Below are 492,702 nucleotides of genomic sequence, written 5' to 3'. Positions count from 1 at the left end.
TTTAAGGTGAGCGTTGAGAGTCGTGGAGACTGTGATCTGAATTCTTGAACTGAGTTTATTATTTTAAGGCTGACCAAAAATCCTGTTCCAAATTGTGGGACATTCTTCATCACTCTCTTCCCGGGTATACCTTTATAAAGTCTGTACCCTTGAGATTCCAAGGCATCCTGGTCAGTGTTTCTAATTTCCTGTAATCCCATGATAAGAATTTTGTGTTGGTCCATTATGTCGGTGATCACTTTTAGTTTACCGGTTTGCATGAGTGAGTTTATGTTGTGTGTAGAGAAGTATGTTATCTGCTTTGGTTTGATTCTTGATTTTGTCTCATTTGTGTATGTAGTACTAGGGTATTTCCGTGCCTCCGACTTCACGGTATCTTTCAGGTGGCAGCCCACCGTATCCGAATGCTGCCTTCTCTGAACTCTTGGTTCAGCCGGTGGAGTATTCCTTAAAAGACCTTCCATGGTTGACTGTCAAGGTGTCACCTGTGTGGGACTAGGTCCCGAATTACAACTCTGGATGTGATCCAGTGAGGTGATAATGAGGCCGCTCCTCTGGAGTACAGACGCCTTGTGCAGCCGCCCCTAACCTGGAGAACAGACGCTGCATAATGGATTCCAGTGGCATTTCCTCCACTGTGGGGACCATCACCCCACCCAAAGGGGCTCATTCGCCCGAAGCCGTTGGCCCCCTTAGGGAGTCAGGTTATTTCCCGCCGCCCAACACTCAGCGTTGGCAATTTTACAGCTGGGTGCCAGACCAGCAAACCCTCCTCCTTTCTCATTCCGGACTTGGGACTGGACAATGGCGGACTTACCTCTCTTATAATAATCACACACATTTTAGAATATCTTCAACCAGATGCCTGGTAAAATAATAAGGTTTTTTTTTGATAACGACTGAAGATGCGTCACAGTAGGAGGCGAAACATGTCTCATCTGAAAAATGTTTTAACATAAATTGCCAACATCTTGTAATGTATTGAATAGGTGGAAATAAACAAAAGATATTATCCTAGATACAGTTTATGAAACTTTCAATACGGACGAAAAATTATTTTCATCACTTGTAATAAAGTGCAAGGATGTCGAAGGCTGTATGGTCCTGGGAAAGGTAGATGCTGCATACAGGAAAATCAAGGAAACCTTTGGAGAATGAAAATCTAGGTGTATGAATACCGTATTTCATGGCATAATCGTCACACTTTTTATACCAAAATTTTCGAAAAAATTGTAGGGTGCGACCATTATACGATGAATATTTAATACCAGTATTTGTATTACTCAAAAAATGTATTTATAACTAAATTGTATTTGATACAAATTTAAGAATAATATATAAGTAATAATAATGACAACGTAAACGTTTCCACCTTTTCAATACTAAAATATATTCACAAAATTATAAATTACACGGTACTAGTTTCGACCCATCTAGGGGTCATCATCAGCCGTATTGGAGCAAAGATCACTTTTGGCGAAATCCTAAGAAAATGTTATTTTAAAGAATAACAAGTGAAATGAGATGTTATTATGGTAATAGTTAATAATACAAGGAATATACATACTAAGAGGTTTTTAACAAAGAATAAAGTATAAATGGGGTGTTGTAAAAATTATAATCATGGAGATCAGTAAGTTCTTGTATTGAAATGACATATATAATTTTATATTATGGCTTAGGAAGAGGGCTTAAGGTGGGGCTGAAGGGTGCGGGAGAAAGTGTAATTGTCTTGGAAAAGTACCTTTGATTAAATTTAGGATTGAGTTTAGGTTGGCTGCATTATTGTTTCTGAGGAAAGTGATAAATAGATCGAAGAGTATGTTGGGTTTCTCTGAGATTTCATTGAGATTGTGACTGGCATTCAAGTATTGGTCTAGGTGTATGTAGTAATTTTCCATTTATACTTTATTCTTTGTTAAAAACCTCTTAGTATGTATATTCCTTGTATTATTAACTATTACCATAATAACATCTCATTTCACTTGTTATTCTTTAAAATAACATTTTCTTAGGATTTCGCCAAAAGTGATCTTTGCTCCAATACGGCTGATGATGACCCCTAGATGGGTCGAAACTAGTACCGTGTAATTTATAATTTTGTGAATATATTTTAGTATTGAAAAGGTGGAAACGTTTACGTTGTCATTATTATTACTTATATATTATTCTCAGTTCAATTCGGACCAAAAACATGAAATTCATAACCATTAACAAATTTAAGATGCACGTAATACTCGCGTTTATACATCAAAATAATTAAAATAGTCTAAAACAAAATTCATAATTTTTCGCAACAATTCGGTGAACGTTGTTCCAACCTGAAAATAAAAATGAACGTATTAAGTTAATTGTCATTAATTTGAGTATTAAAGTTAAAATATTACACTTGCAAAAAATTATCGCTTTGTTGTGAAATGCAGACTTACCGGTACGCAATTTATTCCAAATCTTCGGTGTCGCTATCGCAGGTTTCGCTATCTGATGCGCCGTCCTCGCCTATGTTAATACCAGTATCAGATTCTTCGTCTCCCTGCCACACTGCGTCATCTTCGGAACCGTCTAGTGCATTCGAAATCCAAGTCCTTTTGAAGCTCTTGGAGACTAGTTCAGGTGGTATAAGATCTCAACTCTTCTTCACCCACGAGCATAACAAGTCCAAGGGTGGACGCCTGATATTTCCGGCGGGCGTCAATTGCTGATCGCCGCTCATCATCCACTCGTTGTAAAATCGACGTAAGTGGTCTTTAAAGGGTTTATTAACATATACGTCTAGTGGCTGCAAAGCAGATGTTAGGCCACCAGGAATGACTATCTGTCGTGTCTTATTTGTAGTGAGAATTTGCTTCACTTCGTTCACGAGGTGACCTCGGAAACTATCTAAAACAAGCAGAGCTGGTTGTTTTAGTAGTGCACCAGGTCTTCTATTCCACACAGTTTTAACCCAGTCCAGCATGAGCTCTACGTCCATCCAGCCCTTTGGTTGCACTCGTACATGAATTCCACGGGGAAACTGTATATTCTTAGGCATCGTTTTCCTCTTGAAAATGATGTAAGGCGGCAACTTTCTCCCGTCAGCTGTAATGGCTAGCATTGCCGTGCATCGCAACTTCTCACTACCGCTGGTTTTCATTAATACACTCCGTGATCCTTTTAGCGCAATAGTGCTGTTGCGAGGCATATCAAAAAAGATTGGAGTCTGATCGGCATTACCGATTTGAGAAAGCAAGTACGAAGTTTCCTTGCGCAAACGTATGACAAATCGGTGAAAATTTACAATCTTGTCCGTGTAATCAGCAGGCAGCTTTTGGCTTAGTGTTGTTCTCCTTTGCACTGACAGATTGTGTCGTCGCATGAACCCCTTAATCCACCCACGAGTTGCCTTAAACTGAGTTACCGGTATGTTGTGTTTGCACGCTACCTCCTGTCCCTTAATTTGTAACATTTCATATGATACACTGCAGCCATTGTTACGTATTTCACTGACGTACCTAAACACTTCTTCGTCAATTATAGGAAACTTCCCTGTTTTAGGACCTCTAAACGCGCGTCTAGAAGGGTTTGTGCTTTTTAGCTTGTTTTTTACTTTCCGCCAGTCACGCACCAACTTTTCACTCACTGAAAATTTTCTTTCTGCAGCTCTGTTCCCGTGCTGTTCAGCGAAGGCAATTATGCTTAGCTTGAAGCCCGCAGAATAGTTTCTATATTTACCCATAATCGCTTATAAATGCTTCACTCGTTAATGTTTTGCTATATAAATGACTATTAAAACAAATTATTTCTGCAAACACCCCAAACACAAATTAAAAACTTAAATTCTCACGCACACATGTCTACAGTAATCACGTAAATCTGAAACAAATAAATGCATCTGTGATCTGTCCATTCCAGAGAAGCCAATACTGTTAGGCAGCAAGGAAGCATGCAGTAATTTATCAGTTTAGCTCGTTGGTTGCGACACACTACTGCGCTTGCGCAAAGCTCGCAAACCGGAGCTCTAGCTAGCGCGGTGTAGATCTACTGTATAGTTGACTGTATTCCGAGACGTCAGTAACAAACATTCATTTTTTCCAATTTCTTTTAAACATACGGTAATTAGGTTAATATTTCTTCCCAGTTATTGATGATTTTACATTACATTACTGACAAGTTTATAAAATAAAACTTTAATAGCATTGGATAATAATTATCTTGACTGCTTGGATAAAAGTTTTCATCCCATGCCCGGACACTTATGACGTAGTAGTAAGATAAGAGTCTAGCGATGACAACTGAGACATCGTAAATAATTCGGCTGACCGTGAGCTGAATAATTCCGTGGAAATCTGCGTTATCGTCTTGGATTTCACTTTGTGCGCAATAACACAGGAGCCGGCCCCATGGTGTAGGGGCTAGCATGCTTGCCTCTTACACGGAGGCCTCGGGTTCAATTCACGGCCAGGTCAGGGAATTTTACCTGTATCTGAGGGCTGGTTCGAGGTCCACTCAACCTACCTACCCGGTATTTCCTGGCGACGTTGCCGATAAGCGATAACTTACAGCCTTAAGTATTTCAAATGGGAACTCATAATATGTAGGTGGTGAATAAATAGTACACTGTTTTGCGACCATGTTGTCAAACTGCCGATAGCCTACCGGTAAGCCATGCGTCGTACATATACCGGTATTATTTATTTATACGTTGTGCAACATGTCGCAAACGTGACTGTGTTGCCAAATTGCCCATAAACCATACACGTATTTAAATTGCGCATTCATGTGCAACTTACGTTGCAGTTCCATTTACCTTTTAACCAGATTAGTGAACAAAATTTGGACGTGCGACGATTATGTAATTAAAGGTTTAAAGTCCGATTTTTGTATTGAAAATAAAGGATGCGACGATTACGTGGTGGAGACGATTATGCCGCGAAATACGGTATTAAGAGCTCAGATGGAAAGCCACTTCTACGGAAAGAAGACAAAGCAGAAAGATGGAAGGAGCATATCCAACAGTTGTATGAAGGTAAAAATGTAGATAATTTGGTTCTGGAACATTAAGAGGCTGTTGATGCTGATGAAATGGGAGACCCAATTTTGAGGTCAGAGTTTGACAGAGCTGTGAGTGACCTCAATAGGAACAAGGCACCTGGAATTGATGACATTCCCTCTGAATTACTGACTGCCTTAGGAGAAACCAGCATGGCAAGGTTATTTCATTTAGTGTGCAAGATGTATGAGACAGGAGAAGTCCCATCCGATTTTCGGAAGAATGTTGATATACCTATTCCCAAGAAAGCCGGTGCTGACAGGTGTGAAAACTACCGCACCATTAGTTTAGTATCTCATGCCTGCAAAATTTTAACACGTATTATTTACAGAAGAATGGAAAAACAAGTTGAAGCTGAGTTGGGAGAAGATCAATTTGGCTTCAGAAGAAATGTAGGAACACGTGAAGCAATCCTGACGTTACGCCTGATCTTAGAGGATCGAATCAAGAAGGACAAGCCCACGTACATGGCATTCGTAGATCTAGAAAAGGCATACGATAATGTTGATTGGACCAAGCTATTTATGATTCTGAAGATGATATGGATCAGATACCGAGAACGAAGAATTATCTACAATCTGTATAAAAATCAGTCTGCAGTGATAAGAATCAAGGGCTTTGAAAAAGAAGCAGCAATCCAGAAAGGATTGAGGCAAGGCTGCAGTTTGTCCCCTCTCCTTTTCAGTGTTTACATAGAACAGGCAGTAAAGGAAATCAAAGAGAAATTTGGAAAGGGAATCACCCTCCATGGAGAGGAAATCAAAACCTTGAGATTTGCCGATGATATTGTTATTTTATCTGAGACTGCAGAAGATCTCGAGAAGTTGCTGAATGGTATGGATGAAGTCTTGGGTAAGGAGTAAAAGATGAAAATAAATAAGTCCAAAACAAAAGTAATGGAGTGCAGTCGAACGAAGGCAGGTGATGCAAGAAATATTAGATTAGGAAATGAAGTCTTAAAGGAAGTAGATGAATATTGTTACTTGGGTAGTAAAATAACTAACAATGGCAGAAGTAAGGAGGACATAAAATGCAGACTAGCACAAGCAAGGAAGAGCTTTCTTAAGAAAAGAAATTTGCTCACTTCAAACATTGATATCGGCATTAGAAAGATGTTTTTGAAGATTTTTGTGTGGAGCGTGGCATTGTATGGAAGTGAAACATGGACGATAACTAGCTCAGAAAGAAAGAGAATAGAAGCTTTTGAAATGTGGTGTTTTTTTTAAAAAGAATGCTGAAGGTGAGATGGATAGATCGAATCACGAATGAAGAGATACTGAATCGAATTGGTGAGAGGAGATCAATTTGGCTAAATTTGACGAGAAGAAGAGATAGAATGATAGGGCACATCTTAAGACACTCAGGACTTGTTCAGTTGGTTTTTGAAGGAAGTGTAGGTGGTAAGAACGGTAGGGGTAGACCAAGGTATGAATATGACAAGCAGATTAGAGCAGATATAGGATGCAATAGTTACGTAGAAATGAAAAGGTTAGCAGAGGATAGGTTGGCATGGAGAGCTGCATCAAACCAGTCTATGGACTGATGACTCAAACAACAACAACAACAACAACAACATCCTATGTGTCTCGTAATCTTTCTGTTTTAACTTTATGCTGTACAGTCACTTTCCATGACCTTTGTTATACCACCGCTCTGCACCCTTACGATATCTGCAGCTATAGTTCTGCCACCAACAATGCTGATTCTAATGGTCACATTTCTAACTCGGCTGTATTTCGGTAACATCTGGAAATTCATACGTCTATGGCATTATTTGAACTCTGTTAAGTTAAGTGTATGTCAACTGTATTCCACAAACAGGTGTCTGGCTGACAATTTTCTCTTTTAGTTAAAAGCCACGCAGTCGCTTTTCACGACCTTTGTTCCACTACCGCACTACGTTCCTCTGATATTTGCAGATGAAGTCCCACCATTAACTAAACACACTCTAATGCAGGGTTTCCCAACCTGGGGGCGTGGGCCTTTATTGGGGGGGCGGGGCGTGTGAACTGATTTCCAAATTAATTTTTTTAAACTCTAATATTACAGTTTTGTGTAATAAACATTTTTCGAATCTCTCCAAGAGATTGTCGCGCCAAGTCAATTGTTCAAAAGCATTGGTAATTGCCAACTGTCAGCACAAACCTCTGCGGAGCCACGAGGTTGGAGGTGAAACAAGGAATTTGCTGTGTTGTGAGGAGCAAAATGAAGCCTGAGAGCAGGTGCGGGAACAGGAGTGCTCAACGCCCGTTTAATTGCACACTCTGTGGACCTACTTGCGTGAAAGTAAACTGACCATATGCGACATGTTTCATCTCATCAACGATGTAGTAGTTGCTTTCATTTTCCAGTATTGTTGTTACATACTGTACAAGGTTTTTCTCATAAACAAAATATATTACATGAAGGAGGTACTCGTATAAATGTCGGTATTACATCAAATCGATCTAGTAGCGAGAACAAGAGGAGACGGCTAAATTTGAATACAGTAGAACCTCGATAATTCGAAATCGGTTAATTCAAAATCCCACCTAATTCGAAGAAGCTCTCGTTCCCGGAAACATGAGATACAGTTTTACATGTTATTTCAATTGTTTAATTAGAAATACGGATAATTCATAATTCGAAGTACAATGTCGGCCCCATTACTGAAACTCAGACTTTTAATTCAAAACTGCCTTTACATTTTAACACATTCTCGCCCATCATCTGAGCTGGCTATTTAAAGAGCTGGCCCAGCTATTTCAGCTGTTAGTGGCAGAGCAAACAACAACGAATTCTTTTCACAATAAGTTCCAAACTAAACAAGATATGGAAACAAAATTTTCCACATACCTTAATGAAGTCCTCTAGTATCTCTGTAGGCTGTGGTAGCTAATGTCACACTTTCCTGGGTGAATGAGAACACCACACTTTCCACAAAAATAGCGTGTTTCACTAATAATTTTATTTTTGAAGCACACTTTGCACCTTCTTGAAGGGAACTTTACTTTATTTGATGGTGGAAACTTGAAGAGAATATGCTCTTTTCTCTTCCCATCTAACCTAAATGGTGGATCCTTGGCCGGTGCCCTTTTTGGAGGCAAAATCGCGTGACGTTGACTTGGAGCTGATGAAGTAGATGGAGCTGAGATGTCGGAGAGAGGTGACTGTACTTGTATGTCGGGTTCAGTTTTTTTCCTGGAGCAAGTTCCTAACTACTGTCTGCATGAAATTCAGAAATGTTTTTTATTTTTGAGGATTTGAGTTCTGGAAGAGCCGAAATGCGTTAAAAAGTGAGCAGTACAGTAAATAAAAAAACACCTTTTTCGGCCACTTTATGGTTTTCCTCATGAAAGGATAGAGCGCCAAGTACTGGTCTGCAGTATCAACACCATGCATGTGTTGATTATAGTCGGTCACAGACTCTGGTTTCATTTGTATTTTTCCGGATTTCTTTGTTTCGACCATTTCTGCCGAATGGATGGTAGTCACCATAGTAATAACCTTTTTGTCTCTCCAAGAAACAAGCAATACATCCTCGTCCCTCCTGAAAGTCATTTCCCCCCGTTTGAGAATTGCCTGGTGTTCCTTTAGATCTTTTGGTACACCCCTATTTGACCGTATCGTTCCACATACAGCAGTGTTCTGTTCCCGTAATTGTTTCGCGAGTCCAACGCTATTGTAATAATTGTCCATATAGACTGTATACCCCTGGCCGAGATAATTTTCAAGCAGCTGAAAAACTGTGCTTTGTAAATTCGCACCACTTGCATCATATATCATGAGTTTACAGATGTACCCCGTGTTAGACTCGCAAACCATCCTCACTAAAATGCCATATTTTATTATTTTACCGGGGTTATATACGCGGAATCTTAGGCGCCCTCTCCAGGCTAGCATTCCTTCGTCCAGAGCAATTTTCTTTTTGGGGGTATAAAGCTCTGTAAATCTGTCCGAAAGTTTCTGTAAAATAGGTCTGATTTTATACAATCTGTCAGTGCTGTGCTCGTATTCGCTGCTGTCACTAAAGTGGAGAAATGAGAGGATACTTTCGAAGCAATTTCGTGACATTGTCTTTGAGAAAATAGGAGTGGAGAAAATTGGATCTTCTATCCAGTACATTCTGAGACATGGTTTACTAATAATGCCGGTAGTGAGCATCAAACCCAGGAACTGTCTCATTTCTGAAACAGTCACCGAACTCCACGTTTGAGCAAGAGAGTGTTTAGAGAAGGGGCGCGGCGCAGCACTGATTACATGACTCGCATACAGATTTGTTTGCTCGCATAGGTATTCGAGAAATTCAGCTGTGAGAAATAGATTTACAAATGACATCTCGTTAGTGTTTTGTGTTTCAGTATTTATACCTGGTTTAGCAGTAAATGGGATCGCAGGGGGGCGATATAAAGGCGAACATTCAGATACCGGTACTATGTTTTCTGTCACGTGTCCGGGAGAATCGTATTCACTGTCATCACTGTCACTTTCAATTTCACTTAGTTCAGGAATCAGTTCATCACCTGAGTCTTCATTGAAAAGGATGTCGGCAATTTCGTCAACACTTACATTGTCCCTACACGCCATGGTTGCACTTCAGAACGCGACTATACACACGCTTGTGCAATCAGAAACCAACTACGCAGCCAGCTGGGCCAGCGCTAGGCTACCTTCAGAAACAAAACAAAAAAAGTGCATTGGGAGGGAAAATCGCTGTGGCCATGTGGTTTCTGTTGAGTAGAAACATTCGTAAGGGTATTACCTTCGTCTCTCTCGCACATATTTGTGACCAAAATAGATCCCAGCTGCGTAGGAACGGCTGCAATTCAAGGTTGCGCTTATCCGGGCTAACTTGGATACGGTCCACAGCATGCTCACGCGCTATAGGCAATAACTCGGATACGGGCGTGAATGTGTTAAAACAATAGTATGTTACAGAGTAATTTCAATTCGAAATTTATCCGCTCCGCGTCATAATAGAAAGTGTGTTCCCGGAACGTGGAGGGGTAGCTTTCCGCACTTACACTCACTTCGGTGGGTCTACAGTGTGTTTCATGATTGCTAAGTTGAATGAAATTGGAATTCTTTTGTATTCAACCTTTTAAGGAACGCCGTAATATCACGCAACAGGCAGTGTGCGGGAAAACAGAATCCGCGAACACTGGTGATGCCGACAATTGACAAAAAAACGTGGCTCATATAATAAATTCGTAGGCACCGAACAATATTGTCATTGCCGGTGAAACTGCATTGCTTTATTTTAATGCGAGCCCAAACGGTCTTATGGTTTTAAAGGATATATTGCCAGCCGGGAAATCGTACAAGGGTGAGGGACGGGGGTCATAGTAGTGCGTTGTAATGCACATGGATGCAAGATACTTTATCCCCTCGTCATAGGAAAGTTCGATAAGCTTCAATGTGTTAAGGGCATCGGGCACTTTCCATGCCAGTACAAAGCATCTAAAAATGCAAACAGTACAGAAATCCAAAAAATAATGCATTTGCACAGGGGAACTGGCATAATTCATCCTCGTCTTTGAATTGTGCGATTTTTTTTTTTCTTTCGTTTACTTGAGGTTATGTTTGTCAGTGATTTATCGAAGTGCATTATTTGAACATTGTAAATGCACCTTGTTGGAGACATTTCGGAAATATTTTTTTCCATGGCATTTGAAAGGTTTAAACTGTGAATCGAGGTGATTGCAAGTATTAATGGGTCTTATAATACTTTGCGACGCGGCAAGGGTTGGTACCGGTACTTCTGAATTGCGAATTGGCGGTTAATTCGAAATCACGTAATTCGAAGTCCGATTTTTGAGTCCCAACGTCTTTGAATTAACGAGGTTTTACTGTAAATTTATTTAATATAACATGTTAGGCTTTCACGGCTAGCGTGAAATTCTGTGTAGGCCTACTGGTATTTCGGGCTACAACTAATTAATGTTTAATCACAGCAATTAACGAAACAGTGACATTTTCTCACCAAAGATCTTTACCGGCAATAAGTTATTACAGTCAGGAGTCGACATTAACTCTGAAGAACAAAGAATATCGGAATTTCATAAGCAACAAATGAAGTGGAAGTTCCTCCTTCCCTCTCACTCTGTGGCATATAGACTCGTTTTGTGGGTAGCTCGTCCTTGAATGCTCTGTTCCCACCCCTACACATTCATATTGTTCCCTTGCAGTCAAATTGGAGAGAGCGACATAGTACAACTGTCCCATCAGAGATGGCGCATTAATGGCCATAACAACACATCGCCGATAGACTATCAGTGGCCAGGCCCTTCGACTGTTGATTCTGTGCCTCGTATACTTTCGCAGTGGACGTGTCTTTCAAGTTGTTTATTGTGTCGATTTGTCGACAGTGGAATTATAAGAGAAGAAATGTTATTCTACCAATGTTTCAAAACAACTTCGAAAGCTTGTTATGTGTTTTCTGCCATCGATAGTTTTTTCCAAGAACATGGACTTTCCTGGGAAAATGTAGTGGGTGTTTGTACGGATGGTACACCTGCTATGATTGGGTCCCGTTCTGGGTTTCTCAAATTGGCCAAAGATAAAAATCCAGGTATCAAGGGAACCCACTGTATAATTCACAGGCAGGCTTTGGCGGCCAAACTTGCCCCAAGATTTTAATAACACACTAAAAGTTGCTATAAGAATTGTAAAATCTGTGAAGACAAGTTCTTTACAGACAACATTGTTTGAAGCCCTTTGTGTTGACCTTCAAGCCGATCACAAAACTCTCCTTTTCCACACAGAGGTTCGCTGGCTATCAAAAGGGAACTCCAATATTATGCTCATCAGAGCTTTCCTGGAAAAAATACAGTTATGGAAGCGCCGGCTTCAGTTGAACAACTTCTCATCCTTTCACCGCCTTAATGAAATTTTGCCGGAAAATGAACTTGATTGTAATAAACTTAAGGTGCAAATTCAGTCACATTTGGATTCACTGGCACAATAATTCAATTTCTACTTTCCTGATATCTCATCAGATGAATGGTCCTGGATGTTAACAAGAAATCCGTTTGCCATTGACATTGAAGCACTGCCAGCACAACTTCACGAAGAAGCCATAGATTTGAAGTGTGATTCAAAGCTAAAAGATGATTACAAAATATTAGGACTGGGCGAGTTTTGGGTAAACTGTCTTGCAGTGTATCCTGAAATAGCCAAAGTAGCATTGAGTGTCATTGTCCCATTTTCAACGACATATTTATGCGAGTCAGGATTTTCAACGCTGAGTGTCATAAAAGCAAAGCAGCGCTGTCGGCTTGATGTTGCAAGTGATCTCCGCTGTGCTCTGTCAAATATCAAACCAAACATACCGAATCTTACTAAGAGAAAACAGTGTCAACCCTCTCACTGACATTTGTTGACTAATTTATGGATTTATTGTAAAAGTGTGTTCTTTGTGTTTGTCCAACCCTTGTCCCATTTCCTTACGGAGTTGGGTAAGAGGTGAGATGAATCTCTCGTGGCATGTTTTTATGACTGGATGCCCTCCCTGATGTCAACCTCATCAGAGGAGTTAACGAGATGAAATGTATGACGTGATATATGATAGTAGGGAGAGGGTGAAACCCGGTGCCGGCACATAGCCTACTCCTGTTGAATAGCACCAAGGGATAAAGGCTTAACGTCCCCATCCGACGGACGAATCACCATCAACAGCGTCATTGCCCTCACTCCATATGAGCACTGTGGAGAGGTTTGGAATTTAATCCAGGCTTTTGGAACGCAATCTAGTGATTAGAAATTGTATACCACCACCTCCTCTACCCTGCCGGCCAACATTCTGATGGTGAAATTTTTTTCGACCAACGGGACTCGAACCGGCTAAGCTCGGTGTCAGACCGTTTAGACTTAAGCGCCCTAACGATCATGGCCACCAGGCGGGCTAAAAGTGTGTTCTTTGTATTGTGCTAAAATGAAGTTAGTATGTCATAGATATAAAGCGCGTACTTCATATTACTTTTTCATAAATACAGTAATTGAATAATGAAATAATTCATTATGGAGTGTCATTAGGTTAGGTCTATATCGTCCATGTCAGTTTATCGGCGAGGTTATAGAAGCGACGCGGGGGGCGGGAGATGACCACCCGTATCTGAAAAGGGGGCGTCAGCTGGCGAAGGTTGGAACCACTGTTCTAATGTATCACATTTGTAACTTGCCTGTATTTTAATCAGATGAAATGTATTCGTCGGCAACATTATTTTCACTTTGTTATATAGAACTACAGTAAATGTATTTAACAAAAATTAACATGTATAACACTGAATTATATACAAATGAGGTTTAATTAACATACAGTAGAACTCTTATTTAGCGTTTTTACAGGAAACTGGTTTTTTTAAACCTTAAATGGGGTTTACCTTAAATCAAAGTTTCAGCAGAAAGCACACCTTTTCCAGAAATCTTTGCCTGCATTAAAATAATGCACCATTACACAATATTTACACATCATCATCGACCATCTCCAGAGTCCCGGGTGTGGTGTACGAGCCCCCTCCATCTTTGTCCATGAACCACTGTTCTCTCATAATCTTCTCCCAATCTTATCTTCTGTCCATTTTCCTCTGGGTCTGCTCACTGGCCTTTTTCCTTTTACATCTCTTTGATATTCTCTTCTTGCAGTCCTGCTTACACTCATCCTTACATGGCCAAATCACTTCACTCTTGCTTTCTGAGTCCTTTGTAGTAGGGAGTGTCCTATTCCCACCTCCTCTCAGACATTTTCATTCCTGAACTTGTCCTTCCTGGTCTTCTGTATCATGGTGCGTAGGAACTTCATTTCTGCAACTTGCATTATTTACACAGTGACAGCAATAAAACGAGATGTGTTGCCTACACACAATACTGTAGTTACAACTTTATACTCTTTGTGCTGAAGATTCATTCCTCTGACGTTAAACTGCCCCTGCTATCTAAGCAAGAGACCTGTATTGCACCATAACTACCTTTGGCTGAGATTTTCTTGGAAAATAATTAATGCATGCTTGGTTACAGCCTAACAAATTTGTTTGTTTGGACTATCATCAGATTAACAGACCTATGCTATTTGTAGAACCCAGCTGAAAAATTGCTGAAGGCTGTAGTTGATGATCCTCACCACATGCACAGGGAAATGTGGTTGCTAGATGGTGGATCATTATCTCATACATCTTCATTGTACACTTATGCCTTTTAGCATTCAGTCTTCAAGCCTCTGTGAATTAACTAAGTGCTTCCATAATCCTCCATATGTAAGCTCTGAGGCTTCTTTTAGTTGCACACCTCTTGAAACTTGTTCTACCTCTATGTCTCGTGTTAAATTGTTTTCAATGTTATTTAGGAATATGTTTGCTATTATTCCTGATAATGGTGAGCCCAAGGTTTACCCTTCCTTTTGACAGTGAATGCAAAACTGGTTTAGTTTATGATTGTTCTTATAAAGTTATATTCGATTTTCCATAAAAGTTGGAAAAGATACCAAACTCTCACAAAAACATTAAAATTGGTATGAAAAGCAATGTATACACCACTGTAGATTGGGCTACGCCAACTTTTGTTGCTATTCTACTAAAATGCCTTTTGTGATGCAGAGCTACAATTACAGCAAGTTTTTCAGTTCCAATCTCCTGCTTCCGTCCCATTTGGAGGTCATATGGTATGCACCTGATCAGATACACAAACACACTGCTAGCTGCACACAGTGTACTGAAAACTAATGTGAACTGCTTGCTACACAGACAGCTGAAGGAATGAGGCCTATTCGAGTGGACACGTCTTGGGTAAAGACATGTCAGTGTTGTTGTGGTTACTCATCAGCGACCCTCCATGCGGAGAACCGGTCAAATACACAACAGAGTCGTTCCGTCTTTACATGTTTATGCTTGTTTTATTATCAGAACAGGGCTATGATAGATTATTTAAAACTACATCTGTGTTTTAACCACAAATCCAGATATTATGAAAATAACTCTCAAAAAATTGCGTAGAGACATCTGTTGGAGGACGATATAGCATGTACTGTGGGGAGACTTGCTGCCCAGGCCAGTGAACAGTGTTCATACAACTCACTGATCATGACACCTAGACAATTATATGAGTGGTGGTCGGAAAACATATGAATGGTGTTCAGAAAACATAACACTGTAATTTTTGTTATTTCTAACATGGAATATCATGAGGGTTCCTTCCTTTGTGAGCATCCTATAAGACTTGGTTTGTTGGTGGAAATGATAATTGTCTTTGAATAGTATTGTAGTAATAGTAGTACATTATTATTAGCAGAGAAGAAAGTTGGATAAATTGATGTGTATATAACTAGATATTTGTGTTGACTTCTAGGGGTGGTAAGCAGAAGCGAGCTTTAGCTCTTGGTTGGACCGGTTGGAGAGATTTCTCCTTCGAAGGCAACCAAAGTTTTCCACGTGTTTCAAGGTACAAATTAAGGAAAGAAATTGATCCTGGTCCTCTAATACAGACCAACATGGAGAGAATAAGAGGTTAGTGAGAGGATTAATTCACTTCAGATATTCAGTTGCACTATGATCTTTTTTTTAAATTATGTGAGGTGTGTGCATAGAATGTTAATGTGGTAACAGCTGAAATGAGAATTTTTGCATTCAAGTGAGTACACATACATCTTTTGAATAATTTGTCCTGTGATATTCTAAGTTAAAGCAATTTCCGTATATCAGGGACCTGGCTAATTTTTTTACATTTATGGTATTGCTACTTCCTCATTTTTAACACAGTAATTGACTTTTTCCATGACGTACATTTTACTGTTTTAAAATATTTCAGGTATTTTGAAATATTCCCAGAGATATTTATTTAATGGTGCCTTTTAAAATGACAGTGAAGCCTGAAAAATTTCAATTGTCTCTTAGTTGGCATTGTTGGTACCATCAATACCGACTTTGTTATTGCCGACTCTACTACTTGTTGTTATTTTGTTGTGTGTGTTATTTACACCTTTGTGCTGCAGAAAACTGGTATGCAATGAGGCACCACAATTATTTATTTAGCGTATGGCTTCTTCTTCTCCTTCTCCCTAGCGTTTTCCCGCTGGTGCAGGGTCCGCTGTTCTAATCTTGGCTCACCAGTGGTTATCATGTGGTCTGAAGTGTAGAGTCTTCATAGCAGCATTCACTGTCATGCCAGCACTGTTTTGGACGTCCGTGTGGTCGTTTCCCATTAATTTCAAAGGTGTGGGTGGAATTGGCAACTGTTTCAGGTGCAGCACACAGAATGTGACCATACCATTTATGACGATTTTCATGTGCCTTCTCAGTGATAAGCGCAATGCCCATTTCCTGGCGGACAGTGTCGTTTTTGACGTGATGCAGGTGTGTGATACCCATCGACCAACAGCATACGCATTTCCATGGTGTGTAATTGGCGCTCTGTAGCTTTGTCAGCTGGTCGACATTCAACACCGTATAAAGCAACAGGATGTACTAATATGTGGTATATTTTCACACCAGGCAAATGCTGGGGCTGTACCTTAATTAAGGCCACGGCCGCTTCCTTCCAACTCCTAGGACTTTCCTATCCCATCGTCGCCATAAGACCTATCTGTGTCGGTGCGACGTAAAGCAACTAGCAAAAAAAAAAAAAAAAAAAAAAAAAAAAAAAAAAAAAAAAAAAAAAAAAAAATGTGGTATAATTTGGACTTCAGATGTAGCGGGATCCTTCTATCGCAGAGTACGCCTGTGACTTCCATCCATCTCATACATGCTGCCTTTATCATACTTCGCACTTCATCACGTATCCCACGATCAGTCTGTGGGCGAAATCCTTGATACCTGAAGCTTACGGTCTTAGTTAAGTTGTCTCCATCAACTTGAATTATTTGAGCCGTTGCTTGGGATGGTTTCCTGGTATTCGGTCTTCTTTTTGTTCAGTCTAATAAGACCGTATTGTGAGAGATAGCTCTTCCAATCTTCAACGTGACGCTGCAATCCACTTCTGGTATCGGCTAGTCTGACATCATCTGCATGTAAGAATCCAAGAGACACCCCTCTGCAGGTCCCATGTAATTGTGTCCGTGACAAGAACAAAGAGCAATGGAGACAACGCGGAGCCTTGGTGTACACCGACTTTCACTGGAAAGCTCTCAGAGATGCTGACACAACTTGTTGTGTTCGTCTAAAGGATCTTGATCCAATTGATAAGCATTTCTGGTACACCAGGGTCACGAAGTGCATACCAGATCATGGAACATGATCGAAAGCCATTCCAAGATCAAGGAAGGCAATAAGCTGTGGCTGTTGTTTTTCTTGGTGCTTTTCAGTGAGCATTCTGGCAGTGAAGATGGTGTTTGTTGTTTCAGCACCAATGCTGATGATGTCGTGCAGTCTTCGATCGAGGATGCTCTAAAAAATCTTCATTGTGTGTGACTGGAGGCAAATTTGACAGTAATTGGAACATTCTGCTGGGTCACCATTTTGCTTAAAGATAGGCACTGTGATGCTTGTAGTCAATCACTGGGAATAGAAAAAGAGTCAACCATGGCATTGAAAAAGTTGGTCAACCAGTTGATCGTGGGTCCTTTTAATTTCTGCAACTTCTAGAAGTCTGCCGGAAGATCTGGTCGTTTCGCTTTTTGGTTCTTTATACTCCTGATGGCATTGGTGACTTCCTCTCTTGTGATGTGTGAGATAGGACCTGCTTTTGGTGGTAATTAAACTAGTCATGATGATGATGAAGTCTCTGGAGAATATTTTATGGAAATTTCTTCCAATGAACCTGACAACATTCCTCAGCCACCTGTCTACTTCATGGAACTTTTTGGACCTAAACATGCCCTTCCATCTGATTCTCCACCCATATCATTCTTCAATTTATTTTTCACTTTCTCTTTGCTAAACCTTATAGTCACAGAGACCAATCGCTACGCTGACTTAACTCCTTACCTGTAATGAACTGTCACCCAATACCCGATCTTGATGTTGGAGACACACCACAATTAATGAAATAAGGGCGTTCATTGCTGTCGTCCAGAATATAGGACTGATGAGAAAACCTACCATTGTTTCCTACTGGAAAACTGTAGACCATTTCGTTATCATTTGGTTTGGTGAAATATTCTCAAGGAATAGGTTTCAGCTTATTTTAAAAGTTTTTCGTTTAGTTGACAATAGTAAGCTTTCTTCTCCTGGCTCACCAAACTATGATCACTGTGCTCGATTCCATCCTCTTGTAGATCATGCTAATAGGCTGTTTAGACATCATTATACTTCTCACTAGCAACTATCCATAGACGAAAATTTAGTTTGAACTAAATGCCATACACAACCACTCCAATATATGCCAAATAAACACAATCACAAGTGGAGGATAAAATTTTTGATATTGTGTGATGCACTTAGTAAGTATTGTGTTGGTTTTTATACATACTGAGGAGTAAAATCTATTGAAGAAAAAAACAAAATGGACTGGCCTACACTGTAGTGATGGAACTTCTGTTTCTAGGGAATTATTTTTTTCTGTTTCTAGGGAATTATTTTATGAAAGGTTGTCACGTTTATGCAGATAATTATTTTATATCAATCCCCCTTGCAAAACATTTATATTCAATTGGAACATTAATTACCAGCACTGTATGAAGAAGCAGGACAGGACTATCATATGCTATGAAAAAGCCATTCAAATTAATTTGTAATGAATATTTCAGACAGGGGTCAATTTTACTAGTGGAATCTAAACAGAAAAAAATCTCAGAAAAATCAGGTGGTACTTATAAGTACACATAGAGCTCCAGTAGGAACAGAAGTGCCTGCAACTGCTAGAAACGGTTATCAACCCAAGAGGAAACCTAATTTTTATATGTTGGGCATTGATGCAGATGTCATGATGGTGTACTTTTATTTAGATGAATGTAGCGATAGGATGATGACGAGACTCCAGTTTGAAAATGGTATGAAAGATCTATTTCAGTTGTATGCCCCACAAACGGATTGCATAGATGAACATCTAGAGGGCATTTTAGAGGAAGTGGAGAGATAGATAGAAAATAAGGGAGTGCTACTGATGGGAGATCTAAATGCACAAGTAGGAATGGAAAGACAAGGAAAGGTAGATGTTGTAGGGCCCTTTGGATAAGGAGTGGTAAATCCAGAAGGCGAGTTGTTGAAATCCAGAAGGTGAGTTGTTGGTGGATTTTTGCATGAGGAACCAAATGATTGTTGGAAACACCTGGTTTAGGAAGAACAGTCAGTAGATTACAAGGTATGGTTGGGGAGACAGACGAACAAAGACCATGATTGATTATGTAATCATAAAGAAAGAACACCGGAACCTTTTAGATGTTACAGCCATGCCTGAAGAAGCCTTTGGTGTAGATCATAGAGTTGTGATAGGAAAATTGAAAGTGGGATTGAAAAACCTCCATTAAGTATGGAAGTTCAAGGAGAAAAGCATACAAGAAGAATTTCAAAGGGAAATAATACCCTTGGTACCCAGGACGGAGATGGGGAACGTTGAAGGTGAGTGGAAAAGATTTAAGGAAGTACTGGTTGGATGTGCAGAAAAAGTATGTGGTAGAACATCAGGAAATGTGAAAGACAAAGAGACTCACTGGTGGAATGATAGGGTAAAGATTAAATTGAAGGAAAAGAAAATGGCATGGAAAGCATGGAAAACATCTTAAGACCGAAGAGAGTAGAAAAAAAATATGTGGAGGCAACGAATTTTACCAAGGAAGTAGTGGAGGAAGAAAGGAGGAAAAGCTGGGCCTTATTCACACAGAAATTGAGAGATGATATATAGGGCAGCAGCAGCAAGAAATTACTATATGGTATCTTAAGAAGCAAAAAGAGAGGTCAAGTAAACACCATTTGTGGAGGATGAAGGCAGCATAATATTAACATACATACTTACATACATACATACATACATACATACATACATACATACATACATACATACGTTATCATTATAGACTGTTATGCCTTTCAGCGTTCAGTCTGCAAGCCTCTGAGAATTTACTAAACGTTGCCACAATCCTCGATTTGCAACTAGTGTTGTGGCCTCATTTAGTTTTATACCTCTTATCTTTAAATCGTTAGAAACCGAGTCTAACCATCGTCGTCTTGGTCTCCCTCTACTTCTCTTACACTCCATAGCAGAATCCATTATTCTCCTAGGTAACCTATCCTCCTCCATTCGCCTCACATAACCCCACCACTGAAACCGGTTTATGCGTACAGCTTCATCCATCGAGTTCATTCCTAAATTAGCCTTTATCTCCTCATTCTGAGTACCCTCCTACCATTGTTCCCACCTGTTTGTACCAGCAATCATTCTTGCTACTTTCATGTCTGTTACTTCTAACTTATGAATAAGATATCCTGAGTCCACCCAGCTTTTGCTCCCGTAAAGCAAAGTTGGTCTGAAAACAGACCGATGTAAAGATAGTTTTGTCTGGGAGCTGGCTTCCTTCTTACAGAATACTGCTGATCGCAACTGCGAGCTCACTGCATTAGCTTTACTACACCTTGACTCAATCTCATTTACTGTATTACCATCCTGGAAGAACACACAACCTAAATACTTGAAATAATCGACCTGTTCTAGCTCTGACATTCAATTCTGTTGAATTTCTTACCTACTGACATCAGTTTAGTCTTCGAGAGGCTAATTTTCATACCATACTCATTGCACCTCTTTTCAAGTTCCTAGATATTAGACTGCAGGCTTTCGGCACAATCTGCCATTAAGACTAAGTCGTCAGCATAGGCCAAACTGCTTACTACATTTCCACCTAACTGAATCCCTCCCTGCCATTTTATACCTTTCAGCAGATGATCCATGTAAACTACAAACAGCAAAGGTGAAAGATTACAGCCTTGTCTAACCCCTGTAAGTACCCTGAACCAAGAACTCATTCTACCATCAATTCTCACTGAAGCCCAATTGTCAACATAAATGCTTTTGATCGATTTTAATAATCTACCTTTAATTCCAGTGTCCCCCAGTATAGTGAACATCTTTTCCCTCGGTACCCTGTCATATGCTTTTTCTAGATCTATGAAACATAAACACAACTGCCTATTCCTCTCGTAGCATTTTTCAATTACCTGGCGCATACTGAAAATCTGATCCTGACAACCTCTCTGTGGTCTGAAACCACTCTGGTTTTCATCCAACTTCCTCTCAACGACTGATCGCACCCTCCCTTCCGAGATGCCAGTGAATACTTTGCCTGGTATACTAATCAGTGAGATACCTCGATAGTTGTTGCAATCCTTCCTGTTCCCTTGCTTATAGATAGGTGCAATTACTGCTTTTGTCCAATCAGAAGGTACCTTACCAACACTCCACGCTAATTTTACTACTCTTATGAAGCCATTTCATCCCTGCCTTCCCACTATACTTCACCATTTCAGGTCTAATTTAATCTATTCATGCTGCCTTATGACAATGGAGTTTATTTACTATCCATTCCACTTCCTCAAGCATAATTTCACCAACATCATTTTCCTCCTCCCCATGAGCTTGGCTGTTTGCAACACCACCATGATGATTTCCTTTTACATTGAGAAGATGTTCAAAATATTCCCTCCACCTCTCCAGTGATTCCCTGGGATCTATTATGAGTTCACGTGAATTACTCGAAACACTGTTCATTTCCTTTTTCCCTCCCTTCCTAAGATTCTTTATTACTGTCCAGAAAGGTTTCCCTGCTGCTTGACGTAGCCTTTCCAGATTATTACCAAAATCTTCCCATGACATCTTTTTGGATTGGACAACTATTTGTTTCGCTCTGTTTCTTTCATCTACGTACAAATCCTTGTCTGCCTCGGCCTTATTTGGAGCCATTTCTGATAAGCCTTCTTTCTACGTTTACAGGCTGCTCTCACTTCATCATTCCACCAAGATATTCGCCTTTTCCCATCTTTACACACAGTTGTTCCTAGGCATTCCTTTGCTGTTTCTACTACAGCATCCCTGTATGCCACCCATTCACTTTCTATATCCATGTACCTCTGTCTAATTCCCTTGCCCTGGAGATTTTCTACCCTTATTCGTTTGCAGACAGATTTCACTTTCTCTACCCTAGGCCGAGAGATACTTGGTTCACTACAGATCAGATAGTGGTCTGTATCATCGAAAAATCTGCGAAAAACTCGTACATTCCTAACAGATTTCGTGAATTCAAAGTCTGTTAAGATATAGTCTATTATGGATCTGGTACCCCTAGCCTCCCATGTGTAGCGGTGGATAACCATATGCTTGAAGAATGTATTCGTAACAGCTAAACCCATACTAGCACAGATGTCCAGCAAACGCTTCCATTCCCATTAGCTTCCATATCTTTCCCACATTTACCAATCACCCTTTCGTATCCTTCAGTTCTATTTCCAACTCTCGCATTGAAATCGCCCATTAGCACTATTCTATCCTCGCTGTTGACCCTGACCACGATGTCACTCAATGCTTCATAAAACTTGTCAACTTCATCCTCATCTGTACCCTCACATGGTGAATACACGAAGACAATTCTAGTCCTAATTCCTCCAACTGACAAATCTACCCACATCATTCGCTCATTTACGTGCCTAACAGAAACTGTGTTGCATGCAGTGGTATCAGGAATATTAACAAAGCCAGAAGAAATAAGAAATAGTTGGAGAGAGTATTTTCAGAATTTGCTGAACATAAGAACTGATGACAGTCATTCAATGGACCACCAGGAAAGGCAATTAGTTCATGAAGAAATTACAATGAATGAAATTGAAATGGCAGTAACAAAGATGAAGAATGGAAAAACTGCTAGAATAGATAAATTTCAGTGGAGATGATAAAAGCAGCTGGAGCTGTAGGCCTGCAGTGAACATATAGAGTTCTCAGGATTGTCTGGGAGAATAAGGAGGTACCTGCGGATTGGCAAAAAAGGAATAATCATCCCGATTTTCAAGAAAGGCAGTAAGAAAGTATTGAACTACAGGGGAATTACTCTAATATCCCATGTTGCTAAGATGATAAAGAAGATACTGGAAAGTGGGATTAGGTTGAGGGTTGAAAATCAGATACAGGAAAATCAGTTTGGTTTCAGAAGTGGAAGGTCAACAATAGAGCCCATTTTCATTAAAAGACAACTAATGGAAAAGCAGTTGGAGTACGGGAATGATATGGTGATGTCTTTAATTGACATTGAAAAGGCATAAGACAGTGTCCCCAGGACTAAAGTTTGGGACAGTCTGGTGCAAAAAGGAATTGGATTGGGATTAATAAAATTGATCATGGCAGTGTAAAAGGAATGTTGTAGTTGCGTGCAAACACAAGTTGGCAGGACAAGTTGGTTGGTTGAAAATAACTAGTGGGCTGAGACAGGGAAATGTTTTATCCCCAATCCTGTTTACAATTCTGATTTGGAGGGAAGAGGACATGAAGAAGATTCAAGAACAGTTGGATGTGGTGAATGGGAAAATCGAAGAATGTGGATCGAAAACGAGTGTAGAAAAGAGTAAAACTCTTGTTATGACTAGAGGGGAGAAACAAGGGAAAGGTCAGATTAGACTTGCAGACAAGCCCCTGGAAGTAATGGAGATGTTCACATACCTGGGGTATGAATTAATGGAGAATGCTTGACTGGATGCTGATATTAGTAAGAGGATTCAAGCTGGTAGCTGTTTCTATCATACAGGGTGTTTGAAAAATCACTCCCTAGTTTTAATGTGTCCTAGAATCTGTACAAAGTGACACACACTATTGTAGTTTGTGGTGTGTGATTCATCAACTCTCCAAGTTTGGCTCCCCTGCAGTTGGCAGGTCTGCTTGACTTGAGACGGCGCCAGTGCTGTTTGTTTCCTCTGTCCCTCAGTTCAGTCCAGGTGTGCGTGCAGTGCAGTGCAGGACTTAGAAATTCTGGAAAATAGTTTCATTCAGTATCATTTCGAGAATGGCATTAAATTCTTATTTGTTTATTTAGAAAACTGTAATGGAAAGAAAATGACTAGGCTCCAGTTCTACTCCAGTATAACTGAATCTCTGATTGCTTGAATGGTTTGAGAACAGACAATAATGAATATTTGTATATGTGGCGTAAAACTTGTCACCGGGCGAGTTGGCCGTGCGGTTAGGAGCGCGCGGCTGTGAGCTTGCATCCGGGAGATAGTGGGTTCAAATCCCACTGTCGGCAGCCCTGAAGATGGCTTTCCTTGGTTTCTCATTTTCACACCAGGTAAATGCCGGGACTGTACCTTAATTAAGGCTAAAGATGCTTCCTTCCAGCTCCTAGGCCTTTCCTATTCCATCGTCACCATAAGACCTATCTGTGTCGGTGCGACGTAAAGCCACAAGAAAAAAATTTTTGTTTCCAGGTAAATTAGAAAGATGGTGCATTGTATGTAGCTCTGCGCAACAAAGGAAGAGGTTGTGAACTATGTGTGTCAAGAGCGATAAAGGCCTGCATACTAAGTGTGTAGCTTTTCATAAATATATTTAAAGTTATTTTTATTGTCTGTATAGTTTCTGTTATTGATAGTGATAAGTTATCTTATCATTTTCCTTCTTTTTACTTGTGATATATACTTGAATTTGTATTTTTATTTTCTCGCTCAGAGTAATTACTTTGCAGAATTATGTTCAGAAATAAATTTTCTATCATCATGTAAATGCCAATCTCCGTGCGCCAGGAGTAGCGTGCCTGCCTCTCACCTGGAGGCCTCCGGTTCAATTCCTGGGCAGGTCAAGGATTTTTACCGGGACCTGAGGGTTGGTTCAAGGTTAACTCAGCCTAAGTGATTACAATCCAGGAGCTATCTGAGGGTGAGATACCAACCCTGGTCTAGAAAACCAAGAATAGGGACCGAGAGGATTAGTCTCGCTGACCATCACCTCGTAAACTGCAGGTCTTTGGACTGAGCAGCGGTCACTTGGTAGCTCAAGGCCCATGGCTGTAGCGCCAAATGTTTTTCAATTACATATATTCTGTTTTATTGCAAATGTTTTTCTTTTCAAACAGATACTGTGACCAAAAATGTTCTTTCCTGAAAATAAAAACTATAATATCAATTATCAATAACTCAGAATAATTTTTTTGTACTGTGTAATCCACACGTAGAAAATTTCTTGTCATATTTGCCATACACTGGTAGATATACACAAATTTTAAAATATAAGTATTTCCACAAAAATTGGCCTGGCACTTCACAGCAGTAGAGTGGAGGCAGAGATCTGGCCTCTTTCACCTGATGGTGAACAGCCGACTAGATCGACTCCTGGCTCCAAGAGGGTTAATTCATCTTTGGCCAGCTGCGTCTAACATGGCATCTTCATCAGAGCCCTGTTAGCTGTCACTTTTCAGGGTTACTGTAGGCCCTTCCAGATACCGTAATGGTCATAAGCCATATAATCCCCACTGTACTTTCCCCATCTCCCACGACGTGGATGAGGGATTGGACTTTTGGGAGAAAATATTATTATTAGATTGAAATGCATGTTGAGGGAGACTTTGAGGGTAAAATTCTGGCATTTTGGTGTTGTTTGACTGGTGTCTTCTTATTCTTCTTCTCACCAATTGTCTAGACATCTCTTTTTCAGTATAGAAACAGTTTTTAAATAATCTGAATGTTAACTTTGACTGTTTCTTTACTGATAAAAATGTTTATATATCAGTTTTCTGTTTTACAAAATGCAGTGTCTCCCATCATATATAATCATGGTCATAATTATTGTAATAATTATTATACTTTTTGACTTAAAATTCTGCAGTCCAGACTTAAAAATATAAGAGACCATCTGGCTTATAGATTGTCTTGAATCTGTGTGGTTTAATGTAAGATACAGTGAATTTCTCCCAATCTCCACCCCTTGAAGCCAACGACCTCTATTCCTGACCTCTTTTTATCCAGTACTGATTTATATTCTCATAAGACCAATATAATTTCATCCTCTTTTATAAGGTGACCAATGACCATGGAATTTTGTTATATATCAGCAAAACATCCTCTTTCAGATGACCAGAAAACTGCGAAAATTATTTACAGTGCAGTGTTGTAGATCTTTGTACACCCTTACTTGCACTGTTCTTGGAATGTCTCATTCTCATTGTTACAGGAGAGCAGTGAGCGCAATCATGGTGAGTGTGTGTGTATGAGGAAAAGTGGGTTCGTTTTGCTGTAAGAATGAATTTCTGTAATAAAGGAGAGTGATAAATAGAGATCTCAAACAAACAAGCCAGATGTAATTAATGTCTTTGCAAGGAATTGATGGTTGGATAGATTTTGTGTCTTACACAATGTCGTCATCACGCAGAATATGACAATGTATAATGATGGTATGATGATGATGATATTCTCTTTAAGAAGACAACCACTCTAAAAGACTGATTTTTGATTATTTATCTTCTGTTCTGCCTATCTCAACATATGGTTGGCACTGGAACTCCTATATCAGTTGTAAATAAAATAATGTGTTTAATTGAAGTAAAATAATAAGTTGAAGGTTGAATTTTTATAGTAGAAATATTAAAATAAAATTTAATTTCTAGGAGATGGTCTAAATACCTGCAGCTTTTCTGCTGGTCGCACCCGAGGATCTTTCCCTACTGGTCGTTTCCCAGATGTACCTTCTGCTAGGCCAATACAACCAGCAAATGATGGTTCCAATATCAAGTCTCTGCAAGGAATTAGTGACTCAGCTTGGTCATTCAGTAGCAGTTTCATAAGTGCAGTGGGAGCAAGCAGCAGTTACCCTATCACAGCTATGAATCCAAATAAAGCAGTCTTCACAATAGATATTAAATCTTCTCAGGTAAGTGATGCCTGGGAGTTGTTGGAGTTGTAGCAAGTGTAATATATGTCAAAATAGAAGGCTGAATAAGAAGATACAAACAGTAAAATAAATATTGCCCTAGAAACAAGTAGAGTTAGTATTAATCTTTTGATGAGTGAGTTTTCGTGACACCCAGGCCACCAGGAGTGAGTTTTTCCTTAAAAATTTTGAATTTTTAATTTCATGTTTTTTGATTCTAACTTTTCTCTTAATAAATTCACATGATTTACACAGAGGTACATAACTGACACCTTCAATTTAATTGAAATCAATGGCGTAGACAATATTTTTCTCAAAATAATGAAAGGAATAGTAAAATTGACAAAAATATAATTAGGCCTACTGTCTATATGTGATTGAGTTTGTAACCTTTACAACACACTGACTTGATTTTACAAGTGTCACCTACCAAAATATCTTTAGGGTATGGTAATGACCCAGTCACTCGAGTTCAGCATCGTGTACAATGTCCGTATCCTTTCCAGTATAAACTATAAAATCAAGGATAAACCCAGTTTCACAGTCGCAAAGTATAAACATCTTTATACCAAATCTGTGTTGCTTTTATGGAATGTACCGTTTCTACTTTAGGCGACCTTTCCAAGCAACTAGGCTCTCATCAATACAGATATTTTCGAAGGGATAGAATACAGATAGGAATTTCTCTTTGAAATAGTTTATTATAGGCCTAATTTTGTCAAGTCTGTCTTCTGGGGGTTGTAGATTGTTGTCAAAAAAGTGAAGCAGCCTTAGAAGGAGGGAGAAATTGTCAAGAGAGGTCACTTTACCGAACATCGGAGTTTTGAACAATTTATTTGTTGACCAATAATTATTCATTTTTGCCTTCACATGGACCATAAACAAAACAGTTGCTAGGAAAAGATAAGTCTCTACGGTTATGCCTTGCCACTTATGTAACTTCGATTTTTCTTTTACGTCTGTATTTTCCGTAACAAATAAGTAGTACTTGTTCATTTCTGACACTATCAAACTCATAATATTACGATCAAGAACTTCTTTGAAAATCAACACTCGAAGTCTTGAATTGTTGTCATTATCATTCAAATGAAGATTATCACTAATCCTTGAATTTGATAGATCAAAATGAGCAGAAAGCATAGGAAGAAACCTGGCTACAGAACTCCACGTTCTTCCTTCGGTTTGAACAACTGACAGCTTAGCCTTCTTTGCGACAGCGGAGCTCTGCACTTCGTCCTCAATTTCCGTGTTGTCGTCTTTCGAGGAATAAACAATTTCACTCTCATCGGACACAATACAATCACTATCATAAATATCAGAGTGTGTGTTTCTATGGAAACCAGAGATGAGGGAGAAGAAAAATGTGTGTTGTCATGGAATAGTCATGCAATGCATTCACAGGCAACAACAATAGAAAACAGTTCCTGGGTGCTGTAATTTGTAGCATAATCGCGTAAGAAGTTAAGTTATGTAACTACGGATGCTAGGACAGAACTTCATCACAGAACATACCAGATGTGATAAAACATGGAATAAAGTTCGCTGAACATGTACAATATCCCCCAGCTTTGTTCTAAAAACCCATCAGTACGATGTCAGGAAACAATTTCAAACATTCGACATGAAACGTGAATAGTCGGCGGTACTGTTCAGGCGCAGACTTGGAGAACGTAAATAGACGGCAGTACTCCCATGGGCCACACGCAACACTGCTGTAAATAAATGGCAGTACTGCTCCTTGGGTTAATGAGTTAAAAAATACTTATAGTAGGAGGTATATATTGCAAGTAAAATTCTGGAGCACATGTTGTTAGCATAGGTGTTGACATAGTTTCACTGATTTTTGTCGTGAAGTGGCTTTTATTAAAATACAAAATACGGCATTTCTTATTTACTTAGTGTATAAATTTAGGAAAGAAATTGTCATTATGAAGGAAAATGTAATTGCATCTTGTCTCTACTGAGGAAGTTCAGTTTCACTTTCATTCGTGCACCACAAATCTATAAATGTTTCCACTATCTTTTTCATGTTTTTAATAATGCAGTTTAATACATGGCATTTTGGGATGTATTTCACTATACAACATATGTTTAATTGGGGAGAGAAGAATTATTGCAGTGGCCTTGGTGCTAGTTTTCCACCTAGATGACCAAAGTTTGAATGCCAGTCTGTCCCAGGTTGAAATTTTCACCTGAACAGCTATGTGGCATCAGGAAGGCCATCCAGTCTTAAACCCGTGAGAATGTGTGCTGTGTGGATTTGACCACAAATTTGCTTGCTTGCCACCATGTGCACCGTTCTTGTTCTGGCACCTCCCTTCACCATTTCCTTCCTGACAATGCGAGACACACACTGACCAGACACAATTCACCAACAACGCCTTTTTTAATCAGTTGCTTGGAGCAGTTTTTCTTGTCTGTGGTGCCTTTGATTGTGCACACTTCCTTATGCTACGTTCCACAATATATGATTTTTTTCAATGTTTTTAAATGATAATAAGACTCAAAGAAGAGGATCGTATTCTTAAGCTTCTTGAAAGTGTTCAGGAGGAGTAGCAGTGAAATGAACAGTTTCAAAACCAAGTTGAAATTCTAAGGCAACATTTTGTTGATAATGAAGAAGAATGTGAATCAAGTTATGAAAGATAGGTGAGAAAGAACCAGATTATGTTCAAGATCTTCTAGAAGAAAGTGACCATAATACAGATCCAGAGAATTCTAAGGAATCTGAAGATGAAAATTGTAACCCAGTGGTAATCAGTAACACAAGCATTCTCAAGTACGTTGGAAGAGATTGTGTGACAATATGGGCAAGACATTGTTGGCCGTGGCTATGCCATAGTGACCCACATGCCTGGACCAAAACATGAAGCAAGACCTTTTAAATCTGCAATGGAGGCTTGGCATTTTTCCCAGATGAGACAAACCAAATGTCCGGCTCCTTAGCTGAATGGTCATTTTCGAGGTCTTCTGTTCTGAGGGTCTCTGGTTCAGTTCGCAGTGGTGTCAGGGATTTTAGTCATGTATTGTTAATTCCTCTGTCCTTGGGACTGGGTGTTTGTACTAGTACTCTCCTCTTCATACACTCGCAACAAATTACACTATGCACTGCCACAGAAAATGCGCAGTAGTGAATATGTCCCTCCACTTGGGTTCGCGTCAGGAAAGTTATCCGGCCGTAAAACAAGGTCAAGTCCACATGTGCGACACAGTTCGCACCCTCAACCCCACCAAGGTCTGGGAAGTGGTAGAACAAGATGTTGAGCCAAGTAGTGGAGTACACAAACATCTGGGTTGCAAAAGAGATAGAAAAGTTTGACCAACCAAGAGATGCTGCAGATACAGATAGAGTTGGGACAAAGGCAAAATTTAGAACTACTTTATTTATTTGGTTGTATGAAACATGCAAAATGTAATTTGAGAGATATATGAGCAACAGATTGTCATAGGTACGACATCGTAACTGACGTAAAACCTTCAATTATTGTGTTTAATGTATTTTAATTATAGTTTATTTAATGCTAAATTATCTTTTATTTTGTGTTAAACATGACTAGTATATGGTTTCTCTGTAAATATGTAGTATAAGATTGTATAACCTCAAATACGTATTGTATAACCTAAAAATCTATAGAGTCGAAAGCTGTAGAAAATTCCATAATGTTTGTATATTAGACTTATTGTACTATATTTGGTATATCTGAAGGGTTCTGGGAACTTACAGTAAGGTTTTATTATCCAGATACATGTAGAGACATTACGAATGTTGTAGATATTTCCATGTACATTTTTAAATATCGAAAGAACATTCGAGTACCCATCCGATTAGCTGGTCGATCAATGTTTCGAGTGTGTTTCATTAGAGTGTTGTAAGAACCCTTCCAGAAGTCTATCATTCTAGATGGCTGATCGAATAGTATAAATATCGAGCTGTCAAGTCAGCCAGTCAGTCAGATCATTGGACTAGAGTGTGTGAGTGAGGCGGGGAATTCAAGAGAGAGTATGTTATAGTGCGCGCGTCAGTGTTGTTGATATCTGTACTTGTCAGAATCGACTTCTGGGTACTCCGCTATTGGATGTTGTATATAGCGTCATTTGCTACTGTGTAAAATTGTGTGTTGTTGCATTTTAATATGTCCAAACCGCTGCCAATTTACTTTGCTATATACTGATTGTTTTGGCTCTGAATACAATTCCTCCAATTCCCTTTTTTGTTCCCTGCCTCCAAACACCATCCACATGAACTAGGCCTTAAATATTATTTTAAAACTTTTCTTTCTTTCAAAAGAACCTCATGTTTTGCATGATTGCTTATTAAAAACCTAGGTTTCAATTCCATGTCACCACTCATTTCCGTACTTCCTTCTTGGAGCAATTTTCTTGCAGAATTCATTTTGGTTGTTAGCTTCTGTGGCACATTCAGTTGCTCATCCTTCTGTTCTTAAGAATGTGAATTTGATCCCATGCTAAAATTAGTGGCAATAGTGGGTCTTCAAATGTGACAACTCAATGCAATTAACTTCCAGTGCATTGATGATCTCATGCTGGAAACTCCTTATGTTGCTGGTAGTTGTGCCGATTTTTTTTTTTAAGGAGGGAAAATATAGTGATAATTAGTCATGATGTACCTTCAAATTTGTAGCAATGTAATAGACATTAAGGGTTCGATCCTGGCTCAGTCCGGTGGTATTTGAAGGGGCCCCAGTACGACAGCCCCGTGTCGGTAGATTTACTGGCACGTAAAAGAACTCCTGCGGGACTAAATTCCGGCACCTCGGCGTCTCCGAAGACCGTAAAAGTAGTTAGTGGGACGTAAAGCAAATAGCATTATTATTATAATAGACATTAAGCAAATATATTCATAATCATGATCAATAATTCCCTTGTCCAGCTCTCGGCAGCCAGGGATGATTATGGGATCCTTCTGTAATGTTCCTCTATCCAATCTACGAACCTACTACGCTGGCGTAGCAGGGGGAGAGGTGATACTCTCACGTGGCGTGTGCCAGGTGGCGGATGGGGGGGAGGGTCCTAACCAGCTTGCCGGCGGACTGGATGGAAATAAAATACCTCTCGCGGACCACACACACAATCTCCTGTAGGTGGGGGACGCAGACGAAGAATACACCAACGGTATCCCCTGCCTGTCGTAAGAGGTGACTAAAATGGGCGACCAACACCATGGGTCGCTTTTACTTTGCTCGTAGTACCACTATGTTAGGTACCAAATAGGTTTGTGATTAGTGGCAATAGAGTATGTTGCCAGCTTCTACAGTACCTGTGATTCGTACCCGTATATGAGCAAAACCATGGGATGAGTGACACCATGGTTCTGCCTTACCTATGCTTAGTACCCACTATGTGAGGAACACCCTGGGATAGTGGGGGGTCCTTGTGGTTAGTCCACTTATGTGAGGAACGCCATAGGTTTGCGTTGCCTGTAAATAGTGCCACAATGTGCGAAACACCATAGGTCTGTGTTACATGTGAGAATTTCATTACCTGTGACTAGTACCATAATGTGTGGAATACCGTGAGTCTATGCTACTTTTGATTAGTACCACAACATGACAAATAGCATGGTTCTATTTTCGTAGCGGTAAGTACCATTATGAGGGGCCGATGACCTGGATTTTGGACCCGTTTCGACTACAAGCATCATCGATTCAGTATTGTGCTTTAGATGCAGTCCCTTGGTCAGTAATACTGTTATGTAACGCTAGATTATGGGAATGTGGGGCATTGCCGGTCGGATCCACTGATTGTTTTAACTTCATATCCATCCATTCATTCTTCGTCCTCATGTTTTTGAATCTGGTCAGTGGAGGATTCTGGATGTTTAACAATAGTTGTAACATTTTGTCTCATTTTGTACCATTGGGGGCCGATGACCTAGGTGTTAGGTTCCTTTAAACAGCAAGTATCATCATCACCTCTATCCAATTGCCATCGTTCCTGCTTAACTGTGCTTCAATCCTGTGTTTCTTCTAAGTATAATATTGTTGATTGTTTTCAACCACCTTAATAATCTGGGTCTCCCACTAGCTTTGCCTTGTCTTATCGGGGTCTTGTCATTCCCTTCAACATTCTTCCTTCTTCCATCGTTTTAACATGTTAAAACCATCTTAAGTTTATCCCTGTCCATTATGTTATAAAACTTTCCCACTCCAATTTCCTTCCTGATGTCTTAATTTCTTACTTTTTGTCTTTCCCATCATACTTCTTAAAAATTTAATTTAATTGGCCTGGATTTTATTGTCCTGTCTTCTGCAAGTAAAGGAAAAATTCTAAAAAAAATTGAAGCAACACTAACCCGGAACTGAGGTGGAGAGAGTGGAAGTGGAATGGGACATGTTCAAGAAGGCATTTTTAAGTTGTGCAGACAGTGCTTGTGACAAAATGGTTGAAACAGTGAAACATAAAGAGACCCCATGGTGGAATGAGGGGTAAAGAAAGCAATTAAAAATAAGAAAGCAAGAACAGATGGATTGTCAGCAGCTGGAATACAGGATTTAATTACTTATTTAGCTTATGGTACAAATTAAGACCCACACACAAATTGAGGAAGAAAAAGCATGACAAAAAATATAATGAATAAGTTAAAAAAAAAAACCCACATGAATTATCAGATGAAAATTGTGAACTAAACTAGAATGTGTACTTGTTGACATTACTTAATAGCCGTTGTTGATACTCTCAGAAGGTTGTTGATAGTTTCGGAGATGGCTCTGCGCGTTCATCTGAAGTTTGTATTTTCTGAAATTTTTCTCCACAGTCGCAGCATGGAGAAAGCCATACGCCTCAAGAATGCATCACAGAACCATTTCTTTCATGTCTAGTGCACACTCTGTTTAGTGGGACTCATACACTCTGTGGAAGATGAAATCCCGGTGGGGGCTGTGCAGGGTTGGAGATCGATCTCAATTGGGGGCCTTATTAATCCATCTTCATTCTGGGTTTGTAATCCAGAGTAATTTATTTTTATGAGTTTTGAGGCAGCAGCAGAGTAGGGCGTCTACATTTCAGTCAGATTGGTGTTAATGTATCCACAAAGACGCACGTGAAGTGCTGTCAGTTGGTACAGTTATTTATTCACATCTATTTACAAATTAACACACACATAACCTTAATCCCAGTATCACAAACAAAACACTTCACTTCGATCATATCAACAAAGCCGCCATTTTGACAAATGCCTATCACTGCACATCGAGATTACAACCTTGAAACACAGTTGAAACAGTTGCCTATTTACTGCCTACTTCGGCATGTCAGTTAACCACAACACGTGTTCACCGGTGAAACTCCTACTGGTTCTGGTGCCAGGTGGCAGGAGTATTGTATTATCTATACAGATCTATACGTTTCCATACCTTGGGTGTAATATACTGTCATACCAATATAAAACGTCCGTTATTGGACATCATAAATTTTCCAGGTAACTCATTCCTGGTTACCAGCATTTTGCCCCAATGTGCTAAGTTGGGCTCTTTTCAAGAGTTGGTTGTATATTCCATAGTTAGAGTTCGTGGTTTATAGCATTTAAAAATCAGTGATTTAGCGTTTTGATTTTCAAATTTAGCGTTTTGTAGCATCTAAACTTCTCAAATTTAGCATTTTGTAGCAAATTGGTTAAAAATAGGCATAATTTGCTAAATTGCACACACAACAGTTGGGAATAAAATCATACTGTTTAATCACACATTGCTTGTCATGCAGTTTTGAATTCACTATGGAAAATAAGACAAACATCAACATAAGACTGCAAGAAGTATTAACGAACACACAGGAATATGCTTATTTTCAAATTTACAAACACAATTTCAAAGTGAAAAATACTATTTTGAACGTATATATTTATTACAGTACAACACACCTACAAGGAAGAGGAATTTCAATGATGATTTAAGTACAACATGCCAATTATTTAAAAGGTGTCCTCATTCATTTGAGACCGCCTATCAGTTACAATTATTTTGTACTTGCTAAAAAAAACTCTACATCGACACTGTCCGTAGAGGCCCAAATACACAGAAGTGCTGCCAAGGAAAGCTTGCAAAACTTTTTTTTTCTTCAAGTTTTTGATTGCAGGCCATCTGTATCCTTACATAAAAATGTCCCGATTTGTGACTTTCGGCATGCTGTTTGATCGTCACTTCGCTTCTACCCATGGCTAACAACAATAAAATAAATCGCTACCGTACTTTTAAACAGAACTATTACTGAACACCAATGTCAAGAATAACCGACTAAAATCAAGGGTCAACACACAAAGAGAATGACCGTGGTGCTTGAAAGTGTATTTGCTGTTTGATTGACTGGTCTTTGCAGTGCTCTTTAGCCAGTGAAAGAAATTCCACACATTGAATGATTTAACCCTTTGGCCTGCCATTACTTGTGAAAGGAAATATTCCCTTACATACTATTTATTTTTCGTCACTTTAACATAAATTTGATTAATCACATAGGCTACATAAGAATACACAAAGCAAAGTGAGCTTTTAGCTCATCTATAGTAACAGGAAACCAATGTATTACTGGTTTCAAGGGAAGCAGATAAATTAGCAAGAAATGTAGAGGCATAGGTATTGGTTTCCTTAGTAACGTGATTGCAGAACTGTGGGGTTATAAATTCATTCCCTAAGTCCATTTCTTTCGGATTATCACCCAACCCCCTCCTCACTATAGAGTGAATTTCAAAAACTGGTTTACACGTTACAGAAAGAGGCTTATTGTCAACAAGATCATAATTCCAAGTATCATTTTACTAGACTTCTCAACGGGTGAGTTGGCCGTGCGGTTAGGAGCGTGCAGCTGTGAGCTTGCATCCAGGAGATAGTGGGTTCGAACCCCACTGTCGGCAGCCCTGAAGATCATTTTCCGTGGTTTCCCATTTTCACACCAGGCAAATGCTGGGACTGTATCGTAATTAAGGCCACGGCCGCTTCCTTCCCATTCCTAGGCCTTTCCTTCCCATCATCGCCGTGAGACCTATCTGTGTCAGTGCAACGTAAAACAACTAGCAAAAAAAAAAAAAAAGGAAAACTAGACTTCTCACTCGCTCTTGTTGCATTCTGGTTTTGTCACGTAGTTTCAATTAGCACAATCATCTCGGAACTTAAATCGGAATCACTTTCATCACTGTCATTTGAAGAAGAAGTATTTTCACTCTCCAGATAATCTTTTCCACTTTCAACATCACTATTTTCAAGCCAGTTACGAATAAACTCATCCATGCCGCGCTTAGATGCCGCCACGATTGTTTACAACGAGCGGCAAAATGAGGTGCTTTTTATTTTCCGTATTTCAGCTTAGAGTTACTATTTACACAGAGAAAATAGCTTCAGGTAACACCTGACATCAATCGGTTAGGCTGCAAAACAAAGAGAATAAATCTCTCCGACCAGCTAACTGCGATAATGAACTTATAGATGTTCCGTGCACCAAGACGGAAGTGTCCGTCAAAGCATGTTACCGCTTTACGATCGCAATGGGCGCCGTAATAATTATTTCTCCTGAAATAAATAACAACATGTATATCTTATTTTTAAGAAAACTGCATAGTTTTTAAAAATATATGTTTATTTCGTATAAAACTGAGAGTTTTGCATCTATTTCGCATAAATTGTATAATTTCGCATTTTGAACCAATTTCGCATTTTATCGCGAATTCGAAATCGCTAAAAACCACCCGTACGGGTCATATAAGATGAAGACACATACACTGACAAAGTTTCGGCATATTTCGCATTTATCGCAAATGCTAAAAATCACAAACTCTGTGCATAGTATTTGTGTGTGTGTTCTATCATTTTATTATTTTCGTACAGTACAGAAGTATTACTGAAGATTTTGGTGTTGTGGTGTGCAGCGATACGTCATGGCATAACTTGTACTGATTAAAAATTTGCCGTGTCTTCTATTTGTGCTTGGTTATGTTATTTAGCTTTTCTTTCTTAAGTGCAATTTAATTTTTACTATTGTTTTTGTGAGCGATACGTAAGCACAGTAGTAACCCGCGTTGCGTAGGGAAATTGATTAAGTACTATTAAATGCGTCCCTCGCCCCCCGAGCCCATAAAAAATATTTTTTTTCTATTTTCTTCCCCAATTTGCCTTACACTTCAATATTGACCTTTTTATGAGCCGTAGTTTACCTCTGATTCCGTACAAACCAAAAGTAGCCCCTGTCAAACCCTCGTCCCCTTTATTTCATAAAAGTAATTTGTTAGTTTCTTCCGCTTTTTATCTTGAACTTAAATACTGAGTTTGACAAATTTGTGTACTGTCATTTTCCCATGACTGTTCGATATGGTAACCCTGTTGTCGTAAGAGCAATACTGTTTTCTTAACATGGAATGAACTATAGGAACCAGCACTCAAACCTAGGAGCCAGCTAATTTTTCTGGTACTCGTATCGTTAACATACTGACTTCTGTCATTCCGGAAAATAAAACTTGGTATTTATAGCAATAGGTATTGTGATTTTATAGTTTTATACACTGCAAGAGATTACCTCAAAATGTGAAGACAGCAGGACACTGAACTAAATCAGCACCTATGCTGTCGACATACGGAAATAAATTCCGCTAGAGTACGTTCTATTCCACTTAACAATAACAGTTCTATTAATGTAATCAATTGAATAGCAAGAGATTCTATTTTAATAGTAAAGGAGCATTGCAGTATATTGTCCGTGTCGTGTACATAAGAAGTATATTTGAATAATTTCTATTTCTATGTAATACTTCCTTTACGAGAGGTTTTTCGACACCCAAGCGTTCGTGTGTAATACTAATTTTTTTAAATCTCCATAAACTGTATAAGTAGTTAGTGGGGCGTAAAGCAAGTAACATTATTAATTTTTCTTATATTGTTTACATAGTATGGCCTCGGTTGTAATTCAAAATGGTAATAACGTTAATGTCAAAGCCGGAATAGCTCATACTTACCAACATCCCTGCGTTACCTAACCTCAATCTCTTGTTCAACCGAGTTTGATAAATTGTATGGAGTGTCAGGGGATTGTGTATTATTACATGTGTTTTGGAATAGTTCAGCGACACCAAACTGGAAATCAAATATATAAATGAGGAGATTATACTCAGCTCGAAAAAGAAGGCGCCAAAGAAATAATTTTAGGCACCATGGCGACCTGGCGGCTGGGATTTGTTGTGTCCTGATATAGGCTACCTGCATTTTTGGACAGCCATTGATTAACCAGTGTGGACCATTTTTGATTAAGCGATTTTGTACCAAGATGCATAGGAATTTTTAATGCATTCTCAGTGTTCATCTTGGATTTTTTTAAAAACTGTTGAATTTAGATATATTTTAACTCAAATTGGTTGTTGTATTCAGTGTAGTTAGGACCTTCTGTAACCAACAGAAACATATATGTTCAGTTATTTATTGCTTTTCATTATTATTTTGAAATTTGTTTAATATTTGGCATTTTATGTTGGACAACATTGAATTTACCAGGCATAGTGTAGTTATACAACCTGATAATAAAGTTTGGTGAATAGTTCTGTGCTATCAATGTAGATGAACAATGCACGGCAGTGACCTTACTGTCCTTCGAAATAGTCCCCTCCCGTAACTATGCACTGCTGAGTTCGGCAATACATGTCCTGTAAACTTTTGCAAGAAGGCTTCCTTTGGGATGGTGTTCAAAAGCCTTGTCATGTTTTATTGGATGTCAGGAATATCGTCAAATCTCTTTCCTTTCAAATCGAGTTTTGGAGTAGGAAGAAGTCTGGAGGATTGAGATCTGGCGAGTATGGGGAATGTTCAAGTTGCACCCCCCACCTTTTTTGCCATGAACTGTTTGACAATACTGGCTGTGTGTGGGCGAGCGCTGTTACGGACAAAAAACCATGAACCTTGTTGTGCGTACTGGGGTCGTACCCTGCATAGACGTTTCATGGAACGGGTCAAAATTTCATTGTACCGTGCAGCATTCAACGTTGTTCCCTCTGGTAGAAATTCCTTGTGGATAATACCTACAATGCATTGTATTGAATAGGTGGTAAAAAAATAAATATTTTCTTATATACGTTATATGATACTTTTAATACGGACCAAAAATAATTTTCATTACTTGTAATAATACCTTGACTATCGAAAAAGGTGATGAGAATCGTTTTGATGCGTAACTTTTCGGCTCTGACCTTTTTCCGACGAGGCGAACCTGGAGAACGCCATTCCATGCTTTGCCGTTTCGTTTCAGGGTCGTACCTGTGACAGCAGGTTTTATCCTCAGTGACAATACAGTTCAAGAAATTTGGTGTCGCATCCACCGTTTTGACAAAACCCTGTGAAACCTCTAAATGTGCCTGCTTCTGATCGTCAAGTGATGGGGCACAAGACGAGAACATGTTTTCCTCTTCCCTAACTTCTGGGTAACGATTTGTCACATGGATTCATGGTTAATCTGCAGTTCATCCGCTATCATGCGCACAGTTAATCGCCGATCGTTCGTGATTAATATCCTCACCTTCTCAATGTTTTCATCACTGACGGCGGTCGCCGGTCTTCCGCTATGGGGGTTGTCAGAAACACTTTCCTGGTCTCTTCGAAAACGGGCAAACCACTCGTACACACACTTCAAGGACACGAACCAGCATCGCATGCGTTCCTTTCGGTGTCTTGCCAAGCTTAAAACAAAACTGTACATTGATCTTTTGGTCGTTCATGGCCCAGTTTGCAGTTCAGAACAAATGCACTAAACACACATTGTGTCAAACAGGTCTTACACGGCGCACACACGGTGCTCAACTGAACAACGTTGGCAGCAGGTGGTCAAAACCTGCTGCTACGCAGGTGCAGCGTTGTGTGTCGCCAGTGTTGTTGGATGGAAATTGATCAGTTTAGGACTTTCTATAGTCAGAGTAACAGTTTAAGAAATGAAGATCCTATCGCTCTATAGCTCTCTTCAGTGCTTGCTATAAACTACTGGAAAGAATGATTCTAAATCAAATCAATAAGAAAATTATGGATCATATCCCACATGAACACATTGGTTTATGAACAGGAAGGAGCTGTACAGATGAAGTCCTTAGCCTTACAACTTATATCAAGGCAGGCTTTCAAGACGGTATGAAGGCGCCTTAATATTTCCTGAAGCTAGAGCGAGGATCAGCCGTTGTTTTACGTACGGTACGAACAACTCAAAAACGTACGCCAAAATGTTAAGTTAACGTAGCGACAAGAATCTACTATCAGTGCTCAATGGGGCCATACATAATTCTCCATATTTGTACTGCTTGAATGAAAGGAAGACACTTAGGATTGTGATGCGCGGGGATATTTCCCTGTAGAGGCCTCAGTATTGGGAATGGGTGATATGAATAAACCGGAGACGTGTCTCTTGTCTCATAAATATTAAGACATGTCTCAAATGTATATGAATAAAAAAGCGATGTCTCAGCAGTGACCTTTGCTCCTTGAGACACAGCTCGTTAGCGGATTCTCTCGGAGACACAACTCCAAATGTATATGAATAAACTGGAGTTTAGTCTCTCTGAATGGAGACTGGTCTCAGAATTTCTTGAGACAGCCCAGAAGGTGACTCAAGCCGATAGAATCAGGCTGAAAACGTGATGGCGGAGTTTATGATGGTTTTGCAACGGAGAAGAAAAATTTATAAACCACGAAGAAATTCTCTCGAACATGATTATAAATATCTCTACCGTTACCGGAAAGAAAATGTGGAATGCTTAGCACATTTTCTGGAGCGAATACACGATACATTCATATAACAATAATGATAAAGATGATGACGATGATAGCCATTTGCGATAGGATTTACATGCATCATAAAGTCTAAAATGTTCAAAATCGAACCAGAAATATGCAAAACCGTGCAACATACACTTCTAATAATTTTCTTAGTAATTGTTACATTACTTTAATTATTCTTAATCTATTCTACATTTGTGATTTTTTCTGTACGTTGACATTTTTTCTATTCACAACACGACTAACATTTTATAAATAAAATTAATTCACAATCACGGAAAAGGCCGAAACGCAACATAGCTATGTTTAAGATATGACTTACAATTATTCAAGGTTTTCATTATTCACTTTGTCCTGCTCCTTAGCTGAATGGTCAGCGTGGTACTTTTCGGTTCAGGAGGCCTCCGGGTTCGATTCGTTGTCGGGTCAGAGATTTTAACGTTAAATCCTCAACATTCCTGCAACTCACACACAACACTATCCTCCACTAGAATAACACGGCAGATGACACCCATCCTCGTCGGAGGGTCTGCCTTACAAGGGCTGTACCGGGCTACAAATAGCCACACGAAATTATTACCTATTATTATTATTATTATTATGATTATTATTATTCACATTTTGATATCTGGAAGGATATTTTTTCAAGTCTGAAAATTATCGCTCTCTATCACATGTTGGCCAAATGGTACTGAACGAATGTGCGAGTATCCTTGGTCCTGATGTAAGCTATCCCATTTATGTTTAAGTGCCGTAAAATTCCCTGCCCATGCCTTTTTCGATTGCACTGTTTCTAAGTTTATTTAAAAGTTTCAACCGGCGGCTCGTGCCCTTGAAAAAAAATATGCTGTAACTGGCTTCACAACATTTAACAAATTCGCATAATGACGTTATTCAGCCAATGATTTACTGCCTCTATGAGTGCTGCTCTTTCTCAACCATCGCACCAAAATCTCACTTGCGCCGAATACTACGAGGGAAGCATTTGGTTTGGATCAGACAGATTTCGATGAAACTTCCATGAATTGTCAATCTACCTGTCTTAAATTTATTGCTGATATTCACTTTGTCATAAAATCAACGACATGGTTATAATTAATTGCTAAAGAACAGCTGGGTGGTTTGCAGCTGTATTGACCTCGTGTATGCACTGTAGAAATGCACTGATAGTTATATTTTAAAGTTACATTAAACAGTGCGCTATAGAGTGAAAATTAGATTTTGCTCGTCAAATCCATTTTACTAACATGCACAGTATATGAATATTTCAAAATATTAGGCTTTTAATAATTCTTTGTCGTTTACAATTGAGGCTAAAATATGTAATATGAAATCATCGTCATTTATATATAAACTTGCATGCTACAAATAGCCTTAAACTTTCGGATTCTTGGTGAAAGTGATTAATTTTGTCACACTGCGGGTAACCTACATAACAACGTCATGCAGCGACGTCCTGATGTCTTAATTGACCATCCTACCATGTTTCATTGAAATCGCTGCCATCTACACATCACGTTCCATTTAAAACTGGAGCAAACATTTACTGTCAATAAATACCGGTACGAAAATGTTATTTCACGGCAGAACGGTTCTCACCATTGAATTCCGGATGTCTTAGCTCATCATGTTACTTTCATTGCAATTTGTCCGGTCCAAATCAAACAACTCCCTTCGTTTATCAATATGGATAGCATTTTGTATTGTTTCTAAGTTTGCAATTTAGACAGTTTATACAACAGTATATAGGTATTGGTAGTATATTATATACCGGGTGAGTTGGCCGTGTGGTTAGGGACGCGAGGCTGTGAGCTTGCATCCGGGAGGTAGTGGGTTGAAGCCCCACTGTCGACAGCCCTGAATATCGTTTTCCGTGGTTTTCCATTTTCACACCAGGCAAATGCTGGGACTGTACCTTAATTAAGACCACGGCCGCTTCCATCCCACTCCTAAGCCTATCCCATCGTCGCCATATGACCTATCTGTGTCGGTGCGACGTAAAACAAATTGTAGAAAAAGTACATTATATGCAGAAACACCCCTAGCTATGCACAGGTATGGTCAATAAACTCTTCATATTCGTGAAGAATGAAGTACGAAGCGTGTGCTAAAAAGTGTTGAGTAATTTTCAATGACCGCAGAAAATTGTGCATTTGTATGTGGATCCTGAATGTGATGATAAATACAATGTAACTTCTTACACAATATCTTGAAGGAAACTTACAAGAAAAGAAACCTTAAATCAGTCGTTCACAAGCTGGGGTTCAAGTATACCAAGTGTACGAGCCACTACGTTTATGTAAGCCTGGAAAGAATTGAAATAAGAACTAGTGATTATTGAATATTGATTAATACGAAAGGTAGCCTATAGTTTGCAGAATAGGCTCCCAAGTGAAACACAACTGAAGAAGAAGAAAAGTCTGTCAAGAACTATTCTAAATGAAAAAAATATCGGTGGGTGTTCCACTTCGGTTGTACTTTTTTGTTCTGCTCGTTTCTCCCTTTCATGTAAAAGATTTTCCATTTGCAGTTGCAAAATCTGTTTTTGCACTGATATGAGTTCTTCTGTTTTTTCGAGAACACACTGTCGCTTTTCAATCTTTTTCGCTTGTAAATCTAACACTTCCATCTGTTCCAACAAAACCAATTTTTGTAGTAATTCACTCGTCAGGTGACAGATACCAGAGCCAGTGTACGAGACTCGTCTCAAGCGGAAGGAGACAAGTCTCGTTAGCGAGAAGCAAACTTTATTCATATACATGACGAGTTCTGTCTCGCAAGTGACTTCTGTCTCAATCCTCCTTCGAGACTTGTCTCCGAGTTACGTCTCATTTTTATTCATATCACCCAATGTCACCGTGTGTTGACAAATGTCAAGCCATGAAGAAAGGGGCAATTAGCAAGGGATTACTCAGTAAGGGGGCCGGAACGCGAACACCGAGATAACGGGGGCCACGTCCAGAAACAGTTACAAGCTTACACCACCGTGTCAGCTTTTGCATATCGGTTCCAGGAAACAATAACGTCCTAGGGATCCTTGGGTTGTACCGTGGTTGAGAGATGTGCTGTGTTTAAGTTGCAGCGTTGGGAAGACTGTGACAGGATTGTGAGCTGCACGTTAGTTCCTCATTTTGTGCCACATAAGTAACTTTTCTGAAGAGGGGCCGTTTTGTCATTGAGAAGCCAACACTGTGCATCCTCGGTAAGTTATGAAAAAGGTTTTTTATTCTTACAGTAGCAAGACAATCGCGGATAGGTGCCTAAGTTCGATAGGTAGGTCTATATATTTTGTCAAATGCCCGGGGACTGATTGGAACCTCAAATGGCACCATCAAAAGTGCGGGTAACTATTTTGTATTTGGCGGGCGTGATAACTCAGTTCCAATGGCTCTATCTTCTCATCAGGACGGCCCAGGCTTGAATCACAGTCGATACATGAAACGTTTTTAAAATGGGAAGTCACGTTCTATTGATACGGATTCTACTTATAAACTAGATCCCGTCCCTTACCTTTCCTTATACTTTTGAGCCGGAACCGCATCGTTTATGGTGATGTATTTTGAGTATCCAACCATTCTTCGGACTTACCTTGTAAGTAAAATGTTGAGTGGATGCAGTGGCGTACCCACAAAATAATTTCAGTGGCCAGTAGTGTGGATACAACGTTTCCTTGGAAGGGGTTGTGAAAATATTTTTTTATTTATTTAGAATTTGCTTTACGTCGCAGTAGGTGTTATGGCGACGATGGGAAAGGAAAGGGCTGAGAGTGGGAAGAAGCGGCCGTGGCCTTAATTAAGGTACAGCCCCGGCATTTGCCGGGTGTGAAAATGGGAAACCACAGAAAACCATCTTTAGGGCTGCCGACAGTGGTGTTTGAACCCACCATCACTCGGATGCAAGCAAACAGCTGTGCGCCCCTAACCGCACGGCCAACTCGCCTGGTGGATATGAAAAGAAAGCCGGTCCTACCGAGTGCGGTGACGGATCTTCAGTTGATATTGTTGGTTTTGATTGTTACCATGTACAATCATAGCTTCTGTACTCTTAACATAAACGGGCTGCATTATTGAAACTGTTCGTAAAATTGATAATATCGTTCTTCGTTTGTGAGGAAGTAGAATCTTCATTTAATTTGTCTTCTTAAAAAAAGGAACCACTTTGGTACTACACCCCATGAAGGTGACTACCTTCCAGGCCGTAGATATTTAGATTACTGGAGACTCGAGGAAAACTCTACTGCACCCAAAAACGAGGCTGTATCCTCCCCATCCCATGCCTTTCTTAACTCTGTCAGTGATGGGAATCGAATGCAGGATGCAAGTCAGATTCGATAATAAGGAGACCTAAAAGTCACCAGCCGGCCCCACGGTGTAGGGGTAGCGTGCCTTCCTCTTACCGGAGGCCCCAGGTTCGATTCCCGGCCAGGTCAGGGACTTTTCCTGGATCTGAGGGCTGGTTCGAGGTACACTCAGCTCGCGTGTTTATAATTGAGGAGCTATCTGACGGTGAGATGGCGGCCTCGGTCTAGAAAGCCAGGAATAACGGCGGAGTGGATTCGCCGTGCTGACCACACGATACCTCGTAATCTGCAGGCCTCCGGGCTGAACAGCCGTCGCTTGGTAGGCGATGACTCTTCGGGGCTGTTACGTCATGGAGTTTGGTTTGGAAAAGTGAACAGAGAAGGAAGCGCCACGCCTGCAAGACTCCTTAGCTTCCAGCTAGTTCTTCTGTCCGGCCTCGTGCATTTAGGACAGTAAGTAAACGTACGCCTTAATAAATGCTCCTCATAAAACCTTTGTAAAAATACGGAATGCATCTATTTATAACAATAATCACAAGCGCCTCCTTTTCATGTAGCTCAGTTGGTTGAGTCGCTGTCCTTCTGAGTCTGAGTTCGCAGGTTCAAATCCCGGGTTGGATCGGTAACCCTTAAAACGGTGTTGAAATGGCAACAGCTCAGTGTCGTTGGTTTCTGGCACGTTAATAAAAATTATACATACGAATATTAGCGTCACAAAACTCTAACTTTATACTACTATATTCTGCATCCCAGGCTTGTGTGGAAAAGTAATTAACAATTTACTTTACGTTGCACCGACACAGATAGGTCTTATGGCGACGGTGCGATAGGAAAGGCTTAGGAGTTGGAAGGAAGCGGCCGTGGCCTTAATTAAGGTACAGCTCCAGCATTTGCCTTGTGTGAAAATGGAAAGCCACGGGAAAACATTTTCAGGGTTGCCGACAGTGGGGTTCGAATCCACTATCTCCCAGATGCAAGCTCACAGCTGTGTGTCCCTAACCGCGTTGGAAACTAATAGGACAAGGTAAACCCTACATCGCATATGTTGTAATGTGTATTTTTCTTTACCAACTAACAAAATATCTATACCCATACGCTTTACATTATTTATTTATTTATTTATTTATTTATTTATTTATTTATTTATTTATTTATTTATTAGTGCCTTCAGTACAGTGGCGAAGTTAGGGCTCCAGGCCCTCTCGTACACTTAACCACATACTAATCAGAATCTTAAATAAAATACTGAGATACTTAAAATAGTTAAAACTACATAATTTAATAGAATTGAAAATAAATTTAAATAAATTACTAAATTAATATTAGAACTAATTAATATTAAAAACTCTGAAAAATAGCTAATCCTCAGGAATGCAAAAATTCATGCTTCAACCATTCAGTCAGCTGTCCTCAGCAGGTAGTCTCGGCAGGTGACCTTAAATCGTGATTTAAAAAAGCTAGTTTCTCTGACCTGAACTGGCAGGGAATTCCATAATCTGGCCACAGTCACCACAAATGATCTATTAATTTTATATGTGCGGTGCAGTGGAATAGAAAGAATGAATCTAGAACGTGTATTTAAGTTGTGAAGTGATGATAAAAAGATGAATTTAGAAGAAATATACATTGACTGACTTACAGCTACCACTCTGATCACCATCGTTAAAGTGTGTAGCTGCCGACGTTTATCAGACATCAGCCATGAGACAGCCTTAAATATGGGGTGATATGAATATCGTACCCAATATTGTAAATAAATCGCAGGCAGGAATTCAATGCTCGTTGAAGTTGAAGTGTTTCTTCTCTCGTCATGTCAACTAAAACGACGTCACAATAATCCAGAATAGGGAGAATGAGTGTCGGTGTTAGTTTGACCTGTAGCTCAAATGGAAATACATCCCTCTGCCGTTTAAGAGGGTGAAGAACTCCAAAAATCTTTTTACGTATTTCTTTCGTGTGATCAGACCAATCAACTGTTTCATTCATCATTACGCTGGGATTTTTAACAGTTTTACTGTAGGGAATAATGTTACCATTCAGTAGGATAGGCGGGATTGCAACATTGTTTGAGCAGCTCAGTCATTTTCGTGATCCAATTATAATTGTCTGAGTTTTTTGCAGTTTAGTATGAGAGAGCTTTGTTGTACATATACACTGAGTCGTCGGAGGTCCCTGTTAATATCTTGTCTTGCAGTGTCGATATATTTGAAGATCGTCAGCACAGAGGTCATGTATGTTATGTCCTGTCACAGATGGTATGCCATTGATATAAATACAGAAAATTAGGGGCCGTAGAGTACTGCCCTGTGGGGCAACACTAAGTTTCATTTTCCATTTAGAGGCCTTGTCGTTTACTGTTACACGCTGTTGACGGTTACTCAAATAAGAACTAAAAACCTCAAGTGCAGCTAGGTCGAAATTTAGCAGTTCCATTTTCTTTATCATAGTCGGAATTACCATAGTGTCAAAGGCGCTACTGAAGTCAAGAAGGATACGTATAGTGAGCAGTCGTTTGTCCATAGCGTTTCTAATGTCTTCAGTAACCTTCAAAAGTGCTGTTGCGGTACTGTGACCCTTCTCAAATCCAGATTGCAAAGGGTCCAAAAGAGCATTTTTATTTAGGTATTCCAGAACTTTCTCGTATACTAAACGTTCAAAGTCTTAAGAAAGCGCAGGGAGTACGGACATAGGACGATAGTCAGAGGGTGATTGTGGGTCTAAACTCTTAGGTACCGATATAATATTGGCTGTTTTCCAGACAGTAGGGAAAGTTCCGTTTAGTAAACAGTTGTTCAGTATGTGCGTCAGTAAAGGTGAGATAGCACCCATAATGTTATGCATAAAAGTAATAGGAATATCATCTACACCTGTAGTCTTTGATTTAATCGAGTACAAAGCCTTTTAACCTGATTTTCTGTGACACTGTAAAATGTGAATGGTGGATTGGCTGGAGGGGAGGGCGGTGAGTCGGTGCTGTTAATTTGGGTAGGTTGAATATTTATTCTAGTAAAGTAATCGTTCAGTTCGTCAAGTGGAATGTCAGGAGTTGTCTGTCTCTGTTGATGTTTTCCTATTCCCAGAGCTCTAAGTTGGTCCCATGCGCGATTAGAATGCAAGTTGTTAGCTAAATTCCGAAAATATATACATTTTTTATATTTCTGATTAACTGCTTTGTGCGATTTCTTAAGATGCAGTTAGATTCGAAGTCTGTGTCATCTAGGGTTTGTTTATAATGTCGAAATAACGAGTCACGGTGGGCCATCATTCTCTTGCCTTCATCATCTAGCCATGGACAAGAAGGACGAGAAACCTGTATTTGACGCGTGCGCGTGTGTGTATATTTTTGCCGCATTATTTGTACAAAATGTTACTTCTTTATTGCTTATCACATGGCCATTATTATAATAACATTACCGTATTTATTTTAAACCAGAATATTGCATCCTTACTCAAACTGTTTATTCTTGCATTCATTTCACTTGTACTCGGAATATATGAAATGCTGCAGTTATGTTGGGATGGGAGTAACACAGGTAGCCGGGGGATGGGGGAATGTCGTCCACGGAGTCCAGACACCCCAGGAGTTTTAATGAATGTACTTTTATTGAGCATTTTATATATAATGTATATTAATATTAGCTTCCGGAATCCGACTCATTGGCTGAATGATCAGTGTTGAGGCCTTCGGTTCAGACGGTCCCGGGTTCGATTCCCGGCTGGGTCAGGGATTTTAATCGCGTCTCATTAATTCTTCTGGCTGGGGACTGGGTGTTTGTCCCAACATATTCATATTCAGACAACAACATACTACACTACCAACCACCAAAGAAGCACACAACACTGATTGCATCCTTCTATATAGGGTTGGCGTCGGGAAGGACATCCGGCCGTAAAACAGGGCCAAATCCACATGTGCGACACAGTTCGCACCCGCGACCTCACAGATGTGGGAAAAGCGGGGGAAGAATAAGAATAAGAATAAGAAAATTACTATTAGCTTCCGTAATCTGCACGAATCCACCACTCTTACTTGGATCCAAGGACACTCATCCCCTTTTTCGGTATTCTACACCACCTAAACTATGGAAGTTTGGACACCAAACAAAATAAAATTCTGGATGAATGCCCCCCCCCCCCCCAAATTGAAATCCTGGCTACGCTACTGATCCTGGGCAAGGAAATCGGTAATCAAAGAACTTTGGAAAATATTCTTCCACAGGGCTCTCTACTTGCACCAATCCTTTTCAATCTATATATTGCAGACATCCCTCATATTGTAAGCAGGAAATTTGCTTGTGCAGATGATCTAGCCATTGGCATCAGTGGAAAATGCATAGAGAAAACTGAAAGGATATTAACAGACTATCTTTCAATCCTATGGCAGTATTACCAAAAGGGGCGACTCACACCAAGCCCAAGTAAAACAGAATCTTTATGTTTTCATCTTCATAACAAACAGTCAAACTGACAACTGAAAGTCTATAGTTAAATATAATCCTACTGCAAAGTATTTGGATGTTACACTTGACAGATCCCTAACTTATCAACACCTGAATAATACTACAGCCAAAGTTTGTTCCAGGAACAACATTCTTCAAAAGCTGTGTGGTACTACATGGGGATCAACAGCTGCAACACTTCGTTGCTCTGCACTGGGATTAGTCTATAGTACAGCAGAATATTGTGTTCCTGTTCATCTAAACAGCAACCATACCAGCTAACTTGACATCCAGCTCAATACTGCAATGCGTACAATCACAGGTTGTGTAAAAACTACACCAACATTTTGGCTTTGGTACATGAATATAAGAAGATATTGGATCACCCTGATCTTCCAGTTCATGACTACATTCCAAGTGCAATATTTGGCAGGTTAAAATCCAGACACCCAGCAATAAAATCTGCTGTTCTTTTCAATAAGGGCTTCAATATAAATGATCATTGGGAAGAAAAATGGATCCAACATGCACCACCAGACATTATAACTTTTTTAAATAACAAATTAAAGCAGGTGGTTTTTATTTGCCTCAACGTACATGGAAAACTGCCAACAGGATTCGTACAAACCATGGAGAATATAATGACTTCCTCTACAAATGGAACAAATTTTCTGATCCATTTTGCATTTGTGGAACGACTTCCCAAACCATCCAACACATTGTGCAGCAGTGTAGTATTATGTCATACTTGGGTGATCTGAAATACTTTCTAATTTTGATTCCAGATGCTGTTAACTGGATAGACAAATTAACTCTCACTATATAAGTGCATACATTATCATTGTATACTCTGTTTTATGCCTAAGTGTAATAACGCCCTAGTTATTTTATTATATAATTTATATATTGTTGTATATTCCAATGTGTTGCCATACGCTAAATAAATAATCATAAATAAATAAATTAGATCATCTGTGGTTTTCCCATGTTATTTTCAATGTTTATGTATCTGTCAGCTATGAAAAATAATTCAGCACAGGGCTCTTACAAAAGAGACTTCATCTCAGCAACAAAAAGGTTAAGAGATTTCATGTCCTTTTTGGCATCTGTAACTGGCCTACCACAAGACAAAATATGCAACAAATATTCACTACCCTTGACTGTATATCTCAACACAGAATTAATTTCTTACTTCTGAATAGAATGCGAAATGCGAGCATAAACAGGCTTACTGGGTTATTCAGGAATATCACTTAAAACCGGCAAGCAAAATTTAACTGAGGCTAACGGCTTGCTACCTGAAGGTGTGTTTTACTCTGTAAAGTTTAGGAATTCAAGGCCTTTTCCTGTTTTTGTGCAACTTTCCCTGACCTGCCTCCTGTGGTGATGGCTTTTTATCTGTGTTGGAAATGGAAAAAATAACCAGTAAAAGTACTCTGTAAGGGAAAAGGTGCTGCTAAGGATCCAAATTCATATCATGGAATAGCTTTGGAAAACAATATCTTAAAAATCTGCTCAAGATTATTCACTGAGAGACTTGCGAAGATAATAGAGCCACCAATTCCTGACGAACAGTTTGGTTTCAGAGAATGGAGATCAACACTACAAGCCATAGGCCATCTTCTAAATGACATTGATCGAGCTCTAAGTTATCTGTGAAAGGAAAGTTTCACACCGTTTTCATTGACTACATCAAGGCATTCGATCTAATGAACAGAATGAAAGTTTTAGAAAAACTGGATGCCATGACAAAAGGAGGAAATGAAATCACATCAGCTGTTAAAAACATTTTGACTTTCAACAATTTGGAAATAAGGGATGGGGTAACTAGATCAAGAGAGATTACCCAGACACATGGGGTATTACAAGGAGACCTAATAAGTCTTTTATTGTTCAGTATCGCAACCGCAGATATTACAAAGATTTTAGAGTCAACAAAATTAATATCCTTATATATGTATACAGATGATATGATTCTGGACTCATCAAACAGGTATGAACTACAAGAAACATTAAATGCTTTATATCTCTGAGCTCATGAAACAGTTATGAACTACAAGAAACATTAAATGCTTTATATCTCTGGGCCAAAGACAAAGTGACCTTAGGAATAATATAGAGATTGAGACTGTAAATTCATATAAGTACGAAGGCCATCCGGAAAGTGGTACCGTTTGTGCAATAAAGACACAGGAGTAAATATTAACAAATATACACATTTTTATTGGAAAGAAAATACTTTACACTACTTCTCCACACAATCTCCAAGCAAATTTAGGCATTTGTCATAACGTGGGACGAGTTTTTGTATTCCAGCGTCATAGTCCTCCGCCGCCAGTGTATTGAGATACGTAGTCACGACTCGTTAAGTTCTTCATCGCTGTCAAATCTTTTTCCCTCCAGAAAGTCTTTAAGCTTCGTAAAGATGAAAATCCGAAGGGGCCATGTCCGGGCTATACGGGGGATGGTTGAAGGTTTCCCACCTGATTTGCTACAAAAGTTGTTGTGTTATCGCTGCTGCATGAGGCCTGGCATTGTCATGAAGGAGAATGACACCTGTAGACAATAGTATGTATAGACAAGAAAGGGTTCCACCTTATCAACACAGATTTTTATTGTAAAAATTAGCTTACAGGACCGGTTTCGACTTTAAACAGTCATCATCAGCTGAACATGAATACCTTTACATATGTGTCAAGCATTAATTGGTATTGCCCTTTCTAAAGGGAGATGCCATAGGAAAGACAGTGTCCAAATTGGGCATATTAAGTGTAAAATGATTATATATTACAATTTTGGCGTTCAGGTACTTGAGTATAAAGCTGTCTTTTCCAGGACTAGAATTTGTCTATGAAACCTAACCTAAGCTTAGATCTAAATTACAAATACATTAAACACATTAAAATGTACAGTACATGTTAAAATCCATTGAATAATGAATATAAACCATTTCATGGAATTGAATGTGTATGTCTTGCATGTATCTGTGTTCTCGTTTTAGAGTCCAATGTTGTAAATAGTTCGGTGCTTGCATTCGTAGGCAATGCCGTAGTTCTCTTAAAAAGTCTTATTATATACTTAAATGATGTCTTTACTTGTGTGGTGAAAAGCTTCTGTTGTTAACAAGATCCACTTATATAGACAGACGTAAGTATGTGCAGCTGTGAATGGAGTGTGGAATGCACATACTTACCTCTGTCTATATAAGTGGATCTTGTTACCAATAGAAGCTTTTCACCACAGATACAAGTAAAGACATCATTTAAGTATTTAATAAGACTTTTTAAGAGAACTACAGTATTGCCCACGATCGCAAGCACCGAACTATTTACAACATTGGACTCTAAAACGAGAACACAGATACATGCAAGACATACACATTCAATTCCATGAAATGTTTTATATTCATTATTCAATGGATTTTAACATGTACTGTACATTTTAATGTGTTTAATGTATTTGTAATTTAGATCTAAGCTTAGGTTAGGTTTCATAGACAAATTCTAGTTCCGAAAAAGATAGCCTCAAGACCTGAATGCCAATACAGTATTATAATATATAATCATTTTACACTTAATATGCCCAATTTGGACACTGTCTTTCCTATGGCATCTCCCTTTAGAAAGGGCAATACCAATAATGCTTGACACATGTGTAAAGGTATTCATGTTCAGCTGATGATGACTGTTTAAAGTCGAAACTGATACTGTAAGCTAATTCTTACAATAAAAATCTGTATTGATAAGGTGGAACCCTTTCTTGTCTACACATACGTAAACTATCAATACGGAAATGAAACTAGTAAATCAAGATGTGAACACCTCACCGTCGATTTTGTATTGCCCGCCGTAATTTCTTTAATGTTTCACAATACGCATTAGCATTAATTGTGTCTCCACAGGCCATAAAATCAATGAGCAGTACACCTCGGTGATCCCAGAAAACGGTTGCCATGAGTTTCCTGGTGGACAGAACTGTCTTGATTTTTTTTTTGGTTTGGTTGGTGATTGACTGTCTTTGACTCTCAGGTGGTGCATAACAAACCCATGTTTCGTCCCCAGTAATGATGCGAGTCAGGAAAGAGTCTCCTTCATCGGAATAACGTCCCAGAAACGTCAGTGCTGCAGCCATACGCTTGGTTTTGTGCTCCTCTGTAAGCATGCGAGGGACCCACCTTGCACAGATTTTTGAATAATGCAGATGGTCTTTGACAATTTCATGAACAATTGTTCGAGACACATTAGGAAAATGTTCACAGAGTTCATCAATTGTGACGCGCCAATCGTTCCTCACGCATTCGTCTACTGCGCTCAGCAGTTGGTCTGTAATGACAGATGGTCTCTCTGAACGCTCCTCATCGTGTGTATTCCGCCTTCCCAGGTTGAAGTTGCGACACCAGCGCCGAACAGACGACTCGTCCATCACATTGTCTCCATACACCTCCATTAATTGGCGATGAATATCACAAGATCGAACGTTTCGTGCATTAAGAAATTTAATCACGCCCTCACTTCACAACCGGCGGGGTTCTCAATTTGTTTAAACATTTTAAACACAACCTCGCACAGAGCAGGCAGACAAGCCACTGACGCGGTTTGACCATGCCCAGCAGCTACCCGAGTCGTCAACGCTTCATGAGGCGCTAACGGGTACTACTTTCCGGATGCCCCTCGTATCTTGGCATTACCCTACAGACTTCATGTAATTCATTCCAGCTCCACATAAAGGAGAGAGCTACAGCAGCTATCAGAGGGATCTTCACTATTAAGAACATCACCAGATTGTCTTTACAAAAGCCTTAACGCTATTCTACGCAAAAATCTTCCCAATACTAACATACAGCATAGAATTGATTTGGGAAAAACTGTCCTTAACTGATTTAACTACACTGGAAAGAATAAAAGACATACCTGAAAAGGGTGTTGAGAGTCTCAGTAACAGCATTTTCTAGTCTAGTTTATGAACTGGCAAGAGAATAATTCTATTTAAAAGATCTACGGCTGAATCTACTGCTACCTGCTGCTAATCTTGCAACTAAAGTGATCCAGAGAGGAAAACAAAAATGTGCAGAAATACCTCAAGATTTCTATGCTACTGATGCAATGATTGACAGGAGGTGGACGAACGAAAACCAACCGTGAAGATCAGTTTTGACTGGACTTGCAATTCATGGCTTTCATCATAAATTATGTACTAATAAGAAATTTCATGAGCTAGATATTCAGTGTGTATGTGTATTACTTTACAATGGCAAAAAATGAGGGTATCCTCCTATTCAATACATCATATAATCCGTCATTAGACGGAGCAAACAAATTCAGACATGTTTCGGCTCGCTTGAGCCATCTTCAGTGAAAAAAATTAGGGGGGTTGGAATAATTTACATAATATAAGTTGAAAAAATGCTAAAAAACATAATGAAAGAGTAAACAAAAAAACAAAAGAGAGTTTAGACGGAAAACAAAGTTAGCACAAATATACAATATTTACATCAATATGCAGAGCAAAAAACTTACTGCGACAAAATTCAGTGAAACAGGTGTTAATTTGAAATAATAATTGATACTAAAAACTGCGTTAACCTAAGAAACAAGGGAATTAGAAAACAAATGATGCAGATGGAAACAAATAATAGTAGCGCATGGTGAGGTTGTGGACCTCATAGTTTACAAATTATTGGTTTAAAAATGACAAAATAGTTTGAAATTGCTGTCAAAATCATCCTAGTGGAAACCCATCACATCAAATTGGTCAGGAGGAGAGCGGGAGCAAACATTTTTGAGAGAAACCAAGCCTGAATTAACCTGCAGGCGAAAAGCCTGTGACAAGGAGAAAAAACACCATGAAATTTAAGGCTTTAGAAATAGCAGCATTCTCCAAATCTTCTCAATCTAGCGGCCCCTTTCTTCATTATTGTTTCATAATGTTGGCTGGTGTTTTGCCTTATTATAGAGGGGTCGGAAGGGCCGCTTCTCATATTTTTATATGCGGCCCTTCCGACCCCTCTATAATGAAACAATAATGAAGAAAGGGACCGCTAGATCGAGAAGATATGGAGAATGCTGCTATTTCTAAAGCCTTAAATTTCATGGTGTTTTTTCTCCTTGTCACAGGCTTTTCGCCTGCAGGTTAATTCAGGCTTTGTTTCTCTCAAAAATGTTTGCTCCCACTCTCCTCCTGACCAATTTGATGTGATGGGTTTCCACTAGGATGATTTTGACAGCAATTTCAAACTATTTTGTCATTTTTAAACCAATAATTTGTAAACTATGAGGTCCACAACCTCACCATGCGCTACTATTATTTGTTTCCATCTGCATCATTTGTTTTCTCATTCCCTTGTTTCTTAGGTTAACGCAGTTTTTAGTATCAATTATTATTTCAAATTAACACCTGTTTCACTGAATTTTGTCGCAGTAAGTTTTTTGCTCTGCATATTGATGTAAATATTGTATATTTGTGCTAACTTTGTTTTCCGTCTAAGCTCTCTTTTGTTTTTTTGTTTACTCTTTCATTATGTTTTTTAGCATTTTTTCAACTTATATTATGTAAATTATTCCAACCCCCCTAATTTTTTCACTGAAGATGGCTCAAGCGAGCCGAAACATGTCTGAATTTGTTAGCTCCGTCTAATGACAGATTATATGATGTATTGAATAGGAGGATACCCTCATTTTTCGCCATTGTAAAGTGAAAACCGTCAATACGGAATGATTCTAATATCTTGTAATGTAATGTATGTGTATTATATGTAAAATACTGTGACAAGTATCGTATAACTGTTTGCATTAAGAGAGTCAGATCGATAGTCGATTACAGTAAAGACTGAATTCCATAAATTGTACTTGCACATTTGTGCGCAATTCCAAATAAATATATAAAAAACACGTCTGTTCACAAGGGATGACAATGAACATTTTCAGGGCTAGGAAAATTGTGATTGTGCTAAGTGGTAATAGTGAAAATTTGTGATGTGATAAGTGAGGTATTTTTATGTAGATGTAATATGACTTGAATCGGACTTGAAATTTACGTGCTAAGCAAGAAAACTTCTTAATGAGGAATGCACCACCGAGGTTGTACTGTACACCTAAAATTTAATGAGAATAGATAATGGTGCTGTAGAGATGATTGGGTGTAGAATATTTTATAATAAACTACTTTTTTTTGGATTAATTTTTCAGATTCTTGTTGTTAATGGAATGGCTTGTGGCCTTTTGGGTTACTCTCCAGATGAACTAGGCCAGATGAAAATCCATCAGTTACTTAATGAAAAGCACAAAACTCAGATTACTGCACTAGCTGAGGAGCAACTAGATCCTAAAGATGGCAATATGGTGGTCCTTAGTGGAAAAGTGGTGAGTATGTAGTTTAAGTCAGCAAGTGCAAATTATGTATTCTGTCTTATATATTGATCGATCATTATCCGAGCCATGATCTTTTCACATTAATCTGTATAATTTATACACATCTTTATTATAGATTGTTATGCTTTTCCTTTCAGCATTCAATCTGCGAGAGTATGTGAATGAAGTAAATGCCTTCACAATTCTGTTTGTGGCATTATTTAGTTCCATACCTCTTTTCTTCAAATCATTAGAAACTGTGTCTAACCATCGTTGTCGTGGTCTCCCTCTATTTCTCTTATGCGCCATGAGAGAGTCCATTTTTTTCCTAGGTAACCTATCCTCCTCCATTTGCCTTGTGGCCATTCCACTCTGTATTAACTCTCTTAGTGCCACGCCTATGCTAAGAATACCACCTGTTTTACGACCAAATTGCAAGACTGAACAAAATGAACCATAATTCTCCAAATTCTAAATCCAGATAATTGATTATTCTCCCAAATTGCTCAGAAAGTTTGACTATTGATATTGATAGCAAATAATACCAACAAAGGTCATATTAGGGGAAGAAAAAAAAATTTTTACCAGGAAATTAGCATGGAGCAGATTATATATTTCAAGCCCAGACCTACAAAAGTTACCTGAAAAACGTATGTACTCACCTAGGAATGATGTGTCAGAATATCTTATGATGCATACTTGCTCATAGTTAGATGTAAAAAGAAAAGAAAAAAACCAGGATAAGTTGCGTAGTATTTATTGAATTTTTTAAGACTACCTACAAGGAAATCATGTACGGAATTACACTTTTTCAGTCAGTACCATTTTTAACACTTGTGGACTCCCAAGCATAATGGGTGGAGCCCCCATTTGCACTTTACGCACTGTAGATGGGATCTCTTTACTGGTCCACGATCTTCCTTGCTACACACGGCACATTGTTTTAGGCTAGGTCCTGGAAGGTTTTCCAGTAGCGCTCTGGGAGGACTTGGATCTTTCGGATGTTGTGCTGGAGATAAGAGGTTCTTTTCCGACATCCACTCATTTTCGAGTTCAAGAATAATGGAAGATGTATATTTTAACCTCATCATTTTCTTGGTAGAGAAGTTTTCTTTATAGATAATATATGCATTCAGCACCATTCTTGAGAAAATTGAAGTCTACCTTCTTCCAAAACTTGAGTGTCCAGTGCTCATCTAGGTAAGCGCATAGTATGACATCCGAACCATCAACACTACTCATAAATTCCCTTCTACTGGTGTATAATTGTTGGTTTCGTTACCTCCTTAGGAACTCTGTTCTTTCTTGTTTGGTGTTAGTTTTGTTTTTGGCAATGGAATGCGTAGCCAGCTAGCAGGACCTCGTCCTTTCTAAAGTACCTAGTGTCACCAATAGCAAATTTACCTTTCAGTTTTGAAGGGATATCCTTCCTGTTTCGCTGGAGAGTACCTGTGAAGAATGTGCCCTTAGAAAACAAACGCTGGACCAGACTAATCGTAGTACAGAAATTGTCTGTTACCACATGATAGCCCTTCATTAGGTAGTTGCCTATCTCCAGTAATTTAGTTGCAACAAGAAATGCTAGTCCGTGTTTCTGTATATTTTTCCTATCGACATTGCTCTTTGCTCCGCGGTAGCGGAGGAAACCCAAACAATAAATGTGATATTGAGTCACACAGCATCCAGAATTTTATCCCCTCTTTGTGATGTTTTTTGTTTGGTAGATACTGCAACAAAGAGGAATTACATTTTGTTCCAACAAGTGACTTGTCTATGCTAAGGTGTTGGCAGGGAGTGTCATGGTGTCTGAACAAATTATTGGTGTGATCCACAAGAGGACTCAAGCGAACACATTAGTCATATTTCTCATGGCCTGGTGGAAACAACGAATCATTATTCACAAGGTGGAAGAATTTCAGTATTAGCTGGAATCTGTTCCATGAGAACATCTTTGAAAACTGTGGGATCAGTGTTCCAGTATGAAGATATCGTCGGTCTGCGTGTAATTACCATCTCTAACAATTCAGCTATAAAACTTTTTATTTCCTTTAGATTAACAGGCCGCCACTGCTTTATGCGGGAATTCGGCTTCAATTGTTGTGCTCACCTCAAGAATTGAGTAGCATACACCTATTAGTTTCTGTCATAATTAGCTGCCACAGAGCCTGAGTAAAGAAGAGACATGCGGGACATGCTTTGGACCTGAATTTTCCAATTAAGCTGATGCAGGTTGATGAAGAGTGTCACTTCCTATGAAAACCTCCCGAAACGCAATCTTTGGGGAGCATTACTACTATCACCATCACCGCCATGATCATCATTGTTATCCTCATTCTCAGTAAAGAAGATCCCCCTGTGGGTGGGGGCGGTAGAATAACACCCACGGTATCCCCTGCCTGTCGTAAGAGGCGACTAAAAGGGGCCTCAGGGGCTCTGAACTTTGGAGCGTGGGTTGGCGACCATGGGGCCCTCAGCTGAGTCCTGGCATTGCTTCCACTTACTTGTGCCGGGCTCCTCACTTTCATCTATACTATCCGACCTCTCTTGGTGAACTCTTGTTCTTTTCCGATCCCGACGCTATTAGGCTTGTGAGGCTAGGGAGTCTTTCATTTTCACGCCCTTCGAGGCCCTTGTCTTCCTTTGGCCGATATCTTCATTTTTTGAATTGTCGGGCCCCTTCCATATTTTCCCTCCGATTAGTGTTATATGGAGGATGGTTGCCTAGTTGTACTTCCTCTTAAAACAATAATCACCACCAGTAAAGAAGAGAGAAAAATATGAAATAGGTTTTGCGTTGCAAGGCGGGACATCACTGAGTTCGGAATCCTCCAAGCTCTCAGATATATTCACAGCATTTACTCGTGCACTTTCTGCCATAACCTCACTACTGTCACTAGTCATTATTCCCAGAATCACACCCATTAAAGGGTGAAGTGTTCAAATACTCCACTAACTCGTCGTCATTCACGAACACATCACCATCAACATCATGCCTTGCTGCTATTTTCACTAGCTACTAAGCGACACTTCATAAAACGTACACCAAGTTCAAGCACTGATGAAACCCAAACAAGCAAACGTAGTGACAATCTGCATGCAATAATAAAAATTCTGTGCCTTTGTTATCCTACAACAACCAGTTTTTCCACCCATCATCGAAACAATACTCAGTAATTAGTATTTATTAAGGCACTAGCGAGAAGAGTGTAATCACGCTCCCGGATTTTAGCGGGATTCGGAACGCAATTGCGCTCCTTGGCACTAAGGGTTAACACTATGAGCCCGGACGTTTCAAGATGGCGTCCCTACCCTGTGCCGGCGTAATTTAGACTCTCAGAAAAAAAATCACAGTTCTGTCAGTTTTCGCATTATAAATTAACAAATTTATATACTTATTGTACAAAGAGTGGGCTATCCCACGAAATCAAATAAAAAATGTTTACCTTCATCATTGGAATTAAATTAGACTACATTATTGGTCCATTCTGATATCCTTGTTCACGCACTTGAATTTCTAATTCACTAGAAAAGTTCGATAATTTTTAGTCACTGAATAACAGAATTGCACATTGTTATTCCCAATACTTAGCTTTGGTATGGTAACACTCAAAACATTCTCCTATGCAAAGACCTACGTCACATTTACGACAATATATGGTTGTCATTTTCTTCACAGCACGACCGGTGTTATGTTTGGACATGTCATAGCAAACCTTGCATGTACGCTGCGCGTGTCCTTCCTTCTAAAGAAATCTGGAGGTGAAGATTCTGCAGAAATATCAAGGTTATTAGCATTCAGTCCTGGTGCGCCAGAAAAAACGGGCCTGTTCACAGGAGTAATATCTTGTTTCCATTGTGTTCCCGTGCTTCTCACCTCCCTTCGTCTTTTTGCGATTGGTTCTTCTGGTGATGAATCTGATGATTCAGCATTCTGAGGGACTTGTATATTTTCATTTTCTTCTTCACGATCACTTTCATACAGATCAGAATCTGAATCGTTCACAAGTTGCGTAATAATCTGTTCACCTATCCGTGGACTGTATGCACGCATAGGATTTCCTTCACTTGTACAAGGTCCGGGATCCATATCTCAATAATTATACAGTATAAATCGACTACTTGAGAGATGATTGCAGAGTGTTGCCTCACTACACTTTCCTTCTAAATCTGTGAAGTCATATAATCTATCATTAGAACACACGCACATAAATTTGAGCTTATCTAACCGGAGTGTGCGAGGAGTATGTATGTCAGCAAATGCGTAAGATCTAACTGAGCGCACATCGCTACGAAACATCGTCCCTAAGTTGCACCACCAATCACTATCAATCGACAACACCAGCTAATGATAGTAAAGGAAATCGACAACACGTCAAAGCAAAAACTAATTCGATAACGTGAATAGCTTTCGAGTGGCTGAATTTCAAATATCGTGGTAGTAGTATTACTAACAGCGGCCCTCAGGCGCACGCCGCGTGGTATTAATATTACTACCGGCGGGTGCATAGTGTTACATAAAATAGCATTGTATTTAAATGCAGCCATCTTTAGAAAATCTTCCTGTGACCCTTCGAATTGCCACGCTGTACAGAAGTTACCACAGGCTCTTTTGAAACGAGGTTTGAGCTCTTGCATTTGTCATCTCATGAAACCTTTACCTGAGGTTTCTTCATGTCTTAATGTGCTTCAATAGAAATTTTCCATGAAAGATATTTCTTTTTCCTTGAGATATTTGGCAGATAAAAGCACCGTAACAATGATAATTAATTTAACTCTTTGGGGTCCACTTAATTTCTCGCCTGCATCTTGCACGGGTCCAGTTTAACATTAGGCAAGTATGGGAAGAAAATACTCATAAGAAAAATGATGAATTTTTACATTAAAATTATGAACTGCGCATTTCTTTATTATCCATCATGTTAATAAAACGATCAGCAATATTTTTTGAAAGTGTGGTACTTCCGGAGGTATTTGTTTGGGTGCTGTCCTGGGTTCTCTGACAGGTCTCACAATAAAATGATGGCTCCTTTCACTTTCCTGTTGGAACACACTGTACAGTCCTTAGCTCTTTTGACTCCACAAGCATCTATGATATCTAGCTTCCCATTCAGACAAAATTCTTGGTTACAGCTGCTCCATCAGCCACGCTTACTGATATTTTATTTTGTAACGTCCCCCGTAAGTCCCATGATAACTAGATCCCTGAAAGATTGAATCACTTCGTGCTTATTTTCTGTTATTTTATGCATATTACAGAGTTAAAAACTTTTCACTAAAGTTGCTGGCTTCTTTCCTGTATTACAATGCATGTATTCCATAGCACTGTTGTGACAGTAGTTCAAAAAAATCACATTCACCTTCTTCATTCATCACCCCCTACATCACTTTTTTCGCCACTGTCCTCCACGTCAATTTCCTCCTCTTCACTCGAAAAATTGTTCTCAGATTTGGGAACACTAATTTCACTTTCAGAATCAGTTAACAAATAAACATCAATATCACCATTGTCGCACAACTTTCTGTAAATTTCATCAGGATCTATGCCGCGAATGGCGGACGCCATGTTGATGAAATGAAATCGCGTATGGCTTTTAGTGCTGGGAGTGTCCAAGGACAAGTTCGGCTTGCCAGATGCAGGTCTTTTGATTTGACGCCCGTAGGCGGCCCTTGCATCGTGATGAGGATGGAATTATGATGAAGACGACACATACACCCAGTACCCGTGCCAGCGGAATAACCAATTATGGTTAAAATTTCCAACCCTGCCGGGAATCGAATCCGGGACCCCTCTGGCCAAAGGCCAGCACGCTAACCATTTAGCCATGGAGCCGGATGCCATGTTGATAACCAATATAAACACAACAGTGACTATCTCCAAAGAAAAAGCAATTCAATTGAAACAAGTTAGCAGTAAATGGCAGCACGGAAGAGAGAAATGTCCAGGCTAACTGCTGCGTAAAGCTCGGCGCTATTTTCGCTCCACCATATGAAATAGATAAAGTTGTGTAGGACTACATCCAGCATAGGACCGGAATGGAAAATCATAAATATATAAAAATCACTTGTTTTTGAAGTCTTGTCGAGAAGTATCAATCGTATCAGAAATACTGAGCTGTATACAAGTTAGGAAACAGACAATGTACAATTTTTGATTGTTCGTGTTTTTTATGTTATGATAAGTTGAAGCCCTTCAAGATCAATTCTTTCATATGGACTTTTAATGTGCTGTTTTTTCTAGAGCATTTCCGTAAACTTGTATACTTTTTCAAGAATGAAGAATCGCATTAGGGCCGAAACATGTATCGTTAATTTTGTTTTTAATCAACATTTGTGTATTGATCAAGGTGGACTACTAAAATTACATATTTTCTTTACTGTTAAGTCAATACAAAACATGTATGAGATTCTTAATTTGAAAAATAAACTAACGACTGAAAACTGGAAAACTGCTGTGGGCAATTCTGAGTAATTTAAATAAATCTCCAGTGAAGTAAAGGGTTCAGGAAATCATTTGTATAATCCGTGTAAGTACATATTCTAATCCTCTTTTTGAAGAATGTGAAGGTTAAAGAAAATTTTAAGGAAATATCCTATTTTAGAGAATAAAATGATATTGCAAAGTTAAACTAAAAATATCTTCATTAACCTTTTTACTGCTGCATTCCTGTATGTATGTGTGCAAAAAGAAGGAGAATGGCGTATCATATAAATTCAGTAGTATATCAGGAAATAGAACCTATAACGGATTGCATAAGAAAGAAGAGAATATCATTCTTTGGTCATGCACCCCCAGTGCTGAATTACCCTCTTTCTCTGAATCCAAGCCTTTTTTTTTCTTTCTCAGGACCTCGTGAAAAATCAAGGGTCGTCTTGCATTCGCGACCTAACAGTAATGAACGCCACTGGCAGCTACTGCGGTAACCCTGCTGCTTCTTTTTATCCACCCCCCCCAACCGCCGCGCGTGTGCACACACAGAACTCGTTGACAATCAACGTCCGCCTTTTTATTATACATCGCTAGCCGTGGGAACTGGTTTTACAGTGCCTCTGTGTAACGTCACTGGATCTGAGGAAATAGTGAAGAGAGAATGACATTCTATTAGCCTCTGCAAAAATGTTTCTCAAATTCGCAGAATGGCATCGAAACATGCGAGCGTACAAATTGTTAGAAGGGCCACGGCTACTCAGTGGCAGAATTATAATGCGTGTATGATACCTGATGCTTTATAAAATTACGTTTTATAGAGAACAGGAATATTTTTGTGATGGATCATCATATTGTAAAGATAGGTGGAACTGGTACTGCCAGCAAATTTTCAATGGGTTCTTGTCGATATTATGATGCCAATTTTAAGTTAATGGTTATTAAACACACGGAAATTAAGAATAATTGAATGGATGAAAACCATAACGGTATAAGTGACATTAAAAAAAAAATGAGTTAAGTGCAGGATGTAACTCCGGGAGGATGTATCCTTTCACCAACAGAGAGATACAAGTGATAGCTGTAATTTTCTGCGCTCTAGTGATAGGTGGTATAACTACAAATAGCATGCTTCCACACGAGTGTTAAGATGTTTAAATGCCTTTTTTTCTGAATGATCAAAATACTACTTACACCGTTATGGTTTTCATCCATTCAATTGTGCAGCCACAAGAAAATACGGCACAGGCCTAACTAAAGCCAATATTGGGTATTAGCGTTAAGATAAAGATACCCTAGCTTAAAAATGCGAACTGTACGAAAAAGGCATTCAGTGGCCTGCAACGAGGATGCTTTAAAGACGTCGAAGATGAAATTGTGAGGTATGTGCGCGAAAAACATAAGGGCAGAATGGCCATACCACGGTGCAATAAACTCATTCGTTGACCTTCAACTTCTGCATCTTTATTTGGCCTATACATCGCTAGTCGCAGAAGTCGTCCGAACCCGGCAAGCAAGATGTGTGTGTAGCGGTAGCCGGTTGTACCTGACGCTGAGTAAAAATAACAGTTCAACAGACAGCAGGAATATATTCCTGATGGATCATTGTATTGTAGAGACACGTGGAAGAGGTATTGCCGGCTAATTTTCAAAGGGTTCTCTTTGATATTACGATTGTAATTTTAAGTTAATGTTTACTAAACCCGCAGAAATAAAGAATAATTGTGCAGTTGCAAAAAGAATATGGCATAACCAAAGCCAATGTTCGACGTTGGCGTGAAGATATAGTCTAAAAATGCATACTGTACAAAGCACTTCTTGCCGGATTAAATTTTTTTGATGAAAAAGAAGGGGGTCATCTTGCATTCAGGGTCGTCTTGGATTTGGTGAAATATGGTATTTTAGCCAACCAATTCTGCCTTCATCATCAACAGTATTCATCAAAAATACAGGTTCTAACTACAAAAGTTGTATGAAATTATAGTTTACTCACCAGAGGGTCTACAGGTAGTCTAGGTGGAAGTTCATTATTGGATCCATGGTTTGAGTCTTATTTCCAATACCAAGATTTTTTAATGTGATGATAATGCAGTCACTTATTGTCACTTTCTTTGCTATATGTACACACATTCATACTCACGTACAAAATAAATAATTTAAAACTGAAACACTGAACTAAATATGTCAACTGGCTGTAATTTTATTGAGCAGGTACACTAAATGAACAAAGTAAAAGGAAACTAATATTTACAAGGCGCTATGCAAAAAACTTCCTGACTGAGCGTACTAATAACACTAATAATAAATACTAATAGTGTACAAAGTAGAGGAAAATCAGCTAACACGATTCTGTTGTAATTCTTATTGGCGTGGTATGATTCAAAACATGGGCCCACGCAGAGGGCAATACGACAAGATTGACACATGTATCGTGACTCCTTCCTCTTCTTTCTCTCCTCACAATATTGCTACATAGTGACAGTGACTGGTTGCATTTGCTTTTTTATCAGTTGATGTTACCAGGTGGAGAAATGTCTTTGTCATTCTGAGAACCAGGTCTGTAGATGATGTGGATGGCCTACTAGGGTTTGATTTTCCTGTACTGTAGTATTTCTGTAAAATTTGCTGAATGATTTGGAGCTAAAAATCTGCCAATGAGGGTTGCTTGCCCGAGACACAATAGAGGGAAGAAGAATTTAGAGTTGTCAAGTCAAAAATATGAAAAAGTAACTTTTTGTACCATTTGATACTTTTATGTACACTATGTAATGAGCTAGGAAGCATATCTGACTTATTCTACAGTTCTCGTATACATATTACAATTGATTACGACCTTAGGTTTCATAATAGTAGTTCCAGATTTGCGATCCCCCTTTCCTGTCATGTCGCATACATTTTCATGCATGGTCGTGAGAACGAATACATCTCTCCTATCATGTACTTCACGGCCATCATTTTGTTATTGGACATCATCTCCAGTTCCCCTTTCTCCAATTTAATTTTCAGGACCTGCATACCTTTTTTGTTTTTGAGGATTGTACCACATGCATTTGTAGAACGTTCATAAAGTACTTGAAACAGACGTGGGCTAGTGTACCAGTAGTCTACAGAGAGATTATGCCCCCCTTCCAAAATAATCTTCGAGAAGAGTAGTTAAAACTGCCCCAGAAGTGCCTTATTTATAGCGGTTTGTAATTTCAGTGGATGAACCTATATAGGTGATAAAATCTAAAACATATCCCGTCTTATAGTCACAGAGAATAAATATTTTATTCCGAAGTGATGGTGCTTAGTTTTTATTTATTGCTTGAAAGCTAGGTGTCGTTTGAACTACACTATACTCTCATCCACACATAAATTAGAAAATGGGGTCATATGGTGTCAGAAAGTTGTCCTAAAGTGGTCGATAATCAAACAAATTTTATTCAAGCTGTCACCTTTGTTGGGGTTTTAATTGTCACTTAAATGAAGCATGCTGAGTAAAATGAGATACCTCTCACATGACATAAGCTGTTGGAAACTAGGGGCATGAAGAAGGGGATCAGTGGACCAATGTTCCTGAATGGATGAATGTTTATTTCGAACCATCAGTAGAGTCACAGCAAAAAGCACAAATATTTCCCTGAAATTTGTATTCACCCATTTCTTTAGTCTGGAAAACTGAACTATTTGTTTGTCTGCCACCTTAGATAACATTTCTTCATTGATAAATACAGTAGTTCAAAATAATAAAGTTCTGGGGATTCTGAAGTGAGGTTTGTATTAGTCATGCGTGGTTCTGGCACCTGAAATCCATGCAGATTGGGAACAGATTTATCCTTGATCCATGTGAATGTTGTTTGTCCAACCCTTGTCCCGTTTCCCTACGGGGTCGGGTATGAGGTGAGATGAATTTGTCGTGGCGGTTTTTTTATGACCGGATGCCCTTCCTGACGTCAACCTCATCAGAGGAGTTAATGAGAGATGAAATGAATGACGTGATATATGATAGTACGGAGAGGGTGAAACCCGGTGCCGGCACATAGCCTACTCCTGTCGAATAGCACCAAGGGGTCTGCTCAAGGCTTAACGTCCCCATCCGACGGACGAATCACCATCAACAGCGTCATATGCCCTCACTCCATATGAGCACTGCGGAGAGGTTTGGAATTTAATCCAGGCTTTTGGCACGCAATCTAGTGATTAGAAATTGTATACCACCACCTCCCCTACCCTGCCGGCCAACATTCTGATGGTGAAAATTTTTTCTCCTCGAATGCGTATCTTCCTGACTATCTGAAGATTCACAAACACCACCACTATCACATCCATCAATATAACACTGGACTCCATCTCCTCTAAAAGAGTAATAATATCCTCTGGTCACATGTGATGATAAGCAGCAGCCATGTTGGAAATGGTGGAGTATTTATTTCTTTACATGAGGTGACAAAAGAAACGTTTATTCGGCACGCTGTATGTTAATAGAAAGGTAATTAAAGTTGTTCGCAGATTTGCCAGATATCCTAAAATAGTATTTACTATTTTTCCCATTGATTCAAACCTTTGAGAACTTTTTCCTGAAAAATGATTTTTTTTTACTTGTGGCAGCCTTCTTCCAAGGGTGCAAATTAATTGAGGAGCTATCTGACGGTGAGATGGTGACCCTGGTCTAGGGAACCAGGAATAACGGCCGAGAGGATTTGTCACACTGACCGTGCGTCAGCTTGTAATCTGCAGGCCTTCTGGCTGAGCAGTGGTTGCTTGGTAGGCCAAGGCCCATTAGGGCTGTAGTTTGGTTTGGTTTAGGAGTGTTTGTAAGATTATCTATATATATAAAATAGCTTGTCCTGACTGACTGACTGACTGACTGACTGATTCATCATCGCCGAGCCAAAACTACTGGACATAAAGAAATGAAATTTTGGGGATAAATTCACATTATGATGTAGGTGCTCGCTAAGAGAGGATTTTTGGATATTCCTTCGGTAAGGGGGTGAAAAGGGGGGGTGAAATTTTAAAATGAGTGTACCTATATCTCAAAACTTTAAACGTTTATAGATGTGAAAATTGGTATTTAGAATCTTCTTTAAAAATAAGGATACACGTATTTTTTTGTTTTCAGCAAATCCCAATAGGAGGGGTGAAAAAGGGTGAAAATGGGGAAAAATGGGTTGAATACCTTTAATCAGGATACCGGTACTTATATCTCAGAAACTGAAGATATTACAGACCTCAAAATTGGTACTTTTGATCTCTTTTAAAAATAAAGATACACGTATTTTTTTGTTTTTGGAAAATCCAATTAATGGGAGGGTGAAAAGGGGGTGAATTTTTAAAATGAGTGAATCTATATCTCGAAACTATTAAAGTTTGCTGATGTAAAAATTGGTATTTAGAATCTTCATTAAAAATAAAGAAATACGTTTTTTTTTGTTTTCGAAAAATCGCAATAGGAGGAGTGAAAAGGGGGTGAAAATGGGTTGAATGCCTTTAATGAGGCTACTTATATCTCAGAAAATGAAGATATTACAGACCTGAAAATTGGTGTTTGGGATCTCCGTTAAAAATAAAGAAGCACTTATTTTTTTGTTTCTGGAAAACCCAATTAAGGGGGGGTGAAAAGGGGGGTAATATTTTAAAATGAGTGTATCTATATCTCAAAACTTTTAAAGGTTATAGATGTAAAAATTGGTATTTAGAATCTTCATTAAAAATAAAGAAACACGTATTTTTTGTTTTCGGAAAATCGCAATAGGAGGAGTGAAAAGTGGTGAAAAATGGGTTGAATGCCATTAATGAGGCTACTTATATTTCAGAACCTGAAGATATTACAGACCTGAAAATTGGTGTTTGGGATCTCCTTTAAAAATAAAGAAACACGTATTTTTTTGTTTGTGGAAAATCCAAATAATTGGGGGGGGGGGTGAAAAGGGGATGATTTTTTAAAATTAGTGTCTATATCTCAAAACTTTTAAAGTTTATAGATGTAAAAATTGGTATTTAGAATCTCCTTTAAAAATAAAGAAATACGTATTCTTTAGTTTTCGGAAAATCTCAATAGGAAGGGTGTAAAAGGGTGAAAAATGGGTTGAATGCATTTAATGAGGCTACTTATATTTCAGAACCTGAAGATACTACAGACCTGAAAATTGGTATTTTGGATCTACTTTAAAAGTAAAGAAACACGTATTTTTTCGTTTTTGGAAAATCCAAATATTGGGGGGTGAAAAGGTGGGGTGAAGTTTTTAAAATGAGTGCGTCTACATATTAAAACTTTAAAATTTACAGATGTAAAAACTGGTGGTTAGAATCTCCTCTAAAAATAAAGGAACACGTATTTTTTGTTTCCTGTAAATCCTAATAGGACGGGTGTAAAAGGGGTGAAAAATGGGTTGAATGCCTTTAATGGGGATACATATATCTCAGAAACGAAAGAAATTACAGAACTGAAAATTTGTATATGGGATCTCCTTTAAAAATAAAGAAACACGTAATTCTTAGTTTTTGGGAAATCCAATTAATGGCGGTTAAACAGGAGTGACAAATTGGGGTGAATTTTTTGAAAAACTATATCTACAGAATATCCTGGAAACGTAAAATGTTACAGACGTAAAAAGTGGGTGTTTGGAATCTCCTGTAAATGTAAAGAAACAGAGGTGATTTGTTTTTGGAAACTCCACTTAAGGGGAACTCAAAAGGGGTGAAATTTTAAAATGAGAATTTTTACAGTATATCTAAAAAAAAAAACTTAACATGTTACAGAAGTGAAGGTATTTTTTATCTCCATTAAACATAAAGAAACGTGTGTTTTTAGTTTTCGGAAATACCACTTGGGTGGAGCGGGGTGGTAAAAGTGACTGTAAATGGTGTTGAATTCTTTTAATTAGGCTACTGATATCACAAAAATGAAGACGTTACAGACGTGAAATTTGATATTTGCAATCTGCTTTAATAGTAAACAAACACGTATTCTCGGAAAAACCAATGAAGGGGGGGGGGGGGGGAGAAGAATTGAAAAATTAATTGGCTTAATTGTATGAGAATACATACATCTAATAAAAACTAAAGTTGTTACAGACGTGAACATTCGTATTTGGATCCCCTTTAAAAACAAAGAAAAGCGCGTTTTGGTGGGGAAACCATCTCGGAGGGCTTGAGTGTAAACGAGTTGAATTCCATTCATGAGGACACATAAATCAAAAACTGAAGAAGTTAAGAGTCGTGATAATTGGTATTTAGAAGATCCTTTACTATTAAAGAAACAACTACTTTTTGCGGGAAAATTCACTTGGGGGGGTGGGTAGTGTGAAATGAAGTGAAAAAAGTAAATTATTTTTATGGGGATACTTATATCTCAAAACGAAGGTAATAGACGTGAACATTGGTGTTTAGAATCTCCCTTAAACATAAAGAAACAAGCCTTCTTTTAATATTTTTTTTGGGGGGGGAGGCTGGCGGTAAATAAACTTAACGGCGGTGGGGTGTAGAAGGAGGTGAGACCAATTGATTTTACTGTTCTTAATGTTTTTATAAGGATCCTCCGTTGCTCAGGCGGCAGCGCGCCGGCCTCTCACAGCTGGGTGTCGTGGTTCAAATCCCGGTCACTCCATGTGACATTCGTGCTGGACAAAACGGAAGCGGGACAGGTTTTTCTCCGGATACTCCGGTTTTCCCTGTCATCAGCCATTCCAGCAATACATAATAGTAATAATAATAATAATAGTAATAATGTTCCGGACCGTCGTCAAATGTGCGGACCGCGCTGGAAACGGCTCCTGGACGGGTAATGACTAAGAACGCAGTCCTGCCGCGGGTTCAGTGCCGCCAAGGCACCCAATATGACACCACGCCGGATCTCCTGAAGGATTTTATCCATATTTAAAAAGTTATAGGAAAAGATGGCAAAGATTTACGGACCCAACTGACCGGGAGGAATACCTGAGCCTAGCCCGGGAAGTACGAAATCGATTGCTGGAAAGGAAGATTGAAAAATGGGAGGAAACGTGCCGTAATCTAATAGAAAACGGGTCAGATCGGGAATTTTGGTGGATTTTCGCAGAAAACGAGTCAGATCGCGAATTTCAGCGGATTATATATCTAAGACAATAAGCATTCAATTATAAATTTCAGTATAATACCGTAGCGAAGCACGGGTATCTTGCTAGTAATCTATATGTATAAAATAACATGTCCTGACTGACAGATTCATCGCTGAGCGAAAACTACTGGACGTAACAAAATGAAATTTTGAGGACACATTTATATTACAATGTAGGTGCTCGCTAAGGAAGGATTTTTGGATATTCCATCGCTAAGGGGGTGAAAAGGGGGGTGAAATTTTAAAATGAGTGTATCTATATCTCAAAACTTTAAAAGTTTACAGATGTAAAAATTGGTATTTAGAATCTCCTTTAAAGATAAAGAAACGTGTATTCTTTTGTTTTCGGAAAATCGCAAGAGGAGGGGTGGAAAAGGGGTTGAATACCTTTAATGAACATACTTATATCTCAGAAACTGAAGATATTACAGACCTGAAAATTGGTATTTGGGATCTCCTTTAAAAATAAAAAAGCACGTATTTTTTGTTTTTGGAAAATCCAATTAATGGGGGTTAAACAGGAGTGACAAATTGGGGTAAATTTTTAGAAAGGCTATATCCACAGTATATCCAGAAATGTAAAATGTTAGACGTAAAAATTGGTATTTGGAATCTCCTGTAAAAGTAACGAAACATAGGTGATTTGTTTTTGGAAACTCCACTTAAGGGGAACTAAAAAGGGGGTGAAATTTTAAAATGATCATATCTACAGTATCTCAAAAACTTGACATGTTACAGAAGTGAAAAATCGTATTTTTATCTCTGTTAAAAGTAAAGAAACACGTATTTTTGTTTTCGGAGAAACCACTTTGGGAGTTGGGGGGGGGGGTTAAATTGACTGAAAATGGGATTGAATTCTTTTAATTAGGATACTGATATCTCAAAAACGAAAGATGTTACAGACGTGATATTTGGTGTTTGGAATCTCCTTTAAAAATAAAGAAATATGTATACTTTGTTTTCGGAAATCCACTTAAGGGGGGGGGGGGGAATTGAAAAATTAGTTGAATTATTTGTATGAAGATACTATTATCTCAAAAACGAAAGATTTTGCAGACGTGAAAACTAATATTTGGAATCTGCTTTAAAAGTAAAGAAACACGTATTCTCGGAAAATCCGATGATGGGGTGCGGGGGGGTGTATGTGAAAGATTAAAAAAATTAATTGTGTGAGGATACTTACACCTAATAAATACAACATTGTTACAGACGTGAAAATTGGGGTTTGGATCTCCTTTAAAAACAAAGAAAGTGCGTTTTGTGGGGGGGGGGTGGGGTGAAAAGAAGTTGAATTCCTTTTGTGAGGACACGTATCTCAAAAACTGAAGATGTTACAGTCGTGATAATTGGTATTTAGAAGATCCTTTATTATTAAGGGAAAAAGTATATTTTTTTTGCTGGAAAATTCACTTGTTGGGAGGGGATAGTGTGAAAGGAAGTGAAAAAAGTGAATTCTTTTAATGGGGATACTTATATCCCAAAACTGAATGTAACAGACGTGAACATTGGTGTTTGGAATCTCCTGTAAACATAAAGAAACACGCCTTCTTTGGGGAGGGGGGCGGGTTTAAATCAACTTAACGGCGCTGGGGTGAAAAATGACTTGAGACCAATTGATTTTACTGTACATAGTGTACTTATTCTGATCGTAAACCGATCATTTTTAATCTTTCCTGGGTTCGTTTTAAAGAGCCATCTTTTCCTTTGGAGAACTTAAAGTAGATTACAGTAGGTTCTCCTGGCATATCAATAAAAATTTAAAGACATTTGTAATAAACGATAGGAATGATTTTGACCATGCAATTGTTCACCTCTATAATAAGGTCAATAATGCACGGAAGTATATTATTCGTATCGACAGATATCCCGCGCACTTGCCTACGCGTGACAATGGTGCTGGTCACATTGTCAAGAATGTCAATGGCAGCAGATGCAATTTACCGTCAAGTAGCGGTCTTGCATGTTGCTGTGCGTTCCAGAACATCAATAATAATAATAATAATAATAATAATTATTATTATGTTCTGGACCGTCGGCAAAATGTGCGGACCACACTAAACGGGTCCTGGTCGAGTAATGATTACGAATGCAGTCCGGCCGCGGGTTCAGTACCGCCAAGGCACCCAAGACACCACACCGGATCTCCTCAAGGATTTGATCCATATTAAAAATGCTTATAGGGAAAGATAACAAAGATTAATTGACCCAACTGACCCTGTGGAATACCTGGTCGTAGCCCGGGAAGTACGAAATAGATTGTTGGAAGGAAATATTGTAAAATATATTTGCCGTAATCTCTCAGAAAACGAGTCAGGTCGCGAATTTCGGCGGATTATATATAAAACGTTAAGCATTCAATTATAAGTTTCATTATAATACCGTAGCAAAGCATGGGTATCTTGCTAGTTATATATATTTTTCATTACTCCAACATTTAGTCACATTGTTGATGAAATTTTTCCCAGATTTTTTTTTTTCATGGTCCGTCCAAAAACGGTGAATCGAAGTTCCACTGTAATACAGTACATTCAACTTGTATTCTACCTAACTTCATCATAAAATATAATCCAAATACATAAGACCTATCTGTGTCGGTGCGACGTAAAGCCCCTAGCACAAAAAAAAAAAAAAAAAAAAAATTACATGCAAAAGAACAACTACGAAGGAAACTGCAAAGGACACAACACTTCAAAACTTGACTCGGAGGGGTGGAATTGCAACGAAAGATGCTTTTCCTGTCGGAGAAGTGTTCAAGGATTACTTCACTTTAGAGGCTGGATCTCTTTCATAGCAGGAGAGCAGAATCAGTGCGTGATAGGTTACCAAAGGCGGTGATAAACTGGGAGCCAGATGTGTTAAAATATTATGTATATGGTATTTGTAAAATGCACAGAACCAGGAAAAACACCAAGTAATGAATGTTCATAAAAATGTTTTTTCGTGTTGATTGTACTTTGTATACATGACCTACTTAGTATATTATTTAATCGTTTCACTCAGTGTATCAAATTAAGAATATCGTACCGAGCTAGATAGCTGCAGTCGCTTAAGTGCGGCCAGTATCCAGTATTCGGGAGATAGTAGGTTCGAACCCCACTGTTGGCAGCCCTGAAAATGGTTTTCCGTGGTTTCCCATTTTCACACCAGGCAAATACCTTAATTAAGGCCACAGCCGCTTCCTTCCCACTCCTAGCCCTTCCCTCTCCCATCGTCGCCATAAGACCTATCTGTGTCCGTGCGACGTGAAGCAACTACCAAAAAAAAACAAAAAAAAAATATCGCTGAACGTAACACAATAGAGGAAAAATGGACGGTCGTGAAGACTTAGGTCAGTAGGGCTACTGAAGGAAGGTTAAGAAGAAAGGAAAGATCAAGTATGAATCAATCAGTAACTCAGGAGATACTAGACCTGACTGACGAACAGCGAAAGTACAACAGTACAACATCTGAGGAGGGCAGAAAAGAATACAGGTGATTAAAGAATGAAACCAAACCAATCCCCATGGCACTACAGCCCTTGAAGGGCCTTGGCCTAACAAGCGACCACTGCTCAGTCTGAAGGCCTGCAGATTACGAGGTGTTGTGTGGTCAGCACGACGAATCCTCTCGGCCGTTATTCTTGGCTTTCTAGACCGGGGCCGCTATCTTACCGTCGGATAGCTCCTCAGTTCTAATCACGTAGGCTGAGTGGACCTCGTACCAGCCCTCAGGTCCAGGTAAAAATCCCTGACCTGGCTGGGAATGCTACCCCTACAGCACGGAGCCGGCGATTAAAGAATGAAGCGGATAGAAGAATGGCTGAAAGAGGAATGCAAGGATGTTGAAGGTTGTATGGTCCAAGGAAAGATAGATGCTGCATACAGGAAAAACAAAGAAGCTAGATGCTGCATACAGCAAAAACAAAGAGACGTTTGGAGAAAGGATAACTAGGTGTATGAATATTAAGATGGTGAAGCACTTCTAGGGAAACACGACAAGGCAGAAAGATGGCAGGAACATATCCAGCAGTTGTATCAAGGTAAAGACATATATGATATGGTTCTGGAAGAAGAAGAAGAGGCTCTAGCTGCTGATGAAATGGGAGACCCACTTCTGAGGTCAGAGTTCGTTCTCTAACTTTTAACATGCTCGGCTATCACAAGTTGTCATTTGCAATCAATCAATCAATCAACCAATCAATCAATCAATCAATCACTACTGATCTGCATTTAGTGCAGTCGCCCAGGTGGCAGATTCCCTGTCTGTAGTTATCCTGGCCTTTTCTTAAATGCTTGCAAAGAAATTGGAAATTGATTGAACATCTCCAATGGCAAGTTATTTCAGTCCCTAACTCCCCTTCCTATAAACAAATATTTGCCCCAATTCATCCTCTTTAATTCCAACTTTATCTTCATATTGTGATATTTCCTACTTTTAAAGACACCACTCAAAGTTATTTGTCTACTGATGTCATTCTCCGCCATCTCTCTACTAACAGCTCAGAACATACCATTTAATACCAATGTAAATGGTCCGTTATTCGACATTATAAATTTTCCAGCTAACTCATTCCTGGATGCCAGCGTTAGGCTCCAGTGTGCTAAGTTGGGCTAATCAGTTGGTAAATAGCACACCCACCAAGACACATGGCTAGTGCATACCGTGATGGCTACCGCGCAGGCTATTTGGAGCCACCGGCAGTGCCAGTGCACTATGAGAGACTTTGCTTTCACTCATAACAGTATTACCGTACACTTCGCAAATCTGTCGAATTTCTGCAGCAGAGAGGTTCCTTGCTGACAAAAATCGTATCACTGACTGTACCTCACATGCGGCAGGCAAGTTGATAGTCTTAAACATTTTGAAAGCACAAAACAGAACCTTACAGGTTAGCTACAGAGCTGAAACTGAGCATAGTCGTTCCCGAGGCATGCCGGTACACGACGCACACGCTCTTTGCGATATGCGTGCGAACTACTAGTGTCTACAACAAAACGAACCTTACTTAAAAAACACGCTTCGTATTTACCAAATGATGAGCCCACTTTAGCACACTGGGGCGAAATGCTGGCAACCAGGAATGAGTAGGTGGAAAATGTATAATGTCCAGTAACGGACCATTTATGTTGGTATTATAAGTTTACTCATTCGGGACAAATATTTCAGGTTCCCTATGGGAATCAACATTCATATTACAACTTAGTCGAGTAGCTCGTCTCTTTCCTCCCAAAGTCTTCATAGCCCAAACGTCGCAACATTTTTGTAATGCTACTCTTTTGTTGGAAATCACCCAGAACAAATCGAGCTGATTTTCTTTGGATTTTTTCCTGTTCTTGAATTGAGTAATCCTGGTGAGGGCACCATATACTGGAACCATACTCTAGTTGCGGTCCTACCATAGACTTATATGTTCTCTCCTTTACATCCTTACTATAACCCCTAAATACCCTCATAATCGTGCAGAGATCAGTACCCTTTATTTACAATCATATTTATGTGATTACCCCAATGAAGATCTTTCTTTATATTAACACCTAGGTGCTTACAATGATCGGCAAAAGCAACTTTCACCCCATCAACACAGTAATTAAAACTGATAGGACTTTTCCTATTTGTGAAACCCACAACCTGACTTTTAACCCTGTTTAGCATCGTACCATTGCGTACTGTCCATCTCACAACATTATTGAGGTCATTTTGCAGTTGCTCACAATCTTGTAAGTTATTTATTACTTTGTACAGAATAACATCATCTGCAAAAAGGCTTATCTCTGATTCCACTTCTTTACACATATCATTGATATATATATATAAGAAAACAGAAATAATTTTAGAGCTTTGAGAGACCTAAATGGGAACAAGGCACCTAGAATTGATGACATTCCCTCCGAATTACTGACTTCCTTAGGAGAAAGCAGCATGGTGAGGTTATTCCATTTAATGTGTAAGGTGTATCATACAGGAGAAATGCCATCTGATTTTCGTCGGAATATTATTATATCTATTCCCAAGAAAGCCGGTGCTGACAAGTGTGAAAACTACTGCACCATTAGTTTACTGTCTCGTGCCTGCAAAATTTGAACATGCATTATTTACAGAAGAATGGAAAGACAAGTTGGAACTGAGTTGGAAGAAGATCAATTTGGTTTCAGAAAAAGTGTAGGAACACTTGAAGCAATCGTGACTTTATATCTGATCTTAGATCGAATTAAGGAGGACAAGCTCACTGCATGGCGTTCATAGATTTATTCTTCGCACGGCTTTACTTCTGAATTGACGTTTTGACCAATTTTGGCTCTGTCTGGTGGTTATGCGCTGAAACATAGACATCCAACCAATCCCAAGCTGCCATTCATATCGACTTATATCGGCAGAGTGCTATCTCGAAGCCTAGTTGCCGATAAATTTACATTCACCACATGGTTACCGTATCTCGCTCAGCGTGTGTGGTATTCGGTACGGTTCGCGATCTGTTGCATTTTTTCAGTAATTTGTGTTTTTCCTATTAGTCTTTATCTCTCTAGTACAATACAGTATAGTGTAATTTACAGTTTAGCATAGCATAATTATTTTTTTTTTCTCTGCAGTAGGACAACATATAAATGACTACGAACACAAATTTCAAGGCTTAGACCAAGACATAGACATCATCGAAATAATAAACAAAGGCCGTGCACTCGATTTAACAGAACAATTTTATATATCACTTGACCAGTACTATAACCCTAATTATAATCTCAATGACCTCTCTGAAAAACCTACGATCTTGTTTGACACGTTCATTAAAATTTTAAATAATCTAAAAATACCCAAAAATCAATCAGTCTTCAAAACAATACATAACACGCTCAAGTATTACCCCTACCGCCCTCCGCGCCCACCTGATTATAGTCCCGCCTCTATCGCCCTCCCCTCCCCTTCCCTCCAACTTTGAAACTCCGCCCTTCTCTGCACTCGTGCAGATCCGCCTTTACCTTCAGTTAGTCCGTTGGTTCCTCTCTGACACATCTAATACTGGCTTGGCATCCGAGGTGAGTCTTCTATTCTTTTATTAATAATATACATTCTTGGCTTACGTAATTTTAAATTCGCGGATTATATTTTCTTATAGGTTCCGTCTTGGTTCAAGATCTTTCTCGAACAACCTATGTACTCGCAACTCAAGGCACAAGAATCTCTTCAATACCATCACAACAGAACTGCACTTAATCCAAAATGCTCTATCTACTAATATGATATAAACATACAAAATTAGAGTACAAAAACTTATACATAGAATCTACCAACGGACATCCTTATATGCCAACATCAACGTGCTGTGACATCCAATTTATTAAGTCCAAGCTCAAGCCATATTCGAATACTTTCTAGATTTTACTGTGCATACTTTTATGTAGAAACATTCATAACTAAGCACGTGTTTACTTCTTTTATAATGTTAACCATGGCTACACAGCCTTCATAAACACAACCCTACTGTTCAACAGACAAATATGTCACTAAAAGCTGATTATTATACTTCACTTTCATTACTTTCTCCTTTTTTAACTAAAGGTGTACACCTTATAAAAACAATCTTATCGCACTGACTGTCAGCTTGTATATGTATATGCTTTTTAATTATACTCATGTTTATGTTCAATACTATCATTGTAATATTACTGTGGGAGTCACGATTAATGTAATATATCTTTGTATAGTTGTCCTGGCTGATGATGACATCAAACATTGTTGAAACCGGTACCAAATGTAAATAAACGTGATGTTTTAAATGTAAACCTTCACGTAATATATTGTATTGAAAAGGTGGCTATTAACTTTCCCATTTCTCTATTGTGAATAGCATAATTTAGTACAATGCAGGTTTAATAGTTCAGTGTATAAGAATATAGCTGTAGTTTTATTTACGTCCATGTATTGGTTAGTGTACTTCGTGCGTATTTAGCATATCTCAAGTGTAATTCGGAAAAGACAAGTGGCAAGAAAATGACTCTGAGATCAGTAGAGTGTTCCCTTTGTAGGCCATAACTTCCTACCTGTGCCAGCCATTAGCGGTGAGTGGTGTGTTATTTCCTCATTCTTTCTTATTCTTAATATATTCTCTTTTTACTTTCGGATGTTGCTTGAAAATGTTGTTTTGTGAATTTTTTTCAATCCAGATTCATTAGCTTTTCTGAGTACGGTATTACATTTTACGAGGGCTGTTTACCGTGGTAGTATTGCATCAGCTGTTCTTGCTGCGGTAATGTGCTGGCAACAGAGGTAAGGCGATGCTCATTTGTTTTGCGAAACGTCAATTTAGAAGTAAAGCCATGTGGAGTATAGAAGAGGCATTTGATAATGTTGATTGAACCGAGCTATTTGAGTTACTGAAGGTGATTGGATCAGATACTGAGAATGAAGAATTATCTACAATCTGTAAAAAAAAAAAAAAAAAAAAAAAAAAAACCAAACTAGGTTGATAGCTGCAGTCGCTAAGTGCGGCCAGTGTCCAGTATTCGGGAGATAGTAGGTTCGAACCCCACTGTCGGCAGCCCTGAAAATGGTTTTCCGTGCTTTCCCATTTTCACACCAAGCTGTACCTTAATTAAGGCCACGGCCGCTTCCTTCACACTCCTAGACCTTCCCTGTCCCATCGTCGCCATAAGACCTATCTGTGTCGGTGCGACGTAAAGCAACTAGCAAACAAAACAAACAAAAAGAAAAACAAACAACTGTATAAAAATCAGTCCGCAAAGATAAGAATTGAGGGTTTTTAAAAAGCAGCAGCAATCCAGAAAGGAGTTAGACAAGGTTCAGAAGTCAATCAATCAATACTGATCTGCATTTAGGGCAGTCGGTCAGGTGGCAGATTCCCTATCTGTTGTTTTCCTAGCCTTTTCCTAAATGATTTCAAAAAAATTAGAAATTTATTGAACGTCTCCCTTGGTAAGTTATTCCAATCCCTAACTCCCCTTCCTATAAATGAATATTTGCCCCAGTTTGTCCTCTTGAATTCCAACTTTATCTTCATATTGTGATCTTTCCTACTTTTATAAATGCCACTCAAACTTATTCGTCTACTAATGTCATTCCACGCCACCTCTCCGCTGACAGCTCGGAACATACCACTTAGTCGAGCAGCTCTTCTTCTTTCTCTCAATTCTTCCCAACCCAAACTTTGCAACATTTTTGTAACGCTACTCTTTTGTTGGAAATCACCCAGAACAAATCGAGCTGCTTTTCTTTGGATTTTTTCCAATTCTTGAATCAGGTAATCCTATTGAGGGTCCCATACACTGGAACTATACTCTAGTTGGGGTCTTACCAGAGACTTATATGCCCTCTCCTTTACATCCTTACTACGACCCCTAAACACCCTCATAACCATGTGCAGAGATCTGTACCCTTTATTTACAATCCCATTTATGTGATTACCCCAATGAAGGTTTTGTGTTGCCCCTCCTTTTCAGTGCTTGTATAGAACAGATGGTAGAGAAAATCAAAGAGGGATTTGGAAAGACATCACAATCCGAGGAGAGATAATCAATACCCTAGGATTTGTCGATGATCTGAGATTGCAGAAGGTCTGGAGAAATTGCTAAATGTTATGGAGAGAGTCTTGGGGAAGGAGTACAAGGTGAAAATAAATTAAGTCCAAAACAAAAGTAATGGAGTGCCGTCGAACAAAGTCAGGTGATTCAGAAAATATGAAATTAGGAAATGAAGTCTTAAAGGAAGTAGATGAGTATTGTTATTTGGGTAGTAAAGTAACTAACAATGGCAGAAGTAAGGACAACATAAAATGCAGACTAACACAAGCAATGATGGTCATTCTTAAGAAAATAAATGTGCTTACTTTAAACCTTGATATAGTTATTAGAAAGAGGTTTTACCGGGCGAGTTGACCGTTCAGTTAGGGGCGCGCAGATGTGAACTTGCATCCGGGAGATAGTAGGTTCGAACCCCCACTGTCGGCAACCTTAAGGATGGTTTTCCATGGTTTCCCATTTTCACACTAGGCAAATTTTGGGCCTGTACCTTAATTAAGGCCACGGCTGCTTCCTTCTCTCTTCTATTCCTTTCCTATCCCATCACCGCCATAAGGCCTATCTGTATTTTTGCGAGTAAAGCCAATTGCCAAAAAAGAAAGAAAAATAAGGTTTTGGAATACTTTCATATGGAGCGTGGCATTGCATGGAAGCGAAACATAGACAATAACTAGCTCAGAAAGAAAGAGAATAGATGCTTTTGAAATGTGGTGTTACAGAAGAATGCTGAAGGTGAGATGGATGGATGGAATCACAAATGAGGAGATACTGAATCAAATTGTTGAGAGATCAATTTGGCAAAATTTGACGAGAAGAAGAGAGAGAATGATAAGACACATCTTAAGACATCCTGGATTTGTTCAGTTGGTTTTTTAGGGAAGTGTAGCATGTAAGAATGATTGGGGTAGACCAAGGTATGAATATGACAAGGAGATTAGGGCAGATGTAGGATGCAATAGTTACATAGAAATGAAAGGATTGGCACAGGATATGGTTTCATGAAGAACTGCATATAAACAGTCTATGGACTGATGACCCCAACAACAACAACAGCAGCAACCAACTTATGCATAACAATACTTAAGTACAGTAGGTACTTACGATCTACTTTCATTTCTTTTCCTATTGTATTCCGAATATTTTTTTTTTGTAACTGCCGTCCTTGTACTTTGGTTGTGATCAGTCATAATGAACAGGATGATTGCGAACCAGTTCTATAAATTGTTCATCATTCATTTTATATTCTCAAGTACATGGAAATTTCACACCACAACAGGTGTGTGAAACAGCAAAAATATCATTGGCAACAATACTCAATATCATGGATTTGATACTGCACTCCTGACACAGAAAATACGGCACTGTGCCAAGCAAGTGTGGACACAACTGTCAGATTCAAGGCGATTATATGAATCATCACTTATACTGTTGCAATTTCACGAAACTGACACATAGACTTTAATTGTACATAACGAAAACAAATTGAGATCGTGATCATCATCATCATCATCATCATCATCATCATCATCGTCATCAGTTCTCCGCTGCAGCAATCTGGGTGCAGGTATTTACGAGCCTCCCCCAGTCTCTCCTGTCCATCCATAGCTGATATTCTACAGTTTTCTGGCAATTTACATCGTTTTTCGAAGTATTCGATAATTTGTTTTCCTAATCATCATGAGGCCCCCATCTGGGACTCCTACCAATAACGATCCTTTCATAGTATGCTCTTAGGATTCTGTTTTGATCCATCCTTCTCATCTCCATGCCATCATAATCTGCTTAATATTAAGATTTCCAACAGACTCCTGTCCGTTCCAAACTGCCAGTTATTCACATTCCTTATTTTATTTTTTCTTTCCTTGTCTTTTGGAGACAAGATCAAAGGAACTTCATTTCAGAGTGACATTTCACAGGTCCAATCAGAGTTGTCTGAGCTTGATAGTTGCAGTTTCTTAAGTGCGGCCGGTGTCCAGTATTTTGGAGATGGTGGGTTTGAACTCCACTGTCGGCAGGCCTGGAGATGGTTTTCTGTTTAATTTGTACTTCTTCAAAAGAATTCCATAGCTCTTCACATTGTTAATTCTAACTTTTGCCTCTGATTTTCACATGTCAGCTGTATTGTACTTCCTCTTAAAACAATAATCACGACCACCATTACAACCATCACCATGTCAGCTGTAAATAAAGTTATTATTCTTGTTAACATGCCTTTTACTTGACAACACAATTGCTTCAGTTTTGCTTGTCTTGACATCGAAACAGGTTGCATGTACATATTTGAAGGGACTGCATTAAGGTTATGTATAAATTCGAAGGAATCCTGTTACAGAATTGACGTTATACGACAAAGGAAACCAGATCTTTCACACTTATGAAATAAGGAGGATCATTGGATTTTCATTATTTTCTTACTATTATTACATTGATCAGTAGATATTATAGCCCGTAAATATGTACTAAGGGAAGGAGACCAGGATCAAAACTGAGCTCGATAGCTGCAGTCACTTAAGTGCGGCCAGTATCCAGTATTTGGGAGATAGTGGGTTCCAACCCCGCTGTCAGCAGCCCTGAAGATGGTTTTCCATAGTATCCCATTTTTGCACCAGGTAAATGCTAGGGATGTAGCTTAATTGAGGCCACAGGTGCTTCCTTCCCACTCCTAGCCCTTTCCTATCCCATCGTTGCCATAAGACATATCTGTGTCAGTGCGATGTAAAGCAACCTGGAAAAAAAACAAACCAAAAACAACCTAGGATCAAAGAGTAGGCCATGTGTGGCAAGGATGGTTCATATGTCAAAGAGACTCATGCATTCAGCATTGTGAAGAATGTGAAGTCAAATTAGATATGTCGTCTTTTCTTCGTATGTATGTAACCTCGAATCATACTTACATCGACTGCCTAACAATTGATGTGCTGCGTTCCGTTGGACTTCTTGCATTTCATATTTCATTATCTTTTTTGTATTGAAATTGAACATCTCAGGCTATTGAGAGCCGAGCTGTTGGGCGTCAATGGTTTCAATCAGATTTGAAGGAAAGGAAATTGCTGCCTTTATGGTCCTTCAGTACTTTATTGAATCTCTCATGTATGTGTCCTGTTTATACATTGGATCACATAAACCCTGATGAAAAGCTTGAATGTCACATGCGCAACAATTATCAACAATACATAATTATTTCACCAATGAGAAATTCGCTGGGAAACTGCTAACTTCAACTAATGAAATAAATCTGCAAAGAATTAGTCTCTTCAATAGCACACTGTACGAAACACTGGGGTATTTCTGTGCCTCCGACTTCATGGTAAGAAAGAACTAGCAGAATATCAAGGAGGTTTCAGACCCTGGAGGAGCTGTCCTGATCAGATCATGAGTCTTAAGTTGATAATGGACTATAACAGGAGAAGAAATAGAGAAATGCTGATTACATTTGTAGATTTCAAGAAAGCTTATGATTGCATCCATAGAAAATCCCTGTTCAAAAGTTTGACACCTTGGACTACACCCCAAAATAATAAACATGATAAAATTGACTCTCACTAACACCAAATCAAAAGTGAAATTTAGGGGTGAAACATCAGAGACATTTGAAATTAAAACTGGACTACGGCTAGGAGATGGGCTCTCACCACTATTATTTAATTGTGCTCTAGAAATGGTAATAAGGGAATGGTTTAGGAAATGTCCCCCCAAAATAAAGATTGGCCGAAAAATCAAAACAAATTGCCTGGGTTTCCCTGACGATTTAGCATTACTAGCAGTGGACATAAAAGAAGCAGAAACCCAGATATCAGAACTTCAAAACATTGCGAATAAAATTGGCCTCAAAATGTCATTTGAAAAAACAAATTATGCCCCAAAAACCAACACAACTAAAAGAAGTTACCATAAATGTTAATAAAATTAAAATAGTAACTCAGTTTAAATATCTTGGAGAAATAATAACACATAACGTAAATGAAAAAATCTCAATCCAAACAAGAACAAATAGATTAGGTAAAGCACAAAAATTAACATGGGATATCTACAAAAAGAAATGTCTATCAAAAAATGCAAAAATAAAACAGTAGAACACAGTTATAAAACCGGAAGCTACATATGCAGCAGAAACACTTTTTCACCTGAATAAACAATCAAAGACTGACAGACTTAAGAAAATTGAAAGGAGGATTGGAAGAACCTGCATCAACAAAAAATACCAGAAGGATGGACAGTGGCGGTTAATATCTAACAAAGTCGTGTACAAAGAGCTAGAACTCATTACAGATACTATGCATAAGATGAGACTGTTATTCTTTGGACATATCATGAGGATGCAGGATTCGTGACTTCTGAAACAACTAGTACAACACAATCTCGTCTCCAAAAATACCACAACAGGATGTAAATGGATCAGAGAAGTAAGAGAGGATCTGAAGGAAATAGGCCTAACAACAGAAGACACCACAAATAAGATAAAATTTAATACAAAACTCAAGAATACAAACCTCCGCTTTACCCTTACACAAAACAAACCAGCAACACGCATATTTTCAACTGAGGAAAGGGCACAAACATCGGAGCGTCTGAAGAAGTACTGGGAGGACCGCAAAGCTCGAACAATCCCTTCAAAGAGACCTGAACGATGGACTGACTAAAGTGATCCAATGTGGTCATACAAGAAGAAGAGCACACTGTCGAAAACATAACCTGTACCAATACTACTTTGCAGAATGGAAGCAGCAACTCTGATTTTTTTTTTTATTAAGTTGTTTTATGTCACACCGACACAGATAGGTCTTATGGCAACGATGGGACAGGAGAGGGGAAGGAGTGGAAAGGAAGCGTCCATGGCCTTAATTAAGGTACAGCTCAAGCATTTGCGTAGCGTGAAAAGGGGAGGAAGCTTCTAGCTGCTGCCCATCAGAAGAGGAAGGAGAAACGGTACATTTTCCTATGGGTAAGAAATGGAACTATTAAAATGCTGAAAATTCAAGGTTCACCAATAGTGATTATTAATTGTATCGAGGACCTTGGAAAACTGTAGAGGGTGAACTAAAATTGATAAATATTTACTATCAGAATGTGCGAGGGATTAGAACCGAATTAGACTCTTTTAATGAACGTTTATTATCTATAATGTGGATGTGTGTATATTAGGTGAAACATGGCTTGATGATAGTATATATGACAGTGAGGTCTGTAGCACTGGATACCGAGTGTGGAGACGAAGGCAGAGGTATGAGCAGGATAGGGGGGGGGGGGGGGGGGTGCTCATAGTGAAGGAAAATATAAAGGTCCTCAAGGCCGAAGGCTTTGTATGGAGGGCAGAGGCCTTGCTGTTAAAATTAGAACTACAGGGAAACATTTGTTTTGTTTGTGCTGTCTACATCCCCCCTGCCTCTAATCTTGAGTCATACCAGGAAGTACCGGGCAAGTTGGGCGTGCTGTTAGGGGCGCGCAGCTGTGAGCTTGCATCCGGGATATAATGGGTTTGAATCCCACTGCCGGCAGCCCTGAACATGGTTTCCCGTTGTTTCCCATTTTCATACCAGGCAAATGATGGGGCTGTACCTTAATTAAGGCCACGGACGCTTCCTTCCCATTCCTAGGCCTTTCCTGTCCCATTGTCACCATAAGACCTATCTGTGTCGGTGTGACGTAAAAAGAAAAAAAAAAAAGAAAAAGAAAAAAAGAAAAGGAAGTGCTAGAGTGGCTGTGGCTGGAAGCCCATTATGAAATTTCCAATAACAACGTGATCATAGCAGGTGACTTTAACATTCCCATGATAACAAGTACAGATCTCAGTCCCTATGATTGTAACAGTCAATGTTCAGATGATAAAAATATTTATGAACCTTTTTGAATTAACATCTTAAAGCACTGTGCAAAATTGCAATGGGAAAACTTGACTTAATTCTTACCAACTACATGCAATTAGAGGTTTCCAGGGACACATTCCCTGTCTTACTGGAAGATAACCACCACTCTTGTTTAAAATTAAATTTACCGCTAAAAGGTGTTCAAGATAATTCCAGACTAAAAAATGGAAACAAGATTTAATTTTAGGAAAGCTAAATTTGAGCAGCTGTACACAGAATTAAGGAACGCTGACTGGAATGAGCTATACAATAGCACGGAAGTAAATTCAGTAGTAAATACTTTATACAGTGAACTGTACACGGTATTGCGAAGAAACGTTTTGCGTCTGATTCACAGAGGCTAAATAAATACCCCTCCTGGTTCACAAGAGAATTTATTAGAGACCTAGAACATAAAGATTTCCGTAGAAAGCGTAAAGGCATCTCCCAATTTAGTGATATGATATTTAAGCAACTCATAAGGAAAATTAAGGCTGATATTAAAGTAGCTTATAGGAAATATGTAACGACTGTCGAAGAAACCATTACACATGATTGTAAAATTATTGGTCTTATGTAAAAAGTACAAAACGTAACTTAGGAACTTGTAATAATATGTGGCACAATAATGAGGAGTTCGAGTGGTGAATCAGTTGTGGATGGGTTTGCTAGTTTTTTCAGATCGGTCTGTTCTCAGCACACGGCTCTGTACGATATTCCCACAGATAATACTAGTGACTCAGAGACTTATCACATCCATAAAATAACGATGGAAGACATTGACAGAGTATTGAGAAAATTAAAGCTGAAGTCATCTGCAGGTCTCGATCAGATACCTCCATGTATCGTAAAGGGGTGTGCAGGAATTCTTAAGAAGCCATTATATTTTCTTTATAATCTTGCTCTTAAAACACAAACTTTTCCTGATGTTTGGAAAAAGTCTCAGGTTTACTCCATACTAAAATCAGGTGATCATCAGCTGTTAATTAAAAACTATCGACCAGTGTGTATCCTATCAGCTTTTGCAAAAATTTTCGAGTTTATTCTTTATGGTAAGATTATCTTACACATTGGACCACTAATATCTGACCAGCAACATGGGTTTGTATCTAGGAGAATTACACTTACAAATCTGGCCAATCTGTGTCAGGATATATCGAAACAATTAGATAATGGGGGACAAATGGACGTTTTTTTCACAGATTTTTGAAAAGGCATTTGACAGTGTGGATCATGATATATTGTTAAATAAATTGAGTAGATTTGGCTTCTCACGAGATATGCTCAAATTTTTTAGTACTTATCTGAATGATAGAAAACAGTATATTAAATATCTTGGAAATTCCTCTTTGGAATACAATGTAAATTCGGGAATCGTTCAGGGTTCGAACCTGGGCTGAATTATGTTCGTGATTTTCATAAATGATTTGCCTAAACATGTAAAGAATTCCAATTGTCTCCTTTATGCCAATGACTTCAAAATATTCAGACATTTTAGCTCAACACAAGACTGCCTCTTACAACAAAAAGACCACGATGGTATTCTGATGTGGAGTCATATGAACAGACTAAAATTTAACATCTTGAAATGTGTAACAATGTCATTCACCCAGAAAAGGAATAAAGATATCTTTCCATACAAGCTGGGTCCAAACATCCTGCAGGAAGTTGACCAAGTCAGAGACCTTGGTGTCCGGCTTGACAAGGGTCTTACTTTCACAGCTCATGTAAACAAGGTGACAGGAAAGGCCTACCGGGCATTGGGATTTGTCATACAAAGCACAAAACTGTTCAGGAAGACGAATTCCATCATAGCACTCGATAATTCCTTTTTACGAACTAAATTTGAATATGCTAGCGTTATATGGAATCCAAGGTTCAATAAATATAGTAAGTTAATCGAAAGGGTGCAAAAACGTTTTGTAAGATTCTTACATTACCAAACATATGGCTTGTACCCATTTATGGTGACAAAAAAAAAATTAATAACCAGTGTCGGAGTGGCATGCCTTGAAATTCTGCGAAAAATAATCTATGCCAAGTAGCTGCATAATTATTAAACAATAAAATAGATAATATGTATTTACTGTCCCATTTGAATTTTTGCGTACCTCGCTTGCACTCAAGAGAACGCAGCATGTTTAGGACTTAAAGAGCTCTGACGACTGCCCACAACCACACTCTATAGGTTATGTAGCAACTGTACTGAATCGGTCAACATGGACAATAACTTGAACTTTAACATGTCAATATCCGTATTCATAAAACGTTTTGCAGCTACACTGCCACAACACTAAGAATTAACATCCAACTGAAAGCTGTCAGAAAGTTATTGTAGGTACTGTACCGAATTATTGAATGAATAATGTAGTTATTAACAATTAACAGTGGTATTTTCAGTTATTAATACGTAAGACTTCTGTCAATGTAATTGAATGTATAATTTAGGTACTGTATTAAGAATTGTATTTTTAGTTACTAAGATAAGACCTTTATCAATGTAATTGAATGATTAATTTAGTTATTAAGAATTGTATTTTTAGCTATTAAGATATAAGACATTTATCAATGTAATTGAATTAATAATTTAGTTATTAAGAATAAGAATTGTATTTTTAGATATCAAGATCGAAGACTTTGTGGCAATGTAATTTAATAACTACTTTTAAGATTTTTAGGTATACTGTAATTGGGATTTACTACCCTGTTGTAAACTGGCAGTTAAAGAAATAAAATAAATGAATACATTAACTGCAAAATTGAATGAACTATTTTTGTGTTATTATCATGAACAAGATGTAAATAATGTTATCTAGAGTTTTATTGCTCGTTCATAATTAGACACCAGGGCTTACCACTATGTTGCTGTGGATTGCCATACGGGTTTGTGTCGTCATGAGGAATCGAGTGCTTTCGTGTGATTCCATACTAATCCAGACACCGCTGTCATTGAGTTACTGCTTGCTGGAGTGTGTCACAAATGTCTTTATTATCATATTTTAAAAAATTGCTATTTGTTCAGGACATCGACCTAGAAAGATCTTTTGCCCGTACTTGCACCTTATGTTATGAACCTGCGTGTATTTTGGATATTGCAGAAGTTACAAGTAACAACTCTCATTATTGTTCCGTATTGAAGATGACGTTAGGCATAGATATCAAGGATAATTAAATAAAAAACCACCTATTCAATACTTTCCAATGCAGATTTAAAAGCGACTTCTTTTTATATGACGCTTTAATTTCATTTCTTAACCAAATGTCGTTGACCTTGTTTTGAACTCTAATCAAACTTTGGTTAGATAAGTTTTTTCGCTGTGTAGGTTTCAAAAATTTTGGGATCAATTTTAGTTCTAGACACTGTTTTAGAAAGGCTATGTCTTTAGTTAGTTTACAAATCTTGACCTTAAGGTTGAAGTACCTATTTAAACGGTATTTTGCCTGGTTGGCTACCAAATTACAAGTAACAACTCTCATTATTGTTCCGTATTGAAGATGACGTTAGGCATAGATATCAAGGATGGAAAGTATTGAATAGGTGGTTTTTTATTTAATTATCCTTGATATCTATGCCTATTGCGGAAGTGTAAAGTGTTGAATGTGAGGAAAGGAACGTTAAGGATGACACAAACACCCAATCCCCAGGCCAGGGATATTAATCATTTACAATTATAAACCCCTGACCCGGCTGGGAATCGAACCCGGGGCTGCTGGTTGACAGGTGGACGCGTTGCCCTCTACACCACGGGGCCGGACTTTATTATCATAGGTAAATTTTGGTATTTTGCCAGCATTAGTCACCTCCTCTATCTGGACATTTTCTTTATATCCAACTACCGTTACATATTGCTGACTGAATATTTGTGCCTTCTGTAAGTCCTCGCGTGTACATTCCCCGTGTTGATTAATGATCCTTGGAATGTCCTTCTTGGAACCTGTTTCTGCCTTATAGTATCTATGCATATCCTTCCATTGGTCCCTAAAATCCATATGGCTGTCTATTATGTTTGCGTTATGTTATCTTTAGCTGATTTTTTTTTTGGCTGAATTCAATTTCCTACCAAGTTCCTTCAATCTGTCCTTACTCCCGCCACCACTTCTAACTCTTTTTCTTTCTAATCTGCATCTCCTTCTTAATCTTTTTATTTCCTTGTTATGATGGATCCTTACTATTCCTTACCACTTTGAAAGGTACATACCTGTTTTCACACCTCTCAGCAATTTGCTTTAAACCCATCCCATAGGGTGTTTACATTTTTATTTATCATTTTCCATTGATCATAAAAGCGTTTTTAAAATTTCCTCATTCCCCTCTTATCAGCCATATAGTATTAGCTAATAGTCCTAATTTTATGACATTCACCCCCTGTGGGTGGGAGACGCAGATGAATACACCCACGGTATCCCCTGTCTGTTGTAAGAGGCAACTAAAAGGGACCCAAGGGGCTCTCAACTTGGGAGAGTGGGTTCGCAGCCATGGGGCCCTTAGCTGAGATCTGGCATTGCTTCCACTTGTGCCCGGCTCCTCACTTTCATCTGTCCTGTCCGACCTCCCTTAGTCAACTCTTGTTCTTTTCCGATCCCGACGGTATTAGAGCATTCGAGGCCCAGGGAATCTTTCATTTTCACGCCCTTCGTGACCCTTGCCTTTCTTTTCTGTTATTTCTGTAGTGATTACTTGGATTTGATTATTTGGACTCGGAAGACGACGACGAATTGTGTATGTAATGTATTTATTCATTTGTTTCTTTTGGTATTTTGGGATTGATTGATTTTATTATGGCTTTAAGATTGGTCCTTTATCACGTAAAGTAAGATGTATTAGGAAACTCCACTTCCTGTTTTGTACACATGCCAGATTGGGATGGATAGGTCCGGATATTGCATCAGTGTCGTAATTTCTCGAGGCTTCCCAAATGTTCTTGGTCAGCACTAATTCTTGTGCTCCTATTGGAGAAAATAAAAGTAAGTGTGATTGGTAGGTGAAGGAAAAAGATCGGACGCTCATTGGCCGTTGTAAGATTTCCTAATTTCCGGAGAGAAGCGTTGTCGCTGGAGCCTTGCTCTGCAAAGGCGTCTTTTCTATTTGACCAGTGAAGGGAACGGTTGCCTGCAAGGGTACGGGTCTTCTTGGCCCCACCATCAGGTAAGCACTTAATTGTTTTTCATCTTTCAGGCATTTAGTTTCAAATGTAGCGTTTCATTTAATTTATTTTGCCGGAGCTTATCCGTATTTCCCTTCACCTTCCAAATTTGTGACTTAGCTGTTTCGGTAAGTCGCATCACCTTGTAAAGAGACAGTTCCCGTTTTGTTGTTGTTTTCGTAAATTATGTTCAACGCCTTTCGATGTAATAATTACCTATTAATTTGCCCTTTGGGGCTGTCTCTTAGTTCTGCATCATCCTAGATATATACACGTTTAGAAAAGGCACCTACCTCAGAAGTGTTTTTGAGGAGGCTGGCTGCTAAAAGTGCGCTGCACTAGGGTATTTATCTTAAATATACTTTCCGTGTTTTCTATGAATAACCTTCTAAGGACATGTTGTCAAATTTTATTCCTTCTGACAGTTTTATGTAATTTAAACATTACGCCATGTGTGAAATTTTCCGAAATCAAGTTATACTAAGTAAAATCACTGAAGTTGAACCTTCTGGGTAATCAATATAAGGTGTAATTTTGTGGATCATTTGTGCTTTCATTTCAATTTAATTTTAAGTAAAGGTATATTAATTTTGAATCATCACTGACTTCGCTTCTTCAGCAATGCCAATACCTTCCACGCCTGGATATGGTTCCCAGCCACCTTCCACACTATCCTTAGTCGTCATGTTTGTTAACTTGTTTGTTATGATTTTATTTTCGTGCAACTTATTATCATTCCTCCTTGTGTCAAAATGTATTTCTGTGTAATGCTGTGTTTGCAAAGTGGTAGCAAATATTATTATTATTATTATTATTATTATTATTATTATTATTATTATTATTATTATTATTATTATTATTATTATTATTATTATTATTATTATCATCATTACTATAAACTATTACTTGTAACCTTATTTAAGGGGTTACAGAATGAATAAAATTTTGGCAACATGTCCTGAGAAGGTTATTCATAGAAAACACGGAAAATATATTTAAGATAATTACCCTAGTGCAGCACACTTTTAGCGGCCAGCGTCCTCAAAAACACTTCTGAGGTAGGCGCCTTTTCTAAACGTGTATATATCTAGGATGATGCAGAACTAAGAGACAGCCCCAAAGGGGAAATTAATAGGGAATTATTACATCGAAAAGCGTTGAACATTATTTACTAAAACAACAACAAAACGGGAACTGTCTCTTTACAAGGTGATGCGACTTACCGAAACGGCTAAGTCATTATAATCAAATTTGGATGGTGAAGGGAAATACGGATAAGCTCCGGCAAAATAAATTAAATGAAACGCTACATTTGAAACTAAATACCGAAAGGTGAAAAACAATTAAGTGCTTACCTGATGGTGGGGCCAAGAAGACCTGTACCCTTGCAGGCAACCGTTCCCTTCACTGGTCAAATAGAAAAGACACCTTCGCAGAGCAAGGCTCCAGCGACAACGCTTCTCTCCGGAAATTAGGAAATCTTACAATGGCCAATGAGCGTCCGAACTTTTTCCTTCACCTACCAATCACATTTACTTTTATTTTCTCCAATAGGAGCACAAGAATTAGTGCTGACCAAGAACATTTGTGAAGCCTCGAGAAATTACGACACTGATGCAATATCCAGACCTATCCATCCCAATGGAGTTGGAGGAAGTGGAGTTTCCAAAAACATCTTACTTTATGTGATAAAGGACCAATCTTAAAGTCATAATAAAATCAATCAATCCCAAAATACCAAAAGAAACAAATGAATAAATACATTACATACACAATTCATCGTCGTCTTCCGAGTCCAAATAATCAAATCCAAGTAATCACTACAATTTCATTTTTCGAAGTGACGGATCTTCTTATTTCTTCCTTTTTCTCAGTCTATCCCCTGTGGGTGGGGGATGCAGATGAAGAATACACCCATGGTATCCCCTGCCTGTCGTGAGAGGCGACTAAAAGGTGCGACCAAGGGATGATTGTATTAGAACCATAAAACTACTTTTGATTAGTACCATCACGCGGGGAACACCATGCATTGCCTGTACTTGCGAGTAGTACCACTATATTAGGTACGAAATAGGTTTGTGATTAGTAGCAGCAGAGAGTGGGTCACTGTGGGTTTCCAGTACCCGTGAGTCGTACCCTTGTGAGCAACATCACGGGTCTGGGCGTTGCCTGTGATTAGTACCACTATATGAGCGGCAATGTGGGTCTGCGTTGCCTGTGCTTAGTACCCACTATGTTAGGAACACCACTGGAATACCGGCGCCTGTGATTAGTACACCTATAGATGAGGAACATCATCGGTTTGCGTTGCCTATGTGTGGCGCCATTATGTGAGAAACACAATAGGTCTGCGTTACGTGTACGACGTCCAGTACTTGTGAGTAGTACCATCATGTGTGGAACACCGTGAGTCTACACTACTTTTGATTAGTACCCCAATAAGACAAATACCATGGTTCTCCTTTACTAGCGATAAGTACCATTATGTGGGGCCGGTGACCTGTAATTTGGACGTCTTTAAACAACAAGCATTCTTGATTCAGGATTTTGTGCTTTAGAAGTGATCTCTTGGTCAGTAATACTAATTTTTATGGTAGTTGTTTAGGCAGGATACACTGATTGTTTTAAATTCATATCCATCCATTCATTCTTCATGCCATTTTTTATTTTGGTCAGTGGATGATTTAAAACTTTTAATTTGTCATTTCATTTCGTACCATCAGGGGCCAATGACTTAGATGTTATGCCCCTTAAAACAACAAGCATCATCATCATCATCATCATTTGTGACATTCCTTACATACATACATACATACAATAATACATTATCATTATAGACTGTTATGCCATTCAGCGTTCAGTCTGCAAACCTTTGTGAATTTACTAAACGTCGCCACAATCCTCGATTTGCAACTAGTGTTGTGGCCTCATTTAGTTCTATACCTCTTATCTTTAAATCGTTAGAAACCAAGTCTAATCATCGTCACCTTGGTCTACTTCTACTTCTCTTACCCTCCATAGCAGAGTCCGTTATTCTCCTAGGTAACCTATCCTCCTCCATTCGCCTCACATGACCCCACCATCGAAGCCGGTTTATGCGTACAGCTTCTTCCATCGAGTTCATTCCTAACTTAGCCTTTATCTCCTCATTCCGAGTACCCTCCTGCCATTGTTCCCACCTGTTGTACCAGCAATCATTCTCGCTACTTTCATGTCTATTACTTTTAACTCGTGAATAAGATATCCTGAGTCCACCCAGCGTTTGCTCCCGTAAAGCAAAGTTGGTCTGAAAACAGACCGATATAAAGATAGTTTTGTCTGGGAGCTGACTTCCTTCTTACAAAATACCGTTGATCACAACTGCGAGCTCACTGCATTAGCTTTACTACACCTTCATTCAATTTCACTTACTATATTACCATCCTGGGAGAACACACACAACCTAAATACTTGAAATAATTGACCTGTTCTAGCTTTGTATCACTAATCTGACATTCAATTTTGTTGAATTTCTTACCTACTGACATCAATTTAGTCTTTGAAAGGCTAATTTTCATACCATACTCATTGCACCTATTTTCAAGTTCCATGATATTAGACTGCAGGCTTTCGGTACAATCTGCCATTAAGACCAAGTCGTCAGCATAGGCCAGACTGCTTATTACATTTCCACCTAACTGAATTCCTCCCTGCCATTTTATACCTTTCAGCAGATGATCCATGTAAACTACGAACAGCAAAGGTGAAAGATTACAGCCTTGTCTAACCCCTGTAAGTACCCTGAACCAAGAACTCATTCTACCATCAATTCTCACTGAAGCCCAAATGTCAACATAAATGCCTTTGATTGATTTTAATAATCTACTTTTAATTCCATAGTCCCCCAGTATGGTGAACATCTTTTCCCTCGGTACCCTGTCATATGCTTTCTCTAGATCTGCGAAACATAAACACAACTGCCTATTCCTCTCGTAGCATTTTTCAGTTACCTGGCATATACTGAAAATCTGATCCTGACAGCCTCTCTGTGGTCTGAAACCACACTGGGTTTCATCCAGCTTCCTCTCATCGACTGATTGCACCCTCCCTTCCAAGATGCCAGTGAATACTTTGCCTGGTATACTAATCAATGAGATATACCTCGATAGTTGTTGCAATCCTTCCTGTTCCCTTGCTTATAGAAAGGTGCAATTACTGCTTTTGTCCAATCAGAAGGTACCTTACCAACACTCTATGTTAATTTTCCTACTCTATGAAGCCATTTCATCCCTGCTTTCCCACTACACTTCACCATTTCAGGTCTAATTTCATCTATTCCTGCTGCTTTATGGCAATGGAGTTTATTTACCATCCTTTCCAATTCCTCAAGTGTAATTTCACCAACATTTTCCTCCTCCCCATGAGCTTGGCTATTCGCAACACCACCAGGATGATTTCCTTTTACATTGACAAGATGTTCAAATATTCCCTCCACCTCTCCAGTGATTCCCTGGGATCTATTATGAGTTCACGTGATTTACTCAAAACACTGTTCATTTCCTTTTTCCCTCTCTTCCTAAGATTTTTTATTACTGTCCAGAAAGGTTTCCCTGCTGCTTGACCTTGCCTTTCCAGGTTGTTACCAAAATCTTCCGATGACTTCTTTTTGGATTCAACAACTGTTTGTTTCACTCTGTTTCTTTCATCTATGAACAAATCCCTGTCTACCTTGGCCCTTGTTTGGAGCCATTTCTGATAAGCCTTCTTTTTACGTTTACAAGCTGCTCTCACTTCATCATTCCACCAAGATGTTCGCCTTTTCCCATCTTTACACACAGTTGTTTTAGGCATTCCCTTGCTGTTTCTACTGCAGCATCCCTGTATGCCACCCATTCACGTTCTATATCCTGAACCTGCTTTCTGTCTACTGATTGAAACTTCTCACTAATCATATCCATCTACTTCTAATTTCCTCGTCCTGGAGATTTTCTACCCTTATTCGTTTGCAGACAGATTTCACTTTCTCTACCCTAGGCCTAGAGATACTTAGTTCACTACAGATCGGATAGTGATCTGTATCATCGAAAAATCCGCGGAAAACTCGTACATTCCTACAGATTTCCTGAATTCGAAGTCTGTTAAGATATAGTCTATTATGGATCTGGTACCCCTAGCCTCCCATGTGTAGCGGTGCATAACCATATGCTTGAAGAATGTATTCGTAACAGCTAAACCCATACTAGCACAGAAGTCCAGCAAACGCTTCCCATTCCCATTAGCTTCCATATCTTTCCCACATTTACCAATCACCCTTTCGTATCCTTCAGTTCTATTTCCAACTCTCGCATTGAAATCGCCCATTAGCACTATTCTGTCCTCGCTGTTGACCCTGACCACGATGTCACTCAATGCTTCACATAAAATTTGTCAACTTCATCCTCAACTGCACCGTCACATGGTGAATGCACGGACACAATTCTAGTCCTAATTCCTCCAACTGACAAATCTACCCACATCATTCGCTCATTTATGTGCCTAACAGAAACTATGTTACGTGCAATGGTATTCCTGATAAAGAGCCCTACCCCAGACTCTGCCCTTCCCTTTCTAACACCCGTCAAGTACACTTTATAATCTCCTATCTCTTCCTCGTTATCTTCCCTTACCCGAATATCACTTACTCCTAGCACATCCAGATACATCCTCTGTTGCTGACTCAGCCAGTTCTACTTTCTTTCTTCCATAAGCCCCATTAATATTGATAGCTCCCCATCGAATTCCATTTTGTTCGCCAAGTTGTTTCCAAGGAGTCCCTCGCCTGTCAAATGGGAGTGGGACTCTGTTACTCCCATAGGTCCGAGGCTTGTTTAAAATGTTCTGAGCTCAGTAAATTCATGAAGCAGGATGCTACCCTACTTGCACATAGTCCAAGTGAGGATCTCTCCTCTAACGGGTTATGGACCATCGGTGAATTGTATAGTCCTAGCCGCCTGAGCACAAGGAGGGCCATGACTCGGAATATGTCCGAGATGCCCACTCCCATTCCATAGCAACTGGTATCCCGACTCTCAGGACCACGTACTAGGCCACTCAGCCGTTGCCCATGATTCACGAACTAGGACGTGACTACAGTAACCCACAAACATGAACCATTGACGTTCCTTTCCAAAACATTTATTTTTAACTCCGTCTCATCTATCACTTCATTATCACCTTAGAGTGCATCTGGTTTTATCACCACCATGCCTAGAATATCTTTCCCTGTAGTTGGTTCGATCACTTTCTTGTTCTTGTTCCCATAATAACTGATTTACCATTTGCTTTCTGTCGTTTGCATTCCCTACCCAGTTAACATTTGGCAAGTTTAGATCACCCGCTACAGTAACGTTCCTTTCTGTGCCGTTTCCTGCACAGCTGATTAGCTTATCAAATAATTCTTTGTCAGCGGCAGCCTTCAAGGTCTTTACACCCCAAAAACATCTAGTTGCCTATAGTCTTTGGAGAAGAGTTTTACACCTAGAATTTCATGTATGTCATTTTCAACTATTTCATACCGTACAAATTCCTCTTTCACCAGATAAATACTCCCCCTCCTGTCGTTCCTAACCTGTCTCTACGATAGACACTAGTGTCGTGAGAATTACTGCATCTATAATATCACTTCTCAGCCATGATTCTATTCCTATTACAAAATCTGGTAAAATCTCTAAAATTATTAATTCCATTCCTTTCTTTACAATACTTCTGCAGTTTAACACTAACCATTTTGTCATCCTTACTTGACTTCATGCTTCCCATACTGTCATCACTACTCCTTGGTCCATCCTGCCTTCGTTGCATGTACCTCCCTATAACTCTTCTAAACATACCCCACTGATTATAGATCTGTATCTCCTACCCACCCATTAGGATCTACATCAGGGGTTCTCAAACTTAATAATTTCGCGGCACACTTTCGCTATTCTAAGTATAACGGCACACCCCGAACGTTACAGAGCAGTCCCGAAAGATGTATAACCCTAGCGGAGGGTACACGAACCACTGGAACATTAGTAGAGAAACATGTCAATCACTCCCAAACCTTAGTGGAGCATATATAAACCAATCAATGGTCACCTGCAGTCAGTTTAGTTGGATTCGGAGAGATGTTTAAATGTAGTACAATTGATTGTTGAATAAGTTGCAGCATTTGAGGTTATTATAAAACTGAAGTAAATACACAGATATTGTGTGGTAATATGGAGAAGTTTTTAATTACACGCCAACGATTAAACAGCAGTGAAGAACATCAGAGTGAAAAGAGAACAAGTGAATCACCCGGATCAAGTGTCAGTGAAAAGCTACTTCCGCATGGTCAGGTGCTGTGCGCAGGTATCAGGATTCTTATTTATGCTTCCGATTTACATTTACTGAGTCTGGAACTCTTTAGCTTTCTGAGTGTGTTGTATGTAGTGAAAAATTAAGCAATGAATGTATGGTTCCAAGCAAACTAAAGGGACAGTTGAAATGAAACAGTCACTTAGAAAATAAATATAAAAGTTATTTACTCTCTTCTCAAATTAAAGAAGGCAAGGCAATGAATAAAATAATTACAACTTCAGAAAAAGCACTAGTGGCTAGCTATAAAGTAGCAGAAATAATTGCCTGGAATATGCAGTCACATGCAGCAGCAGAAACTTTGATTTTACCTCCTTATAAAGAAATAGTTACTCAATGTTGGAGAGACTGCCGAGAGGGAGAATTATTTTAATTTTTTTTTTTTGCTAGTGGCTTTACGTCGTACCGACAGCGATAGGTCTTATGGCGACGATGGGATAGGAAAGGCCTGGAGGTTGGAAGGAAGCGGCCATGGCGTGAATTAAGGTACAGCCCCAGCATTTGCCTGGTGTGAAAATGGGAAACCACGGAAAACAATCTTCAGGGCTGCCGACAGTGGGATTCGAACCCACTATCTCCCGGATGCAAGCTCACAGCCGCCCGCCCCTAACCGCACGGCCAACTCGCCCGGTGAGGGAGATATCAAAGGAACCTTTGTCAAACGATACAATTGCTCGACGCATATAAAACATGTCAGCTGATATTTAAAAAGTAGTGGAAAAATTACATGATGGTAAAAAATGTGCACAGTAACTGGATGAAAAACAGACATAAGTAAAAAATGTCCATTAATGAGCTACATGAGATTTTTAAACGAAGAATCACTTACTGAACAGTTCCTTTCCTCCAAAGAATTGCCTCTGACTGCAACAGGATGAGACACATTATTCTATGGCAACGACTTTGGAGGAAAATAGAACAATTTTATTTCAGTGTGCACTGATGGAGCCCTAGCAATGACTGGTCGAATAAGAGGTTTTACTTCAAGGTTGAAGCAAGATTTTCTGTACATTGTGTCCACATATTGTTTTTGCTTTTTTATATCGGGAAGCTTTGGTAGCAAAGACCATTCCTTCAGATCTAAGTAACGTAATGAGCTCGAATGTTGAAATGGTTTATTACATAAGAGCTGTGAAATTTAGACTTCTGAAAGTAATGTGTAAGGAAGCAGGACCTGTTCATGAAACTCTGGTCCTTCACACCTAAATTCACTGGCTGTCCAAAGGGAAGAGTACTTTTCAGATTTTATGAACTTAGAAATGAGTTGTTACAAATATTTGTCTCAGAAAAACCTGAGTTTGCTGACCTCATTAGCGACGAAACTTGATGTTCCAAAGTTGCATACGTAGCTGATATTTTTGGACATTTGAATAATTTCAATGCCAGTATGCAGGGAAAGAGAATATTCATATATCGAATGACAAACTAAATGGATTCCTAAGAAAAATTCAACTGTGGAAGTTAAAATTTGAAAAATTCATATTGAAATGCTTCCTTTCACAGCTGATACTGACATCTGTTCCAGTCTGATTTTAGAACATCTTTCTGTTTTGGGGAATAAATTGTAAGAATATTTTCCTTCCCCTAAGACTTCGTGCCTCAGGCGGCAGTGCACCGGCCTCTCACCACTGGGTTTCGTGGTTCAAATCTCTGTCACTCCATGCGAGATTTGTGCTGGACAAAGTGGACGCGGGACAGGTTTTTCTCCGCCTACTTCGTTTTTTCCTGTCATCTTTCATTCCAGCAACCCACTCCAATATCATTTCATTTCATTAATCATTATTAATCATTGTCCTAGATGAATGCGATAGGCTTTGGCTGCCAGCCGCTAGAAGGGGGCTTCATTCATTTCATTCCTGACCCGGTCAAATGACTGGAAACAGGCTGTGTATTTTCATTTTCCTTCCCTCAACGTGAAGGAATGCGATTGGGTTCGCGATCCCTTTGCCGTTACTGTTGAGGACACAAAACATTTACCATTAGAAGAGGCAGAAGAATCAGCTGAACTTCAAGCCGATTGAACTTTGAAGCTGAAATTTAGAGAAGAAACACTACTTCAGTTCTAGATTTTAGCGAAAAGAGAGTTCTCAGTGTTATCAGAGCATGCTATATCTATATTAATGCAGTTTTCAATGACATATCTGTGCGAACAGGGATTTTCGGCACTGACTTGCACTGAAAATAAGAAACTTCCTTCTGTAGACCAAGAATTACATGTGTGTTTGCGATTCCTCCCCACATCGAACAGTTGTGCATAAGTAAAGAAGCCCACATTTCCCACTAAATTGCAATAATAATGTAATATTACTGACAGATTTTTTGAGTTTTAATGCACGTAGTCTTACGCCGTTCTGTGATTTTAATAAATAGTATTACTGAAAATATCGAATACACAATGCAATTTTTTCGCGGCACAGTCCAACTATTTCACGGCACACCCTTTGAGAACCCCTGATCTACATATATCGCTCCCAATTTCCCACATACCCATTCCATAATCTCATGTAAATCCCCAATCAGCCTCCATTCAGTATCCCTCCTACACAGTATCCCACTGACAACTATCTCTGCTTCCTCAAACTTCTTCTTGCTGCCGTAAGCAGATCCCAAACATCCCCAACTATGGTAGTACTCATTCCTGCTTGCCTTACATTATTGATACCAACGTGGAAAATTACCACCTTCTCCTTAACCTCCTCCCTCCCTTCTATTTTCTTCAACATCTGCCTTTACCTAATTCCAGGATAATGCTCCACCTTGGTTCCCTTTCCTCCACACACTTTCCCCACATGCCTGACAATTGAGTCACCCATGACCAGAGCCTCCACGCCACCCTCCTGATTCGATCCCTCCTCTTCTGGTCTCCTTTAACTTCCCTAACACCTGCAGAACCCACTTCCTCCACCCTTTTTCTCCATCTCACTACTCTGTTCCAACTTTTTCTTCCTATCCTCTAATCTACATTTCTCTTTCCTACTGGTCCCTTTCCTCTTGCGCTGGCCCCCTCTTGTACTGGGTAGATCACAAGAACGAAACAGTATTACCTTCAAAGATAAAGTGAACATGGAAAGACTCGAATGGTTCAATGTGTCCAGTAATGTCAGTAACAACAACAATAATAATAATAATAATAATAATAATAATAATAATAATAATAATAATAATAATATATATATATATATATATATTTTTTTTTACGAGGGAAGTGTGGGAAATCTTTCATTAGACACTTGTGAGGGTCCGCACTCCACAAGCGTGTGAGATTCCTACTCACTAAAACCCACACACCCTTTTCCCACGACGTATATCTCCGCCCCGGAACCGCTCTCGCATTACTTCAGGGCGGTGTCGTGCTAATTTGTTAGGTTTCTTCTTCCTTATTTCTCCTTACTGCCGTTCATGAGCATTCATATCTCTCTTTTTCTGACGCAGGATGCCTTCTACATATACTGCTATCTGATCCCAAGATTCTTGGTTTCGTAGCATCGCCTGCACAATAGTTTCTGGCGTCAACTCTCCTTGCTCAGTATATAAACATCTTCTCTGAGTTGACCAATGATAACATACGAAAAATGTGTGAAATACATCGTCTATATCATTGCAATAAATACACGCCGAGTCGCTCGCTCTACCTACTCTATGTAGAAATTTACGGAAGTATCCGTGACCCGTCAATAGTTGCGTAATGTAAAAGTTAACCTCGCCATGAACTCGGGCAACCCAATCAGCTAGGCGTGGTATCAGCCGCTTAGTCCATTTTCCTCGAGGATCTTCCTCCCATCTTTGCTGCCACCGCTCCATTCGTTGCCTATAAGCTAGCTCCTTAGCGCGCTTCTTTCCGAGCTCTCCGTGAGTTCGCCAGACTTCCTGTCTCTCTAAAGCAAGTAAATCAATCGGTGCTACCGCTGCTATCGTAAGGACCGCAGGTTCGGATACTGTGCGATATGCGCTTGTAATACGCAAAGCTGATCTCCGCTGTACCGCAGCTATCCTTCGCCGGTATTTTTCAAACTTCAGAGATTCAGCCCAGACTTCGGCACCATATAGAAGTGTCGAGTGAACTATCGACATCAGAAGTCGTCGTTTGCTAGACTTCGGACCTTTAACGTTGCTCATTAATCTACTCAGCGCAATCGTTGTTTTCACCGCCTTATCTGTCGCCCGTTTGATATGATCCCAAAAAGTAAGTTTGGTATCAAGTGTCACTCCGAGATACTTTATACTTCTGGATGTTTCAATTTCTGTTTGTCCAATATACATTGGAATGACGGTCGTGTTCCTTTTCCTTGTCAAGAGAACAATCTCTGTTTTATGATCTGCAAGCTGTAATCTGTGATTCGCCATCCAATCTTTCACCCGTCGCATTACTTGATTTAGCTTAAACTGAGCCAACTCCAAATGTCGAGCAACTATCAAAACAGCTATATCATCAGCATAGCCCACTAGCATTGTGTCTTCCGGCATCTCTAACCTCAACAATCCATCATATACTGTGTTCCACAGATTTGGGCCAAGGATGGACCCTTGTGCTGCACCAGCTGTGAGCCGTTTCACTCTCTGCCCATCTTCTGTGTGATATACTAGATTACGATCTTTCAAATAATTTCTCATTATGCGCATGAGATACTCCGGTAGTTTGAAAGTATTTTGAAGCGCTTGCAATATGTCATTCCAACTGATCGAGTTGAAAGCGTTCTTAACATCAAGGGTCACAAGGAGTGTCACTTTACGAGAGTGATGATTACCCATTTGTGCCCTTTTAGCTGTATTCAACACTTCCCATACTGCATCGACTGTCGAATGCCCTCCTCGAAAACCATGTTGACGATCAGAGAGGTCCCCAGCTAGTTGAACTGCTGAAAGTATTCTTGGCTGCAAAAGTTTCTCTAATCCTTTACCAGCAGTATCCAGCATACATAAAGGCCTATAGCCCCCAGATTTTCCTTTGCTTATTAAATAATAATAATAATAATAATAATAATAATAATAATAATAATAATAATAATGTAGGTTTCTTTTACGAGGGACTGTGGAAAATCTTCAAAGGACACTTGTGAAGGGTCCGCTCTCCACAATTGTATGGGATTCTTACCCACTAAAAACCGCTCACCCTTTTCCCACAATGTGTGTCAACACCTCGGAACCGCGCTCTCATTACTTCAGGGTGATGTCGTGCGTACTTAGTCTTTCAGACTTCTTCTTTCTTCATTTCTCCTTTACGGGTGTTCGTACACTTCCAAATCCCTCTTCTTCTGATGGACATCCTCCACATACACTGCCATACGATCCCAGGATTCCTGGTTTCGTAGCATCACAGAAATAATATTATCTGGTGTCACTTCTTCCAATTCAGTTTCCATACATCTTCTCTTTGTAATCCAATGGCTGCACACAAAAAAGGCGTGAAGTGCATCATCGATGTCGTCACAGTATTTGCATGCTGCATCACTCGCACCGCCGATTCAATGCAGGAATTTCTGAAAATATCCATGTCCTGTTAGAAGCTGCGTGGGGTAATAGTTGACTTCACCATGAACCCTTTCAACCCAGATAACGAAGCGTGGTATCAGTCGCTTGGTCCATTTACCCCGAGGATTACTTTCCCATCTGGGTTGCCATCGCCTCATCCGTTGACTGAAGACACACTTCTTTGCACATTTCTTTCCCAGCTCTCCTTGGGTATGCCTAATTTCTTGACACTCCAATGCAAGTAGATCTATTGGGGCTATTACTGCTACCGTGAGGATTGCAAGTTTGGAAACTGTGCGCTATGCACATGCAATACGTAAAGCTGATCTCCTTTGTACGGCAGCTATCCTTCTCCGATACCAAGCAAATTTCAAGGATTCAGCCCAAATTTCAGAGCCATACAGGAGCACTGACTGAACCGTCAACATGAGAAGGTGTTGTTTATTGGATTTTGGACCTTTAATATTTCCCATCAGTCTACTAAGTGCAGTCATGTATTTTACTGCCATATCTGTCACTCTCTGAATATGATTCCAGAAAGTGAGCATGGAGTCAAGTGTCACTCCCAGATATTTCGTGATCGTAGACGTTTCAATCACTAACTCTCCAACAATCATTGGCATAAGAGTCTCGATCCTCTTCCTCGTCAGAAGAACTATCTCCGTTTTGTGTTCTGCTAGTGTTAGCCTGTGACTCCTCATTCATTCTTTTATGCTCCGCGTCACCTGGTTCATTTTGATTTGAGCCATCTCAACATCACAATGTTAAAATTTTGGGTAAAAGTTCAACTTTTCCAGTACAATGCATGTTGTACAGGAATGTCATTTGCAACATATTTTATTTAAGGTACCGGTTTCAACATCTATATATCGTGTCATCATCAGCCTAAAATTACAACCAAGCAGAAGGCTGATGACACCATATATAGGTGTCGAAACTGGTACCTTAAATAAAATATGTTGTAAATAAAATTCTTGTTCAACACACATTGTACTGGAAAGGTTGAACTTTTACCCAAAATTTTAACTTTGTGATCTCAGTTCAATACGGAACAAAATGTTTTTAACTTCATATAAGGAACCATCTCAACATTACGAGCCACTGTTAAGGCTGCCACATCATCAGCGTAGCCAACAAGCTTCATGTCCTCTGGCATCTCCAAACATAACAGGCCGTCATACATGATGTTCCAAAGATCGGGACCAAGGATCGATCCCTGCGCTGCACCAGCCGTCAGTCGTTTTGTCCTTTGTCCATCTTCCGTATCACACAGCAGAGTGCAATCCTTGAAGTAGTCTCTCATTATGCTCATAAGATATTGTGGTAGCTTGAAAGTTTCTTCAAGAGCTTCCAACATGCTGCTCCACCTTACCGAATTGAAAGCATTCTTCACGTCCAGGGTCACAGAAAATGTCAATTTACAGGAATGGTGATTGCCCGTTTGTGCTCTTTCTGCTGTATTCACCACCTGCCACACTGCATCCAGCATCAAGTGCCCTCTCAAAAATCCATGCTGCCGAACAGATAAATCCCCTGCCTGCTGAACTGCTGAGAGAATTCTGGGCTGCAGAAGTTTCTCCAGGCCTTTTCCAGCTTTGTCCAACATACATAAAGGTCTATAACCACCAAGCTTTCCTTTTCTGATCAAAACCAATTGGACCATTTTCCATCGGCGAATAAAAACACCCGCTTGCAGGCAGTAATTGTACATATTCAGCAAGAGTTCTGGACAGAGTTCTGATATTATCTTTAGCACTTTTGCAGGTATACCATCTGGTCCTGGAGCCTTCTGGTTTCTAAGAGAGCTAATAGCTCTGTTCAGCTCTTCTACTGTGAAGAGGGGTATATCATCCAGTTCTTTTTCATCGTCACAGTCAATCCTCTCTGGATGGTCGGGGAGTAGTGTATCCACAATTTCTTTCATGGTTTGTGGACACATACTCGGGGTTGACAATGTCCCGAGTTTCTTCATTACAATCTTATAACCTAGTCCCGATGGATCATCTACTTTATTAGCCAGTGCCCACTATTTATTGGCTGTACTCTTTCTAATTGCGGTACGGAGTTCCTTCTTCGCTGATTTGTACTCCGCTCTGACTGAGGTATTCTCTGGACTGCCTCTCATCCTCTGAACCCTGTGTCGAAGTCGCAGACAATTCCTTCTCAGTTCGGCAATCTCTTCAGTCCACCATTATGCTGGGCGCTTGCTATTCCGTGGTCTCCTTCGGGACATTGAGAGATTGCATGCTTGCTGGATTAGCTGCATGGTGAGTTCAACCCATACACCAGCTGCTTCTTTCCCTATACAGCCAAAGCATTTTTCTGTTATGTTGTCTATTCCATTCCGTATTACATCAAGAAACTTTTCCTTGTCGATACTGGCTATGTTCCACCATGCTGGCCTGCGCAAGATGTTTCTTACTTGAGGAGATTCCTGGAGCAGTCGAAAGATGATATATTGGTGATCACTCCTGGTATAGTATTGTTCCCTGACATCCTGGTGGTCAAAATGTTGGTACATTTCCAATGTTGTTGACCATCAAACCCGTTCTGGCTGACATCTCCATTATACGTCGTCCTCTGGACTCTGTTTATGGCATGCCCCGTTCCAATGCTTGAGCATTAAAATCATCAGCAACCACTAGTCTGTTTTCCATTCCACGTAATGCATCCTCAAGGCCATCAAGTTTCATCTGAAAGTTGGGAACGGATTCATTTGGCGTAAAATAACAGCTACAATAGTGATTCCCCCAATCTGTACCCAAACAAAATCATCTTCACGTCCATGCTCTCTGACTGAAAATTTTCCTATATCTGGTATCCAAATTGCAGCTGTTCCAAGATTATCCACAAACCACTCTGGATGGTCGCTCTCTTGATATGGTTTGCTAAGAATAACTATGTCTGTTTCCATCTCATAAATCAGCTTTGTCATAGGATCATTAGCTGTTTGACTCCTGTGCATGTTTGTTTGAAGGATTCGCGTCATTTGCTGTGATTTTTTGCCTTTTTCACGGAATATTGTGCATACAATTAAATTAAAAATTAAGAGTAAAATATTTCCACCCTAATTCTCTAGAATCTTTGTTATCCTTCAATGACAACTATATGCATTGATGTATGCATTTTAAACATTTTAAAACTTCGATCACCAACGAGACCTTACCTGTAATACGTTCCAACACATCGCAGCACAACTATCAGAACTTCATGAGTGATATATATAAACCTCAAGATTCTTTCAACGCCTAGACTATTCTTGTTGAATTCTTCCTTCAACAGCTAAGTGCATTAATTTATGCATTTTATGCATTACCCAAAACTTTTACAACAATTTTGACTTCTTCACATTGATAGTGTCACACCACTGTGTTTTCACGACTTTCTTACAATTTCTATGAACTATCAGATACATTGTGCAACTCGCGATTTGACTGATGATGACCTTAAAAAATAGGTCAAAACTAGTTCTCTAATAAATGTTTCTTCCGTAATGTGACCCACATTACTTGATTTAGTATTGAAAATTTGGGAATATTTTAATCTTAATTTTTAATTTAATTGTAATCACAGTTCAATACGGACCATTCAAAATTAAATTCATATCCCTTAATTATATTGTGTATGCACCCGATCCAGCAACATGATTTCATTTAGCTTCATTGACATCCTTGTTTGTAAAAAGCATGCATCGCGGATTATTCTTTTTGCAGTTTACTGCCTTATGACGAGATTCTCCACACTTAAAACAGAGCTTACTTCTGTCTGGGCCTGTGCAGTTTCTTGCCAGCTATACATATGGTAGGCATTGAAAGCAGTGAGGTAACATGGTTCTAGCATGTACTCTGCAGTATAGCCATCCTATCTTAATTCTTTCCATGAACCTCCTACGCTGGCGTAGCAGGTGGTGAGGTGATACTCCCACATGGCAAGTTCAATGTGGCGGATATCGGGGTCCTAACCGGCTTGCTGGCGGACTTGAGGAAAATACACTGACTGACAGTGACAATGCAACACCAAGGAGGAGTGGTTCGAAAGGGATGAAAGTTGAGGAAAAAAACAGAGACAGCACGGATGAATAATTGATGTTTATTTCAAACCGATATGCAGGTTACACAATGCGCACGGCATCGACTCAGTAGGATGTAGGACCACCGCGAGCGGCGATGCACGCAGAAACACGTCGAGGTACAGAGTCAATAAGAGTGCGGATGGTGTCCTGAGGGATGGTTCTCCATTCTTTGTCAACCATTTGCCACAGTTGGTCGTCCGTACGAGGCTGGGGCAGAGTTTGCAAACGGCGTCCAATGAGATCCCACACGTGTTCGATTGGTGAGAGATCCGGAGAGTACGGTGGCCACGGAAGCATCTGTACACCTCGTAGAGCCTGTTGGGAGATGCGAGCAGTGTGTGGGCGGGCATTATCCTGCTGAAACAGTGCATTGGGCAGCCCCTGAAGGTACGGGAGTGCCACCGGCCGCAGCACATGCTGCACGTAGCGGTGGGCATTTAACGTGCCTTGAATACGCACTAGAGGTGACGTGGAATCATACGCAATAGCGCCCCAAACCATGATGCCGCGTTGTCTAGCGGTAGGGCGCTCCACAGTTACTGCCGGATTTGACCTTTCTCCACGCCGACGCCACACTCGTCTGCGGTGACTATCACTGACAGAACAGAAGCGTGACTCATCGGAGAACACGACGTTCCGCCATTCCCTCATCCAAGTCGCTCTAGCCCGGCACCATGCCAGGCGTGCACGTCTATGCTGTGGAGTCAATGGTAGTCTTCTGAGCGGACGCCGGGAGTGCAGGCCTCCTTCAACCAATCGACGGGAAATTGTTCTGGTCGATATTGGAACAGCCAGGGTGTCTTGCGCATGCTGAAGAATGGCGGTTGACGTGGCGTGCGGGGCTGCCACCGCTTGGCGGCGGATGCGCCGATCCTCGCGTGCTGACGTCACTCGGGCTGCGCCTGGACCCCTCGCACGTGCCACATGTCCCTGCGCCAACCATCTTCGCCACAGGCGCTGCACCGTGGACACATCCCTATGGGTATCGGCTGCGATTTGACGAAGCGACCAACCTGCCCTTCTCAGCCCGATCACCATACCCCTCGTAAAGTCGTCTGTCTGCTGGAAATGCCTCCGTTGACGGCGGCCTGGCATTCTTAGCTATACACGTGTCCTGTGGCACACGACAACACGTTCTACAATGACTGTCGGCTGAGAAATCATGGTACGAAGTGGGCCATTCACCAACGCCGTGTCCCATTTATCGTTCGCTACGTGCGCAGCACAGCGGCGCATTTCACATCATGAGCATACCTCAGTGACGTCAGTCTACCCTGCAATTGGCATAAAGTTCTGACCACTCCTTCTTGGTGTTGCATTTGCTCTGTCAGTCAGTGTAAAATACCTCTCGCGGACCAAACACACAACCCCCTGTGGATGGGGGACACATACGAAGAATACACCCACGGTATTCTCTGCCTGTCGTAAGAGGCAAATAAAAGGGGCGACCAAGGGATGATTTAATTAGAACCATGAGACTACTTTTAATTAGTACCATCACGCAGGGAACACCATGGGTCGCTTTTACTTGCGTGTAATACCACTATGTTAGGTACAAAATAGATTTGTGATTAGTAGCGACAGTGTGTGGTTCAGGATTCATTTTACAGTACCTGTGATTCGTACCAACACCATGAGATTAGTGACACCATAGTTCTGCCTTGCCTATACTTAGTACCCACTCTGTAAGGAACACCACGGGATAGTGCGGGTCCCTGTGTTTAGTCCACTAATGTAAGGAACACCATAGGTTTGCGTTGCCTGTAAATAGCGCCGCAGTGTGCGAAACACCATAGTTCTGTGTTACATGTACGAATTTCATTACCTGTGCATAGTACCATAATGTGTGGAATACCGCGATTCTAAGCTTTTGATTAGTACCGCAACATGACACATACCATGGTTCTATTTTCCTAGCGATAAGTACCATTATTACGGGCCGATGACGTGGATTTTGGACCCGTTTCGACTACAAGCATCATAGAGTCAGCATTGTGCTTTAGAAGCAGTCCCTTGGTCAGTAATACACTAACACTACTTCCTGGGAATGTCTGGCATTGCGGGTGGGATCCACTGATTGTTTTAACTTCGTATCCATCCATTCAATCTTTGTCCTCACGTTTTTGAATTCTAGTCAGTGGAGGGTTATGGATTTTTAAATTGTCATACCATTTTGTCTCATTTCGTACCATTAGGGGCTGATGACATAGATGTTAGGCCCCTTTAAACAACAATCATCATCATGATTATCTTAATTCTTCCTGCTTCCAATAATTTCTGAGCATCCTCATCTTTAGTTTCAAAGATGGCAAGTTTCTGTCCCCAGCTGTTTGGTGACCAATATTTTCAGCTCTCCATGGGGATTACCAGAATGTCACCTTGCAGCTTCCTCCACATCTGCAGCAGTTATGGCGCCATCCATGTCTCAAATCTCTAGTGTAATTCGGGGGATTAAAGCCTTTACATTGTCATCTTGTCTGAGGGCATCACAGAGATTTACTGAATATCTCCCTGTTTTCAATCTGTGTTGTTTTATTGAATTCAAGCGAAGAACAGCCCCAGGTCTTGTTTTGCGGATAGATTGGATGCCTGCTCCACTGTCTTCCGGCTTCACCCTGTTCCTGATACCCTTCGATACATCAGCGAATGTCTTACTGTGCATTGGTTTGATGATTACGGCTTTTGAATGACTCCTTGATTTAGAATGAGGTAGTTTTCCACTCTCGCTAAAACCACTGTACCTTCAGGATCATTTCGGCCCGTTTCGTTGGAATATATTCGTGTTTCCTATCCTCGCTCTTTTTCTTTCTCTTCTTCTTGGACGATACATTTCCCATTTTCCTTGGTCTTCCACCGAGTTATTTGTCACTGGTGATGTTCTGGACAATTCCTTGTTCTCCGTGGTATTTGATCTCTGCTTTAGTTCTTCTGTAGATTTCTTCCACAACATCCTGTGTATTGCTCCAGCCTCTAAAGCTTCTTCCAACTTCTTGTGGCCATTTTTTAATTTCCATTTTTAGATTCTTAAGAGGAATAGCCATGATGCTCAACAGTGATCTTGCAGTCTCAAGATGCATCTGGTCTTCATATTGATTCTCTGTTATCTGCTGACTGATATTATCAATCAGATTTAAGTCAATACGAAGGTTATGCCGAAAGTTTTTAGCAGCGCGTAAACTGTAATTCTGAGGACAATGGGATATTTTCATTTGAAAGAGCGATGTTTTTTGACCTTGGAACATGCGCACGCAACCCCTCCTAGCGGTAGGTCCTCCACAGCGAGGGAAGAAAGCACAGGCAGTGCTGAGTCAGACACGGTGCAAGATGGATCTGTCGCGCTGCGATTTTTCGAGCAATCATTTTTTATGATTATGAAAAGAAATTAAGTGCCGAAGAATGCCATTCTTCTTTGCTGCGCATTTTTGTTGAGGCTGCCCCTTCTAGAGCCACAGTTAGAAATTGGTTTTGTGAGTTTTCAAGGGGTCGGCAGTCAATTGAAGATGAACCTCGTCCCGGTCACTCAGCAACACCTGTGACTCAAGAAAACATTGATGCTGTGAGGGAAATGATCAAAGCAGATCCACATCTTACATTTTGTGACATTGAAGGGACCTTAAATATTGGGTCAAGAGCAGCGCAGACCATAGTTCACGATTATTTAGGCCTTACCAAGAGATGTGCCCGTTGAGTGCCACATTCCCTGACAGAAAGCCAAAAGGAGGGGGGAGTGGACTGGTGTCATTTCATGCTAGAAAAATTCAATGGAGGGCAGTCCAAAGACACCTACAATATCGTCACAGGTGATGAAACATGGGTCTACCATTATGACCCTGAAATGAAGAGACAGTCTTCTGTGTGGTGCTTTCCAGGGGAGGAACCACCCACAAAAGTTCGACAAAGTCGGAGCTCCGGAAAGATGGTGGTGGCAACTTTTTTTTACGAAAATGGGGCATCTCACCTCTGTGACCATGGACACACATCGTACAGTCAATGCTGAATGGTATGTGAATGACTGTCTTCCCTAAGTCCTCGCCACTTGGAGGTCACAGCACCCAAAGTCCAAGAGTGTGGGCACCTTTTGCTGCATCATGACAATGCATCTGCACACAAGGCTGCCAGAACAATGGACTTTTTGGAAAGGGAAAAAGTGTGAGTGTTACCTCATCCCCCCTATTCACCTGACCTGACCCCATGTGACTTCTTTCTGTTCCCTAAGACCAAGGAAAAAATACGTGGGCAGCGGTTTTCGTCAGATGAAGAGGCTATTGCGGCGTTCGAGAGTGCACTAAGCGACATCCCTCCCGAAAGAAGCTTGGACTGAAACGTTTTCTAAGTGGTTTCAGAGAATGGAAAAATGTATATGTGCTAATGCAGAGTATTTTGAAAAGTTGTAATTGTTTTGCAAATAAATTTTTTTCTCACACTCTGCTAAAAACTTCTGGCATAGCCCTCGTACTCCTAATAATAATAATAATAATAATAATAATAATAATAATAATAATAATAATAAAGGGAAGTTTTGATAGAAAACTTCTTTGTTAGACTGTACTCTTTGTTTTAGGTAATCAATTCTACTGCATGAATGCTTAACCCTTTGGCACTCAGCCTATATGCAGGTGTTTGCTCGAAGACACTCAGATTAATTTCTGTGATTTTCCAAAGCAAATTACAAAAATTCAACACGTAAAGAGTTGAACACACATTAAAATAAAACTAATCACACTGATACAGGAAACTATGAGCATTTCAGAAATGAATATACCTTGGACGTATTGTTATTGGTTAAGCCCAAAAAAATTATTAAATTTCGAAAATAAATTTTTAAAAATAAATTAGTTTTCAAAATTAGACATTGTTGCGTCTTCCTTCTTTACTCTTAGACGTGAATGAAAGAACATTTAATTCTGAATAATTTGATATCAATATGATGTGTGTGCTGCAATTCACTCATGAAGCATTACACAATGTTATTCAGTGTACATGTAACGGTCATCGATATCAGGGCCTCACGGTCCGATGCACGGTGAGCAGTTACGACCGTGTCACTTCCCACATAACGGGAATCACTTTCGGCAAAAGAAGGTCATTATTACTGTCTAAATCATCTGAAAATTCAAGGATATCGGCCTCATTCGGCGTTGAATATGGCCTAGCTATTACTATAAAAAGATGACGCAAGCACGGGCAACAACGGAGTTATGAAAAGGAGTAAAATTATAGTTTACGAAGTACATCGAGCACACGATATACCAAAGAAACGAAATAAACTATAAACAAAACTTATAGCAAGATCAACTTGTTGTATTCATAAGCCAATCAAAACAGATCCATGCAATAACAACTTCAAATAACCACAACATAAACATTCACGGTCAACAGATTTCATTTGTCGAAAATAAAAGTATTTTGTAGGGCTGGTGGATATATCGGTTGAGTTAAATGCAAATTCAAGGCTTTAATGTACCGTCACGATGAACTGTTCTGATTTAACAGCTACGCGAATGACCGAAATCTGTAAATAAGACAGAGCCGATGTATCGGCGCTGTGAGTGTTTTCGCCATAACCTCTCGTGCCGATAGATCAGCGTGCTGAGTGCGAAAGGGTTAGGCTTGCATTATCAAACCCAAGATTATTGTTTCAGATTTAGTCCCACGATTGCAAGACCTTTTTTCTGCTTTTGGGAGCTCAATTGTGCTAGTTACTAGAAATATTTTATTTAGGAATGACTTCTTTTTTTAAAAGTACAATATCTCCATAGCAGCTATTTATTTACACATTTGTAGAATTTTAAAAATAGTATAAATCAGTCCCATTAATTTTTTTATATCTCTATGGACTGTTATCAGCTGATATATGATATTTATTTTTTTATTTTATGAAATACTTCCTCTCATGCAGAGGCTGCCTTGCGACAAAGTATACTTTTACATTTATATTTAGAAGCGAAATAGATATTCTGTACTTGAGAAATGTTGAAGGTAACCTAATTGTAACAGTGATTTCTTAGAATTATCTGTGAGCCCCTTAAGGCTATGATGGCAATCTCCTGTAACGTTGTAACTGGTAGAGACATCTGTTTCCAGAAATTAGCGGCAAAAGCAGGAATCGTTCCCCTTGCTCCAATCATCAGACCTACTATGTCGATTTCCTCTAACTGGTATTTCTCCCTGTAGTAAGGAATTGTTGGTAAGTATATATTCCTCTTCTCTAGGTTAACATCTGAGGGCTGTGACTTATGGCTTTCAAAGCGAATTGTGGGGTCGATGATGTAACCTCTCTTCTTATTCTTGAAAGCAATGGTGTCAATCCTTCTGTGGCTTCCGTTGTTCGCTAAGCCATGAACCTCTTCAAATACCTGGAAACCATGCTCTTTTAGCGTCACCGCAATTAACGAGCGGATGTTATGATGAAAGTTCACCATGAGGACAAGATCCCAGAACATGCGCAAGAGTTTCAATCTCCTTAAGGCAGCGCCTACAAAGGGAATCGTTCTGAGATCTTCCTGGTACCGATCTAACTGTTGAAATGTTTGGTGTCATCTTAATTGCTTCACGCCATTCACTACATGATAAGCCTTGATGGTCTCGAATCCAGGAGTTGGCAGGAGTGTATTCATTGTACAAACATACACCTCTTCCTTTCTGCTGTAAGTTGCACCACTCACTGAATGCCCTTTCTCTCAGTACTCTTCTCACTTTCTGGCATCTGTTATCTCTAGGCGTGGATGTAGTAAATTGTCAGATGGAGGGACATTGAGGGATTGTAGTGAGAGAGTTATTTCTTCTTTCAGATTTCTTGTAGCACGGATGTATTCGTCACCTGAACTTAATAGTACCTTACAGATGTTAATGGGCTGAAGATGAGCTTCCCAAGTGGCGCAGAAGAGTCCCAACCCCTTATATTTTTCTCAGTGTAGACCATTCCATTAGGAATGTCTGCAGGTATTTGAAGAATTTCCTTAAGAGCACTTCGAATTAGTATGTCTGTATCAGCAAGGAACTTTTTCAGAATCTTCTCAGGTTTGATAATTTGGAATGGGTATAAGAGAGATGGGCATATAACTGTGTTTATTACTTCAAATTTCTGGTCAGCCTGTAATAGTGGAGAAGAAACCAATTTCTCCATTTTATTCTGTAATTTTCTCCTGTGTAGGTTGAAAAATTATTTCATTTGAAAAGTTAACTCCCAGATAGCAGATTGTGTCCCCACGTTGCAAACTCGATATATTATAGCTCTTAAATTCAGCTGGGTCTTCGATTAACTTTCCGCGTTCGATGCAGATTGCCGTAGATTTCACTGGGTTGATATAAAGCCCTATTTCATGAAATCTCCTTGTGACTATTTTCGAGAGCTCAAGTGCTGCTGTTCGACTATTTCCTATGACAACCAAGTCATCAGCGAAACCCATGATCGTTAAAGGTGGAAGATGTGCTACTAAAGAAAATTCATAGTGGCTTGTGAGAGAGTCTTCAGTTAGTTCGTTTAAAATATGATCTGTTGCTAGATTGTAGAGACAGGGAGAAAGAGGTGAGCCCTGCATAACACCCCTTTTAGGCTTAAGGTGGCTGTCTTTCCAGTTACAGTTTCTATTTTTGTAGTGTTTCCTGTCTGGAGATTAACTATTAGTTCCTTTAATTTCTCAGGTATTCCTAATGTCCTCAAGGTCTCATCTAAATGAAGGTGCCCAATGTTGTCAAATGCCTTTCTGACGTCTAGAAAAATCACTGTTAGGTCAGTTTTGTTCAGTTTCGCGGAATTTAAAACCGAATCGAGTGAAGAAGTATTTATATGTGTACCGGCTGAAGATATAAATCCCCGTTGTTGTGGATTAAAAGCAACGTATTCTCTCAGGCGTTTATCAAGAGCTCGCTCAATTACTCTCCTCATCATCATCATCATCATCATTTCCCTTTATCCAGCTGTAGCCGGGTAGGGGCAAATATGGTTCCTCTCCACTTTCTTCGGTCTTTCCACCACTCCTTCTCCAACACTGTGTCCCAGTCCAGGTTTCTTTCTATAATGCTGCGTTGGATGGTATCCTTCCATCTCAATCGAGGTCGTCCACGGCCTCTCCTTCCTTGGATTTGCATTTCCATCACCTTTTTTGGCATTCTTTCGTCGCTCATTCGCTTTATGTGCCCAAACCATCTTAGTCGGCTCTTCTCTATTCTATCATTCATTTTTTCCACTCCAATTTCTTCCCGGATTTTCTCATTCCTTATTTTGTCTCGTCTACTCTTCTGTATCATACTCCTCAAGAATTTCATTTCGGCTGCCTGTATTCGACTCTCATCCTTCTTTGTCATTGTCCAAGTTTCTGCTCCGTAAGTTGTTATGGGTACGTAATACATCTTGTACATAGTATCCTTTGCTTCCATTGGCACATCTTTGTCCCATAACATATTTCTTACACTATGATAGAAACAACTTCCAGCTTGAATCCTTTTACTAATCTCAGCATCCAGTCGAGCATTCTCCATTAATTCACTCCCCAGGTATTTAAACGTTTCCACTACTTCCAGGGGCTTGTCTGCAAGTCTAATCTGACCTTTCCCTTCTTTCTCCCCTCTCGTCATAACAAGAGTTTTACTCTTTTCTACACTTATTTTCAATCCACATTCTTCAATCTTCCCATTCACTACATTCAACTGTTCTTGAACCTTCCTGTCGTCTTCTCCCCAAATCACAATATCATCTGCAAATAACACCATGTTCATTTCTCTTCCTCCATATGCTGCTTTTGCTGTTCTCATGATGTCATCCATTACTATTGTAAACAGGATTGGTGATAGAACACTTCCCTGTCTCAGCCCACTAGTTATTTTGAACCAACTTGTCCTGCCAACTTGTGTTTGCACGCAACTACAACATTCCTTATACAATGCCATGATCATTTTTATTAATCCCTGTCCAATTCCTTTTTGCACCAGACTGTCCCAAACTTTCGTCCTAGGGACACTGTCATATGCCTTTTCAATATCAATGAATGTCATCACCATATCCTTCCCGTACTCCCAATGCTTTTCCATTAGTTGTCTCATAATGAAAATGGGCTCTATTGTTGATCTTCCACTTCTGAAACCAAACTGATTTTCCTGTATCTGCTTCTCAAGCCTCAACCTTATTCTACTTTCCAGTATTCTTTCCATTATCTTAGCAACATGGGATATTAGAGCAATTCCCCTGTAGTTCTTCAAAACTTTCTTATCACCTTTCTTGAAAATTGGGATGATTATTCCTTTTTGCCAATCCTCAGGGACCTCCTTATTCTCCCAGACATTCCTGAGAACCCGATATGTCCACTGCAGGCCTACAGCTCCAGCTGCCTTTATCATCTCCACTGAAATTTCATCTATTCCAGCAGTTTTTCCATTCTTCATCTTTCTTACTGCCATTTCAATTTCATTCATTGTAATTTCTTTATCCATTTCTTCGTCAACTAATTGTCTTTCCTGGTCGTCCATTGAATGACTGTCATCCGTTCTTATGTTCAGCAGCTTCTGAAAATACTCTCTCCATCTATTTCTTATTTCTTCTGGCTTTGTTAAAATTATGCCACCTTCATCCTTCACAAATCTGGTGTTTACTTGATCTCTCTTTTTGTTTCTTAAGATACCATACAGTAATTTCTTGCTGCCCTGCGTATCATCTCTCAATTTCTGTGTGAATAAGGCCCAGCTTTTCCTCTTTTCTTCCTCCACTACTTTCTTGGCCAAATTCTTTGCCTCCACATATTTTCTTCTACTTTCTTCAGTCTTAGATGTTTTCCATGCCTTCCATGCCATTTTCTTTTCCTTCACTTTAATCTTTACCCTATCATTCCACCAGTGTGTTTCTTTGTCTTTCACATTTCCTGATGTTCTACCACACACCTTTTCTGCACATCCAACTAGTGCTTCCTTAAATCTTTTCCATTCCTCTTCAACATTCCCCACCTCTGTCCTGGGTACCAAGGGTATTATTTCCCTTTGAAATTCTTCTTGTACGCTTTTCTCCTTCAACTTCCATACTTTAATTCTTTTCTCTCTTCTTAATTGGGGTTTTTCAATCTTTCCAACTTTCAATTTTCCTATCACAACTCTATGATCTCCACCAAAGGCTTCTTCAGGCATGGCTGTTACATCTACAAGGTTCTTCCGGTGTTCTTTCTCTACGATTATATAATCAATCATGGTCTTTGTTCGTCTGTCTCCCCAGCCATACCTTGTAATCTTCTGACTGTTCTTCTTCCTAAACCACCAATTACTCTCCTAACAACAGAAAATATTGTGATTGGTCTCCAGTTTGCATTGTCATCAGGGGCACCTCCCTTGTGTATAAGAACGGTTCTTGCCTTTCTAAAACACGGTGGTACCTGTCCTGTTTGAAGCATACGAGTGGCTATTGTGGCAGTTATCTCGGAAGCGATGTCACTTTTGATAGCTCTAACGATGACGTAATCAGGGCCAGGTGAAGTGTCCACCGCAATTCTACTTGTTGCAAGCTGTATTTCATCTTTGGATATAACATCATTAAACGTGTCATTGTAAACCGTTTGTGTAGCTTCACTCATTTTTGGGGGATAATTTTCTCTCACGGAATTATTTTCATGTCCTAATATTTCACGGAAATAGCCATATACATGTTGAAAATTAATCAGACATCTTTCATTGCTTCTGCTCTCCATTTGTTTCTGATGCCTGTATATTTCACTCTTGTCTCCTTTCTTACCTGAACATTTTATTTTTATAATATATTGCCAAGTAAATGATCATAGATATGTGCTTGCTTTGGACAGTTTTGATTTTCTTATATTTACAGGTTGAAATGCTAACTAAGGATGAGAAAGTCATTCCAGTATCATTATGGCTTAGAAAACTTGAAGCAGAAGGGCGGTGCTTGGCTGTAGCAGAACCTGTGGAACGTAGAATCGCTCAAGTATGTTCCTTAATTTTCAGAGTTTTGATATATCATATTTATATTGCTTTTTCTTGTATTTTAAAATGAGATAAAAATATGATTATATAATGATTAAGAGACTGTATTTTGGAAGAAGGTGCAAATCAATGTTAGTGTTCTTTCACGATTCTTGTGTTGTAATTGACTGAAGAGTAAAACTTGACATTCACCAATGCAATACCGTGTTCACAGCACTTCCTGATAATAAAATCTCTATTCAAGAACACAGTGACTCTCATTCCTCTGAACCTTGAAAGCTGAATGACATCACACTGTCTTCACAACAAGGTGTCCACAGGTTGAATTTCAGCCACTGCAAGTAGGATTTTCAAAATGAAAAAAATCTCTTTCCTGTGGTTTGAATTCCACATAAAATTGGAGATCCTTGCTTATGGAGAAAATATCAGTATTCGTATCAAAAACTAAAAGTTTTTTCTTTGTTCCTCTCATAAATAACGTGAAAACTCCATTGTAACTTTCTAGGCTAGGCTCACCTTTATAACCCTGGTTAAAATAACCAATAAAGTACAGATTTAAACAATAATACAACTCCTTTCCTATTCCAGTATCTGCTACCACACTGCTGATTTTGAGGAACTTTGTACTGTTATAGTCAGCGACAGCATCAATGGCCCCTGGCCGCGGAGAGAGAGAGAGAGAGAGAGAGAGAGAGAGAACAATGTTGCAAAACACAGCGTTGCTGCATACATGCAGTCAATCCCGTCAGTTGTAACACCCAGCATCAAATATCACGTGTGTGCTCGGGCAAGTTATTTTTGCGTTAGAGACTCTGCATATGGTTAGGATGAAGGCAAGCATTTTTTTAAATATAAAGAAACAAAAATCACACCTACACCAAGAGTGCTTCATGTTTTATGGTCTGTTAACAAGCTTGATATATAACACTATGTAAAAATAACCTATGATATTCCATTTTAGGCTCTCCTAAACACTGAAAGAGTCTGGAAATGACTGTTCCCCCCCCGATGTTAAAGATATCAGGAAAACTGTACGAACTTTGGTGAACCTAAAGTTATGTGAAGCTAAGCTAAACTTCTACTTTGACGTGATTGTTGATATCATAGCTGGGGACCCTCTGCTCCTATCACTTAACTTGCCCACAATAACAAACAAAATTAATTAATTTTTTCCCAAAGAAATACAGTATATAGTATTGACTTCTTTTCCTACCGCTTTTCCCACACCTGTGGAGTCGCGGGTGCGATCTGTGTCGCACATGTGGACTTGGCCCTGTTTTACGGCCGGATGCCCTTCCTGACGCCAACCCTATATGGAGGGATGTAATCACTATTGCGTGTTTCTGTGGTGGTTGGTAGTGTAGTGTGTTGTGTGAATATGAAGAGGAGAGTGTTGGGACGGACACAAACACCCAGTCCCCGAGCCAGAAGAATTAATCAGAAGCGATTAAAATCCCCGACCCGGCCGGGAATCGAACCCGGGACCCTCTGAACCGAAGGTCAGTACGCTGACCATTCAGCCAACGAGTCGGACAGTATATAGTATTGACTAGGAGGATTAAAATAGTTTTGTATAATTTTGTAAGAAGTTCAACCATCAATACGGATTCAACAATGAGATTCATAGTTTTAAAGTGAATTCAGATAAAATCCTTTTTCTGTGCAGACATCACCCACGCCTTTCAAAAGACGTATCCTACGTAAATCTAGCAAACACAACAGGATTGGGTCCCTCTTAACACTCTTCCAATCCCAAACATTAACGACGACAAAGGATAGCCGTGTTAGTCTTGAAGTGTATGGATTTTATTTCCTTTACAGAAATTAACATATTGTCATACATTATAGAAATGTTTTAGAACAGAATCATGGTAGTGTACACTTTAGGTTCAGAAAGTGTAAATTTGTTTCTAGACATTATTCTACATTTATATTCTGTTATATATTTGTGGCTTTTGCTTTTAACCTTTAACCTACACGTAATAATATCGGCTATTAGAAATTATTATTTCTACATGCATTATATAAAGGATCACAAATTATAAACCAATAAGAAAATTTGAACAACTTCATCTATATAGAGTACACACGTACGTGGTTACTCTGAACTGTCAGAATCGCTGAATTCAGAACCAGAACTTTATCTGCTGGATGTTCCTGCCACATTGATGATTATAGGCTCCATTAAATCATCTCTCACCAATTCTTTACGGAAATCATTATCCTGCACTTTGTCTGTGTGACGTATGCAAGCTTCCCAATCTGCAATCAAGACTCGTCTATCGCTTTGTGAGTTAACCTTTCAGTATAGGCAATTTTAAACGTGGCATTCTTTTCTGCCACATACCCCTTCGCTTGTGTACGTACCAATTCAGTAGGGTTATACTGACAGTGATAAGGTGGTAATCGTACCACTCTGTGACCATGTTACTAACCTATGGTGTCAAGTTATGTTTTTTCATTGCCCTTTGTCTTCATGAGCTGCAATAATTCGGCCCTGGTTTGTCTTGTGTCATGTGGTATATTGTTACTACTTGGCCATGTAATAATATTCTTCCATGTGTTTGTTGTGAGAGGCTTGTCCATTATGGCGGAATGATAGCTCGCATTGTCTATTACAATCATGGTTGCGGAATGCAGATATGGTAACAGCTGGTCCAAAAACCAATCTCGGAATGCTTCCCCGTTCATTTCAGTGTGCTAGTTCAAAATTTTCAATTTTGATTTTGCTCTGAACACTAATTTACTCACGGAAATGAATCCAGTTGCAGCAGAACCAGCATGGCATATAATGAGGTGGCCACTTTTGTATCTACAGGAACTTGTAAAACCCACCGTCACTCTGTTGACTGCCAAATCATCGATCTTGTGTGGTTCTGGTTTACCCAGGTCTCATCTAAGTAATACACGTTGCAAATCCTCTTCTCTCAAATTTCATGCATTGTTCGTAAAAATGTCATTCGGGTAGCAGCAATATCGCTACGTTCCATTAAAAATTTCCTCCCATCATTGCATTTTATATACCTGATACCTGCATGTTTTAACATTCTCTGCATAGAACGAGAGCTCCCCTTAAAACCAGTGGCTTTATGCATTACATGGACTAACTTCTTTGCTGTAGGGAACACACCTCTGTCATAAAACTTGAATATTTTGCTGGGTAAAACATTTTGGTCAAAATTGTCAATGCCAGTTACTCGTTATGGTACTAGGTGTTTTTTCCCTGGAGATCTAAATTGCAAACTTCCACTTGCCTGTTCTAATAACTTGGCTTCTCGAACTATTCATTTCACACTTCATACTCCCATACCACTACGTGCAAGTGCCATGTGCTCCTGAGTTTTGACAACCTCTCACAATGGACTTCCGGCGCCTACTTCCCTCTTGAAGAACATTTACACTTCTTAAATTAACCCTCTGGCCTGTTTATGAAATACTTCCTGGCGTTTCACTGGCTCGGCCATTGTAGGAATACAGTAGATATACACAAAAATACTCTATTACAGTATATTATGCTTGTTATTTAAATAAACACACTCATAGTGCACTGAGGTTCTTACAGTTACGAACAGCAAAGCGCGACTGGCGCTGATTGGTTCTGACGTGGGCAGGCTATTCTGCATCCATGGCTCAGGGTCACATTAAAGTTTGCGCCGAGCATAGTCGTTAATAATCTCCTTGTTTTGCACCATTTCCTCACAGGTAGACCCAGACATGAATAATAGATAACCTTGATTTCAAGTTGTTTTGAGGGAGGAACATGAACCTCGATAGGTTATTCTGCTCTCCTTTACCCTTTCCCGTCATTACTATTACTACTGCTGCTACTACTGCTACTACCACTACTAATACTACTACTTCTACATTCCACTTTTTTAAATTTTTAAATTTCAAGTGCTGTAAGGATCTATTTAGCATGTTTTACATAAATTATATCTTTGGAGTTGGGGAAGGCTAATAGTCTTTCACAGAACTGTTTATCAGCTTGTTATAGATTGTGCTGGTTGCATCATGTCTGCTGATTCAGAAACGGCTGTGATTTTTCAATACGAAGCTGATGAATTGGAGGGTATGGATATTGCAACACTAGTACCTGCAATTAAATTACCTGGCCATGAAGGGAATTTAACAAAGGTAAATACATAACTTTGTAGAATTAATTCTGCCAGTGTAAATTTTTTGCCATACTACTAAAGTGGAACTTGACCACAGTTGGAGAGTAGAAGGAGAAAGTAGTAAAAGTCTGTTTTCTTAGAAAATGATGAATGTCAGTTATGCTACATGGGACACTTCCTGGCATCACATGAAAACACCAAAGTAAGTCTTATTTAAACCAAAAGTTGCTGGGTATATACAGGGTCTTTTTTTCTTTTTTTTTTTTTTTTTTAGCTGGCTCCGCAGCACCACTCAGAGCAATATATCTCTCGGCAAATGAGTCGCCCAGCTATCGCCTTCCGTGCGTGTTCCCCTGACACACGGAGCAAGCCATAAAAAAGACCCTGTATAAGTTAAATGTGTTAATTTATGCCAATCCAACAATGGTATTAGTCGTCTTATTGCATGTTAAATTTTTATTGTAGAAACATTCCTCTGTTTCTCTGAAATTGGTCATTGGTATTCACATGTCATTTGTTCTATGAACATTGCTGAGGGTTTTCCAAAGGGTCATTAGTGTACAGGATGTTTGTATTGGTTTGTGATAAATTGAGTATAAGTGGTACTGAATGATGATTACATCAATATACTTTGGTTAAGAGATAGTGGAAAGGCAACAAAAATACCACATTACTTTTATGTACTGTAGACCTCAAAAGCAGCTGTTTGAGGTTTGAGGAAATCCTATGTTTGTATGGTAGAGCACATCACGAGTAATGAATCTGGTGTTGATTCTGTATTGACTCATAAAATTCTCTTATATGGTCCACCCAGTCACTACAAAAATGTTTTCCATTTCTACTACTAAAATTTGAACGTTTACGAAATAATTACGTATGGCATTTTTCCATCCACTTGGCTACATATTCTTAATATAACGTGAACTTATAAGTTCCTCTTCATCAGTCCCTTTTAGAATGGGACTCCTTTCAATGTCACATTAATTTCAAGTGGTTTAATATCCTGTTCAGTAAACAAAATACTTCAAATAAGAAATGGGAGATCTTTTAAGTGCCAGTAAATCTACCGACACGAGGCTGACGTATTTGAGCACTTTCAAATACCACCGGACTGAGCTAGGATAGAACCTGCCAAGTTGGGGTCACAAGTCCATCGCCTCAGCCGTCTGAGCCGCTCAGCCTGGCTCTTGATGTCAAGGTATCTTGAACAGTATTCTGTTTTGGAGCAATTGTACGTTGACTCTCAGACTCCTGAGTCCACGATCATAACGTACAGTAACTACTGTACGTACACACGCATAGACAGGCAATCGGCATTGGAGACATGACTTAATAAATTTTTTGACTACGTAATTTTATGTTGTGTAAAATTATTTAAATTTTAACTGTTATGAAAGAATAGGGATGCTATTCAAATTCAGCAGTCACAAACTTTATTATCCGTTCCATTGTTGATGAATATTATACTGTAATGTGCCCTCTCTCAGCCCACAGAGCGTAGAGTACGGTATGCTGCTCATTTCTACTTCAGAATGATACCTACAACGTATTTGGTAGCGTGTAACATCTCTTGAGTACCGTACGTAGATCTTTCATATCGTTCTCTGTCAAGGTTAAATATTTTCACCACAGGCTACATCATCGTAAATATTTCACAAGGCGCAGGAATCGGAAACCAGCCTAGCGGTCCGTCATAGTCAACCTCCGCTATTAGTAGACAGGTAGGCTACATTCTGTACTGTAGTGCAATGTAAGGAAATGCGAGAGTGACTGATAAAGCTGAACATTTATTTTCCGTTCTAACAGCTGAGAAATGTTGAGATTGAAATCTGCAGTAAGAAGAAAATGTATAATTTTATCCATACAAAGTAAAGTTACTATAATCGAACAGTTAAAGAAAGGTGAACTAGTCTCAAATTTAGCATCAGAGTTCGGTGTGGGTGTGACAACCGTGCGGGACCTAATGAAGAATAAAGACAAAAGTGTTCCAGTTTGGGGCGAGTTCTGACGGTTCGCATGGACTCGCTAAAAGAAAAGCAATGATAGCATCATCTTTAAAAGAACTGGATGCTGCGTTATTCACGTGGTTTCAGCAAAAGAGAGGCGAAGGTGTACCTATTAGTGGTCCTATGATAACAAGGCAGGCACAAATTTTTCACCAAAGATGGGGATCTCAGGGTCCTCACCAGCGCCCAATGTTTGGCTACAGAGATTTGAGGACAGGCATGGCATTCAATAATTAAACATCGAAGGAGAAAAACTAAGTGGTGACAGCAGTGCAGCAGAAAACTTTAGATACGAGTTTAAGTGCATAATTTCGTTCCAGGTCAAGTGTACAATGCCGATGAAACTGGACTTTATTGGAAGTGCTTACCCAGTAAAACACTAGCAGTTGCTGAAGAGAAATCAGCTCCTGGTCACAAATCTAGTAAAGAGCACATTACCATCTTGTGCTGTGCGAACACTTAGTGGCGACCATAAATTAAAATTAACTGTTTGGTAAAGAAAAAAATCTGCATTCTTACAAAGGAACAGTGATGAAATATGTCCCAGTAGATTATTGTCATAACAAATCTGCATGGATGACACACGATATTTTCAGGACTTTGTTCCATAATGAGTTTGTTCTGCGGGTTTGAGATTTCTTGGCGTCCAAAAGCTTGCCATTAAAGGCCCTCTCACACTGTTGATACAGAGTTGAAATCAGAGGATGGAAACATTTTTGTTTCCTATTTGCCACCTAATGTAACTTCATTAATTCAGCCAATGGACCAAGGAGTCATCGCAACCTTATAAGCGGGAATTGCTAGGTCTCTTACTTTCCGAAGAAACGTCGATGGTTGAGTTTGGAAAAAACTCAATCTTAAAGAAGCGCTTTATCTTGCCCAGAAATCATGGGATCTAGTAAGTAACCACTCAGAACACCACTTGATTGTGGAGAAAATTGTATGTTGATGTCGAAGAGCTCGCCTACGATTTTCATGGGTTCACTGATGAAAATGAAAATGAGGGATTGATGATCAGAGATATCCTGAAGACTATAGTAAATAACAATCATTTTGGAGAAGTGGATGAAAGTAACATTGAGGAATGGCTTCATACTGATGTATTGCCTGGGCATCACATTTTAACTGATGACGAAACAGTAAATAAAAGCGCGAATGGGAACTCAGCAGTCAGCTGTGAAGTGACGAGTGAAAGTGAGGGAGATGGGGAAGAAGAGTGCATCACAAACAATCGTGTACCGCTTCAGACCACACTGGAGTCGGCTGAAACGTTAATGGAATTCTTGGAGCAAGAGGACGATATGAATTTTTCAGACATTCTTGTAATTAGAAAACTCAAAATGGACATAAAGAAGAAAATAAGTTGGAGAGTGCAAAAAAAAAAGTTAGATTTTTAAAAGCAGCCTAAATGACGATTTTAATGGAGCACATTATCTCACAAGGTATGTACTTTTACGAGAACTTACATGTCTTTACATTGTTTAATTTCTTCGGTATTTGTGTTTTAATTTTGCTTTAGGCTGACGATGACCTAGTACTAGGTTGAAACTAGTCCCTAATCATTTATGTAATTTAAACTCTTTACAGTTTGTATTGAAAAGGTGGACCCCAAATAATACATTAATTTACTCTATTGTAATCACAGTTCAATACGGATCTATCATTATGAAACTTATTTCATTTAGCTTAAATAACACCAGGAAAATTAATTATTTATGGTGTACTGGTAATTTAGGTGAATATTAAGTATGTATTGTTGTAGCTTTGACTACATTTTGGTTTTAAAGAGGGATTAATGCACTGCATTTTAAGGTTACAGTAGAACCTCGATTACACGTTCCCGGAAGTTACATTTTCCCGTATTATTATTCGTTCAAATTACGTGGTCCTGCAAGCATCCTAATTAAACCACGCTGTAAGAATCCCTCATTATCTGTTCTTCGAAGAAACTATTTCCCGTACCAACCGTCCAGAAATTTCAGTTCCATCAACGCTAAATCCTCAATCACGTGTATTTCAAGAAAGTGTATCTCACGAAAGGATGGCTACGGCATACTGACGGATCTTGGTGTTAACATCCCGTCACGTTAGTTAGGCTCTCTGCTTATGGAAGCATGCAAGTAAATCGGCTCTCTGTTTAACCCTTTCCCACGGAATATCTTTGACTCACTGTCGGGCGAAACCTAGAGTAATAATTTGTTTGTCAGGTATTGTTGTGGAGTACCTTCACTAAATAATTTATTCTGTAAAAACCACTTAAGATATCAGTTTCAAATTTTGTAACAATGGAAAAGACACTATAGTTATTCTAAAATGATACAATGAGATAACCTAATTACATGCAAACCCCCCCCCGTTCAGAATGATACATTAGGAAGCATCCAATATTGTGCATAATGTTAAATTGCTTGTTCTTGAAGTCAGTCTAAATTACTGGACATGATGGGGCTCTTATTTTCTTGATAATACAGAGAACGCAGGAATTCACCCTAAATCTCCCAATTTATTTCATTTTCGGGATCAGTCGGATGAAGATATTTAGATAGCAAATCGTGCTTCCTCTCGGACATACAAGCTATAAACAATTTTTGACTGATTGGGATTGGAAGATAAATTGACATTAATTGGAATAGGCTATTATGTAATTAAGTAGAGGCTCAAAGTCCGAAACAGAATGAACTGAAGAATTAAAACTGATAATTATGTTTTTGCAAGTTGGCCTAATATTTTAAACGGAAAAGGTACCTGAATGAACATTTCCTGTTCTGAGCCATATTTCGATTTCTCTCAGATTCATATCCTGTCCCAAATGCTTCCCATACCATTATTATTATCATACCTACAACTTTAAACTCACTACCGTTGCATTTGTCAACATATTGATCTAATTTGTAACAAATATCCTCCGCATTCAACTCGTTATGAGCAGCCATGTTGCTGCAATGTGTTTACATTCAGTCAGCTGTCTGTTCTATCTAAGAAAACGTATAAAAGAACACTTTATTATAGGATTCTGTGCATGCCAGTGGTATCTAGGAAGCGCAGGGAATTCACTGGTTCCAAAAAGTTATATGTTGATCAGACAGATGGCAGAGGAAGTCGGTTTGAAAGTCGATTACGCTTTACTACGCAACCCGCGGGAGACAATGTGCGACTCCAGTACGCTTTACAACGCAATCCGCGGGAAAGTGTTAAGCAAATGGAAGCAGTGTGTGCTGTGGAAAACTACAGATCTGTGGAACTTGTGCCAGGGTTCAAGTTGAGACCAGTTTTTAGTCGATATCTTTGTGTATATCAGAATGATATTAAAAATGGGTCGCCTTCCTAATAGAGGAAGCAGCGGTAATGCCAGCAGTGGTGCCAGCGAAAGTGAACAGGCGGTGAGAAATGTACTGGATGAGGCTGTGCTCTTCGAACGCTTCGTGGACAGTATTGTAAGTGCAGTGGCGAGATAGGTGACGGAAATAGTGGTGAAAGAACTTGAGCGTAGTCTCCAGTTAAATGCTGAATGGGTTAATGATATAAACAAGCGACTCTGAGTGCTGCGAAAGAGATGTAAAACATCTCAAAGAAAAAGTTGAGGCGAAGTGCGACTCCCTGGAACAGTACCAAAGGAGGTCAAGTTTACGTCTGTTTGGTATTTCTGAAAGTGAGGGCGAGAACACAGACAACATTGTTGTGAGCATCTGCAATAAACTGGAGGCCAAGGTAACCAAAACTGACATTGACAGGAGCCACAGAGTAAGACCGAAGGTGCCTGGGAAACCTTGGCCCATCATTGTGAAGTTCACGTCCTTCCGCTCCAGGCAAGAGGTTTTCACACGGAAGCGTCAACTAAAAGTAACACCTACCATGATATGGGAAGACTTGACTGCAACTCGTCTAACAATTCTGAAGGCAGCCATCACCGTTCATGGGCTGAGGAACACTTGGACTCACCACGGGGATGTCATATTTAAGTTGGCAGATGGTACAAGACGTCGTATCAACCGCATGTGTGATATTCCTAGATTATAATATGCAAACTTCACTACCCATCACCACATCGTTAGAGAACTACATTTGCTTTTAATGTAAGTACCGAAATATTGTCTTCCATTGCTTTCATAGTAGGAATACACTAGAGTTAACTTCCACTTTTTCTTTCTCCTCTCTCTCTCTCTCTCTATATCTATCTATCTCTCTCTCTCTCTTTCTCTCCCTCCCATTCACTCAATCTCCCATAACACACTTCCTATCACATCTTTTTCTATATCAGGTATCTGTTTTCCAAGTATAACATCGCTCGTTAGAAGCCTCTAATTTAAAATTACTCATCTGTGTGATTTACCTTGTTAATTTGCCTGTAGTGTGTTCTGTCATTGTTTTTAGCCTTGCATTGTCTTTTCTTTCTACAGTAATCACTATTGCTTGAACTGTATTTAATCGTAGTCCTCTCGTTGTTCTGTTTTAGTTTTAATTTTCTGTTCTGAAGTTGGCATACCTTTTAACACAACAAGGACATGCTTCTGACGACAGCAGGCCTAAGCGCATTCCTTTAATTCCATCCTCTTACCCCCCTGGTCCGTTAACCGCTCCCTTCACACACATAGCTGCTAGAGCAAACCCAGGTCTTCTTTCAGCCGCTACCATCTTGAAGGAAACCGTGAAACAATTTCCAAGAGCTCTTAATGTTTCTCACTGTAATGTGCAGTCTTCGCTTTTCCAAACGCGCATGGATGAAATGCATAACCTGTTTTCTTCATGCCAGTTCCGTGCAATTTTTATGTCTGAAACGTGGCTGAGCAGCAAATGCCCCATCTCAGGTGTTGACATGGACGGGTACGTCCTTCTACGAAATGACCGCAAGGGGAAATGTGGTGGAATGGTGGCTGCTTATGTTGCCAGAGACCTCAGCCTAAAGTAATTAGCCATTCACCTTCACGGTATGAACATAAACTGGAGTTTTTGTTTGTAGAGATAACATTGTTTATAGTGAAATGCTTGCTAGGAGTGGTTTACAAGCCTCCGAAAGTAGGGTACTTGACCGACCTTGAGACTGAAATACTAAACCTTCTGCCAGACTATGAACACATTATAATGGGAGACTTCAACAGAAATTTGTTAGACAGTACCGCAGCTTCAACTCGACAGTTTCGTAACATTTTCGAAGCTGACAATTTTACCTCTCGGACCAACTCACCACACTAATGGCAGTCACACCCTTCTCGATCTAATAATAACAAACAATTCAGCGAAAGTCCTGCAACTTGGACAAACATCAGCCCCAGGGCTATCTGGACATGACATAATCTACCTGTCCTACTAATTACAAACTCCAAAACCAAGGTCGAAAATATTATCATTCAGGGACCTCAGACGAATTGACGCAGATAAATTAGAAGAAGATGCTCTTTCCTTGCCGTGGATGGAGATAAATTGCGCCAATAATGTAGAGGAAATGGTCTCAACATTTAAGAACCTAGTAACGCAACTCTACGATCTGCACACCCCCGTGCGTACGGGAAAAGGTTCCAGAGCTCCTAAACCGTGGATAGACGACTAAATTCACCACTTAATGGCTAAACAAGATGCTGCTCATAGACGATGCAAGCACTACCCAACGGAAGTAAACCATAAGACTTATAAAACACTGCGTAATAAAACGACCTCTAAAATTCGAAGCGCTAGACTACGTTACGCCCATAACTTGATTAGACCTGACGTATGCCCTGGGAAGATGTGGAAATCTATTAAATATTTTGGCATCAATAACCAGAAATCTAACAAAGAACTAAACGTTAATGTAGATGAATTAAACGACCATTTCATCTCGCCGATGGGAATTAATCCGTTTGTGAAAGAGAAAACAATGAATACGTATGATAATACGCCATCTCCACACAGAGATAAATTTTACTCCAGTCTCGTCACACTGCAAGGAGTGATTGACTCAGTAAAACATATCAAGACCAAGGCTAGCGGTGTAGATAATATAGGCCACGAAATGCGCGTGAAAATTCTCCACCACATTATCCATTGGTGAATATCTTTAATTATTCACTGCAACAGGGGTCTTATCCAGAAATATAGAAAATGGCCATAGTTTACCCGCTTCCGAAAATAAGACTGGCAAAGGACGTCAGTGACTATCGGCCGATTAGCATCTTATGCATATTGTCAAAAGCTTTAGAATTCATAGCTCACAAGCAGATTACCAACTATCTTACTCAACACAATCTCCTCAATATCCACCAGTTCGGCTTTAGACCGATACACAACACTTGCAGTGCGTCAACACATGTAACTGATGACATAAGGCAAGCTATGGACAACAAACAACTGACAGTTCTAGCGTTATTGGACTTTAGTAAAGCTTTCGACACTATTGACAGAGACATACTTACGTCCGAATTAAATAGTTTTAAATTTCTCCGCGAGTGCACTCCAGTGTATCAGATCCCATCTCACCGGTCGCCGGCAGTGTGTACTTAATAACAACAATGAATATTCAAATCGGCGTAGGTTGGCATAGGAATACAAGGATCTGTACTGGGCTCCGTATTTTTCTCTTTATATATAAATGGCATAGCTTCCAGATTAAAACACTCTAAATACCACTTATACGCAGATGACTTACAGATATATATATATATATATACACAGCAAACCTGAAAACCTACACTCAGAAACGCTTCACCTGAATAAAGACTTGATGACCATAGATATATGGGCCAGAAATCATGGATTAAAATTAAACCTACCGAGCTTGATAGCTGCAGTCGCTTAAGTGCGGCCAGTATCCAGTATTCAGGAGATAGTAGGTTCGAACCACACTGTCGACAGTCCCCAAGATGGTTTTCATGGTTTCCCATTTTCACACCAGGAAAATGCTGGGGCTGTACCTTAATTAAGGCCACGGCCGCTTCCTTCCCACTTCTAGCCCTTTCCTATCCCATCATCGCCATAAGACCTATCTGTGTCGGTGTGACGTAAAGCAGATTGTAATTTAAAAAAGAATTAAACCTATCAAAATCTCAAGCAATAATTCATTGTTACCCTAAATTACTTGGCATACTCAATTAAACAGCGTTACCACAGTTGTCCATAAGTGGTACTCCCATACAGAGGGCACTAGGAAAGTTTTGCAGTGTGAGTGAACACTTTAGACATTTTCAAAATAATTTCCACCACACTCAATACACTTCTCCATACATCGAAACCAGTCATTGAACCAACTCTGCCACTTTTCTTCGGTTACATTTTCACACTCTTGATCCCATGCTGCCAGAAGCTCTTTGTCGGATGCAAAACGCCGCCCTTTCAGCTTCATCTTCACTTCTTGGCAGAGTGCGAAGTCACATGGGGCAAGATCAGGACTGTATGGAGTGTGATCAAGCACAGTCAACCCTGATCATGCAAGAAAATCCATTATTACATTAGCACGATGTGCTGCAGCATTGTCGTGATGCAAGAGCCAAGTGTTGAGCCATGACCTTGGACGGAGCTGCTTGAGAACCTGGATGACCTGAGGCAGACAAGTCTCACTGTACCAGTTCGCAGTAACTGTCCTTTGTGTTTCTAGCACAACCCGAGACAGGATGCCCCGTTTAGTGAAGAATACTGCTATCATCCTTTTCTTCACTGACCTTGACTTTCGCACAGCCACAGGAGTACCCTCATCTTCAAACAGCCACACCTTGTTCTGGGATTTTGTTGGGACATCGTAATAATAAAGCCAAATTTCGTCACCTGTAACGATGCTATTGACGTTATGAGAAGTCCCATTTTCAAACTGTTTTAGCATTTCTCAGCACCATTTCACTCAATGTGCCCTTTGTTCCTCTAAAATTGAATGGGGCATCCAAAGGGAGCAAACTTTCTAACATGGAGATGGTCATGTAGATTTGAATGAATAGCTGGGGCAGGGATTTAAAGGGTCTCTTCTACCTGCCGATATGTCAACCGCATCTTTTGCTGCAACATTTTCCTCACAGCTTCAATGTTTTCCTCAGTCACTGATTCAGACGGTCGCTCAGAACGAGGATCGCCTTCAACCCCAAACTTTCCCCTCTGGAACTCTTTGTATAGCCAAAATGTAAGAAATCTTGTTACAATATTTGACGAACATCTGTCCTGGTGTGCCCAAACTATATCTGTGTGTAGAAAAATATATGGAACACTACACTGTCTCAGTAAATTCAAATTCACTTTCCGTTTTAAACTTCAACAATTCTTGTTGAATCACTTGCTTCACCCCATTTTGATTATTGCGATATAGTTTACAACAGCCTAGAGTAGACTGATGAAGGAAATTACAGTCTGCTCAGAATGCTTGTGCAAGATTTATCTGTGGACTTCGTTTCGCTCACCACGTCATACTGTCGTACCTACAGTTTGGGAGGCTTCGCCTCCAAGAACGATGCACACTTCATACTCTTTGCTTTTTTGCACAATATTCCTAAAACTTCTCAACCAGCCTATCTCTGGGATCGCATGAAACTCCTCTCCACAGACCATAACAAAAATACCTGATCCTGCAGCACCATGTATTTTTCCCTTCCTGTACACAGAACAGCAATCTACACAAAATCATTCACCGCTACTGCAGCCCGACAATGGAATCTCTTACCAGTCGACGTAAGAAGCATGTCCAGCAGCTCAGCTTTTAAACATGCCATTGGTGAAATACTAGGTAAACATGCGTGATTAATCAAATAATGACCTGAATACACCTCATCCTACTGCGTCGCCATCATTATTTTCCTCCTCCTTTCACAGATCATCTTCTTTTTCGTCATAATTTTTCTCTTCTTCTTCTTCTACTTCTTCTTCTTCCGAATCCTTCTCTTCGCCTCTCAATTGAAGGCGATATTTCAGTGTACTGTAGAAATTAATATATTTTCTAAACTTTCTCTTAAGTAGTAGTTATAATTCTCATTATTCATATATTTTTAACTAGTTGATGTACCCATGCTTCGCAACGGGATTGGATTCTCAGAGAGACTGACCTTGTGGTTTTCCTAACTGAAGTCAACATAGGTCTTAACAAAAATGTTGGTAGGAAAGTAGCAATTAAAAGCAATGATATCATATAAAATACTCGATCAAATGAAAAACCGCACATTTTCTCACTTTTAACGAACAGAACTACGCTGCCGATCTAACAGTCCAAAGTTCCAGAGCTGGAATGATCAAAGCCGCAGGTAGCCGTGATCCGTGAACACCCTTCGTCTTTTTCGGCAGCGAGGGGTCGAATAGTGGAGACTCCCACGGCATAAACTATGCCCTTCTACTAATCTGTTTCCTAGGAGTACCCGATGAGTCGGAAAATCTTAATTCACTACACTGGCGGCGGAAAAATCTATCTCACTTGGAGGCAATTTTTTCATCCAAGCCAGAGGAGAAACCCACTCTTCGCTGTTAATTTGGAATAAAATGAATGTAGAATTTAATAAAAGTAAAAAGGAAGAAGCTTTAATTAATAAACAATTCTTTTCAGGGTCGAATTTTGAGTTATTTAGTGAACTGTGGTGCTATAATTTGGAATAGGCCTACATTGTTATTCTATAGCAGGCCATACTACTACTACTACTACTACTACTACTACTACTACTACTACTACTACTACTACTACTACTACGTGAGCCTCTGCCTTAGCACACTGCTCGTTCAAAACAGCGTGTCAGAGTAGGGATCGTATAACTGGAATACTATGATGAACCTGTGTGTTACGTACCAGCTGTATCAGAAAATGTATGAACCAGAGGAATGGCATGCTAAAGAAGAAAGCTTTCTAACTCCCCAGCTATTTCCCGCTAATATTCAGTCAGGCTGTTATACTTGGTACGCAGCAGTAATCGCATCTATTGGAGTTGAGAGGCAGCAAGGAGACAAAAAACATCACTGCAAACAATGGTCAATGTAATGTTATTGTTGATCAATGCTGTGCGCTTTTGATATTGTAGGTCTTAACATTTAGTTTTCTTCTGACTCTGAAATACCACTCTTACCATAGTCGGTACTGTAAAACTGATTAAAACATATATGATCGGAAAATTGTATTCCCTATAACTTTTGTTATGTAATACTTTTCGCTGCCGGGCTGAGTGGCTCAGACGGTTAAGGCGCTGGCCTTCTGACCCCAACTTGGCAGGTTCGATCCTGGCTCAGTCCGGTGGTATTTGAAGGTGCTCAAATACGACAGCCCCGTGTCTGTAGATTTACTGGCACGTTAAAGAACTCCTGCGGGACTAAATTCCGGCACCTCGGCGTCTCCGAAGACCTTAAGAAGTAGTTAGTGGGACGTAAAGCAAATAACATTATTATTAATACTTTTCGATAGCACCAGTAACATAGGTATTTAAAGATTACATTTTAGGTGCCTTCCCCTAAACTACAATTTCATGCAGGGTGAATCAATTCGTTTATAGCTTAGACTGTTGTTTCTCATTCCCCGACTCTATGTAACGATTTTCATTGAATTCTGTTAACCCATTTTCTCGTGGCTCGGTGTTGATATGGACTTAGCAAGAGTATTACAATTTCATGAATATATATGTTATCATAGTCGGTACGGTAAAAATGTATAAGACATAAATGGTCGGAAATTTAATTCTATATAACTTTGGTTATGTAGCATTTAATGATACGGCCACTAATAATTTAAATATTTGAGAATTAAATATTAGGCCTTCCCCTATACTACCATTTCACTCAGTGTGAATAGAATGATTCAGGGCCTACATTATAATGGCTCATTCTCCGAATACGCATGCCAATTTTCATTGAGACAGGACCACTCATAACGTAAATATTTAAGAATTACATTTTGGCCTTCCCCTAAACTACCATTTCACTCAGCGTGAATAAAATTATTTATAGCTTAGATTGTAGCGACTTATTCCTCGGCTTTGAGTACCAATTTTCGTTAACATAGGACCTCTAATAACATAAATATTTGAAAATTAAATTTTAGGTCTTCGCCTAAACTACCATTTCTATCAGTGTAAATACAATTATTTATGGCCTAGATTGTAGCGACTTATTCCCTGACTTTGCATACCGATTTTCATTAAATTCTCTTTAGCCATTTTCTAGTGATGCGTGTATATACATACATACATACATGCATGCATACATACAGACAGACAGACAAGACAGAAATTACAAAAAAGTAAAAAGTGCATTTTCTTGTTACTGTGGACATGACCGATACCGAAATACCATTCTCTTCAAATTCTGAGCAATGTACAGACAAAACTCTTATTTTATATATATAGATGTACTCTACTTACGATGTGTATTACGTAGATGATGATGATATGATTTTTAGAAGTGTGATTACTTTTGTTAATATTATTACTGTTGTTATTGTTAATATTATCATATTGTCATCAGCAGTTATTATTAACCTTTTACTGCATACTGTTGCCCTCAGGGTAACATATAACTTTTCACATGTATAAATGAATACAGATTGTGTACAGAGGTAGTTTTACGACACACCTTCAACTGTACAGTCAGAACACATATACCAGTGATGGTTTTTTTTTTTTTTTTTTACATAAGAGAAAACATCCCTACAACCAAAGGTACTCCTTCCACCCTGTCAACATCCATGCATACCAACCACTGTTTATTTTACGTGGGCCCTCCCCATCACATTACCATAGGCTTCAGGAGTACCTCTGGCTCAACCTCAAAGACATTACCGACCTATGGTCGTGCAAGTTGTACTTGCGCCATGCAGTACGTACCCATGGCCCGTAGGCAGTAATGTTCGGTCTTTGAATGTTAAAAGCTTAGCGTGAAATCATGTAAAATCGTATATGTACCCCGTTATGGCAATCCACATCACATACGAGTGTTAAGCTATTAGCCCCAGTTAAAAATTGCTGGTAAATCTAAAACACTGAATGTAAGTTGAACATTGAAGCTTGAAATTTTCTTCAACAAATGAAAACAAAAAATAATTCATGCAGTAAAGGGTTAAGTATTCTAGGTTAACACTGTTGATGGTTATGAATTTCATGTTTTTGGTCCGTATTGAACAATATATAAGTAATAATAATAATAACTTAAATGTTTCCACCTTTTCAATCTTGTGAATATATTGTATTGAAAAGGTGGAAACATTTAAGTTATTATTATTATTACTTAGGTTAACACTGGTTAAGTGTAAGAAAGGGAGTACATCCCTAACTTTGCCAGAATAAATAAAACCTATTATTATTATTATTATTATAGCGGTAATTTGAGGAAGTACTATACCGGAAAAGCGTTCGGCGGTGAGCTTGCATAAGGGACCATCTTAACATCGCATTTGGGTGGTATTGTTTAGAGAATGAGTAATCATAAAGCAGAGAGTGTCCACAACAATTGGAAGGAGACAGAGTTCATTTTGACAGCTGTATTTGAATCAACAAATTATTAAACAAATAAATTTAAAACACCACCTAATCCAGGGATGGCGAACCTATGCAACCAAAATGACACGCAAACATGATTTTGGTGGCACGCCACATGAACATATTAAAAGTTTTTATATACGTCTTGTGCTACAGACTATACATATCTCATGGATCGTATAGTCATAGTGTTTCACGTGTAAGAAATAAATATCGAAAACCTGGCAGTCAGTCAGTCAGTGAGTGAAATTTGACTTGTGTGTGGTAGCCAGTAGCGCGTAATCAGGCCTAGATTCACAATTAAGTATTTATTTTCCACCTAGTCGATACAATGATTGCTTAAGGCAATTTTTAATGGTCAAAAGTGGTACATGTTTCGTATATTATCAACATCTTCAGCCACATAACACTGTTTAGATGAAAAATGTATAAAATTGACAAAGTAATGCTTTAGAGGAAGTGTCCTTAAAATTAACATAAGATTGACAAACTAGTTGTTCTTGTGTCATCTTTCAGGCCAAGAAATAATATCAGTGCGGTTGTTTTAATCTTGTCAATCTTATGTTAATTTTAAGGACACTTCCTCTAAAGCATTACTTTGTCAATTTTATACATTTTTCATCTAAACAGTGTTATGTGGCTGAAGATGTTGATAATATACGAAACATGTACCACTTTTGACCATTAAAAATTGCCTTAAGCAATCATTGTATCGACTAGGTGGAAAATAAATACTTAATTGTGAATCTATTGAAGTGCGATACGGACCATGAAGCTGATTTTATGTAATAATCAGGCCTATTCGTTGTGTGTTACTGTTTATTGAATGTCGTTTGGATACGGCCCTTACAAACATGTTTTTGGTGCCGAAAGAAACAGAAACTTAGCAAAGGTAGTGACCGGATTCTTCAAGAACAGTGGACAAGGGAATTCGGACTGATAGAAAGAAGCAATAAAGTTTTGTGTTGCCTGTGCTTGAAAACCGTTGTGTCTCGCGAATTTAATGTAGGCCTAAAGCGACATTTCAAGATGAATCCTTTAAAAGTTCGCTCCATGCCAAATGAAGAAAGAAGAGAGCTCGTTTAACAGAAAATCGAACAATACACAGAACAGACTAGTTGTTCTTGTGTCATCTTTCAGGCCAAGAAATAATATCAGTGCGGTTGTTTACATCTGTCTGACTGCATATTAGAGCATGGGAAACCGATTCCTGAGGGTGAGTTCTTGAAAGAGACTTTCTTATTGACGTCCGATACATTCATTCAAGACTTTCCTAACAAGTAACAAATAATTAACAGAATTAAAGAAATGCCAGCCAGCCATCCGAAATACTGTCAAGGGTAGAATAATAAGAATGAGTGAAGATGTTTTGGTGCAATTGAAAGCTGATTCGGATAACTCCCATGTGTATTCAGTACCGGTATGTCTTGATGAAAGCACGGATGTGACCTTGCAAGAAAGTATTGCTGTTTTTGTCTGATTTCCTTGTAGAAATGTGATAAGGGAAGAATTAGTTAAAATGTTGAGTTTACAAAATACGACAATATGTAAATATATAATGAAAGATGTGAAGCAAGAACTTGTATTAAAAATGGGGTTTGACTTACAGAATATTGTCTCAAGATGGTGGGTATTCATAATGAGTTTTTGAAATTTCTTAAAGAACAAGTTAAAGACCCTATTTTGCAGTTCCATCGTATATTATACCAGGAAGCCCTATGTGCGAAAGAAGGTATGCAGTCATTTGAAAGAGTACTCTCGGTGGTAACTAAAATTGTGAACTTCATACCTGCACGTGCTCTAAATAATCGCTAATTCTTGAAAATGTTACATGAAGTGGAATCTCACTGTGGCGTACTTGTAATGTACAATAATGTTCGCTGGCTGAGTCGTGGGCAAGTACTCCAGAGGCTTGTCGAACTCTTGGACGAAATTTGGTTCGTCATGATAGAAAAGCACGGAGAATTCCCAGAACTCACGGACCCTATTTGCCTGTGCGAATGAATGTTTCTCTGTGATATTACAGCAGTATACAATGATATGAATAAGGAACTGCAAGGAAAGGGACACACTGCAGATATATTGTTTGAGATCATCAAATCATTCCAGAGAAAACGTGTATTCGTCAGGGATGTTGAAACAAAGAATTTTACATACGTTACTTCTCTTAAAGTAAAACTTGAAATGATGTCAAATTTTGCAAATCAATTAACTTTTGAAGTCACAAAAAGTGTGTGGACATCTCACAAAATTCAAAACAAATAATTTCCAAGAGATTTTTCCAATTTCGGGAGTTGGAGAAAACATTGCACTTTATTACCGAACACAACATTGCACAACAAATGAGTGACATTAAGGTCAATTTTTTACTGACCATTTTGAAATGAGTTGATTGAATGTAAAGAAAGCAATACATGGGTGAACAAATTCGTACAACTTGGTGAAAAATGGGTGAAAATAGACTGTGCTTTTGATTGTGAATACTCTCTCCAGAAACCAGATAGAGATAACTTATTACGTGAACAATGGGACAGCCTCTCACAAAAGTTTTCGGTGATGAAGAAACTTGCAACAGCATTACTTACTTTGTTTGGATCAGCATATGCCTACGAACAGCTATTTTCTACAATGAATGTTGTGAAGTCAGCAGTTATAATCTGTCTTGGTTCAGACTTAAGTGCTTCGAGTGTGTTATTGAAGACAAGAAGTTACGAACCTAATATACATGATATTGTTACTAAATGTGAGAACGGTATTTCACTTAAAGTCCATTAGCAATATTAGTATTTTTAATTGTTATATCTAATAATATTTAATGACAAAGTGTGTAACAATGGGAGCTTATTATATATATTTTTACAAGTAATGTTAAGTATTCTCAAAACTTACATACATAAAAATGTATTTTTGATGTATTTGCAAAATACAACCACGAAACATGCAATCGAATGTATTTACAAGATACATATTAAATAAGTAAATAAATACATCACTAAATAAATAAATAAATAACATATTATTAAACGTAATTGGGAATTAAGAAGGGGGGGGGGGGGGTGTACTCATTCCTTGAAAGAAAATAACAAGTGACACAGTAAACAGTTGAGAATAGTAAACCGGACTTGAAATGGCACACTAGCTGGAAAAGGTTCGCCATCCCTGACGTAATCGATACTTTATTTTTTGCCTTTGGGCAGAATTTTAAAAACATTATCATATACAGGACATGTTTCGACCACTTAGTGGTCATCTTCAGCTGTCTTTAAAATAGCTTGGATGAAACAATATGATAAGTATATTTGTATCTGCTTTTCAGAATGCCTTCATGCTTTCTGTCCTCGGTTGAAGTGCAAAGTGCAAATGTCAGGTTGAAAATTTAAGACATGTACAGAGAAATGTACAGTAAGTAAACCTGTCTATAATTAACAAGTGACTTTTGAATACACTGGGTGGTTAACAAAGTGACAGGGTGAATAAAGGAGTGAATAAACAAAATACTCTAAATATCAAAATGTAGTTGTAAATTTTAACTACAAAGGTCATGTTGTGCACAGTATGTGGGGTCTTTTCTTTGCTGTGTTGTCTATATTAGATTAGTTACAGTTTTTGGTGAATTAAGGCTTATGAAACATGTTTCCTTCATCTTACTTTATAAAAAAAATATGTTATTTGCCAGTCTGGTTTCATTCCAGGATGTTAAGAAGCAGAAGGCTACTGGAAGAACAAGAGAGGGAGCTACTTTTCCTCTTTGTCTTCGTATGGCTGAGGAACCAGTGGACGATAAAAACATTGATTCATATACTACTCTCTATTCTGTTGTAATCTGGGTGAGTTTTCAAGAAATAACTTAAGAAATTAAGTTTATATTTGTTTATCAAGAACATGAAGAAAGTAACCACTGCGCAAAACACAAGACAGGACCACAGGACTGCATGTAGAGTGCTACGAAAACAGGATAAGGAAAACCTTTTTATACAAATCCCGATCAAAAGTCTGTCCTGTGAAGGAATGTCCCAACGTTTTAGGAATCTCTTCCTGCTGCTGTATTCATAGCTTTACTGTCGCTACTTTTGACAGTGGTTGTTTTTCCGATTGTAGCTTTAAATATGGACTGGGGTGATACCAAAAGCCTGTAGCTGTCGTAGTTCTGCAAATTTAAGCAAGACAACAGCTATAATAATTATATCGCGTGGCTATTTCTAGTTGGGTGCAGCCATTGTAAGGCAGACCCTGTGATGAGGGTGGGCAGCATCTGCCATGTGTAGGTAACTGTGTTTTATTGTGATGTAGGATGTTCAATAAATTTCCAATTTCTTTGAAATCATTTCGGAAAAGGCTAGGAAAGCAACAGATAGGGAATCTGCCACCTGGGCGACTGCCCTAAATGCAGATCAGTATTGATTGATTGATTGATTGATAGTGTCATGTGGTGTGCGAGTTGCAGGGATGTTGGGGACAGCACAAACACCCAGCCCTTGAGCCATTTGAAATAACCAATGAAGGTTAAAAACTTCGACCTGGCCAGGAATCGAACCCGGGACCCTCTGAACGGAAGGCCAGTACGCTGACCATTCAGCCAATGGGTCGGACAAGACAGCAGCTGAGGTTTTAAGATGCTCCAGGAGTTGACCCTTTCTAAGATGTTTGTATATAACGCTATCCACTGTTTCATAGAGTCTGGGACTGTGAAAGACCATCCTATACAAGCAAAGTGAATTGCAATATGTACTCCAGAATTAGTTCCAGCAGTGGTGGTTCATGAGTGTAGAAATATCTGTTTTGCTTGTTGACAACATGCTTTTAAACGACTAAGGGTGCATCCTCACAAGCAAATTTAAGTGCCAGAGATTCATAAAAATCAAGCCACTTATGAAATAAATTAGTCGCCACTGATCCTCATTTAGGGTTGTCACTGAGGTGGCAGATTCACTATCAATTGCTTCCCTTGGCTTTTCGTAAATGATTTCAAAGAACTGAAGTTTATTGAATGGCTTCCCTTGGTAAATTATTCCAATTCCTATTTCCTCTTTGTATAAAGACATGTTTGTGGTGCCTGCGTGGCTCAGGTGGCAGCACACCAGCCTCCCACCACTCGGTTTCGTGGTTTAAATCCCTGTCACTCCATGTGATATTTGTGCTGGACAAAGCGGAGGCAGACTGGTTTTTCTCTAGGCACTTTGGTTTTCCCCGTCATCTTTCATTCTGGCAACTCTCTCCAATATCATTTCATCTGTCGGTCATTAATCATTGCCGCAGGGGAGTGCGACAGGCTTCGGCAGCTGACGTAGTTTCTATCCTCGCCGCTAGATGGGGGCATCATTCATTCCATTCCTGAGCCGATTGAAACTGGGAACAGGCTGTGCATTTTCATAAAGATATGTTCACCTCCATTTGTCCTATTGAATTTCAACTTTTATTATGATGTTCCCTACATTAAAAAAAGAAAAGAAAAAGAAAAAAAAAATCCTTGGAAAGGAGCTTGAAACCTTATTCGTCTATAACAACATTCCATTCCATCTCTCTACTGACAGTTCAAAGCATAACGCTTAGTCAGGCAACTCATTTCCTTACTCCTGAGTCTTCCCAGCCCGAAGTTTACAAAATTTTCTTAACTCTACTCTTTTGTTGGAAATCACCCGGAGCAAACCGTGCGGCTTTCCTTTGGATCTTTAGCAGTTCTCAAGTCAATTAATGCTGGCTGGTGAGGGTCCCATACACTGGAAGCGAACTGTAATTGTACATCCTTACTACAACATCTAAATACCCTCATAACCAGATGAGATCTGTGGAGGTACACAGACTGGCCATAAATGAAGGTTCACCGGGCGAGTTGGCTATGCGGTTAGGGGTGTACAGCTTTGAGCTTGCATCTGGGAGATAGTGGGTTCGCAGCCCTGAAGATGGTTTTCTGTGGTTTCCCATATTCAGACTAGGCAAATGCATGGGCTGTTTCCTAATTAATGCAACGGCCAATTCATCCCCACTCCTAGGTCTTTCTTATCCCGTCGTCGCCATAAGGCCTATCTCTGTTGGTGCGACGTAAAGCGAGTTGTAAATGGAGGTTCTTAGAGAGCAGTTCTCGGTGATTTATTTTGGATCAGACTGTCAGGTTTGAGCACCATAGCGGTCAGCCATAGCTGGTCAATCTGGAAAAGATGAAAAAATACAAACCCACTATCCCTTATTACAAATCTAAATACCACCGTCAGGAAATTTAAGTTATAGGAATAATTGTCAGTGCTAACGGTACTGTACCTCTTCACTTTGCCGCCATATGGAAGTGTTTCAAACTTCCAATGATATACATCCCCTAAAATGCAACTCTCGTCTCCCGAGGCTCCTTTAATTTGTTTACATTATATTTTAGAGATTTCCTTTATATTACATTTTAGAGATTTCCTTAACTAATAGAACTTTTGATGCAAGTGTGTAATGGACTAGTATATCTTGGACACAATTCTCTAAACCCATGGGTAAATAGTGAAAATATTGAGCTCGATTAGTAGGTGTTTTATTATTATTATTATTATTATTATTATTATTATTATTATTATTATTATTATTATTATTATCTACGTAGTTATGTATGACAGGTTGACTGTACTGACTTTATTCGGTATAAATCGTTGTCGTATCATTTACCGTATTTACGAGAATAATCCCCGCATCCTCATTTCAGGAAGGCTGATTTTGTAAAAAATAATGCCAACATTGACGCAAATAAAACCCGCACCCCAATTTCGTGCTTCAATTTTTAAAAAAATATGGTAATACGCGTAAATACGGTATTATTTGTGTGTTGTATGATCAGTCTTGTGTAACGTGAGGTTATGTCACGATACTTATGCTGTATGTTTATTAATAAGACTTTATTTAATGTAAGAACACGTAATTAATAATATAATTTATTATTACCTGTAAATATGATATATAAATCCAATGTAATGTTGTGCAACACAGGGTAATATTCTAGATCAAGGCACCTTTGTCACTCGAGTTATACAGAATGTTCTATTCATTTGTATATAGGTTATTGGAGACTCGAGAAGGTATGAAAAAACATACTTTTCTGGAATCCTGGCCAGGCAAGGTATATATAAGGACAGTCTTGACTTGAGTTGAGTTGAGTTGTTAGTCAAGTTAAGTATGTGAACTCATGTTTAAAGTGGTTACGTTGTATTGATAAAAGTGTTCCATAGTTGGTTGACATGCTAATGTTCAGTCGATTGAGTTCAAGATGGTGGTTTGTTTGATGTGCTACTATTAATGTGTATATAATTTTTAAATAAAACAATGTACACAGTTGACAGCATCTCATGTGTGAGTCTTTGTGAATACAACATTTGACAGATACAATTTGATATGTATTATTTTGTTTTAATGAAAGTCTTACTTACACAAATAAATCACACCGCCGAATAATCCCTACATCCTATCTTTACGCAAATATGAGGTCTCTAGGGCTGCTGCTGTATACCTCAGGAGATACTAGACCTGATTTATGAATGACGAAAGTACAAGAATGAAAAAAAATGAAAAGGTCAGAAAGAAATACAGGTGATTAAAGAATGAAGTGGATAGGAAGTGCAGGACAGTTAAGGAAGAATGGCTGAAGGAGAAGTGCAACGATGTTGAAGGTTGTGTGGTCCTAGGAAGGGTAGATTCTGCATACAGGAAAATCAAGGCAACCTTTGGAGAAAGGAAAACTTGGTGTATGAATACACTAGAACCTTGATGCATCGTTCCCTGAACTGTTGTTTTCCCGTATCCACCGTTCAATTTATTTGGTCCCAAAAATGTTCCATATAAACCAATGTTAAATTTGCCCGCATCTATCGTTCCTCAAACTGTCGTTTCATCACATCGATCATCAAAAAGATATTTGTCCTCAGCCACAATTTTCCCACACGGATCGATCTTACGTAAGAAATATACGCAAATGGTTTTTGAATTTAGAGAGACAGCTGAATACTCTAGCATATAATAGCGGCAAGAATGTACGTGCGATTACGAGTTGCTAGTCTTGAGCAATTATCTTGTAGGCTGGAGTGCTGTGCGCAGGTTATTTACGGGCAACTTCACTACGAGCCTCCTGGCGCCAACGCTTCTCCTCAGCCCACTAACTCAAATTTTCCACCATTTTCTGTGTTGCTTTTGGCTGGCTAGGGCTGCTGAGAAAATCGCGCAGTTTAAAATAGTTTCAGTGTGTGTTGGGTATCCATTAATTAGTCACAGGGTTGTTAATCGTGTCGCACCTTGTGATGTGTGTGTGGGATGCTAGAGGCCTGTTGACCACTTTGTTGCCTTCTGCCCAGTTGTCTTTTTTACAAGCCGGGTCTAACCAAGCCAGACCAATAATCTTTTCACTAGCCTTTTAAAAAAAAATCATATTGGTTCGTGGCGTCGACCTCTAAGAGATCTTTGCCACTACTTGCACCATATGATATGAACCTGTGTATAGTTGGAGTTGCAGAAGTGTAGTGTTGAAAGTGAGGAAAGGAACGTTAAAGACGACACAAACACCCAGTCCCCAGGCCAGGGATATTAATCATTTACAATTAAAAACACCTGACCCGGCTGGGAATCGAACCCGGGGCCGTTGGTTTTGTCAAAGTGTTGAAGGAGAGATGATGTTGGTGCTTACCTACGGCATTGTTGGCCCATTTATACCCCAAGTTTTCTTTCATTCTCTTCAAAATTAATACAGTTTTTTCTTCATTTCAGAACCAACCAATCACAACATTATTTCAACAGCCCCATCAAACTTCCACAACATTCTTCAGTAATATAAAATTTCCAATATCATCGTTTTGAAAATATATTGTCAGTTAGATAAAAAAAAACAACAGCCATTCAACCTTCGTGTCAAAATCATACCAACGTAGAGAATAATAGCTCATCATCATCTCTACAAACTTACTCAGATGACTTAAAATAAATTTAAGCCAACTATAAACTTCGTGTCAACACAATCTCGCTGAACCAATCTATAAATAACCTATGTACTGTTGACCATTAAACATTACGGGCAAATATATGCTAACGTCAATAACAATTGCCCGGCATTTGGAATGTTTTTCCTTTACATTTTATATTCATCCATGTAATCTTTTTCATATCCATGTACTATATATTAGCATGTTATTTTACTTATACTTCAAACTCTGACTACGGCTTTAAGCCATCAACTGTCACTTATAATTATGATACCTCCATTTTTAAGTATATCATCTAAGAATCTACTATTTTATTATCATTTAAATGTATTGTATATTTTCAATGAAATAATATATGCCTTCCACTATGTATTTAAAATCTAATATTGACTAAGGCTTCAAGCCATCATCTGTACTACTGTACCATCTAATGACGTCCTATTCATCAAGTGAACTACACATGATTTTATCATTGTATAAGATTTTTAGTTATTTCATGAACATTTTTATAATAACTGTAAAATGTTTGGAAATGTTGTCTGACAAAAATAATAGGGTTTTGATTAGTGACTGAAGATGCCTCACAACAAGAGGCGAAATATGTCTCACATTTGAAAAATGTTTTAACTTAAATGCCAACATCTTGTATTGTATTGAATAGGTGGAAATAAATATTAAATATTTTCCTACATACTACACACAGGTCTTACGAAGACCATGAGGCAGAAGAGGGCTAGGAGTGGGAAGTAAACGACTGTGCCCTTAATTAAGGTACAGCCCCAGCAATTGCCTGGTGTAAAATTGGGAACCATCTTCAGGGCTGACGACAGTGAGATTCAAGCTCACTATCTGTTGAATGCAAGTTGACAGCTACGTGACCTAAAGCCTGCAGCCACTCGCTCGGAATCATGCATATGATTACACTGGATATTCGCTTTCAAAGACATGGCCATTCAGTGAAAGAAAAATGTCATGCCCTATATTTCATAAAACATTAATTTCAGTCTTCAAGGTAAGATCCAAAGAATCTCATTCACGCCGACAGGGGACTTAGTCGCGAAGTCAGACCAAGCAGGACAGTTCACATGACAATGAGTGTCACACCAAGTTTTATTATATACGCATGGAAATTAATTTCAAGGAAAATACCTGTGAAATGATACGCCATTGCCCTTTATGAACCACTCTACGAGGCCATAAGCTGCGCAGGAGACTGTAATTTTCCTTCAGAGAAGTATATACTTCAATTTATGGGAAAGCTTCAGTTGTGACAGTCAGTGTTGCCAACCCATAAATCTTTTCTCCGCTAAATTTTAGTTGAAAATCCGCTAAATTTCGAACTGAAGCAAAATAGCATATACCAGCTGTTTTAATAAAAGAGATTAACTCAAGACTCACCAGTTTCAGAACAGGAGTTCATCATCTTCTCCTCCCCGCACTATATGCTCTGAAGCAAATGTACTGAGTTGAGGTCCTGTGGTTTCATATGGTACTATTCTTTTTCAAAGAATATGCTGGCAGTTCACAGCAGCAAAGACCATACGGAAACTTTCAAATCTATTTCGAAAGTATTTTCACTTTGATTACTGTTTTCATTGTTTTTTATAAGTGCGGAAAAAATTAATGTCAAACAATTTCGCTTTTATATTGCACTGCCAATAGATACACCGTCCGTATTTGACATCACTGGGAAGCTCAACCAACTAGTCTTTTAAAGTTTAATTATTTAACTACTCTTTACGAAATATCTGACTAGTTTTTAACCTTTTCTTTTGACGTACCAAAAAGAACCTGATGTCAAAAGAAACACGTTATCAAACACTACACTACCCGGCTCATCAAGAGTACATTAACGATTGTAACAAATACTGTACTGACTGAGGCTGTGGGTTGGAGCTGGTCTAGAAAACGAGTGGTAGTATGCAGCATAATTTCAATACAACAGGAATAAGCAGACTATTATGCCGTACTAAGTTCTATTTTTTTCTATTCTGGTGATGAATGATGATATTGTTACCGCTGAAAATCGCTAAAAGAAGTTTGAAAATTCGTCAAAAAATCCGCTGTCCGCTAAATGGAAAATTTATCTGCTGTTCCATTTAAAAATCCGCCAAATTTGGCGGAAAATCCGCTGAGTTGGCAACACTGGTGACAGTGCCAAACAATCCAGCTTTTGCCAAACAGCGCGTTCGCTCAACTTCGCACGCAACTGCAGCGCCAATGCTACCTCTGTGTATTATTTACTAAGTCTATGGGTTATTCTTCACCTACTCTAATTCTCCGAGTTATATTACACTAGAGTCCCGTTAATCCGAACCCCGTCAGTCTAAATGTTTGGTTAATCCGAACTGAAATTTTCAATTAAAAAAAAAAAAAATCTCCTTATTGAAATGAAAGAACATATAGAATGATTTACTTGCGTTTTATTAGTCATATTTTACTAGAATAACTTAATGTAAACACAATTACACATCATAAACCATCAATCATTGGCCATTTATTTTTACGAAGTCTGTTAGTTTCTTTTGCAGCAGTGATTGGAACCTACTCGAAGATGCAGTGTTAAACCAGTGTCTCGTAAACATCACATCAGTGAGTCACGTGTTCACGTTCTGCAGCGCTACCACTGAGAGAGAGGCAGAACTATTAAATAAACATCACAAGCAGCTCTTCGCATCCTGGGCACAGTGCAAAAGTGTAACCCGTTACCATATTTTAGCAGTTTTAGGAGACAAGTTATAACCTAGTTTTAGTAGTTTTCTCCTCTACGGGTTCTTAACTACCCTACTGTAATTTTATACAGTACTTTATTAATGTAATTGCTAAAGAATGGACATTTCAAATTACAGTATGTACTGTACTGTACTGTACTGTATTGTAGAAACTATTTTCCTCAGACAGTTGAGGCACTGGCCTTCTGACACCAAATTGGCAGGTTCGATCCTGGCTCAGTCTGGTGGTATTTGAAGGTGCTCAAATATGTTAGCCTCATGTAAGTAGATTTACTGGCACGTAAAAGAACTCCTGCAGGAGAAAATCCCGGCACCTAGGCGTCTCCCGAAAACTGTGAAAGTAGTTTGCAAGACGTAAAAACAATAATATTATTAGAAAATATTTTCCCGTTAATCTGAAAATGTCGTAATCCGAACAGACTCCGGCCCCAATTAGCTCGGATTAACGAGACTCTACTGTATGTAGAAATATAGCCACCCATTCAGTCACTCTTTTGTCTAGTCCAATTGCAGTCAGGAATATCGTATATTCAATATATATTTTTACCGTATCCATAACTAAGCTATCACAAGACAAATAAGCACCACGTATCAATTTTGCAAACACAATCAGAAATCTTCTTCTTCTTCATCTCAGCCTTTTCCCACATTACGTAGGATCAGCGTTGCTTTGGTGGATTCTTTTCTTCCATAAATGTCTATACAATGCTTCTTCCCTCTTCCAAGCTTTTTCTCAGATTCTCTTCTATCTCGTCTTTCCATCTCATTTTTGGTCTTCCTCTCTTCCTTGACCCTTCAATTTCCAGGTTTCCAATTCTTTTCTTCACATAGTCCTCCCCTCTTTTCTGCACATGTCCATAACACAATCAGAAATAGACCCATTGTATCCAATCTCAGTTGGAAGAACATAACGCACTGTTTATTAACACAGCGTTAAAAATGTAGCAGCGTGTTAATATTTTTGCATTTATCCTAACAGTTCCTGGGATCTGTTAGCTAACACGGCGTTAATTCTCACGAGAGTCAGTCAGTGAGAATATGGAAGGCAGTGGCAGAACCGTTCAGTTTGTGTGTGCGCTACGATGCGCTTTTGTTTGAATACTGCTCTAAACCAAGGCGCATGAATTCAACGTTTATAAGAATTTTTGTCTTGACCGTGAATATTCTGTTGCTCTATAGACCAATATGAACAGAAACCGAGAAGAGAATGCGTGGTTCAGGCTTCTCTTCTTTTGGAAATTATTTCCAAGTATATATTCAGTGTTCTCCCTAGGACCTTTTTAATAGATGCACTGCCCTGGTGTTTTTACAGACCCCCCCCCCCTCCCCGGCTAACATAACCTAGATATGTGTTAGTTTTGTAACATTAATACGTATTTAAGTTATTGGTGTTCCAAATTAAAATGTAAATACTGTAAAACTGTGCATTTAAGTGAAAAATCATTATTGTCAGTATAATTGAATCAGTTATATCCGAGTTCAAATATTCAGCTTGACTGTCGCGTAGTATTGTGTGGGGGCAGTGTCTGGATTAGCATAAAACTGCATGTGGGCACTAGATTCTGCATGGCACTCTACAGCAACCGAGCGGTAAGTCCCGGTGTTACATGATGGTGAACGAGCAACAGAACACGAGAAGATCAAAATTCTCTTATGTCTTGTTCGTGATAACACTAAAATAGTTCAATTTTGCAATTAATGTTTACTTGTCTAATATTATTATTAATGCACTGAGGGCAATGAGCTGAAATTTGATCATATTAATTTTTTACGTAGTATTTCCCGCCCGGATGCTTATTCCTGCCTCCTGGCTGGTGAAAATTTCTGGGGAGACTATACCTGTTATGGAAAGTAAGGAAATTGAAGGATCCGTGCTCACAGCTAAAAGTGATGCTTGGTAGAAAATTTGTAGTGAATACAATGTGCATACTGACGTTAGCCAACGCACGATTAAGGAACTGAAACAACTGTATGAAAATCATCTCTTCCGTCTCTAACTCTTTCTGGAGAAAGCCTTTCATATTCCAAATATTCAAGACACAGAAGTTCTGTATCTAATCCACCTGCCATATTTTGAGTTAACAGAGAATTTAACTGCTTGAACTTGGGCAGTTAACTTAATTGAAAGTTTAACAGATTGTTAGTCTTAACCAATGTTCATTAAATGCTAATTTGGTTAAGTTCACTGTTAAAATATTTTAACAAGCAGTTAAATGTTAACTAAGGTTGAATAAACCGGGCCATAATGCTTTCCCAAAGCTTACATGTAACATATTGTAATATTTTATGCAAGATTTGAACACGAAATGGATAAATGGTAACTAGAATACTATATACATAACGAAATTGGGCACCACCTGCAGAAGATTTACAGGAATAATTGACTCTGTAGAGCATGAATGAACTTCTCCCAAAGCGATGGTCATCAGGCTGACGAGGCTCCAAATTTGTTTCATTACCTTACCTGCCAATTTTTTAACTCTGAAAATAAATTGGGGTAGAATGCCAGGTTTATTCCTTACTCCACCAATAAAACACATACGGCAAGTTTCACTACATGAATTTACCCCTGAAACAAAAATAAAAGAAAAGTATACAAATACCAACAATTATCGTCACATGATGAGACCAACTCGTTTTGCTGCTTACAAAAGTTAACATCCACAGATATCTACAATTTACAAAGAAAAAAAAAGTACATCATTCTGAAAGCCATGCTTCAAATTAATGGTATCCTATGGATAAGACGACTGTCTATTCTTAACCTTATATACATTACCACAATAGCATCATCACCATGGAATCTATTTACCACGTGTTATAACTGTACAAAAAACAATCATCTCGCTATTCTGTTAATAAAGCCATACACATCCATAATGTAAAATGGCTGCTGTGGGATTAATAAATAACCATACCATGTCGTATTATTCAAAGAATGAGCACGTAATAAACACTTGGCCCATGGTGTCATCTAGCCACAATCAATTGTGTGCACAACCCATTACCTCCAGATTACACATATAAACTACTTCACAGTGTGCCTTTCCTTGGAGAGGAAAAATCCAGAGTCTGACTTACAGAAGAACACAATGTAATGTCTTCCTCCAACTGCTCACCGGGAACTTGAAATTACCGAGTAATGAACTCGTCATGCCTCAGTAATGGTACAGTAATGCCACCATAAAGAACTCATACAGCACAGACTTCATAATGGCAATCATCATGAAGAGCAACCTCAAATGGCCATGAACATTAATAGTAATCAACTTGTTGCACATGCGCACGTGTGTGTGTGTGTGTGTGTGTGTGTGTGTGTGTGTGTGTGTGTGTGTGTGTGTGTGTGTGTGTGTGTGTGTGTGTGTGTGTGTGTGTGTGTGTGTGTGTGTGTGTGTGTGTGTGTGTGTGTGTGTGTGTGTGTGTGTGTGTGTGTGTGTGTGTGTGTGTGTGTGTGTGTGTGTGTGTGTGTGTGTGTGTGTGTGTGTGTGTGTGTGTGTGTGTGTGTGTACATATATATGCTTCCTCCAGCACTCCACAATAAATAATAAATCCGTTGTACACGCTCGTGTGTATATATATATATATAGGCTTGCTCCACGTGGCGTAGCGTCTGCCAAAGTCTATTGGTAACAACGCTACCACTGGAACATCTTCAAGCGACTCGTGGTCAATGCAACCTGGTTCGAAATCGAAGCTTTCGGATTGGTTACCGAGCTGCCGATCTGCGAATGGTGATCTTGCACGTTCATCCACATTGATGAATTACAATTTTCAGCATACAATTTCCGGCTGTATCCCGGGTTTCTAAACCACTTGTTGCAACACTTTTAATCTACTTCAACGTTCTACACAGATACAGTCACTGTTTTCATTGTTGAACAATCTTCACTGCTAGGCGATGTGCACAGACTCTTCCTCAAACAGAAATTTATACAAAATATAATGATACACATGTGCAATATTCTGTAACTACAAATTCCTCTTTCAATATTATGGTGTTACATCTTAATTGAACAAACTCCCATGATATTCGCTACTTTATATTACAAATTAATTTACTAAAACTAAAACTTATTATTGAAAGTTTTACGTTTTGGAGAGTCCACTGTCAGCTGAGCCTGTAAAATACGCCCTCATTTCGTATGAAAATGGTTTTGGGTGAATAATTATTTTTCTGATCGAACACTCATTTGAACCGCATATGGAAGACTTCGAATGTTTTAATCCGTATCTTATTTAACATTTTGCATGTAAAAGCAACCAACCACTGAAATTTTGATTTTGTACGTCAAACAGTAATGGAGGACTGAATAATTTTTTAAGGAGTGAATGTTCAAAAATATTTATAAGATCAAAAAAAAAAAAAGTTTGCGCCTGAAACGGTTTTGGAAGAATGGATATTGTGTTCTTGAATCAACCACCATCTAAACCCCTTAAGAGAAAAATATTTTGAATTATACAATATTTTACACCTAGGAAATAAAAGAAGACCCTTCTCATAAAATGACAACTTTGTACCTCAGACGGTTTTGGAGGGATGAATAATTTTGTTTATAGAGCTAACCACATTTAACACTTCAGGGGTGGAACTTTAAAAAAATATTTCCTATTTCACACCTAGAATTTAAAATACATATCGATATTTGGAATTTTGCCTTTGTACGTTAAACTGTTTCAGAGGAAGGAATGAATATATATTTTTTGTATCTTAACCCCCACTTAACCCTTTGAGCGGTTAAATTTGTCTCCAGCCTTCTGTTACTTAACACCTAAGATGCCATTTGAAATTTTAACTTCATAATTCAAACAGTTTCATATAAATGCAAATATTTGTCATCATTCCTCACTCCCCAGTCAGAACCCTTTTTGGGGTGTATTGTTTTAAGTCTACTTTTATTTGTATCCTCATAAAAAGAATTCATCTCCTTTTACACCCGCCCTTCCAAGTTTATTTTCCTCCCTCCCCCACAACAAAATACGTGTGTCTGTATTTTTAAAGGAGATTCTAAATACCAACTTTCTTGCCCGTAACAACTTTGTTTTCGAAGTATAAGTATCCTCAAACAAAGAATTCAACTCATTTTTCAATTCATTTATCCCCCCACCCCCCAATTGGATTTTCCAAAAAGAAAGGAATGCATGTTTCTTTATTTTTAAAGGAGATTCCAAATACAAATGTTCATGCCTGAAAAATTTTCATTTTTGAGATATAAGTATACTCAAAAAATTAATTCAACCCTTTTTTTCAGTCCTGTTTGCAACCCCCACCCCTGAAGTGCTTTCTCCAAAACAAAACAATACGTGTTACTTTATTTTTTAAAGAGATTAAATAATCAATGTTCACACCTGTAATGTGTTAAGTTTTTGATATATATTCTGTAGATGTGTTCATTTTAAAAATTAACAATCTTTAACACTTCCCCTTCAGTGGATTTTCAGAAAACAAATAATGTGCATTCCTTTACTTTTACAGGAGATTCCAAATACAAATTTTCACGTGTGTAACGTTTTTCGTATTTGATGTATAAGTGTCCTCATAAAAAGAATTCAACACTTTCTTCACTTCTTTTCACTCACCCCACCTCCTTAAGAGGATTTTCCAAAAAGGAAAATGTTTATTTTTAAAGAAGATTCCAAATACAATTTTTCATGTCTGTAACATCCTCAGTTTTTGAGATACGAGGGGTTCGGGTGTAAAACATAGTAACTGACAATTTTGGCAATATTGAGATATTGAACGTAAAACATGGTATCTGACCTTCTGGTTTGAAACGAGCAGTTAGTTTTTTGGTATCTCAGCAGATGGTAGCAGTATGCAGACTTATTTTTCCTGGTAACTCCAAACCAGTGCATGTAACACATGGTATGTGAGACAAAATGGCTGCTAGCAGGAAGTTGAGTTTGATAGGGAAAAGGAAGTTTGCAATGCTGCAATGCTTGAAAAGCTTCTAGTGAGTGATTAAGACTGTGATGTTTCTTATAAAGACCCATCCTATCAAACAGAGTAAAATAGAAATGAACACTACACTGTTAATATCCAAAGTGAGGTAAGAAGATTTTATAACCTCACTTTTCCCGCTTGCAAGTACAGTAGAAGTCCGCTATAGCGAGAATTAATAACAGCGAAAAATTTACTCGCTATATCCATTTTTTGTAAAAGTCCGAAAAACCCCCATACACATTAAAATCGGTATGAAACGGCAATCAGTTTGTTCAAAACTCATGTTTTTGCGGATGATATCCACACTACGGCTTACTTGTTTGTTATTTTTCTAAATCTGATACTACGTGAAAGTGTATGTTTAGTTTCATCCAAGGCAACCCTGAATGTAATACTAACCTCACTTTTTCCTTCAAAAATATTTAATCAGGCTTAAAAAGTACTTCGTAAAATTATATGAATGCCTTTCTTGTACAGTACACATTTTTAGACTATCTTTGTCTTCACGCCAACGCCGAATTATAATTATTCTTTATTTCTGTGGGTTTAATAACCGTTAACTTAAAATTGGCATCAAATTATCGAGGAGAACCTGTTGAAAAATTTTCCGGTAATATCTATTCCACGCGTCTCTTACAATACGACGATCCATCGGTCAGCTACAACCGGCTGCTACACGCACGTCTCGCTTGCTGGGTTCGGCCAACTTTAGCGGCTAGCGATGTATAGGCCTAATTGCGGGCATTGAAGATCAACAGAACGAGCTTACTGCGCCGCGGTATGCATTTTTCGTTTTTCGAGCACATACTTCACAATTTCATCTTCGAATTCTTTAAAGCATCCTTGCTGCGGGCCACTGAATGCATTATTTGTATAGTACGCATTTTTTAGCTATAGGCCCTACTTGTCTTCACGCTAACGCCGAATATTGGCTCTCGTTAGGCCTATCCGTATTTCTTGCGGCTGCACAATTATTCTACTTTTCTGAGTGTTTAATAAACGTTAACTGGAAATTGGCACCATAATATCGATGAGAACCTATTGTAAATTTGCTGGCAATAGGTACCTATTCCACATATATTTAAAATACGACGATCCATCACGAAAATATCCCTGCTTTCTCTAAAACTTAATTTTACTAAGCGTCAAGTACAGGAGATGCATTATAACTCTCCCACAAGGCCGTGGCCTTTCTATGAATTCAGATGCCATTATGCAGATTTGAGAAACGTTTTTGTAGAGGCTAATAGAACGTCATTCTCTCTTCACCATTTCCCTAGATCCAGTGACGTTACACACAGGCACTGTACAACCGGTTGTCACAGCTAGCGATGTATAATAAAGAGGCGGTTGTTTATTGTCTACGAGTTTCATGTGTGCGAGCGCGTGTGAAAAGCTGCAGTGTGGTTACCGTGGTAGTTGTCAGTGGTATCCATTAACTTACTGTTAGGCCGCGAATGCAAAACAACCCTTGAGTTTTCGCATGAGATTCTGAGGGGAAAAAACGTTGCCTTGGATTAGGAGAAATACGGTATCACTCCAGAGGCTTCTGTGGGAAACATTTCAATTATGAAAACATTTCAAACGCATGTAGAGAAATTATAACCTCATCGCTAAAAACTTAGATGGGAGTAAATAGCCTTTCCGAACTTTAACTAGACGCGAGAAAATATAAACTATCCTCTGAAATTAGTGATTTACTCTGCAATATCTTAAGGTGTATCATATTCTTACTTAATTTCAGTATATAACATTAAAATTAGAGAGATAATTTACTTCAGCCTTTATTTTTAACGAGTTAACTGCTGCTGTCGGCCATGTTATTTACGCATTTATTACGAAAACATGTTATCCTCTTTCATTTCGAATTTTCTATAGAGTACAGCAGTCAATCGACTCCATCGAATTTGAATGTCGATGAGAGAGCTCGCATATTCACATAATGAGAAAACTGTACCGCACCGAAGATGATTGATCGCATTTTGTGGCAAATGTTTCAGTTTTCTTATTCAAACAGCGTCGCCTATCTTAACTTAACCGTACTATAGGTATGATGAAAACATACTTCCAGCGCTAGTAGAGAAATGATAACATTCTCGCTATAAATTTGCATTTGCCTTTCCGTAATTTAACCAGATGCGAGCTAACTTCTGAAATCAATGATGCACTCTGCCATAACTTGAGGTGTACCCATTCTTACTTAATTGCAGTATTTAGCATTAAAATTAAGAGATCATTTATTCAGCCTTCATTTTTAACGAGTATAAAACTGTTACAAGTAATGAAAATAATTTTTTCCGTATTGAAAGGATTTTAAATTAATAATAAATGAGAAATTTATTTTAATTCAACCTATTCAATACAGTACGAGATGTTAACATATTAGTTAAAAATCGTTGAGACATGTTTCGCCCCTTCTGTGGGGCATCATCAGTCATATCAAAACCTCAAAATTTTACCAGACGTCTGGTTAAAAATTGTAAAAATATGTTGCCTGAGTGAAACATTAAAAAAAAAACATTTACAAGATCTTATCATTAACAAAATATCAAGATTAATTAAAAAATGTTACACTAGTGAACACGTTGGTGATTTTTCACTCGACACAAGGCCATCCTATGTACAGTATTGACAATAATGGTAGTTAAAGTCTTATTTGGTGCTAAGTTCGAAGACAGTTTAAAATTTATGTACAAATGTTGAGAATGAATGCAGAATACATACAATTGCAATTTACTGTAACACGTATTTACATTGTAAAATAATGTGGAAAAAACATTCAAAATTTGTATTAATTTCCATAAAGATTACTCCGGACCTCAATATTGCGGCGCAGTCTGATCCGAAGTGTCTTCAGGGTGTGAAATTTTTTTTTTAATGATTTATGATCAGCTCATAATAGAATGTTGCATTACGTCGTAATTAAACTTGGATGTTTATATTGACTAATTATATTTTAGACTTGAACAAAATAGTTCGTCTACGTATTCTTGGGATAATCACCTCCGTTAGACACACTCAGTGAAGGCGGAGTGCCTAGTGCATGTAAACAACAGTGATATTTGATTTAAAAATGAACCATGTTGAAAAACAGTGAAAATAATGACTGAATGAGGGCAGTTGAAGTGCCGTTAGATCTTCCCAATTGACTAGTGTTTTTATGTTTCTTCATGTGTTTATGTTGTTGAAGTATGGGGTTCCAGTTTTATTGGTTGAATGGGCAGCAGTCAAAAACGTTGTCCGATGTAATTAATGTTGAGCTGTCTTACGTATGTGAAAATCTGAAAGGAAGGATAAATCCTTAATTAGTTGAGTGAAAAGACGGGAAAAGAGAAAGATTGAATGTGTTGGAGAATTGAGACTGTGATGTTAAAAAACTTACCTTAAGTGTTGTTGGGCTGTTACCTTATTGTTAAGAGGTTTTTGAAGCACTGGCTGTTACTAACGTCTTACTCCTCGTATTGTACCTGTGACGTCTTGGTGGAGGGGAGTGGGCCTGAGAAGGCGGGGCTGTTGGCCTGTGATTGGCGCATGGGAAGGAGTTGTGTGTATTGGAAGGAGAACAGGGGCGTGATAAGTTGAACGGCTTAGTGGGGGTGCTTGAAGAGGTTGTTTTGAGGACGTCAACTAGTCAACTAGTCTTTTGTCTTTCAGATTTAACTTGTTGAAATTATTAATTGTTCATAAAGAGGGCTTCGGTTGTCTATTGGATCATTACTATTGTATTTTTGGTCCAAGAAAATTTTTGAACTTGGTCATGTGTCTGCCTTTATCTAGTCTTTAAAATTTGGAGATCTTGTTCGATTGTGGTGAAACTGTGTCCTGTGTCCTTCATATGCTCATTGCTGAGTGTTTGTTGTGTTTTTGGACATTAAAATGTTGTGCATATCTGGTTGTGAAGCTTCTTCCGGTTTGACCGATGTACGAACTATTGCACTCAGAGCATTTCAGTCTCACTTTATTGATTATTTTATGTATGATTGAGGGATTGTATCCGTTGAAAATGGCTATTCCTTTTATGGTATTTATTTCTTTTTTCAAGTTGGCGGTTGACATGGGAATTTTTAGCGCCCTGTACACTAAGCTGTAAAATGAAGCTTGTTTGTGTGACTGTGGGTGAAGAGAATTTTGTTTTATGGTTGTAGGAGTGAACGAAGGTTTTCTGTAAATTTGGAAATCGAAATTGTTTAATGTCCTGGTAATTGTAATGTCGAGAAAATTGATTAAATTATTGTTTTCGCCTCTTTGGTGAACTTGATGCAGTTATCTAGGCTATTTAAGTAGGTTAGTATGTCTTCACTATTGTTGCAATTTTTATCTATTATTGCAAATGTGTCATTGACATAGCGTAGCCAAAGACACAATCCGTTAATGCTATTTGTTATTTTACTATTTTCGAGATTATCATTGTAAATTTCGGCGAGTATTCCCGAGATGGGATCTCCCATGGCTAGACCTTCTTGTTTGTATATCTTATTGTTGAAAGTGAAATAATTATTATGAAGAACGAAATTTAGCAATTTTAAGCATTCTTCTATTTCTATAAAACTTAAGGTGCTGTGTTTGATAAGATTATTTCGTATGATTTCTATAGTTTCCTTAGTTGGGATGTTCGAATACATGTTGGTAATGTCGAAGGAACACATGTGGTTAGGTTGTGAATTAAATTTATTTAAGGTTTCGCATAGTTCTATTGAGTTTTTTTGTAGGATGTTTGTTGTGGAATGTAAAATGTTTCTTGAGAAATTTCTGGAGGAATTGTGAAGTTTTGTACGTCGGACTATTTCGGCTATTTATGATGGGTCGAATGGGAACGTCCTTTTTATGTATTTTTGGCAAAGATCTGACGGTGGGTAATTTGGGATTCATGTTGATGAGTTTTTGATATTCGTGTTCGTTAAATGAGAAAGGTGAGTTTTTAAGGAGTGTTTGTAGATTTCCTTAGAAATTATTGAGTAAGAGTTGTCGGAAAAGAAATCCTCCGTTTTTTGAATGTAGTCATGTTTATTCATTAGGACTACGGTATTGCCTTTCTCGGCTTTCGTTACTATAACATTATTGGTGTCCACCTTTTTTTCTTAATTCCTGGGTTTGCTTTAGTGAGGTGAAATTATTGATGTTATAAAATTATTTTACAAGAGCGGGTAATTTCTTTTTTATCTCATATCTCACGTTGTTCTGTTTCTCAAAGGGAATTTGTTTGTTTATGTTTGATTCGGCTTCCGCTATTGTGGTAATTATGTCCTCAGCTTTATGTGGACTAGGCCAATTATATTTTAGGCCTTGCTCAAACAAATGTATTTCATTGTCTGAAAAAGTGGTGTTGGATAAGTTGATCGTGGTTGGAGTGTTGTTCCATGAGGAGATGGGAGTTTCTCTGTTTCTGTTTTGGTTTAATGATTTAGCTTTCTCTTCCATTAGGCATGTTAACTTGTGGTTTAAGGTTTTTTGCTTATGGTCCAATATGTACTGTACCTTGTGTGTGATGTGTCTTTGGTATGAATTCCATTCAAGAGTGAGCAGTGGTCAAATGTTCCCGGTAAAGTTGCAGGTTTAACAGGGATTTTTTCTTTCTATAAATTAGTTTTATTTAATTTCTGCGCCAGATGGTGTTGACTTTGTTTTGGATGTCTTTAGATTTGTGTTTTGGAATGTTTTTCCTTTGGGTTGATTTTAAAAACTTTGGTACCAGACCTAGTCTTAAACATTCCTTTAAGAATAGAATATCTTTTGAAATTTTACTGATTTTGATTTTGAGGTTTTGATACCTATTTTTGGTTCTATTAGCCTGGTTGGCCTTATCATTACAAGTAATGAAAATAATTTATTCCGTAATGAAAGTATTTAAAAACTGTTATTGGTCATGTTATTGATGCACTTATTAAGAGAACATTTTCTCTTTCATTTCGAATTTTCTTTATGGAACAGCAGTCGATGGGTATTATCGACTCTGACATTGCCTTCGAATGTTGACGAGAGAGCTCGCCAGTGGATATAGCGAGGAAACGATACCGAAGGTGATTGATTGTATGCAACATAATCGCTGGGGTGCATAAATATCGATAGCGGAAAAAATTGCGCGCGCTTAATCGCTTGTAATAACGGAGGCATCAGTGATAGGGATTTCCCTGTAACCAAAGGATAATACACAGTTTCGTATAGGACTTTTGAAGGGTCAGACAAAACATGTTGTTATAACGGGGTTCTCGTTATGTCGTACTCGCTATAGCGGACTTTTACTGTATATGTTGGTATCTACTGCAGTTACCATGTCATACCTGCCAAGTATTGCGGTTTTTCCGTAAAATGTACGGATTTTGACTGTGTTTTACGGTTGTATGGATGAACGACGTTATTGTACGGATTTTGAATATCCGCGCTTGGTTTCGCTTTCTGCGGTCAAATCGAATTTGTTTGGATAGTTGCTGGTAATAAGAAATGCAGCGTTTGAAATTTGTCCGGTAAATGTATCGTTAATCACATTATTGATTATCACTGTGCTTTTGTCACCTGTTCGACCTCAACTGCTATTTCATTCACTGAGATGTTCCCAGACAAGTAGCAGGCTGTGATTTTGAAGAAAAGAAATCTGTGAAAAGTAGCAGGCTGTGAATTTATATATAACAACTTTCGTAACTGCGTCGTACTTCGTAGCAGCTGTGAAAGGCTTTGTTTGTGTGTGGGTGTAACATTGGCGGTAGTTCTGAAACTCGTGGAATTGTGTGACGAATTTATTGGCGATTTAGTAGTTTTAGTGGTTTTCGTAATGAATTCAACTAAGAAACGATATCAGTCTTTTAGGGAGGCATATTCTGCTTAATTTCCTTGTTTTTATACAATCACGGAAAGTGGTCCCAGTGTTCAGTGGAAGAAGATGAGCACTCATCAAGATGTAACTTTGTGTAGGTATTTAATTTCAGGTGCGATCATAACACATATTTTACTTGTATTAGTACTGTTTATAATCTACCCCCTTGCCGTCCTTTTTCATTATGTCTCAAGACTTTGCGACGCATGCACGTGTTAGCAGGTATGCCATGTTGTACATGCATTGGGGTATCCACTGTAGATACTGTGTTATTCTTGCACAGTGTGACCATATTACATTCCAAAAAGGGAGGATAGAGTGCATAAAATTATTGCAGGTATGAAATTAAGGTTTTTATTGTGAAAACTTGTATTTTAATTATAAATTTGTTGTTTATAAAGGTTTAATGTATTTTTCTGTGATGTTCCTGTCACTGATGACATGGATGCTAGAGGAGAAAGATGTGGGAGAAGAAAAACTGGTTTGAATCAGCAACAAAAAGGTTGAAAAGATCGCAACAAAGTTCCACCTTACTTGCAAAAACGAGGAAAGAAGCAAGAGACGAAAAGTCGTCAACCAGGTCCTGGCTGTAACTATCAGAAAGGATGCCTTCGAAGATGTTAGAAGGGACATTTATCAGAACTTTTTGCATATGGGAAATTATAATTTTCAGATGTACTCTTCCAGTTCTAGGCAAGAGACCCTATCTCATAGATGCAAGCAAAAAAGTAGTTCTGATATGTGTATACCACAAGCATTGTATAACATGGTACCTACCATTTTCAGTGTTTTGTACTGGTTGATACTGGTGTTTTTCATAGAGTAAAAAAATACTTTGTGTATGATATTACTAGCGTTGCCTTATGCAAAGTTCAATTAAACAGTGAAACAAATATTAAATTGCTGACTGTTCTAAATGTGAAGTTATATTTTTGTAAATGTTTGCCTTCCCTGTAAATCCAAACCACTAAAATGTCAGTTACCATGGTTTACACCCGAACCCCTCATATAAGTAACCTTTTAAAAAGAATTCAACCCCTTTTTCAGTCGTTTTTTACAACACCGTTAATTGAATTTTCTGAAAACAAAAAAATATGTTTCTTTATTTTTAAAAGAGATTCCAAATACCAATTTTTCTCGTCTGTAACATCCTTTGTTTTTGATATATATGTAACCTCAAACAATGAATTCAACTTGTTTTTCAATCATTTATCCCCCCCATCCCCCTGTGAGTGGGGGATGCAGACGAAGAATACACCCACGGTATCCCTTGCCTGTCACAAGAGGCGACTAAAAGGGGCGACCAAGGGATGATCCAATTAGAACCATGAGACTACCCGTAATCAGTATCATCATGCATTGAACACCGTGGGTCGCCTTTACTTGCACGTAGTACCACTATGTTGGGTACCAAATAGGTTTGTAATTAGTAGCAAACGAGGGCACGACGACTTTTACAGTACCTGTGTTTAGTAGCACTATATCGGCGACACCATAGGATGAAGGAACCTATGGTTCTGGCTTGCCTATGATTAGTACCCACTATATGAGGAACACCACGGGATAGTACGAGTCCCTGTTGTTAGTACACTTAGGTGATGAACACCATAGGTTTGCATTGCCTGTCAAGGGCGCGGCAATGTGCGATACACATTAGGTGTGTAATATATATGCGAATTTCATTACCTGTGAGTCGTACCATAATGTATGGAATACTGCGAGTCTACGCTACTCTTGATTAGTACCACAACATGGAAAACACGATGGTTCTACATTTCTAGCGATAAATACCATTATGAGGGCTGTTGACCTGGATTTTGGACCTGTTTCGACAACGAGCATATTCTAATCGATTCAGCGTCGTGCTATAGAAGCAGTCCCTTGGTCCGTACTACTATTGTTTTGTGCCAGCTTCTGTGCATGTGAGGCACTGTGGGTCGGATCCACTGATTGTTTTAACTTCATATCAATCCATCCATTCATTCTTCGTCCTCACGCTTTGAATTCTGGTCCGTGGGAGATTTTGGACTTTAATTTGTCATCTCATTTTGTACCATTAGGGGCCAATGACCTCGATGTTAGGCCCCTTTAAACAACAAACATGAATGAATGAATGAATGAATGAATGAATGAATCAATCAATCATATCCCCCCTTTCTTGGATTTTCCGGGAAAAAAAGGTCCCTTATTTTGAGATAATTGCCATGCTGATAGTTGAGCAGTCTCAATGGTAATAGGCCTGTCTGGTAGCTCAGGCTTTGTCTGACCAAAATAATAATAATAATAATAATAATGATAGTAATAATAATAATAATAATAATAATCGTATGGCCTCAGCTACCATGTGCAGACATTTCAATTTGACGCCATCTGGCTGTTTGTTCGTCAATTTTGACGTTCCTTTTTACACTCTAGGCCTACTAGATGGCAGACTGAGTAAACCGAAACTCTCTTGAGCGTCTTTGGCTGAGATTTAATGAATTTTGTCGGGTAAACACCAAATGTGTCACCAGAGATCTTTTACATGCCGACATCGTACGACATGGAGTGTCGAATAGACTTTTATCTGCTCTTAAAAAGCTCTACTACCTCTGCTGGGTTTGAACCCGCTATCTTGGGATCTGGAGGCCGACACTCTACCTCTGATCCACAGAGGCAACACATTACTACTGTGACACACTACTCCTTATCTTACATAATGCTTTAATTTACAGTATGTATAGGTGCCAACCACCTCCTTCCGATCATTAACTAGGCACAGAGCCTGAAATATTTGTAGATCTGCCCCTGATCTGCAATGAATAGATGACTGTCTCCCAACAGGACCTCCTCTCCTATCTTGAAAATTATCCCCTTCTCGCTGCTGCTTTTCCCCCCTTTATCTCACCCATCATATATGCATTGGTGTTAGTCAACTGGATGATCACTTTCAGAGGTACCTTCTCTGCAGAGTACACACCTGCCATGGTTGCCAACCTTACAACAAAATCTCTCTTCCCATTCTTTCACACACAACTTATACAGACTGTCATTTGGAACACACACAAATTTTACATTCAAAACATCCCTCCTCTTCTGAAAATCTGAAAACATACCACAATCCCACATCTTACATCAGTACTCTTCCACTCATCATTGAAATCATTCATAATACTTTCAGTGTCAGATATTCCACCCAACATACATTTCAATCAACTTGCTGTTTTCTCATACTCATTGCCATTCTCACTTTCCTTGAACTTAATCCCCACCCCCAAATAATCCCCAGCACAATGACTCCTCATAAAATTTTCAAACCCTGATCGCCATTATATCTACCACCTCTCTTATGACTCCCATTATGCACAAAATGTGACCTAACCTCCCTCTCACAACCACAGCAGTAACAGTTCTATTTAGTCCACTCATTGTCATCCAACCTACCAGATTTAATCACTTCAATCTCCTTGTTGCAACACTTCAAAGATTCCCTCACTCACACTCATCGCCTTACGAAAATCACTATCATAATTCACCTCGAGATCCCCACCATTACTATTAAATTCCCTACTATTATCTTCCGTACCTTTCATCTCAGCTTCCACTTGCACATTACATCGTTCATGTCATCAGCACTGTTGCCCTCGACCATTTTAATGGAAGTTTTGTTAATCTCAAAATCATTACTACTCTGACACATAATCGACGTAATATAAATCTCATCACTTACACTAACATCCACAACATCAAATATCTTCCTCAAAGACTCCTCCTTCACCAAAATCACCTTCACGAAAAACTTCCTTTTCAATTTTTGGAACTTCGTCAAAAGCATTGATTACCAGAGCGCTATTCCCATCAACACTAGTACATAGTAAGTCCTCCAACAAATCCTCCTTAATTTCTTCACACCCCTTATCCCCAAAATCTTTCTACATACATCATACATACATACATTATCATTATAGACTGTTATGCCTTTCAGCGTTCAGTCTGCAAGCCTCTGAGAATTTACTAAACGTCGCCACAATCCTCGATTTGCAACTAGTGTTGTGGCCTCATTTAGTTCTATACCTCTTATCTTTAAATCGTTAGAAACTGAGTCTAACCATCGTCGTCTTGGTCTCCCTCTACTTCTCTTTCCCTCCATACCAGAGTCCATTATTCCCTTAGGTAACCTATCCTCCTCCATTCGCCTCACATGACCCCACCACCGAAGCCGGTTTATGCGTACAGCTTCATCCATCGAGTTCATTCCTAAATTAGCCTTTATCTCCTCATTCCGAGTGTCCTCCTGCCATTGTTCCCACCTGTTTGTACCAGCAATCATTCTTGCTACTTTCATGTCTGTTAATTCTAACTTATGAATAAGATATCCTGAGTCCACCCAGCTTTCGCTCCCGTAAAGCAAAGTTGGTCTGAAAACACACCGATGTAAAGATAGTTTCGTCTGGGAGCTGACTTCCTTCTTACAGAATACTGCTGATCGCAACTGCGAGCTCACTGCATTAGCTTTACTACACCTTGATTCAATCTCACTTACTATATTACCATCCTGGGAGAACACACAACCTAAATACTTGAAATTATCGACCTGTTCTAGCTTTGTATCACCAATCTGACATTCAATTCTGTTGAATTTCTGACCTACTGACATCAATTTAGTCTTCGAGAGGCTAATTTTCATACCATACTCATTGCACCTATTTTCAAGTTCCAAGATATTAGACTGCAGGCTTTCGGCACAGTCTGCCATTAAGACCAAGTCGTCAGCATAGGCCAAACTGCTTACTACATTTCCACCTAACTGAATCCTCCCTGCCCTTTTATACCTTTCAGCAGATGATCCATGTAAACTACGAACAGCAAAGGTGAAAGATTACAGCCTTGTCTAACCCCTGTAAGTACCCTGAACCAAGAACTCATTCTACCATCAATTCTCATTGAAGCCCAATTGTAAACATAAATACCTTTAATTGATTTTAATAATCTACCTTTAATTCCATAGTCCCCCAGTATGGCGAACATCTTTTCCCTCGGTACCCTGTCATATGCTTTCTCTAGATCTACGAAACATAAACACAACTGCCTATTCCTCTCGTAGCATTTTTCAATTACCTGGCGCATACTGAAAATCTGATCCTGACAGCCTCTCTGTGGTCTGAAACCACACTGGTTTTCATCCAACTTCCTCTCAACGACTGATCGCACCCTCCCTTCCAAGATGCCAGTGAATACTTTGCCTGGTATACTAATCAATGAGATACCTCGATAGTTGTTGCAATCCTTCCTGTTCCCTTGCTTATAGATAGGTGCAATTACTGCTTTTGTCCAATCTGAAGGTACCTTACCAACACTCCACGCTAATTTTAATACTCTATGAAGCCATTTCATCCCTGCCTTCCCACTATACTTCACCATTTCAGGTCTAATTTCATCTATTCCTGCTGCTTTATGGCAGTGGAGTTTATTTACTATCCTTTCCACTTCCTCAAGCATAATTTCACCAACATCATTTTCCTCCTCCCCATGAGCTTGGCTGTTTGCAACACCACCATGATGATTTCCTTTTACATTGAGAAGACGTTCAAAATATTCCCTCCACCTCTCCAGTGATTCCCTGGGATCTATTATGAGTTCACCTGAATTACTCAAAACACTGTTCATTTCCTTTTTCCCTCCCTTCCTCTGATTCTTTATTACTGTCCAGAAAGGTTTCCCTGCTGCTTGACCTAGCCTTTCCAGGTTATTACCAAAATCCTCCCATGACTTCTTTTTGGATTCAACAACTATTTGTTTCGCTCTGTTTCTTTCATCTACGTACCAATCCCTGTCAGCCTCGGCCCTTGTTTGGAGCCATTTCTGATAAGCCTTCTTTTTACGTTTACAAGCTGCTCTCACTTCATCATTCCACCAAGATGTTCGCCTTTTCCCATCTTTACACACAGTTGTTCCTAGGCATTCCCTTGCTGTTTCTACTAAAGCATCCCTGTATGCCACCCATTCACTTTCTATATCCTGAACCTGCTTACTGTCTACTGTTCGAAATTTCTCACTAATCATATCCATGTACTTCTGTCTAATTTCCTCGTCCTGGAGATTTTCTACCCTTATTCGTTCGCAGACAGATTTCACTTTCTCTACCCTAGGCCTAGAGATACTTAGTTCACTACAGATCAGATAGTGGTCTGTATCATTGAAAAATCCGCGAAAAACTCGTACATTCCTAACAGATTTCCTGAATTCAAAGTCTGTTAAGATATAGTCTATTGTGGATCTGGTACCCCTAGCCTCCCATGTGTAGCGGTGAATAGCCTAATGCTTGAAGAATGTATTCGTAACAGCTAAACCCATACTAGCACAGAAGTCCAGCAAACGCTTCCCATTCCCATTAGCTTCCATATCTTCCCCACATTTACCAATCACCCTTTCGTATCCTTCAGTTCTATTCCCAACTCTCGCATTGAAATCGCCCATTAGCACTATTCTATCCTTGCTGTTGACCCTGACCACGATGTCACTCAATGCTTCATAAAACTTGTCAACTTCATCCTCATCTGCACCCTCACATGGTGAATACACGGACACAATTCTAGTCCTAATTCCTCCCTCTGACAAATCTACCCACATCATTCGCTCATTTACGTGCCTAACAGAAACTATGTTGCGTGCAGTGGTATTCCTGATAAAGAGCCCTACCCCAGACTCTGCCCTTCCCTTTCTAACACCCGTCAAGTACACTTATAATCTCCTATCTCTTCCTCATTATCTCCCCTTACCTGAATATCACTTACTCCTAGCACATCCAGATGCATCCTTTTTGCTGACTCAGTCAGTTCTACCTTCTTTCTTCCATAAGCCCCATTAATATTGATAGCTCCCCAGCGAATTCCATTTTGTTCGCCAAGTTGTTTCCAGTTAGTCCCTCGCCTGTCAAATGGGAGTGGGACTCCATTACTCCCATAGGTCCGAGGCTTGCTTAAAGTGTTCCGAGCTCGGTAAATTCATGAAGCAGGATGCTGCCCTACTTGCACATAGTCCAAGTGAGGATCTCTCCTCTAACGGGTTATGGACTACCGGTGAATTGTATAGTCCTAGCCGCCTGAGCACAAGGAGGGCCACGACTCAGAATATGTCCGAGATGCCCACTCCCATTCCATAGCAACTGGTATCCCGACTATCAGGACCACTTACTAGGCCGCTCAGCCGTTGCCCATGGTTCACGAACTAGGACATGACTACAGTAACCTACAAACATGAACCATCAAAATCTTTCTGATCATAATTTTTCTCCCTACATTATCAATACCTCCCTTAATTCACTTATCATTTTACCATTCTCATCAGTTGTCATTTTACCATGCCGGGCTGAGTGGCTCAGACGGTTGAGGCACTGGCCTTCTGACCCCAACTTGGCAGGTTCGATCCTGGCTCAGTCCGGTGGTATTTGGAGGAGCTCAAATACGCCAGCCTTGTGTCGGTAGACTTACTGGCACGTAAAAGACCTCCTGCAGGACTAAATTCCGGCACCTTGGCATATCCGAAAACCGTAAAAGTAGTTAGAGGGACATAAAGCAAATAACATCATTATTATTATTATTATTATTATTATTATTATTGTTGTTGTTGTTGTTGTTATTATTATTATTATCAGTTTACCATTCTCATAGTGTGCCTCCCCTTACATTCTGCCACTCTCATCAACTGCCTTACGTACCTCGTCGCCTACTCGTTTCTATTCATTAGTAACCTCGGTAATCTGCCCACTTATTTCAAATGTACAATTCATTAATAGTCCCAGCTAGGGGCCGATGACCTTAGATGTTAGGCTCCTTTAAGCAAGCATCATCAACATCGTCATCATCATGATGATCATCAATAGCCTCACCCATTCGTTATTATCCCTCAAACTACATTGATTTTTCCCCTTTCCTCCCTCCATTACTGCAGATAAGAAACAGTTTCCTTAATGGATTCACTCTTATTACAATCTCCACTCTGTACGCCTGTGTTTAAGCTGTTACTGCCTCTACTTCCACTCACAGACATTAAACTCCTTTGTATATCTCTACTTCTTAACCTCAAAAAATCAGTTTCACTGCATTTCCATCTCATAACCTCTAAATACAATCACTTCACCGCAAGTACATTATTCTCCATTGAATGCTTCTCTTAACTTTTAACCTCAAAACATCGAATTTCCTACATCTCCTTCTCATAATATCTAAATACAATTACTTCTACATAAGTGTACCTAGTTTGCCTGTGCATACCTATATAATGATAAAATTTCGACCTCATTCATGCATCACATTGACGGCTCCAACTGCTAACACTTTGGTGAAATTTGAAACACTAAATCTTGGTTTCACAGGAATAATTGTCTCTGTAGAGCACATGAATGAACTACTCCTCCCAAGGCGACGTTCATCAGGTTGACAAGGCTCCTGAGTTGCTTTGTTACCCTACCTGCTACTATTTAACTCTGAAACACCGCCGTCTCAATCTCTATATACTGCCTGCTCTGTGCCGCGAGAATTGCGTTTACAGCGACATTGCAGGTGGCAGCACTTACCGCACCCAGAGCACATGTTGGTTAATTGAGAGTTGGTCCGTAACACCAATATAAAATGTAAAATAATCCTTAACATGTTACTAATTGAGAAGATAATGCACATACAGGAAGTAACATTTCACATTTGAGCTTGACTTAAGATATAGAAACGTAAAATATATCGGTTATAATGGATATACTAGGATCGTCCCACTGCTGCATGGTACATACAAATTTCAGAATTTTCTCGACACGAGTAACGGAACACCTTTTCAGTTCCTTTCTTACTGTTATTTACCAGCAGTGGACGCAAAATTTTCTATCACTATTTCGTTGACTCTTTCTTCATGACCAGATTTCAGGATATGTTTTATAGCACATAATGCAGTGCGTGCCTTCGTCATGTCATTAAATCCACCACCCAATCTCCCTGAACTAAATAGAGCTTCTATTGCGAGTGCAGAAAATCATCTAGTGAGAACATAAAATAACCAATACTTTAACAGATAAGACACACATTCCACTATATTTCACAGTTAGCGAGACAGCATCTGCCGTCTCATTCGTCAGACACTTCAGTTTTTCACATTTTGATTCTAACTGAATTATGTTAACGTACTCGATGAAGTCATCATTCAACCATTGTAAGTATTTTATCTGCTGGTGAATAGAAATGCACACAGTCTCGCTTGTTTTGCCAAAAGGCATTAGAGTAATCATTTATGAACTAAAAGGGATAGGTCGGAAATTTCTAAGCCTTTAACGAGGAAGTAGGCAGCAGGACTAGGGGAGCTTTTTGAAATTCGGATTACAAGAAAACACAACAGTTTATTCGCGAGAGCAGGAGATTTTACAATATATGTGCCGCATGCACCTTCAACATTGACCACGCAAACGAACTTGTCACTGGTTCGGTTGTAGAGGAGCCGAACATAATTAGCCATTTAATCGGCGATCACTGTTACACTCCTCTCTGTTGGCCTAGGAGATTTACATTTAGCTCTAACTCTTTCCTTCACTAATTGGGAAATCCTGACAAACACTATCAACATTTTCCATTAAGGCTACCTGTTCAGAGTACTTTGTGACGGAGCTGACACTAGACCAGGAGTCCTGTCATATTCGTAACCGTTTGGGATACTATTCCCCACGCCACATAGTACCGCGTGATTTGTTCTGACTGCCCGGATTTTGTCTTGCGAAAATTATGGATTTGATTTTAAAAACGGTCGTTTTTCCTTTATATTTGGCTGCTTCTTTTATTTTATTCAGACGATCAATTTCTGGGTTTTCTTCGAATTGTCTCTGTAGTCTTTTAACTTCATTATGGTTAGTCATCAGCTGTTATCACAGTTTCAGAATTCTTGATCGGAGCCTCTAATGTCTTATATTCTGATCACTCCTGTCATTCTTACTCGTTGGAAAATGACTTGGATTCTTACATCGTTGTTCAAATTAATTTCGTACTTGTCATCCATTGTATTTCCTGCGGTTGAAGAGTTGGTTTCATCAAAGATTTCTTCCGAAGAAATATCTTGTCGCTATCTGGTCTTTCGTGGAACTATTTTTTTGGTTTGAAGGTAATGGGGATAATTCGAAGACCGACTAGGCACGCTCTCTGGCTTCGATATATTTTTCTTTTAGTTTTACCTTTTATCTCCATCTCTAAAATTCAGGCTACAAACACAGGAATAATCGAATGGAATATTGGTTACCCTTGGTTGATCCTTGCCTTGATATAGCGTTAAGCCAATTTTCCCAAAGTTCTTTACTTGCGGGGGGGCGGCAGAAATCCTCACACCTGAAGATTTCAGATTTCCTGCTTTGATATACGGAGAGGAATACAACAATTAAGCATTTTACAACCAGAGACACACAAATAAACGCTCGATGCAAATGCACTGGAACACAATAGCGTGGGTACGGAGATAAGTTGGGTGCGTTAGCTGGCGCCCCTAGCGGAGGTTCGTGACACTAAGAGCTCATGCTGAGAAGCATGTTAACCGCATAGCATAGAGCAGGCAGTATATAGGATTGAGACGGCGGTGCTCTGAAAATATATGAAAATAAATTTGGATAGTATACCAAGTTTTTCCTTACTCCACCCATTAAAAATTTACAAGTTTCACTGCATGAATTTACTCCTGAAACAAAAATAAAACAAAACTATACAAACACCAACAATTATCATCACATGATGAGACCAACTTGTTTTGCTCCTTACAAAAATTAACATTCACAAATGTCTACAATTTACAAGGAAAAACTGTACATCGTTCTGATGGCCATACTTCAAATTAATGGTATCCTACGGATAAGACAACTGTCTATTCTGACGCAAGTGCGAAAACAGGTATAACTTTAAAACAATATTGTCTCACCCATGGGTAACTAACACAAATATTGAGCTCGAATTATTATTATTATTATTATTATTATTATTATTATTATTATTATTATTATATACATAGATGAATGATTGTATTGTGTGTGAGGTTATATTATGAAATTATTATTATTATTATTATTATTGTTAATAATAATATTAATATTATTATTTACATAGTCGAATGATCGTTAAGTGTGTGAGGTTGCCATGAAAGTGTTAGTTTTATTAACGTCAAATGATCGCATTGAGAGTGAGGTTATATCATGAAACATGTGTTTTTCATAGACATTTGTCACTTGTGTTATTGTAAATACCTGTAAATTAATATTATAATTTATTCTTACCTGTATATGTAACTTGTAATCCATAATTGTGAAACACACTCTAACTTGCAGAATGGTAATAGGCTCTAGAACAATTGAGAATATTCTGCACATTATATTCTATGTATTGAGCACTCTAGAATTTTCATGAAGATGTTTTTTTGTAACGTATCTTCCTGGAAGCCTGGCTAGGATACCTATATAAGAAGACGATCTGGATGGTGAAAGTGAGTTACTGCTGAGTTACTGTTAAGTGAGTTGTTTGGAGGTTATTGGAAGAGATTTACTGGTTAGCGAGTTATGGTGTAGCAAGATTTTACTTGTGATCTCGTGACATGCAGTAAACGCAGTCGCCATATTGAAGAGATCGGCAGTTGTTTGTTTTAAATGGCGGTTTGTGATGTGAGTGTTATGCCTGTGCCAACAGCAATTAAGGTTATGTGTGTGTGTTAATTTGTAAATATACGAAAATGAAATAATTGTACCAACTGACAGCATCTTGCGTGCGTCTTTGTGGGTACGTTAATTCTTAACCTTATATACATTAGCACAATAGCATTATCACCCTGGAATCTATTTACCACGTGTTATAACTGTAGAAAAAACAATCATCTCACTGTACTCTGTTAGTAAAGCCATACATATCCACACTAAAATAGTTGCTGTGGGATTAATAAATAACGATACCATGTCCTATTATTCAAAGAATGAACAAGTAATAACCTGAGATGTTCTATTTCAATACACGCAAGATCATGAAATGTGAAATGCAGAAGTGAAAACATTGCGTCACCATTGAGGCTATGCAGCGGAGTAAAAAACAACACATCTTGAATTAATGGAATCGTTCACAGATTTTGCATCCTCGCTCATAATGTTCGATCAGGGGCAACCACTTTCCGATAGTGGGTCCGCTGGGTCAAGTCGACGGTGTCTTCATTCCTGGTGATGACGGTCCACAGGTCCTCGCGTGACATTTCAAGCTCCGCTGGCTTTCCCCGCGTTCGTACCTTTGTGTTCTGTCAGGTGGCACCCTCGTTTGTTGGTTGTCGGTTCGGACCCCATTGGCATACCTGCCAAGTATTCCGGTTCTTCCGTAAAATGTACGGATTTCGAGTGTGTTTTACGGTTGTACAGATGAACAATGTTATTGAACGGATTTTGAATATCCGCGCTTGGTTTCGCTTTCTGTGGTCAAATCGGATTTGTTTGACTTTCGATAGTAGCTGGTAATACGAGATGCAGTGTTTGAAATTCAACCGGTAAATGTATCGATAATCACATTATCAATTATCACTGTGCTTTTGTCACCTGTTCGACCTCAACTGCTACTTCATTCAATGAGATGTTCCCAAACAAGTAGCAGGCTGCGATTTTGAAGAAAAGAAATCCATGAAAAGTAGCAGGCTGTGAATTTATATAAAACAACTTTAGTAACTGCGTCGCACTTTGTAGCAGCTGAAAGGCTTTGTTTGTGTGTGTGCGTAACATTGGCGGTAGTTCTGAAACTCGTGGAATTGTGTGACGAATTTCTAAGTGATTTAGTTTTTTTGGCAGTGTTCATAATGAGTTACTAAGAAACTATATTATCAGTCTTTTCGTGAGGTGTATTCTGCTTAATTACCTTGTTTTATACGATCACGGAAAGTGTTCCCAGTGTTAAGTGAAAACAGATGAGCACTCATCAAGATGTAACTTTGTGTATTTAATTTCAGGGTTGATCATAACATATAAAGTAAAACCTCAATGCATCGTTTTTCAGGGGGCAGGGGAAAAATGACAACTAATGCGGGAAAACTATAAATGCGGGCAACAAAAGAAATAGGGGGAAAGCAATGTATTAACGTGTACTTTATTGGGAAATTTATTATTATTATTATTATTATTATTATTATTATTGTTGTTGTTATTATTATTAAAAGAACAACAATAATGGTGCGTTGCCTCCGTAGGCGGGTGTAGGTGTTTCGAGTTGTAGTGTGATATGTAGGATGCTAAAAGGTTAGTTTTTTCCCCCTATTCAATAAATATAAATTTTATAAATTAGGAATTTATTATTGATTCCACTTGAGACATGTTTCGCCCTTCATTGAGGGCATCATCAGTCAAAATATCACCTCAAGGTAAAAAATCAGGTAACTGGTTAGTAGTTGACATGTACAAATTAATGCATATTATTAATACAATTACAAAAATTAAGTATGGGAAATAGTTGTACAAAAGTGATGGTTGAACATATAGGTTTATAGATGAAAAGTCGGCACCAATGCCTAAAATTAACATAGTAGAGTTCGGCAGTGGTGCTCTGGAGAAACAGTTGACGCAATCATAGGAAAATGAAAAGTTAAAAAATATTTACATTAAAACAATTAAGGGAGAAAAGGTGTAGTGTTCGGCGTCAATGTTTGTAACCAAAAATTAATGTCAAAGGTTGGTAACTATACAGTATTTACATTGTTCAATTGAACAGTTGAGATAAAGTTTTAAAAATATTTACATTATAACATTCAGCGTAAATGTTTGTAATAAAAACTAATGTCAATAGTTGGTAACTATATAGTAATTACATTATCTAATTGAATAGTTGAGAATTTACAAATATATACATAATTACACAAGAGCAGCTGGTGTGCAAGGATAAAAAAATTTTAGTACCAAGTGCGTCCTGATGTTTTAGAGGTTGGAAGAAGGAATTAGTATTGACATTTCAGAAATATGTAGAGCAGTTTATTTTAGTTAAAATCACCGGGGGTAGGGAAATATTTCATAGGCAAATGAGGTTTTATAGGCATCAAGCTGGAAGTTTTTCAGTTGCAGTGCCGAGATCGGTACAGAGACTGGTCAGTGTGGATGGAGATTCATGGGTATTCCGTGCGTTTGAACGGCAACAATGGTGACAGTTATAGTGGGTAATTGCTAGTTATATGGGTAATTGCTAATTAGGAAAATGTTGCGGGTTGAAACTTTCGCTTATTCTTTTAGTTGACTTCTGTAGCATCGAATGTGATGTGAAGACATCGGTGTGAAATGCCGGTGAGACAAATTGATATTGTTCCGTGGAATAAAGTATGGCGGACTTCGGGATGAAGTTATTGTTCTTTTCTGGTCTGGTGAGATAGAGTAGAGTTGCTTGTGTTGTGAACTGCTGTGGAGAGATTAGAATGTATACGGCAACTGCAGAGTCAGAGCTTTAAAGCTGGGGTGAGGCATCTTCTCATTCTGACTGCGAAGAGGAGCCGTAGTGGCATGCCATATTTGTGCCGATGTGCGCTGGGTTCCGGCGTGTTGTTGAAAGTTGTGTTGTATGCAGTGGAAGTTATCTGATGTGTCGCTGAGAGGTAATTGATGATGAGTATTGGTGGACTAAGAAGGAGGCTCAGTCGGTAATACGCACCAATACTCATCATCAATTACCTCTCAGCGACACATCAGATAACTTCCACTGCATACAATACAACTTTCAACAACACGCCGGAACCCAGCGCACATCGGCACAAATATGGCGTGCCACTACGGCTCCTCTTCGCAGTCAGAATGAGAAGATGCCTCACCCCAGCTTTAAAGCTCTGACTCTGCAGTTGCCGTATACATTCTAATCTCTCCACAGCAGTTCACAACACAAGCAACTCTATTCTATCTCACCAGACCAGAAAAGAACAATAACTTCATCCCGAAGTCCGCCATACTTTATTCCACGGAACAATATCAATTTGTCTCACCGGCATTTCACACCGATGTCTTCACATCACATTCGATGCTACAGAAGTCAACTAAAAGAATAAGCGAAAGTTTCAACCCGCAACATTTTCCTAATTAGCAATTACCCATATAACTAGCAATTACCCACTATAACTGTCACCATTGTTGCCGTTCAAACGCACGGAATACCCATGAATCTCCATCCACACTGACCAGTCTCCGTACCGATCTCGGCACTGCAACTGAAAAACTTCCAGCTTGATGCCTATAAAACCTCATTTGCCTATGAAATATTTCCCTACCCCCGGTGATTTTAACTAAAATAAACTGCTCTACATATTTCTGAAATGTCAATACTAATTCCTTCTTCCAACCTCTAAAACATCAGGACGCACTTGGTACTAAAATTTTTTTTATCCTTGCACACCAGCTGCTCTTGTGTAATTATGTATATATTTGTAAATTCTGAACTATTCAATTAGATAATGTAATTACTATATAGTTACCAACTATTGACATTAGTTTTTATTACAAACATTTACGCTGAATGTTATAATGTAAATATTTTTAAAACTTTATCTCAACTGTTCAATTGAACAATGTAAATACTGTATAGTTACCAACCTTTGACATTAATTTTTGGTTACAAACATTGACGCCGAACACTACACCTTTTCTCCCTTAATTGTTTTAATGTAAATATTTTTTAACTTTTTATTTTCCTATGATTGCGTCAACTGTTTCTCCAGAGCACCACTGCCGAACTCTACTATGTTAATTTTAGGCATTGGTGCCGACTTTTCATCTATAAACCTATATGTTCAACCATCACTTTTGTACAACTATTTCCCATACTTAATTTTTGTAATTGTATTAATAATATGTATTAATTTGTACATGTCAACTACTAACCAGTTACCTGATTTTTTACCTTGAGGTGATATTTTGACTGATGATGCCCTCAATGAAGGGCGAAACATGTCTCAAGTGGAATAAATAATAAATTCCTAATTTATAAAATTTATATGTATTGAATAGGTGGAAAAAACTAACCTTTTAGCATCCTACATTCAGTATCTTCAATACGGATAGCAATGATTTTTATCACTTGTAGTGTGATAGGCGATCTACGCGCATATGAAAATGCGGCCCTACCTAAGATGAATTCTAATATTTAATTCGGCAAACAGACAGCAGATAATATGTAATAATGAGATTCATAACATGTAATAATAATAAACAGGTAGCCTCCAAACCGTTGGAATTAACCAAGGAAAGTTAAAATCCTTGACCCAATCGAGACCCCATGAACCAAATGCCAAGACGTGCTAACCATATAGCTCATACTATACATGACGGTATCAAAATATTGCAACCATGATATAGGCCTACGAGTTGAAAATAAAAAGTGTGACTTTTACGCTGTTTAGTTTAACTTTTCTTTACACATTTTGTAATAACTGAAAACCTATAAGTTCAGTTCTCTTAATGCAAATTAAAGGTATAGGTGGATATTACGGCGATAACCTGTATTCAGGAAAAGATTCCATAGACCCTTTGCGAACGATAGGTTAGATGCCCAACACGGCGTGGCTCCCACAGCTCAGCACAGACGATGTCACAGAGGTTAGAAATTAAACGCGGCGTGTCTCGAATAATGTCACAGCGCTTTTGTGCGAAGCTGCCAACTTAGGAACTAGTTACAAGACTAGGCTATGAGAAAGGATTATTGGTCTGGCTTGGTTAGGTCCGGCTTGTAACAAGACTGTTTGGGCAGAGGTCAACAAAGCGGTCAACGGGCCTCTAGCATCCCACACACTCCACAAGGTATGACACGATTAATCACCCTGTGAGTAATTAAAACGAATCTGGCGCACTGCGCGATTTTCTCTTTTATTCAACGAAGGTGGCAGCCCTATCCAGCCTATACCAACACTGAAAATGGTGGCAAATTTGAGTTTTACGCCATCTATGTTTTAATTTTTATAAATAAAAATACTTCTAAGCGTTGGTTAGTGGGTCGAGGAGGAGCGTTTGCACCAGGAGGTTCATAGTGAGGTGCGCTTGAATAACCTGTGCACAGCACTCCAGCCTACAAGATCCTTGTTCGAGACTAGCAACTCTGAATCGCTCGTACATTCTCGCGTAACAGGTTACTGCTATTATATACTAAGAGTATTAAGCAGTTCCTCTAACTTAAAAAAAAAAGTAACGTATATTTTTCTTACACACGATCGATTAATGCGGGAAAATTATGTCCAAGGACAAATAATTTTTTGATGATGGATGCAATAAAATGATAGTTCGAGAAACGATAGATGTGGGGAAATTTAACATTGGTTTATATGGATCAATTTTTGGACCGAATAAATTCAACGATGAATACGGGAAAACGGCAGTTCCAGTCGCCCTTTCTCATGTCTCAAGACTGTTACGCATGCACGTGTTGTTAAAAATTTTCCGCTTAAGGATCTTCCGGATTTCCCTTTTTGAAAGTTGGCAGGTATGCATTGGTTCTCCATTTCCTGGAGGGGGTCCCACTGCCTGTGTCATTGCCATCGCTGCCCCCATCACCTGTGACATTGTCTGAGCCTCCTCATAGTTCTGCTTCACGCTGAGCATCCTCCTGGGACAGTTTATGGTGTTATGGAGCTTACTGCGGCAGTCGAGCGCCTCGCTCTTGGTGTCGTACTGGTACGGCCCATTCATCGTCGCGTCGTCTGGTTGTTTGGTCTTGGCGTCGAATACCTGCAGCTGGACTCGGCTGTCGGCTCTCGGTTGGAGGGCATTGCCGCGCCCGCTGAATTCTCCCACAACTTCCTTGCAGGTTGAACATGGCTGTGGGCTGCGTCATACTTCCATCTCCTACCCACGAAGTCCAGTGATCGGGTATTCGGCTCCTTCTTCTGACGTTGATCCGGTCTTGAGCTGGGCTTGTAGAATGCTAATTAATTTATTATTTAACCACCTATTCAATACATTATAGTCTATAACACAATTAGGATTTGATCATTATTACCTTATGAAATGTGAGACATGTTTCGCCTTTCATAGAAGGCGTCTTCAGTCATTGTACCTCCTCAAGGTAAAATCAGTCACCTGATTTATAACTAAAATATAATTATTAAGATTTAATATTAACGTACTTAAATAGGAGCAGTCTAAAGGAAAATTGAACAACAAATTTTGGTATTATTGTTAATAACAACATCAGCCGTTGGCTGATGATTAACTATGATTTATCATACTTGCGTCAACACAACACACTTTTACATGCAGAGGAAGGTTACAAACAGACCATATTCCCCTTGAGTTTTCCAAACTGGGCCTCAATGTTCCCCTCGAGTTTTCCAAACTGGGCTTCAATGTTTTCGAGCTTTCCAATCTGGACCTCGATGTTCTCCTTGAGTTTTCCAAACTGGACCTCTATGTTCTCCTTGAGTTTTCCAACCTGGGCCTTAATGAAGGAAATTAACTGTTTAAACATCACCATGGTCCTCTGGTCGTTCTTCATTTTCGAGTCTGATAGATTCTAAGAGTCCTGTCACAGTCGCCAGTTAACGTATTGTAAAATGTTCCTTACTCTCTGACTGAATTTACAGACATATAAAACTGCATTTAACTTGAAAATATGCAATATCTGCATTTAAAATGGAAATTATGAAAATTTAAGATTCATTAAATAAAATACACATTCGTCGAACCCTGGACTCACACTTACTTCTTACCTGCTTACTTACACATACGTTATTTGAAGGGCGCCAGCTACCACTCAGTGCAGCAATAATAGAATGAGAATCTTGACTATCTCTAGGGTGTGGGGTAATAAGCTTACTTTTGACAACATACCATATAAGTTCTGGGAAAGGAGATTGGCGTTCAGTTTCCCCATTAATTTTGGGGTTAAGACATTTTACTGTCATTGAAATAATACTATAAATTCATTTGATAGAACAAAATATATTCTTTAAATAATATATAAAAATTAGTGAGTCTTGTTGCGATAAAACAGATGAGAATATGAAATTATGACATTGCAACTGAAAGAAACTAGGCATGAATTTGAATTCTTCTTGACCGGACGTTTAACAATTTATACGAAATATATCCCTCACTGTTTCACTTGACTGTACCTTCAACACTTTGAGTGTAATTACGACGTATTCCCTAAATCTGGTGTTTACTGTAGATGTGTCATGCCTAATTTGGTGATATATCCATGTGACTGCTTCTTCTCCATATCATATGATTTCTTGGTAAATCTGTTGGTATTCAACTAAGTGACCGACCAACTTTGGCCTCACTCTCTCAATGACCAAAGACTAATGGCTCACTGAGTCTTCTCAATCTCATTCACACAATGGCCAACTGTGGTCTCTGCTTCCAGTAGAATAATGACTGTCGACTTATCCATTTGACTTCTTCACTGTTCAGCTTCCTTTTAACTAATGACTGACGCTACAATATGCAGCCACCTCTTATAGACGTTGGTTGATGCAGCTACGTAATCTCTAGAAATAACAATGACCTACTCCCACAACGCCTCAAACTGTTGCATGTAATGGTGAAATCCCTTGGGGCGGCTGAGTATCTGAGCGCATTGCTAAATGCTCACGATGACGTAGCCATGACGTGGCGATGACTTGACAGAAATGCCAGCAGTATTGCACAATATAGCAATGTCATTTCCAACATCTGATATATAATAATTCTCACTGTACATGTCTTGAGTGTTATTCTACACATACGTATATGTGCATACATCTAAGTACAATCCTGCAAGCGACAAGCCTTGCAAAATTGAATTGAATAAGAATTATAATTACAATAATAGTAATAATATCACAGATAAAATAATAATAATACTGACATAATAATAATAATAATAATAATAATAATAATAATAATAATAATAATAATAATACAGATAAAATAATAAAATAATAAAAATACAGATATCATCTTGTAATGGGATTTGAACCGTTACAGTGTCCACAAAGGCGCACATGAAATGCTGTCAGTAGGTACAGTTATTTATTCACATCTATTTACAAATTAACATGCACATAACCTTAATCACAGTATCAGAAACAAAAACACTTCACTACGAGAACATCAACAAAGAACAAAGCCACCATTTTGACAATTGCCGATCACTTCAACGTGGAGACTGCAACCAATGCATGTCAACACGAGGTCACAAGTTTAACCGTGCTACACCATAACTCTACTGAACAATAACCCCTTGTTACCATCAAGACCATCTCCTTATATACGTGTCTGGCGAGGCTTCTAGAAAGCTACATTACAAAAAAAATACTTCTCAAATATTCTAGAGTTTCTAATACATAGATTATAATGTACAGAATATTCTACCATCTTCTAGTGCCTTTCTGGAAGTTACAATGTGTTTCAAAATGCCGTAGTGGATTACAAATTATATATACAGGTAAGAATATATGATATTATTTTAATTTACAGGTATTTACATTAACAGCACATGTTTCATGACATAACCTCACACACAATATGATCATTCGACTACGTAAATAATAATAATACTAAATGGATGTACATCAGAAATAATAATAATAATTCGAGCATGATACTTGCAGTATTTACCCATGAGGGAATGAATATTGTTTTCAAGCTATATCCGTTTATTGCACTTGTGTCAACACAACACACTTTTACATGCAGAGGAAGATTACAAACAGAAACAAAATGTTAAAGAAAACCAAGTGTCCATAAACCTTCCTGTCAAATCTCAGCATTCACCTGCTTCTCTCAATGTGAGCTTGGCGAAAGAAATAACTTTGCAAATACTTTTGTTGTCAGCTTTAATTGACGTGAAAGATGCTCGTGGAAGAACAACATGTTCTTATTCGAATCCAATAAAAGAAGGTCTGTATAAGAAGCTTGGTTTACCGAACACAGAGAGAAACACATATATCATAGGAACAGATTGCTCCAAAGTGGAAAAAAAAGTATTACCAGTGTACACCTCGCTTCAGGGAATGACAGATTTGAGGTGGAAGCAGAACTATAACAGGACGATTGCCCCAGTTAGAGATCAAGAAAGACAAGATTATTATTCCAAAGGACATTCGCTTGACAGACCCCACATTCAACAAGCCTGGAGAGACAGGCATACTGATCAGTTCTGGACTTTAGTGGAAAATATTCATAGGTCCACCCAAGAAGAAAGCTGAAGTACAACTAGCACTGCAAAACACCCGATTAGGCTGGATTGTAGGGGGTGAAATTTTTCGGAATAAACAAGGATCAACAACTGCATGCATAAAAATTAGCAATCAATAATTATCAGATCAGATGGAAATATTCTGGAAACAAGAGTCAATTCCAGAAATTGAGCATTACACATCAGAAGAAAGAAGATGTGCAAGACAGTTCATGGACACAGTTTTGAGAGATACAACAGGTAGATTCATCGTAAGGCTTCCTATCAACTTGAAGTCATCCTCGGAGAATCAACAAAATGTAGGATGCTAAAAGGTTTGTTTTGTCACCTATTCAATACATATAAATTTTACAATTTAGGAATTTATTATTGATGCCACTTGAGAGATGTTTCGCCCTTCATTGAGGGCATCATCAGTCAATACATATTATTAATACACATTACAAAAATTAAGAGAAACAGTTGTACAATAGTGATGGTTGAACATATAGGTTTATAGAATAAGAAGTCAGCACCAATGCGTAAAATTAAAATAGCAGAGTTTGGCAGTGGTGCTCTGGAGAACAGTTGACGCAATCATAGGAAAATATGAAGTTTTAAAAATATTTACATTATAACAATCAAGGGAGAAAGGGGGTAGTGCTCGGCGTCAATGTTTGTAACCAAAAATTAATGTCAATGGTTGGTAACTATACAGTATTTACATTGTCCAATTAAACAGTTGAGAATAAAGTTTTAAAAATAGTTACATTATAACAATCAGGGGAGAAAGGGTGTAGTGCTCGGCGTCAATGTTTGTAACCATAAATTAATGTCAGTGGTTGGTAACTATACAGTATTTACATTGTCCAATTGAACAGTTGAGAATTTTACAATTTATATATATATTTACACAAGAGCAGCTTGGTGAGTAAGGATATAAAAAAATCTAGTACCAAGTGCGTCCTGTTGTTTTAAAGGTTGGAAGAAGAATGTAGCATTGACATTTCAGAAATTTGCAGAGTGGTTTATCTTAGTTAAAATCACCGGGGGTAGGGAAATATTCCATAGCCAAATGAGGTTTATAGGTATCAAGCTGAAAGTTGTCTGGTTGCATCACCGAGATCGGTACGGAGACTGGTCAGTGTGGATGGAGACAATGGGTATTCAGTGCGTTTGAATGGCAACAATGATGACAGTTATTTGTAGGTAATTGCTTATTAGGAATATGTTGCGGGTTGAAACTTTCGCTTATTCTTTTAGTTGACTTCTGTAGCTTCGAATGTTATGTGAAGACATCGGTGCGAGATGCCGGTGAGACTAAATTGATATTATTCCGTGGAAAAAAGTATGACGGACCTCGGTCTGAAGTTACTGTTTTTTTGTTGCTGGTCTGGTGAAATAGAATAGAGTTGCTTGTGTTGTGAACTGCAGTGGAGAGATTAGAATGTATACGGTAACTGCAGAGTCAGAGCGTTGTAGCTGGGAGCCGTAGTGGCACGCCATATTCGTGCCGATGTGCGCTGGGTTCTGGCGTGTTGTTGAAAGTTTTATTGTATGAAGTGGAAGTTATCTGATGTGTCGCTGAGAGGTAATTGTTGAAGAGTATTGGTGGACTATGAAGGAGGCTCAGTCGGTAATACGCACATGCGGTTGGCAATGGCGGCGGGAGGGGTGGAGAGCTTTGGGGGGGAGGGGCATGGGCGGAGTCATGCGCAGAGGTGAGCTGTCAGAATGGAGGAAGGTAGAGTGGAGGGGCGAGCTTGTTGTTTATTGGGAGTGCTGGTTGATATAGTGTTGGTTTATAAAAAGAGGGAGGGGGGGGGGATATATGGACTCGAAAGTTACGCGGATAGTATTGATGTCTTTTTGTTAATGCGATGAATGTTATTTGCTTGTGTTGGGTGTTGTGTTTTTGAAGGTCGAGTGGTTTTTATTTCTCGTGTTGTATCGGTGGGGTCGTGATGGAGGGGGAGGTTCTTGGGTGGGAGGATGTATGGGCTTGCTGTCGTTGTGTGTGGGGGAATTGGTGGGAAAGGGGGCGGTGGGGGGTAGGGGGTTTATTGTCGACGTGCTGGGTGAGTTAGTTAATGTGGTATTGAAGATTTTAGACAAGTTGTTGCCTTGAAAATTCATTTTTTGTAGTAAGGTGGGAATTTGTTCATAAAGGTTTTTTTTTAATATCTATTATCTCGTTGAGGTTTTTGTCTTTATTGAAGTGTTGGTCTAAAAAGATGTATAGGTTCTCAAACTCGGTCATTAGTTTGCCTTTCTCAACTTTTTTTAGGATTTTTAAGTCTTGTTCTATTGTGGTGAAGTGGTGGCCAGTGTCCCTCATGTGGGTGCTCATTGCGGAAAATTTATTATGTTTTTGGGCATTGTAGTGTTCTAAATAACGGGTTTGGAAGCTTCGGCCAGTTTGTCCGATGTACGAGGAGTTGCATTGTGAACAGGTGAGTCTGTAAATACCTGAGCCCGCGTAGTGATTTCTTCTTGGGTTGACAGAGTTCTGGTTGAAAAATATGTTCTGGTTCGTGTTCTGCGTTTTGAAAGCAATGTTGACTTCGTGCTTTTTTAGGGGGTTGGCTATCTGGTGGATGACTGGATTAGTGTATGTGAAAGTTGCGTATTTGTGTTTATTGGGTTTTATTGGGGAAAGTTTTGTTGTTAATTTTAGTTTTACTTTGTTGATGATCTTGTTGGACATGTTGGTGTTGAAGCCATTGAACTTGGCAATATCGTTTATGTAATCAAGTTCTTTTTTTAGATTGGTAGGTGAAAGGGGAATTTTTAAAGCTCTGTATATCAAACTGTAGTAAGGGGCTTGTTTATGAGAGTTTAGGTGTAAAGAATTATTGTTTATTGTTAGTGGGGTGAAGGAGGGTTTTCTGTGTATTTGAAACTCAAATGTGTTGTCCATTCGTTTGATGTTGATGTCTAAAAGATTGATAGAGCCGTTGTCCTCATCTTCTTTTGTGAATTTTATGTTGTTGTCTAAAGTGTTTAGGAATGTGAGGATGTTGTCGCTGCTATTGCACTGTTTATCAATGATAACTAGTGTGTCGTCGACGTAGCGGAGCCAAAGATGAATACCATTGATGGAATTTATTATTTTATTGTGTTCTAAGTTGTCCATATAGATGTTCGTTAGAATACCAGAAATAGGGTCTTCCATAGCTAAGCCCTTTTGGTGGTAAATCTTGTTGTTGAACGTGAAGTAATTATTGTTCAATATGAAGGTTAATACTTTAATAAACTCATCAATTTCTATTTTGCTTAGTCCACTGTGTTTGGAGAGGTTGTTTATTATGATGCTGATGGTTTCGAGAACTGGGATGTTCGGATACATGTTAGTGATGTCAAAGGAACATAGAATGTGGTTTGGTTGGAGGGTAAATTTATTCAAGGTTTGACATAAGTCAATTGAGTTCTTAATGGGGTTTTTGTTGTTGAATTTGTAATGTTTTTTGAGAAAGTAGTGTAGAAATCTTGAAATTTTGTATGTTGGACTTCCTCTGCTGTTGATAATTGGTCGGATGGGGTGTTTTTTTTTTGTTGGTTTTGGGTAAGGACTTGGCTGTTGGTAAAGTTGGATTCATGTTGACTAGTTTAAAGATTTCATGGTCATTTAAGAGGATAGTTGAATTTTTGAGAAGACCAAAATAAACACCAATAACGTTATAGTAACAAAAGCCGACAAAGGTAACACAACTGTACTCATGAACAAACAGGACTACATTAAAAAAAACTAAAGAATTCTTTTCCGAAACAACCTACACCATCATCAACAAGGATTCTATACCAAAAGTACAAAGCAATTTGAAAACCCTTCTCTTAAATGACCATGAAATCTTTAAACTAGTCAACATGAATCCAACTTTACACACAGCCAAGTCCTTACCCAAAAACCACAGAAGACATCCCCATCCGACCAATTATCAACAGTAGAGGCAGTCCAACATACAAAACTTCAAGATTTCTACACTACTTTCTCAAAAAACATTACAAATTCAACTTCAAAAACCCCATTAAGAACTCAATTGACCTATGTCAAACCTTGAATAAATTTACACTCCAACCAAACCACATTCTATGTTCCTTTGACATCACTAACATGTATCCGAACATCCCAGTTCTCGAAACCATCAGCATCATAATAAACAACCTCTCCAAACACAGTGGACTAAGCAAAATAGAAATTGATGAGTTTATTAAAGTATTAACCTTTATATTGAACAATAATTACTTCACGTTTAACAACAAGATTTACCACCAAAAGGGCTTAGCTATGGGAGACCCTATTTCTGGTATTCTAACGAACATCTATATGGACACTTAGAACACAATAAAATAATAAATTCCATCAATGGTATTCATCTTTGACTCCGCTATGTCGACGACACACTAGTTATCATCGATAAACAGTGCAATAGCAGCGACAACATCCTCACATTCCTAAACACTTTAGACAACAACATAAAATTCACAAAAGAGGATGAGGACAACGGCTCTATCAATTTTTTAGACATCAACATCACACGAATGGACAAAGCATTTGAGTTTCAAATACACAGAAAACCCTCCTTCACCCCACTAACAATAAACAATAATTCTTTACACCCAAACTCTCATAAACAAGCCCCTTACTACAGTTTAATATACAGAGCTTTAAAAATTCCCCTTTCACCTACCAATCTAAAAAAAAGAACTTGATTACATAAAAGATATTGCCAAGTTCAACGGCTTAAACACCAACATGTCCAACAAGATCATCAACAAAGTAAAACTAAAATTAACAACAAAACTTTCCCCAATAAAACCCAATAAACACAAATACGCAACTTTCACATACACTAATCCAGTCATCCACCAGATAGCCAACCCCCTAAAAAAGCATGAAGTCAACATTGCTTTCAAAACGCAGAACACGAACCAGAACATATTTTTCAACCAGAACTCTGTCAACCCAAGAAGAAATCACTACGCGGGCTCAGGTATTTACAGACTCACCTGTTCACAATGCAACTCCTCGTACATCGGACAAACTGGCCGAAGCTTCCAAACCCGTTATTCAGAACACTACAATGCCCAAAAACATAATAAATTTTCTGCAATGAGCACCCACATGAGGGACACTGGCCACCACCTCACCACAATAGAACAAGACTTAAAAATCCTAAAAAAAGTTGAGAAAGGCAAACTAATGACTGAGTTTGAGAACCTATACATCTTTCTAGACCAACACTTCAATAAAGACAAAAACCTCAACGAGATAATAGATATAAAAAACCCCCTTTATGAACAAATTCCCACCTTACTACAAAAAATGAATTTTCAAGGCAACAACTTGTCTAAAATCTTCAATACCACATTAACTAACTCACCCAGCACGTCGACAATTACCCCCCTATCCCCCACCTCCCCCTTTCCCACCAATTCCCCCACACACAACGACAGCAAACCCATACATCCTCCCACCCAAGAACCTCCCCCTCCACCACGACCCCACCGATACAACACGAGAAATAAAAACCTCTCGACCTTCAAAAACACAACAACACCCAACACAAGCAAATAACATTCATCGCATTAACAAAATGACATCAATACTATCCGCGTAACTTTCGAGTCCATATATCCCCCCCTCCCTCTTTTTATAAACCAACACTATATCAACCAGCATTCCCAATACACAACAAGCTCGCCCCTCCACTCTACCTTCCTCCATTCTGACAGCTCACCTCTGCGCATGACTCCGCCCATGCCCCTCCCCCCCAAAGCTCTCCACCCCTCCCGCCGCCATTGCCAACCGCATGTGCGTATTACCGACTGAGCCTCCTTCATAGTCCACCAATACTCATCAACAATTACCTCTCAGCGACACATCAGATAACTTCCACTTCATACAATAAAACTTTCAACAACACGCCAGAACCCAGCGCACATCGGCATGAATATGGCGTGCCACTACGGCTCCTCTTCGCAGTCAGAATGAGAAGATGCCTCATCCCAGCTACAATGCTCTGACTCTGCAGTTACTGTATACATTCTAATCTCTCCACTGCAGTTCACAACACAAGCAACTCTATTCTATTTCACCAGACCAGCAACAAAAAACAATAACTTCATCCCGAGGTCCGTCATACTTTTTTCCACGGAATAATATCAATTTAGTCTCACCGGCATCTCGCACTGATGTCTTCACATAACATTCGAAGCTACAGAAGTCAACTAAAAGAATAAGCGAAAGTTTCAACCCGCAACATATTCCTAATAAGCAATTACCTACAAATAACTGTCATCATTGTTGCCATTCAAACGCACTGAATACCCATGAGTCTCCATCCACACTGACCAGTCTCTGTACCGATCTCGGTGCTGCAACCAGACAACTTTCAGCTTGATACCTATAAACCTCATTTGGCTATGGAATATTTCCCTACCCCCGGTGATTTTAACTAAGATAAACCACTCTGCAAATTTCTGAAATGTCAATGCTACATTCTTCTTCCAACCTTTAAAACAACAGGACGCACTTGGTACTAGATTTTTTTATATCCTTGCTCACCAAGCTGCTCTTGTGTAAATATGTATATAAATTGTAAAATTCTCAACTGTTCAATTGAACAATGTAAATACTGTATAGTTACCAACCATTGACATTAATTTTTGGTTACAAACATTGACGCCGAGCACTACCCCCTTTCTCCCTTGATTGTTATAATGTAAATATTTTTAAAACTTTATATTTTCCTATGATTGCGTCAACTGTTCTCCAGAGCACCACTGCCGAACTCTACTATATTAATTTTACGCATTGGTGCTGACTTCTTATTCTATAAACCTATATGTTCAACCATCACTATTGTACAACTGTTTCTCTTACTTAATTTTTGTAATGTGTATTGATAATATGTATTAATTTGTGCATGTCAACTACTAACCAGGTACCTGATTTTTGCCTTGAGGAGATAATTTGACTGATGATGCCCTCAATGAAGGGCGAAACATGTCTCAAGTGGAATCAATAATAAATTCCTAAATTGTAAAATTTATATGTATTGAATAGATGACAAAACAAACCTTTTAGCATTCTACATTCAGTATCTTCAATACGGATAACAATGATTTTTATCACTTGCAGAATCAACAAAACACGCACTAAACAGACTAGAATCGTTAGGAGATTAAGCAGACACGAGAACTGAAGAATGCTTACGCATATTTCATTGATGAATATAAAAAACTAGGGTATATGAGGAGATGCAAAAGGAAATTTACTGTACTTCCTAATAAACTACCCATCTTGCAGCCTGGGATGAAGCATATCAACAGCGCTAAGTTTCGTGATCTCATGACGATGATGCCATGGAAAGCAGAAGATTACAGACCATACTTCATACAGCTCCCTAATGGGGATAATGAGCCAGGTTACCCTGATTCTGAAAGATTGAGGCAGACATAAGTAGGATTATGTTCTTGTCAATAATATTATGTGACTAATGCTCAGGCTAATAACTTGTTGGTGTTTCCTTAATTATGGGAATGTTCCTATTTTGTATTTGCCTGGAACAAAAGCCATCCAGGTGTATACATAATAATTGTACACTTATAATTTTAACTTTTTGTTATTGTTATTTACATTTATGTTTTAACTACTTTTAATGTTTCACAAGTGTATAAAATAAAAAGCTGTGTGTATAGATACCATTCCATGGACTCAGAGCAAAATGCAGCATAAAATGAAATTTGCTTAGTACCAAATGGTTGTCTCTCTTCTCAATATTGGACGGTAAAACAAGCTATAATCAATAAGATGATAAAGAATGTCATAAAGCATGTCATTCAAAAGTTTTATAAAAGTCCAACCAATCATTTTAGAGATATTGCTGGAAATGTCATCAAAATGTTGTTTTCTTGCTCTCCTGCAAAGTTACTTGTTTGGTGCTTACGTTTGTTTGGCTCTGGGAAACAGAGTAAATCTCAATGAAATCCCGATGTCATAGTTTTAATTCTAGTTATCTCATCTGCAGGTGTTTGCCAACATGAGTGGACTTGTTGTTTTGAACGAGTCAGGAACAATTGAGAGCTGCAATCATCATTTTACACATATGATGTTTGGATACCCGCAGTCTGAACTTATAGGACAGGTAAGATAGAATGATTAATTTCCTTCAGAAGTTACCTCTGTGCTTAGTTTACTAATTCTCAAGTATAATTTTCTATGTCAAAATTTAAAGTGACATTGAGAATCTTGGATATGTGTTGGGTTGGTGTTCAGAGGGAAAGTTACAGAGAAACACCTACGATATCACAAGGTACTTCCTTATATGCAACTTGAAAGCTTTTCAGTCTGTGTGCTCTTTTCACAGGTATGATATAGTGCTTTAGGTGTTATAGTTAGTGTTTGGCAGACTTAAAATCTTTAACCCCATAAATGGGTATGACATCTTTAGATGTTTCCATGCTGGGCTTCTATGGTGGGTATGACAGCATAAGTCGATTGTAAATTTTTTTGCTTATTTCTCTTGGGAGTGATGCATATGATGTCGCCATGGAGTCTACTGTATTAGTTTATACTAGCGTACCGTGTGAGAACTCTTGCATGTGGAAATCCGCCTCCCTGCTCTCACCCACACTTTCTCCCCACGTCCATATGAAGGGTGAATTTATTTCTGACTTATTAAGTTTCTTTGCATACAATGTTTGATGTAGTATCATTGGTATAAAGTGCCATTTAACCATAACTACCCTGGTGTATTACGCATGCCTTATGTGTTAAAACTAACACGAGTCATTACTTCCATAAGAACATCAAACGACACCAAACCAAGCATTGGTCAAATATTCACAGACATTCAATCACAAGTCGGAAAATAAGGCGAACCACGGATTTTTCATATCCCCCTCCCCAAGTCCTCCCGTCTTAACCTATCTGGATAAGTTTTGAAGCACTCACTACGATACTGTACTGCTGATTACACTCAACACAACACGCTAGACTATGCCAAGCTCGGTCGTACAACTGGTACGACTTGATGAAAAACGTATGTTTGAGCATACATCCATAATCTTGGTCATATTGGACATTCTGACTGGGGCTGAACTATGACTTAAATGGCATCCAGATTGTCACAGTTACCCTCGGCGACCTTGAAAACTATGGATTCGACTAATATCTGGGTGCTAGGGGTTTCTTACCCCCACAGTCATTTTTTGTTTCAGATAGTAAGTCATGTGTACCAAGTTTGGTTGAGAGCTATTCTGGAACATCCTTCTGACCGCCGTACCAACTGAAATTATATCTGGAGTGTGACTATTCACCTCAGCGATCCCAAGATCTATGGATTCTGTTTTAATATAGGTCATTTTATATTATTTTTATACTTCACCCCCTATCCGTCCATGCCCAAAGGAGTCCTATGAGCGTCTTACGCAACAGTAATTTTTTCCAAATGGTAAGTGTACCAGTTTTGGTAGGCAGCTATGGCCAAATGTACATGCATAATCTCTCTGCTGTAGAATCTTGGAGCAGACGTTGCCATGGTTACGGCAGTTCATTCCTTTATCAGATTTCTAGAGCAGGGTTAGTGTGGTGCCAATATCTCCATAACGGTTGGTTTTATGGCCTTAAAAAATTGTTTTTGGGCCCGTAGAGCTTAGAGTTTTATTCTTTGCGTCAAGGGGCTTAATGTATATGTACATTAGTAAAATAATATTTAGAATCGTTCCAGTAGTTCCTGAGATTATTCTCTAGTTATACACAAACTCACAAAATTTGCACTCTCTCTTTGTTGTATTAGTATAGATCAATTACATTCAATAAATATACTTCTGTTGACTTTTCAAGAAATGCAATATTTTTCCTGTACCATTGAGATGATTTGGAAGATTTTGGTGCAAACTGCACCTTTTAACTCCTTCTGGTTTAAGAGCTTTAGTTTTGTGAAACATACACGTTAGCATTTTATATATCTACAGTAGAACCTCGATTATACGTTCCCGGAAACTACGTTTTCCCGTATTATTCGTTCAAATTACGTGGTCCCGCAAGCATCCTAATTAAATCACGTCATAAAAATCTGACATTATCTGTTCCTCAAAGAAACGATTTCCCGGATCAACCGTAAAGAAATTTCAATCCCATCAACGCTAAATCCTTGATCGCGCGTTTTTCAAGAAACTGTGTTTCGCGAAAGGACGGCTACGTCATACTTACGGATCTTGGTGTTGGCGTCCCGTCATTGCGGAAATTTGAAGAAGTACTGTAATGGAAAACGATCGGCGGTGAACTTGCATAAGGGGTCATCTTAGGATCACATTCGGGTAGTATTGTGTACAGAATCCTCAAAATCATAAAGCAGACAGTGCCCACGACAATTGGGAGACAGAGCGCATTTGACAGCTCTGTTTGAAGATGGAATGAGTTTCGTCAAATGTTTGTAATTGCAAAAGTCTACATTATGTCCAGGGTTAGATGTTTATTTTTATACTTTTTTCAAGTGTATCGCCGAACAGGTTTTTGGCATTTGCCTCAGGGCACTGTATAGTCACTGGGCTTTCAAGCAGGAATCGAAACTGCTCCTTCTTAAGTAACACAAATTAGTATTTTAATATTATTGTATATCGGGCGAATTAGCCGTGCGCGTAGAGGCGCGCGGCTGTGAGCTTGCACCCGGGGGATAGTAGGTTCGAATCCCACTGTCGGCAGCCCTGAAAATGGTTTTCCGTGGTTTCCCATTTTCACACCAGGCAAGTGCTGGGGCTGTACCTTAATTAAGGCCACGGCCGCTTTCTTCCCACTCCTAGCCCTTCCCCGTCCCATCGTCGCCATCATCGACCTGTGTCGATGCGACGTAAAGCAACTAAAAAAAAAAAAAAGAAAATTATCGTATATGATTATGTTATTGAGACCAGAACAGATATTGCACCTTGCATACATAAAGCCATGGGAGGTTTTGGGATTGCCTATTACTGTTTCGTACTAATATAAGACTGGGAATTTCACGTTTTTGTGTTAAAATATAAAAGCCACAGTCGTTTTATTTGCGCACGTTACATATAAAAACTTTGCATAATTTCGCACTCATACCGACTCGTACAGCGAGCGCGCTTTCAAACTGAGCTCAAGGTCGCGTAATTTCGGAAGTGATAATGATATTTTTTCTCTTTCCAATATGATTGTGATTAGTGACGGGCACAACTAAATATAATGCATTCGAGAACTTGAGGAGTGATACTTTCGAAACCATATTCTCGAGTTCAACATAACTTTCAAAAGTCGATGTAGGCCTAATTTACGGGGTACAAGATTTCCATAAACTGACTAGGAACAGTATACCGGTGACCAAATTACAATGGAAGGTTAACAAAAAAGGATTTTGCCATCATGTTGGACGCTTTTTTATCTAATGTCTTTATTTTATTAGATTAGAGAATTCAAAACTACTAGTGGTCGATTGTTGTTTGGCTTTGCGTTACGGGTATTCGTTTTTTCGAAGAGTTTGGCTGATCAAAGTTACTGAACTGAAAGAAGTTTTTAAAGGAATATGATGAAATTTTTAGAGGAAACGGACAAAGTTTCCCCGGTAAAACTGAATGTAAAGTTTCAAGATTTTTTTAAGTCACGTACCTGTAATTAACGTTTGAAGCCAGCCCTGTGGTCTAACTGCCTGCCTGTCACCCGGAGGGCCTGGGTTCGGTTACTGGCCAGGTCAGGCATCTTTACTTGGATATGAGGGCTGGTTCCAGGTTCAGTCATTCTACGATTACCTTTAATTGAGGAGATATTTAATGGTGATATGGCGACCCCAGTCTAGAGGGCCAGGAGTAAGGACCGAGAGGATTCGTTACACTGACCACGCGTCACCTCGTAATCTGCATTCCTTCGGACTGAGGGCAGTCCCTTGGTAGGCCCATTGGGGCGGTAGTTTGGTTTGGTTTAGGGGCGTTTGTAAGATTATAAGTACACATATTTCATTTTTGTTGAGTTTAGCCAAATTGTTGATGGTTCATTCGTTCCTGGATTTTCCGTTTTCCCGTTGCACGTTCTTTTTCCGTGGTCCATCCAAAAACAGAGAATCGAGGTTCCACTGTATAGATATTTTTCATGAAATTAGCGCTGCGTTTTGTATTGCATAGCTGTCACAGCCCCCTGAAATGAATTCGTTTTGGCGCATTGCACAATGCTCCCACGCAGTAGGTCAGCTTGATTGTGCTGGTAGTTTGACAGTTCTAGAAGCAGAGGGTAATTATGAGGTATTTTCATTATCAAGTAATTATGATGAGTGGATATATATATTGAAGAAGAAAGAGTAAAGGTAATCCTGAAAGTGAAAGTAAAGTGGTTCCAGATGAACCAAATGATGAGGAAGACGTTCAGAATGTTATAGCCGCCTCAGTTAATTGCGAATGGTGCCCCAAGACCAAGATTTGCTTTTACAGGGTTAAATACGATAAATATAATTTTAGTAATGTACATAGTGCCAAAGAATACTTCAACGCGTTCGTAGATGATCTTGTTTCCGCCTCAACCACTCAGATAGCAATAAAAAAAACCTCATCATCTGGATACATAACCACATAAATAATGTTAGTAACCCTTATTGAAGTATAATAGTCATAATCAGTATCACATTAAACTAGTTGTGTACACATTTTTTAAAGGAAATTTCACAAAGTGGGAGGAAAAATGTACCTAGGGCAGGTTACACATGTGGAGAACTTAGTACCCAGTTAATGGGTTAAAATTGCATTAACTGAGTCGACACTGAAAATTATGGCTCCCTTCTTAACAAAACATTCTTGTATTGTAACTGCTCTATAAAAAGCTCAAAGAAAGGTCTATGAAAAAGGTCATTGCATCTTGCCAAATTGTTCAGCTCAACATGTGGATATTGTTGCCATTAACTGCAACAAGAAGAAATGTCTTCTGTTCTATCCCACTTCACACTCTGAATAGAAAACACAGGAGGGAGCATTTCTGGATGAGGGGAAAAGAGCTGCTTATTGGCCATGCACTCGTCACTTATGTGACAGCCACAGTACTAGTGGATAGATGTGAGAAGTGAAGGGCCTCCTCTTTGGAGCCAGATAAACCTTTGACAGAAGCCTCATTATCATGGAGCTGGGATTCGTGCTCAGATATACAGCATCTGTTCTTTATGGTTTTGAAGGATTCTTTATCAATCAATCAGCCAATCAATCAATCACTCCTGTTCTACATTTAGGGCAGTCGCCCAGGTGGCAGATTCCCAATCTGTTGTTTTCCTAGCCTCTTCTTAAATGATTGCAAAGAAATTGGAAATCGCGATACAGTCCAAATAATTAAAAAATCTTCATATTTTTTATTTCTAAAAGTTGGCAGGTATGCAGTCTGAAAAGGCCGAGCCGAGCTAACAACTATCGCAAACAGTGGTGTCCTTCTCTGTTACTTCTTCTATTCCTACTGCCTGGATACTTCCACATGCCTGGTTTCTCTCGTTCAGCAGTTCACTGAAATTTTTTTTCCATCTCTTCATTATCTTTTCTGGTTTTGTCAGTATTACTACATCTTTGTTTTTCACAAATCTTGTGTTCACTGTTTCGTTCCTACAGTTTTTTATTAATTCCAAATGATAATTTTTTCCCCACAGTTCAACCTTCTTTACTTCCTGGGTGAATGTTTCCCAACATTTCTTCGACTAGTGCTTTTCGCAAACCCTTTTCGCTTCCGTGTACACTGCCTGACAAAAAAAAAATGTAGCACCCAGAAGAAATGGTTTTTATGTCAATGTAACTTTGTACACGTTCACACCATCGGCAGGTATGTAAATGATTAGTGATGCAATTCTCTGTGATAGGTAGAACCGTTGTTAGAGTGCATTAGTGTTCTTCATGTTTAGTTTTGTTACCAGGCATGGTAGGGTGTATAAGGGGCGTGAACAACTTCAAATGTTGAGTGATCACTGTGTAGGACACGGAGATGCCATGTACTCGTGTGAGACAGCATTATCAGCACCTGACAGAGCTTGGAAGGGGGTCTCATTCTGAGTCTCCATTTGGCTGGCTGGTTGAATTGTGCAGTATCCAGATTTGTGGGGCATTTGAATGTGACAGTGGCATGATTTTGGACTGCTCAAGAATGTGAGGGCAGGCATACTCATCAATGCTGCGGTCGACCACGTCTGACCACCACAGGGGAGGATCGCTGTATTGTGCACCAAACACATCGTATCCCCTTCACATTTGCGCCTGCTGTCCAACAACAAGTAACGGACTCCGTGCAACATTCTGTGTCTTGCAGCACCATTGGTCGGAGACTAGCAGCAGCCAGACTAGGGAATTACCATCCCATGCATAGGCTGGCGTTAACACCACAACACAAACGGTTGCATTTGGAGTCATGCAGTAACTGCGAAGCGTGGCCTGCTGATGAATGGCATCACATTGTGTTCAGCGATGAATTGTGGTTCTGTACAAACCCGATGACTATCGTCTGCTAATATGGCGGTGAGCTGGGGAGAGGGTCCCATCCTTCCAATGTTTTAGAGAGGCACAGCAGTGTTACTCCTGGCCTCGTGGTATGGGGAGCCATCGCATATGACTTCAGGTAATGGCTGGTAGTGATTGAGGGAACTCTGACGACACAACAGTATGTTACAAGTTATACAAAAATCAAATAAAAAAACATTGTTTTAGAAAGACAATGGTATGTCACAGACATCCTGCTTTCTCATGTGTTACATTTCATGTGACAGTATCATGGTGCTATTTTTCAACAGGACAATGCTTCTCCATACACAGCATTTGTGTCTATGAACTGTCTGCATGGTGTTAAGGTACTTCTGTGGCCAGTGAGGTCCCCAGATCTGTCCCTCGTAGAACGCGTGGGACCAGCTCGGACTTCAACTTCTTGTCCGTGCTAGTATCCAAGATATCAAGGACCGGTTACAACAGGTGTGGGCCAGCTTGCCTCGTATCTACAAAGACGCACACACGCGATGCTGTCAATTGCGTGCACTATTTTATTTAAAAATGATATACACATTATGCACACACATCAGTGAGCCACCATTTCAAACAAAACACCTCTACAAAGAAGCAGAAGAAGGCTGCTACATTAGCATGTCAACCAATTACCAACTGTTAAGTCTTATTTTGGGGTATAGTTAATGACGTGCAATGAATTTGTAACGTCACCTCCGCAAACGAAGATTAATAATAAATAAAGTCCCAGTAAATGTATATCAGTGCGCAGTGGAATAGTAAAAGGGGTTCAGAGAAAGAGGACCGTCAGGACCAATAAGCATAAGGGTGAAAGAAGATAGGGTTTTCAAAATAACATGTATATTTATTTTTTCTCTTTTCGGACCAGCGGAGAGATGACTATATACTCTGGCAAAAACAATTTGGCAGGACTATATTTTTTTTTTATAAATAGAAGAACTATACAGTAGAAACAGAGATAAATTCATGTTTGGCAAGATTGAGAAAATGGAATGTACAAATCATAAACAATTTAAGAAGAATAGACTACAAATTGAAAAACTGTATAGTGAGAATGTAATGTACAAATAGATATCAGTAAATTTACGATTTACATGAATTCTCAAAACGTGGCTGATAATTAACACGGGTACCAACTTGAAGTAAGTTTATATATTTAAAACTTTTTGATGAATAATGGATTTTCCTAATAAGTAAACCTAACAGCAACCCAAAGGCGAAACATGTGCTAAATAAATGCACTGATCGATAAATACATGATATAGAGGAAGAACATTATCAACAACTTCAAGTACATTTTTAGAAGAAATAGGTTATAAGAAAATTTGTGAGAAAAAGTTGATCAAAGGGATCATAGCACGTACTTAGAATGCACGATGATTATTATAACAAGTTCCATAATATGAGTTCCAAGGGATCATATTACATGCTTAGGATCACACGTTCCATAATAATACAAGTACGCATAAAAATGTGAATATGACGGGAAATCTTATACGAGATACAAAGCTAGTACAACCTAAGGTGATAAGGGTCAGGAAGGGAGAAATAGGATACCAAAGAACACAACGCGAAGTGTACGTCAGATAGAGGTTATGGTAGATGGCCCTCCAGTTCTATGGTTGCAATAGGACTCGAAAAAAGGTAAGTTCTTAGCATAAGTGTCTTGATTGTGCACAAAGCGCAGATCACTCCCCCAGCTGCTGCCAAGATGACCATTGAAAAGAAAGGTTAGCAATAAAATTTGAATAAGAAGGTCTGCATATCTCTCACCTCAGGGTAGCAGCAACGAAGTGATGGGCAGAGAAAATCTCATGCCTCGACGAGGTCTAGTGCTCTTTTCCCAGTTCTCAATTCCACCTGCCGAAATGAGCACGGTGGCAAGAATATATAGGCGGAGAGATCATTCTAGAGAATGTCTTGTGACAAACAGCTGAGCAGGTGACATATGACGACAGCGCAGGAAACAGATAAGCATCAAACATGGTGACCAGACGAATATCGGCGGGAGGAAGTGGAGGATTAAACATATGCAGAGTAGAGATGAAGGGGTAAGTTCACCAAAACTGTAAAGTCAGTATACTGTATATAGCACACAAAGTAGGATGGCACAATATCCCTATATGTGCGAAATAAAAGTTCCGAAGAACTTTTCTTTTTTTTGTAGCAGTGATGATGAGATCCAGATTCTTCAATGGTGGAAGTCCAGCGTAGGTAGAATCTTGAAAATTTGACGAAGAGATGCTCCAATGCAAAGTGTGGGGCTGGATCAGTAGTGGTGCCAACCAGGAAACAGCAGCACATGGAGGTCCGTCGAAAGGTAGAAAAGTAAGATGGACACATGCTGGAAGAAGAAAGTAAATGAGGCAGAAAAGTCATACTGCAGAATCGCAGGTGTGTTCTAGGAGGAAAGGGTAAAAGAAAGAAAGGGGAGTGTGGGCAGGGATAATGGAGCGCTAAAAAAAAAAAATAAAAAAAAAAAAAAAAAAAAAAGGGGGGGGGGGAAACAAGAGTACATAATCAATGTTTACAACATTGTGATATTAATATGATCCCAAGGATATCTTAAATATAAAGAAAAAAAGGCACAGCTGAATGAAAGAGGGAGGCAGAATCGAGAGGAGAGGATAAAGGAGTGAGCACAGTGAGAAATGAGGCTTGAGATATAGAGAAAATACATGTTAAGATACATATAATTTAAGTTACTTACATCAAAAAGAGAGGACACCAATTGCAAAATGGCATTGACCGGAGTTGGGAGAGCGGTCACACGATATTGCCCTGTCCAAGAAAGAGAAAGCTTAGCAGAAATATTGTCCGGAGCGGATCTCTGAGGGTGGTGGGCTTGTAACAAGACCAAATCACCGACTTTATATTTAGACTGAACACGATGACGATTATAACAAGTCTGGTGAATTTTCTGCGTTGCATACAAATTCTGAAGGGCAGTCTCCCATAAAGACTTCGAGGAATGGGAAGGTTGATCAGACAGAAGGAAGGAAAGGTTCCAACTCAAAGATAATGGCGAATTCAACTCCGGACCTAAAAATAATAGAGCAGGGGAATAACGCGTGGATTCATTAAGGGAAGAATTAAATGCTAGTGTTAAAGATGGTAATAACGAAAAATATGATGGGTGAGCGAAAGCTCTTTCGACCGTGCAAGGATCAACTGCACTCCTCCGTTCCATAGAATCAAACCAACGGCCTCCCAGGGCCACGGTGAGTTCGCGACAAAAGATCAAAATATAACACATAACTAGCTTAAAGGCATAAATGAACGGAAGGAAATTTAGGATGCAATGTTTTCTGGCAAAAATGACAGGCAAACAAAAGTTTAATTACCTATTTATTAATCCTTGATAAATCATAATTAATTGAAATTAACCCTGAATAATTATAATATAAGGAGCCTCCGTGGTTCAGACGGCAGCGCGTCGGCCTCTCACCGCTGGATACCGTGGTTCAAATCCCGGTCGCTCCATGTGAGATTTGTGCTGGACAAAGCGGAGGCGGGACAGGTTTTTCTCCGGGTACTCCGGTTTTCCCTGTCATCTTTCATTCCAGCAACTCTCTCCATTCTCATTTCATAGCATCTATCAGTCATTAATAAATCACTTTGGGAGTGGCGACCCCATCGTACTACTAGCCTATATCTGCTTCATTCATTCCATCCCTGACCCGGTCAATGACTGGAAACAGGTTGTAGGTTTTCTTTTTTTTTCAATTATAATATAATCAAAATAGAATATACATTGACCGATGGACTAAATACAAAATTTTGAAATATCGAAGTTGATTTCTCCATTCCCTTTTTGACATGACGATAAGTATTACATTAAAATTGGTATAACACATATATATTTATTTATTTAAAATCAGAAATATCCTTGTAAATGCGACAGTTATCATTACAGACTTTCTTCATTATTAGAAGAAACAATTATCTATACAACAAGAAAAATTGAAGATAACTTGGAATGGTCGCCTAACTAATTAATTATACTACAAATTAAGTAAACAAAAGAATAAGTGAATACTATAGTTCATTCCATGTTGAGAAAACAGTATTGCTCTTATGACAACAGGGTTGCCACATCGAACATCTCTACTCAACACAATCACGGAAAAACGGCGGTACATCATTTGCAAAATTCAGTAATTTATTCAAGTTCAAGATAAAAATCGGAAGAAACCAAACTGCAAATTACTTTTATGAATTAAAGGGGATGGGGGTTTTACAGGGCCTATTTTTGGTTTGTACGAGATCAGAGGTAAACTACGGCACACAAAAAACCTCAGCATTGAGGTGTAAGGCAAATTGGAGCAGAAAATAGGAAAATAATATATTTTATGCGATCAAGGGTTGAGGGTTGTGTTTCATTGCATTTAATACATTTCCCCAAGCAACGCGGGGTACTAATGTGCTGTCGTAGCGCTAAAAAAAACAATAGTAAAAATAAGTGCGGTCGTAAAAAGTGATAAAATTAAAATGCACTTAAGAAAGAACAGCTATGTAACAAAACCAAGCACAAATAAAACACACAGTAATTTTGTTTAACAGTACAATTTATGCCATGACGTATCGCTGCACACCACAACACCAACATCTTCAGTAACAACTTCTGTACAGTACAAGAGTAATAGAACACACATAAATACTATGCTATATACAACCAACTCTCACTCAACACAAGACAAGTATGTACTGATTTAAAGCCTAAAAATACACACGCAACAAATAAATACTGTAGATTACTTCACTACAGAAGTGAGCTGCCGGCGGTTCACACAGTGAGGGGCTACTCGCGGCTTGTACCGGAAAAACACAGAAGAACGAAAATGAAGGAAGGCAACGAAGCGATGGCTGTTCCTGCAATTGTGCTTCCTCCCTCCGAACATATTTATGGAAAATAAAATGATGTATAGTTATTTTAATAATTCACGTGCAAAAATGCCTCATCCTTATTATCTGTCTTTCATAATACATTACAAAGTACAGTATACTATTCCTTAATCACGAGAAATTATGGGTGTCTCAGAGGGGGTGTGTTCACTTCTTGTAGGTCGTAAGAGCAATACTGTTTTCTTAACGTGGAATGAGTTATAGTAGATAAAAATCATAATAATTGAAGTAACATTTGACTGATGTCGAGTCCAGAAATCAAACCACAATGAATCCAATGACAAAAGTAACGAGACAGAACTCGTTTTGGAATTCAACAAAAAAAAATTAAACTCAACGATCATATTTAAAAAAATGTCCGCATATTTTAACAAACTATAAACAATATATACATGCAACTGGCTGTATAACGTAAAAGAAATATTGTGTGACAAAGAAAACTCCAAGGTCTGCCTTGGATTTCAACCAATGATCACCAGGATGACATTGACAAACGGGTCTATAAAAACTCCCTTTCTCAGTTATTCATAATGTCAACAAATCAACAATAATACTGGCGTTCCAGTTATTTAATTTCTTTATAGAAATAAACATGAAAGAGTTAAAAGAATCCTTTAAAATATAATCGGTTTTATGCGAACTTCCCTGCATTCAGTCTTAGTGGACAGGCTTGAACAATACACTTGGCAGTGACCCTTTTCAAAGGGACGTGCTCATTCACTCCCCTCTAAATCATAAATCCTACAACGTCCAGCCACACCAAGTAATGGCCGGGCGTGACAGGACATTTCTTGTCAACAGCTCAAGGCGAGACCAAATCGTCTCCCTTAGAATACATCGTGGTAAATAATTTCATTTCAGCTGATATCCTCATATATTCCAAAGCTCCACTGGCTTATTAATTCACTGCCCTATTACAATTCTTTAATTTAATTTCAAGCCACTATTCGTCTTCTCAATTTCACATCCATAGAGTTGGAATGACCGGGTTCACATCCATCTGACTACAGAAAATATCTCAGCGTATGTTTTCCTACAGTTTGAACTCAGACAAAAAAAATCAAATATGGATTTAAACATATCTATATGTTATTCTCATATACAGAAAGGGAAATATTTGACATTAAAGGAAAACACTTATCTCAATGGGAGGGCGTTTGTTCGTTGTCCAGGCTTGTCACAAGTTACGCATATAATTAATACAATACCAATATAATGGTCCGTTATTGGACATTATAAATTTTCCAGCTAACTCATTCTTGGTTGCCCAACTTAGCACATGAGGGCGAAACGCAGGCAACCAAGAATGAGTTAGCTGGAAAATTTATAATGTCCAATAACGGACCATTATATTGGTATTATAAATTTACTCATTCAGGACAAATATTTCATGTTCCCATTGGGAGTCAACATCTATATCACATATAATTAATACAGCCATCTACATATTATTATCATGCAAATTACATGAAAATAAGAGTGCCTTCCTATCTTCATGGTATAAGCCGATAGTACATTTTGGAGACACTGTCACCATGCATTACCAAAATAAGCTTGAATATCCCGTAAATAAAATATACATATCATGGTTTGGGATCAATACAAATACAAATCTACATTTTCCCACCTAATCTAAGCACTCTCGGACTAACTAATATTTTTCCATTAAATCACGTACATGCATTACATTAGATATATTTTCCATGCGCGAAATTTTAGCCCATGTAATAGACTTTCAATTCTATCTAGAAGAATATAAACGATATGAAGACCACTCACAAGTTCTCTCTCTAATTCAAGAATACATTCAATTTACATTTCTAACCTAATTTATGTGATCTACATATTATATAACCGTGCATTTATTTAGATAAAATTTTATATTTTTGTACTTATCATCATGTCGTGAAATCCGTGGCTCGGGCCTAGGAAAAGGCCCTTATCGTTGTTTAGCCTCTCATAGCGCTGACGTGGGTCTCAGGTTCGAATCCACTGCTATTCCTGCTGAGCACGTTCATAATCCCGGGGTCCTCTTCCGCATTATAACAACTTTAATGATGTTGAAATATGTTGCGTCACTCAAACACAATCTTAAAACAAAAAAAAAACCAAAAAAAACTGTAACACAGTTCTTGCAGTCACATTACTTAAACACTTTCAATACTATCATTTGTACAAAATAATAATAGTTTCGAAGATGCAAAATGTATATTTTCACTCTCAAATACAGGTAAGGTCAGAACACCAGCGAACCGTGGGTATGCCTTGAATCTTTCGCATCAAGTGGGTGTTGTGTCATCACGGCCATCTCTTTTATCACCTTACCCCTACACACACAATAGACAGCGGTCATTCCCCACCACTTTTTTAAAATTAATGGCTCTACTTGTTGTATGACATCATATGCGCTCAAATGTGTGACTCAGATTCTTAAGTACTCCTGTTATGTGCAGAACTTTTATCAATCGGCCGTTTCTTTAAAATTTATTATCAAAATGATGCCCCTACAGAATCCCCTGTGAGGGTTCTGCGTACATAGTGAGCATGGTGACGCTATAGTTGTTATATAATCCGATGATCGCGTATTTTTCCACAGGTTAACATTTTATAAACAACTCCAATTTTGGCAGAGGTCTATTATGAAAACATATGACATCCCCAGGTTTCCCATACTAATTGTTATGCATATCTCAAAATCATACCATACAAATAAAGCTTGCAAGTTGGCATCGCCGCGTTTCGGCCATTTTTTTGCGGGTGGAGGTATTAGTATTGATTTTCTTTCCTCGTCATTTTTCATCACTCACTCTCTATCTGGGGATTCCTTCAGTTATGACGGAGTCATGTTTACCAAGTTAGAAGTGTTGTGTAAGCATGTGCAACCTAATGCAACTTTCTGTAATATGTACAAGGGAGCTTAACAAAAGTTTTTCACTGCCTAAAATAATAAATAAATATATATGTGCATGACCGATACGGTCACAATATGTGAATAGGTTTTGGCCATGCGAAAATGTCCACCTACAGGGGAAGAATGGTAATAATGCAAGATCATGGCATGTAGGGCTTTGGGTAAAACCACCTTGGGAATAGATCGAGGATTTGTTTTAAAGACAATTAAACCTTTAAGGATGTGAAAAGCACCTTAGTATTGAGGGGCAGAAATAGAATTACTTAATTGTTGGCAATAAGGATCAGTGGCTTGATAAGAAAGACAAGATTCAAATGAAGTAGGGAATTGAGTCAAAGAAGATATGGTATTAATACAAAATGCAGAAAGATTGGAATCAGAAACAAGGAGATCAGTATGAAGATCATGAGGGTGAAAATCTGTGGGCGAGTCAAAAAGGCGAGAAAGAGCATCAGCAACGGGATTATCACTACCAGCAACAAACCGTAATGAAAATTTAAATCTGGAAAGGTGCAATAGCCAGCGACTGGTACGTCCAATTTTGGGGGCATGGTTTAACAGCCAGGTAAGAGCTTGATTATCGGTCTTAATTACAAACTCTTTATGCTCTAAAAAATGAGCAAAATGTTCTAGAGTAAAAATTAAAGCTAGGGTTTCACGCTCATAAGTGGAATATTGTCGCTCAGTAGGAGAGAGAAGGTGACTGAAAAAGGTTATGGGTAAAATATTACCATTCTTAACTTGATGGAGAGCACCTCCGATGGCGATGTTTGAAACGTCAGTGTGAACTTCAAAAGATAGTGTAAAATCTGGAAATTGTAAAATAGGAGCTTGTACAAGGTGTGATTTTAAGTGATCAAAAGCATATTGCTGTGGTTCCGACTACTGAAATTTTATCCCTTTACGTTTTAAATAATTGAGCGGTTCAGTGATTTGGGAATAAGAGGGAATAAACTTATTATAAAATGCAGTCATGCCAAGAAAGGTACGAAGCTGTCTAATATTCCTGGGGGGAGGAATACGATTTATGGCAGTGACACGCTTAGGGTCAACGGAGATACCTTGGCTGGCCAAAATGTGTCCAAGAAATTTAATGGAAGGACGTGCCAGAAATATTTTTGCAGGATCGACAGTAAGATTAGCTGCCCTTAATCGTGACAATACTTCAGTCAAGTGTTGTATATGGGTAGAAAAATCTGGGCTAAATATGAGCAGATCGTCAATACATGGGTAAATGAACTTGTATTTAATGTCCGAAAATAATGAATCTACTAATCTTTGCATAATTTGAGAACGTAAATTTAAGATGAAGGGGAGTTTAGTGAATTCAAACAACCCATTAGGAGTTACAAAGTTGATCTTTGACTGGCAAGATCAAGGGGAATTTGATGAAAAGCAGAATTTAGGTCAAAAATGGAGAAATATTTAGAAATAGAAAAATATTGAAAGGCTGTAGGAAAGTTTGGGATAGGGTAAGCGTCGTATACTATCTTATTATTGAGTTTTCTGTAATCCACGACCAAGCGTGAAGAACCATCGGGTTTGTCCACTAAAAATGCAGGGGAGGCATAATTAGAAGAAGAGGGAACAATGGTACCTTCAGCTGAAATTTTGTTGATTATCTGGTTAAGTCGTGTCATACGCGGAGGACTCAATTGATACGGTACTGAACGAACGGGAATGTAGTCGTAAAGGTCGATATGAGCCTCATAGTTATGAGCAGTCCCCAAAGTAGGGGATATAACGTCCTCAGATTGTATTACTAGCTGATTAAGATGTTCACTTTCAGTAGTAGAATACAAAAAGCAATTATTGAAATAAGAAATGTTAGAGCATGGGTAATGAATGTGGTTCACTAAAGGGATCTTAATGGTACCGTTGAAATGAAAGGATATCGATAAGTTAACAATATCAAAAATTAAGCCTGTGTGAGAAAAGAAGTCGTATCCCAAAATGACGGAGAATGGAAAATCTTTAACAATATGAATCGATAGGGCCAAGCGAGGTTAAATTATTAGATTACGTTCCACAATGCCCAGTAAATTTAGAGGTTAGTTGGAAGCAGAAGCACAACGAGCCATGGAAGAAGGAACGTCAAGTTCTGGGTAAAATTTATTTAACTGTTGAAAAAAGGTGTAACTTATCAATGATATGTTGGCTCCAGTATCTAGTAGACTGACAGTGGGAACATTCTGCAATAATAAGATAATAGAGGAGGTGTGGGGAATAACATGGTGATATTTCAAAAGATTAGGACCCGAGATACGCTTACTGCCGATTAGTGAGGTCGAGACCCATTTCCCGAAATGAGGAGTGGAACAAGATGTAGAAGTATGTCCTTGTCCTCCACACCGAAAATACGTAAGAGGTTGCCTACGGTTAGAATATTGCTTTCCCTGGGGAGGCAACTGAGTATTTGATGTCTAGGGTAAGGGGGTTGAGGAATAGGCAAGGACGGTGGGGGAACAGTGGAATAATAGGAGGTATTACAGTAAGAATTTAGAGCCTCAGCTTGGGCAATGTTGTACAAATGTGCAATAGAGGTAGGCGGGGCAAAGGGGTTAATTATAATTAATTTGCGGAAGGAAGGAGAGGCATAAAATTGTACAATAGAAATTAGTTGAGATGGATGATTGGCAGTTGCCAATATTTCTGTAAAAGCAATTATTATCGAGATAATCGTAAGTAGATTCATAAGGACACTGATGCCTACGAAAAAATTCCAGACCCAAACTGTAGCGGATTTCATAGGGTAGGAAGTGTCTATGAGGGGAATCTCGCAAATCTTCCCAGAATTGAAAATGGTGCATGTTCTCTAACCAAAATTTGCCTAAATATGTAGAAATCTTGGAGTGCAATAAGGGAAGAAGTTGAGGAAATGGAGCTAAGTGAGTTTGCAAAAATTTACGAGCAGAAAATAACCATAAGGTTAAACTTCTAGGATCAGTGGCAGTTAACTGTGGAACTTGAAGAAGAGCTTGTTTTATTATGTGAATGAAAGTTAAGAGAATGGTGTAAGGTTATGTTTGGAAGACCTAAAGAAATGTCAGGTTGAGATTGATATCCAGGGTCAGGTTGCATAGCATGTATTTTAGGAAATGCTTCTGTTTCATTAGATACAGGACTTCATTGTTTAACAGGAAGCTCTAACTGTTCATAAATATGGAGTGAATCGGTCATTTCTAACTTAGAAGTATCTCCAAAATTAGGGACGTTAAAATTTGGTAGAGATGGAGTCTGTGGCAGAGCAATATTGGAGGTAGACAAATCTAAAAGATGTACAAAATCGTCAGAAAAATGTGCCATGATACATAAATTTTCCAAGAAAATAACTGTAGTGAGATAAATATACAAAAGAAGTGAACGTGTTCTTGTGTGATATTTATTTCTGTCAAATAAAATTGCATTTGAGAACGATACTATCTCATCAAAGGCTTTTTCAAAGCTTTTTCTTTAACCCTGACAGTAACACCATACGTTTTTCTGACGTGTTGTGCGAATGAATGCCATCTATTCCTCTTAACGAGGGGAGAGTTATCCCCTCCACCACCTCTATTCCTTGTTCATTCCATCTGGTAACTTTAATGTAACTTTAAATAATAGGCTTTGAGTGACACGTCTTCGAAATGTGTGGTGTAACTAAAGCGATATTTATAGACGTGTTACTGTCAGGGTTAAGGAATGTTTACTATATGATGTGGAATGTTGTTGTAGAATATTTTATTTGTAAATCTTTTTTAAGGGGTGTTTACTGTATGATGTGGAATGTGGTGGTAGAATATTTTATTCATATTCCATTTAGCTACCTAACCTGTATGGTGTAAAAGATTATTGTAGTATATTTTAATTGTATTTCCCTTATCTACTTAAGTAACCACTAGACTGTTCTGTGATATTTGGTAGGACTTTTGAAACAGGGGGTGTTGTCCCCTGTCAATTCTAGAAGTATGTCCTTACTAATTCTGGAATGGAAAGTTCGCAATTAGTGTCTGTCTGTGTTCTGGAACATAGTGAAAACATCGCGACTGGATAAAGGGTTATGATTGGTGGATCTGGGAGGCGATAGGCAAGCTCCTGTGCTCTGATTGGTCACTCTGTAATCACACCACGGCCAGACTTCCCTTTTAAGTGAACGAGGCAGGATTTCATGGTCTTTCGTTCTCTCGTCAGTCCAGCGATCAGACGTACGTTGGCGAATCCTCACTCCCGAGATGGGCTACCTTGGAGTAAGCACTGTCGATTTCAGTTCCACGTTAATTCACTTTGATGTTCACTTGTATTTTCACATAGGAGTTTGCCCTACTCGCCCAGTTCTCTTGAAGGTTCTGGGACAGCAAATTGAGTATTGTTACTCTTTTTGATGAAGTGGTTGAGACTCAGCTGGCGGCTAGCATTTTTGTTCTCCCTCTCGAGTTCTTTGTAGCAAGCTACAGGGTTCTGAATCTCTCTGGCAACTTTGGCATTTATATCCTCGTTAGAGCCCTTCTCTTCGATAATTTTGATAGCATTATGAATGTGTTTTAAAAAGTCAGCCATTTGTTTTGTAAGCTGTTTAATGGGTTCACAAATTTGATGCTCTTCCACTTCACCATTCATTTATTTTTCCAATTCGAGAAGGTCTTCAATGATGAGTTTTCCTGAGTGGGACTGGAGGAGGTCGTTCATGTTTACCTAGTCTACGTCCTCAAATCCAGTCAACGACTGCATGTGTTGAACTGTTAAGTTTCTTATTCGGGATCAAAATCAAAATAATTAGTACTATGAGACCAAATCCTAATCATACAAGATTCTTTAACCTCTGTCCTTGTGTATCCAATTTTTTCAGTTGCGTTCTTTTTGGTGAAGTTCTTCCAAAATTGTGTGATACTAGTTTCGTCTCCATCTGTTTCATCAACTAGTTGCGTGAATGTTCTGCGGAGATAGTAGCTCTTAAAAGGTTGCAATAACACCCTGGTCCATGGATTGAATCAGGGATGTTGTATTCGGTGATAGAAACAAAACACTGTTCTCATCAGCATCCACGATACTTGTGAATCTGCAGCCTTATGTATAATTATGTATATATATTTTAAATTGCGTTATAGCAAAAACGTGTCAAGTGAGAATGCGTATATTGAGGGTTGACTATACAAATTCATCTATCATCGAGAAATTGGGATTATAAATTAAACGCATGACATTATCAATAATATTACATTATTTTGGGCACATATTTATAAGGGACGACTTTGCAATTTTGGTAAAGTAAATGGTACTATAGAGCATTCTGACATTAAAATGCATTACAGCAGTGTTGGGATAATTCGTCTGTTTCCTTCTCCCACGTTTTTCAGTTGGTGCTGTTCTTCTGTAATGCTGCAAGTTCGCCAAGTGTCTGTAAATCTAAATGTTATTGATTAAAATGAGTGAATATCGGCCGCATTTCAATTCACGTTTGATGCCGTTAACAAAAGAATTGTTAAAAAATAATTCAGTGTGAAAATGTTCATATACGGTATTGGAAAGTTATGCCAAATGCAAAATCCTTATTGCATGGAACTTATCATGTCATAACTCCTATTTTATATTCATTATGTTCATAATTTTTTTCACTGCTCGTAAAGAAACATTTCAGCTTGACTTAGATACATTTGATTTTAAATTTGAATGACCAGAAAGTGTAGTATGCGTCTTTCTTTTCCGCCATGTTCAAATATTTTTATGTGCAGGCACAGAAAGTCAATTGCTGGCCGGTGTCTTTGGTATTGAGTTTGCATGGGAAATCAAAGTGAAGCAAATGGTCTTCAGATATGCAATTTATTTTAAAAATAAACCTCAAGTCCTTATCTCCCTTAGTCCTTAATTTGTGACAGGAAGGAGGTCTCATTTATTTTGGTTTAGTGGGTGACTCTACTGGCTGTCTGGCTGGCTGAATTGCTGGTAGGGATCTCCCAAAGAGTGTACATTTAAATCTGCAGACGGTCACATGCAGTGCAGCGTTCATTTTCTCAGTAGTATAATAATGATTAAATCCAAATCAGTGATGTACAATTTTTGAGGTCAAGTGGATTGTGTTTGTGTAGTTCGTGAGCTCATGTTTGTGGGTGGGGGATCTTAGTTGTAAGAACAAATGCAGAAGTGTCTACATTAGATTTCCAAATCAAGAAGAAACCGTTCTGTTTGTTAGCGCTAGGTGGCTGGCACCCAGCGAGGATTTCCTCTTGTCAGTTGAAGTTTATGGTTGACCCTCTAATTCTCAGGAGGCTGATTATAGTGGTTGCCCGCTGGATGATGGTGTTGCACGTCCCTACCCTAGCGAATATATTTTAAGAAAATGGGCTTATTTATTCATTACCTCCAGACTGATAATCTGTTGCCTAACAATTGCCAGTGTTAAAGTAATATGAATGTGTTTTGAATGATTAGTAACAACACACTCTCATCCTTGTAAAAAAGACTGTCCATTGGAGGTGTCATTCAGTGTTGTTTCTAGCCACAGCATTTTTTCAGATATATGATTGCATTCAATTTCTTTGATATAACTAGTTGCAAATATCATACACCTATCCCATAATGATGAGTGAAGCTTTTCCAATAAAACGTTGCCCTATGTAAAAATGAGTTTTAAAATAAACCCCAAGTCCTTATCTCTCTTAGCCCTTAATTTGTGACACAGGGTAAGAGAAGTAGAGGAAGGGTGCTTGTAACTCGGAGCGTAGGTTGGCGACAAGGGAGCCTTCAGTTGAATCCTGGCATTGCTTCCACTTACTTGTGCCAGGCTCCTTACTTTCTTTTATCCTATCCAACCTCCCTTGGTCAGCTCTTGTTTTTTTCTGACCCTGATGGTATTATATTTGAGAGGCCTAGGGAGTCTTTCATTTTCATGCCCTTTGTGGCCATCGTCTTTTTTTTTTTTGCACCTATCTATAAGCAAGGGAACAGGAAGGATTGCAACAACTATAGATGTATCTGATTGATTGATTTGTATACCAGGCAAAGTATTCACTGGCATCTTGCAAGGGAGGGTGTGACCAGTGGTTGAGAGGAAGTTGGATGAAAACCAGTGTGGTTTCATATCACAGAGGGGCTGTCAGGATCAGATTTTCAGTATGCATCAGGCAGTTGAAAAATGCTACGAGAGGAATAGACAGTTGTGTTTATGTTTCGTAGATCTAGAGAAAGCATATGACAGGGTACCGAGGGACAAGATGTTCGCCATACTGGGGGACTATGGAATTAACTGTAGGTTATTAAAATCAATCAAAGACATTTATGTTGACAATTGGGCTTCAGTGAGAATTGATGGTAGAATGAGTTCTTGGTTCAGGGTACTTAGGGCTTAGACAAGGCTGTAATCTTATCCCTTTGCTGTTCGTAGTTTACATGGATCATCTGCTGAAAGATATAAAATGGCAGGGAGGGATTCAGTTAGGTGGAAATTTAGTAAGCAGTCTGGCCTATGCTGTCAACTTTGTCAATGCCAGATTGTGTCGAAAGCCTGTAGTCCAATATCTTGGAACCTGAAAATAGGTGCAATGTGTATGGTATGAAATTAGCCTATCGAAGACTGAATTGATGTCAGTAGGTAAGAAATTCAACAGAATTGAATGTCAGATTGGTGATACAAAACTAGAACAGGTCGATAATTTCAAGTATTCAGGGTGTGTGTTCTCCCAGGATGGTAATATAGCAAGTGAGATTGAATCAAGATGTAGTAAAGCTAATGCAGTGAGCTCGCAGTTGCGGTCAACAGTGTTCTGTAAGAAGGAAGTCAGCTCCTGGACGAAATTTACATTGGTCTGTTTTCAGACCAACTTTACTTTATGGGAGCGAAAGCTGGGTAGACTCAGGATATCTTATAAGTTAGAAGTAACAGGCATGAAAGTAGCGAGAATGATTGCTGGTACAAACAGGTGGGAACAATGGCAGGAGGGTACTCGGAATGAGGAGATAGTCTAAGTTAGGAATGAACTCAATGGATGAAGCTGTACGCATAAACCGGCTTTGGTGGTGGGGTCATGTAAAGTGAATGGAGGAGGATAGGTTACCTAGGAGAATAATGGACTCTGTTATAGAGGGTAAGAAATGTAGAGGGAGACCAAGACGATGATTAGACTCTGTTTCTATCGATTTAAAGATAAGAGTTATAGAACTAGTTGCAAATAGTGGATTGTGGCGACATATGTAAATTCACAGAGGCTTGCAGACTGAACGCTGAAAAGCATAACAGTGTATAATGTTAATGTATGTGTGTATGTATTTTTTTTTTCAATACCTTTATTTTGGAAGTGCTGGACCTCTTCCTTTCTTCTGTTTAGTGTTAAAAGAGGATGGTTGCCCAGATGTACTTTCTCTTAAAACAATAAATTTTAAGAATGTTAGTTTGTGAATGTAGGGGGAGTGTAGTCGGTTTTCATTGTGTTGTTGAATAGAGTTGTGTTAGACAATTTTATTTTGAGGGCGCTCAGTGAAATTTAACCTTAAACAATAATTGTATGACTACTCAATTTTTAAAGTTCTGTTCTGTGAAAAGTTGTAATTTACTGTTTTTATTCTTTTTGATTAGTCTTCCACAACACTTGACACACAGTTGTATTTCGTGAAGAAAATCATGGCAGCACACATGCCATGTTTCTTTGGGAAATGCTGTTCAGTAGATGGTTCATCGGCTGCACTTCTTCCTCATGGAGAAATTTTGTTGCTTTTATGAACATGTACACTGAAGCATTGTCATGATGAGGCAGAATTCTTTATAGTATAGAATTTGATCTTCTCTCTGTTAATTGCTCATAAGGCCCTCCCTTGATCAACACTTGTTCATTTCAGACCCTGATGGTGTTAGGTTGCGAGGCTTAGGTAGTCTTTAATTTTCACGCCCTTCATGGCTCTTGTCTTTCTTTGGTGACTATTTCTTCATTGCTACATAATAGACTTCACCATTGAAAAGGTTTTTTGTTCCTGAAGTGAAGTATTCATGATAGAAAAAGCTAGCAACCATCTTCTGATCCATGCACTGATATTGCTTGATCCTGATAAGGGGATTGTCATTTGGGAAGATCCAGGTCACTTACTGCCTCATCGATTTTAGGTCTTGCTGATTTATCCAACTTCCAACGCCTGTGACATGTCCTTGACACGTCATAAGCTCTAATGACTGAAACAGTGGAGTTCTTCCTTATTATCTTTTGTTTTTCTCTTAGGTGATATAGGCCCCTGTGGATTGGGGTGGTAGAATACATCCACAGTATTCCTTGCATGTCATAAGAGGTGACTAAAAGGGGTCCCAGGGGCTCTTAACTTGGGAGCGTGGGTTAGTGACCATGGGGCCTTTAGCCATGTCTTGGCATCCACTTAGGCCTAATTGTGCCAGGCTCCTAACTTTCATCTATCCTATCCGCCCTCCCTTGATCAACACTTGTTCATTTCAGACCCTGATGGTGTTAGGTTGCGAGGCTTAGGTAGTCTTTAATTTTCACGCCCTTCATGGCTCTTGTCTTTCTTTGGTGGATACCTTCATTTTTCAAAGTGTCAGACCCCTTCCATATTTTCCCTCTGATTAGTGTTAATAGATTATGGTTGCCCAGTTGTACGTCCTCTTAAAACAATCACTATCACCACCACATTTATAAGCTACAAAAGTAACCAGAAAATTTCAAAAAATCCTTTCTTTCATTAACCATTGTTTCAAAGTGATGATCTATCACCTGGTTACTTTTGTCTCCTTGCAAATCATGTAGGAATCATTCTTCATAATGACTTTTACACAGGCAAATTTTCTCCTCTGTGACTACTGCTACTGGTTGTCTTGTCTGTCTTCGTTCTTCTAGAATTATTCTTCCTCTGAAGATCTTACTAACCAGTCAGAAATTGTAGTGCATGAAGGGATAGTCGCCTTCTATGCTATTCATCATGGTGTATTCTGCTGCTTGAAGGGAAAGGGGAAGAAAAGTAGGAAGAGGACAATAAAGAGCAGATTTTCTGGATGAAATTGATTACGTCCCTCTCATTCATCACAGTAACTCATACAACAACTAATTCATACCTGCTACCATACGTTCCTGGAACTCAATCCCAGCTGAAATTAGAGGCATAATCAATCCAAGGCTATTTAAAATGAAATGTTTAATGTGGTACTCAAATCTGTAGAAAGTAAAAAAAAAAAAGTAATATTTAGTTCTTAATTATCAATAAGGATACAATATTATAGAGGTTAATTAATTTTAGTGATTTTTAGAAATATGTGTAACAAATGATTTTATGTACATTATTCTATAAAACTGTGTTTGGCATAATAGCAGGCTTCATAGCCTGAGCCCCGCCATATAAGAAAAGCAAACTAAAACTAAACCGAACTACTACCTATTCAAACGGCTACAAGAAGCAGCAGCTCTAGCTCTGTAATCTTTCTAACATTTCTGTTGATTTAGTCTTTTCTTGAACCATTTCACAAAAGTCCTTTCTAGTCACTTCCATGATGGGCTGAGTGGTTCAGATGGTAGGACTGGCCTTCTGAGCCCAAGTTGATGGGTTTTATCCCTGCTCAATCCGGTGATGTTTGCATGTGCTGATATATATGCTAGTCTCGTTTTGATACCTTTACTAAGCATGGAATAAGCACTGTTGTAGGACAAGATTCCTGTACCTCAGTGACTTTTTAAACCATAAATATAGTTGGTGGGATGCAGGACCAATAACATTTTTATTATTAGTCATTTCTATGTTAAAATAGCAGCAGCTGCAAAAATGAGAGCCCATGCTTTCCGCTCATATTAATACCAATCGAAATAAGTTCTTGTACCTCGCATATTTTCGTCAGCTCTGAAGAATTAAATAATTATCCTCTTATGTTAGGAAGGAACCCAGAAGTTTTATGAAAAATATCAAATATCATAGTCCTCCAGTCGAAAGTGTTATTTTTAAAAGTCTGACTTGAAACGATTCTTGAAGGAGGTATAAGAATTGATTTTATGTAGTGTATTTTCAGTGTAAAGGCTTTTATTTTTGGAAACTATCATTGTTCATAGCTCTGGGTTTTTATTGATTATCAAATGTTGTTCTTTCCACAGAAAGTTACTTGTATCATACCGAATTTCTGTGATGATTTGGAATATATGGGTGATTCAACAGTAACACTGCCTCACTTCGATGTAAACAAAGTTGAAGATGACAATGATAACAGCAATTATGACTCTGCTGTAGAGAACATAGACCAAGATAAGTCTAGAAGTAGCAGTGCAATGCTTGAATCTGATTATTCCACTCCGGGAGGAAGGGACAGTGTGACTGTGAGCAGCAAAGGTGAGAATGATGCATTGGGATCATCATGTGGAGACAATTCCTGTGATAACACAGATAAGGACCTGGCAAATGGTAATCATTCCCTGAGCACTGTTGATGATTTAGTGGACTCATTGAACAGATTGAACCTGGAATTCAATGATGAATGTCCAAGGTAAGTTTTGATAACTTTTTATCTTATCTTCAATGTAACAGAAAGGATGAAATTTATGACATGATGGAGTATAAGCTTATCACACTGGATGGAAGAACAACTGACTCACAGGGAGACAAAAAGACGTGCCCTTGAGCCGTACACTTATGAGTATCTTTAGTGTGTATTTCTGTGTATCTTACCTAGTTCCCTGATTTCCAATGCATTTTCTTACACTTCAGTTTCTTTTTACATTTATACCCTTGTACATGATAATGAAGAATGCTACAAAAAGGAAAATTTCAGTATTAACATCGTCAAGAACGGTAAAGTGTACAGTACAAGACGATGCTCCAGGTGTGATAGTAGATTGGTGAAGGCATAGGGGAAGATGTGAAGGAAGGGAAGATTTATGGATTGTCCACAATGTGATTATCACCCCTTTGTCTACTATAGGCTTAAGAATAAACTGGAGGGGATTTTTCAAGTGTCATCATCATTATCATTGTTGTCATTCTCCTTGTCCAGTTTGATCTTGGATTGGGTTGTGGATTATTGATGCCTATCTTTCCACCATTCTTCATCAAAGTTGTCTTGAAAGATTGCCACACTCTTCCTTATGTCGTCAGTTTTTCTCCATCACTCCCTGGGTAGGCCTATACCTCTATATATCTTTTCCCTCTAACCTGCATTTCAAGCATTAACTTTAGGATCCTTGTTCCTCACATTCTTTTCACATGCCCATACTACCTCAGTCTAGATCTTTCTATTCTCTCTCACACTCCGCATACACCTAGTGTTTCTCATAATACCACATTGGGAATTTCATCTCACTTGCCTTGAATTTTCTTTTCTCTGCTTTGGTCATTAACCAAGTTTCAGCTCTGTACGTCAAGATTAGTAGAAAGTAGTTCTTGTACATGATTTTTCCTTGCATTGTATTTATTGGCCCTTCGTAACTCCATAACAGTCCCACTCTTCTGCTTATTTCCTCTGTTATTCTTATCTTTCGATATAACACTTCCAAGGTACTGAAATGTTCTTACTACCTCTAGTGGTTTCCCATGAACTTTTACACCACTTCTTGCGTTCCATGATCGTCAATTAAGAATGAGTTTTGCTCTTTTCCTTGATAGTTTCCATTCTCCTTTCTTAATTTACTTCATTCCATATGTTTGCTTGTTCTTGAATTTCCTCTTCATCTTCACCTACCAACACAGGGTCGTCATTAAATAATCGTGCTTTTAGTGTTCCTACCCCAGTCCTTTTGATTTCTTGCAGTATTTCATCCATGATGATAAAGAACAGGAGAGGTGGCTACTCTCCCTCGTCTCAGTCCTGATCTTACTTCAAATTCTTCTGTCTATCCTACTTTGGTCCGTACTTTACAGGTGCATTTGTTGTACATATCTCTTATCATTTCATTTGGTACATTTTCTTCTCCAGGGCCAACCAAGTGTCTCATAGCTGGAAAAGTTTCAGGGGTACGCAAATTTTGAATACATAACAAAAATGTGTTCTAGCTTCAGATATTGCCTTCCCTGTGTGTCGGTATCAAAGGACATGAATCACTTACAGGTGCCATAGTTCTTGACAACAAAGCAGAAGATCCCAGGCGAACATTACCCACGTCTGACTCCTGAATAACACTAGCACTAGTGACCACAGTATATGCTTGAGAAGCTACAGATACGGAACCAGAGTTAACACTTTCAGACGATTCAGAAGGGGTGGACACTTGAACCTCAGAACTTGCATTAGGCAACTCATTCCTTTCAAGCAAGCCTATGATTTTGTCAAATATCCTTGAAAATTTTATTAATAAGGATTCACACTCCTACTGCTCATCTGCTGGCAATTTAAGAGACAACAAATCCCTAATCTGGTCCAGTTAATGTTGTAACTGTGCTTTAACCCATGCTAATTGGCCATGCAAGGGCTCAGAAGAACAGAAGGATACAAAAATGGCATTAAATTCTGACAGTTTATCTTTAACCACTGCCAAAGACTCACACAATTCGTCTGCATTTAACGCAGGTATGGTTACCGGCAAATTAAGGGACTGTTTCAACAGGCTTGTGTCATCTCTGTCATTGCCTGTGGAATTCAATTTACGAATACGAAGTTCGTAAATTAACTCTAACTTTCTCAAATGGAAAGGGTTAGGAACAGCACGAGCCATCCTGACAGGCAGAAACTAAATTTCATGGCGATTTACAAATTTCAGATATTAAGCTTTTAATTTTTTAGGTTAGCTACTATGATTACCGTTCACTTTTCTTTCGTCTGCAATCAGTCACTTGCTCGGCTACCAATATGTAACCGATGTTCCAGTGGTTACACAATACATAGTAAAGAAAAAGGAAAAATTGAATTACATGGCACTTTAAACCAAAAACATCATATAAACTGCATCAAGTCTAAACAAATGAACATCAGGTTGGGCAACATGACGACTATAATAAAGGATGTGGATCAGGCATGTAAACCCTACCAGGGCCATGGGGATATGAAGTTTGCGGATTTTAAGAAAAATCAACAGTAATCCCTTAATCTGTTAAAAAAGTTTCAGAAAAAAAGGAACATTACAGAGAAAATTCAAAACAAAATCCATCAATTCAGAATCCAGTTCTCTCTCTCTCTCTCTCTCTCTCTCTCTCTCTCTCTCCAGTCGTTCCACTCATGACTGAGTATCGTGACCCAAGGACTTTGTTATTTCTTTTATAAGCTGATACCATTCTGTACGTACTTGCGTTTTCTGGACAGTAACTCTCCATGGTAAGTACATGATCTCTCTTACTTGATCAACCCATCTTTCTGCAACCTGTCCTCGTGTCCTTGTGCCAGAAACATTTCCTTGGACAATTAATTTTTCCAGCTTGTCATCCTCTCTTCTCATAATGTGACCAAAGAATTGCAGGATTCTCTGGTACACAACTTGGAATAAACTTTCTTGTATTCCAATTTCCCAGATGAGAGAATCATTTGTTCGCCTGGTTGTCCACGGTATTCGCAACATCCTTCTCCAACACCACATTTCAAAGGCGTTGATTCGGTTCCTGTCTTTAGCTTTTATGGTCCAAGTTTCGCATCTGTACTGGAAGATCGAGAACACAAGCGAATGGACTAATCTTTTCTTTGTATTCATAGATATTGCTCTATCTTGCCAGATCTTCTTTAATTTTGCCATAGCTGTACGTCCTAGAAGGATGCGACGTTTGATTTCTTTTTCGCAGCTACTTTTATCCTTGATCATTGAACCAAGATAAGGAAACTGACAGACTCTTTGGAGATAATTAAGGGGCTGTGGCAGCTGAATCTCTGCACCTTTGTTGACAATCATTAGTTTTGTCTTGTTCCAATTAATTTCCATGCCAACTTTGTGACTTTCCTGTTATACACAATCCATTACCTCGACAAGCTCCTGTACACTGCTGGCTACAAGTGTGGTGTCGTCTGCAAAACGGAGGTTATTAATTTTCCCACCAATCGAAAATCCTCCTTCCCAACTATCGAGGGCATGCCTCATGATATATTCACCATAGATGTTAAACAATTGAGGTGATAAGATGCATCCTTGTCTCATACGTTTGGAGACTTTGAAACTTGATAATCACCATCAACTCTGACTTTGGCCAAATTGTTATCGTATAAGCCTTTTATAAGTGAAATGAGATGAGATGGAATTCCCATTTTCTCTAGAACACACCCCAACTTCGGCCACAAAACACAATCAAAGGCCTTTTGGTACTTTAAGGTTAAGTCAATATTCCACCTTTACAATACCAAAAGTTTATTGTCTAATTATTTAAACAACATTATTTAAAATATGACGGGACATGTTTCGTCTAACTTGTAGACATCATCATCCATACAATATTCAAGAAAAAGCACAAAAAAGACAAGGACAGAATAACACATTGAAATAAATCAGGTTGCCGAATACTTCAATTTGTGTTATTCTGTCCTTGTCTTTTTTGTGCTTTTTCTTGAATACTTTACGGCTGATGATGTCTACAAGTTAGACGAAACATGTCCCGTCATATTTTAAATAATTAGACAATAAACTTTTGGTATTGTAAAGGTGGAATATTGACTTAACCTTAAAGTATACGTACGACAATATGGACTTAACAATGAAATTTATTTTATGTAATGGCCTTTTGGTAGTCAATGGAGCACAGAAACAAAGGAATGTTGAATTCATGTGCCTTCGCAATCAACTGACGTATATTTAGAATCTGTTCTCTAGTTCCTGTTCCCTTGACAAAGCCAGCCTGTTCTGACGAGGAATGTTGAATTCATGTGCCTTCGCAATCAACTGACGTATATTTAGAATCTGTTCTCTAGTTCCTGTTCCCTTGACAAAGCCAGCCTGTTCTGACGGGAGCTGAAATGTAATGCAAGGTTTCAAACGTTCATTTATGATATGCAATAATATTTTACTTGCATGTGATATTAGTGAGATGGTTCGATAATTCCATATCTTGTTACAGATGAAGTGCATTAAACGTACCCCTTCTTCTCCCATTTCCTTAACCATTTCCCCAGTGATGCCATCGCTTCCTGGTGCTTTATGATTCTTCAGGTGTTTAATTGCATCTTCTACTTCAGTCCTCAATATTGAAGGCTCTGGTTCAGAGCTAGATTGATTAGGGTTGTACTTTTTGCAAACATTCCTGGTGGTCACATCTGCATATAGATTTTTACAGTATCTTTTCCACCTTTCAATGGCCAGTTGTTTCTCCCCTATGAGGGTACCATGTTCATCTTCCGCAACCCATGAACGGGGCTTGAAGTCACGGGTAATTTTCTTTACCTTCATAAAGAGATCATGAGGTTGACAGTGCTGCTTATGCAGTTCAGTCTCTTCACAGATTTCATGAATGTGGTTTGCCTTATCAAGTCTGCACTGTTTTTGAATTTTCCGAGATAGTGATGCGTGCATTTTTAAATATTCATCAGTTTCATAATTGTTTCCTTTCCTCTATTAGGCTCAAAGTTTCAGCGCTTAACCATGGCTTCCTAGGAAATGAATTCTGCCCATGTATTTCCTTGCACTACTCACAGCAGTCTTCAAGTTGTTCCATACCGAATCTGCAGTGTCAGTGGGATTTATTCCTAATGACTAGTTTGGGACGAATAGCCTCGCCGAAGCTACATAGAGCTCTGTCATCAAACTTCATTTCCCGTACCTTTGTTGTGGTTTTGAGTTTTAATCTCATTCTCATGATGACGAGGATATGGTCTGAACCACATTCAGCATTCTGCTGTTTAAAACAGATGACTTCCAACGACTTCTGATTAGGATAAAATCAATTTGATTTCGTACCCTGTCTCCGGGGGATATCCACGTATATCGGCGGCGAGGGTGATGTTGAAAGAGTGTATTGGTAACAACCATTTCCTTATCTATACAGAATTGCAGAAGACGCTCTCCTCTGTCATTTCTGGTCCCAGGCCCATATGGACCAACATGTACACTAAGGTGGTTATTGGATGAAGTGTCACCAATCTTAGCATTGGAGTCACCTTGAATGATGAGAACTTCTCTTTGAGGAATGTTATCAATAAAGCATCCTAATTGACTGTAGAATTTGTCTATCTCATCTTCAGGGGCAGCAGATGTTGGTGCATACACCTGCACAATATTTAATTTACAAGGTTTTGAATTTATCGTGATGGAAATAATTCTATCATTAACTGGGTAGTATTCAGTGACTGCACTAAATAACTTCTGTGGAACGACGACTGCTACACCATTTCGACTTAGATTATGTCCAGAGAAATATACTGTGTTATCATTGGTAGTGGTGAAATGCCGAGCACCTTTCCTGTGTGTCTCACACAGTCCTAAGATCTTCACGCCATATAGTGTCATTTCTCTCTCAACAGTTGATAGTTTGCCAGTCTGTAGTAAACCCCTCACATTCCAGGTTCCACATAATATCTCTCTGCGAAGCGAACATCTTTGATTCAAGGTTTCTCTCAACCCTGTCCCCCCCGGAGATCCGATTGGGGGACTTGAAACTCTGGAATTATATTTAATAGTAGATACGAATATTTAGAATTGGGCGAAGCCATTGGGTTGTCTTGGGAAAGGTAATGAGGTGGGTTCCCATGTCCTTCCTCATATCAACTAGGCCACTCCTAACATGGAGATAATATGCTGTTCAGTGCAGAAGCATCACTTTACTCATCTTAAAGATGGCTGACAATATGGGCCGGCTGTGTGACCTAGGCAACTCGAAGAATGCTAAACAGAGTGCCAATCTTTATCATAGTTTCTATGGTAGCAAAGACAAAAGAAACAGAATGGGTGAAAGTGAGGGCAAAGATGTTAGCCAAACATAACGAGTGGCTATCTAGGTAGTGTTATCTATGGAACTATTGTAGCAGTTAACAAGAGGGCTGACACTTACTGCAAAAAATTTATAATAAATATTACACTAAAAACACTATCAAACAAGAGTATATTCTTTGGACAACACTAACACAAACTCAGCACCCGAAATAAGCCACAAATATTCCTCAGAAGCTACGAAAGAAGCGCAGGTTTCCTATATAGGCGGATGTAAGACGCAGCACTATTACACATTACCTACACCACATAATGGAGCGACAGTTACGATATCTCAAAACAAATTAGATGTAATTTTCCAAGGCTTTTTCTTTTAAGTCAAGGAGGCTAACCAAAGGTACCTTAACATAAAGCAACTTCCAGAATACAAAGTTTAAGGCTAATAGGAACCACATGATACAAATACAATATTAAGTGAAAGTTAACGCGCTTTCAGACAATCGCGCCACATAATGGAAACAAAGGGGAAATCAGAAATACTTAAACTTGACGCTGAGGCCAGTTCAACTTGATCCCACACCAAAAACACTTCTGATGCGGGGCAGAGGAAAAACTAGTGTGCATCAAGTCTCTCTCTTTCTTTATTCGAATCAAAAGTACAATAGAATAATACTACATTTAAAAGAAACAAACTATATACACAAATATATACAAGTAAAAGGTCTACAACAATACATGTCATACAGATTCGGCCCAAAATTTGGCCACTTCAAGGGCATTTGGATTAGCCAGCACCAAGTCTTCCATTGTGCAGTTTGATGGACACAAGGGACAGCATAGCAGGTGATCAGTTGTCTGAAGTTCACCACAGTCACAAAAGGCCATATCGATGGGGAAGTTCCATTTCTGTAGAGTTGCTCTAGTTCTACCCACTCCAAATCTAAGTCTGTTTAGGACCTCCATATCAACCAGTCCTCGGTGTGACCGGGAGGAAACGCTTCCCGTGGTTCCATCCATTTCAAAAGGCCAGGGGTCTTTTGTTTCCATTTGGTAATCCTGGCTTTGTCCGATGATCCTTCCAGGTGTTCTGAAGATGTTAAAAATGCTTTCCTGGACTTCAATCTTCGTTGGGCTGGTTGGTATCCAAAGAGTGGATGTGAAGGCATTAAATTTGTTTTAAGCATTTCATTGTTAGCAGCAACCTCTCTCCTGACGTCACAAGGAGCAATACCGGCAAGGTAATTGATTTTCTCAAGAGGAGTTGGCTTCAGGACACCAGTAATTATTCTACAGCTTTCATTGAGTGCCACATCAATCTGTTTTGCGTGGGCAGATTTGTACCACGCTGGACAGGCATATTCATCGGCGGAGTAACATAAGGCTAGTGCAGTAGTTCTAACACTTTGTGGGTGTGTGCCCCAAGTAGATTTAACAAGTTTTCTAAGTAATGTGTTCCTGGAAGAGACCTTTTGTTTTACATTCACACAGTGCACCTTGAAGGTTAGACTGCGATTGAGAGTGACGCCCAAGTATTTGGGATGGAAGCAGTGGTCTAGCGTAGCTCCATTCCATGTCACAGCGAGTTTCCTGTTGGCTTGTCGATGTCGTAGATGGAATGCACAAACTTGCGTTTTGCTCAGGTTTGGCACAAGTTGGTTTTGATCATAGTAGTTGCCGAGTTTTTCTAGGGCAGCTTTCAGGGTGCATTCTATCTCTTCAAAACTATCTGACTGGACAGCGAGAGCAAGGTCATCAGCATAGATAAAACTCTTGGTGTCTTGAGGTTGTGGCTGATCATTTGTGTATATATTAAATAACAAAGGCGCTAGTACACTTCCTTGAGGCAAGCCGTTCTTTTGAGTTCGCCAACGACTTCGCCGACCCTGAAATTCAACAAAGAATCGGCGGTTATGAAGAAGTGTAGCTACCAGTCGTGTTAACTCAAGATCTTTAGTAAGACTGTAAAAATTTTTTAACAGGAGTCTGTGGTTTACCGTGTCATACGCCGCTGTGAGATCAACAAATGCGACGCCTAAGACTTTATTTAACTCAAAGCTATCTTCAATGTGCTGAGTTAGATGCAAAATCTGGGAGGTGCAATTTCTTCCAGGTCTAAGTCCTGCCTGCTGTGGGATAAGAAGTGGGTCAATAACTTCAGTAAGGCGATTCAAAATCATTCGTTCCATGATTTTATACAAGTGGCATAGAAGAGATATTGGTCTGTAACTTTTCGGATCTTCAGGGTTTTTGCCTAGTTTTAGGACTGCAATCACCCGTCCCTTCCGCCAAATCTTTGGGATGTTGGATGATGCTCGGCATTTGTTGAATAATTCCACTAGCCACAACGTTGTTCCAGAACCGAAGTGCTTTATTTGCTCAGTGCAGATATCGTCCAAACCTGCAGCTTTATCACTTTTGCACATTGTAATACCAGTTTCTAATTCATTGAGATTAAATGGTCTGGCTAAAGTACTGATAGCCTCAGATTCCCCGGTCACAATTTTTGACTCTGATTTCCTAATAGTTGATCGTGATTTGCCATTATTAAGCAACTGTGAAGCAATGTGATTAGCATGGACTGAACATTTGGTTGGGTCACTGTTCAGTATTTTCTGAAGTCTCCAAGCCTTTTGACTATTAACTGAGAAATCTGTTTCCTCCATCAGTTTCAACCAAGTTTTCCTTTTGTTTTCTGAGATTGAAGAGAGTAAGTCATGTCCGGCTGAAATTGTCTCCTTGCTGAAAGAGTTCACTTCGAAGAGGGCAAGGTAGTTCTCTAGGTAGACTTATGCATCAGCAGTTAAGCCTTGGTAGTAGTGTGTTCTGCATCCTCTGGGTATTGATAAACGTGAGGCTCTCGATACTGCATCAACAAAAGTGTCGTAAGATTCTGGTTCTGGAGGAATCTCCCATATGAAGCTGTCAAGTGTATTGCTAAATTTTTCCCAATTAGCCTTTTTGAAGTTAAACCTTCTCCGAAAAGGTACTGTAATCGGTCGTGTTACAGTGGTTATTTGGCACATAATAGGGCGATGTTGAGAGTTAGGTAGGGGAGAACAGACTGATTTCGCACACTGCTGAGATACATGTTCACTGGCGAAAATAATGTCTGGATTGTAACCGCATTTCCATCGACCACTGTTGAAACTTGGTGGAAGCTTACTGTCATGTATAAGGCTAAGTTGGAAATTATCAGCCCACAGCAATACAGTATCCCCATTTCCATCATCATGTGCATAACCCCAAACTGTACTATGACTGTTGAAATCTCTGTCTACAAATTTCGTAGTTTGCTTGCAAAAGTTATCAGGGGGCATAAAGAAAAAAATCAATACCTGGTGGCTTATACACTGATGAGATAGTGCAATTACTAAGCTCAACTATTATTATTTCAATGTTATTGTGATCTGTTACAGATGTTGACAAGACCTGAATGTTAGGATGAACAAATATTGCACTTCCATACTGACTATGTGGTCTTTCAGCCACAAGTCGTAAACCAGCAATTTTGGGACATCGTTGATGGTCACTTCTGTGTCTTTTTTTAACACAAAGCACGTCACAGTTATTAGTTTGACAGAGTTGACTCAATAGTACCTCTTTAGATGGTGATAGACCTTCTACGTTATGGCATAATATAGTTAATTTCGGCCTTGAAAAAGGCCTTTGAAGAGTACTTGCCATCTAGTACTTCTGGTATGCTGACGTTCGGTTCGGTAATGGAGTTTTAATTCCAACTACCTTAGCAGAGACACCACGGGCAGGAATCAGCTTCACCCCCGTGCTTCAAGTGATACAAAGTTACTGGAGGCAAAGCCTGAGGGAAATAAAATTAATCTACTAATTACACGGTTTACAAAACTAAAAGAAAGGGGGAATGCCTCCAAAATCAAACAGGCAGGCCCAGCTGTAAAGCTAAGGCATCTGAATAATTGAGTGGCAATTCTGGGTGAGTAGGGGTAAACTCCTATGTGAAAATACAAGCAAACATTAGATATAAATTAAGATTGAAATAAAACCAACAGCGCTTACCCCAAAGGCAGCCCATCCTGGGAGGGAGGATCGCCGGCGTGCGTCTGCTCTCTGGACTGACGAGAAACGAAAAGACCACGAAATCTTGCCTCGCTCTCTTAAGAAGGCAAGGCTGGCCCCGGTGCAATCACCGAGTAACCAGTCAGACCACAGAAGCTTCCTTCTCGCCACCCAGATACACCAATCAAAACCCTTTACCAAGTCGCAAAGTTTTCACAATTTTCCAGAACATCACCTAACCCTAATCGTGACCTTTCCATCTTCCAACAGTGCATTTGAATGTTTACTCAATGACACCCATTGAGTCTCCATCCACGCTGACCAGTTCACCGTACCGAACCCAGTGCTTCAACCAGACAAGTTTCTGGAATATTTTCCCTGCCCCCTATGATTATTAACTAAGATTAAACCACTCTGCATATTTCTGATATGTCAATGCTACAATCATCTTCCAATGATTAAAGCAACGGGACGCACTTGGTAATATCCTTTTTTTATATCCTTGCTCACCAAGCTGCTCTCTTGTAAATATGTATATAAACTGTAAATTCTCAACTGTTCAAATTGATAATGTAAATTTACTGTATAGTTACCAACCATTGGCATTAATTTTTGTTAAAAACATTGACGCCGAGCACTATACCCTTTCCCCCCGACTGTTATACTGATAAAAATTTTATAAACTTTTCCTATGAGTGCATCAATTATTCTTCAGAGCACCACAGCTGAACTCTGCTATAATTACCCAGTAATTTTAAGCATTGGTGCCAACTTCTTAAACTTATATTGTTTAACCATCACCATTGTACAAGAGTTTCTCGTACCTAATTTTTCACACTGTAATGTGTATTAATTTGTGCATGTTAAATAGTAATCAGGTACCTTGAGGAGGTAATTTGACTGATGATGCCCTCAATGAAGGGCGAAACATGTCTCAAGCGGAATTAATAATAAATTCCTAAATGTAAAATTTATATGTATTGAATAGGTGACAAAATAAACCATTTAGCATCCAACATTCAGTATCTTCAATACGGATAACAATAATTTTTATCACTTGCAATACCAATATGTAACCGGATCCCAGTGGTTACACGATGCACAGTTAAGAAAAGGGGAAAAAATCAAATTACACGACACTTAAAACCTTAGCACATAAAATAAACATCAGATGAATTGCGCCAATACAAACAAATGAACATTAGGTTGGGCAACGTGATGACTATAATAAAGGAATGTGGTGCGGGTCTGGGAAGCCTACCAGGGCCATTGGGATATGAAAGCGGGTTTTTGAACTGACACTAAGAACACGATGAAGACCCAGTGCGGTGGATTTGGTCAAAACTAGCAAAGACTGCCAGGAACTGGACCCAGGCCTCTTACAGTATTTCTTTTATGTACTCCAGGTGTAAACAACCATAAGTTTAGGGAGTAACAGCACCTTATCATACCATTCTCCCTTTCAGTTCCTAAGGTAAGACATAAAAGCTCTTAACAATAAAAATCACGTCCCCCGAGAATACGAGATCATTAAGTAAAAGAGCTTAAAACGGGAGAAGAGGGAGGGTGCACCGAGCTTATAAAATTAAAGCAAAGAGAAAAGGGAAAGTTCCATGGTTTCAAGCCAAACAACAAAGATAAAATGGAAAGCCATCCCGCAAAGAATAAAAGATTAGACATTACAAGGCAACGGTGAGAAATGCTGAATTATATGCTGCTGAGACAATAGCACTAGGAAGAAATGGTGCGGAACAACTAGAGAAAGAGGAGAGAAAAATATTGAGGAAAATACTAGGCCCTAAGAGAGGAGGTGAGAGATGGATGAGGAGACCCAGGGAAGAACTATACCGGAACATGAGGACAATCTCAGAAGAAATCAGACTGAAAAGAGCAAGGTTTGCGGGACATGTAATCAGGATGAATATGGATAGAATGAAGAAAAGAGTATGGGAAACAACAGCGAGGACACGAGGAAAGACAGGAACCAAGTGGGTAGTTGAACTTCGGAAAGATTGGTCGGAATTGGGGATCAAGGTGGAAGAAAAGGAAAATTGGAGAAGCAAGTACATACCGACTAATATGCCAGAGATCAATGATAGGGATGGATACAGGAAAAGGATTGAGAGTCACCAGTGGAGTAGACAAGAGAAGAGGATACTGAATATCTCGAAAGAAGAGCGGGAGAGAAGAAGAGAAAGGATGAAGAGGTTCTGGGAGGAGAAGAAGAAAATGCAATCCATGAAGGAGCTGTCCGTGGTCCTACAGCCTAATAACGCAAGAAGAAAAAGAAGAAGAAAGAATAAAAGATATCAAACTAGAAAATAGTTAAAGAAAGCCAATGACGGCAATGTGCAACGAACAATTAATAAGCAAACTAGACACAAAAGCTTTCACAGATCCAAGCGTCAGAACCACCCACCCTCACACTGAGACCAAGGGGTTAGGTCACCAAATACAGGGACGTATAAGAACGCCAACACACAGCACATAACAAAATAACCGCTCTCAACCTCAAACAATATGAACCAGAAAATGGTCCATCTTAAAGAGACGGAGTGTCTCCAACACCAAAACACATAGAAACAGGCCAATCGCGTTGTCAGCTTGTATTCATACCACACCTTTCTAGTGGTCATGAATTATACAGAACACGCGATAAAATAAAACAACATGAGCTCAAGCAGTATGTTAATGAAGCGACATGAGTGAAAGATCTCAGACAGCACACAGCTTACAATCACATACGCACACACATATGAATCCATGTCACCTTCTGTTCTCAAATCAAACATAGTGGATCGGTAAATGAAAATACCGAAAGAAGCGTGTAAAGGTGAAGTTAACACATAAATAAATTAGAATCACATGTAATGAGGGAAACCTTTCTAACCCAACAATTGTGAGCACAGATCGAAGCAATAATAAAACCAAGAGAAAATTAAAGAAAAATAAATACCTCTATTACATAAGCAATTAACAATCTCGAAAGGCCGAGATATGTACAAAGACGTCTTGAATCTGTTAAAATATGCTTTATGTGCCACAAAGGCGACTTAGAAATCCAATCCTTCCATCTTTTCAAGTCAAAACTCTCCACAGAACCAACCAGAAAGATAACCCAACAAGACGGGGCAGAAAATAAATGCTTTGAACTATACTAACGCGTGAGATGCCATCTACCGGAATAAGGAAAGATTACGTAGTGGTAACAACACATGATGGGAAAGATTAACAGTTCACAATAGATACAAGAGTTCACTAGGAAGGTGAAGACTTCAGGAAAGGCAAACGTACCATAAAATGATATGGTGCGGTTGAAATATTCTAAGTGCCCCCTCGAAAAAGAATTCTGTCTTGCTGATCAGACAAGAAGAATTCATTTTACTTGAAGGCTGAAATTTAAAAGTAAATTTGCGCGCACGACTACAACTAAACTTAATGCTAAGGTAATACATGAGTTCAATACAAAGGTGGGTACATATTTGAGAATGTACGTTTTCCTTCAAAAACACGTGTAGATGTAAGTGTCCTAACACTAAGGTCAACACAACGAAACTATGAAGAACAGAGCCTTTTAAGACCTGAAGTTTGTCGCAGTCCAGTAAAGTGTATAAACATGTGCATGTCGAATACGATCTTACTTCATTTCCTCCATATATTACGATTCGACTCCTGGTTTTCCTTTTGTCGTTATTACTCTGTATTATTAATCTGATTTCTTAAAGAAGAGAACAGTATACTATTCCTGAAACAGAAAGAGGTCTGAGTATATCGTTTTCTCGCTAAGACATAATCCAAGTTCACATGGTAGATACAGAAAACAAAATGATAACTCAGTAAAAATGAAGTAAAATGTATGGTACGGTTTCCTCGAGTAATATGCATTTAACAAAGATACATGGGCTTTGGACAAGTCATGAGTAGCAACGTCGTCCAGCTCGACCGTCACAGGTCCCAGAAATTTAACCATCCTTTTTGGCTCAGACCATTTCTGACATAGTTTCCCGCTGACATGGTCTGAGGCGGAACTGACAGGAAATTTCTTGATTAAAACTAGGTCTCCAACACCAAAAGGGACCGGTTTCCTCCCTTTGTTATACCTCAGAGCCACCTTGTTCTTCGGTTTTATCAGATGATCCAAAGCTATTTTCCATTTTTCTTCGACACTCAGGCGACGAGAAGGAGCGGAGAGATATTCGATATTCCACTGCAACATAAGCGGATCGTTAGGGATTCTGCCCAGAAACAGTTCGGCTGGTGTGAATTGGCTCCAACACCAAAAGAGACCGGTTTCCTCCCCTTGTTATACTTCAGAGCCACCTTGTTCTTTGGTTTTATCAGATGATCCGAAGCTATTTTCCATTTTTCTTTGACACTCAGGCGACGAGAAGTAACGGAGAGATATTCGATATTCCACTGCAACATAAGCGGATCGTTGGGGATTCTGTCCAAACACAGTTCGGCTGGCGTGAATTGGCTGGATTCATGTACAGCGGTGTTGAAACCTAGGCTGAAAAAAGACAAACAGGAGTCTCAATGGGACTGGTTATTATGGTGAAAGGCAGATAAACATGATTTGAGGTTACGATGGAATCTCTCGATTAGAGACGGTTGAGGGTGGTGAGGGCTAAGATGGATATGCTTAATACCCCACGAAAAACACATATTCTGAAAACTAGTACAGGTGAAGACAGAGGAATTGTCTGACAGTAATGTCTTGGGAGGTCCAAAAATGCCAAATATTTGATTGGATAACAATTTAGTGGTGACTGCAGAGTTAATTTTACGGACAGGGAACAGCCAAACAAACTTAGAAAAACCATCAGTGACCGATATGCCGATATGCCTGTTACCGGGATCTTACTCGAGGTCCGAAGAAATCAATAAATAGTTTCTCTCCAGGAGCATTAGTCACATCGGCAAAATGAAATCTGACTAGACTATTTTGAGCGGGTTTGCACTTTTGACAAACGTCACAGGTTCTGACATACTCACAGATATATATCTTTAGGCCCGGCCAATAGTAATTTTGAGCGATTTTATGAAATGGTTTTAGCTGTCCAAGGGCGTAATTTAGAATCATAGTCCTCAAGGCACAGGGAATAAACACTTTCGAGGACTTGTTTCGAGTACACTTATGGCACAAGAGACCCTTCTTAATTTCGAAAGACTCGCAGCTGTTGTTGTTCTTTGAAATCCCGTCCATTATCTTAACTCACTCATCGTCTTGCCTTTGGAATTCACCTAAATTCGTAAAGCTCCAGGGGTAATTTTGAAGAACGTTGACCGAAAGATTAGAACCAGAACTGCATTCATCGTCATCGTTGGGATTTTCCAAGCCATCAGACATGCGCGGCAGACAGACAGCCACGACATTGTCCTTGCCTCTCACATGCAGAACAGTAAATTTATAAGATGACAAGCAAAGTATCCAGCGGGCCGTTCTCCCTAATTTTTTTTACGTTTGTGCTCTTCCAAGATAAAGCCTGATTATCGGTGTGAATTCAGAAATGACTGTGTTCTAGGTAGGAGTGGAACTTTTCAACAACGAAAACACAACACAGCCAAGCATTCTTTCTCATAAATAGAATAGCGTAATTCCGAACCGTGTAGCATCTTCCTGAAGTATGCAATAGGGACCAGACTATCATTCAAAACGGGAGAGACTGCAATGTCACTAGCATCGCATTGAAGGATGAAGCCATTGTTGAAATCGGGACTGTGCAGGACCGGAGCCTGACAGAGGGCATCCTTGAGTTTGCTGAAAGCTTGTTCTTGAGCATCACCCCAACAGAAACGGGTATTCTTTCTTTTCAACAGGTTCTGGTAAAACCAGGAAAGGACAAAGAGTAATTCCAAAGTTTTACGGGAATGAAAGATAAAGGATCAGCAGTCAACAACATTTATTATAATCTTTAGAAAAAAAAAAAAAAAAAAAACAATAAATAATTTGAATAATTTGATCAATGATTAAATTCGAAATTCAAGTAACGTACACCTAGCCTTGAGTCGAACTGACCACCAGCTGTGCACATAATAGTGAATATAAATTGAAACTGACAAAATTCAGAATATCTGAAATTTACATTAATGTGGAAGGCTGGCACAAGCCAAACCAGTATTGAAATTTAACAGAGCAATAAATGAATATTCAAAAACATCAAATGACGAAGCTAAATAGAAAAAAAAAAAAAAAAAGGGTTGCTTTAACAATAGATTGAAAAGGACTGGAAATTAACAACGAACTTGAGACAGACTTACAGCATTAAATTCTCCACCGGGGAGGTAAAATTAAAAATAATGAAACATTAAGCTTTCAGATCAATAGTCCAACACTGCAGTGTAAAAGACAAATCCTTTTAGGCAAACCAGTTCAGTAGAAAATGTCATCTTCAAGATCAGACAGACTGACAAACGTAGATTTAAAATGTTCATAAAAGTAGACCAGAATGCTAACTCCAGGCTGGCATTAATGAAATTTAATAAAATAGAATTGCTGAACAGGCCAACTGATGCGGAGTAGAAGGTACTCGGCTTGACATACTTTCATTTATACGAGAGGGCAAGCCCATGTCAACGGCCCCGAGCAGGGCGAAGTGAATACCTGTAGTGAGAAATGCCGCTTCTAAACACGCGGCGAGGCTAACAGGCTGGATGCGTAGTCCGCATGGACATTGCTGAGAATTGGCAATTCTAGTGAGCTGCCCGAAGCAAAGTGAGGAGCCGAGTCCTCAAGTCGAGTCCTGGAGCGGAGTCCAGTGCGGAGTCCAGTTGAACATGTTGAGTGGCAGTCCTTAAGAAGCACTGCAGAAGATTCCAGATTCAACAAAAAGTAGTGCTGCAAGACTAACAGTAGTAATTACTAAAAAGTACGTGAGAAACCTTATCATAAAATACAAAATAATGAAAAAAGAGAAGTCCAGAAAGAATATTCATAATTTCCACACAATTAATAATACAATAAAGGCAAGGGAAAAAACAGAAATAACCAATGAAAAATAGAAAGACGCGGAAGAATACATTCTCGGTACCAGAAGGAGACAAGTTACCGGTGACGCAAGCAGTCATGTGAAGGTAATATGACCAATCAACAGGCGACGTAAAAATGACGTAAGTTAGCGAAGTGAGAGGAAGAAAATAAGCAAACAGTGTTCGTATGACCTGTGACATGATTGCACGCCAAGGGGAACTTGTTATAAATCAATGAAAAATAACTAGACGTAACATAATTAAAGGTAAGCGCAACATCAAACTTAAATTCAAACAAGTAGAAAAGTACCGAAAATAGTGAGAATTGCCAATGAATCATACGTTCATGGGCGCATGAACCAGGTTCAAAGGAGCAGAAATGTCAAGTTTGGGATGACCCTACAATAGAACCCAACCATACCAAGAAATCTACAGATACCACGGACATTCTTAGCTCTAGGAAACTTGCGGATACATTTCACCCTGTCAGGATTTACAGAGATGCCAGAATCGGAGATGATGTGTCCCATGAACTTGATCCGTCGAGCACATAAGGATATTTTCTTCGGTTTGACCGTAAAACCATGCCTCTTTAGCCTTGTGAGAAGTTCACGGAGATGGGCAATGTGTTCTTCAAAGGTGTTAGAAAAGATCACGACAACATCGAGGTACGAAAACAGACAGGAGAACTTTAAGTCACTGAAGACCGTGTTAAGTATGCGGCGTGGCGCTTGACCACCAATGGAGATACCCATAGGCACCTTATTAAACTGATACAGGCCAAAAGGAGTTGCAAAAGCAGTAAATTCGCGATAGCTAGTGTCCAAGAGAATCTGAAAGTAAGCTGAATTGAAGTTGAAGACTGAATAAAATTTGGCTTTCCCGAAGGACTGCAAGGCGGACTCCATCGTAGGGAAAGGGAAACTGTCGAAGATTACCTTATGGTTCAGGACCCTGTAATCAATGCCAGACGCGCTTGACCATCTTTCTTGGGGATTAGAAAAGCAGGACTGCTGTAAGGCGACTTCGACAGGCTTATGACACACTTATCCAACAAATCATTGATGCACTTCCTCATGGCGCCTAGTGTAGGAGGAGAACAAGGAAATGGTGGTAGTTTAATAGGCGTGTCATCTTTCAGTATGATACGGTATGAAAACTCCTTAGCACATCCTAGCTTTGCAGACAGTACATCAGGGAATTCTTCCAGGAGACTATTTAGCATGGAAGTTTGATTTTCAGACAGATCACTTAGGCAGATTTAAGATTTGTCGTCAGATAAGGAACACAGGAGCTTATTTCTGAAGGGACTCTCTCGACAGTCCAGTAGCTAACATGAAGTCAGTACCTAGGATGAGAGGAACGGCCAAGTCTGGGACAACATTGAAGTTCCAGTCCCAAGGAAGGTTATGAATTTTCACGTGGGTTCGGATGCGTTTCACAGGAAAAACCGTCCGCAGACACATAATATTCTGTACAACGAGAATTACGTAGGTGTTTTAATATCATACCATCGACAAAAGATTGATTGATGAAAGAACTGCACGATCCAGTGTCTTAAGAGAGCATACATGGTGCGTGAGCCGCAAAGAACCTTGGCCCAGGGTGAAGATGAAGGAAGTCCCCAAATTTTGCGATTAGGATGGTTATTCGGCACCTACGGTGGGCCATTGCATTGGTGTGAAGTATGTCCATCTTTTCCACAATTCCAGCATTTGACGGGATTTGCAGAACATCTTGGCTCAAGAGAGCATTGGTAATACGGCCCGAAGAATGAGGCGATTCAAAACGATCAGTAGACCTGTTAGAATGTCGGGTACTGGTTGACTACCTAGCGAAAGAAACAGTTTTAGGCGAGGTGTGACAAGCCGTATCGGGAAAAGAGCAATCAGCAGGAGGAGGAGGGGGTTGATACATGTTGTTAATTTGCAGTGTCAACTCAAATTTGCGGCCAAGACTGATGTTGTCGTCAACACAATTTACTTCCGACCTCTTTATAAACAATTATTATTGAGAAGCTAGGTTGCGGTAGAAGGTATAGAAAATTTCGGACTCATGAATTCTAATATCCAAGCGATTAAATAGGATAAGAATACCAGTGGCATATTCGTCGATGGATTCATCCTGACCTTGAGTTTTCCTTAAGTATCTCTTGCTTTAACCCCTATGCATCCGTAAGCGGACTGGTACGCGCTCGAGCAGCTGGGCCAGATCTCCACAAGCGGACTAATACGCCGGGATGCAAGGTCGCATATTGGAGACTTTTGTGACATCTGTTGGCTTTTTCCGGAAACATTGCTAATTGAAATCTGTTCTCGGTGTCTCTGAGTGTCACCAGAGTGCTCAACTATGCTTCTTTGGCAAAGTGAATTATACTGATTTGCGTTGTATATTTCTGTATACATGTACTTAACTTCCCGCAACAGAGACAAATACTGGACCTTCAGGATATTCTCCATTCTACTTTGGCGTTCGAGACCGCAGCGCATGACCTTGAATGTGCCGCGCTGATCACCGGGAGCTGGCGGTTTGCTTCTATAAATCTATTCGTCTGCGACTTCAAGTTATTTATGATCTTCATATATTATTTGATAGTGTTGTGACTTTGTGCCTGACAGAGTGTGGAAACTGACCCATTTGACTGTTCTCCAATATTCATAAACATTGTGAGACTTCGCCTATCATTGCGTGTGCCATACTACCATTCTTAATATTACGTACTGTTTTCTATTAAGTGACTCACAATTTCTACCCCCATCGTTAATTTATGTTTCATCTTATACCGATCCAGAGTTCAATTAATCTTTTTCTTTTTCTTTTTCGTATGCATTGTTTTACATGTTTTTACGGCTGACGATGACCTGGACTAGGGTCGAAACCGGTCCCATTTATATTTACTATTAAATAAGAATGTAATCACTACATTTCTTTCCTATGTATTGAATAGGTTGAACCTCTTTTTCAATTATTTAATTTTTAAGATTAAAATATCAATCGAGAAATCTGTATTCTGATGTTGACAAGATGGCTGAGGAGGAAGTTGCTTGCTTGCGCGATATGCTCAGTAATTACATAAAATCAGCTTCATGGTCCGTATCACACTTCAATAGATTCACAATTAAGTATTTATTTATTTTCCACCTAGTCGATACAATGATTGCTTAGGGCAATTTTTAATGGTTAAAAGTGGTACAGGTTTCGTATATTATAAACATCTTCAGCCACATAACACTGTTTAGATGAAAAATATATAAATTGACAAAGTAATGTTTTAGAGAAAGTGTCCTTAAAATTAATGTTTTATTGTTGTCAATCTTATGTTAATTTTAAGGACACTTCCTCGAAAGTATTACTTTGTCAATTTATATATTTTTCATCTAAACAGTGTTATGTGGCTGAAGATGTTGATAATATACGAAACATGCACCACTTTTAACCATTAAAAATTGCCTTAAGCAATCATTGTATCGACTAGGTGGAAAATAAATAAATAGTTAATTGTGAATGCTCAGTAATAGCGAAATTCAAAGCATATTTTATGTTTTAGGCTCTGATTTCAGCAGTGTTAGTGAGGAAAAAGTTATTAGTGATCCTGTGCATGAATGAACACGAAATGTATCACCAGAGATCTTTCGCGTAGTAATATCGTACGACATGGAATGCCGAATGAACTTTCTCCTGCCCCTCAAGATCCGATTGCGACTGCCGGATTTGAACCTACGATCTTGGTACCTGGATGTGAACACTTTACCACTGATCCTCAGACTAAATCTTAATAATAATAATAATAATAATAATAATAATAATAATAATAATAATAATAATACACCGAGTGAGACATACGGCTGTAAGTTGTTAATTGGGATATAGGTTCGAATCTCACCATTCGCTTACTCGTGATTTGTTTCCCATTAGTTCCTTATTTCCAAATCAGGCAAATGTTAGGCTCATGTCGTATTGGTTTCCTATTATTTCCTTATCTCAAAATCAGGCAAATGTTAGGCTCGTGTCGTATAATTAAGGCCATACCACACATTAAAGAACTTCCGAGGTGAGATAAGTTAATGAAAAATGAGGGAAACCTTTCTAACCCAACCATGGTGAGCAAAGAATGGAGTAATAATAAAACCAAGAGAAGATTAAAGAAAAATAAATACCTCTATTACATAAGCAATTAACATTCTTGAAAGGCCGAGATATGTACAAAGATGTCTTGAATCTGTTAAAATATCCTTTATATGCCACAAAAGCGACTTGGAAATCAATCCTTCCGTCTTCTCAATTCAAAACTCTCTACAACCAACCAGAAAGGTAACCCAACAAGACGGGCCAGAAAATAAATGCTTTGAACTATGCTAACGCGTGAGATGCCATCTACTGGAATAAGGAAAGATTACGTAGTGGTAACAACACATGATGGGAAAGATTAACAGTTCACAATAGATACAAGAGTTTGCTAAGAACGTGAAGATTTTAGAAAAGGCAAACGTACCATAAAATGATATAGTGCGGTTGAGTTTCCAGGAAAATCAATGGTGATCCCTTGATTCAAGGTATTATTTTCCAAAATAAACATTACAAAGAAAATTCGGAACAAAGTTCATCTATTCAAACAATTCAGTCATGCCTTTTCCAGAATACAAATTAGATGTAGTTTGCCAAGCGCTTTGCTTTTAGGTCAGGAGGTTAACTAAAGGTATCTTAACATAATGCAACTTCTGCAATACAATTTTGAGGGTAAGAGGAAACACAGGATATAAATACAATATTAAATGAAAGTTAACGTGCTTTCTAAGGCATCCGAGAATTTGAGAGGCGAGTCTGGGCGAGTAGGGCAAACTCCTGTGTGTAAATACAGCGAACATTAAACGTAAAATTGAGGTGAAACTGAAACTAACAGTGCTTACCCCGAGGTATGCCATCCCGGGAGCGAGGATTCGCCGACTTGCGTCTGATCGCTGGACTGACGAGAGAACGAAAGACCATGAAATCTCGCCTCACTCTCTTAAAAACACAAGGCTGGCCCCGGTGTGATTCCCAAGTGACCAATCAGAGCACAGGAGCTTTCCCATCGCCACCCAGATCCACCAATCAAAACTCTTTATCAAGTTGTGATGTTTTCACAATATTCCAGAACATTGGCAGACACTAATCGCGAACTTTCCGTCTTCCAGAATTAGTAAAGTCATGCTTCTAGAATCAACAGGGGCCAACATACCCCGTTCCAAAAGTCTGCGTCACAAAATTTCCGAAAAGTTACAAAATACCACTTAACCACAATAATAATTTTACAATCTAGTAGTACTTAGGAGATAAAGCGAATACAAATAAAATTTTCCACAATAATACTTTACATCTCACAGTAAACATTTTCTTGAGAGAGATTCTCCACAGGTCTCACATTTAAGTATTTAAGTGGTTTCGAAAACTGCAAGAGAGAACTTGAAAAGGAAGGATTTGTTAAAAGTGGCAGAAAATTGTTTCTTTAAACTTGTAGGTGGAGATTCTAAAATGAGTTTCAGTACCAGTAGTGTTACTTATTGTGATAAATCTAAATCCAGGCTGTCAGTTGAAAATTTAAGTTAGAATGCAGCACAAAAATCAGGGGAATGCTATGTTTGTGTTAGTGACATTTCAGCACTGAATGATTTTGAATTTTATGTTAGTGATATTTTGACACAACAGAGTGATTCTGGAACTGATAGTGCAAAGAGTGTAATTGGAAACATCATGGCCGGTGCAGTGGTGAGTTAGATATTTGGCAATAAACATTTTTGATCTCTGAGCTGTAAAAGAACTGGCCGAATTTCTGACGGTAGAAAACTCGGTCATTGCCAGTAGTGTCCCTAGTTTCTGTGCACTTTATCTCACTTTACTTGCCATAACAGCATTTGCAGAGCAACGAAGCTTCGGAAAATTGTGATGGATATCAGTTCTGATAGTTTGTTAATTATAATATGACTAGTATGTATGATTAATGTAGGAAGCATGCAAACATTCTGGCATTATGTCAGAATTTGAGGAAGGAGACCCAAAATAGTACTCTGCGGGGGTGCTCATCCTTTCTTAGTTACGCCACTGGTTAGATATCACTATGCCGGTAGGTAGCAAGGCAGATGAACATTTTACTACAGCTTGGTGTAATTTCTCGCATTGTGGGATGTGTGATCTGAATAAGCACGTACCAGTCCTGAGGTCTCTGAAGTGTGCGTTTGGATTTGAAGTAGTGTCGAGTGATAAAATGAACAGTCATAGTAAATAAAAAATCGTAATTGATTGTCTTGAGAATTTATGTACAAATTTTCTCATGTCTAGGGTTTATAGTATGAGTCATAGTAAGTCAAAGCCATGTGTTACATGTTACCTAGCGAGTCAGGGTGGCATCTAAAAGTCACTGGGCTGCATGACTGAATACCCATGGAGGGAGCTGGGAGTAAATGTATTAGTGAAATTTATGAAAAAACGAAACATTCTCTTCAGTGAAGTTATATGAATATATTCTAAGCAGCAAGATGACAATTCGGCTATGACATGGAATACACAAGCTTGTTTCTTCCCTCCAGTCCTGCTTCTTCCAACTTCACCACCACTTCATCTCTATAGATGAAGATCTCTGCAGCTACTGTTCAGCAAGCAGTCCAGTGTAAGTTCATTCACTGAGAGGAGCCAAGTTGATGGGGTCAGTGGGGAGTAAGTATATTTTTATGCTCCCAACTTGAAACCATTCTTTCCTTTATTTTTAACATACTCGTTTATGAATATTAAATTTTCACAACCACGTTGTAATCGAAATTAACTTTTATCCTATTCGGTCATCTTCAGTACATGTGGTACGTGTTGAAGAGATGTTAACTACAGAACAAAAATAGCCAACCAGAAACCAGTGGGATCCGAGCCCACAACCTCCCGATTTTGCGTCAGTTGCTCTACCATTGGGCTGTGGCAGCATAGGTCATAATTGTTTTGTTTGAAAGGATCTGAGCTATCGCTTGTTGGGAACGTAATTGACTATTTTCACCATTTTGGTCCGTATTGACTTATATACAAATTTCTATAAAATAATTTTCCGCCTTGTCAATACTTTATACACTTATTCTATTTCGTTACCGTACATGTACATGTTTCGAGAGCCTCCGCTCTCTTCCTCAGCGGTGCCAAATACTAATTATCTTAGGACTATGGTTCATTGGTATCATATTTCAATTATAAGTTAAAATATATGAATTTTAAATTAGTTACAATATTACCCTTAAGTTTTTCTTTAGCCTATTTACATTGTCATTTTTTGCATATTTTACCAGAATTTTACTAATCATAAATGATAAAAATCTAATTAAATTAATCTCTCTATGTTAATTTATGTCCTTATTTATATCTGAAAATAGTAACTCTTTCTTCATCTTCTATAAAATCTATATAATTAGTCTCTATCCTTAATTATAAAATAACAATAAAACTTAACAGAGCATAGCGGTTTAATTAAAGTAGAGGTCGAAGAATTTATCAAATTGTTAGAATACGTAATAGAGAACAATTATTTCGGATTCAACGGCAGTTATACAAACAGGAAAAGGGATTGGCTATGGGTTACCCGGTGTCGGGTATTCTGGCGAATATTTACATGGACCATGTGGAATCTAATAAAATAATTGGGAAAATTAAGGGATTAGTCAAATGGTTGAGATATGTAAACGATGTGTTTATTATCATAGATGAGAAAGAATTAAGCCCGGCAGAAATACTAAAAAGGGTGAACGAAATAGACAAAGATATCAAATTCACAATAGAATCAGAGTAAGGAGGATCACTGAACTATTTGGACGTCAAAATAATGAGAAATGGGAGGGAATTAGAATATCAAGTTTATAGAAAAGAAACGACCACTAGTACAATTATTAGGAAGGACTCCAACCATCCAGGACAGCAGAAGAAAGCAACATTTTATAATATGATAAACAGAGCCCTTAAGTTTCCCTTAAAAAGACAAGCGTTCGAAAAAGAGATGACCACCATATATGAGATCGTGAAGAAAAATGGATACACCAAGAAATATGTAGATAAAATAAAGGACAAGTTAATAAATAAACAAAAATCAACTTTGGAAAAAGAAAAGAAAGAAAGGAGGAACGTAGCGATAATAACTTTCCATAACACTCACTCATACGGAATAAAAAAGATATTCAACAAAAAGGGCATTGAGGTCGCGTTTAAGACAAACAACAGTAACAAGAAAATTTTATGTAACTCGCATAAGGTCAACAAATCCGACAGATTTAGTAAATCAGGAGTATATTGTATCAAGTGCCAAAATTGTGGGAAAAAATACATTGGACAATCAGGGAGGAGTTTAGAGATGAGATACAAGGAGCACGTGGATGCGGTAAGACATAGGAGGTTCTCAGCAATGGGCGAACACATGGAGGAACACAATCATAATTTTACGGAAATAGACAAAGATATGGAAATAATGCACACGACAACAAAAGGAAAACTAATGGACGTTCTGGAGAAGATAAATATATATATTGATCAGAAAAACAATAATGAAAACAACTTAAATGAACCATTAAATGAAGAAAATGCGATGTACAAATTGGCATACAATCTTATAAGGAAGGAAAGAAAGAGAGAGAGAAAGAAATAGTTCCGAGCCACAAGTACGCTTCCCCTCCACCCCCTACATTACGTAACCGGCAGCACAGCGACTAGTAGCAGCGAGCACAACAAGGTCATTGACAGCAGAGAGTAGAACACGTTTGTTTTCAAACTAGCACAAGTATATATTGAGAGCAAGGTAAAAATTTGACAACAAGACGAACTGAAGTAAGTAAAATACAATTCTCTGAACATCTAAGATATCGTCTTTTTTTATAAAAAAACACGTCACTAAAGGTTGGTTGTTAGTTTGTTTATTTAAAAGAATTTGACGGTTAGAAACAACGAGCAGATCATCGCGCAACCAATAGCAAAGTAGCAACAAGGAGGGAAGGAGGACATATTGTTTGGGTTCAGACAAACATCACATCATTTCAATTTGCGGATAAATTAAAGGAATGAAGTAAGTAGACCTAAATGAAAATTATCCAAATATCTGAGTCGTCGTTTCTTTTTCGTAAAAAGTCTCTAAAATTTTAATTTGTTTGGTTCTGTTTATTTAAGGAATTGGAAGAGAGTAAGAGGAGAAAATTCTGATTCATAAGAAGTCTAGAAAATTAAAGCAGACGTTAAGAAAAAAGAGAGAAGAAATATTTTTAAAAAATGACTAACTTCATAAAAGTAGTTTATTAATTTAATTTACAAAGTGGCTATTTATTATTGTTATTTTATAATTCAGGATAGAGACTAATTTTATAGATTTTATAGAAGATGAAGAAAGAGTTACTATTTTCAGATATAAATAAGGACATAAATTAACATAGAGAGATTAATTTAATTAGATTTTATCATTTATGACTGGTAAAATTCTGGTAAAATATGCGACAAATTACAATGTAAATAGGCAAAAGAAAAACTTAAAGTAATATTGTAACTAATTTAAAATTCATATATTTTAATATATAATTGAAATATACCAATGAACCATAGTCCTAAGATAATTAGTATTTGGCACCGCTGAGGAAGAGAGGGGAGGCTCTCGAAACATGTACATAGAATAAAGTGTATAAAGTATTGACAAGGCGGAAAATTATTTTATAGAAATTTGTTGGGAACGTAGCCAGAAAATATCAGCACCACGGTCATTTCTTTTCTAGGACGGTACTGCTTTCAAGCCTTGCAACTAGGGACTCACTGGTATCAGAAAGTGCAAGCTACGGCAGCAAAATGTGTTGCTGAGAATCTAATTCACTGAAAAAGTTTATATTTGTTCTTATGAATGGTAAACATGAAATTGAATGCGTTCGTGTTTCATAACATTGTCATGTAACCTTTCGCCTGTGGCCACGGGCCACATTTATGTGGTCTGCTATAATGCATAATCAAATGTTCTGTTACTGGGAAATTTATGAGTACGTACATCCCTGCTTCCAACTCTTGTACTTCACCTCAAGTGTATCTCTCCATATCTTGGGGGTATGTAGGTTTTTCCTGTTTCGTTTTTATTAGGTGCTGTCACGGAAGTATCGGCTGCTCTGGAATGATACCAATATAAATGGTCAGTTATTGGACATTATAAATTTTCCAACTAACTCATTTCTGGTTGCCAGCGTTTCGCCCCAGTGTGCTAAGTTGGGCTCATCAGTTGGTAAATAGCTCATCCACCAAGACGCATGGCTAGTGCATACTGTTGAGGCCACTGCGTAGGCTACTTGGAGTCACTGGCAGTGCCAATGCACTATGAGAGACTTTGTCTCATTACCAAAAATTGATGCTTGTCTGGCCATCAGATGATACAGATGTTGATTTCCATAGGGAACCTGAAATATTTGTCCTGAATGAGTAAATTTATAATATCAATATAAATGGTCCGTTATTGGACATTAAATTTTCCTGCTAACTCATTCCTGGTTGCCAGCGTTTCGCCTCAGTGTGCTAAGTTGGGCTCATCAGCTACTTGGAGCCACTGCTGTTTATACCCAATCGCCCATATACAGCGCCTCCAGTGTTCTCCCCAGAAATTTTCGTCAACAGGGTGGTAGGAATGAGTGGCCGGGCAGGGAATACTACATAGAAATGAAAATGAATAACTTTCAGTTTCGTCTCCTCAGGGCAATAGTAATAATAATAATAATAATAATAATAATAATAATAATAATAATAATGCCTAAATTGAACTATTTCAGTGTTATTATCACGAACAAGATATAACAGAGTATTTTCAATTTCTAGTGTTCTATTGCTCGTTCACAATCACGTAACACCGGAACCTACCACTCGGTTGCTGTGAAGTCCCATGTGGGTTTGTGACCTCGGGTGGAATCGAGTGCGCACATGCGATTCCACGCTAATACAGACACTGCTCACCCTCGCAACTACGTGATAATCAAGCTAAGCATTTAAACTCTGATGTAACTTATGCAATTATGCTGACAATAATGAACATTTATCATTTCAATGAACAGTTCTACAGTATTTACATTTTTATTTGGAACACCTAATGACTCAAATATATATTAATATTATGTAACTAACACTTATCTAGGTTATGTTAGCCGGATGGTCTGTAAAAACGGCAGGGCCCATTAAAAAGGTCCTGGGGAGAACATTGGCCTCTACCAACTAAGCTACTACATCCCACTGTTGGAACAGGTCACACAACCTCCGCTTAAATTGAATTGAGAAGAGTCCACCATTTTCAGTACTAGAATATTGTATTATCTTTATAAAAGAAATGGCACTTATAACTATACTACATTAAAAGAACATGTTTCGTCTCTTGTTGGGGACATCTTCAGCTTATAAAAGATGCAAAGGTATACCAAAATACATGGCAAATAGTTAACAAGTAAATACTCCCAAAATTACTTCAAAAGTTTTTGGATCATTGCATATTAATAACATTGTAGTAGTCTTATATTTTAATGTATATTTTTTGTATATTTCATCTTGTGGTGGTGATATTTCAGGTCATAAAAGAGTTGTTGACATTTAAAATTAGATTAATTTGTACGTGAGTTTGCATCTGGGAGATAGTGGGTTCGAACCCCACTGTCGGCAGCCCTGAAGATGGTTTTCCGTGGTTTCCCATTTTCACACCTGTCAAATGCTGGGGCTGTACCTTATTTAAGACCATGGCCGCTTCCTTTCCAAGCCCTTTCCTGTCCTATTGTTGCCATAAGACCTATGTGTGTCGGTGCAACGTAAAAAAAAAAAATGTACTTGATGTTGTGAGATGATAAATATTGTTGTAATTTGTAATTACCCTAACAAGGGAAACTCCTCAATATTGTTTCATTGCAGTATAGGTGTAAACATTAGCTGGAAAATCTAGTGTAAGTCTTCCAAGCTTTACTGGCAAATTTTTGCATCTGTACTGCAATAAAACACTTACTATATACTTACCATAGATCAAGGTAAAGCATTCTTAAATTCAGTGAAATAAATTTGATGCAACGAGTACTGATAGGTATTTTAAAGAAAATATGTAAAAGGCTGCTCCTTTAGAACAGCTTGTTGTCATTTGATATTAACAGTAGAATTTTGTATTAATGCTATTTTTATTTTTTCTCCTGTTCAATCTAATTCTGGTGAAAATAGGAAAGTTTGAATTTTAGCAGAGCTTTGAAATCAGCGTCCAGGAATGTTACCTTTGTACTGTTTTATCTTTGATGGTTTGTAGTAGATCCATTTATTTCCTCTAACTGTACTGTTTTGACGCATTTTATTGTTGCTTTTATTTTTCAGTTTGAGGAAGAGAAAGCAGCGGTCTGTATTCACAATTTCATCTAGTTCAGTATCAGCTATCACAGGTTCGGAAAGTGTTAGTGCAAAAGTTGTGCCTCCTTCAACATTAAATCTGCCAACAAATATATCGTCTGATTTAGTCGGAGATCCAGAAAACTGCAGTGATAATGGTGAATTAACACCAGTTGTCTCACCACACATAGATTTTGTTGAAGATGAAGACCACTTCGAAACAGCTTCAGATGATGAGGACAGTATTGAAATATTGACTGATGATCAAGAAGCTAAAGTGAGTGATGTGAAACTGGATTTGGACTTGTTATCCTCATCGGAAAAAGCTCTTTCGAGTACAAACCCATTGGATTGGTCAACCAAAGTGAATAATTCTGTTACAAGTACTTCCTTAAATATAGATAGTGAACTTACTAACACTTCTTCTAATTTTGCAAATTTTTCTGATTTAAGTGAAAAAATGGACAGGATAAAAATTGAACTAAGTGATAAAAGGTATTCATTAGTTGAATCATCAAATGCATTAAAATTTGATGGTATTGATGATGTAAGTGTAATACCACGGCATTCACATTCTTTAGATGATGGTTTAGAAAGGCCGTTAGATATGCAGTTGACATCCACTCCAGCTGTAAATAGCAAACGGATATTGAAGAGGGTGTTTTCAAAGGATTTAGAAGTGAAGACAGACACGGCTCAAAAGAGATTTCCAGATGGGAGCTTTGTAGGGTTTGGAAGGCATAAAGATGGTTCGAATCTAGGTAAGGATCTGGCCTACACTTGTGCTAAAGTTTTATATCTCTACTTTAAATTTTCTAATCTTGATAGTGTTCCATATGTTCAGCAATTGTGTGAAGAAAGGGCATGTATGGTCATAGAGAAAGAATTTAAATGTTTTGTGTTATTTCAATATCCTTATGGAAGGTGATAACAATGCAGCACGATTAATCTGGGTACAGGAGATTGCTTTGCACTCTTATTATTTATTAGTAAATACAGTAATACACTTGTAAATCATTCTTTGAAAGTGTGATACTGATTCATCGAACAGTTCCTTTCCCCTCAGTGACAGACCTATGATAGAAAAGTTCCACTTTCTTTCAAGTACAACAAAATTTCATAATTTCTAGAAATGAAGGTAGTATATTAGGTAGATTTTCGACATCTCTTTTCGTGGTGTTTGCTTACACGTAGTGGGCCTGTAGATAATGGTGTGATATCTGTTTTTTTTTTTTTTAAATTGTGGATGGTCTTCGATTTGGACATTTATAAACAAACTAGTTGTACCCATTGATGATAGGTAAATCATTTGGAATGTGGAGGGTAATGAACACTCCAAGTCAATCCAATTAGAAACAACTTTCAGTAATGCAAAAATAAAACCTTCAGAGGGCATACTTAGCATCAAACTCAAAGATTCAACATTAATCTTGGAAGTCCTGAAAAGGAAAAGAAAGTAATGTAATGTGTAAAGGTTTGACGTCGAAATGAAGTTACTTAGATCATGCCCTAACCTTGAAGGGTCGGCAGCTGATCCCCCTTTGATGTCCACTATTTTGGTTTTGATATTTCTGTCTGAGATACAGCATTCGGTGTTGCTTCATGTCATGTTCTGCATGTCCAACTCTTGGTGATAAGTTACTGCGTTCCTACCAATAAAGCACGAGGCAGAGGTTCACCTCCTCTCTTGCCTCTAGTGCTTCGTATTCCTGTTACATTCCTTTCATCAAGGGGAATTCGGAAGTGTACTGTACAGGGATACAGTTCCTGTGCCAAATTAAGATTCACAATCAAATGATCAAGCATGCAATAGATAATGGAGTGAGGGAGTTTTCATCCCAGTGGTGTGAGGGAATTTTGATACCAGTATCGCAGCCAAATAAAGATCCAAAGTTTCTGGATAGCTATTGGTACGGATTGGAAAATTTACACCTGTTTTCCCTGGAGGCATCAGTTATTTTGTAAGAAAATAGCATCTATTTTCGAAAAAAACTTTTTTATCTCGGAAGTACTTCCACAGTTATTATTACTTACTAACGAACAAAATTGCAAGCAATACATTTCCTGGTTAGAATGACGTGAACAGTTCAGCATTATTTTCAGTGAACCTAGTGTTCGTAACGGTCACTGCATGTGGTATAGTACGACAATCTTTCACTGTCATTGTTTGCTGGTGTCCACAAGTCTATGATACTTGCGATCGATGGATACCGCATAAAGAATGTGTTCTTTGTGCATTTTGGCCTCATTTCTGTTGAGGATTTCTGTTCCCTGTAACCAGCAGAAACTTCTGCCTGGGGAATATCTGAAAACTCATAAACTTATCCAGGCAAGCGTCCAGTTCATTTTTGTTCAGAATTATGAATTTTGGACAGGTTGCTTGTGCAGTGTTCCAAAAATATCTCGTGTACGCACCCTACTCCCTTATAGAATTATGTGAGATCCTTCTAGTTAACTATTGTTTTTGTGTTTGCTTGGCAGAAGGATGTATTTGTAGTGATGAGATTGTGCTCTAAGAATTCAATAAAAAATATGATTCCATTAGTTACTCATGCCCTTGCCCTCTTTGCTATTCCTGCTCAGAGTGTAGAATCTCTACCAACCCAGTTAGTAAATCTAAAAGGATAATTTTTGCCAGAGTTTTTGTCATGTTTGATTAGACTCCACCAATTAAGTTGTAGTTGGAAGTTTTCTTATTGCTCATCATTTGATATTAAAGTTGAAGCATATGTGGTCATGTTTATTTAGGATCAGTGGAGTTCCCAGGCTCAATTTAACGTGTAGCCAATGTTTTCAGGTTAGATGCCCTTCAGTCAGTCAGTCAGTCAGTCAGTCAGTATTGATTTGCATTTAGGACTCGCTCAGGTGGCAGATTCCCTATCAGTTGTTTATCTAGTCTTTTCTAAATGATTTTAAAGTAGTTGGAAATTTATCAAACATCTCCCTCGATAAATTATTCCAAACCCAAATTCCTCTTCTGTATAAATGATTGTCATATTTTGTCCTCTTGAATTCCAACTTTATCTTCATTTTATGATCTTTCCTACTTTTAAAAACTCCATTGAAACTTATTTGTCTACTAATGTCATCCCAAGACATTCTTTCACTGAAAACTTGAAACATTCTGCTCAGTTGAGCTGTCCATCTCCTTATTTCCAAGTCCTCCCAGTCCAAAGTTTGCAACATTTTCATAACACTACTCTTTTATCGGAAATCACCCAGAGCAAATAATATTGCTTTCCTTTGAATCTTTTCCCGTTTTTGTATCAAGTATTCCTGGTGAGGGTCCAGTACACTAGAACCATACTCTAATTGGGGTCTAACCAGTGAATTATACATCCTCTCTTTTACATCCTTACTACAAACCCTAAATACCCTCAAAACTATATGAAGAGATTTATGTAGAATCCAATTTATGTGATTACCCCTATCAAAATGTTTCCTTATATTACCACCTAGCTACTTAAAGCGATCTCAAAGAATTACTGTCATCCAATTAATACATTAATTTCTCTTCTTTGTGAAACTTACAACCTGTCTTTTCACCCTGTTTACCACCATATTGTCTGCTGTCCATCTCACAACTTTGCCGAGGTCTTCTTGCAGTCGCTGACAATCCTCTAACTTATTTATTACTCCTTACCATGCATCATCATCATCATCCACAAAAAGCCTTATCTGTGATTCCAGTTCCTTTCTTATATCACTTACATATATTAGGAAAACAGAGGTCCAAATCACTGCATTGCAGGTTCCCTCTCTTATTCACTACAGCATCACATAACACTTCACCTACTTTAATTCTCTGAGTTATATTTTCTAGAAATTTAGTCACCCATTCAGTAACTTTTTTGTCTATTCCCCTCCCCCTGATTTTCATCAGTAATGTTCCATGATCTACCCTGTCAAAGGCCTTGGATAGCTCAATAGTGGTAGTCCATTTGACTTTCTGAATCTAAAATATCTGCTATATATTGCTGGAATCCTACAAGTTGAGCATCACAGGAATAACCTTTCCTAAACCCAAACTCACTGTCGGCAGCCCTGAAGATAGTTTTCCGTGGTTTCCCATTTTCACACCAAGCAAATGCTGGGGCTGTACCTTAATTAAGGCCACAGCCGCTTCCTTCCCACTCCTAGCCCTTTCCTGTCCCATCGTCGCCATAAGACCTATCTGTGTCAGTGCGACGTAAAGCAAAAAAAAAAAAAAAAAAAAAAAAAAAACCAAACTGCCTTCTATCAAACCAATTAGTAATTTCACAAATGTGTCTGTAATTATCTGCTCCCCACTGTCGGCAGCCTTAAAGATGGTTTTCCATTTTCACACCAGGCACATGCTGGGGCTGTACCTTAATTAAGGCCACGGCTGCTTCTTTCTAACTCCTAGCCCTTTCCTATCCCATCATCACAATAAGATCTGTGTAGGTGCAACGTTAAGCCAATTGTAGAAGACAAATATAAAAATATCTGCTTTATGTTTATGACATTCCTTTGTAAACTTAGGCTACAATAGCAACTCCCCAGTCATTTGGTATAGCTCCTTCATGCAAACCTTAATAAAATGTGGTACAATATCCCAACCCATAGCTCCAGAAATATTAATTCCATTTGCCTTTTTAGTGTTTTTTTTAGCTCAGAGTTTTTTGTAAATATCTTTGTTGTCATTGGTAAATTTTAGTAGTTTCTTCTTGTTTGCATGCACTGGTCCAAGATAAGAATTGACCCAAAGTTACTGCGAGTTTGAACCATGGACAGTCAGGTGGCTGGAGCACTTCTCGAGGGAAAATTCAAGATTGGATATGAAAATCGGGAGGGTGGAACTTAGAGGTGTTCTCTGTTTCACAGTACAGAATTCACCCTAGATCAGAGATGAAAACTGAATCAAAATTGGACAGAATTTACCTGAGACAGTTTAAATATGAATAATAATCTACATCTAAAGAAGATATGTCCAGATTAGCTAAATAATTACTAGTGAAAGGTAAGAGAGGCTGAGAAAGTCTCAGGTGGATGGCATGTAACAATTAAATCTTGACTGAAATACAGTTATTGAAGGGTAATGAAGAGTAAAATAGATAATAGAGAAGACCAATCTTTGCTTTGACTTGGATGAGGACAGTGTTGTTCCCGTTTTCTACCATCAAGGTAATCTGCCCCAGACTAGTCAGCCGCTCCCAGGCGTGCTCAGTTCGAACTATGAAAAATAACTTAAAAATTACACCCGGAATTTGATGGCGAACATACATCTAATATGGACAAGACGAGGTCAACTAATAGCTATGAAAAATACGAGATGAGGCATGACATCAGTTTAGAGGAAAGTTTATTATAATAAACAAGAAAATAGAATAAAAACGGAGAAAGACTGATCAATTTATGCAACATGAACAACTTAAAACTCATGTCTACCCATTTCAAAGCATGCCCTAACAAAAAGAAAACGTGGGTATCACCAAACCCCTTGCTAGGCAAATTTCAGTTGAACCATGCAGCGATATCCAAGAACAATTACAAGGAAATTCATAACGTCAAAGTTAGAAAAGTGGTTAATATAACATCAGACCATTACTTATCACAGACTAAGATGAATTTCATACCCGGACAAAAAAAGCATACCTGTGGCAACAGAGTGCAAAAAATTGACCATGAATTACTCATCCAAGGAAAGAGGGAAGAATACAGGAAAAAGCTACAGGTGCCAAAAAATTTGAATGAAGTGGCAAAAGATCTGCAGGAGGCAGCAGTTGAATTAGCATCTAGGAAACGTTGAAGCAAGCATGCATGGTGGAATGCAAAATGCGAAAATGCAATCAAAGAAAGATTTGAGGCGTGTAAATCATGGACCGAGAATAAGACTGTGACAAATTTGGAAAATTCACGAGAAATAAGGAAAAAAACACACCAAACACTGAGAAGAGTCAGAAGAGAACACCTTAGGGCAGAAGTCACAGAAATGGATGAGAACTTCAAGAAAAACAAAACCAGATTATTTCATAGGGCCTTTGCTATTTGCTTTACATCGCACTGACACAGGTATGTCTTACGGCAACGATGGGATAGGAAAGGCCTAGGAATTGGAAGGAAGCGGCCGTGGCCTTAATTAAGGCACAGCCCCAGCATTTGCCTGGTGTGAAAATGGAAAACCACGGAAAATCATCTTCAGGGCTGCCGACAGTGGGGCTCGAACCCACTATCTCCCGATTACTGGATACTGGCCGCACTTAAGCGACTGCAGCTATCGAGCTCGGTGATAGGGCCTTCAAAAATAGAATCAAAGGCTATATAGCACCGAGCCTGCATTTCAAGAAAACAGATGGAACTCTTGCCCTGAACAATAAAGATAACTGTGAGATCCTTGCAAAGTACTTTGAAGACCTCCTTAACTGTGAATCGCCACGGGAAATATTGGAGATTGAGAAGGACACAATCCAGAACCCAGATTCCGAACCACCAGACGAGGAAGAGGTACAGGAGGTAATAAACTCTCTAAATAACAACAAAGCACCTGGTGAAGATGGAGTAATACCAGAACTGTGGAAGATAGCCAATGACGCTTTTATCACTGAAGCGACAGAACTGTTCTGGAATATTTGGAGAGATGAAAAAATACCAGAAGACTGGCTAGTGGCATTAATACACCCGCTACATAGAAAGGGACCGAAAACAGACGTCAACAACTACCGAGGAATATCACTTTTATCTGTCACGTATAAGACTTTTTCTAAACTCCTATTAAACAGACTAACACCGCAAATTGACCACAAGTTGGGAGAGTATCAGGGCGCTCTTGCCAGGATTAAATCTTGAGTCTAAAAATGATAATCAAATATTACAATGCGCGACCTAAGAATATCTTCATATCTGCAAAGAGGAGAAGAACTCCACCTAATCAATACTTGTTCATTATTATTATTAAAAATACAGGACCAGTTTCGACATAGCGGGTCATTCTCACCTGGACATACATATACATATAACACATCGTACAATTGCAAACATTACCATATTTAGAAAGGAATATCAGGTGACGGTAACATGTCAGGTTGTACTCATGAGTAGGGCATTCGTCAAATTGCGCATCTGAGAAAAGTGAATATTCACAAACTTAAAACTAACGTCTAAGTATACATAAAACAAAAACAACATATACGTAAAACACTTTCATGCTTGTAAATGTTCGAGTTCATGGCTTGCACTGTTTCTTAATTCTTCAGTTTGACTAAATTTAAAACTAACTTATAAGTATTCATAAAATAAATACATCATGTGCGTAAAACACCTTCATGCTTCTGAATGTTCGAGTTCCTTGCACTGTTTCTTAATTCTTTCAGTTTGAGTGCTATCATTAAGTCTAGTTGTCCACAACTGTGCAATATATTAAAAACTTTCCATGGCTTGAATGAGTTACATATTAAAATACCAATATCTCATTTTAAAATATTTTATCACCATATGTATATGAAGGATAAGGAACACTTTGCATCTCTAAAAGGCAAAATATAGCCGTATAGACGTAGTTTGGATTTAGTTGAGGCTTGGATGTAAGTGTAGAAATTGCAGCTTGCCAATTATAAAATCCAGTTGTTTATGTTACGGATATTATCCATGGTAGTCCGAGGTGAAAGATTGTGCGGGCTGGAATAGGTCTCAACTACAAAATTAAAGTTAATTTAAAACTTTAACAAAGGTTATATTTTCTTTTCAAATCAACCAATAACAGAGTATAACAGGTACCAAGTAGCAGATCAACAAATTAAGAAATTACAAATTACAGTTCGTTACAAGATTTGGGCTTCGAGCCCCACAGTCACAATCCTTGAGCTATTAGCCCAACTTTACCAAGGTACAAAATTGAACAAAGGGGCAGAAAACCCCATCATGCCAAATTACAATGTTAAGCCTCCTAGAGGCACACAGAAATCAAATTTAGGAAAGAGCAGACCCGCTCTCAAAGTTCAAGCCTATCAAAGGCCACAACGAATTTCACTTCTATTTGCCCTCAAGGTGCACAAAGAAACAGGGGTATTTACTCCCCAACCTACAGGGCCTTCGCCATCAAAATAAAACATCAGGTTAAGTTACTGGCCCAAAGTACAGAAAGGACTGGAGGCATGAACATGCACTCCAAATACCCTTTTTAAAACCTAAATGGCTCTAGGCCGGTACACAGGGGCTAATCCCAAGCTAGGGAGGTGACCCGTATGAGAAAACTTTAATACATTAAGGAAGCGTAGAAGCGGTTATGAAAACGTAGTCCCCTCAATTTCAAAATGAAGGGGAGCTCGAGAGGGTAAAGCACTCTCTATCCCCGCTTTACAGTTAAAGAGTTTTGTAGTTTTTACATAGACAGAAGAGGAATTTACATTTTAAAGTGGTAGGTTACATATAACAGGTTTCGAACCTTCCCCGAGAGTTACACTGCTGAGCTAGCACGAAATAAAGATGTCAAAAGGCCATTACCTTGTTGAAGAACTGCTGTCTGAAGAACGAGGCGCTTCCCGCCCCCTGCTACATATTCACACACTGAGTTAATGTTATACTAGTGGCCCCGAGACAAGAAAAACAGCAGTTTTTATACCCTCGTGGAAAATTCGAGACCTTTCAGGAATGAGTAGACACACCCTCTCACTTTTATTGGATAGCTTAGAGCAACATATTCATATCGAAGAAGACATACATGATTGGCTGAAAATTAATTAAAGAAATTCGGGATTGGCTAAGTTCAAACCTGGCGGAAGGAAGGATTAATATTGCCAACCCAAAGATAACAGAACAAAATATAGTAAAGACAAAACTTATAAAAAAAAAAAATTTCTTCCAAAGAGTTCATTCCCTTGCACCAGAGTGCATTACCATAGTTTTTTTTTTTTTGTAGAGACATCTGTTAGAGCATGTTCACACTTCTTGATTAACGAAACAAAAGCAAATTGAAAACACACAGTGACATCTTCTGATAAACAGTAGAGTTAGTTCGGTTTTTAAAGTTCCGGGTTTCTCCTGTAGAGTAGATTAAATTTTCGCAAGATTTGAACTTGCGTCGTAGAGGTGTACCGTCCGGTACAGACCTCCTCCCCCCCCCCCCCCCAAAGTCCTTCCAAGGGCTGACACAGAAGAGAAAAAAAAAATTAAAAAAAAAAAAACAAAGTCCGAGATTGTTGTTGATTGGTTGAAGAAAAATTTAGCAGAGAAAATACAATTTTTCAGTAGTCAGAGGTCTCTTAATTTGTTTGATATTGATGTCTGGGACTAGTTTAAATCCAGTTTTAGAATTTCTTGGTTGTTGTAGAATTGCGAAACAAAACCTTAATTCATGGAAGTAAAAGTTTTCTAAGTCCACCAAAGGTTGATTTGAAGTCAAAGAATTATTAATAGAGTGTCCATGTAGCCGAAGAAGTACATGAGCAGTCAATTTATTTTGACGGCAAGACCAGTCGCTGCTGCCAAAGTTCAGTCGAGGTCGTCCGGACCCCTCAAGTATCAGCCTTGGCCGGAAGGAGGACTCGCTTTCCGTACACTGGTTGACCTCACTGGAGTGGAGTGGGCCCGTACCCCACCTCAGTGGCGGTACGGTTCCGCACGGCTGCGGGGGCACTGAAACAGTAAGATCTTGGCGGCAGAATAGTGTTGGACATTAATGTTTTAGGGTACTGACACTGTGGTGAGGTTGAGGGGCCAGCGGCGTGGAAATTTTTATTTTATTTTAATGCCACTGGTGTGGTTTAACAGGAGATGGGAGCGTGTTAATGGCCAGATAGACAGGACAGCAGAGTAACTATGGGGAAGGTTTTACAAGGTGAATGAACTAACACAGAGCAGAAGGCCTTAAAAATAACCCCCCCCCCCCCCAAATATAACCTTTGGGGCTCTTACAAAATGTTAAAGATCCAATGAGCAAGTAATTTACACAGGTTTCACCTGAGTCAGGTGAACCCTAAAGATTCTCTCGGTGGCTGGATTGCTCACTAACAATGTGACCGGCGTAAGAAAATCCAAGACTGTGCACGGCCCATGAAATCTGGGGGCAAGCTTGCTCGCGGGAACAAAATTCTTGACCATGACTTGGTCTCCTACCTTTAAATTAGTGGGCCTCAGTCCACTATCATATCTTTCCCTAACCTTTTCATGAGAAATTTTAAGATTGGCCTTAGCTTTCTTCCAAAGATCTTTAATGTTATCTGGATCTATTGTCTCAGGTAGAATATCACTAAGAGACCAAAGGTTAGAGAGCGGCGTGTTGGGTACAAACTTAAACATCAAAGAAGCTGGAGTAAACTTATGGGATTCATGAACTGCCGAATTCAAAGCGAAGGCTAACCAATGCAGGGATGTATCCCATCTGGAGTGGTCGTCGTGATGATAGGCAATAAGAGCCGACCTCAGGTTACGATTGACCCGTTCAGCTAGAGATGGTTGAGGATAGTAAGCAAAAGTAGTCACATGTGAGATGGACAGATCAAAACAGAATTTACGAAAGAGATTGGATGTGAAAGCTTTAGCATTATCTGAAACAATATATTGACACGGTCCAAAAGAAGCGAAGATGGAATTTAAATAAGAAATGGTGGACTGAGCGGTAGCCAGCTTAGTCGGAAATAACCAAGAAAATCTTGTGAAACCATCTACACACACCAAAATGAATTTTTTGGCGTTCCCCTTTGATCGGGGGAAGGGTCCTACGTAGTCGATATAAAGACGTTCCATGGGGCGCGACGCCTGACGAGAAGACAAGAGCTCTTGCTTAGTGGACATGGTGGGTTCACTAAGCCAACAAGTTTTACAAGTTTTTACCAATTCACGGATTTCTCCGTTCATTCCCATCCAAATGAACCTCTCTCTGATCTTTTCTCGAGTTTTAAAGATGCCTAGATGCCCCCCTAATGGGGTCTCATGATAGTACTTGAAGATAATGGGCACAAGAACAGCTGGAACCACTACTTTCATCATCTTATCATGCCCCGACAGGCAACATAAAACCCCATTCCTCAATACATAAGGGACGACATGTTCCCCAGAAGAAAGGGTTTCCATAATGGGAGCCATCACTGGATCTTCACGTTGATATTTTTCAATATCCCTAAATAACATGGGAGCATCAGTCAGAATGGCATTAACTTCAGGTATGCGATCTGTACGACGCGGCCTACCTAAGACCCAACTTAAGGCTTGGTTATCTGTCTCCAAGTCGAACTTGACATGTTCCAGATATAGGCGGAACTTTTCTAGAGCAAACAAAACTGCTAAACCTTCAAGTTCGTAGATGGAATACTTGGATTCTTAGGCCGATAATGTCCTAGAGGCATAGGCGATGGGTCGCCTCCCTAGTTCAGTCTCTTGAAGGAGGACTGCAGCTACCGCCGACGACGACGCGTCGGTTTGGACGATGAATTTCTTCGAGAAATCCGGCATAGCAAGAACAGGGGCATTACAAAGATCTAATTTCAGATCTTCGAAAGCGGCTTGTTGAGAAGGCCCCCACTCAAATTTGATGCCTTTCCTACGAAGAAGGTTCAAGGGCGCTGCTCTATTAGCAAAGTTAGGAATAAATTTCCTAAAGAAGTTCACCATGCCTATGAACCTGGCAATACCTTTGATGTCCTTGGGAGGTTTGAAGTCATGGATGGCCTGTGTTCTAGAATGATCGACAGCGACACCATCGGGCGACACAATATGCCCTAGGAATGACATGGAAGGTTTAGCGAAGGCAACCTTGGACAACTTCACCGTTAACCCTGCCTTACGAAGGCGACTCAGGACCTCTTTCAGATGATCTAGGTGTTCTTCAAAGGTCTCAGAAAATACGATGACATCGTCTAGATAATGATATAAATACTCAAATTTGATGTCAGAGAAGACCCAGAAGCAGTCTCGTAAGCACTGCTGCTCCCGTGGGGAGCCCGAAAGGCACGCGGTTGTATTCGTACAAGTTCCAATCAGTGGCAAACGCTGTCAGGTATTTAGATTCCTCAGCTAGCGGTATCTGATTATAAACCTGATTAAGATCTAAGATGGTAAAGAACTTAGCCTTTTGAAACCATGAGAAACAAGAGTGAAGGTCTGGAAGGGCCACCGATTGTAACACCACCTTCTGATTGAGAGCCCCATAATCAATCACAGGCCTGAAGCCACCTTGGGGTTTAGGGACTAGAAAAATAGGCGAAGAATACGCCGACTTAGAGGGTCGAATAATGCCATCCTTCAACATCTGATCTATGATTTCTATCAAAGCCTTCATTTTAGGAGGAGATAGCCTATAAGGTGGAAAACGGACTGGAATCGAATCCGTAACCTCAATCTTGTATTCGATAAGGTCAGTAACACCAAGAGTATCAGAGAAAACATCTGGAAATGACTGACACAACTTACGAATACTATCAGCCTGCTCCTCAGGTAGATGTCTAAGGTCTAACAACATCTCATCCTGGGTAGGCGAAACCGATGAACATGACACAGAGCTACATTTCAGTAAGGGAATTTTACAATTAGGAGCAAATTTGAACGTGCACGACTTGCTCTGAAGGTCGAGCACTTAGACCAGTGTGAGACATGAAGTCCGCTCCCAATATAATGGGGCAGGACAGGTGCTTGTCCACCAATAGTTTTATTTTCCAAGTGAATTTGGCAATTCTAATTTTTGCATATAGAAAACCTACAATTTCTAATGGAGAGGAGTTTGCCGAAACGCATTGAACCAAAGACGAACAATAATCAGGAAATTTACACACAGATTTTAATTTGGAATACCATTCAGCCGAAATAATAGAACAAACACTGCCAGAATCTAATAGAGCTGTTACAGGTTCATTATTCAATTCAATTTTGAGAAAGGGAACAGGTGCGGGAGAATCCGCTGCAATCCTAAGACATTCTCTAGGACATTCAAATGGTAATGTAGAACAGTTCTGACTTTTCCCTGAATTTTTGCCAGAGTTAACCTGGGCTGAGCCTTGAAAAGATGAATCTGGCAACTCAGCCGGAGCCACTAGTCACTTATGATTGTTGGTGGAAGTTGCACCCGAAGTTGAGCAGGAGGGAGTGCTATTAGAATTCGGGCAATTCTTGGCGATATGGGAAAAAGCGCCGCATTTAAAACAGCCTTGGGATGACCCTGCTCCCTTGTTTGTCCCATTGGATTTAATCAAGGGACACTTGTTTCGAAGATGATCTGCTGAGCCACAAGCATAACATTTGCAAATGGTGACGGTTCGGCGAGGCGGAGGCCGAAAGTTACTTGAAGACGGAGGGGGCTCCCTCGCAACACGTAATGTGTCTGCATACCTAACCCCTTCGGCTGACACAGCCATAGCCTCTAGCTCGGCAAAAGTTTGCGGACGCGACGCAAAACACAAGTAGGACCTGTAAGACGGTGAAATTCCTTCCACAATGGCTTGTACAATCTGATCTTCAGGAAAATGAAGAGCGAATACCTTGGTGTAGAATTTGATGTCTTGGATGAAGTCGGCAAGATTTTCATCCAGCCGCTGTACTCTGTAATAGTACTTATGAATTAGTGATGACCTAGCTCGGGCTGGAATAAAATTAGCTAACAGATAGGCGTGAAATTCTTCTATAGATGATTGATCAGCAATTGCTCTTACTATTTTGTTGGATAGAACACCAATTGAATAGGGATAAATAATCTGCAGAATTTGACACGGAGAAAGAGAAAAAACGAGAGCATGATACTGAAACTCAACGAAAAATGTTAGAAAAGCAATAACATCACTGGTGGAATTGACTGAGAATTTCAAAATACCTCTAAGCAACATTGCTAAAGGATGGGGCAAACTGCTGAAGCCAGGTGACATAGTAGGTAGAGGCCTAAGTGGTGGAGAAGCTGTTTCGGAAGGGGCATTATTCAATGAGTTACGACGCTCAGATTCGTTGTCTAATGGTCCAGAGTTTTGTTGAGCTCCCACAGATTTTGTATTTTCTTCTCCTTTAGAAGACTCTTCCTCGCTAACTACGTTTACCGTAGCAGGTTGGTCGGTTTTGGGAGGGACTGCCCCGGTTAACAATAGGGTAACCTTACTGGACAGTTTAGCAAGGTTTTCGAGAAGAGCACTAGCCTCTTTCCCTTGAATGTCACTCAACTTAAGAGACAATAGATCACTAACTCTATTAGAAAAATAGTATAATCTAGCTTGTACACGTTTGAGCTGATTAGGTGATGGATCACCACCTTCAAAAAAAACTAACCACAGATGCTAGCTCAGTAGCATTATCAGTGATCGTGGAGAGAGCATCGTCAATATCTTTCTCTCCCAAAGTTGGGATGGTAATAGGCAATTCAAGGGAATCTTTAAGCTTAGTGATGTCGGCCGCAACCGTGCCTCCAGATTGAACATTTCTAATTGTTAATTCATAGATTAATTCCTCCTTGCGCAAATAGTCGGGATGGAGGACATCGCGAGGGCCGGGCATGATGACAGAACTTTACAAATTTGGAAAAATCGAAAAATGCCAGCGACTGAGAAAATTGTTAAGAGTTCAAAACAAAGCAAGTTTTAGCCGTCAAAAGGGGCTAAATTGAGACCCATTCAATCACGCTCTGCTACCACTTGTTAGGGATATTATCCGTGGTAGTCCGAGGTGAAAGAAGGTGCAGGCTGGAATAGGTCTCAACTACAAAATTAAAGTTAATTTAAAACTTTAACAAAGGTTATATTTTCTTTTCAAAATCAACCAATAACAGAGTATAACAGGTACCAAGTAGCAGATCAACAAATTAAGAAATTACAAATTACAGTTCGTTACAAGATTTGGGCTTCGAGCCCCACAATCACAATCCTTGAGCTATTAGCCCAACTTTACCAAGGTACAAAATTGAACAAAGGGGCAGAAAACCCCATCATGCCAAATTACAATGTTAAGCCTCCTAGAGGCACACAGAAATCAAATTTAGGAAAGAGCAGACCCGCTCTCAAAGTTCAAGCCTATCAAAGGCCACAACGAATTTCACTTCTATTTGCCCTCAAGGCGCACAAAGAAACAGGGGTATTTACTCCCCAACCTACAGGGCCTTCGCCATTAAGTTACTGGCCCAAAGTACAGAAAGGACTGGCGGCGTGAACATGCACTCCAAATACTCTTTTTAAAACCTAAATGGCTCTAGGCCGGTACACAGGGGCTAATCCCAAGCTAGGGAGGTGACCCGTATGAGAAAACTTTAATACATTAAGGAAGCGTAGAAGCGGTTATGAAAACGTAGTCCCCTCAATTTCAAAATGAAGGGGAGCTCGAGAGGGTAAAGCACTCTCTATCCCCGCTTTACAGTTAAAGAGTTTTGTAGTTTTTACATAGACAGAAGAGGAATTTACATTTTAAAGTGGTAGGTTACATATAAAAGGTTTCGAACCTTCCCCGAGAGTTACACTGCTGAGCTAGCACGAAATAAAGATGTCAAAAGGCCATTACCTTGTTGAAGAACTGCTGTCTGAAGAACGAGGCGCTTCCCGCCCCCTGCTACATATTCACACACTGAGTTACTGTTATACTAGTGGCCCCGAGACAAGAAAAACAGCAGTTTTTATACCCTCGTGGAAAATTCGAGACCTTTCAGGAATGAGTAGACACACCCTCTCACTTTCATTGAATAGCTTAGAGCAACATATTCATATCGAAGAAGACATACATGATTGGCTGAAAATTAATTAAAGAAATTCGGGATTGGCTAAGTTCAAACCTGGCGGAAGGAAGGATTAATATTACCAACCCAAAGTTAACAGAACAAAATATAGTAAAGACAAAACTTATAAATAAAAAATTTCTTCCAGAGAGTTCATTCCCTTGCACCAGAGTGCATTACCATAGTTTTTTTTTGTAGAGACATATGTTAGAGCTTGTCCACACTTCTTGATTAACGAAACAAAAGCAAATTGAAAACACAGAGTGACATCTTCTGATAAACAGAGTTAGATCGGTTTTTAAAGTTCAGGGTTTCTCCTGTAGAGTAGATTAAATTGGCGCAAGATTTGAACTTGCGTCGAAGAGGTGTACCGTCCAGTACAGTTTACATTAAAGGATGAGTCATAATGTGACATATGGTGAAAAAATATTTTAAAATGAGGTATTGGTATTTTAATATGTAACTCATATTACAATTCAAGCCACTGAAGTTTTTACTATAATGCACAGTTGTGGACAACTGGACCTAATGATAGCACTCAAACTGAAGAATTAAGAAACAGTGCAAGGAACTCAAACATTCACAAGCATGAAAGTGTTTTACGCACATGTTGTTTTTATTTTATGTATACTTATAAGTTAGTTTTAAGTTTGTGAATATTCACTTTTTTCAGATGTGCAATTTGACGAATGCCCTACTCATGAGTACAACCTAACATGTTACCATCACATGATATTCCTTTCTAATGGTAATATTTGCAACTATACGAAGTGTTATATGTACATGTATGTCCAGCTGATGATGACCCGCTAGGGTCGAAACCGGTCCTGTATTTTAATAATAATTTTTTTTTCTTCTTCTTTTTTTTCTTCTTCTTCTTCTTCTTTTCATTTTTTAAAATTTTTTTTTATTTTTTTTTTATTTTTTTACGAGGGAAGTGTGGGAAATCTTTCATTAGACACTTGTGAGGGTCCGCACTTCACAAGCGTGTGAGATTCCTACTCACTAAAACCCACACACCCTTTTCCCACGACGTATATCTCCGCCCCGGAACCGCTCTTGCATTACTTCAGGGCGGTGTCGTGCTAATTTGTTAGGTTTCTTCTTCCTTATTTCTCCTTACTGCTGTTCATGAGCATTCATATCTCTCTTTTTCTGACGCAGGATGCCTTCTACATATACTGCTATCTGATCCCAAGATTCTTGGTTTCGTAGCATCGCCTGCACAATAGTTTCTGGCGTCAACTCTCCTTGCTCAGTATATAAACATCTTCTCTGAGTTGACCAATGATAACAAACGAAAAATGTGTGAAATACATCGTCTATATCATTGCAATAAATACACGCCGAGTCGTTCGCTCTACCTACTCTATGTAGAAATTTACGGAAGTATCCGTGACCCGTCAATAGTTGCGTAATGTAAAAGTTAACCTCGCCATGAACTCGGGCAACCCAATCAGCTAGGCGTGGTATCAGCCGCTTAGTCCATTTTCCTCGAGGATCTTCCTCCCATCTTTGCTGCCACCGCTCCATTCGTTGCCTATAAGCTAGCTCCTTAGCGCGCTTCTTTCCGAGCTCTCCGTGAGTTCGCCAGACTTCCTGTCTCTCTAAGGCAAGTAAATCAATACGGATATGTAGCTTATAAATGACGATCATCATATCTTTCGTTGACTTTCAAAAAGCATACGATTCAATAGATGGGCATTGATGGACATTCTGGGAGAATATGGCATCGATCAAAAGACACTCAACTTACTTAAGTTAACACTAACAAACACCATATTCAAAGTGAAATTTCGAGGAGAGATCAGCAAACCCGTGCAGATAAAAACAGGTCTGTGACAGGGTGATAGCTTATCACCAACACTGTTCAACGTGGTTCTAGATAAGGTCATGATAACACCGTGGAAACATAATGACTAAGGTGCTCTAATAGGTAGTAAAAATAAACATGTTGGAAACCCAAGTGTTTGGCCTTTGCTGATGATTTGGCACTCTTCGCTGAGACAGATCAGAAAGCAATAGCACAGATAAATGAACTACAGGAGATAGCCGAGAAAACAGGTTTAAATATCTCCTTCACAAAAACAGAGATGATGAGCACGGACAGGAATTATGTGAAAAGAACAATGAAGACTAAATATGGCGAAGTGAAGGTCGCAAAGCAGTTTAAATACCTGGGAGAGATTATCAGTGGCAACGGGATGGATAAAGAGGCCATGGAAAATAGGAGACTTAAGTTGGAAAGGCTAAACACTGCCACCAAAGCCATTTACAACAAAAAGAATCTTTCCATTAATGCCAAACTAAGACATTGTGATGTTGTGGTAAAACCAGTGATTCCGTATGGGGTGGAAACAGCAACACTAACGAACCTGGAAAACCTACTAAAGATTGAAAGGAGAATATTAAGGAAGATTTACGGCCCAAGGGTGGTAGAGGGAAACTACAGATTACGATCAAATAAGGAGATATACAAAAGAACGGAAGACGTGGAAACAACAATAAGGAAAAGATGGTTGTGATTCTATGGACACATGGTCTGAATGGATCCAGCAAGGTTAAATAAACAAATTTTTAATAAATTATACTACTTGAAGAGCCAGGGGGGGGGATATGCCAAGCAGATGAAGGAAGAACTCAAGAGGTTAGGAATTGTAGATGAAGAATGTCATGATAGAGACCAATTCAGGAAAAGACTTTCCAACATAAAAGTTCTTGTGGAAGAATAGAAAGAGTGCAGATGGGGAAGATGGACTTAAGAGAGAAGAGCGCAACATTTGGAAAGAATAAAGACACTGTGGAGAAAGAGGAAGGAAGAAGGGATGATAAGAAGGAAGTGAAGTGGTATTGGCATGGTCCTAAGTTCGGCCGATTCGCAAGAAAGAAGAAACAAGAAAATACGAAATCTGTTGCAAAATCATCAAATGTGATTTAAAAAAATACATGTCTCAGATCTTTGTCAATGCTCATAGTGTTCATCTTGAGGATCAAAAATATATTACATTTTAACAAGTTTACGCCGACACACACACGTAACATTTAGCTAGAAAAATTCCTAAGTGTTAGCACTTCAACATTGTGGCTTGTGTGCTCGCACCACGCTTCTGGCTGGTTTGTTATCTCTTCTAACTTTAGATGAGCATTTCCCCTTTCCTGCACACTTTACATTGCAGTGGTAGTCCCTAACCTTAAAGGTAAGACATGTTTTAATGTGCTTTGGGGTGAAAATAACTAATCTAACTGTACACCATAAAACATATGCTGAGTGGTAAAACATCCTACCAGCATCTCCGAAGACCGTAACAGTAGTTAGTGGGATGTAAAGCAAGTAACATTATTATTATTATTATTATTATTATTATTATTATTATTATTATTATTATTATTATTATTATTATTATTATTATTATTATCATTAAAACATCCTACTAATATATACACCTCGATAATGAGTATACTCATTAAAAAAAGAAACCTGTGAGTCAGAACCACACACACAAAATATCACATAAATGGCCCAATATGCACACATCAAAGAACAAAAACATGTTGTCATATTTTCTAGGCATCACCAAGAAAAAGCATGCCGCATTCATGCAACTCTCACTCACACACAGTCTCGATGGAAAATATTAATGAGTTGAATTTTACACTTTGAGCAATCACTTCCTATTCAATGTAGGTTCCTGATATAGATCACATGACTCAAAAACCAATCATCTGTTGGACCTTACAACGTCGCGTATAAATCAACGTGGTTTCCTGAAATAAATTACATGACACAAAATTCAAGAAAATAACAGAGTAGGATTTTACCTTCAACACACAACTCAGTGTAGGTGTCTGAAAACGATCACATGACATAAATAATCCTCAGCGCAGTCATATCATAAAAGTAAAAAACTAAGCAATATAAAAGTCTCGTCTACAGCATCAGCCAAAGTGACATGGACAAACACCAATAAAATCAACATAGATAGGCCGCTAAAATAAAATTCTCCTTGGTGGAAACACACATCATCCTCGCCTTCCACACGGCGGAATGACTCACTTGCGAAGATTGCCTCCCAAAATTGCAGCAAATACCAAAACATCTGTGGTCCATCCCCTAACACACGCTGCTCACAAGTCTACCGGAGGCAGGTTACTCAAACAAAAAAATGCAGGCCTTTAAAAATGAGGAACGCATCCCCTTACTCATCATCACACAAAGTATCACATGTCTTAAAGTTGCCAAACTGACACAAGTATAAATGATGTCATCTAGCTTTCACCCTCAAGAGAGAGAAAAAAAAAAAAAAAAACACCGTGCTGGTCAACATACCAGAGCACTTGCACTCATAACGTTAAGCTTCAAATAAAATGGCCAACTCTGTAATAACACAATAACTAGAAACTGAGAAATTACCACACAGACGTAGATCATGTCTGAAAATCTTAAAGTTTTTAAAATATCTTACCCGTTCAACTCAAGAAAATCACATTAATAATAATAGCAAGATTTAAAGAAAACTGATTCTAATATTCGGAACTTGGAATACGAAACTGCAATCGAGGAAAATCGAGAACCAATCACAAATTCACACCCATATTTACATTAAAATCTTGAAGATGACATTACCCAAAGGACATGGATCCAAGCTCCACAAACATATATTCTCATCCACACTACATGCAATAAATCAGAGAAAACTTGATGGCATGTTCTTGTACACTTTGAAATCCCATTATCTAATGAATTTAGTCCTTCCTGACCTTAATTTAACCTTTTAAGTGCTGAGTTACCAGTTGACTGTTTGGTACTTCAGTGCAGTTTTTTCATTCGTATGTAAAATTCTTTTGTAGAAGCCTCAATTTTTAACTTATCATTGGGATGATTAGCTTAAAATGTTTATACATGTTGGTTGTTTATAAATCTAAATGCAAATGGAAGATCCTACACTTATGTTCAAAATTATTTTGAGAGAAAACAATATTACACTTATGTGCCCATGCGTGCATTATCTTTATACAAATTAAAGAACCCAAAATAATATTATTTCCTAAAATCTGTAGGCAACTAATACATGTAACTTCTTAGAAGTATATAAGTTGATATTTTAAAATATATATATTTTTTTTTTGCTAGTGGCTTTACGTCGCACCAACACAGATACGTCTTATGGTGACGATGGAAGAGGAAAGGCCTAGGAGTTGGAAGGAAGCGGCCGTGGCCTTAATTAAGGTACAGCCGCAGCATTTCCCTGGTGTGAAAATGGGAAACCACGGAAAACCATCTTCAGAGCTGCCGACAGTGGAATGTGGTGATAGTTAAATGTTTTATAATGGTTTTTTGTGATGCCGATTTGTTCAACTGTCTGCACCAACTCCACTGGCACAAAAGTTTCTAAAAATAAATGATTTTCGGGTTGTCATCAAACACTGCTTGGCCCTCAGAGCCTGTCACAGTTACTTGAAACTCTGGTGAAGAAAAGTAATCCGTCCACCACAAAAATAGTGATAAAATAGCTTTTGTACTCACCATGTTTTTCTTCTTTCGTTTAGAAGGAGGCTCTGTTTCTCTCTCGCATACAATATTTTCGGCACTCTCTCTATCACTCTCACTTTCAAAACCGCGTAAAAATTCATTAAAATGTTTATGTCCATCATCACCTTCCACTGTGGTTAATAACTGAAAGATTCTGCGATCCGAAATAACATCGCTGCAAGATCAACTAGATTGTTGTTCCGACATGTTTGTTTACATCACAGGTGAACTCCACAGATGTCTACAGAAAGCTACTTCCCAAAGCTATAATCTCTGATCAATTAGTTGTACATAAGGCCCAACAGGTGGCAGAACATGTCAGAGATCAAATTGGCACTCGAAAGTGAACCGGGAAACTCAAAAAATTTAAAACTCTTGCGCACCGTCTATAGACGGGCATAGCAGTGGTGGACCGGCCGCGTCAGCCCGTCTATAGGCGGGCGTAGCACTCATCGGGTTAAATCCTTTTTACATTTATGTTCAAGGTCTAAGATGTTCACTGCATCTCAAACATCAAAGGGAAACAAATCAGAAATAAACAAGGCCAAAAGCAAAAAGAATGACGTTAACCACTTGGCTATAAAATCTCAATAAAAGAAGAGGGCAAGCTGTAAGTTCATGCAATCGGTCCATATGTACATTACATTTATTTATATGTAATATTTTGGTGAAATTGAAAATACTAAATGGATAAATTGTAACTAGAATTGTAACATGTAATTGTAACATAATTGGGTGCCACCTGCAAAAGATTTACAGGAATAATTGACTCTGTAGAGCATGAAAGAACTCACTCACCCAAGGCAACGGTCATCAGGCTGATGAGACTCCAAACTTGCTTTATAACCTTACCTGTTACTGTTTACCACTAAAATTTGGGTAGCTTGCCAGGTTTTTCCTTATTCCACTGATAAAAGATTTACAAGTTTGACCACATGAATTTACTCCCAAAACAAAATTAAAACAAAACAAAAACTAACAATTGTCATAAAGTGATGAAACCAATATAAACATACACTATCAACATCTACAAGCTACACATTACAACTATACATAGTTCTGAAGGCCACGCTACAAATTGGTTAAATCTTACGGATAAGAAGACTGTCCCTTCATAACCTTATATACATTAGCACAATAGCATCATCACCGTGGAATCTATTTATCCCGGGCTATAATTGTATGTGAAACAAACCCAATCACTGCACTATACACTGTTAATAAGCCACACACATCCACAATGTAAAATGTCTGCTGTGGGATTAATAAATAACGGCAGCCATGTTGTGTTATTCAAAGAATGAGCAAGTAATAAACACTTGGCCTATGGTTTCATCAAATTATAATCCGTTCTCACTGTGCATTTCCTTGGAGAGGAATAATCCAGTGCCTGACTTACAAAAGAATACTACATAGTGTCTTCTACCTACTGTTCATCGGGAACTTGATTGCCGAGTTATGCACTCGCCATGACTCCATAATGGTACAGTAATGCAACCATAAAGAACTCATACAGCAAAACTTCGTAATGGTAATCTTCATGAACAGCAACCGCAATAGTCTCGAACAGTAATAATAATAAACTCGTAGCACGCACACACAATATGCTTCCTCCAGCACTCCAGAATAAGTAAGCTAAGACTTTCGTTGCACACACACACATAATTATATAGGCTCGCTCCATGTAGTGTAGCACCTGCCAAAATCCACTGGACCGGGCGAGTTGGCCGTGCGGTCAGGGGCGCGCGGCTGTGAGCTTGCATCCGGGAGATAGTGGGTTTGAATCTCACTGTCGGCAGCCCTGAAGATGGTTTTCCGTGGTTTCCCATTTTCACACCAGGCAAATGCTGGGGCTGTTCCTTAATTAAGGCCACTTCCTTCCAACTCCTAGGCCTTTCCTATCCCATCGTCGCCATAAGACCTATCTGTGTCGGTGCGATGTAAAGCCACTAGCAAAAAACTGGAAACAACACTACCACTGCTACATCTTCAAGCGTCTCTTGGTCAATGCAACCTCGTTCAATATTAGAGCTTTCGGATTGGTTGCCTAGCTGCTGATCCACGAATAGTGATCTTGTGCGTTTCACATTGATGAATGATCATCTTCAGCATACACTTCCCGGTCTTTTCCGGGTTTCTAAACCACATGTTGTAATATTTTTAACCAGTTTCAACCATCTCTCCCGATATAGTTGCGGTTTTCCAGGTTGCTCAATTTTTACTGCTAGGCCATGTTTACAGACTCCTACCCAACCAAAATGTATACAAAATATGATGCACATATGCAATATTCCTGAACTACACATTCTTCTTACAATATTATGTTCTTACATCTTACTTTAAAAACTCACATGATATTTACTACTTTATGTTACGAATTATTTTACGAAAATTTCCTAACTTAAAATTGGGAGATAGTCGTGTACAAACATTTCCTAACCTAGAATTGGGGATCATACTCTTGTACAGTTACATACATTTAAATATACAAGCTTCCTTACATTTACTGAAATAGGACATTGTCCTTCCAACCAACAGCTAAACCTACTGAAATTAAATAATAAAAGAAACTAGCCTATCCCCTTGGCTACATTAAACACATGCAGAAATTCATTATTACATTGCAAATCTAATACTTATCTTTTGTTGATTCGGCTGCCCGCTTGCGGTGAGCCCGCTCCCAATCCTTCTAGCCAGCCATATTGACTGTGATGCGTTCATATTGGAACTCGTTCAGTTCGTGGTTCTCCATCCTGGTGTAGGAAACGTGTTCTCCCTGTGTCTTCCAGTTTCTGTGGGTTCGGACCTTTACTATAATATTCCGTTCATCCACTGTATCACAACTGGGTCAATACAACCTGCCAGTTACTATTTACAACAGTCGGGGTAGTTTCCTGTGACCGTGAATACCAGTTCCCATTCAGCTGCGTGCTAACTCGACGCTCATCTAACACCCTAACTAGGTCAATTTCCGACTCCCTCCGCACTTCAACTGTATTATGTCACAGCTCAAACATCTGGAAAGAGTGGGCAATGCTGGACTAGAAACTGTGGCGTTCGTGTTCTTGGAAAATCTACTTTAAATAGGCAGGCAATTAAGCGCGTAAATGTTCATATCGAAACAGTTCTTTTCGTCTGAAATTTGAAGACACTAAAATGAATATTTATCAGAGTTCAATGCCACCTAAAAATGTTAGTGCAAAAATGTAAAGTTATTATTTGGCACCGTTCTTACAAGCTCCCGTGCCTACAAATTTTCTTAGCTAGCTCCTAAATCTTAAGTAATTAAGCAACGTCTGAGCGTATTGAGTTATAAAGTCCCCACGCGATCAAGACACATAATACCTGACTGCGCACTCGCCGTAAGTACACTTCTTCTCATGATGTTACTACTTTGGAGACTCCGGCCGAATAAGGGTAGCTAGCCCACCTGTTTTGACCGTGCCCACTGAGTGAGCGCAGTAATATTCGCCGGTCCTCAAATTGAGTTTGACCAACCAGTGCTTTACCTAAACCAACCTTCCCAACCCCACCATGAACCTCCAAGAGTCATACAACCAACTTTACGCCATCATGGGAAACTTCCAAGCTTTTGATGTAAAGATGTTGATTCCCATAGGGAATTGGTATTATAAATGTACTCATTCGGAACAAATATTTCAGGTTCCGTATGTGAATCAACATCTTTATCATCTGATGGCCAGGCAAGTATCAATTATTGAAAATGAGACAAAGTCTCTCAAAGTGCATTGGCATTGCCGGTGGCTCCAAATAGCCTACGCAGTGGCCTCCATGGTATGCACTAGCCATGCGTCTTGGGTCTTGGTGGGTGTGCCATTTACCAACTGATGAGCCCAACTTGGCACACTGGGGTGAAACGCTGGCAACCAGGAATGAGTTCGCTGGAAAATTTATAATTTCCAATAATGGACCAACTATATATTGGTATTCTAAGCTGTAACCCAACAATTATTTCAACTATCACCTCACACCTCAAATAACCAACCTTCCCCTCCCCAATACCAACACAACAGATCTCCACCGTACGTAACCACACAAACCCATCACCCCCAAACCTCCCCCCAAGTCTACCCAGCCCAACACCTGCACCAAGACGCCGCCTCATCAGGAGAAGAAGAAGAAGACATTGTTTACAGCGTTCCCTTCTTCTGTGTCCGAAACAACTGTATTCCCAATCTCAGCCAAATGCCAAGTCCTAATCTTTAACCTCAATAACCCCGACCCAGTCCCCATAGCCCGTCAAACTATTATCAGCACACTTATGCCCATATTCGACAAACATCTCGCAGTCATAGAAGAGACTCATAATAACCTGCCACTCCTCGCCGCAACACTTCCGTCCGACCAATTCTCAAAATTCTAGATAAAACTAACATCCCCACTCCTACCATTATTAAACCCATCCACAACATAGCCTACTGAGTCACCATCAAACCCGAGGCCATCAACCAGCAAACGCAAACCTACTCCCCCTCTTCCCACCTATCCAGCAGTCAAACACATCTCCATACAAGCTACTCCATTCACAAACGATTTCCAGTCCCAGACTATCCCATCAAAAAACCACATTGCCACACAAGCCACTCCTCCTTCAGTAGACTTCTTCCAGCAAATCAATTATCTTCCCCCCAAACCTAAAAGAAAATCCATGAACCTCCGATTTTACTCTCCAAACCGCACCTCCATCAGCAGATATTTCACTACAAACCTATCCCATAATCCAAGATGCTCAATCACAAGCTATACCTACCCCACCACCACTACCTCCTGTACCACATATCCACAAATCAATCCAAGCAACCAACCAAACAACCACCACCCCCACTCAAACCACTCCACCCCCACAACCACAGAAGAAAAAGCCACCACAAAACAATCCACCTACACTCCAGTAACCAACCTCAACGAAACCCCAACCGCCCCCACCTCACCCTTCTTTTACCGTAATATGCTATAACTGCCTCAAACTGAACCGTCATGCAGCAAGATGTTGGAACACTACCCGCTGCAATAGGTGCAGTGGCCCACACCGTCTCACCGATTGCAAGGTGCCTCGGGACCAGGCGAAGTGCGTGAACTGTCACGGAAACACAGCTGCGTTTCCTGGATGCCCGTGCTTCAAGAAGGCATTATTATTGCAAAACACAAAGCACAACAGTACTCCACACCACGTGAAAATCCTGACACCCAACCCAAACCCCCACCGCTACTCCCCGTGCCCGCACCGTCCCCAAACAATCAAGTTAACAATGCCTTACTACTACTACTACTACTACTACTACTACTACTACTACTACTACTACTACTACTACTACTACTACTACTACACAACCTTCTTAATAACCAATCTACCCCACTTCAGGGCCACCTCGGTGGATTGAGCAGCTGAGGCCTCTGAAAAACCCCAACCCAAGTATCAACCAGCACCCCACCCTGCCAAGATACACTCTGTTTCTCACTTCCTTAAATAAACCACCACACAGTCTTCTAACACCAAATGGCCTTCCTAGTACAAAGATGAAGCACTGGTTCTCGGAGATGAGGCGGTGCAACACTAAATGCTGTCCAGACATGCTGCTATTTCAAAATTTACTAACATCCACAGATACTTATAATTATGTATTTAATAATAATAATAATAAGTTGCGACAAGAAATACGATGTAGCCTTGAAAATTTCCAAACACAACATTAAGCAAGGTAAACCCTGTATGTCCTACCATACAGGGCAAGCCACATCGTATACTGTAAATGATGTGCCAGTCAAACACATACTAAAGCACAAAACACACACACTCAAAGCACACACATACAGCTAAAACATATACACATATGGAGTTAAGCAACATCGGTAGTGGTCACCCACTGGATGGGTGGCCAAGCTTCCGCACATTTATTGTTTACTAATAACTAACGAATTACTACCAAAACTGGTTAAATTTACATACAAAATATTACATCATATTACATTCAGTACGATGAAACACACAACTGACTTACACTCACTACAGACTGACAGAGGAGCTCCGATGGGAGCACTGATATCTGTACGACACAACCCACCTCCCTCTTTGGTGATAGGGGGAACATATCGATCCCCTGGGATGGGTAGCTAGCCCATGCGCTGGTCTCTTATTAATTCACCTCCACAGATGCTGTCCTATGCTCGTTCAGGGCCATCTCTCGCTTTAACCAATGTATAGCCAGTATTGGAATGATGCGACCTTTTGATTGGTTCAAATCATCGCGTCCCCGAGGCTCACTTCAAACTCATATCGTATGATACCCTAGCCTCTCACCGGGCTTCCGAAATGTGATCCGTTGGTCCATGCCATTGTCTTCTATTATTTCCTTGTTCTAAAGAGAGCACGTGAAGGTCGGGTGCGTCATGTAGCAACCCCTCTTTCTTAATATAGCTTGAGAACAAATAGACCCTCGGCTCCAAGCTTTCTGTTGAAATTGTGAAACCCACACCTTGGTCCCTTCAAGTTACTAAGACTCAATAAAATGACATATTCACTGTACTGTCAGTAAATGAATGATCAATTAAATGAGCACTTCAATGAGGGCTCAGTATTGATGATTAAATAAATAAGAGGAAACTGAGGGGAAACTTTTAACTGACCCTTTACAGGAAGAGTTTAGCATTTGTTATTGACTAGCAAGATACCCGTGCTTCGCTACGGTATTATACTGAAATTTATAATTGAATGATTAACGTTTTATATATAATCTGCCAAAATTCGTGATCTGACGGCAAAGTTCCTCCGATTTTTCAATCTTTCTCTCCAGCAATCGATTTCATAGTTCCTGGGCTAGCTCCAGGTATTCCGCCCGGCCAGTTGGGTCCCTAAATCTTTGCCATCGTTTCCTAAAAGCATTTTTAATAGGGATCAAAATTGTTGAGGAGATCCAGCGTGGTGTTAGCTTGGGTGCCATGGCGGTACTGAAGCTGCAGCCGGACTGCATTCGTGGTCATTATCCGCACATTTTGATGACAGTCCAGAAAATTATTATTATTTATTATTATTTGCGAATGAGCCCATTAGGACTACACAAAGTACTTAGAGACAGGCATTTGCCTTTCTTTGTGCCCACACTTCCTTCATTCGTTTGCTGTGTGCTTCTTTTCTCTCTTGAGACCATGTTGTTCCGGTCTTCTTCCTTGGTTCCTCCTCTTGGTCAACTTGCCACTTATGAACTTTGGCTCTGAAGATAACCCGGCTTTGGATGTCTTCAGGTGTAATTCCTGCCAGTTTGAGATCTGTTTTAATTTCGCCAATCCATTTTATTGTGTCCGTTTTGGCTTTACTTCGGTTTTCATAAAATTGAACTATTTGCTTGGTAAGTCTATCTGGGTTCATCCTTTTTATATGTCCAAAGAATCTTAATGTGCGTTTTCTGATGTCGCTGTGAATGTTAGAAAATTGTTTGATTTCCTGTTTCCCTCTAAGGCGGTACTGTTCATCTACGAGTTTTGGGCGTAAATTTTTTCTAATGATTTGCGTTCCTTTTCCTGAATATTTTCTAGATCAGTTTTCCTGTTCAAAATTAGTGTCTCTGATCCATAGAAGCATTCTGGTTTTATTACTGTATTATAGTGTCTTAGTTTTGCATGCTTGGAGTGAGACACTTTTTGTTATAGATATTTTGGGTGAGTCTATATGCAGTTTCCATTTATTGGCATCTAACTTCGTTGGCTTTTGTTTCTATTCCATTCTCCTGAATTATTTCACCGAGATATTTGAATTGCTGAACCCGATTTATTTTGCCATATTTTGTCTCCATGAATTAAGGGGCTTCTTTGCTGCAGGTCATGTATTCAGTTTTTTCAAACGATATTTGGAGGCCGACTTTTTCCGCTGTTTCTTTCAGGAGTTCGATCTGGTTTATGGCTGTTGAAACGTCACAAGTTAAGATTGCCAGATCGTCCGCAAATGCCAGGCAGTCTACTGCTAATTTGCCCCTACCAAGAGTGATTGGTTGGTCAATCTTGAGGACAGACTTCTGTTTGCGCCATTCCTGTATTACCTTTTCAAGGACGCAGTTGAAGAGTAGTGGAGAGAGCCCATCTCCCTGTCTTACTCCTGTTTTGATCGGAAAAGGGTCTGAGATTTCCCCCATGAATTTAACCTTAGATTTTGTGTCTGTCAATGTCTCTTTTACAATTGCGAGTGTTTTCCGGTCTAGACCCTGTTCTTTTAATATCTGAAACAGTGATTGACGATCAACTGAATCATAGGCCTTTTTGAAATCAACAAAAGTACAAACTACATTTTTGCTACAAATTCTCTGATGCCTTAGGATTATCTTTAGGTTCAAAATTTGCTCTGGACATGAACGGCCTGGTCTGAAACCTGCTTGATATTCTGCAATTTTTGGTTCTAGTTGCTGTTGGGCTCTATCGAGAAGGCACTGAGATAAAATTTTGTAGGTAACAGATACCAATGAGATTCCTCTGTAGTTATTTACGTCTGTTCTGTCTCCTTTCTTATGTAAAGGATGGATTAGTGCACTTTTCCAATCTTCTGGAATTTGTTCTGTTTCCCAAATCTCTTGGATGATACCGGTGAATTCTTTTATAGTATTTGGGCCTGCTGATTTGAGAATTTATGCTATGATCCCATCCTCACCTGCAGCTTTATTAATTTTAAGTCATTTTATCTGTCTGCTAATTTCTTCTTCATCCGGTGGTACTGAATTTGGGTTTGTCAAGTCAGGTTCCTGCGGTGGAAATCTTTGTCTTGGCTCTGGGCAGTTAAGCAGTTCTTCAAAATACCTTGCAAGTTCGGTGCAGTTTTCTTGATTGTTCAGTGCAAATTGCCCATTTACTTTCTTAAAGCAAAGGTTTTGTGGCTGATACCCTGTTAGCTTTGTTTTGAAGTTCTTGTAGAAATTTCGTGTGTGGTTTTTTTCGAAGTCCTTTTCAATTTCTAGTAGTTGATCTTTCTCGAATTTCCTTTTGGTCTGTCGGATTAATTTCGCTGCCTATTTCCTGACTGCCAAAAACATTTTGTGATTCTTATCGGTCTTTTTGCTGTTCCACTTATTGTATGCATTCTGCCGGGATTGGATGGCTTGTTCACAGTCTGCGTTCCACCAAGGGTGTTTTTTTCTTTTCTGCAAAGGAATCAGTGTTTGTGCTGTTTCAATTAGTTTGGTCTTGAGTTGCTGCCAATTGTTGGACTGCTTTTTCTCTAATTCTTCGGTGAAAGATGGCTGGATCTGACTAGTATCAAATTTCGGAATTATTTGCTTCCTTCTTCTGAACCTTTGGGGTATCAACTGTAGTTTGACTCTTGTCAGATGGTGGTCTGAGTCTATGTTTGCACCCTTCCTTACTTGGACATTCATAATTTCTCTGTGGTTTGGGTATTAAATTGCCACGTGGTCAATTTGAAACTCGCCCAAGAGGGAGTTGGGTGATCTCCATGTCATTTGTTTAGAAGGTTTCTTCCTGAAGTGAGTCGACATGACTATAAGGTTGAATGCCCTGCAGAATTCGACTAATCTCCGTCCATTTTGGTTCGTCCATTTATGTGCTGGGAATTTTCCAACTGTTTTCCTGTATTTCCTTTCCTTGCCTAGCTGAGCGTTGAAATCTCCTAATAGAATTTTGACGTGGTTTTGAGGAATTTTTGATGCTGTTTCTTCTAGTATTTCCCAGGATTTGTCTACCTTCTCGCGATCTGTTTTATTGTCTTCATTGACTAGCATATGTGCATTGATCAGTGTGTATGATTTGTTTTCACACTTTAGGGTGATTGTCATTAGCCTATTGTTTACACATTTCACACCTGTTACTGAGTTAAGTATGCTCTTCTTGACTGCAAAAGCAACTCCTAAATGGGGTGTGTTTTTGAGAATCTGTTTGTCTGTTTTACTTTTGAAGAGTCTGTAGATCCCGAAATCCATTGCGTGTTCGTCAGTCAGCCTCGTTTCTTGGAGTGCCAGTATTTCCATTTTTTGATCATTTAGGGTTTGCTCTAGTTCGTACAACTTCCCTGCCCGCAAGAGAGAATTTATGTTCAGTGTTCCGAAAAATGTTTCACTGTTTGGGCGAAGTTGGCCAGAGGTCTCCGACTCCCTCTGTTTGCATATCCAGCCAGACTCCCCAGAATCCGATAGTCTGGTTGTGCTGCTAATGTCAGCAGTGGATTGGTTACCACCTGGGGTACAAATTTGTTTCCTGCCACGCCTCATGGTACTTGATTATCCAAGTATTGGACCGTAGTCCAGTTTCATAGGACTGGGGTGGATAGTTCCAAAACATACATTTCCAGCCGCACCTCTGGTGAACAGACGCTGACCACTTTGCCGCTTGCTGCAAGTCATTACATAAAATCAGCTTCATGGTCCGTATCGCACTTCAATAGATTCACAATGAAGTATTTATTTATTTTCCACCTAGTCGATACAATGATTGCCTAAGGCAAATTTTATTGGTCAAAAGTGGTACATGTTTCGTATATTATCAACATCTTCAGCCACATAACACAGTTTAGATGAAAAATATAAAAATTGACAAAGTAATGCTTTAGAGGAAGTGTCCTTGAAATTAACATAAGATTGACAAGATTAAAACAAACAAATAACTCTAGAGAAAATATATAAATTATTTCTACAATAGAAAGCAGTCGTCAAGGAAACACTTGTACAATATTCCATAGAGAAATTGTCCTAATAAATATTCTTTTCTTAATAATCCATGAAAAAAGATCAATTTATAAATTAAAAATTATACATTTTATAAGTAATTATCGAAATGAAGAAATCCTGATATCACAGTGCGGCTCTTATTATTAATGTAGATGAAAATATAACTAATTCCTAGTTGTCAAATCTTATTAAGCCTGCTTTCCTTTGGAACAGTAACTCCTGTCATTCTTTCACAGTTTTGCGCCGGGTGTAATATTGATGATGCGTTCTTCCTTGTTCTTGCACCTGAGGAGGAGGAGGAGGAGGAGGAGCGGGGGATATAGGTGTGTCAAGAACTTCCTTGCTGTCACCTATAGCTTCAACTGAGGAGGAACAAGTTGTAGGGCTATCTGTAGGTGGAGAAATTCCAATTCTTTTTTCTTGATCCTTCTCAAGCATTTTCAAATATACTAGAATTTGATAATATAATGGATTCTTATATTCTACAGCCTCATTAAGGTTATCATTTTTCTTTACAAGTTGGTCTAGATGAATGTACAGGTCTTCATATGTGTTCATTAAGCTGCCCTTTTTTAACTTTTTTATGATGGTCAGGTCTTGTTCTATGTTTGTAAATTTATGACCTGTGGCAGTCATGTGTGATCCCATTGCTGAGAATCTTCTATGTTTTTCAGCATTCACATGTTCCAAATATCTAACTTTAAAATTGCGGCCAGATTGTCCTATGTATGTGTTCTTACATTCAAAGCATGTGAGTTTATATATACCGGAATCAAAAAATTTATCTTTTTCCGAGAGATTTATTGTATCATGGTTGAAAATACTATGTTTCATGTTGTTATTGGTGGAAAATGCAATTTTGAAATTTTTTCTTTTAAATAAATTTGTTATTACATGAATGTTTGGATTATTATATGTGAACTTGATATATTTTTCAGTTTTACTAGGTTCGACTGCTAATTTAGATTGTTGCTTCTCCGAAAATTTATTAATTATTTTATCAATCATGTTATTGTTGAAACCATTCAAGAGGGCTTGTTGTCGGATAAACAACAGTTCTTTATTCCTTTCAGATTTGGATAAAGGAATACTAAACGCTCTGTTAATGTAACTATAATATGCTGATCTTTTCTGTGCCTCAGGGTGTAACGAGTTGTTCTTGATAGTGGTCAGTGTGAAAGTGGATTTTCTGTGTATTTTGAAAGAAAATCCTTTTTCTTCTCTTGTTGTGACTATGTCCAGAAAATTCATATTATAGTTACATTAACAGAGCGTTTAGTATTCCTTTATCCAAATCTGAAAGGAATAAAGAACTGTTGTTTATCCGACAACAAGCCCTCTTGAATGGTTTCAACAATAACATGATTGATAAAATAATTAATAAATTTTCGGAGAAGCAACAATCTAAATTAGCAGTCGAACCTAGTAAAACTGAAAAATATATCAAGTTCACATATAATAATCCAAACATTCATGTAATAACAAATTTATTTAAAAGAAAAAATTTCAAAATTGCATTTTCCACCAATAACAACATGAAACATAGTATTTTCAACCATGATACAATAAATCTCTCGGAAAAGATAAATTTTTTGATTCCGGTATATATAAACTCACATGCTTTGAATGTAAGAACACATACATAGGACAATCTGGCCGCAATTTTAAAGTTAGATATTTGGAACATGTGAATGCTGAAAAACATAGAAGATTCTCAGCAATGGGATCACACATGACTGCCACAGGTCATAAATTTACAAACATAGAACAAGACCTGACCATCATAAAAAAGTTAAAAAAGGGCAGCTTAATGAACACATATGAAGACCTGTACATTCATCTAGACCAACTTGTAAAGAAAAATGATAACCTTAATGAGGCTGTAGAATATAAGAATCCATTATATTATCAAATTCTAGTATATTTGAAAATGCTTGAGAAGGATCAAGAAAAAAGAATTGGAATTTCTCCACCTACAGATAGCCCTACAACTTGTTCCTCCTCAGTTGAAGCTATAGGTGACAGCAAGGAAGTTCTTGACACACCTATATCCCCCGCTCCTCCTCCTCCTCCTCCTCCTCAGGTGCAAGAACAAGGAAGAACGCATCATCAATATTACACCCGGCGCAAAACTGTGAAAGAATGACAGGAGTTACTGTTCCAAAGGAAAGCAGGCTTAATAAGATTTGACAACTAGGAATTAGTTATATTTTCATCTACATTAATAATAAGAGCCGCACTGTGATATCAGGATTTCTTCATTTCGATAATTACTTATAAAATGTATAATTTTTAATTTATAAATTGATCTTTTTTCATGGATTATTAAGAAAAGAATATTTATTAGGACAATTTCTCTATGGAATATTGTACAAGTGTTTCCTTGACGACTGCTTTCTATTGTAGAAATAATTTATATATTTTCTCTTGAGTTATTTGTTTGTTTTAATCTTGTCAATCTTATGTTAATTTCAAGGACACTTCCTCTAAAGCATTACTTTGTCAATTTTTATATTTTTCATCTAAACTGTGTTATGTGGCTGAAGATGTTGATAATATACGAAACATGTACCACTTTTGACCAATAAAAATTGCCTTAGGCAATCATTGTATCGACTAGGTGGAAAATAAATAAATACTTCATTGTGAATCTGCTGCAAGTCAGACGCGAAGTGGATTTCAGTCAGTTCTTCCGCCCTCTCCGCCATCGGGATGAATCCTCTTATGACGTCGAGGCCGTTGACCATTTTCCTTGTTCCCTCAGTTGATCCGCGGTGCTTATTTGGCTACGCCTTATTCGCACCTGTCCTGCATATCTACAGGAACTTTCCCTATCAGCCATTGGGACGCGCCGTGTCGGGGTTGAGGGCCTCCACCCCAGTGTCTTACATAGAGTTATACCTAACTCCTAGTCAGTCAGAGCTAGACCCCCATGCAAGCTGACCGGGCACGGAGAAAATTATTATTATTATTATTATTATTATTATTATTATTATTATTATTATTATTATTATTATTATTATTATTATTGTTCTGGATGCCGCAGCAAGATGCAAGACCTTTACTTGGCGGTAAATTACATCTGCTGCCATTGTCATTGCTGACAATGTGACCAGCACCATTGTCGCGCGTAGGCAAGTGCGCGGGATTTCTGGCGATACAAATGATATACTTCCGTACATTATTGACCTTATTATAAAGGTGAACAATTGCACGGTCAATATAATTCCTATCGTATATTTCAAATGTGTTAAAATTTTCATTTATGTGCCAGGTGAATCTACTGTAATCTAGCTTTAAGTTCTTCAAAGGAAAAGATGGCTCTTGAAAAAAACTCAGGAAAGATGAAAAATTATCAGTTTATGATCAGAATAAAGTACTATATGAGCAATAAAATCAATTTGTCTCGGCTCCTTTTCCACCCCACCGCCGTTAAGTTGATTTCCCCCCCCAAAGAAGGAAGGCATGTTTCTTTATGCTTAAAGGAGATTCCAAATACCAGTATTCACCTCTGTTACCTTCAGTTTTGAGATATAAGTTAAGTTACCCAATAAAAAGAATTCCCTTTTTTCACTTCCTTTCACACTCCCCACCCCCTCCCATTAAGCAAATCTTCCAGAAAAAATACTTGTTTCTTTATTAGTAAAGGATTTTCTAAATACCAATTATCACGACTGCAACATCTTCAGTTTTTGTGATATGTGTCCTCTTAAAAGGAATTCAACTCTTTTTCACCCCCGACACCCCAAGATGACTTTCCCTCAAAAATGGTTTTTCTTTGTCTTTAAATGAGATTCAAATACCAATTTTCACGTCTGTAAACCCTTTAGTTTTTATTAGATGTAAGTATCTTCATGCAATTAATTCAATGAATTTCTCAAATCCTTCACCTCCATCCCCCCCCCCCTCATTGAATTTTCCAAAATCAAAGGAATACAGGTTTCTTTACTTATAAAGCAGATTTTAAATATCAATTTTCACGTCTGCAACATCTTTCATTTTTGAGATAGTATCTTCATACAAATAATTCAAATAATTGTTCAATTCTACCCCCCACTCCCCTGTAAGTGGATTTCCAAACACGAAAAAATACTTATTTCTTTATTTTTAAAGGAGATTCTAAATAGCAAATTTCACGTTTGCAACATCTTCAGTTTTTGAGTTATCAGTATTCTAATAAAAAGAACGCAACCCCATTTTCAGTCATTTTTACCCCCCACCCACCCAAGTGGTTTTTCCAAAAACAAAAAATGCATGTTTCTTTATTTTAATAGTGATAATAAATACGATTTTTCATTTCTGCAACATGTTCAGTTTTAGAGATATACTGTAGACATGCTCATTTTAAAATTTCACCCCCTTTTAAGTTCGCCGTAAGTGGAGTTTCCGAAAACAAATCACCTATGTTTCTTTACTTTTACAGGAGATTCCAAGTACCAATTTTTACGTCTGTAACATTTTACGTTTCTGAGATGTACTGTAGATATAGTCTTTCAAAAAATTCACCCCATTTGTCACTCCTGTTTAAGCCCCGTTAATAGGATTTTCCAAAAGGGAAAAAAAAAGAGTGCTTCTTTATTTTGAAGGGAGATTCCAAATACCAATTTTCAGGTCTGTAATATGTTCAGTTTCTGAGATATAAGTATCCTCAGTAAAGGCATTCAACCCCCTTTTCACCCTTTTTTACGCCTCCTAGTGGGATTTTTCGAAAACAAAACAAATATGTGTTTCTTTATTTTTAAAGCAGATTCTAAATATGAATTTTTACATCTGTAAACTAAAGTTTTGAGATATGTATATATACACTCATTTTAAAAATTCAACACCCCCCTCCCTTTTCACCACCTTAACGATGGATTATCCAAAAATCCTCCCTTAGCGAGCACCTACATTGTAATATAGTAATATAAATGTGTCCTCAAAATGTCATTTCGTTATGTGCATTAGTTTTGGCTCGGCGATGATGAATCAGTCAGTCAGTCTGTCAGGACATGTTATTTTATATATATATAGATTAGTACTTTTTTTCAGTTCGTTCAGATAACCAACCTAAGAAAATACAGTTTATTTCTATCACTATAATTGGTATATGCCTTTCTTTCATTCAGTCATTTTGTCTTTCTTTCTTTCTTTCTCTCTTTCTCTCTCTTGAATATTTTCTTACACTTGTGTAGTAGATCTTCATTGACTTTGAATATGCAGCAAATCTTTTTGGTTAGGCAGCTCTGTCAGGGCTAGTAATCATATTACTAACATGACCCGTATTTTTTCCAGATGTTTTATACCGTGTTCGAGGTATAATTTTGTCTAGTGGACGCACTGTGTACTGTGTTTGGGTTTCACGAGATCCGGAGGAACTTGGAGAAGGTGGAAGAAATTGTGCTGGAAATCTGACTTTGACTTCAAGTTTCAATAGCACAGTAGACAACTCTCTTGGACAGGTGAGTGCAGTGAGATTTTATACAACAGTATTAGATTAATTGTAAATAACATTCATCATTTTACGAAGCTTTTTTTTAAACAGTGGGGAGAGTTTTTATCTGGTCGTCAACGTTCCTGTATTTTCATTTCATCTTGGTTTGTTTTTTGAAAACATTTGTGAGTAAGGGGTGGTTCTGCCTCTACAAGTCACGATTTTCCATCTTGTAGGTTGGTGTTGCATGATTAGTAGAGCATCTGTGACCTACTCATCTCAGATACATGAAAAATGATATGCCATAAGTGTTAGTATGTCTTTAAGCTTTCCTTTAGCATGTATGGCTTTGCCAGAGGTTGACTGTGTAGCTTTCCAGCCAATTAATGGACGTAATGTCCATCTTATTGCTGTTTAAAATAATGAAGTATGCGTTCTTTTTCTTTTTCCCGATAACAAAATCCCGTCACTATTGCTCCGGATGCTCGGCATTCAATAGGCTTATTGTACTACCTCGTTTGGAGTTAAAACATAACACTATTTAAAGTAGTGAAAATCTTTTTCTCGACATACCATTGGCCGACTTGTCAATTTTCAGTATTGATGTTGTATTCCAGTAAGATTTATGAATTCAGTTAAATGCAGCGCTGCCACCAAGGGTTCTGACCTAGGTGTTCCAGTAAGATTTATGAATTGAGTTAAATGCAGCACTGCTACCAAGGGCTCTGACCTAGAGGGGACATTTTATCATTTGTTGTTATTTCATCTGTTACTTGCTATTTGAAAGACTTGAAATTGTTTCTGTCGCAAGATAAATTAGAAATACCATTCGTGAAGTCTTCAGAAATTTGTACATAGGTACAGTCTTAGCATGCCAGAGAAGAGGGACTTGTTTACTAGTGCAGTACTTACTTTCCCTTCTGGCTGCCATATTTTTATGATCTGTTGTGGTAATTTTGATTGTAGATAATAATTTTATCAGGCTTCTGAAACTTCATTTTCATCTTTGTGATAATCTCTCCGTTTGTCACTTTCATAATGATCTCTCTCTGAGTAATATGCTAATTTGTTCACTTGTCCTTGGACTGTATGTCTTCATCAAAAATGTTGATTATTTGTTTTGGTTTTTAATTTACACTGGGATCCATCCCTGATTGTTCCAGATCACTGTGTATTACTTTGATGCCGTCCAGCCAAAAATCTCCTTTTGTTATTCACCTGCTTTCGCTTACACCTAAAATAATGCCAGATTCCATCATTGCTCTCTTTACTTCTAGCTTCGCAGGTTTCAATACAGTTCTTACATTCCAGGTGCCGATTCTGAATGTGTTGGGTACATCCTTTCAGGTGACCAGAAGTTTTGTGTGATGACGACTCGAGTCCATCATTCAAGTCCATATGCAAACATTCAACAGGGATGATGATTAATGTGAAGCAGCTCGTGGATCTGATGGAGTTCGTGAATAGCAATTGACATATCTCATGAAAGATTTCAGTTCATTGGTGGATTCTCAGAAGCATCCAGAATATGAGGGAAAATTTGGTTTGGGTGCAAGGAATCAAAGAGGTGACAGACTATAGGAGTTGTCATTGAGCATGAGATGTATGTATGTCCAGTTCTTGTTCTGTTGCTCTATGGGGTCAGGTATGAAGTGAGATGAATCTTTGAAGCGAGTTTTTACGACCCGATGTCCTTTCTGCCGGCAATGTTGTCAGAGGAATTATTGGGATTAAATGAATAACACAATACATGATAGTAGGAAGAGAGAGGGTGAAACTCGGTGCCTGCACAGAGGCTACTCCCGTCAAATAGCACCAAGGATCCTGCTCAAGGCTTAATGTCTCCATCCGATGGACAAATCACCATTAACAGCATCGTATGCCCTCACTCGATATGAACATTTCAGAAAGGTTTGGAATGGTATCCAGGCTTTTGTTACACAATCGAGTGATTAGAAATTGTATAGCACCTCTCCTAACTTGCCGGGCAAGATTCTGATGGTGAAATTTTTTTTAACCAACCATATTTGAACTGGCTAACCACATTGTCAGACCATATAGACTTGGTGCCTGAACAATCATGACCTCCAGGTGGGCTCTGCATTGAGAATGAGATGGTTGTAACAAACACCTTCTTCAAAGTACCACTAAGGTGAAAATGCACTTGGAAAGAACCAGGATGTCAGCTATCATAAAATTGACTGCATACTTACGAATTTGTTATTTTAACCATTATAGTTTATTTTGGTCTGTATTGACTTTGATCTATTAACCCCTCAGCGCCGACCTCTATACGTGGTATAGACCCCCTTTTCTTCCGTAGCCGCCGACCTCTATACGTGGTATAGACCCATACATGGTTTCGCATTTACGGCTATAGCGCGAAGAGTTTTGGTGTTATGGATATGCAAATTGTTTTGTTTCCAAGAAGACATTTTCGGGTTTATCAGTGTTCTAAATAAGTATTGAAAATCGTTAAAGTGTAGCTGCTTTTGCAAGGATAAGTATATGTCAATTATGTCTGAGTACCAATCCCTGCCTTTTTAATAGTCCGTTTGCTTCATTCTTTCCCACAGAATAAAATAAAGAAATGATGATCTGAGAAGTTTGTCTTTTCGTGTGATGTTCTTTGCTCTAATTTTGTATTAAGAGTGCGGTTTATTTATTATATTTGTCTTTATTTCTCAGCTTGTAGTCATTTCGTAACTCTCTACGAGTACTCTGTATAGGCATCAGTTAGTGCTGCTTTCTGTCGTACGACACGAGAAGCAGTTGTGCATGGTATATATCTCGTTTGAAAGACGATGTATCGACCTTTTAATCTGAAATATGTATCGAGTTGTTTGGATTCGTCATAAATGTTATTCCCCTCATTCAGTTTCGTCCTGCCGCTTTCGGTCCCGCTGCAGCTTCATCAGCTTGTGTGACGCACCGCGCTCAATGGCTAGCTCCTACTGAGTGTAGCGTGCTTGAAATATTGTATAATTCAAATGAAAGTTTAGTCGGAAGTAGTAGTGGCAGTATTAGCAGTAGTGATAATGAAATAGATGATGTATCAGTGGTAAATGATGAGAGTGACGATGAGGAAGAACCAGTACTTGGAAATTTCGTGTAGGAGGCTATAGATACGCATACAGGTCAAAGGGAAGCTTTCAAGAGTGAATAATGATTCCTAGATTCTCCAATAATATTTAGACAAGTCACAGGGACAAACATTGAGCAGTTATCTTATCAGTTTCAGCTGATGGAGGGTTTGTTTACGTAGTACAAAATACGCTTCTCGGATGGGAAACGAAATATTCAAGGCCGGCGCGCATCAGGTAATACAGTTCCAAGGTTGCAGGAAATACGTTTTATCAGGAAATTAGCACCCAAGAGTGAGAAATCCAAACCTCAGAGACGTTGTATCGCGTGTTCAAAACACGGTGAAAAGAAGACATCGGTGTACTGCTGCCAGGAGTGTGCCTTGGGTCTCTGTCTCGAAGAGTGCTTCGAACTCCATCACACGGAACTAAATTACTAAGGAAATGTGAAACAATTATGTAATTATCTTCATGTACATAGTTCTACCATAAGGAATTCCAAATTTCGTGAATATCGGGCCACTCTTATACTAGTAGTAACGCTTTAAGTGAATCAATGTATTTCAGTCGCGCGTAGTTGAAATCTCATCCGGCCGCTGGATAGGAAGCTCTTTAAACGGCTGCGACGCTGAGGGGTTAACAACGCTGAGAAATCACTGGTAATGTGTCCACCTTGTCAATAATTTTACAGTATTGACAAGGTGGACACATTACCAGAGATTTCCCACTGCATACTTACAAAGCAAAGGTACTGTAATCAGATCAAGCCAAGTCACAGTTAAGTGCATATGGATATAGGCTGGGACCACACGCTGGTTATGGCGAAGTGCGTTTTTGGATTTTAAAAGCTACAGAAAACAAATTGGCCAAAGTGGTTTTAGAAGAATTGAAGGAAAGGTAAGTAATGGAACAATTCAAGGAATAAACTGATAGAACGCATGACGATAAATTAGAGTGGGAAGATCTAACGGTTGAAATAGCAAAAATAGCAGAATCGGCAAAACAGGTGTAGAAGTGGAAATCGGAACCAAGAAAGCCATGGATATTACAGGAAATGATTGACCTCATACAGCAAAGGAACAAACTGAAGAAAGAAGGGAACGCGAGAGAATATAAGGTAATTAAGAACCAGATTATATTGAAATGTCGACATGGAAAGATAAGTGGATGAGATACAAGTGAAGAGATTTAGATAGATGTGATAAACGAAAAGATGGATAAGGCACGTAACAAGACAAGATAACTGCAATACAGCTGAAGAACTAGAAGTACTGTAGTTAAGGATTAAAATGGTAAACTCCAGTTTGATAAGTTGGAGTTTGCTAAACATTGGAAAGAATATACAGAGAAGCAATAGACAACTTCCAGGCCTATTTAGATGAGATGGTCTGTCCATATTATGGGCTGAGCTTAAAGCATTGTTATGAAATATTCATGACAAGAAGGCAACTGGTATGGACAACATACCCATGGAACTGGTTATATGGATTGGAAGAGAAAAATGAAGAAAAACTTGTTTTAAATTATAAAATGCTGTGAGGAAGGAATAACTCCTCAGGACTTTACTCAGGGTAAAACAATCCCCTTGCCAAGAAAAAGTCATCGTATAATAACTCTTCTTTCTCACACATCCAAAATTTTCTTCTGAGATTTTCCCATAGATAAAAGTTGCATACACCGGGTGAGTTGGTCGTGCAGGTGCGGGGGGGCAGCTGTGAGCTTGCATCTGGGAGATAGTGGATTCGAACCCCACTGTCGGCAGCCCTGAAGATGGTTTTCCGTGGTTTCCCATTTTCACATCAGGCAAATGCTGGGGCTGTACCTTCATTAAGGCCATAGCCGCTTCCTTTCCACTCCTAGGCCTTTCTTATTCCATCATTGCCATTGTCCGGCTCCATGGCTAAATGGTTAGCGTGCTGGCCTTTGGTCACAGGGGTCCCGGGTTCGATTCCTGGTAGGGTCGGGAATTGTAACCTTAATTGGTTAATTTCGCTGGCACAGGGGCTGGGTGTACGTGTCGTCTTCATCATCATTTCATCCTCATCACGACGCGCAGGTCGCCTACGGCCGTCAGATCGCAAGACCTGCATCTGGCAAGCCGAACTTGTCCTCGGACACTCCCGGCACTAAAAGCCGTACGCCATTTCATTTTCATTGCCATAAGATCTGTGTCGGTACGGCGCCAAGCAAATTGAGAAGAAGAAAAGTTGCATATGCTTAAATCAGACAAACTAGGGGGCCATAGGGCTTTACTGATAATCTGATCATTATCAAACACTTTCTGCAACTGTTGCATAGAGCTATGCACCGTAAGGGCCATTACACCATCTGCTGGAAATTGACATACCTTTCTTTCTTCTTCGGTCAGTTCAGCAAGAAATGGTTTGAGAATATGAATATAATGGTTGGAAGTAAACGTGTCCTGGAAAAATATCTGGACCGATCATTCGTCGGGCACTAAGAGCGCACCATACACCCACCTTCACTTTGTGCAGAGATGTCAGCTGTAAAACGTGCTGGTTCTCTGTATCCCAGATCCTATTATTCTGTGAATTGACATATCCACTCAAATGAAGCAATGCTTCATCACTTATAAAAATAAAGTTTGCATTCTCTATACCATTCTTGGCAGTATTCATTAAGCAAAACCCAGTGGCTCCACAGCCCTGATGGACTTTGGCGTACCAAGCGACCGGTGCTCAGCTCGAAGGCCTGCAGATTACAAGGTGATGCGTGATCAGTGCGACAAATTGTCTCTGTCGTTGTTCTTGGCTTCCTTGATCGGGATCGCCATCTCACAGTCACATAGCTCTTCAGTTGTAATCGTGTAGGTTGAGTGGACTTTGAACCAACTCTCAGGACCAGTTAAAAATCCCTGAGCCAGCCGGGAATCGAACCCGGTGCCTCTGGGTGAAAGGCAGGCACGCTATCCCTAGACAGCAGGGCCAAACACTATTCATTAGCCAATTGCAAAATCTTACTTGCAGTGAAATCTGTTGGCCATATATTATGGCTTGAATGAGTCCGGTGAGATTAAATGAAATAATTTTGTGTCATTACGTTCCGTTGAATGGGGAAAATGCCAGTTTCCTGAGCTACTCTCCGAAGTGACTTGTATGGACTGACTTTCAGTCTTGCCTGTATATCTTCTATCACTCCGGTGTGAAAGCTATTCTGCTTCACAGGTTTTTTTTTTCCTTATTAGATACGAAACCATTACTATGCCAGTTTTAAACAAGTTGTTTCACGTAATGTTTTGATGGTACTATGGCACTGTAGAACCAGGAAACTGTCTACAGAATTTTTGAAAGCATCATTCAACTGGTTTCTCCTTCTTGTGCAAATAAAACTCTGCCATAATATTCTATGCGCTGTAGAGTACTTGACCATTGCGACAATAACCTCACAACACACCATAAAACTTCAGAGTTATTAGCAAACTGCTATGTCAGTTGTCAAGACTTTTCATCACGCCAAGCCTGACAAGCCATATGGCTCTTGTTTGAGGATTCCCGCGACCTATTTGCAAAAGTACGAAGTGTTGAATTATACTCTCTGTATAAGCTTTGTAAGCCTTTAAATGGTCTTTCGTTGTCCTACCGTGTTTGGTCCTTCTCTTTCTTTAACCAATTCTGTCATTATTTGAGAGAGTAGAAAATTTATTCTCCATCTTCAGTTATATCACCAAACTTATCATATACAGTATTTTTTGTATTAAAACATGGGCCACAATTGCCATTCAAGGCTCCATCAAAGTACATGTACACAGTCATGTTTCGAAGCAAACCAAGAAATAGGTTCCCCCCAATAACAAATGTTGCTATTTAATGTTAGAAAAATTTAAGATGTTCATGAGGGGGGATGGTCTGAAAATTGAACTGTGAGTGCAGCAATATTGTAAAGTAGAGTAAAAATATTAAGCAAGTGTTGCTCCTGTATTAAAAAGTAAGTTTCTTACTATACTAAGATAAAATTTGGATTTAAAAGATAAATGGCCAGTCGAAGAAAAAGGAACAAAAGTCTAATGTATAAAACAAGAATTTTGTCTGTATATTGCTGAGAATTTTAAAAGAATTGTATTTCTGAATCAGTCATGCCCACAGTAACAAGGAAATGCAAGTTCTAATTTTCCGTAATCTTGTATTATGTGTGTATGTATGTATGTACGCGTATCAAAAGAAAGTAGCTGAAGAGGTTTTAATGAAAATCAGTATCTAAAGTCAGCGAATGAAGCACTACAATGTAGGCTATAAATAATTTTTATTCCCGCTGAGTGAAATGGTAATTTAGGGGAAGGCTTAAAAATTAATTCTCAAATGTCTATATCATTAGTCGTTCTATCAATAAATACTATATAACTAAAGTTATATAGAACTAGATTAAACCTGTCAAGACATGACAGTCAATGGGGTAAATATTTACTGAAGGATTTCCTTATATACGGCATTCCTTGTACTTTATTCCGTACAATATTCTATAAATCGCACTGACACAGATAGGTCTTAGGGCGACGATGGGATAGGAAATGGCTATAAGTTGGAAGGAAACAACCATGGCCTTAATTAAGGTACAGCCCAAGGCATTTGCCTCGTGTGATAACGGGAAACCACGGAAAACAATCTTCAGGGTTGCCGACAGTGGAGTTCGAACCTGCTATCTCCTGAATGCAAGCTGATAGCTACGTGACCCAACCAGCAGCCACTTGCTTGTTGCATTCCTTGTACACTTGCCTTTTGGTACTCTTGCAACTTTAAAATACCGCTCTCTTGATATTGCAACATTTAACTGGCCATGGCTGAAAACTGGCTGGGGTAAATACAGACCATGTCCCTTGAGGTTTATTGATTGTGATTCAAAATGCCAAGCAAAGTGGAAATTGATGCCTCCTGAAAGAAAATGGTAGTGTTTTATTGGTTACTGTTAAGTCAATTCGAGGGATTAGAGCTTTCTGTCCAGCTGTATCTCCACTTATTAATTCCAAATCTGAACAATTTCTGTACATACTTCGTAAAATTGGGCCTTAACCTGGTACCGTTTAGGAGCTGTTGGGAAACATTCAGGTTTCTAAGGAGCATAACTATGGCTCCAATTTTTAGAATAAGAATATGTGGAGGTAAACCAATAATTCCAAAGAATTTAAGAATTATGTAGGATATTGAAATAGCTAGCTTTCATCTTCAGTATTAGTATTTTGATGCTAATGTTTGGTTTTGAACAACATGTTATAAGTCCCATGGCTTTCAAATTAAATAAGAAACACAACTTTCGAGAAAATGATGACATCATCCGCAGAAGTGAAAATTTTGCTATAAATTTCAATCACGATATAATCATGTGCTAATATTCTGGCTAGTAGATCAATAACATTTGATCCATCACCATCTACAGATGGGTAGTTGCTGTTATTGATTTCTTGCAAAAAAAAAAAACCAGTGAATTCAATTTTTTGGTGGTTTTGCCCGCACATTTTTACGCCGAGTATTGCTAACATGGAAATATTATTCAATTGAGTTAAGCGGCGATAGTTTTTGTCATAATTGTCTTAAGGTCTAAAACCTCATGGTCATTAGTTCATATCAGCAAGAAAATTGTGAAGATGGTAATAAAAAGTGAGAAATATCATTAAGGAATGATCGCTTGAGGAATAAGAAAAGAGGGAGTGTTATGTTTTAATATTAAAGTCAAATGGTTGTTTTCATTGTTGTAATTTGTTTTTAAGGCTGAAGAAGGCCCAACAGGGTCAAAACATATACCTTTTAATGTATTAGTTTTTGAAGTTTCTTTAAGGCATGCAGCGTATTGACTAAGGTGGAATCTTGTAATTGTATAATTTCTTGTGATTTATGTATTCCACTATGTAATCAGAGTTTACTAAATAAGATTGAAATCATTTCTTACTACTGCACTTCGATATTCCTATTGTCACAAATTTTCTGTAAAGTTACAGTAAAGGAGGAAAGGTATCTTTCCCAATGATCTTTGTAGCTCTTTTAAAAAATTACTTATATTTCCAGATTAATCTTTGCAGGCTATTTAATCATTGTAGCTCTTTCAAAACATTACTTACATATCCAGATTAATCTTTGCAGGCTATTCGATCTTGTGCACAAAGCAACGTTCCTCAAGGAGGTAACAGATCTGGCTCTGTCTCAGTGCTGAGCCAGTGTGAAGATGACCAGACCTGTGGAGAATATAGTGAACTCTACACAACATTGCAGCAAATAGGAAAGGGAGCGTTTGGTTATGTGAAAATGGCTTTCCGTAACAGTGACGGCCTTCTGGTAGGTTGATACCTTTTGTGAAGATTTTAAGATACTACAATTTAATAGTCCATAATGATGATTGTGTTTTTTAATTGAACAGTTTAAAAGATTATTACGTTGAAACATTTCCTTTGTTTTCCACATTTTTTACTTTCTACTTCGGCAGCCCTGAAGATGGTTTTCTGTGGTTTCCCATTTTCACACCAGGCAAATGCTGGGGCTGTACCTTAATTAAGGCCACGGTCACTTCCTTTCCACTCCTAGCCCTTCCCTGTCCCATCGTCGCCATAAGACCTATCTGTGTCGGTGCAACGTAAATCAACTAGCAAAAAAAATAAATAAAATTTCTACTTCCCTTGATTCTCTGTTTCCGTTTTTGTGACAGTATTTCTTTTAGTTCTGCATTTTCCATTATACTGCGTTTGATACTATTTTCAGCATGATGAGCTATAATAAACCCACAAATATGGCATTGGCTACAATTGGGAACATGCATCATTTTCAAAAATATTTTTTTTGAAAAGTACACCAATGAAATAGTACGTAAACGTATTACATTGTGGTATGTTGCCTTGTTTTCTACCATTAAAAAAATATTTAATAGTGCCTTTCCGCAAGGCGAGTGAAACGGCCTCTGACGTAAGCGGTGCGCTGTGACGTCACGATCCAGTTCCGCATGGAGCTCTACCAGCCGTTGTGCATCAGCCGTTGCTAAAAGCCGATTGTTTATTATTCATGATCGCGAATAACTTCAAAATGACAGAAGAAAGGTTCAAAACAGCACAATCAGACAATCTATCATGTGTAAATGTCATCATTCTTGAAAAATAGTGACTTTTGTGGCCGCAGAAATTCGCGTATAACAAGCAAGTTTGTAAGTGGCGTCTTTTATATACGTGCAATGTACTGTAACCCATAGTATTAGGATAACAACGAACCTGGATAGATATCACATCACTTTCAACATTTCCTTCTAGACTGATTCCCCTATTAAAGAATAAGATTACATTTTCGGGCTTTCAGCATTAGTAAAGTAAGAAAGCGGGTTTCAGCACTAACATAAACATATAGGTAGCATTATAGTACTAGTCCGCTTCTGTGGTGTAGTGGTGTAGTGGTTAATGTGTGCCACTCCCGGAGGCCCGGTTTCGATTCCCGGCTCTGCCATGAAAGTTGAAAACAAATAGTACGAGGGCTGGAACGGGGTCTACTCAGCCTCGGGAGGTCAACTGAGTAGAAGGGTTTCGAATCTCACCTCAGCCATCCTCGAAGTGGTTTTTCGTATTTTCCTACTTCTCCTCCAGGCACCTAAGGCCACGGCCGTTTCCTTCCCTCTTCCTTGTCTATCCCTTCCGATCCTCCCATCCTCCAACAAGGCCCCTGTTGAGCATAACAGGTGAGGCCGCCTGGGCGAGGTAATGGCCCTCCTCACCAGTTTCATCACCATACTCAAAGTCTCACGTTCCAGGACACTGCCCTTGAAGTGGTAGAGGTGAAATCCCTCGCTGAGTCCGAGAGAAAACCAACCCTGAAGGATAAACTGATTAAGAAAGAAAGAAAGAAGGAAAGAAAGATCATAGTACTATAGGGCTATAATCTATCATTCCCAAAAAAATATATATTTATGGTTGGGACAACTGGCCTACCCACTTCCGGGGCCCATGAAAGAGAATTAAATATCTTTGTGGAGGGAAAAAGTTAAACATGATAAAGATAAATATGACTTCATCTAGTTTTCACAAGTCGGGCTGAGTGGTTCAGACTGTTGAGGTGCTGGCCTTCTGACCCCAACTTGGCAGGTTCGATCCTGATTCAGTCTGGTGGTAGTTGACGGTGCTCAAATACGTCAGCCTCGTGTCGGTAGATTTACTGGCACGTAAAATAACTCCTGCAGGACTAAATTCCTGCACATCGGCGTCTCCGAAAATCGTAGAAGTAGTTAGCGGGGCGTGAAGCCAATAACATTAATTACATTTGGCTTTTAACAAGCTGAGCATATCAGGAAAGAAAAGTGTCCTGGTGACATTTTAGTCGCTCAATACAGGAATGTCTTTGGGTGCTGTGACTTTTTTTTCTTTGCCTTACGTCACACCGTCACATACAGGTCTTATGGCGACGATGGGACAGGAAAGGCCTAGGAATGGGAACAAAGCGGCCATGGCCTTAGGTACAGCCTCGGCATTTGCCTGGTGTGAAAATGGGAAACCACGGAAAACCATCTTCAGGGCTGCCGGCAGTGGGGTTCAAAACCCACTATCTCCCGGATGCGAGCTCACAGCTGCACGCTCCTAACCGCACGGCCAACTCGCGTGGTATTTTTACCCTTTGGTTTATTGACTTGGCTTGTATAACCTAAAACTTAGGCTAAGTTGGATAATATTTTAAACACCTACATCACTATTTTCACCTGTGTGCACTTATGTTATTTATTTCATTAATATTATGATAATTATTATAATTGAGCATTGTTAACTTATAAGACCCCAACAAACAAGCATTGGTTTTGTGTAGAGTTATACATTTGTTAAATTCACGTTGTTTCCTTTCATGATGTACACGCCTATTCTTTGTTACATTATAGAGTATTTAGATATAGCCTAAATTTCTTTACCAATTAAGCTCTTCAATAAAGACATACATAGCTGTCCCATGCCAAGGTATATTGGTAGAATTAGAGCTGTCAAAATGGTTCATAACCCCTTTGATTTATTATCTTGACATGGATCACCCAAAACATAGGTTAGGTTTGGAGAATACTTTAATAATCAGCATTATTTAATGCACTGTTTATTACTTTCATATTCCAAGATGTAATTGAAGCATTTAAATAAAGCATCATATATTAAAATTTAAAGTTTTACCACTAGAATAGCTGACATGGAAAAGTGATTTGAAAATTCAAACAAATTCATCTTACGTTAAAATCTTCAAAAAATAAACTGTAGACTTTTCCGATATATCACCAGCATTTCTCCAGCTCACCAAAATTCATTTCTCCCTAGTTTTAGCGTCTTTGGAACGTTTATAAATAATTTGTTTGGTATGGTATGCGATGTGCTATTGCACATCGGAACTCTACACCATTTATAAGTTTTCTGCCTCACTGTCTGCGCAGGATTCATTTTAAGTCTAAAATATACCACTCAGATTATTATCCAATGTATAGACCTCGAATTTAACCATACTAGACACTAACGTAAAGTAGAAATACGCGAAGTGTATCCTGCTTCTCACAGCACACTATGTGTTATTTCGTTTGCTAATTCAGTCAACCTGTACGATGACGTCAGGCCAATGAGATCGCGTACTTGCGTGACGTGACATTTTCGTAGATTTTTATCATGTTTGGAGTTATTATTTGTACATTCTGTTCACATTTTTGAATTCTGCATGCAATTTTGAATCAGATTAGCATATTTTTAATTAAAACCCCGGATCATGCATGTTCCCTATTATGTATTTTGTTGTGTGATCACTTTGAAGTACAGGACAGGAAGTTTTATTTGGAGTACATCCAATTCCTCATCTTGACTCTCAATAAAATGGCAGGATTTGTTTGATTAGGAAATGCTGTCATGCAGTTAGTGTTATGTCAAGAAAAATATTTAAATTTGTAAAGTTACAAGCATTCTTGACAGGCAGTAGGGGATTTTACCCAGAAACGTTTGTGGTAGTTCTGCAAATTTTCTTACTTTGATGATGTTTTTTGGGTTGCTGAATCTTAATTTTTAACTTTCCACCAAAAATTCCTCCTGCAACCCCCTGAAATTTTTGAAAAAAGTCCCAAAAATAGCAAATTTAAAAAAAAAAACTTTTTAATGCGTAATTTTTTTTGGGGGTGTGGGGAATAACACCTAGAAATATGGTAAGTTGACAAAATTTGCAACGAAAAATGTTCTGAGATATTTTGGCGTAGGACGGACAGGGGTTACGTGCACGCTTTGGAATATGGGCCCTGCTCATGTTGTTTACATTTGCTCTCTCATCTCCACTCTCCTCCTTTTACTTCAAAACTCCCCCTCCCCCCAACACATCTTCTTTTCAGCATCTAGACGTCCCCAATCCCCTAACTCTTCCTAAAAAATATATATATTTTTGTTATATGTATGGCCAATTCGTCTTATTAAGCGTTTTAAGACCTTATGGCTGACAATGGCCTAATATAAACAGGCCGAAACTAGTACCATGATTAAAATAAACTGAAGTACTAATTTTATGTTGTATTGATTAGGTGGATTACCTCATTTATCTACAATAATTATACTGTCACCAATACGGAACATGAAAATTATAAACTTTGATTCAAGAAAACAAGGCGAAAACTTTTGTTTCGTAAAGAACTTTGCTCCGTGTCTTAGACGTAAAGAGTTTTACCTTGTGTTCTTGATACGGCTAAAGTAAAAAAGCTCATTATGTCCACAATTACGGGCCGTGGAAGCACCAGTCTAAATATGTTTTAAAAATTAAGTCTTTATAACTTGGTTTTATTTCTGATAATTTGCTGGTGTAAGAGTAGTCAGCGAAAAGTACAAAATTAATGTTTAAGCAAAGGGAACGTTTGCCATCATATTTCTTGTATTTGCTGTTGTATTCCTAAGTTTATGTCTGAAGAATGAGGACTTGAATTACTTACTGTAATACCCCAAAACGAACAGGAGGAAGTGATGACACAGAAGAAGGATATATATTGTAGATCCACACCAGTTCATAAATAATAAAAGGTATGAGAAAGTTACACAAACCATGAAACTGACAGATGATTTGGAAGAATTTGTACCAATTTAAAAAAAAAAAAAACTTGAAAATTTAGTTCCATTAAATCCAAAAAAGAAAAATGCTTGGTGGACATCAGAATGTAATGAATTTCATGAAGAGAGACACCAGGCATCATTAAAATTTCAAACCAATAAAACTGGTGATGCTGTCAATTTCAAAAATGTTAGGAAGAAATTCACTGAAAACATTAGAAAAATTAAGAGAAAATTTCATGAAGTCATAAATTCTATAGAGGACAATTGTCATAAAACAAATTCCAGATATTATTGTAAGATTTTTGGAAGACATATATAAGGAGGTGGTCTTGATGGTAACGATGTGTTACTGTTTAGTAGGAGTTTCACTGGTGAACACGTGTTGTGGTTAACTGACATGCCGATGTAGGCAGTCAGTAGTCATCTGTTTGAACTGTGTTTCAAGGTTGTAATCTCCATGTGCAGTGATAGGCAATTGTCAAAATGGTGATTTGTGAAGTGAAGTTTTTTTTTTTTGGGGGGGTACAGTGATTAAGGTTATGTGCATTTAATTTGTAAATAGATGTGAATAAATAACTGTACCAACTGACAGCATTTCGTGTGCGTCCTTGTGGATACATTAACTCCCATATGTCCGAGGCTTGCTTAAAACGTTCTGAGCGTGTTCGGAAAAATTCTGTGAAGCAGGATGCTACCCTTACTTACACATCGTCCAAGTGAGGACTCTCTAACAGGTTAGGGACCATCTGTTGATTGTATAGTCCTAGCCGCTTCAGCACAAGGAGAGCCATGATTCAGAATATGTCCCGAGATGCCCTCTCCCGTTCCATAGCAACTGGTATCCCGGCTTTCAGGACCACTTTCTCAGCTACTCAGCTGTTGCCCATCGTTCATGAACCATGGTTTATTGTATTTATAATTTAATTTTGGGTTCATTAAATTCATATTCTTTGAAAACATATGAAAGTACATATATTTTGGAAAGCAGTGCATGATAAGTAGGGTTATTTTAGAATTAAAGGAAGCTCTCATAGCAAGTCCCAAGTCACTGTTTATATGATTTGATGATTTCATAGGAGGCATTAATCTTAAATCTGTTTTCTGGCATCAGATGTTGCTATAGGGCTATTTTGCATGTTTGATTTATGATCTCTCTCTGATGATGATGTAGGTAGAGGGAAACTAATCACGCCATGTATATCTCAAGAGTGAACTTCAGTTTTTAATTAACCTAAATTTTTGGTTTTTTTTTTAAATGTGAATATTGTCTCCTATAAAATGGATGAAAATGTTATTAAAAGGAGACTAACTCCAGATAATCTCCTTCTTAGTTTGTATTGCAAAAGTTACCAAAAAAAAGAAATCTTCAACATTAGGTTCATTTAATCATTTTATTATGCAACGCCCCTAACAATAGAAGTAAATGACAAGGGTCATAGGGACGTGCACGTACAAGATAAATTTTCAGAAGAGCAAATAAATCCACAAAAATCAGAAAAACCCTTCAAGGATACGGACGAGAGGAAGCAAGGTAGGGTGCTGAAGCCTACCCATTAAAGGAATAGAGGTGGGGACCCAGGAAACTGCGTAGCAGACACACCAAGGAAATAACACCAAGATTTTCAAAAATTAAAAAAAAATATAATAAATAATAATTTACATTAGACTAAATTATGAAAAGAAAGAAAAATTCTGAAAATAATAATAATATGATAGAAGAATAATAATTTCACATTAAATACATAATCTGCATGTAAATAAGGTTAATTCTGAAGTAAATAAATTCATTACATTTCCCCCAAGCTACACTGGTGCACCAGTTCCATACCTTACACATTATAAAAATATTTACATGAAATAAAATTTGATATTAATACCAGAAAAATGGGTAATATGGCAAATCAAGGGCCTCTGACAGCACCCAACGGAGGTTAAGTCCCCACAATACCCACATAAAAAAGGACTCCCGACACATCACTTTAAAACACAAGGGAACACAAATCTCAGCTTAATGTCACCCCACAAGATCCACATAATAAGGAGAATAGCCCAAATAAAAAAAAAAAAAAAAAAATATATATATATATATCGCAGAAGCAGTAGAAGGCTAGGGCGATAAATAAGACGCCCAAAACATATTAAAATAGAAAGGGCAGTTAACTTCACAACGCCAAGATCGAATAACAAGGTATGACATGAGAAGAAAAACAATGCATTGTCATCCACACGGAGCACGAACAAGATGCTGTTATCTCGGCCGATACAAGACGCAATAATCAAAAGTTACATAACGGCCGAGCACCAGAGATAAAACAACAATGGGAAATGAGATAACACCAGAGCCCAAACATCTCGTGCTAGGGCTGCCCAAAACCCTTGACTTAAACCAGCAGACATTACAGTCGTGGTTGAAATATAATGTTAATACTACGCGGGATTACACACCTATAATTAAGTAAGTATCACCTTAAACACCCGCAATAGAAATAAAACAAGGAATAGCAACCCAATCCAAGAAATAATTACCCAAGAGAAATTAAAAATTTATAAGGTTGATAATAATGATAATAAATAAAATAATAATTTTAAAAAATGAAAACTTAGTGCAGCATAGCATTAGTTCTAAACACGGACAAGAAGGCCGAAAAACACGAAAGGATGCCCGAAAACCAAACAGAGAATCACAACACCAAACACCGGGGCAAACACGAATACCGCAACACCAGCGATACATACAAAATTTTAAAAATAGCAACTGCACTCGCATCCAGAAAATAACACAGAAAACCTACACATATACGCAGGTAAACAAAGAATACAGGGAAAACAGTGTTACACAAAGGCAAGGGCGTATTTCAAAAGTTACGCAGACAATAATGACCTTCACAGCAACACATGACGTTCACTTGAAACAAGAATACAATAACACCAAACTTAGATAAAATTCAAATCATAGTTAAAAACACAACCTATAATATAAATAATACACCCCAAGAACACAACATTAACACAAATAAATTAGAACAGTGTACTTATAAAGAGGTCATATGACTGAGTAACCGACGTGTTTCGAACCAACACTAATACACTCACTAGTAATTATGTAATAAACTTACATGCTACACCACACAACTATACTAAAATAAAACAAGAATATTAAATCAAGTACAATCCCCTGCTGGGGCAGTTATACGTCCTTAGCCAATACCCGAAGGTAAAATCATAGTTTTATGTGCCGGTAAGCAAGCCATTATTGAGCAGTCAACCTTCCACACTCGTTGACGTCAACCAGTCAAGAGAGACACTCCGATCAAGGCCACAAGGGGTGACACTGTCCAACATCGCAGCACGCCCTGGTGGGCTCCGTCAAAGCACACCTAGTAACACAGCTCGTACATAGATAGCGCAGGAGTACCAGTTCCAGTCCACAATACGATCGACCCCACTAGATATAACCTGCAGAAACGTTACGCGTTGTCATGTCCCAATAGCCGTACATCCAGTGAGTAGTATTACCATCCACTAGTCACATAGTGTTGAATTCCAGTTCCAAGTAGATAATGGCAATATTATGAATGATGATATGGGCACATTATCAATAAAGCAGAGTCCAACTGTAAAATGCTTAATCCACAAAATGTTATTTGCACGGATAGTTCACAAAATTTAATAAGTGTCGCATAGACAGTTGTTGGTCCAAGTATATGGCACAAGTAACATATTCCGTTAATAACGCTACAATTATAAGGGTTTAATGTTGTGGTGTTTACTTTCTGTACATCCTCTCCTCTCAAGGAACTTACCTTTACTATGTTTCCAGATGCACTCTTTGACTTTCACTTGATATCTTTAGGAACTTCATTAGGTTATTTTCTGCAGAAGTGTTTTTTTGTGTGTGTAAGTTGGAAAACATATGATATAGTAGCTGTTAAAGTAAGATGCTTTATCCTACTCAATTCTCAGAGTCTCTGTGAAAAGTTCTGGAAATGCTTGGAAATGCACAATTTTACCTCTTTGCATTTGTTATTTTTTGTGGGATACTTACAATTAATCCAGATTATATCTTTAGCTGAGAGATAAATAGTAGAGAACCTCATCTTAATTTTTCCCTTTCCTTTTTTATTTATTTAGGTAATAACAAAGTTTATTCAGAAACAGAAAGTACATCAACAATCCTGGGTTGACGATCCAATCTTAGGAAGAAAAGTTCCCTTGGAAATCAGTTTGCTGACTACGTTAAAACATCCCAATATAGTAAGTTCATTGATATAATCATTGCATGGAAATTGTTAGACGTGTGATTTCTTTCTAAACTGTTCAAAATATTTAAATAATAATTTTATCATTCTTATCTACAACAGTTATCTTGGTATCATCTGTAAAATAACTACACTTTGCTCTCTGTAATACAAATTTTACTATAAAACATCTGTGTCCTCTCAGTACTTTCAGCAAAGGTTGATATCACTAGCAATGGCAAAGCAACAGGACGATCGGAAGCTTGGAAGATGCTTGGCCGACGAGGAGCTGAAATCCTTGTAGCACTCTTCAGTGTCATCATTGCTGAGGGCTGCTTATGAAACCTGGCTGGCCAGTACTACCATCCCCATTTGGAAGGGTAAAGGAGACATCTGCGAATGTTCCAACTATTGCCCAATCTGCCTACTCTTCCACATATGTTGAAAATCTTAGAGCGTGTTCTCTACAATAGATTATGCAGCATCATCCAAGTTTTCCGTAATCATTGTGGATTTGTTGAGGAGCTGATCACAATAGATGCAATTCATGCAGCCCATTAGTTGTAGCAAAACACAGAGAAGGGAACCAGTCCCTGTACCTGGCATTTCTAGACCTGGAAAAGATGTTTGACAGGGTAGTGCATAAACTCATCTGGAAAGCACTTCATAACCATGGTGCCCCAGAAGCCTACGTGCAATGTATTTAGATCCTCTACTGCAACATTACAAGTGTGGTGTGTTGTTCAGTTGGAAATTCACCATCTTTTCCAATTACAATAGGGGTCCACCAAGAATTTGCGCTCTTGCCCCTTATCTTCACCCTGTACGTAAACTCAGTAACAGCTGATATCCAGAATCCTCACTTATGGATAATCTTATATGCTGATGATGGTTTCTTGCAGATTGAAATCTTCTGGCTATAAAAGATAAAACTGTGAGCCGGCTAGATAGTAGCATGAATGGCCTCCAACTGAATACCAAGAGAAGGGAGCACTTACAATGTGGCACACAGGCTAATGGTATCATCAACATAGAAGATCACAGCCTCGCAAAAGCTACACAATTTAAATACACAAGAACCTCGTTTATCCAGCCCTCATTAATCCGGATCGAAAATAATAAAAATTTACGTTTACTTGTACAGTATTTCTTTTACGGGGTCGATTCTTCTTTGATGTTTTTTCTGCCAAGGATAGTTAAGGACAGGAATTGGAAGTATGTCAGCTGTGGTCTATCAAAGGTACCGTCCCGGCATTTGCCTGGAATTCGGAATGGGATACCGTGGACTATTCTCGGTTCCTTGACACATTTGCACGCATTCCAGGATGCTCGGACGTAGATGTGAACAACGTAAATGACTGTTTGAAAAATGACTAATTCAGGCTATGACATAATGACACATGAATAAATTATTGTCTCTTGTTCCTCGGCAGATAATGACAAGAGTGATGGTGAATTGAAAATGAAACCGGCGCTCCATCAGAAGAAACCGTGACTCCTGGAGATGCAACAATGCAGCTGGACAAACTGATGGCCTGTTTAGAATCCCAGACTGAAACCACACCAGCAGAACTTATGTTATAGTAAAATGTCTTCGTGATCGTGCTGCGCACAAACGCTATACCAATGTAAAACAGAAAAGGCTCACACTATTTTAGTGCATAAAACAGAGTCGTAAATGTAAGAAAATTGTTCTTATATTTTTTTGTACAATTGAAAAAGGTGTTACTGTACAACGTATGTTAATATATAACATGTACTGTATTTGTTTTTTAGTTTTCCAGATTATCCGGATTTTCGATAATCCGGATCAGTTCCGGTCCCACTTAATCTGGATAAACGAGGTTCTTATGTACCTCAGTTCACTTATAACTGTGGATGGTGAAACACTTATGGATGCTGGAGTAAGAGTTAATGCTGCATGGCTAAAATGGCGTCAAGTCACCGGAGTGCTCTGCAACAAGAAAGTATCTAATGTTCTTAAAAGGAAACTTTACAAGTTCATGATTTGCCCAGTGGCTCTTGATTGCTCAGAATGCTGGCCAGCCACATTAAAGCATGAGCAAGCCCTCCATGCAGTGGAGATGAACATGTTGCATTGATCCTTGTCTAATACAAGACTTAATCATGTCAAAAATGGTCATGTAAAAAAGCAGATTGGAGTCGTAGCAGCTAAGGACAAAATACAAAGTGGTATGGACATAGGACTAGAAGTGACGAAAATTGAATTTTAAAAACTGCTCTCCGCTATAATCCAGGAGGATATCGATCCCGTGTCTGCCAGATGAAATGGTGGCTGGAAAAAATCAGGGAGGGCATGCAAGTGTCAGATCTCAAGTCCAAAGATGCCCTTGATCACCAACCAAACAAGAAGAAGGCAAAAAAGAAAAGATAGCTCTCAATCTGCTGTATAAAATAGCGTAAGGGTATGGGATTTAAAAATCTGCTGAAGAAGAGGGAAAAATTTGCTGTCTGTCAGCCTTCTAAAAACTGAGAGAAAAGTTGGGGGAAAGGTGCTCAGAAAAGGGGGAGAAATGTGCCAATTTTACAAAAAGATTCTTCATTTCATCCCCCAAATTACGATTCTTGATTTATTCATAAGAAATATTTTTGCAAAGGTATCACATCTTAAAAACCATTCTCTAATGATCAGTACAGGAATATTTAATTAAATTTCCTTCAGTGTTAATCATCATCATCATTGTTAACCAACTCCAGTTTCCCAGGTGTGATATACGAGCCCATTCCATTTTGTTCAGTCCATGAACCATTCTTCGTTCACAATCTGCTCCCAATCCTGACTTCTCTCCTCAACGCCCTTCTTCACTAAGGCTGTCCGTTTTTCTCTAGGTCTGCCCACTGATCTCTTTCCCCTTATTTCTCTTCATACTCCTTTCTTGCAGACCTGTTGGCACTCGTTCTTTTCACATGACCAAACCACTTCAGTCTTGCCTTTTGCATCTTCTGGAGTAAGGAGTCTTCTAGTCCTAGTCGGGATGTCAACCTATAAAGTTCTTTTGCCCGCCCCCCACTTGCACCATGTGATATGAACCCGCGTGTAATTGGAATGGAGGAAGTTTAGAGTGTTGAATGTGAGAAAAGGAACGTTAAGGATGATACAAACACCCAGTCCGCAGGCCAGGAATATTAATGATTTATAATTAGAAACCCCTGACCCAGCCGGGAATCAAACCCGGGGCCGCCGGGTGACAGGCGGACACATTGCCCCCTACACCGCGGGCCGGACTGTGTTGTAGTTTAGATTTTACTCTGTTTTATTTTTGTACTGGGAGGAAGAAGAAATGATATTGACTTTTTTATTTAAATATCAGTAGGCTTGTTGATTGACTACTTACAAAGACAGGGTATTATAAGGAGTTGTAACTTCTGCAGCAGTTACATTCATACAGACAATAGACATGGTATTTCAAGTAGCAACTTAGTGGTTCCACCCTTCATGAAGGTAATAATTTCTTTAAATAATGTGATACTGTGGTAAATTCTGTTTAAAGAAAGAATTTCAGTAGAATATACGGTATTTCACTGGTGAAATAGATAAAATCATTGTATTGTCATCTATTGTTGCTGCTCTTTGTATTCAAATATTACATTGTTAGGTATGGTTGAGAATAAAGGTTAAGGTTATAGTATAGTCAAGAAAACAAAAATAATAATCAGCTGATTCCTCTGTTCTGATAACTTATTTATAGTTCTGAGAAAGGTTATAGTATAGTCAAGAAAACAAAAATAATAATCAACTGATTCCTATGTTCTGATAACTTATTTATAGTTCTGAGTAGGAAGTTCAATTCTCCGGTGTAATTTATTCTTTGCATCCTTGCTCTTTCAGCATTTAAGAGCAGTTTTAATTTTTCTGTTAGCTTGTAGGAATAAAACAAAATACAAGAAACATTTCTAATAAGGTTTGGTTTTAACTACAGTACATTTCTGTTGTTTCAAATTAATTTGTGATTAGGATATGTCTAAACACAGTTCAGAATAAGTATCTAGTGTAGTTATTTTATTAGATAGTATTTTGCCTGCTATATTTGTGTTATCCTTGTGTAATATTTTTGATATTTTAGCAATTAACTAAATGGCAGTTTTTAATTCTATTAGTGTGTAGTAGAGTATAATAATAATAATAATAATAATAATTGTTGTGTGCGTCCTCCGCGCCTGCAAGCTCCGCAGCCCGCCCGGCATCGACGTTTCGAGAGACCACGAGGTGGACTGCACTGCTCTGATGTAATCGTCTGTGACGTCAGCCAGCACTATAAATGGAACAACGTTTCCATCTCTCGAGGCACTCCTACAGTGTCCAACGACCAGACTACACCGCAAGTCGGACATGGAGGTACCCTCTTAAATAAGTGTTCTGAACAGGTGGACTGATTCTGGCCGGGAGGTTTCACCTCAGGACATTGCCTCATGCATCCTGCCTCCCGTAGCACCGTCGAGCATTCTATCCAAGCATTCTGCTGCCCACACAAGTCCCCTACAAGTGCTCCGACTTCATTCCAAGCATTCTGCTATTTATGAACCTTAACGCAAGTTCCTTGCAAGTTCTACGTCTCCTACTAGCATTCTGCTAATACGGACTTTCTACAAGTTCCACTTGTCATTGTACTAACTACAGATAGTTTTCAACTATCAAGAACATTCCTTCATTTGAGCAGACTATCTTATCAAGATAAGAACTGAATGTACATGGGAATATTAACTTGTATAAATGTAAATACTCTTCAGACCCTCAGTCTACTACTTTATGTTTGCATTGAATGTGTGCAGTTCGTTAAACTTCAAGACAAGTTTCGTTCTTTTTTTGTGTACATATTGTATGAAAATGTCCAAGCAATAAACTTTTATGTTGTGCCTTGTATATCAAGTTCCTTGTATATATTATTTATTTATTTACATATTTTACGCCCACATTGGAGCACTGAAATCAATACATTTGAGTTAATTTCTTCTTCTTCTTCTCCCAGAACTTTTTCATCCTCTCCGACCTGGAAGCCCTTTGTGTGTCCGATATAGTATATTGTTTCCGTTCAACTGCTTTTAGTTTGAGACTTATGCTTTTGTTCTTCAAAATCCTCTTCTCTTTTCTGTCTTTGATTTGTTGCCGAGTTATACCCAATTCTTCCAAATCGTCCTGAACTTCTTTGAACCAATTATTATTGATTTTATTCTTCAAAAAGTAATCGAATAGTTGTTTCAATATCCTGGTGTCTGCTAATCTTGATATGTGACAGAAAAAGGAAATTCTTCTTTTACGCATTGTAGATATTATTGATTCACATTCACGATAGACAATGTTGTTAGGCAACAATCTCCACTGTCCATCAACTTGGTGTTTTTTATTAATAATTGTTCTAAGAATTCTTCTCTCAGTTTTCTGTAATTTGTCTGTTGTAGATTTTACATTTAATTTGAATAAAGTTTCACTAGCATAGGTTGCCTCTGGTTTAACTATGGAATTATAGTGTTTCAGCTTAGCGTTTATCGAAAGAGATTTTTTTTTATAGGTTGGCCAGGTAAGTCTTTGTGCTTGTTTAAATTTAGTTGTTCTGTGTTCTATTGCTTCTTTTTCATTTGTGTTCCATGTTATTATTTCCCCAAGATATTTGAATTTCTGAACAATTTTAATCTCTTTATTACTGTTCAGCTGAATAACTGGTAAATCAACTTTAAAAGTTGGCATCATTTCTGTTTTTTCAAATGAAATTTGTAATCCCATTTTTTTAGCTATAATTTCTAGTTGTTCAATTTGAAATTTAGCCTCTTCTATTGTATTTGCAAGTAATGCTAAATCGTCCGCAAAAGCAAGGCAGTTGAGTTTAATATTTCTACCGATCTTGATAGTTGGTTGGCATTTCTTGTTCCATTCACGCATAACCTTCTCCAATGCACAATTAAATAACAATGGTGAAAGTCCGTCTCCTTGTCGAAGTCCAGTTCTTATAGTGAATGATTCTGATAATTCACCTCTAAATTTAACTTTTGCCTTCGTATTTTTAAAAGTCATATTAATGAGGTTAACAAGTTTTTGATGTAAGCCAAATTCTTTAAGGCTTTTTAATAATGAGTCACGATGAATACTGTCGTATGCTTTTTTAAAATCTACAAACGTGATGACCAGACCCTTACTTCGAACTCTTTGGTGCTTCATTATCCATTTTAAACTAATGATTTGATCTGGACAGCTTCTACCTGGTCGAAATCCTCCCTGATATTCTCCAAGTTCTTGGTCGAGTTGTTCTTGGATTCTTGTGTATATAATCTTGGATAAAATCTTGTATGTAATATCAAGTAAGGATATCCCCCGATAATTATTTGGATCGGAGCGATCACCTTTCTTGTGCAGCGGGTGGATTATCGCTGTATTCCATTCCTCAGGAAGCTTCTCCGTGTTCCAAATATCAATGATGTATTTATGTAGGTTTTGAATAGTCTGATCATTAGCATTCTTCCATATTTCTGCTACTATTTGATTCTCTCCTGCTGCTTTGTAGTTTTTAAGTGCATTAATTGCCGTTTTCACTTCATTGTAAACTGGTGGTATAATCTTTTGTAATGGAGTTTTATTTTTTGGGTTAGGATCAAATTCTAAATGTTCCACAGGATCCTCACAATTAAGTAACTCTTTAAAGTATTCTGCAAGAATGTTAGCATTATCCTGATTATTGTGTGCCATTTTACCATTTTTATTTCTTAACATAAGTGTGGGAGGGGTAAATTTAGATTGATATTGCTTGAATGTTTTGTAATAGTCTCTTGTTTTATGCTGATTGAATGTTTCTTGTATATAATATAATAATAATAATAATAATAACAGGGGCCGATGACCTTCGATGTTAGGCCCCTTTAAACAACAAGCATCATCATCATCATCAATAATAATAATAATAATAATAATAATAATAATAATAATAATAATAATAATAATCTGTCTACATGTTCGGTTTTGTTGTGTAATCCTCGTGTAGTTCTTCTGAATCTTAACATTTAATGGCAATTTTCATTGCTGTTTGTGCATGGTAATAACCTATCGCAATTAGGATATGCCTGAATGCAGTTTAGAATTGTAGTGTACTGGCAGTTATTTTATTGTAAGAGAGTCACAAAGTTCTCATGTATACAACACAAGTTTCTTCAATTTATTTTATAATTTGGTTCATGTTTGTGGGTTACTGTAGTCACGTCCTAGTTCGTGAACCATGGGCAACGGCTGAGTGGCCTAGTAAGTGGTCCTGAGAGTCGGGATACCAGTTGCTATGGAATGGGAGTGGGCATCTCGGACATATTCTGAGTCATGGCTCTCCTTGTGCTCAGGCGACTAGGACTATACAATTCACCGGTTGTCCATAACCCGTTAGAGGAGAGATCCTTACTTGGACTATGCGCAAGTAGGGTAGCATCCTGCTTCATGAATTTACCGAGCTCAGAACATTTTAAGCAAGCCTCGGACCTATGGGAGTAATGGAGACCCACTCCCATCTGACAAGCGAGGGACTCCTTGGAAACAACTTGGCGAACGAAATGGAATTCGATGTGGAGCTATCAGTATTAATGGGGCATATAGAAGAAAGAAAGTAGAACTGGCTAAGTCAGCAAAGAGGATGAATCTGGATGTGCTAGGAGTAAGTGATATTTAGGTAAGGGGAGATAATGAGGAAGAAATAGGAGATTATAAAGTGTACTTAACGGGTGTTAGAAAGGGAAGGGCAGAATATGAGGTAGGGCATTTAATCAGGAATACCATTGCACGCAACATAGACTCTGTTAGGTACGTAAATGAGCGAATGATGCGGGTAGATATGGCAGTTGGAGGAATTAGGACGAGAATTGTCTCTGTATTCACCATGTGAGGGTACAGATGAGGATGAAGTTCACAAGTTTTATGAAGCATTGAGTGACATCGTGGTCAGGGTCAACAGCAAGGATAGAATAGTGCTAATGGGCGATTTCAATGCGAAGTTGGGAATAGAACTGAAGGATACGAAAGGGTGATTGGTAAATGTGGGAAAGATTTGGAAGCTAATGGAAATGTGAAGCGTTTGCTGGACTTCTGTGCTAGTATGGGTTTAGCAGTTATGAATACATTCTTCAAGCATAAGGCTATTCACCGCTAGACATGGGAGGCTAGGGGTACCAGATCCATAATAGACTATATCTTAACAGACTTTGAATTCAGGAAATCCGTTAGGAATGTACGAGTTTTTCGCGGATTTTTCGATGATATAGACCACTATCTGATCTGTAGTGAACTAAGTATCTCTAGGCCTAGGGTAGAGAAAGTGAAATCTGTCTGCAAACGAATAAGTGTAGAAAATCTCCAGGACGAGGAAGTTAGACGAAGTACATGGATATGATTAGTGAGAAGTTTCAAACAGTAGACAGTAAGCAGGTTCAGGATATAGAAAGTGAATGGGTGGCATACAGGGATGCTGTAGTAGAAACAGCAAGGGAATGCCTAGGAACAATTGTGTGTAAAGATGGGAAAAGGCGAACATCTTGGTGGAATGATGAAGTGAGAGCAGCCTGTAAACGTAAAAAGAAGGCTTATCAGAAATGTCTCCAAACAAGGGCCGAGGCAGAGAGGGATTTGTATGTAGATGAAAGAAACAGAGCGAAACAAATAGTTGTTGAATCCAAAAAGAAGTCATGGGAAGATTTTGGTAATAACCTGGAAAGGCTAGGTCAAGCAGCAGGGAAACCTTTCTGGACAGTAATAAAGAATCTTAGGAAGGGAGGGAAAAAGGAAATGAACAGTGTTTTGAGTAATTCAGGTGAACTCATAATAGATCGCAGGGAATCACTGGAGAGGTAGAGGGAATATTTTGAACGTCTTCTCAATGTAAAAGGAAATCATCCTAGTGGTGTTGCAAACAGCCAGACTCATGGGGAGGAGGAAAATGATGTTGGTAAAATTATGCTTGAGGAAGTGGAAAGGATGGTAAATAAACTCCATTGTCATAAGGCAGCAGGAATAGATGAAATTAGACCTGAAATGGTGAAGTATAGTGGGAAGGCAGGGATGAAATGGCTTCATTGAGTAGTAAAATTAGCGTGGAGTTTTGGTAAGGTACCTTCAGATTGGACAAAAGCAGTAAGTGCACCTATCTATAAGCAAGGGAACAGGAAGGATTGCAACAACTATCGAGGTATCTCATTGGTTAGTATACCCGGCAAAGTATTCAATGGCATCTTGGAAGGAAGGGTGTAATCAGTCGTTGAGAGGAAGTTGGATGAAAACCAGTTTGGTTTCAGACCACAGAGAGGCTGTCAGGATCAGATTTTCAGTATGCGCCAGGTAATTGAAAAATGCTAGGAGAGGAATAGGCAGTTGTGTTTATGTTTCGTAGATCTAGAGAAAGCATATGACAGGGTACCGAGGGAAAAGATGTTCACTATACTGGGGGACTATGGAATTAAAGGTAGACTATTAAAATCAATCAAAGGCATTTATGTTGACAACTGGGCTTCAGTGAGAATTGATGGTAGAATGAGTTCTTGGTTCAGGGTACTTACAGGGGTTAGATAAGGCTTTAATCTTTCACCTTTGTTGTTCGTAGTTTACATGGATCATCTGCTGAAAGGTATAAAATGGCAGGGAGGGATTCAGTTAGGTTAAAATGTAGTAAGCAGTTTGGCCTATGCTGACGACTTGGTCTTAATGGCAGACTGTGCCGAAAGCCTGCAGTCTAATATCTTGGAACTTGAAAATAGGTGCAATGAGTATGGTATGAAAATTAGCCTCATGAAGACAAAATTGATGTCAGTAGGTAAGAAATTCAACAGAATTGAATGTCAGATTGGTGATACAAAGCTAGAACAGGTCGATAATTTCAAGTATTTAGGTTGTGTGTTTTCCCAGGATGGTAATATAGTAAGCGAGATTGAACCAAGGTGTAGTAAAGCTAATGCAGTGAGCTCGCAGTTGCGATCAACAGTATTCTGTAAGAAGGAAGTCAGCTCCCAGACAAAACTATCTTTACATCGGTCTGTTTTCAGACCAACTTTGCTTTACGGGAGCGAAAGCTGGGTGGACTCAGGATATCTTATTCATAATTTAGACGTAACAGACATGAAAGTAGCAAGAATGATTGCTGGTACAAACAGGTGGGAACAATGGCAGGAGGGTACTCGGAATGAGGAGATAAAGGCTAATTTAGGAATGAACTCGATGGATGAAGCTGTACGCATAAACCGGCTTCGGTGGTGGGGTCATGTGAGGTGAATGGAGGATGATAGGTTATCTAGGAGAATAAAGGACTCTGCTATGGAGGGTACGATATCGTTCTACATTGCGATTTTATTTGACGCAAATAAATATCACACGAGAACACGCTCACTTCCGTATATAAATTACTTTATTTACACTGTACGACCCAACACACAATTATACCCAGTCGCAAATGACACTATATAAAACACTCAATAGTGGAGTACCCTGAAGTCGATTCTGACAAGTACAGATATCAACAAACTGACGCGCGCACTATACCATACTTTCTCTTGAATCTGCCGCCTGACTCACTTGAGTCCAGTACTCAGATTCCACCTCGGAGCCCAACAGTCACTCCCAGTCCATCACTTGCCTGAGTCCCAAGAACCAAGATCTGCGAACTTAGAACTGAGAACTGCCTTCACTGACTGACAGCTCGATATTTATACCATTCGATCAACCATTTAGAATGATCGACTTCTGGAAGAGTTCTTACAACACTCTTATGAAACACACTCGAAACATCGATCGACCGGCTAGTCGAATGGTTACTCGAATGTTCTTTCGATATTTAAAAATGTACATGGAAATATCTACAACATTCGTAATGTCTCTACATATATATGGATAATAAAAGCTTACAGTAAGTTTCCAGAACCTTTCACCTATACCAAATATAGCACAATAAGTCTAACATACGAACATTATGGAATTTTCTGCAGATTTCGACCATATGGATTTTGAGGTTAAACAATACATATTTGAGGTTATCCAATTCTATACTACATATCTACAGAGGAGTCATATACTAGTCATGTTTAACACTTAGTAAAAGATAATTTAGCATTAAATAAACTATAATTAAAATATATTAAACATAATAATTGAAGGTTTACGTCAGTTACGATGCCGTATGTACGACAAAGAGAAGTAGAGGGAGACTAAGACGACGATGGTTAGACTCGGTTTCTAACGATTTAAAGATAAGAGGTATAGAACTAAACGAGGCCACAACACTAGTTGCAAATCGAGGATTGTGGCGACGTTTAGTAAATTCTCAGAGGCTTGCAGACTGAACGCTGAAAAGCATAACAGTCTATAATGATAATGTATGTATGTATGTTTATAATGAGCCACCGTGGCTCAGGCGGCAGCGCGTCGGCCTCTCACCGCTAGGTTCCGTGGTTTAAATCCTGGTCACTCTATCTGAGATTTGTGCTGGACAAAGCGGAGGCGGGACAGGTTTTTCTCCGGATACTCCGGTTTTCCCTGTCATCTTTCATTCCAGCAACACTCTCCATTATCATTTCCTTTCATTTCATCTGTCAGTCATTAATCATTGCCACCCCCGCGGTGTACGGTAGCGTGCCTGCCTCTTACCCGGAGGCCCCGGGTTCGATTCCTGGCCTGGATCTGTGGGCTGGTTTGAGGTCCACTCAACCTACGTGATTACAATGGAGGAGCTATCTGACGGTGAGATAGCGGTCCCGGTCTAGAAAGCCAAGAATGACGGCCTATAGGATTCGTTGTATCGACCACACGACACCTCGAAATCTGTAGGCCTTTGGGCTGATCAGCGGTCACTTGATAGGGCAAAGCCCTTCGGGGCTATTGCGCAATGGGGTTTGGTTTTGGTTTGGTTTGGTTTGGTTTGGTTTAGTCATTAATCATTGCCCCACCGAGCTCGATAGCTGCAGTCGCTTAATTGCGGCCAGTACCCAGTATTCGGGAGATAGTAGGTTCGAACCCCACTATCGGCAGCCCTGCAAATGGTTTTCCGTGGTTTCCCATTTTAACACCAGGCAAATGCTGGGGCTGTACCTTAATAAACGCCACGGCCGATTCCTTCCCACTCCTAGCCCTATCCTGTCCCTTCGTCGCCATAAGACCTATCCGAGTCGGTGCGACGTAAAGCAACTAGAAAAAAAAGAAAAAAAAAATCATTGGCTCAGAGGAGTGTGACAGGCCTTGGCAGCCGGCACAATTCGTATCCTCGCCGCAAGATGGGAGCTTCATTCATTCCATCCCTGACCTGGTGGTTGTAGGTTTTCATTTTTTAATTTATATTATTAAATGATTTATTTAATAAATTGAAGGAACTTGTATTGTGGAGGTGGGAACTTAGTGACTCTCTTACAAGCCTATTAAGTGACAATACGGAGATAACATGAAGTTTATTCTATATAAAGATATTTTATTAGAATTCAGCTTGCTTATTTTATTATTGCAAAATAGTATTTGTGTAGTAGGGGAAAACTCACTCTAGAAATGTAGTACTTACTCAAATTTTATTGTACCGGGCGAGTTGGCCATGCGGGTAGAGGCGCGTCGCTGTGAGCTTGCATCTGGGAGATAGTCGGTTCGAATCCCACTGTCGGCAGCCCTAAGGATGGTTTTACGTGGATTCTCATTTTCATACCGGGCAAATGCTGGGGCTGTACCTTAATTAAGGCCACGGCCGCTTCCTTCCATCTCGTAGGCTTTTTCTATCCCATCATCGCCATAAGACCTATCTGTGTCGGTGCGACGTAAAGCCCCTAGCAAAAAAAAAAAAAAAAAAGAAAAAAAAAAAAAAAGAAAAGAAAAATTAATTGTATTGTGATTATAATAGGCCTTACCGCAGTTTAGAACTGTAGCGTAACTATTCTTATTAGACAGTATTTTGCTTGCTTTTTCTGTTTTAAGGTAGTAGTACCGTATTATTAATAATAATCATAATCTGTCTATACCTATTTAGTGTAGCTACATATTTTTATAGTTAGCCTCTTATTCCTAGTATTTTTAATTAGCATACATCTAAGTAGATAATTGTAGTGTCGTCATTTTATCAGGTGGTTTCCTGCTTTCATTATTGTCATGAAATCTTTGTGTAGTGTACATTATTTCCTTCGTCTGACAAATATACTTCTGTTCCTAGAATTTCCTATTTTACGTAGGCTGATCAACAAAGACTGAGACTGATTTTTCCTGTAGCTTCCAGGGCGAAACTACTTGGAGTCATTTGAGGCAATGCCTACCCTAAGAAATACAATTAAACATAAATACCGTAACAAATTTATCTGCTGTTGTTATTGTGTTAAATCAACAATAATCTCTCTTTGATATGTGCTACATGATGAAAGCAGACGATGTGCATCGCTGATCGCACCGTTAGATGGCGACAGCAGACTACTTGTTCTTACAGGGAGGCAGTCTGTAATGTGTCTCACCCAGGACTTTTTGTTTTGTTTCCCTTCAGTCAGCTTGATGATTGGTGTGGGTTAGTGAGGGAAAAATACGTTTACTGCCCGCACTCCTCTCTCCGCAAGGTCTAGACCCCAGAGAGGCAAGCATCCTGTGCTATTGGAGAGCGTAGTAACTCCCAGCGGTACTCTATTGTTAAGTGTGTGTTTTTCTTTTGAATTAGTGGGCAATCCGTGCATTATTGGCTTTATTTGTGACAATTCAGACATGGACTGTTAGTTGTGAAAAATGCGACTGACATCATCGGTTGAAAATCGCGTTGAAATAATTTGTGAAGTAGGCCCCTTCGGGAACCTAACGAGTCGTTTGAACTCTTTAAAACATAAGCCGTTCTCATCTTGGATTTCTGAAGAGAAGTGTGAAGCCAAAAACAAAAGATGTATACCTAATTTGGATATAAGTATTCTGACGGTAAAGTAGTGAGAAAACTTGAATTTTCTTGTTATACACGATATTCGTGATTAACAGCCTGTTCCAAAAGCAAGAAGCTTTTTTGTTATACACGTGTTTTGTTTGTTGGTGGAAGGGAATGGACTTTAAATGGGGTAATTGTTACAAAAGAACTTTCTTAGAAAAGCAGAGAAGCATCAAAATTCAAATAAACATATTCAGAATGAAGAGAGATTCCGTTTACTGGGGTGCGGGAGGATAGAAAATTCTTTATCTGAAGGTGCAAGATTTCAAGCCGTTAAATATAACGAAGCCGTGAAACAAAATAGGCTTGTTGTTGAGAGACTTGTTGACATTGTGTGTTGTCTTGGGAAACAGGTGCTTGGATTTCGAGGTCATTTTGAAGGGGAAGACTCGATCAACAGGGGCAGTTACCTAGAGTTGTTAGATCTTCTTTCAAAACAGGAACAGTGCATTCGAGATCATCTCCAGTCCACATCAGGCTTTAAAGGCACATCTAGCGAAATACAGAATGAATTAATTGAGCAGACTTAGATTCTCGTGATTTCATTGGTATTAAGGCAGATGAGACCTTAGATGTATCAAACAGATCTCAAGTTAGTGTAATATTCCGGTTCTGCTCAAAACAGTGTTCTACAGAAAGATTCATAGGCTTTTATGATGTTTCGATTGATAAGACTGCATCAGGCTTATTAGAATTAATTGTCGATATTCTGCGAAAGTGGGGAGTGATTGATAAAGTCGTAAGTCAAACCTATGACGGGTGCTCCACAATGGCAGGAAGGCATGGGGGTGTTCAGCTTTACGTTAAGCAAGTTTGCCCAAGGGTAATATTTCTACATTGTTATGCCCACAAGTTAAACCTCGTTCTTCTCCATTGCTCCTAAACAATAATATCAGTCAGGCTCTTCATTCATAATCTGACAGCGTCTCATTCATTTTTAGTAAATCCTCAAAAAGAGCTCATCTTCTGGAATCGAAAGGATTCAGACTTCCTCAAGCATACGTTACCCATTGGAGCTTTCATTTGAGAGCAGTCCACACAATATTTTCACACTATGATGATCTAAGACAGATTTTTGAAGACATTGAAGAGAATGATGAGAGTTGGGACAGAGAGTCGTACAGTTCAGCTGTTGGGTTGCTTGCCATACTCAAGAAGGCCCAATTCATTTATTTGCTATGTCTCTATAGAGAAATTTTTATTTATACAGACCATCTCTTCGCTCTACTGCAACATAAAAGCACATCTGATGTAATTCTGTGCAATGCTGAAATTAGAAAAACCACTGGTATCCTCAAGGACATGCGATCAGAAAATACAGTATCCTCTTGCGTTGTAAAATGTTGCAAAATAAATAATGGGATAAATGTAGATGACAGGACATTGCAAGCGCTCAAAATGTTAACATATGAAGTTCTTGACACCTTAATTATGCAAATGGAGATACGGTTTGGCGATTTTGAAAGCATCCAGTTTGTTGAGTTGTTCGATCCAAATCAGTTCATAGTTTACAAAGAGAGCTTCCCTGCTGTTAAACTGAACAGTCTTATGAACACTTACCCCTTTTTTAATGGGGAATGATTGGAAAATGAATAGATTAACATTTATTCCGATATAAAAAAAACATTTCTCCCCTCAAAAACTTTTACATTATATTGTCCTCAATGACCTCGAACAAGTGTGTATGTGGAAAGTGTCAAAATTGATTTGTTTAATATTAACACTTCCTGTGACCACGGCTTCATCTGAATGCAGGGATAAAAACATACTTGTGTAATTCAATGAACAATGAAAGACTCAACAGTCTTAGTACCATTTCTATCGAGAAAATGCTTGTGAAGGAATTGATGTGTGATCAAGTACCGAAGGACCATGTGATTGACCATTTTGCAACCAAGAAAACTCGATGTTTGGAACAACTCTACAAAAAACTTTCAGGTAAGATTTCCTGCCTACCCACTGCCTTCGCCATTGGTAGCTTCCGTGATAGTTTCCTATCTGTAACATAACTATTTGAAAAGATCAGATTTTTATGTATAATGTCCGTCGGCGGCAGCACTCTCGTCTCGGTAGGTTGGTAGTAATGCTCTATTGTGTAGATGCTACATGCATTTCGCATACCAGACAATGGTATGTTACAGCACTGTTACAGCTCTGTGTACACTGTTACAGTAGCATACTACACATCAGTATTGGCCACACTGAGGAAGCACATTGTAAAGCAAGTCATGCAGTTTCTGGCTCGATTCAACATTACCTGCGTATCGCATCCACGTTATAGCCTTGATCTTGCATCCTGTGATGTTTTTTATTCCCATCACTAAAGGAAAAGCTAAGGGGCATTCGATTTGAGAACTCTGAAGCAGTGCTCAAGAAAAGTGAGGCAATTCTCAAGGTCGTGACAAAGAATGGTCTGCAGCACATGTTCAAGGACTGGCAGAGATGCTATAGAAAGTGCATTGAAGTAGGAGGGAACTACTTTAAAAAACATCATGTAAACATTGAAGTGGAGTAATAAACATCTGTGGAAAAAAAAAAAGTCTCAGTCTTTGTTGATCAGCACTCATATTTCTGTTGATATTTCCATATTATTTCCCATTTCTTTGAAGAAATAAAAGAATGGCTGAGGGAGGTAGATGTAAGGACTGTGTGTGATTATGGGAACTAAGGATGTAGAGGGAAGAGATAGCAAGTTTAAGGAAGATAATTAGACTTGTAGAGGAGGACAGGAGTGAAAATAGGTCTCCCTCAATCAATGTACAGGATACAGTAGGTAGGCAACAGGGAGGGGGAGTATGGGGGGAAGTTGTGGAAGAAGGGTGGGCTAATGTTTTAGGACGACGGCTAAGGGTTTCCTTCAGGGAGTGGGCTCAGGAGAAGTATTGGTGAGGAATCGATATGAGTCACTGCAGGTAGATCAGCTAGAGAAGGTGGAGATGAGTGGTGTAACGGAGGAGGGTAGGGGCATGAGGAAGGGGAACAGTTTGTAAGGGAAACGTAGCGTAGAGGATAGGAAGAGGCAGGTGGAACGGGGAGGTGAGGGGGAGGGGAGAAAGCAAGGAGGAAATAGGTTCTAGAGGCATCAGGGAAGTTATGGGAAACCAGGAGAGGAGGGGATCTGATGGGGAGGATAGTGTTGATGCTCTGGTTATGGGCGACTCAAACGTAAGTCATGTGGGAAAAGTGTGTGGAGGAAACGGAACCACAGTAGTGTGTTATCCAGGAATTAGGTGAAGACAGATGTTGAGGAAAACAGAAGGGAAGGAGATGGGTAAGGAGAAGGTGGTAATTTTCCATATCGGTACCAATAACGTAAGGCAAGCAGAAATAGGTGCTGACATAGTAGGGGATGTGTCGAATCTGCTTGTGGCAGCATGGAAGAAGTTTAAGGAAGCAGATATTGTTATCAGTGGGATATTGTGTAGGAGGTATACTGACTGGAAATTGGGGATTTAAATGAGACTATGGAATGGGTATGTGGGATATTACATACCTGCCAACCCTTCCGATATACCCGGAAACTTTCCATTTCTTAACTCGTCTTCTGGTTTTCCGATTTAATTTTATTTCTTACTATTTTTGAACAATATAACCTCCAGTACAGTCAGTACTCTTCCCCCAGAATAAATTCTTATGTGGTTGTGTAATTTACGCAACCTCATTTTCAAGCGTATTTATTTGATGCTTTATTTGGCGAGTGTATAGCCCATCCACCTTCATGTATCGTGTTTCCCTCTCACTATAGCAGTGTGTTTGCCTTACAGCTGGGAATTCGGGACGGCAATCGTCCTACAAGCGGGAGAGGCTACCAACTCCGTTAATTAATTGGGACAAAAGAATGCGTTCGTTATTGTGTGGTTCATGCTGTTTAACATCGTTCCGTGCTTAGTTTTGTTGACGTGTAGGCCACTTTTTTTGTGGTTCTGTGCTTTTACCCCTGTCGAAGTCGTAATAATGTACGAGACATATTGATCTATTGTGTATGTGGTAGTTTCGCGTATTTCAGTGCATTAATGTCCGCTTCCATGGCTAAGTGGTTAGCGTGCTGGCCTTTAGCCATAGGGGTCCCGGGTTCGATTCCTGGCCGGGTCGGGAATTTTAACCATCATTGGTTAATTTTGCTGGCACGGGGGCTGGGTATATGTGTCGTCTTCATAATCATTTCATCCTCATCACGATGCGCAGGTCGCCTACGGGAGTCAAATCAAAAGACCTACACCTGGTGAGCCAGACATGTCCTTGGACACTCCCGGCACCAAAAGCCATATGCCATTTTATTTACTGCATTAATATTCATTCTTACTTCATAATTTTATTGACTTGAATGTATTTCAGGGAGTTGTATCGGTGACAGTTTCTGGTATTTTCTCTTCGCACTGCGGCCACAAAACATAAACGTTATCTCCAAGTGTTCAGAGATACCTATAAAATTGAATTTCTGTTCATGTAATAAAGTGTAATAAAGAAAACTATTGTGCATTTTATTCCGTATGTCGGTGTGATATATTATTATTTGTATGTGTGTGTCATAAATGAGAATGATAAGGTCCAATTTCTTGTAACTATTTTTATGTTTTAGTTTGAGATTTTAAATTTAATGGTAAAGTCGCATTGTAACTGTAAATATGTATGCCTCATAATTTGTCCATTTTTCATCGAGACCGCGGCATAATGTACGTGATGAAATCCAAGAATTAAAAAATCATCAATAATCTTTTTTGGCAGGTATGGATGTTGGAAGTGAGATTTGTATATATCCAAATGGGTGGGTAGGAGATAGGGATATGTGTTCGGATGGCCTTCGCTTGAACAGCAATGGTAAATATAAGCTAGAGTGTTTGTTTAGAAGAGTTATAGGGAGGTACATTCAGGGAAATTGGGTGGACTGGGGAGCGGCGATGACAGTATAGCAAGATGAAGTCAAGTAAGGACGACATAAAATTGGTGATATTAAGCGGAAGATGTCGTGTATATGACACAAATTTTAAGGTCATCGTATTTTTGCTGTTAGCTGTTAGCTAGTTGCTATGCTCCTAGATACAGCAATTTTACTGCAATATATTTTCACGTGTTGAAGTTTCAAAGGTGTTTTATGTTCGCTATATAATTAACCAATTACTGAGGAGTCAACTTAGGCTTTCTATAGCATGTTCTAATTACCTGTGATTCATATATTACTAATAAGTAGGGCTCGGATGTTTAAGGCCTAAAAATAGTCCAAATAAGCAAGCAAATATGACCTCAAAAATGAGGAAATATGACGTCAAAAGTGACGAAATATGACGTAAAAATGACAAAATATGACCCGAAAATGATTAATCAAAATATGGGCATTTCAAAATAAATTATAAATCGGAACAGTAATTCCTCTGATACATATTAGTTAACTAAATTATTTATTCTTACTTTAATATTAGTTTTTTGAATATACATGTGCAGCAATTATTCACAGTCTATTATCCATGATTCACTTATCAAACTTTTGTCAACTAAGTGTACTAAGTTCGCTAAAATTATCAGATCACACAACATTGTAAAAGTCCATGTTTGCACCCTGCATTGGTGGATTGAAATACGAGAAAACTGGATCTATTTAAATCTATTTAAAAACTTATATTTTGGAACGTTTAAGCCTAGATTTCATTAACATTATTCAAATGCGTTAAAGTTTAAACTGAGCACCAAGAAACGAATTAAATAGATATCTTTCAATACATTATGGTAGGGCATCAGAGCCTATAGTGCAAACTCACATACCTTTTTCATTGTTCTCCGCGGATGGAATTGAAGTGTATGACAAGATTCATCTTCAAAGCATGAGGCGCGAAAGACCTCTGATTATCACTTAACACATTCTTGTAAGAAGAGAAGCTCCTTTCTACATCACAAGACATTATTAGTGCATATTTAAATAATGTTAAATCACTGCTGTCGAGCATGCACTCATCTTGAAGTGTACTGGTACCTTCTCCTCTAAGAACATCATTTATCTTGCACATACGGTGAAAACCATCATTTCGATTAAGCACATTTTGAAGTTTCCGTTTTACACTGTCACCAATTATTCCATGTGATTGTTGTACTGAAAGTTCAACTCTTCTCACAGTGTCAATTCTTGCATGAATTTCTAAGCTAGCAGATTCTAAACGAGTAATTGCACTCAATATAATTCCAAAGTTCGACTTAATATATGCCAGACTATCTTACAAATTGTTGGAAAACAATTCCAGGCGAATCTTGATAGAAGAGGCATCATTTTTGTTGAAGCCGTTGACAATGTTTTTGATAGCGGAGTAGTTTATGCAACCATACGCGGCAGCATCGAGCCACGCCCCCCACCTATGAAGAACTGGCTGTGTAGGGAGTGGCATCGAAGGAGCTAACTCCTTGAAAGTCACAACCCGCAGTGGTGCTTTCAAAAAAAAATTTTTGACGTTAGATATTAATTTATCGACTTCAAGAAAATGTCTACGAATTTCTTCTCCCACCCTATGCAGAGCATGCGCAAGGCAAGTGACGTGAATCATTCTTGGATAAAACAGCTTGAGACCTTCAGCAGCTTTCACCATGTATGAAGCAGCATCAGTAACAAAGAGAAGAACGTTTTCCCGCTTAATTTCATCCTTCCACAACATTTTTAGTACATTATCAAAAAGAATTGCAATCGTTGAATGATTTGCTCTCTCTAAAACTTCTGAGGTTAGTAGAAAAATATCCCCAGGGCGATCAGCACGGAGTGTTCCAATAATTACATTCCCTACATATATACCTGCATTGTCCATCGTCTCATCAATAGATATCCAAATCATATTGTCTGCTACACTGTGTCATATTCGATTTAGAGTATCTTCATAGCAACGCGATAAATAGTTTTTTCACAGTGTTGATTCTGTAGGAATAGATTTTTTAGTGTATTTCTCCAGGAAATATTCTTGAAATGGGTATTGTTCACCTTGTTTAGAGGAATTTTTGCAGACACCATCATCTCACAAAGTTCCTTTGAAAAATCTGAACATCTGTCCATCGCTGAAGATTTAACAGCCTTATCGAATATCAATTGCTGCCTCTTCTTATCGACATCTTGTCGTTTGACATTGTTGCTCTGTTTTGCCATGTTACAATGTTGTTGCACATTAAAACGTTTTTCAGCCATGACTTTCACTTCACACAACTTCCAAAATAGAACTAAACCGTCTGCACAGAAATATTCTTCTCCAAATTCTTTAACAAAGCTTCGTAACTTAACACTAGTAGAAGACTTTTCCTTAGGCATACTGGAATGTGTACTGGGATACGATTTACTGTAAACTAACGCTTGTTTAAGTGAAAGGAGGTTGATGTTCTCATATCTGAACAAAGACAAGTGAGCGATTACCAAAAGTAATTAGCTCATTGCTGGGACAGGATTTTCCGGATTATTTCTGTTTCTACCTGGGAGATCAGGTTGCCGAGTACAGCGGGTTAGTTATTCGACTATTCGACTTGTATCAACAGCGTGATACCGAGAAGCAATTTTGTAAACTCTAGTTCGCATTCGGTAAGTTGAAGATGATTTTGCACACCTACAGCTGTCGTCAAACCGCCGAAATATGACCAAATATGTTTCTACTAAAATAGCTCAAAATATGACCTTAAGGCCAAAATAGCCAAAATATGCATTTATATGACAAATGAAAATCACTTAATTGTGACGATAATCACCTGATTTGCACCAAAATCCAATCAGACAAGAAAATAGAGACAAAAAAAAAAAAAAAAAAAAAAAAGACTTTTCCTAAACATCTGAGCCCTACTAATAAGGTTAGTAGACAAACTTCATAACTTTACATTTATTAAGAGGTTCATACATAAATTTGTTAAGAATCATTATGATTATATGACCTTGCCCAATCATGGCCAATATATTGAAGAAAAATCCTGCTACACTAAATCCAGAGAGTGACTGTGAAGGGAAAGTTACACAGGTATGTGGATTTTGTGGTAATATTTACAAAGCGGTTAAAATTCACCTAAGTAAGGCACACCCTGCTGAACAGGGTCAGTTTGTTGTGTTTGAGTCATCAGTCCATACACTGGTTTGATGCAGCCCTCCATGCCACCCTATCCTGTGCTAACCTTTTCATTTCTACGTAACTATTGCATCCTACATCTACTCTAATCTGCTTGTCATATTCATACCTTGGTCTACCCCTACCGTTCTTACCACCTACACTTCCTTCAAAAACCAACTGAACAAGTCATGTTAATTGTCTCTAAATGTGTGTCAATAACTCTTCTCCAATAAATCAAACTGATTCATTGAATATTGCACCTATTCTAGATGTTAGGGAGAACAAGGCAACTCTTTAAGGAGTAAACAAGGACAAAAACACTTCAGAAACTGTATCTCCTATGAAAGGTGGGAAGAAAAGATATTCTAGTAATACTGTAAAACTGTAACTCGAATGAACTAGAATTAACAAAAATCGAACATGGATAATTAGAGGACATTGATATTGTGAAACAATCTGCTAAGGAACTTGTTGGACTTCCTCGTGATTGCAGTGTCCTGCTTGACCAGATATTCTACCAAACAATACCATGCAAATTAAGATTGTGAATTTGTTTAAATATCTTGGTGAAATTATAACCTGGAACTCCAGTGGGAGAGCATCAATAAAAGGCAGAACATTTAAATTACAACATACACAACAAATTACCTGGCCAACATCCAAACAAGATGAAATCTCTTCTGATGAATGCCAAATTTTAACATTATTATTATTTGCTCATTGAGCCTGAAACAACTTTTATTAGTAAAATGCAAACTCGTGTCCTCATCCCGAGGTGGTGCAGCTCTTTTCAGGCACACCCCCATTGGAGTTGAGCTGCATGTACCATTTCAACCACATACCAGCCCTCCTGCCATTCTTAAATTTCTGGCAGTACTGAGAATCGAATCCGGGCCCTCGAGGATGGCAGCTAATAACACTAACCGTTACGCTACGAAGGCGGACACTTTTATAGTGAAACTCTTATTTAAATTGAACACCAAATCAACAACGAATACACTGCAGAAGGTTGACAGAAGAATTATCAGAACAGTCATTTATAAAAAGCACCAGGTAGATGGACAATGGAGATTGTTGCCTAATGTAGTGGTATGCCAGGAAAGTGAGTTAATAATAGACACAGTGAGAAAAAGGAGAATTGCCTTTTTCTGTCATATATCAATATTAGATGAAACCAGGGTATTGAAACAACTATTTTACTCCTTTGGAAAAGTAAAACAAAAAATAATTAGGCAACACTTAGTTCAAAGAAGTTCAAGATGATTTAGAAGAGTTGAATATTACAATGCAACAAATTGCAAATAGAGGAGAGAAATGGATTCTGAAGAACAAACATATGAGACTTAAACTAAAAACTTGGCAGTGAAAACAATATATCATATCTGATGAAGAAAGGGTGCCAGGTCAGAAAGAATGAAGAGGTTTTGGGAGTGGAGGAAGATGATGAAAGCTAAATTCCCAGTTAATTCGGTGAAGACTTAGATGGTTTGATTTAAGTGCTCCAATGTGGGCATAAAATATGTATATAAATAATAAATAACGATTGAGCTGAGAAGCTGAATATACAAATTAGGGAGGAGAAGCACTTTTTTTTTTTTTTTTCACACAAGACTTTGTCTTTACCTGACCAATAGGTCCTCGCATATTGAAACTTTGGCATTAATGATATCATTAAGGTTTTACTCTTTTTGTTCAAAAGAGAAAGAAGCATGAACTTCCAGAACAAAGTTACCAAGAGAAAATTGAACCCTTAAAAGTTACATGACAGAAGGGTCTCGAACCCTGAATTATAATTTTACTAGCCCAACAGCCCAAAAGTTCACATAGGTACCACTAATCATATTTAACAGAACACCTTTTCTGCACTTAAAAGCTTAAATAACTGTTACACTCACTACCGAGAAGCCACACGCAATTAACAGAGTGAAAGATCCAGAAACGCAGGAGCCAAAGCTCATACTATGCGGCCACAGAGAAGTCACACACAATTAACAGTGAAAGATCCAGAAACGCAGGAGCCAAAGCTCATACTGTGCGGCCAAGAAATGGAAAAGTAAAGTTAAATAGAAAGGCTGAGAACAAAATGAAAGGGGTGCTGAACACCCCAAGCAAACCTGTAACATGACTTTTCAATAAGGCCTAATGGGGTAGAAGGCCTGGTGACATAGAAGATAAGCCATACAGTGTGGTGACTTAAGACAAAAAAATGTTTAAGTCCAAAACAAGTAATAAAGCTTTGTCTTATACTGTCTCGTGGAAATGCTGCAGCGGAGAGTGGCTTTTATATACCGTAAATAAATCATTGTTGGTAGAAAACGTGCATGAGGAGTCAATTATGGCAGAAAGACAAGTGTGATTCCATTTTGTACCATAGAGGTGTCAAATGTGTACCAATTAATCATAGAATTTATTATCGGTGAGATGTGCTCATAAGAAATACCAGGATTACTTGGAGAAGATATATCTGTAGGTCAAAGAAGAGGACAGGGGGGGGAAAAAAAAAAAAAGCAGTGAAACGAAGAATAAGTGATGAAATAAGAAAGTTGGAAGACGAAAAAAAAAGTTAAAAGAATGCAATCACAAAAATGTGAAGCCAAAATTGAAGATTAAATACGCCTACTTGAAACGAGAAAAAATTGTGTGTACTTTTTGTTGTGCTGCATTTCTTGTTTACATTATTACCAATATAGTGTGTTCATTAGTAATTTTAATAGTAATATGTAATCTTTTGGCGATATTGACAGTACTAAAGGAATGAATTGTAACTGAAATTAATATAAATAACAAAATTGGGCACCACCTGCAAAAAAATTTACAGGAATAATTGACTCGTAGAGCATGATGGAATTCCCTCTCCCAAGGCGACGGTCTACAGGCTGACGAGGCTCCAAAGTTGCTTTATAACCTTACCTGTTACTGTTTACCCCTGAAATTAAATTTGGGTAGCATGCCAGGTTTTTCCTTACTAAAAAGATTTACAACACGTTTCACTACATGAATACACTCCCAAATCAAAATTAAAACAAAACAAAAACCAACAATTATCATCACGTGATGAGACCAATATAAACATACACAAACAACATCTATAAGCTATACACCACAACTGTACATAGTTCTGAAGGTCACGCTTCAAATTGATTATATCCTATGGATAAGAATACTGTCCCTTCCTAACCTTAAATACATTAGCACAATAGCATCATCACTTACGAATCTATTTACCACATGGCATACCGTAACTGTACACAAAAAAAAAAAACTGTCACCTCATTATACTCTGTTACTAAGCCATACACATCCACAATGTAAAATGTCAGCTGTGTGATTAATAAATAATGACAAGCATGTCGTATTATTCGAAGAATGAGCAAGTAATAAACACTTGGACTACGTTTTCATCAAGTTTTAATTAATTCTGTGCACAACATAATACCTCCAAATTACACATATAAAAGACTGTCCACAATGTGCATTTCCTCGGCGAGGAATAATCCATACTTTACTCACAAAAAACACCGACCGCTCATCGGGAATGTGAATTAACAAGTAATGCACTTGTCATGACTCCGTAATTGTGACTCCCGTGAAGAACTTGTACAGCAAAGACTTCGTAGTGGCAATCGTCTTTAACAGCAACCTCACTAGCAATGATCAGCAACCGCAGTAGTTGTGCACAGTAATAATAATAAACTCGTAGAACGCACAACGTGCTTCGTCCATCACTCCATAACAAGTAAGCTAAGACACTCGTTGCACGCGCACACACACATATATAGGCTCGCTCCGTGTAGCGTAGTGTCTGCTAAAATCCACAGGAAACAACACTACCACTGCCACATCTTCAAGCGTCTTAGTCAATGCAACCTCGTTTGAAATCTAAGCTTTCAGATTGATTACCAAGCTACCGACCTGCGAATAGCGATTTTGCACGTTTATCCACATTGATGAATTATCATATTCAGCATCCACTTCCCGGTCTAAGCCCGGGTTTCTAAACCACATGTTGCAACCCTTTCAACCGACTTCAACAGTCTTTCCCGATATAGTCGCTGTTTTTTCCGGTTGCACAATCTTCAGTAGTCTACACTGCCATGCCATGTGCAGACTCTTCCATAAATTAAAGTTACACCAATATAAAGATACACAGATCAAAATTCCCTGCTACAAATTCTTCTAATATTACGTTTTTACATTATAGATTAACAAAATTATATGATTTTCACTACATTAATATGACAAATTATTTTAGGAAAATTTCCTAGAGATAGTCCTTGAAAAGTTAGTTGTGCACCACATTGTTTCGTATTTCCCCCCCAAAAAATTCCCTCTCTAGTTCGCCGTGTTCAGGCTATCAACTACGCCTACATCACCTTCTTGTTCACTCTCACTGTCATGATCAATGTCTAAATAATTTACCACTTCATCTTCACCATCAGAAAAATCACAAACTTCAGCTCCCTCAGATCCTTCCTCCTCATCAGATAATTCCTCTAACAGCGTTTGTATGTCTTCATCCTTCACAAACTACACCCTGCAATAAAAATAGGTAGTTATTTTTGTTTCTACATTTTAAAATAATGAAACTCCAAGAACGTTTAAGATACAATTGTACTTACATTTCCAGGCGCGTGGTGAAGAAAGTTCACCAAATGATGGCAAGTGCGAGTCAAGGTCGAATAGCGTGACACGTACAACTTCCTGAACAGATACCGCTACACTGAGAGTATCGATAAAACTTCGCCGGAAGGTAATAGCAGCGCAACGCCTGTAGCACTTAGGAACTAAAACCTACAGAAGAAATTCGCAGGTTGGTGAACGAAATTCACCAGCGCGCCCGGTTTAGGGTTAAGAAAATTAAGTTTATGTAATCTATAAGATTACAAGTTGTATTGAATAGGTGGAAACTCAGGGTATCTATTAAACAATTTTTTAAAGTATTATTCTGTCAGTATGGACCCAAAAGTTAAGTTTATAGTATGCAATGACATTAGTAGAAGAATAAGCTTGAGCGGAGCTTTTAAAAGTAGGAAAGATCATAATATAAAGAAGTTGTAATTCAAGAGAACAGACTGGGGCAAATATTCATTTACAGGTTGATGTATAAGGGATTGGAATAATTTATCAAGGGAAGTGTTCAATAAATTTTTGAAGTTCTTTGATAATGTTTAAGAAAAAGCTTTGTAAACAATTGATGGGGAACCTACCACCTGGACGACAGCCCAAAATGGTGATCACTGATTTTAATTATTCCTGTTGTACAATGCAGCTGCCTTATTTAGTTGTGATTAGTGGGATAATTTTTGTGACATGAAATTGTGGACCTTAAGTTAACTTTCTCCACTTTGAAAATGTCTCTCAAGCATTCATCAGTCAACTCTCTGGCTGAATGGTCAGTATCAAAGCCTTCGGTTCAAAGGGTCCTAGGTTCGATTCCCAACCGAGTCAATGATTTTAACCGCCTGAGGTTAATTTCTCTGACTCGGAAACTGGGTGTTTGTGTATGTCCCAGTAGCACCAAAATATGGTGTAGTGAATATACATCCCTCTAAATAGGGTTGGCATCAGGAAGAGCATTTGGCCGTAAAAGAGGCCCAAGTCCTCATGTGTGATGCATCTTGTACCTGCGACTCCACCATGGTGTGGGAAAAGCAGTGGAAGAAGAAGATACACATTAATCAGGCTTTGCATTTTCCATGATGTTCAGTGTCTGTGTAGAATTTAATATCTGATTAATTGAATAACCCTTTCATTTTCTGATAGGTGCAAGTCTTGGATGTTTTTGAAAATCCTAAGTTTTTCCAACTAGTTATGGAGAAACATGGGGCAGGCATGGATTTATTTGAATTCATCGACAGGAAACCTTACTTGGATGAAGCACTCAACAGCTACATCTTTAGACAGGTAATAATCAAAGTCAAACCTTTTGTTTATCATCATATTTATTTATTTATTTATTTATTTGCTAGCAAAACATAGTGTTTACAGTGCATTCTGCCTTACAGTATGAGCTGGAGTATATTTGTTACTTCCGTTGACCTGGTTTGGTCTTTTCCTTGGCTTTTGACAATATGAAAGTGACTCAGGCATGAGGGATGCTAGAAATGTTGTTTCTGATGCAACCAATTCCTGCTATGAATGGTATGAAAATATTGCTCATAGGGTTGTATTTCAGTAGGCTTGGCTTACTATGTAATAGCAACTTCTGGCTCAGTGAGGAAGGCAACAGGAAACTACCTCACTCCTTATTACTTTTCAATGATGCCTAGGTCATCGAAAGCAGCTGATGGCAGAGCTGTTCGGGTTCAAACAAGCCTTTAGGCTGTTTATCTAGGCATACATTATTTGTTTATTTTTTTGTAGAGTAGAACTTTACATTTTTTAACTTTTTTTATTGCCCTTAATCTCTTGTTCTGTTAAACATTGTATTAAAGATTCATCATCGGCATGTTCCAACTCTTTTTTCCTGGGTGTATACACAAGTACTCTCCATATCTTCCTATTTGCAAACATCTTCTGATCCAGGATACTTTTCCATCTGAGACCTATCTCCTCCACATCTAATTTCACCGGTAACTGAGCTCGATAGCTGCAGTCGCTTAAGTGCAGCCAGTATTCGGGAGATAGTAGGTTCAAACCCCACTGTCAGTAGCCCTGAAAATGATTTTCTGTGGTTTCCTATTTTCTCTCTAGGCAGATCTTGGGGCTCTACCTTAATTAAAGCCACGGCTGCTTCCTTCCCATTCCTAGCCCTTTCCTGTCCCAGGGTCGCCATAAGACCTATCTGTGTTGGTGCGACGTAAAGCAACTTGCAAAAGGAAAAAACTAAATAATAATTCACTGTATTTAGCATTTCCTTGACCTTCCCCTTGGTATTTTTTTCCTTGGACAGTAAGGTGCAAAGTATTTTCTGGCTGGTCTCTTGCTCTTCATTTTCATAATGTGTCCATACCACTGAAGTCTGTACTTCTTTATTACACTGGTAATACAGACCTCAGACCAGCTATGCTCATATTTACTTTATTCCTGATTTTGACCTTTCAAGTTTTATTCATAGTTCTAATGAATCTTGTATCTGTTGCCTGAGTTCTGCTGTAGTCCTTGTTTAGTAGAGTACATGCCTATAAACCATATGTGAGAATTCGTACGGAGTGGTTATGGTACAGAGTCATTTTTGCTTTTTGTGGTATTTTGCAATCCCGGAGTAGCTTTTTTTTACAACTTGCTTTATGTCACACCAACCCAGATGGGTCTTATGACGACGATGGGACAGGAAAGGGCTGGGAGTCGGAAGGAAGTGGCCGTAGTCTTAATTAAGGTACAGCCTGGTGCGAAAATGCGAAATCGCAGGAAACCCTCTTCATTCCTGCCGACAGTGGGGTTCAAGCCCACTATCTCCTGAATACTAGATACAGCTCGCACTTAAGTGACTGCAGCTACCGAGCTCGATAGAGTATGTTTCTGACTTGATTGTAAAAGTCTCATGTTTTCTGTGTCCTGCTGAGTATGTCTTGCTTAACAGGGTTTTCTTTCAAGATTTTGCTTTTGAGGTACTCCACGGGAGGAACTGATTCTAATTTGGTTCCTTCCATAAAAAAAGTTTTTGTTCCTTATTGATGGGTCATTTTCTCTTTTTCACTCATCTTCTGGTCTAAGTTATTGAGCATATTTTTCCATTCAGTGAGTTTTTCTGTACTTCAGTTTCAGTTTCTCCCCATAATAGCTCATCAGCAAATACCAGGACATTTGGTCTGCTGTCCATTTTCTTGATAGATTTTATGCTCATATCCATTACTACTATGAACAAGAGTGGTGATAGGGCACTTCCTTGCTGGGCACTCTTTATCTGAAACCATTTTGATCGTCCATTGCCTATTTGAACACAACTGTAGCAATTCTGGTATAGTATCTTTGCTTTGTCAGGTACCATTGGTACCTTGAGGTCTTCCAGACATTCCCAGATCTTGTTCTGAGGACACTTTTGTAGGCCTTATAAATTTCCAAAAATGTAATAGCAGAATTCTTTTCACGTTCCCAGTACTTTTTTGTAAGCAATCTTCTGGCAAAAATGAGATCCATAGTACTTTGATCTTTCTTGAATCCGTCTTGCTCTTCCTGAAGCTAAGGTTTCACAATCTTCCTAAGTCTCATTTCAATGATCTTTTCCAACAGCCTCAGGGTGTGACAACAGTGTTTATGCTCCTATGGTTTTCATATTTTCGTCTGTTGTCCTTTTTAAACAGTGGGATGATAATTCCTTTTCTCCAATTGCCTGGGATCTTGTTTCTTCCCATATCACCAAGCACTCTGTGTAGGTAATTTAAGCATAGTATTCCAGCTGCCTTTATCATATCTGAGGTGAGATAATTGAAACCCTAGGACTTTCTATTTCACATGTTCTTTAATGCTGTTTCAACTACAAGCCATGTTAATGAAGGTTGGTTTTTCTGGATTTTATCTAATCTACAGTTTGAGGGGGGGTGGTATTGTCTCAATCTCCATTTAACAATGTGCTGAAGTAGCTCTTTATTTCATTTCTGATCCCGTCCTCTGTTCTTATCAAACCACCATGGGTTGTTTCCAGTGCAAGGATGTTTTCATATTTATTTATTTTTCTTTTATAAAATTATTTGAATATTTTCAGTCTACCTGTAAAATATCTTGAATGTAAATTGTAAGTTTTTCCAGTAGGTCAAATATGTGAATATATCTCACATATATATGTATTAACACACACTGAAAATTATGATTAGAAACTGGATTTGTTTCATTACACAAAGATATGTAGTCCTGTCATTCTGCTGCAGTACATTTGTGATAAATACAGTATGTTTGCCCGTGTTTGGAAAGTGATGGGAATGATTCTCAGAAAGAAACCCCCTCTTGATGCTTCTCCAAATTTTCTTTTAATGTTTACTATTACTTTATCATGTCTTTAGTAGCAAATCATTGCTGTGTCAAAGCCAGCAAGGTAAGCAAGCTCAGAGTTTTATGTGATGATTAATATTTAGTCATTCTCCATGCTGCCTACGGTTTTATGTTGAATCCTGATCATTGTTGCATGACTTTCTATTTTGAAAATCTCACTTACATTGACTCCATAAACAATGATGGCCACATGACACTACTAAAATGAGGGTTTCATTGTACTTCTGTTTACTTTCTTTCTGTGATTTTCATAGTTTATGTTGGTTTTAAATTCTTTGGATTACCTTGTTTATTTTTAGATAGTCTCAGCTGTTGAATACCTCCATTCATTACAAATTCTACATCGGGACATCAAGGATGAGAATGTAATAATCAATGAGCGATTTCATGCAAAACTCATTGATTTTGGTTCTGCGACATTTATGAGTGAAGGTCGGCTCTTCTCAACTTTCTATGGAACGGTTGAATATTGTAGCCCAGAAGTTCTGGCTGGGAACAAGTAAGTAATACTCTGATCGTGTTAATGCGTCTAAGAGTAAATCATTATCAATTTCTTAAATATATTTCTTAGAAGAATATATTTATATCGGTCCACAACACAATTCTAATGTGATTTTAATTGTAAAAATTGTTATCCATTGAATGAAATAATCATTGGGATGTGTTCCTTTTTTCAAACTCCTTGTATGTATCTGTGATATACTCCAATGTGAATGCATTATTTCGTGCAACTTTCTCATTGTTTTAGGTTTGTTTGTCTCATGATTATCTATTTTTTATTTTGTTTTCATTTGAAGAATTTGAGCAATAGGCTAAAAATAAGATTTGCTTTTAAAATTGGAAGACTGCAGTGTAAACATACAGAAAGCTTTGCAAAGCATTTGACCATCGTTGTCTGTGTTTTGTACGTTCATAAGATTTGAACCTGTTGAAAATCGGGTGTTGATGTGTAGCGATTGCATTACTGCTGATGCTTTTTATTTAATGTCCTTTCACTACTGTGGAGTTAAAAGAATGCTAATAACTGGAATTTTATCTTGAATGTGTCAGTAAATGTGCTGAGTCTTATCTGTTACATACGATAATATCCATTGATAGTACATTTTGAAACACAGTATAGCACGACCTAACCACTTGAAAACAAGAAATATTTGTTGTCAACAAAAATACATACATGATAATGTATCCAAAAAGTTAGCTTTAACCCTTAGAGTGCCAAGGAGTGCAATCACGCTCCTCCCAACTTCTGCTAAAATTTCCGGGAACGCGATTGCGTTCTTCTCGCTAGTGCCTTCATAAACACTAATTACTGAGTATTATTGTGTTGATGGGTAGGAAAACTGGTTGTTGTAGGATAATAAAGGCAGATAATTTTCATTGTTGCATGCAGATTGTCACTACATTTGCTTGTTTGAGTTTTAGATGTGCTTGAACTTGATGGATGTTTTATGAAGTGTCGCAGAGTAGCTGGTAAAAATGGCAACAAGGCATGATGCTGTTGGTGGTTTGTTGGCGAACAATGACGAGTTAGTCGAGTATTTGAACACTTTCACCCTTTAATGGAAGTGATTCTGAGAGTAATGACTCGGGCAGTAACAGTAGTGAGGTTATGGCGGAAACCACGCGAGTAAGTGCTGCGAATATATCTGGGAGCTTGGAGGATTTCAAACTTAGTGATGAAGCAAATGGTGGTCCTGAGAATGAGGATAACGATAACGACGACGACGATGACGATGATGATGATGATACCGAGCTCGATAGCTGCAGTCGCTTAAGTGCGGCCAGTATCCAGTATTCGGGAGATAGTAGGTTCGAACCCCACTGTCGGCAGCCCTGAAAATGGTTTTCCGTGGTTTCCCATTTTCACACCAGGCAAATGCTGGGGCTGTACCTTAATTAAGGCCACGGCCGCTTCCATCCCACTCCTAACCCTTCCCTGTCCTATCTTCGCCATAAGACCTATCTGTGTCGGTGCGACGTAAAGCAACTAGTGATGATGATGATGATTATGGCCCAGCATTTGTCTTCTAAGGGCACATTCTTCACAGGTACACTCCGGCGAAACAGGAAGGATATCGCTTCAGAACTGAAAGGTAAATTTGCTATTGGTGCAGCTAGGTTCTTTAGAAAGGATGAGGTACTGCTAGCTACTGGGAGAAAAAGATCTAAAAAAACATCTAGTTTTGCTCTTGTCTACCCATTCCATAGCGAAAACAAAACTACCACTAAACCAAGAAAGAACAGACCTCCTAAGGAGGTACAACCAGTACAAGGAATTTATGGGGAGCTGTTGATGGTTCGGATATGATGCTACAGTAAAACCTCGGTAAGACGTTTCTGCAGGAGACAGCAAAAAAGAATATGTTGAGCGAGAAAACATACTACTTGCAACCTTACCAAGAAGAACACCAAACAACAAATGAAAACAAAACACAATACTTACCATAAGGGCAGTAGCACCAAATACGAAGCGTGGAGGGCAAAACAGGGAGTTAAAGGGCAGGATCTTACGTTAACGTTTGACAGGTGCCAGGTCAATATTACTAACTACTAAATAACAGACAAAATAAAATTGTAAATAAGATGTTTACTTAAAGCGAAAAAAAAATTCATAGCATTTATAGTTAAATTAAATACTTCCTGTCTTTAAAAAAAAAAAAAGGGTAAATAACTTTCTTTCAAAATACTTAACATTTAAATAAATGAATAGAATTCATTATAACTTACAATAAAAGGTTCCCACTTTCAAAAATTAAATAATTAAAGAAGCAATAAGGTAAATAAATGAATATTAGATCACTAAATTGTACTAACTCAGACCAGTAGCAGAATTATAATACAGAAGAGGTTTACAAGCTAGGATAAACATATTGTGAACAAATCGTCTTTAAAAATATTTATTTTTAATTTTTTTACCTTAGTAAAGTAATTAATTAATTAATAATGAACTTGTTGCAACAAGGTTTCAATCTTCGTTTTGTCAATCACTAGACAATACACAACATACACACGAACCCGGAATATGTGGCAAGTACCAGTATTACCAAATAATTTAATGAAATGAACCAAATGTTAATAACTAGGAAGCAGAAGTATATTCCGCAAATTCATACAATATTACAAGGGGAAGGAAAAAAAAATTATGTTCCACAATGTAAACAGAAGAACAACACACGCTAAATGTCAGCTAGCAACTCACAACCCAAGCTATTAAATTTTATTAATAATAGGCAAAGCCTGCCAAACACTTTTGCGTTCACCAGATAATAAATATTTAGGCTAGTGACGTAACAAAACAAGAAGAAAACAAACTATGTAAGAATAAGGTATGTGAGCGTTAATCACCACAAAGTACATGAACCGGGTAAAGAATTTTCAGTTTTCTACAACCGAGAGGCTACCGACATGAATGATAATAATAAAATAATAATTACATGTATCATAAGATTTAAATTCTTAGGATGTGGCATTTCATATAAGAAATAATTTTACAAAAGACCAAGATGGTCGTTATTAAGTTAACTACGAGGTGGCCTTGGAAGCACGACAATGAGCACATAAGACCAAACGCGAAAGATATCGGCAAGAAAAGGATTACATAGCAACAAGACACAATTTGGAAAATCACATGAAATCAGACAAAATCAGAGCACGCATTTCAAAATCAGGGAAAACTGGCAGTGAGAGAAACACACCCCGATAAATAATAATAATAATAATAATAATAATAATACGAACAACCAAAACAATACGCACACCGAATATGGAGCAGAAAACAAAACGTACAACAATCTCGATAATAGCAAGGTTAGAATGACATAATGCACATATGCTCACCGCGAGTTTCCAATTCGCCTCGTAATTAAATTTACATATTACTTACATGAGAACACAAACAATAGTGATTTAATTTTTCAGTCGGCTACTAAATTTTCAAATACCGGGTATAGAGTCCAGATTTAATTCCCACAACATTGGCGATAACTCGAGGTAGGCCTAAAATTAAATAACAGTGACAACGTTGGTTCGTAAACGAATAAGTTGATGTTTTAGAAAATTCGAAGACGACGGTTGTAAACAATGTCTCCTCCAAGTAATCCACTGAAGTTGGCGTTGCTCCAAAATAATTTTTGAATAAATATTACTTACATGCTGGTGGTTTTGTATCCGAATTAGTGTAATCCTTTATCACAAACTTACACCAGAAACATGTTTTCAGAGGTAATCTGCCTGCTTGCACACAGGCCACAGTCGACACTCACATAGTAGAAATAAAAGAATTAGCAAAATACCAAATCACAATCACTAAAGGAATATAAGATAGAAAACATATTTAGGCATATTGCCTACTTAATCTCCTGCCTAACCGGGAGTATCCAACTCCATTTCGCTACTTTTCAAAGTCTTTTAAGGAGCAAGGCTAATGGCGTCCATCTCACAGCTCGCTCAGAACAAGACTCCTCGCTCGCTAGCTGGCGAGACAGAAGACAACTGCATGCTCAAGTCAAGGATTTGCTTATTGTGCCAATGAGGAAATCAAAGTAATTGACGTAATAATGGTAAAATATGCATTTCAAATAGGCACAGTTCAGGCACATAAATTAACGGCAATTCAAATAATGGCCGCGAATGGCAGATAAAAGTCCCCACACACAAATATATATGTCCAACAAATGAGGGTATCGTAAATTCTCGTCACACTACTGAATATACTATTAAAAACTATCCAACAGGGATATAGTAACACTAAATACGATTTTTTCCGACATGAAGGCATGTTACGTCATGTATCCGCGCATACAGTGTAATCTATATCTACCATATCTAAAGATGAGAGGAAAGTATTAAAAGGTGTGAGGACACAAGAGAACAAATATGAAATCCTTTTCCCCCAGGGCTTATAAAATAACAAATGCAGTGAAAGTTGTGAGAAACACCAAACAATACATATGAAAACATGTACATGGGGGCCAATAAAAATATCCAAGTATTATTCCAGATCACACTCTTTCTAAAACAAATGTTAGTTGAATTCGGAGCTGTGGGTGATTAAACATAATTCTCTGGTCACACTCTTTGACAATGAATTGGAGGTTACACTTGACCATGTGCGACTTGCAGGAATGACTTTGATTGCCATTTTGTATCAAACAAAACTTCGACCAACTTGAGAGATAGAGTTGAAACTCGTAGGCGAGAGTTCAACATTCGCGACCTCTGCATGCTTTTAGTGTGGACGCCAGTCCATTTTCTGACAGTTTTTAGTTTTGTCTTCATTTGTAAGGAATTTCACGACTTTTCTGTATCCTTAACCAGGCTATCACAAGTCAAATATTGAACCCTAGAACTTACCATTCCATCGTTGGTCATCTGCCTCGGCTCTTGGGGTCGTTGCAAGTTTTTTTTTCTGTCACTTTATCGACTAACCGATAGGGTTCAGAGGAGAACATAACTACTTCAAATGCGGAGCAAAAATGTGCTTAGTAAAGTATTTATTCAATTTAAATCATGATAATTTATCTATTAAATTGGCAAGAAAAGTCACTTAGAATTTTTACAACATGTTTTAACACAGTCACAATGCATAACGTGAGTGATAAAGTTTTATTAAAATTGTTTATTATTGTCTTTCAAAGAATAAAAACGTAGTGTAAAATTCGTCGACAGTGAAAACCAGATCACAATTAAAGTCTATCAGGTTCCACCTTTTCAATACTAATACAATGTTGTTGGATGATATTTACAACATTATTTATTACAGTACATGTTTCAATGCTCTATTATGTCACCATCATCAGCTGATTTAGAAAATGTGAAAAAAACTTGGCAATCTAAATATTAAACAAAATATTGTCATACTTAACTCATACATATACATATTTACATACAACAGAATATTTATTGGTTAAACCCTAAACATCTATTATGCTATATTAAATATCCCTAATATGTAACAAGAGAATTCTTGTAAGTCATGAATATAAAAATTTTCTCATCTGGTTGATGAGTTGTCTTCACATTCCTTAATGTCTGTAATTCTATGCTCTCATACTGTCTAATTAGAATGCGCACTTAAAATTGAGGAATTAAAATTGCATGCAGTCTATTTGATGTTAAAATGTTCATTTCATTTGTATATTAGCTGCTTTTGTTGGATAAAATTCATTATATATAATATAATTGTTGAAAATTGAGCCGTCTTCTTATATTTATTAAGTACTAAAACTTCGTATTTTTATTGCTTTATGCGTGGTTGGAACTGTAATTAATTTGTCCTACAGTTGTTAGGCGGACTTATCTTCTCAGTTCAATGGGAACCCTGCAATGATGAAACCCAATATTAAAAGAAAAGCGAGAAAATTGATAAAGAAGCTGATTGAATCTAACTGTTGATACGGCTGACTCACCTCTACAGCTGTGTACTTCGCGTGACGGCTACCGCGCGATGAGTGTGTGTGCTGGTATCAATTCAAATTATCTAACGTACTTGCAAGTAAACAATTAACATTGGAGAAAAAGCTAGAGGTGCTAAGGAAAGAAGCAGAAAAAGTTCGAACTCTATCTTCATCCTCGATCCAAAGGTCCAATTTTACACCTAACGAAGATCCATTGAAACATTTACATGCTCCAGTCATTAACCTTTCCAATGTCAACTTGAACGAAGAGGAAAGACTTATCCTTGAGAAAGGTCCAAAACATAATTGGCCGACCTTCAATCAAGCTAAAATAACTAAAGATCTGATCATAGAAACAGAAACCGCGCTCGGAAAATTGCCATTCGACTTGCAGGATGAAGTCAGAATGGAAGTAAAGAAACAGCTGAACAAAACGATTAATAATAATAATAATAGTAATAATAATAATAATAATAATAATAAATTTTTGTTATCCTAAAAGATTCCTTTAAGGATAGGAAACAAATACTTGAACTTAAAAAGAAAATAAAAAACAAAGAGCTTATAGTCACTAAAGCTGATAAAGGCAACGTAACCGTCATTATGCACAAAGCTGATTACATTCAAAAAACAAAAGACTTTTTTAAAGATGACTCTTTCTCTATTATAAAAAAGGACCCGACTCAATCATTGCAGAAACAATTGAAACAAACATTGAAGACATCTTCTTTCCTCTTTAACGAATACGAGAAGCAGAAATTAATTAGCATGAATCCCGGTCTTCCTACCGCTAAAGCTCTGCCAAAAATCCACAAGGCCGGAGTCCCCATTAGACCAATTATCAATCAGAGACCTAGCCCCCTTTACAAATTAGCGCAGTATATTCAAAAATTCTTAAAACAACATTACAAATTCACTGCAAATAAAGCCATAAAGAATTCCGTAGAATTCACTAAAGAATTAATTAAATTTCGATTACAGGATCACTACACAATACATTCTTTTGATATAGTAAATATGTTCCCTAATATCAAAACTAATAAATTGCTTCCCATTATAGCTAAGAATTTGAAAAAATACAGTCGCTTAAGCAAACTTGATATTGATGAATTCATGGCGATTTTAAAATTACTGATCAATAACAACTATTTCATTTTCGACCAGATCATTTATAAACAGAATGGCCTTGCAATGGGGTCTCCGGCCTCAGGAATTTTGGCAGAGATTTATTTGGATTTCTTGGAGGACACACAAATAATTAATAATGAAAAATTCAAAAATGTTCTATTTTGGTCTAGGTATGTAGATGATGCGTTTGTTATCCTGGATGAAAGCATAACCAACGCATCTACGACTCTTAGTAATCTCAACACGATAGATACGGATATAAAATTTACTTTAGAATCCGAAATAGATAAATCCATTAATTATCTGGACCTAAAGATCAATAGGCATGCCTCTTCATTTTCTTTTAGTATTTGCAGAAAACCCACACAAACTGTAGCCACAATACGAAATGATTCGATACACCCCTCAGCTCACAAATGCGCGACCTATAACAGCTTGGTGAATCGCGCTTTAAGCGTACCAATGTCCAAACAAAACTTGGACAAGGAACTGAACATCATTCGAGCTATGGCTAAAGCCAACGGTTTTAAAAAGAATTGCATAGAACGAATAATAAACAAATTCAAATATCGCCCTCAAACGAGTCTGATGAAAAATAAACCAGAAGCCAAGGAAATCGCAACCTTCACATTTAATAAAGATGTACACAGAATTACAAATATTTTCAAGAAGCGTAACATCAGGATCGCATTCAAGACAGATAATAGAAGTACAACAGTTTTACATAATGCTTCTGTTGTCAACAAAGTCAATCCATATTCTAAATCAGGGGTATATAGATTCGAATGTAAAGACTGTTCAAGCGGATACATAGGGCAAACTGGGCGTAGCTTCAACGTCAGATATCAGGAACACCTTAACGCTGTAAAATATCACAGATTCTCAGCGGTAGGTCAACATATCCATGAGTACATAAGTTCACAGACATAGATAAAGACCTCGAGACCATGGAAATACTTTCTAAGGGACAGAAGCTTGACATTACTGAAGCATGTCTAATACATATAGACCAATACTATAACGCTAACCTTAATCTGAATGAAATTTCGGAAAAACCCAAGGTAGTTTGACGTTTTGATTCTATTACTTAACAAGCTAAAAATTCCAGAAAATTCGAATGCGTTCCGAATGCTACGTAACAACTTTGCGTACTATTGTCTTCGTCCACAACGCCCCCCCGGACCCTCTCCTAAAAATTCATGTTTCTAGAAACATCCCCTTTGCCGCCCCTACTTCTCCTTCACTAGTGCTTCGTCACACAGCACAAGATACCAGCACACACACTCATCGCGCGGTAGCCGTCACGCGAAGTACACAGCTGTAGAGGTGAGTCAGCCGTATCAACAGTTAGATTCAATCAGCTTCTTTATCAATTTTCTCGCTTTTCTTTTAATATTGGGTTTCATCATTGCAGGGTTCCCATTGAACTGAGAAGATAAGTCCGCCTAACAACTGTAGGGCAAATTAATTACAGTTCCAACCACGCATAAAGCAATAAAAATACGAAGTTTTAGTACTTAATAAATATAAGAAGACGGCTCAATTTTCAACAATTATATTATATAATGAATTTTATCCAACAAAAGCAGCTAATATACAAATGAAATGAACATTTTAACATCAAATAGACTGCATGCAATTTTAATTCCTCAATTTTAAGTGCACATTCTAATTAGACAGTACGAGAGCATAGAATTACAGACATTAAGGAATGTGAAGACAACTCATCAACCAGACGAGAAAAATTTTATATTCATGACTTACAAGAATTCTCTTGTTACATATTAGGGATATTTAATATAGCATAATAGATGTTTAGGGTTTAACCAATAAATATTCTGTTGTATGTAAATATGTATATGTATGAGTTAAGTATGACAATATTTTGTTTAATATTTAGATCGCCAAGTTTTTTTCACATTTTCTAAATCAGCTGATGATGGTGACATAATAGAGCATCAAAACATGTACTGTAATAAATAATGTTGTAAATATCATCCAACAACATTGTATTAGTATTGAAAAGGTGGAACCTGATAGACTTTAATTAATTGTGATCTCAGTTCAATACGGACAAATAAGATGAAGTTCCTTACGTTTAGTGAAAACCAGGAAACGAGAATAAGACCTGAAAATCAGGCACCATTGATCCAAATGATAACTAAGAGTTAATCCACATGATCCGTGGAAATCTGGCCTTCAACAAGTAGAATTCCTGATTTACAATTAATTAAGGTCATCCACCAGTCTACTACTATCCTATCGGATCTTAGAACACCCCTGAATGGATCCTTAATTGAACCAAATCGACTATCAGTTGCTTTGGATAGGTTGCAAAATATTACTAGAAAGCATGGTGTTCATTGCAAGTTAACAGCAATTGTCACAATCTAAAATAAAATTCCACCCTTTATTGTCACCTCATGACACCCTTAAGTTACAGAGGAATCCCGATGCTAAAACATGCATCACCCCAAACAGATGTTCAGAAGGAACCAACAACATTTGATCTGAGGGGATCTTACGTTACGTCATCCTGAAGGAACAAAACTGCGAAATGCAGGAAAACATTAATTCATTATGCATTTAGAAAAAATGCCAAACACTGAAGTTAAAGAAAAGTGATAAGTCACTTGAAAATGTTCTTACTAAACCAACTTTCAGGTTAGTAAACAGTTACGTCGTTAAATTTGTTAAATACAAGTCCACAATATAAAACAAACGAAAGGAAATCTTTCCAATTTTCTATAACTACGACTACAATTACAAATCTGTCTGCCTACACTTGTCCCATTAAGAGCTGGTATTATAATAGAGGTTTAAACTGTTGGTTCAGTTTAAACTTCAGTTTATCTGTTAGTCGTGTATTATAAAACTTAATCCTAAGTTTAACTAGAGATGAATATTACTGGCACTCCTCCACCGTTTAACCCTAGAACACAAACCACAATTTGGTAGTACATAAACACAAACCCTCGTACAATTTACGACTATTTATTTCCATGATGATAAAATGTAATTACACACAAAATGTAATATATGAAGCATGTATTAACATGTAAGTTATTTTACAGAGTGTTAACTCCTAGTTTTTCAAGTCCCTGCTGTCTCATTTACAGCAGTTAGTGCAAAGATTTGCTCTATGTTCCTTGCAATACGCGCGGTGACATTCGCTGCAATATGTTGTCGTCATTCGCCTTTTCTGAGCAGGACAGATGTGACAAATAGTTCTCTTGCCAGTAATAACCAATCATTTGCATTGGGTAGATGAACTATCACTTAGAACACCCTGTATAATTTCTCATAGATGTGTTTGTAAGCTCGGTGTTTCCAGCCTCTTCGCCATCCATGGCTTGGTGAGTTCTTCACTTAGACATATGAGAAAGGCTTTTCTCAGCAACTTGCGGCCACCTTGATGCTCATTATTCCTTCCTTTTAGAATATTCCTAGGGGCAATCTTGATATTTACATTTCTCGGTGTGGAGTAAACATCTCGGTGGTCTTCATTTTCAGATGTTGAACTCTTGGACTTCTCAGATTCAAGTCTTCTGCACTTATGGCCTCGTAGCACAGTGACAGAGGAGTCATCATGACTGCTTGGGCTTATTTCCATATTCCGTGCTAGTATATCTTCTACATCTATATCTGTCAGCGTTATGTCATCAGTCTGTACATTATCAACCTCTTCATCAGAACTAGAATCATTACACTCTTCCTCTTTTTCAAAAATCAATGCCACAAACTTTTCTCCGAAATTCGGGTCATCTCTTCGTACAATAGTCATCTGCAATAACAATAACGGCACGTATGACAAATTCTGTGGTTCTAAATACGTATTTCATTCAGAATAGTGCTGTAGTGTAACTTTGTTATAGAACTTACCTTGCTAAGTTTGGCATACGTAGTCACAAATCGTCGTAAATTTACAACGCAACAGTCTTTAATTTGAAATCAACAGACTCACTCTAACAATGTACGCACACTGCCGAAGCTCGCGGTATTGTAGGAAGCTATTGAGCAGGACAGCAACATGGTGCGAAAATTCTAGCTGATAGAGCCGGGTAGCCAAGTATGCGTCGTAAAAATTACGAGGGTTGTGTTCTAGGGTTAAACTGAAGTTTAAGAATACATAATCTTACAACATGGCAGAACGAATGGATCTCACGAAGATATTTTTGAGGTGTTTGAAGAAATACTAAGCGATGACAAAGAAGTGGTTCAAATTATTGAACGACCATGGGCACTAAGAGTTCCCGAGCAAGGGGACATCACTTTCATATACGGAATGAAAAATTGTTTTTAAATAGGTTTAGGCTTACAAAACAGACTGTCATAACCCTATTTCAGCAAATTGGTGCTAGAATAAAACATGCAACGTAAAGGCAAGGATGTAAAAATGACTTTACGAACTGTTTGAACGTCAAAAGTGTAAATTTTAGAAAATCAGGTAACCTCCTTCTATTTCAGAAATCATGCTGTAGAACCCCTCAGTCAGCTACTAATAGCATTGTGATGCCTCCTGTAGTATGTTTATTAAAATGGGAGATTTTGGAGGAATTCATAAGGCCACTGATTCACGGACTATATACATATTTCTGTACTAATTGTGCAAGCAATTCTATTTCCTTTCAAGTAAAATTAGGACAACATTTATTGCTTTTATTCGCCATTTTACGTACAAGAAGTAAACAAAACATTATCGATAGTCATCTTTTCTTGCAAGTCGCTGCAAAACATTATCGATAGTCATCTTTTCCCGCAAGTAACTGCTACCAAGATCGTATATTTCCTTCTTCACCTCAGTTTGACTTAGGCTTGCCATTATAAGACTCAACATTGGTTTAAACTCAAGTTACAGTTTAACTCAACCTTCAGTTTAAACCCTCATTCTAATACCGGCCCTAAACCAAACTACAAGTGATTGGTAGATCAACATCTCACATAAATAATGTGAGTAACGAAAAATGAAAATAAAATACATTAACAGCTGATGAATCAAAACCGCATTCGTAGTGTAAATGCTACAAAATCAACTAAATGTCAACACACAGCATTACAATAATATATGGACATCATCATTGTAGCGGTTATTGGGATAATTTCCGCCTACACTTAATACTATGAATAAGGAAATAGTAAAATGACGCAGTGGCAGAGAATTCACATGAGAACATGGAAACGTGACGAGTATCTTTCGATACGCAATATTAAATTAAATACAAGGGAACACTTACAGGCCTAAAAATGACAACTAAGAGAGGAGAGTGGAAGGTGTTGGAAGCCCTATGAGGTCCATGGGAACGTATGACATTATGGGGGAGAAAAGACTTACAAGAAACACCCTCTAGCTCAACTATATTAAAAATAACAAACGAAAAATTACAAAAACAAGGCTAAATCACAAAGCAGCTGATACTTAACGCTTTTGACAAACTGATACAATTACGAATCCAAAAACACAAATGAATGCATTGTTGTTTAAAATCAGGTGAAAGACTTGAAATTACCATCAGCGGGAATCTAGGGCAATCTCGGACACGTTAAATTTAAAACTTCAAAAATGACATTAAGCAAGGAAATACTGAAAAACCAAATTAATTAAATTAAATTAAACGAAACCAGTAAACATTGAGAATAACATTGAAATAACACCAAATTAAACTGGGGTTTCCGAGGGGAGCCCTCGAGCACACGCGCTTGCTAGGGCGGTCAGATGTAAATGACGCCGAGCACGTGCATGATATTTCCGAAGCCGGCAGAAAATCCGGAAATGGCCCAATCACAACCGACCAATGGGAAACAATTTCCACTAGATTCCCTATATTTTCGCCAATAGGAAATATCGTTATTCTAGCGAATGAAATTGCACGACCATGTATGGTCATATTAAGATAGTTAGCAACTTCTCGAGATTTCCTATTCCGACACCTATTTCAACACTCATAACCGCACATGCAGTATAGGATGTTTCAGAACTAAAGCACCTTTACATTTTCATCAGATTACAATTTTGACATATCTTCTTCTTCTTTTATGACCACATAGGATCACTTTAGTCAGTCCGTCGTTCAGGTCTCTTTGAAGGGATTGTTCGAGCTTTGCGGTCCTCCCAGTACTTCTTCAGACGCTCCGATCTTCGTGCCCTTTCCTCAGTTGAAAATGTGCGTGTTGTTGGTTTGTTTTGTGTAAGGGTAAAGCGGAGGTTTTTATTCTTGAGTTTTGTATTAAATTTTATCTTATTTGTGGTGTCTTCTGTTGTAAGGCCTATTTCCTTCAGATCCTCTCTTACTTCTTTGATCCATTTACATCCTGTTGTGGTATTTTTTGAGATGAGATTGTGTTGTACTAGTTGTTTCAGAAGTCTCGAATCCTCCATCCTCATGATATGTCCAAAGAATCCGTCTCCTCTTATGCATAGTATCTGTAATGGGTTCTAGCTCTTTGTACACGACTTTGTTAGGTATTAACCGCCACTGTCCATCTTTCTGGTATTTTTTGTTGATGCAGGTTCTTCCAATCCTCCTTTCAATTTTCTGAAGTCTGTCAGTCTTTGAGCCCCAGGGGCTCTGAACTTTGGAGCGTGGGTTGGCAACCACGGGGCCCTCAGCTGAGTATTGGCATTGCTTCCACTTACTTGTGCCAGGCTCCTCACTATCATCTATCCTATCCGACCTCCCTTGGTCAACTCTTGTACTTTTCAGACCCCGACGCTATTAAGTTTGCGAGGGCTAGGGAGTCTTTCATTTTCACGCCCTTCATGGCCCTTTTCTTTCTTTGACCGATATCTTCATTTTTCGAAGTGTCGGATCCCTTCTATTTTTCCCTATGATTAGTGTTATATAGAGGATGGTTGCCTAGTTGTACTTCCTCTTAAAACAATAATCACCACCACCCTGTCAGTATTTGATTGTTTATTCAGGTAAAAGAGTGTTTCTGCTGCATATGTAGCTTCTGGTTTTATAACTGTGTTGTAGTGTTTTATTTTTGTATTCATTGATAGACATTTCTTTTTGTAGATATCCCATGTTAACTTTTGTGCTTTAGCTAATCCATTTGTTCTTATTTGGATCGAGATTTTTTCATTTAGGTTATGTGTTATTACTTCTCCAAGATATTTAAATTTAGTTACTATTTTGATTTTATTACCATTTATGGTGACTTCTTTTAGCTGTGTTGGTTTTTGCAGCATAATTTCTGGTTTTTTAAAAATGATATTTTGAGGCCAATTTTATTTGCAATGTTTTGAAGTTCTGATATCTGGGTTTTTGCTTCTTTCATGTCCACTGCTAGTAATGCTAAATCGTCAGCAAAACCCAGGCAATTTTTTTGATTTTTCGGCCAATCTTTATTTTGGGGGGACATTTCCTAAACCACTCCCTCATTACCATTTCTAGAGCACAGTTAAATAATAGTGGTGAGAGCCCAACTCCCTGCCGTAGCCCAGTTTTAATTTCAAATGTCTCTGATGTTTCACCCCTAAACTTCACTTTTGATTTGGTGTTGGTGAGAGTCAATTTTATCATGGTTATTAATTTGGGGTGTAGTCCAAGGTGTCTTAAAATTTTAAACAGAGATTCTCTATGGATGCAATCATAAGCTTTCTTGAAATCTACAAATGTCATCACCATATCTCTGTTTCTTCTCCTGTTATAGTCCATTTTCAACTTAAGACTCATGATCTGGTCAGGACAGCTCCTCCAGGGTCTGAAACCTCCTTGATATTCTCCTAGTTCTTTCTCAAGTTGTAAACTTATCCTATTAAGGATGATTATAGAAAATATTTTGTATGTTATGTCTAGGAGCGAGATTCCCCTGTAGTTATTAGGGTCGGTTTTATCTCCTTTTTTGTGCAGTGGGTGAATGAGGGCTGTTGTCCAGTGTTCTGGTAGTTCTTCTTTAATCCAGATAGAGACAAGTTGTTGATGGAGGGCAACTTTTGCTGATGTTCCTGCATATTTCCAGATTTCCGCAAAGGTCAGATCTTCTCCTGGCGCTTTGTAGTTTTTTAATTTATTCAGAGCTTGGTAGACTTCCTTTATTGTGGGGGAATTGATGTTCTTTGGTGATGTTTTTTTCGGGGTGTTGGTGTCCAAATGGAGTTCTGTAGGTTCCTCACAATTTAAAAGCTTGTTGAAATGTTTAGCCAGAATTTCTGCATTGTCTTTATTGTTATGGGCCAGCTTACCATCTTCATCCTTCATCAGTAGGGTCGGGGGTTCATATTTTTGGAGCTGTTTTCTTAAGGTTTTGTAGTAGTCCCTTGATTGAGTTTTATTGAATTGTTCTTCAATTAACTGCAGGGTGTCCTTATGATGTTGTCTTTTCATTCTTCTTAAGACTTGGGTAGTTTCTTTTCTCTGTTTTACTAGCTTTTTATAGGATATTTCTGTTTTTTGGGACTGATGTAATAGCCATGCCTGATGTCTTTTCTCCACTGTTTCATCACATTCACTGTTCCACCATTGGTGTTTTTTACGTGGTTTAATTGGAGCCAGGTCTTCTGCAATTTGTTTAAGGTTGTGTACTAAGTCTACAAGTTTATCTGTGATTTTTATTTTTTCAGTTGCTTTCTGGTAATTTTTGTTGTTGATTAGCTGGGTAGGATCTATTTTTCTTTTAATTTTAAGGGCTTGCTTTTGTTGCCTTCTCTGGGGAGTGAGTTTAATTTTAATTTTAACTACATAGTGATCTGAACCTGTGTCTACTCCTCGGAGGACTTTGACATTATAGATCTCTTTGTGGTGGTATTTGTCCAAGCAGACGTGATCCAGTTGCCATTCTCCTTTAGTATAGTCAGGGTGTTTCCATGTTTTTAAGTTTTTGAGGTTTCCTCTTAAAACATGTAGATTTTGAGATTAAATTATGGTTTCTACTCAGGTCAACAAGTCTCTCTCCATTTTTATTTGTTTTCTTGTGTGCTGGCCATTTTCCGATGATGTCACAGTATTTTCTTTCTCTGCCTAGTTGAGCGTTGAAGTCACCTATTAATAATTTTGACATATATAATTACAAAAAATAATTTTCAAATAATTCTTCAAGAAATCACTGTTTGCATCTTGAAATGTTCATACTGTTCAATATATCTTCCCTATTGTCTAAAAGAAAAATTATTACACACATATTTAAATTAATATTTCTTGCTGTTACATAAAATAATTTCAGTAGAGTCTAGAGTTACAACCAAAAATGAAATCCTTCAGACGTGTATAAAAAAAATTTTAAATTATATTTCCCATATAGTTTTAGTTCTCTATCTCACCACATATTACAGTCATCATCATCATCATCATAATCAATGTCCCACTCCAGTCGCCCGGGTGTGGTTAACAAGCCTCCTGCCCTCCTTTCTGTCCTTCCACTTTTCCTGCTCCATTACTTCCGCCACATCCAATCCAGCTTCTCTAATGTCCTTCAACATCTGATCCATCCACCTTCTTCTTGGTCTTCCAACTGGTCTCTTTCCCTTAACTTCTCTTTCCAATTCCCTTCTTGCTACCCGTTCCTTTTCCATTCTTTTGACATGTCCGAACCATCTTAGTCTTCCTCTTTCTCTATGTTCTGTACTAACGGGTCTATATTGAGCTCTTCTCTGATTTTAATATTTTGAATTCTATCTCTTCTTGTCTTTTTAATCGATGTTCTTAAACATTTAATTTATACTGCTTGGATCTTACTCTCTTGTCTCTTATTAGTTACCAGCGTTTCTAGTCCATATGTTACAATTGGTATGAAATACTGTTTATATAATGTTAATTTCGTTCTCTTGGATACTTTGTCATCCCATAAAAGCTCCCTGGCCGAACTCGATAGCTGCAGTCGCTTAAATGCGGCCAGTATACAGTAATCGGGAGATAGTGGGTTCGAGCCCCACTGTCGGCAGCCCTGAAGATGGTTTTCCGTGGTTTCCCATTTTCACACCAGGCAAATGCTGGGGCTGTACCTTAATTAAGGCCACGGCCGCTTCCTCCCACTTCCTAGGCATTTCCTATCCCATCGTCAGCATAAGACATATCTGTGTCGGTGTGACATAAAAAAAAAGAAAGAAAAAAAGAGCTCCCTGACTTTATGATAAAGTGTTGTACCTTTACTTAGTCTGTTATTAATTTCAGGGTTGATTTCATTACTTCCATCAATAATGCTACCCAGATATGTAAACTGTTCTACATTCTCTAACTGTTCTCTGCCTATGTTCACTTGGCTTCTCTTTTTCTCTTTTCTACAGTGCATGACTAGTTTTCTTTTTACTAATTACCATTCCAAACTCCTTCAGATTTTCATTCCAAATATCCAGTCTCCTTTGTACTTCATTTCCTCCCTTTCCCCAAATAACCACATCATCTGCAAATACCAAAACTTTCACTTCATCACTACTGATATTCTGTTTTACACGTTTTATGATTTCATCCATCAGTATAATAAACAATAATGGCGACAGTGCACTTCCTTGCTTGAGACTTTTTTTTGTATAAAATGTTTCTGAGTCACCACTCCCCACTTGTACACTGCTTTTACTCTCATGATACAACACTTTTATCTTGTTAATTAATGATTTTGGTACATTCTTTTTCAGTAGGCATTCCCATACATGTTTTTCCTTAACTGTATCATAAGCTTTTTCCAAATCCAAAAATACGAAGATGATTTCCTTGTTCCTTTCCAGATGTTTTTCCATTGTTGTTCGCACTGTAAATATCAAGTCTATTGTTGATCTATTCGGTTTTCCTATTATATCCCTCAGTCATTTGTCTATGACTCTCCATTATTTTTAGCCTATGTGATATTAGAGTTATACCTCTATAATTTTCACATTTCTTCCTGTTTCCTTTTTTGAACAGTGGTACAATGCTTCCTTGTTGCCAATCTTCAGGTATCCTTTCGTCCTTCCATATGGCATTGAGGGCTCTTTATAGCCACTGTAGTCCAATGCTTCCTGCTGCCTTGATCATATCAGCATTGAATTCATCTTGTCCACTTGCTTTACTTTTGGTCATTGCTTTCACTGCCCTTTCAAGTTCCAACCATGTTCTCTTCTTTTTCTCCATCTATTATTTCCATTTTCTTATCTCCTTCCTCCGAGCAGTCATCCTCATTATAAAGTTTTTCAAAATACTTTGCCATCACCTTCTGAAGACCCTTTTCATCATGTACTATGGATCCATCTTCCCTCTCTAATGCCTTGAATTTTTCTTGATTTATTCTTTTCGATTTTATTACTCTGTTTAATAGTTTCTGATTTCCTCAACTATCTTGCTCAATTTTGTTGGTAAACTCTCCACAACATTTCTCCTGTTATTCCTTGTTACTCCTTTTTGCTTGTAGTTTCAGTCTTTTGTATTCCATATGTAACCTTTCTTTTATTTCTGTTTGTATTTTGTCTGTCCACCACCTTAAAATGTTCTGATCTCGGTAAATTCATGAAGCAGGATGCTACCCTATTTACACATAGTCCAAGTGAGGATCTCTCCTCTAACAGCCAAGCTCATGGGGAGGAGGAAAATGATGTTGGTGAAATTATGCTTGAGGAAGTAGAAAGGATGGTAAATAAACTCCATTATCATAAGGCAGCAGGAATAGATGAAATCAGACCTGAAATGGTGAAGTATAGTGGGAAGGCAGGGATGAAATGGCTTCATAGAGTAGTAAAATTAGCATGGAGTATTGGTAAGGTACCTTCAGATTGGACAAAAGCAGTAAGTGCACCTATCTATAAGCAAGGGAACAGGAAGGATTGCAACAACTATCGAGGTACAGTCCCCGGCCAAATTAATAGACTCAGTACTACTTTTTCACGTTTTTAAAATTAATTACCAAATTTCTTAGAATTACAACTTATTTATTACAGTTATTTACAGAAGGGATGTTTATTGACTATGTACAGACATTCTTTTTCCTTTCTTTCACAAAATTTTAGGTGATAAGTAACACTTTTCTTCAAATGTACACAGTTTCAATATTTTGTAGGTCCACCTTTTGCATCTATTAGTGCTTTAATCCTCCTGGGCATGCTTTCAATACAGCTTTGAACAGTCTCTTTTATTAGTGGATTATGATGCCAAACTTCTTTTAGTTTTTCAATGAGTCTGGTTTTTGTTGTGATCATTTCTTTTGCTATTTCTCTTTTGACCACCTCCCATACATTTTCAATAGGATTCATATCCGGAGAATGCTCTGGCCATGACAATAAGGGTAAGTTTTTTTTTCTTCAGGAAGTCTTTAACTGATTTAGCTGTGTGGCAGTGTGCTCCGTCCTGCATAAAAGTCACATTTTTTCCATCAGGGAACCATTCGCGTATCTGTGGTAGTAGCTGAGAGCGCAAAACTTCCTTATACTGGTCCTGGCACATTATACCATCGACAAAATAAAGAGGTCCTACTGCTTCCCCGCTAATTACTGAGCACACCATTATCTTATCAGGGTGTTTGACTATCAGAGAAAGACAGTCTGGATGGTATTTCTCATCTGACCTGCGACGAACAAATGCTGCCTTCTGGGAAAGAACTTCGAAAGTTGAAGCATACCTGAAAATAAATAGAGAAATTTGTAAATACTTCACCTAACTTCAAAATCCTCTTCAGCACCCTTTGTCAAATATTATATGTTATTACCTACCAATTTCCAGTAGTTTATACCATGATCCTTGTATTCCCTGGCCCATTTGAATCTCTTAGCCATCACACAGGGAGTAAGCCATGGTTTCTTACATGGCCTATGAGCCATGAAGTCCAATTCCTTCAGTTTCCGCCGTTTTGTTCTTTCTGAAACATGTACCCCAGATGCTTCTAGTTCAGATTTTACCATTTTCACCGTAGAATGTCGGTTTCTTTTGCAAAAGTTTGGAAGGCATCGTTCACTACGCTCAATAAAGAGAGGTTTCCTGCCACAATGACCTTTCCGTTTCCCATTCAAGTCCTCACCAAAAGCCAGTTTCTTAGCAATGCGTTTCACTGTGGATTGTGAAACACCAACTTTGTTACCAATCTCACGCTGGGAATACGTTCCTGTCTCAGTGAGGATCTTTATCTGTGCCCCCTTTCGAGGGGTTATGTCACCAGACATCATAACCTAAAAAAAATCAAAATGTCATTATATTTTCAACGTTTCACTGGTTTTTAATGTTTAATATTCCTAAATCATTAACTCTTGTATAGAGAATAAAGTAAACCGAGCAGTACAACTTACCCTCTCAGTTATTGTGATGAAAAACACTGTGGAAACACTTGTAAGGGGTTACATATTTGGCGCCAAATATTGCCAAGCTGTCAACAGTTGCCCATCAGGAGCCCAAGAAACAACTGACTAACATAACGCACATGTTAAAGTCATATTACCAACTGTAAATACCTATGGAATCAAAATTACTCCTCTTTGAGCATGTACTAGGCTTCCACGGTGCTTCAAACTGTATACATGAAAGAAAATGTGACTGAGTCTATTAATTTGGCCAGGGACTGTATATCATCGATTAGTATACCAGGCAAAGTATTCACTGGCATCTTGGAAGGGAGGGTGCGATCAGTCGTTGAGAGGAACTTGGATGAAAACCAGTGTGGTTTCAGACTACGGAGAGGCTGTCAGGATCAGATTTTCAGTATGCGCCAGGTAATTGAAAAATGCTAGGAGAGGAATAGGCAGTTGTGTTTATGTTTCGTAGATCTAGAGAAAGCATATGACAGGGTACTGAGGGAAATGATGTTCGCCATACTGGGGGACTATGGAATTAAAGGTAGATTATTAAAATCAATCAAAGGCATTTATGTTGACAAAAATTGGCTTCAGTGAGAATTGATGGTAGAATGAGTTCTTGGTTCAGGGTACTTACAGGGGTTAGACAAGGCTGTAATCTTTCACCTTTGTTGTTCGTAGTCTACATGGATCATCTGCTGAATGGTATACAATGGCAGGGAGGGATTCACTTAGGTGGAAATGTAGTAAGCAGTCTGGCCTATGCTGACGACTTAGTCTTAATGGCAGAATGTGCCGAAAGCCTGCAGTCTAATATCTTGGAACTTGAAAATAGGTGCAATGAGTATGGTATGAAAATTAGTCTCTTGAAGACTAAATTGATGTCAGTAGGTAAGAAATTCAACAGAATTGAATGTCCGATTGGTGATACAAAGCTAGAACAGGTTGATAATTTCAAGTATTTAGGTTGTGTGTTCTCCCAGGATGGTAATATAGTAAGTGAGATTGAATCAAGGTGTCGTAAAGCTAATGCAGTGAGCTCGCAGTTGCGATCAACAGTATTCTGTAAGAAGGAGGTCAACTCCCAGGCGAAACTATCTTTACATCGGTCTGTTTTCAGACCAACTTTGCTTTACGGGAGCAAAAGCTGGGTGGACTCAGGATATCTTATTCATAAGTTAGAAGTAACAGACATGAAAGTAGCAAGAATGATTGCTGGTATAAACAGGTGGGAACAATGGCAGAGGATACTCGGAATGAGGAGATAAAGGCTAATTCAGGAGTGAACTCGATGGATGAAGCTGTACGCATAAACCGGCTTTGGTGGTGGGGTCATGTGAGGCGAATGGAAGAGAATAGGTTACCTAGGAGAATAATGGACTCTGCTATGGAAGGTAAGAGAAGTAGAGGTAGACCAAGACGACGATGGTTAGACTTGGTTTCTAACAATTTAAAGATAAGAGGTATAGAACTAAATGAGGCCACAACACTAGCAGACTGAACGCTGAAAGGCATAACAGTCTATAATGATTATGTATGTATGTATGTATGTATGTATGTATGTCCACCACTGTGTCTCATTTCCGTTAACCTTTGCTTTTGTTTTCCCGCATACCTCAATTGCTGCTTCCACAAATGTCTGTCGTAAATTGTCCTACTCTTCTCCACTTCGTAATTCCGTGTTAGGCAACTTCCTTTTTATACAATCTTGGAATGCCATTCTTTTATCCTCCTTCTCCAATTCCCAAATCCTGATCTTTGGTTTCTTCTTCAGTACAATTTTAGGAAATTTTACTTGTTTTAATTCTAATGATCACCTTCCATACTTTCACTAGGGATTATCTTCGTAATCATGACGTATCTTCCCCATTCTCGGTCTGTTATTATAAAATCGATAAGTGTTCCATACTGTCCATCGCAACTATATCGGCTGATCTTATGGCTATTCCTCTTCATAAACTACGTGTTCTTTATTATCAGGTTATTTGTGATACAAAAGTCCAACAGTTTCTCTCCATCTTCATTTCTGTCGCTATACCCATGTGGGCCCAGAACATTCTCATATCATATTCTATCAGTTCCCACATGAGCATTCAGATCTCCCATTATCATGATCCCATCTCCAACAATATATGTTTCCAGTTCATTGAGGAACTCTTCTTTTTCTTCCACGCTACATCCTGTCTGTGGAGCATACACCTGTATTATCTTCAGTAGTTCTTTGTTTACATGTATGTGCATTATTATAATTCTTTCATTTACATACTCAACTTCAGCTATTGGTTCTACATTCTGATTCACTACAAATCCCACTCCATTACTTTTCTCTTTACTGTTATCCGTCCAGTAAAAGGTGTATCCCTTTCTTAGTTTCTTCATTCCTTTCCCTTTCCATTTTACTTCACTTAATTCCAGGATGTCAAGTTTTCGTCTCTCCATTAGGTCAATCAATTCATTTTCGTTCCCATTCATTGCTAAAATATTTGTTCCAAAACGGGTTTTGTTGTCTGATCTAACACTTGCACGAACATCAGGATTAGCATCATACTGTGCAACTGTAGTCAGAGACTTGTCAATTCCATTTCCATTTTTAAAATTCCATCAGAGGCTTGTATTATAGTTGAAAGCAAGTACAAAACATTTGAGGATTTTCTTCTGGTGTTTACTCCCTTAGCCTGTGAAGACCCCTCTTCTCCACACGACAGTAGTTTCCTCTTCTAATTTCCCCCAGAGAGGACGGGTCGCCTGACACCCAAACAATAAATCTTAAAGTAAAGAAAAAGTTAATAGAAAACGCACGTTCATCGAACTTGAACACGCACAGCTAAGCAGTAATGATAGGTCTCCATTAGCTAGGTTTCCATGTGAGACAACCCTTACATTCATACCACTACTGATCCAACACTATTTTTGGAGCACCTTCTGGCTGGTAAGAATTATGCCAAAACATGGCCTAAATAGTACCTGCTAATACCTTTCACATTCACATCCACTACTGCAAACACTAGCATCATTCAAGTCGATTTGCAAAAATGACTAACCTATGACTTGACTGTGTACAGACGATGCCCTAATCCTGTTGTTGAGTCAGCTTTACTGTGTCTACTCATCCTTAGGTTATATAATACACACAGCATCCTAAATCTATCGTTGAGCCAACGTTATGGTATCTACACATCATTCATACTGCCAGGTGAAATTGAAACTTTTAACGCAATGTTCGAATATTTAAATCTGATCCTCATTGAAACTCTAACACATGAAGTGAAATTCGCTATAGAAATGATCTCGAACCTGGGAATATTACTGTGTCTATTTCCTACAATAAAGTGTGAAATCAAAATTAAACAACATGTCCGAATAGTTTAATCTATTGCTCAATACAATCTCAACACATGCAGTGAAGTTCGCTGAATAAAAATAAACTAATCTCTTATTTGATATTATGTAATATCACTGAAAACAATAATCAATAATATTCACGGCACAACTCAAGTGTAAGGCTCCAACTGACCTTCCATGATAACACTCCAAACAGGTATCACCGTGAACTGTTCAGTGGAGTACATTTTCATCTATCTACTCAAGCTAAACTATCATTCTAATAAACTTCATTTTTTACACCTGCAGTTGTTCCAGTCAGCGAAGTTTTTGTCTTGTAAAGATACAGAATAGAATTCAACTTATAATGTATTATATGTGTGAGGTCGGCTATCACAAAACACAGTTCGCTGGTATCAAATAAAACCGTCACTTAGACTTAATTACCGTTACCTACGGTCTTACATAAAATAAGTAATCATGGGAGAACGTTAACTTGTACTTAAAATAGGCATTACAATCCACTCACTTTAATTTGACAGCCTTTATATTTATCAGTCGTTCTGGATCGCTACAGGACATCGTTCCGCTTATACTCAGAAATGATACATCTCAACCTATATACCATGTCACAAAACTTCCTCTCCGTCGAAATACACGGCCTCTTATCCTCAGTATCCTGCTAATTCTACATCACTAATAAAATACAGGCTAACCCTGACTTTAACATCTTCCTAACTATTCTCATAATATTTCATTTCCATTATAACCCATTTCTTTCTTGCTAGAAACTTTTTTAAATACAAGCGATCCCATGATCAAACAACTTTATAATGATCTCACAATTAACTTCTCAAAATTTCCTCACCTGAGGAGCAAGATTTCATATAGTGATTTTCTGTATCACAAAAACACGGTGCCACAAAGTTTAAGTTTTCCAAAAATGCCGACTTCTGATTTTCTTCACTCGATTTCGATATAAACCGCAAATCTCACTTGGCATTACTGCTGAACACATAATTTATCATCTCGTTTTTTATCTTGGCGTGAATATTATAATTTTTTAGTATTATTATTTATTTTTGGATACATCGGTATTTCATTTTAACGCACTGATAACGGTTATTTTATCGTTAACTATATTGTAACTTTTACCAACCTGAACATTATTTAATTAATTTTCATTACAATATTTAACTTCATTTTTAAATATTTTTTTTTTAAAGAAATTTAAACACATACTAAAGTCTTGTGCGCTGACATAAATACCAGACAGTTCGCATCTACAATGGAATAACGACAAGACACTCCTCAATGTCACAACAGAATTTAAACATGCCACATATAAAACGCAATGTTATGATTTATTAATTGATTAATTTAAAGGGACAAGCATTTACATCTCTAACTACAAAACATCATATTTAAATTAGGCAGACCTGTAATTGTAGTTGTTTGGTGTGGCAATATCTCGGCTTCATTTTGTGCCAGCCAACTCCAACTTAGCCCCTCATAATTGCAGGAAACATTCTGTGCTTAAATATTATCTTATAAATATGCAGATTCCGCATTCGGCTCGAAGCAACACACATTGATTTTATGAAACTTAAATAATAAATTTTATTTTATCTACATATAACAGTTAAACCGCTCCACTTCGTATCGAGAATTCATCTGACGCAGTTTGTGGAAATCTCCAACTCCTTCCTCTGCAGGTGTTCCACAGGTGTAACTGACCATGAGACACAAGCTTATCTCGGCCAGCCCACAACAATTCTCCCTTACCGATTACCAAAATGAAATCGTCGTGGGTGGGTGATGATGTTCCACTGAAATTGTTGCAGTAGAGCAACGGTTTGCCGAGCGACATGCGGGCGAGTGTTGTCATGAGGAATGTTTATGCCCTTGCTCAGCATTCCTCTTCTCTGGTTCTGAATTGCTCGTCTGAGTTTTTTCAGGGTCTCACAGTACCTGTCAATGTTACTTATGGTCCCAGGGGGCATAAAGTTGATCAATAATACCCCTTTTCGATCCCAAAACACAGTTGTCGTGACTTTACCGGCAGACTGTGTTTGCTTGAATTTACGCGGCTTTGGCGAAGAGTGATGCCACCACTGGCGTGATTGTTGCTTGCTCTCATGTGTAAAGTGGAACGCCCAGGTTTCATCACCCGTGACAATTGAGTCAAAAAGTTGTAGTGTTCTGCTGCAAAGCGTGGAAGAAATGTGCGGGAAGAATCAACTCATTGCCGCATGTGGTCTTCAGTCAGCATGCGTGGCACCCACCTTGCACTCACCTTCCAGTATTTCAACTTTTCTGTTAAAATTCTGTGAGCGGTGTTTCGGGAAACCTCAGGAACCAAAGTGCAGAGATCATCTAGGGTGATCCGGCGATCTTTACGCATGATTTGCTCAACCTTCACGACTGTCTTGACGGAAATTGACGGTCTCCCGCTCCTTTGTTCGTTGTGAATTTCAGTCCGACCGGCTGCAAACTCTACACCACTTACGAACATTTCTGACGTCCATGCATGACTCACCATACACTTCCGTCAATTGGCGATGGATTTCAATCGGTTCAGTACCCTTTGCATTAAAAAACCAAATAACTGCACGCACTTCGCACTTGGCGGTAACAACCAATGGGTGCTCCATTCTCAACGGCTGCCATGTCAAGACTGAGTGCCTCAGCACGGCATGCGCATGTTTATATGCGAGCACAATATTGTGACCAACAGCCACACGAACAAAGTTCTGTACTTATAAAAAAAAACAGGAGACATTATTTTTGCGATTACCTTTGTATTATCTATAAGGTAAACTCCTCTACCAAGAAAATGACTAGGTTAAAATTTACGTCTTCCATTATTCTTGAAGTAGAAAATGAGTGTATGTCCAAAAAGAACAACTTATTTCCAGCACAACATCCGACAGATCCAAGTTCTCCTGAATTGTTACTGGAAAAAACTTCCGGGGCGTAACCTGAAACGATGTGCTGTGTGTTGCAAGAAAGATGGTGGACTAGTAAGGAGATCCCATTTTGCAGCTCATGAAGTGCAAACGGGGGCTCGACCCATAATGCTTGGGGGTCTACAAGTGTTTAAAGTGCTAGTGACTGAAAAAGTGTAAATAGGTACACTGCCGGCCAAAAGTTTCCGGACATGCATTGAACTGTTAAAGAATGGACTGAGATTAAAAGAAAACCTATGCATGGAATTGTCAAATATATATTCTAAAACTAATATTTTACAAAAAAAACTACGTTTTTGCATTACATCTGCTCAATAAATTAGACAATATGCACACATTTACTCCCACAGATCACCAGAACACATCAAGCTCTCTTCTCATCAAAGAAACCTTGCTTTGCTGCAAATACACTTTTAACTATTCTCGGCAATCTTAGAACAAGTTTCTCTAACACTGATGCAAGTATAGTGTGCCAGGCATTCTGGAGGATATTCCACAGATTTTGCTATGAAGGACACTCTTTTCGTACTTGCCGATCCAACTCCTCCCACAGCAGCTCAATTGTATTCAGATCCGGGGATTGGGGGAGCCATTCCATTAAAGACAATTCCCCAGGATTTTGTTTGTTTTTCAGATACAGTAAAACCTTGTTAAGACATTTCTGCAGAGGACAACAAAAATGAACGTGTTAAGCGAGAAAACATACTACTGAATATATGAATAAAAACTATCCAACAGTGATATGGAAACACTAAGTACAATTTTTCCGACATGAAGGCATTTTTGATGGTTATGAATTTCATGTTTTTGGTCCGTATTGAACTGAGAATAATATATAAGTAATAATAATAACAACAACAACAACGTAAACGTTTCCACCTTTTCAATACTACAATATATTCACAAAATTACAAATTACACGGTACTAGTTTCGACCCATCTAGGGGTCATCATCAGCCGTATTGGAGCAAAGATCATTTGTGGCGAAATCCTAAGAAAATGTTATTTTAAAGAATAACAAGTGAAATGAGATGTTATGGTAATAGTTAATAATACAAGGAATATACATACTAAGAGGTTTTTAACAAAGAATAAAGTATAAATGGGGTGTTGTTAAAATTATAATCATGGAAATCAGTAAGTTCTTGTATTGAAATGAAATATGGCTTAGGAAGAGGGCTTAAGGTGGGGCTGAAGGGTGCAGGAGAAAGTGTAACTGTCTTGGAAAAGTACCTTTGATTAAATTTAGGATTGAGTTTAGGTTGGCTGCATTATTGTTTCTGAGGAAAGTGATAAATAGATCGAAGAGTATGTTGGGTTTCTCTGAGATTTCATTGAGATTGTGACTGGCATTAAAGTATTGGTCTAGGTGTATGTAGTAATTTTCCATTATGTAGAGTAAAGGGCCCTTGTTTGCTAATACGAGGATGTCCATGTCTTGTTCAATATTGGTGAAATTATGGTTATAATCTTGCATGTGTTGGCCGATGGCTGAAAACCTGTTGTATTTTATTGCGTTAGTGTGCTCGTGGTATCTGATAATGAAGAAAAGAAAAGAACCACCTAATCAATACAAATTTTATTGTAACTCTTTGAATTACAGTACCGGTTTCGACTCTTTATGAAGTCATCCTCAGCTGTACTATACCCTTACATTAGTTACAGTTTGGTGTTATGCCTTGTTAAGTGATAATGTGTGACAGACGTTGACATATAAAAAAAAAAAAAAGAATTGTATTGATTAGGTGGATCTTTTCTTTTCTTCGATATATGATAGATATCAATACAGAACATAATGAAACTAATATATCAAGATGAAGGCATTGTACGTCTTGTATCCGCGGGTACAATGAAAACTATATCTACCATTTCTCAAGATGAGAGGAAAGTATTAAAAGGTATGAAAAACACTAGGGAACAAATATGATTTTTTTTTTCTTGGGTTTATAAAATAACAAATGCACTGAACAGTGTGAAAAAACCAAACAACAAATACGAAAATGTATGCCCGGGGGCCAATAAAAATATCCAATTATTGTTGCAGATCACACTCTTTCTAAAACAAAATTAGTAGTAACCTTCTATTTTGGAGCACTGGGTTATAAAACATTATTTTCTGGTCACACTCTTAACCAACGAATTGGAAGTTATATTTGGCCATGTGTGGCTGTGACAGAATGGAATGACTTTGGCTGCCATTTTGAAAACTTTGACGAAGTCGAATTGATAGAGTTGAAACTCGAAGGTGCGAGTTCAGCATTTGCGACCTCTGTGCGCTTAAAGATCTGGATGCCAGTCCACTTTCTCAAAGATTTTAATGTTGTCTTCATTAGAAAGGAATTTCACTTCTTTATCCATACCTAAGCTATCGCAAGACAAGCATACACCGTGCTAGTCAATTTCACACGATTATGTTCCTAAGGCAGATATAGGCTACAGTATCACGTGAAGAAACTTCACTGTACCAGGTGGACATTCTCACATTACTGTGTTTAATTACAGATCCTATGTATCCACTGACTCATATAAATACACTCGCACACTCGCAACAAACTAACATTTATCGTCAACTTTCACAAAATTACACAGACTACATACGATAACAACAAACGAAAACAAATCCACATTTCCAACGATTTCGGCTATTCAGTTCGCCATCTTTGAACGATCGAGAGTAGCATTAAGGTCTGAGGATTGGAGTCGGTCTTGGTTCACATCAGTCTAATCAATTCAATTCTCTTTGGTCGATTCTAGAGACTAGTCACTAGATATTGAGTCTTCCGTAGTAATTTAGTGACAGAATTTCAATGATAACGACTAGTGACTTTTTTCTAGAGATTGTAGGAGCCATTTGGAGACAATTCTGACTAATTTTAATTTATCTCAATGCAAATAAAATAAGAGTGTCTGTACATTGCTCAGAATTTAAAAAGAATGATATTTCCGTACCGGTCGTGACCATAGTAACAAGGGGAAATGCACGTTTTAATTTTCCGTAATTTGTCTTGTCTGTCTATCTGCCTGCCTGCCTGCCTGCCTGCCTGCCTGTCTGTCTGTATGTACGTACGCACGCTCATCACGAGAATACGGCTGAAGAGAATTTAATGAAAATCAGTATATAACGTCGGGGAATAAGTCGCTACAATTTAGGCCATAAATAATTTTATCCATGCTGAATGAAATTATAGTGTAGGGGAAGGCCTAAAATATAATTGTCAAATTTATTTAGTTATTTCGTGTCAGAGTGTTGAAAAATCTTAAAATATAAATAAGGTATTATATAAAAATAAAACAAAGTAAATTTTATGTCACAAAACATGTTTCACACAATGTCTGCCCAGAAATGGGCAACAGAAATTCCCTCTTCAGTGGCTTGAATCAAGTCTTGAAGTGTACAACGAACAGGGCAGGACTGACAGTCATACAGGTGTTGGGTAGTTTGTTGCTCCCCACAATCGCAGAAGTGTGACTGATCTTTCAGATAACCCCAATTTTTAGGTTATCCTTGGATTTACCTACTCCACTCCTCAAACGATTCAGTGCCTTCCAGGTTGTCCATTCCAAATGATGACCAGGGGGTGGAGATTCAGATGGCTCCATCGAATCAGAAAGATGCTCCATTTTTGCTCGCCACATATCACAACGTGCTGTTCTTGTTTTATCCAGAGCCTTGGAGACATTGAGGAAACTTTTCCTGGACTTCAGTCTTCTGGGTGGAGGTTAATGTCCAAATAACGGGTGGTTGCTTGTGAGATCCACCTTCGACCTCTCTTGCCTTGCAAACACTTCTCGCCAAATGTCTGGAGGAGAAATACCAGCCAAGCAGTAGAGTTTGTCAGTGGGAGTAGGTTTCAGACACCTAGTTACTATTCTACTTGTTTCATTAAGAGCTGCATCCACCCACTTCGTATGGGCTGACCTGAACCATACAGGACATGAAAACTCAGCTGCAGAGAAACTCAGAGTAAGAGCTGAGGTTCTTAACAAAGTTGGATGGGCTCCCCATTTGCTTGAGCCAAGTTTACGGAGGATGTTATTTTGGGCTGAGACTTTCTGTCCAGAGTTAACACAGTGTTTCTTGTATGTTAAGGTCCGGTCTAAAGTGATACCCAGGTACCTTGGTGTAAAACAATGTTTCAGTTGCTTACCCTCCCACGTCACGCACAGCTGTCTAGTAGCTTCTCAATTTCGAAGATGAAATGCACACACCTGGGTCTTAGTCGGGTTTTGCAGTAACCGGTTCCTGTGATAGTACACTGAAAGTTCCTTAAGTGCATTTGAGAGCTGCATTTCAGTGGTTTGAAAGTCGTCGCACTGGACCGCTAAAGCCAGGTCATCGGCATAAATGAAGCTTTTTGTATAGGAAGGCCTTGGCTGGTCATTCGTGTAGATGTTAAAGAGGATTGGCAACAGGACACTGCCCTGAGGAAGTCCATTCCGTTGATCCCTCCACCTACTGTACTTTCCTTGAAACTGAACAAAGAACCGGCGATTCTGCAGGAGAGTTTCAACAATCTTCGTGAAACCATAGTCTCGGTGAAGTTATAGAGCTTGGTGATCAAAGTTCTATGATGCACTGTGTTGTACGCTACTGTAAGGTCTACGAATACCACTCCCGTGATTTTACGTCTTTCAAACCCATCCTCTATGTGCTGAATTAAATTGAGCACCTGCGAAGTGCAGTTCCTTCCAGAATTAAAGACCGCCTGTTCAGGAATAAGATGTTGATCTACTTTAGATGTGAGGCGCTCAAGTAGGATCCTCTCAAATATTTTATATAGGTGACAAAGTAATGATACTTGCCTGTTGCTCTTAGGATATAATGGATCCTTACCTGGTTTCAAACTAGCCGTCACTCGAGACTTCCTCCACACCTTAGGTATCTGTTTACTCTGCAGGCAATTGTTCAGAAAATCAACAACCCACTTCCTTGCTCTGGAACCAACATGTTTTATTTGTTCCACTCTCATATCATCCAGACCTGTATCCTTGCCATTTTTGGATTTGTTTATGGCTTTCTCTAGTTCCTCTAGGGTGATATTATTAATGAGGTCGCTGGACTCCTTATCTATTTGGTGTTCTATTTTAACTCTATTCATATAATCCCCTATTTTTCCATTGAGCAGAAGTTGATGAGCAATGGCATCTGGGGACAAATTGACATGTACAGGGGCTTTTGCGAAGTCATTATTAAGCCTCTTTAAGAGTCGCCAGGCTTTCTAATTTTGGACATGTCCAGCTCTTCAAGGGTAGATATCCAACGATTTTGTTTATCTTCCGCTCACATTATTGTCAGCTCTAGACTTTTCTGCACAGTCTGTTCGCCAAAGGGATTCGTTACATGTAAGAAATATCATTTTTGGTCCGTATTGATGATATTTGATTGAAATAATAACACTAAGTTATTTATTAGACCACCTAATCAATACAAAATCGTCTTGGATGATTTACATAAATTTGTTAGCTAATAGTGGTACATGTTTCGCCTTCCCTGAAGGCATCATCAGCCATAGTCTTAACCTTAAATTAAAAATAAGCGTCTAAATAACATGTAGTAATGAAATGAATTTTAAAATCTTGAAGAGATTTGAAGTAAAATAACATTAAAAATAACAATGATGGTTTGAAAATACAATGTGATGAGATATAATAGTGGAAGTATTAACAAAATTAACATTAGAAGGCTGCTAAAATAAGTACAATGGATAAAACAACAGATTGTTATACAACAAGTAGTAAGATTGCATAAAAGTAAAGTTGATAGTCTGGCGGTTATAATTAGACGATGGCGAAAAATCGTATATAATCAAAGTAAAGAAGAGAGAATAAAAGTCAAAGTTAGTCGAGAGATCCGAAGTTAATCATGATCTTGAAGATAAAAGACGAAAGTCAGATGCATATGGTGAAGTTGTAGAACACGTTGAGGATATGAAGTTGGTGAATAGAAGTTGAAGAACAGTTTCAAATAGGATCACTATGGACCATCTCAAAATTTGAAGTGATGTTCAAATGTTGTAAATTGTGAGTTTGTAGATATTCAAGTTGAAAAAGCATATAAAAGTGGAATCTGTAAAAGGAAGCAAGAAACGTAGAGTTAATTGTGTGAAAAGATATTTGAAAATATTGAAGTAGAATCGTGTGTACTTACCATTTGACGGTGACAAAGATAGCTTGTAACATTATGAGTTAGAAGTATTTGCAACAGTAGACTTCTTGCTACGTGTGTTATAACTGAAGTTTGTGCTGGAGGGGGATCTGTTTGCGTTGACGTAACTATTGGAGGGGGGCTGCTATTGGTGGAAGGGAAGGAAGAGAGTGTATTACTGCGCGTGTTGTAACGGTGTAAGGCTATTGGAGGGAGCGATGTTACGGTGGGTGTGGCTATGGGTTTATTGGTTGTATTTGAATTAGAGGTACTAGCGGCGGGGGGAAGGGAGGGGGGTATATTAGCTGTAGGGGAGGTGGGGACTCTAATTGATGTGAGGTTGAAGATTTTTAAGAATTTGTTGGTGAGGGAAGTTGATTCTCGTAATAAAATAAGAATCTGTTCATACAAGGGGCTTTTTTTATCAATAGTGTCATTTAGATTCTTATCTTTATTAAAATGTTGGTCGAGGAAAATAAATAAGTTTTCATATTCTGTCATGAGTTTGCTTTTATTGACTCTTTTTAGGATATGGAGGTCTTGTTCTATTGTGATGAATTTATGCCCGGTGTCCCTCATATGGTTGGCCATTGCGGAGAATTTGTTGTGTTTTTGGGCATTGTAATGCTCGGTGTATCTGGTAGAGAAGCTGCGGCCAGTTTGGCCAACATAAGAAAAATTACATGTAGAGCATTTCAATCTGTATATTCCTGATCCAGAGTAACTATTGTCTGTGATGTTAATAGAGTTGTGATTGAAGAATAAATTACGATTAGTGTTTTTTGTTGTGTAGGCTATTTTTATTTCGTGCTTCATTAATGAATTGGTTATCGGGTAAATGCTATGGTTAGTGAACGTGAATTTAGCGTATTTTGGTTTGACGGGTTTCAATGGAGTTAAATTGGTAGCTAGTTTCAGTTTGGTTTTATTGATGATTTTATCAATCATACTCGTGTTAAATCCATTGAATTTAGCTATTTCCTTGATGAATAGTAATTCTTTCTTTAAATTAATAGAGGACATAGGGATCTTTAATGCTCTATATATTAAACTGTGATAAGTGGCTTTTTAATGTGAGTTGGGATGTAAAGAATCATTTTTTATGGTTGTTGGAGAAAAGGTGGATTTCTGTATATTTGGAAGTCGAATTTGTTCAATGCTCGTGTGATTTTGATATCTAAGAAGTTCAAAGAGTTATTGAACTCATCTTCTTTAGTGAATTTAATATTATTATCTAAGTTGTTGAGAAATGATAGTATGTTATTGCTGTTGTTGATTTGTTTATCAATGATAGCTATGGTATCATCAACATAGCGATGCCAAAGACAACTTTACTTTTATGCAATCTTACTACTTGTTGTATAACAATCTGTTGTTTTATCCATTGTACTTATTTTAGCAGCCTTCTAATGTTAATTTTGTTAATACTTCCACTATTATATCTCATCACATTGTATTTTCAAACCATCATTGTTATTTTTAATGTTATTTTACTTCAAATCTCTTCAAGATTTTAAAATTCATTTCATTACTACATGTTATTTAGACGCTTATTTTTAATTTAAGGTTAAGACTATGGCTGATGATGCCTTCAGGGAAGGTGAAACATGTACCACTATTAGCTAACAAATTTATGTAAATCATCCAAGACGATTTTGTATTGATTAGGTGGTCTAATAAATAACTTAATGTTATTATTTCAATCTAATATCATCAATACGGACCAAAAATGATATTTATTACATGTAATGTCAATGCCAACCAGGCAATAGTAAGACCTAACAAGTACTTGAACCTAAAAATTAAAATAGGCAAGATTTCTAGAGATATCAAGTTTCTTAAAGATTGCTTGAAATTAGAGTTGGTACCTAAATTTCTCAAATCTTTACAAAGAAAAAGTCATCCCTATTCAAAATCTAATGCCACTCAAAAGAAAGTAAACATATGGTTGAAAAATGAAATTAAACTATTATACAAGAAGAAATCTCTACTAAATTTACAATTATATAGGACTCATTTGACCATCTCTCAGAAATTACCCCCACTTGAATGGAGCTCATTTTTAAGGTACACTGACCTCAAACTATCTTACGTATTAGACAAGAAACAGAAAACCCTAAACCATAAATTACTTTGTCTTCAAGAAAACAAATGTAAAACTCCTGACCAAAATACAAACATCAAAGTGTCCCCTTCCCATTTGACTAACATTCCCACTACAATCAACCTATCTAATGCAACCTTCTCTAACCAAGAATTAAATCTATTAGATAAAGGCATCAAACATAATTGGCCTAATCACAAAAAGGCAGAAGACATCATCACTACCATCGCTGAAACCGAAACTAATATCGATAAACAAATCCCAATTGATAAACAGAATGACGTTCGATATGAAGTAAAAAAGAAACTGCCAACTTTGATTAATGAGATAACATCTAATAATAACTACAACGTCTCGAAACAAATTCTAAACCTGAAATCCAAAATCCATAACAACAACGTAGTAATTACAAAAGCAGATAAGGGCAACACCATAGTAATAATGAACAAACAAGATTACATCAATAAAACTGAAACTTTTTTTTCAGACAATACCTATACCTTAATTAACAAAGATCCAACAAACAAAATACAGCGTAACTTAAAGAACCTTCTTAAAAATTCTAACTTCATTTTAAATGATCAAGATTATCAGAAATTAACTGTAATGAACCCAAAATTACCTACAGTCAGATCACTGCCCAAAATTCATAAAAAGGATGTCCCCATTCGGCCTATAATTAATAGTATCAATAGTCCTACCTATAAAACCTCTCAATTCCTACACAAATTCCTAAAAAAACACTTCAAATTTCACAACTCCAACCCCATAAAGAACTCGATCGAACTTTGTAATTCCCTAAATAAGTTCAGTCTACAACCAAACCACGTTTTATGTTCTTTTGACATCACCAACATGTATACTAATATCCCTATCAACAATACTATTAACATAAAAAACAATCTGTTGAAACATAGCACATTGAGTAAAATCGAAATTGATGAATGGTTAAAATTACTTAATTTCGTTTTAGACAACAACTATTTTACCTTCAATAAGAAAATTTACAAACAAGAAGGTCTAGCGATGGGAGACCCGTTATCTGGAATACTAGCCGATATATACTTAGATAATCTCGAACATAGTAAGATTATTAATAACATCAACGGACTCTGTCTTTGGCATCGCTATGTTGATGATACCATAGCTATCATTGATAAACAAATCAACAACAGCAATAACATACTATCATTTCTCAACAACTTAGATAATAATATTAAATTCACTAAAGAAGATGAGTTCAATAACTCTTTGAACTTCTTAGATATCAAAATCACACGAGCATTGAACAAATTCGACTTCCAAATATACAGAAATCCACCTTTTCTCCAACAACCATAAAAAATGATTCTTTACATCCCAACTCACATTAAAAAGCCACTTATCACAGTTTAATATATAGAGCATTAAAGATCCCTATGTCCTCTATTAATTTAAAGAAAGAATTACTATTCATCAAGGAAATAGCTAAATTCAATGGATTTAACACGAGTATGATTGATAAAATCATCAATAAAACCAAACTGAAACTAGCTACCAATTTAACTCCATTGAAACCCGTCAAACCAAAATACGCTAAATTCACGTTCACTAACCATAGCATTTACCCGATAACCAATTCATTAATGAAGCACGAAATAAAAATAGCCTACACAACAAAAAACACTAATCGTAATTTATTCTTCAATCACAACTCTATTAACATCACAGACAATAGTTACTCTGGATCAGGAATATACAGATTGAAATGCTCTACATGTAATTTTTCTTATGTTGGCCAAACTGGCCGCAGCTTCTCTACCAGATACACCGAGCATTACAATGCCCAAAAACACAACAAATTCTCCGCAATGGCCAACCATATGAGGGACACCGGGCATAAATTCACCACAATAGAACAAGACCTCCATATCCTAAAAAGAGTCAATAAAAGCAAACTCATGACAGAATATGAAAACTTATTTATTTTCCTCGACCAACATTTTAATAAAGATAAGAATCTAAATGACACTATTGATAAAAAAAGCCCCTTGTATGAACAGATTCTTATTTTATTACGAGAATCAACTTCCCTCACCAACAAATTCTTAAAAATCTTCAACCTCACATCAATTAGAGTCCCCACCTCCCCTACAGCTAATATACCCCTTTCCCTTCCCCCCGCCGCTAGTACCTCTAATTCAAATACAACCAATAAACCCATAGCCACACCCACCGTAACATCGCTCCCTCCAATAGCCTTACACCGTTACAACACGCGCAGTAATACACTCTCTTCCTTCCCTCCCACCAATAGCAGCCCCCCTCCAATAGTTACGTCAACGCAAACAGATCCCCCTCCAGCACAAAACTTCAGTTATAACACACGTAGCAAGAAGTCTACTGTTGCAAATACTTCTAACTCATAATGTTACAAGCTATCTTTGTCACCGTCAAATGGTAAGTACACACGATTCTACTTCAATATTTTCAAATATCCTTTCACACAATTAACTCTACGTTTCTTGCTTCCTTTTACAGATTCCACTTTTATATGCTTTTTCAACTTGAATATCTACAAACTCACAATTTACAACATTTGAACATCACTTCAAATTTTGAGATGGTCCATAGTGATCCTATTTGAAACTGTTCTTCAACTTCTATTCACCAACTTCATATCCTCAACGTGTTCTACAACTTCACCATATGCATCTGACTTTCGTCTTTTATCTTCAAGATCATGATTAACTTCGGATCTCTCGACTAACTTTGACTTTTATTCTCTCTTCTTTACTTTGATTATATACGATTTTTCGCCATCGTCTAATTATAACCGCCAGACTATCAACTTTACTTTTATGCAATCTTACTACTTGTTGTATAACAATCTGTTGTTTTATCCATTGTACTTATTTTAGCAGCCTTCTAATGTTAATTTTGTTAATACTTCCACTATTATATCTCATCACATTGTATTTTCAAACCATCATTGTTATTTTTAATGTTATTTTACTTCAAATCTCTTCAAGATTTTAAAATTCATTTCATTACTACATGTTATTTAGACGCTTATTTTTAATTTAAGGTTAAGACTATGGCTGATGATGCCTTCAGGGAAGGCGAAACATGTACCACTATTAGCTAACAAATTTATGTAAATCATCCAAGACGATTTTGTATTGATTAGGTGGTCTAATAAATAACTTAATGTTATTATTTCAAAGGGATTCGTCTCGAATAGATCAATGTGTTGAAAGAAGTGTTGAATTCTCAAATATTTATGTTATTATTGGCCCTATCAATAAATACTACATAACTAAAGTTATATATTATTACATTTCCTATCATTTATGTCTTATACATTTTTACCCTACCGGCTATGATAACAGAGATATTTATGAATTTGAATTTTTTTGCTAAGTCCATATCAGTGCAGAGGTACAAGAAAATGGGTGAACAGAATTGTATGTAAAGTCGGGGAATAAGGAACTACAGTCTACGCTATAAATAATTTTATTCACTGTGTTCGAAATGGCTGTTAAGGGGAAGGTGCCAAAAATTTAATTTTTAATTACCTATCTTACTGGTCATATTGAAGAGTACTACATAACAATAGTTATAGAGAATACAATTACTGATTATTTATGTCTATTCACTTTTACCGTACCGACTTTAATAATATTGGTGGTGATGGTGATTCAATTTTGAAGATGATTATAGGAATGAGAAAAACATGAAAGAACGATCGCTTGAATAATAACACAAGAGGGAGTCATGAAAGAAAGGACTACTCACTTTACATTAGATGCTCTATTATCACAGAGTCGGAAGAAAACTAAATGTGAAGGCCTCCGATATAGAAAGCTCATAAAATTGATTACTGTAACATTACATTGACCGTTGTTTGTTGTGATGTACTTTGTGTATTCTGCTGCCATTTATCTCCGATAGATGGGATTACTACTGCGTATCGATTATAACAGCCTGCCTGAATATTGGCGGGAAGTAGCTGGGGAGTTAGATCTCTCTCTCTTCTTTAGCATGCCATTCCTCTGGTTCATAAATTTTCTGATACTACTGGTACGTAACACACTAGGTCATCATAGTATTCCAGCTGTTCGATCCCTACTCTGAGGCAGTGATTGGAATGAGCAGTGTGCACACTTAAACGGAATAATTACACAGGAGTGTTTGCGGCTGTCTGCAGCCTGGTCATTCTAGCTCTGAACTTTGAACTATTAGATACACACAGTAGTACTTTTCGCTAAAAGTGGGGCGCTGTTTTCATTTTATCGAATGTTTCATATGACAGCATTGCTTTTAATCGCGGCATTCATACTGGCGTCATTGTAATGACCTATGTTGACTTCAGTTGGAAAAATTATGAGGACAGTCTTTCTGAGAATTCCGTAGCGAAGCACGAGTACATCAGGTAGTTATTTGATCCAAATAGCATTGCGCTTCGCATAATCGCGCGAGCGCTTGATGCAATATATTAATCAATGCATTTGCTAAGTAATGGCATCTAAGTGCATGACTGATTCAGACGTGTGAGTTCATACTATTTTCGGTAGGCTTATCGGAGACCGATCATCTCACTCACATATTTCCTGTGAGGGAATAGAGATGTGGGGCAATAAGATAAATATATCGTAGTACTGTATTGCGCAAGACATGTAGAATAAGCAGTTTTGACCAATTCTGTCTCCTGATTTCTCCTGATTTTTCCTGATTTTCATATCAACTTCCCCTGATTTTTTGTTTTGTAAAGTTGGCAGGTATGACATCATAAGACATCCTGACACATCATTCTTAGGTGAGTACCTACGTATTTCAGGTAACTTTTGTAGGTCTTAACTTGAAAAATATAATCTGCTCCATGTTAATTCTCTAGGAAAAAAAATTTCTTTCCCAAATGTGACCTTAGTTGGTATTATTTGCTATCAATATCAATAGTCAAACTTTCTGAGCAATTGCTCTCCATGGTGTCAAATGCTGGCCAGTTACCAAGGAAGTCAAAATTTGCTGTAGTGGAAACAAGGTTGCTACGGTGAATTTCTGGCCTGACACTTCTTCATCATGTGGCAAATAATGCAATTATGCAGATGATTTGGAGTGGCTTCAGTCATAGTCTGCCAAATTAATCTGTGATCTAATTATAAAATATCCGTTAAAATATTTTATGTGCAGATGGAAAGTGTACCCGCAAATTTATATATACGATGCTGATTTAGGGCAATGAGAAGGAAAGATCTTAATATAACCCCCTTTTTCCTTTTCTTCTCTTTTTTTGAGACTCCTTTAGTCAAAATTATTATCAATAGATAACACATCATCATACCTAACTTCAACTATGGTATCAGAGGAGTTTCCCCTGCGAACAGTAATAGACTGTTACGTTGGAATTCAAAACAAACAATTACATTAAAAGCTCAATTTGAGAAAGCACACTCCACTATATTACTAAACACTGCTAAGGACATGAAGCACTTAAACATTTAGAAGGATAAGAATAAGAAGCAGAAGTAGTAGAAGAAGTACAAACACTTACAACAAGCATATTATTATATGTCCAATATTCTTTTAAAATATTTATAGTGTTGTAACATATTTTTTAACATCTGTCATTTTTTAATGCATTTTTAGCTGAGGATGTCTCGCATAAGAGATGAAACGTGTACTAAAACACACACACTTGCTATGTATTAGTTTTATGTGATTAGGAAAATAAACAAGTATCGAAAGATGGAAACTATCTGTGAATCGAAGTTTAATTGGAGTCAACACAGACCACTACAATGCAATTTATAAATTGTATGGTGGGAGTTAACGTTTAGGTGTTAACCGAAGGTGGAATTCTGCTTGTATTTAAGTGCATTTTTGTGTTCTTTGTACCTTTGTAGACAGTCGGCACAGACAGCAAGCCGGCACCAGCTTACTTGGAGACGTTACACTTCTGGCAACCTACACAGATAGTGTAGTGTATTGACATGGTGGATCCAACATAAACTCTTTTAAATAGTTTCTTTAATAGATTTAAACATGTCAATACAGGATCAAATAAAATATCTATTATGGTAGAGTTTATCAATGGGGCAGTTGCTCGCAGAGCAGCACTTCAGTCATTTCGAGGAAGTTAGAAAATGGCTCGGCAAATGGTTTGCCGCAAAAGATAAGCATTTTTTCTGCCATGGTATTCATAACTTACCTGAGAGATGGGCAAAGTGTGTAGAAGCCAATGGCCAATATTTTGAATAAGCAAAAAATGAATTTCCCTTGAAAATTGTGTGTTTTCTTTACCACAAAAACCAGCGAAAACTTATGCATACACCTAGTATCCTCTCTAATTTCCTTAATCGATTCTATTTGTTGCTTCTCTATAATTTTTCATGGTGATCTTGTTTCTGGTGTCCTCATAATGTGATGAGAGAGAGAGAGAGAGAGAGAGAGGGGGGGGGGGGGGAGATATTCTCTTCTTCCGCTTAGTATCTTTGATGGGCTCCAGTTCTCTGTACACCATTTTTACTTGGCACTTTTCACTGTTGTCCATCTTTTTGATATTTTTTTATTCATGCATGTTGTAACTATTCTCTCTACTTTTAGGATTTGGTCGATTCTGTTTCTCTGAGTGACTTTAAAAAGAGTTTTGCTTCCGTATGTCACCTCTGGTTGAACCACCGTCTTGTAGTACTTTAATTTTGTTTTGATCGATAGTCATTTTTTAAATTGTAAATAGATTCCATTACATTTTGACCTTTTATCTAGTTTTTTCTTGCCATGCAGGTTTCTCGTTCAAGTTGTATGTTATAATTTCTTCCATAGTTCATTCCATATTAAGAAAATAATATTGTTCTTATGGACCTGCCAGGAGGCACCCATAATTCCTTGTGATTTAGGAATATTATAATGTATTTTATACTGTATTATGAAAGAAGAAAAAACGGATGAGGCAGTTTTTGGCCGTGCATTTTTAAAATAACCACTGAAGCTTTTCTATTTCATACATACATTTACAGGGAGGAAGCACAAAGGCGGGCACAGCCATCACTTTTTTGCCTTCCTTCATTTTCCTTCTGTGTCACTCTGGTACCTATAACGCGCAATTCGTTACTCTGTAAATCCTGGCAGCTTATTATTGTGGTAGATAAGTCTTATATTTAAGTGATGTTTATCTTTATTTCCTTACTAGCAATTACCCGCGGCTTCGCTCGCGTTGATTTCGTAATTTGATCAAAGTAATTGTTCCTTGGCATTGTACTAAGACATTATCTGAAAATTCCTAAAGTATAAACACTCGCCCAAAAATTTAGTTTCATATACCCCAGAAATTCTTTGTAAACCATGTTTGTGGTATTACCTTTTGGGGCTAAGACGACCATGCAACACAGTCTTCACACATGAGACACAGTCTTCTCTCAAGTCGAAAAAATAAATACATGTTTCTTTGTTTCTAAAGGAGATTTCAAATACCTATTCCCACATCTGTAACATGTTCAGTTTTTGAGATACAGTGGAATCTTGGATTGTGAGCATAATTCGTTCCGGCACGTGCTTGTAATCCAAAGCACTCGTATATCAAAGCAAGTTTTCCCATAAGAAACAATTGAAACGTGGATGATTCGTCCACAGCACAAAAATATTTATTCGCATACCATTTCTAAAAAAAAAATAGAACGTAAAAAAATTAAAGTGCACTTTTCCTTACAATAGAATCATTGTTGGTGTGAGGGAAACAAGAGATGACATGAGAAGAGTTACTGTGTATCACGAATTTCACTAACGGAATCACTGCTGTCTGTTGGCTCACTGGAATTGTTTTCTTTTCGTGCAACTTTAACGAGGAACCTCTCCAATGATTGTTGCTTTTGCCTCTTTTTGAGGATTTCACAAAAATGTGGTATTGCATTGTCACTGAACTGATTCCTCGCTCGCACTGCTACAGCCTTATTCGGGTGGTGATTTTCTACAAAATTGTGCACCGTTTCCCACATTTTGCACTTCTCCCGAATCTCAGTTGAAATCAGAGATTCCATTGACTTTTCCTCCTCCTCTTCCCCGGACAAGATCTTCATAGCCTCCTCCTCGTGTTTTCGCGATGCAGGTCCATCAGTTCTTTGGTGGTCAGTTTCTGGCTATGTTCTGCCACCAGCTCTTGAATGTCCACATCATTCACCTCCAGCCCCAAAGTCTTCCCTAAGGACACAATTTGATCGACAATCGGTCGCTCATTGTCACCAACAATCCCCTCAAAGTCACGTCCAAAAATACAGTGAGGCCAGAGCTTTCCCAAAGCGGAAGTGAGAGTTCTCTTGGTGACTCCCTCCCAGGCTTTATCGATGATCTTCAGGCAGTTCACGATGGGGAAATGATTGCTCCCAAACTTTCAGAGGGTAAGTATTGTTATTCAGTCACTTCGAAGCATCGCTGAAATAGTGCTTTGGTGTATAGCTTCTTGAAGTTCAAAATGACTTGCTGATCCATAAGCTGGAGTAGTGTTGCGAGGAACCAACTTAACTTTAACAAACTTTAATTCCTCCAGTAAGACGTCCTCAAGGCCTCGAGGCCTGGAGGATGAGCAGGAGAATTGTCCATAACCAGCAAGACTGAGCAGCAGATTATTTTCTGAAAGGTATTTCTTCACTACAGGACCAAAGATCTCGTTCATCCATTCAACAAACGAACAGGGGAGGGGAAAACGTAGGCACACGTGACGCTTGTATTGCGGAACCTCACTCGCTTATGAAGTTAAAATTTATTTAAAATGTTTGCTCGTCTTGCAAAACACTCATAGACCGAGTTACTCGCATTCCGAGGTTTCACTGTATACATACGTATCCCCATAAAAAGAATTCAACCCCTTGATCAGTCCTTCCCCCACCCCCACCCCCATCTAAGTGTATTTTCCGAAAACAGAAATACGTGTTTCTTTATTTTTACAGGATATTTCAAATACCAACTTTCCTCATAAACATATTTCAACTCCTTATTTACTTATTTTCAACCCCACACCCCTTACGTCGATTTTCCGAGAAAAGCAGATACGTGTTTCTTTATTTTTAAAGGAGATTCCAAATACTACTTTTCACGTCTGTAACATCTTCAGTTTTTTAAATGTAAATATCCTCATAAAAGTAATTCAACTACATCATCACCCCCCCCCCCTTTCCCTCCTCCCTGTTAAGTTGATTCCCCCTCCCCAAAAGTGCATATTTCTTTATTTTTAAAGGAGATTCCAAAATACCAATTTTCACATCTTGAACTTCTTTATCCTCATACAAAGAATTCAACTAATTTTTCAATTCATTCACCCCCTTAAGTGGATTTTCCAGAGACAAAAGAACACGTGTTTCTTTACTTTGAAAGAAGTTTCCAAATACAAAAGTTCATGCCTCTAACATCTTCAGTTTTTGATATATAAGTATCCTCAAAAAAAGAATTCAACTCCTTTTTCACCCCAGCCCGTTGAGTTGCCCCCCCCCCTCCAAAAAAATTGTGTTTTTTAATTGTTAAAGGGGATTCCAAATACAAATTTTCACATATGTAACATCTTTAGTTTTTGAGATAATAAGTATCCTCATACAAAGAATTCAACTAATTTTTCAATTAATTCACACCCCTTAAGTGGATTTTCCAAAGACAAAAGATTACGTGTTTCATTTCTTTGAAAGAAAATTCCAAGTATGTATCCTCGTAAAAGGAATTCATCTCTGTTTTCATCCCCCCCTACCAAGTTTATTTCCCCCCCACCCCCAATGCGTGTTTCTTTATTATTAAAGGAGATTCCAAATACCAGTTTTCATGTTTGTAACATCTTTAGATTTTTTTGGTATATATATTCATACAAATAATCGAACTTATTTTTCATTTTTTTTTCACCCCCCCCCCCCCCCGTTATGGGGATTTACGAAAACAAAAGAATACTCGTTTCCTTATTTTAAAGGAGATTCCAAATACCAATTTTCACGTCTGCAACATATTAAGATTTGAGATATACTGTAGATATGCTAATTATAAAAATTAACCCCTTTTTTCAATTCCCATTTAGTGGATTTTTCACAAAAAAAAGGAGTATTTATGTTTTTTTACTTTTACAGGAAATTCCAAATACCAGTTTTCAAATAATTAATATGTTACCTGTCTGAGATAATTTGCAGATGTTTCTTTTAAAAAATTCACCCCGTTTGTTAATACTGTTCACCCCCTATTCATCGGATTATCCAAAAACACAAAAATACATGTTTCTTTATTTTCAAAGGAGATTCCAAATACCAATGTTCATGTCTGTAACATCTCCAGTTTTTGAAATATAAGTCTCATCATAAAAGGTGTTCAACCCCTTTTCTTCCATTTTCACCTCCGTTAATGGGATTTTCTGAAAGAAAAAAATAAATAAATAAAAAAACATGCATTTCTCTATTTTTGAAGGAGATTCCAAATACCAATATTTACTTCTGTAAACTTAAGTTTTTGAGATATAAATATCCTCATTTTAAAAATTCACCCACCCCCCCTTTTACCTCTTTAGCGCCGGAATATCCAAAAATCCTCCCTTAGTGAGCACCTACACCCTAATACAAATGTATCCCCAAAATTTCATTTGTTTTTATGTCCAGTAGTTTTGGCTCTGCGATGATGAATCTGTCAGTCAGTCCGTCAGTCAGGACATGTTATTTTATATGTATAGATATCAGTGCATACTTGTTTTGTGTTGAGTGAGTGTTACTTAGGGTTCAAATAACTAGATTGGCAAAGCTTAAGTTACTTATATTCTAGTACCACAACAACTTACACGATCTTACACCTCTGACACTGTATTAACTTCAAAAGGTTTTTTTTGTTTGTTTCTTTTTGTTCAAGTCCTCAATAGTATATACGATGGTATTTCTCACTTGTTAGGTACTTAGCTTGGGGACTTGGAGATCTTCTTTCTTTTCACTTCTCTCTTCTGCACTAGCGTGTCTTGGAACCCTCTGCTGGTACGGTGAGTCGGAACCTTCCCAATTTAAGAATGAATGCTAGTGTGCTTTCTGACAGAGCTACTAACACCACTCCACCACCTAACTGAATAACGGTGTGGAAATACCAGTGACTATCCACTGACAAAGTCACATTTAAATCCAAGGGACTGCTACTGCTTTAACTTGCTAGCACTTCAGCTAACTCTACCACTTACTTGTAGCTCGAAAAGAAGTCTGTAAAGTTCTACCAGCTTTCTTAATAGGTCTCCCTGGCCGACTATCTACCAGCTCATACATGGACAGTGTCACCGACTGACACTCAGAAGAAGACCCCCTGTTTACCAAAAATCCCAGTTTATATATCCTTTTCCTTTCCTCTAGAAAAGTCCATTTGGTTACCTTTCACCACCACTACCCGTTCACATCACAGTAACACTGTTCTCTGATTTGTTCCTATGCATGGAATCCTCCCGTCACGTTGCAACTTTGCATGTTCCAGTATATTCTCGGAACTTGCTTTGTGTTCCTCACTAGGCGTACACGACACCAATATCGTGTATTTCCACTATTCTTACTTAACCTATGTTCTCGGGCCATTTGAACTATGCTTCTTGCGCTCCGAAATGTATACAACTTGCCTTTCGCAAGATTGCCTCACTACCTGGCTTGCTACAAACTCCAACTTAATGTAGAATATTCCAGTCGACTACTTTTAAAATATTCTTTCTTTTACCTAACATTATTTGTTCCCAACACCATCATTTATGAATTATACAGGTACTCCTATAATATCCCCCGTATATTACATGCATTCTATACACCTGCTACTCCTCACGTCACAGGCTTGTACCTTGGAGGTCGCAGATTTGAATACCCTTCGAGGCACGGGACGCACGCCACGAACTCCGTTCACGTCATTATCACCTTTATTAGCCTGTGTCTGTGATTTCTTTATTTAACATTAATACAGTAATGTAATGTAATCAATTAGCCTACGTGTGCGATTTTTTAAACTTTAAATCAGTGATGTATTCACTTCATGGATGAAGCTAAGAAAGAACTAAATGTAAAATGTGCTTAATTTGCAGCTTATTTTCTTCCCCTTTCACCTTGAACTTAAAAAGTGAGTTTCACAAATTTATGATCCGCCATTTTCCTGTTATGTTCTGAATATCAAATTGAGACCCTCTAAATCCCTCCCCAACCCATTCCCTAGAGTTCATGAATATAATGTTTAGCTTAATTTCTTCTACAATTTGTCTTAAACTTAAATGCCGAGTTTCACCAATGTATGTGCTGCCGTTTTCCTGTTATGCTGTGAATACTAAAATGATGCCCCCTATAAACCCTGCAGTCCCCTTGAGTTCATAAAAATAATTTTCAGCTTAGTTTCTTCCCCCTTTTATCTTGAACTTAAATACTGAATTCTCCCTTGATGCTATTGATTAGAGTCGTGCGATATTGCAACCCTGTTGTCATAAGAGCAGCACTGTTTTCTTAACGTGGAAGTATCTATAGGTGTTTAAATTGTATCACTATTTTTACTTTCCTGTTATTTACTGTTATGTGGTTTATTACTAGTGGATCTGCTACCATCATCTGTCTTTTTGAATGATATCTGGAGTACTATTTTTTGTGCTGTATTTTGTAGACTTGTTATTTGATTTCTGACTTGAATGTTATTAGCTAAGTCTTCTGCGAATATCAAGCAATTTAACGTTATTTGTTTTTTCTTGGTTTCAATTTTTATGTTCTTAGGATTTATCTTGTCCCATTCGCTCATCACTTAACTGGAGGCCCCGGGTTCGATTCCCGGCCAGGTCAGGGATTTTTACCTACGTGATTAGAATTGAGGAGCTATCTGACGGTGAGATTGCGGCCTCTGTCTAGAAGGCCAAGAATGATGGCTGAGAGGATTCGTCGTGCTAACCACGACACCTCGTAATCTGCAGCCCTTCGGGCTGAGCAGCAGACAGTGTCATAGGGTTAGTTTTATTCCCTCCTAGGGAGCGTATTTTTATGTAATGACCTATTTTTCTTGCATATATTTTAACACAATTCATGAAGTTAATTATTCCTACTGTACATCCTCAATCATAAAAACCTAACATTATTTCACATAAAAACACACATTTTCCCAAAATTTTTATGTAAGTAAATACTTTGAGAAAATCTGTAATAAGCATAAATTGGCAATATTTGCTACTCAATAGAATTTTAAATGCTTCTGTTTTATAAAATGGTGCTGTTATTCGCATTTTATGCTTGTGGTATTGTTTTTAACAGTGTATCTAATGTCATATTTCTGAATGTTGTGACTATTTATGGACTTTCCTCTGATATGCTGCACAAGTTTTTTACCTCCATGACTGAGTTAGCTAGTATTCTAACTCGCTCGTATTAGTTAGTCCGCTCGAATTTGGTTTATAGAAAGTCAGCGAAAGGCAATCGCAGGGAGATAAGATGACAGGAAATATCGTAGTTTGAACTACGCACTGGAAAGATATTCCACCAACAGAAGATAGCGGGATTGTGTCACTTGTCAGGTTAGTTGTTTGGGTTCGTATATTGTTTCCATGGTCGTGGTCGTGTAATTTTGTATGAATTTCTAAGGTAGAAGAAATATTTCCTTCAGCGTCTGCTGCCATTCTTTTTTATATTGAAACAGTGATTCATCGTAAATGCAATGCCAAAAGTGAAGTCGAGTACAAGATCGTGTCTTCAAGAATACCTAGAGGGATTTTAAAATATTTTCACTACTGATGGAAAAGTATTATTTTGTCAACCATGTGGTAAAAACGTAAGTGCATATCAACGCTCTCAAGTAACCTAGCTTTTGTCGGGAAATAAGCACACTCCTGCTGCTTCTTGCGTGCATTAGCGACAATCACAAATAGATAAACCAGCTTCTTTAAATATAGACACATCCAAATACACCCAGTGTAATTTATAAGTATGTAGGACATTTCTTTGCACCGACATTCCTCTTAGGTAATAAATTTCATATTATTCCGTATTGAAGAGCAGTATAATTTAAAACAAGAGCTAAAAGGTTTCCACCTATTTATTGTAACCTAAAAAAAGTTGCATATATTTGAAACTAGTTTTTGTCTTGCTAGAGACCATCATCAGTCAAAATCATAAAGTTAAAGCAAGACATAAATTATAATAGATAAGATTTATAAGATTTGCTCAGGCAGAAACAAGACGAGTGCAAAACAATGTGATTGCATTAGCGGTTATCTTCAAGTATGTGAGAGAGAATTTTGAAAGTGATATTGCAGATATTGAACTGGTGAAAAAGGTTTGGGAGAATCTGGATGAGTTGTGCAATGATGGAGGGTTAGTGAACGGTGCTATGACCTGAAAACCAGCTAACTTATCCTGTGAAGCCCAAGGACATGAATGTGCAAGAATATTTTGCAACGATAAATCATCTGTGGAAGAGAATGATTAAAGCTCACAGTTCACAGAGCAACAAGTTGCAGGAATAATCATTGGAAACCTTGCAGAGGAATATGCAGCTTGTATACCTTCCTTGGAAGCTGATGTGGCAAAACTGACAATCTCGAAGGTGAAGGCAGAATTACTAATTGAAGAAAGCAGAAAGAAACTTCAGAAAAATGGAATAAAGTTGACGACACTGAAAAACGTGAGGAGGATAAAGTTCAAGCTATACTGTGCAACACAAAGGATACACAGTATAAAGAAAGAAGACTTGAGCTGAGGAAAACAGTACAACTGCTACAATTATAGTAAACGGGGACATGTAGACTATCTAAATACTGTCACAGTACACAAAAGTGTTTCAATTTCTGTAAGTTGGAACATTATTTGAAAGTATGTCTAGCATTAAGGAGTGACGAACCATCACAGGAGAGAAAAATTAGTGAATGCCAGTGAAAAGGCAATGAGCTCAGAAATTATACTTGTAGCAGATAAAGCAAAGAATATGAATGTTTCTGTAGGAACCGAGAAAAATAAAGATTGGTTGTTTGATTCGTTTGCATCCCATGATGTGTCCAACAAAGGAGATGTTCGCAGACATGTTGAGAAATGTGGTTGGGAATGTGGAAATAGGAGACGACAGTAAGCTGGACATCAGATGTATAGGTAAAAAGTGAAAGTGAAAAATGGCAACAGGATGTACCGATGTGTTGTATGTGCTGAACTTGGGTGCGAATTTAATATTCATTCATAAGTTAATGGGTAAAGGTATATAAAGTTGGATTTGCATGTGGGAAAGCAGTGGTTATTGATAAGAACGGAGATGAAAAATTGTTTACTGCAAATGAGAGGAATGATATATATATATATATATATATATGAAGTGCAGACAGAGGGAAGAAATGATATTGCAGCTGTAAGTGAGCGTGACCCTATGAAAGAGGAAGCTGATAATAGTTTAGCATTTAAATGTCTTGAACAGATTAGGTTATGACATGAGAGATATGGACATGTACATTCTGAAAGTCTGTTTAAATTGCCTATGTTGGAATTGAAAAGAACTAATGATATTTATACCTGCTTTGTATGCTCTCAGGAAAAACTGTGTAAGAGGGAATACCTTTGATTTGTGAGCGTATAGGAGAAAAATCACTTGATGCTGCACATGCTAATGTAGTTGGAAAAATGAGTCCACCATCTTTTGGGAAATCTCAGTATGTTCTAATTATAATCGATGAATACTCCAGATACAATGCGGCTGCGTGGGTGAAAAATAATGATGAAATGTCGGAGGTGTTGTAGGTATCAGACAAGGATAAGAAAGTTGCATAGTGTAGGGATTGAAGTCATACAATCTGACAATGGTACAGAGAACACTTATAGGAGGTTTCAGGCAAATTGTGGAAGTGGGGTAGTAGTCATAGGAGGTCTGTACTGTATACTCCACAGCAAAATGAATTAGCAGAGAGACAGAATAGAACTATGTTTGTTATTGTTAGATGTCTGTTGATCCAGTCTGGGTTACCAAAGGAATATTGGTGAGAAGTGGTAGTGGTCTATTTAAGAAATAGGTGTCCATCCTCATCAGTAAATTTTCAGGTACCTTATGAACTGTGGGTTCCATCGGATGTTGGATAGGAAGAAAAAGGTAGATTGAATGTATTTGGATGTCAGGAATGGACAGTAAAAGTAGAGAGCAGGAAGTTAGATCCCAGAGAAGACTCTTGCATTATGGTAGGATATGAGGTAGGTACTAAAGATGGTCATAAACTATGGAGTAGTAATTGGGAGATAGTGGGTTCGAGCCCCACTGTCGGCAGCCCTGAAGATGGTTTTCCGTGGTTTCCCATTTTCGCACCAGGCAAATGCCGGGGCTGTACCTTAATTAAGGTCACGGCCGCTTCTTCCACTTCCTAGACCATTCCTATCCCATCGTCGCCATAAGACATCAGCCCAAAGTTATTCAGTCACCGAGGCAAACGGACCGGATGAGCCGACCGATTGATTTTGATCTGTGTCGGTGCGTTGTTAAGCAAAAAAAACAAAACAACAACACAACTATGGAGTCTTGAAAAAAAAGGTAATAGTGGCGGGATGTGTGGTATTTGAGGAGCAGATACTGTATTTCCCTTTAAGGAAAAAGGTTCTGAAATTGGTATTGTGGTGAAAGTAAATGTACTCAAGCCAACGGGTGATGAGATATACTTCGACATATTGAGGATCCAGAAATGGGGACTAAATTAGATGGACGGGAGGTCGGAGAGAAGGCATTAGCTGCCGAGTCAACAATTGGAGAGGAACAACTAGAGGTTGAATCGGTAGCTATACAGGAACCAGTTTAAAATCTGAAAAGGTCAATAAGACATAGGAAAGGAAAGACTTGTGCAGGTTGTAATAAGGTGATGGAAGTTAGACATAGGAGTATATTGGAACATATAATGGTTTGAGGTGGCTGTGTCAAGTTCAGAATCTGATAATTGGATAGAAACCATGAAAGCAGAGATCAATAGGATGAAAAAGAAGATATTTGGAAAATTGTAAAAAGATCAGATAATACCAAGGTAATTAGTTCCAAGTGGGAGTTTTTATAAAATATGGGAGCGAGGGTAACTTTCAGAAATATAAGGCCAGATTGGTTGCCCAAGCTTTTAACACATTGACGATGGGCCCCAAACGGAGGCTGCTACCCCATTAACGAAGGTAATCCCAAAAATAAGGTCTCGTATTTTTTTATAAATACATAGACCTGTTTATTTCTACAATGGTTTACATCATTTTACAGCTTGAACATTTAGGTATTTTTGTACGTAATCACCATTTCAGTCGATGCATTTTTTAGACGCTGTGACAGTTTTTGTTTGCCCATGTCATACCAGCTCGCCGCCATGCTATTCAAGAAGTTTGTGAACCTCATCTTTCACCTCGTTGTCGGTGCTGAATCGCTTTCCAGCCAAATGTTCTTTCAACTTAGGGAACAAGTGATAGCCACTGGACGCCAAATCAGGACTATAGGGTGGGTGGGTGATGTTCCACTGAAACTGTTGCAGTAGAGCAACGGTTTGCCGAGCGACGTGCGGGTGAGCCTTGTCATGGAGAATGTTTACGCCCTAGGTCAACATTCCTCTTCTCCGGTTCTGAATTGCCCGTCTTGAGTTTTTTCAGGGTCTGAAAGTACCTGTCAGCATTAATTGTGGTCCCATCGGGCATAAAGTCGACGAACAATACCCCCTTTTCAATCCCAAAACACAGTTGTCATGACTTTACTGGCAGACTGTGTTGGCTTGAATTTCCACGGCGTTAGCAAAGAGGGATGCGGCCACTGGCGTGATTGTTGCTTGATCTCATGTGTAAAGTGGAACGCCCAAGTTTCGTCACCCGTGACAATTGAGTCCAAAAAGTTGTCCTGTTCGGCTGCAAAGCGTTGAAGAAATGCGCGGGAAGAATCAACTCGTTGCCACATGTGGTCTTCAGTCAGCAAGTGTGGCACCCATCTTGCGCACACCTTACGGTATTTCAACTTTTCCATTAAAATTCTGTGAGTGGTACTTCGGGAAACCTCAGGAACCAAAGTGCAGAGATCATCCAGGGTGATTCGCCGATCTTCACGCATGATTCGCCGATCTTCACGCATGATTTGCTCAACCTTCACGACTGTCTCGACGCAAATTGATGGTCTCCCACTCCTTTGTTCATCATGAATTTCAGTCCGACCAGCTGCAAACACTCTACACTACTTACAAACATTTTTGACATCCATGCACGACTCACCATACACTTCCGTCAATTGGCGATGGATTTCAATCGGTTCAGTACCTTTTGCATTAAAAAACCGAATGACACTTCGCACTTGGCGGTAACATCCAACGGGAGCTCCATTCTCAACGGCTACCAAGCCAAGACTGAATGCCTCAGCACAGCATGCGCACGTTTATATGAGAGCACGGGAAACACTCTTCACAGTTTTGTGACCAACAGCGACACGAACTGAGTTCTATATTTATAAAAAAAAAAATAGGAGACCTTATCTTTGGGATTACCGTCGTAGCCTCCAAGAAATAAATTACACTGCTGCACTGAAACTACTGTAACTCGAAATATATTCGAGATATCAACCTCACACTTGGAACATGTACTCTCTAGGTTGCTTCATAGTCTGTACGTTATATGTTTCAAAGCAATACCGTTTGTGGCTCCATTTAAGTCTTTCTAAGCACAGTGTAGTATGAATGCCATATTTGTGCCATTCGTATACTCATTGTTTTCAAGTATGCAAGGAATTCTCTTCAGGTATACTCCCCTTTTAGTGTTAGCTGTTAATCATTAGAAATATCTAATTTAATGTCACTCGGTACCTATTATAACTGGTCTCGACATTATTAATCATAATTATTGGTAGCCGTCAGCAACTGAATATGCCGCGCCATTTTGACATCCGCACCAGAGCTCCAGGAAATAGCTCTACATATCTGACATTATTTTGTTAAATACATGAAGGTTTAAAAAAAGAAAGAACAAAAATTTCATTAATGTTCTGTGAAAAATAAAGTTGTTATTCTAAAATTAAATATGTCAACTACTGTATTCGTGCGCCACACTGTATAATTACAATTCAAAATGAAAGAGAACATGTTTCCGTACTTAATGCATAAATAACGTTGCTGAAAGCAGTAGGTAACTCGTTAGAAATAAAGGCTGAAGTAAACTATGTACTGAAATTAAGCAGAATGTGATACACCTCAAAATACGGTGCAGTGTGGATGACAGATTTTGGAGGTTAGTTTATTCAGTAAAACCTCGTTACCGGGCGGGTTGGCCATGCGGTTAGGGGCACGCGGCTGTGACCTTGCATCCAGGAGATAGTGGGTTTGAATCCTACTGTCAGCAGCCCTGAAAATGGTTTTCCGTTGTTTCCCATTTTCACACCAGGCACACCTTAATTAAGGCCACGGCCGCTTCCTTCCAGCTCCTATGCCTTTCCTATCCCATCGTCACCATAAAACCTATCTGTGTCTGTGCAACGTAAAGCCAGTAGCAAAAAATTAAAAAAACTCATTGGGCGTGTTTGCAGGGCACAAGGAAAGTTAATGTGTTAAGCGAGGAAACGTGCTATTGATTACACGAATAAAAACTATCGAATATGAATATGTAAACACTTCATATGTTTTTTTATTCCAACATGCGTGCTTATTATGTCGTGTATTCACGGGTACAGTGAAAGATATAGGCTATCTATAATTTCTAAAGATGCGGTGAGAGTATTAAAAGGCGTGAAAAGAAGCGAGAACAAATATGAAGACTTTTTCCACTGGGTCTTGTTAAATAAGCCAGCCCTGTGGTGTAGGGGTAACGTGCCTGCATCTCGCCCGGAGGCCCTGTGTTGACTCCCGGCCAGGTGAGGAATTTTTCTCTTGACCTGAGGGCTGGTTCGAGGTCCAGTCAGCCTACGTGTTTAGAATTGAGGAGTTATCTGACGGTGAGATGGCGGCCCTGGTCTCGAAAGCCCAGAATAACGGCCGAGAGGATGCGTTGTGTGCATTGTGCTAACCACACGACCCCTCATAATCTGCAGGCCTTCGGGCTGAGCTGCGGCCGCTGGGCTTCAAGGGCGTTGCCGTGGGGTTTGGTTTGATTTCTTTTTATTTTATTTTTTAGTTAAATAGTAGTAGTGGAGATTGTTGCCTAACAACATTGTCTATTGTGAATGTGAATCAGTAATATCTACAATGCATAAAAGAAGAATTTCTTTTTTCTGTCACATATCTAGATTACCAGACACCAGGATATTGAAAGAACTATTTGATTACTTTTTGAAAAATAAAATCAATAATAATTGGTTCAAAGAAGTTCAGGATGATTTGGAAGAATTGGGTATAACTTGGCAACAAATCAAAGACAGAAAAGAGAAGAGGATTTCGAAGAACAAAAGCATAAGTCTCAAACTAAAAACAGTTGAACGGAAACAATATACTATATTGGACATACAAAGGGCTTCCAGATCGGAGAGAATGAGAAAGTTCTGGGAGAAGAAAAAGAAGTTAATTCAAATATATTGATTTAAGTGCTCCAATGTGGGCGTAAAATATGTAAATAATAATATAAAGTAGTGTGTTAAACGGCATGTAAAACACCTGACAACACACATAAAAAGCCTTGCAGTGGGGCCCCGTAAAAGCATCAGCGCATGATTGCAGATCACACACTTTCTACTTATGGTGTTATAAAAGAATGCTCATCTTAGAGTGACAGAGGTTAGCAACTAAGAAGTACTAAGACGTATAGGAGAGATGTTAAAAATTATGCCATGCTTGATACAGTTTCTGAGTAAAAGAAGGAACATCTGGATTGGACACATAGTAATCAGGAATGGAAATCTACTGGTCATGATGTTGGAAGGTTCTGTGAAGAGAAGAAATTATAGAGGCACGCATAGACTGAACATCGGACAACTAATGGAGGAGGTGGGCTGCCAATCCTACATGGAGCTGAGTTTAAGAGATTGGTACAAGACCGCTACTCTTAGAGAATTGCTGCCAACCAGCCTATGGGTTGACAACCTTAATTGAAAAGAAAAGAGAAAAATCCAGCTTCATAAACAACAGCTGACACCCTGGATCACTTCTCAGAACACACCATTCGCCGAACATTATTGTGGATGGGCAATGCTAGCAAGCATGTCGAAAGGTTTCCCCTGTCTAAAGCTATGATCAAGAAAATGTTGCCTACCTGTCAAAACCATTTCATCTGTTATGTTAATCAGTCTCCCCACCGAAATGGTTAGCTGCCGTCCTCGGATGCCCAGATTTAATTAAGAATGGCAGGAAAGCTGGTATGTGGTTAAAATTGTACATGCAGCTCACCTCCATTAGGGGTGTGTCTGAAAAGAGCTTCACCACCTCAGGATGAGAACACAAGTTTACTTTAGTAGAAGATGGTGGTATGCGTTGATGATTTCAGGTTTACTTTGTCCATATTCATGTCATTTGAAGCACAGGGACACATGTCAAAAGTGCAAGGCAAAGGCAACTACATAAATTACTATTTCTAACAGAATAATAATAATAATAATAATAATAATAATAATAATGTTATTTGCTTTACGTCCCATTAACAACTTTTACGGTTTTGGGAGACGCCAAGGTGCCAGAACTTAGTTCTGCAGGAGGTATATTACGGGCCAGTAAATCTACTGACACGAGACTAACGTATTTGAGCACCTTCAAATACCACTGGACTGAGCCAGGATCGAACCTGCCAAGTTGGAGTCAGAAGGCCAGCGCCTCATCTGTCTGAGCCACTCAGCCCGGCAACAGGATGATGGAGTTGATATTATTTTAACTGCTTTCAGGTGCAAGATCGAGCTCTTATTTTATATTATGCAATTTTTATTAATGAAAGCCGCTGGAGGTTTGGTATAGTGTGTGTAATTGTAATTATTTTGTTACAGGATTGTGATACATGGCCAAGAACCTTACATGGGATATCCCAGCAGTGAGCATTGTGAATAAGAAAAACAGTTAATCATGATGAGGGAGTTACGTGATTTATTCTGTACAGGATAATTACATTTATCTTAAGTTTTATTTTTCCTACAGATATGAAGGACCAGAACTTGAAATGTGGTCTCTGGGAGTAACTCTGTATGTGATGACCTTCGGAGAGAATCCCTTTTTTGATGTAGAGGAAATTATGAAGGCTGAGCTGCACCCTCCTTGTAAGGTGTCAGAAGGTAAGATATGTACTGAACAGTGCTTTTATATAGATAGTGAGATGGAAAATGAAAAACTTTACTGTGTTCATTATTTATCATATCATCATATTCTTCCACCAAATCTTGTTGGCATGTTTTTGAAGGGAGTAATAAATTTCAGCATCATATATTTATTATTTATTAGCCAAGGCACCTGTGCTAAAGCTCACTGTGGGAAAACACATTACCGTTTAGGTTAGTGATGTGATAAAAGAAAATGTCTTCCTACATTTAACTACACTACATGCTGATATACTTTTTCTAAACTTTTTTTTAAACCCCAGTTTGTATATTACTGAATCCATCTTCATTAATAAAGCCACATCACCATTATCAAGAACAAATTTCGACACACGTGTTCAAACGTCGTCCATTGCTTCTGTGGCAAGTGACAGTGTAGACACTGATATTGGTTCTGTTTTATCCACTTCATCATCACTTTCCTCTTGCAGCTTCTAGGATGTAGAATTTCATCATTCGTCATAAACTGACAGATCACAACTCTCATCGAGCTTCCTATTCACACTCTGTAAAAGGTTTCATAATTTCTGCTTTGGACATATTCATTTGGTGGTGCTGATGATGATGTTTGTTGTTTAAAGGGGCCTAACATCTAGGTCATCGGCCCCCATATTCATTTGATTATTATTACAATCACAGTATTGCATTCTAGCCGGGGAAGAATGTCAACAAACCATTTCTCAAGTATGTTTCTGTGCATTTCCTCTTGATAATCCTTGGTGGATTTACACTAGAACAATAACACCCCCACCCCTGTCTTCCCCAAAATAGTTTTCATTTCCTATGTGGAGAACAATAAGCAGTTTCCCATTGCCAGAGGGAGATTATAACCCACTCTATAATCCTCTAAGAAATCCATCTTTGCTAGATTTTATAATTTCATCTTTACCAATTTTCGTAGTAGTGTGCCCTGCATTTATCCATGTTTCGTCAAGGAAATAAATAGATCTACTTTCTTCACGAAATTTCTTAATTTGACATTATACTGTCTTCTCCACATCACTATATCATATAAGTGCACATTGGCGATTTCGAGACACGTAAGTGAAGTTCATAATTTTCAAAAGTCTGTGAAGATTTGCACGAGAAAATGTAGGCAATGTATCATCACTATTAACTGAAGCTAATATTTTATTAAGAGTTGGTTTTTCATTTCTTAAAAAGAAGTCTCAACTTTTTTTTTTTAAGCATACCGTCTTATGTAAAACTCATATTTTTCACTTAGCGTTGTTGCTTTTCGTGTTTTCTTAGGGGTAATCGGTTTCCTATCAACCTTAAGTTCTTTCCTAGCTAGGTAAATAGCCTCCTTAGAATTACCTGTTACATCAGCCAGTGTACATCCAGAATACTTCCAGGATTTTCTTCACAAAATTTGGTAAACACATTTGACACTCATGTCTTCTTGCTACTGTTAGTGGTTTTCCATTTATATGTATAATAATATCAGACTGGCCTGGTTCACACATGGTTTACAATTACAGCACTTTCTCACTATCTCTCTGCACTGACATTTGCACTTTGAACTAATTACACAATATAAAAATAAACATTGTGTATTATTTTTATTCACAATAGACTTGAAATAAAATGGCATATGGCTTTTACTGCCGGGAGATCCCAGGACGGATTCAGCTCACCAGATGCAGGTCTTTTGATTTGAATCCCGTAGGCGACTTGGGCGTCGTGATGAGGATGAAGTGATGATGAAGACAACACATACACCCAGCCCCTGTGCCAGGGAAATTAACCAATGACGGTTAAAATTCCCGACCCTGCCGGGAATCGAACCCGGGACCCCTGTGACCAAAGGCTAGCACGCTAACCATTTAGCCATGGAGCCGGACACAATAGACTTGACACAAGCAAACAAGAAAACTGGACACACGTGCTTCGGATCAGCAGTCAACTGAGCTGCTGGGCTCAAGTAACATTGTTTGCTAAATGGATTGTCCTTTCCCACAAACTCTTTCGAGTAACTTGCCTCGCTATGTCTGGGAGATGTAACACATTTTATATATACAGTACATGATCATTGATCAATGTTCTGACCGTGGTCAGGAGTTACAATCCCAGATCTGATCTGGGAAGGTGATTCATTGATCAATGATGAGACAATCAACTTATCATGGAGAGTCTTCTAATGAAAGAATCCACCGGCTTGGACATCCAACATGCTAGACCTGAGCAAAGACACCATTCGGATTTGGTGGGGTGTCACATAGAAGATCATGGCGAGTCGGAACGCCTGAAAGCCCAACAGACGAACCACGGATGCAGACACAGACTTAAATTCAGTAAACCAGGTAAATTCTCTTTCTTTGCGACATTAAACATCAATGATGAAAGTTGGGAAGTTGAAACACTTAACTGATGTCATGGATCAACACATGATTCTAATCACAGCCCTACAAGAACTTCAGAACACAGATCAGGACCCGTTTGAATCTGGGGGATATCGTCTTTACACAGGACCTCCAGGAAAGAGAGTAATGAAAAATGTTTCCCAATTTGGAATGGGATTCCTGGTTCATCTATCATATTAGATTCAGTGGAGGACTTCTCATCGAACTCATCAAGAACTGCAACCTTAAAAATTAGAGTAGAGAACAAAATATATACACTGATTAATGTCCATGCCCCAACAAATGAAAAAACCAGTACAAATAAAGAAGAAACTGAAATGTTTTGGGAGGAGCTTGACCAACTGATTTCAAATATCCCTGACAACCATGTTAAAATTATGCTTGGAGACTTCAATGCGAAAATTGGACAAGAGAGAAAATATCACACAGTGGTAGGTAAATGGCCAGCACACAAATTGACAAATAGAAATGGTCAAAGATTAATTGAGCTTTGCACAGACCGTGGGCTTATTCTTGAAACCACAAGATTTAAGAGAAAACCACACAAATTAATGACCTGGAAATGCCCTAATGTTAAACTGGGTGAGTTTCAGATAGACCACGTAGCAATGGATAAAAAATACCATAGAGAAATTTATAATGTCAAAGTCCTTTGTGGGATGGACATTGATTCTGATCATTATATTTCAAAGATTAAAATCAAGTTAACCCCAAGAAAACATCACAAACCATCTAAATTCACTAGGAGGAGGAAATATGACCCCAGCTACTTAATAAATAATGCTGTGTATACAGAGAGATCCAAAACACCTCTAAGCGACAAACTGGAAACGATTATTGATATACTAAAAAATATTGCCAAAGAAATTGCTCCTATGAAAAGGAGAAAGAAACACGCCTGGTGGAATGAGCAATGTGATATGGCAATACAGAAAAGACACAAAGCATGGCTAAATGACCAACAAAAGAAAACGACACAATCTCGAGATGAACTAACTATTGCTAGAAGACAAACGGCCAAAGAACTTAGAAGAATCAAAAGAGACCATCAAAAAGAAAACCTAGCTAACATAGATGAATAATTCAAACAACATAAGACACGAGACTATTATAGGACATTTAAACAATACCAATCAGGGTATACTCCACCTACACTCATGATGAGAAATAAACAAGGACAACTAGACACAATAATCAGGAGAATGCTAAATTTCTAGCTGATCACCTCAAAGAAATACTAAATGCTGAAAACCCAAAAGAATACCTAGAATTTTCAGCTGATCCAAAAAATAAAACACGCTTAGACAAGGTTATTCCACCAGATTTCTATGAGGTACTTCAAGCGATTAATTGGCTCAAGAATTATAAAGCTGCAGGAGAAAATCAAGTGGTTGCAGAGCTGTGGAAGAATGCAAATAACCAAACACTTCAAAATGTACACAAACACATCATAGACATATGGAACTCTGAAAAACTGCCTGCAGAATGGAATACAGCTATAATTCATCCAATACACAAAAAGGGGGATAGACTGAATCCAAATAATTACTGAGAGATCTCTCTACTTGATATTCAAGAACAGCTCAACCAAGAACTTGGAGAGTATCAGGGGGAATTTCGACCTGGAAGAAGTTGTCCTGATCAAATCATTAGTCTTAAGTAGATTATAAACCATCAAAGAACGAGAAACAACAAGCTAGTTATCACTTTTGTTGACTTCAAGAAAGCATATGACAGTATTCATCGTGAGTCATTACTTAAAATTTTTAAAGAATTTTGGGTTACACCAGAAACTCATTAATCTCGTTGGTGTTACCCTCAAGAACACTAGAGCAAAAGTTAAATTCTGAGGAGTGTTGTCTGAATCATTTGAAATCCGGACTGGACTTCGACAGGGGAATGGTCTCTCACTAATGCTGTTTAACTGTGCAATGGAGAAAGTCGTGCGAGAATGGTCTAACAAATGTCGGCCAAACATCAAGATTGCCAAAAATATCATACTCAATTGTCTAGCATTTGCAGATGACCTTGCGCTACTTGCAAGTAGTGTAGAAGAGGCTAAACTCCAAATTGAAGAATTAAAACAAATAGCAGCAACAATTGGATTACAAATCTCCTTTGAAAAGACGGAAATGATGCCATCCTTCAAAGTGGAAACATCACCTATCACACTGACTAATAACAAACAAATTAAGGTTGTTAATAAATTTAAATATCTTGGAACTTAAAAGAGAAAATATCAGTTGAAAATAGAATTACCAAATTAAAACAAGCACAACACATTACTTGGCCAACCTACAAGAAGAAATCTCTCTCGATAAATGCAAAATTTAAACACTACAACTCTGTTATTAAGCCTGAAGCAACCTATGCTAGTGAAACCTTATTCAGTTTGAATACGAAATTAACTACAGATAAATTACAGAAAATAGATAGACGAACCATTTGAACAATTCTAAACAAAAAACACCAAGTAGATGAACAATGGCGATTACTACCTAATGGAGTTGTATACCAGGAGACTGAGTCTATAATAGATACAATGCGGAAAGGAAGAGTTGCTTTTTTCTCTCACATATCACAACTACCAGAGACTAGGATACTCAAACATTTATTCAACTACTTTTGGAAAAGTAAAACTAAAAATCACTGGTTCAAAGAAGTCCAAGAAGATTTAAATGAATTAGGATTGACAATTCAACAAACTGAAAACAGAGAAGAGAAGAGAAGAGAAGAGGATCCTGAGAAATAACGACGTGACACTTAAATTGAAGACCTATACACGCAAACAGTACAACATAACTGACGAAGAACGGGCAGCCAGGTCAGAGAGAATGAAACATTTCTGGGAACAAAAGAAGAAACATCAACCAAATATGTCACCAATGTTCATATGACTTGCCTGTATATAGATTGATTTCAGTGCTCCAATGTGGGTGTAAAATAAATTTTAAAAAATACAGTACATGAGGGAAGAATAAGGAATAATCAAATATATTGCTAATGTGAGCAAAAGCATCATATGTTAAGCTGAGCAATGTCCAGTTTTGTGCTGATGTTCATATAGGGAGTACGTTACTAAAAACCAAACCTCACAGAGATGGCATACTCTGACTCAAACATGGTGAGATAGACTGTAGTCCCACCCGTTGTGGGGGCCATTTACGTAAAACAAGGTTAACACAAAAAACTAGTTGTGTGCCACTGCAACAAAGGTACAGAATAAACATAGCATGAAACTGAAAGATCTACAGGGATGGATCATAAACTGACAATATCCAGACTGCTTGATCTTATCTGCAAACCTGCTGAAATGCAAATATGGCAGGAAATCATGGCGAATATTTACCAACTGATGAGCCCAACTTAGCACACTGGGGCGAAACGCTGGCAACCAGGAATGAGTTAGCTGGAAAATGTATAATGTCCAATAACGGACCATTTATATTGGTATTAAGGAATATAACCTCATTTTCAGTTATCAACATATATATATTATGACAAATCAAGACTATTAACATACCTTACACTTCTCCACAGTCACATATTTACATTTTTATACGAAGTGTGCGGGCGGTTGGTTCGACAATCAAGTAAAATATATGAAATGAGGTGTTGAAAACCTGCCACCATACCTGTAACTCTGCTGTCGGGAATATGCGCCACATAACCTTACATTTACACTTGGGTGACATCACGAAATAGAGCAAAGTTTCATTACTGCTGCACAGCTTGAGCTCTCACAGACGACATACAACAAAAGTAAGAAGGAAGTCCATAGGACTAAGGGCAAAATTCATAGACAGCATTTATACATAAGTGCCCCTTATAAGCCAGGTTTCATTTCTTATCACCTACGTAAGTGTCCCACTTATTCCTATAAGTGGACCTCCCACACACACTTAAGTGACTCGCTTTTGTTGCAGCAAGATGGAGGATAATGATTTTACTGAATATGCTGCATTTCATTCACAGAATGCTTTCCGTGCACACAGTAGAGGTGGAAATCCTGTCAGAAGTGTAATATGACCAACAATTTAAAGAAGGTTTCGTTTTAGTAAAGTGAGAGTTATGAATATTCTTGTTCCTTTGATTGAGAGAGTGAACATAACCTCTAGAGGACTCACTATCTCACCATTAATGAAGATATTGTTCTGAGATTTTGTGCCACCTCTTAATTTTAGGTTATTGTTATTATTATCACCATCATCATAACCGGTATTTCGTGTAATTAATTAGAAACGTGTTACAAGTTGATAAGCTATCAAGACTGTAGGCCTATGGAACAGTAAGGAACTATACTGAGTTATAAGAGAAATGAACGTGTTGCATTACCACCATTTATTTTAAGATAGATTTGTGCTAATTGCATCAGGTTAGTCAACCAATCGTTTGCCGGATCATATCAGAAGTTTCTGAAATTATGGCATCGGACATCAAAACATACTATTTACATTTTATTGGGGAAGTAATTATGTATTACATTCGGAAGTACAACTCGTAACATACGCTAGTTATCAGATGGTGGTCTGGCACGCTTTCTACAGCACAGCTTTATCTGGAAGGAGTGGTTTCTGATACACATACACCAACTGGGAATATCGGAGATCATCTCCAGAAACCATTTGGGAGTAGATTCACACTGTTTGGAAGGTTTTAAAAGGTTCAAAAAGAACCCCAAATGCTCTCGATTGCAGTGTGTGGCTGACGAGATGGCAGTGAAGATGACGTCACTTGGAATGACGACATGCTGGTAGAAGGGAAGTTGGCGGCGCAAGGGGATAATTCAAATAAAAGTAGTGATCATGTTTACTCAGGTTTGCTGTGTGGTAGGCGTACTGCTCAACTGACAGAAACAAATGACTGGCCATTAAGTTATTTTGTATCAATATTGCATAATATATTAATATACCCTTATCCCTTTTATCTTAGGGGTTGAGTATGAAGTGAGGAGAATCTTTGTAGCGTTTTTTTACAACCGTATGCCCTTTCTGACGTTAGCCTCATCAGAGGAATAAATGAGATGAAACAAATGACGTGATACGAGTAACTAAAACTGACTATATCTAATTTATATGTTGGCCTAAAAGTCGTATTCACCATTTATTGTCTTTTTACATTTAGAAATGCTGCCTTCCGACCAAAATAGCCAGTATAACTCAAATACATTCATAAGTTTGTTAATAATGTAGAATGTGCTCATGTGCAATTTATAGCTCTTTATAGCCTAGAAGTCATGTGGTCACTCCACAAAATTTGAGGTTATTGCTTATTGGACCCCTCTTTATTTTATTCTATTGGCTGTAAAATGGGGGGGTGGGGGTGGGGGGCCTGATACAAGAGTAAATATGATGTGTGTGTGTGCGTGCGCCTGAGGTCCATGCCATGTGGCCTACACAAAAGTCACTGTAATAAATGCTCTGTGTTGACAGTCTCTGAGCATTATCTATTCTATAGTACACAGTGCAAACATTTGAAAATCCTTAATTCCTATTGGTTGACACACAATCTAAAACAAATGATTAATACTACCTGTCCATATTACAATTATTATTTAGTTTCTTCACATCATATTTTCAGTCTCACAGTGACCTTGTACATGATTACACTGTGGGATTTCAGGCATCTATGTTCCCAGCAGACAAAGTTGTTTATGCAAATTTTAACCAGATTTCACAAGTCTCACTGGTCCAACATTTAATTTACGTTACAGAATTCAACATAAAACCAAAAATTAATGAATACTAATGAAAATTTAAAAAATTGGTGTTTAATCTGTAAATATTATCTGACACATCCTAATAAATGCAGATTTTGTCAGTAAATTGTATGGCAATTGCCAATGTGAAATGTTACACTTATGATTCGGGGTTTGGTTCGTGTACCATTACAGCCCATAAGTTCACTGTTAACCCTTTTAGTACCAGTCACTTATAGGTGATCTACGCGAAGAATACCAGGCTTATTTTTAAGAAATTGCAATGTTTCAATAAAATCATTATAACTTGATTATTATTGAAGATATGCCTTTGAAATTTTTACTTATCATAGAAAAGGAGTTGCTTTACATGTTTTTAAATTCACAAGCTATGTTATATTAACGCCATAAAATATAAAAAACTATTAGTTTAATAATTATCAAAATAAAAATTGAAAAGTCAAAATTGAGATAAAGGAACACAAATCAAAATTAACCCTTAACTAGGGAGTAGTTTCATAACATCAACCAGCCAGTGGGTAATTATTCAGCGCAACGCGCACTTTTGGGATGGGCACAGTAGCATGCAGCAGATGTAAATACAAAAAACAAAAACAAACCCCATGTCATTACAGCCCTTGAAGGGCCTTGGCCTACCAAGTGACCGCTGCTCAGCCCAAAGGCCTGCAGATTACGAGGTGTCGTGTGGTCAGCACGACGAATCCTCTCGGCCGTTATTCTTGGCTTTTGAGACCGGGGCCCAGTGTACCTTGAACCAGCCCTCAGGTCCAGGTAAAAATCCCTAAACTGGCCGGGAATCTAACCCGGGGCCTCCGGGTAAGAGGCAGGCACGCTACCCCTACACCATGGGCCGGCGTAGATGTAAATACTCAACAGAAAAATATATTTTACATGATTTATTTAAATTATGAGTGATATAGTAGAAATTCAATACCATTTTGTTGTTACAGTTTTTCTTGTAAACCCGTAAATATATACATATATACACAGTGTGTTCATAAAAAGTGAATTTAAAAAGTGTTCCTTTCATTATTTTGATGGCATTTTTCCAGTTTTCAGAAATGCATCAATAGGTTCTACATACTTTCTGGTACATAGGTCATTCAGAAATTGCGCACAGTGTGGTAAATACGGAAGCAAGGGCAAGCACAAAGTGCCACGCCACATTCTTCACAGTAGTAGACAGTTTCCCGTCGCCTCTGGTTTGACAGGCACACAACGCAGCATTTTCTTGAGTGATTCCTACATCTGGTCGGCGGATTCTCAGATAATTCAACGTCTCCTAACCAAGCCATTATCATGTCACACGGAACAGTTTACCATCATATACAGACCAATTTACAAAAGGTTATCACAGCATGGACAATGGAGTTCGCAGAACTGTATCGTAGTAACAACAACAACGATGACAACAACTCTGAAATTTAGTTATTTCAATGTACATACACACAAATAAATTCTTTACGAAGAATTTGGTGCGGACCGTACGAGGCAACACGAGACAGCTGTTGGACTGCCGCCTAGGCGCGAACTACCCGACTGGCGTGAGACCGGATAAAAATGAATAGGACATCAATCATCACATCTAATATGAATGGAATTTGTTTTAAATTATGATAGTAGATGGTAGAAGTGATTAAGTATCGTCAGACGCCTTTAGGAAGCTAACCCTACGCAAGAACACATTTAGAAGTACAAGAACGCCTAAAAGGCGTCAAACCCAATACTCGTGCGACAGCTGTTGATGCCTTTAGGCATCAGACCCAGTTAAGGGGTTAAAATTATGCACTGAAAAATATTATTGTCTGAAATACGTGCTCTTGGTTCACTATTTGCAAAATTTCAATATCCTAGGCACTAAAGTTTCTAATTTAAAAAATATTTTATTTCACTATGCAAATGTACACATTTCATGCTGGTTCACTTTTAACACTTGTGATACCCTACGCAGATGCCATGAAGACCCTTCATAGACTTGGAACAGGCAGTTTGTGATCTTTTTACTGGCCCTCCGTCTTTTTTGCTGCACACAACGCATCTTTTCAATAACCTGCCATCTAATTTCACCAAAATTTCACCTTCCCTAGGTGGATTTAGCTTGGGTAAGGCATTGTTTATTAGGTTTCTCTCCTGGATCCATTCCTTTTCTATAGATTCTATTATGGAGGAAGCGAACTTGAGCCGCATCATAACTTTACTAGAAGTATTCTGTTTATAAATCAAGTACGAATTCAGCACAATTCGCGCAAAGATACAAAATACCACCTTCTTCCAATATTTTAGTGTTCGGCGCTAGTCAAAGTATGTGTACAGCATTATGTCAGATGCGTCAACTCCCCCCATTGATTTGTTATATTCGAGGACTACAACTGGCTTTCTTACTTCAACCTGCTGTCCTCAACGCCTCTTGACTGTTGTTTTAGTGTGTGCTGTGCAGGATGTAGACAAAAGAAGCATTGGATTTTTCTGTGATTTTTTTTTTTTTTTTTTTTTTTTTTTTTTCCGGTACCCAGCAACAAGAATCTCATTACTCTGAAAATACTTCTCTTGTCCTACACCAAATTTTCCTTTCAGCCCCTGCGGAGTATCTTTTCTATTGCGTCTGAGGGTGCTTGTTAGTTAAGTACCATTTTCAAATAGGTACTTGGCCAGAGGAATGCTGGTAAAAAAATTGTCAGTGAAAATGTGATAGCCTTTCTTCAAATATTTTCCCATAGTCAGTAATGTATTAACTACTACATGTCCCAAGCCAAACTTCTTAATTTTCTCTTTGTCTACATCACTCTTTGCCCCTCTGTAGCAATAAAATCCCAGGCAGTATTGATGACAGAGTCACAAATCATCCCAAACTTAATGCCCCACCTATGATGCTTCTTCTTTGGGAGGTACTGCGTCAGAGATGAATGGCATTTTGTGCCCACTAATGATTCATCTACACTTAATTGCTGATGAGGTGTGTAGTGAAACTGGAAGTCTAATGGCATGGTCAACTATTGGCTGAAATCTTGCAAATGGATCATAATGGATCATATTTAGGGTGGCCAGGTGGAAAGATGATACTATTGTCAATAAGGTGGAAACATTTCAGAATTAACTGAAATCTATTGCAGGAAAACATGGTACCGAACCAAGGAATCTGTCTTGAATTAGTCAACCAGTATGAAGTATAGTTGGCCTTCTTGTAATACCCATTTCTAATAATAGTGCCACAAAGGCTTTTATTTCTGTGACAGTAACAGGTCTCCATTGTCGAGCTGTTGAATGAGGCGACAGTGGCTTTAGAGAAGAGAGGAACTGATTTGCGTACCTGTTTGTTTCCTTCACAATTAAATTTAAAATATATACAGTAAAGAACAGGTCAAAATACTTCACAGGCTCTGCATCAGCGGGAGGGACATGTTTAGGACCGGGTGTTTCAAGATACAGCGGGGAGGGATTGAACCGGGTGTCATTTCCAACTGAAACTTCACTGAACACTGTATTATGCATATAGGCATTGTTGTCATTACTGCCTGTATCACGGCCTACACTGTTTTATTTCCGTCACTTTCCGAATCAGCATCACTGTCACTTTCACTAATGACAATACTACGAGGTTTATTGTACTGTGGAATGTCATCGCTACACTCACTTCCTGTCTCTGAAATAACATTACCAACATCATTATTACGTGACCCTGATGTAGCTACATCTTCATCAGACTCAATATAGTCATCGGCACAGACTCTGTTAATATATTCAGCTAAATCGTCATAGTTCTGGAACACATCATGTGCGGTAGAGGCCATTTTCCCACCCACAAACTTTTACGGTGTACAGAATATAGGTCGCTTTGAAAAAATCATATCTCTGTAAATAAAGCGATTGGCATGATAGTTGTGGTAGATTTAGAAACTACAGGTTCCAAAGAGTCTAGATCACCTGTATTGTGCTGCTATCTGTCCAAAAACTGAGAACTACAAGCAAATATAAAACTGCTTGCGTAAGGAGCGCTATTGCATTCCCGGCAATTTTCGCTCGCTCGCCGAGGAACGCTTTTGCGCTCTCTGGTATTCTAAGAGTTAACTCGCAGATCTTATTAAGAAGAGCCCAGATGTTTTCAGCCTCCATTTTGCTACTTGCTAGAAAAATCTATAAACTAAGAAATACGCTACCAGTTGATTCCGATTCTTTACACGAGTTGTAACATGAAGGCGAGGTGCTAAATGAATGCACAACCGGTAACATTTTCTCTAAGATTTATTAAATAACAGGAATAGTTTATGTTGTAACCAAGGTTGAGATTTACAAAACACAACTTTATTATTCGCTTCAAATGCAAAATACACTATTTATACAAATAAAATTGAAATTTAACTTGAAGCAAAATGAATTAGGAATCTTGAGAAAGAGTCTATCTTCTGTACACTATATACAAGTTTATAGTATTTACATCCACTTCTATCTCGAAAAGATAGTCCTTGATATATGAAAAGTCGATAGTCGAAAACTATCAGAAGTACTGACATAAATTTTTTGGAAAGTCCTTTCTTGCTGAGTTCATAAAAGCAAGTTCAATGTAGGAAGAATTCTTACTTGGCGAAACCAAGGGAGCTTGCATAAATTAGGGAAATATAACGGTATGTAATAGTATGATTGGATAGGGGCAGCGGAAGAGGAGCGGTGACCAGAGGTGAGACCTCGTACTGCCAGAAATTCAGTCCACCTGGTCGAAGCACATTTTCAAGAGGAGTAGCCTCCGTGCTCGACGTAGGGTGTATTCTGGAGCTGGACACCGGGGCAAGTGGGCATCAGGACAGGCTGTGAGTTCCTCTTTATAGTATACACACGATGGTTCAGGCACGCGCACTGAGGGCTGCGCGTCGAGGCTAGAAGAATGACGCTTGGCGCGCGTGTAGCTGGCTGGCGGAGCGAGAAGGGAGCGCCGGACATACAACAGTTTATTTGACTGCATAGGCACAAAGTCATGCTAGTTTGCACATTCTCTCTCTTCTCCTATTCACTCATACTAGTTATTTTCTTTGACATTTAAAAGCTGAAACAATTACTCTATGCATACTTCTCCAACTGTTACTTGGACCCTAGGGCAATTCACAATTAAACTCACGGTACAACTATAGCAGCAACATAGTTCACATATGCGCAACACAGTCTTACAAGTCTGTACATGGTACATAGTCCACAAATTGACGGCGATCTTCATTCACTGTCCCTCATTACTGAGCTACACTGTTGTCCCTTATCACTGTCAAAAAACACACACACTGGCAGATCCAGTATTCTACAGCAGTACACTTACAGCACTATCTCTCTGACTGAACACTAGAAGAACTGAGCCCAAACTGAACCATCTTGAGCTCTTCTGGCCTGCCTTATATAGGGAGGCCAGCCCTTTCAAAAATTTTCTAAGAGTGGAAGCTCCTGGAAAGACCTGGGTTTCTCTTGGCTGTCAGAGAGGCCTTTAATGAGATCAGTGAGCGATGCCAGTAGTGGTGGCAGAAGGGGATTGGCTTTGCATGCTTTACTCGACTAGTTGCCGGAGTTGTGGGGGGGTGGGGCCCTAACTTTCTGTCACTCGTGGCTAACTTGATCCTCCCAAGGCCTTACAATGAAATGGTGGATGCTGTCACAATACTGTAATTCCACTAGGAAATATAAACCACTGACAAACGGTAACACTATATATAAAGTATTTGCTGGCAAACACTTCTACTAAATACAATACCAGAGAAACACCCTTGTGGAAGGCCAAGAAAGACATTCATGATGATATTTCTTGTGAACTCAGGATGCAGGAGTTATGCAGGTGCAAAACGTACTGCACTGGATCGACGCAGTTGGAGAAGACTCATCGCAGGGGCAAACTAGTCATTAGACTGAATTACTCTAAGAAGAATACACATGTAATGCACCACCGCACCCAGATGGGAAAGTGATCCTCGCAGCTGAGATGAAGAGATGCTTGCTATATTTTAATAGCTGCACATTTTCTCAAATTAAAAGTTTCTGACTTCTCTGACATGTGAATCCACTTGCTAATACTTCAGTGCAGTTGCCATGTTAGGAAATTTCACATTGAAATCATGCATAAAAATTTTTTAAATGTATTTTTAAAAATGCTGCAAAAATACAAAGATGATAGAAATGTGATGCTTCTATAGAAACTACAAAATATGCATTTCCATGCAACTTAAAATTAGGTGTAATAAGCTTATGAAGTGATGATTTGTGCACATAATTCACCAGCTTTATTATCATAACAAAAGGAAAAAGTATGCAAATGCATGAACTTCCAGGTCCTATTTATAGTAGGGTACATCCTAATATTTTGTTCTGCCCTGATGGTAAGTAATTCCAGTTGATCATAAGAAAAATTGTGTACCGACTGTAACTAAGCTTCCATTTTCTTGCATAATAGTTGAGCAAATCTGTGAGATAATGTACTGTGTTGAAATATTACTTTTCATTCGTAGAATTGATGTCTTTACTTCACTGGATGTTGGCCAAGGACCCTCGTGAGCGATGTAGAGTGAGTGAGCTTGTTGCACATCAGTGGGTTAATCAAGATGTTGATATGTCATCTTACAGCTTTCAAGACATTGTTTCATGCCGTAAGTCTACTGTATTTCTATTTTAAATTTCCATTTTGAAGTTTATTTGTAAATTTGTTTCTAAGCTAGGAAATGTAAATGCACATTTGTAGTACCGGTATTTATATGCTGGTGATATTTATGGATTTGTAGGATGAAGTGCGACTCAGTTGCTTTGTAGGCCTACGTTTTGCTACGCAGTATTTATATAATTAGTGAAATAATCTTGATAATCTGTTGTTCATTTTATATTTCTGTGAGCACCCTTCCTCCCTCCCTTCCTCCCTCCCTCCCTCCCTTCCTTCCTTCCTTCCTTTCTTTCTTTCTTTCTTTCTTTCTTTCTTTCTTTCTTTCTTTCTCTCATACAGGCTCTTGAGAGATCTTGTAGCAGAGATGGAATAGAAAAGGGCTAGAATTGGGAACAAAGCTACCATGACCTTTATTAAGGTACAGCCCCGAGAGTTGCTTTGTGTGAAAGATGGGAAACCACGGAAAACATTTCGGAGTTGCTAAGAGTGGGGCTCAAACCCACTATCTCCTAAATCCAAGCTAAAAGATACATGCCTCAAACCGCGTAGCTAACTCTCTCGATAGCACACTTTCTTAACAGTTTTTTCTTATTTAATACTATGTATCAAACTGCAGTAAAATATTAAAGAATTATTTTTCTAATACAGGGTTTATCAAAAATACTTAGGTAAATGGTGGGGATATGTTCATCACACTAAAACAAGGAGAAAATGTCCTATAAATATACACTCTAAAACACTTTGTTTTAGAATAATAAGTTACACTCCAACAAGTAATTGTGTTTGAATAATTAATTTTGTGAGATAATAGAGTGAAGTTTGCGATAGCTGGTACTGGTGTGTATGTATATGTATCCAATTTAACCATTTTATAGCTAGTTATAGCTATTTTAAAAAGTCGTTTGCTACAAAATTTTTAGTTTAGCTTTTGGCTACATTTTTAGCTATAAATTGCAGTTATGCAAGCAATTTTGGATTTCTTCAATTTTAACACATTTGTTTAAATTTACGATTCATGAATATTTTTTTATATTGCAAGTGTGAAATAAAATCATAGATCACATACACAATGTGATAACCTTTGAAAGAGTGGCCGATCCCTACACCAGTCTGCTCATTTGGTGAACATACGGCAGCAGGTAAAATAGAAATGTTTGTGTCAGAACATTGTGCTCTACTCGCACAAGACCATTAGTCAAGAGCTTTGGAAATGTTTGATGGACAATAAATTTTCTATCATTCGTTTGTACCTAAGAATGTGTTAGCAAATAATTTTAGTCAGGAACTGATTGCAGATATAGGAAATCGGAAATATAGTCTGATAATAGACAAGTCAACAGCTGTTATAGAACTTTTGGCTGTCAGTGTGTGTTATTTCATGCACAGTCTCACTAAAGTTGTATCCACGTTCCGTGGCATTGTAGAAGTTGAGCGTGGGGGTGCTGATAGTACAGTGTAAAGCATACTACATCTGCTCTCTGAAAGAAATTTTAACTCTAATAGCTTAATTGGTTTAGGGACAGACAATGTTAATGTTATGATGGGAGTAAATAATGGAGTGTTGATTCAACTCAAAGAAAAGTTACAACATCCTTGCTTGGTTTTGTTTTGATATATGTACCATTCACTTCAGCTTACAGTAAACTACCTTTATGAGGTGACATTACCAAGTAATTTAGCTTACTTAATCAAAGAAGCTTACAACTAGTTTTCGTATTCAAGTATAAGGCAAATTGCGTGTGAGAAATACAGTAAAACCTCATTAAGATATTTCTGCAGGGGACAAGTATAAAGAACATCTTAAGTGAGAAAACGTACTACTGAATACACGGATAAAAACTATCCAACAGGGATATGGAAACACTAGATACGATTTTTTCCGATATGGCAGGTTACTGATGTTTCCCATAGGGAACCTGAAATATTTGTCCCGAATTAGTAAATTGATAATACCAATATAAATGGTCCGTTATTGGACATTATAAATTTTCCAGCTAACTCATTCCTGGTTGCCAGCGTTTCGCCCCAGTGTGCTAAGTTAGGCTCATCAGTTGGTAAATAGCACACCTACCAAGACGCATGGCCACCAGCAGTGCCAATGCACTCTCAGAGACTTTGTTTCATTACCAAAAATTGAAGCCTGCCTGGCCATCAGATGATATAGATGTTGATTCCCATAGGGAACCTAAAATGTTTGTCCCGAATGAGTGAATTCATAATACCAATATAAATGGTCCATTATTGGACATTATAAATTTTCCAGCTAACTCATTCCTGGTTGCCAGTAATTCTCTGCGATCGCAAGCAGGACAACACATAACACCATTCTTAAGGACATACGGTTTGACATGTTCACCAGCCTTAATCCTGTCAATAATAGCCTTTAATTCAGCATCCTCTTTTTGATGTTTACCAATATCTTTGAAAAGAAAAGCGGAATTAGTGAGACCTACATTAACTAAGCCCAAAACTTGTTCAGGAGAGGGGTCTGCAGGCTCTGATTGAGGATCAGAACTGCCAGGATAGAACATCCTACTGAGGCTATCAGTAACAATGTTTTCAGCGCCACAAATGTGACGAGCTTCAAATTCAAAAGCTGAAATGAGTACCGCCCAACGTGCAAGACGGCCAGTCCTTCGTGGCTTGGCCAGGACCCAACTCAACGCCTGATTATCCGTTTCAAGATCAAAAGGGAGATGTTCAAGGTACATCCTAAATCTTTCTAAAGAGAAAACCACAGCTAAGGCTTCTAATTCATAGATCGAATTTGCGTTCAGCAGGATTTAGACTATGGGAAGCATAAGAAATTGGATGACATCCCTCTTCAAATTCCTGAAGGAGAACACCAGATATACCTGTAGATGAGGTATTGGTTTGAAGAATGAAACGTTTAGAAAAATCTGGCATAGCCAGAACAGGAGCATTACATAAGGCAGATTTCAGATCATAGAAAGCTTCAAGTTGGGCATCACCCCACTCAAATTTAGCATCTTTCCTTCTCAAAGCATTTGATGGAGCTGCTCTTTCAGCCAAATTGGGGATGAATTTACGGAAGAAATTTACCATGCCAACGAACCTAGCTACAGCTTTGACATCTTTAGGGGTACGAAAATTTTGAATGGCTGCAGTACAGGATTAATCAGTAGAGACAACTTTCTCGGACACAATATGCCCTAAGAAGGACATCTGGGATTGTGCGAAAGTAACCTTGCTAGCCTTAAGGGTTAGCCCTGCTTTACAGAGTCTTTCAAGGACTTCATTGAGATGAACAAGGTGGTCTTCAGAGGTTTCACTGAAATTCACTAAATCATCCAAATATTTGTATACAAATTTGAATTTAATGTCTGACAAAACATTATCTAGTAACCGAGTAAGGACAGCAGCACCTGTACTCAGGACGAATGGGACACGTTCAAATTCATAGAGGTTCCAATCAGTAGCAAAAGCAGTGAGGTGCTTGGATTCCTCAGCAAGAAGTACGAAGGTGGTTTGAAAAGTCTGTGCAAAGTCCAAGAGATGACACCACCGGCGCGTATCGAGGTCATGTGTAGTTAGTAGCATCTCTTGAATGAACGCACACCAAGTTTCAGCCATATTGGTCTATTTCTTTGTGTTTGACATTCGTATGAATCAAGGAAGTCGAGTGATTTTCGAGAAATGGACGAAAAAGAATTTTGTGTGGTGATTAAACATTACTTCATGAAAGGCAAAACGCCTCAGGAGACTAAAGAGAAGCTTGATAAACATTATGGTGACTCTGCACCTTCGATTAGAACAGTTTATAAGTGGTTTCAAAATGTTCGGACTGGCCATATGGGCACAAGTGACGCTGAACATTCCAGACGGCCTGTGGAGGTTACGAATCCAGAAATCATTGATCAAATCCATGATATGGTGATGGATGACAGAAGAGTTAAGATGCATGAGATTGCTAGTGTTGTGGGCATCTCGACTGAACGGGTACATAATATTTTGCATAAACATTTGGACATGAGAAAGCTATCCGCAAGATAGGTGCCGTTGCTCACGCTTGACCAAAAACGGAATCGTGTGAATTGTTGCAAGGATGGTTTGCAGCTGTTCCAGAAGAATCCGGAGGACTTTAAGTGTTGTTTTGTCACTGTGGATGAAACATGGATACGTTACTATACTCCTGAGACCAAACAACAATCTAAACAATGGGTTACCATGGGGGAATCTGCACCAAAAATGGCGAAGACCGTTCCTTCGGCTGGAAAGGTTATGGTGACTGTCTTTTGGGATTCGCAAGGGATAATCCTCATCGACTATCTGGAAAAGGGTAAAACTAGTTGAGATGCATATTATTCATCGTTATTGGACCGTTTGAAAACCGAGCTGCAAGAAAAACGCCCGCGATTGGCCCACAAGAAAGTCCTTTTCCATCACGACGACGCACCAGCACACACCTCAGCAGTTGTGGTCGCAAAATTAATGGAAATAGGATTCCAACTCGTTTCACATCCCCCCTGTTCTTCAAACTTGGCTCCCTCGGACTACTATTTGTTTCCCAATTTGAAGAAATGACTGGCGGGACAAAGATTTTATTCAAACAAGGAGGTGATTGCAAACACTAATGGATATTTTGCAGACTTGGACAAATCGTTTTATTCGGAAGGGATCAACAAACTAGAACATAGTTGGACGAAGTGTATAAGCCTGAAGGGAGACTATGTCGAAAAATAAAAAAAGTAGTTTTTATTTTTGTACGGACTTTCAAACGCCCCTCGTATCTGATAATATGCCTCATTCAAATCAAAAGTGGTAAAAATTTTGGCATGAGCAAACCAAGAGAAACAAGAGTGAAAATCAGGAAGGGGAACAGATTGAAGTACAACTCTCTTGTTGAACATCCGATAATCAACTACAGGCCTGAAACCACCCTGTGGTTTAGGGACAAGAAATATGGGAGAAGAATAAGCAGATTTAGATGTTCTTATTATACCATCAGCAAAAATTTGATCGATAATAGCCTTAAGGGCTTTCATTTTGGGAGGCGACAACCGATACGAAGGAGAACGAACAGGTACGTTGTCAGTGACTTCAGTTTTGTACTCCAAGACATTGGTTACACCTAACTTATCGGAAAATACATCAGGAAAATTATCACAAAGATTCTTAAGTTGGTTGGCCTGATCATCAGGCAAATTATCAAAGTCAAAAGCATGTGTCTTCAGAAACAGCATTGACATGACAAGGAAGAAAAGGGGAGCGATTACAAAACTTCAAGTTTCAAACGGAAAATTTAAACTGGAACTCATTGTACTGAATGTCCAAAATCATATTAGTTTTGGCAATAAAATTTGCACCCAAAATGAAAGGACAAGATAAATCTTTCGCCACTAGCACGGGCATTTTCCACGTGAAATTACGGATTCTCATTTTGACATCAAGACATCCAATCACATTCAAGGAATTAGAGTTAGCCGTATGGCAGGTTAAAGATACAGGTTTCAATGGAGGTAACTTGCAAACAGTTTTCATGGAATTATACCAGTTCTCACTCATTAAGGTGATGCTACTTCCAGAATCTATCAGTGCACAGACAGGTTCACATTTCACTTCTAAGCATATGTAAGGTAATTTACAAGGAGGGATAGCAGAAATGCTACAAGATTGTAGGAAATTGACACTAGGCTCACACCGAGATCTATCATCAGTAGGGCCCGGATTTTTTAAAAATGCATATGCAATTGCATATTTTGACATATTTTGAGGGTTAGTGCATATTCTAGACGTAACAGCATATTCCGGTATATAATGTCTGAATTTAAGGATAATTACAAGAACTACTAAAATAAATCTGTTTTGTACAACCGTAGCTAGTTGCCTATTTTATGTGCATCCCTCGCTAGTTGGTATTTTCGACTGTCTGTGTAACGGCACTTTACTTTCACAACTGACAATGGCAACAGATAGCTTAGGTGTGGGTAGGCAGGCTTGGACTTCCCTGAATTCCTTTCTCTACCACAGCAGATAATAATCTCAGGGGACTGGGCACTTGGTCAGGACAGAAGTATCTTCAGTTCACTAGCTACGTTCCATTTTAATGCCCTGCATCTCATTTCTAAAAGTGTTAGTTTTTAAAAAATGCGTAAGGAAAAGAGCAGCAGAAGAGATTTACTAAATCAGTGGGTGTCGGGTAATAGGGACTGTTCAACAGATGGTGTCATCGTGTACTGTCAAGTTTGCTTAAAGGAAGTGAAATGTGAAAAGAAATTTCAGCTTGAACAGCATTCAAAAACAACTGCACATATTAAAGCAAAGGAGGAGAAGAACAGCACACCATAACAACTACTTCTTACACAGGTAAAGCCCAAGTCCTGTAGTCTTAATACATTTTCAAATGATCTTTGTAGGGCTTTCGTGTGCAGCAACATTCCATGGAATAAATTAAACAATCCAGTTCTCGAGAAATATTGCGTAAATCAAAAAATACCAGATGAATCAACTCTTAGGAAAAATTACTTACCTCCGCTATATGAATCTACCCTGGAATTGATCCGTTCTGATATCGGAAGGAACTGTGTCTGGATATCGGTGGATAAGACAACGGATTCGTGTGGCCGTTACATAGCAAATTTCATGGTTGGTAAATTACATCCAGACGAACCCAGTAAGCCACATCTTCTTGCTTGTAAAGTACTAGAGAAAACCAACCATACCACAATAGCAAGATTTGTAAATGATTCTCTGCGACTATTGTGGCCATCTGAAATTGAGACTAATTGTTGTAAAGTGCTTGTACTGCTCACAGATGCAGCTTCGTATATGTTGAAAGCAGCAAAGGCCCTCCAAGTATTTTATCCAAAACTCATACACGTAACCTGTTTAGCGCACGGATTACACCGCATTGCAGAAGAAATACGCGCACAGTTTCCAGCTGTTAACAATTTAATTGGATGTGGGAAGAAACTGTTTCTGAAAGCACCAGCTCGTGTCCAGCTCTACAAAGATTGTCTACCTGAAGTTCCTTTGCCACCTGAACCTGTCCTGACTAGGTGGGGGACATGGTTATCTGCAGTATCATTTTATTAGGAACATTTTAATGAAGTGAAAGAAGTGGTTACAAAACTTGAAGATGAACACATTGTGTGTGTTCGTGATGCAAAAGGTGTGTTTGAAACCGCTACTGTTTATCAAGATGTGAATTTCATTCATGCACATTTTTCTAAACTTCCAAAAGCCATTGAGAGCTTAGAATCTTCTGGTACGCCCCTCCATAAATCACTTGATCTCGTTGAAAAAGCTGCATCTTCGTTGAATTACGCTCCAGGCGAAATTGAAGAGAAGATTAAATGCAAGTTAGAAAAGGTGTTGAATTCAAACCCAGGACTGAAGAAGATTAAGTTAATTAGTCAATACTTGCGTGGAACTAGGGTATCCTTGCCAGATGTATGCTCCGAAATGTTGGTGCCCATGTATAAGTACTGTCCAATTACGTCAGTTGATGTAGAACGATCATTTTCAGCCTATAAACTCATTTTGACGGACAACAGACATAGTTTGTCTCCAGAAAACTTTGAAAGACTACTAGTTACCTATTGTGATGCTTCTTTTTGCAATAAATGATACCTGTAAATAGGTAAGTGAATAAAATTGCACGTTTTTAAGAGCATATTTCCTTATTTTCCGTGCATATATTGTAACTTTTTAGTGCATATTTGCATGCATATTTTCAGGTTTTTTAGTGCATATAAATCCGGGCCCTAATCATCAGCCACAGAATTGTGTAGATCATCATTTAACCTACAGCGATAACAGACTAAACATGAAGCTACACTTTGAGGTTTGGCACAAGAATTGGCGATTAATCATCTAGAATTACCCTTACCAGAACACCCAGACCTGGAAGAATTGCAAGGGCACTGTCTAGAAAAAGTCCATTCGACCCACAGTATAGACAAGAATTATTGGTGGAAGAGACCCTGTCCACATCAGGTTTTGAATTGCCCAAGGGCTCAATCTTAGGGCAACTCCTCTAGAAATTTTCAGTGGGACCACCCACGGCAGGTTTTGGATTGCCTAAGGGCCCAATCTTAGGACAATTCCGCTGGAAATGATCAATGGAGCCACAATTAAAACATGCACGAGAATCACGTTTCTTAGAAGAAAGAGACGAAGCGGTTTTAGTAACCTTTGGAAAGGACGTGCTCATGGGAGGGGGAGCTAATGCAACACGTAGCTGGTCGGCATATGTAATACCTTCGGCGGAAACAGTCATTATGTAACCCTTACGGGGATTACACAGCATAAAAAGTTTAAACATAATAATAATAATAATAATAATAAACTTTATAAGGAAAATAATGATTTTCAGACCAAATCAAACAAAATCGAACACTCACGCACAAGTACAGGAAAACATTAGAATACAACTACCAGGTTAATCAGCATGACAACTAAAGGAATGGAGCTGGGAAGTGGTTGGGACCCTATCTGGGCCGTGAGAAGGTATTGCATTGCCGGTGAAATGAAATTAACGGTGAATCAATTTAAGTTCTACATTTACTGAAAGGATAACATTTCGAAAATAACATGCAAATGGGGCCATCAATGACGCAAGTTAAAGTTAACACAGCAAATTTAGAGAGAGCCATCATACAAGTTTCACAGCAGTGAGTTTAAATTGATTTACAGAAATAATTAGAAATGTTTTAACCAAATACATTTAAAGGAAGGAATACACACTCACAAACCGCACCTACATGTTAAGACCTAAAGAACGAAAGGAGGATAGTACAGTAGAACCTCCATTATACGTTCCCCGAAACTACGTTTTCCTGTATTATCCGTTCAAATTACGTGGTCCCGCGAGCATCCTAATTAAATCACGTTGTAAAAATCCTGCATCATCCGTTCCTCGAAGAAACGATTTCCCGCATCAACCGTTCAGAAATTTCAGTTCCACCAACACTAAATCCTCGATCACGCGTTTTTCAAGAAACTGTATCTCACGAAAGGACGGCTACGGCATACTTGCGGATCTTGGTGTTAACGTCCAGTCATTGCGGTAATTTGAGGAAGAGGAAAAGTGATCGGCGGTGAACTTGCATAAGGGACCATCTTAGCATCGCATTCGGGTGGTATTGTTTGGAGAATCGAAATCATAAAGCAGAGAGTGTCCACAACAATTGGAACGCATTTCGACAGCTCTGCTTGAAGACGGAACGAGTTTTGTCAAATGTTCGTACTTGCAAAGCGTGTACATTATGCCCAGGGTTAGACGATTACTTTTTTTTTTTCCCTGAGTGTATCGCCGAACAGGTTTTCGACACTTCCCTCAGGGCACTGTATAGTCACTGAGCTTTCAGGTAGGAATCTAAACTGCTCCTTCTTAAGTACAGTAACACAAATTGAGTATCTTAATATTATCGTAGCCTATACGATTACGTTAACGAGACCTGATCAGATGTTGCACCTTACATACATAAAGCCATGGGAGGTTTTGGGATTGCCTTTTACTGTTTTGGTCCTAATGTAAGACTAGGAATTTCACGTTATTGTGTTAAAATGTTAAAACCGCAGTCGTTTTATTTGCGCACGTTACATGTAAAAACCTTTGCATCATTTCACACTCGTGCCGACTTGGACAGCGAGCGCGTTTTCCAGCTGAGCTCAAGGTCGCAAATAACCGTAAATTCGGAAGTTTTGATGATATTTTTTCTCTTTCCAATGTAATCGTGATTAGTGACGGACATAATTGAATATAATGCATTCGAAAACTTGAGAATCGATACTTGCATTCGAAACAATATTCTCGAGTTCAACATAACCTTTAAAAGTCGATATAGGCCGTAGGCCTAATTTGCGCGGTACAAGATTTCCACAAACTGACTACGAACAGTACCTAGGTACCGGTGATCAAATTACAATGGAAGATTTAAAGAAAAAGTGATTTCGCCATCATGTTGGGCGCTTTTGTATCCACTGTGCTTTATTTTATTAGATTCGAGAATTAAAAAATACTTGTGGTCGATTGTTTGGCTTGATGTTATTAGGTTCTTCAAACAGTTTGACCGATCAAAGTTGCTGATCTGAAAGAAGTTTTCAGAGGAAACCGACGAAGTTTCCCCGGTAAAACTGAATGTAAAGTTGCGAGACTTTTAAGCCGCGCACTGGTAATTAATGTTTGAAGCCGGCCCCGCGGTCGAACTTGCCTGCATCTCACCCGGAGGACCCAGGTTCGATTCCCGGCCAGGGCAGGCATTTTTACCTGGGTATGAGGGCTGGTTCCAGGTTCACTCATTCTACGATTACCTTTAATTGAGGCGCTATTTAATGGTGAGATGGCGACCCCAGTCTAGACAGCCAGGAATAACGGCCGAGAGGATTCGTTACACTGACCATGCGTCACCTCGTAATCTGCAGGCGTTCGGACCGAGCAGCGGCCGCTTGGTAGGCGGAAGGCCCATTGGGGCTGTAGTTTGGTTTGGTTTAGGGGTGTTAGTAAGATTTTAAGTATACATATTTCTTTTTTGTGATGTTTAGCCAAATTGTTCATGGTTCATTCATTCCCGGATTTTCCGTTTTCCCGAGTTGTACGTTTTTTTTACGGTGGTCCCTCCGAAAACAGAGAATCGAGGTTCCACTGTAAACAATTAAAATCTTAACCCAGAGCCCACTCAGTAAGCAACCTTTTGTAAAACACTTCCGAATAAGGAGCTTATCCTGAATGAGAGTATGCTAAGATGAAACGGCACTACTTAGAGGCAAACCCGAGGGAAACTTAAGATTTACAGATTTTACACAATTAAAACCAAAGAAAAGGGAAATGCAATTTTATATAATTTGAGTATAATTAATCAAGCCAAAAGGAAAATGGAAATGCCTCCACAACAAAATGAGTATGGCTAGCTGCGAAGACTCAGTCATGTGAAATTAAAATAGGTGAATGGAAGAAATCCCGGGCAAACTCCGGAGATTATAGAAAATTTAAATTAAGAAACTAAATTTGAAAGTTAAAAACCCGAAACATGAACTGAATAGTGTTTACCTCGGAGGGCTGGGAGACCCATCAGATTGAGGGGACAACTTCTCCCTTCGCCGGTCCAGCCAAAAAGACTGGTGGAACAAGCTTTGCTGTGGCCAAGTGGCGAAATCTCGAAATAACCAATTAGCGCACCCGCATTTCTTACATTCGCCAATAGGAAAGTGTTTTATTCTGGCCAATTAGGGCCCAGGGAAAGCTGTGATGATAAAATATTTTATAACGCTTTCAGCAATTTCCATTCTGATGCAACCGGAAACTACCAGAAGCTTCTTACCAAACCTGGCACAAGCAGCTACACCATGCCCCGAAAGTTATAAAGACAATACTTTTATAGAAAAAAAAATATCTACACATAATAAAATGGCCGAAAACAAACAACCCTAAAAATCTTCACTTTTTTCACTTAAAATATACATTAACCCTTAACTATTGTCGTACATTTTCAGTGACATCAACATGGACGTGAGGTCACTGAGACCGCATGAAAATTAATTTGACTTCGGAAGGGACGGTTAATGAGATAAATTGCTAGCTGCTTTTATTTGAATAATTACACTTTATTGAACCCAAAACCACAAAAATATTTTCCATTTGTTAATTTGTATAACCCTCATACCTCAGATTGCAGTCGCAGCAATTTTCGTTATTCAGAATACACTGTTCCATTTAAACACACACATATCCTTTACACTATCAACAAAAATTGACCCTAACTTGGGTATTAAAGATGTTTGATAACCACTGCACTGAAAATTAATGACACATTAGACTGATCTCTTGTTGGGGTGGAAATTGCAAACACTGAACTTGGCCCTCAATGTTACTCTCACTCAACACATTCGAAGCAGATCTTCCTTGTACACTCCAAGCATACTGGTTTTTCACATCTGTAGCACTGGTAATATGTTTTTCTCTTCTTTGCTGGTGGGCACAGACGACAAGTTATCCGTTTTTCAAGCTTCTCCTCGGAAATGTTGATACGCTCCGCAGGGATGCTCAAAATTCTAGAGATAGCGCCTCGAATATCTCTTGGGATCCTGGGATTTGATAATCTTCTTATCATGTGTGGCCTAGTGAGTTGAGCAGCAAGTTCTTTCAGAAAATGTTGCCTGGTCATTTGGGGGCTCTCGCGATAGGGCTGATGCAAGATATTCGCATTCACAGCTGCAATATCGACGATACGGAAGAAGACTGCCATCGGCCACCTTCTTGTTCTTCTACCTGTGCAGTGGTTGGCTGACATCTGATCCAAAGTATCTACTCCAGACTTCGTGGAATTATAAAACTGAATCATCTCTTCCTTCCCCGTGTCCGCATCAGTTGCTTTCCCATGGTGCATAGAGGATACTAACAAAACAGCTGTGTTTCTTTTCGGAACGTGTGAGAGAAGAGTTATGTCTTTCGTGAAGCCATACACAGAGGAACCGACCTTTCTCTGCTTGGAAGGCAAGAAGTTAGTTGGAATTTCCTTCTTGTTCTTTCTTACTGTCCCAACATAAGTGAGTCCCCTTTTCCTCAGGTCCTGAACAAGCTCCACTGAGGTGAACCAATTGTCAGCTGTTATATTTCTATTTGTACCCTGTATTGGTTCCGATAAACGAAGAACTGCCTGAGTTGGCTTTGAAAATTTTCTGTCTTGCCTTGAAAGACCTATTCCATCAGTGTCCTTCCCTGCATAAATATATGCATTGTACAAATAACTATTTTTCGAATCGGTTAGGCACATCAGTTTCACTCCATATTTCTCAGGCTTGTTCGGAATATACATTCTGAACTTACACCGACCTCTGAAACCAATTAGCATCTCATCTACTGTTGCATTTGTGCCAATGGAGTAACACCTTTGAGAGTTCTGAATCAACATATTCAGAAGCTCAGATATGGGTGCAATAGGATCTGTCTCTCTCCGCTGCGTTCTGTCTTCAGGATTGTCAAAACGCAGGCTGCACAGGAGAATGGAAAACCTTGTACCTGACATCACAACACGAAATATTTCACGGCCCGTACCGTCAGCTGCGAAGACTGAAGCGATGTCCTCTTTGTTAGATTTGAAAACCGCCGAATAAATAAGAAAGCCTAGAAAAGCTTTCATTTCAACTGCGTCAACATTTTGTAATTCTGGTCGGGTAGACTTTCGGTAATTACTTCTCATTGCACTGAGTTTCACATTTGTCCATCGCACTAGTAAGTTTACCATTTCTTCACTAAATATTAGTGTCCATGCCGTAACAGGATCCACACTGTTTCCAACTCAAGCTGAAGGGCGCAAACCGGGAAGGTGAATCACGATATTGTGACGAGGTGTACGCACATTCTGTGGAGGTTCCGCAGACGACCATTTGTACCTATTTCTACCATAAAAACACTTAGAACATGAATCATCAGGCAGTAGCGCGGAACTTTCATCTTCTTCTCCCTCTCCTTGAGTCTCAGTATCGGTATTGTGATCACTCTCTATTTCACTATCACCATCGTCCACATCACTCATGTCTTCTTCAAACCTCTCGGTAATTGTTCCTTCGTAATTTGCATCACATGTTCGGACACTCGCCGAAGTACCTGCACGCTGACTCATTGCTACACACAGCACTATCAACTGAAGACTGCTTCAAACCATGGACGTGCGGTCACCCAGGCCGCTACGAAACTCATCAGCTTCTTATCGCAGCTGCACGGTTATTTATGACAGATAAGATAAATACAATAGCCTCCGTGGCTCAGACGGCAGCGCGTCGGCCTCTCACCGCTGGATACCGTGGTTCAAATCCCGGTTACTCCATGTGAGATTTGTGCTGGACAAAGCGGAGGTGGGGCAGGTTTTTCTCCGGGTACTCCGGTTTTCCCTGTCATATTTCATTCCAGCAGCACTCTCCATTATCATTTCATTGCATCTATCACTCATTAATAATCACCTTGGGAGTGGCGACCCCATTGTAATACTAGCCTATATATGTTTCATTCATTACATTCCTGACCCAGTCTAAGACTGGAAAACAGGTTGTAGGTTTTCATTTTTCATTTTCAAGATAAATACAGTGGAGAGGTCATCTTAAAATAGAAAGGTACTGCAAGCAAATATACTGGCAGGGCGATAAGCGAGGTGTGGCACGTGTTTACTTTTCCACCGTGGTCATGTTGACCGCACGTCCATAGTTAAGGGTTAAAAAAAACAAATTCTCTTTTGAATACTACACATAGTCAATCTTGAGGGAAACAACCAAATTCTCTTTTAAATATTGCAGACAGTCAATCTTGAGGGTAAAACCAATCAAATTCTCTTTTAAATATTACACACAGTCAATCTTGAGGATAAAACCAATTTAACCATTTTACACACACAGTCAATTTTTTAAAGTCCAACAAATAAACATATTTTACCAAAACAAATGATTATCTTTTACACCCACAACAATTTGAAACCAATTTTGGTTGAAATTCGGAAAATCAATAAAGCCTTTGAGGAAGAAAGTATTGACCGTACTAAGTTAATAAATGCCCTTACTCAATTAATAAAATCGTTGTGTGGGTGTGTTTTGATTTCTACATCAAGAATCTACCCATTAGTCACTCATTTGAAGGTTATTTGGACACTAAACAATACCTTGTTTCTGATTTTGAATCGTCCCTAAATGAAAATAGGCATAGTATCATAACTGACATTGAGTTTAACATACGCCAAAGATGAAAACATTTTACTGTAAAATTGACCGATGAACTGTGGTCATGCCTTCCACACAATATAAATACAGTAGAGTCTCATTAATCCGAACTAATTGGGACCGGAGTCTGTTCGGATTACGATATTTTTGGATTAACCGGAAAATATTTTCTAACAATAATGTTATTGTTTTTACGTCCTGCTAACTACTTTTACGGTTTCCGGAGACGCCTAGGTGCCAGGAAAATAGTTTCTACAATACAGCACAGCACATACTGTAATTTGAAATGTCCATTCTTTAGCAGTTACATTAATAAAATACTGTATAAAATTACAGTAGGGTAGTTAAGAACCCGTAGAGGAGAAAACGTCAAAGAAAATGACATTAGCGAGTGGATGGAATCTGACTGTCATCAATTACAAACAGACCAAGAAATTGTATCTATGGTGGAGAAAGAATCTGGAGTTGACGAGGACCAGAGTGATGACGAAGAAGATCACAATGAACAACTAGTATCACATTCAGATGCCATGGACGCCTTAGAACTTGCCGCACGCTACGTCAAGCAACACTCCGCTGCTATGCCCACTAATGTGATGTTTATGAGACGCTGGTTTAACACTGCATCCTCGAGTAGGTCCCAATCACTACGGCACAAGAAACTAACAGACTTTGTAAATATAAACGACCAGTGATTGATGGTTTATAATGCGTAATTATATTTACATTGAATTATTCTAGTAAAATATGACTAATAAAATGCAAGTAAATCTTCATTCTATAATATGTTCTTTCATTTCAATAAGGAGAATTTTAAAAAAATTGAATATTTCAGTTCGGATTTACTGGACTTTCGGATTAGCGGGGTTCGGATTAACAGGACTCTAGTGTACTACAAAAATGACAAGCATTTTGTTGTTGTTAGGGAAATTCTGAAAGTAATGAAACATTCAGTTGTTGATATTGCATGTGATCTTGGTGTTGTTGACTTACTGGTAACCCAGTGGAAAAATATTATTTACACCAAATACAGTAGAACCTCGATTATTCGAAATCGGTTAATTCAAAATCTCACCTAATTCGAAGAAGCTCTCGTTCCCGGAAACATAAAGTACGATTTCGCATGTTATTTAAATTGTTCAATTCGAAATACAGATAATTAGTAATTAGAAGAACAATGTTGGTTCCATTACCACAATTCAGACTTTTAATTCAAAACTGCTTTTACATTTTTAAAAATAGTATTTTACAGAGTAATGTAAATTCAAAATTTCTCCAAGTCATGATAAAATGCGTCTTCTGGAACGTGCAGGGGTAGCGTTTTGCACTTTCACCCACTTCGGTGTGTCTACAGTGTGTTTCATATTTGCTACGTTCGATTGAAATCACAATTTTTTTGTACTCAACGTTTTAAAGCCATAATATCACGTTGCAGGCAGCTAGTGGAGATGAAGAATCCGTGAACACTGGCGATACCGACAGTTGGCGAAAAAGTGTGGCTCATATACAGTAATCAATTCATATGCACCGAACAATATTGCCAGTGCCGATGAAACTGCATTTTTGAAATTTTTAATGCTGAGCCCAAACGGACTTAGGGTTTTAAAGGAGAGAAGTGCCAGCCGGGAAATCATACAAGGGTGGGGGTGACTGTACTGTGTTGCAATGCACTCGGAAGCGAGAGACTTCCTTCCCTCATCATAGGAAAGTTCGATAAGCCATGATGTTTAGAGGGCATTGGGTACTTTCTGTGCTAGTACAGGGCATCTAAAATGCATACAGTACAGTAATCCAGTGAATAAAGCACTCGCACAGCAGAGCCAGTATAAATTTCTCCTCGTCATTGAATCATTTTAATTTTTTTATTTCATTGCATGAGGTTATGTTTGCCAGTGAGTTATCCGAGTGCATTATTCGAATACTGTAAATGCACCTTGATGGATACATTTTGGGAAAAGGTTTTTTTTTCATGGCATTTGAAAGTTTTAAACTGTCGATCAAGGTTAATTGCATGCATTAATAGGTCTTAGAATATTTTGTGATGCCGCAAGGGTTGGCATTTCTGAATTACGAGTTGTTGGTTAATTCGAAATAGCGAAATCGAAGTCCAATTTTTGCGTCCCAACGGCTTTGAATTAACGAGCCTTTACTGTAGCAAAATACTTCAAAACAATAGAGGTTACGGTTGAGGTAGATGATAGTGAAGAAAATTCTTATCAAGAACTTGTAATCTTGACATTTCCTTTATTAAGACTACCGTATTCAAATGCTGACATAGAACAGTTCTTTGGTCACGTTAATATAATAAAATCAAAGTCAAGAAACAAAATTGACATAAACATTAGATGCCATTCTGCTTGTATGTTTTGGCCCCAGAAGAACCAATAGCTGCTGCCATTCATACAAACTCCCTATAAGTGTGCTTAAAATAATTGGCACTACAGCAGCACAGTCTTTCGCGGTTGCTTCTAATACTGCTTCTGTATCTTCTGTTACCTCTAATAGTGCTGTTGGAGATGAAGGGCAGTATCAGGAGACTTTCTATTTTTTTATTTTTTCAATAATTGGGTGAGTTCATCATGCCTTTTCTGAAACTATTTCAGTCTGAAAGTTGAGCCACTTTTAGCTATATTTTTGATAAAATTTAGCTACTTTTTGTGTTCGTGAGTTGGCAACACTGTGGGGTTTTTTTTAATATATTTTTAAAATTTTTTTTTTTGCATTTAACCCATAACCTGAAGATCGCGTGTTCATTCCTGCCGTGGCAGAAATATAACCTACTTTGTCATACATGGTAAAAGAACTCTGTACTGTTCCCACATAGCAAACTGTAATTTGGGACATTACACCAAGATCCGCTCTCTGGTTCCCGCTCCCCAGGTGTCACCACTGTGGCTGTACCTACGTTAGGCTTTGGCCAGAAGCATGTGCATCAGGAGAATATTTTGAACCTTTTCTTTTAGTTGCTAGAAATTCAACACTTCCTGTGAGCTGCCAGTATTAAACATCTAGTGTGTCATTGTAAATTGTTCTTTCAGCAATACAGTAAAACGTGCTCAAAGAGTATCGTATTCACAAAGACGCACAAATTAGATGCTGTCAATTGTGTACACTGTTTTATTTACAAATTATATACACATTATACACACACACATTAATGAACCGCCATCTTGAACAAACACTTGACTGCCACATTAAAATGTCAACCGACTACCAACACAAAAAAATAACAACATGAGTTTACACATTGTCCCTCCTCTGGCAAATTAACGAATCTGCAGATTGTAAAAAAAATCAGGAGAGGTGACAGAAGTTGTGATTACTCATGTTAAATCAATCTTTATATTTAATGATTGGTTTTATGTGTTAGCCATACAGAATGAGCTGCAGATATGAGACTTTGTACAAGGGTAGACATTCTATAAATAATCAAATTTAGACCAAAACTTTCGAACTACAAGTTCCCTTACTTGTCACTTTCGCTAGTTTGCCATAGTGGGGACGACATTTAATTCAACTAACGACTTTCATTAACAACTTAATTCCACTACCCACGACTGTCTCTTTATATACCTTACCTGGCCATGCTTCTAGAAAAATATGACACAACATGTTTTCTCGTATCTTCTGGAATCTCCAGTAACCTTTGTACAAATGAATAGAACATTCTATAAAACTCTAGTGACAAAAGGTGTGTTGTTCTAGACTCTTTCCCTGTGTTGCACAACATTACATCAGATTTATACATCATATATACAGGTAATAATAAATTCTATATATTATTAATTACATGTTCTTACATTAAATAAAGTCATTTAATATTCATACACCAGACGTATCGTGACATAACCTCACATGTTTTGTTACACAAGACAGATCATACAACACACAAATAATAAATGATACGACCATGATTTATACCAAATAAAGTCTGTACATTCGTTTTGAAAGCAACTGCAACTGCAGACATAATATAGAATGCAACATTAAAAAAAACAGGACCACCAAGTTAAAGTAGTACATCAATTCAGATATTTAGGAAGCATAATGGCTAGTAATAGTAGAGCTGAGATAGAAATAACAAACAGAGTAACCAAAGACTCTAACTTTTACAGTATCGTTAGACACCTACTATGGGATGAGAAGGTCCCACAAAGAACAAAAATGACCCTGTACAAGTCATATTTAATTTCCATCCTTACATATTCTCTGGAAACCTGCACAATAACATCAAAGGATTGTAGTAGGATTCAAGCCTGTGAAATGAAATTTCTTGAACAGCCCTCCAGAAGACACGACTTGATCACGTGAAAAATGATGAGATCCAATGTAACCTAGGTCTAAATGAATCGATAGAGGAAAGACTTAGGTCATCTAGACTTAAATGGTTTGGGCATGTTAAACGAATGAATAGCACAAGGTTACCATGTGCTTTGGAAACGAGAATAACAGGTAGAAGACCAGCTGGAAGACCAAGAAGAAGAAGATGGATGGACCAACTGAGGGAAGATGTGGAGAGAAGAGGATGGAATTGGGAATCTATCATGGACAATGAAATCTTTTTGAATGGGCAACTTTGGAAGACGCTCGTTTTCGAACACCCTATCCGGCTCGCCGGAAGGGCAAACCGATGATGATGACGACGACGACGACGACGATGATGATGATGAAAGTCCAACATAACCTGTCGTACATAACATCGTTGTCATACTAGTCCATTACACTTACATCAAGCGGAACTTGAAAAAAAAAAAAAGCAGAAACTTGTCCACTACAGAATATTTTCTTGGTCCCGGCGTAGCTTACTGCATTATAACATTCTTTCTTTTGTATAACATGGAAACGGAAACAAAAAATGAAGGAATTCTGTAAAATCTACTTGTACAATGAGGAAAATGTTAGGAAATGATGTGGTCATATGCACTATATTTGTGCATTTCTGGTATTGATATGATCACTGTCATTGTTTGAACAACTGCTGCACCTGTTTGGGGAAAGTGATAATATGGATGGTGGAACGAAATGCTTAAAAATGCATTGGCAATATCCAGCTTGTGTCAAGCAAGAAAGGTTCCCTGCAAGACAGAGAACTTCATTCGAAGTGATGAACAATTTTCGACACAACACATTTTTTAATCAGCTACAGCCCTTTTAGCAGTGAGAAAGGCCAAGAAAGAGGAGGAGACGGAAGAAGGAGACGAGCAAGAAAATAAAGATCAAAACAAGATTCGAATCCATGAACAGGTCCACAGTGCTTGTGTGAAGTAAAGCAACTTGCCATTAAATCTAACTCTTCCACTCTTCTTGAACTAATATACTCAGCTCAGGGCTGCATTCAGGAAGACACGATTAGAAAGAAGAGGAAACAAGTTTATTTGTTTGATCTGTGGTAGAAAGCTTATTGTTGTGAAGTACTGTATAGAGTTTTGTGTGAAAATAAGTTTAAGGAGTGTATATCCAGTGTACTGAAATAGTATAATATAGCATTGTGATAGTGCCAAAATGATATACTGTGTATAATTCTGTATGCAATAATAAAGTGCAGCAATAATGATAATAACAATGATAATTAATAATAATTAACAAATCAGTGTACCACAGAACTACGTACTGGTACATCAATCTGGATAGCCAAGTGTCATGCGTAGACAGATTTAAAAAGTTGTTAAAGATAGGAATCCTTAAGTTGCTGGTCAAGGAATTCAATATATACTGGTTCCTTAAAGATGCTGTTATCCATTCGAAGAACAACTGAGCCGAAGTCACATCGTTTTCCTAAGATATTTGTAAATGTAATAACGCATGGATGCTAGAAAGGCTCTTCTGTTGTTTGGAACTTGAAGGAAGGAAGGTGATTGTTGCGCGTGGAGGCTTAAGAATCGAGAGAGGCGCTACACTATGTTAAAAAATAGAGTTTCAAAAAACGTCTAGTGCGCCGTATAACATTAAAAAGTTGTAAAAGTAATCCATAAAATTGCTGGTCATGGAAATCAATATAGGCTGGCTCATAAGAGATGCTGCTTCCCATTTAAAGATAACTGAGTTCTAGTCACGCTGTCTTCTCAAGAAGTTCATAAATTTAGTACACATTGATGCAAAGCATGATGCTAGAAAAAAAGCTCTTCTGTTTCTAGAATCTTGAAGGACAATGGTTGTTGTGCGTGGAGGCTTTGTTTAATAATACATTATGTTAACTCTATTGAAGATATAATAAGACTTGTGAACTAATTTTGAGAATTTATTGTCCAGAAAGATGGAATTGTGCCGAGTCAGACATAAACATTAACTGTGGATCAAGATTTCCCTTATAAAACACCAACAAGCTAGAATATGCACTGACAGGGAAAAAATATCTAAACACCATGAAATAAGGAGTGTAGAATATGGAAATTTTGGTAGTATATTTGTCGAGGCAACATATTTAATTGATTAAATATACAAGACTACAAGTTAATATCCGCACAAGGAAAGCCGTCGCAAATGTGCCATGCTGGTCCATTAATAACCAGTGTAATCGCCTGGCTGTTGAATGCAGGCATGCAAACGTGCATACATTGTGTCGTACAGGTGCCGGATGTCAGCTTGTGGGATAGAGTTCCATGCCTGTAGCATTTTGTCGGTCAATACAGGGGCGGTTAATGCCGGTTGTGGATGATGCTGGAGTTGTCATGCAATGATGACCAATACATGCGTGATTGGGGACAGATTGCAGGATCGAAAAGGCCAAGGCAACATGTCGACACTCTGTAGAGCACGTTGGGTTACAACAGCAGCATGAGGGTGTGCATTATCCTGTTGAAAAACACCTCCGGTAATACTGTTCATGAAAGGCAGCACAACAGGTTGAATGACCAAACGGACGACACATCTGCAGTCAGGGTGCGTGGGATAATCACGAGAGTGCTCCTGTTGTCATGGGAAATTGCTCCCCAGACCAGAACTCCCGGTATAGGTCCATTGTATCAACGCTGCAGACAGCTGGAATGCAAGTGCTCACCTGGCCTCCTCCTAATGAACACAAGGCAGAACCGGCTTTCATCGGAAAACACAATGCACCTCCACTATATCCTCCAATAAGCTCTCACTTGACACCACTGAAGTCACACACAGCGTTGGTTTGGGGTAAATGGAAATCACGCCGCAGGGCGTCTGGCTTGGAGCTGTCCTTCAAGTAACCGATTTTGAATAGTTCAGTGCATCACTGTGGTATCAACTGCTGTTCTAATTGCTGCTGCAGATGCAGTCCTCTGCAACACAGCTATATGCTGAACACGGTGGTCTCCCCTCTCGGTGGTGCCACGGGGACGTCCGGAGCCCGGTCTTCTTGCGAGCATACCTTCTTGTGACCACTGCTGCCAGCACGCATGCACATTGGAGACATTCCTGCCAAGTCATTCTGCAATAGTGCGGAAGGAAAATCTACCTTCACATAGCCCTATTATACGGCCTCGTTCAACCATAGTGAGCTGTTGATACTGCCCTCTTCGTTGTCGTAAATGCATTCTCGACCCACTCAGTCATTCTGTCCGATCTCACAGGTAACTAATGTTCTCACACAGTATAGTATTTAATGCAAACCTGATATGCTACATCACGGGGCCGTTACTAGCACCACGCTAATGCGACTTGAGGGAAAGTTGAATCAACGTCATCTTTCAGATGTATAAACACGCCTACCAACGTTCGTTAATCTAGCACAACACCTTCTTGGTGCTTGGATATTTTTTTCCGACAGTTTAATACATAGAGTGGCTATTACGTTGCCATCTTTGAAGAAAGTTGAAGTGGCGACCACCATGTACGTGGAGCACTGTGTAAGAGAGTGCGGAGCAGAACTGAAAAATGAGACACTTTTACACATATCTTATTCATTAGGTATAACAGTTAGATGAATTGATGAAAATATAGGATGGAAAGCGTAGCTATTTGAGGCATATTAGTTTTTCTTAAGCAGAGGATCACTACAGAATCACAGTGTACTATAACATACTGTAACAAGAAACAAAATACGTAACATCTTTTTTTTCTTTTTTTTCTTGAAGCAACATATTGTTGAAAATGATTAAATCGATTAATGTTTAATCACAAAGATGTGGAGATATTCATACATTTCCAATTATTTATCAACATACAGAAGAGGCTACCTTACATGATTACAGATTTGGATGCATTTCTAAAGAGCCAAGAAAATAAAACGCACGTTAATGAATTATCATTCATTTCAAAGGCAACCTTTCTACGTAAATATTTGTATAACATACACTAGAAATAACATTTTCAATAAAGAAATTGAATTTTATATTGATCTGGTAATAGTCACATTTCGCGTTTCGAAACATGAACTGATACATATTTCTAGCTCTGTGTCATTGTCCCATGAAAGGAAGATCTGCCTCATGGTTTCTCTTTCCAGTTTTTGCTTAATAGCGCTGTATCTGTGGTGCAATCTAATTTAAAATACTTCTTTGTCATGTTGGCATATTGGGATTCCTCACTTAACCCCGTAGCAGTAAATAAATTATCATTACTGTAAAGACAACTGTTCTGCAACTGACTTTTTTCTGCCACATGCCAATTTCACAACATCATGAGCTGGATAAAGATACATTTTACATCTTTCTAGGCAATAAGTCCTTTCTTCTCTTTGGAATGCTGAGCAAACATAACCTTCACAGAGTCGTGGTATTTAAATTTTTTTCCACCTCATGGATGAAACTTCCTGCTATGTAGGCTACTCAACAACATTTTCAGAGTACTTGGTGAGTGACTCCTAATTTGTAGCACAGTGATAATGATTAATAGAGGTGTTGTCTCCAGAAGGAAACACAGTACCGGTACTAAGGTAAGATAATCACACCACTTTCTGGTGGTTTACAGTTTGCAGTGGTCAATGAATCAGTCCATCCCATTAAACACTTCCTGTATGCTGATCTGAATTGCTCTACATTGGGATTATTTGTTTCCTCCAATATTACATGTGGATGAGAAGAGCAATTCTACCTAGGTAAATTGTTCATAATGCCTTTGGCAGCAAACATCTCCTGTCATTAACTACACACTCAACCCCATAGAGAAACAGGACAAGGGTTTGACACACACATACAATGCTCTTCAAAATGTTCTGAACAGAGAGTACTTTTCTGCGTTGGATACCGCTTGCCTTTCTTCATATTATTCACCCACTGCCTAGTCAGCTATTTATCTTTTAGTGAGAACCTGTAACGAGAATTTGTGCTTTATAGTGGTGAAAATTAAGATTTTTTAAAATATATGTAGCCTTCTTATAATAGATAAGATGTTAAAGTTACCTGAAATAAGATAATTTTTTTGTTTTGTTCGAACAAAAGCGTGCAAAACAGAATGCAGGTATATTCACGCTTTAATAAATAAACCCAAACTATAAATAATTTCTGTCAACGATGAACTTGACACACATATGAGATTACTCAGACAGCTGTTGTCTTTCTTTGGTACATTTATATCATACTGTTTGCCTCCGCCCGAGCGCTAATCGAGTTGCTAGCCACTCTATGTATTATAGGTCCATTCTAGCGCATTGGTAAACACTTCCACTAAACCAATTATTATTCTTGTGCCAAAACGTCTGCTATCGTTTCTGCGCAAAAATTATTTTCTAAGGTTGAAATTTCAGCAGTCTACTTGCTTTGTGGGCTGACCCCATGGATATGTTTGTTTCCTGCACTAGACAATGAAGTGATTTTCTGGGACTTGGTTTTAACCTCAACCTGAATATCCCCGAGTTAATCTTCAGTTAAAACGTTTCTTTTTCTACTTATGCATCTTGTTTATTTATCTTTCTTTATGTAACATTTCAACAAATAAATTTGCTGATCAACTGCATAATTAATTTTCCAATCGGTTGCTTAATACACAAGCAATATACACAGTAACACCCAAGCAACAGTCGCATACACATTCCAGTACAATTCTTAGAAGCAACCAACTGCTGGGATATTTTGTCACCAGTCACCTGGCTTCCCATGTTGCAGTTGAGAGAACCGGAAGTTGGTCAACATAGAATGATAAGAAATGTTCTCGTAAAATGTGTACATTTATAATTTGAGTGTGCAATGTCCATTGATTAGTGGTTTATTGTACGAAAGTGCTTTTTGATGGTGACTTTGCATCTTTTCGTTAGGCTGTGTTATGAGTGTAAACTCTTTCATTGCCTGTTGGTAGAAAATGAATCTCAGACAGTCAGCATAGAAAAGGGTAAGCAGTAAGAGAAACTTAAAATTAAAAAAAAAAAAAAAAAAAAAAAGTCTTCAGCGTAAGGGAGACCCTGATAAAGGTAATCCTTGCACAGATTCAGAGGTTGGCGTAAATGAGGGTTAAATGTTGGTAGGCAAAGAAGTCCCTTTACTAATATCCTGTAAGTAGAAAGGCTAAAAACATAAATCATGCATAACTTTGAAAACTTGTTAATTTATAAGACAATAAATTATCAACGATTAAGGCAAATCTCAGTAAAATCGGTGCTAGTCTTACCTCATAAGATATTGCCTGTGCTACCACTCAAAGGCCTCCTGTTTCAGTACGTCATATGTTTCAATGAATATTGTATGCAAGTCACCTGATGACTGCCAAATTGTTACAGCTGATTCTAGCAGCTGTTCATCTAACACTGATGTTATGGGTTATGTAGTCTGTTGAGATCATGTTAAAAGTAATATTCTCTGCAGGGGTCAAACTACTGTCAACAACATTGATTTTCACCTCATGTAAAACTACATATCTGTATTATTTATTTCCATGCCCTCCACATACAAAGTTTGCTTGTTTATTTCACTTGCAGGTCCGGTAAAGTCAATTACACTGTGACTGAAGTATGACAGCGAGCAAGTGAAGCAGTTGGGGTTATCCCGACTCTCAAGACCACTTCCTAGACCACTCAACCATTGCCTACGATTCACAAACTAGGGCGTGACTACAGTAACCCACACCACGAACTACTGACAAAAAGAGAAATTAGGGATGCTCTTTATGTTGTATAAAGAACAATGGCGCAATCGGATTGGCGGACAAAATTTTTCCTTTAGAGAAAATGAGGTTATTTTGTTACTTCTGGACACGTGATTCAAATTGATAAACCTGCCATATTTGCTGTGCCAGAGCGCGAATCGCTGCCCGCTGCTAAACTTCAGGGAGGGGAAGTGGTGTATATGATAATGTTCTCCGCGAATGCAAGAGTTTCCTTCTTTGACTCTCACAGTATATTGTCTTTGTCTCTTACAGGCAGTATCCACACTTTGTTAATTAAGTGTAATTACACACACAGTATAAGAACACACAGTAATTATGACACATTTGTCAATCAAGGAATGCATCCAATCATTCTCCTCTCGTTTGTTGGTCTCAGTAACATTCTTTATTATGTAAGATTTATTTACTCGCAACATGTTAAAAGGAATTAATTACTGAACGAAAGAAACAATACGCCCAATGGTTTGATTACAGTAAATCTTCAATATCCCCCCCCCCCACTTGTTCTTCACCTGAGAGGAAAAGTCCATGGGATTATATTGGCTGAGCATGGGGGCAATTTAACTACCATTCTCCCTGGATGATAATCATTTAAGTGCTGCGTGACATGCTGAGTAATGTGATGGAGTTATATCATGACACGGTCACATTCGTAGTCGAATACCCAGAGGAACATCTTTCAATAATACAGACAGTGATTCTACCAAGAAACGGTAGTATTATTCACCGTTCAGGAGGAAGGACATAGGCTCAAAGAAATAAGTCACCAACAATGCCGGCCCAAATATTGATGCTAACACGATGTTAAAATGTGCCCACTACTGTCATGTGAGGGATGATATTTTCCACCCTCCTTCATGTAGTCGCCTGCCAATGAAGGTTGAAAGATGGTGATTAGGGTGCTGATGCCATAAATCAGTGCGGCTGCTCTCTTATTGCCATTTGCTGTGCCATAGGCTAGTTGCATATCAGCCATTTCTTAGTTGTTGTACTGAAACGGAGCCATTCTCACCAATTTATACCACAAACTTAGTAGTTAATATAAACCTAAAAACAACAGCAACAACTGTACAGTACATTGCCTACTGGAACTGGGAAGTGATTGCGCTGTATGAGCAAGAAACTTGTGCATTCTCACAGAGCATAATCTCTATCTCTGCCTGTCTATCATACACTTCACTTCTCTTCCCATCCCTCCTTGACAGAACAAATACGGCGAGTTCGACAATTTGAATTGCGCGTCTGGAAGTAACAAAGTAACACCATCTTCTCAAAAAGAAAAATTTTCTCTGCCAATACGAATGCACAATCATTCTATATACAACACAAACGGCAGCCTTGAGTTTTTGTCGGTATAATTTCTGATACACCCTGTAGATGTGTTTAGCGCTTGCTCGCATACTGCATTACATGGAAATTGATGTGACCAATCATTACCATTTTAGCTTATTCTTTGCATAGTGGTCACCACTATATATTTTCCCTTAAAAAAAGAAAAGGCATAAAAAAATGTGACAGTTATGCTATGAAATGTGTTCACAGCAAAATCGCATGCTTGACTGCAATGGGCTGGTTGTTAAGTAATGTATGGGAATTTGTACCCTTTGTTTACTTACATGTTTGTTTGAACATTCAGCTGCCACCTTCAGTACCTTAATGTTGAAACTGGTATAATTTTTTTATTTTTGATGATGCAGTATATTCTTCAGTTGTTTTCACTGTTCAAAGAATTTCATGGTTGATTTTGCTATGCGAATAAGAGAAAAGAAAACTTGGGTTGAGGATAGGTGTTACAATTTCAGTTACTGTTGCATGTGGAGTTCTCTGGGAGTGTTTGGATGGGCAGTTATCCTAAATTGTATTTTATTTCTTGTAAGGAAGCTCACCCTCAATTTTGTGTTTTTTAAGAGTAAATTTAGTTTCAGTGAAATGCTCATTACAGAGATCATGATAAACGTACAACTTGTAGGAGTTGCTGATTTTATTTTATTTCTTATTGTACAGCTGGATACACTGAATGTTTGTCAGACATGTTATTCCCTTGAATATAATTTTGTATTTTCAGATATAGCTGTTCAATCTTTTTATTTTAATATTGATAGCATTACAGGGATTTGCTTTGTAGATCCACAGGAAGCTCACCCCCCTGTATATTATGCAGAATATCGCTGTGATTCTGCTAATGATTCACTGTCCAACCGCTTCCCAGTGACCGAATCCTCATCGGCGCTTCTTTCTAATAATGATGAAGAATCAAATGCTGATGATCGTACCGTTGGGAGTTCCAACTCACTAGGGAGTCTTACAACGGTGGAGAATTTTGAAACAGAAGAAGAACTTCAAGCATTAGCTGTTGGTAAGAAAATTTTATATAACATTGGTTAAAATCATCAAGAAAAAGAAAAGAACTGTTAACATTTTTGTGAGTTTTTGTTCATCTGTTTAATAAAATGTTGAATTATCATATCAGGTTGGTTAAAAAATATTGAGCACTTTGTAAGGTGAACATGAAAGAGAAATGCAATAGACAACAGAACCTACAACCTAAGGGATGTCACTGTTGTGTAGAATAATGCTTAAATAAGGTTCATCAATTTAGTAACTTAATAGCGATATTAACTTACTAGCATGCGTGAGTGTTATTGGAATGATTGTTGTTCATTTCTGAATACAGTTGAACCAGAGTTATACGTAGGGACTATATGAAGGTGAAGAGCAGATTTTTTGTATAACTAGGAATTTTTTTAAAATGTTAAAGTGAGGTGTAAGCAATTCCTAAATGCCGAGCTATTTCAATTTTAGATTGTGTAGATTACAGCCGATTTCTTGTATAAATTTTACTTTATCATCCAGCATGTAACTTTTCCCTTTCTGTTCTCCAGGGCTGACTGACAGCAATGTACAGTAAATTTCTACTGATAGAACTATAGTTTTTATAACTCATTCACAGAGCGAGTTGGCCGTGTGGTTAGGGGCTTGCAACCAGCAGATTGTATTCGGGAGATAGTGGATTCGAACCCCACTGTCGCCAGCCTGAAGGATGATTTCCCATTTTTCACCCCAGGCAAATGCTAGGGCTGTGCCTTAATTAAGGCAGCCTCCTTCCCACTCCTAGCCCTTTCCTATCCCATCATTGCTGTAAGACCTATCTGTATTGGTGCGACATAAAGCAACTTGTAAAGAGTTTATAACTCAATACAACCAGTTTCAGCTCTCTTGCATCATTTTAATATGTCTCGTTTTCATAACCTGCTTAGAGTTAAAATGGAAACGTGTATGTCTCGTAATCTTTCTACTTTAGCTTTATGCTATGTGGACACTCCCCATGACCTTTGGTACAGCACCGATGTCTCTGGATAAACTCCTGCTGCCAACAATGCTGACTAATGTATCGCATTCCTAATTCACCTGTATTTCGGTAACAACAGAAATTCATACATCTAGGGCACTATTTAAACTCTGTGACTTGGAAATCAACTCACTCATAATCTTTTAGTTAAATAACGCGCAGTCACTTCCCACGGCCTTTGTTACACTACCGCACCCCTCCGATATCTGCAGCTGATGTCCCACCACCATCAATACTGACTAATGAATTCCATTTCTAACTCGCCTGTATTTAGATCAGACGAAAAGCCTGCATTGGTGAAGTCATTTTACCTTTTTTATGTACAGATAAACTGCATTTAATGAAAATTAAGACGTATAACACTGAATTATGTATAAATGTGTTATGTACAAATGAGATTTACCGTATTTCTCTGAATCCAAGACGACCCTGAATCAATCCCCACTTTTTCCTTCAAAAAGAATAAATCAGGCTTAAGAAGTGCTTTGTGAAATCATATGAATGCCTTTCTTGTACAGTACTTATTCTCTTGCGGCTACACAATTATTCTTCATTCCGCATGTTTAATAACTTTACTAAGGAAAATTTAATGTGTCCTCCTGTTCAATACATAACATAACTCCATCATTAGATGGAGTAATAAAAGTTAAACATGTTTCAACTCATGAATAGTTACACGGGCTGTGAAAGTCTAAATGATAATACGTTTCAACTCTTTGAGCCATCTTCAGTTAAAAAAAAGGGGGGGGGGGTTAAAGTTGTTTGCATAATAGAAGCTAAAAATGTGTTAAAAACATAATGAAGGAACAAATGAAAAAACAAGAGAGACATGACAGAAATTAAAAAAAACATTTCAATATATACACATTTCTGTCATTAGATGAAGTAATAATCAACTTGTTTGAGACATCTTCAGTGAAAAAGTTAGCATTTTTACATAATTGAAGCTAAAAAGTGTGTTAAAACCTATGAAGAAAAGAAAGAAAACAAATGAGATAAGATGGAAACAAACAGTGAGTGTTTATATTGAGGTTGTGGACCTCTTAGTCTAAAATCTTTCCAGTGTGATATTAAAAACATGATGAAATTACTGTGTAGCAAATTCGGAATTGACAGTCTGTCTTAGTAGAATCACCATTACCACGAATAGTTAAGAGGAGAACGAAAAACTTGAGAATCTAAGTTTGAGAGGAAACGCATGCCAGATGAAATGTATGTGATACGTGGTGGAAAACTCCTAATGAATTTCAAATTTTAGAATAGCAGCACTCTCGAAAGGCCTGATCTTCTCAATTTTAGCGGCCCCGGTCTCAATGATTGTGAGTGCTACTACTTGAACGCACTCTACGGTGTGATGGCAGTAGTGCCAGACCTGTAGCTTAGATCCATTCCAACAGAACAAGGATGAGCTAGGCCACCATAGCTCAGTTGGTAGAGCAACCAACGCGAAATCGGGAGGCTGTGGGTTGGGATCCCACTGGTGTCCGGTTGGCCATTTTTGTTCTGTACTTTACATCTCTTCTACACCTACTAAATGTACATAATACGACCTAATAGGTTGAAAGTCGGTTTCGATTACAATGTGGTCGTGAAAATTCAATATTCATTGACTTGGCCCACAAGGGGCGACTTGAACATACATACGGTGTGATGGCAGTAGTTCCACACCTGTAGCTTAGATCCTTTCCAACGGAACAAGGATGACCTAGGCCACCACAGCTCAATTGGTAGAGCAACCAACGCAAAATCAGGTTGTGGGTTCGGAATCCCACTGGTGTCCAGTTGGCCATTTTTGTTCTGTACTTAACATCTCTTCTACACGTACTAAATGTATGTAACACGACCTAACAGGTTGAAAGTCATTTTCGATTACAATGCGGTTGTGAAAATTAAATATTCATTGACTTGGCCCACAACGGGCGACTTGAACGCACTCTGCGGTGCGATGGCAGTAGTGCCAAACCTGTAACTTAGATCCTTTCCAACGGAACAAGGATGACCTAGGCCATCGTAGCTCAATTGGTAGAGCAACCAATGCGAAATCGGGAGGTTGTTGGTTCAGATTCCACTGGTGTCCGGTTGGCCATTTTTGTTCTGTACTTAACATCTCTTTTATACATACTAAATATACGTGACATGACCTAATAGGTTGAAAGACGGTTTTGATTACAATGCGGTCGCGAAAATGAAATATTCATCAGTTTAAGTTGTCTAACGAGCAGAACTCTTTGAGAAGAATATGTATTTTTCTTGCTCAAGTGTATGTTCAAGCCTGATTTCTTTTACCAGAAGCAACTTCTCTTTGTGTCAACTGATAAATTTTCATGATATTGATCCAGAAATCAGCAAGGCTGCAGATAAGTTTTCCTTCCATCTATGGTGTAGCACCTGAGGAGCGCGTACACCAATAATAATAATAAAAATAATAATAATAATAATAATATGAATTAGAATAAGAAAAACATGAATTAGGCCATGAGCGTGAGCACATAATAATAATAATAAGAAGAAGAAGAAGAAGATAAATAGGGAAATAGTAAAAGAACAATGTTGCGGCGGTTTCATATCTTATAAACATAACTTACAGGTCTAATAAACGACAACTAAGGAAGGATTGGAATGTGAAGGAGCCCGATTGAGTGAGGTTCATGGGAAAGTATGCCCTTATGGGGAAGGAAAGGTTCACGATCATACACCTCGAACTCATAATTTTGACAAATCAAAATGTAACCTCTACTTTGTTGCACACAAACACAAATGAACGAAATGATGATACATGATAATAGTAACAATAATTAACGCAGGCTAAAAATATTTAAGACACAATCAAAGATATTGAAAACGAACACACATTTTGCACAAGAAGACAAACAGTAACGATCAGGTTAAACAACATATCGGCTAAGGAAAGATAGTGGAAAGCGGCTAGGACCATACTCAGGTGGTGAAAGGTATTGGCAGTGCTAATGAAGTGAAATCAATGGTGATTCAAATTCAAAATACAATTTACTTAATAATTGTGATGGAAATAACACGCAAATGTGATCAAACAATATTACGTTTTAAAATTTTAAATCATTCTAACAATAATAACGAAAAATTACCCAGAATGTACAAACACAGTGGCGCTACTTTATATTATTTTAGGAAGGAAAATCTCTCAGAATGTTCAAGTTTCATGGCGCAATATTTAAGTCACATTACACTATAATACACTATACACTATAAGAAAGAAGAAGGAATATACACGGAAAGAAGAGAAAACTCAACATTCAAAATTATAATCTTAGTTCAGAGCGCATTTAGGAGGCAACCTCTTCAAAAATACTTCTGAGAAAAGGTGCCCGTCCTAAATGGGAATATGCTCAGATGAAGCAGAACTATGAGACAGCCCCAAGGTGTAAAATTACGATTTACATTTACTACCAAAAGGAATTGAACATTTTACATTTTAAACACAATTTAAGAACACAAAAGAAAAAGGGAACTGTCTCTTAACAAACATGATGTGACTCGCCACAAAGGCTAATTCATATTAATTTTAAATTTGGCGACTGAGAGAGAAGCGGGTAAGCTTCGGCGATAAAGAGAAATAGAACTGAAACCTACATTTGAAGATTACTAGCCAAAAAATGCAATAGCCAAGTGCTGTAACTGTTCAACCCCTCATCAAAACACTTGGTGAGGTGAAAGTTATTATCTTGGGACACATAAATATCAAATAAACTATTTGTGGCTTGCCCGCAAATTGCCACGCAAATAGAAACAATTAACATTCCATGGTTTCCCATTTCTCTATGTAATGTTTGGGCGCCAGGGTTACAGTTTTAAACAAAACTGTAAACCAACATTTATATTTACTAGCATAGAGACTTATAATTAAATCACAGGGGTAGGATTTTAAATAATTAACCATTAAGTATCACTTAAGAAAGAAAATTAACGCAATATAAAATACAAATGAATTTATTATACAAAAAAAAAATGAGATGAATCGGAAAAGTTCCTTAAGGCGTGGAGGGATTTAGAATTTACTGAATTTACTAATTGCTTGCTTTATCTAATTGAAGCTCACCAATTGCAGCTTCCGTTGAAGTCATCTGGTTTCCGTGGTTACTCGTTCTCTCCTTCTCGATGTAGAATTTGCTCCATGGACATCCTTCCTTCCTTCTCTGATATGGTATGGGCTATCTGGACTAGCACTCCCTATTTGCCTAGTCTTTAAATTAGACATTGGCCCTATACTTGTAAAAACTGATCAGCGTTGATCGTATGAGGAGAAAATTCAGAGATATGAATTTTTCCATATTAGTAGAAATCTCAATCCAACTGAGCTATACTCTGTATACGGTACAGACTTGTACCAAATTCCGCAGACTTGAACTAAACATAGTTCTTCGTCCAGTATATTTACTGAAAATAACACAAGCCGTAAGCTTCTTTCGTCTCACGCAGATCCGATAACATTACTGCATCTAAGTACTGTATCGAAGCGACAACACATTGTACAAAAATAACTATGTCGTGGAGCGACCACACACTGTTTCAAAAATCAAATGACGTCTTTCAAAGTAGATGTTCACAGTAGAAGTAGTAGTGATGGAGTATCCGTCAGTATCTCGCTCCGCACTTGATAATATCACCGGGCTCCCCCACTCTTGGTAACAGCTTCATCTCAGATCTCTATATAACAAAACATCTGATTCGTAGATCGCATTATCATCTCCCCTTCTCTTCTCTCTTGTCGAGTCCAGTAGGCGTGGCAATGATGTATTCCGACCAGCTTGCAAGCCTCGCGCGCGGGTCGCTGTTTACTGCCTTCGCCAAACCCAAGAGTCACGCAAAATCCCCAGCTTCAAGAATAACCCTCCGTATACACAAATATGAGATGAAATGAAAACAACTATGTCTCAACATATTGACCGTATTTACAACATAATGAATTCCTATCCTACATAATATAATAATTTAAATAATAAAACGATGTTATCATATATACAATATGATTCCAAAAGGCCTTGATTACAAATGATTGACGTTGAATAAATATGTTATTACGAATAATTGCCGATGGCGGATAAACTTGATATCAAATGATATTGCGTAAAATGATATTATATTAAATTAGTAGGGCTGGAGAAGCCTGGACGGTTACAGTGCTTACCATATCGGAGGAGGGGTCAAGAGACCCCTCACCTGGAGGAGAGAACTTCTCCCTTCGCCGGTCGGAATTACAAGACGGCTTGGAAGAACTTAGCACTCGCCAAGTGCTCCTCTAATTTCTGTAAAAAATATTTTCACCGCCTTGTCAATACTTTATACATTTTATTTTATTTAATTACCGTACATGTACATGTTTCGAGAGCCACCGCTCTCTTCTTCAGCAATGCCAAACATTAAATTGATCCTTGGACTATGGTACAATGGTATAATATAACAAGTATATATGAATTTTGAAAATTGTTACAACAGTTTCTCTTAGTTTCACCTTTCCTATTTACTATGTCATTTGTTGTAGATTTTACCGGAATTTTCCTAAATAATGAAATCTATTAAATTAATCTCTATATGTTAATTTATGTCCTTATTTACATCTGAAAGAATAAATATTTCTTCTTGTCTAAATTTAACATTTACTTGTCATTTAGTGGAAATCCTTAAATAAATCAATTTGTAAAATAACATCTATAAAATAGTCCTTATCCTAAAATCGTAAAATTATAAATAATAAATATCAGTTTGTAAAATAATAAATAACATCTATAAAATTAGTTATCCTTTAAAATGTTTCTGCTCTCTTCTTTCTTCTTAAAGTCTGCTATAATTTTCTAGACCTCTCATAAATCAAAATATCTTCTCTTAATCTCGTCCAATTCTTCATTCCATCTAATTTATCCAAAAAAAAATGATGTGATATTGTTCTGAACCCAAACAATATGTCCTCCTTCCTTCCTTCCTTGTTGTCAATCTGCTAGTCTGCTACTGGTTACGCGATGACCATGCTGGTCGCTTTCTAACCGTCAAACTCTTCAGCTCGACTGGTTGCCAAAATTTAACCTTGACCGAAGTATTCTTGTACTAGTTTGAATAAACAAACGTGTTCTGCCTAACAAGGTCATTGACAGCAGAGAGCAGAACACGTTTGTTTATTCAAACTAGTACAAGAATACAGTAGAAGTCCGTTATAGCGAGAATTCACAACAGCGAAAAATTCACTCGCTATAACGGATTGTCGTTATATCCGATTTTCGTATAAAAGTCGGAAAACCCTTCATGCACATTAAAATCGGTATGAAACGGCAATCAGTTTGTTCAAAACTTGTGTTTCCGCAGATTATATCCACACTACGGCTTACATGTTTGTTAATTTTCGTAATCCGATACTAGGTGAAAGTGTATGTTTAATTTATTTCTGAAAAAAATATAGTAGCGTATTTCTCCAAATCCAAGATGAACCCCACTTTTCCTTTCAAAAAATTTAAATCAGGCTCAAAAAGAAGTGTGTAAAATCATATGAATGCCTTGTTGTACAGTAGGCATACGCATTTTAGACTATTTTTAAATGCTGAACATTGCCTTTCGTCACGCCGTGGTGTTTTTTTTTTTTTTTGCGGCTGTACAATTATTCTTTATTTCCGCGGGTTTAAGGGCCATTAACTTAACATTGGCATCATAATATCGAAGAGAACTTGTTGAAAATTTTCCGGCAATGCCTATTCCATGCGTCTCTACAATACAACGATCCATCAGGAAATTATTCTTGCTATCTATAAAACTGTTACTTTTACGCAGCGTCAGATATAACCGGCTACCGCTACACGCACGTCTCGCTTGTCGGGTTTGGCCAAATTCAGCGGCTAGCGATGTATAGGCCTAATCGCGAACGTTGAAAGTCAACGAACGAGTTTATTGCGCCGTGGTATGGCCATTCCGCCCTTGCGTTTTTCGTGCACATTCCTCACAATTTCACTTTCGACTTCTTTAAAGCGTCCTTGTTGCGGACCACTGAATGCATTTTTTGTGCAGTACGCATTTTTTTAGCTCTTTGTCTTCACGCTAACGTCAAATATTTGCTTTAGTTAGGCCTATGCCGTATTTTCTTGCGGCTGCACAATTGTTCTACATTTCCGAGTGTTTAATAAACATTAACTTAAAATTGGCATCATAATATCGACTAGAACCCGTAGAAAATTTGCCGGCAATACCTTTTCCACTATCTTTACAATACGACTATCCATCACGAAAATATTCCTGCTGTGTATAAACCTTAATTTTACTAAGCGTCAAGTACAATAGACGCGTTATGACTCTGCCACTGAGTAGCCATGGCTATTCTAAGAATTCGAAGGGTCGCATGTTTTGATGCCATTCTGCAGATTTGAGAAACACACAGGCACTGCACAACCGGTTGTCGCGGCTAGCGATGTGTAGTAAAGAGGCGGTCGTTTATTGTCAACGAGTTATGAGCGTGTGACAAGAAGCAGCGTGGTTACCGCGGTAGTTGCTAGTGGTATCCATTAACTTACTGTTAGGCCGCGAATGCAACAACCCTTGAGTTTTCGCATGAGATTCTGAGAAAAAAAGTCTTGGATTCGGAAAAATACAGTATCACTCCAGAGATTTATGTGGCAAACACCTCAGCTTTCTTCTTCAAACAGCGTCACTTAACATAACCGTATATGTAGCCTATCATAAAAACGTATTTGTAATGCATGTAGAGAAATAACCTCCTCACGAAAAATTTACATGTAAATAGCCGTAACTAAACGGGAGAAGATATGAAATATCCTCTGAAATCAGTGATGTACTCTGCCATATCTTGAGGTGTATCACATTCTTACTTAATTTCCGTATATAACATTAAAATTAAGATATCGTTTACTTCAGTCTTCATTTATAACGAGTTAACAACTGCTATCGGCCATGTTATTTACGCATTTATTACGAAAACATGTTATCCTCTTTCATTTCGAGTTTTCTTTAGAGAACAGCAGTCGATGAGTATTACTAATCAACTCCAACATCGCCTTTGAATGTCAACGAGAGAGCTCGCAAATGCACAAAGTCAAAAAACTATACCGTACCGAAGATGATCGATCGCATTTTGTTGCAAACGTTTCAGTTTTCTTATTCAAACAGCGTTACGTATCCTAACTTAATCGTACTATACGTATGATGAAAAAACACTTCAAGCACCAGTAGAGAAATTATAACATTCTCGCTATAAATTTTCATAATAGCCTTTCCGTAATTTAACCAGGCGCGACAAAATATGAACTAACCTCTGAAATCAATTCAGCACTCTGCCATATCTCGAGGTGTATCCCATTCTTACTTAAGTGCAGTATTTAGCCTCAAAATTAAGCGGTCGTTTAGTCAGCCTTAATTTTTAACGATTTAACTACCGTTATCAGACACGTTATTTACGCATTTATTACGAAAATATGTTCTCTTTCATTTAGAATTTTCTTTACGGAACAGCTGTCGAGGGTATTACTAATCGACTCCGACATCGCCTACGAATGTCGACGAGAGAAATCGCTAGTGCACATAGCGAGGAAATGATGCCGAAGGTAATCGATCGCATGCAATATCATCGCTGTGGTGCATAATTATCGGTAACGGAAAACGCACGCAAGCTTAATCGCTCGTAATAACGGATGCGCCAGTGATAGGGTTCTCGCTGTAACCGAAGGACGATACACAGTTTAATATAGGAATTTTGAAGGGACGGAAAAAGTCGTCGCTATAACGGAGTTCTCGTTATATGCCGTACTCGTTATAGCGGACTTCTACTGTACTTCGGTCAAGGTTAAATTTTGGCAACCAGTCGAGCTGAAGAGTTTGACGGTTAGAAAGCGACCAGCATGGTCATTCACAATTAAGTATTTATTATTTTCAACCTAGTCGATACAATGATTGCTTAAGGCAATTTAATGGTTAAAAGTGGTACATGTTTCGTATTTTATCAACATCTTCAGCCACATAACACTGTTTAGATGAAAAATATATAAAATTGACAAAGTAATGCTTAAGAGGAAGTGTCCTTAAAATTAACGTAAGATTGACAACATTAAAACAAACAAAAACTCAATAGAAAATATATAAATTATTACTGCAATTGAAAGCAGTTGTCAAGGAAACACTTGTACACTATTCCATAGAGAATATGTCCTAAATGAATATTCTTTTCTTAATAATTCATGAAAAAAGGTCAAATTATAAATTATACAGTTTATGAGTAATTGTCAAAATGAAGAAAACCAGATATCACAATGTGGTTCTTATTATTAATGCAGATGAAAATATAACTAATTCCTAGTTGTCAATTCTTATTAAGCCTGCTTTCCTTTGGAACAGTAACTCCTGTCATTCTTTCACAGTCTTGTGTCTGGTGTAATATTGATGATGCGTTCTTCCATGCTCTTGCACCTGAGGAGGTGGAGGAGCGGGGGATATAGGTGTGTCAAGAACCTCCTTGCTGCCACCTATAGCTTCAACTGAGGAGGAATAAGTTGTAGGGCCATCTGTAGATGGAGAAATACCAATTCTTTTTTCGTGATCTTTCTCAAGCATTTTCAAATATACTAGAATTTGATAATATAAAGGATTCTTATATTCTACGACCTGAATCCTTTATATTATCAAATTCTAGTATATTTGAAAATGCTTGAGAAAGATCACGAAAAAAGAATTGGTATTTCTCCATCTACAGATAGCCCTACAACTTATTCCTCCTCAGTTGAAGCTATAGGTGGCTGCAAGGAGGTTCTTGACACACCTATATCCCCTGCACCTCCACCTCCTCAGGTGCAAGAGCAAGGAAGAACGCATCATCAGTATTACACCAGACACAAGACTGTGAAAGAATGACAGGAGTTACTGTTCCAAAGGAAAGCAGGCTTAATAAGAATTGACAGTTAGGAATTAGTTATATTTTCATCTGCATTAATAATAAGAACCACATTGTGATATCTGGTTTTCTTCATTTCGACAATTACTTATAAACTGTATAATTTATAATTTGACCTTTTTTCATGAATTATTAAGAAAAGAATATTCATTTAGGACATATTCTCTATGGAATATTGTACAAGTGTTTCCTTGACAACTGCTTTCAATTGTAGTAATAATTTATATATTTTCTCTTGAGTTTTTGTTTGTTTTAATGTTGTCAATCTTATGTTAATTTTAAGGACACTTCCTCTTAAGCATTACTTCGTCAATTTTTATATATTTTTCATCTAAACAGTGTTATGTGGCTGAAGATGTTGATAAAATACGAAACATGCCACTTTTAACCATTAAATTGCCTTAAGCAATCATTGTATCAACTAGGTGGAAAATAATAAGTACTTAATTGTGAATCTATTGAAGTGCGATACGGACCATGAAACTGATTTTATGTTACAGCATGGTCATCGCGTAACCAGTAGCAGACTAGCAGATTGACAACAAGGAAGGAAGAAGGACATATTGTTTGGGTTCAGAACAATATCACATCATTTTAATTTTTGGAAAAATTAGATGGAATGAAGAATTGGACGAGATTAAGAGAAGATATTCTGATTTATGAGAGGTCTAGAAAATTATAGCAGACTTTAAGAAGAAAGAAGAGAGCAGAAACATTTTAAAGGATAACTAATTTTATAGATGTTATATATTATTTTATGAATTGATATTTATTATTTATAATTTTACGATTTTAGGATAAGGACTATTTTATAGAGGTTATTTTACAGATTGATTTATTTAAGGATGTCCACTAAATGACAAGTAAATGTTAAATTTAGACAAGAAATATTTATTCTTTCAGATGTAAATAAGGACATAAGTTAACATATAGAGATTAATTTAATAGATTTCATTATTTAGGAAAATTCCAGTGTAATCTGCAACAAATGACATAGTAAATAGGAAAGGTGAAACCAAGAGAAATTGCTGTAACAATTTTCAAAATTCATATACAGTAGAGTCTCGATTATCCGACCTAAACGGGACCTGGAGTACGTCGGGTAACCGAATATGTCGGATAATACAGAATATCTTTGAAGATGAACTGAAACAAACAGGAAGGCAATACTGTATTACTATGTTTTACGGTACTCTATTTATTGACTTACCAATTCAATTGAACAGTAGATGCAGTACTGAACGAAAGCATTCCAAATGTCTTACGAAAAGAAACTTGTCCACAATGTCTGCTTGCCTGCTGATTCACGTTTTCTTGGTGCGAGATTCCGCCATCAACGATAATCCTTCATTATGAGTCATCTTTTTCTCCTTTTGTTCTAAAATGCCTCGTTCTTCTTCTTCCTCATTTTCGTTAGCATTCACAAAACCAAGAATATCAGGATCAGTTAGTTGAAACAGCTGATCTTGTGCACACCACTTACATCTTGAGTCGTAGCATCCTCACAGACAGGAACGCAATTCAGTAAAGGGAACAATGTTTTTCCATGTCTTCTTGTACCACCTCCTCCCGATGTTCAACCCCACTCAACAATATGTTCCAAGACTTTCTAATGTCGTTGTTCCAACTTCTTCCCATGACTGCGCTATCCAGTATGCCACGTCTTTCATGTTGTTTCATTGCCATTGTTCATTTTCTCTATCAGAGATGAAAGGAGTTTCCGGCGGTATTTCCTCTTCAATGTTTCCAGCACACCTTGGTCCATTGGCGGTATAATGACATCGCGTTAAGAGAGAGGAACATGAACAGGAACGATAAGAGAACTGTTTTAAATGTTACAGGCTTCTTTGCTTTACCGATCGTAAGCAATTTTGCTTTTAAATTCCCAGTAATATTAATACAGGCAAGAACAGTAACTTTCCTTACTAAGCTTGTAGCCAGGTGCAAACGTCTTGGCTTGGGCTGCGAGAGGTTTTGACGGCAGCATCTTGAAATTCAGTCCAGTCTCATCACAATTAAATATCTGATCACTGGTTAATCCTTCAGCAAGAATTATTTCTTGAAATTCGCTTTAAAATTTCACGACCTCTTCTCCACAGATATTAAGCTGCCCAATGCCGTACCGTTTTTGCCACCGATCAAGCCACCCAGCACTGGCAGTACAATTAGGGTCCCCTTCATTAAACTCCTTCTGGAAATACATCGCCATTTGTTGCGAAAAGGGGGCCAGATATTGGCAGGCCTTTTTCCTGGTTTTGAGTGAACCAAAGAAATAGTGCTTCACTTACTTTTTTGTACTCACATTTTCATTGTTTTTCTAATTTTCAGTGCTCTGGTAGAGCACCAGTTTTGAATTTCTTCCCTCTTATGTTTCCATTCTCCCACTGTAACACGTCCAACACCATAATCTGGAGCCACTTTTTGAAGAGTTTCCCCTTTGTCCAGTCTCTTTAACCCACTCAACTTGTCTTCCACAGAAACAATCACTTACTTCCGTTTACTCGCCATACTCACAGAGGGTATGAAAACTATAACATCCAGACCCACCAATACCACACTGAACAATGACTGAAAACTCGCTGCACCTGTCCTTGAGAAAAACCCGCTCCTATCGCATGACTGCCAGTGCTTGTCCCACGCTCGCACCCTCCACACCGGGTGTCCTAGAATTGCCTCCACCTAAAGGTCAAATTAAGCCTACCAGTGTCGGATAACAGGGAATGTCGGATACGCGAAGGTCGGTTGAGCGAGACTCTACTGTACACTTGTTATATTATACCATTGTACCATAGTCCAAGGATCAATTAATGTTTGGCACCGCTGAAGAAGAGAGCGGTGGCTCTCGAAACATGTACAGTAATTAAATAAAATAAAATGTATAAAGTATTGACAAGGCGGTGAAAATATTTTTTACAGAAATTTGAATATAAGTCAATACGGACCAACATGGTGGAAATAATCAAGTGCTCCTCTACCGGAAATGGTGACATCGTGAAACAACCAATGGAATTCTCGCATTCACCATCGCAATTAGTTTTATTATGGCCAATGAGGGCCCAGAAAATAATTCTTACAAAATCCCTCGTGTAGCATCGAAAAATTTCTAAACTGATGCAACCGGAAACTCCTGGAAGCATCCTACCCGATCGGTACGTGTGCCACCGTATGTCCCACAAGTATTTCATCTTACCTTTAAACGTTTTTAAGATTAATTTTTCACAATAATTAAATAATTTTTGAAGTCGTGTCATAACCAAATAATTCTAGACATCTTTACACACAGGAAACATAACAACAAATAAATAAATGAACACATGAATATATTAAGTTAACACATGAACATATAAAATTCCCCACAGTCTTCCAAGTCCAAATACATATTTTATAATCACTACAACCTCCGTGCCCTCAATTTTAATCATAGCTGAAATAAAATAATTTTGTTACACTTTATTTAGCAGTCCAGTTTCTGCGTGAGGTTTTAAAAACAATTAAACAACTTAGTGTCCACTGCAAAAAAAATATAACATGAAATGTAGCACTATTGGAAATATTATTGAATACTCAAAAAATTTAAATTGTCACTTTCATGTCCACCAAAAACACAATACGGTGAACAAGATATTACAGAATTTTCAAAAATTAAAATTGTCACTTTCATGTTCACAAAAAACACAACACTGAATTTTCAAAAACTTGAATGTCCCCTGAAAATAAAAACATTGTGGAAAACAAAATAAGGTATCTTCTGCATTGAATTTTGAGTTTGTTTTTTATCTACCGGTAGTACCACTAGTTTTCTCTGACAATGTGACTGACGACTCGGCCGATGTCTCCAGCCTGTACATTATTTCAGTTCAAACTGGGTTCACAAACAAGTTATGTGGTTCCTCCATACCTTGAACCAACAAAATAGCGAAACAAGGCACAGTCTAGCACGGCTGACGTGTGGCTACTGGGTTGTGATGTCGGTTGACATGGCCAAAACATATGATGATGTTCCCCACCAATAGGCACGTCAGGTATTGTCTGGTAAATATGCATCAGTTTTATCTGGATATTTGGTATGGGACGATGATCACCAAAATGTAGAAGGTGCCCCTCAACTAGGCACGTCCGGTTGTCAGACAGGGAACGGTGTCACCCGGACATCTAGTCACTGGGTTGCGGTGTAAAACAGCAGAGCCCAAGACATAACGTACCTCTCCGCCAGGCACGACAGTAGAAATGGGGATCGTATCCCCCTCCGGCCACTGCAACATAAATTAGTACGCAGCAGACAGGGATTTCCACAAGCTAAAGTCATCCCGGTGGACAAGAGCTTCGAGGCACCCAACTGGTATCTCCACGACCTCCATATGGGAGATTCCTCCACAGAATTGGGACTGCCTTAGCTCCCCCCCCCCCCCCCCCCTGAGGCAAGCACAATAAATAATTTCAACAAAATTTTTAAAATAGTGAAAACTAAAGAAAATTCTACCGGAGTTTACCCTTACACTTGAAAATTTCAGCAACAAATGCCCACGTCAAATTACAGTGTACACACTTAGTCACCCCACAAGAATAAAAAAACACAAAACAAATAAAAGGAAAAATTCAGGAAGTTGCAATGGATCGCAAAACAGGGAAATACTACTTAATTACGTTAGCTTGCAACCTTACTACACTATTCGATTAAATGAGGTTGGAAGATCACTATTAATTTATCATGCCATGTACTTATAAAATTTTTAACACAGATAAACTCACATTACGTATTACGTGTCACATCAGACAAATTAAGGCGCAATTGAGCCAAGAATACCAATTAATTAAAGTCTATCAGGTTCCACCTTTTCAATACTAATACAATGTTGTTGGATGATATTTACAACATTATTTATTACAGTACATGTTTCGGTGCTCTATTATGTCACCATCATCAGCTGATTTAGAAAATGTGAAAAAAACTTGGCGATCTAAATATTAAACAAAATATTGTCATACTTAACTCATACATATATTTACATACAACAGAATATTTATTAGTTAAATCCTAAACATCTATTATGCTGTATTAAATATCCCTAATATGTAACAAGAGAATTCTTGTAAGTCATGAATATAAAATTTTTCTCATCTGGTTGATGAGTTGTCTTCACATTCCTTAATGTCTGTAATTCTATGCTCTCGTACTGTCTAATTAGAATGCGCACTTAAAATTGAGGAATTAAAATTGCATGCAGTCTATTTGATGTTAAAATGTTCATTTCATTTGTATATTAGCTGCTTTTGTTGGATAAAATTCATTATATATAATATTATATAATATAATTCATTATATATATATGATGATGGTGACATAATAGAGCACCGAAACATGTACTGTAATAAATAATGTTGTAAACATCATCCAACAACATTGTATTAGTATTGAAAAGGTGGAACCTGATAGACTTTAATTAATTGTGATCTCAGTTCAATACGGACAAATAAGATGAAGTTCCTTACGTTTAAGATTACCAAATCGAAATAACATAACATTTACCAACAGAAACTCCGAAATGAAAAGGAAAGCAATGCATGAGTGCGCATACAGAAATCCAACTCACTGATATAAACAATAAAAAGGCACAAGCAACACCTTCATACCAGGGACTATCAGATAACAGTATGACACACAAGACTACCGAGCCCATCTGTCCTTCGACACACACACACACACACACACACACACACACACACACACACACACACACACACCACCAAACCACAAGACACAAGTGCGGTGACCTCTGAATCAGCATAACCAACCAATGGTAAGAGGCACAAATGACCTCAATACTGACTCCATCACACGACATCACAAGAACGCAGTACACACACACAAACACCCGTGTGATGACACATCAAGTAGTACCCAGAAAGTAAAAAGAGAAAACATGACCATAAGTACGCTTGAATATATCACACGACAGTGAGACTCTTAGGGCCAATACCGTACTCCCAGGAGAGGAATGGCTTCTCAGCACCTTAAGCCCTATGTCTCAGTACACACACACAAATGCCTACCCAAGGCACCCAATACAAACACCCAGTTATTTACAAAATAGGACAGATACAGCTTGGCTACCCAATTTTGAAAACTTACTCAGCCCACAAGATCTCATACTCTGGAAAACTGAGTAAATAAATTTAGAAGACACGAAACCAGCAATGAAAGAAATTTTAACATTGAGAAAATCGAATAAAACAGAACAAGCAGGAAAAATTAATTGACTGGCTTAGCTAAATTGTGACACCTTCAAAATTTCACTAGTGACGAACTTAAAGTAACAGAAACAAAAATCTTGTTGACCTGCAAACCAACTACAAATTTAACCGAAATTAACAGCTCAGCATAATGACACCGAAATGAACATTTGCAGAAAACCTTCCTAGTATTCCTTTTTTTTTTTTTTTTTTTTTTTTTTTTTACAATATCAAGGGACATCATTTTCCCTGTAGGCACCTAATATTGGGCCAAAGATCACAGAAGAATCTCATATCAGATACACCAGATATCAAACATGTCACAAGCACAAGTGCAGATCTATAACCCATCAAAATTTGCCAAATGGCCTCAGCCTGACGCTGGTCTATAAATATGGTGAGCATGTTTCACCCTACGAGACTATCACAGTCAACGTAGACCCTTCCTAGCAAGTATGGGAATACACAGGTAAATAAATATACGTGACAAGGGAACAGATACTTACACGATGGAAAAGCTTAATAAAACAAACTAGGAAACTTTCACTCAGATAGAGAGATCCCATAACCTCTAATCTGATTGGCGAATTTAGCAACTGGCTGGGGACCGGCCCAAATAGTCCCATACCTACTTGGAAACGAACCCAGACCCAGCAAAAGACCAAAAACAGCACCACATGACCAGAAATTTAAATACATACCGAGCTAAAATATGACGTAAAAATTACTTTTAGAAGATCACACACACGTAGAACACTGCCAAATAAAACACAACAGGCAACAAGAAACACAATTTTGAAAATATTTTTGCCAAAACAAGAGATTTACGAACAGGAAAACACTCGAAAAGACCGTCGAAAAATTACGAACTTTAACCTCAAAATTATTGCTGAAAATTTACGAAAACTAAAATTTCAGAAAAACAAAAGATTCCATGCTAAAACTTGACCAGAACACACACACACACACATACACACACACACTGCAATTTACGATATCTGGAGGAAGAACAAGAAGATCACGACATGAGTAACTTATATAAGATGGAAATTGTGCGCGCATAAACTCAGGGCAAGTCAATCAATCATCTGTCTTCAATAGATAAGCACACCCGCCGTTCAAAGATAACATGAAGTCAGGCAAGAAGTACAGTAATTAGCATAAATTAATGACATAGCCTAAAACAAAAAGAAATCACACAGATGTCAGATGTTAAGATCAAAACCCACATATTGAAGAAAACTTGAAGTAATGAAACATATTGAAATTTATTAAAGAAGACTTTTGGAACGCGAACACGGCACATGCAATGTGAAAATACAACTTTAGAAAACATGTGGTCAGTCAGAACCTTGCCACACAAGAAAATTTAATGAAAATTAGCAACGAAACGAAAAAGGTTGTTACCGATAGTGTCTTACCATTTCCTCCAACCGTTAATTACAAGGTACAAGACATGTTGACCAAACTGCACTACGAGATAGTACTTTAATTAAATTTTAAGTTATAATCACCATCAACTTCACTTCAACAACCCAAGGCTCTGATACCATTATGTTACCTCCTTTGGTTGCACATCAACACACAAATGCATAAATGATATATGATATATAATAATAATTAAGGCAGACCAAAAATGTTTAGACGCAATCAAAGATATTGAAAACGAACGCATGTTTTGCACAAGAAGACAAACAGTAACGATCAGGTTAAGCAATATGACGGTTAAGGAAAGGATAGTGGAAAGCGGCTAGGACCATACTCAGGCGGTGAAAGGTATTGGCAGTGCTGGTGAGCAAAATCAATGGTGATTCAAATTCAAAATACAATTTATTTAATAACTGAGATGGAAATAACACGCAAATGTGATCAAACAGTATTACATTTTTAAATTGCAAAATCATCTAACAATTCTAACGAAAAATTACCCAGAATGTACTAATTCAGTGACGCTACTTTATATTATTTTAGGAAGGAAAATCTCACACAGAATGTTCAAGTTTCATGGCACAATAATTAGGTCACATTACACTGTAAGAAGGAATATACACGGAAAGAACAGAAAACTCAACATTCAAAATTATAATCTTAGTACAGAGCGCATTTAGGAGGCAGCCTCCTCAAAAACACTTCTGAGAAAAGGTGCCCGTCCTAAATGGGAATATGCTCAGATGAAGCAGAACTATGAGACAGCCCCAAGGGGTAAAATTACGATTTACATTTACTACCAAAAGGAATTGAACATTTTACATTTTAAACACAATTTAAGAACACAAAAGAAAAAGGGACTGTCTCTTAACAAACATGATGCGACTTGCCACAAAGGCTAATTCATATTAATTTTAAATTTGGCGAGTGAGAGAGAAGCGGGTAAGCTCCGACGGTAAAGAGAAATAGAACTGAACCCTACATTTGAAGATTACTAGCCGAAAAATGCAATAGCCAAGTGCTTACCTTATCGGAGGGGGGTCAAGAGACCCCTCACCTGGAGGAGAGAACTTCTCCCTTCGCCGGTCGGAATTACAAGACGGCTTGGAAGAACTTAGCACTCGCCAAGTGCTCCTCTACCAGAAATGGTGACATTGTGAAACAACCAATGGAATTCTCACATTCACCAATCGCAATTGGTTTTATTATGGCCACTGAGGGCCCAGAAAAATAATTCTTACAAAATCCCTTGTGTGGCTTCAAGAAATTTCTAAACTGATGCAACCGGAAACTCCTGGAAGCATCCTACCTGATCTGGCATGTGTGCCACCGTATGTCGCACAAGTATTTCATCTTACCTTCAAACATTTTTAAGATTAATTTTTCACAATAATTAAATAATTTTTGAAGTAGTGTCATGACCAAATAATTCTAGACATCTTTACATGCAGGAGACATAAAAACAAATAAATAAATGAACACATGAATATACAAAATTTACACATGAACTTATAATAAAATTCCCCACAGTCTTCCAAGTCCAAATACATATTTTATAATCACTACACAAAAATTCAATTACAAATAAAAGACACAAATAAATGGCAGAATACTTGACAAATAATTTTTTAAATAAATACAATAAACTTTGAATGGTGGCATCCTCGATAGAATAAAAATGAATACAATACGTTATTCAAGAGAGAATGTTACATTTACCTGTAATTATGGTGAATATGGTAATCTAGAGGAAACTCCGGCACACAAATAAAATTTTACATTATCACGGAGTGTTACGTCAAAGGTAACAAAGGCCGAAACATAAGGATGAATTTAAATGAAAGAAAATACAAAAGAATTAGAAAAATAGCGCCTACCGTGTGAGCCTGTAGGCCCCGACCGAGCTAGTCCTCGAGCACACCTGCTCGCGAGGACGGTCAGATGGTAAAGACACCGACAACACGGATCACACACGCAAAGCTGGCAGAAGGCTGGAAATGGCCAAAATCCCAATTAACCAATAGGACACCAAATTTCTCTGGATTCCCGTTTTTTTTTTTTGCCCATTGGAAAGGTCGTTATTCTGACCAATCCAATTGCATGACCATATATGGTCATTTCCTAACCTGCTGATGCGAGAGGAATTGCATCACCTGTCTCTCCATGTGCAGTACCTACTGATCCAAAAGTTATATACTGCACGCATTTTGCCAAAGCACAATATTACAATTTTCTTCCAATTACATTAACAAAATACAATCTTTAAATGTTTTTCTCTTGAGGCTTCTTGAAATCAGTTTCACTACACTAATACAACACAACTAAATGAAATTTAAATACAGTGTCACTTAATAGCTCTTGCAATGTTCATTTACAGTTCCAAATTCTATTCTTGAGGTCTCCCTAAATTGCATAAAAAAATATTACAATAATATTCAAAACACATTCGAATTAACATTTTCTCGAATATAATTTTTTTCTAGTTACATTTAAAAATATATCCTGCAGAGTCCATATTTCTTCATTTTCCGGAATAAGTAAAATATAGGCCTACTAATTTTTTAAACACCAAAATGAAATTCTGCTGTCCTTTTTTGATGAGACACAGGTCGCATCTTCTTCCCCCCCCCCCCCCCCCCTCCTTTAACCAAGAGCTACGCTCGAGAAAAGAAATTTTTTTAAAAAAACTTTACTGAGGGGCTTGTGACCACACACCATCCGACACTTATACCACATAAATCTTGATTTCGTTCATGTCAGGAACGTTCATACAAATCGAAGACTCACAAGTTGATATAGATGTTGATTCCCATAGGGAATCTGAAATATTTGTCCCGAATGAGTAAATTTATAATACCAATATAAATGGTCTGTTATTGGACATTATAATTTTTTCCAGCTAACTTGTTCCTGGTTGTCAGCGTTTCACCCTTGTGTGCTAGGTTGGGCTCATCAGTTTGTACCTAGCACACCTACCAAGACGCTGGCTAGTGCATACTGTGGGGTCCACTGCGTAGGCTACTTGGAGCCATCAGCAGTGCCAATGCACTATGAGAGACTTTGTCTCTTTACCAGAAATTGATGCCTGCTTGGCTATCAGATGATATAGATGTTGATTCCCATAGGGAATCTGAAATATTTGTCCCGAATGAGTAAATTTATAATACCAATATAAATAGAAATTCTAAGTTCCCATGGAGGGAATTAGATTCTTTTCCACCAATAGAGCATATCAAAAATCAGATCAAAAATTAGATGGATGGCTTTTCCGGCGTTTGCTCTATTAACCAGCGTTTCGTCTTAGGTCTGACACTAGACTCTTCAGAGTGGGATGTACAGAAAATACCTAGTTATGCACATTAATGAAAATCTAAATCTTACTCCAAAATACATTAAAAATTATACCTAGCATGGTCACAAACAACCATCCTCATTACAACTAAAACAATTCCTAATTAACCTTTAAAATGCCAATGTACCCAAAAAGAAAATTTTCTTACAACTAAAATTCCTCAAAACTACCCCAATTCAAATAAAGAAAATTCACCAGGGAAATAAATTTTAAAATAAACTAAATAAATTACTGTGTGAATTCTTAATCACCCAACATTAAAATTAAAATAAAAATTGAAGAATTTTTTTAAAACTCAAAAAACACGGAAATAACTACTTAATTACGTTAGCTTGCAACTTTACTACAATTTTCCATTAAATGAGGTTAGTAAGTCACTATTCATTTACGTTGTCATGTACTCATTATTAAAATTTTAACACAGATAATACATTACATATCACGTGTCACACCAGTCAAATTAAGACACAATTAAGCCAGGAATACAGAATTTAAGATCACATTAAATTTACCAACAGAAACTCCGAAATGAAAAACGAAAGCAATGCAAGAGTGCGATCCAACTCACTGATACAAGCAATAAAAAGGCACAAGTATCACCTTCATACCAGAGACTATCAGATTACAGCACGACACCTAAAGATCACCGACCCTATCTGTCCTCTGACACACGACACCACCAAAACACACACAAGACACAAGTGCGATGACCCCAGAATTAGCAGTACCAACCAATGGTAAAAGGCACCAAATGACCTCAATACTGATTGCATCGCACGACATCACAACAACACACTACACACCCGTGCGATGACCCATACATCAAATAGTACCCACAAAAGAAAGGACAGAACATGACCTCAAGTACCCTTGAATATATCACACGACAATATGAGACTCTTAGGGCCAATATCGTACACCCAGGAGAGGAATGGCCTCTCAACACCTTTAGCCCTAGGTCTCAGTAAACACATCAATGCCTTCCCAAGGCACCCAAGACAAACACACAATTATTTACAAAAGTGGGAGGACAGATACAGCATGGCTACGAAATTTAGAAGCTTACTCAGTCCACAGGATCCCATACTCTAGTAAACTGAGTAAATAAATTAAGAAGACACGAAACCAGAAATTAACAAAAATTTAACACCAAGAAAATTGAACAAAACAAGACTAATGGACAATTAATTGGTGGAGCTTCGTTTACACCTTCAAAATTTCACTAGTGACAAATTTAAAATAACAGAAATCGAAAATCTTGATGACCTGCAAGGCAAACACGAATTTAACCAAAATTAATAGCTCAGCATAATGACACCGAAATGAATATTTGAAGAAAAATAAAACCTTCCAACTAACTCATTCCTGGATTTGCTGGAAGGTTTATAATGTCCAGTAACGGACCATTTATATTGGTATTATAAATTTACTCATTCGGGACAAATATTTCAGGTTCCCTATGGGAATCAAAAAATCTATATCAAATAACAAACGTGTCGTTCACATAATGTAACCATAATTCGATATCTTTTATCTCGGTTAAAATGTTATTCTTTTCTAAAAAAATCCATGTATATGTCTGCTAATATACCTGAAATGTGGTCACCCATTGCCAAGCCTTTCTGATGATATATTTTGCCATTAAAAGTGAAATAGTTATTTGCTAATACAAAGTTCAGTAACTTAACCCATTGACATACGAATATTTTCCTTGAGAAATGTACCTTGGAATGCGATTATTTTTTCTACATTTTATGTCATGGATGATAAAATGGTTACAAAAGCATAGTTCATCAAACTAACAACATTTTGGGTTAGAGTTTAACTTACTACAATTAACTGAAGTCTTTTAAGGTATGGTACACCTTGAAACACCCATCCATGTAGAGGGCAACTTTGCATTTGTTGTACTCGAAGAAAGATTCCTTCCGGATTCCACGCTCAAAACAGACTTTACATCTCTTTGATTGGGCTGATTTACTTGTTGTAGGAGCAATCTTTTCAGGAAAATGACCCCAGTGCCTTTCCTGTAGTCTCACTGGTATGCTTCCTTGAGATGGACCTTCTATGGTGGCGTAATTAGGAAGGGCGACATCTTCCTGAATTTTATTTGCATAGGCATTGGTTTCCTTGCAAATTCCCTCCCAAAAAGTGTCAGCAAGGAACTGACTCACAACACCATATTCTCTAGCATTATCATACAGACGCCTCCTAACTATAGTATTTAGCTCCCCAACAACTGCACACGCATTGCCTTTCGGAACATTACTGGCCAAACTCCATTTTCAATTGTTCGATGTGGTGAGGTTATGTACGAAGTTAGCGTCATCCTCACTATCACTTTTACAAGCAAAGTCACAGTTCTCAGACTGCTAATACTAATATCAGATAATTCTGAGCTATCTTCATCACCACTATCAAGAAGAAATAGCAAAATTCTTTCCTCTTCCTCCTCGCTATGTTTACACGACATCTTACTCCGTGGGTAACATTCATTTCACGAACGAGATGACCAACTTTAGAAGCAAAATAAACATTGACAAAATGGCCTTCGGATAATAACATTGGCTTGTAAACACGCTAGAACTATCTAGGAACGTAATTCTAAAGTACAGCATCACAATCGAAAGAAATCAGTAGTCAGACAGACGTATTTCCGACTTGAGTACACGGCAACGGTTGTATCCGTCATTGCATGTTAATGAATGCAGAACTCTTGACGGCTGTACCCATCATTGTAACGGAATGGGTTAATGAATTCTTCAATTTCGAGCTTACTTAATTGGCTGTATTTGTCAAGATTACTTTTTATAATTTTGATAGTTTTGTAAACTGGGATGTTGGGATACATGTTTGTTATATCATACGAACACATTACTTGATTAGGTTGTAATGTAAACTTTTTAACCTATTACAAAAATCTATTGAGTTTCTTATGGGTTCGGTATTATGAAATTTGTAATATTTTCTTAGAAATCTGTGTAGATATCTAGAAGTAGTATAGGTCGGGCTGTTTCTGCAATTTATAATGGGTCTATGGGAACTTCTTTCTTGTGAATTTTTGGTAAAGCCCTTGGTGTGGAGGTAGCTTGGGGTTCATGTTGATAAGTTTTTGCTGTTCCGTTTCTTTTAGTAGGAAGGTTGAATTTTTTAATAAAGATTTTAGACTTAGTTGTGTTTTATTTATCGGATCTTTGTTGATAATTGTGTACGACTTGTCCAAGAATAATTCTTTGGTTTTGCTGATGTACAGTGGACGCTGCTTATTATGATCACTCTGGGACTCAGATAATTTGATAACATTAACCGGCTGATAACAGTAGCCGAAAAATAAAAATTGATAGTTGGCTTACTGTATTTATTCATAAGCTACACGCACTACAGCGAAACAGATACCGGTACACAGCATTGCAATACCATTAACTGTTTTCAGCTGTGTAAAATAGTCTCTATTCGTTGTTTGCTTCTTGTTGTCCTCAAAAGTCCATTAATATCTAGCGCCTGTCTCATTTCAGCATTTGTTGGTGTTCGGGAAGTTCCGGCAACATTGTCATCATCAGCATCGCTATCTCATATCTAAGTCGTCTTTGTCTGTTTTGCATCAGTAATGATGCCCACATCAAACTTCTTCCATTAAGCCTGTTGGACAAAGTTAAATATCCTAGTCTACTTCTGGTAACTCTCCTAAAAATCCCTCATACTGGAAACAGTTCCTTATTGAATGTGCTGAGACATCATCCCATGACATGGCTAGATGCAGGGCAACGAGAAGGCTGGTTGTTTTGGCAAGGGCATTGGCACTACTTTTATGTGAGTCCTGGATGTTTTCTAAGATTCTTGTGCACATTTCATGGCGGTAATGCGCTTTCATGGTGCGAATGATTCCTCGATCACATGGTTGAATTAATGAAATCGTATTTGCCGGTAAGGAAACCACCTTGATGTTCTTGAGCTCACAATTCACAATGTGTGCTGTACAGTTGTCAACCAGCAAAACTATTTTACGGCCCAGCCTATTATCCCACTTCAGTAGCCATTCTTTGAAAATAAGGGCAGTCATCCATGCATTAGAATTGGAATGATAGTCCACTGGAAACTTATTGATGCCTTTAAAACAATGTGGGTTCTTACTTTTCCCAATCACTAACAGTCTTTTCTTTTCACCAGACATACTCGCACAACATAAAACTCTTACTCGTTCCTTGGAGGTTTTACAGCCTTTAGCACTGGAAACTGGAGAACACTAAGTACATCATACAAGTGTATGCCCCTCAGACAGGCTGCAGTGAGGAAGATAATGAGAAATTTCGGCAAGACCTGGAAGATACAGTTAATGAGGAAAATATTATTATTGTAGATCTAAATGCGCAAGTTGGGGTAGACAGACTTGGTACGAGAACATCATTGGTCCACATGGATTTGGACAAAGGAACCCAGAAGGAGAACAACTATTAGATCTGTGCAGAAGAAATGATCTTATAATCAAAAATACATTCTTCAAAAAAAGAGGCAGTCACAGAATAACCAGGTACAGTTGGGATGACCAGTATAGAACATTGATTGACTACATAATCACAAATAAAGATGGTGGCAGGTCCATCACAGATATAAAAGTCATCCCTAGTGAAAGCATGGACAGTGACCACAGATTGTTGGTAGTAGACTTCAAACATAAGACAAATGAAACGCAGAAACTTATTACGAAAAAACCAAGGGTTAAAACTTGGAAGTTGCAAGAAGTCCAAATAAAGGAAGAATACAAACTAAGGATTCAACAGAGTTTGCCGAAGTGTGAAGTAACCAGCGTTAATGAAGAATGGAAGGCCTTCAAAGACACCTTTGTGAGAGAAGCCAAAAACCTATATGGAGTTACAAGTTCTATCAAAAGAAAAAAGGAGACACCATGGTGGAATGATAGAGTGAGAACAGCGGTGAAAGAAAGAAACCAAATAAAGAAGGCACCGGACAAGAAAAAACAAAAACAGGGACAAGAACGAAATGAACAAGAAATACAAAGACTTCAAGGGGTATACAGGAACAGAGATGCCAACTTTCAAAAAAGGTAATTGTAATGCAGCTGTTAGGGCACGCGGGGGGGGGGCGTAGATATATATATATTTTTAAATCTTGATCTTACTAACTTACATATCATTTAAAGCTTGTAGTTACTGTTCGGTAAACGTACACTAGTAACATGCTTTTTCTTTTCATATCATGTGCATCCTCTGCACTAACAGAGCACTTAACAGTTCGGAGTTCATATTAGCACGAAATTCAGTCTTGTTCATCTTCATCATGCGCATCCGAAACATCGCGGCTCCACACACTACAAAACACGCGTGAATGAGATTTTGAGGAGCGCATTAAACTGGGCCATTCTTCCGAGTATACCTCCCTAAATTTTCAACTATATTTATTAGTAGCGTCACTAGTCACGGTAACGTAATCACACGTATTTTCCTGCACAAGAAATCCCTTCATTATTTCAAACCTTTCGCATTTCGTAACACGATTAGCATATATCCTAGAAGAGCAATATATGTAAATTTGGCAACCAAAATCGCAATAAATACTTCTTCAACAGTCACCCAAACAGTATTCACAATTAAACGGAGTTTGTCACCACTTTACCGCCAAAACAAAGACAAAAGAACTCTCATACTTGCATGGAAGTCTGATCATGTGACGAACAAGGACAACAACTCCGCAAGATATGCCACTTCACAGGTGCCTAAATTTCCGGTACTGGAAGCACACACTGCGTTCGGCGCGTGAAAACTCGAAATATTCTTAAACGAGGGACAGGAAAGGGGGATAAATTATTTCTGAGAAATCCAAAGATAATATTCTGAGAATTCACGCCGCCTTGTGTATCCTTTTGAACACTTCATACACTTAGATTTAAAAATCAACAAAAAATCGTAATTTGTGGTGTGTGATTCGTAAAGGCGTAATTATGATGGGTAATTCGTAATTGTTACGATTGAATCGTAATAGTTGGCATCTCTGCAGGAACAAGAAACTTGCTGTAATGTACTAATTACCGTGGTGTCACACTACTGTCTCATGTCCTGAAAATATTGGAAAAAATAATAGAGACCAGAATCAGAGATATTGTTGAACCAATTTTGGAAGAAGAGCAGTGTGGTTTCAGACCAGGAAGGTCAACTACAGACCTTATATTTGCAATTAGGATGCTAATGGAAAAATACTGGGAGAAGAACAAGCCTTTATTTCTAATATTTTTGGACATTGAGAAAGCATACAATAGTGTACCAAGGGAAAGAATTTGGCAATGCATGAACTTCAAGTGCGAGACAGCCTCATAGACAAAGTGAAAATGTTGTATAGTGGGAACAGAAGCTGTATTCAAGTAGGATGTGGTTTGTCGGACTGGTTTGAAACAAAGAGAGGAGTGCAGCAGGGCAGCTCATTGTCACCACTTCTATTTATTATTGTAATGGATGTAGTAATGAAATCTATTGAAAGGAAAGAACATGGAGATATCAAAGCCTTCACATTTGCAGATGATGTTGCTATCTGGAGTGACTCAGAAGAGAAATTGGGAGAGAGAATACAAAGCTGGAATGAGGAGTTTAAAAAATATGGTTTAAACATCAGCAAGACCAAGATGGTGGTGATGAAAGTGTATGGGGAAGGAGCAGAACCAATAGTCATGTTAAATGAAGCTCAACTGGACAGCGTTCCAGTTTTCAAATACTTGGGTAGCGTTATATCAAATGACAACCTAGCAAAACATGATGTGAACAATCGAATCAATAAGGCAACACAAATTTACCACCAGGTAAGACACCTGCTGTGGGATGATCAAATACCCATGAAAACAAAAATGACATTGTACAAGTCCTATTATACACCAATTCTTACATACAGTCTCGAAACCACAACACTGACCAATAGAGATAATTCCAAACATCAGGCAGCTGAAATGAAATTCCTACGCACTATGATCCAGAAAACCAGGAAAGACAAGATTAGGAATGAGAAAATTAGAGAAGTAGGAATAGATGATTCTCTCCTCAATAAGATTCAGATATCAAGACTGAAGTGGTTTGGTCACATGAAGAGGATGCCAGTAAACAGAACTGCAAGGAAGGAATTTGACAGAAAGGTAGAAGGAAGACGACCCGTGGGAAGGCCATGAAGGAAATTGATAGATTTAGTTAAGAGCGATGTACTGCTGAGAGGTCATGATTGGGACAAGTTGGTGGAGGAAGAATGGTACAAGGACAGGATGAGAATACATACACTTTCATCACCACCGTCTTGGTTTTGCTGATGTTTAAACCATATTTCTTAAACTCCGCATTCCAGCTTTGTATTCTCTCACACCCGGGAAACCGGAGATGGTTTAGGATGATGATGATGATGATGATGATGAGCACTTTCATTTTAGAAGAAGTGCGTTCAGGCAAGGCGTGATAATAGTCGCATACTTGAGAACGAAATCCTTGAAAACAAATATTGTAACATAAACCGAATTCATGATCACAATAAACGGAAGATTTTCAATGTTTTAGTATCTGTCCGTACGGGACTTCATAAAAGTGGTTATGTAATACGGTTGATAATTACAATAAACGGCATCCACTGTATTAACTTTTATTCATCAACACTGTGGCCCCCCCTTTATCTGCTTTAGTAACAATAATACTATTGGTTTCTATCTTTGTTTTTAGTTCTTGGTTTAGCTTCAGTTTAGTATAATCAGAATTGATATTTATTTCTTTGGCTAGGGTGGGTAATTTCTTTTTGATCTCATATCTCACGTCATTCTGTTATTCTGAAGGGAGTTTAATTATGTTCAATTCAATTTCAGCTATAGTATCAATAATGTCCTTCTCTTTATGTCTGTTAGGCCAATTGAATTTAGGTACTTTGTTGAGAATATCAATTTCATCTTCTGAAAACTGTTTATTTGTTGAATTAATAGTGAGTTGGGTATTGTTAGTTAAATGTTTGTGGTTTGTGTTTACGTTATTCTGATAATTTTTGTTATGATTAGAAGCTTTTAACTGTGTGAGTTTACCTTCTATTGTTCTTGGTTTAGCACTTAAAATAACTGTCAATTTATTACTAACATGTATTAGAAACGAATTCCATTCGATTGAAGCCAAACTTTGAGAAACAGAAAGATGTGTCTTGTACAACTGGGTGTAACGGTGTTCTTTCTCTGTGTATTGTAGTTTCATTTCCTTCCTTATCCAGATTCGGTTAACTTTATTTTGAGTGCTGTCTAATTTAGTCGTATAACTACCTTTTCTTTGTAATGGTTTCAGAAACTTGGGTATTATGTTAGATCTTAGACATTCTTTAAGGAAACTAATGTCTTTAGTTAACTTGCTAGTTTTGATTTTGAGGTTGAGGAATTTGTTTTGTTTAGCCTGGTTGACTTTAACATTACATGTAATGTACTTCATGGTGGTCCGTATTGCAAATTGTATATTATCGCAAAACAATTAAGTTTGTTAAAATGGTCAACCTATTCACTACAATACATTCATAAGAATGTTTATAACTAGGGCCCGGATTTTTAGGTTCTTAAAAACAACGTTTTAGTCTTTTAATAGCTCAAAATAGTTTTTTTTTAGTTTTTTATCCTCCTGAAATAGTTTTTAATGATCATTTCAATCATTACTAAAGTTATACTATTCATTCAAACTTTTCTTGCAGTCGCGTAAGTGCTGCTAGTATCCAGTAATCGGGAGATGGTGGGTTCGAATCCCACTGTCGGCAGCCCTGAAGATAGTTTTCCGTGGTTTCCCATTTTAACACTAGGCAAATGCTGGGGCTGTACCTTAATTAAGGCCACGGCCGCTTCCTTCCCATTCCTAGGCCTTTCCTATCCCATCGTCGCCATAAGACATATCTGCGTTGGTGCGACGTAAAGCAAATGATGACTTGCCTTTAGGCATCGCTACTTCTGAGATGCGCAAGCTTCTTAAACTGCCTTCAATAATAACTTGATTTATAGGGAAAATTAATTTTAGTCTTTCGCATAATAGTGTGTACAGAGCTAAACAGCCGTAGCTGGCGGTAGTCGACCGTACACAATGAAATGAAATGTCGTATGGCTTTTAGTGCCGGGATATCCCAGGACGGGTTCAGCTCGCCAGTTGCAGGTCTTTCTATTTGACGCCAGTAGGCGACCTGCGCGTCATGATGAGGATGAAATGATAATGAAGACAACACATACATCCAGCCCCCGTGCCTTAGGAATTAACCAATTAAGGTTAAAATCCCCGACTCGGCTGGGAATCGAACCCGGGACCCTCTGAACTGAAGGCCAGTACGCTGACCGTTCAGCCAACGAGTCGAGCCGTACACAATGAGAGATGCACTGAAGCTGGCAAGTTAGGCGGGCTTGTACCTGCTAGATACAGGTCAGTGAACGGCAGGGGGTTGTCTCTTGATTTATGCTGTACCCTAGTGGAATAGTATCGTATCACGTTGTTTCGCTCTCATTAGTTATACTTGCAAACCACTTCCAGTTCCAAACCATGAAGTCATTTCAAAAAGTCGTGCATAATGTTTATTTTTTAAAAAATCATTCAATTTCATTAATATTTGGTACTTCTATTTCAAAATAACGTAATACTGTCTTGAATAGCCCATTTAGTTTTTTTTAGGTTTTACCGTCTTATTTAGTTATTTTTAGGTTTTATAAGATTCGAGTAATTTACTCCAATGATAATCAAATGGATAAGTAAGTTAAAATACTGCAGTTAGCTAGCAAGGAATAAAATAGTTTAAAACCTAAAAATCCGGGCCCTATTTATAACTTATACATGACACTCAAATTGGGATATGTTTTGCCCTAGTTGTGGGCATCCTCAGCCTAACTTTCATTCTCAAAATCAAATGTTATCGGGATCCCGATATTCTCATATTGAACCATCTTAATGGCTAAAATAGTGTGAGTTAAAAATACAATATGTTGATCTTATTACTGACAGGTGAACAATTATTTAATGGAGTTCTTGAAGCAGTCTTTAAAAGTAATTCATTAACCATTAGCCCTCCTTTCTTTCTGAACACTCCTGCCTCTCCACCTCCATTTAAGAATCTGCTTGCAGAGGGATAACAGACAGCACAAACATATTGACATCATATTTATAAAAATCAACTAATGCAAACGCAAAATAACTATAATACAAGTAAAATACAGTATTCGGGTGCAATGTTTAGCATTTTCAAACCTGAAATTATCTCAGACAGTCACTTTCGTCTGTAATAGTGCATTGTGTGGAACTTCCCAAAAAATTCATCGAGAAGTAATACAGGCTTTTTTCTACAAGTATTGCTGAAAAACACAGTCTCACGTTGTAATTTAGGCTTACTGTTCATTGCCATATTTAGAATTACACCTAAAATGCTTTGAATTCAGGAAGAGTAACGTAGGATCTATGCGGGATAGTCTCGTTGTCGGGCATGGCCCGCCGCGTGAGTGCTGAGGGTTAAAATATCTGGTGTTGGCACCTATTAAAATATTATCATGTGGTTAGGTACCCACCATCTTATAAATCAATGTTTAACAAATAAGGATACATCAACGCAAATATTATGAAAATGATCATTACATCAAATTTTATTGAACTGAATGAGAATACCTATATAAATTTAAGATCTTCAAGTTTTCTTCTTCTTCTTTTTGTTCCTTAAATGATCAAATGCTAGTTTATATAATTATATTATTATTAATGATCATTTTCATAATATTTCATGATTTTCTTTATTTGTTGATATGGTGAATTAGGACACAATACTTCTATAAATTGTAAAAAACAAAAGATAGTGTTACATTGTTTTATTCTTTGAGCTGACATCACTGATGGAGGGAATGGATGATTTCCCGAAACATGTATGGTAAAATAAATAGTTTTCTATCATTATAAGGTGTATTGACAAGGGGGACTCAAATAAAACTATTTTAAATAGTTCTGTAATAGATTCAGACAAGTCAATACAGGATCAAACAACCATATTAACCTGTTATGGTCAAGTTTATCAACACTGCCTGTGACAGACTGCTTAGCTACGCCGCAGCTAGCCGCAACACTCAGGGGTCATACCTGCCACATTTTCTAATGGGACACCCTTTCCAGTGACTTTTGGCCACTTATTGTTTATTCACATGACTTTTTTTTTTCAGTCACAACTATAATCTCCATAACTGTTGTTTCAATGTATCCATCTGTGATTTACGTATATAATAAATAGTGTCATTTTAATGTAAACCGTGCTGATCTTATTACTTCCTGAAACAGCATGCCTTTTCAGCAAATACTTTCTGTACCAATTTTCTCTCAGCTCCGGTTTCCTTGACAAAGAGCCATCAACATGGAAGGATGATCCTGATTATGAAAGTGGACTTTAGAAAATTGAGAAAGAAGTGTCAAACTTATTCAAGATTATAACATTCTCACACAAGATCAAACTGAGGAACAATTTGTTTTACAGATAATTACAGAAACTTGTAAAAAGTATCCAACTGCCACAAAATATGCTCTTACTAAAAATTAATGTGCAATATTAATTGTCCATAGAAATTACTGTTACAAATACAGATATGTTTATCTTGTAGAAATTGCGTGCTTCATTAAGAAACCCCAACATTTCCTAATTTTTTCATGTTATTTTAAGAATTTTTCAAATTAACGTTTGGTAAACTTGATTCAGAACATTTTTAAACAATTGTGGGGGTTGGTTGAATCTGACCACATCATTTTCTGTATTAACAAAAAGAAAATTATCATAATAGGGTAGAGTCCACCGCTTTTGAACGGAAATAGTTGTTGTTTATACTATTTTCCAACTTTTAGGCATTTGCATGAAAATTTGCATGGAGTCTTTCTTTGTAGATTGGAACTAGGGGGTGGGAGTAGCAAAATTTTAATTTTAAGAAAATTGCCTATTTCTAAGAGCCACCCTAATACTCCTATACAGTAGGTTTCAACTGTTAGGATATTCAGTAAATAAAATATTGTGTGTTCCTATTCATGTTCTTATCTGTGTATGATTTGTTTTGTATACTTTATTACAATTGAAGGTATCAGTTAAAATATACATTTAATTTCAGAGCCTAAATTAGTGAAGATAGAAGAAATACAAGGTGAGGAACTTGAGCATATCACTCCTTCATCCACTGCCAATAACATAGGGAAAGTTACTCACTGCTTAGAAGAGGAGGAGGAATTAGTTGCTCTACCTAATGGTGCTCTCTGTTTGGAATCTGAAATTCCAGAAATAGCAGATGAAGATGACAGCTGGGATCCTGACTACTATTATGAGGAGGACAGCTTTTCGTGAGTTGTGTACTGTTTAACACTGTTGTTAACCACTCAAAGTGACATTTCTTCGCCAATTATTTTACTTCTCTACCTGTAATATAATAAGATAGCTTGTAGTGAAAGTTATGTCTGAACTTCCTAGAGTCTTTCTAATGCAATGAACACACTACAAAAATGTATAAATATAATGAGAAATTCCTTGTCATAATGAAGAACTACTCAGGAGGCTGTTATGATTAAAGCAATATGAAGGAATTTGTTTCACAGTGGAACTTAACTCTCACAATTTGTGAGAGAAGGTGGAACATTAGTTCTTTTGTGTTGATTAGTGTCTATAATTTTTACCATTGCATGTGACTGTAAGTTTGGAGAATAGTTAAAAATGATCTTTGATTATAGTAAGTAATTTTGTGGATGGTAATTATGCAGTTTTTTTAAATAAAATACACCGGAACATGCTATGTATATATTATCAAGCCATACTCTTAAGATCTCTTTTCAGTATCTTTTATCATGTTGTTTCTCCTTTCAGTGTTATTATTTATTATTATTATTATTATTATTATTATTCACTTCTCAGAGACTTGTGGAAAAAGAGGTTTAAGGACTGGAGATTGACAAGCACGGAGTTGTGCATTTGTTGAGTTGATGAGCTACAGTCGAACCTCTCTTCAACAGACACCGTCGGTTCTGTGGAAAGATGTCCATTACGAGAGGTGTCCACTGAAACAAGGTTGTAAAAATTAATAGAACATTTTAATAGCAAAGAACATCCACCTTAAATATAAGCATATATCTATTTTAATTATCCTAAATCATTTCTAACTAAATATTTGCCTGGGAATCAGTAGAAGTTATTTTACAGCCTTTACTACAAACAATACAGCTTTGGGAAGTAATCATTGAGCTGTGTGTGTAAATTTAGCATAGTATTTCTTTAACGTGATGTTCGTGAAAAGAGAATAAATTCTGTTAAGTGGTTCCATTGTTCTGTCCCCGTACTTGCGATCCAGCATGACACCCAAATTCATCTGCTCAAGAATATTAGCCTTTAGATTATTTGTGATTTCTTGTGGTTTTTTTGTTTTTCTTGTAACATTGGCCCACTTGCTCACAGTTTCTTTGCTCGAACACACTTGAACCACTTATATACTGTAACGTTCTCGTCTGCAGAATTTACTCCCGCTTTCTTTTCACTCCTCAATTCCCATTTGCCTCCCACTCAAAATTTTATTTAAATTCTTCATAATTATAGTGTTCGACTTTTATTGCATTTTAATTCTTCGGGAGCTTTGTTACTCATGTTTACTGGGCGTACGGCATTTCTGTCCCAACAACAGCACACAAGTCTTTTCAAGTTTAACTGAACGACCTGACCTCAACCTTAGTAGTGACACTCTGAGTTGGAAAATCCCTTGGTATCTTCTAAGAATGTACACTAATTAGAATGTAAGATAATCATAAGGAAAGGTTTGGAAAGAGCCCTATATAGAAGAATTAACTTGGCTACTACTGCTTTCCTACGTACATTTCTTTCTCTTCCTTGGACTTGAAATAGTACAAAACTTAAAAAGGAATTCCCGTACATCTGCAGAATGGTTTTAAAAGAAAGGATGACATACCCAGGTGTAAGAATTGTCCTGAAACGTATAAATTGTCCGCTTAAGGCAAGTGGACGAGACTAATGTTGATGTCCGTAATTCGAGGTGTCTGCTTAAATGAGGCTTATTTAACACGTGTCCTATGTAAAATAAAATTTGGAGGTGTCCACCAAATAAAGGTGTCTGTTAGGGCAGGTTCGACTGTACCTTGCAATTTCCTTAATTTTCTTGAATTCCAGTTTTAAGTGGGAGATGAATATTAATGAACTAACCTATTTTTCTCTTTACCTGTGACTTGGTGTTTCGAGCTAACAATTGATAAAATGACAAGTGTTAAATCCTCAACTATTTATGTTCATGATTTTTATTGTAATAGTTTTGTAAATATTTATTTTGTACTATAATGTTATGTCAGTATTCTTGAATATCTGTCTCGTGAAAAAATATGCAAAATTATGTTTTTATTTAAATCTATTTTTAGAGCTGGAAATTCAACCAAAAAATATTTTTGTGTATGAATCAGTAGACTTATTCTTGGAAAAGATCCCCTAATGGAAATATGATTTAAATACTACTATTGCAAACATAGTTTATTTCTTTGTATTATGTGCTTATCTATTGTACAAAATTAGCTGCATTTTAAATAATATTTTCCTTCCAACTTCCTCAGTGAATTGTACAACATACCCTTACGAAAGATAGTTATTATTTCTTTTTGTATTTGTTTTATATATTTGGAAGGAGTGGATAGAGGAGGGTTTGTATTTCTGTTTAGTAGACATTCACAGAATAATTTATGGATTAAAAACGACTGTGCTGACAGTATTAAGCCAGCATCTTTTCCTATCCTCAAGTTCTGATAATGGCTCATCTGCTATTACTTTTAATGTGTGTATGCTTGTTATATCATAATGAACATAATTATTGTCATTCTGTTTATAGTTTAAGTCTGCTGGAAATCAGGCAGTTGACGTTTTGTTTTCTGACTGTGACTAGGTGCCGAATTCATAGTCAGCACGTATATATAAGTGGAACCCTTAAGTAATAAGGGATCACTTACAATAAGTATTCACTTATATGAGTTTACATTTCATAGACAGCACTTATAGAGCACATTCATTGATACAGTAAGTATCACTCGACATGTGGCAATGCTGTATATTATGCCCATGCTTCCTGGATCGTGTAGTTTTGGCTACCGAATAGTGGGATGATCTATTGTGTTTTGTTTATCGAAGGACTTCGCACGTACGTGTGCAAAATTTTTTAGGTTAAAAGATCGTCTATATTGGATTTGATTATCAGAATGGATAACAAAACAGCGAGCTGAGACGGCACCCGCAAGAACTTGTGTCGAAGTACAGTACATGCACATAAAATAGAACAGGTAGACCGACGCAGTTTCTCATCAGAATATGAATGACGTGAGAAAAACTTGTTTTGGGCAATGCGAACTACGAAAATGCCCAGAGTCTAATTTTCTTAGTAATATAACATGTTTATAGTTATCCAAGCACTCGAACCTATACAAATATTCATCCAAATGTAGAATATCTAGCCGTACAACGCTTTTAATGATTTGACAAATATATCCGTAGCTGTTACGTTGTAATAGGCCTAATTACTTCCCCAATAAAATGTAATTAGTATGTTTTGATGTGCGATGCCATAATTTCAGAAACTTCTGATATATACCGGCAAACGATTGATTGACTAACCTGATATAATTAGCACAAATCAACCTTAAAATAAATGGTAGTAGTGCAACACGTTCATTTTTCATATAACTCAGTATAGTTCTTTACTATTCCATAGGCCTACAGTGTTGATAACTTATCAACTTGAAACACATTTCCAGTTAATTAAGCAAAATACCGGTAATGATGATGGTGATGATAATAATATCAATAATAATAATAATAATTTAATTTCGTGTGGCTATTTCCAGCCGAGTGCAGCCCTTGCAAGGCAGACCCTCCGATGAGGGTGGGCGGCATCTGCCATGTGTAGGTAACTGCGTGTTATTGTGGTGGAGGATAGTGTTATGTGTGGTGTGTGAGTTGCAGGGATGTTGGGGACAGCACAAACACCCAGCCCCCGGGCCACTGGAATTAACCAATGAAGGTTAAAATCCTCGACCCGGCCGGGAATCGAACCCGGGACCCTCTGAACCGAAGGCCAGTACGCTGACCATTCAGCCAACGAGTCGGAGATAATAATAATAATAATAACCTGAAATTAAGAAGTGGCATAAAGTCTCAAAACAATATCTTCATTAATGGTGAGATAGTGAGTCCTCTAGAGGTTATGTTCACTCTCTCAATCAAAGGAACGAGAATATTCATAACTCTCACTTTACTAAAACGAAACCTTCTTTAAACTGTTGGTCACATTACATTTCGACAGGATTTTCCATCTCTGCTGTGTGCACGTAAAGTATTATGTGAATGAAATGCAACATATTCAGCAAAATCATCCTCCATCTTGTTGCAACATAAGTGAGTCGCTTAAGTGTGTGTGGGAGGTCCACTTATAGCAATAAGTGGGACACTTAAGTAGGTAATATGAAATGAAACTTGGCTTATAAGGGGCACTTATGTGTAAGTGCTGTCTATGAATTCCGCCCTAGGAGTGATTGTGGCCATCAAAAATGGAAAGATGACAAACATGTAAAATACGATTATTAGGGCTAAGTACTCGGATGAAATTTCATCGCTTTCTGGTAACACAGAAACATAAAGGCTTTAGTACATGTTATATGATAAATGGAGTATTTCAAGACATGTTTGTTAGTGCATCTGTTTTATTCATAAAGGCATTTTTGTTCAATTTTTCATTCTGGGATATTTTAGTTTAATTTGACAGGAAATTCCCATAAATTCCCTTTCTTTCCCTTTTTTCCTTGCTCTGCATATTTTTTGCCTTTAATACCCATGTGCTGTACATATTTTAATAGTTTTTCTATACATTTCAGTTTTAACATCCACTCTTACATAGTGGAGAAGTCCTACATACCCTTCTATACTGATTTGTCTGGCTATACTTGTTAATTTGGGAGAAATGGTTGCACGCCTGATTGCATTCTGAAACTGTCTTTTATTTGTCTTTCTAATACTACTCCCGGAGGGTCTTCGCTGATCATCAGTGAATCAGTCAGCTTTATCAAACTCTATGACAGTTTAGTCTACCATACAAAATGTGTTCTACTAAATCAAAGTAAAGTTTGTTGTGAAATTGAAGCAGTCACACTTAACTAGGGCTAATTTTGGGAAAGTACATCAGTTAAAATCACTTTTTTGCCATAATTGAGATAAAATTGATACTTCTTCTTTTTTCTTCCGCATTTATCCCTCCTGCAGGCGGGGTCCACTACATGGATTCGTTGTCTCCCTTTAGTTCCGTCCTGGGCCATGTCAGGGTGGAGATTGACGTTCTTCAGATCTTTGTTGAGAGTATCGGCCCATCACTGGTTTGGTCGTCCTGTTGGTCTCCTACCAGCGACTTCTAACATGTAACCCATCTTCATGATAGTGTTGGTGTCTGCCCTTAATACATGTCCAGACCATCGTAGACTACTCTCGTGCATTTTTGCTTGAATCGGTGCAATGCTAAATCTCTCCCTGATGGATTCATTGGAGATGCAATCCAGTTTAGTGACGCCAGCTGTCCATCTCAGCATCTATCTTAGTCTCCATGACACCCAGTCAACTCTCTCTCTCAGTCGTAGTCAGCCAACATTCGCAACCATACAGTGGGAGACTTTTTATTTGAGATTATTTAGATAAAAATTGATACGTAATTACGTAAATAATGTGGTATCAGTATTCTACGTTGGTACAGTAAAACCTTGTTAAAACGTTTTTGCAGGAGATAAGTATAAGGAACATGTAAAGTAAGAAACCGTAGTACCCAATGCAGAATTTTTTTTTTTTTTTTTTTTTTGCTAGGGGCTTAACGTCGCACCAACACAGATAGGTCTTATGGTGACGATCAATGCAGAAATAAAAACTATCAAACAGGGATATTCAAAACACTAGATAGGATTTTTCCAAAATGAGGACATTTTACGTCGTGTATCCACGGGTACAAAGTAAAATATATCTACCATTTCTAAAGTTGAGAACAGAGTATTAAAAGGTGTGAAAAACATGAGAGAACGTTTTCTACTGGGGCTTATAAAATAATCGCAGTGCACTGAACAGTGTGCAAAACATCAGATAATAAACAAAAACATATGCATGGGGGCCATAAAAATATCAAAGTATTATTGCAGATCACACTCTTTCTAAAACAAATGTTCTTAGAAGCCAAGCCTTTTATTTTGGACCAGTGGGTTATTAAACATTATTTTATGATCACACTCCTATACATTGAATTGGAGGTTACACTCAACCATGTGCGACTGCGAGAGAATGATTTTGGTTGCTATTTTGAATCCTACAAAACTTGGAACGATTCGAGTGATCGAGTCAAAACTCGAAGGTACGAGTTCAACATCCGCGCCACCTCCGCGCTTATAGATGTGGATGCCAGTCTACTTTCTGACAGATTTTAATTTTGTCTTCATAATATATAAGGAATTTCACTTTTTTTTTCTTTTTTTTTCCGTATCTATAACTAGGCTATCACAAGACAAATAACACCATGCTGGTCAACTTCACATGATTATGTTCCTAATCCAGATGTAGGCTATCATGCGACAAATATTTTCTGCCCTTCATTGTACCACTGAACGCAAATTAAATTTCTAACTTCTGAATGGAATGCGAAATACAGTCGCAAACAGGCTCACCGTGTTATTGAGCAATCTTCCTGCACACCAGAAAGCAAACCTGAGCATTCCTGAGGCTGACAGCTTCTTCCTTAAAGGTGCAATTTATCCTTTGAACTTCTGGAATTCAGGGCCTTTTCCTGTTATCACACAACTGTTGCAGGGGCTCGTATCAGAGATGAGTGTTGGAAGAGGTTACATTCCTTTCACAAGGGATGACAAATAACAGTTTCAGGGCTAGGAAAATTGGCGTTGTACTAAGTGGTAATAGTGAAAATTTGTGACGTGATAATTGAGGTACTTTTACATAGATTTTATACAATGAGAATCGGGACCTCGAATGTACAGCTTGCTCAAGAGGGAAAACATGTTAATACATTGTTGTCCGGGCGCGCTCTACTCCATTCTTTCCTGTGGACCGGCAACAGAAGCACACCTAGCATGAGAAGTAGGATGAAATATAAATACATGTAACTTTTAAATGACATCAAAATGACCTGTAAATGGTTCTAGGACTCTGTCTTCATCCTTATTTGTCCATCCATCAACCTCACTGTCCTTACTCTCACTGGCAACTTCACTCATATTATTGTCGCCGTCAACAGACTCATCTGAACGGAATGTCGCGCTATCACTTCCGCGCGTATATTTTGATGTTGACAGACACACATCTTCACAATCACTAATACTTCCACTTTCGCAATCACTAGGGACATCAGATACACTATCAGCATGCAATTCTCCAAATATTTCGTCATCTTTCAAGCTGTCTTTGCTACGGCGCGCCATGCTGACACCTGACAATACACTCGGTCACGCGGTACTGAGTGTTAAGAAACCACACGTCCTGTGCCAAAAGCTTTGTCAAGGAAAGAATATATCTATCTAAATTCCGATCAACAAGGACTTCAGTTTGTAAACAACACGAAATATTTCTATTAATAAATGGCGGATAGGATAAAATCACTCAAGAATAAAGCAATGTGAGAAAACGTTAATTATCATAGCCCGTCATTAATGTGTTAATGAGGAACTCGCTAACTAGGTTTCACTTTTTTTAAATTCAGTTACAAATGTGACAGTTATTAATTACTTGTCTAAATACGTATATGCACAAATAATCTGCGCACCCTAATTTTGCAGAGGACAGAGAAAAAAAGTTAAAGTCTCCATATAGTTTGCACATAACTTTGTTAGGTTAATGTAAGTTTATTATTACATGTATTTAAATTCTACCATACAAGCAACTTCATGGAATCATAATGTAAGAACTGTGGTGCTTTCTGCAGTTTGAGAGTTACTGGTATAACTTGATCTTTTTCACTTAAGTAATGAAATATGTTAATGTCATTGATACTTATATACCTCTTCCAACACTCATCTCTGTTTATACCGCCATCATCACCATTCACAATGAAATATTTATTTATTTTCCACCTAGTCGATACAATGATTGCCTAAGGCAATTTTTATTGGTCAAAAGTGGTACATGTTTCGTATATTATCAACATCTTCAGCCACATAACAATGTTTAGATGAAAAATATAAAATAGACAAAGTAATGCTTTAGAGGAAGTGTCCTTGAAATTAACATAAGATTGACAAGATTAAAACAAACAAATAACTCAAGAGAAAATATATAAATTATTTCTACAATAGAAAGCAGTCGTCAAGGAAACACTTGTACAATATTCCATAGAGAAATTGTCCTAATAAATATTCTTTTCTTAATAATCCATGAAAAAAGATCAATTTATAAATTAAAAATTATACAATTTATAAGTAATTATCGAAATGAAGAAATCCTGATATCACAGTGCGGCTCTTATTATTAATGTAGATGAAAATATAACTAATTCCTAGTTGTCAAATCCTATTAAGCCTGCTTTCCTTTGGAACAGTAACTCCTGTCATTCTTTCACAGTTTTGCGCCGGGTGTAATATTGTCGTTGCCTCTATTCTTCTCACTCCATAAGATGTCGTCCTCAGTACCATCAGGTGTAGTTGATATGTATAGGCAATAATTTGCATTTGATATACCTCACTTCTTGAAACTCTGGACTCTAAGCTCTGGTATAATGAGGTCCCACTTGTTCTTTGTCCACTTACATAAAATCAGCTCCAAGTTGGGTATATTAATTTTTCCAGTTAGCGTTTATATGCAATTGCTACCTACCATCCATTCAGTGTATAAGCATTTCAAGTGTGCTTTGAAAGCTTTACTAATGCACAGATCAAGTGATTGAAGTACTGATGTGAGTCCTCTGAAATCATCCCTTGGTCTGTGTTCCCTTGCTGCAGGCAAGCTTTCACTTCACATTTAAATTCTACCATACCCACAAGCAACTGTGCGGAATTGGAATATCAGTTTTATCAAACTCTGTATCAGTTTATTCTGCCATAAAAAAAGTGTTATACTAAATTCAGAGTGCATTATAGTGAAAACTAAGGCAAATTCCACTTGTAAATGCACTTGCTGTATTTGAATGATAATGACCCATACTTTTTCTTGTTACCTGCCGAAACTGTCCTTCACAATCATGCTATTAAAGTTTAGCAATGCCCCCCGTCAATTTTTCCTTATATGTTTTACGCAATTGAGCAGAAGGGTTTTGTCCGTCAGATACTTTCTGTGGGTCATGACTTATGCCAGGCACACTGATTTTTGGGAAAGTTTTGTGCCTTAAAATTAGGTAAGGCGGCATTTTTCTCCTGTCAGCTGTGATTCACAAACTGGCAGTGCAACATACCTTCTCACTGCCACATTCTTTTACAAAGACACACTTCTCTTCTTTTTTTGCTAACCGTTGTGTCGAACAGCATTTTGAAATAAGCTGCTGTTTAATCTGCATTGCCAATTTTCCCAAGTTGATAATTACACTGCTGCCATAAATTGATGACATAATAATGGAATTTTGAAGATTTTTCTCTTAGTCCACATTAGGTGGCCATTAACAGATGTTCATTCTTCTTGTTCAAGGAGAATTTCTTTTGAAGCATTTGGTCAGCCAACCTTACTAGCTTTGAAGTTAATTTTCATTTCCTTCGCTGTAGCTAATGCCTTTAACTTATATATTTTGTGAAATCCGTACAAACAAATTGCTTTTCCTCCTTGGTATACTCTTACAATTTTTCTTCCACTAGCAGATACGGTACTTAACTGCTTGGCCGTGGAAAGCTCTGTGACTACCGGTGGTTTCCAATAAAAGAGGTTTGTTACTTCACCAATCGTAAATGCACTTCCTGTATAAGAGTGCTAGTGACCCATAGTTATGTTTTTTGTTGCACAAATATTTACTTTCAAACTGCAAACACCAAAACCATTGAAGGAAGCTTATATCTGTGTCCATCCAAGCAGGAAAGAAGCCACTTATAAGAGTCTCTGTTCATGGGAACACAAGCAGAAGATTAGATTGTTTGTGTGTTGTTATCTGTGTGTTTTAACTTCAAGAACTGCATGACATATTGGCCTAGCCTATAGCTTGGTGCCAGTAGGTTGCTGCCACAGTATTACACCACATTATGTTTCCATAGCTTGCTGGCTACGCTTTTCGAAGGCTTAATTTTCATATAAGTATTTTATAAATTTACAGGTGCCTTTTACACCTGATAAAATTATCACATGCTTATTCACTGCACTGAGACTTGTTTCACTATTTCTTGACACTCCAGTTACACTCTCTTTAATTTTAATTACATTTCAGGACCTTGTGCTCAGAGGTCGCAGATTCAATTCTCGTCGAGTCCATTTGCTCCATAATAATTTATGGAAGGAAGTTGTGCGATAGCTCTGATATTTCCAATTGCTAATTTGCCTCTTTAGTTCCAACTTTCAAGACATAGTTTTATATGACAGTTCAGATTAATTAGAATTGTTAATATATAATTTTCACTGGGAGGCTTTACTGCTTGTAAATATGAAGTCTGAAGTATGAATTGTGGTGTAAGCGCCCACTGTGGTGAACATTGTTTACACATTCACTCCAGCCAGATATTTTTCAGTTCTAAACCATAATCTAACCAGGATAACTAAAACATCAATCAGGTCATGTACTGTATACGATAACGAATACGGTAAACATGATGACAAATCGGTATTGGAAGAGGGAGCGATAGAAAAAAGAGACGAGGCTAAACGTAAAGCACAGAAAGACGGGATGTGTCCACACATTCATGTTATACCATTTTGGAATTGATACATTCTCTCCTCATCAATTCCAATACTTTTATGTCCATATCTTCTCAGCCCTTGATGAGCTTGTTTCTGCTCCCCAGCTTCAGTAGGAGGGCAGACTCCTAAACACTAACTGAGAGGCCGGCTTAGCAGACATTCATTTTCGATATGGAAAGTGTTGGTTAAAAAGAAAGCTGGAGAAACATGGAAAAAGGGAAGAGGGAAAAAGATGAAGATGAACACAGGTAGTAAAATACAAGAAACACAGGACAAGCACAAAAAGAGTCAAGTAATCCAAAAGTTTAATAAAAATCGTTGGAAAGAAACGGTTTGATTTTCTATGATAATATCTTGTGAGTTTTATTAATAACTAGCCTACCATAGAAACCTGCTAAATAATCAACAAAGCTTTGTCAAAATACTGTACGGTTTATACTTCGTAGGATGTGGTAGTTATTGAAATGAAATACAGTTATTAAATATGCTTTCAGATATACTCATTCTTATAAAATTTCATCATCTTGATCATCACCGGTCATGTTTTGTTTAATAATAATATATTATGGTTGGGCAGTGCAATGAAAGAAGCAGTCACCCAGCATTACAGAAATATTAGTTGTGCGATATATAGATGGTGGATCTATATGGTATGATACCTTGGTTTGCACTGCCTCCTAGGTTGTACAACAATTCATTGTGCTACAAAATTTGTAGATGGTATGGCTCTTAATTTCAGTTTCAATTAATCAGAGTTATACCTTCTAGAACTAATGTTTTCAATAATAGAAGATATCAGAGATACTCACCCCGTGATTTACATTGGCCTAATGACAATGACATTCCTAGCCCGTAAATGAAGCACAATTTTTATACACTCTTGTATTGAGGAAAGCAATGGAAAACTACCTTGCTCATTTCCCTGGTATGCCTCTTCAGTGACACCTAAACTGTCTGACAGCTGGTGGTGGACCTGTTGGGGACCCAACCAGCCTTTGTGCTGATTACTCAGAAAACATTCTGAAAGTTTCTTTCATAACACCTCTCTTATTGTTTCTTACTGTGTTTTGATTTAACAGTGAATACTACATTGTGTAGGAGCCTCCGTGGCTCAGACGGCAGCGCGTCGGCCTCTCACTGCTGGATACCGTGGTTCAAATCCCGGTCTCTCCATGTGAGATTTGTGCTGGACAAAGCGGAGGCGGGACAGGTTTTTCTCCGGTTACTCCGGTTTTCCCTGTCATCTTTCATTCCAGCAACACTCTCCATTATCATTTCATAGCATTTATCAGTCATTAATAAATCACCTTGGGAGTGGCGACCCCATTGTAACAACAGTCTATATATGTTTCATTCATTACATCCCTGGCCCGGTCAAAGACTGGAAAACAGGTTGTAGGTTTTCATTTTCACTACATTGTGTAGCCTGTTGTTATTATAGTTGTGTAAATAAATAAATTATAATCTAAAGTATATCTGTAATTCAGTTTAAAATGTTGTAATTAGTGTGTGCAAATTGCATTTGAAAGACATTTTTACAAATATTTTTTTAATATCACACTTACTGTAAAATGTCTGAGGAATGTTGATTCTGTAAATGTTCAGGTGCTCTTACTGTGCCATTATACCAAATACTATTTTAGTTACCTGTATATATTTAATGACTCAAAACCTTGCTGAAATGTTGGTGCCAAATGTTACTTATACTGACAATTTTGTGTCAAGACATGCATGTAACCAAAATTGGTGAAGGTTTAAATATTTAAGTTTCATATTTGATCATTACAAATATTATAAAATAACATTACAGTGAAATCCCTCATTTTTGTGCTGGTTTACACATTTTCAACTAAGAGAGATGTTAAGTTAGAATTGATTATTATTCCCTTTTTGCTGAGATCTTCATAAATAAAGATTATCCAAACATATGCCTTAAATCAATTATCAGTTACAGAAAATGGGGATTTTGTGGTATTGAACTTTATGCCGTTCTGTGAAAAGATCACTTTTTAATTGAAGTGAATCTAGACATTCATGTCATTCTAATGGGAAAAGGAGCAGTACAGGTCTTCCTTGTAGCACATGGAATTCTTTTGTAAAGTTGTGATCAGATATTCATCAGAAATGTTTCTTATTTCATCTCATTGATATTATTATTCTTACTCAATATGGAATCACAATCTCCAAGTCATTTCTGAAGAAGCAAAATGCTTTTAAGTTAATAATGTTATTTAACATCTAACCTACGGTAACTGCTACTGGTCTGAACTAATGCCCAAACATCATAAATTAACCACATGAATCAGATTATTGTCACTGTTTGAAGCTAACATTGCTGCATATTGCATTGTCATATTATGCCCCTAGCTTTCATTGGATAGATTGCTATCATTTTTATCTTTGCCGTAATTTACTCTTTGTATCATAGGATAGGATCTTAAAAGGTATGTATAATACTGCATTCCACCATCATGTTCAGTCATAAATAAAATCAGGTAACAAAAATTCTTTGTCATTCATTCAGAGTGAATTCCATGGTGAATGTCTTTCATAATGTAATTTGTTTGGAAAATTTTAAGAAATGTTTTACATTTACAATTTATTTTTTAAAAATTAGTAGGATATTTTGGCAGCGATCTTTTTCTATGAAATACCATGTCATGTAGACTGCTTTTACTTTCAGTTGTTATTAAAAGCAACTTGAAACCTTCTTTTCCTTACAGAAGTTTCTCTGTATATCTCACTTTTTACAATAATGACAATTCCAAGATTTATTTTATCAAAAATAATTAGGTAATTTTCTCTTCATTCCAGAACCACACTTCTCAAATTATGTACCTGCATGGAAAATACTTCTCATCTGGAGAGGAAAGTGTTTTACTAATCTTTGAGAAAGAAGTGTGACTTGCCAAGCACCATAACTTCGTATAATCTTCCTGAAGTTTGCTTATCCAACATATGTGTATATCCCCTAATCATGAGATATGTTTCTGTCCTTAAATCATCTCTACTTTGGTCAATCTGCTCTTCCAAACTTGAGTCCTATCTCTATCTCACTCAGTTATGGACATGGATATTTTGAAACAGCCCTCATGCAACCCATGCAGATCTCTTTCATTTGACTGCTTTCTAATTGCTGATGACGTCTCTTTGTTAAATATTCCTCAATTGCTGTTGTTTTTAAGAGATGCTGGGGTATCAGTGTTTTGTTCGATTGGAGTTTTCTAACATGTTACTGTAGAAGCAAATGAGATACAATTATTGTACATTGGAACCTCGATTCTCCAATTTTGGTGGGGCCTTGGGGGGAAAGACATACAGTATGGGAAAACGTAATAATCGGGAACAAATTAAAACCATCAACAATTTGGCTTAACATCACAAAAATGAAATCAATAATTTTTCTTCATTCCAGAACCACACTTTTCAAATTATGTACCTACATGGAAAATACTTCTCATCTGGAGAGGAAATGGTTTTGATTCTCTAACATGTTAGAAGCAAATGAGATGCATTATTATACATTGGGACCTTGATTCTTTGATTTTGGAGGGACCTGGGGGTAAAAACTTACAATATGGGAAAACGTATCAAAACGGAATCAAAACCGGGGCTTCCAGGTGAGATGTGGGCAAGCTAGACCACGGGGCCAGGTTCAAACAGTAATTACATCAGTTAAAAATCTAGATACTTTACATTCAGTTTTACCGGGGAAGCTTATAAAAAATATCAAATAAATAACGCCAAACCAAAAAACACTCAATCACAAGTAGTTTTTAATTCTCTAACCTAATTAAAATAAAGCACATCTGATACAAAAGTGCCCATCATGGTAGTGAAATCCCTTCTCTTTTTATTTTTCATGTAATTTGGTCTCTGGTATACTGTTTGTAGTAAGTTTCTGGAAGTCTTTTACTGCATCTATTAGGCATACATAGACTTTTAAAGGTTATGTTGAACTCGAGAATATCGTTTCGAATGTAGGTAACAATTCTCAAAAGTTTGCAAATGTAATTCTGTCCATTACTAATCGCAAGCAAATTGGAAATATTGGTTTATTTATGACCTTGGGCTCAGCTGGAAAGCGCATTGAAACTCTCGCTGCACAAACCAGTATGAGTGGGAAATTATATAGATATTTTAAATGTTACGCTGCGCATATAAAAAGAATGTGGTTTTTATAAGGACATTTTAACATAAAAACATATAAATTCATCTTATATTAGGACCTAAACAGAACAGTCATTGCCATTCCCCAGACTTTCCATGACTTTATATATGTAAGGTGCAGCATTTGTTCTGGTCTCGAGAACGTGTCCGATCATATTAAAATATTAGATTCGTGTTAGGAAGGAGCAATTTCAATTCCTATCAGAAAGCCCAGTGACTGTATAGTGCCCTGAGAGAAGTGCCGAAAACCTGTTCGGTGATACAGTCAAAAAAGTCAAAAATAAACATCTAACCCTGGAAATAATGTAGATGTTTTACAAGTAGGTACGAACATTAACGAAACTTGTTCTGTTTTCAGGTAGAGCTGTTGGAATGCGCTCAGTTCCCTTTCCGTTGTTGCGGCCTCACTCTGCTTTAAATAATACCAGCTGAATGCTTTTGCTACGATGGTCCCTTATACAATTTCACTGCCAATTGCTTTCCCAGTGCAGTATCACTTGCTCTGATTACCGCTATGACAGGACTTTAATGCCAAGAGCCATAGGTAGCCGTCCTTTCGTGAGATACTGTTCCTTGAAGAACGCTTGATTACTGATTTAGCGTCGATGGAATTGAAATTTCCAGGTGGTTAATGGGGGAAATCATTTCTTCAAAGAGCGGTTAATGTGGGATTTGTAAAAGATGATTTAATTAGTATGTTAGTGGGACCACAAAATTTGAATGAATAATCTAGGTTCCACTATATTTAATCACCCTCAAATGCCATCAGCCTCAGCTGGGATTGAATCTTTCTATCTTGTATTATCTTATTGGCTAATTCTCATTTGGTTGCATTTACCGTGAAACTTGTTAAATTCAGTGTTCGCTGTAACTTGTGTACGTTGTTCGCCGAAGTACAAAAGATTTTCCTGTGGCTATGATTATGATATCAGCAGTCATGTAAAACTACAAGCTTTTGCCTTCCTGGTTTATCATTGTGAAGTTCAAGCTCTTGTTTGTTTTTGCAAAGTTTTGTACTTATCTCTACATCTGTGGGCTGCATATCCCAGTATAGTTATTGTACATTTTAAACCTTCGTTACTTATTTCATCTGTAAAGTCTGGCGTCTTTGTGTATTTTTATTTATCTTATGGCAAGTATACAAAGAAAATTTACAATATATACAAGGACGAGAATGTTGGTAGCGTTCACATTTACAAATCGATGTCCAGTTGCTGTAGCCATTTTAAGAAGGTAGTTTATATTCTTCAGGAACACCTGTAGGGACACATTTAGCAACACTTGCTAACAGTCTGGGGAAAATATGCTTTGGTATTAGTTTCTATTTAATTTAACAAGAATAATTTTGTTGATGGCTTTCACAAAATGAAAACATGTCTGAAATATCTTGATTCAGATTGTTACATTACATAATATATTTTGTATATGGTTCTAGGGAATGTAAATGAGAGATTCATTATTTAGCACAATTCCTTTTTTGAAATGAGAGTGAGCTTTAATGTCCATCAACGTTCACATGCACACAATATGCCTTGTTCTCAATTTAAAGACGTAGTCCAATCTTGCATTGTAGGGAAAAGTTGTACCTCACAAAGAGAATGTGATAGGCTTTAGGACTTGCGAGTGTTTGTTGCTGCTGTGTTGTCAGTCCTTGTACCCTATATTATCTGAATTTGTTGGTACTTAACAACTATCAACAACTGTCAATTTCATCTTCATAAATGAAAATGTGTAATTTGTTGAAATTTCAAGTTCATTTTATCCTGTTAGTCTACTTTACAATCTCATTTACAAGCACAACATGTAGGCATACAATATCGATACAATAGATTTAACTAAGACATCACTGTCTCTTTGGCTATTGGTTTCTTAGTTTAGTTTTATATACAATACATACACTCAAATTGTGTTTAAGAGAAACTTCAGTTCTTAAAAACAAAATGAAGCTTACCTTATGAAATCATTTAAAAATATGTAGTTTCAGAATGTGTTCCTTGGCAAGTGTTTCATTGTTAATAGTTACTTTATTCACAGTGGATTTACAATGCCTCTTTTCCACTATGGTCATTCTATTTAGGCTTCTTCCAGTGAACTTTTCCATAATATAATTTGAGTCGATTTTCATAGGTTGTCAATTGAAATGACATCTGGTTTTATATTTCTTCTCTTCTTAAAAATATTGCTCTAACTGCTCTCATAGTGATATTTCAAACCAATCTATTGTGAAATGAAGATAGGATACTCGAGCACACTGACCCATAAGAGCTGTGGATATCTAAGGAACTGTGCATTTGAACCACTTGTTTTCTTGAAGTAGTTGCTGCAGTCCATAACCTGACATTGTTTGGTGTGTTCTTTAACCAAAGATTTGCCACTATTTATCATATATCCTGGATATAAAACATCACTCGACTTCTTACTATATACACTTTTCCCAGATGCTTGTCCTAGCATGTCATTATGCATAAATAGAACATTGGAACGAATGGTCCACTTCAAGTTGGATAGGTGCTTGCCTTCTATGCTCAAGGTTTCAAGTTTGAATTCCACCTGTAGGTTAGCATGTAAGTGTGCTTAAATATAAAAACCCTGTATCAGTAGATTTTCTGTTAAACTCATTTTAGGACTGAGTGCGTTTAAGAACAGTGCATTTAAGAAGACCAGGTGTGTACCAGGTGGTGAAGTGAAAAAGACCAAGGCATGTTTTGAAGTTCTCCTTTGATCAATCCATAACATAGATTGTAACTAAGAATTCAATATGATCTTCCAAAATGTTGAGGAAAAGGTATTGTTAACAAGAGGACTGCTTCAAAATACATTTCAGGTTTATTCCATCAATGAAATATCACTGGCTGGTTTTTTTTTAGAACTAGTATATATTGGTGATCAGTTGTGGGTTGTTGTTTGTGTGGTTTTTTTTATATCCTCTCTTTATTTCTCTTTCTGTCTCCAAGGGAGAGCATTAACAATATATTGTCAATTGTTCCTGTAAGGGTTGAAGATTGTTTTCCAGGACAAAATTCCAGCATCTCTTAAGACCACTAATGATTTAAGTGTTATCATTACTATCATCATCACAGTATTTCCATTACTACTTTGGTTCACATCAAGTCCACAAACTTCATTTCCTTTCAGACACTTTTCACCTCTACCAAGCCAAATACACCCTATAAAGGCTATATTTGTATCTTTCATCCCTTGCCTAAATACAGTAAACTGCTCTTCCTTTCAGTATTTTCCATATGCAGGGCAAACTTTTACAGCGCAGTAATTATGCACAGTGTAGAAATGTTTCACAGCTGGGCCGAATAGTCAGATAATGGCTTTCTAAGTTGCATGATATTTGACGATGCTCTAATATGCCAGCATCATGTCAGTAGATTTACTGTTATGTAAAAGAACGCTTACAGGACAAAATGTCCAACACTTCAGTATCGTTGAAGACTATAAAAGAAGTTTGCAAAACATAGAAACCAGTAGCAGTATATAATTAAATATATCACTCTTTTTAACGTCTTTTTTGTTCATGTTGCATGTTGCAACACTGCCATTTAATTACAGTATTAGGAATGATGCACAAAGTATTATTGGTTAATACAGAGGGGGACTATTTTGCTTAAAGTCAATCAATAGTCATCTGCACAGTATGGTAACTGTTATTTAATATAAATTCTGTGTGTTACATGGCATCATAACTTATTTCCATGGCCTCTGTATTGCTCTTTCTAAGATCTCTTCTTTCGTTCAGTAGACATGTACCTTGTTCTTTACAGTGCGGAGAAAATATTCTAGGTTGAAATGAATTAGTAATGTTAGTAATGTGCATTGGACCAAATTTCATTCAGGGATTTTTTTTTTTGTTTGGATAGCTAATAGTTAAGTAGAAATTTATCATAATCAAGAGAAGAGCAATAGTATTGAAATCTTTTGGCTGCCTAATGCAGTTACTTGTAAGGAAATGTTGGAATCTACTTAAGTGTATATTTTTCTTCAAGAGTTCCAGAAATGGAAAGTGATACTGTTGAAGGTCTATGATCTGTGCATTCAGATTGTATAACATTAAAATGCTGGAATTGTTAAATAATTAGTTTATGTGTATATATTTTTTAGTGTAAAATAACATACATTCAAAAGGAGTATAGTATTTTAAAAGAAATTGATTTTGTATAAAAATTGATTACTGTTTTAGTAAAGAATAGAAATAAATAATGAAGATTGAAGACTGAAAAATCTGTTTTCCCGTTACTAATTTTTCTGCTCTTAATCTCATGTGAATACACAGTACAAATTAAATAATAATGCCTGTGCACAGTTTATTTGCCTTTGTTTTTAAGTAACATTGTACTGATCTAAACAGAAAAGATTAGCTCAGAATTCTAGTTTTGTTCATTTTATGGATGGTATGTGGTTTCAGCTCATTATTTATCATTTAGCATAGGGATGATAAATGGAGTTCAAGAATTTACTGATTAAAGTATGTTTTACAGTTTGCTTGTGGAGAACATTTATTCAGTCCTTCCATTCATTCCATTTTTTTCCTACTTAGTAAGGGAGAGATATAATACAGTGCATTAGTTTAGTTTCTCCACAATGAGCCAGAGTTGCCAACTCTTTAGGTTGTGTCCCTACAAGCAAACCTTAAGTCCCTACACAATTATTGTTACTCTAGATATTAAAACTGAACATATTTTGTTTCATCAAAATTCCATTGTTCATAATTTTTACTATTGTTTGATGTTCGACTCGTTGGCTGAATGGTCAGCATACTGGCCTTCTGTTCAGATGCTCCCGGGTTTGATTCCCAGCCGGGTCGGGGATTTTAACCTTCATTGGTTAATTCCATTGGCCCGGGGGCTGGGTGTTGTGCTGTCCCTAGCATCCCTGCAACTCACACACCACACACAACACTATCCTCCACCACTTACACATGGCAGATGCCGCCCATCCTCATCGAAAGGTCTGCCTTACAAGAGCTGCACTCGGCTAGAAATAGCCACAGGAAATTATTAAAATTATACTATTGTTTGATTATACTAGTATTTTCTAACTTGCCAGATGAATTTTATCATGCCTTCCTGAAGTCAAACATATACTGGCTGTGGAGAGATGGTGCTGATCCTTGATGTCACAAGTTCTACAGTCAGGGGGAAGTTAATAACTGAAAGTGAATTAGGATGTTCAGGTCCCATTTTATTCCTCCTTTTTAGTTTCGGGGCACCAAAAAAAAAAATCTATACTTGAATGGAAAGAGTGAAAAATAATCTTGTAAGTATGAAGCACAAATGAACTAAGCTGACTACTGTAACAAATTTGAAATATCAGATGACATTCATTAATCACGTGATTATTTTTTGTTATGCATGTAATTTTAAAATGAAATTTATTTTTGTGCAAATCAAACATCTTTGGCAAATTGTAAGTGCAGTTTGTTCAGGAATCTAATTTTTATTGCACCCAAAAAAATAATTACCATATTAATTTGTGTATTTTCTTGCAGACAGTATTGTTGCATAGGTGAAGACAAGAACAGATAACTCAAGTGGTCACGTGGATTGTAGTAACTATAGGTTTGGAGGATGTGGGGGGAAGCGTGCACTATGAAAATAAAGAGAGAGCCGTGCACAAGCAAGATGCAGCAGTGCCAGAATTAGACAAATAGTTGTAGTATTCTCATTGTTGATTGAATGTTTGTTGTATTTTGCACGTAATGTAAAATATTTTATTATTGACTGTTACCAGTATTGGCCATGAATTACATTAAGTTTTAAAGAATCCCTACAATTTCTGCTATTTTATGAAATCCAATCCTGCAATTATCAAAGAATTATTATCATCCCTATTTGCATATTAGCCCCATCTTACAGCACTGCACCGAACTATAAAGCAGTAGATTGTCTAACAGCCTGCTATAGGTGACAGCTTAGTGTAGTTTGTTGCATTTTCAAAGTTCATCTAAAGCTAGTAATTGACCAGGAGATGATTTACCAATATAACCAAATATGAGTATCTCACTGTTTACCAATTGAGATTTTGAGATTTTATTAAAGTGCAGAACTCTACTTCGAGATTCATTACTCCTAAACGGTACATCATATTAACAAACAGTTTGCACCATCAGACACCCCTTTTATCCTTCCAGACGGACGAATCTAACTCAGCGTATATCATATAACATTAAGTTTGCTTTTTCCAGAAAACTTATCAGCTGCCTCTGTGGATCAGTGGTAGAGTGTCAGCCTCCGGATCCCAAGATTCAAACCCCGCAGTGGTAGTCGGATTTTTGAAGGGCGGGAAAAAGTCCATTCAACACTCCATGTCGTATCATGTCGGCATGTGAAAGATCTCTGGTGACACATTTGGTGTTTACCCGACAAAATTCATTAAATGTCAGCCATAGATGCCCAAGAAAGTTTCGGTTTACTCGGTCTGCCATCTAGTGGGCCTAGAGTAAAATGGAATGTCGAAATTTGCGAGCAGACAGCCATGTGGCGTCAAATTGAAATGTCTGCACAGGGTAGCTGAGGCCATACAATTATTATTATTATTATTATTCTTAATCTTCTTATTATTATTAGAAAACTTACTGTAAAGAAAGTACCTCGGATGTAGTCTGCTGTGTTCCTTGATTGGAAAGTTCATTAAAATGTTGTCTCCCCCCCCCCCCCTCCCTTTTTTATTTTTTTATTTTTTTTTGCAAAGGTTCCATTATGCAGTAATATTAAACCACATCAAGAGGTACAATTTCTTTTATTTGTATATTTTGTTTTTATGTTCCCGGTACTAAAGAAACGTTGTTCCTCAAGATAATGTTCATACAGCAGTTGTTTATATATATATATATATATATACACTAGCAGATATGCGCGGGCTTTGCTAAGGTTTTCTACATCATATACGGATTTCTACATAAATTACTTTATATGCGGTAATTGAGATTTTATTAAAGTGCAGAACTGTACTTCGAGATTCATTACTCCTAAACGGTACATCATATTAACAAACAGTTTGCACCATCAGACACCCCTTTTCTCCTTCTACATATTTGGATCTAAAACATTTTCTCATATCTCCCGTATTTATGGGTTAAATTTAGTTCGAAACTTTGAATAGGTTGAAATTTGAGTACATTTATAACGCTTTACATTATTTTTTGCATACTTACGTATAAGCTAGAATCATGAAATTTGGTCCACATATGGCCTTCGATCGTACCAATGTGCGCACGAAACTTGATGACTCTATCTTTCTGATAAGTGTGTCAAACAATCAAATATACGTGTAAAAATCACCAAATTTATGAACAATCCAGAAATACAGCCAAATCCAACGTATAATGGAGAGAGATACAGCAAAAAGTCATAGGACCAAAGTTGTAGATCACTCCAAATTGAACTCTTGGGTATCAAAGTTGGGTCTGTAAGGTTAACGCCCCTAAGCGTGACGTTGAACCCGGACCTAACCCTGCACACGTGGCCAGCGTGACGTCATGTTCGGTTAAGCTACTGACGTCGTGCGAAGTTCAGCCTGCACTCTTAACCAGCGGTGGGTTATGACGTCATATAAGGTAAAGCCCGTACACGTAACCGAGGCTCCTCAGGCGAGGAAATCCCCACACATAACTGAGGCTCCTCAGCGGAGTGTGCCTCTCCCCAGGCGCCGGACCATCCAAAATACACTGCTATTAGACATAAATGATCGACAATATTGTTTCCTATAACTTTTTTAATGTAGTGATTATCGATAGGACCACTAATAACATAGATATTTGAAAATTCAATTTTAGGCCTTCCCCTAAATCACCATATTAACCAGCATAAATAAAATTATTTACAGTCTAGCCAGATTGTTATGCCTTATTCCTCGACTTCACAAAACCAATTTTCATTACATTATGTTCAGCCGTCTTCTTGTGATGAACTGAGATTGTGCCATCCATTTTGTGATATGACTTACCATTTAGCTAACAAATAGCTGAAAAGTAATGTCTGCAGAGTCATTAAAATTGCCTCCATATTTCAATATATTTGGGGGTAAAAAGTGAAAAATTTGAATATCTTGGAATTTTTTCATCCGTTACAGGCTAAAAGTTATAATTTCGCCAAATTTCAATTTTCTAGCTCGTCTGGCTGATTGTGCCGCCATCTTGATTTGGGGAGGGAAGGGGGATAAAATACCCAAGAGTGCAAGCTTAACCTGACTATGCAAGAAGACGGTTATACACTATTCTTATGGACCTAACTTTAGAGAAACCCTGGAAACTCGGAACTGAGCTTGGTGAAAACTTCCCTTTAATTAAAAAATTAATCTCTCAAACCGATGGTCCTAGAAAACTGGTTTTGAGCTTAAAATGTATTTTTAAAAATCCTCAAACAGGTGATATTTATCAACTCACCCTGACTGTTTCTTTTCAAAGTTTTGTTTGTGATAAAATGACTTCTAACCTTTAAAAAAGTGTCTGAGGATACTTCAAATGACTTTTGGAGTAAAAAATAGGTTGGAGTGAAAACATCCCTTAAATTAAAAATGCATTATCTCCTCAACCTATAGTTGCAGAAAACTTATGTTTAGCACGCGATATATAACAACTCACTCTTAACTGTTTCTTTTCAATGTTTCAAGGTGAAGCAAATGAGATGCATTATTATACAAGGTGAAAATTGCACACGTTAAAAGTCTTGGATGATATAATTTACTGCTAAGAGTGCATGCTTGTACAGTCTCGGATAAATATCGAGGCTGAAATGTCTAAGAGACAGAGAGAGATGAACCAATTTTTTTTCAAGTTTTCATTCCCCGTCCTGAAGGGGTGGGGCAGGCCACCTAGAAGGTGTCGCCCTCTCCTTGGCCAGGGTATTGGACGGGGTTGTTGGGGATTGGAGGAAGAGGGAGATGGGGAAGAAAAGGATTATTGGTTCTGAGGATGTGTTGAAGGACTGGATGGTCTTGAGGCTAGGGTACGATTATTCTTTATTAGATAGTGCAGGCATAGGAGGGACGGGTTTTTGAGTTTGTTGATTTATTTATTTGTTCCATTTAATATTTTGTCATGTATAATATAGGGCATCTGGTTGGTATACTGACATTCTTTGATCAGTTAGTTTTACAGATATCCATGGATAGCTGCAACACGAACTTCATAAGTGATAATAGGGAACATGCATGATCCGGGGTTTTAATTAAAAATATGCTAATCTGGTTCAAAATTTCATGCAGAATTAAAAAATGTGATCAGAATGTACACATAATAACTCCAAACATGATAAAAATCTAAATTAAAGTGCGAAAATGTCACGTCACGCAAATACGCAATCTCATTGGTCTGACGTCATCGTACAGGTTGACTGAATTACCAGACGAAATAACACATAGTGTGCTGCAAGAAGCAGGATACACATTGCGTGTTTCTGCTCTATGTTAGTGTCTAGTACAGTTAAATTTGAAGTCTATACATTAGATAATAATCTGAGTGGTATATTTTAGACTTAAAATTAATCCTGCGCAGACAGTGAGGCAGAAAACTTATAAATGGTGTATAGTTCCGACGTCCAATAGCACATCGCATACCATCCCAAACAAATTGTTTATAATAATGTTCCAAAGACGCTAAAACTAGGGGAAAATGGATTTTGGCGAGCCGGAGAAATGCTGCTGATATATCGGAAAAGTCTACAGTTTATTTTTTGAAGATCATTTTAACGTAAGTTGAATTTGTTTGAATTTTCAATCACTTTTCCATGTCAGCTGTTCTAGTGGTAAAACTTTAAATTTTAATGTATGGTGCTTTAATTAAATGCTTCAATTACATCTTGGAATATGAAAGTAATAAACAGTGCATTAATTAATGCTGATTATTAAAGTATTCTCCAAACCTAACCTATGTTTTTGGTGATCCATGTCATGGTAATAAATCAAAGGGGTTATGAACCATATTGACAGCTCTAATTATACCAGTTTATCTTGGCATGCGTCAGTTATTTATGTCTTTATTGAAGAGCTTACATTTGTAAAGAAATTTACGCTGTAGCTAAATACTCTATAATATAACAAAAATAGGCGTGTAAATCATGCAAGAAAACAACGTGAATTTAACAAATGTATATCTCTACACAAAACCAATGCTTGTCTGTTGGGGTCTTATAAATTAACAATGCTCAATTATAATAATTATCATAATATTAATGAAATAAATAACATGAGTGCACACAGGTGAAAATAGTGATGTTGGTGTTCAAAATATTATCCAACTTAGCCTAAGTTTTAGGTTATACAAGCCAAGTCAATAAACCGAAGGGTAAAAATACCGGGCGAGTTGGCCGTGCGGTTAGGAGCGCACAGCTGTGAGCTCGCATCCGGG

At 38.3% G+C, this 492,702-nt stretch overlaps 1 protein-coding gene across 1 annotated transcript; it reads left to right on the top strand.

The window, feature by feature from the left end:
• The first annotated feature begins 14,374 nt into the window (after positions 1–14,374).
• On the top strand, positions 14,375–468,039 carry Pask (PAS kinase). Its single transcript, XM_068229079.1, has 21 exons — positions 14,375–14,388; positions 15,347–15,504; positions 26,502–26,764; positions 56,430–56,603; positions 119,290–119,406; positions 123,390–123,539; positions 141,608–141,742; positions 191,491–191,607; positions 216,806–217,184; positions 217,659–217,680; positions 228,018–228,035; positions 246,827–247,587; positions 283,935–284,101; positions 293,246–293,437; positions 302,302–302,424; positions 330,112–330,252; positions 333,576–333,775; positions 390,501–390,634; positions 405,232–405,369; positions 433,177–433,407; positions 467,425–468,039. The coding sequence occupies exons 1-21, from the start codon at positions 14,375–14,377 to the stop codon at positions 467,652–467,654; spliced, it is 3,864 nt and encodes a 1,287-aa protein (XP_068085180.1). The 3' UTR covers positions 467,655–468,039.
• The last annotated feature ends 24,663 nt before the right edge of the window (positions 468,040–492,702 follow it).

Source organism: Anabrus simplex, chromosome 8 (genome assembly GCF_040414725.1).
Source record: "Anabrus simplex isolate iqAnaSimp1 chromosome 8, ASM4041472v1, whole genome shotgun sequence".
In the NCBI taxonomy this organism is placed as follows: Eukaryota; Metazoa; Arthropoda; class Insecta; order Orthoptera; family Tettigoniidae; genus Anabrus; species Anabrus simplex.
Note: the sequence above shows the minus strand (reverse complement) of the source record. Positions and strands in the feature narration are given on the sequence as shown.

Coding starts and splice junctions, on each gene's coding strand:
- Pask (XM_068229079.1), top strand. Junction 119,407..123,389: donor TGGAACGTAGAATCGCTCAA/GTATGTTCCTTA, acceptor ACTGTTTATCAG/CTTGTTATAGATTGTGCTGG. Junction 217,185..217,658: donor CCTGGAATTCAATGATGAAT/GTCCAAGGTAAG, acceptor GGATTTTTCAAG/TGTCATCATCATTATCATTG.